Source organism: Callithrix jacchus, chromosome X (assembly GCF_049354715.1).
Source record: "Callithrix jacchus isolate 240 chromosome X, calJac240_pri, whole genome shotgun sequence".
In the NCBI taxonomy this organism is placed as follows: domain Eukaryota; kingdom Metazoa; phylum Chordata; class Mammalia; order Primates; family Cebidae; genus Callithrix; species Callithrix jacchus.
Window position 1 is genome coordinate 118,803,127 of NC_133524.1, and position 528,889 is coordinate 119,332,015.

Below are 528,889 nucleotides of genomic sequence, written 5' to 3' on the forward strand. Positions count from 1 at the left end.
CCAAAACCAAGCAACAACAACAAAACCATAGGACCATTTCAACGGTTGATTCCAGCCATGTAATTTTTATAAAAAGTCTATTGATTAAAAAAAATCTATTTATTAAAACCATATAAAATAATGCAAAATAAAATATCTGTTAAAACCAATGATATTTGAGCTGCATAGATGAAAGAAGCTATTGAAGAAATTGCTCTTGTTTAGTGGATTGTTATCACAGTGTGTACCAAGCCTAATGTCGCCTCTCTAATAATTGACCTAAACAAATTATTTGATGTTGTTTGGCTTACCTTTAAGAATCCACGTTCGTTTTTAGAGTTACATGTTCCAATGAACAAAGAATTTATCAAGATGTATAACAAAACACACAAGAAAATATAGAGGAAATGTCTGTGTGAGCTGGCAGTTGGCCTAAATAACCTTGGAATTCCCTCTGAGATTCTGTGACTTTCTGAAATCTCACTTGCTGTGTGACCAGGGCCAAGCAACTTTACTTCACTGGGTCTGAAATTCTCCAGCTATAAAATAAAGGAGTTAGTTCTAACATTTTGTGGTTTTACTTTAATTATAATCATTCCACTATAGCCACAAGAGGAGAAAAGTAAGACTCCTACAACTATTTCTCTTAGCAAAATCAACTCCAAATAAAGCCCCAGGAAACATCTGCTCCTCTACCTTTGTTACTGCTCTCTCACTTGTTCTGGGCTTGAGGAATTTGTTATAACATCACTGTGAAGTGATTACCAATTTGCCCACCAAATGTAGAGAAACATAAAATCAAATCAGAATCTTTAATAAATGCCCTTCACTACAGCAATGGGGCCTAATTTAATAAGAAACCCATTTTTCAAGGAGCCTATGCTGATAATGAAGGTGAGAACAGTTAACTTTGGAAACACTCTCAAATACCATACAACTAAAATCTTCCTAATAATCAGGCAGGAGAGAACTAGAGACATACTACTTCATAGGGATGGTTTAGGGGAGAAAAAGATATACAGGAATTTCAACATCAAATATGAACTAAACTCTTTGCAAAAGACAAAATGAGGATGAGATATTTTCAGTGCTTTCAGTGATACCTAGTAAACCCTGATTAACTATGACTCTATAAATGCAAACTTTAAATTTCTGAGATACTCTTGCTGCACTCTGATTGAAGGAAAATGTGGCTAGTTTTCAGATACTGTGATCAGCACTCAGAGGGTGACAACTGTGATGATAGTGATGGTCTGGGTCCCAGACCATTCATGTGCGTCTCTGGGCTTTTTTTTATCCGGCCACAGAAAGTAACATATAGATAATATTTCTATACATAATATTTATTCCACTTACATAATATGTAGATTAAATTCAAATTATAGCATTTTATAGATACTTATTGAGCACTTACTTTATGCCAGGCTACCTGCTAAGTGTTTATTAAGCATTGTCTTATTTAGGGGACTGGTTATGAAGAAACCTGTCAGAACCCAGCAAGGATTCTTTAAATCTAGAAGGGCTAGCCAGGAGGGTAGGGGTAAAGCCATGAGGTCTAGATGCTCTGGCATAAAGGATTACAGAACTCTTCAGATACTAATATGGTTTGGATTTGTGTCTCCACCCAAATCTTATTTCAAACTGTAATTCCCAATGTTGGAAGAGGGGCCTGGTGGGAGGTGGTTGCATCATTGGGGCAGATTTCCCCCTTGTTATTCTTGTAATAGTGAGTGAGTTCACAAAATCTTGTTGTTTATGAAAGTGCGTAGCACTTCCCCCTCTGTTTCTCTTCCTCTTTCCCAAGCCATGTAAGACATGCTTGCTTCCCCTTCACCTTTCACCGTGATTTTAAGTTCCTGACGCCTCCCCAGCCATGTTTCCTGTATAGCCTGTGGAACTCTGATTCAATTAAACCTCTTTTCTTTATAAATTACCCAATCTCAAGTAGTTCTTTATAGCAATTCAAAAATGGACTAATACAGACAGCAATCATGACAACTATGGCCATAGACCTCTCGTGGTCACTACTCAGATTCCAGAGAGTGTTACTACAGCAACCCTTTGAGCTTGGCTCCTGCAACTCTCCCACAGAGTAACTGGACCCTCAGTCAGCCACTTAGAATTAAAATTAATGTTTCCAGGACCATGAACTGTTTTCTGTCCTCACAATATCCATTGCCAGCCTGCTTTTGCCTTGTGTTGAACATTCAACCTATTGTAAAAAGGGATGGAGAATGGATTGAAGCACAAGAAAAGAAACTGGGAGGCCAGAAAGGTGACTGTCACAATAGTTCAAGTGAAAGAGGTTTAACATAGGGCAATAGCTGTGGAGTGAGACAGAAAGGAGTAGATTTTTGCTATCTTTTCAGGAAAATTAAATTGATGTGTCCTTCTCTAGGCTTTTATATTTACAATGAATGCCTAATTGTTTCATCTGAGTTGGCCATTTGTGAAATGGGTATATTTGTTTGAACATACCTACCTAAATAAATTCTGGTTTGGAGACTGGATTTCTTACTTTTAAATACGTTTGGTGATATGTGGATACAGCCTAAGACTTAACAATTTCAAGAAAAGTGAAAAAGAAGAGAGAAAATCTGGAGAACGTCATCCTCAGCAAACTGACACAAGAACAGAAAATGAAACACCGCATATTCTCACTCATAGGCGGGTGATGAAAAATGAGAACACATGGACACAGAAAGGGGAGTACTAAACACTGGGGTCTATTGGGGGGAAAAGGGGAGGGCCAGTGAGAGGGGGAGGTGGGGAGGTATAGCCTGGGGGGAAATGCCAAATGTGGGTGAAGGGGAGAAGGAAAGAAAAGCACACTGCCATGTGTGTTCCTACGCAACTGTCTTGCATGCTCTGCTCATGTACCCCAAAACCTAAAATCCAATAAAAAATTAAAAAAAAAAAGAAAATACAAGTGATAATTAAATCTAAAGGAACAGGAAAGCTATACATGTTTTTATCTAAATTCGTTCACAAAATATTAAAATCCTCATAAGGAAAGATTACCTTTGATGATGCACACTGAGGGCTACTCAGATGGCAACTGGCCAGGAAGATAAAGCACTTTTTAATACCAATCCATTAAGCACTCTGTAAAAAAAGTTGTTTACTGCTGAAACTTGTGTACAATAAATTAGAAACAGACTCAATGAAGCATATGCTTCAGCATAGCCTTTTAATAAGTCTTCTGCATACGTTAACTTAATTTCTATTGTTATATTTTCATCCCTGCTGAAATGGAATTGACTTTGCTATGTTTGAGCCCAAAAAGTCAGAAATTAGAAGTAACTCAAATAACCAGCAACTACCCTGGCCCATATAGTCCACCAACTATTTTGATACCTCAAGTGCATCTCTAAGCCAAGGGACATCCAGAGGAAAAGCAGAAAAGCCAAGCAATCATTTCAAGAACTGAACATGGTGGTGTCAAGAAGATTTGGATGATTCATGAATCTTTTCCTTTTTTCCATTTTATTTTATTTTTATTATTATTATTATTTTTTAGACGGAGTTTCGCTCTTGTTACCCAGGCTGGAGTGCAATGGCGCGATCTCGGCTCACCACAACCTCCGCCTCCTGGGTTCAGGCAATTCTCCTGCCTCAGCCTCCTGAGTAGCTGGGATTACAGGCTCGTGCCACCATGCCCAGCTAATTTTTTGTATTTTTAGTAGAGATGGGGTTTCACCATGTTGACCAGGATGGTCTCGATCTCTTGACCTCGTAATCCACCCGCCTCTGCCTCCCAAAGTGCTGGGATTACAGGCTTGAGCCACCGTGCCCAGCCCTCCTTTTTTCCATTTTAATCCAGAGGTTTACTGTTCTTGCCACTGATCTTAGATATTTGCTCATTGGGGCTGGCTTGTTTCAGTTTGCCTATGGCTTGTTCAGAAATACTTACAGACTCCTGACATGACTGCAGGAGATTTCCGGCAGATGAAGCAACAACAAATTGAATAATTGTAGAAAAATATATACCATTACATATATTTATGATTATTTATGAGATATTTTTCAGGCAGTTATTAATTTAGAAGATAACACATTTAGACTCCTTTGACTGAAATCTGAACTTGCTTGTTAGTTTAGTCAAGCAGCTGTTTTGACACTCACTTTCTAACACATTTCTAGTTGTTTTGATGCCCATCCTGAAAGAAGACCTCCTAGGCATCCTAGGCATAGGATGGCACAATTATTATGACTAGCTGACATGATTACTCCTAAGGTTTTGCCTTTTGGGGAGATTTCATCTCCAGAATTTGTTAAACTAACTGAAAGACTTGCATCTTTTTATGTTCCAATGTTCGCCTACAAACCCGTAGTTATAGTAACCAAGAGCAAATTCTCAGCCTCAAAGGACTGTCAGATTTAAAGCAATGGACTAGATTTGGCAGTTTCTCTGCTGTCCAAGATGCTTAGGGACTTGGAGACAAAATAGTCTGCTACCTTTTCTCTTTATCTCTTTGAAATGATAGTAAAAATGACCACTTTCTGGGAATGCCAGTCTGACTTTTGTGTACTTCCTCACAAAAGTAGCAGCAGGGAGACAGAAGAAGGTAAAATGTCAAGTAAGAAGGCATGTAGGGTTGATGGTTACTATTTTTAAAAAAGTATATTAAGGGAAGACTCCACATAGAAAGTGGGCCTAGAGCTAAAATATAAAGGATGGGTAGAATCTGGACTGGCAGAAAGGAACACATAGTGAATTCAGGGTGTGAACAAAGGCCTGGAGGGCAGAAAGAATATCATGTGACTATAGAACCAGGCCAGGAGAAGCAGATGATTCCTACTGCTTCATAGCTACAAATGGTAGTAATGGTAGTAGCAAAGATTTCTCCACAAGAAAACCCTTTCATTTCCATCTCATTCAGTCACTGGGATATGGATTTTTATTGAAACAATATAGTAGGTAGAATAATGGCGCCCAAAGACTTCCAAGTCTTAGAACTCAGAACCTGTAACTATGTTACCTCACATGGAAAAGGGGACTTGAAATGAGGATATTATCCTAATTATCTGGGTGGACCATGTAATCAGAAGTCTCCTTACAAGTAAACAGGATGTAAGGAGAGTCAGAGTCAGAAGATGTGATGACAGAAGGTACAGGTCACAAAAGTATGACTGCTGGCTTTGAAGATGGAAGGCAGCCGCAAACCAAGAAATGCAGGCAGCCTCTAGAAACTGAAAAAGGCAAGAAAATGAATTCCTCCCTAGTGCCTCCAGAAGGAATACAGCACTATTGACACCTCAATTTTATTCTAGTGAGACCCATTTTGATCTTCTAACCTCCAGAACTACAAGACAGTAAATCTGTGTTTTTTTCTAAGCCATAAAATGTACAGTATTTTTATAGCAGCAATGGGAAACTATTATAATACAAGCAGTCTAATACATAATATCCAAAGAGACATGATTAAGTTATGTTTAATTAGGTCCAGTATCTATCTCTCAGAGTCTCATGGGTAGGGAATGGCAAGGAGAGACACTGAAGGTAACATCGTGGGACCAAATTATCAGTCTACTAGGAACCAAGATCCCATTATGTGACTGGAGGATAAAAGTACAAATTTAAGTACTAGTAATAACAATAATAGCAAGTAAAGCACATACAATTTATTTTATAGCTACTTTATTTTAATCATTATAGGAAGCCTATAAAAAGCATGTTACCATTATTCTATTTTACAAAATCCCATTTTACAGGTCAGGAAACTAAGCTTAAGGGACAGTGGTGGAAGGACCGGGGAAGAGAGTCAGGGGCCCAGGAAAGTAGGTTGAAAATCAGGCTAAGGCTCCACAACCATCAGGGAACTTTAATACTAAACAGAAAACAGAGAAAAATCCAGTGGCTGATTTTAAACGTGGAAGGAAAGAAAAGTTGCTGCTCAGTAGACTTATGTGTGCCCAGGACTCATGCCAAGTATGCTGGGTCCAGGTGTGTAGAGTGCCATAAGTCATTCCAGGCCTTGCTTGTTGGCAGGTTGAAAGTTAAGGTTAAGGGTATATGTAACTGGCTATAGATCTACCTGCTAATCTTCAGGCATTTCAGTCTGTTGGGTTTATCCAGATCATCAGTTATCTCAATGGCAACCTTTCTGGCAACAAACTTAGAGTGCTCCAACTAGTGTCTCAGTTTTCCTCAGCCACATGTCATAGTCTCCGAAGCAGATTCTCTGCTGCAGATAAATCATCTCCTTTGCCTTCTTTAAGGATTTTCACCCAGAAATAAGCAAAACATGCTCTAGTAGGCAGAGAAGAAGTTCTGGAAGAAAATCTCCAGGGAGTAATGAATTGTTCCTGTAGATTATAAATCATATCTACTGTGTTTCTGCTTCTCCCACAACTGTTCTTCTTTTTATTAGTTTTCAGAATCACTCCTGGTCCCCAGGAGGAATGTGTTACATCATTTAAGAATTAAAACCAAAACAAAGAAAGAAAGAAAGAGAAAAAAATTCTCAAACTAAACTTTTTCCAAACCTACCTCACTCACACACGATTCTTCTCTCAGTTCCAAACTGAAGACCATGATCTAATTCCAAGCCAACAAGAAAGGCTGCAGAGACTGGTACCCATGAACTCAAAGGATCTAGGCACCCTCATTCACTTCAGCATCACCATTCACCTCAGGGGCATTCTGGGATGACCTATGCAGTTACTTCCTTCCTTATACTCAAAAACTCTCCTGAAAGTTTACCTATTATAGTTTAATGATATGACAATTCCATAGTCACAGAGTTAGCAGATATGCATAGAAAGAGAATTACCACTAATTCTAGAAGCCTTTCCTGACACTGTAAACTGGGTCAAATGTCCTTATTTGGTGCTCACAGCACCCAGAGGGTCCTCAAACCTGATGATATAGTCACAGAGATACACTGCAGGATTAGAGAAGACAGCATTCATCACACAACTTTAAACAGTATTTGTATTAGTCCCTTATTACACTGCTCAAGTAAATATACTACTCAAGGCTGGGTAACTTATAAGCAAAGGAGGTTATTTGACACACAGGGGAGGCTAAACAGGCTTCAGAAAAATTACAATCATTGCAGAAGAAGCAACAGGCACATTCCTCAGAAGGTGGCAAGAGAAAATGTAACCACAGGAAAAACCACTTTTTATGAAACCATTAGATCTCCTGAGAATTCATTCACTATCATAACTGCAAGGGAGAACCACCCTCATAATCCAATCAATTCCCTCCCTCAATACGTATGAATTACAATTCAAGATGAGATTTGGGTGGGGACACAGAGCCAAACCAAGTAAGTATCCTAACATTATCAGACCACACTGACTGTAGTGTACTATAAAATAGTAAATTTAAAAATTTTGTGTAACTATCTTACAAACAGAACTACTAATATTTTGTGTATGTTAAAGGATTCATTTGTATTATACTTTAAGTTCTGGGATATATGCACAGAATGTGCAGGTTTGTTACATAGGTATACACATGTATGGTGGTTTGCTGCACTGGTCAACCCATTACCTATATTAAGTATTTCTCCTAATGTTATTTTTCCCCCATAGCCCCCCACTCCCAAAAGGCCCCGTTGTGTGATATTCCCCTCCCTGTGTCCATGTGTTCTCATTGTTCAACTCCCATTTATGAGAACATGTGGTGTTTGGTTTCCTGGTCCTGTGTTAGTTTCCTGAGAATGATGGTTTCCAGCTTCATCAACGTCCCTGCTAAGGACATGAACTCATCTTTATTTTAATGGCTGCATCGTATTCCAAGGTGCATATGTGCCACATTTTCTTTGTCCAGTCTAGCATTGATGGGCATTTGGGTTGGTTCCAAGTCTTTGCTATTGTGAATAGTGCTACAGTAAACACATATGGGCATTTGTCTTTATAGTAGAATAATTTATAATCCTTTGGGTATATACCCAGTAATAAGATTGCTGTATCAAATGGTATTTCTGGTTCCAGATCCTTGAGAAATTGCCACACTGTCTTCCACAATGGTTGAATGAATTTATACTCCCACCAACAGTGTAAAAGTGTTCCTGTTTATCCACATCCTCTCCAGCATCTGTTGTTTCCTGGCTTTTTAATGATCACCCTTCTAACTAGCGTGAGATGGCATCTCATTGTGGTTTTGAGTTGCATTTCTCTAATGACCAGTGATGATGAACCTTTCTTCATATGTTTGCTGGCCACAGAAATGTCTTCTTTTGAGAAGTGTCTCTTCATACCCTTCACCCGCTTTTTGATGGGGTTATTTCTTTTTTTCTTCTAAGTTTGCTTAAGTTCCTTGTAGATTCTGGATATTAGACCTTTATCAGATGCATAGATTGCAAAAATGTCCTCCCATTTTGTAGGTTGCCTGCTCACTCTGATGATAGTTTCCTTAGCTGTGCAGAAGCTCTTTTGTTTGCTCAGATGCCATTTCTCAATTTTGGCTATTGTTGCCATTGTTTTTGGTGTTTTATTCATGATGTCTTTGCCCCTGCCTTGTCCTGAATTGTATTGCCTAGGTTTTCTTCTAGGGTTTTTATGGTGTTTTGTCTTATGTTTAAATCTTTAATCTGTCTTGAGTAAATTTTTGTGTAAGGTATAAGGAAAGGGTCCACTTTCAGTTTTCTGCATATGGCTAGCCAGTTTTTCCAATGCCATTTATTAAATAAGTAATCTTTTCCTCATTGTTTGTTTCTGTCAGGTTTGTCAAAGATCAGATGGTTGTAGATGTGTGGCATCATTTCTGAGGCCTCTGTTCTGTTCCATTGCTCTCTATATCTGTTTTGGTACCAGTACCATGCTGTTTTGGTTACTGTAGCCTTGTAATGTAGTTTGAAGACAGGAATACCTCCAACCTTGTGCTTTTTGCTTAGGTTTGTCTTGGCTCAATGGGCTTTTTTTTTTTTTTTTTTTTTTTTTTTTTGGTTCTATATGAAACAGACGCAATGGCAACAATAGCCAAAATTGAGAAATGGCATCTGAGCAAACAAAAGAGCTTCTGCACAGCTAAGGAAACTATCATCAGAGTGAGCAGGCAACCTACAGAACGGGAGAACATTTTTGCAATCTATTCATCTGATAAAGGTCTAATATCCAGAATCTACAAGGAACTTAAGCAAACTTAGAAGAAAAAAAGAAATAACCTCATCAAAAAGTAGGTGAAGGGTATGAAGAGACACTTCTCAAAAGAAGACATTTCTGTGGCCAACAAACATGTGAAGAAAGGTTCATCATCACTGGTCATTAGAGAAATGCAACTCAAAACCACAATGAGATGCCATCTCACGCTAGTTAGAAGGGTGATCATTAAAAAGTCAGGAAACAACAGATGCTGGAGAAGATGTGGATAAACAGGAACACTTTTACACTGTTGGTGGGAGTATAAATTCATTCAACCATTGTGGAAGACAGTGTGGCGATTTCTCAAGGATCTGGAACCAGAAATACCATTTGATACAGCAATCTTATTACTGGGTATATACGCAAAGGATGATAAATTATTCTGCTATAAAGACAAATGCCCACATATGTTTATTGTAGCACTATTCACAATAGCAAAGACTTGGAACCAACCCAAATGCCCATCAATGATAGACTGGACAAAGAAAATGTGGCACATATACACCCTGGAATATAATACAGCCATAATAAAGGATGAGTTCACGTCCTTAGCAGGGACATAAATGAAACTGGAAACCATCATTCTCAGGAAACTAACACAGGAGCAGAAAACCAAACACTGCATGTTCTAGCTCATAAGTGGGAGTTGAACAATGAGAACACATGGACACAAGGAGGGAATATCACACAATGGGGCCTGTTGGGAGTGGGGGCTACAGGGGAAGGATAGCATTAGGAGAAATACTTAATGTAGGTGACAGGTTGATGGATGCAGCAAACCACCATCGTACATGTGTACCTATGTAACAAACCTGCACATTCTGTGCATGTATCCCTGAACTTGAAGTCTATAAAAAATTCAAGATCCAAAAATCAGTGGGCCTTCCCTAGCTGGGTTATGAATGAGATCTTGGAAGGTAAGTGGAATACTGAAGCAGCAATACTATCCTGATCCAGAAGGCACTCAGTGATGATATAACATTTGAAGCCCAGCTCCATGTCTGGAAGAAATCCAGAGAAAAATCTGGGTCCAGGGCCTACTGAAGCTGCAGAATCTTACAGGAGATCCCCTCCTCTGAGCTGGAGCCTCAGGGGCTTCATAATTAAGTATATTAATCATATCTATTCAGAGTAAGGAAGTTTTCTTTTATTCCTAGTTCATCAAGCATTTTTTAATCAGTGGATTTTTAATATTAAATATTATTTTTCCATCAAAAAAATTCACATCCCCAACTCCACTCCATAAACTTTCCAGTGGAATCCAGAAACATGTATTTTTTTAAAGTTCTCCATATGATTCTGATGGGCAGCTTCCTTTGGAAATCACTGCCCTGTTGTATGTCACAAAGAACACCTCCTCTTTATATGAAGATTTCTGAATTGATTCTACTCTGCTCCAATTTATTTTGCAACTATTTTCTTTAGGTGTTTGAATTTGTTTGTGGGGAGGGGAAGGAGAGACAATGTATTTTTTTCATATAGCTAACACCATAGTAGTAGGTATGAAATAAGTTTTCCATATCTATTATATAAACTAATTATTTCCCCACCATCTAACCCAATAGGAGCACTTTGAAAATATTATTGACAGGTAATCACACCAAACATTCATAGATCTTAGTGTTCAAGCTTGTCCCCCAACACTCTCAGCCCATCCAACTTTGGAAATTTATGTCCTTGTGCCTGAAATTAAACTGGGTTCGCAAGCCTTTTTTCTAAATTTCTGGTTTATTTTAAAACTACTTTTTCTTCTGCTCTATGCTAAAATTAAACACCTCTGATAAATCTTCACTATCATTCCAAACAGTGGCAATAGGGTATTCCTTTAACCACCTAACAGAACTCCTTTGGTCCTTTGCCTTACTTTCACAGGTTGTTTATTTTTTGTTTGGTTTCTGTTTCCTAACTCCTCTTGAGATAAAGAAAGAGGCTGCTTTTCCAGAGCACTTCCTTTAGCTAGCCCTCACCCCCGGAGAGGCTGTCACATCACCAAGGCTAATAAATACCCAATTTTAACTAATTTACACTTTTCCTAATTATCACAACAAACACATATTTATGAAAACAAGAGCAGGCTGAGGCCTGTGATTAAATGGTTACCCAAGGAGTAGGAATTAGAGCCCTCTTGACTAAGTGTACTGAAGCATTAAGCTGGGTCCCTTCTTCAAAAAACAGTTCATGTACTCAATGCTACCTAATATTCTACCACTGTGGATTTACTCCCCTGGCTTACAGGTATTTTTGATCTTTTTATTATTTCACTAGGGCTAGGGGTTATTTTATAATCAGTTATTTGCACCTTAATGAGAATAAATTTATCAGCAATTATGCCTTATGATCAAGGGAATAAAATGAGAGCTGGAGAATGTGGGGTGCCTGGGATTTCGGAGAAGGAGAAACAGGGTGAAGGGTTGAAGAAATGTATGTAAATAAGGAGTTAAGTGTTAAAGAGACAACTTTACTGCATTCTAAATAAGCTGGATTTTAAAAACCCTTAGATTAACAATGAAAACTATTCTGCCTTCATATGCCAACCATAGCAGCCAACCCTCTAATCAACAGCTGCACTGTCATATTTGCCTATCTTTTGGTGTATAAGAGTCCCATCACTGTCTTGAAAACTCTTGTCTATGAGGAGGGATGTTGAGAAGAGATGTGAGCTAGATGTTTCCATTGCTTTTCTCCTGCTAGATACCTCATTACTCAGTTTCCCCCTTCCCCATCAGCAAGGCATATGACCACATAATGTATCCAAAACAAAAAGGGAAGTCACAGAAAGGCTGTCTCTCTCTCTGTGCCTCTCTCTACCCCAGGATTTAAAATTTAAAACTGAGAAACAATACATTTACCTCTCCTTTCCAAGAAAATACATATATTTCTTGCCACAGGTCATTAGAGACATCATCTTCCAATTGACTCAAAATACTTGTACCAGGCTTCAATGCGCCCTTGACCACCAAGGAACTGCCCCCCTACTCCCTCCCCTGCTGATTAGTTTTCCAGTTCCATACAGAACAGGGCTAATCTATTCTACTGAATGCACAGTCCTGTGTCTGTCTACAACACTGCACACAGCTTCCTAGACATGCAGGGTAAGAAGGGGTTGCTTATTGGCACCAAGAGTATTATCCAAAAGGCAATATAAAAACTCCACAGATTTGGGCCAAGTCAGGAGAAGCTTTCAGGGAATTTGTGAAAAGCCTAAATGATAAAATTTATCAAAGCTAGAAAGATCTTTGGAGATGTTATTTCCTATTTCTTTCTCTCTGTGTAGATATATATATTCCACGATTTATAATCTTCAATGCTGTGTTTACAATCTGCCTAATTCCCTGAACTCTTGCTGGTTTTGATAGCTTCTTCAGTTGAACTCCCTCTACTACTTGCATCTACCTATTCCTCCTTGCCTTTCATGATTTTTCAGGGCTGCCTAATTTGGGATACCTAATAGCCCCTCTTTTGTCAAGCTGAACATCAGCATCACGCTAGTCTCAATATGATACCTGTATTTCCCTTCTTCATTCAGTGTTATGCTCTGGTAAAACCTAAAAAGCCACATCTGGCCTGGACTTTCAGCAGCTTTCTGTTAGAACCACTCTTGACTTCCATATGCCTGGCATCCTCACTGAACAAAACCATAAAACCAATATATATATATATATAATTATGGTTTTATTATATATATAATTATATATATAAATATGTATATAATTATATATATACACATATATACATATATATATATGTGTGTGTGTGTGTGTGTACTGCTTCACTCAAATGGAAAAATACTATTCATACCTTTATAACTTGCTTTTTTCTCTTTAACAGTATAGCAGGGACACACTTCTACATTAACATCTATAAATCTTTCTCATCTTTGTAAGCCACTATATTGTCAATTTGGTGATGCTGGATATCTTTTCCTCTGATTACTGGCCTAAATTTCTTGTTTATTTCTGATGCCCAATTTTCCGTTATTATGTTCTTTTTTTCTATTTGAGTTGGTTTCTATCACTTGTAACTGAACAAGTTTGGCCTAACAATTTGCAATCATTCTTCAATATATTAAGAATCTTATCTTTTTCTTTTTCTATCATAAATATTGCAAATAGTTTTTCCAAGTTGTTTCTCATTCAACATTTGTATGTCATCCTCTGATACAAAATAAGGTAGGGGTGTGTGTGTGTGTGTGTGTGTGTGTGTATGTGTGTGTGTCTTTAAATAATGATTCAAATAATTTCTTTCACATTTTTCCCTGTCTTGGCATTTTACATGGAAAATTCTTATCTACCCTCAAGATCATGTAAACGTTCACTTATATTTTATTATAATATGCTCATTTCAATTTTTAATCCTGGCCAGATCCAGTGGCTCACAACTATAACCTGAATGCTTTGGGAGGCCAAGGAGGGAGGATTACTTAAGGTCAGCCAGGACAATGTACTCAGGCTCCATACCTATACAAAAGAAAACAGTCAGGCATGGTGGCACATGCCTCTGGTCCTTGTTGCTTAGGAGGTTGAGGTGGGAAGATCATTTGGTCCCAGAAGTTTGAGGTTACAGTAAGCTATGATCATGCCATTGCACGTCAGCCTGGGCAGCAGAGCAAGTCCTTGTCTCAAAAAAATAAATATTTTATTTTTCTGGAATATTATTTTGTGCAAGCAGAGCATAGTTACATAATTTTTCACATATTACCATCTAATTGTCTCCAAACCCTCTAAAGAATAATCCAGTATTTTCAAATACTTTAATATATACCAGATTGGTATATCATCAGATGGATAGACAAATATTTATTAGCTTCTGGACTCTACTCAGTTGCACTGATCTATCAGGCTGTTCCTATGCCAGTCACACACTTTAATTACTTTATTTTACAGGGTATTTTGACATCTGGTAGGACAATCCTCCTCCTCCACAATTGTTTGGCTTATTTTTCTCAATTTTCTTAGCTATACTATCTCATTTATTCTTCAGTATAAACTTGAATATGAATGTGTTGACTTTCCCAAAAATTCTGAAATGTGTTATTCAAAACTCATTTAGAATTATATAAGGATAATTGATATTTGTTAAATATTGAAGGTGCCCACCATTTATTCTTTGTGACCAACTATATAAGTTGTTGCAAATTATCCATGGTTATTCTAAAATACTATATATGGCACCAATGTATAAAAATGTTTATCTATACAAAACTAAACTTGTTAATAATGCTATTCAAATATTTTCATTATTCTATGCTTTTGTCTACTTGACCTATCTCCTGTTTCAAGTGAGACATATTCAAATATTATACCATAATTGTGTATGTTCATGTGTTCCTGACTTAGATGAATTCATCAAGTATACTTTGTTCTTGCATATCCCTTTATTTATTTGGAAATGCCATTTTATAGGTTCACTCTACTAATAAATTATTCTACTTCTAATATAACAAGCTTTTTTAAGTACAGAGAAATAAAAAGGAGAAAATGAAACAAAAAATAAAAAGAATCTCCGAATATCTCCCACCTGAAAACTCATATTATTATTTTTAAATACAAACATAATACAAAGTTTTGAAAGCCAAGTCATGTTGAAAGTTACAAAATAAAAACTGTAAGTCTCCCTCACTCAAGCCTAGTAACTACAATTTTTTGTGATTCCTTCAGAAAAAATTCTATATGCCTGTATATATTTATTTATACATACAGCTGACCCTTGAATAACACAGGTTTGAACTGCTCAGGTCTACTTATATCCACATTTTTTAAATAAATATATTAGAAATTTTTGTGGAGTCTTCAACAATTTGGAAATAATTGTATAGCCTAAAAAATATTGAAAAAAATAAAAACTTATCTATGCCATGAATGCATAAAATACTTTGTAGATATTGATGTATTTATGTGTTAGTTGACTGTTTATGTTACCTGTAAGGCTTCCAGTCAACAGTAGGCTTTTGGTAGTTAAGTTTAGGAGGAGTCAAAATTTATACAGGGATTTTCTATTACATGGGGAGTTGGCACCACCAATCCTTATATTTTTCTAGAGTGAACTGTATTTTAGAAGAGATAATATTAAACCTTGCTTTCTTTTTTCAATTAATAATACATCTCACAGATCTTCCATATGTACACATCCAGAGCTACTTAGTTCTTTCAGCAATACACAGCATTTCACTATATGAATTTATTGCAATTGAACCAGTTCTCTAATATTTGAAACTTTGACTGTTTTCAGTTTTGTTATGTGCTGACATGCATGCACAAGGACATATTCATGAACACACAAATACTATAATGAACATCTAGGTTAACATTTAGGAGAGTATTTCCTAGCATAAATTTCTAAAAATGAAATTTTTGAATCAAAATATGTAAATAGTTTAATTATTAGAGATATTATAAATTATTTTTCAGAAATTTGCATTGACACTCCAAAAACAAACAAAGCACAAATTGCTCATTTCCCAGCATCTCCATCAGCACTGGGGTTTCTTTAACATTTTTATTTTTGCTGATACATAATAAATAGTGAAATCTCATTTTTATCTTTATTTGATTATGAGTGAAATTCAAAATGACTACACATATATTTATTGATCATTTTTATTTCTCTTTTGGCAAACTCCCTATTCATATTTTCTACTCATTTTTAAACTGGGTTGTTCATCATTTTCTTCTGATTCATAAGAACTTCTGTTAATTAAAGAAATTATCTTGAGCCAAGTAATGCAGGAAAAGAAAACCAAATACTACATGGTCTCAATTATAAGTGGGAGCTAAATGATGAGAACGAATGAACACATGAACACATACAGGGGACCAACAAACACTGGGGCCTATCAGAGGGTAGAGGGTGGGAAGAGGGAGAGGATTAGGAAACATAACCAGTGGGTACTAGACTTAACACCTGGATGATGAAATAATCTGTATAGCAAACCCCCATGAGACAAGTTTACCTATGCAACAAATGTGTACATGTACCCCTGAATTTGAAATAAAAGTTTAAAAAAGGGAATTAGCCTTTTGCTTCATCTGTTGCAAATATGTTTTCCCAGTTTCTCATCATTCTATTTTTTTTTTTTTTTTGAGATGGCATCTTGCTCTGTCACCCAGGCTATAGTGCAATGGTGTGATCTTGGTTCACCACATCACTGCAGCTTCTCCCAGATTCAAGTGATTCTGCCTTAGCCTCCCGAGTAGCTGGGATTACAGGTACATGCAACCATGCCTGGCTAATTTTTGTATTTTTAGTAGAGATGGGGTTTCACCATGTTGGCAGGGCTGGTCTTGAACTCCTGACCACAGGTGATCCACCCACCTTGGCTTTGGCCTCCCAAAGTACTGGAATTAGAGCCATGAGCCACCATACCTAGCCCATTCTATTTTTAGTTTTGTTTATCTCATGATTTTAGTCATATAGAAGTTTTTATTTTTATGTAGCCAAAAAATATCAATCTTTTGTTTCATGGCTTCTCTATTTTCCTTTACATTTTAAAAAACAAATTTCAACCCATATTTATCAATAGCAAAATTTAAACGTTATTTACTACTTTCCCACAGACTGACAAGTTGTTTAAAAGCTGTAATTCCCGACACTATCTTTTCTGTTCTGTTTTGTTCCCACCCCAATTTTATGGAGAAAGGTGTTGGGTGGGTACTATAATTCAGTACTTTGGGTTTCAGCAGTGTTCTCTCTTCTATTTGTCATCTTTTTTGCATCATTTTGGATGTTTTTATATCAATAATTAGGTTTTTGAATTATCTAGTAAGTATTTGCCAACTGCTTCCTCTATACCAAGCACTGCATGATATAAAATTGAGGTAGAAATTTTAAAAATTGAATAAACCCAGTATTATCAATATTTTCAAAAAATGTATTTTAGTAGAATGGAGGATGGGGAAGGTAAACAAAAAATAAAATTCTTGTAAAATTAAGTCCCAGGAAGAATACAAATATGGTACTGAGATAAAGTTTAATAGAAGGTTAGTAGAGGGCCAGAGAAAGCGATTTTTATTCTCCAATTCCCCTTTGTTATGGTAGCTTGCTCTTATTTTACTGATGCAACAACCTCTCAAGTATCACTAAAAAACTGGACTGTAATTTTCTCAAAGTTATTTCCTGTTTCCTATATTAACTCTGTTTTAATGGAGCCAAAGATGCTAATTGTTCAGCTTAATCATCTTCCATCACACTGGATTCTGTCCATATGTCTAGTGAATTTTTCATTTTCTGTTCATATTTATAAAGCAAGTCGCAAACCAGTCAGTATAGTTAGTTGATGTGGATTCTGCAATGATCATATGGATCACTAACTACCCTTGGTAAATCTCCCTTATCCTGGAACAGGAGGATCCAAAGGACAGTGAATGCTCTAAACAGCTGTTCAGAAGACAGAATTTGGGTGGCATTTTTGAAAACCATTAATTTTTCTCCCCTGATACTTCCTAGCAACTGCTCCTCCAACTATACCCTCTATTGGCCTCTTCTAGTAGGACCTGTGTAGCTGCCTATTTTCTGCCGGTGTGTCAATTGCCAATGGGGAGGAGGAAAGAAGTTACTGGAAGGGTCAGCCTGTTAGAGAAGGGAGGAAGTGCCCCTTTACACACTGATTTGGGCCTGCCAGAATATGAAAGGAAAATATGCTGGATAGACAGATAGTAATTTCCCCCTATATTACCCTGAGCACTGTCCACACCGAAGGAAACGTGGAGATTAATGTGCTCAGATGCTAGAATCAGAAAGCCTAGCTTCAAGACACAGTATGAGCTTTAGCAAGTTACTTAAACCTATTTGAGATTCTGTATTCTCATTTTACAGGGGCAATGATAGAAGTTTTTCAATAAAGTTGGTGTAGGGTGTGTCGTTTAAATGAAAAAATACATGCAAAGTACATTACATTTCCCCATGTCTTAAATCTCCTCTGCTTGTTCCACGATCCAACATGTAATCATCCAAACTGAATACTTGAATCTATAAGGTTACTATGTGTAACAAAAGCACACCAGTCCAGTTCTCACATACTGTTTGTCCTTGTTGGCCTTCTTGGGATTTAAAGACATAGGTTTGTCATGACAGTCTTTCTAGGTTAGAATAAAAATGACATGTTTTATCTTAAGCTACTATGCTCAAAGGCATTTTATTTGGTCTAGTTTCCCTTGAAAAAAGTCACAATAAATGTCAAGTGTTCACGGTTTCTATTTATCAAATCAGAATGCATGGCATAATCTTCACAGTATATTTTTCTGTGTTCATTTTTTTGCTCAGATAAATCTAATTGCTGCTATATTTAAAGTTATCTTGCTAGCCAGTATCCTTGAAGTTCATCATCTACTTGAATAAATAAAATATCCAATCTTTTCAACATGATTTTGAGTCATAATTTAAATTTTTTAATAAAATCTTTTTATTTTCCTAATTTAAAAATGTTTGCAGGATAAAAATATATAAACAAAACCTTAAAAAAAAGAAAAATATTAGGCATCTTATTGAGAAAAAAGTGTTCTTCCCCACTCCTGATGTTACCTTTCATAAGGAGGGATCTGCATTATAATAATAACCTTCCAAATCTTCAAAATATAGCTGGTTTTCAAGTAAAATATGATCTACCAAATTTTTATATAACCTTAAAAAATAATTGCAGCAAAAACGTGGAAACAAAATATTTTTAAAGTATTAAACACTTACTTTTTAAAAGTTAGTGATTTCCACAACCAAGTAGACTTCATCCCTGGGATGCAAGTTTGGTTTAACATACATAAATCAATAAATGTGATTCATCAAATAAACAGAACTAAAGACAAAAACCACATGATTATCTCAATAAATGCAGAAAAGGGTGTTGATAAAATTCAATGCTCTTCATGTTAAAAACTCTCAATAAACTAGGTATTGAAGGAACATACCTCAAAATAATAAAAACTATCTATGACCAAACCACAGCCAACATCATACTCAATGGGCAAAAGGTGAAAGTATTCCCTTTCAAAACCATCACAAGACAAGAATGCCCTCTCTCATCACTCCTATTCAACACAGTATGGGAAGTTCTGGACAGGGCAATCAGGCAAGAGAAAGACATAAAGGCATTCAAATAGGAAAAGAGGAAGTCAGACTATCCCTGTTTGCAGATGACATGATGCTATATCTAAGAAACTTCATAGTCTCAGCCCAAAAGCTATTTAAGCTGATAAGCAACTTCAGCAAAGTCTCAGCATCCAAAATAAATGGGCAAAAGTCACTAATATTCCTATAAACCAACAACAGTCAAGCCTAGAGCCAAATCAGGAATGTATTCCCACTTAAAACTCCCATAAAAACATAAAATGCCTAGGAATACAGCTACCAACAGATGTGAAAACTCTCTACAAGAAGAACTACAAAATACTGCTCAAAGAAATCAGAGATGACACAAAGAGAAAAACATTCCATGCTCATGGATAAGCAAAATGAGAACACATGGACACAGCAAGGGTAACATCACCCACTGGGGCCTGTTGGGGGGTGGGGGGCTAGAAGAGGGATAGCAGGGGTGGGGGGATTTGGGAGGGATAACATTAGGAGAAATACCTAACGTAGTTGACGGGGTGATGGATGCAGCAAACCACCATGGCATGTGTCTACCTATGCAACAATCCTGCATGATCTACACATGGACCCCAGAACTTGAAATATATTAAAAAAAAAGAAAAACTAATATTGTTAAAATGCCCCTACTGCTCAAAGATTTTATAGATTCAATGCTATTTCCATTCAACTACCATTGACATTCTTCAGAGAACTAGAAAACACTATTTTAGAATTCACATGAAACCAAAAGAGCCCAAATAGCCAACACAATCCTAAGCAAAAGGAACAAGGCTGGAGGCATCATGCTATCTGACTTCAAACTACACTACAGAGTTACAGTAACCAAGATAGCATGGTATTGGTACAAAAAACAGATACATAAACAAATGGAACAGAATGGAAAGCCCAGAAATAAGACCACATACCTACAACTATCTGGTCTTTGACAATTCTGACAAAAACAAGCACTGCAGAAAAGACTCCCTATTCAATATGGTGCTGGAATAACGAGCTAGCCATATGCAGAAGACTGAAACTGAACCCCTTCCTTACACCATATACAAAAATTATCTCAAGAGGGATTAAAGATTTAAATCTAAAATCAAAAACTATAAAAACCCTGGAAGACAGCCTAGGCAATATGATTCTAAACATAGAAATGGGTAAAGATTTCATGACAAAGATGCCAAAAGCAATCACAACAAAAGCAAAAATTGACAAATGGAATCTAATTAAACTAAAAAGCTTCTGCACAGCAAAGGAAACTATCAGAAGAGTGAACAGACAACCTATTGAATGGGAGAAAAATTTTACAATCTACCCATCTGACAAAGGTCTAATATCCAGCATCTATAAGGCATATAAACAAATTTACAGGGAAAAACAAACAGCCCCATTTAAAAAAGGGCAAAAGACACGAAAAGACACTTTTCAAAACAAGACATACATGTGGCCAACAAGCATATATTAAAAAAAAAAAAAAAAGCTCAACATCACTGATCATTAAAGAAATGCAAATGAAAACCACAATTGAGATGCCATCTCATACCAGTCAGAATGGCTATTAGTAAAAAGATAAAAAGTAACAGCTGCTGGGGAAGTTGCAGAAAAAAAGGATTGCTTCTACACTGTCGGTGGGAGTGTAAATTTGTTTAACCATTGTGGAAAGCAGTATGGTGATTCTTCATAGAGCTGAAGGCAGAACTACCATTTGTCCCAGCAATGTCATTACTGGGTATACACTCAGAGCAATATAAATCATTCTACTATAAAGATGCATGCACATGAATGTTCACTGTGACACCATTCACAATAGCAAAGACATGAAATTAACCTAAATGCTTATCAATGACAGATTGGATAAAGAAAATATGAAACATATACACCATAAAATACTATGCAACCATAAAAAAGAACAAGATTGTGTCCTTTGCAGGGACACAGATGAAGGTGGAGGCTATTATCCTTAGCAAACTAACACAGAAAGAAAAAACCAAATACCACATGTTCTCCCTTATAAGTGGGAGCTAATGATGAGAACACACAGACACATAGAGGGGACCAACACACACTGACACCTATGGGAGGGTGGAGGGCAGGAGGAAGGAGAGGATGAGGAAAAATAACTAATGGGTACTAGGCTTAATACTTGGGTGATGAAATAATCTCTACAACAAACTCCCATGACACAAGTTTACCTATCTAACAAATCTGCACATGTACCCCTGAAGTCAAAGTTAAGGTTTTTTTTAAAAACTGGTGATTTTATAGGTATGTTATTTCAGACATTAAGGAAATAGATAATTACTACCTTATATAAATTGTTACAAATAATTTAAAAGGATATAGAATGTTCTAATTTACTTTATGAAGTTATTATAATCTCAACACTATGTGGTGTTTTCACATTCATGTAACACACATAAGAAGTCTGTGGCTTATAAAGTAATAAAAAGGCCTTCTCTGCATCAATTGAGATAATCATGTGGTTTTTGTCTTTGGTTCTGTTTATGTGGTGAATTATGTGTATAGACTTGCGTATGTTGAACCAGCCTTGCATCCCCTGGATGAATCCTACTTGATCATGGTGGATAAGCTTTCTGATGTGCTGTTGCAATCAGCTTGCCAGTATTTTACTGAATATTTTTACATCTATATTCATCATGGATATTGGCTTGAAGTTTTCTTTTCTTGTTAAGTCTCTGCCAGGTTGTGGTATCAGGATGATGTTGGTCTCACAAAATGATTTGGGAAGGATTCCCTCTTTTTGGATTATTTGGAATAGTTTCAGAAGGAATAGTACCAGCTCCTCTCTGTGTGCCTGGTAAAATTCGGCTGTGAACCCATCTGGACCTGGGCTTTTTTTGTGTGGTAGGCTCTTAATTGCTGCCTCAACTTCAGATCTTGTTATTGGTCTATTCAGGGTTTCGACTTCTTCCTGGTTTAGGCTTGGGAGGAGGCAAGTGTCCAGGAATTTATCCATTTCTTCCAGGTTTGCTTTATGTGCATAGAGTTGTTTGTAATAATCCTGATGATGGTTTGAATTTCTGTGGAATCTGTGGTGATATCCCCTTTATCGTTTTTTATTGCATCTATTTCATTATTCTCTCTTTTCTTTTTTATTAATCTGGCTAGTGGTCTGTCTATTTTGTTGATCTTTTCGAAAAACAGCTCCTGGATTTATTGATTTTTTGAAGGGTTTTTTGTGTCACTACCACCTTCAGTTCTGCTCTGATCTTAGTTATTTCTTGTCTTCTGCTAGGTTTTGAGTTTTTTTGATCTTGCTCATCAATGATAGACTGGACAGGGAAAATGTGGCACATATACACCATGGAATATTATGCATCATCATCATCAAAAATGATGAGTTCGTGTCCTTTGTAGGGACATGGATGAACCTGGAGACCATCATTCTCAGCAAACTGACACAAGAACAGAAAATGAAATACCACATGTTCTCACTCATAGACAGGTGTTGAACAATGAGAACACATGGACACAGGGAGGGGAGCACTACACACTGGGGTCTGCTGGGGGGAATAGGGGAGGGACAGTGGGGGATGGGGAGTTGGGGAGAGACAGCATGGGGAGAAATGCCAGATATAGGTGAAGGGGAGGAAGGCAGCAAATCACACTGTCACGTGTGTACCTATGCAACTACTTTGTATGTTCTTCACATGTACCCCAAAACCTAAAATGCAATTAAATAAATAAAGAATAAAAATAAATTTTAAAAAAGGAAAAAAATTAAAAAGTAATAAAAAGAACATCCATGCCTATCATACTGCCTGAAATATGATACATACACAATAAATGATTATCAAATGAAAGTACAAGGAAAGAAGACCAACGGATCAAACTCATTTATGCAAAATTACCAAATAAAATACTAACTTAATTCAAAAATATGATACAAAAGAATGGTAATTATTATCAATTGGCTTTTACCCAATAACTCACAGCCGGTTTTAAATCTATATACTTTATATCAATAATGTACCATTTTATTTATATGATAAACTCATTTTTATCCTATCAGTAAGTCTAAAGGGAAAAAAATTTTGATAAAAATTCAGCATTTCTTACCAGCTTCAGGAGATTTGGGGCTGAGACAATGGGGTCTTCTAACTATATAATCATGTAATCTGCAAATAGAAACAATTTGGCTTCCTCTTTTCCTAATTGAATAACCTTTATTTCTTTTTCTCGCCCGATTGCTCTGACTAGAACTAACAATACTATATTGAATAGAAGTGGTGAGAAAGGGCGTCCTTGTCTTGTGCCAGATTTCAAAGGGAATGCTTCCAGGTCTTGCCCATTCAGTATGATATTGGCTATGAGTTTGTCGTAAATAGCTTTTATTATTTTGTGATATGTACCATCGATAACCTAATTTTTTCAGGGTTTTTAGCATAAAGGGCTGATAAATTTTGTTGAAGGCCTTTTCTGCATCTATTGAGATAATCATGTGGTTTTTGCCTTTGGTTCTGTTTATGTGATGGATAGCATTTATAGATTTGCATATGTTGAACCAGCCTTGCATCCCTGGAATGAAGCCTACTTGATCATGATGAATAAGCTTTTTGATTTGCTGTTGCATTCTGTTTGCCAGTAAGTTATTGAAGATTTTTGCGTTGAAGTTCATTGTGGATATTTGCCTGAAATTTTCTTTTTTAGTTGCATCTCTGTCTGGTTTTGGTATTAGGATGATACTGGTCTCACAAGCAACTTCAGCAAAGTCTCAGGATACAAAATCAATGTGCAGAAATCACAAGCATTTCTATACATCAATAAGAGACAAAAAAGAGAGCCAAATCGAAAGTGACCTCCCATTCACAATTGCTACAAACAGAATAAAATACCTAGGAATACAACTAACAAAGAATGTAAAAGATCTTTTCAAGAAGAACTATAAACCACTGCTCAAGGAAATAAGAGAGGACATAAACAGATGGAAAACCATTCCATGCTCATGGTTGGGCAGAATCAACATCGGGAAAATGGCCACACTGCCCAAAGTAATTTCTAGATTCAATGCTATGCCCATCAAGCTACCAATAACCTTCTTCACAGAACTGGAAAAAACCACCTTAAACTTCATATGGAACCAAAGGAGAGCCCACATAGCCAAAACAATCCTAAGCAAAAAGAACAAAGCTGTTGGCATCATGCTATCTGACTTTAAACTATATTACAAGGCCATAGTAATCAAAACAGGATGGTAGAGGTACTGAAACAGAGATATTGACCAATGGAACAGAACAGAGGTCTCAGAGGCAACACTGCACATCTACAATCATCTGATCTTTGACAAACCTGACAAAAACAAGCAATGGGGAAAGGATTCCCTGTTTAATAAATGGTGTTGGGAAAACTGGCTAGCCATGTGCAGAAAGCAGAAACTGACCCCTTCCTGTCACCTTACACTAAAATTAACTCCAGATGGATTAAAGACCTAAACATAAGACCCAGCACCATAAAAACCCTAGAAGAAAACCTAGGCGAAACCATTCAGGACATAGGCATAGACAAGGACTTCATGACTAAAACACCAAAAGCAATGGCAACAAAAGCCAAAATAGGCAAATAGGATCTAATAAAACTCCAGAGCTTCTGTACATCAAAGGAAACAATCATTAGAGTGAACCCGCAACCAACAGAATGGGAAAAAATTTTTGCAATGTACCCATCTGACAAAGGGCTAATATCCAGAATCTACAAAGACCTAAAACAGATTTACAAGAAACAAACAAACCCATTCAAAAGTGGGTGAAGGACATGAACAGACACTTTACAAAAGAAGATATATATGAGGCCAACAAACATATGAGAAAATGCTCATCATCACTGGTCATTAGAGAAATGCAAATCAAAACCACATTGAGATACCATCTCACACCAGTTAGAATGGCCATCATTTAAAAATCTGGAAACAACAGATGCTGGACAGGATGTGGAGAAAGAGGAACACTTTTACACTGTTGGTAGGAGTGTAAATTAGTCCAACCATTGTGGAAGACAATGTGGCGATTCCTCAAGGACCTAGAAATAGAAATTCCATTTCACCCAGCAATCCCATTACTGGGTATATACCCAAAGGATTATAAATCGTTCTATTATAAAGATGCATGTACATGTATGTTCATTGCAGCACAGTTTACAATAGCAAAGACCTGGCAGCAACCTAAATACCCATCGATGATAGCCTGGACAAGGAAAATTTGGCACATATACACCATCGAATATAATGCAGCCATAAGAAACGATGAGTTTGTGTCCTTTGTAGGGACATGGACGAAGCTGGAAACCATCATTCTCAGCAAACTGACACAAGAACAGAAAATCAAATACTGCATGTTCTCACTCATAGGTGGGTGTTGAACAATGAGATCACATGGAGACAGGGAGGGGAGCATCACACACTGGGGTATGTTGGGGGAGACTAGGGGAGGGACAGAGAGGGAATAGGTAGTTGGGGAGGGATAACATGGGGATAAATGCCAGATATAGGTGCCAGGGGGATGGAGGCAGCAAACCACATTGCCATGTATGCACCTATGCAACCATCCTGTATGTCCTGCACATGTACCACAGAACCTAAAGTATAACAACAAAATATATATATATATTAAAAATTTTTTTAATGTAGCTGAATTTAGTCCTCCCTGAAATAGTTTTCATTTGTAAGTGCTTATTGCCTGACAGTTTTGCAAAGTATTTTACATTTAATCTTACACTAACCATACGAGTTACTATTTTTATCCTCATTTTATGAGTTGAAAAACCAAAGCATAGAGAGGTTTAGTAACCTATTCCAAATCACATTACCAATAAGGGGTGGAAACTAAATTAAAACCCAGGTTGCTTGCCTCCAAGCCCGTGATCTTGACAACTGCACATGCAGTCAGGCATCAGTCCCCCAGTGTGAGAGCTGAAAGAGACCTCAGATATTTGACAGTCCAATTATCCTCAGGTTATTGATGAGCAAACTGAACTCCTGATTTAAATGTTAGTTATGAGCAAGTATCCAAAGTTAATAAAGTTTTATTTTAAAATCATGGAAAATTAAAAAATGAATAAGGTATAGATTAACCTAAGACTGTGATTACAGAAACTCACAAGTGCTTCTTTCTGATTCAGGTACATAAATCATTGTTCTCCCATCAATGCCCAGGATTTGAAGTAGACCTTTGTTTAAAAAAGCTTCTGTTAAAGACAAATAAAAATCTACTTTAGGGCTTGGGCATTGGTAAGAATTCATCGAGATGGTCTATGGTCTGTGTGGCAATTTCAGGAAGAAAAAGTAGTGCCATTCAGCTGCTGATCAATACTAAATGACTCTCATCTCTCCCTGTACAGGTCTGCCAAGTCATACAGACACCAAATGATATTGAATAGTAGCTCCTGTTGGGCCCATACCCTAGGGACACTGTTGAAGGAAGAGAAAAGATAAGCTTCATAGACTCTTATATCTTAAATTCTGTACAAGGTAATTTTCAAACAATATTTTACTTAATTCTTACAGACACAACCTTATAAGGCCTTATAAAATTTAGAACTATCTAGATTTCACTGGAGAAAACATTCATCTCAAGCTAATCTTTTAAAAAGAATTTTTTTTAAGGGAATGAGGGATTTGTTGATTTATATTAATGAAAACCTCAAGGGTAGCTTTTGCTAATCTCAGGGACCACTTCATGCAGGGACTCAGACAGTATCACCAGGTAATTCTCTCGGTCTCTTAGCTTGGATTTGTTTTATTCTGAGACAGTCTTAACTTCCTGTGATCATAAACTCAGCAGTTCTAGACTCATATGCCTCAGTGTCACATCCAGGTGAAAACAGTTTCTCAGTCCTAAAATTATTAGGGATGAATCTCATTAACCAAATTATGTATCCATTACAGGGCCCATCCATGTTATTAGGGGTATGATTGGCTGAAACTCTCCTATAATTAGAAATGAAAGTGAAGGGGAAGTAATTTCACCTAAGGAAACTTAATTTTCTTTATCCTTCTAATAAAAAATGAGGAACAGATAAGGAAACTGGAGCTCAGAGAGGTTAAGTGATTTTACCAAGGTTTTACAGCCAATGCCTGGGAAAAGAGGAATTCGGTCCTAATCTTGTTTGACTCCAATATCCATGTTCCTGTTACCACACCACACTGTCTTAATAAATGCACTTTAACTGGAATTGTCAAGAAACTGCAGAACTTGAATTTAAGCATGATACCAACCAGTCACCCTAATGAAAGGGAATGCCTACACAAATCATTCCAAGCAGAAACAAATTTAGAAATCGTCTCTGTTTGGCTTTGAAATATTTTTTTATCACTGTCACAGCAGATGTAACTTTCTATTAAATAAAGTTCTTGGAGACAATACCGAATGAACAGCAGCAGGGGAAAGAATTTTGGGCCATTTACTGAATGAAGTTTCAAAGATTTAAAATCATGTTTATCCATGCATGTGTCCCTTCTTTAATATATTGGTTCTGAGTCTGAAAAAAAATGCACCTACATGGAAATTTTCTAAGTCAATCCTATTCGTTTATAATGTATAAAGAGTACAATCCTTGAAGAAAAATGCATTTTAATCAGTGTCACCACTTGCTGTGCAACTCTGAGCAATCTTTGCTCTGTTCATCTGTGAAGCTACCATATAGTTCATAGAGTTGATCTAAGAATTAGATAAAATCACAGGTATAAAGTGCATAGAACATAGTAGGTGCTCAAGAAAGATAAATTTAATAGCCTTCTGTTTTCCTCATTGGCTTATATTCTAAACTCAGAAACAAGGTGACTTGTGCTCATAAATCTTCCATAGGCAGTAATTCCTACACTTTAACTTTCTCTTAACTTGTGTCCCCAGTGGTCGCCAAATAAGCAACAACCTGTCATTAAAAACTTACATGCCTTAAGAAGTGCTCCCCTTTTTAAGAATCTCATAGAGAGTCCCTTTGCAAAATTAAAGTTTGTGATATAGTAAATCAATCCGTAATTTATATGCTTTCCATCTGTATGTGTTTCCATGTTAAGGTATGTTGTACTCCCTTTAAATCCTGTGTAACATATTATCCTGCATAACAATTTACAGGCTTCTCTTTCGGAGACCTTTTGAACAGAAATGGCTTCATTTTATCAACCTTGTTGTTTAAGGGAAATGTGCTAAATGCATTCTTATCACCTCTTTAAATAAAAACATATTTATGAAGGGGAAAAGGCTGAAGGTCTGAGATTGGATCAGCACTAATGTACTAATGTCACAGAGACAGCCCAGAAAGAGCAAATAATTCAAGAAGGGAGAAATATTTGGTAATTACAGCATCCCAGCTTTATGGCATTAATAATGCTTAAGGGACACTGAGATTTACATACACTATTCAATAGTCTTGTTAAGGAACAGTACAGCATTTAATCATGAGAGGGAGAAGGATAATGTTCTCTGATACATTATTGTTGTGATTACATAGCACAGGGCCAAAATACATCTGAAAGTCATTTCTTTCCATTTCATTACAGTTTACAAATTCCATGCCTAATTTTAAACATTAGCACTCCAGGCTAGATGTATAATAGCCTCTATCTAATCCTATGAGCCATTACAACAGAGTTTATAGTATCATCGACACAAGCCTGGTGGAGCCACATTCTGCTTATGAAACACAGGGCTATAAAGCAGATGGGGGTCCAGGGATAGCTGCCGACAAGCTAAGCTGAGAAAGCAACACTAAAACATCACATTAGTTGAAAGTCCATGACAGGTAGGACATCAGTTTATACAACTGAAGCAGTACCATGAACCATAAGGTGGGGGACACTAAAGCTGAATTTAAGGGATTAATAAGCAAAAGAGGGGTGGTGAAGTGGTTTTTGTAACCCTTCATTTAAATAACAAAATACTGGAAAACAAATCTTATTTAAGAAAACAATCACTCTATAATATCGAAGTCTCCAAGACCCCTTAACAGCTACATTTTTCTGATAAATAAGTATAATTTCTGTTTACTTTGTGCCATCTCAGGTGCTTTAAAATCCCACTGGAATATCATAATAGTCCCCCCAAATAACTGAAGCATTAACAATAGAGAGAAATTGGCCAGAAAAGGTTAATGCAGTGTCCAGCAAAAAGAAAAAAAAAACACAAGGAGAAGTGAAAAATTATCTTTCTAAATACACTTGCTAATGCTAAAAATAATCAGTATCAATTTGGAACGCACTAACTTGGAATTCTTGAAAATCTGGATCAAAACAAAGTTATGGGTTAATATTATACTAATATTTTTAAATATCGGTGAGCTAACAATAGAAGAAATATGATATAGTTGTATGTTGAACCTACTTATAAAAAGTAGACACTATAGCAGCACTAACTATAATCAAATAATTGGCATTCTAATTACAAGTAATTCTTATATTTATTAAAGCAAGCTTAGCAAGACTTCTATTTGATGGCACTGTAAACTTACTGTTTGTTCTCAAAACTAACACAATTTACCTTTTAAAGCACAGTTTTGCACTGGCTGAATGGCCTGGATAATAGTTCTGAGTCTATTAGGAGGCAGAATAAGCAGATTTTATACAATACCATACATACATAGAAAAATAAAAATGAATGCAACATATACATTAAAATGTAAATAATGCATAAGACTAGATTATGAAATTGCATTGTTAGTTTCTTTGGGCCTCTCTTTATTTTCTGGAGTTTCTACAATGAGGCTGCATTTCTACTGCATCAGGGTAGTCAAGGAAGGTTTTAGTGGTCATTTTGAAGTGAAGTGGCTTTCTCCTTTCTATCCAGCCTACACAAACTGTTAGATCATTTTCCCTGCAAAAAAAGTATTTGAGCATGTCATTCTCTGTTAAGTAAATAAATGTTTTAAAAAATCTTTAATGCTGTGCCTACCCTGCCTACAGATTTAACTACAAATTCCTCAGCTCAGCACGCAAAGCCCTATTCAATATGATTCCAAGTTCTCTTTCCAGGCTCAACTCCCACCATACCCTACAGGAATTCTGCATTGCAGAAAAACATTCCTTATGTGTGCCAGATTTTTGCTCTGACTCTTGCTTAGACAGGCCTTCTGTGCATCTTTGCCTATTAAGTCATACCCATTCTCCAAAGCCCATCTCAAATGCCACAACCCCCCGGAACATTTTCAGATGTATCCAGTTACATGGGATTTCTCCCTCCTTTAAACTGCCATAGCATTTTGTTCATTCCTGTTATGACATTTCTTACTCCCTGCCTTATTATACTTACTTGCATAATTATCTTCTCCCCAGCCAAGCCTGAAAGAGCCTGGAGGAAAGGACTGGAACTTACTCACTGTTGTATTGCCCACAGGGGCTAGCAGAGTGCTTTTGTAAAATAGCAATATTGGTTGAATATAATTCAACCCAATGCTGCTGCGATAATCATGTTTGTTGTGAGGTTAAATTATGAGAAGACTGAGCTAAGTATTTTGGGCAAACAAAGCAAGGTAAGAACTTTAACAAAAAATACTAAGTTAATCCAATCTTACTATAACTTTTGTTATAGTAAGAACTATAACAAAAGAATACTAATTTAATCTAATCTAAGTTCAGAGAAATAATATGATTTGTTGTACCTCAGACTTTTAATGATCTATAGTGCTAGGATAAGAATGTGCCACAAACTTATCTGTCCTCAAGGCAAGCCTGAGACAATTGAAAAAAAAAGCCAGTAATTACCCAATCTAAGATTCCAGAATGGAAGTTTTCACACATTTTGCTGACACCAATAAATAAATAAATAAACAAATTTTTAAAATTTTTAAAAATCTGTGGCCAAGAAAAGTGAATTGAGAAGAAAGAAAAAAGAAGAGACAGCTGGTAGCTTATTTTCTCTGAATCCCCAGTCCTGAATACAAAATCTATCACATAAGTGATTAATAAACATGTTGAACTAAACTGAACTCCTACCATGACAAAAAATAAAGCATACAGATTAACAGTTGCTCAAATATCCTTGTTGGAACAAGTGTTTACAATTATTTGTATTTAGCATTTACTTAACATTTAGTATTTGTCCTTATTATTCATGTAGTCCAACCATTTTATAGATGGCTACCTGTTTATCTGTATGAAACCAACGAAAACCCTTAAAACCCAGAAATGAATCAAGCCTAAAACTTTACCTCTCAATTAAATTCGCTTTGGGCAGGCTCTTCTCAAAGCTAGCAGTCTCAAAGCATGATTTCCCTCATGGATTTCTTAAGTAGTGGGATTTCAAAACTGAGTCCAGAGCCAAAACAAATACCTGCAACCAAAGCCAGCAGGAGGCATCTTCTCTCTCTCTCTCTCTCTCTCTGTGTGTGTGTATGTGACAGAGAGTGTGTGTGTGTGTGTCTGTGTCTGTGTGTGTGTGTGTCCATGAAAGAGAGAGAGGTTTTAAAGTGGCATTTGATTTTGAAAGAATTTTTTTTTGGATAATAAAAAGGGAAAAGTGATTTTTCTTGTTAATGAAAAGAAGAAAAATAGTATTTTCTGTAGCAAGGTATGAAATGACTACAAAGACCAAAAGTGACATGTAGAGCATGATTGGCTTACATATCTCAAAATATGAATTCAGTTACTTGAGTGTAGGAAACTAAATATTTTAGTTCAAAGTTCTTTTACATCTGTCTTTGGAAGCTAGCATTTACACTTCATCATAAAAATGCTCTCTTGTCACAAGTAACTGAGCTTGAAATCAGATGAACAGGATTATGGCTTGTGTATCATACATGTAAAACAAATTAGCTTTCTTGATTTATCGTGGCAAAAAGTGATAGTTTTTGAAAACCGGACTCTGCTGAGAAATTGACCTTTCAGTCTACAAACATACCGTTTAATTTACAAGAGAAGTAAACCCTTTTGAATTGTATTTACCCAGTTACTTTAATAAAGGTTAGGCCTTTCAAAAACAATTGTAAATGTGGTATTTAGCTTCTCATATTTTTCAAAGCATTACTTGAATCTTGGGATTCAAAAGAAACAACTAAAAAAATAATAAAAAAAAGTAACATTGGCATTCCCCCCAGTGTGAAATAAAATATGCAGTCTACGGATTAAAATTACAGATTTAAATTTTCACATTTTGAAGACTCACTAGCCTCATTGTGTTTCAGGAAATGTCATTAACATCTCCTTTGGGGAAAAGATGGCTGATACATTCATTAATTCATTCATAAAGCAAAGCTTATTACTGATACACACTGGTATTAGTTACTGAAAGCTGATGATTATTAAAATGCAGAAGCACCATCGGGTAATGAAAAATGCAGTAATTAAAATCCAAGAGGTTAAATCTCAGACTAAAATTGAGAAAGGTTTTATTTTACTCATGGTTCTATACAAAACAATTCTTACGTGAGAGTTACTGTTAAACCGTTGTATTTTCAAATATTCAGCTATTTGCTAATTCAAGAAACATCTGTCGTGTGTCTAGTACATGCATAGTGCCCTCTTACAAAATGAGTTACACTTCTGTTGTCATTGAGTTTGATTCAAATTGCCTTAACATAACAAAATCTTCTCAAGAACACACCTTATGATGAAAAGAATGTCACTCTAGAAACAAATACATGGTAGTTCCAATCTTGGCTCCACCATTTTCCAGCTATGTGACTTTAGGCAAGCTACTCCACCCCTCTTACCTTCAGTTGCTTTATTACTAAAATAAAGATAACAATTCCTATCTAAGTATGTTACTGAGGCAATAATGTAGGTAAACAGTACAACACCTTGCACTTTGTAAATATTCAATAAATGTTAAGGTTCTTTTTTTCTTTCCTTCATACTTGTACAAAATAAGTGAATAAATCAAATCTGTGTGATCAAACTAAGTAAAAATAATTAAAGCAGTTTAATTCAGTGGGAAAATAAAGCCTGAGTATGTCATTTGGACTACTTAACGCATAAGTTTATTTCTATTTCCCCAGAAAACTATTAAAATATACAGGAGTTTTTGATGCATGACATTCCTTCAGAACCAATGGCAAAAAGCCATGACAAGTGGATAATTCCTAAGAGTTATGTTTCGGAATGCCTATAAAAGGCTCTCAACGTCACTGTCTATATTTGGTAAGATTCGTTCATTTCTGGGAAGACATCAGCATTAGCCAATTCATGTCTGCATATAAAGCTGTCCCAGGTACATTTTGGAATAATTGTCTTAGAGTGTAAATGGGCTATTTGAGAATCAGGCTTTCACTCTGGGCTGTCCAACATATTACCTAAGATATATGGTAGAAAACCAGGTATGAGAATTACCCAATTATCCTAATACCTCTGCCTTTGATATCTAAGTCTTTGACCACCTGTTCTTACCACCAGAACAGCTCTGTATATTTGCACATGCTTTGAAACAGCTAAATACCATAAGCCTTTGTTTCAAGGTTGGTGATCACCAACCCTCCTGGCTACATCTAGCCACTGGTACTGTTAGACTCCCTAGACTGTAAACCATCCCTGTTACCCCATGACTTATGTTGACCTTTTTGGACTTGATTCCATTTCTGCATAGATTTATGGTATCTGCCAGACTCCTCTATTTGGCTGTATTTAGCATCTAAGTGTCTCCTGGCTAGGACCAATTCCAAGTTCTGACAATCCTATCTTGGTTCTTCTATATTCAAATTCCTTAAACTGCTGTAACCCCAAAACACTTCCAAGGGCTTTCAGAATAGAAATGATTTAACAAATGTATTCTGGATGTGGAAGTAGGTGGGTACACATATGACTGGTCATCAAATAGAGCATATTAAAGAAGGAGGTGGAAAAATTGGTCTAACAGAATTAACCAGAGAATGGGATGGTTCAATATATTACTGCCAAATTAATGCTAATCTTATGATTTACTAACATCAAGCCAGCTTAGAAAACTGTTTCATTAAATTTTAAAGTAATACAATTCATAGCTCACAAATTATGTTCTCTAGGAAGTTACATAAATTTCTTAAATTATAGTTATGAAAATAGTTTAAGCTATCTCCTGCTTGTTAGATCTGATTCCCTAAATCTCTCCTGTGACAGTTTCAGTAGGAAAGGATATATTGTTCTTTTGTAAACTGTTCCCAGAAATCTAGCAGTAAACAAGGTGCGACAGATTGGCCCTAAGGTAGCATCAGAATACCATGACAACATGCCAGGCATCTTCTCTGAGAATATTTTCCTGAGTTTTTCTTCGACTGAGCATTAAGAATCTTTTCCCACCTTTCAGCTATCCACAGTACCATACAGTCATCTTACCACATTTTCCCCTTTCCTGGTCTTGGCCTCTAATCACTTTCACAGTTATTAGTCACACAGAATTCAGAAGTCATAAAATGTGGACCTGAAGTCCAGACATGTTTTGTTTGGACTGCACGATATTATTCTAAATGATGTATGTGAATGCTCTTAAACTGCATGGGTGCTCTCCAGTTTGCATAGTCCCCACGAATTCTTATTGTAGAACCAACCAACTTTCAACATTATATTATCTGTTAATCCAATGAGTATTTTGTTTTACCAGGGCTTGATGACTACTTTGTTGCTAGTTCACTCGGACTACAGTCCTTATAGCAGCCTCCATCCTTCTTGCAAACCTCAGGGCAATTGTAGAACTTTCTATTATAACTACTCCAGTGATTTCATTCCAATGGAGCCAATGCTCCCATTGCTATTGGTCTTTATCTCCAATGGCCTCCCTATAACTCAAACTATAGTAAGCAAAAAGGAGAATGAATGAACCAAATATCCTAAGAAAACTAATTAGCATATTAGTATTAGGGGTCCACACAGGATAGAGTTATATCCCAGAGGTCATGCAACACAAGAAAGACTGGTGTCCACCAATCACCAGCTTTCAAAGAGCAAGGTCAAGGTAGGAACTACTGCTGGCTGGGACGCATCTTTAGCAATTGCTGAATGGCAGTCAAGCGGGCAAAATCAAAACTTTTATCCATATTTGGCCCTCAAGGGAGATTCAGAGAAGAAATCTGAGTACAAGGAGAACCCTAAACTAATAAAAGGGATTGGAATTGTGTGGCCCAAGTAGTTGTCTTGAATTGTCTTATTTACGTATGTGTGTTGTTTTAAGTTAATAAAAATTATCTTCAAGGTAATAACAATGGCTCTTCTCTTTCTTGTCACATAATTGATGTTTTCCCCTCGTCGTCAATATTCTTGATGAAGAAGGCTTGATGCTTCCTAGAAGGTTCTCAGCACTTAGCTCAATGTTATACACATAGCAAGGTGTATTAGACATCTTCTTTTTACATGCCCCTCTAACCTCAGCACCTCTCTTTATGTTTTTCTACCTTGCTGTCTGCTATTGTAAGGATCCTTTGCCCTCTGGCTGCCAGATTGGCTCAGCTAAAGAGAAGTTCCAATAGGAAATTGGAGGGAGGAAAAAGAGTAAGGTTACAGCATTTATTCTCCTGATTCCCTCACTGCAGGGTCACATTGGGCTAGCTGTGTCCCTCAATAAAAAATTACTACTCTTCTCAAGAAGGACACCTCTCCTCCACTCTTTCCTTCAGGTTGTGGTATACACATCTTCCCCTCCTCTTTTGGACCTTCATCTTTATGTGGCAGCACCTCCACAGTTACTAATGCCTCACTGCTGATTATCCCTTATGCTGGCTTACTCCCCACCCGCACCTTTTTAGTTAGCCCCTATATACATAAATCCTCAAAAAATTATCCCAACAGAAGAATGCCCTCTCTTTTCTGTACAACCCTGACAAATAAACAGGTGCTCTGAAAAATTTTTTGAATGAATGAATGAATCCTTTTGGGAGTAACATAGCTATAGTATCCTCAAATGAATCCAGAAATTCTTCACCAGTTAATCACAGCTCTCTGTGCTGATTTACATTTGTCTTGAATGCCCCTAATAAAACACAGACCCCTTGAAGACAAGGGATGCATTGGGTAAAGCCATGTCCTGGCAAAAATCTACATATTAAGTTTGGCTAGAGACTTCAAAGGGTATACCCAGCTGCAAGTGATGGGAGGATATCCAATCTGGCAGGCAGAGCAGGACATCTAAAGGATGAACAATAGGTAATAGCTATCAGTTGGAATCAGCGGGCCCAATGCAAAATTAATAGCTGTCTCCTGATTGGTATTTCATGTATTAGTTCACTTGCTCATCCATTTATTTGTTTAGAGTCTCACCTATTGAATAAACTTCACTGAGTAGGTGAAAAGACTTGAAGAGAATACTAGGAAAATTGAGATAAATGAGACATAGTTTCTACACTCAGATTATTTATATGGAAACAGAAAATCCAAAGAAATTGTGATATTTAGATAGTCCCTAAAGCTAACTGTCTACAGACCTGTGAGCAGCTAGCAGGGCCTAATCACTGGGCTGGAATTCAGGGAGTATTCACACTGTGGTGGGAGTGGCAGAGGTGCTGACAAAATCTAGACTGGGGCAATCTTAGGGGAATGAAGACATTGGGCAGGCTACCAAGGTAAGGTCTTAAGCACTGGGAACAAGACATTAATCAGAGCCAAGATACAAAGTAAAGACTGGCTCTCAGAATAAGACAGGTGGCCAATTATGGGAATGGAAGGGAAAGGTCAGGGCTAGCCTGGCAATAAGGGGAATTGAGAATGAGTATAAAAATATTGGTCTGGAACTGCTGAAAGCCTCTGGCAGGGAAACATCTGAGAATCAAAATGAACTGCTCCCTACTGCTGATGGAAGGAGGGGGCCAGAGGGGATCCCCACAGAGAAGAAAACAGGGACATAGAGGCTTACCAGTTAGTACTGGGTCCATGTGGATAGCTGACTGGCTGGTAACTTACCCATCAGAGGGATGTCAGAATAAATTAGATAGCTACAAAATGCCTTTTTCTTGGAACCTTATAAAATCAGAGGTGCATCATCAACTCAATAAAGAGAATTCAAATATCACATATTCAGACAGTCATAGCATTTATAGAGTTAATGCAGGCTTATAGCATTTACCACCATAAACGTCCTTGAAAACTGTAAACTTCTTTTTCCAAAATTAAATCATTTTAAATCCACAATGGGGACTTGCTATTAAAGTAAACCTTGAGGTTAAGTCTTTTGTAAAGTTGAGAATCTCTTGTTTTCTGTGAATAATTTCCCTCCTGATTACGTCTGTATATTTGTGTATTAGATCCCCTTACAGTGATAAGCATTTGGCATGAGGGGTAATATTGGACTGAGATGCCACTCAAGAGAATTCAACATGCCCCACACTGCCAGACTGGGGATGTGACATTCAAACAGCAGTGATTCAATGTTCTTCCATTGCCTCACAGCGCAAACAAGAAAGACACAACTTTGCAGACAAATTTACAGACGTTCCAAAGCAAAACATGGTCTTTCAAATCCAGAACAAGAATGTGTGATGATAGCAAGACCAAGTCCAGTGAGGGTGGAGACTGGAGGAGACTTCACCACAGAAGCATTAGCAGCATTCACTCAGAACATGGGGCAAAGAGAAGTGACACAGAGGAGGCCCAGGGCTAGTGTTGGGAACATAAACAGAAATCATCCATATAAAGCTCAGTTGGTACCTGAATTCAAACTCATAAAATTGGTGATAAGGCAGGAACATAAACAGCAGAAGAGGTCCTGGAGAAAGAAGTTTCATAACTAAGACTGAGAAAAATCTGGAAAATTGGATTCATCTGGGATGACCAATGATCTGTGTGACGGCACTAATGGGTTTCGCTGAATGCACGACTTTCATTGCCAAGACAAGGTATACTGAGATGGTTGGTCATGCTTGGTGCGTTAGGTCTTAGGCAGTAGTTAATGAGCAATGTAGAGATAAAGATATGGAGAATAATTAACATAGTCACTCATAGAATCTACAAATACCATTTAATCACCACTCCTCATGTAATAGTTTCTTATTACTGCTGTAACAAAGTATGACTGATTTGGTGGCTTACAACAATACACATTTATTAGCTTAGAGTGCAGAAATCAGAAATAAGTATTACTAGGCTGAAACCCAGGTGTCAGCAGGGCTGCTCTCACTCGAGGTTCTAAGGGAGAATCTGTTTTCTTGCCTTTTCCAGCATCTAGAGCTACATTCCTTGTATTCCTTAACTTCTTCCAGCTTCAAAGCTAGTGGTATGGCATCTCCATGTCTCTCTACTTCATATTAACATTACCTTCTGTCTCTATCTCCTCCTGTACCTTTAAGATCCTTGTGGTTACATCAGACCCACCCAGGTAATCCAGGATAATCTCACCACCTTAAAGATTGTTAACTTGATCACATTTGCAAAGTCCTTTGTTATCATGTAAGGTAACATTCACAGGCTCTGGAGATCACGACACGGACTTATTTAGAGGGTCCGAAAAGACCAGTTTGGGAACTGGATGTGGCAAGCATGCCGGAGACATGAGAGAATAGTGAGAGTTAGCATGGCTCCTTTTCCTCTATCCAATGCTGCCTGTGTGTTCCCCAAAGATGACAACTCTCAGGAGTGAGAGAAAGAGGAAACAGCAAGTAAAGAAGGCAATTGGGAAGAACACCAGAGGCTCTGATTTAGCCACACTTGCCACTCTCAGAACATGTGAATCATATTTTGACTCCAAGTTTTTCTTAAATTGTCTACTTCCCTCATACCATATTTGCACAGTGTTTTCCAGTCCATTAAGTGCTTTAACTACAGTTTAACAATCTTCACAACAGCCTTGCCAGCTACTTAGTATTTCCTAGATCTTGCAGACAGAAAAATTGAGCACAAAAGTCAAGCAACTGTCCCAAGATCACCCAGCTCCAAAGTATAGATCCAGTACTCAGAAGAAGAAAATGAAAAGCAAGTTCTTAGAGAATTTAGAATGGAGTACCCTATACTACCCACCCAACAAATGCTGACAAAGGAGAGACACACGCTAGTGGGTAAGCACAAAGGACACACAGCAAACAGCAGACCAAGAGAAATAAGAGCAGGAATATTTGTCTCCTATTCTAACAAGCCCAATAAAAGGGGGTTAGAACTCTAGCACTTAATTTGTTTGTTCCTCCCTTATGAGAGGCTAATACCACATTATTTAGCCAAAGCTGTAGAAAACTGTCTTAGGAAAATTTACCACGGTCACCAAACACTTGCTAACAAATCAGTTACCTTGCTTTCTGAGAAGTCAATAAACAGTACATAGAGCTATTTCCAAAAGCCAAAATACTCTCTAATACAGAAAGAAGGTAAAAGAGGACAAATGATTCAAAGGAGGTAACTAAAGTAGAAAGATGAGGTTCAACCATGTGAAGTAAATGACAACCCAGTTGTACTGAGGCTGAGTCAGCATAAACTGGAAATACATCCAGGAGACTGGGATCTATTAACATCAAACAGATCAATTGGTTTTCATTTTCTATGATCCAGGAAAGAATTAATTAATCTGGCAAACATTTAATCTATGCTGAGCCCTTACGGTGTTCCAGGCTAGTCACTAGATTAACCTCACATATGTTAGTTAATTTAATCCTCCCAGCAGGTTTGTAAGGTAAGTGTTGCTACATGCATATTCCCTATAATGACAGACTACATATACGCTGGTGGTCACGTAAGATTGTAATGGAAGTGAAAAGTTCCTTTTACCTAGTCAGGTTGTAGCCATCATATTGTAGGGCAATGTATTACCTTTTCTATGTTTATATGTTTCCATGCACAAATACTCACCATTGTGTTACAATTGCCTGCAGTATTCAGTACAGTCACATAATGTACCAGTTTGTAGCCTAGAAGCAATAGGCTATACCATATAGCCTATTGTTCACATAGCCTGATTTTCACACAATGTCAAAATCACCTAATGACACATTCTTGAGAAAGTACGCCCATCATTAAGCAATTCATGACTGTTTTTCTATTTGGAAGATTAATAAACATTTGGAGAAAGACTGAACAACTCACCCAACCACAAAGTTAATAAGTGATAGAGCTAGGAGGTAAACCCTGGTCTTCTGCCTCAAAGTACTATGTCCTTGCTAGTACAGTGCAGGTACTTTATAACAATGTCTACTTTTGAATCTGTTGTTTCCACCAATGTTACTAAAAAGGATGAGATCTGGGTAAACATAGATTAAAATACAGTCAGCACAGTGTTCAGTAGGCTGCTTTATGTATAGAAAGTATCTCCTCATCATATACCCAGTCCACAAAGAAACAACTCTAACAGGTAGACAACTGCATTAATAGACATACCGCAGAATGAACAGACTAGGAAATAATACCTGTAGAAAATTGTAGTTCATAGCCTTCACTCATATATCAATTAATGCTTACAAATATACTTACCAGTATATGGACTGAAACACAAGACCAAATTATTCTGGGAAATTAAGCTATAATGTCACCATTTGTAGAACTATAGTACCTATTTTCTGAATAGCTTCTTCATTTCTCTCCAAATAAGAAAAGTAACTGTCTTCATTCCAGAAGTGGGTAATGAGGATTAAGAGGAGAGGCTAGGATTCCCCATCAATTGGCAAGCCACTCTGAATAACTTTTAGAATTTGATGCAAGTTGAATAGCAAGGATAATATATCAAGAACACTCCTTTCCACCCATTCCCATTTTCTATATAGAAATCAGCCAGACTACATTAGCTTTCAGAAAAAATAATCCTGAAAGGGGTTTCTGCTTCCCAGACAAAGGAGAGGAATTTGGAATGAGACACTGAGTATGGGAAAACAGATAATTTCAAACAATTTGAAAGAGGAAAATAAAAGTGTAATTCAACAAACAGAAATGGTCAAAGTAGTTGTCTTGCTAAACTCTCCAACTCACTTTTAAAAAACTAGTCTGAATAAGTCAGAACAAGGTAAGTCATGGTTAAAAAATCAAATGGAATCTGGGCTAAGTGCGGTGGCTCATGCCCATTATCCTAGCACTTTGGGAGGCTGAGGTGGAAGGATTGCTTCAGCTCACAAATTTGAGACCAAGCTGGGCCACATGGCAAGACCTCATCTCTAAAAAAAATAAATAAAATAAACTGAGAAATCAAATGAAATCCTATAGTGAAATACAGAAGGATTCCAAGCATCAGCCCAGAAACAGAATATAATGCGGGTTCCCTCTGGGGCTTCTCCTCAGGACATGGTAGGCTTTAGATACTCCTTTGATCTTTCTTTAATCAGTCTTCTAGTACTTTCTTCCCATGGTTCCCAGTGCCTAGCAGCCCCACTATGCCCTGGGAGGCAGAATTCAGTGGGATTCAAATTGCTTCGTAGAATACCAGAATTTATTCTTCTTTTCCAATTGTAACTTTGACCCCTTGACCAACCTTTCTTCATTCCCCCTCTCTCATACCCTCCCCAATGTCTAGTAACCACTGTTCTATTTTCTACTTCTATAAGATCTTCATGATGGATATACTAATTCCTCAGATATGATCATTACACAATGTATACATTATTGAAACATCACATTGCATACTATAAATATGTACAATTATTGTGTGTCAATTACAAATAAAAACAATAAAAGTAACATGAAATAGTGACATAAAGCCCTCCTGATAGGGCCTGTCCCCTTACCCTTGATATACTTTTCAATGGCAATAACTTGTAGTCAGTATCCTGCTAATACCCCATAAATTGTGCTTTGACCCAAAGGAGTGTTGCTAATAGGGAAATGTTAGACAATGAGATTGATTTTGTTGGGTTACTAAGATGAAGTTTAAATAGTAAAAACCAATAAATATCTAGTTGAGAATCCCCCCTGCATTTTAATGTTAGATTACTGACTAGAAGGCCTTCTAAAACTTTATCAAAAACCAAAGAAAGTACTTTTGCTGAAAAAGTGATGGAACGTTTCTAACTCTGACTTCCTTTTTGGCCCAGGTTTCAAGGTACTCTTGAAATGTCAAACACTGGATTGTCAGGAAAGAGACCATCCCTAAAATCCTAAGGAGGACTGAATTTTAGAGGAATTTGAAAAGTCAAAAGTAAACAAACTAGCTAAATTCCCTACAGGCCCTCCATATTAGGCCATTCTTGCCTTTCTATAAAGAAGTACCTGAGACTAGGTAACTTAAAAGAGGCTTAATTGGCTTAGGGTTCTGCAGGCTTTATGGTGCTGGTATCTGCTTTGGCTTCTGGGAATGTCTTTGGAAACTTACAATCATGGCTGAAGATGAAGGAGGAACAGGCATGTCACATGGTGAAAGCAGGAACAAGCCAGAAAGTGGGGGTAGGAGATGCCACATAATTTTTAATGACCAGATCACTGGAGAATCTACTCACTATCACAAAGACAGCACCAAGCTATGATTGATCTGCTATAATCCAAAACCTCTCACCTGTCCCCACCTCCAGCAATGAGGATTACAATTCAACATGAGATTTGGGTGGGGAAAAATATTCAAACTATATCACCCTCCAGATTACCAGCATCCTCATTATTTTACTTTTATGAACCAGAGACCACTATCAAATGCAAAAATGTTTGAGAAAGCTATGGCATTAGGACACCTGCAGGCATTGTTTCAAAAATTTTAGATATTAAGTTAGATTATATTGGGGATTCATTCCTAAACAAAAAGTCCCAGGGCCTCAACATTATAATGGGCAAAAAGAAAAAGGCTTATTTACTTTCTGGGTACGGTACCCTGAAGTGTGTGTGTGCGTGTGTGTGTGTTGGGAAAGGTGGATAAAGAAGGTAGAGAGGAAGGAAAAAAATACTGAAAGTGGTGGGGCATTTGAGAAAAAGATCATTAACTTCCCTGTCTACCTGGGTATAGTCCAGGTGCCAGTGGAAGAAAAGGAGGTTTACAAGCTTCCCAAAGCCCCCTCCTTAGGCTTGAGGATTCCCTCTAGTAGGCTATCACTAAAAATGCTATTTCAGTCAAGTCATCTGCTGCGAGTTTATAGGGAAAGCCAATAATAAATCTCCAAACCAACGGAAAGAGACTTTAAGTTATATTTTAAACCAAGCTTCTGCCACGTCATGTATCAGCTGGAGAGAGTGACACTTTCCAGCATAAGACTAGCAGAGTCCAGCTGAGTAAGTATCTTATAAAACTTCAGAAAATTGCCATACCCACAACTGTCAACCCCAAAATAAAGCACTTTCTAATTATAGATGAATAAATAAAGCTAATCTCAACTATATTTCCAGGATTAAGTCCTAATTGGCTTTCTGTTGATTTGCTCTTCAATAATGTAAGTAATTGTTTTAAAGCAAGATATATCATGTAATCAAAGTGGTATCTCTGTTTACAAAAATGTCTCGTTGCATGAGGAAAAATGAGACCATTTGATAATTATGAAATATTGACTATTATTACCTTCATGTCTGTCATTAGAGGTGGCTACATTCTGAAATATGCCCTGAAAAACTCAACAGAACATTTGCCATAATCTATTAAAACCATTTCTTTCTCTCTCTCTCTCTCTCTCTCTCTCTGGCTACTCACTGCCTTTTCTCATCTTGCTCCTTTCTCTCTTTTTTCTCACTCCTTTCCTTTTCTTTCTCCCTGCATCCATCCTTCTCTCATTTATACCATTCATTTCACTACTTGAAGGAAGCTCAGATTTAAACTGACTGACCTCTACAGAGGTTCAGGTCTCAGAAAAATCTACTGCACTGGATTTGATATAACTAGAAGAAATAAAATTTGATGAATAGTAAAAGAGAACTGTTCTGACTAAGGGCAGAATGGAATGGCACTGAGAAATTAAGAAACTAAAAGATAGGCATGTTCCCATTGAGCAAGCAAAGAACAAGCTCTATAATCAAAGGTTGTTTGAAAATCTCAATGTACAGTGTAACATCAATGGCTAGCTGGAAGACGGGCAAGCAAACTCTTGTCAATTGGATGCCAGTAACTAGAGATGGAGACCAGTGAAGAATTGGAAATATGATTTTGATGAGAAAATATTTTAAAACTCTTTTTCTTCCTGCAAATATTTTTAAAGTTTTAAAGAGACAGAGAGAAAGACAGAGAGAGGCAAAGAGAGAGATCATAATTTTTTTTTATTTTCAAACCAAAACAAGAGAATGTACTTTTGGGCTTTAATCACCTCTTAAATATGTGATTTAGGGTAAAGCCTCCGTTTATGTCATGGCCCAACCAAGAAATCAGAAACCATTTTAGTCAGAGTCCTTGAAATAGAAGATATTTAAGAGGAGCTGAGAAGCCAAATAGAGGCAAGGGGAATAACCTAGAGATTAGCAGCAGCAGCAGCCCACTCCTACTCCTAGAGCTGAAAAAACAAGGAAAGAAGGTGGTGTTACCAGAGCCCTGAGGCCAGAGTCACCTAGAAGAAGCTAGAACTACAGCAGGTCTGTCTGGTGGGAGCTGGAGCCACAGAGGAAATGCAGTCACTGCTGAAGATGCTGCCCCAGGCTGGAGGATGAGGGAGCAGTAAGAAATACTCTTGCCTCTTCCTACCTCCCACCTTCCAATCTCTTATCTGTGTCTCCCTTTGGCTGAACATACCCAGAAGCGAGTTATCTCTGGAGAGCCTGAGAAATACAACCTATAGGAGTTAGCATTCCTGTGCTACAAAGCAAGGCAGGAGAAAGGCAAGGAATGAATCTGAGGGCAAATAGGCCAAGAATTGACACACTTATTTTCCTGTTATATAAAGTAGGGACAATAGTACCTCCCTCCCGAAGTTAATGAGATAATTCAATTAAAATATGTATCTAAAGCACCTAACACAGTGTCTGGCCTGAAGAAACACTCAATACATGTTAATTTTTTCTTAGATTAAGGGTTTGAGAAATTCATTTTTCCCCAAAATGCTTGGGTACACCCAGACCTAACTGCTAGTATATTAAGAGCCCTTTGTTTCTAAGACACAATTAGGTAATGTCAAAAAATTTTGTTCATATTTTCATACACAATCGTATACACATTTTCATGTGTACTAACATTCCCCTTAAAAGAAATAAAATAATTTATTTCTAAATGGTCATTTCAGGCTTTTCACTTTCAGACCAGACTTATGTCCCATTTTGCCAAATAAATTATATTCTTACCTGATTTCAATGTCTGATATGTCCTTATAAATTGGTATCTCTCAGGATATCAGTTTATAATGCACAGTGGTCCAGATCCAAAAGAGTTAATGAATTCTATTAGTGAATACTAAAAGGGGACTTTTGTGAAGGAAGAAAGTCCCTCAACAAAAGGCTAACTGAAGATAAATATCCCCACTGTCAAACACCAGCTGGGCCCAAAACCTTCTGTTTATGTTAGAGAGACCTCTGTCTTATAAATGTGTCCTTCAGCCCCACAGACCAACCATGAATATTTAAGCAAAGAAATTTTGGAAAACCTTTGCCAGCATTTTCAGAAAATAAAAATGCAAGGACTGAGAGAGAGGGAATATTTAAGTCTCATGCATTATTTGTAATTTGAGATGTTGATCAGGAAAGGGAATTTGTGTTTCAATCACCTATGCTGCCACTTAGGAAATTCATTCCTAAGGGATTCGAAAATTGTGAGACTTTGAGCTGCCACTGACATTTAAGCTAGACATAGAGGAATGGCGATTGCAGAAACTGTTTGTGAGTGAAATGTGATTTACCGCAAAAGAGAGGCTATTAAAACTATGTGCTCTTTCTCTCTGCACCTCTCCCCTGCTCCACACCCCATCTTGTCTCTCCAACTGAGGAATGAATTCCCAGTGTCAGGAAAGTAACACTGGAAAACAAAGATCACGAAAGATTCAAGCTAATTTTTCAAAGTTGAATGTATTTTGTAAATAATAATTTTAATAATACTACAGGTGGGAGAAAAAGGGCTTCTAGTATGACTCCTGGATTTAAAAAGAAAAAAGAAAAGAAAATTAGGACTCTCCTAGAATATAAGCATTGAATTCAAGATCAGAGGATTTTTAATTTTAACATGAACTAAATAACTAGCTGAATAACTTTTGACAGGTCAAATCATTTTCTTGATTTGAGTTTTTAATCTATGTATAAATGATGATGTTAGCCAATTATTTCTAAAGGTTCTAATAATGCTAAGATTCTATAGACAATAGATATAAGCTTCATTTTAGATTTATAATGTGTAATAACAATGTCGGCCTAAAGACAAAAAGAGGAGTGGGTATGGGAAAGGGGAGAGAGCTGTTTGTATTCCTGCTGAGCTAGAATAAATAATCATTTTCTTTGTGTCAACAAAAAGCTTAAATCAGCAGACTATGTAGACAATGTCAGTAAGGACACACAAAGATTTGTCCTTGGGGTTAGCCAAAAAGTAGACTCTAGTGAATATAGTCACTACCCACTTGGAGTATCCAATTCCTAACCACTTAGCCCTACATGCCTCAGAATTGTCTTTGTGAAGATGGTAAACTAAACCAAACTAAAATAAAATAGTGAATCTAAGTGCTGCAACTACGTAACATCTTCGCATGTAAGAACCTTGTCAGCACTAAATACTGTTAGGAGAAAAAGTTTTTATGTACAAATAGCGAGTGATACTGACTACTAGCTTGGAGACATTACCAAGTAAAATTTCAAAATCTACTCAAAGAGAGTGAGCTATCCATCGAAGTTAACACTCTTACTCCAGCAGGAGTCCCTTATTGAAAATGCCTTGATGCTTCTGTATATCAGTTAGATAGACCAGGTTGAGATCCTTGCTCTGGACTTTATTTCCCTTCTCTAACCACCCTTTAAAATTCCCTTGCCCTGTGTACAATTAACTCAGGCCTATGCAAGGTAAATGCCAGCTAATCTGACGACAAATTGGGTGAGTGAGCATTTAAAGCCTAACAGTAACATGAAAATATTGTCTTTGTAGTTAAGAATGTCAGCTCTTGAGTAGAACAAATATGCTTTTTGATACCTTGAACAAATCATTTAACACCATATGCCTCAGTTTCTCCACCCTGAGCAATTGGTTGGTACCTATCTCACAGAGTTTTGTGTCACATTACATAAAGCACCTAACAGGACACCTGGCACAGAGAAGGTATTCAGTATTTGTCGCCTCTGTCCCTCCCTTTCTAATCTCTACTTTTTGACAAAACAACCTACTTCTTTTAGCCTTCAGTGGTTTTTTGTTTTGATTCCACCAAGGCAATTGACCAATTATCATGGTAGAGGAACCAAAAGCCCAGTATGTTGGCACCAAAACTGCTATGAGAGGCTATAAACCAGATCTGCAACATGGTTCCTTCTTCTACTCCAGAGATTCTGCTGGCTTCTGATGCCTTCAGTTAATGCAGAGTATGTGATAATTTCATGTTTCCTGATTTGTGGGACACTTTTCCAGAGGCATTCAGTGAAGCTAATTAGCATTTAAAGGATAGTAAAGGAAGGGTCCTGAGCTTAGAGTAAAGCCATTGCATGACAAATGTATTCTTATTTTAGTGCTCAGGAAATATCCGGTCTGTCTTCCTGAGAGTGATAACAGCACATCTCTCCTATTTTTTTTTTCAAATATTGCACAAAAGCCTTCATCCTCTCAGAATATCTATTCCAGACATTTTCAGACAAACTCACCAAAACTCATGGACACTAATACATCTAAGGGACAGGGAATAGAAAGGGCAAGACATTAGCTTAGAAATACCTATGTTCATCAAGTCATTACTAAGACAGCTAGTTGGCTCCTCCAGGGTCTAATTCACAGAAAAGCAAATTGTGATTTTCTGACAGGAGCTGAGGAGCTGGCTGAGGTCATCACCTTTATTACTCTCGACAGCCAGGCGCTCACATTTTCAGTGTGCCCTCATGCCACTGCAGAGGAGGTCCATTGCAATGGCCAGCACAAGAGAAATGGATAGGATTTTGATGGCTGCTTATTAAAGACACAAAACAGAACTTATTCCAAGGCATAATATTAACCTTTTGGACTTTAGAGCATGACTTTGCAGATAAATCTGTAGCCTTGATACAATTCATGTGACATGAGGTCTCATCTGAGTGCCATAGCTGTCAAGATACTAGAAAGTTGGGTGCCAAATAAAGCCCTAACAGGACCTCTATTGGTAATAAGGAGGGCCATCATATGAGGTTGGACTGACACAATCTTACCTCACTAATTTGAATGATATGAAGAAAACTACTGTTAATCTGCATAAGTCCAAATTCCATATTTAAAAATCTACAGAACTGAAGAAGTAGGAAAAATAGTCATGAACCACCAATACCACACCTACCCTGCAACTCCCAGCAGCCAAGGAGTAGTGGTGGGAGCATCTCTGTGTGCTGGGAGAGGGAGAGCCAGCAAAATGTGAGGCATTGAACTCAATGCTATCCCATTACAGCACAAAGGAAAACCAGACCACACTCAGCTGACACTCACCCATGGTGGGAACATTTAAAGCAACGTAGCCAGAGGAGAATCAACAATCCCAGTGGTCCAAACGTAACTTCTTGCAAACTTCACCACCAAGGGCCAAAGTTCTCTGGGTCTCTAAGTAAACTTGAAAGGCAGGCTAGGTCATAAGGACTGTAACTTTTAGGCAAGTCCTAGGGCTGAAGTGGTACCGGAGCCAGTGGATTGAGTGCACACGTGACCTACTGAGACAACAGCCAAAGCAGGTAAGGAAGTGCTAGCATCACCTTTTTCCTAACCCTAGGCTGTACAGCCCACAGCTCAAAAAGAGATCCCTTCCCTCAATTTGAGGAGTCTTGCATCATGGAAACCAGTTCAGCCACAGCAGGATAGGCAGAGTCACAAGACCCATTTTCTAGACCCTAGCTTGCAGATAACATTTGTAGACATGCCCTGGACCAGAAGGGAACCTGCTGTCTTGAAGGAAAAGACTCAGTCCTGGCAAGATTCATCACCTACTAACTGAAGAGCCCTTGGACCCCGAATAACCAGCAGCAATACCCAGGTACTATGTTGAAGGCCTTTGGCGAGCCTCTGAGACTTGATGGCTACAGATGAAACTCAGCATATTCCCAGCTATGGTGGCTACAGGGTGAAATTCCTTCCAATTGAGAAAAGCAGAAGGAAATATAAAGGCGACTTTATGTTACACCTTAGGTACCATCTCAGTCACAGGGTGACAGAGCACCAAGCAGGTCCTTAAATTACCTCATTCCAGGACTTGGCTTTTTGACAGAATTTCTAGACCAGTTCTGGTGCAGAGGGGAGCCTATGCCCTGAAAAGTGAGTCCCATCCACAGCATTCACCAAAAGCTACTAAAGAGCCCTTAAGTCTTAAGGGAAGATTGGTGGTAGTCTGACAGTACTCTCAGTGGGCCTGTGGTGACAGTGGCCATTGGGTAAGGCTCCTCTGCCTTTGAAAGAGGGAGGGAAAAATGGGAAGAACTGCATCTTATGGTTGGAGTACCAGTTCAGCCAAAAGAAAACAGAACATAAAGTAGACCTCTAAGGTTTTTTTATTCTAGTTCCTGTCTCCTAGATGGCACCTCTGCACATGCCAAGGGTGTAGGGTGACTCACAACCCTAAAGGAAAGGACATGGTCCTGAACAGCTTGGCCACCTACTAATTATAGAACACCAAGACCTTGACCAAATATAAGCCATAGCCAGGAAGTGGTTAAGGCAAGCCCTAGGTGAAACCCAGTTCTGTGCTGGCTTCAGGTCTGATGCAGCAGTCGTAGTGTTGGTAGCCACAGGGGTGCTTGAATCATTCCACCCTCAGCTTCAGGGGGCTCAGTACAGACAGAAAGAGCCCCAATTTGTATTGGAGAAAGTAAGGGAAGAGAACAAGAGTCTCTGCCTGATGATCCAGAGAATTCTATCAGATATTGTCCAAAACCATCAAGGCAATACCTCTACAAATCTGTAAGAACAACAGCATTACTGGACTTGGGGTGCCCTCTAAAGCAGATACAACTTAGATCATGAGACACAAGTCCTTTCAAATATCTGAAAAGCCTTCCAAAAAAGGCAGGTGCAAACAAGCTTATACTGAGAAGACTACAATAAATACCTAACTCTTCAATACTCAGAAACCAAAAAAACATCTACAAACACCAACACCATTCAGGAAAACATGACCTCACCAAATGACCTAATTAAGGCACCAAGGACCAATCCTAGATAAAGAGAGATATCTGACCTTTCAGACAGAGAATCTAAAATAGCTTTTTTAGGCACATAGACCAATGAAACCCAATAGAGCACCCACAAATAAGGCCACTCACCTATGACCATCTAATCTTCAACAAAGCTGACAAAAACAAGCAATGGGGAAAAGACTTCCTTTTCAATAAATGGTAGTAGGATAACTGGCTACCCATATGCAGAGGACTGAAACTGAAGCCCTTCCTCATACCACATACAAAAATCAACTCAAGATGGATTAAAGACTTAAATGATTAAAGACCCAAAACTATAAAAACCCTGAAAAGCAACCTAAGCAATACCATCCTGTATATAGGAATAGGCAAAGTTTTCATGACAAAGAGGCCAAAAGCAATCACAACAAAACCAAAAATTGACAGACAAATGGGATCTAACAAAACTTAAGAGCTTCTGCACAGCAAAAGAAACTATCAGCAGAGTAAACAGACAACCTACTGAATGGGACAAAATATTTCCAAGCTGTGCATCTGATGAAGATTTTGTATCAAGCATCTATAAAAAACTTAAACAAATTTACAAGAGAAAAACAAAAAAAAACCTATTAAAAAGTAGGCAATGGTCATAAACAGACACTTTTCAAAATAAAACATATATGCAACAAATGATTTTTTTAAAAGCTCGACATCACTGATTACAGAAATGCAAATCAAAACCACAATGAGATACCAACTCACACCAATCAGCATGGATATTAGTAAAAAGTCAAAAAATAATAGATACTAGTGAGGTCGCAGATAAAAGGGAACACTTATACACTGTTCGTGGGAGTACAAATTAGTTCAACCATTGTACAAAGCAGTATGGCAATTCCTCAAAGAGCTAAAAACAGAACTACCATTTGACCCAACAATCCCATTACTGGGTATATACTCAGAGGAATATAAATCATTCTACCATAAAGACCCATGGATGTGTACGTTCACCGCAGCACTATTCACAAAAGCAAAGACATGGAATCAACCTAAATGCCTATCAATGACAGCCTGGATAAAGAAAATGTGGTATATATACATTATGGAATACTATGCAGCCATAAAAAAGAACAAGGCCATGTCTTTGTAGGAACATGGATGGAGATGGAGTCTATTAACCTTATCAAACTAATATCAGAACAAAAAACCAAATACCACATGTTCTCACTTATAAGTTTTAGCTAAATGATGAGAACTCATGAACACAAAGAAGGGAAAAAAAGACATTCATGCCTACTTGCACATGGAGGGTGGGAGGAGAGAGAGGAGCACAAAGGCTTTAGTATCTTGGTGGTGAAATAATCTGTACAACAAACCCCATGACACATGTTTACCTGTATCAAAATAAAAAAGAGTAAAAAACAATAAAGCATGCCTGTAGGATCTATGAAACAGCCTCAAAGGGTCAAATCTAGGAGTTATTGGCCTTAAAGAAGTAGAAAAAGAAATAGGGGTAGAAACTTTATTCAAAGGCATAACAGCAAACTCCCTAAACCTAGAGAAAAATATCAATATCCAAGTACAAGAAGGTTAAAGAACACCACACAGATTTAGCCCAAAGAAGACTACCTCAAGGCTTTTAATAATTAAGCTCCCAAAGATTAAGGATAAAGAAAGGACCCTAAAAGCAGAAAGACAAAAGAAACAAATAACATACAATGGCGCTCCAATACATCTGGCAGCAGACTTTTCAGTGGAAACCTTACAGGCCGGGAGAGAGTGGCATGACATATGTTAAGTGCTGAAGGAAAAATACTCTAATGCTAGAATAGTATATTTGGTGAAAATATCCCTAAAACAAAGGAGAAATAAAGATTTTCCATACAAATTGAAGCTGAGGGATTTCATCAACACCAGACCTCTCCTGTAAGATATGCTAAAGGAAGTAGTTCCATCAAGAAGAAAAGGATGTTAATGAGCAATAAGAAAAAACCTGTAAGTACAAAACTCACTGGTAATAGTAAGTATAAAGAAAAACACAGAATGTTATAACACTGTAACTGTGGTAGATAATCTATTCTTATCCTAACTAGAAAGACTAAACAATGAACCAATCAAAAATAACAACTACAACAACTTTTCAAGACATAGTCAATGCAACAAGATATAAATAGAAACAACAAAAAGGTTAAGAGTAGGGGGACAAAGTTAAAATGCAGAGTTTTTATTAATTTTCTTTTTGTGTGTTTCTCCATACAAAATATTTTAAGTTGTTATCACATTAAAATAGCAGATTATAAGACAGTATTTGCAAGCCTTCTGGCAACCTCAAACAAAAAAGGCATATAATGGATACACAAAAATAAAAAGCAAGAAATTTTCTCTTGCCTGATTGCTCTGGCTAGAACTTCCAGTACTATATTGAATAGGAGTGGTGAGAGATGGCATCCTTGTCTAGTGCCAGATTTCAAAGGGAATGCTTCCGGGTTTTGCCCATTCTGTATGATATTGGCTGTTGGTCTGTTGTAAATAGCTTTTATTATTTTGAGATACGTTCCGTCAATACCGAGTTTATTGAGGGTTTTTAGCATAAAGGACTATTGAATTTTGTCAAAGGCCTTCTCTGTATCAATTGAGATAATCATGTGGTTTCTGTCTTTGGTTCTATTTATGTGGTGAATTATCTTTATAGACTTGCGTATGTTGAACCAGCCTTGCATCCCCAGGATGAATCCTACTTGATCATGGTGGAAAAGCTTTTTGATGTGCTGTTGCAATCGGCTTGCCAGTATTTTATTGAAGATTTCTGCATTTATGTTCATCATGGATATTGGCCTGAAGTTTTATTTTCTTGTTGAGTTTCTGCCGGGTTTTGGTATCAGGATGATGTTGGTCTCATAAAATGATTTGGGAAGGATTCCCTCATTTTGGATTATTTGGAATAGTTTCAGAAGGATCGGAACCAGCTCCTCTTTGTATGTCTGGTAGAATTCAGCTGTGAACTGGAAAGGAGGAAGCCAAATTGTCTCTATTTGCAGACAACACGATTGTATATCCAGAAGATCACATCATCACAGCCCAAAATCTCCTGAAACTGATAAGCAACTTCAGCAAAATCTCAGGATACAAAATCAATGTGCAAGAATCACAAGCCTTCCTATACACCAATAACAGACTGAAAGAGAGCCAAATCAAGAATGAACGACCATTCACAATTGCTACAAAGAGAATAAAATACCTAGGAATACAACTAACAAGGAACATAAAGGACCTCTTCAAGAACTACAAACCACTGCTCAACGAAATCAGAGAGGACACAAACAGATGGAGAAACATTCCATGTTCATGGTTAGGAAGAATCAGTATCGTGAAAATGGCCATACTGCCCACAGTAATTTACAGAATCAACGCTATCCCCATCAAGCTACCAATGACCTTCTTCACAGAACTAGAAAAAACCACCTTGAACTTCATATGGAACCAAAAGAGAGCCCACATAGCCAAGTCAATTCTAAGCAAAAAGAACACAGCAGGAGGCATCACACTACTGGACTTCAAACTATACTACAAGGCTATAGTAATCAAAACCGCATGGTACTGGTACCAAAACAAAGATATAGACCAATGGCACAAAACAGAGGCATCAGAGGCAACACAAATATCTACAACCATACAATCTTGGATAAAGCTGACAAAAACAAGCAATGGGGAAAGGATTCCCTGTTTAATAAATGGTGTTGGGAAAACTAACTAGCCATGTGCAGAAAGCAGAAACTGGACCCCTTCCTGACACCTTACACTAAAATTAACTCCAGATGGATTAAAGACTTAAACATAAGACCTAACACCATAAAAACCCTAGAAGAAAATCTAGGCAAAACCTTTCAGGACATAGGAGTAGGCAAGGACTTCATGACCAAAACACCAAAAGCATTGGCAACAAAAGCCAAAATAGACAAATGGGACCTAATCGAACTCCACAGCTTCTGCATGGCAAAAGAAACAGTCACTAGAGTGAATTGGCAACCAACAGAATGGGAAAAAATTTTTGCAGGTTACCCATCTGACAAAGGGCTGATATCCAGAATTTACAAAGAACTAAAACAGATTTACAAGGAAAAAACAAACAAGCCCATTCAAAAACAAACAAGCCCATTCAAAAATGGGCAAAGGATATGAACAGACACTTTACAAAAGAAGACATACCTGAGGCCAACAAACATGAAAAAATGCTCATCATCACTGGTCAATAGAGAGATGCAAATCAAAACCACATTGAGATACCATCTCACGCCAGTTAGAATGGTGATCATTAAAAAATCTGCTGATAGCAGATGCTGGAGAGGATGTGGAGAAATAGGAACATTTTTACACTGTTGGTGGGAGTGTAAATTCGTCCAACCATTGTGAAAGACAGTGTGTCGATTCCTCAAGGACCTAGAAATAGAAATTCCATTTGACCCAGCAATCCCATTACTGGGTATATATCCAAAGGACTATAAATCGTTCTACTATAAGGACACATGCACACAAATGTTCATTGCAGCACTGTTTACAATAGCAAAGACCTGGAACCAACCCAAATGCCCATCAATGATAGACTGGACAGGGAAAATGTGGCGCATATATACCATGGAATATTATGCAGCCATCAAAAACAATGAGTTCGTGTCCTTTGTAGGGACATGGATGAATCTGGAGAACATCATTCTCAGCAAACTGACATAAGAACAGAAAATGAAATACCGCATGCTCTCACTCATAGGTGGGTGATGAACGATGAGGACACATGGACACAGGGAGGGGAGCACTACACACTGGGGTCTATTGCAGGGAATAGGGGAGGGACAGCAGGGAGGGGAGTTAGGGAGAGATAGCAAAGGGATAAATGCCAGATATGGGTGAAGGGGAGGAAGGCAGCAAATCACACTGCCACGTGTGTACCTATGCAACTATCTTGCATGTTCTGCACATGTACCCCAAAACCTAAAATGCAATAAAAAAAATCAAGATAATTAAACCCATGGAGATAGAAGGATGGTTACCAGAGGCTGGGAAATGTAGAGGGAGGATGGAACCTAAGATAGAAAGAATAAATAAGACTTAGTATTTGATAGCACAACACGGTGACTATAGTCAATAATAATTTAATTGTATATTTTAAATAACTAAAAGAGTGTAACCAGATTATTTGTAATATAAAGGATAAATGCTTGAGGGGATGGATACCCCATCTTTCATGATATGATTAACGCACATTCCACGCATGTATCAAAACATCACATGTAACCCATAAATATATACACCTATGTACCCACAAAAATAAAAATAACTAGTGAGAGCTAACTTTTATTGAGAACTTATATGTCAGACACTGAAATAAGTGATTTACATGGGTTGATTTATTTATTCATCACAACCTTATGAGATAGATATTATTATCTGCATTTTACACAAAAAGAAACTGGGACACAGAAAGGTTAAGTAACTTGCCCAAATGTCACACAATTTACAAGAGGCAGAGCTAGAATTTGAACACAGGCAGTCTGGCTGAGAAATTAATATGACACATAACGTGAATAATGAAATATAGAAAAAAGAGTCTGGACATAGAGAGACCAAACTGGAGGTTACTGTTGAAGTCTTGATTCAGGGTGAGGAGGACTTGATCATGGTAATAAAGGTGGAAAAGAAATAAAGGGATTGACATGAAAAAAGGATCTCTGCCTCTCACTGTTAGAAATGGGTCAGGGAAAGAGAAAGACAGTGTCACTTGGCTGCCAATTCTTTCTAAAAGCTACCCTTAGGTCCCCAGCCTATTTATCCATGTTGAAAATAGAAGAAAAAAGATGATAGAATTCTGCAGGTGTGTTTCTCTACAGCAGTCACCTAAGCCCACATTACCTATTCTTCCAATCAAAAGGTAGTAATTTTCTAATCTCAAATGAGAGAGGCACTTGCCCCTGAAAACCACTAATCTAACTAACCATCTATTGTGTTTACTGGCGACTTATACACAATGGTTTCCTTAGCAACAAGGAACTAATAACTTAGTTATTTGGTGTTAAAATGAAATCCCAGATTTTAGAAAGTATGTTCTAACAGGATGCAGTGTCTCATGGAGAATCATGCGTTTGTCTAGTAGTAAAAGAAGAAAATGGAATGTACTTGAAAACAGATATTCAAAATAATTTTTGTTAATGTTGCTAACCTCTAGTCTAACCAAAGGGCACACATTTCAAAAAATTATAGAGAAAATTTAATTGAAATAAGTTTAGTAACTAAATGAATTGTTGACTGACAATCTTCAAAACAGCTCAATTTGTCACATGTAAAAAAAAATGGATCCCTATTTTTATCACATCATACTCATTCATTTGAAAATGGAATTGAAAAGGGAGGGAAACAAATGTTTGGTAAGTACCTGCTAGCTAGGTGCTTCCACCTGTATGATCTTTTTAATCTAGAGATTGCTTTCATATAATAAATTCAACTTAATCATTTTCTCTTGTCTCCAGACAACATGTTCCTAATGAACACATTTTGCTTTGGTGGGAAAAACGTGGGATCAAGGGTAGCCAATCCACTGAGTGACTTTGTTTTAATTGGGTCCAAGGATGGATGCAAATCTGGCAGCAGTTGAGGTAGTTGGAGCTCCAAGGACCTAACAGCCAAAGTGGTCACTGCTACAAGGCAAAGTCATGTTGACCTCAAGCACAGACTGCAATAATGTCAGAGTAGCTTTAAGTCTAATGGCTGTGCCAAAGCTTGGTGCTGTGCTGATGATACCTTAAGACAGAATGGAGGGAAATCAACCTTCTGTCTTCCAAGGCTTCTGCTGGAACCTGAGAGTGGTCACTGAGAAATGTGATGACTGTGATACATATGAAGGTGTTTCAGATGAGAAACATTTTTTGGTTGAAAATATTTACTTTTTTTCAATTAGCGATCGTATCCTGAAAACCATGATCAGGATATGTATTATCAAATATATCAATTACTAAATGCTGGGAATTTATACTTACTGGGATATTGGAAGAGGCCTGCAGACCTATTGTGGTTTCTCTGATTGTGTATCTTCTTTATTTTCTTTACAAGAAATCTATTATTGGGAAAATTCATCATAAATCATTCTTACTTTAAAGGGAAAAAAAATGGCTTTTTCTTCACCAGGCCAAATTCAATAGGAATAATTGCCATCATCTTTATTCTCTGTGAAGCATCTGGGGCAAGGGTATCCGTTCAAAAACAACAATGCAGTCCCTCTCTTAACTTTGCTCTGTCTAGTGTCCTGGGTCTCCACATGAAATTGTAACTTGTCCTTCAGCACTTAATTATACCTTCCCAGTCTTTCTCAATACTTGTTTTAACTTGCAAGAAAAATTACTGCTAGCAATAAATTTTAAAATGCTACCATGCATTTAAAAAGCAATGTTTTGCCAAAATGAAATCAAGTTCTTTAGAATCAGACAGTTCTGGATTTCAGCCATTTTATTCATTGAATGAACTTAAGTAGTTTAATCTCTGACTCTCGGTTTCTTCACCTGTAAAGGGGGAAATAATATTTTACCCCACAGGTTGTTATGAGGATTAAATGAAACAATGTGCATAAAGAGTTTAGCATAGTGACAAGTAAGCACTCAATATAATATTAGGTGTTAAAATATTAGTAGCAATAAATTTGACATAAGAAAAAAAAATCTTTTCTTTCTATTTTGCCCTCCATTGTAGCAAAGCCAAAGGAACAATTAGAATCAATCACAGGTGTCCACATGTCCACATTTTCTCATGTTCCTCAAACTCACAGAAAAATATCCCCTTTCCTATACCTTGGAAATTTACTCTAAACTGATTCTGACTCAGACCTTCATATTTGCACATGAGTATGATGTATGGCTCTAGGCTTAATCATTGAGATACATTAGGTGCAGTCTAGGGCATTAATACTGAAATACAGGTATAACAAGCATGGATTTCTCTGGTCACAGGTTCAGACATGCTAATTTTTTAAAAGGATCTTTCTCTGAGCCACCATTCTGTCAAACAGAGAAAAATTAAACCAGTTATGTCCAGGTCAATTTAATAACATCTCAATTCAAGTTGAATTCTCAGTCATAATCATGGATTTTTCCCCTTTGCTTTAATCCCTCATTCTGCACAATCAATGATTTGGGTATGTTGATGAGGCAGAGAGGCAGCTAAAGAAAATGGCATTGTGTTTGCCTTGCTTTCTTCCTGTTCCAGATGTAATCCATCCCATCTGATCCTAGGCACACATGTTGCACAATACTCCCTTGAATAGTACCTCAGTTAACACTTGCTGTTTAACAAACCACAGCAAACCTTACTAGCTTAATATAACAACCACTTATTTAGCTCACAACTTTGGGGTATGTAATTTGGGATGAACTCAGCTGGACTCATTTATGCACCTACAGTCAGCTGGCAGTCAAGGACCTCACTCACATGTCTGAAGATTGGCTGTCTGTCAGCTGGGATGAGAGAGTAACTAGACCAGATGTCTTTCATAATCCAACAGGCTAATCACAGACTGATCAAGAGTCCCAATAAAGGCAAGGGAAGGCAAATCCCAATATGTAAGCACTCCAGGTTTCTACCTGCCATTACATTTTATATTTCTTCATCAGCCAAATCAAGCCACATGTACAATTCTGGAGTCAATGTGAATAATGCTACCAAAGAGTATAGAAACCAGAAGACATGAATAAATTAAAAGCCATTACTGCACCATCCTGAAACAAATGGACATTACTTGTTTTATGGATATTTAGCTACAACTCAGCTCTCTTGTGCTGGTGAGCCAGTGAGGGGTATTATATACTCCAATCCATGCCAGAGACTGTCCAAACTATATGCACAATCCTCTCATCCTAGCTAAAGGTGTCTTAGAAACAATTGCTTTTTTTTTGCCCTTCTCTCAAGTAACTTCCTCACCAAATTCAGAGGGCCACAGGACATTGTCATATGGTCTCCTGTGTCCCTGGAGGGTTCGTACAACTTAGTGGTAGGGAGTTAGCAAGTATTAAGGATAGTGGAGACTCATCTCTAGCTTTTTCTTACCCAGGCCTACCGCATCACATAACTACACTATAAGACTGCTGCATTGGATGAAAAAGAAGTAGACTGCTTGACCAGGCTTCCTATCTTACTGGTCTCCACCTAGGTTGTAAAACCCAAGTCCTTCCTTGTTTTGATTTTTCCAACTTTTAAGTGGGGATCTCCATCATGTTTTACTATCTCTGAGATTTAGTTCAATGGCATTTAGGGGCAGAGTACAGAAACTCCCAAGTTCATGTCTGAACCTCTACCTCTTTAAAAATCATCTCCTCTTACCATTCTCTGCTTCAAAGATCTCACCTTCATTCTCGGAGCTCAATGTAATAACTATCCCTGTGAATTCTGAATCTTTACACATGGGAGCCATTATTCTGGATATACAGTTTCCAATCAAAAACTTTGCTCCCTTCTAAATTATGCCATAAGCATAGGTAGAGATTCTCCAGGATTCAGATAAGCCTTGGACAGGCCTTGCATAATTTGTGGAGGGGAACCGTTGGGGGAAACTGCACTGAAGAATCTAAATGCAATGATTTACTAGGGAGAGAAATGAAGAGGCATAATATCTTGAAGTATTAACGGATGGGTTTTCATTCCCTTTTTACCCCTCATTACCCCTCAACATTTCGCATTAAAATTAGACCTTGAGGCTGAAACTTATTACCTCAGGCAAGGGCCCAACGCATAAAACAGAGTCATATTCTTGGAGTTTGCTTTAGAATTAGAACTCTGAAACCCTTAGCAGAACCACTATCTCAAGAGAAAATTTTGCATTATAAAAGCCAAGATTTTCTGGAAAGGAAAGGGTTTTGATTTTCAAAAGTTTAAAGACATTCTAAAAAAACTAAGTAAGAACCTAAAGGTTATCCCACAAACAAGAGATCTGGAAAGAGCATATGATGAAAGAAGACCCTCCCTTCTATATTCAAAATAAAACTAAGTTAGATTGGCTGAGAAGGGGAAGAGAATTGAGACGAATTTCTAGGAAGTGAATGTGATAGGAATCTTAGAAATATTTGGGGCATGTTGAGAGCAGAGGCCTGTGCTTTACTTCCATGACAAAGACCCAGAAGCTAGCAAGCCTTATAAAAATAGTGGCCAGACATATCTAGGTAGAAGAGTGGAAAGTCTCCCAAATCTTCTAAAATCCACAAGGGTGGGAAGAAACGCCAAAGTTATCTGTGCCCTCAAGAAGACTACAAATGGTTAAGCAATGTATAGTGGACTAGAAGACATCTTGTGATTTTAACAAGGAAATGATGACAGTGAATTCCATGTTAAGAGTGTAATATGTAGGTCTGTTAGGACAGTGGATATTAGGAAGCAATTCAGTAGACCAATGGCCCAAATATAATAGGGGCTGGGTTGCCCTCATCAGACACGCACAGAGAGCAGAGAATAATCATGGGAAAAATACACTTCTTTTCATTTTAGTACTTAGATTCTACCCCATAAAATAAGAAAGAAGAGCAAAACCTTGATTTTACTGAGTTTTTACCTGAAAAGAATGTTTAATCGTCAATTTGATTAACAGTATCTTGAATTGTCAATATTAAGGTTTCTGAAACTGAACAACATAGGGTCTTCAACAGTAATACAAAGAGATAATCACATTTTTACATAATTGACTTAGACTATGAAAGTCTTACCTAGGACAGAGTGTATTTGTTTCCTATTGCCACTGTAGTAAATTAACACAATTTTAGTGACTTAAAACAACAAAAATGTATTATCTTATAGTTCTAAAAGTCAGACATTCTAAAATCAAGATATTAACAGGGCTGCATTCCTCCTTCTGGAGGTTCTAGGGGAGAACTGGTGTCCTTGCCTTTTCCATGTTCTGGAAACCAATTGCATTACTTGGCTCACAGCCTCTTCCTCTGTCTTTCAGCAGCATAGTATTTTTAACTCCTCTTCTCTTCTCTTTCTCCTTCTTCTCCTTCTTCTTTCTTTTTCTCCTCATCCTCCCCCTCATTATTATTCTTCTCTTCCTCCTGCTTTTTCTGCTCTCTCTCGGTCTCCCGCATCTCTCTCTGCTCTGTTTCCAACATCACATCTCTGTAACTCAGATTCTCCTGCCTCCCTCTCTCTAATAATTTTTATGGTTACATAGGGCCCACTCACATAATCCAGGATAATCTCCCCAACTCAAGATCTAGGGAACAAATTCATTCATTCATTCATTCATTCATTCTACCTTCCTTATTGAGTATCTGTTCAATGTCAGGAGCTGTTCTCGGGTTGGATATGCCATGATGAACAATATCAAGTAGTCTGGAATAGGGATTCTCAAACTTCAATGTGCATTTATATGTGCATTTATTGTCTAATAAAATGCATATGCCAGGGCTGTGCTAAAAAGACAGATTCTTGAGCCCTTCCCTCAGAGATTCTGATTCAGAGTTTGGAGCAGATCACAAATTTGTGTATTATAAATTGTAAATGTTTAAAGTGGGAATGTTCTTGTAAACATGGCTCAAGAGAAGAGCTCATCATAGTGGTAATGGCATACAAGAATCTTCAAAGCTAATCACTAACCATTTGTCTTCATTTCTGCTGACCCATCCCATGAGTTAGGTCATACAAATTACAGTGAAACTCAGTTTATACAGATGCTAACATATCTACTGACTCCACTTGGAATTCCCATGTGAACATTTGTTAATTTTAATCAACACTACAAATCTTGTATCCTTATCTGCTTATTTATTTCAGTAACCCTTAAGGGAGTCTAGATTAGATAAGGAAGTAAACAGGTTACTAGTCTCTACATTAGAAGATATTTCTCATGGTTTTGCTCACAAGGAAAGCTGATAATTTGGGCTTTAACTATTAAATAAAAGATAGATTGTACTTTATTATCTAAAGGTCCCCTTTGTGTTGATAGCCAGGGTACTGAGGAGTTTGACATCTCTAAGTAGGCACGCTCCACTGACAAACTCTTTTAAGGGAAACTGGCCCACACACGGCCCCTGTTTAGTTGACAATGAAGCAGATTTTACCTTCCTACCTACAGTATTTGGACCAGAAATGGATACCCTAACCAAAGTAGTTCAGTCATAGACTTATAACTGACATAGACCATGGCCTAGCAAAAAGGAATCAGCCCTAAAAGAGATGAACTAAGCCAATCATATTTCCTTACTTAGTAGTTTAAACAAAAATTCACAGAGGAAAATTGCAAGTTAGCTCTCAGAGCTGAGCTGAAAGGTCATTACTAAGTCCGATACAGATTTTATGCAGTGTAAAGCTTATACCCTTGGAGTAGGGTTGAAAAACTTAAAAAAAAAAAAACATAAAACTTAAAATTAAGCACAACGCCTTGAAAAACACCCATGCAAATGAGGAGCCATGAAGTTTAAATTCATTAAGTAATGGTAGACTGGAGCCAGCCCATATCCATTGAAGTTTTCAGAAAGTTCACAAGCTTGTTAATGTCATCTTGGTAGCTTCAAATCAGCCATGTTAGGAATATTCAAGCCACAGAAATACGCAAGTGTAACAAATCAGGGCATTTTTTCTATGTCTAAGAACTAATTGTAAACATTTACCAGCACAATACTGCATTAGCTATTGATAGGAAATCCATCTCTAGTCATTAGGTAGCTTTGGTTGAGACAGTCTTTAGAATATAAAGAAGCAAGTTATATAGATTTAACAATAGAAAAGTAAGGGAACACCCATGTGAAAATGTGTTTTTGGTAGACCTGGAGGGTTTTTGAGATTTCAGTAGATAGGAAAATGAATAAAATGACAATTTCAAAGAGTAGAAAATAGAATAGGCAAAGACAGTAAAATATCAACAAGCTTGAAATAAACAGCTTGCAAACTTTCTGAAAATTTAAGTGGATATGGGCTTGCTGTAGTCTACCATTACTTAATGAACTTAAACTTCATGGCTCCTCACTTGCATGGACAAAATGAAAGAAAGAATGTTAAAGGCAGCTTGACAGAAAGGACAGCTTACCTACAAAAGGAAGCCATGAGATTAACAGCAGACCTCTCAGCAGAAATTGTACAAGCCAGAAGAGATTGGGAACCTACATTCAAAATTGTTAAAGAAAAGAAATTCCAACCAAGGATTTTATACTTGACCAAACTAAGCTTCATAAGTGAAAGAAAATTAAGATTCTTTTCAGAGAAGCAAATGTTGAAGGAATTCATTACTACCAGCCATCCCTTAAAAGAGTTCCTGAAAGAAGCACTAAATATGGAAAGGAAGACTTACCAGCCACAATAAAAACACACGTAAGTATGCAGACCAGCGACACTATAAAGAAACCAGGAAAACAACTCTGCAAAACAACCAGTTATCAGCACAATGACAGGATCAAATCCACACATACCAACCGTGAATGCAAACAGACTAAATGTCCCAATTAAAAGGCACAGAGTAGCAAGCTGGATAAAGAATCAAGACCCAATGGTAGGCTGTTTCAAGAGACTCATCTCCCATGGAATGACACCCACATGCTCAAAATAAAGAAATAGAGAAAAATCTAACAATCAAATGGAAAAGAGAAAAAAGCAGGGGTTACAATCCTAATTTCAGACAAAAAGACTTTAAACCAACAAAGGTCTAAAAAGACAAAGAAGGGCATTACATAATGGTAAAGGGTTCAATTCCACAAGAAGAGGTAATTATTCTAAATATATACTCACCTAACACAGGGACACCCAGATTCAAAACTCAAGTTCTTAGAGATCTTCAAAGAGACTTAAACTCCCATACAATAATAATGGGAAGCTTTAATACTCAACGGACAGTATTAGACATATCACTGAGACAGAAAATTAAGAGATGTTCAGGACCTGAACTCAGCTCTGGATCAAATGAACCTTATAGATATCTACAGAAATCTCCACCCAAAACAACAGAATATACATTCTTCTCATAGATACATGGCACTTACTCTAAAATTGATCACATAATCAAAAGTAAAACACTCCTTGTCAAATGCAAAAGAACTGAAATCATAACAGTCTCTCAAACCACAGCACAATCAAATTAGAAATCAACACTAAGAAATTCACTCGAAGCCACACAATCACATGGAAATTGAATAATCTTCTCCTGAATGACTTTTGTGTAAATAATAAAATCAAGGCAGATATCAAGAAGTTCTTTCAAACTAATGAAAACAAAGATACAATGTTCCAAAATATCTGGGTTGCATAAATGACTTGATGAAGCTGAAAAACACAGCACAAGAACTTTGCAAAGCATACATAAGTTTCAATAGCCAAATTGATCAACCAGAAGAAAGGATATCAGAGACTGAAGATCAATTCAATGAAATAAAATGAGAAGGCAAGATTTGAGAGAAAAGAGTGAAAAGAAATGAACAAAGCCTCTAAGAAATATGGGATTATGTGAAAAGACCAAATCTATGATTGATCGGTGTACCTGAATATGATGGGGAAAATGAAACAAAGTTGGAAAACACTCTTCAGATATTATTCAGGAGAGCTTTTCCAACCTACCATGGCAGGCCAACACTCAAATTCAGGAAATACAGAGAATACCACAAAGATATTCCCCAAGAAGAGCAACCCCAAGGCATATAATCATCAGATTCACCAGGGTTGAAATGAAGGAAAAATGCTAAGGGAAGCCAGAGAGAAAGGTCAGGTTACCCACAAAGGGAAACCCATCAGACTCACAGTGGATCTCTCAGCAGAAACCCTACAAGCCAGAAGACACTAAGGGCCAATATTCAACATCCTTAAAGAAAAGAACTTTCAACCCAGAATTTCATATCCAGCCAAACTAAGCATCATAAGTGAAGGAGAAATAAAATCCTCTACAAGAGAAGAAAATGCTGAGAGATTTCATCACCACCAGGCCTGCCTTACAAGAGCTACTGAAGAAAGCCCTAAACATGGAAAGGAACAACCAGTACCAGCCACTACAAAAACATACCAAATAGTAAAGACCATCAACACTATGAAGAAACTGCATCAACTAATGGACAAATCAACAAGCTAGTACCAAAATGGCAGGAACAAATTCACACATAACAATATTAACCTTAAATGTAAATTGGCCAAATGCCCGAATCAAAAAACAGACTGGCAAACTGGGTAAAGAGTCAAGACCCATCGGTGTGCTGTATTCAGAGACCCATCTCACATGGAAAGACACATAGGCTCAAAATAAAGGGATGGAGGAAGATATACCAAGCAAATGGAGAGCAAAAAATAGCAGGGGTTGCAATCCTAGTCTCTGATAAAACAGATTTCAAACCAACACAGATCAAAAGAGACAAAGAAGGGCATTACATAATGGTAAAGGGATCAATGCAACAAGAAGAGCTAACAATCCTAAATATATACACACCCAATACAGGAACACCCAGATACATTAAGCAAGTTCTTAATGACCTACAAAGAAAATTAGACTCCCACACAATAATAGTGGGAGACTTAAATACTCCACTGTCAATATTAGACAGATCAACAACATAAGCAAATCTATAAATGCAATCCATCACATAAACAGAACCAAAGACAAAAATCACATGATTATCTCAATAATGCAGAGAAGGCCTTCAACAAAATTCAACATCCTTTTATGCTAAAAACCCTCAATAAACTAGGTATCAATGGAATGTGTATCAAAATAATAAAAGCTATTTATGACAAACCTATAGCCAATATCATAATGAATGGGCAAAAACTGAAAGCATTCCCTTTGAAAATTGGCACAAGACAAGGGTGCCCTTTCTCACCACTCCTATTGAACATAGTATTGGAAGTTCTGACCAGAGTAATCAGGCAAGAACAAGAAATAAAGGGTATTCAATTAGGAAAAGAGGAAGTCAAATTGTCTCTATTTGCAGACAACATGATTGTATTTAGAAGACCCCATCATCCTCAGCCCAAAGCCTCCCTAACCTGATAAGCAACTTCAGCAAGTCTCAGGATACACAATCAATATGCAAAAATCATAAGCATTCCTATACACCAGTAACAGACAAACAGAGAGCCAAATCATGAGCAAACTCCCATTCACAATTGCTAAAAAGAGAATAAAATACCTAGGAATACAACTACAAGGGATGTGAAGGACTTCTTCAAGAAAAACTACAAACCATTGTTCAAGGAAATAAGAGAGGACACAAACAGATGGAAAAACATTTCATGCTCATGGTTAGGAAGAATCAATATCATGAAAATGGCCATATGGTCCAAAGTAATTTCTAGATTCCATGCTATCCCCATCAAGCTAACATTGACCTTCTATGGAACTAAAAAAAAAACCAACATAGCCAAGACAATCCTAAACAAACAAACAAAAAAGCTGGAGGCATCATGCTACCTGATTTCAAACTATACTACAAGGCTACAGTAATTAAAAGAGCATGATACTGGTACCAAAACAGAGATATAGACCAATGGAACAGAACAGAGGCCTTGGAATTAATGCCACACATCTACAACCATCTGATCTTTGACAAACCTGACAAAAACAAGCAATGGGGAAAGGATTCCCTGTTTAATAAATGGTGTTGGGAAAACCAGCTAGCCATGTGCAGAAAGCTGAAACCGGACCCATTCTTACACCTTATACAAAAATTGACTCCAGATGGATTAAAGACATAAACATAAGACCTAAAACAATAAAAACTCTAGAAGAAAACTTAGGCAATACCATTCAGGACATAAGCATAGGCAAGAACTTCATGACTAAAACACCAAAAGCAATGGCAAAAAAAAAAAAAAGCCGAAAGAGACAAATGGGATCCAATTAAATGAAAGAGCTTCTGCACAGCAAAAGAAACTATTATTAGAGTTAACTGGCAACCAACAGAATGGGAGAAAATTTTTGCAATCTACCCATCTGCCAAAGGGCTAATATCAGGTATCTACAAATAACTTAAACAAATTTACAAGAAAAAACAACCCCAACAAAAAGTGGGCAATGGATATGAACAGACACTTTTCAAAAGAAGACATTTATGTAGCCAACAAACATACAAAAAAATGCTTATCATCACCGGTCATTAGAGAAATGCAAATCAAAACCATATTGAGATACCATCTCACACCAGTTAGAATGGCAATCATTTAAAAATCTGGAGACAACAGATGCTGGAGAGAATGTAGAGAAATAGCAACACTTTTACACTGTTAGTGGGAATGTAAATTAGTTCAACCATTGCAGAAGACAGTGTGACAATTCCTCAAGGATCTAGAAATAGAAGTACCATTTGACCCAGCAATCACATTACTGGGTATATACCCAAAGGATTATAAATCATTCTATTATAAAGACACATGCACATGTATGTTCACTGCCACACTCTTTACAATAGCAAAGACTTGAAACCAACCCAAATGTCCATCAATGATAGATTGGATAAAGAAAATGTGGCACATATACACCATGGAACACTATGCAGGCATTAAAGAGGATAAGTTCATGTCCTTTGCAGGGACATGGAGGAAGCTGGAAACCATCATTCTCAGCAAACTGACACAAGAACAGAAAACCAAATACCACATGTTCACTCATAAGTGGGTGTTGAGCAATGAGAACACATGGACACGGGGAGGGGAACATCACACACTGGGGTCTATTGGGGGGTGGGAGAGCTAAGGGAGGGACAGCGGAAGGTGGGGGGGTTGGGGAGGGATAACATTAGGAGAAATACCTAATTTAGATTACAGGGGGATGGATGCAGCAAACCACCATGGCATGTGTATACCTATGTAACAATCTTGCATGATCTGCACATGCACCCCAGAACTTAAAGTATAATCTTTAAAAAAAGCTTATCCAACATGATCAAGTAGCCTTCATCTCCAGGATCAAACATTGGGTCAACACACAAATCAATAAATGTCATTCATCACATAAACAGAAATAAAGAAAAAAAACCACTATTATCTCAATAGATGCAGAAAAGGATTTGGGTAAAATTTAACATCCCTTCATGTTAAAAACTCTCAATAAACTAGGTATTGAAGCAACATACCTCAAAATAATGAGACCCATCTATGACAAATCCACAGCCAACATCATACTGAATGGGCAAAAGTAGGAAGCATTCCCCTTGAAGACAGACACAAGACAAGCATGCCTTCTCTCACCACTCCTATTCAACATAGTACTGGAAGTTCTGGTCAAGGCAATCAGGCAAGATAAAGAAATAAAAGGCATTCAAATAGGACATTAAAACATCCCTGTTTGCAGATGACATGATGCTACATCTAGAAACCCCATAGTCTCAGCCCCAAAGTTACTTAAGCTGATAATGAACTTCAGAAATGTCTCAGCATACAAAGTCAGTGGGAAAAATACACTAGTGTTCCTATACATCAACAACAGCCAAGCCGAAAGCCAAATAATAAACAACTCCCATTCACTATTGCCAAAAAAAAAGAATGAAATACGTAGGGATACAGCTAACCAGGGAGGTGAAAGATCTCTCCAAAATGAACTATAAACCATTGCTGAAATAAATCAGAGATGACATAAACAAATGAAAAACCATTCTGTGCTCATGGATAGGAAGAATCAATACCATAAAAATGGCCATGCTGCCCAAAGCAATTTATAGATTCAATGCTATTCCCATTAAAATACCAGTGACATTCTTCACAGAACTAGGAGAAAACTATTTTAAAATTCATATAAAACCAAAAAAAAAGGTCATATGTGGTGGCTCACGCCTGTAATCTCAGCACTTTGGGAGGCCAAAGCAGGTGGATCATGAGGTCAAGGGATCAAGACCATCCTGGCCAACATGGTGAAACCCCATCTCTACTAAAAATACAAAAAAAAGAAAAAATAGCTGGGCATGGTGGCACGTGCCTGAAGTCCCAACTACTCTGAAGCTGAGGCAGGAGAATTGCTTGAAACCGGGAGGCAGAGACTGTAGTAAGCCAAGATCATGCCACGGCACTCCAGCCTGGCAAAAGAACAAGATTCAATTTAAAAAGAAAGAAAGAAAGAAAAAAGCCTGAATAGCCAAGGCAATCCTATGCAAAAGGAACAAAGCTGGAAGCTTCACGTTACCTAACTTCAAACTATTCTACAGGACTACAGTAACCAAAATAGCATGGTATTGTTACAAGAACAGACACACAGACCAATGAAATAGAATAGAGAACCTAGAAATAAGAATGTACACATATAATTAACTGATCTTCAACAAACCTGACAAAAGCAAGCAATAGGGAAATGATTCCCTATTCAAAAAATGGTATTGGGATAACTGGCTAGCCATATGCAGAAGATTGAAACTGGACCCCTTCCTTACACCATAGGCAAAAATTAATTCAAGATGGAAAAATGTCTTAAATGTAAATCCCAAAACTATAAAATCCCTGGAAGACAACCTAGGCAATAACATTCAAGACATAGGCATGGGCAAAGATTTCATGATAAAGATGCCAAAAGCAATGACAACAAAGCAAAAATTGACAAATGGGGTCTAATTTGACTAAAGACCTTCTTCACAGCAGAAGAAACTATCAACTGCATAAACAGAAAACCTACAGATTGGGAGAAAACTTTTGAAAACTATGCACCTGACAAAGGTCTAATATCCAGTATCTATAAGGAACTTAAACAATTTTACAAGAAAAAACAAAGGACCCCTTTAAAATATGGGCAAATACTTTTCAAAAGAAGACATACGTGCAGCCCACAATAATATGAAAAAAAGCTCAACATCACTGATTATCTGAGAAATGCAAATCAAAACCACAATAAGATGCCATCTCATGGCAGTCAAAATGGTTATTAATATGATGTCAAAAAATAACATACTAGTAAGGTTGTGGAGAAAAAGAAATACTTATACATTGTTGGTGGGAGTTTAAATTCATTCAGCCATTGTGGAAGACAGTGTGGTGGTCCCTCAAAGACCTAAAGACAGAACTACCATTCGAACCAGCAATCCCATTACTGGGTATGTACACAAAGGAAAATAAATCATTCTATTATAAAGACACATGCACATGTATGTTCACTGCAGCATTATTCACAATAGCAAAGACATGGAATCAACCTAAATTCCTACCAATGATAGACCAGGTAAAGAAAATGTAGTACATATACACCATGGAATACTATGCAGCCATTAAAAAGAATGAGATCATGTCTGCTGCAGGGATATGGATAAAGCTGGAGGCTATTATCCTTAGCAAACTAATGCAGGAACAGAAAAATAGATACTGCATATTCTCACTTATAAGTGGTAGCTTAATCATGAGAACACATAGACACATAGAGGGAACCAACAGACACTGGAGCATATCGGAGCACAGAGGATGGGAGAATGGAGAGTATTAGGGAAGATAGCTAATAGGTACTAGGGTTAATGCTGGGTGATCAAATAAAATGTACAACAAACCCCATAACATATGTTTACCTATGTAAGAAACCAGCACATATACACTTGAACTTACAAGTTAAAAAAAGTCAAAGAATGGCATTATATAATGAAAAAGAGTTCAATTCAATCAGAAGAGCTATCTATGTTAAATTTATATGCACCCAACACAGAAGCACGCAGATGCATAAAACAAGTTGTTAAAGACTTTCAAAAAGACATAGACTCCTGCACAATAATAGTGGGAGACTAAACAACCCACTGACACTATTAGACAGACCATGGAGGCAGAAAATTGACAAAGATATTCAGGACCTGAACTCAACATTGGACCAAATGGACCTGATAGACATCTACAGAACTCTCCATCTAAAAACAATAGAAATACATTCTACTCATTGCCACATGGCACAGACTATAAAATCGAACACACAATCAGACATAAAACAATCCTCAGCAAATGCAAAAGGACTGAAATCACACCAAATGCTCTCTTGGATGACAGTAAAATAAAAATAGAAATCAAGACTAAGAAATTCACTCAAAACTATACAATTACATGGAAATGAAACAACATGCTCCTGAATAACTTTTGGTTAAATAATGAAATTAAAGCAGAAATCAGGAAGTTATTTGAAACTAATGAAAGCAGTGTTACAACATATCAGAATCTCTGGGATTCAGCTAAGACAGTGTTGAGAGAAAAATTTATAGAACTGAATGCCCAAATTAATAAGTTAGAAAGATCTCAAACTAACAAGTTACTATCACAACAAAAAGAACTAGAGAACTAAGAGATGACCAACCCCAAAGCAAGGAGAAGACAAGGAGTAACCAAAATCAGAGCTGAACTGGAGGAGATTGAGACACACAAAAACACATTCAAAATATTAACAAATACCAGAGTTTATTTCTGAAAAGAATTAAGAAGATAGACTGCTAGCTACACTAATAAAGAAGAAAAGACAGAAGATCTAAATAAACACAATCAGAAATGACATAGGGGATGTCACCACTCACCCTACAGAAATGCAAATAACCATCATAGACTACTGTGAACAACTTTATGCACACAAACTAGAAAATCTAGAATAAATAAATTCCTCCATACATACACCATCCGAATACTGAACCAAGAAGAAATCGAATCTCTGAACAGATCAATAATGAGCACTGAAATTGAATGAGTAATAGCCTACCAACTAAAAAAAGTCCAAGACCAGACAGATTCAGAGCTGAATTCTACTAGATGTACAAAGAAAATCTGGTACCATTTCTACTAAAACTATTCCCAAAAATTGAGGAGCAGAGATTCCTTCCCAACTCATTTTATGAAGTCAGCATCATCCTGATATCAAAACCTAGCAGACAGAAAAGAAAAAGAAAACTTCAAGCCAATATCCTTGATGAACACTGATAGAAAAATCCTCAACAAAATACTAGCAAACCAAATCCAGCAGCACATCAAAAAGCTAATCCAGCCGTGGCTGGCAAGATGGTCAAATAGGAAAAGCTCCAGTATGCAGCTCACAGCGAGATCAATGCAGAGAAGATGGGTGATTTCTGCATTTCCGACTGAGGTACCTGGCACATCTCACTGGGACTGGTTAGACAGTGGGTAAAGCCCACACAGGGTAAACCAAAGCAGGGTGGGGCTTCACCTCACCCAAGAAGTGCAAGCAGCCAGGGAACTCCCTCCCCTAGCCAAGAGAAGCTTTAAGAGACACTGCCTTGAGGAATGGTGCATTCTGGCCCCTATACTATGCTTTTCTCATGGTTTTTGCAACCTGTAGACCAGGAGATTCCCTCAGGCGCCTACACCAACTGGGCCCTGGATTTCAAGCACAAAACTAGGTGGCCATTTAGGCAGACACTGAGCTAGTGGCAGAAGTGGTTTTTCATACCCTAGTGGTACCTGGAAGGCAGCAAGACAGAATTGTTTAATCCCTTGGAAAGGGCTCTGAAGCCAGGAAGCCCAGTGGTCTTGCTCATTGGATCCCAACCCACAGAGCCCAGCAAGCTAAGACCCACTGGCTTGAAATTCTTGCTGCCAGCACAGCAGTCTGAAGTCAAACTGGGATGCTGGAGCTTGGTGGGGGGAGGGGTGTCTGCCATTACTGAGGCTTGAGTAGGTAGTTTTCCACATGTAGTGTAAACAAAGCTGCCTGGGAAGTACACACTGGGCACAGTCCACTGCAGCTCAGCAAAGCTGCTGTAGCCAGACTGCCTCTCTAGAGTCTTTTTCCCTAGATAGGGCATCTCTGAAAAAAAAGGCAGCAGCCCCATTCAGGGGCTTATAGATAAAACTCCCATCTCCCTGGGACAGAGCACCTGAGGGAAGGAGCACCTGAGTGTGCAACTTCAGCAGAATTAAATGTTCCTGCCTGCTGGTTCTAAAGACAGCAGTAGATCTCCCAGCATGGTGCTTGAGTTCTGCTAAGGGGCAGACTACCTCCTCAAGTGGGCCCCTGACCCCCATGCCTCCTGACTGGGAGATGCCTCCTGTCAGGGGTCAACAGACACCTCATACAGGAGAGCTCCAGCTGGCATCTGGGGGGTGCCCCCTTGGGATGAAGCTTCCAGAGGAAGAAGCAGGAAGCAATCTTTGTTGGTCTGCAGCCTCTGCTGGTGATACCCAGGCAAACAGGGTGTGGAGTGGACTTCCAACAACCTCCAGCAGATCTGTAGCATAGGGGTCACACTGTCAGAAGGAAAACTAACAAACAGAAAGGAATAGTTTCAATATCAAAAAAAAGGATGTCCACGCAAAAACTCCATCCAAAGGTTACCAGCATCAAAAACCAAATATAGATAAATCCATGAAGATGAGGAAAAAACACCACAAAATGGCTGAATTTTTCAAAAACTAGAGCACCTCTTCTTATCCAAAGGATAACTCCTTGCCAGCAAGAGAACAAAACTGGACAAAACATAAGTTTGATGAATTGACAGAAGAAGGCTTCAGAAGGTTAATAATTACAAACTCTACAGAGCTAAAGGAGCATGTTTTAACACAATGCAAGGAAGATAAGAACCTGGAAAAAAAGGTTAGAGGAATTGCCAACTAGAATAACCAGTTTAGAGAAGAACATAAATGACCTGACGGAGCTGAAAAACATAGCACAAGAACTTTGTGAAGCATACACAAGTATCAGTAGCCAAATTGATCAAGGAAAAGAAAGGATATCAGAGATTGAAAATCAACTTAATGAAATAAAGCATGAATACAAGATTAGAGAAAAAAGAATAAAAAGAAACAAATGAAGCCTCCAAGAAATATGGGTATGAGAAAAGAGCAAACCTACATTTGACTGGTATACCTGAAAGTGACAGGGAGAATGGAACCAAGTTGAAAAACACTCTTCAGAATATTATCGAGGAGAACTTTCCCAACCCAGCAAGAGAGGCCAACATTCAAATTAAGGATATACAGAGACCATCACAAAGATACTCCTCAAGAAGAGCAACCCCAAGACACATAATCATGAGATTCACCAAGGCTGAAATGAAGAAAAAAATGTTAAGACCAGCCAGAAAGAAAGATTGGGTTACCCACAAAGGAAATCCTATCAGACTAACAGTGGATCTCTCTGCAGAAACCCTATAAGCCAGAAGAGAGTGATGACCAACATTCAACATTCTTAAAGAAAAGAACTTTCAACCTAGAATTTCATATAGCCAAACTAAGCTTCATAAGCAAAGGAGAAATAAAATCCTTTACAGACAAGCCAATGCTGAGAGACTGTGTCACCATGAAGCCTGCCTTGCAAGAGTTCCTGAAGAAAGCACTAAATATGGAAAGGAAAAACTGGTAACACCCACTGGAAAAATAAAAGAAATTGTAAAGACCATCGACACTATGGAAACTACATCAACAAAAGGGCAAAATAACCAGCTAGCATCATAATGACAGGATCAAATTCACACAAAACAATATTAACCTTAAATATAATCAAGCTAAATGCCCTAATTAAAAGACACAGACTGACAAACTAGATAGTCAAGACCCATCGGTGTGCTGTATTCAGGAGACCCAGATTATGTGCAACATACATATGTTCAAAATAAAGGGATGAAGGAAGATTTACCAAGCAAATCAAAGCAGGAGTTGCAATCCTAGTCTCTCAAATAACAGACTTGAAGCCAACAAAAATCAAAAAAGACAAAGAAGGCCATAATGGTAAAGGGATCAGTGCAACAAGAGAGCTAACTATCCTAAATATATATGAACCCAATACAGAAGCACCAAGATTCATAAAGCAAGTCATTAGAGACCCACGAAGAGACTTATACTCCTACACAATAATAGTAGGAGACTTTAACACACCACTGACAATATTACACAGACCAATGAGACAGAAAATTAACAAGGATATTCAGGACTTGAACTCAGCTCTGGACCAAGCAGACCAATAGATATCTAAAGAACTCTCCACCTCAAAACAACAGAATATATATTCTTCACAGCACCACATTACTTATTCTAGAACTGACCACATAATTGGTAGTAAAACACTTCTCAGCAAACGCAAAAGAATAGAAATCATAACAAATAGTCTCTCAGACCACAGTACAATCAAATGAGAAGTCGGCACTAAGTAACTCATTCAAAAACCACACAACTACATGAAAACTGAGGAAACTGCTACTGAATGACTACTAGGTAAATAACAAAACTAAGCAGAAATAAATAAGTTATTTCAAACCAATGAGAAAAAGACACAATGTACCAGACTCTCTGGGATACAGCTAAAGCAGTGTTTAGAGGGAAATGTATAGCACTAAAAGCCCACAGGAGAAAGTAGGAAAGATCTAAAATAGACACCTTAACACCACAATTAAAAGAACTAGAGAAGTAAGGGCAAACAAATTCAAAAGCTAGCAGAAGACAAGAAATAACTAAGATCAGAGCAAAACTGAAGGAGATAGAGACAAGAAAAATCATTTGAAAAAAAAAATCAAAGAATCCAGGAGCTGGTTTTCTGGAAAAAGAAAAAATAGACCACTAGCCAGACTAATAAAGAAGAAAAGAGAAAAGAATCAAATTAACACAATCAAAAATGATAAAGGGATATCACCACTGATCCCATACAAATAAAAACTACCGTCACAGAATACTATAAACACCTTTGTGGAAATAAACAAGAAAATTAAGAAGAAATGGATAAATTCCTGGACACATACACCCTCCCAAGACTAAACCAGGAAGAAGTTGAATCCCTGAATAGACCAATAACAAGTTCTGAAATGGAGCCAGTAATTAATAGCCTACCAACCCCCCCCCCCCAAAAAAAAAACTGAAGCAGACAGATTTGCCATCGAATTCTACCAGAGGTAAAAAGGGTAGTTGGTACCATTCCTTCTGAAATCATTCTAAACAACAGAAAAAGAGGGAGTCCTCCCTAACTCATTTTATGAGGCCAGCATCATCCTGATACCAAAACCTGGCAGAGACACAACAAAAAAAGAAAATTTCAGGCCAATATCACTGATGAACATTGATGCAAAAATCCTCAATAAAATACTGGGAAACTGAACCCAGCAGCAAATCAAAAAGCTTAATTACCATCATCAAGTCAGCTTCATCCCTAGGATGCAAGGCTGGTTCAACACACACAAATCAATACATGTAATCAATCACATAAACAGAACCAATGACAAAAATCACATGATTATCTCAACAGATGCAGAGAAGGTTTTGATAAAATTTAAAACCCCTTCATGATAAAAACTCTCAATGAACTAGGTGTGATGGAAATTACTGCAAAATAATAACTATTCTTAAATTAATATGAAATCAAAGAAAGAGCCTGCATAGCCAAGGTAATCTTAAGCAAAAAGAAAAAAGCTAGAGGCATACATACCTCAAAATAATAAGAGCAATATATGACATACCCACAGCCAACATCATACTGAACAGGCAAAACCTGGAAGCATTCCCATTGAAAACTGGCCCCCTTTCTCACCACTCCTATTCAATATAGTATTGGAAGTCCTGGCCAGAGCAATCAGGCAGTCAAAGAAATAAAGAGTATTCAAATAAAAAGTCTAACTATCCATGTTTGCAAATGACATGATTCTATATCTAGAAAACCCCAAGTCTTGAACCAAAAGCTCCCTAAGCTGACTAAAAAATAAAACACTTAAGCAAAATTTCAGGATACAAAATTAATGCACAAACATCACCAGCATTCCTAGACACCAACAGCAGCCAAGTCAAGAGCCAACTCAGGAATACAATTCCATTCACAATTGCCACAAAAATAATAAAATATCTAGAAATACAGCTAACAAGGGAGATGTAAGATCTCTACAATGAGAATTACAAACCACTGCTCAAAGAAATCAGAGATGACACAAAACAATGAAAAAACATTCCATGCTCATGGATAGAAAGCATCAATATCATTAAAAAGACCATATTATCCAAAGCAGCTTATAATTCAATGCTATTTCTGTCACACTACCAGTGACACTCTTCACAAACTAGAAATAAAAACTACTTTAAAATTTATATGAACTAAAAAAGAGCTGAAATAGCCAAGGCAATCCTAAGCAGAAAGAACAAAGCTAGAGGCAACCTGTCACCTGACTTTATACTACAAGGATACAGTAACCAAAATAGCAATGGTGCTGGTAGGAAAAATACACATAGACCAATGGAACAGAATAGAGGGCCCAGAAATAAGGCCTCACTCCGAAAACCATCTGATCTTTGACAAAACCAACAAAAACAAGCAATGAGGAAATGAATCTGTAGTCAATAAATGGCACTGGGATAACTGGCCAGCCATATCCTGAAGATTGAAACCAGACCCCTTCCTTACACCATATGCAAAAATTAACTCGTGGTGGAAAAAAGACTTAAAAGTACACCCAAAACTACAAAAACCCTGGAAGACAATTTAGGTAATACCATCCTGGACATAGGCATAGGCAAAGATTTCATGAAGAAGATGACACCGAAAGCAATTGCAACAAAAACAAAATTGACAAATGGGATCTAATTAAACTAAAGAGCTTCTTCCCAGCAAAAGAAACTATCAACAGAGTAAATATACAACCCACAGAATGGGAGAAAACATTTGTAAACTATGTAGCAGACAAAGGTCGAATATCCAGCATCTATAAAGAACTTAAATTGGCTGGGCGCAGTGGCTCAAGCCTATAATCCCAGCACTTTGGGAGGCCGAGGCGGGTGGATCACAGGGTCAAGAGATCGAAACCATCCTGGTCAACATGGTGAAATCCCATCTCTACTAAAAAATATACAAAAAATTAGCTGGGCATGGTGGCACGTGCCTGTAATATCAGCTACTCAGGAGGCTGAGGCAGGAGAATTGCCTGAACCCAGGAGGCAGAGGTTGCCGTGAGCCGAGATCGTGCCATTGCACTCCAGCCTGGGTAACAAGCACGAAACTCCGTCTCAAAAAAAACCAAAAAAAAAAAAAAACTTAAATTTACTAGAAAAATAGAACAAACAACTTCCTTAATAAGTGAGCAAAGGACATGAACAGACACTTTTCAAAAGAAGACATATATGTGGCCCACAGGCATATGAAAAATAGCTCAGTATCACTGATCATTACAGAAATGAAAATTAAAACCACAGTGAGATACCAATTCACACCAGTCAGCATGGCCATAATTAAAAAGTCAAAAAATAATAGGTTGTGTAGAAAAGGGAACATTTATTTGCTGTCAGTAGGAGTGTAAATCAGTTCAACCATTGTGGAATACAGAGTGGCAATTCCTCAAAGACCTAAAGACAGAACTATAATCTACCCAGCGATCCTATTGCTGGGTATATACACAAAGGAACATAAATCATTCTATTATAAAGACACATGCACACGTATGTTCATTGCAGCATTATTCACAATAGCAAAGACACAGAATCAACCCAAATGCTCATCAATGGCATATTGGATTTTAAAATGTGGTGCATATATACCATAGAATACCACGCAGCCATAAAAAAATGAGATCATGTCCTTTGCAGAGACATGATTAGAGTTGAAGTCCATTAACCTTAGCACTAACTATCACAGGAACAGAAAACCAAATACTGTGTGTTCTCATTTATAAGTGGGAGCTAAATGATGATAATGAATGAACACAAAGAGGAGAACAACAGACACTGGGGCCTACATGAAAGCAGAGGGTGAGAAAAGGGAAAGCACCAGAAAAAGTAACTATTGGGTACTGAGCTTAGAACCTGGGTGATGAAATCATCTCTACAACAAACCTCCATGACATGTGTTTACTTATACAATGAACATGCACATGTATATTTGAACTTAAAATAAAAGTTTAAATAAAAAAGAAATACAAACGGCCAACATCACTAATCATCAGAGGAAAACAAGTTAAATCATAATGAGATACCACCTTACCCAAGTCATTATGATCATTATTAAAAAGTCAAGAGACAATAAATGTTGGCAGGCATGTGGTAAAAAGAGAACATTTATATACTGTTGATGGGAACGTAAATTAGTACAACCTTATGGTAAACACTATGAAAATTTCTCGAAGAACTAAAAGAAGATCTATCATTCAACCCAGCAACCCCACTAGTGGCTATCTACCCAAAGGAAAATAAATCATTATATGAAAAAGACACCTGCACTCAAATTTTGTCGTGGCATACTTTACAATTGTAAAGATATGGAATCAACCTAAGTGCATATCAACTGATGAACTGATTATGTGGTAAATATACCATGGAATACTACTCAGGCATTAAAAAGAACAAAATAGTATATTTTGCAACAACTTGGATAGAACTGGAGGCCATTATGTTAAGTGAAGTAACGCTGGAACAGAAAACCAAACACAGTATGTTTTCACATGTAAGTGGGAGCAAAACTATGGGATATGAAGGGGCATAAAGAGTGACATAATGGACACTGGGTACTCAGAAAGGTGGAGGATGTAAGGGGGCTGAAGATTGAAAAATTACCTGTTGGATAAAATGTACACTATTCATATGATGGATGCACTAAAAGCCCAGACTTCATCACTATACAATTCATTCATGTAACCAAAAACCACTTGTACCCCCATATTTATTGATATAAGTAAATAAAGTGAAAAATACAATAAAATAAAATGATCATCTGTTTAGGTTCACCAATGTGTAGTAGAATGACCCCAGGAGTAATCTAGCATGAGATAGTACTAAGTAATTATTTATGCAGTATGTCAAACACTTTACTTGATGATAAAATATATAAAATAAAATTATTGGCCAGGCATGGTGGCTCATGCCTGTAATTTCAGCATTTTGAGAGGCTGAGGTAGGTGGATTGCTTTGAGCTCAGGAGTTTGAGAACAGCTGGGCAACATGGCAAAATTCCGTTTCTCAAACAACAACAACAAAAAAAAAATTAGCTGGTCACGGTGGCTCACACCCATAGTCCCAGCCACTTGGGAGGGTGAGGCTGCAGAATCACTTGAGTCTGAGAAGCAGAAGTTGCAGTGAGCCAAAATCACACCACTGCACTCCAGCCTGGGCAAAGGGGGAGACCCTGTCTCAAAAAATATATATAATAATTAATTTGGGGAGAGAAGTTTCACATTTATCCTTATATATCACAAGTTCATTATATTGTAATCATATTAGGTTTTTGTTAAGCTTTATATTGATTTTTTTAATTAAGATGTAATTTTTATACCATAATATTCACCATTTTGAAGTGTACAAATCAGTGGTTTATAGGATATTGACAAAGTTGTACAACCATTGGTATCACCTAATTCCAGAACATTTTCATCACCCTAAAAAGAAATTCTATTCCCATTAGCATTCATTCTCTATTTCCCCCTACTCCCAGGCCCTGGCAACCACTAATCTACTTTCAGTCTCTATTGATTTGCCTCTTTTGGACATTTTAAACAAATAGAATCATACAATATGTGTCCTTTTGTGCCTTAGTTCTTTCACTTAGCATAATGTTTTCAAGGTTAATATATGTTATAGAATATATCAGAACTATTCCTTTTTATTGCCATATAACATTCTATTGCATAGAAAAATCCATATGTTCATTCATTCATTTACCACTTCCTGTACATTTGAGTTGTTCCCACTCTGGTACTACTTTGAATAATGCTGCTATGTATATTCTAATGTAAGTTTTTGAGTAGATATATGTTTTCATTTCTCTCTGACATACACCTAAAAGTAGAATTACTGATTCATGGGATAGCTCATTTAACCTTTTGAGGAACTGCCAAATTATTTTCCAAAGCAGCTGCATTTGCACAAGAAATACATTAGAGCTCCAATTTCCATTTCCCATGTTGGCCCCTTTGGTATGGGTGGCTACTGAGACTAAAGAGAATTTCATCACGTCTCCTGAAATATTTGTACTACTGGCCACCATTTTCTTAGGCTAGGTCCAGTAGTTTTTGTGCCCCTATGCCCAGTCCTACTTCTAAACCCAGTTTACTTGCTATCTCTCCAGGACAGCCTTCTACTGAGAGTCCCCCACATGCTTCATATTCAAACTCACATAATTATGACATATTTTGAATAGCTTTATTTTTCAGGTTATAATGACTTATGATTAACTGATAGAAATTCATCAACATCATTTATTCTTAACTCTTTAAAGTTTATAAGATATATTATTTCATTTATTTCTTACAACAGAAAAGTAAGATAAGTATCATTATCCCCATTTCAGAGACAACAATACTAAACCTCAGAAAAGTTGAGGGACTTGCCCAATGTCACAAAGAGCCAATTCGTTGTAAAAGCAATTCCCAAACTTAGACTCATTCAAATGCTATTCCAGTCTACTGATTACCTAATACTGCCTCTCTTACCATAAAACCATTTGCATAAATTGTATTATGAGGACATCTTTCCAAATTATTTTTGGCAGATTCTAGGTTCTCCAAATGCTTTATAAAATTGTTCTAGTTTGTCTGTGATGAAGCATTGTCTGGCTTCCCTGCCTATCAGAATTCATTCAATTAATTATTCCAAAAGAATCAGTTTAGACTATATGTGGCACCAGACAATGGGGCAAAAGCCTAAAATGTGGTTAATGCTTATAATGTCCAACTAATAATAGCTATAGATTCTCTCATAATACTTTAGTTCTTAATTATTTTGTTCAATGTTTGTAATACAAGATTTTATAACTGAATTAGTTTGAATCCAGGCTCTTTTGTTTCTTATTCAAAATTTTCATCAAATGCTTTCACCTTTGCTATACTCCCCAGTCAAAATTTATTCCCCCATGTGAAAACGGCCCTCAAGTCAAACAAGTTTCATTAATGTCTTCTTTTTACATCATACTCACTACCACCTTAACATCTTTGCTCATGCTATTCCCTCCAGTAGAAATATTCTTCTCCTTTCCCCCACCAACATAATATTGACATCTCCTTAAGGCCTAATTCCGACCCTTCCTAGTCCCTAAAGCTTTCCCCCAACAACTGCAGTATTCAGGGGCCTCTCCTTTCTTTCAATTCCAATTGCATCTTGAAAGGAAATAAAACATCAGTTGGATTGCAATCCACGGTTAGAAATGATGCATTCCTCAGAAGTCCAAGTTTCAGTAGTTTCACTATCTCTAATATTCTTGATACTTACATCATCAGGATAATCTCTCTATTCGTCTCCTTCTGATGATACAATTGAGAGTAACATAATCATTTAGGTGAAAAATCTATTTGCAACCAAACTTACCAATGCTCTTCATTAAATAGAATTCTTTTGCATATAACTTTTAAGATAATGAGTTAAAACACAAAATAAGCTAATTTACTTTTTAATCACCTTCCAGGGTATATCTTGATCTTGGCAGACACTCAGGCTCATGTCCATAACCTGTCCCATCCATCTTAGAGAGTGAGAACTAATTCTTAAGATGATGAGCCTGTGACTCTTCAAAAGAGGTTTAGCAGATCCTACTCACTAAGGCAGGAAGGTTAATTCAGACTAAAAAACTGACAAGAACATAAGGGAAAAATAGAATTTTTAACTGACCAAGGAAATCAAGATAGACTATATAAAAGAACATTTAAGCTCTTCAAAAAAAGGGACCAAGTCTTAATTATCTTTGTCTCCCTCGACATACAATGGAGTCCCAGTAAAGAAACCCCCTACCCAGAGATTTTTGATAGATCCATTGGGATGTTTTATTTAAAATCTCCTCAAAGGCTATAAATGTCTGCTGTGAGTTTTCAATTTAACAGCTTCACTTACATCTATCATTTAACTTTTTTTTTTTTTGAAATTTCTGCCTCCCTCTTGACCCCCTCCCATTGCAAATCTTTTGTTTTCATTCCCAGAAGCCTATTGAGCATGGTGCCCTTTCAGTAATGTTTCATTTTTCTTCTTGCTTTTAAATCAACCATATGTGCTTCCCCCGCTCTACCACCCAATCAAGAAGTGAAGCTCTGATGATTCTGGCTTTCTCCTTTAACAGGGTTCTGTTATAAAGAAGAGAAACCTCACTTATAGATGCAGGGTTAGCCTAAGAAATGGAGACCTTTTACATTGGTATTTACCTGATGCAATATTTTTAAATGAAATATGTGTGTGCTCTTTCCAAAATTTTACCAGACAAAAGCCCCAGTATAAAATGCCTTTACATTAATCAGCTTTCCTGGCAGCATAATGATGCTGGAAATTAGGAAAGCAATGGAGGATTCTTAGTTGGATTTAATAGGCTTGGGCACTTTGCTAACACACTGCAGTGGATCAATTGAAGTTAATTATTATACAAGATTAAACCCCAAGTAACTACAGTACATCAAACCAATGCAAAAAGCTGTGGCTAGAAAGGAGAAAAAACAAACATGAATCCTGGAAGTAAGACTTTTCTATTCAGTTATTAACTCAGTATGTTGCATAGTCACATATAAACTTATGGGACTAATACAATATGAAATCCACATACTGAATCCTAAAAGTGAGATATAAACTTCACTTACTGTCTCCATGGTGTACTTAACCTGGGGACCTGAAGAAATAGCTGTGAATTTTCTTAACATTTCCATTTATTTTTGGAGAGTTTATTTGTCTTCTGCTGCTTGCCAGGATTTACATTTCCACCCACCAGGGACACAACCTTTTATGATCATTGACCATTCTAAGAAAAATAAGTATCTGAGTAAGTCACAGAAGCAAATAAATGGGGTTTCACATTTATTCACTGCTCGATTCACTTCAAGGGAACATGGCTGAACCGAAAATGGGTGCTTAATAAGTAACTGTTGGTAAGTTGAAAGTGTATGCTTTAAGTTCTTTAGGAACCAAACTGGGAAAAACAAAGGAACATACTAGAAAGTAGAAAATAATGACAAGGCATATGTATGCTAATTTGTGGGCATTAGATGATAGCGCTGTACCTTTGGGGCAAGATCATATTTTTAAAATATCAACTATTTCTTCCTGAGAGTTATTTTTCTCCTTACCCTTACCTTCATTGAACAGCTAAACAATTCTGTGCTCATTTTGCTTTGGCAGACAGCAAACAACAGAAACAGCATAAAGCAGTGGGGAGCAAAAGGCTTCTCATTTTGGCATTTGAGTTTCAAAAGCCTAGCAAAGGGCTCACAACATAGACAAATAATATTTGTGAGAAAGCAAAGATTACCCCAACTATTCCTCCACAAAAACAGAAAAAGATTTCCCAGGATAAGAGAACTAAGGAAAGTTGGAGAGGAAATAATGAGAATATAAATGTCAAATGATCCCAGAAAAGGGTCCAGAAACAAAAGCTACATAGGGTTTTGGTTTCCAAGAGACAGAGAATTTGGGTCTCATTTTCAAGTAAATCCCTTGGGAAACAATAAGATACACCAGAGATAAAATGGCTTACACGTATTTAGGCAGAAAGGGCCATAGATTGTGTCACAGAAATTCACTGCACTTCATCATGGTGCAGGAACAGCTGAGTAATTCCCATGAGCATAATAGTAACATGAAAATAGCAGGAAAAAAACAATCAATCAAACTAAAGGAGCAATGAAGCTAACAGCAAGGAGCATCTTTCCTGATGGTGTCTATGGATACTTGATGTAGGCTCAAATGGGACTATGGACATCTCAGCAGATGCCTACATGAGCGGATAATATTGAGAATATAGGAGATCACCTCCCGATATCCTGGTACTAAATAAGTTCTCCACCAACCCCTCAATAACTGAGATACAATTCAGAGGAAAAAGTGTAATAACCTTAAACTGACTACAATTAAGTTTCCAAACTCTGTTGGAATGAAGATTCTGAGTTGAAATTTATTGGAAAATAAAATTTCATTTTTTGAACACTTAAGTTTGTGGACTGAGATTCATTCTTGTATATCTGCAAGCATACATAAAACAAAATACAGGCTAAAATTAGTAAAACTGGGGATGGACAAGCCATTTATTCTGTAAATATTTATTCATTGGTCACTATGACTTTGATTAAGGGCTGGTGAGGGGAACATAATGGCAGGAAGATCTGGTGGAAAATTAATAGAGCCTTAACAAAAGAGCTGAAGCTTCAAAGGCAAGGCAAGGTAGTAGTAGATAAGGAAACAGAAAGGAGACTCTAGCACAGGAAGCAAAACAGCCACTTACTTATTTAATTTTCTGTTAAACTATTGCTTCTCTAACATCCGTGCAAGAGAAAAGTACCTAGTCACCTATAAAGAGAACCCAAACTGACTAACAGTGGATTTCTCAGCAGAAATCTTACAGGCCAGAAGATAATGAGATGGTATTTTCAAAGTGTTGAAAAAACAACAACAAAAAAATCTGCTAGTCAAATATTAGTGCAAATAAGAAACGGTTTTGATGAGTTTGTTTCACAATTCATACACTCAGACCCCACTACCAAAGATTTTGATTTCATGGGTACTGAGCAAAGTCAAAAAACTTTTTCTGTAAAGGACAATATAGTAAATATTTAAAGATTCTCTGACCATGTAGGCTTTCTCACAACTACCCAATTTTGCACTGTGGTGTGAAACCAGCCATAAATAATACATAAAAGAAAAGGTATGTCTGTGGTCCAATAAAGCTTTATTTACAAAAAACAGGCAACAGCTTGGATTTGGACCACAGGCCACAATTTGCTAATCCCTGCTCTCAAGCAAGGTCTGGACACTTGTAATTTTTATAAGTCATACAAGTGATTCAAATGCTCAGCAAAAACTATTAGAAAAACACTGAATTAGAACATAATTTTCCAGAAAGCTTTGATTTGACTACAAATAGGTTACATATGAGGGGTTAGCACATTAATCCTTACCAAAGTTGTAACTTAACAGAAAATTGGAACAAAATACACATGAGTCTCATTCAGGAATAGCAAAAATATTATGCAAAAATCCCAAGTTAAATAGTATCAGATTGAATTCTATAGTACATTGAAAAGAATAAGCTATCAGAACTAAGCAAAGCTAATTCAAAGAATATCAAGATATTTCATATGCTTTAGCCCCCAAATTTAATTATTAACAGAAGCCTATATGCTTTAACTTGCATAGAACGTCTCTGGAAAAATACATAAGAAGTGGTTAGCAAGTGGTTGCCCCTAGGGAAAGGAAGTTGCTGACTGAGAAACAGGTTTGAGAGGGAGCCTTGTTGTATATACCATACTCTGAGGCTTTAGGATTTTACATGATGTGCAAATACTATGCATTAAAATAAGTAATTATTATAATTTTTAAATTGTACTGCATTAATTGATTCATTTAGCAAATCTTTATTAGCCTCTTCCTTGGTGACAAAGCAATAAACAAGATATCCATCAGAGGAAACCATTGAGCAAACAATTCAGAAAATGTGGCCTGAGTGCTACATTTTTCCAGATCCCACCACCAGAAATTCTGATCCAACTGGAAGCATGGGGGCAGATGATTAGTATCTTTTTTAAACCCTAAGGTGATTCTAACTCTGCTAGCCACATTTGAGGACTTCTCAATTTAAATAAATATGATTTGCTGGTAGAAAAGCCTAGAGAGAATCTTAATTGCATCTGAGGCTGACACTTTTCCAGAGGACATAACAGGTGCATGATGCCATCTTTTCTAACAGTGAGGCAGGGGGTCAAGGAGGGAATGAATGTCACAAACCCAGAAAGTCTGTTGAAATATCTTAGCTACAAAAAAGAATAATCTTACCAATACTGAGACATATGAAACATGCATTTAAAAAGAGAATTAAATACTAAATTTCTCTTCTTTAACATGGGAAGTTGGAAGACATGGGAACAATATATACACATGTTTGGGGAAAAGAGTTTAATCAAATATTCATGCTTGAGAATAAAAGAAAAAATAAATAAGGACATGATTGAGTTCAGAAAGTAGGACACTCAGGTATTCTTTAGAAGTAAATTATTCAAAAAGAAACTTTTTCCAAATGAAAATTATAACATATCAAAGAACTCAAATATAATACATCAAAGAATTTTAAAATTTAAAATTTTCTTAAAATTTTGGAGGTAGATAATGGTAATATAAAAATAATTTGTAATATAAATGCTACAAAAAATATATTGAGCTATGACTTCCATCTTGTAGAGGTAAATATAATCTTTCACTGAAAATGAAATATTTTAACAAAACGTGGGATTTTGTTGAGGAAAGGAGTGATGATTTAAAGGCTTTGCAAATGTTTCCCTTTTAATAAGAACTTGTAACATTGTAGCAAAACTTTTGGGGGTTGGAAAACATAACTTATTTCTGGCATTTTGATAGAATTTAGCTTTAAATACTATAAAATCATAGGAATGTAGCACTAGAAAAATAGAGAATGTATAACAAAGAAAAATGAATGTTTCTCAATCTGAAAATAATCCAGCAAATATAAGAAACAGTAAATGAGCAAACAATTGCAGCATAGCAGTAAGCACAAAATAAGAAAATAGGAAAAATACAAGTATGTCAGTCCAGCAAATGTACATGGATTGAACTCCCTGTAATAGAAATTCCCAGACTGAATTAAGACATAAATGCTGAAAATAAAGAAATAAGCAAAAATATATCAGGCAAATATAAACAAAAAGTATGTAAGAGTAGTGATATTGGTAATAGAAAATGAAAATTAAAGTGAAAACTATTAAATGGCACAAAGAGAAACATTTTGCAACTGATTATTTATTTAATACCTACTACGTATCAGGCATTGTTTTGGAACAAGGAAAAAACAATAACCAAACAGAATAAAAGACCTGCTCTTGAGGACCATGCTCTATAGTAGAAGAAAAATATTAAACAAAAAAGTAACTTATTTGGTATATTAGAACAAGAAAAATGCTATGGACAAAAATTTTAAAAGTTGGCAGAAGTAGTAGTGAATGCTTCAGGTGGAATGGGAGAAGCCAATTTGAGAAAGTAACATTTGAGCAAGGACTTAAAAAGACATAATGGTAAAAGATGCTAAAAGATATAATATTTAATAGTTAAATCTTTATGTACAAAACAATATACCAGCAAAACCTCCCAGGATTTAAAAAATAGTATAAAACCACGCATAAGGGGGAATGTTATTAGATAATAGATATCTTTCAGAATATGACAGAACAAGAAGGGAAAAATTAGTAAGGATATAGAGATGAGCCATTCAATCAAAAATTTATCTTTCTTTCAAATAATATACGTTTTCCTCTTATGGCTAAGGTACATTTATAAAACTCAACCCCCTATTTGACACAAAGGAATCTTAATAAATTCGTAAAGGTTTTTTGTTTGTTTGTAGTTTTAATGAGCTGTAACTGCCAAACAATAAATTGTACATTTAAAGTATAAAACTTGATGAACTTTGACATATGTATACTCTCATGAAACCATCACTACAATCCAGATAATGAATGAATTCACTGTCCCCAAAGGTTTCTTTGTGCCCTTTATAACCCATTCTTCCCTTCCCCCAACCCATATTCAGACAACTAGTGATCTAATTTTTGTTGCTACAGATTAGTGTATATTTCCTAGAATTTTATATAAAGGAAATCATTATATGTGCGCTCCTATTTTTTTTCCTTGCTTCTTTCACCTCAGAGTAATCATTGTTAATTTCACTCATGCCATACATATATCAATAATTTGTTTCTTCTCATCATTGAATACTATTTTCATTGCATGGATATGTCGTAATTTAACCATTCAGTAGCTGATTGACATATTTTGTTCCAGTTTTTGGCTATTATATATAAAGCTGAAGTCAACATTTATGTACAATGTACAGATTTTTCATAGAATATGCTCTCATTTCTCTTGAGTAAATACCCAGGAGTGGAAATGGAATGGCTGGGTCAAGTTGTAGGTATAACATAGATGGATGGATGGATGGATGGATGGATGGATGGATGGATAAAGATAATTTCAATTGATAAGTAATAATTGTATATGTATACATTTCTGGTACAGTATGATGTTTTGATATATGTAAACATTGTGAAATAATTAAAAAGACCTAATTAACATATCTAACACTTTACCTACTTATTTTTGTGGTGAGAACACTTAAAAATCTATTCTTTTAGCAATTTTGCAATATATAATGTATAATTATTAATTGCAGTCACCATGCTGTGCAATTGACCACCAGAACTTATTTGTCTTTTCTAACCTTTTTATCTTTTGACATCTCCTCTTTCCTCATCCCTCTCCCCAGCTTCTGGTAACCACCATTCTACTTTCTACTTCTATGAGTTCAGCTTTTTTAGAGTCCACGTATAAGTGAGATCATGCACTATTCGTCTTTATGGGCCTTGCTTATTTCAACTTAGCATAATGTTCTCTATGTTCATCCATGTTGTTTCAAATGATAGAATTTCCTTCTTATAAGGCTGAATAATATTCCACTGTGTATATATAACAGTTTCTTCATTCATTGATGAACAGTTAGGTTGGTTCTATATCTTAGCTCTTGTGAATAATGCTGTAATTAACATGCAAATGCAAATATCTTCAACATACTGATTTCAATCCCTTTTAATATATAACCAAAAGTGGGATTGCTTTAATTCTATTTCTAGTTTTGTGAGGAACTTCCACACTGTTTTCCATAGTGGCTGTCCTAATTTACATTCCCACCAACAGCATACTGGCATTCCCTTTTCTTCACATTCTTGCCAACATTTATCTTTCATCTTTTCTATAATAACTATTCATTCCAATAGGTGTGAGAAAATATTTCATTGTGGTTTCAATTTGTACTTTCCTGATGCTTCGTGATCATGTGATGCCAAGCACTTATTTATATATCTTTTGGCCATTCGTGTGTATTCTTCTGAGAAATATCTGTTCAGGTCCTTTGCCTGTTTTTAATTGGGATATTTGTTTTCTTGCTACTGAATTACAGAGTTATATTTTGGATATTAGCCTTCTAATCATACAGATGGTTTGCAAATATTTTCTCCCAATTCATGAGTTGTCTCTTCACTCTTTTGATTACTCCCTTTACCGTGTAGAAGTTTTTTAATTTGATGCAATCTCATATGTATATTTTTGCTTTTCTTGCCTGTACTTTTAAGTTCATGTCCAAATCACTGCCCATACCAATATCATAAAGCTTTCCCCCTATATTTTCTTCTAGTTATTACAATTTCAGGTCTCACACTTAAGTCTTTAATCCATTTTTAGGTGCTTTTTGCACACAGCATGAAAGAAGGGTCTAATTTCATTCCTCTGCATGTAGATATCCAGTTTTCCCAACATCATTTATTGAGAAGACTGTCCTTTCCATATTGTGTGTTCTTGGAACCTTTGTGAAAAGTCAATTGACCATAAGTGGGAAGACATTTCTGCCATTTTATCCTGTTCCATTGGTCTGCTCTTATGCCAGTACTATGCTGTTTTGTTTACTATGGCTTTGTAGCATAGTTTGAAAGTGAGTAGTGAGATGCATGTCTCTATCTTTGCTGTTTTTGCTCAAGATTGCTATTGCTATTCAGTCTTTTGTAATTCAAAGAAAAGTCTAGGACCTAATAGATTGACTAAATTCTACTAAACTTTTAAAGAAGCACTAATATCACCCTTTGTCAAAATCTTCACAAAAAATGAAGAGGAAGAAATACTTCCAAATTAATTTTATGAGGCCAGCATTACCCTAATACCTTAGCCAGACAATGCCACTAAAAGAAAAGAACATCAGGCCAGGCATAGTGGCTAATGCCTGTAATCCCAGCACCGTAGGGAGCTAAGGCAGTCACATCATTTGAGGTCAGGATTTCAAGACCAGACTGACCAACATGGTAAAATCCCATCTCTACTAAAATACAAAAATAAGCTGGGAGTGGTGGTGGGCACTTGCAATCTCAGGTACTCAGGAGGCTGAGGCAGGAGAATTGTTTGAACCCAGGAGGTGGAGGTTGCAGTGAGCCAAGATCACACCACTGCACCTCAGCCTGGGTGACAGAGTGAGACTCCATCTCAAAATTGATTAATGAATTAATTAATTAAAAGAAAATTACAGGCCAGTATCCTTGATAAACCTAGATACAAAAATCCTCAACAAAATACTGGCAAACTGAGTCCAAAAGCACACTTAAAGGATTATTCACTTTGATCAAGTGGTATTTATCCCTGTTATACAAAGATGATTCAACATACATAAATCAAATATATGCTATACCATACTAACAAAATAAAAGACAAAAACTGCATGATCACCTCAATAGAAGATGAAAATCATTTGACAAAATTCAGCATCTTTTCATGACAAAGTTCTCTCAACAAATTAAATACAGAATGAATATACGTCAACAAAATAAAGACTGACAAGTTCATAGCTACCATCATACTCAGTAGTAAATAGTTGAAAGGTTTCCTCTAAGATCAAGAACAAGGCAAGTACACCCTTTTCCAACCACTTCTATTCAAATACTAGTAAAAGTCCTAGCCAGAGCAATTAGGCATGAAAAAAAAATAATTAAAGACATCCAATTGGAAAGAAAGAAGTAAAATTATCTCTGTTGACAGATGATATAATCTTATGCATAGAAAACTCAAAAGTGTCCACCGAAAACCTGCCAGAACTAGTAAAAAATCAGCAAAGTAGCAGAACGCAAAGTCAACCTGCAAAACTCAGTTACATTTCTATATGCTGACAATAAATAATCTGAAAAGGAATTTTTTTTTAATGAGACTGAGTCTCAATCTGTCGCCCAGACTGTAGTGCAGTGGCATGATCTCAACTCACTGCAACCTCCACTTCCTGGGTTCAAGTGATTCTTCTGCCTCACCCTCCCTAGTAGCTGGGACTACAGGGACACACCACCATGCCCAGCTAATTTTTTTTTTTTTAGTAGAGATGGGTAATGTTTCACCATGTTGGCCAGGATGATCTCGATCTCTTGACCTTGTGGTCTGCCTGCCTCAGCCTCCCAAAGTACTGGGATTACAGGCATGAGCCATCACACCCACTCTGAAAAGGAAATTAAGACAATTCAATTATAATAGCATCAAAAATTCTTACAAATAAACTTAAAAAGGTGAAAGACTTGTACAGTGAAAACTACAATACAATGCTGAAAGAAATTCAAGATGAAAATAAATGGTGAAGGAAATTTTTTTTTCTACTCAGAACACTTCTGATACTATACGTAAGGGTTTCTTTCCCCACACCAAGCAATCCTCCAAATCTCTGCCGACAGCAACTGGGTATCCAATGATTTAATTCAATTCTAACACTAGCTACCCAGAGTTAGTGTCAGACCCCACATAAGTCAAATACTCAGTCCCACTAGACTGCCTCCCACTTTAGATGCCAATTTCAGGTACTGGGTCCCCAGGTTACTCACACTTCTGTTCAACTTGGTTACAAATCAGGGGTTCCCGTGACCCCTCCTCGGGTTTGATAATTTGCTATAGCAGCTCACAACACTTCGGGACTTACTTGTGATTTCTGGTTTATTAAAAAGGATATTATAAAGGGCAAAAGTGAACACCCAAATGAGGAAATACATAGGGTAAAGTCTGGAAGGGTCCCAAGTACAGGAGCTTCTGTCTCTGTGGAGTTTGAGGTTCACCACCCTCTCAGCCTGTGATTGCATTCACTGACCCAGAAGCTCTCTGAATCCTGTTTTTTAAGGATTCGATGAAGACTGCATTACATACATGTGATTGATTAAATCACTGGCCATTGGTGATTTGATTCAATCTCCAGCCCCTCTCTCTACCCTGGAGGTAGAGGAGTCAAGGTAAAAGTTTCAATTTTCTAATCACCTGGTTAGTTCCTCTGGCAACTAGCATCTTTCTCAAAGCTACCCAGGAGCCCAGTCAACAGCCATCTCATTAGTATACAAAGACAACTTATTACTCTGGAGATTCCAAAGGTCTTAGAATCTTTTATGTCCGAAGCCAAGAATGAAGACCAAATACTGTAACAAAAGATACTCCTATCACCCCATCACTCAAAAAACTTGCAAGTTTTAGAAGCTCTGTGTCAGGAATCCAGGGAAGAGACCACTATGTACTGTCACAAATGGAAAGACATCCAATATTCAATGGCTTGGAAAACTTAATGTTAAGATTCTGGTGCCACCCAAAGCAATCTACAGATTCAGTGTACTCTCAATCAAAATCTCAATTATATTTTCTCTGGAAATAAAAAATCTATCCTAAAATTTATATGGAATTTCAAGTTACCAGGAATAACCAAAACAATCTTGAAAATGAAGAACAAAGCTGGAGCACTCATGCTTACTTATTTCAAAAGTTACTAGAAAGCTATACTTATTGAAACAATATGGTACTGGAATAAAGATAAACATATAGATCAATTAATAAAATAGGAAACGCAGAAATAAATCCTCATATATATGATCAAATGATCTTTGACAAGGGTTCCAGGACCATCTAACATGGGAAAGGACAGTCTTTTCAACAAATGGTGTTGAGAAAACTGGATATCCACATCCAAAAGAATAAAGTCAGACCCTTACCTAAAACTATGTACAATTTTTATACATGATTTTTAACTCAAAATGGATCAAAAACTTAAATATAAGAGTTAAAACTATTAAACTCTTGGAAGAAAATAGACCACAGCTTTACAACATTGGATTTGACAACGATTTCTTGGATATTACACCAAAAGCACAAGTAATTAAGGTAAAAATAAGCAAACTAAAATTCATAAAAACTAAAAACCATTATGAATCAAAGGCTACTATCAACATATTGAAAAGGCAATCTGGGCAATGGTATAAAATATCTACAAATCATACATCTAGGTAATTCATATCCAGAGTATATAGAGAACACTACAACTCAATGACAACAACGAAACCCCAAACAACCCAAATAAAAATGGGCAAAAAACCTGAATAGACATTTCTCCAAAAAAGATATATTACTAGCCAATAGGCACTTAGAAAGATGCTCAACATTACTAATTATTAGAAAAATACAAATAATAACCACATTGAGATATCACATTACAACCATTAGTACAGGTACTATTAAAAAAAGATGAAATAAGTGTTGATGAGGACATAGAGAAACTGGAACCCTTATGCACTGTTGAGGGGGACTGTTAAATTATATAGGCACTGTGGAAAACAGTATGATGGTTCCTCGAAAAATTAAAATTGCCATTCCACCTGTCAATTTTACATCAAGGTGTATACCCAAAATTATTGAAAGCAGAGACTTGAAAGAGATATTTGTCTACCCATGTTTATAGCAGCAGTATTTACAAAAGTTAAAATATGGAAGCAACCCAAGTGTCTATCAACAGATAAATAAACAAAATGTGGTACATACATACCGTAGAATATTATTCCACCTGTAAAATGGAAGGAAATTTTGACATATGCTATAATATGGATGAACCTGGAATACATTATGCTAAGTGAAATAAGCCATTCACAAAAAGACAAATATTGTATGATTCCACTTACATGAGGTACAGAGTAGCTGAATTCATGGAGAGAAAAAGCAGAATGGTAGTTGCCAGGGGCTGCAAGGAAAAAGGTAATGGAAGACTATTGTTTAAGAAATATAGAATTTCAGTTTTGCAAGATGAAAAGAGTTCCGGAGATGCATGGTGGTGATTGTTTCAAAATTATATGAATGTATTTAATATCATTTAACTGTACACTCAAAAATGGTTACAATGGTAAAGTTTATGTAATGTGTATTTTATCGCAATTTTAAAAATTGAAAGAAAAACACTTTTCAAAAGATATGTGTATAAAATTGTACTCCAAAGAATATTAGAGCCTAAAATATCTTCATTATTAAAAAGAATACTTGAAATAATTTAGTTATTCAACTTAATAAACTTGAAAAAGAACAACAAAAATGGAACCAAATAGAGCAAGGAACTAATAAAGACAGTAGTGGAAAAAGAAAGCAAATCAAAATAAAACGCCTCCAAAATTTGAATGATAAGCAACAATACTGACACCTTCAAAAAAAAAATAGATAAATTCTGATTAGGACAAAAAGGGAGCAACTAAAATATACAACTTTAGATAGGAGCAAGAAGAAAAAGTGCAAATATTAAAGAGATTAAAAAATTCTAAGATGATATGGCAGATAAAATACTGGGTAACAAATTTAAAACTCTAAATGTAGGTAAGCAAATTTTATATAAGGAGAAATAAAAAATATTGAATATACAAAAATAACAAAATTTTTTAAAAAGTATTACAGATATGCCATTTTTAAATCACCCCAATCCCAGATGATTTAAGGGTGATCTGTCTGGCTTTCAAAAACAAATACTTTGTTTATTAAAATGGATAACTGAGACTTTATGAAAATTTACTTTCATGTGTCAGAGGACACTTATCAACAAAGTAAAAGAGCCCATGGAATGAAAGAAAACATTCACAAATAACACATCTGATCAGGGCCTCATATCCAGAATATATAAAGAACTCCCACAGCGCCACAACCAGTAGACAAAAACTCAATTGAAAATGAACAAATAACTTAGATAGATACCTCTCCAAAGAAGACACACAAATGGTCAATAAACGCATGAAAAAGATAATACTGCCAATTCCCAAAAAAATGCAAATCAAAACCACAATGAGGTACTACTTCACATCCGCTCTATGATGGCTATAATTTTTTGCAGTACCAAAAACAGTAGTGCTGGAGAAGATGTAGAGAAATTAGAAACCTTGTGCACTCCTGGTGGGAATGCAAACAGTGCAGCCACCATGGAAAACAGCCTGGTGGCCCCTCAAAAAATCAAACACAGAACCACCACATGACACACAATTCCACTCCCAGGCAGAGATCCCAAAGAATTTAAAACAAAAACTGTGAATGTTCACAGCAGCACCAACTACAATAGCCCAAAAGTGAAAACAATGAAAATGTCCAACAGATGACAACAAAATGTGCTAAATTCCCACAATGGAATACCACTAAGCCACAAAGAATAATAAGTAAGAAGTGTTGATACAAGTGAAAATATGGAAGAACCTCCAATAGTTATGCCAAGTAAAAAACAGTCACAAGAAGCCACACATAGCATGAATAATACATATGTTTTTAAAATTTGAAATATAGAATTTGGAAAACTTCCCAACTTATTTCACCAAATTTTCACAACCTAAATACAAAATATTACAAACATACAAAAAGAGAAAAAACATTCATCACACAAATATCAAAATTTTAAATAAAATCACTTTAAAATCCTGTAATTTATGAAGACATTAAAAATTAACAAAATGGTTTATATTTTAAAATATTAAAGAGAAAATCCATGTAATTAAGTCAACAAATAATAATTAAAAGATGTTAAATTCTATAGTCACTCCATATAAAAACTACAAAGAATAAAAGAAGAGATGATATGGTATTTAAGGCAAAAACATCAGAACCTAGCTTCCTGGGTTTGAACCTCAGCTCCAGTAATTCCTAGCTGTGAAGATAATTAACTTTTTGTGCAAGTTCCCTAACTTTAAAGTAATATTAATAATCATTATTTTATGAGTTGATGTATAAGACACTTAAACCAGAACTGCTTTTCAGAAAGTATTGGTATAGCAGCTGCCTGAGTTCAAATCCAAGTTCACCATGAGCTCTGTTACTTTGGGAAAGTTACTAACCATCCCTATTCCTCCATTTTTTTTTCTTTCTCTATAAAACAGGAATAATTAAAAACCTACGTCTGTAAAATAAGAAAAATAATAAATCTGCTTTTTCTTTTTTTTCCGAGGCAGAGTCTTGCTCTGTGGCCCAGGTTGGAGCACAGTGACACAATCCCGGCTCACTGCAACCTCCGCACGACGGGTTTAAGTAATTCTTCTACCTCAGCCTCTGGAGTAGCTGGGATTACAGGCACTCACCACCACATCCGGCTAATTTTTGTATTTTTAGTAGAGAGGGGGGTTTCACCATGTTGGCCAGGATTGTGTGAAACTTCTGACCTCATGATCTGCCCATCTTGTCCTCCGAAAGTGCTGGGATTACATGCGTGAGTCACCGCACCTGGCGGCATAAACCTACTTCTAATAAACCAACTGTTTAGGATTATTGTGAAAATTAAGTTAAAGCTAAAAGCACTTAGGCCACTGCCTGGTATGTGGTAAGAGTTATTGTGAAAACACTTGGAGAAACTCCATTTCTACTAAATACAAAATTAGCCGGATATCGAAGCGCATGCCTGTAACCCCAGCTTCTCAGGAGGCTGAGGCAGGAGATTGCTTGAACCTGGGAGGCGGAAGTTGCAGTGAGCCGAGATCTCACCATTTCACTCCAGCCTGGGCAACAAGGGCGAAACTGTCTCTCAAAAAAATATATTCTACTACTCATAATAATAACATGACATTAACTGAATATATTGTGGCAGACTTTCTAAACCCTTTATATAAACATATAATCTCATTTAATCTTCACAACAGACATGAGATATATATTACCTGATTATAGAAGAGGACACTGATGAAGACAGATGATATTAAATAACTTTTCCATGGTTACACAGCTAGTAATTGGTGGAAGGAAGATTTGAAGCCTGACCCTTTTATTCTGTAGCCTATGCTCTCAACCACTGTGTTATACTGCCAATCTGGAAATATTTATTAAAATTAAAATATGCATAGCTTTTGACCTAGCAATCCTGCTTCTGAGAATACACCCATCAGACATTAAAGCACTAGCATTAATATATCAAGATATATGTGTAAATGTGTTTATTGAAGCATTTGGAACAATTTTTTTAAAAACTGGAAACAATCTGAATGGCTCTTGATAAGGGAATGGTTTAGTAAATTATAGTGCATTTGTACATACTATGGAATACTATATGGCTCACAAATGAGATTAATCAATATGAATGGAATTGAAAATGCACATAACACATTAAGGATAGAAAACAAATTACAGAATACTATGGATGGTGTGACTCATAAATAACTCACCTAATATATGTCTCCAGCACAGACCTCTTCCCTAAATTTCAGACTTTCTACTTAACATTTCTTCTTGAAGTGTCAAAAGCACTGAAGATTCAATATGTCCAAAACTGAACTTGGAGCTTTCTATATCCAAATGTATGGCTTCCACTGTCTCCTTTCCTAGTGAATGGCAACATCAGACACCATATTTGTAAACCAGAAGCCTAAGACTCATCTTTGACATTCCCCTCTCCTTCACATCATTTTACCACGAGCACAGCTTGCTCTCACTACAGATATATCCAATCCTTCACTAATTTCTGTTGATTTTATCTTAACGTGCTGCCAATAGATCTAATTCTCATTATATCCATCACCATCATTTGGGGTCAAACTACCAACACCTCCCACTTGGATTGCTGAAATCTTCTAACCCAACTTGCTTCTTCAAATTCACTCTAGTCCACCGTAATTCATCCCCCATCCTGCATTCTGAAAGGAGAGAGCTGTAAATCTGAAAAGCTTTTGCCCTAATTGCTCTTGGTCAAACACAAAATAGTGCAGCATTATCATAATCATAGCCTTAAAGAATTCAATTGCCTTTTGTTATCAAAAGTAACAACATCCTTCGTATTTAGGAAATATTTTGAGTCAAAAATCCCCTTCCCCTTATATATTGTATCTTGTGCCACAGAACACAGGAAATGTAACAATAAAATGAACTTTAAATTCTTCCCCAAAGTTTATCCTTGGTGTATGGGTGGGATGGGGAGATGAAAGAGTTTCTTTCTAGGGAGTTCCTCCAGCAACCATGCCATGTTATTTATCGCCCCATTTGGCTAGCACCTTATAAGTATTGCAATAGAAAAAGATTCTGCTTGCTTTCTACTCACTTTGTGTGATTAGTTTTGTAGTCTGAAAGATCTGAAGAACCCAACTCCTCCAAGTAGCCTGGGCTTCTGCTGTTTTCAATTGCCAGATTCTTCCAGGTGCTCCTGACTAGGGCCCCAGTACTCTTAGGCTCATATTCTTCACCTGAATCTCCACTCACTGGTTAGAATCCTGCTACCAATAGGCAGATCTCCCAAATGCACCAACCTGCCTGCTAAATCCTGAACACCTACTGTCATGTGTTGCCCTCTACCCTTCTAACATGCGCTAACATAATAGCATACACTCTGATGTTGACTGTTGCTTGAAACCTACTGAGATACTTATACGTCTAAGCCAAGCCCAGCCTCAGAATTCTGGAAAGTTTGCTCAGTGACTGCTCTCCCTCAGTCGGTGGGTTTTATGTCAAATTCTGGGATTTGCCGGTGGTTTCCAGATGGGAAGCAATTCCTCCTGTCTCTGAAATACTGGTGAGCTCTGGGGAAGGAGACAGGAGATACTACTTCTCAGTTATTTCTATCAATCTCTATAAAGCAGTCTATTTAACCTTCAAAAAAACCTCTGACTTTTTGACATAGCCAATAAAATATTAACAGTTCAATATATACAATACAGTTTTGCATTTGTACGAGTTTTTACTTCTTCCAAACATATCCACATTGTCATTTTTATTTGCACCTGCCATTTTATCAGATCTTACAGGGATCTTAGAAGATAAGTAGAATAGGTGTTAAGTGAATTATAAACTTCTTAAGGACAAGGACTGCCTCTTGCATTATTCGAATCCTCTCTAGTATCCAGTACAATGATTTGGTACAGAGTGCTCAATATATAATTATCAATTTTATATTTTCCCACTTTGTAGATTCAGAAAGCAAGTATGAGAGATGTTAAACAACACATCTAAGGTTCCACAACCAGTTAATTATACTCCTTATTCTAGACCCAGTGCCCATTCCATTAGAACAATGGTTTTCATGTTGTGTTCCACAGAAATCTTGGTGGTCCATAGAGTTGTGCAGGCAGCATGAGGGGGAAGCCGAGTGGAGAGCACACAACTGCCTCAGTCAGAACATCTTTACATTTATCCATTTTACATATTAAGATTTGTGTCAGATTTTACTTAAATCAATGACTGTGCTATTATGTATTTTAAGAATAAGCAATCATTTACCCATGCTAATTTATAATCTTTTTTGTGGTGAAAAATAGCATTTGATGGACGGAATTGAAATGGATGGGGTAAAGAGAGAAAGCAGAAAACAATAGTAGTAGAATCAGTTAAAGCTAGTAGTTAGGAATAAGAATCAGGTCCCCAGACCTTTAGGTGATTGGCAGGGCAAGCACAATGCACAACTCCTGTTGGTACCATTTACATACAATGTAACAATTATGCCCTCACGATAGGGACTCAATATACCTAAAAAAGCACTCATGAAAAATGTCTCTGAATCCTGATAGATACTCAGAATATACAAAAGAGTTTTTCCAGACCATACACAATTAATAAAAACAATCGTTGAGAGTTTCAGGATGATTACTACTACTATTTTGGAGTCCAACCACCTAGCATGTTTTGTTGCCTTAGTTACTATTAGACTTTTTAAGCTCAAAAGGGGAAGAGAGAAAATAAGTATGTTTATGAGTGGGGGCTGAACAAGAGTAAAGTATTAATACTGGTGTGTCACTCCAAAAACAAGTACAGAAGACACAATAGGCAATTCACAAAATAAGAATGGCCAAAAAGCACATAAAAATGTTCAATATCACTATTAAGCAATGAAAAATGCAGGTAAAACCAAGTGATATTTTTAGAGAAACAACAAAAAAAGTGGGTAATAGCCACAATTGGTAAGATTCTGGAAAATATACATTCTTGCACATTGCTTGTAGAAACAGAAATTGATTTTTTAAATTCTGGAGGAAAAGTTAACAATAAATAGCAAAGTAGGGCCAGTTGCAGTGGCTCACGCCTGTAATCCCAAAGCTTTGGGAAACTGAGGCAGGAGGATGGTTTGAGTCCAGGAGATCAAGACCAACCTGGGCAACAGAGTAAGACCTCATCTCCACAAAAATCATAAACAAAGAGCCATTCACGGTAGCACACACCTGTAGTACTACCTACTTGAAAGGCTAAGGTGGGAGGATTGCTTGAGGCTGGGAGCTAGACACCAGCTTGGGCAACATAATGAGAACCCCATCTCTACAAAAATAAAATAAACTAGCTGAGTGTGGTGGCATGCACCTGTGGTCCCAGCTACTTGGGAAGCTAAGGCAGGAGGATCACCTGAGCCCAGGAGTTCAAGGCTACAGTGAGCTATGATCACACCACTGCACTGCAGCCTGGGTGACAGAGTGAGAACCCATCTCAAAAAAAAAAAATGAGCTGGATGAGGTAGCTGATGCCTTTAATACCAACAGTTCGGGTAGCTGACGTAGGAGTCTCATTTGAAGACAGGAGTTCAAGACCAGCCTTGGCAACATAGTGAGACCCCGTCTCTAAAAAAATAAAGTAAGTTAGCCAGGTGTGGTGGCACATGCCTGTGGTCCCAGCTACTCAGGAAGCTGAGGCAGAAGGATCCCTAAGCCCAGGAGTTGGAGGCTGCAATGAACTGTGATCACACTGCTGCACTCCAGCCTAGGTGACAGAGAAAGAGCTCATCTCTTTTAAAAAAAAATGTAGCAAAACTATTCATATTTTGCATTTCTTTTGATTCTAGTAATTTATCCTATAGAAAGAATTACAAATGAGAACAAAGATGTATGCAAAGGAATCTTCACTGCAGCGTAACTTGCCATAGAAATATTAGAACCAGTTTAAATAGAGGATTGAATAAACAAAGTATTATATCTATATACAGCCATTTAAAAGGCATCTTATAGGAGAATATTTAATGGCATATGTTTTAGTCCATTTTGTGTTGCTTTAAAGGAGTACCTGAAACTGGATCATGTATAAAGAAAACATGTTTATTTGCCTCACAGTTCTGCAGGCTATATAAGATGTGTAGAGCCAGTCTCTGCTTCTGGTGAGAGCCTCAGACTGCTTCCACTTATGATGGAAAGTGAAGGGAAGCTGGGGTGTGTACAGCAATCACATGGTGAAGGAGGAAGCAAGACAGAGAGGAAGGAGGTGCCAGGCTCTTTTTAATTACTAGCTACCAGGAAAACTAATAGAGAACCTCCTCACCCCTGAAAGGCCGTGTTAATCTATTCAGGAGCGATCCCCTATGACCCAACACCTCCCATTAGGCCTCACCTCCACCATTGGGATCAAATTTCAGCATGATGCTTGGGAGAACAAACATCTAAATTACAGCAGCATGGAAAAATTTTTAACACACTACTTTAAAAATATATTGCGTTTAAAAGGAGGTTGCACAACAGTGTATAGAGCATGACTTTTTAAAATATGCATGCTTCTGGTAATCACTAGGACTGTTCATAACTCTCATGCTCCTCTTCAAAGGACATTATATGATTGTGTATTCCTAACGCTTCTGACATTAGGCACAGTCATATGATGTAACTGGGCAATGTATTCCTATTCTCTCTGACATTAGGCACAGCCATATGATTCCACTCACATTCCACGTGAGTGGAATGTTTAAGGGCCAGTGCTTAATTTGCCACATGCCTCTTTTCTTGCCTTAATGATCATGGAAGCATTTGTCAAGAAAGGTCAGTCAGCCTGGGTCATTACGTGACTACAATGAGCAGAGACTCCTTGCCCATGTGTATTTGATAATGTAGCATGAGCAGAAAAAAGAGCTTATATTGCATGAAGCCATAAGATGCTCATACTGTGTGTGTGGAGGTGGGGAGCAAGAGAAAGAGAATGAAGAAGGAAGAGAGGGAGGAAGAGGAGAAAGAGAACTGGTTATACATGAAAGTAATACCAAATGAACTTGTGGGTAATTTTCATTTTCTTATGTTTCATACATGTCATCTAAATTTTCAACATGAACATGTGTAATTTAATAAACGTTATTTTATAGAGTAGTTTTAGATTCATAGCGAAGTAAAGCAGAAAGAACCAAGAGATCCCATGCAGCCCCTGCCTCCTTACACAAATCTCCCCTACTATCAACATCCTCCACCAGAGAGGTATACTTGTTATAATCAATGAACCTATATTGACACATCAATATTACCCAAAGTCCAGAGTTTACATTAAGGTTCACTCTTGTTGTTGTACATTCTGTGGGTTTGGACCAATATATACTGAAATGTACCCACCACTGAAGTATCATCAGAATAGTTTTACCGCCCAAAAAACACCTCTGTGCTCTGCCTATTCATCCCTCCCAATCCCCACCAATCTCTGGAAACCATTGATCTTTGCCTATACAGTTTTGCCTTTTCCAGAATTTGGTTGGAATTATGCAGTATGTAACATTTTCAACTTGGCTTCTTTGACTAAGAAGTAAAAAGATATGCATTTAAGTTTCCTTCGTGTCTTTTCATGTATTAATAGATCATCTCCTTTTAGTGCTGAACAATATTCCATTGTCCAAATGTACCACAGTTTATCCACTCTCCTGCAGAATGACACTTTGATTGCTTCCAAATATTGGCAACTGAAATTGTCAATAACATCTGTGCAGATGATTTTGTGTTTTTGTGTAAGTTTTTAATTCATCCAGGTATGGCGTGCGATTGCTGGATCATATGGCAAAAGTATGATTAGTTTTGTGAGAAACTGTCAAACTGTCTTCTAAAGTGGCTGTACCATTTTGCATTTTTACCAGCAATGAGTGAGAGTTCCTGTTGCTCCACATTCTTTTCAGCATTTGATATTGTCAGTATTTTGGATTTGGGCCATTCTAATAGATGTTTAGTGGTTCCTCATTTTTAATTTGTAATTCCTTAATGACATATGTTGAAAATGTTTTCATATGCTTACTTGCCATCTGTATATCTTCTTTGATAAAGTGTCTGTTTAGGTCTTTTAATTATATACTTTATGATTCTATTTTCTCTCCTTTCTTAGTATATATTTCTTTTTTCACTTATTTTAGTGGTTGTCTTAGAGTTTACAATATATATTTACAACTAATCCAAGTTTAATTTCAAGTAGCACTATACTGCTCCACAGGTGGTAGAAGTATATTATAATAAAAAAATTCCTAACTCTCCCTCCCATCTCTTCTATCATTGCTATCATTCATTTAGCTTATACATAATCATATATGTGATATAGACATATATTCATATATATACCTAAGTATACATAATTAAATACATCGTTTTCATTGTTATTTTGAATAAAATGTCTATTGGAAAAATTAAGAATAAGAAAAACAAAAGATTTTATTTTACTCTCATTTTATTCATTGTTTGATGTTCTTCCTTTCTTTATGTAGATCCAAGTCTTTGATCTATATCATTTTCTTCTCTCTGAATAATTTCTTTCAACATTTCTTGCAAGGCAAATCTACTGTCAATGAATTATCTCAGTTCTTGTTTGTCAGAGAAAATCTTTATTTCTCCTTCACTTTTGAAGCATAATTTCACAGGGTCCAGAATTCTAGGTAGGTGGGTCTTTTCTCTCAACATTTTATTTTATTTTTATTTCAACAGATTATTGGAGAACAGGCGGTGTTTGGTTACATGAGTAAGTTCTTTAGTGGTGATTTGTGAGATTTTGGTGCACCCACCACCCGAGAAGTATACACTGCACCCTATTTGTAGTTTTTTATACCTCACTCCCTTCCCACCCTTTCCCCGAGTCCTTAAAGTCTGTTGTATCATTTTTATGCCTTTGCATCCTCATAGCTTAGCTCCCACATAACAGTGAGAACACACGATGTTCATTTTTCCATTCCTGAGTTGCCTCACTTAGAATAATAGTCACCAATCTCATCCAGATTGCTGTAAATGGATTAATACATTCCTTTTTATGGCTGAGCAATATTCCATCATATATATATATACATGTATGTGTGTGTGTGTGTGTGTGTGTGTGTGTGTGTGTGTGTATCTCACAGTTTCTTTATCCACTCATTAATTGATGGATATTTGGGTTGGTCCCACTTCTTGCAATTGTGAATTGTGCTGCTATAAACATGCATGTGCAAGTATCTTTCTCGTATAATGACTTCTTTTCCTCTGGGTAGCTACCCAGTACTGGGACTGCTGGATCAAATGGTAGTTCAACCTTTAGTCCTTTAAAGAATCTCCACAGTTTTCCATAGTGGTTGTACTAGTTTAAATTCCCACCAGTTGGCTGATGGCTATAATCCCAGCACTTTGGGAGGCCGAGGTGGGTGGATCACAAGGTCAAGAGATTGAGACCATCCTGGTCAACAAGGTGAAACCCCATCTCTACTAAAAATACAAAAATTAGCTGGGCATGGTGGTGCATGCCTGTAGTCCCAGCTACTCGGGAGGCTGAGGCAGGAGAATTGCTTGAACCCAGAAGGCAGAGGTTGTGGTGAGCCGAGATCGTGCCATTGCACTCCAGTCTGGGTAACAACAGCGAAACTCCTACTCAAAAAAAAAAAAAAAAAAAAAACAAACTTCCCACCAGCAGTGTAGAAGTATTCCCTGTTCACCACATCCATGCCAACATCTACTATTTTTAATTTTTTATTATTGCCATTCTTGCAGGAGTAAGGTGGTATGGTATTGTGGTTCTGATTTGCATTTCCCTGATAATTAGTGATGTTGAACATTTTTTCATATATTTGTTGGCCATTTATATATCTTTTTCTGGGAATTGTCTTTTCATGTCCTTAGCTCACTTTTTGATGGGACTGTTTGTTTTTTTTTCTTGATGATTTGTTTGAATTCATTGTAGATTCTGGATATTAGTCTTTTGACATATATACAGATTGTGAAGATTTTTTTCCTACTGTTGGTTGTCTGTTTGCTCTGCTGGCTGTTCCTTTTGCTATGCAAAAGCTTTATAGTTTAATTAAGTCTCAGCAATTTATTTTTGTTTTTATTGCATTTGCTTTTGGGTTCTTAGTCATGAAATTCTTGCCTAAACCAATGTCTAGAAGGGTTTTTCTATTGTTATCTCCTAGAATTTTTATAGTTTCAGGTCTTAGATTTAAGTCCTTAATCCATAATGAGTTGATTTTTGTATAAGGTGAGAGATGAGGACCTAATTTCATTCTTCTACATGTGGCTAGCCAATTATCCCAGCACCATTTGTTGGAAAGGGTGTCCTTTCCCCACTTTGTCTTTTTGTTTGCTTTGTCGAAGAACAGTTGGCTGTAAATATTTGGGTTTGTTTCTGGATTCTCTATTTTGTTCCATTAGTCTATATGCCTATTTTCATACCAGTACCATGCTGTTTTGGTGACTATGACCTTACAGTATAGTTTGAAATCAGGTAATGTGATACCTCCAGATTTGTTCTTTTGTTTAGTCTTGCTTTGGCTATGTGGGCTCTTTTATGATTCCATATGAATTCTAGAATTGTTTTTTCTAATTCTGTGAGGAATGATCATGGTATTTTGATGTGGATGGCATTGAATTTATAGATTGCTTTTGGTAGTATGGTCATTTTCACAATATTGATTCTACCCATCTATGAGCATGAGATGTGTTTCAGTTTGTTTGTATCATCTATTATTTCTTTCAGTATTGTTTTGTAGTTTTCCTTGTAGAGGTCTTTCACCTCCTTAGTTAGGTATATTCCTAAGTATTTTATTTTATCTTTTTTGCAGGTATTGCAAAAAGGGTTAAGTTCTTGATTTGATTCTCAGCTTGGCTGCTGTTGGTGTATAGAGGAGCTACTGATTTGTGTACATTAATTTTGTATCTGAAAACTTAGCTGAATTATTTTATCAGTTTTAGGAGCTTTCTGGAGGAGTCTTTAGAGTTTTCAAGATAAACGACCATATCATCAGTAAACAATGACAATTTGACTTCTTCTTTACCAGTTTGGATGCCCTTTATTTCTTTCTCTTGTCTGAATGCTCTGGCTAAGACTTCCAGTACTATGTTGAAGAGGAGTGGTGAGTGTAGGCATCCTTGTCTTGTTCCAGTTCTCAGAGGGAATGTTTTCAACTTCTCCCCATTCAGTATTATGTTGGCTGTGGGTTAAGTGAGATTGAAATGGTAATTTAGGCTGGGTGCAGTGGCTCATGCCTGTAATCCCAGCACTTTGAGAGGCCTAGGACGATGGATCACCTGAGGTCAGGAGTTTGAGACCAGCCTGGACAACAAGGTGAAACCCTGTCTCTACTAAAAAATACAAAAATTAGCTGGGCATGGTGGCAGGTGCCTATAATTCCAGCTACTCAAAAAGAGGGTGAGGCAGGAGAATTGCTTGAACCCGGGAGGTGGAGGTTAGAGTGAGCCAAGATTGTGCCATTACACTCCAGCCTGGGAGACAGAGCAAGACACTGTCTCAAATTTTTTAAAAAAAAAAAAGTAATTTAAAAATTACCAACCAAAGAAGTTCAGGACCAGATGGATTCACAGCAGAATTCTACCAGACATTTAAAGAAGAATTGGTACCAATCCTATTGATATGATTCTACAAGATAGAGAAAGAGGGAACCCTCCATAAAGCATTATATGAAGCCAGTATCACCCTAAAACCAAAACCAGGAAAGAACATAACTGAAGAAGAAAAATACAGACCAATGACCTTGATGAACATAAATGCTAAAATCCTTAACAAAATACTAGCTAACAGAATCCAGCAACATATCAAAAAGATAATCCACCATGATCAAGTGGGTTTCACCTCAAGGATGCAGGGATGGTTTAACACCTGCAAGTCAATAAATGTGATACACCACATAAACAGAATTAAAAACAAAAATCACATGATCATCTCAATAGATTCAGAAAAATAATTTGGCAAAATCCAGTATCCCTTTATGATTAAAACTCTCAGCAAAATTGGCATACAAGGGACATACCTCAATATATTCTCAATACTTTAAATATTTTATTCCACTCTCTCTTGCTTTCCTGGTTTCAGAAAAGTTTGATGTAATTCTAATCTGTTTTCCTCTATCAGTAAGGTTGTTTTTCTTCTGGCTTCTGGATGGTATGCCTAGGTATAGTTATTTTGGCATTTATCGATTTTAGTGTTCTCTGAGCTTCCTGAATCTGTGTTTTGGTGTCTGACACTAATTTGGGGGAAATTCTCAATTATTATTGCTTCAAATATTGTTCAAGTTTCTTTCTCTCTTTTTCTCACATTCCCTTATATATATGCCATACCTCTTGTAGCTGTCCCACAGCTCTTGTATATTGTTCTTTTTTTTAGTCTTTTTTTATCTTTGCTTTTCAATTTTGGAGGTTTCTACTGTCATATGCTCAAACTCAGAGATTTTTTTCCTTAGCAAGTTCAGTCCACTAATAAGCCAATCACAGGCATTATTCATGTCTGTTACAGTATTTTTTAGCTTTAGCATTTCTTTTTCATCATTTATAATTTTCATCTCTCTGCTTACACTGCCCTCTGTTCTTGCATGTTCTCTACTTTTTCTCCTGAAGCCCTTAGCATGCAAATGATAGTTTGTCTGTTTGTGTGTTTGTTTGTTTTAATTATTGGTCTAACTGTCCAACATTCTTCCCCTATCCTAATCTGGTGTTTTTTTCTTTTCTTTTTTGCCTTTTAGTATGCCTTGTAATTTTTGATTAAAAGGTGCACATAATGAACTGGGTGAAAGGAAGTGCAATAAACAGAACTTTGGTTACAGTTTTTTCATGAGCCTATGCTCCTGGACTATGAACTTCATCAGTGCTTCTCAGATTTTTACCCCCTTAGTGGGGACAAGATGGCTAGAGGGGGCCAAAGCTGGGTATTTCCTTTCCCCAAATAGGTCAAGCTCTGATGAAACCCCAACAGGTTGAGCTCTTGCAAAATGGTTTTGCTTGAGGGAAAGAACAAAGGCCTCTGGTATATTTCAAAATGATTCCTTTTCTCCTCTCCCCGCCAAAGCAAAAGGGGATTTTTCTCCAAAATTCACTGTGAGGACTTGATAGAGTTCCTGGAGGTAAAACCCACAAAACTGTGTGGAAATACTATGATTAAGTCTTCTTGAGTTTTTAACTCTCAGACTTGCCCACACTGAGCCTCTGGTTATTTGCCAAATACAGTTCCAGTTTTCCTACCTTGGCATTGGTTCCCATAGAGGTTTTTGCTCATGGGCTTCTGTAGATTCTGATTCTCTATACCCACCTGTCTGTCTCTCCAGTTATTGGGGCAGTGGTTTTCTTTATGACATCACTTCTCTAATAGATCTAATAAGCATTGTTGACTTATCAGTTTGTTCATCTTTTTACTTGTTAAGCTATAACAACAATGGCAACTTCTAAGCTCCTTATTTGGCAGACCAGAAACCAGAAGTACCTATTACATTATTTATATTAAGAAAGAAAATCATGTTTTTTAAATGTGTGTAAAATTACCTCTTCCTTTTCTCATCTACTCTGTCCTTTCAAAAGACTCTATATAATTCTCCTGAACCCTTAAGAAGAGATTATGGCAGTATAACCCTAGGTAAATTACTTAGTCTTTCTTGGTTTTCCTTCTACCTCAATGACTTCTACTTTTCAATTTCCTTTGCAGACTTCTGTTCACCTCCCCCAGTGTCTCAAAGCTCATGTGCTTTAGAACTTGGCACTAAATCCGCTCCTCTGTTCACCCTAACCTTTTTCACTAAGGGAGCCCATTCATTTTTCCAACTTTGAATGCCATTTCTACACTGCTGACTTCCAAATATGTATCTTTGGCCCAGACCTTTCCTCTGGGCTACAGAGTCTCCTATGCAATTACCCACTTGACCTTTCCACTTGAATATCTCACAATTATCTCAAACTTAAAATATCTAAACAGAACTCTTGTATCAACACTCCCATTTCTGTCAAAGCCTATTCCTTGCCCAGAACTTCCCATCTCAGTTAAAAGAAAGTGTATAGTAAGGAGGAGGAAGAGGAAGAGACTACCATCTACCTAGTTTCTCAAGCCAAAAGACCAGGAAATGTCTTTGCTTCTTCCCTTTTCTTCCTGCCCCTCCTCTAAGCCATTAGATATATCAGTTCTACCTATAAAATATTTGTCTCTGCTTCTCTCCACATACATTATTACCTCCCTATTCCAAGCCCCCACAATCTGTTGCCTGAACCATTGCCATAACCTCCTACTTGGTCTCCAAATTCTACTCTTGCTGACTTTCTAATTCATTCTCAATATAGCTGGAAGAATAATCCTAAGATATAGGTCATGATCCATAGCTATTTAAAGCCCTTTAGTCATTTCCCACTGCACTTTGAATAAATCTTAAATCTATGCCACACTTTAAAGGTCCTAATTGTTCTAGTCTCTGCCTTGCTCCCAAATATCATTTCATGTAGCTCTCCCATTACTTGCTACATTCTGGTCCTCTTTCAGGTCCTCAAATATGCCAACCTCTTTCAATCTCAATTATTTTGCATAGGCTCTTCTGTCTGCCTGAAATGTCCTATCTCCTAAGCTTCATTTGACTGAATCCATCTCAACCTTCCTGTCTCAGTTAATATATCATTTCATCAAAAGGGCCTTTCCTGACTGCCTATCTGAGGCAGAAAATATTGACTTTTCCTACAGCAGATACCCTTCATCCACCTTACTAATTGATAGGACAATGATAATTTTGTTCAAGGATGTGGCTGTCATGTGGTCAGGCGAGGTTGGCCCCTTCCCAGTCCTAGCTGGTAAATCACAATTGGTCTTAGGCAATCATGATCATATCATGCACTTTTGTCAATGCCCAGTTTAGGGATAGGCATGTGACCCAGATCTGACCAACTTGACACAAAGTGAAGTCCATTTGGGACCTTTTTGGAAAGGCGTTTCTAGATGATGAAAAAAAGAGACACAGAAAAATGAACACCAATTTCCCTTGACTAGCTATTGTGTGTCTACATGTGATGCTTACAATTGTAGAAGACAATTTACAACTATGAATAAGGCATTACTCATACAATAAGGATGGTAGAATAGAAAGATGGAATGTGCCTGGGTCCCTCATAAAACTTATATTGTATATCTGAGTTAACCCTGGGTACCCTTCCTTCAGACTTCTCATTCAGTGAGATAATAAATCCCTTATAATTTGACCTAATTTTGGTTTGGCTTTCTGTTACTGCCACTGAAAAGCTGGTCCTCACTTTCTTTTCTCTATGGCAGCATCCTATTGGTTTTCTTTTTAACAAATCAAAATGGATTCTTACTGTATTTGTTCGTTGTTTGGTTTTTTGTTTATTTAACTTCCATGAGAGCAAGGCCTACGTCTATCTTGTTCACCAGTATCTAGCACAGTATCTGTCACACAGTAGGCACTCAAGAAATATTTGTTAAGTGAATGACCAAATGTCACAGGAAGAATCAACTAGTTGGTTTAGATGGTGACTAGGAGGATATAGGATTTATACAAACACTAAGAAATAAATTATGTGTCTTTTAAAGCTGATTTCCCAAGGAATCCTGATCCTGATTTTTACATTTTAGTTTCAAAGTGATGTAGATGGGGAAGATATTAAAATAGAGGACTGAGAATTTTAGTTCTAAGAGTGCTTGCCCATCCACCAGGCAATCTATGTTTCGTCATCCCAAAAAGACAAAGGGCAATTCCACTCCCAAGGGAAGGCAATCATTTCAAGATCTCTACCACTCTATAGTGAGTTCACGTTCCTGCCTGAAGCAGATCAGACACAGACCTGGATTATTCTACTTTTTTTACTTTTTCATCAACTTTAACTGTTATAAAAAGCATTCTATTGGCTTTTCACAAATTCAAGCAAATCTAAAATGATGCCACAATCCCATAGAGCATGTCATCTAGATGGCAGCAGAAATCTTGTCAAGACAAGACAGGCCCTATGTGGTATAAGTCACATCGTACTGTAAGGTTGTGTCTTCTAAGCAGAAAAACACCCTGTTTGCCATGGTACCTGAGTTCCCACCTTTATCACTGCTTCACTGGATAAACACAGTTATATCTTCAGAATTCCCCTATTTAAATGTGAATATGCATCCTAGAAATGCCAATATGTTAAATTTCTAGCATTCATTTTTGAACAGAAGGCAAAGTCTCCAAGAAATCAAATATTATAAAGGACAGTTAAGCTTTAATGTATATGAGCAAAGAAAGAAAATTCTGGACATGGGAGGGAACATGGTCACTGGGAAGCTATAGTAAAAAAGAGGGTAAAGAAGATGAGGAAGATACCAAAACAGAAATTTAGCGAAGACTCAAAACACCAATTTGCCCCTGGGTCCCATTTGGCCTTGTTGCTATCTAATTACTCACTTCTGACAGAAACTCGGTTATAAAACACCATTTAGTGTCTTATCTGTTTCTTCATCTGTGAAATGGAGACTAGAGAAAAACAGAATAAGAGTAGGTGATCCTAGCTATATAAATATAAAGGCAGATAAAGAAAATGACTAATGGAGCAAACAGATTAGAAAAGTACACATTTCAGAGGTCTTGGTTTAGTAAGGCTAGTCTGGAAAACCAAACTAGGTTAGGGTATAATTGACTGGGGTGACTAAACTTTCTAGATGTTACAATTTGCCTCACATCCTGGCTTAATTATTAACAGTGCCTCCTTTCACTCTCAAAGTGCCCCAGATTGGATCATAAATGATATGGTCACCCTTATTAAAAACTAGTGATCTTTCATAAGGGTGGTCATATAAAAGATCAGAGGTGTGCTCAGATAGTAATTCCCTTCCATACTCAAGATTTGGAGTGGCCATAGTCCAAACTTACTGACTCTGGTTCTGAAGAGCTGTCTGTGTGGCATGATGGAGAAATATTGAGAAGTATGCATTAAATGTAGGCAGCATCACCGTTTTAACAGAGTACTTCCCAAAGGACTGGGTGAAAGTAGGAATTTGAGAAAACACAATGAGGCTAGTAGTGAAGATTCAAAGAAGGTGAAATGGAAGCATTAGAAGCCCCTCAAAGGAAGCACTCACACACTGCTCGTAGACATAGGGCTGGCCCTGATCTGTGTATTCAAGCAGTTGTCAAGTCCTCCATTCCTACCCAAAAAAAAAAGAAAATAGTGTTTGCTTTAGACAGTATCACTCAGTCACAGGCTGGGCGGACATTCATAGATGAGTCTGGCCACTTATTTAGCCCTTACCCTGTTAGAAATAGATCAGGCCTCATACAATGCTGAGTCCAGAACACAAACTACAACAACCAAAAACAATGAATACGATACGAACAAAACTGCTCTACTAATGTGTTAAAAAATAAAAAAAGATTCATTTGATTCTAATTCTCCTCTTACAGCAGAGAGGAAATTGTTCTAAAATTGATAACTTGTGTTTTTCCTTTCCAAAGTTCATGTTCCCATTCAAATTGCACTAAATCTTTAGAGACATTGCCTTCTGAGCCTAAATCCTATTTCCACACCTAATTCTTATATCTTAAATACTTGTAATATATCTAGGAAATCAAAGACATAATTTCTTTCTCAATATCTGCAAAGACATCCATCTGTGGTTGAGGGCATGAGTTAAATGTTAACAAAAAAAATCAGAGGAAAGCTTATGGGGGCTTTGGTGCAGCTCCTTGTTCCTCTGGCACTGTTTTTATTTCCCTGCAATCGCAGCAATGTATAAGGGAAATAAACTAAGATTCTGGCCTCTTGGCTGCTCCCGAAGCAAGCTAGTGCTATTTTAATGTACACTGAGGAGCAGATGAGAAAAGAAAAATAAAAAGGAACATCAGAGCCCTCCCATCACCCCTTGCCTCTAATATCTTAAGCAAGAGCCCCAGCCTCTGCTATTCTATCTTTTGCTGTGTGCGTAGCAAGCAGGTAATCAGCAAAGCTAATCAAAGATGCATTCATTACTGCAGAGCGGCAGTGGGTGAAAGCAACTGCAGCTTTCTTTTGGCAAGTGGTTTCTGGACTGGCACAATCCAATGTCCGTGGCTCTTTGGCAAGCCTTTTGCCTCCCCCTACAGTCCCCCTCCCCTACCCATCCTAGCGCTCTCTGCCATGCCCAACTCTGCTTCTCCATTAAAAGCAATCTAATTCTTACAGTTGACAATTTTTCCCCTTCAATCACTACAACACTGCTCTATAAAAGCTGTTTTCTGCCTAATAAGTCTTCTGGGTATTTTTATAAGCCTTTAAAAGTGGTACTTCACTTGAAAAATATATTTTTCCTTTGTTTTCAAAATAAGAAGCCATTTCCTGTCAGGGTTAAACAAACTCAAATGCTGACAGCTTCTGCAAATGCAAATGCCTTTCCTGCTTCCTCCAACTTAGGAAAATGTACTCTCCCAGAGCCCCCAGAACCAAAAGCAGCTCAGAGAAACCTGTGCTAAAACATGTTTATGGGCCTAGAGCTAGTAACAATAAGAGCTAATATGAGCATTTGTTACATGCCAGGCATAATTCAATGTACTTTAATCATCTCATTCAATCCTCATAATATCCTGATGAAAAATGTGCTGCTTATTATCATCCCCATTGTACAGATAAAAATGGTGAGACCCAAAGAGGTCCAATCAGTCTAAAACTGTTTGTGGATGTGCTATTTTAAACTCAGGTTGAGTAGCCCTTCCTTTAAACCACCTACGACTGTTCTGATGGAAAAAGACAAGTATCTGATAACTATCCACACTGCCTCATCCTCTCTCAGACAGTAAAGTTAACCCTTGCAGGCCATGAGATTGTCATTCAGTAAGCAATTATTTTCTAGGAGAAGTAAACAGTACTCCCTTCATCCTCTGAAAAAAAAAATACATTATCTTTAGCCTAGCTAGAGAGGGAAACTTATAAAAACAAAACAAAATTTTCTTTCAAGTATCTGCTTTTCCCAATCAGTCTACAGCGGTGGTTGAGGGACCACTGAGCTTGTATAGCATGGAGGCAGCTATCTGTTCTCTGCCTTTTGGGAACACATAAACTAGTTGGGATGTCAGAACACATACACACACACACACACACACACACACAGAATGATGTGGAGGCAGATTGACAGAGAGTCTTCCTGTACTTGATTTCACATCTACCACTTAGAGCTATGTAACCTTAGACAAGCCACCCCATCCCCCTGTGTGACTCATTTCCTCAGCTGCAAAATCGAAGTAATAATAGTACTTACTTCATAGGGGGCTATTAGCATTAGATAATCTACTGTATAAAAGCACTGAGCACATGCCTGGCACATAGAAAGTACTTGATAAATAATAACTCACACTATAGCTTCTTTCCCCTGGCATGAAATTTATAGGTTATTTTATACATCCAAGACTTCAGTGAAGAAGTGATTAGCGGTAATTTGGAGCAAAGATGGCAATACCTATGTATGTTCTATTAACACTTCGACTTTGTCCCAGATAAAACTGGAAAATTTCTGATCCTACTTTAGAAGCATATGAAGAAGGAATACTGGGGTCTACTAGAGAGAGGAGAGAGGGAGGGGGACAAGGGCTGAAAACACACCTATTGGGTAGTATGCTCACTACTTGGGTGACAGGATCATTTGTACCCCAAACTTCAGTGTTATTCAATATACCCATGTAACAAACTGCATATATACTCCCTGAATCCAAAATAAAAGTCACAATTATTAAAAAAAAAAAGAAGTACCCTGAAAAGATACTAGATTGGAATACTGGGGAGTTCAGAAAACCAGATATTTTCTATTTAAACTCTGATATCAGAGAAGGTTTGAAAAATAAACATCTCAAAACCATAACTTTTTATTCAAAAGAATCTACTCCCTAAATTCTAGGCGACTATGTTTTATTTTTAGTACAACATGAAAGAAACTACAAAAGTGACAAAATAGCCCATTTTTGACTTGAAAAAATGATTTGCTTCAGGGTTCCTTTAAGTGGTAAGCAGCAGTCCTGGATTTAAAATAGGATTCAATTTATCTAAATTCATTTTCCACTCAAATTTTTAGATGTATGCCCATTGCATAAAGCAAGATTTGCCTATATTATAAGGTATAGAAGCAAATTGCTGATGTCCATTTGCACTTTCTCAGCATTTGCAACCCAGCCTCTTATCATGCTGTGGCCAGCTACAGACATAGTTAGCCAATTTCCACAATCTTGAGAAACAGGAAATGTTATACTAACTCAGACCTTCAATTCTTCTCAACTGTCATCTGTCCCTTAATAGTAACACAAGGACTGCTTTCCACCAAGTACCTTGTGGAATATATGAATCACTTTTATCTAACAAAATACTGAAAGGAAGAGGGGAAAGGATGAGTAAGTTTTATAAGTGAGGAGGCAAGAAGAGAAAAAGTTATTCTTTCCTTTTCCCTTTCCAGAACACCCTCCACTATTCTCCACCACCTCTGCACCTCAAGAGGTACTATCCTAAGTATAAAGTATGGTCGCTGCTCTCTAAGAGTTTGCCAAATCCAATCACCCAGACAAAAGGGCATTTGGTCTGCTCTATTTCAGTCCACCCATGTAGTCAGAAACTTTTTCTCCCTTGTATTCCTCCTAATATATGTACCATTATGTTAAGCATCACTGGATCTTGCTTTCAACTAATTCATTCATTCACTCATTTGAAAAAGAAATATTTAGCATCCATTAAACTCAACGCATTGTTATAGATGCTAGGATTACAGCAGTAAACAAAACAGACAAAAAAAAATCCCTGCCCTCACGGAGTTCACAAAATCTTAAACAAATAAACAAAATGAGCAAAATATCTAGTTAGAGTTCAAATGTAAAGTTATAGTGTATTCCATCCAATACCAAATAAATTTGATTCCCCCAAGTTTCACCCTCTTTAGAAAGACAAGAAAAGGTTTATGATTTTTTTAATGGGTTAGTTTGGAAATGTAAACATCCCATTCATTCATGTAATTTTTTTTACCATGCTGCTCCTGATTCCAAGAAGTTGAAGTAACCCAAATAAAAGACACATAAATTTATTGCTTTAATTTACTACCCAAAAATCTAACTAGAGCAAAAATCAAGTAATGTGTTGGAGGAGAAGTCTAAGGTTCAATAGTCAAGATCTCCGTGGCTTTCTACTTGGGTAATTTGTCTGCAATTATTGGAAACTTCCACAAGGTGGTGGTAATGATGCCTTACTTTACAACAGTATAAAAAGAGCAGGCTGATATCACAGGTGTAATTTACTTGAAATAAAGATACAGTGTACATCTCTAACCATAAAATTTTGTTTCTCAAAATCCTCTGGCAGTATTCATTATGAAGGAACTTAGGGTGCTTTCCTGAAACTTCGTAAGGTAATTTAAATCTTGAGTGAGCCTATGAAAGCCTTTATTTATTTATTTATTTATTTATTTATTTATTTATTTATTTAAAGAGAGTCTCATTTAAAGACAGAGTCTCACAATGTTGCCCAGACCGGAGTTCAATGCTGTGATCACAGCTCACTGCAGCCTCGACCTCTCCAGGCTCAGGTGATCCTCCCACCTCAGCCTCCTGAGTAGCTAGGACTACAGGCATGCAACACCACACCCAGATAGCTTTTGTATTTTTTGTAGAGACAGGTTTTGCCATGTTGCCAAGGCTGGTCTCAAACTCCTGGATTCAAGCAATCCACCCTCCACAGCCTCCCAAAGTGCTAGGGTTACAGATGTCAGCCACTGCACCCGGCCAGCCCGCATTTATTAATTCATTCAGCACACTTTTATTGAGAAGCCTCTGGGTACTAAGCATTGTACAAAGCATTTAAAAATAAATTTTCTGTTCACAAAAAAATTATAAGGGAAGCATCCTATAATAAAAGGAAAAATCAATGACACTTTTCACATTCTAACTTGTTAATAATAAGAACTGCGCAATTACTTTCCATTTTACATCTCTTGTGTAATAGATGCTTTTCAGAGTCTCTTTCTTTTAAGGTTCATATGAAATGGTTCTAATTTTGATTTGAATGGAATATGGGGATACTAATAGTACTTATCTCAAAGGGTTGTTGTAAGAATTCAATGAAACAATACATTTAAACAATTTCGTGGGATAACTAGCATGAGGTAAGAAATCAATGTTAGCCATCATCATCATTGTCCTCATGATGATCATCATTGCCTTCATTATCGTTATCTTCCTCCTCCCCCTCCTCATCATTATTATCATCACCATCATCAGGAAAAAGTACCAAGTTAATCTGTATATACCAGAAATTCAAGTAAAGGAAATTCAGAATGGGAGAGTCACTGCTTTCCCGTTATTATCAAAATGTGATAATGGTCTAAACTCTTAAACACTACGTTAAGAGAGAGGAAATGTTTGTTTTTGCTTTGTTTTGTTTTCTGTTTTTAAAGGCATTGCCTCACAAGGACTTTTCCAGTGTGACGACTCTGTATATGGAATCATCTTCTCGCAGGGGAACTCAATTAGAGTTTAGATAGCAGGGCAGGTAGGATCTATAAGACCACTCTTTGGCTGGTTTCCTGCCAAGATACAGTGTTTGTCTCCTGTTCTGTAACATGTAAGTTCTCTTGGGACTGGGTCTATCCACTGAGGGAGGCTGGGTGAAGCAGTGAGGAAATGTTTGTACCTCCCTAGAGGAAGCCTCTTCATTTCCTGTGGACCCTGTAGGGCCCTTAGTGAATGAGCTACTGAAGAGAGGAGTGCACCAGGCTGGCTCATTCTTCTCTAGAGCAGGCACTGCCCTCAGTGTGACCTGTGCAGTCACACAGAGTTCCATACAAGAGGGCTCATGCTTGGATTAATGCACTACGATTTCTGTCTTGAAATTCTTAAAAATGTTTAAAGAAAGTGCCTAGCACTTTCATTTTGCTCTAAACCCTGTAAATTACATAGCCAGTCCTGTCTGCCTCGAAGAGTTTCCAAACACTGTATGGGCCTTGTTCTTAGTTTTCCTCCTTCCTGCTGCTACTTAAGAGTCCATCTCACTCTCCCACCCTTGAACTTAAGAGCTCATCTCACTCTCCCACCCGTGAATCCAACTAAATGTTGGTAGCTCAGCAGAAACCAGCTTTCTGCCCAATTCTGAGCTCTGGTGATCACCACAGAGATATTTTCATAATTGCTGCTTCCTCTCCGTTAGTATTTTCTCTAAAATAAAAAAAAAACATTAACAATAATAAAAAGGATGATATTCCTTGAAGCACTGATAACTAGTAACAGGAACTGTAGGTAACTTGCAGTGAATTAATGCAAAACAAAAGGCAGCACAGGAAGTCAGACAGCCCTGGCTTCTGCATTGGATGTGGGGAAGTGAGAGATATTCTGCCCTGCTATAATTTCTTCATCTGTGAAAGCGGTAGAAGTACGCTTAGAAAGTTCACATTTCCTGGCAATTCTATGATTTGAGCTAATCAACTTTACCAACTGGAATACCACAATATTAAGTGTATAGTAAAAGTGATCTTCCCCCTTCCCTCTTCCCCCTTTTCCCTCATCCCTCCTCTTTTCTCTCTAATGCTCCAAATAGACATAAATAAGATGCATCCCCAATTCACAGATCAAATCATTGAGTCTCAGAGAGTTTAAATGATAGCCTGAGGTCACATTCCTAGTAAGTTTGGCAGAATTATGATTAGAATCCAAGTTTTCAGATTCCTGGCTCAATGTTTACATTTCTGAAAAGGTGTGTATAAACCCATTTGGTTTTTCTAAAACTCCTTTTCTGTTGAGTTGGGTTCCTCAACAGTAGCACTACTGATATTTGGGGCTACTTTGTGCTTTATAAGGGGTTAAGCAGCATCCCTGGCCTCTACCCAATAAATGCCTGTAGCACCACTCTACACTGCCAGGAATATGATCTAAATCCTCTCCTAAACATTGCCACTTATCCTCCAGGGTGCAAAATCACATCTGACTGATAACCATTGCACAAGAGCAGTTCACTACTTAAAGGAAAACTTAGGCAAATCTTTTAGTAAACTACAAAACTCCTTCCAAATTTCTAGTTCCACATACTGGATTTTTTTTAACTAGGGCATAACTGTATTTTCGAAGGATAAAACTACCAATTTTAATGTTGTGGGTAATTGCCCAGAAAAATGTAGAGTGGTTAATATGATTTTCTTTTTCCTCAAAATATTATGTTCATGAAATTGATGTCACAAAACTCAACAGAATATGCCCACAGCACACAGATTATAACAGATTAAACTTTAGGAAAACCAGCAATTGCAATTCCTCTTTAAGAATTAGCCACAGGCAAGTATCTTAAAATTCAAATGTTTCCAGTTATCCTTTTATTCCCCTAAATACTCTGAATTTTCTTTCAAAGCAGGAAACCCAAAACTCCCTACATCTAAAGGAGTGTTAAAAATACCTTATTCCTCAAGATGGCTAAACTCAAATCCCCAGCTGACAAATTAGGAAGCAGAAATTAGGAGGTGGAAATAGCCAACAAGCAGATAGCAAGTCTTCCATCTGGCCCTTAAAGCAACCACATATAAGCCCTACATTGTCTCAGCTAGATTGACCATACAAATTTGCATCCAAACTGAGATATTTTTATCACAGTGAAAGGGGCACTTATAATTGTGCCAAGATCATGGGCATAAACTGAATGGTCTTGGACAAACAAAAATATATGATCACCCTAGCTTTATCTCATTCACAGAAATAAACGAAGGCCAGAGGCTTGCTGTGTTAGTTAACGATTGCTCGACAAAAAAGGTGCCCAAACCTAAGTGGCTTCAAACCACATCCATCACTTATCATTCCTCACTGATCAGCAGGTTGGCTGGTGTTCAGCTGATCTTGACTGGCCCCAGTAGTGCAGTGCTGCTACAAGCTGTAGTAGTTGGGGTGGCTCTGCTTCTTACTGTAGGTCTGTAAGTCAACTGGAGCTGCTCTGCTATGCATGTCGTTTATCTTTCTTGGGCCAGCAAACTAGCTGCTACGTGTTCTTCTCATGGCACTGACAGAGCTGAAGATGGCAAGCAGAAATGTGTGAGGATTCCCAAGATGTAAGCTGAAATTAGTGCCCTATCACTTTTTCCCACATCCAATTGGGCAGAGTAAGTCACATGGCCGAGTTAAAAGGCAGGAAAACAAACTGCCCACAATGAGGCCATGATAAAGATATAGATTGGGAAAGGGTGAATAATTAAAGTTCTCACTCAATCTAACATGTGTGCTGCACTCATTCCAACCCCATCACCATCACCCCTACACATAGATACACCAGAAAAATGGGGAATAAAGTCTATATTTGCCTTCATATGATGTTATCTGGCATGATGATGACTCAGTTCCTCACATCCAGTCATGTAAGTTTCAGAATCCAGAGTCAGTTTCCGATTGTCAAAAGTACTTCAAGAAATGGAAAGTTTTCCAGTTGAGTATAAAGCATAACTACTCAAACAATTGGCACCAAGACTTCCTCAACATCTATAAAACTCTCAACTCTACTCAAACGTGCAACCATTCCCCAGGTAGGACTGGGAGGAGGGCCTCGTTTTAGTTTGGTGGTAAATTTCCCCCGACTTGCCTATGCTGTTTCCCAGTGATCATTTTTAACCTTCCCAGAGGGGTAAAATGGTATACATTAATAAAAATGTCAACAATATTATCTCTGGGAGGTAAAGTAGAATAATTCACCGTAAATTAACGCTTCCCATCAGAGAGACATTGCAGCTTATAAGAATGTTACTTTGTGAGAAGTGGGAGTCCTGAAGCCATGTGATTTTCATCTACAGTCTTCAAGCCCATTCAGAGTCTACCAGGGGAGAATTACTTGCTAAGATGTAACCATCCCAGAAAAATGTATTTATTATGATTCAGTTCTCTCCGCATCCTCAGTCTCATAGCATGAAGGAGACTCTGGCCTGGTGAATAAAGTCCCAGAGGGATAAGAAATGCCATTCCTTACCACTTGACTGTATAACCTTGGACTATTCACTTAACCTCTCTGATTCCTCAGTTTCATACTCTATAGAGTGACACCTCTGCTTATCCTGAGAAGAATGTGCAGAGGAATCTCTAGATTTTTACCTGAAAGTCTCTAGAAGCCTATTTGCCTAGAAAAGAAATGATTTCTATATTAGTTTCTCACCTTGGACTCTCAATATAACATTACTCTGTTAAGAACAGAAGTAAAATATTAGGCAGATGCATTTTGAACTAAATTTAGGGGGCTGTACTACTAAAGTAACAAAAGGATCTCAGCATTGAGAAGTCTACCTACAACCGACCAAAGACAAACCTTTTCAGCAAGTCTTCAGGGGCCTGTAAACATCTGAAGAATAAAATTATTTCCACCCACAATTCTCAGGGAGCAGGCCTTCAGGAAGACAGGAATGTCAGTGGTTATTGTGATTGTTTCCCAACTTCCATATCTCTCTCCCTCACTGTTTATCCATCATGCAATTTGGTGGTAGTAGGAAGACTGACCCTACACTAAACTGTACAGATGGATCATAATTCTGGTCCCCTAGGCCATGGCTACTGGTTCAGGTACTTCAGGCTAAGCCTGGCATTTCCCGACCACAAGATTGGATCATGAATAGTCATATGATTCACTTCCAACCAATACAAGATGATGTGACATAGATGTGAAGCCAAGAAATCCTAGAGTCATTTTGCCATCTTGAGGGAAACAGAAAGGAGAGAGGAAAACAAATTAGGTTTTTGATGAAATTGTTGAACTACTGAGTCTAATGAATTCTCAAGTCAGCCATACCTTTGGCCCTTCCAGTTATATCAGTCAATGTGCCTTCCTTAGCGTTTGAATCAGTTTTGGTGGATTTTTTCTTGCCTGCAGCATGAAGTAATCTAACTGATATAGGACCATTCAACAGCATGGTTACTAACCCTGAGGGTGCTTAAAGAAGGTAGTATAAAAATGTTTAGTCCAGAGAGGAAGGGCTTGGAAGAGAGGTACAAAAAATAGCAGGTCACCTCCAATTAAGTGCTCCTCCACATTTCTCCCGGGGATGTCTTCAAAGAAAACATGGAGTTCTAAACACCCTTATCAGGTGTACAAAGCAAGCTAATCTGAAAATAATTTAGGAGAAACAATTGCTCCCATGGCTACTGCTCATTTGATGTAACTGTCTCCTTCTAGGAGTTTCAGTGGATCAATTTCTTGGCCTATTAAAGTCAAATTAATAAGGCTTTTTCTCTGACTCATAGATACATTTCCAACAGAAGCAGTTCCAACTAGGCCTGTGTCTGAAGTTTTAGCTTCTCAGGACTGTAGATTTATCAACATGGAAGCCAATGCCTAGATAAAAGCTTTCCACGGAGGTTTCTGGAGAAATGGAGAAAATAGAATTATAGAGAAGTAGGTCAGAGGACCTAAGCTTTCTTAGAAGTCATGTCCAACCTGAATCTCCAGATACAACTAAACTCTCTATTCTTCCCAAATAATCTGGAAGTGGCAGTGCAAAAGATGGCCACAAAGAATCAGTTGTATCTAGCTTCGTTCCTTGATTACAGTCTTGGCTGAAGATTGGACAGTTGTTCTAACCCCAAAATAATCTTACCTCACGGAATCATAGGATGATCAAACATAAAAGCAGAAAAGGTGCTTAGAAATCACTTCATTCTATCTTGTGTTTTTAAGGGTTTGGGATAAGGGAAGTACCTTGTTTCAGATATTTAAACACCATCCTCTGTGCTGCCATGGTACCTGCTGCTTACCATTTTCAGAGCACACTTACCATATTGCATTGTCATTGCCGGTGAATACATCTGTTCCTCCTTTGAACTTGAAATTCATTAAAAGCAGAAACTGTTCCTTGCTTCCTCATATTTCTGGTGCTTAACAAAGTCTGCCATATAGCAGGTGGTCAATAAATATTTGTTGAAGAAATCAAAGTATGAAGTGAAATGGTTAGGAAATTATATTCCCATTGGGCAAAGGATATAGTATCTTGGTTTCATTATCTTTGAAGGGTATAGCAGCTTCCTTCCAATGAATTAGGATGATTTCTGTTGTTGTTTTCCTGATTTTTATGAAGTTAGCAAGTATGAGGCTCAATGTATGATATAGATCCCCTCTTAGAATTCCACTGGCCAATAGTTCTTTCTGCTTATCCAAGTGCACCTATCTCAAGCCTGAACCAAGCACAAAGCTCATGAAAAGCAGCATAGTTTTTACTTTTTGATAAAAACTGCAATGGATTATTTTCTTGCTTTTCAAACTATAATACAGAGCTCATTTAAAAGTACAAACCATAGGTACTAGACTAGATGGTAATCCTAAATCCAGCAGGGATACCTCTTAACCACAGAGGGAGAGCTAGGTTTGGGGCTTTGCTGGCAACTTCTGGTGGCTTTGATGCTGCTAAAATAATCTCTAACTCCTCGTTGGAAAATCAAAGTTGAAGTTTACAAAGTGTCTCACTGCTCTTTTGAGTAAGGTATCGATTGCTAAAGAATTTGCATGTATTATACAGGCTTTTCAACCAACAGCAATATGCTTAGTCTACCACTGTGCCCCTGCCGGCTCAAATGAGACTAGTCCAACTCTGCCAACAGCTGCCACTGGCAGCTAAAAATTGAAAGAGTGGCAGCAGATAAAAGAGAGGGGGGAAAAGGTGGTGGGCAGGGGAGGATGAAAATGGAAGGGATGGGTGTCATTCACAGTCATGACTTCAGTGGAGGGTTTTCAAGTGCATAGTCACCAAAATATTTTTCAGTCTCTCATCTTCAGCTACTCATCCACCTTCAGCATTCTTCAAGCCAAATGACAATGAAGATGGCCACAGAGTTTTTCTTCCATCTCCTCTTATAGCTAGTCTAGCATGGATGGGGACCTGGCTACTTTCAGGAGTGAAGTGAGACATGCTGAAAGTCACTTTCCCCTGGCACAAAATATATTGTTCACCCACATGAAATCAAAACTAAAACCTCCTCATTAAAGTTGTTCCTTTGGGACAAGGCATTGAAGGCTCCTATTAAAATGCAACTGTGTTATCTAAAAGGAGAAACACCTAGTGCCTGGCACAGAATAGAGGTTCTTTAAATGTGTCATTTTTAATATTAGATTGTCACTGCCTGCCATTAGAACCTTAGCAAAAAATTGTCTCCTGGGCCTTTTGAGGAGCTACGATGGCAAGATTTTAATGTGGAACATTGGCATAGACTTGATAGCAGGTCCGAAGTTATGTGGAATATGAGGAGAGAGGAGGATGACAACATGAGGAAATTTGGGGTCAAGAGGGCACTTTCAGTAGGTGAGAAAGAAGGAAGGGAGTTTGGAAATTAACATTTATTGATTTTTCTCTGAGGCAGGCACTGAATTAGATGCTTTCATATCAATTATCTTACTTAATCTTCACAATTGCCTTATAAAGAAAGATATTAATATTCCTATTTTGAAGATGAGAGAACTAGGGTTCAGATTAACAAAGTTGTTGAAGGTCGCCAACTGCCTGTATGTGATGTGATTTAGACTTGAACCTGGACTTGTATGCCTTCTAAGACCATGTTCCTGAATGATGTTATGTCCCTGTCTACATTTGGCATGGGGTAACCAAACTTATCTCTGCTACCCGCTTTGCCCTAATGCTTCTTCCACCGAAAAGATGAGTCTCCTCAGACTCTCATGTTTCCCCAACACTCTTGTCTATGAAATATCAAAATGGAGACAAAAGATTTCCATGGGTGGTGGGTGGAAGAAATTATGCATTATCAGAATGAATAGAAATTTGGGAAGAGCCTAGGACAATTTTTCTGGTTTGAAGCCCTTTCATTCCATTGTTCCAGGCTCCAGCCTATGTCTTGCCAAATCCAGAATTCTGGAGCAACTGATGTACTAGCTGGGCTCCAGGGTCCTTCTATTGCCTTTATATCTGCAATTGTATCCCCAGTGTATATCAGTTCACTTTACACCAGCAGGAAAGTTCATGCTCCACTTAGACCAGGAGGAGAGGGTATGAAAAGGAAAATAGCAGGTGTAGGGAGGATAAAACCTATGCCTTCTTCAGTAACTGTAAAGTAAAAGTGAAAAGCATGAGACATAAAGAGGATTCTTTTTACTCATTGCAAGAGAAAGGGGCTAGGGAGAGGAGTCTATAGCCCAGGAGGTTCATCCACAACTTGCTATGGAGAAGGCAAGCAGTCACTGAAATCCAGGCTGTACTGTAGTACTTCATAGGTTTTTGTGCTCACCTAAGAGCAGAGGGGAAAAAGAGTCAGAAAGAATTGATAACCTCTGAGGTCATCAGGGGCCTAGGTAGCTAAATCCAGAGCAATGCAGCTAGTGACAGTTTTCTCCGACCTCAAGTTTCAATCCCCACCCCCAGACCAGCTCATTCCCACACTTCCCTCCTCCTTGGTCATTGAGACTGAGCGTCCTTTTCATTAACCTTTTAGTTACTACCTTCACGCACATACTTTTTCCTACACCCTCCAAAGAAGTCAGCCCCACACTGCCCATCACTGCCCAGCACCGCCCACTCCATGCCTCCGCAAGCCGGCCTCAGCACTAGCTTAAGGGGAGGGACACACCTCCCAAAGCTGCGGGGATGGGGGTGGGGGGTTCCTCACTCGCCCTCGGATCTCTGCTGTAAAAGCGGAGCGGCAGAAACCGGGCATGCGCAGCATCTTCGGGCGCATTGTGATGGGAACTGCTTCTGCGAGTCTCTACAAAGACTCCGGAGTAACCACTAATGGCCCTCCTAAGGCCCCCCTTCTTTAAGACAGACACAGACACAGAGGCAATGCAGCTTTTTTTAAAGGGTGGGGGAGGAGGTTGCAGCTTGAAAGGTTGATCCACGTTAGGAGTGGTGTATTTCCATTGATCCCATCTCCCGTGTTGACAAACGCCAGCGCCTAGGCTTTGCAGTCCGGGGCTGCAGTTTGCAGTGGAGCTAAGCGGTGTGCGGCTTTAATTCCACGTCAGATCAACTTTGATCAATATCCCCCTACCGGCCCAATTGGAAGAGCCCAATTCATGAGCACTGAGCCTTTTCGCTCTTTCCGTTTTTTCCCCCCTCTTTAGACCTACCATCTTTTTCGGGGGGCGTGGGGAGAGAGTCTCAGATTGTCTTTGTAATTTCTTCTTTCGTTCTCTTTATTTTGCTTCTCTGTTTTTGTTTTTCGGTGTTTCGCTCATTTTGTTCTATGTTTCAGGTTTTTTGTTTCTCTCTCTCTCTCTCTCTCTCTCTCTCTCTCTCTCTCTCTCTCTCTCTCTCTCTCTCGCCTCTCGCCTCTCGCCTCTCGCCTCTCTCCTCTCTCATAGGGAGAGAAATCGCTTTGGCGAACCCAGCTTGCAGCCAGTGAACCCGCCTTCCAGATTGGTGTGAAGACAGAAGTGAGGTGGGGGGAAGGGAGGGGGTGTGAGAGATCCTGGGAGCGAGAGCGAGAGAGAGGGAGCAAGAAAGGAAGAGCGAGCGAGCGAGAGAGAGCGAATAAGAGAGAGAGTAAGAGAGAGAGAGAAGAAGAAGAGGAAGAAGAGGAGGCGGCGGCAGCGGAGGAGGAGGAAGACTAGTGGGGTGGAAAGGAAGAGTGAGCGAGAGCAAGTTAAGGAGAGGGGGTGTAAGAGCCAGCGAATTATTTTTCTTTTTCTATTATTATTTTGACGACTCCTGAGTTGCGCCCATGCTCTTGTCAGCTTCGTTTTAGGCATAGCATGGCCAGGCAGAAGAAAATGGGGCAAAGCGTGCTCCAGGCGGTCTTCTTTTTAGTCCTGGGGCTTTTGGGTCATTCTCACGGAGGATTCCCCAACACCATCAGCATAGGTAAGCGCCAGCGAGCCAGCCGGTCGGGCCAGGCTCTCGCTCACCGGAGACCACTGCCCCGGCAGGGCTTTCGCTGCGGTGGGTCCCTGTCCTGTATGGCCTGGGAACTGGGACTGGGGCCGGGGACCGAGCAGAGATGGTGGGGAAGGAGGGGGGGGGGTGGAATCTGAGCCTCAAGGAGGTGGCTGGTCTGAAGAGCCTCTGGGACAAGAGAGGGGTCTCCTGGGGCTAGTGGGGGTGGACTGCTACGTTTTCTGAGCTGAGAGGAGCACCGGAGGTGAGCAGGAGGCTGGGATGCTGCAAGAGGGTGAAGAGTCGAGGCTTTTCGGCTCGCTGCTCTGGACTTTGCCATGGCGTGCTTGCAGCTGCTGGAAGTTGTCCCAGGGTGATGCCGACTGTCTGGCCGCGCCAGGGCACATAACTCGGGCCCGGGGTGCTCAGTCCAGAGTCTCAGGCTGTCGGGAGACAGGCTGGTGCTGGGGGAAGTGGAGCCCGCTTTGGATATCCCAGACCCGGGTAGCAGCCGGCGTCGGTGGTGGATGGGGTAGGAGGCGGGGGTAAGACAAGGTGCTGAGCGGGCATGTGCCGAAGTCACGCAGAACACGAATTCATGAATTGCCGCTGTGTCTGCCTGGAGCCCGGCTCCTGGGCACCTGGAGGGAGTTATCTTGGCTTCTGTCTGTATTTACAAGTCTAGAAGTTAGAAATTTTGCCATTAGTGAAGCAACCCCCCTGTATTGTCACAGGGGAGGGTGGCTATGGGGAATGGGTTGGGGTAGCAGGGGGAACAAGATTGTTTTTCTTGCCAACCTTTCCCGTCACACAAGGAAAAGATGAACCACTGTGCGGCTGAGCGCCGGAAGGTGGGGGGCGGGGGGCGCTAGAAAAAAAGAAGGCTACCTCCTAAGAAAGAACCAAGTCCTACTCTTGGTTCCATCGTCCTACCCCAAAACAGCCCCCTCTTCTCTTCTCCCTTCTCTCTAGCCTCTTTCCTTCAGTCTGGAAAAACCGGGTTTCTCTTGGCCAAAATCTGAGTTCACAAGTCTTGAAAGGCACACAGGTTGAATCTCAATCCTCAATCCCGCACCCCAGTGTCATTGAGTGGTATCCAGTATCTATAGTGTTCCCCAATTTCTAACTGGCCCTAGCGTGTGGGAACAGAAGCCAAATCTCCGTTCCCTTTGCTTATAGGTGGACTTTTCATGAGAAACACAGTGCAGGAGCACAGCGCTTTCCGCTTTGCCGTGCAGTTATACAACACCAACCAGAACACCACCGAGAAGCCCTTCCATTTGAATTACCACGTAGATCACTTGGATTCCTCCAATAGTTTTTCTGTGACAAATGCTTGTAAGTAGATTTGCTTTTCCTCCCTTTGAGATGTTGGGGACCTCATTTTCATCTTTCTTGTGGCACTTAGGGTCTGTGTGTGTGTTGGGAGATGATTGCCTCAGTAGTAGGTATTTTAGGGGCTCTAATCCATCCGGTTTCATGCTGCATAAATCAACTCCAAAGGATACTGCTGAGGGGCTGAAGGCAGTGGAAAAAACTCAAGACAGTGGGCAAAAGTCTGTTCCAAATAGGGTTTGATGCAAAAGTTTCATTTTCCTCCCTGGTAACCTAGTGTTCCCTCTCCAACACTCTTTTATTTTTTAACTGGGGAAAAAAAAGAAAGAAAGAAAAAAATAGCATGGTTGTTCAGAGAAATTTCTTCAGATGAGATTAAAAAAAGAAGCAGCAGCTTCTTGATTGAGTCAATTCAGGATGTACATCACTTGACTGCTAAAGCTTGTGCCTGGCTGTAGGAACGAGCTGAATTTGACAATTGCCTAATGTGTAGGAAGCAAATATGAGAAATTCTGCAAACAAGTGACCTTGAGGGCAGATCAGGCTGGGTTTCCTGGCCTCTTTCTGTCCTCAAATATTACCTTACTTACTGAGAGAGCTGATAGGAACTGATAAGACTACAAACTGATTGCAAGTGATGAACGCCTAGCAAACTGAGCGGAGGGGAGAAAATGGTGATCAGGTGATGATTTGGAAAGCTAGTTCTGCCTCCCCTAATGTTGTTCACCCCATGATTGTTAAGGACAACACAGCTCTTAATTTAGAGCAAGAAGGGGGCAGGAGGAGAGGAGGCTTGGAGCAGGAAAACTGAATATGGAAAGAGGAAATTCATCAGCCCCAAAGCCATTTCTGAAATCCTTAGTTGTGACTGTTTCTCTGAAAAGGGGACATTTTGCAAAATAAAACCACAGGAACCTAAATGGCTAATAGCCTGTTGGACATATGGTTGTACTTGAATGGAATGTTTCGTGAGAAAGACTGAGAATTCTTCATGTAAGCTTTTTTCACTAAAAGTTTTCACAACAATGAGGCCGAATATGGTATAAAATATGCTTTGCTTTTATGGCTGATGTAGTTTGGAATTTTGGGGTTTTTTGCCTTTCTCTTCCAAGGGAGAAATGATATTTATGTCTGGATGGGTGAAACTTTGTATATGACTTTCTTTAAATCCTTCTGCCTCAAAGGATACATGTTTTCTAGAAACCAATGAAAGGGTCTCTCTCCAAGGGCACAGGTTCCTTGGCTTTGAAGACTTGGGCCAAGGGGATGGGGGTGACATACTTTGCAAGAAATGTGACAGTTATCAGCTTTAAGAAAATTTTAGCTGAAGATACAGATCCTTATATGAACGTGTTCTGTGATACTCCATATTTGACTTTCTTTGGCTTTCTGAAACTGACAAAAATAGGAATTTATTAATTCCAGCTAAGTGTGAAAGTTTCAAAATGTCTGTCTATACTTTGCATCTTATTTTGGTAATCCCAGCCTGTCTCCACAGCATTTATAACACACATCTGATTCTTAATCCTGCAGCACTGTGATCTTGTCAAGAGGCTGAATCTCAAATATAGCTTCCTAAATATCAATTAGAACAGGTTTAAAACTAAATACATTCAACTACCAGGGTTTACTATCATTAATAACAAATAATATTTATTTTAAATGCCTTCCGTGTGTTTTCACTGATGAGAATTGGGATAAGAGAACTGGTTTCTCAGAAATGATTGATTTCCAAGGTTTTTGGTCCTATTCTTATGGTCAAACCAGATTGACACCCACCAGTCCTGGACTGTGGGAACCCCTCTCAAGGAGCAATCAGAAATTATTCTTTCCATGTGAAAATCTCAGGTTTAGGAAAAGGCAATAAGTCATCCATATGGGTATTGAGTTGCCTTATTGCCTTACCTCTCAGCGCAATGAAAGAACAACCATGAGAAAGCAAGAGAAGATCAAAATCCCTCACCATAAATTCATAGCACTTACACTTAAAAGGCTGGGTTGTGGCTAGGAGCTTGACAGTTCAGAAGGGTTGTGGCTCACTGGGCAACAAGAAAAAGGAAACGAAAAGGTGACCTTGCCCTTAGTTATGTCAAATACACATGTATGCATGCACAGACACATGAAGGAAAAATAGCTAGAAACTGTTGTTTTGCATCCTGCTGCCTGTTGCTTTCTCTGAAGACAGAAGAGGAAAGCTGTCATATTCTCTGGTCCCCAAAACAGTCATCTCTGAATGTCACAATCACTGAAGGGGGGCTAGATCTCAAAGCTGTCTCCCGGCAGCTGCTGCCTGGTAGCTTAATATGAGAAAGATGACTGGTCTAACCATAATCTTTGAATGCAGAAACCAATGATTTCAAGGGGCAAAAAAAAAACCTTGGAGGTGTATCTCATTTCTGTCCCTGGCTTTGATTGCTCTTTTTCTTGTGGAAGTGGAGATCAAATATTTCCAACTGGCATGCAATTCTAGTTCAATACTGGAGCCTGGCAGGTGACCCCAGGTTCCACTCCTCCAATTGACTGCCCTGACTGTGCAAAGAAAAACCTCTGTATCCTCCAGCCCGCCCGTCCCTGGAGACCTAGGGAGAATTCATTGAAAACCACAGATGAGTCTCAGTGTGGCCAACCACCTCTCCTGTCTGGTTCAATATGGAACAGGCTGGCAAAAATTAGAGGAACTTTCCCTTATTCCGTATAAAATTCCTAGTTTTCCTAGTTTCAAATTCCCTTAGCACTAAAATTGATCTCTTCTCATGATCTTTCCTGCACCCTCAATCCTGAGGCAGGCACACACTTTCTAAGGTATAGATGTGCAAGTAACCAAATATACAAAGAATGAAGAAAGGGTAATTCCTTCATGTATGTGTTCCTGCTGTCGGTTCGCCCTCTGCATCAGCCACCCCTACAACCTCTGACAATGTATTTGAAAAGTTTCCTTGCAATGAATCCCACCCATCAGTCATTTAAGACTCTTGTTCATGAAACCAATTTTTTGCACAACCCCTAAGAGGTTTGCTTGAGACAGACTCCAACTTTATTCCATGTCTTACGAAGCCAATAAGAGCCACACTGGCTTTGAAAGGGTTTACTTTGGCATCTCATCTCAGAGATGGATTGAAGTTTATCAAAGAAACTCACCTGATTTGAAGTACATGTTCCCATTTCATGGGGATTAATAGAGTTTGCTGCCATACTTTTCAATTTAGCTAGATAACCCCAGAACCAAGAATGGTGGGAATATTTTGGCTTCAGGATACATACATTCATACACACACAATCAATATATATGAAAAGAGATGTATACACATGTAAGTTACATGTTTGTTCTTTAAAAAACAGATTTGATTGTCTTAAGGCTTTGTAGGTGGGGGTGTGGAAACATCAAGGGACTGATGGGTCCCACTGTGTGCCTTTGCTGCCCTGGTTCCTCAGGAAACGTCTCCGATTCCCTTGAAGTCCCCTCCTGTGTCTTGCTGCTGTGCACTTGTAGTGCACTCCACACTACACCGCCCCAGCCTCTGCAGTGTCAGCTCATTAGCACACAGATCTCATATTCCCTCTCCGCACTGTCATTGCAAAAATTGCTGTTGTACACCTTTACAGCCAACAAATGTGCTTGTGGATTACGCACTGTTTGCAAGAAGCAGGGAAAAGGCAAATGTAACCTTAAAGGTTATTCACCACAGAATTGTACTCTAAATGCATTGGCTTAAATAAAAATCTGTTGATGGAGGCGCAATGGTGATGGTGGGATTGAGAACGGGATTTAGGAGTGCAGGCTCTAATGGAGCCCCAAGCAAAATCCCTTCTGCTGGCTAAACCTAACCCATCAGATGCAAATTTTTGTGCCATTAATTTTCTTCAAGCCATTTGAAATATACCTACTGAGAACACATCCTTTTATAACTGAGAGTGTTTCACTACCAATATACTTAGCTGAAACAGGTTTCTGTCTCTTGCCTACAGAGTCACAATCTAATTATCTAATTATTCTAATTGCCGGGATCAATTTAACCATTTATGTCCATTTGGGAAGGAAATGTCTACCTTGATCCCATTCTTTGCAATCTAGTGGGTTTTGTTTTGTCTTGGTTTGGCTTTGGTGTCTGTCCTTTCCATGTAAGATTTGGAAACCAGGTGAAGACTACTGGGATCAAGATCAAAGCTCCTTCCCTTAAACAGATTTTGCCATACTACCCAATATTGACTGCTCTGGCTCCACTCCCTTTCTCACTCCCCCTCTTCCCTGTCTTTGTGCCTTTACTGCTCGCCCTCTCTCCTCTGTCTGCTGGCCAGCCTTCAGTAAGCTCACCGGCTTAGCTCACTTCGCAGCCCCTCTGGCTTAGCCCCCTGAAGCATGAAGAGGTCGCCTTCGTGGTGCCAGTCAAAAATTTAAGCCACCTTTTCACAAGGTTTATTACAGTTTTTAAAATTTATTTTTTATGGGGGGGGCAGGGAAGAAGCTGATGCTGTTCATTTGGGCCATAAAAACAGATAGCAATCAGCAGGCTGTAAAGGTGAGCTTCCTGCAAAGCATATTACCTCCCCTAGAAGGCAGCTTCTTATTGATCTACTAAATAAGGGGGGAGAGCAGCAAGAAGGGTTTGAAGGAAAGGAATAAAGGCGGTTTTTTGTTCTCCATCTACATTTGTCGCAAAGTGGGCCATGGTTTTTCTTCCTCTCTGCAATTTTAACTTTTTTCCCTAAAATGAAACTAGTTTTCCACATTTTCCTATTTCTGCCCCTACAGAGGTAATTCCCTTAATTCTGCATTTCCCTCCCTAGTCTCTAAGATTGAGTGAGAATAGTGGCGGATAGATGAGCTTTTTGTTTTGTTTTTGGGTCCTGATGTATTTTTAAATTTCATTGTTATGGGTATTCAGAGGTGATTGGCTGGTTTCATTTTAAAAGACTGAAAAATAAATGAAGCTGCTGAGGCATCGTTATTTGTCTTCCTTTGTGGATAAGAGATTTGTCATTTTTATACAGTTGGTTTAAGGATTAAATCATGGCATAGATTTTAAGAGAGGGCCAGAATTTTATAAGATAGAATTCCATAACTTTGGAGGAGACTAACAAACATGCTTGTCGAGATCATTTTCCTATCGACTTCCTAGATGTGGACTGCAAAATAAATTTAAAGGACCTTTCATAAAACCATCTATCTTCTATGAAGGTCAAGCAAATGATCTGTATATTTTACCTGCTCCATTAAAAAAATCAGGTTTTGACTTTATTCCTTTGGCTTTGTTACTTTGGGTCTTATTAGATAAAATATCCACAGGAGGGTGCAATTAAAACCCCAGGTAGGGATGATAGGTATTCTTCGCAGCACTGTGGGAGTTGTGCAGACACAAAAGGCATTCCCACCATCTTGGGAGCTAATCAGGAAATGTCTGGGGTCCAGATGCAGAGCTACAGATAGCCTCAGCCTGTATGTGGGATGAGCCTTGAGCCAGAGCAGCAGCCCCCAAAAGGGGTCAGTCCTTGCCAAAGGTTAAGGTGGACATATCTCTACCTCTTCTATTATTTTCTTCTCTTGCTTTATCTATCCAGCTCAGCTAACTCTAACTCGCTTCTGCTGGTCTCCAACTGCCTACTCACTGACCAGCCCGTGATTCCGGCATCCCATCCACACTAAACTTACCTAGGGACTATTTTCTGCCCTGGACTTTTCCAGCCCTAATTCCCAGACCTTCTCCTTCTCCATCAGAATATTTCTATTGTTCGTCCATCCTCCAAGTATGTAGAGTACAACAGGGCCTGCACTCTACTTTGGGGGTGACAGCTTTATATCTAATAGAGATATATATTTCACACACATGAAAGTGGCAGATAAATGGTAAAGGGTTAATATATGTAACAGGGGGAGTATTTGCTTTAAAACTGGGGACTATGGGAACCATAATGCCTCAAGTTCACGGAAAGATACTTAAATAGGAGTGTTTCTGGATATTATTCTCAGAGTGGCTATTCAACTCTACCCAAACTAAAGGTCAGCTGGCTTTGGTCATAGAAGACCTTTACAGGCCAAAGTAGAAGTCTAACTGCACATAATAGGTTGGCTGTAAGTACACCCGAGGCATGGGGAGGTTCAACTTCTTTACATTCAATCTAAAAGCCTATGGGGTAATTTGGGAAGCTGCCAAAGTTCATAGGTATTGATTTTATTAAAGAAGCTGGTATGGCGTCTGAAGCTGCCTATGTGGGCACTGTCAGGAGATGCATTGGCACAGAAGGAAGGTTATAGGAGAGGAAAAAGGTGGGAGGGAAGCTGTGTCTCCGGATGTAAGTTTCCTTTCCCTGGGATGGTATGTGGAATGCCATGTTTAAGACGTAACATCCCTCTCACAGTCACTAAATGGTATCTCTGGAGGTATTTGGAAGCCTGGTTAAGCAGTATCTCTTCCTCCCTCCATCCTTCCCTTTCCTTGTCTCAAACATACACTCTGGCCTCCCTCCCAAGGGAATTACCAGCAAAGTCTATTCCAGATTTCCAATTGCTCATTGGTCAGAGAAGCGTTTACATCCCATGTGATATCTGGACCTCCCTGTTCCTCAGTTCCCAACTATTACTGGCTTCTTAAGCAATTATCCTCAACACAACCATCATTTGTCCTTATTTGGAGGGTAGAGGGGAGCAAAGATAAGAATAAGGAGAGGAAACACAGCAGGTAATGATCCCTCAACCCTATGAGGCAAAATTCAGTGTAGAACAGCACTTCTTAATTTTTCATGTGCACACCAGTCACCTAGGGATCTTGTTAAAACAAAGATTCTGATTCACTAGGGTCTGTCATGGTACCCAAGAATTTGCATTTTTAGCAAGCTCCCAGGTGACGACAAAGCCAAAGCTTCTGGTCCTTGAACCACACATTGAGTAAGAAAAGCCCAGAGCAAGGAGACTGTGATCATTAAAGGAAAAGGTTCTTGCAGAGAAGCTCTTATCCATGTTTGCATCTTCTTGCCCTCCAAAGAAGGTAGTGTAAGAGACATATTGGCTCATTCTTACTCAAGTATGTATCTATCACATTCCCAACTACCCTGTGTCCATTTCAGCCAGGTCTGTAGGTGGCATGACTAGATATCTGATGAGAGCATTTAGAGTTGTTTTATTGTAGGGATGCGGAGTGGGGACTGAAAGGCAGGTTCAGAGAGGAAGCAACTCATGAGCTAGGGTGACAGTGTCTTGGCTCCTTGCCATACCCCAAAGTGCCCCTTTTAGAAACAACCTGCCCAAGAGAGCGAAGGTTGGCATGCGGTTCCGACTCCCTTTCCACTTTGCTTCTCTGGGTCAAGGCATGCCAGAAGCAGGCATGTAACATCTGCTCCTCAGCTGTCTGACTTCCCTTAAACAGGGTTAGAAACAAGAAGTACAACACAACCTGAATTCTATCTGGTTCCCTAAGAGACTGAAAAATTGACTCAATTTTCAAGGCCTGTGCCAGACACTCATTGAGGGGAGGGAAGGGAAGTAATGTCACTTTCTAGCAGATCTGAGCTGAGAACTGCTCCAGGGAAGTCATTAAAAGCTTACCCAGTGTCATTTGAAGACCACAAAAGGGCAAAATTCCCCCGAAATATTGCCCCCAACAGTGTGCCATTAGTCTGAAATTCCACAAATTCATTTATTTGTATTACTGCATTGAAAGCCTGTGCCAAAATGCAAGCATGCTATCTGGAAGGGAATAAATTAAATCCTTATCAGTCATTAATATTTCAACCAGAATTCGCTGTTCAGACTGCCACCTGCTACCTTGCAGGATCCTCAGAGGGGGCTTTCTAACACAGGTAAGTGACCCAGAACAAGACATCTGCCCAAGGAAGTGAGGCACCAAATGGATTGTGGGCATTCAGAGGGGCGTTTGGAGATTCTGGAGGATAAGGAAGATTCCCTCAAATACACTTCACCTTTTTTTCAACATTTGACCTTCTCCATGGATTAATTCTGGTACTTTATTCTAGAAGATTTAAGTTATCTTTAATGATTTTAGCTGCCTTTGACCAAAGTCACACCCTTCTGATGGTAGTGGGCCTGCTGCCTGTTCTGTGTGTGCTGTTTGATGCAATAGGTGATTTCAGCTTCAGGATTCTCCACAGTTACTGTGGAAAATTTTCAGAGGTAAAATCAGTTTGTGATGAGGGGTAGCGAGAATTTTTTTAAGCTTTTAAAAATTGTTGTGATCAAATATAATTCCCTCTCAATTATCTATGATTGGCTGATCTACCTTGCCAATTACTCGTTACAACCAGGGCCCTCATCTTTTTAGCTCCCCAGAAAGGGGTTAAGCAAGAGGCAATAAATGAGACTGGAAGGGATCAGAACCCAGCTCACAGAGGGATAAGTGTATGGTGTGGGTACAGGTATTTGTGTAGTTGCACACACTTGCAGTTAAGATAGAAAGGCCATTAATGGCTGGGTACAGTGGGTTATGCCTGTAATCTCAGCACTTTGGGAGGCCAAGGTGGGCGGATTGCCTGAGCTCAGGAGTTCATGACCAGCCTGGGCAACATGGTGAAAGCCCATCTCTACTAAATAAAAAATTCAAAAAAAATTAGTCCGGTGTGGTGGTGTCTGCCTGTAGTCCCAGCTAGTCAGGAGGCTAAGGCAAGAGAATTGCTTGAACCTGGGAGACAGAGGTTGCAGTGAGCTGAGATCAGGCCACTGCACTCCAGCCTGGGTGACAGAGCGAGACTCCATCTCAAAGAAAGAAAGAAAGAAAAGGAAAGAAAGAAAGAAAAAGAAAGAAAGAAAGAAAGAAAGAAAGAAAGAAAGAAAGAAAGAAAGAAAGAAGGAAAGAAAGAAAGAAAGAATGGCCATTAATGTCCAAAGTCAGCCAGAACCTGTTACACATTCTCAAATATCCTAGTACCTCACTGCAGTTTCCAAAGCTGCTTGTTCATTAAACAGCATTTCTTAAATTGGGCCACTTGCTTTAGAATCACCAGAGATGCTTGTTAAATATGAATTCCTAGATGTTCTGAATCAGAAAATATTAAGATAAGTGTTTCACCAAGGTCTATGGCGATACTAATGCACACTTAGTTTAGGAATCACAGGTTTAAAAAACCCTGGTACTACAGAGATATACAGATTCAGATTGAATATTTATTGAATACCCACTGAGCACCAGGTATTGTGCCAGGCACTTTCACATATGTTACTTCTCTATGTAACTGAGGTGCTTTTGGCCCATGCAAGCATTAGAGAATTTAGCTTTCAGGCTGGAAATCTAAGACTTGAAAGAACTAAGAGACTAGCCTCAAATCACAGTTTCTGAGGGAAATAAAGCGAAATGCTCTTTGAGATGGTAGTAGAGACGAGGGAATGATTTTCATTTTGACAATGCATCTTTCTTTCTTTGTTTATTAGCTAATGATTGGTCCTCAGACATGCTATGAACTAGATGTCATGGCAAATGCCAACCCGCTTATTAAAAATAAATGTATTGCAATCAGTTCGTATAGCAATCAATGTGCCCTCCTCCCCATCCTTGCTGTCAACAAATTTAAAAACAGAGCTAAAATAATAACAACTACCATTTATTAAACCCGTACCACATGGAAGGCAATGTGCTGAGCATTTTACATGCCTTATCTCATGGAATCATCACAACATTGCCACAAGCGAGAAACTCTCATCTAAAAGGGGAATCTAAAAGGGGAATCATAGGTGGTTCAAAATGTATAAGCAAGTAGTCCAAGGTCACACAACTAGCTAAGTAGTAGGGCCAGGATTCTACCTGAGATCTTCCTGTCTCTAGAGCCTGAATCAATTTTAACTTGGGTTGAAATTTCAAATGTATGTAGGGGCTAGGCAGACCACATAAATGTGGTAATTGGACCGGGTGTGTTATACTAGGGAGTGGTGGGATGTATGACAATCTGGAGAGTACATGCTTCTGCCTTAAGACATTCAAATTCAATTTTCTTAAACCACTATGGGACAAATGAAATGCCTGCAACAGGACCTAGAGGGATTGGAAGTGGAAAGTACAGATTTCTGACCGCTGCACTATAGTATACATCTCCTTTAGGAGATGTTTACTGGATAACCTAGGATAGGCTACTGGTTGAGGGAAGCTCTATTAACTGGTAGTTATTACTACTGAAAACAGCAGAGAGCAAAGCTCTTCTCAATGAAAACTCTATTTTGACTTTCTTCTTATAGTGTACCATCAAACTATCTCAATATGGTAGTATTTTCTCTCCTTTGTGCACATACTTATGGTCCCATGTACATACACTGTATATCTACTGGCTTTTCATGGTTGAGTGCCAGCTCAACTCTAACTAACCTTCCCCAAGGCAATGCCGAGTCCCTCAGCAAGGTCAAAATGCTGGTGCAAGGTCATTAATAAGTGCTCAGCAGATCAGAAGAGGTACCTATTCATTAGCAAAAGGAGGGCTGTGCTTTGAACAACTTCTTAGGTTCCAGAACATGCAAACCATAGGCCCACAACTGGGAGGCCACTGGGTCAAGTAAGGATATGTCAACAGTCACTCAAGGTAGGAGCTTCCCATATACTCCGAGAAAGAAGCTTGCCAACTTTAGACCAGGGTCTAAAATAGAGATGTAATAGTTGTCTGAAGCTGTAAACTAACCTAAACCAATCTGCTCATTCACAATCATTAGGTACTTTTTCTTGGATATTAATAGCCTGCCATAAAGTGAGGCAATAGATCTCCCCATTTACCGCACTACCAGGTATAAAAGCAAGCCTCAGACAAAATTCTACTTCTCATTAAAATAATAAAAAATAGACATAAAATAATTGGGATCCTGTTCCGTGGACTCAGTCAAGTTCAGCTGCCTTTGCTTCTAGGTACTGCAACAGCACCTTGCATGAAGGTTTGCTTGAGGCATATGAGACAACATTCTACTAGCAGGATTCAGCTAAACAAAAATCCCCATCAGTGGCTGTTCACAGGACAATTTACCAATTGAACCTACAGTATCATTTTTTTCTAAGGGATAATATTATAGAGTTTATTAGATGCTTATATGTTCTTTATGCTAATTTGGGAACTCCTCTACCATATTTCTAGCCAGTCTACATATATTGAACACTATTAGTTTCACCAATGAGAAGTTTAATGTTAATTTACAAAGCCTCTGGTGCTCATTGGAGATAAACTCCTGAGGTGATTGTTAGAATCACTTCTTGATTAGAATTCTTTAAATACTAAATAACTATTTCCGTCTATGTATTTCCAAATGAGGGTAACTGACGACCCCTACAGTATAGATTAAGACTAACTGACCCACATATATACCACGCAATTTATGTTGAAGTCTTATGAAGTAAACTATAGGAAATATAACATTTGAGATACCGTGTTTCTTATGGCCTTGGAAAACAGTAAAAGTTGTAAGGGCAATAGGAGAGTAGCAGAATAAACAATGGGACAGAAATTAAGAAATCTGGATTCCAGTCTTAGCTCTGATATCTACTGCCTGTATGACCTTGGATAAATCACATCTAGGTTCTAGTTTTTATCATTTGTAAACTAGGGAGTTCTTCTGGATGATGTCTGTGACTTCCATCTTTGACATCTATCTTCCAGGCATGGCAGCTCATGCCTGTACTCCCAGCACTTTGGGAGGCCAAGGCCAGAGGATCACCTGAGGTCAGGAGTTCAAGATCAACCTGGCCAACATGGTGAAACCTCGTCTCTACTAAAAATACAAAAATTACCTGGGCATGGTGGTATGTGCCTGTAGTCCCAGCTACTCGGGAGGCTGAGGCAGGAGAATTGTTTGAACCTAGGAGACAGAGGTTGCAGTGAGCCAAGATCGTGCCACTGCACTCCAGCCTGGGTGACAGAGCAAGATTCCATCTCAAAAACAAACAACAACAACAACAAAGACATTCTATCATTAACTCTTGTCCAATTCTTATCATCTCATTTCATTTCTTACTCAGGAAAGACTATCCAAAATGAAGCTCCTCAATTCTATATCTAGAAATTCTTCCTCATATTCGTCTACTCTCTGCCTTTATAAAGGTCTGTGATAAAAATATTGAATCCTTAAAATCAATGGTTAGTGTTTCAGCCCAGTTGTGGCTTATCCTTGCACATCCCAACTCATCCACTTACTAGCTGTGAGACCTTGCTCAAGTTACTTAACTTCATTGTGCTGCAAATTCCCCAGTTATGAAGTGGTGATAATATTAGTTCTTACGTCATAGGGTTGTTGAGGGTTTTAAATAAAATAATTCACAAATACATGTAAAGTACTTAGAGCAGTGCCAGGGCCATCAGTGAGCTTTCTTCCTGGGCCCTCGAGTCAAGAGCCCAAGAGAGGCCCTCCATGCTGTTAATTCTGTGGAGCAAGCACTGCATTAACACACAAATGGCACATACCTATTTCCTTGTTTCTTTCCACTTCCTAGTGACCACTTAGCAATTGATAATACTTTTAGTCTCTTGCCATTCAGATGATGAAAGCCCAACAGAGATGCACTTCTGGCACATCTGAGTCTAGGCAGTCCTTCCACTAAATATCACAGCCTCTTACAAGCATTCAGTACTCTTTGTGCAAGAGCCATTAAATGCATTTTAATTTCGGCTCTCTTGCTAGCCATATGACTGTGGGCAAATTACAGAATCTCTGCGAACCTCAGTTTCATCATCTGTGCGATGAGGATGAATATAATAGTAACTATCTTATAAAGTTGTTGTGAAGATCAGGATCAACCACATAAAATATTTACCATAATATCTAATATATAGTGGTGTTCAATAAACGGTAACTATTATTAACACAGAGTAGCAAAGTGGTTGGTAAAGAATTGAATTTGTCAGAACCAAACCATGGAAGATATTCTTCCCATCTATAACTGTCCCCAAAGCCCTTCAAACTAACCTGTATGCTCTGTGAATCTGTAGCTGAAAAGAAGCTGGATGAGATAACCTTTGAATACTCACAATGCTACCTTGGGCATAAGAGGTTTGCTTGGGGGGAAAATAGTGGAGAAAGAAAGAATTTACTTGATACCTCAAAAAAGCCGGGGCACATATACCATTAGGCCTAATCATGCCACCATTAAGTGGAATTGTCCAGAAGCACATGATTCCTTCTGATTTTTTTTTCTCTAAACTGGATATGATTTGGGTAAAGCAGCATGTATAGTAGAAATATGATAACCTTAACACTTGCTGGCTCGAAGGAAAGAACCATCTTTCTTCAAATGTGAAGTCTATTTTAATGTGTTTACCGTGGGAGAATGGAGGAGTGGATCCCGGATCCTGGATCCCAATCCTGCACTCAGACAAGGAAAAATGTAGTTCCAGCTGGGCCCTCCAAGACATGAGTTTTCTGAGCTTTTAAATTAAGGTTGATATGTGTATGGAAGTGAAGAACATATTCATTTGAGTGGACGGATTTTTTGTCTTTTGATGTTGCTTGCCTAAGTCAGATTGCAAATAGCAAAGGAAGGAGATATGGAAAATATTAAAAGAGAAATTTTGCTAATGAGATTTTCCGGCATTTTAGTCTTTATCCTCTCGAGAGCAAAGGTTAACTAGCTGATTTCATAAGCACAGATTCATGAGAAAGAATGTTTCTGAAGACCACCAGGCTTTTTTTTTTTTTTTTTTTTTGCTCCCCTCTCTTCTTCTGTATTCTGTATCAAACAACATGCTGTATACAGCAGGCCAAAACCTGGGTTATGACCAAAGGCAATTTTTAGCAACTTAATATCCCAGTGTACCTATAATCCACGAGTATCATCTCCTCGTCTCATTTCCTATTCAAGCCCATTCCTATATTGTCATGGGGGATCACTGATCTTTTCCTCAGATGGAGAAACTGAAGAGGAGGAACAGAGATGCTCAGTGACTAGCCCAAGGTCACACAGCTAATTGATAATGGAGCTGGGATTATAATGCAGGTTTTCCAACTTTTGGCACTTCTCTAAGATGTCTTTCCAACATAATCCTTATTCTCTTAGCTTTCACTGCTGCACAATTACATATATAAAAATGACAACACTGTCAGTTTTAAACAGGTGGCAGAGAGGAAGAATAAATCCACAGCAAGTTAATTAGAAATATGACAAAACATGAGTTTCAGGGGCCACAGTTAATCGTATCTTCCATTTAGTGCCTCCAATGTTAATCTGTTATAATTTACCACCCTTTGATCTATAGGCAAAAATGAGCAAAACAAGGTCTTGGAGTACTATGACCGATCACAGACTGTTGGAACTGGATCAAGTTGTTTTAATCTAATTACCTCATTATGTGGATGAGGAAAATAAGAACAAGAAAGAAGAAGAGATTTGCCAAAGGTGATGCCGCTCCCTAGTAGCAGAAGTAAGTTGAGAATCTAGACAGACAGATTCTCAGAGTGAGGTGTTTTCCACCACGTTTTGCAGCCTTACTATCAGAAAACTGTACTAAAGCAACACCACAGGTTTTATTACTTTACTACCTTCTGGTATCTCTTTTTCTCTAATTGTCTAATAAGAGATTTTCTCTAGGAAGTCATATTACTCCAACCTGATCTTTTAAATGTGGAAAACATTTTTATGATTATAAAAACTGAAAATGTAAAATTAATTTCTACTCACTGTCAACAAACAAAAAACTTGAAAAATATAGAGAAGAAAAATCACCCAAGTAAAGTAAAAATCACCCAAAATTAAGTTTTAACATGTGTTCAGATTCTATCCTGCCTTTTTACTTTATGTTATATTGGAAGCATTTGTCCAGACTCTTTAAGTGTTCTTTAAAATTTTGATTTTTAATATTTGTGTTTTTGTATCATGGTTATTTTATGACACCTATGTATATATAAAACCATTACCCTATGTACATATATTTATATATCTGATATATATACATATATAAGTCCTGCTATATATATAAGCCCTATTTATACACACACACACACACACACACACACACACACACACACAAACCCACTATACAACGTTATGCATCGAGGTGGATTCCCAATTCACTGAGGCCTACAATTACATTTCAACTTCCTCTAATACCTGCATTCTAGCACAGATCTGAACACACAGTAAATATGTAATAAATATTTGCTTTTAGTTGTTCTGGTCTTTTTTGGAATGATCATTATTCTTCCACCAGGTAGGGCAACCAAAGTGAGAACTTGACTTTTCATCCTCTTTAAAGTACATGTTATAGAACTCGACAGGCAGTATAGCAATGGTAGTTAAGATCAGAAGCCGGATTCTCTGAGTTCAAATCCTGGATCTACCTCTTTCTAGTTGTATAGCCTTGGGTGAGGAGCTTAACCCCTCTAAACCTCAGTTTTTCTGTCTGACAAAAGGAGGAAATATTACTATCCACTGTGGTAAAAATTAAAAGATACAATATGTGGAAAGTGAACACTCAACAAATATTAGTTGTCATTATTACATTCCCCAAAGGGAAATAAAACAGCAGATTTGAAGTCAAAAAACTTGAGTTCTTGTTCCATCCCTGCTATTATCTAGCCCTATGACCTTGCATGAGTTATTTTATTAGTCTGTGTCTCAGTTTCTTCAGCTACAAAATGGAGATAGCAATGCTTGTGCTACATAGCTTATATGGGTGTAATGAAGATCAAATGAGAGAATAAATGTGAAAGTCCTTTGAAAACTATGAAGTAAAGTATAATTGTTAAGTATATAAAGTTAGATGTAACATGATTGTTGTATGGTAGGACTGGAGATGCAGAGGGTGCAGGAGACTAGGCTGAGTACACTGAGCTCCTGGGAAGATATTTTTAAAATAAAATCCCTTGTATTGAAAATACAGACTGTCATAGACAGAAGGGAACTTGGAGATCATCTAGCCCATCATCGTAATGTTATATTTAAGAAAACAGATTCAAAGAAGAGAGAGCTCAAAGTCACAGAGCCAGTCACAGAAACAAAACTAGAATTCATGTATCTTGATTTCCCAAATACATTCCTAAAGCAATCACTGCAGACCTTATTTGTTGACCTTCAGCAGAAAAGGTAGTAAAGAAAAGAACATCATTATCTGCGAAATCCCTGTTGCCAGTAACTGATTATTTGGGGTTTTATCACAAGGATAAATCACACATAGCATAGCTCTATTGTATTTTTACCAACTTCATTCCAGGTGAGGGAAAGTAAAGCTGCAGGAAGGTGATAGGTCGGGGCAGGATTCAGTCATGGCGAATGACCTCAGACTTGGCCAGATTCCCAAGAGATTGCTGTCATCCCCGGCAATGACCACTGCAGCTCATGGTCTTTCTTTGATGGTTAATATTTATCTTTGCAGTCAGCCCTCAGTTATATGTTTTGGGAAAACTTGATATAGTAGATGAAATTATCAGTCGCTAAAAAATACAATCGCCAATTGTTTGATTCAAGTAAATTGATTACAGTCAGAGGACTATTCATTTTATGCTGGCATGCATACAGCCTGTGTCAGGTAAGGGCTGCATCACTGACGGCAGCTCAGATATCGCTGCATTCCCTGAATTATATCCTGCCAGGTACTCAGTAAATATATGTGTTGGATACTTTCATCTTTACATTTTTTTAGCTGAGATGAGAGCACATAAACATTTCCATCTGACAACCTTTTCAACTTCAGCAGCATGGAAGGTTATTTTTAAAAGAAACAAGAAAGGAGTTTTTCAACAGCCAGCTCCAGAGGTGACTAAAAATGTCATCCAACAAGGCAGCCCATTAAGAAACGTAGTGTGAAATGTGTTAATACAATAAACTCAAATGTGGTCTCACTAGTCCTAGCTCCAGAATTTTGGCTGCCTTCCTCAGCTGCCACTGTGGCCCGGACAGTGTCACCCTCTGCCCTCAATCTCGAAGTGCCCCCTTTCTGCCCTTCAGCTGAAGGAGACCTATGGCCAGAAGCAGCTTGCCCTCACCTCGTCATCCCCACAGTTCCTGCTGAGAGGGACTACCTGTCTTGACCAGGAAGCATCAGGGAAAACAAGTGAACAGCTCTGCCATGCTGCAAAGATCATGGGCTGCTGCATCTAAAATGTTCAGCAGGTGGGGTCCACCAAAATTGGGCCTGTTGTGTCTGGGGTAAGTGTCTATAGTTTGAAATCAGCAAGGTGGAAGGAAAGGGGAAAGAATCTTGTTCACCAAGCCCTGTAATACCACAAAAAGGATCTCCCCACTCTGGAAGCTTGAAAGGAACAAATTCCAGGCCAAAGTCAAGCCTACTTTACACAGTGGGAAGTAAACATATGGAACCCCTTAGCCCAGAGTTGATGCCAGCTGAAAATATAAATACTATCAGATAAAGTTCAATACATTTATGACTATTAAGGCAATGATAGGTTATTAAAGGAAACGAGGCTGTTTGGGGACATGTGAAATCTCTGAGCTCAAAATTAGTGAGGACAAGCAGATCCTCTGACAGCATCAGTGAATGAGTCCTGAAGATATACATGGTCTCAGAACTGTAATCGTGTTTTCCAATTAAGCTAGGAAAAAATAAAGATGTGGTATTTAGGGCTGCTTGGCCCAAATGGAGATGCTAAAATCTCTGGTTTGCTCAGAGTTAAATTCTTCAACACATATAAGGGAAGCAATGCATTATGGAAGAAAAAGCACTAGATTTTCTGCCTTTGCCCTGCTGCTACTAACTAGCTATGTGACTGCCCACTCTTCAGGCCTCACTTTTTCCCATTTGTCAAATATGAGAATTAGACTAGGTGACTTCCAAGGTCCTTTCTAGCTAGCTTCAACTATGTTTAATTCAAAAGATATCATAGGGTTCCCTTGGAGGGTTTGGCAGGGGGTGGGTTCTAGCATCTTTCCTTGCCCTCCCTTCCTCAGGAGCTCAGGGTTTTTGAGACGTTTGAAAAATGCCCCCAGATTCTACCAGATGTCTCCTTCAAATCTGCCCTCCACAGCAGACATCCATGCTCTGAAATTTACATCTCATGATCTATTCTCCCACTCCTCAAGCTCCCAATTGCCTTGTAAGGAGGTAGAACAGGTCAGACACAGGGGTTATGTTTTGTTCAGTGCGATAATAAGGTTGGAGCAAGTTTGGGCTCCAATATTAGAGGCAGCATTGCGCAGGCTTTAAAGTTAGAGCTGGCCTGGGTTAGAATTCTAGTTCTGCCACTTCCAGCTATGTGACCTTCAGCAAGTTACTTAACTACTCCTTGCTCATCTACAAAAATTACCTCATCTATAGAATTACAGTAATAATACTGTCTCCCTTCTAGGGTGATTGTCAGGATCAATGACAGAATTCACATCAAATGCTCAGCATAACGCCTGGCACATAGTAAATGCTGCCACCAGTGGGCATCTTTTTCTGTTCTTCACTAAATAGACATTGATTTAAAAATTAAAACCAACAAATCAATAAATATTGAGCCAATAATCAAGGCTCAACTTTTAAGTTGTGGCAAATTATTTGGAGTCTCAGGGCCCCCATGTTTTGATAACTATAATGGCATATTTACAATTTATCAGACATTCTTGAAACTGCACAAGCCAATGAGAGAACTATTTCTGGTGGGTGACATTTAATTTTTCAATAACCTGCAAATCACACTACTTAGATGAGTGCTACTTTGACCTCCTCCTGGAACCGGTGTAGCCTATGGGGATCCTGCAGGGAGGCTGACAGAAAGGGAAGTTCCAAAAGGTGACCCCTTGATGTGGCTCATCCATTCATAGCGCTGAGCAATATTTTAACTTTCCTGTTCAAGGTGTTACAGGTGAACTGTAAGATGAGAACAAGATCAAAAGTCACCACTACCTCCTCCCTTCTTGGGGTCTCAACTGAGTGAGCATCATGGGGGGAGAACAAAGAACGAAGTTCAGCCTGGGTGTGTGAAGCTATAAAATTGCAGGTTGAGCCCAAACCCATTTTAGAGACAAGGAACTGCCCTCTGGAAATAAAAAGATGAAGCTGAGATGGGACAGGATCAAAGTTAATGAAATATCAGGAGAAGCTAATAAAGGAACATTAATTTATTCCTCAAATCCTGCTTTCAGTTGTGTTGGTGTATGTTTGGGAGTTGAGGGGAAAATGGAAATCAATATTATGAAGAATTAACTTTTCTTAATGTATTTCCAGTTGATTATTATCACTAATATCAACTTTGACCTGGAAATCCCATAGCTCATCTTACACAGGTTGCCTAAAGATAATTTGTCTTCCTTTTTTTTTTTTTTTTTTTTGAGACGGAGTTTCGCTCTTGTTACCCAAGCTGGAGTGCAATGGCGCAATCTCGGCTCACCGCAACCTCCGCCTCCTGGGTTCAGGCAATTCTCCTGCCTCAGCCTCCCGAGTAGCTGGGCTTACAGGCAAGCGCCACCACGCCCGGCTAATTTTTTTGTATTTTTAGTAGAGACGGGGTTTCACCATGTTGACCAGGATGATCTCGATCTCTTGACCTCGTGATCCAAACTCCTCTGCCTCCCAAAGTGCTGGGATTATAGGCGTGAGCCACCACGCCCGGTCTGATAATTTGTCCTCTTAGGCTTTTCTGAGTAACAAGCCCTCAATCTTTGGTGGAAAGACCTCAGTAATTAATTGGGAACATGCATGAACATAAATGTGGCTTAAGAGTTTAGTGGATCATGTAAGGAAGTCAAGAGATGGAGATGATCCCTAAAGGTGTGCACAGGTTCAGTGTGAAGGAGGATGAGAGAGATGGTGACTTGCAGTGGTCGGTGGCGCTTTACTGGGAGCATCAATGAATGAAGGCTGGTAGAAAATCAAATAAACAATACGGTAGGTAAGGCCAATGTTATTACTATACCCATTTTACAGTTTAAAGAACTGGGCTCAGAGGAGTTAAAGTGTTGTTCCCAGTAAGTGGCTGGAGTGAGACTCAAACCTAAGTCTAATCTTGTGCTCCTTCCATGCAACATGCTGTTTCCATTTAACTAGCATTGTAAGGGAACGAGTGGTTCCACCTAAGATAATTTTCCAGATATTTGAAGCACACATCTTTCAGCAATGAAAGTGCTATTTTTATTTTTACCATTTTTGAAGAAAAAACTTCTACAATGCATCAAACACCTCCACATCTTATTATGCAGAAGATACAGATTACTGTGCTTTTAATTTTCTGTCTATTTTCATAGCCTTCTATATCTTTTCCCACTGTAGCTGACAATGCTCAGTACTTCCTAGGTTACTGAAGATAGACAGCATATTAGAAATGAAGCACTCCTAAAAGCAGCCATACTAAAATGTGACAGCTGACAGTAAGAGAACACCATGCAGAATCAACAACTACAAAAGCACTACAGTCTGGGATTATTTCATGTAGGGGCAAATGGGCCTAAGAGGCCGAGTAGCCTCATGGACAACAAACTCGGTACTGGAGTTGGAGTTCCCACTGAAGACACTGAATCATCCATAGAAAATTGAATTCCGTTCATTCTACTGCAGTGGTATACTATGGGGAAGGCATGATATACGAGGTCCATCCCAGCTGGGAGGAAGAGTATTTTCCACTGATATTTAGAAATGCCTTTGCATAATAATAAAAAAGCGAGCAGACAGTTTATTACTGTCTTTAAATTCTCTACACACTACACATCCTCTTACTGTTTGCACCCCAGACAGACCACTCCTACTGCCCCCGCCTTGCTATGCCAGTGCTTTACTGTGTTTAAAAGGATGGTAGCTGGGAGAGATTCCACTTTAGAAAGATTTCTATCTCAAATGGCTCAAGATGTCTAAAGGGGTAAATGTTTACTGATCTGGAAAACATAACCCATGTAAGAAGCATGGCAAATGATTCTGTGTTTATCCTGTCACTTCTCTTTCCTTGTTCCACCTGTAATTTCAAAGGGAAAAAATAACGCTACAAGCAAATCCTCCATAGAATGGCATCCTATTGGCCTGCTGCAAGTACTTGGATCTTTTCAAATTCCAATCAGAATGGGCTGTGCTTTGCCTTCTCCATCTCTGTCTCCTCTGACCCGGCAAAATTTCCCATCTTTTATCCTGTCACTTAGCTAATGGTGTGTGTCCCTCTTGCATATATTCCATAGTCACTGGCTTCTTTTGCTAGTAGAGTCATCAGTGAGATGCTCAGCAGATGGCTCACTGGCTGCCGATCTTGTCCCCTCACTGCAGCAATCTGTTGTTCTAAATCAAAATGTCTGTCTGATTTAAATTAATATAGAGTCATACCTTTGGAGGCAGGTTTTACTGGCACAAGGTTCTCCATACAGGCTACCCATATTGTGTGTGGCTTTTTTCCCCCCTCTAATTAAAATTAAGCACTTTCATTTATCTGAGTCTCTCTTGGTTCCCCCAGCCTGTTCTTTTTAATAATAACAAAGGCCTAACAGTGGATTTCAGTGTTCCAGGAAATGGCATCTTACCTGGTGGAACATAATTTTGAGAGATATTATATGTGATGTCTAATTATAAACATCCTTTGATTAGATGCTGTTTTCAATACTGAAATGACACATTTACTAAATGCTTCAAGTGCAGCTCTAAGTTAGGCATGTAGTTATTGAAATCTCTTTCAATCCATTTGTTTTAAAACTGCTGGCAAAATCACTGCTAATTTGCTACTTTATTTACAAGGGCCCTTCACTTTCTATGTACTCAGCACAGTATTCATTTCTGTTGCAGCAACGGGACTGTTCCCCTCTTTGGGGAAAATGTATGTGTCTGCAAGATTATCTATGCAAGACAAAATTTTAACTTCAATTTAGAGAAGAAGGGACCATGGTGATGTTAACAGACATGGTGGAGGAAAAGTACCTCAGTATTATGATTTGTAAAAAAAAAAAGAAAAATCTATGAACCAAAAGAGCAGCAGTTTTAACTGACTGCAGAAGAATACTCCTTTCATTTGTTCTTTTTGTGATTGCTTTGTAGATACTGCTAGGAATAGTATTGAAAATAATAAGAGCTAACATAGTGCATCTTACATATCAGGCATCCTTCTAAGTGATTTACATTTATTTATTATTTCAATCATCAAAATTCTGTGGCCTAGGTTTATTTCACAGATGAGGAATCTGGGGCATAGAGAAGTTAAGTCACTTGCCTAGTCACAAAACTAGTAAGTGACAGAGCTAGAGAAGAACATAGCCTGGCTCCAGCACCTTCTCTTTTAACCACCATACCATTCTATACCGTGCTGAAAGGGGCCAAATTCCAAAGTACGATATTGTTTTCTTTTTTTTTTTTTTTTTTTTTTTTTTTTTTTTTTTGAGACAGAGTCTCACTCTGTAGCCCAGACTGGAGTGCACTGGTGTGATCTCGGTTCACTGCAACGTCCGTCTCCTAGGTCCCAGGTTCAAGCAATTCTCCTGCCTCAGTCTCCCAAGTAGCTGGGATTACAAGCACATGCCACCATGCCCAGCTAATTTTTTTTTGTATTTTTTCTTTAGTAGAGACAGGATTTCATCATGTTGGCCAGGCTGGTCTTGAAATCCTTACCTTGTGATCTGCCTGCCTCATCCTCCCAAAGTGCTGGGATTACAGGCGTGAGCCACCTCGCCCAGCCAGTAAGCTATTGTTTTCTTTCCGATTTGGCAAAGGAGATTCTCTCTGCTGAAACTGCTGTGTAAAAATCAGGCTTCTACTTCAGTGGGGCTTGTTCCTAGTTAAATGCATGTACTATTTGCATGTGTCACCACCATTAAGATTCAGGTGAGTTAGGTAAATTAAGCTGAAACAGCAGGCAGGCAAGCAGGAGAAAAGCCTGAGTTTTCAGGTGAGAGGTAATGTGCTAGTCATTAGGTCAATCATCTCAGTGCCAAGGACTCATCCACCTAACAGTTCTGACAAGAGAAGGCCAAAAGGGGTAAGGCCTCCAAAGCCCACATCTGAACCATTCAAGTAGGTAGGAACTCCCTCCTGAGACACAACAGGTCAGGTCACCCAGCTTCAAACTCAGTACTTCTTTCTCCTCACAGGCAGGGCCAACACACACACCAAACGCTATTGAAGACCAGCCTTCCTCCTACTGCTCAGAAGCCACCTCAACTGGAAAAGCAGACAATGGAAGATAGTCATCTCTAATTAAATATATGCATCCCAGGATAAATTTATTGGGGTATCAAGTTGTTCAAAAGAAAAAGCCCCCAGCAGGAAGGGACTGAGTAGAGAGGCAGTCATTTCCCTTGCTAAGCCTCACTTTGTTGGTTGCATTTTTCTGGTCTTACCAGAGACTAAATGAAAATATGAGTTTTGAAAAGAATATTACCAGACAGCAGGAAAGGTTAAACAGAACCCTGGGCTGGGAGCCACTTGTCCTGGGTTCCAGCCCCAACTGTGTATATAACAAACCATGCCTTCTCTGGGTTTCAGTTAGATCCTTTGTAAAATCAAGAGATCCTGTGAGGGCCTTTCTAATATAAATAATTTCTGATTTTAGCCACCTCCACCAACCACTGCTTTTTAATGAAAGATGATTCTCCCTCCAGAAACAAGGAAACTCAGAGGATGATTAGACCAAATGAAGCAAAGATTCGAGCTATTTTAGGGTGTTTCCAAGGAGGTTATTCAAACCATTGAAGTCAGAAAGTAGATTTCTTTTTGGCCTGATCTCTCCCAATTGATATCACTGAATAATTGCTCACCCCTCTGAGTCACTGAATCATAGGCTGATTGAATCTCTGGGATATAAAGGACCTCAAAGGTCATCTTTTCCTACCTCCCCTCAGGGGTGGACTCCCTCTCTCCAAACACCACTAGTCTAAGTAGTGGGGCGTGCCTACTTTATAAAGCCTGTGTATACAAAGGCAGAAGAGGTTCTGCTTACCTGGCTTGATGCCACAGGTCCTGGGATGGAGCCTTTGACTCCTGTTCCCAAATAGCTCTCACCCCTGCTCACTGGCACCAGAGCTTCTTTAACAGAGGGACTTTCATTCTACACTGAAAGTATATGATAAAAATTCCATTTGAAGAGGTGGCACTGCCTAAATTCATAATGCAAAGCATGCAACTCTATAGCAGATCCTCTCACGAAAGCAGATTTCAATAGGAAAGGAGCCCACAGGCATGGAATTCTTGAAGAGAGTGATACAGGTTTCAGTGAGAGGTAAAAATTATGTAGAAAGGAAAGACAGCAAGAGTGGAGGCCGTAAATTGATAGTGTAATAGAATGTGTAACAACCTGGAGTCAGACTTGAGTTTATAGCTCAACTCTGCCATGTAACTAACCATATTACCTTATGCAAGTCTCAACCTCCCTGAATCTAAGTTTCCCAAACTGTAACACAGGGATAATAATATCTACTACATAAGGCTGTTGATAATTAAATGAGATAATCATTCAAAGACATAATGACAGCATGCTTGATTTAAGTACGTTTTCAACCCCAAATCTCCAATGTTGTCATAGTCTGATGGCCTTTGATGTGTCTATTCTTGGTTATGGCTGTGTAACACTCATATGCATAATAGTGCTGACCAGGTCTGCAGCCAGCAGTACAACTTTCAACTATCTTACTCATCTATGCAGATAACTAAACAACTGATTCAAGTGCCAGCCAGAATATCAATTGTCAGGCAACTGAAATGCCCATCTAGACCTTGATCGAGATTTGTAAGCACAAAGAGATTAGCTCCATGCTCAAAATTTCAGAGGAGTTCCTATTTTCAAGCCTGTCCCAATTTAGCCCAGTTAACAGGACCTCAAGTTAGGTTCCCTAATTAATTAGCTCCAACCAGGAGTAAATATGCATGGTCGCTTTTTGAAAAATATTCCCAAGGTATATTTCAATGTTACTACAGGAGAAGGTTAACAAATGGAATGGTAAGATTTCAGTGTGAATTTCCGGTTGTGTCAGGGAGGGACTGAGTCCATATAGTTGTCAAAAATAATGACAGATAGATTAGGGTTTGCCTCTGAACATACTGTTAGATAGCTTTGAAGCCCCCGACTTCTACACTATTACTAGCCTAAATGCTGTCCAGTTTGGAGTTGGGTCTTGCTGTGGGTTTTTTTTTTATTTTTTGGGCTAGTAGGTGATGTTGGTTTGCAGAGGCTCATCAACTCCATGATTTATTATTTTCTATCATAGAAACATGAAAGTTTGGGGTCCAACATTCCTTTTCTTCCTTTTCAAAAACATGCTCAAAGCTCCCTATTTAAAAAAAAAAAAAAAGTTTCAACCTGCTCCTTTTTTTTTTTGCCATCCTCCTCCTTTTGCTTCCTAAATCCCCTAATCTGAGATTTGTGTGAGTTGCCTTTATTTCCTATCCCACATTCTGTTCCTAACTCCTACACTCTGTTTCTATTCTCACTAATCTACCAACATTTCTCTTTTGAGTTCACCAGTGATGTTCTTGCCAAATCCAAGAGCTGTTTTTCAATTGTTTGACTTCGTCAATCTCTTTGGTATGTTTGACGCAGTGGTTTCATCCACTCAAAGTCTCTCTTGCCTTAGCTTCTGCTGACACTTCACTTCCCTGATTCTCCTCTGATTTTCCATTTAATTCCCTTTTTGCCTGTAACATTAGGCAAAAATGTTCTCCTTCCTTCTGGGCATGAGTTTCTTCCTCAGTAAAATGAATAGTTGAAACAGGGTAATACTAATGTCCCTTTCATATCAAACATTCTATGGCTCTGAGTGTCAGTGAGTTATCTGATTTTAACATGTTATCATATTTTTAATGTTGAAGGTTTTGTAGCTACTCCTGTCTACTTTAGTGTTGCAGTAGTGGATTTAAGGGTCTGAACTTCATAAGGTTGGGCCTTTGCTAATTTATACATGTTTAATACATGCTTGCTTTTCTTCTTTATCTAAGAGTACGCATATTTGAAATACCTAGATACTACACTGTTCCTATCTCTAAAATAGATGTAAGGTACCTTTTAGAACAATATCCTGTTGCTTATGCTTAATATTAGCCCTTCAAAAATATATATGGATCAAAAATCCTTCATCCTGTTCCATTTAATTTGAATATTTAGAAAATGAAACAACAATTTTTTTCAGCCAAGTGAAGGCATTATGACCAACCATGAGAGCCAGAATTCACCAATGTTATCAACAAAGGGTCACAAATAATATATTTGACAGTTTAATACTGAATTCATATGTTACACAGAAATAGACTATAGTACTTTAGTGAACCCTTCTGTGTGTCTATGTAACATAACATCACTTAAAGACACTTTAAAAAAAGTAAAACAACACAATTTCCATTGATACTTCTTTTCCTTCACCCATACTTTAGGTGTTATAAATGATACTGCCAAGAGTTGTCTGAGACCCCAGGGCAAAAGACTGGTTATCAATACCTTACAAGCCATCCCCCACAAATCCACTGAATAAGAAGTTTCCCCGCTGGGTTTGGTGGCTCATGCCTGTAATCCCAGCACTTTGGGAGGCTGAGGCAGGCAGATCATGAGGTCAGGAGTTCGACACCAGCCTGGCCAACATAGTGAAACCCCATCTTTACTAAAAATACAAAAAATTAGCTGGGTGTGGTGGTGTGCACCTGTAATCGCAGCTACTTGGGAGGCTGAGGAAGGAGGATCACATGAACCCAGGAGGCAGAGGTTGCAGTGAGCCAAGATTGTGTCATTGCATTCCAGCCCAGGCTACAGTGCGAGACTCCATCTCAAAAAAAGAAAAGAAAAAAGAAGTTTCCCTTCTCCCAATTAAAAGGCAGGGATGCAATTATTGAGCCCAAGGAATATATGCCAGTAATGAGAAGGTCAGAAAAAGTAAACTGTTTGTGTACAGAGTAGAAAATGCCTGTCCCTGCCAAGGAAACTAGTCAAGAGTGGGGATTAGGGTCCTTAAGCTGCTCCCAATGCAAGACACATAAAAAGGTAGCTAAGATTTTGTTTTCTAATTTATCACCAAAGAATATATGAATTTGAAAGACGGTGCTCACAAAGGACCTCTTTTGATCCATGGAATATAAACATGCCAGTGTCTTAACAAGCCATGATATACTATCATCCTTCCTCTAACGGGAGAAATTCAGTGACTTATCCAAAGTTGTAAGAGTCAGTGGCTGAGTCAGTAACCCCCAAACTCTCTGTCAAAAATTCAAAAACTGCTAATTTATACAAATTATGACAATGACTGGCTGCCACTCTCGCTCTTTCTTCCTCTCTTTCTCCCTCTTCCTATCCATTTTTCTCTCTCTCATACATGCACATATACTCCACATATGACCTAAGTGCTTCTCAAAGTCAGCTTGATGGGCTGATTTTTATTGTATCATATAGTGTTGTTATTGAGCATTGTCAAGGACTAGAGCATTCAAATTGATAGACTTGGGTATTCAAGATACTAGAGAACCACTAAATATGCCATGTAAGGTTTACCAATTTTTAAGAGTTAGAATAAAATAAAATTTACTCATGACTAAAAATATATTGTGCATAAAGTTATCTTTCATTGATGATTCAGCACTGCCCTGGAAAACTTCACATCGTTAAGTATAAAGGCACCATCTTTGGAATGACAGGACCATGAAAGTTTGCTATAGGTAAAGCAACTGATCCTAAGGTCCCTGGGAAAAGAAACAATATAGATTATTTTTCAAGTGAGCAAACATTGTCGGAATTGTTATATAAAATGCTTTAAAAATCCTACCTTGAGATTGCAAACTCAAATACTCTTAACAACTTGCCTTTTATTTTCAAATCAGAAAACCCAACTTTCTGCCCTTAAAAGTAATATTGTGGTATCTCATTTTGAAGATCAGAATGTTTACTTCTCTAGAAGCATCTTCATCTTTTGGGTTTTTAAGATATTACCCTGAGAGTAGTATCTTAAAAATTTACTATATGGCATTGTCACAACCTCAGGCTTAAATGGGTTCAAGAAAATGCCAATTAACCTATCAAGAACTCCAGGTAATGTGCAGGTGACAAAGAGTTTAGGTTTCTGGCACAAATTAATAATTACTTATAACATTTTATAAAAACAATAAATCATCCTGACAGCCTTTCATCCAAAGCAACACCATTTGTTCTATTAGTTTTGGAGTTTTTGTCGTATCATGGAGAAAATGATGGGTAACGACAATATTGGTAATAATAACAAATGCTAGGCATTTGCTAAATGTTTTTACATATATTATGTCACTTAAATCTATTCAGCAAACCTATGCCATAGGTACTATTGTTAGCCCCATTTTACAAACAAGTACACCAAGACCTAGAGAAGCGCGAGTGTCTACGGCAGGGGTCCCCAACCCCTGGTACCATTTCATGGCCTGTTAGGAACCAGGCCACACGGCAGGTGAGCCGTGAGCCTGCATTCCCGCCTGAGCTCCACCTCCTGTCAGATCAGTGGTGCCATTAGGGTCTCATAAGAATGCAAACTCTGTTGCGAACTGCACATGTGAGGGATCTAGACTGTGTGCTCATCATGAGAATCTAACTAATGCCTGATGATCTAAGGTGGAACAGTACCATCCTGAACTCTTCCCCCACCTCCCCATGGGCGGTCCATGGAAAAATTGTCTTCCATGAAACCAGTCTCTGGTGTCAAAAACATTGAGTACTGCTGGTCTACAGAATCTTTTGCTCAGACAAAATGACCTAGGTGTAGAATTGCATTGGTTTTTTCATATGACAGAGCATTAATATTTAGTGAGCACCTACCATGTGCCAGGAACTGGGCCAAGTGCTTTACATAAGTTGCCTCATTTAATTCTCCCATGAGCCTTATGAGGTTTTTACTTTTAAACATATTTTACAGATGAAGGGGAAAAGGATACGAAGAAGTTAAGAAAATTTCCCAAGGTCATGCTACTATTGAGGGCGGAGCTGGGATGTTAATATAGATACATTTGATTCTATAGTTCAGGCTCTTTCCACTATGAAGTAAAAATCAAACCAGCAAAAGGCAGGAAATAAATTTAGTTTAAGAATGATTTCCATATTGTTTCCTTGGAATTAAAACTTTAATCATGAAAGCTACTCCCAGTGTCAGTGCCAACAGTAACTTTCTGTACACAGAGCTTTTTATCCTGTGGAACACAGGGTTACAGCATTCCAATCACTTTTAGCTTTAAGAGCAGAGAACGAGAACAGGTTGAAGCCATTCTCCAGAATTCTTTTCAGGCCAAATAAAGGGAAAAAATAGACACTAAATGCAAAATCGTCCAAACTTATCCATATGCAGCAGGGCAGCTTTCTCTAAGACAATGAGTTAACTCTTCCATCCCATTAGATCTCCCCCTGAGTACCAGAAGCCAGTCCCTCTAGAACCAGTGGCCCAAAAGCTTTAATAGACTCCCCAAGCAGAAACACCCAACAGCATTTCTCACTGAAATCCCTTGGAATAATTGTTAAAAATTGCAGATCCCAAGACCAAGCCTTGAAAGTGGGACTTAGGAATCTGCATTTTAATAAGTATCCCAGGTCACTTCTATGCACAGTAAAGTTTGAGAATCACTACATAAAGCAATAAAACTCTGAAGCCTAGTGTTCTGAATTTGGGATGCTCAGACATAGATAAGCTGAATTTATTTTCAAAGAAGGAAAGTCTCCTTTAATTTAATTAATATTAGCAACCTACTTAACATAAGCTTTTAAGGTTTTTAGAAGCACTTACTGGCAAACAGAGAGTTAAGGTCAGTTCACATTCTTTGCATCTATTCATTATAGCAGGACTTAGGATCTGCAGCATGACCATAGGCAAAATATCTCAGCAGCCCTCTCTTAGCCTTTAAAGGTCCCTATATAAAGTTCAATGCACATCTAAGAACATTCTGTAACCCAGACTTCACCCTAATTAAGACTGATCTTACATCAATTTATCCCTAAATAATGAAGTTGAACTATATTTCCCTTCTCACAGTTGAAATCAAGTCTAAAGCAGGGAATAGTAGTCTCCATAATAAATAGCAATTAGTTGAGTGCTTACTGTATACCAGACCCTATTACAACACAAAATACTTCTTGGATTAAAAGGCCCACTAGATGATTTTGCCTACTGTAACCTCCTCTTGAACGTTCATAATGCACTTGAACCTATTAAGGGCTCCAAGAAGGCCTCGAAGGAAAGAAATCAATTTATTTTTCTTAACTCAGTTACCAAAACCTATCTAACAACACATCCCTTTTATGAGGAAAACCTGACATACGCTTTTAGAATGTGCTGCTATGCAACAGTGTTTCTCTGTATTGTCAGTGGCATCAAAAGGCAAAGTCAGGAGCCCTATCTCAGACCTAAAGAAACCAAGTCTGTGGTTTGCGGGGGGGCGGGGGGGGGGACTTCAGGAATCTGGATTCTTAGATACACTGCTCTAGGGTATACCAGGACAATCAGCAGTTGCCCCAAAGGTGACAGTTGAGGGAAATTGTTATAGCTACACTGGCAAGGTTGACTGAAAATTCAACATAAAATTCCTAAATGGAAACTACCAAATGACTACATTTCGACAATTGATATTTCACTAGCCTAAAAAACTTGGGCTGTTTATAGGGGGAAATTCTTGCCCTTACGTAACTGGGATCCAGGAACAATGCACGGAACAAGTCCCACTAAACTGTCCACCCAATTCTGCTGCCACAAACATAGGCAGGCAGATCTGCTCTCCCACTTGCTAAACTGTAGGACTTTAGTAAAGCCACTTTACCTCTCTGACTCAGTTTTCTCATCTATAAAATGAGAACAAGTATCCGTACCTCACGGAACCACCATGAGAACTAAATGAGGCAGTATACACAAATCTTCTGTTACAAATATGAAGTTCGCAAACTGTTCATTCCTTTTCTCCTTCTCTCTTTCCCCTCCTCCCCTGGTACAGTACAGCACTATGATGTCAGCATCATTAGTTCAGGGAAGACAGGAAATGTTGCTGTCAGTTTTAATGTAGTTACTGTCTTCTGAGGGTAGTTTGCTTTAATGAACCCCCATGTCTCAATGCTGAAGTAGCCCTTCAATTCCGCTAAGTAGGAGTCAACACTCACTGGGGTACACAGAGATGAAGAGGCAAGTCCTGCCCCCAAGTTGCTCATATCATAGTAGTGAAATACCTAGTGTGTCAGAGGGGAGATAGATGCAGCTGGTCACAAAGGCAAGCCAAACTACTACAAAATGCATTATGGCTAAGTTAAATCAGAGAATCCAAGGACGCCCAATGTCATCTTTATCTGTCCGGAAAAGCCAACTGCTGACCTAACCCAGGGCTGCAGTTCCAGGGCTCGGTTCCAGCAGCCAGCACAAACCCAGTCACAGGCGGCTTTGTGCTTTGTGCCCAGTGCTGTACTACGGATCCGCCAAAGCCAGTAAGCTGCGCAGACCCCTGCCCTCTAGAAGGAAAAACACAGATGACGGCAAACCTCGAATGCACACGAAAATAAGTGAAAACTTATCAAACATGAAGATAAATACGTTTGCTCATATCATTCTCTCTTAGGTTCCCGTTGATTTTTCTCAAACATAAGAAAGCTTAGGTGAGACCAAAATAAGTGAACCTCAAGTCCCCAGCATCCTCTACCTCTGCAACTTGTCAAGAGAAGTGGAGATTTTTGCCATCATTATTTTTCAAAACCGATTTCATCACAGTTGTATGACAATCAGCAGTCAACCTCATTGGAATGTGACTTTAACACTTCTTCCTCTCTTTAGCAATTTTGTGTGCTGTGTTGTGGGAAGGAAGGGACGTGAGGTTCCAGTGATGTTTGCATAGAACCTTTCCTTTCCTAGCACTGCTCCCAACTGCGTTCTTCAGTTTCTTGGGTCAGTGGGACAAACTACAAGCAACAGCTACAGTGCCCCCTTTCCACTTGCATCTCTGCTCATATCTAGTGGGGTTTTGGGTATTGGCAAGGTTGGCACTTCTCAGAGATGGAGGGGATGGGAGACAGTGGTTGAGGGGCAGGACCAGAGGATGAAGTGCAGACTTGGCTAGCAATCTCTTGTACCTTCCGTTTAACCCTATGCTTCCACCACCACCACTGAGGAGAGGGAATATCATAATTAAGGATCTATGAAGAGCATAAATATTGTTTCTAAACAGGAAAAAGAGTGGTAGGGGAAGGAATTCTATTAAGCAAACATTTTTTTCCCCTGATTTTCTTCCAGAAATGTGTGTAGGGAGAGACTACAATGAAGAGCCATAACCTATTAAGTACATGGACTAAATACCTCATCTCAAAGGAAAACAGAAGTGGTGTTCAAAGGTCTGGTCTAGTCTCAGCTGGTCAGCCTAGAATCCACTGGACAATTGCACTTCATTACTAACGTGTAACTCCTCAAATAGCCTTTTAGTAGTATGTGATGCTGCTAAAGGGCAAAAGGTGCTGACAGCGACCGTGGAAGTTTCTGCAGTGCCTTGCCCACGCCCCCCCCAAGTAGTGTTCAGATCTTGCAAAGCTAACAAAACTGCATCATAGGTCAGCTGCAAACTCCCCCTCATCAGAGACCTCCCTGAGCCAGCAAAGTCAAGGCTGTGAGCTCAGGGCCTTCAGAAGGTCACTGGAGAGGACAGTGAGTCTGCAGGATGAGTCAGGAGAATTGAGAAAACCCAGCCGGTCCCCAGAGCCAGGCCTCTCCTAAGGCAGCCAAGGAAAAAGCCCTGTAAGAACCTGGAACACCCTAATAATGGAGAAGAGGGTGGAAGAAAGAAGCAACAGACAAACTCCCTGTCCGAGGCATCAGCAAAAGAAGGAAGGAAGCACACCAGCTTTATCCTTATCCCACTTTCAATACCCTCTCCAAATTACCTGAGACACCCACAGAGATGCCAGCCCAGCAGGCATTTCCTACCACTGCAGGTTACCTCCTCCCCCAACAAACTCTCCTTTCTCAGAGCTTCCCCAATATCTCATGTGTTTCTTAGCTGTGTCTCGTTTCCTCAGCATTGCTCTGCCTTGTCATTTTATGGTAACTGACCTGGCCCAATACACCAATTCCGGAGTTAGTGTGGCCCCACCAGATTTAGTTATATTGGCAACTAAACAGTTGCCTCTTAGCAACAGAGTACTTGTACTCCAAAGGGTATGTGTGGTGAGAGGATTTCCAATGAAGGGGGGACCTCAGGCTGATAGATCCTGGGGGACCCCACATTTAATTTCATGTGCACTGTTATCTCTCCTTCCTTGCTTAAGTACAAACCAGCCCAACAGATACCTATCTGGCCAAAAGCCTAAAACCAAATTAGGTCTCAGAGTACCAAGACACCATTTTCATGGGCCCCAAGATAAAAGAACTTCATCTGAACTATTTCCAACAGATTGCAAACTGCTCATTTGTGATATTATTGCTTGGGGGAGGGGAAAAAAACAGGAGTTAAGGAAATTGGCCATATTATTAAACTGTAGAGGAAGAAAGCTTTTAAAGCAACACATAGTATGATAAAAATTGTTTCAAAGATGCTAAATAAGAGAGAATAACCTGAAAGGCCTGCCCAGGACATCAGCTTGTATGCCTGGCATCTGGGAGAAAGCTGGGAGGTGGGATTTGGTGGAAGGATGAAGGTAATGAATGGCAGTGGAGGCTTTTGCTGAGATGACTGAGGATAAGACAAGGAGCTGCCATTCACGTTATCCAGCTTATTAGAGGCTGTCGACACCATTTGACTTGTGATGTGGTCTGACTTTCTAACATACTGGTCTCAGTTGCAGCTGTGTTTCAGAATAAAATCATCTAGTCTAGGCCGGGCGCAGTGGCTCACACCTGTAATCCCAGCACTTTGGGAGGCCAAGGCGGTCGGATCACGAGGTCAAGAGATCGAGATGGCCATCCTGGCCAACATGGTGAAACCCCTCCTCTACTAAAAAATACAAAAATTAGCTGGGCTTGGTGGCACGCGCCTGTAGTCTCAGCTACTCAGGAGACTGAGGCAGAAGAATTGCTCTAACCCAGGAGGCAGAGGTTTCAGTGAGCCGAGATCGTGCCACTGCACTCCAGCCTGGCACCTAGCGACGGAGTGAGACTCTGTCTCAAAAAAACAAACAAAAAAAAACATCTAGTCTAGAGTTCTGAGTTCTAGACTATCTAAGAGAGCATCTAATGATGCTGATTCCTACTGAAAATTACTGTCTCTTTAATTAGACTTCTCTGGAGAAAGAATACTGTGACCTCAGATTGCTTGTGCAAGTGGACTTACCTGAGCAGGCCTGGCAAATGGACCAAGCTTGTCTTTGGGTCCCTTCTCCTTCCTGCTTCATAGCTCTTTCTCCCTACACCCCTATCATTGGGACCCACTTTTCCCTGGTAATTTAGGGCTCCTGGGGACTCCATTCTTTCTCCCATCACAAGAATCCTTCCTAATTCTTGCCTCTGAGGGCTCCTTGTCTGCTTTCCAAAGAGAGGGCTAGGGGCTAATGAGCTATTGTGTGGTAAAGTGGTAGTGGCTGACAGTGAGTTAAATTATTGCCCCTTCAAATTAGAGCAGTTTGATTGGCAAGGAATGCTTTTCTGATAATAGCATTTTAAGCTTGTACTGGGCTGGAGGAGATGGCACTTGTGTGTAAGGGGGCGCTTCTTGACACACCTCCAGTCATGCAGTGGAAATGGCTGCCTGCTTTACCCTGAACATAGCACAGAGTAGGTGCCTTGGCTGTTTTACAGGATGGAAGCAACCAACTTACAGAAAAATTGCTTAATTTACAAATAACCTATTAGCATTGCCCAGAATCCATTCACAGGCAGGTGTCCATCCCCAGGAAGGCTGTGCATTTTGCCTGTGATTCTTGCTCTGTCTTTTGCACTTCTACCTTTCTCAACCGAGTCTGAGGCAAAGTGAAGTTGCTAAACTTAGTGGATTTTTCCTGGGTCATCTATAAACTTGCTTCCTTACAAATGTTTTAGAATGTGCCTGCCTCTAATCCCCACTTTCTTTTAAGGTTCAAGAAGTAGACCTCACTTTACTCAACAAGTGCGCTACTGAAAAGATGTGTACACACACAATAATAGTGGGAGATTTCAACATCACTATTAGATAGATCAACGAGACAGAAAATTAATAAGGATATCCAGGACTTGAACTCAGATCCAGAACAAGTAAACTTAATAAACATTTATAGAGCTCTCCACTTTAAATGCACAAAATATACATTCTTGTCAGTACCACATCACACCTACTCATAGGTTTAAATGAAATACTGATCGGCCATTATTAAGCACAATTATTGGCATAAAAGAGGTTTTCAATACCCATTTTTAGAATAAAGCAACATTCCCGTTCTCTCTCCCTCTTTTTCTTCCTCTTTCTTCCTCTCCTTCACTCCTTTTTTTTCTTTCCTTCTCTCCTTTCTTTAAAAAAAAAAGATGTGTATATGAGAAGGGCAATACCAATAAACACCTCGTTGAATCGATCTATAACGTAAAGAATTCCAGATAATCTGATCCATTATTCGGTAAACAAGCAAAAATGGCTGGTCTTTGGCCATTAATACACAGCTGTAGTCAAAATATTATTACTCCTATGCCAGTTGGTAAATAGCTTCCATACCTTGTCCTGGATGCCAGACCTTACTCTGAGATCCCTAGACCTCCACAAGATCCAACAGCTAATAGAATAATGCCTGACACAGCAAAGGGCCTCTGGGTCCTTGCTCCAGAGCTACAGCTGGAACCTAGACTGATTTGTTGTTTCCTGTGCCTTCCCATGTGAATATTATCCACAATTTCAAAGCTACTGGGTAGCAGGCACTAGGCGTGGCCATGACTGTGGACCATAATTACTTTCCTTAAAACTGTAATAGTGACACTGAGGTTTGTCTCAGTTCACTCTGCCCCATGTATTCCCATGGAGCAGAACGTCCACGACCTTCAAAAGATGGACGACATGAGCCCTGTTTCCAAAATAGCACTTGGCAGGCAGCCTAGATTTGGATGTGAACAGCAGACACAGGCTGTGGGCATGATGGCCCAGCCCCCTGTCACATCACCTCAGGGGATCCTCAGCCCCATGGGACTCACCAGAAAATCCTTTACATCTGAAAAGCAGAAATTATCTAGTCCACCTGAGTGCCCTGGGAGTGGGTCTGTATTCTTAGCCTCATGCTTCCAGGGCTGAGTTTAGAACAAAAGCCTCTGTTCAAGGTCATATGGTGAATCAGCTACTGAATGGGGAGTGAAAAGACAGGGGGAATAAACAACCCACAACAGGATTAGCTTGAGCTGCCTTAACCCATGACAAAGGCCTGGTCAAACCATTCATAGTCTTCATATATCGATGGCCTGAAGAATTGCCTCTGAAAGGTGTTAATGAACATAGTAAGGAAGAATGATGATAGTTAATCAGCACTCCTGGAGACACAAATTTGTAGTCGCCTTGTGATACAGGTAAATATACAATGAGTTTCTGCTTGCTGTCCTTATTTGTATCTTAAGAAATAACTCATTCATTCTACCTCAGGTAAAAGCTCACTCTTTGTCCCAATGCACCTTGGCTACTGTCAACCTGGAACTAATATAAATGGATTCCTCCTTGTGCTAAAGGGAAGCAGAAAGAGCCCCATGTCTGAAATCAGAAGGTCTGAATTCTACTCGACTCTGCTAACTCTCTTGGTAACATTCAGGGAGACACATTCTGTTGTTTCATTTTCCTCATTTATCCAATAGGGATGACGTGACTTCCTACCTCATGGCAACTCATGAGGGTTTTTATTTTCCTTCATAGGAAGAAAATAGTATTATAGAAGACTATTTGAACATTCCAATACCTCCAAATATATGAGGAAATATGATGTCTTCAGAGATGCTCAATGAGTACATGGAAACCAGCACTTATTAAGCACCTACTACATGCTCAGCACTTACACACTCATAGTTTTGCTGATCCTGAAAACGATTCTATGAAGTAGATTATTAGTTGTTGCATGTTAAATGATATGGGATAAAAATGATGATAAAATATGTCAGCGAATTCAAATTTTAACTTTAGCTTTGAAATAAGTAAATTTGGTCCCCCTTAAAAAACAAGCTTGCACACACAAAAATGGAATCCAAACTACAAATAACACAACAGGTCAGTTTAGCATCAACTTGCATTTCTAAGATAAAATTGAAAGTAAACATGTGATTCTTCCCATAATTTATATCACAGAAGCAAAATATGGTTTGTGAAAGCTGGGAAAACAGGTAGGGTAAGGATTATTACCCTGGAAGGAATGCATAGGTTTTTAATAGGTAGCCAATAAATCTAAACAACTCCTCATGTTAAAATGACATAGTACAAGTAGGTAGAAATACAGCTTATATCGGGCTTAAAGTAGCAGCACTGTGGGGCCTTCCAGAGGGGCATACGGAATGCCTTAAAAAAGGTACTGGGTGGAAACCCAGGTGGAGATATTAAAGGGGGAACAAAGAAAGGAAAGATAATTTATATAAATTTTAAAATGCAAACACACATGTATGAGAATATCCAGGATACTGCAGACCTGTAGTTTCCTCCCTGAGCAATGACTGTCTATACTGTTCCTTACAACCTTGTCCAAAGGAGGCATGAGATGCTTGAGAAGAGAGGATAGAAAGAAGGTGGCTGTTAACACTTTTATCTTCATCATACACAAAGAAAATGGGGCCCAGAAAGTTGTTGTTTCAGGCATGCAGCTCATAACAAGGGACACTGGGATTCAAACCAAACTATATATGACCTTCCTATACATACGTTGTATAAACGACCTTTTTATACTATAAAAATTGATGTTTTTCCAAGAAAATGCACTACTTCCCCAAACCACATTCCCTTTCTCAAAATGATACCAAACCCTCGAGTGATAGTGAAACATCGCTCCAAGCCCTCTGTTACTTAAGCACCCCTCACCGTGACCACGCCACGAGTCATAAATGATGAACATCTGCAAGCATTCCTACAAATGCTAAATATCACTGTTTCATTATGCAAGGAGGGGAGATTGTGTGACCAAGAAACAGAGCTATTCTCTATTAACAAAGCTAATTTACCTTCCCGGGAGATGAAACTCATCCATGGCTTTATCTTGTCTTTCTTCTCATCTCAGCCTCCCGGGCAAAGATCCTTGAAAGCCAAGACAACCCTCTCTAAAACATTCCATCCAAATAGCCCCCATAGCATCCAGCACAGGACTTACCACATAGCAGACACTCAAAATATTTTATGAATGAATGAACACTATTTCTCTCAACATGTATATAAGAGTATGTCCTTAATGTCTTCATGTTATTAGAATCCTTGTGAATTGAGATTATAACACAAAAATACAAGAAATTAAAATGAAGGTAATAATTGACTTCTAAGAAACTCCTCTTTCTCAGTCACTAACCTAATAACATTTGTTCTCATCTCAAATCTAATACCACCAACCAGAGGAACTAGAAGAAAACATCTCCCCTCTGAATCTTAGCTTCACCATTTTTTAAATTAATGGGATTTAGCCAGAGCAGAGGTTCTCCTCCCTAACTTTTCACGAGCACTGCCTGGGAAAACTGTAACAAAAACGGATGCTAGATTCTGTTCCCAGGATTTCTAATTTAGTTGATATTGGGTGAGACCTGAGCATCAGTATGTTTTCTTTTCTTTTTTTCTTTTTTTTTTTTTTGAGACAGAGTTTCGCTCTTGCTGCCCAGGCTGGAGTGCAATGGTGCAATCTTGGCTCACTGCAACCTCCGCCTCCCAGGTTCAAGCGATTCTCCTGCCTCAGCCTTCCAAGTATCTGGGATTACAAGCAAGCGACACCACGCCTGGCTAATTTTTTATTTTTAGTAGGGACGGGGTTTCTCCATGTTGGTCAGGCTGGACTCGAACTCCCGACCTCAGGTGATCCATCTGCCTCAGCCTCCCAAAGTGCTGGGATTACAGGTGTGAGCCACTGCATCTGGCTGAGCATCAGTATTTAAAAAAAAAAAAAAACTCCCCGTGAGTCTTAAATGTTGCCAGGGTTGAAAACCACTGGGCTAGATGATCTTCTTACTCTGAAAATTAATATGCTGGCTATAGCTGGGTTTCTGTTGATATCATGGGTTGTTCTAACTGTTCTCCACTTTCCTATCTAACACTGTGCACAACAAGATTTTTTTTTAAATAGCCAGTCAAATTTAGCAATGGGGGGTTGTATACCAACTCTAGTGACACTAATGTTAGTAAGTTCTGATAACCCACTACCATCGGACCAGCCTACAACAAGATCTATATCAAATTGCTCAACAGCCTAACATCTCGTTTCACCCCATTTACCTATTGACTTAAAACTTTGTGTACTCTTGGGGCTCCTAAGCACAGCTATTGAGATCTACTTTGAATGTCATGTGGGTCATTTTGCCACCAAAGAAGCTCCCCTGATACCACGATGTGTCCCCAAAGCACTATCTGGTCTGCCCTGCTTCCAGGCTGGGAAAGCCCAACAAGCAAGCATGACAGCCGGAGCATTCCCACTGATCCCACTGCTCTGGAAGGAATCTGTAAGCACAATGCACTACTTTCCATTTCACTGGACTCTTTCATGGCACTAAGCCTACCCATTCCATTCGGCCCTTAGTCAAGAATGTCCTTGACACTTAAGGAATTGATTTGTTCTTCCTTTGCTTTAAATAATAAGCCAACAGATATGGAGGAGTTTTATAAGGTATCAATTAAACATACAAACTACATTATGGCCTTTGAATGCTACAAGAACCAATGCCTCATCAGCCAAGAAGACCAATATAGTGACATCTTAGCGTTTTCTTAACCTGTCAAAACATTCCTGTGTTCTGGGCTTGCTGAAAACAGACATGCCAAGGATTTAGAAATGTCAAGTTAAAATATTCTGGGCTATTTCCAAAAAGACATGAGCCTTTTTAACCACTAGCATTCTATCAGCAATGCTTTTTCAGAAGAAGGCCCCCTTTCTGAAGAACAATGTGGACATTATACAGGGAACAGAGAGTTTCTCAAGGTCGTAAGATGGTTTTCTCGAAGCACCTCAACACAAATGATTGACTGGTCTGTGCTTAGATGAGAAGGGCTGGAAATGTGGGGCAGGACAAGGGTGGAAGGGAGCATAGGGCAGGAATCTAAATAAAAAATTCCAATACTACAAAGATTCTAAAATACAGATTTGAAAACTTAGAATCTGGCATGGCCTTCAGTGATACACAGCTTAGGTGCTCTTCAAGGATGGGAAAGTGCAGAGGGGCGTTGTTGTAGACCCTTGGTCAAATTGCCTAAAGTACATGAGGTCATTATTCCTTTGCCAAATGTGTTGGAAGAGTAGTCCTCTCACCTTGTCAATTTGTTCTTCAGATTTACCTCCCATATTCACCACTCTGCTGCAACTGTTCTCATTCAGACACCAGTGATCTCCTAACAGCCAAGCCCTGTGGTCAGCTCTCCATCCTCATTCTGATTGGCACATCTATAACTATTTGATACTGTTGATCACCCTTTCCTTCTCTGACATCAGTGATGGGATCTCTCTCTAGATTCTCCTCCTATTTCTGTACTTTTATTTTCAGTCACCTTCTTAAGCTAGTCTTCCTGTATCCAGCCCTTAAATGATGGACATTCTTCTTGGCCCTTTTCTCACTTTTGCAAAAGCTTCCATGCTATGACTTACATGATTCTCAAGTTTTTATCTCTTGCCCCAACATCCTTCCAAACTCTAAGCTCATACAGTCAACCCTCTTTTAGGATATCTTCAACCCAACAGACACTTATCCCTACTCCTAATCTGCTCCTTCTCTTATATTATTTCAGTTGCTACAATAACTTTCTAACTGGTCTCCCAACGTGCATTCTTTTTCTCATCTCTAACCTATTCTCATTTTTTTTCCAGAGTTTTCTCTTGAAAACACAGATATACATCTGACGTTTCCACTCTGTTCAAAAACTCTTAGTGGGGCTTTTTTCTACTTATAAAACAAACCTACCCATTATCCCGTAACATTCAAGGTATCTAACAAGCTGGTCCTGTTTTACCTTTCTAGTTTTACTTCTGATATCTCCCCTATCATCCCTAGTACTTCCCAACACCTCAATCCCAACTATCTTACATATTTAAATAATTTACACTATTTAAAACAGTTAAATATTTAAATTTTAAATCATTAAAATTTAAATCCTTAAACATGTCAGGCTAGTTCATGGCTCATACTTTCATCCTATCTCTTGTAGCTGGAAGAAATTCCCTCCTTCCCATATCCAAATCATATTTTAAAAATGTCACCTTGACCAACTAAAATGTCACCTCCTGTGTAAAATCTTCAGGCAGAATTAATCGTGGTTTCCTCTGAACTTTCCGTAAACCGTAACTGTAGCATTTATGCACAATTGTTTTACAATTCGGTGTCTGAAACCTCTTTAAAGACAGGGATTCTGCCACAGACTTCATGTTTAATATGTCAGGTTTTGGAATGGGACAGACTCGTATTTTAGTACCAGCTCTGGTACTTACGAGGTATGTAATTTGGGGCAAGTCAACTAGTGTCTCTAAGCTTCAATGTTCTCATCTGCAAAACGATAACAATAGTGTTGCAAGAAGAATAAATGAGATAATGCATATAAAACAACTATAGGCCAGGCGCGGTGGCTCAAGCCTGTAATCCCAGCACTTTGGGAGGCGGAGGCGGGTGGATCACGAGGTCAAGAGATCGAGACCATCCTGGTCAACATGGTGAAACCCCGTCTCTACTAAAAATACAAAAAATTAGCTGGGCACGGTGGCGTGTGCCTGTAATCCCAGCTAATCAGGAAGCTGAGGCAGGAGAATTGTCTGAACCAAGGAGGCGGAGGTTGCGGTGAGCCGAGATCGCGCCATTGCACTCCAGCCTGGGTAACAAGAGCGAAACTCCATCTCAAAAAAAAAAAAAAAAAAAAAAAAAACACCTATAGTGCCCGACACATAATAAACAATCAACAAATGTTAGCTATGACTATTTTTTCTGAGCTTGGCATATGGTCTTGCATACAGCAAGTACCCAATAAATGATTACTGAATAAATTAATCATAGCATGGAAGACCAAGAACATTTGCTAAATGGACAGTTTCCTCCTTTATTGAACCTTGGAATTCCTGTCAGAGGCATAAAAAATGAGTTATATAATGAATTTCTTTCTCTGTAGTCAAGTAATAATTACAGTAGCAATTGGAATAACCGAAAGCTTTGTATGTGCAGTTTATCTTTTGAACTTGAACCTATTACATCTTTAGTCCCAGCAAATATATTTTGAAGTGTACATTTCAAACTTCCTTTCCCAGATAAATCCAAAGACTTTTTTTCTACTTTAACATTTCACAAACAGGATGAATCAATTAATGTGATCATTATTACACCAAGCAATAACTTTTAAGATGTAATGGTAATTGCACCCAGCATGCTTGGAAATACCATTTTCTGAGTCAGGCTCAGTAACATGTCTTGAAGTTGGGACCTCAGAAGTTTAATTCATTCTAAACCCCTCTACCAATATAAAATTTAAATTAATGGTATTTCTGATTCTTGATCCCTTTCACCTATAATCCATCTTAATCTCTTGACCTCTATTTTATTCATGAAATCCCAAAAGATTACCTTTCATATTGAACCCACAGTAATCTGTTTAATATCCCTTGATAAGAAATATCCTTTTAAAAAGCCAAATTCTGGCATGCTTTAAATAGAAACCCTATTTGCTTAGAAAAGACAAACAGTTATAGTCTTTTTCCTTTACTTGGTCTTAGAAAAAGCCCACAGTAAAACATACACGTCAGGTCCATTGTAAATGGGAACCAGACATTTGAAGTGTTATCATCACCATCATTAGCATCATCACCATAATCTTCATCATCATTATAATAAAAAACAACATAACAACAGTTCAAGAAGTTTGGAAAATGAGGATATGGGTTCATCTAAAACTCCACTAGTCACATAAAACTCGATTTATTTTTGTATATTTTTCCATTCTTTCTCATTGGCCTACATTTTTTCAAAGCTTTCTTCCAAAGTATTCCCAGGTACACTAGGATTTTAAGAACTTCAGAAAACCTGTGATTCTAAATGTATAACTGTCTAGAAGGTTTCCCATTGCTTCAGTTTTCCAGAGAAAGACACTGAGAGTACAGAAGGTATAATGGCCCAAGTCTACAAAAAGTTTCATTTCTCTGCATACATAACACCCATTCTAAAACAAGGTGTTCGGGATCAGCTGATGAGCTGACCAAACATGCCCATTATTATCCTGGACAAAGGCTGAGACCAGCACTTTTTACTTCAATTTGGACTCTGAAAGAAAAATTGCATGAGGAAATGTGAGGATTCCCTAATGATAATAACTTCAATCTTCATGATATTAAAACATAATAATTAAAAAGCAGAGAGAGCCTTGAAAAATTCCACTGAGATTTCAAAAGAACAATACAATATGCAAATAGTCATTTTTGTATGCAGTCCATTATTGATTATCATGAGAACAGAAAGGAGCTAAAGCTTTGGGGTATGTTCAATAATATTTATCTGCAATTTCTAGCTTCCTGTTCCTCTCCCTTTCCCCCTCCAACACACATACGCACTTAGAATAATAAGTATTTTAGATTATGTTTTGTATGTTCATGAAAATCTGATGTGGACACTAATAAAAGCTTAGGTTTACGGCCTTATTACCTTTGTTTCTCAAATTTCTATTCCTTCATTATCTTTTGCACCTCTGGAAAACCACACATATTCCTCCTCCTCCTCTTTTCTCCTTTTTCCCACTTAATTATCTAGGCTAAATGATTTAATACTGCATTTCATAATATTTTATGTTGTTCTTGAATCATTTAATGTGTCTAAGGCTTACTTCCTTAACTGCATTATGAGATCTTTGACAATTTATGCATGGTACCCTTTTTCTATCTGCTGTGATCCTTGTCACGTGGACTAGGAACTACTTGAGGCCTTATTTTCCTTTGCTCTCTAGCACTTATTACAGTATCTAACAGTGGAGATATTCAATAAATTAAATATTTAATGAAGGAATAAATGAATGTATAAAATGAATGGATTTCAGAGCACTTGCCAGCAAGAAGGGTGGCTAGCAAGTGTTGAGAAGTCAGTCAACAATTAGTTATTGAGCACCTACTATCTGCCAGACACAGATATTCTGTGGGAGAGACAGAGGGAAATAAGAGAAAGCAGGCCTAGCACTGAATATCAACTGTGTATAAGTTACAAAGTGGAACACAATTGCCCAATTGTCTGACTTTTTGCCATTATTTTCTGTGGGTAGCATGGGTGAATATTTTTCTCTACCATGAGGCAAACTAATTTGGGAGGCAGAGTATTACCATCTTTTCTACTATTCTCTTGTCTTACGTTGAGTTGAATAGCTCAAGTATTGAGATGTGTAGTTTCTTTTGCGGTATCTTCCCTGCTCTGTCACCATCCTTTTCAGCCAATAGAAAAGTGAGTTGGAGAGACATTCTGAGTTCTAGTAAAGTCACTGAGGCCAACTGGCCAATGACTAAGAGGTAAACACCTAGGGAATGAAGAAGGAGTTGCATTCAAGGCTGTTTGTACTTTCCCTGTTAAGCTTTTGCTTCCATTTTGGAAGCTGGAGCCTTTCAGCTCCTGCTGTCCTTCTGGTAACTCTTAGGAAACAATTGCATTCCTAACAATAACAGAGCAGCAGAAAGGAAGAATGGAAATTATCATAACAGCATGGGCTTGTTGCCCCAACACTGTTAGCCTCTCAGCAGCCAACCCCATGGAGCTGCCCTATGTTTGTCAATTAGGGGATAAAAAGGATATGAAGGAGACATTTTATGGGGCCATTTCAGCTGTTCATTTTAAATACATCCTCCATCAAATATAGTGAGCTGGGACCTAGAGATCACAGACAGCTGGGTTAGTTGAAAAGAGAAAAGTCATTATGGTAAATTGTATTATTATACATTTACTGAGTTCCAGGGTTTCTGGGAGGGCCTCAAAGATCCAAGGGAGCATTTCCAACCAGTGGCTTGAAGCACTGCCAGGTTGGGGGTAAGCTCAAGGCCAACTAATGGGTCCAATGACATGAGACTATAACTCTGGTGGTTGGGAATTTGGTTAGGGGCTAGTATGGACTTTTTTTTAGGGTAGAAGCACTTAGCATGTGAGCCAAAAATGAGTATTTTTTATGGAAAGATTCAATAACACCATTGAGTGTACTGCCTGGCCTCAGTGATGCCTTCTGGTATTAAGGATCCATTCAAAAGCAGATGTCTAAATCTGAGGTTTTATGACAATCCCTCACCGTATCCAAAATCATTCACTCTCATCCCTCACCTCTCTGTAATTAGGCAAGCACACGTAAAACATATCCAGTCCAAAGGCACAATCAGGCAATTATCCTAGTAGGGTTGGAGAAAGTGGGGGCTCTTTTGGATCGCCAGAGACCTATGAAAATCAGGATGTTGCCGATGGAGTGAAGTTAGGGTTGCCAGAGAAGGAGGACAGTTCAACACAGAGGTCAGTAAAGCAGTTGATTTAATCATATGATACATATTACAAAATGGGGCACATGCTTTATTGAAGCCTGATTGCCACAGGCAACACACTTGCCTAATTCAAAAGGAAGAATGTCTCGCTGGGGTTGAAGTGCTAGAAACTGTTTTCAATGCACCAGATCCTGCCCATCTCCATCATGGGTAGGAGGAATTGGCAGTGGAAAAAATCTGATAGCTGGAAGATTTCTTAGAGATTGGAGATTGAACCCTCGTCTCATCAATAGAGAAAGTGGGGCTCAGAAGTATACTCAAGGGTGCATTGCAGGTCTATAACTCAGGTTCCCTGGCTCCCCAGATGGATGTGCTTTCCATTATACCATGTTACTTCTCACTGTATATAACATTCATCATGATGACCCTGAAACGGTAAAAGGCTTGGAGGTGCTTTCTGATTTATCAGAGAAAACCATCATCTGTTCCTTCTATTGCCAGTCTGCCATGAATTTCATTGCATTTACTTTTTTGCACTTTTGTATCTATAAAAATTCTTTATTAAATAAAACTGTAAATTAATCTGAATAGCCTATTCCCTACCAGATAGCATAGTATGTTAGGAAATGCAATGTGTGCATTCCCTCATCAGTCATCTCCTGGATTACTTAGGGGATCTGTGTCTCTGTTCTTACCTAGAGGAAAGAAAATTGGAGTAAAAACAGAGGCCAGCTTTCAGGGCAAGGTGCTTGTCTGGGATTACATTTTCTCTTTCTTTTTCTTCCATAGCACCTAACACATTGTGGGGCACACAGTTATATCCATAACTGCTGACTGGTTGATCACAGAGGTCCTCAGTCTGTGATGCTCTGCTGTGGATGGAAGAGGGCCATGGGCTTAGTGAGATAAGTCGCTGTAGCTTAACAGAAAGATCATATCTCTTGTACTTACTTATATGGACCTGAATTGAGATAACATATGTAGATGCCTAGCATGGTATCTGGCAAATAGTGAGTGTTCCTCAAAAGGTGTTCATTATTATGATTGTTATGATTCAGAAATGTGTGCCAGAAGGACTAAAGCTTCCCAGGGACTCTGCATCACTAATCAAATGCTGAGGGGGAAGTCAGGATGCTAAAACTGAGGAGTCTTTGCTAAATGCATGAGTTGGGGAAGGGAAACAAAAAAAAAAAAAGAACTCCCAGCTCCTCTACTTTAAGGACCACTTTTCAGTACTTTCTCCTGAAGTGTGCAAGGTCTCTTGTCACTGTGGAGTAGTTCCACATGGTGTTTAGTACCTCATTGGACTTTTGGTTCCATCACCAAGTGGAGTAGGCCAATGCCCCATGTTGAACATTAGTTACTTGAGGGAACCTTATTACAATACTCCCTAATCTTCTAAACCCCATGTTCTGCAATTTTCCTAATTCACCCCTAAAGTCTTAATGGAAACTAAGCCATCTTGTGTCATATGCCCCCAGGACCCTGGCCTTAGTTAATACAAAAACTAATTTATTCAGAAGTGTTAATGATCACTAATATCTCGTTTGTGTCTCGTTTATCTCAGGTGATTCAGATATATTTTCACTTTAATGAGCCCTCTATGTCAACCTAAAGCAGTTTGGTAGAGATTTCTGACACCTGAGTAGGCTGCTGGGGGAGCTATTTATGAGCATATGGGAGCATTTTGGTAGTCCTGAAACCACATCATGTGGGCAGCTCTGCTTCAGATCATTCTAGAAAGTCAACTGGGTATAAATTATAAAAATAACAAAAAGAGAAAATTGCCTACTCAACCTATGTGTCGGGCTTCCCAGCTGTCACTTTATTTAATTCTGTAGATATTTTGAACACCTACTCTGAACCTGGCACTGTGCTGACTGCTGTGGATACAAAGATGCCTATGACACATCATTGGAACTCCTAGTTCTATCATCCAGCTGGGGCCCTAACAAAACTTAGAGCAGCTTATTTTGTTGACAAAGGAAATAAAACAGCAGAAACAAGCCAACAGCTGTTTGTTTATAACCACTTATCATCAGAGACTTCTCTCCCTGGTTTAAATACTTCTTTTATCTCAAACACAAAGAAGAAGATAACCATGTGAAAAAGCCTACTCTTAAAGGTAAAAGCTAAACAAAGAACAAGTGATAAGAGAGGTGAAGTCTGCAGTGAGCAAATTGCTAGTCTTTTCAGAAACAAATCTACATGGTCTGGTACCAGGAAATAACCTTTGACGAGGAATCCACCAATTAAACCTGTTTTTAACCACGACAATTCAAAACATTAGCACCCTGAAGATCCCTGGAAATAAATAAAAGGCAGAAAATCCCAGGCAGTTTAACAGAAATAATTTCTCCCAATGATGAGAACCATAAACCCGACTTTAAAGGAATCATAAAATATTTAAGCCAGAATGAACCTTAGAGATCATCGATTCTCATTTTTCAGGTGAGGAAATTAAAGCTCAAAGAGGCCAAGGGACACACCTATGGTCACATAACTAGAAAATGAGCTCTGGCACCAGAATCCAGACCTCTTGAATGCTACTTATTCATGCACCTGGTCAGTCGGTCAACTAAATTTCTTGAGCAACCACTGTGTGCCAGGCATTGTGCTATGATTGGTCCCTATCCCTGTCCTTATAAAGCTGGGGGAGGCAGATATTCAACAAATGGCAAATTAATTATTTATAAATATAATCTATGCTGTAAAGATTAAGTAGAGGATGCAATGAGTAATCTCGCCTTGTTGAGGGAGTAAGGGATGGCATGGTTTAGGCTAAGAAATGAAAGATAAGGGCAAATTCCCTAGCCAGGTAAAAATTAACCATGTAGTTGGTGGTGGAGGTCTGAGGAAGGAGAACATTCTAGATGGCATATGGAAAGGTGCATGCAGTCCAAAACTATCCCAGCTCCCCCACCTGCCACTCTCAAAATCCAACCATCTCACCCTTTTTATAAAACAGCAATCTATAGTATATATACATATACTTGAAGAAGTATGGGTGTGTGATAGGAAGAAGGCATCATAGCCATCTGGACCTATTAAAATACTTATTAAATCACTTGACTGATTAAACAGTTATTTTTACTTACCAATGCCATACACCAAGGCAGATAATCAGAGTTTTATGCTTATGGAAAGGTCACATCCTTATCCTTTTGTGTGGCACCTGGAAATAAAATAAGCCTATATTCAAAGCAGTAGATGTTAAATGATGCTTACTGAAAATAAGTCCTCATTTTGAAGTAGAAATAAAAACTAGTGGAATTTTTGCATTTGTATGCAGAAAATGACATAGCAATAGGTCAGCAGGCACAACGAGACCTTATCCCCTTCCAGCTCTCACTAGAAGTGCCCTGTCCACAAGGACAAGCAACTAAAACCATGTAGCAGGTGCTAACTCCACAAGGGGTTTGGAGTCCTGCATCCCAAATGAAAAGGGATAATTCTGAGGCTCTCAGAGGTCATTTCTGTTATGTCACCTTGAATGTGCCTACCATCTAGTTCCCCACTTTCACCTCAGTTAAAATTAACTGTTAATAAGAAAGCAGAATGGTGATTGCCAGGGGATAAGGCAAGAGGGAAATGGAAGTTATTATTTAGTGGGTACAGAGTTTCCATTTTAAAAGATGAAAAGAGTTGTGGAGATGGTGGTGATGGTTGCACAACTTTATGAATGTATTTAACACCACCGAACTGTACACATAAAATGATTAAGATGGTCAATTTTATGTTACATATATTTTGCCACGACAAGAAATAAATTTAAAAAGTTAACTGCTATGCCTGCACCAAAACATCTCATGTACTTTATAAATATATGTACCTATTATGTACCCACAAAAATCAGAAATTAAAAAAATAACTGTTAATATTAAACTATGATCAATCACAAGCAGCATGATAATAATGAAAGTTATCCTGTTATGGTCACCATTTGTTGTATGTGCATTATATTATTTTACCTTCGCAACAGCCCTTGACATGAATTCCATTCTTGGCATTTTGCAGGTGAGAAAGCTGAGCCTTTGAAAATTAAACAATTTGGCCAAAACCACACAGATAGTAAATCTACCCCCAAAGTGAGGGAGCTTATTTTCTTGAAATAATCAATGAAGGCAGAGATTTGTGTCTTCTTACTCACTGTCATATTCCTACCACCAAGAACAAAAATTGGCATAGAGCAAGTGCTCGGTGGAGTTGGAGTCAATCAAACCAGTCTTCTTCTAGAATCTATTTAGCCACTGGATGAAATGCCTCCAGCCTCCATCTGTTTAGGTCCTTATCTCTTACCTGGGAACCACAGTGTGCTCCTAACTACTTGTCTTCACTGCCATTCCCAGGCCTACCAAGGTTTGCAACTCTTCCTGACATAACACTGAAGCCTAGGGGTACCCCTTACTGAACAGCCTTCCAAATGTCACAGGCCCTGCTTAGTCATCATTAGGGCATTTCAGATATTCCATGTTCACATCCTAGCTCTGACATTTGGTAGCTATGTTGATCAAGTTGGGTTACTTCTTTGAACCTCAATTTCCTTACCTGTAAAATGGAAAAAATCACTTGCCCTCTGTGAGCCTCAGTTTCTTCTTTATCTCCCAGGTCTCCTGTAGCTCTCAAGCCTTCATGACTAACACACTGGTACCACAGATCTATTGCTGTCACACCCCTAGCCCCTTGTCAAAGTTCTGCAAATAGATCTGGTCCTTGAGAATTTGCTAGATTTTTAGTTACTAAGGAATCTGCCTGTAGTTACCAAATATGCAGAAATCAATGATTTCTTACCTCCTTTGAAGAGCTATACCTGGTATTTCTGCCTTATTCCTACCTAAGTCCTTTTATGCTTAAGATCTAGAAATGAAAGAATGAGCAGGAGGATGTCTTCTACCTGGGAATTTGATGATCAGAGGTTGAAGCCATGAATAGTAAGTATTTGAGGAGAAGTATTAGCTATATAAAGCTGTTAGCTTGTTGATAGGACCTAGAGGGACTCCTATGAATAATTCCTACATACTTACCTTTTTTCATGTTTTCCTTTTCTGAAAGGAAATGCTACAGTAAAATTAAGAAAATAATGGTCCCTGTTTTACAGCCCAAAACTGGGTCCATCCATTTGCATGTGTAACACCATGGAGTTTTGGAAAAATAATGTTATCCATCTAGAAGAAAATGAAGCCTGTTGCCTCAGGCTTGTCTGGAGCTATTCCCTTCTGTGGCTTCTTCTTATAAAGTATCACCTTCCCAGATGCTACCACGTGGGTGCTAGGGATCTGCCCTAGCAGTGTAAAGCGAACTAGCCCCCTTACAAACTGGTCTGTGACTTTGGCTTCAGCAGAGCATAGAACTTCCAGCCACTTCCTTCATTATCTATGAATCCATCCCTTCCATACACAGTAACAGAGCCATCCCCCATGACAAACACCCTTTTGGTCCTTATGCCACTCCCTAAGGCTTCTACCCTGAAAAGATTTGTACTTTCTCTCTTGGAATCCAATTCTCAAATGCTTATGACTCTGGAATACTGATGGTATTATTATAAGTAGAGTAGCAAAGTGATATGTAGAGGTAATAACTATATCTTCAGAATGGGCCAGTTCAGAGTGAGCTTCTTAGAGGAAATTACGTTCCAAGCAGGCAGCAAGCAGTACCATCCTGGTTCCATGAAATTGATTGGGTGGCAATCCAATTACAACATGTATCTGATCATTTTATAAGTTGTGGCGACATATTGAGATCAGATCATTTCAGGGGAGTGGGATATTCCACCTCAGTGGTTGGCCCACTCTTAATGTGTCCTTAACACATATATAAGGCGATATAATAAAATAATAATTCTGTCATTAAGACCTACATATACAAGGTGATATAATAAAATAATAACTCTGTTAAATAAGAACTAATGTATCCACTAGTAAATGTGTTATGTCAAAGCAACAATATATCAGGCAATAAGGCAAGAGGGTGCAAATGACAAAATCTCTTCTAAAGACACATAGCTGGATTGTAAGCTCAAATAGCAAATATACATTGAGGGCCAGGATAATTGGACCTTTATCTTCTCTTTATAAAAACAAAGGTTTATTTGCCCTTTAAATGGTTCAATAAAATTAAATTGGCACCATGTGGTGTGTGCTGAATACATAATAAGAAATCGGAAGCAATTAAAAAAGAGGGAAAAGGCAAAAGGAATAAAAGCTAAAATTTGAAACAGCGTACAAAAACAATGTAGGAAAATATTACAGTTCTCAATAATACCACCTCATTGTATAGCAGATCCTGTAGCAATGACTTAGGCTCCTGAAAGCCGGAGATCACCAACTGGATCCACGGTACCTCAAAGGCACAGGCTGCTTGACTTTATAGTAACCTCAGGAAAGGGGAGGAGCCGGGCAGGACTCGGTCAGAAAGGAAGTGACTCTCTATTTACTTTGTTCACTTTTGGAGAAATCCACAAAACTTTGAAAGCAAATGTAGTACTCATGAAAAGGAATGCTTTGTGGAACTCAAAATGTCTTTTAAAGTATGTTCCCTGTAAGCCTTCCAAAGCTGCTTATGTTAAGATCTTCAGAGAAAAGCACAACAAAAACCTCCTAATACATAAGCATACAGCAATCCAACCACCAGAAAAGAGGGAGAGTTGGTGCTTGGCAACTGATGAACATGAAACACAATACACTTTTTTTTTTAAAGCTCTTGTTTCTTATTTCTAATTTTGATGGCTAGACATATAAATATTTGTTTAATGAGTGACAGCACATTGATAATACTTTTCTGTATTAACTGAATAGATGAAAAAGAGGGGAAATTGTGTTATCATTCAATTATTTTTTGCATCAAATATATTCACATGCTCTACTCAGAGAAAATATTAATCATGCACACAAGAATTTTGACTTAGAACTCTCAGTACACTTTATAGAAATCCATTGTGTAGAATGATTCCAGTGGCCAGATACATTAAAAAAAAAAAAGGAGGGACTGAGAATGAGTTTCAAAAAATGCCTTCTTTAAAATGCCTTAGAGTTGAAGGTTCTTAGTGAAGGTAGAACTATGAAGAGCTCATCTCTTTGTCTCCGACCAGGAGTACATTAAGTCATCCTGAATAAATTAAGTATATCTGCTTTCCACGCAGAGTTTTTTCAGCCTTTCTAAGGGCCTCTCTTAGTTTTCTCCAGGTTCAACAGACCAAAAGACCCTTTCATAGCTAAAGGAATGCATGTTTTATTTCCTTTGTGTCTCTCCCAGGCTCAGAGGGCACCTGCCAAAGGACTCTGCACTTTGTGTACCCTCAAATGTCATTGCTGCCTGGTTGGCACTTATGTTTAGTACCACTCATACCACACCAACCTAGAGCTGGGATTCTTCCTTAAATGCAGATGAAAACCAGCAAGGAAAGAACAGTAGCCAAAGGGGAAGATTTAAAGGTGAAAGAGCGGGCCAGGCACGGTGGCTCAAGCCTGTAATCCCAGCACTTTGGGAGGCCAAGGCGGGTGGATCACGAGGTCAAGAGATCGAGACCATCCTGGTCAACATGGTGAAACCCCGTCTCTACTAAAGATACAAAAAATTACAGGCACTGTGGCGCCTGCCTGTAATCCCAGCTACTCAGGAGGCTGAGGCAGGAGAATTGCCTGAACCCAGGAGGCGGAAGTTGCGGTGAGCCGAGATCGCGCCATTGCACTCCAGCCTGGGTAACAAGAGCAAAACTCTGTGTCAAAAAAAAAAGGTGAAAGAGCGCAATACAGTCATAGAGTCACTGGGTCTGCAGCATTGCTTTGTGGAGCCTAGTCCCCATTCTGAATATTAATCTTAACCAACTTCATCAGCAACTCCATTTAAAAGACAAAGAGGCAACTAGGCCCCAGTTGTGCACAAAACCAAAAATCACAAGCAATAAAATACAATTAAATACTTGTAATTAACTAATTGGTAGTACAGTTGGCTGCTTTTCTCCCCAGAGAAGGCATCTTCTATATGATTTTCGGAGCATTTAACCAAGCACAGCTATAATTATTATTATTCCTATAATAATAGGGTTCCCACAGATCTTCATATTTTTACATGTTTTATACTCATTATGGCTAATCCACAAAACATCTCTTTAGGGTATGCAAATACTTTTATTGCCAGTAAGTTGGAGAGGAGATAGAGCTAAGAAAAAGGTGAAATGAAGGCCCAGATTATCAGCAGTGACTTAGGAAACAGAACTAGAGAACTTGGCATCTCAGAACCAATTTATGTCATCAGCTCACTAAATGCTTACAGTATGAACCAAATTATACTGAGCCTGACAGAAAAGTAACAGAACACCTGTTTCCTGAGTCTTCAAAAGCTTCTCAGCTATTGATGAAGTTCACATTCACACACATGAGGCAAGCAGGCCACAGCTCAGTTCAGGCATGCTATATGATCAAATGCCAAAATGGGGGCTTCAGGCCAAATGCTGCTGGCACTCACAGAAATAATAGGTTTCTTGGGGGATGAAGCAGGCACCAAATGCTCCATGGAGCAGGGAGCATCAGCCAGGTTTTGAAAGGCGGGCAAGAATTGGAATGGCAGAGATTGGGAGAATGGCACTCCAGGATGGAGACACAGCATGAGAAAATACTCAGTAGCAGGAATGAATAAGAAGTATCTGAGGCATAGAAAGACCACTAGTTTAGGGCAGAAAGTTCCTACAGGAGAATTGTGGAAGACAATTTTAGTTAGATCATAAGTCCTAATGATAGAGAGCCATGGGGTAGAAAATAAATACCTACTGTTTATTGAGCACCTATTACGTACAGATTCTATACTTCATGTTTTCTTAATGTAAATTCCAGGCTGAAGAGTTTGGACTATATCTGAAAGGCAATGGAGAGCCTAGAGCCCAGTCACTGGGTCCCAATATCTAAAACAGGACGGAGTATGCTCAGTTACCTCACTCGTGTCCTTGGCCAACCTTTGAGGGCCTACTTGAGTGTTTTTATGACTGCGTATACAGCTTCTCTCAGGCAATACTATCGTTACCTGAAAACACAAAGCCTTTAATTTTGCATGACATTGCACAAAGAGAATTACAGAATTACAGAACCCAATTCCTCTTTCTCTTGGAGCAAATGGACAACTCTGATGTGGTCAGATGTATTCATCAGCAGCATATAAAAGTTACAAGTTAATACATGACTGAGCAGCAAAGTGCTAGAGGGGGCTACTTATTCTGTCTGCAAATAAAACTACATTCTATAAGTTTCATGTGTTTACTTAATTTAGCTATTTCTAGCTATGTTTAGTCAGATTCCTCCTCATGGAGCAAGTTAGGCACTTTGGAAGAAACAGTCTTACTTTCAAGTCACTGAAAGGGCACCTGCATAGTCCATGGAAGAGGACTGTTCTGTGTTGCTGCAAGAGGATACAGTAGGAATTCATTTGAATGATCTGCACCAGTGGTTTCTCTTCCCACCTTGCAAATGGATTGAGTTCTAAAAGAAGATGTGTAATCTGGCTGGCCTACAGGTGGCCTAAATACCAGAGCTGCTTGCTAAAGCATGTAAGACCCAGAGTACAACTGAACAGTGGTGCAACACTGAACCTAACTCCATTGCATGCTCATGTTTCTGTGGGAAGATGCATTCACCTTCCCAATTCAAAAGTTTAGTAACACATGTTTCCTAAGCATTCCCATCTGAGACAGTGGGAGCAGAAACTTTTCCAGCTTCCATCCCCAGGTGGCAATTCAATATGACTCCATCTAGATGGTGGGGATGAGTTCAGATGAAGGCTCAGAGGGCCTAGGGAGGAGGGATGGATTGAGAGAATAGGAAAAAGAATGAGATGAGTCCTCTGTAGGAAGTGACAAACAGTGAGGACACACATGTTGTAGATCAAACCAGTGCCAGGCTTGGGACAGGGCATGGAACTACAATGGCATAAAGTGATAAAAAAATACATTTTATTTCATGACCTATAATATATATGCATGTATTTAGTAACTAAAATGTATGCTTCATGAAACAATGAAACAATACTTTTACTACACAAAAGTACACTTTTACTTTACTATACAGATATACCTTGGCATTTTTCTAGGCTATTCCTTTTTTTTTTTTTTAATGCTAGGTCATGACTCACTACATTGATTTCATAAGCCACTAATGGGTTATACCCTGCAATTTGCAAAAACACTGTAGGAAAAGGGAAGAAGGATTAGTTTTCCTTTATTCTTTCTTTTTTCTCTTATTGATCATAGACTCTTGCCTGGAGCAAATCAGAATGGAAGTTTAAAAAACAGGGACTGGGATAAAAATGATGAAGGTGGGTTCAAAGTAACATTCAGGGAGAAAAGATAAATGGAGAGGAAAGGTGTGGTCATGCTGACCCTGGACCAGCTCTGAGTTCCCTAGTAGGAGGTCATACGAAAGGGGACTTGAGAGTAGAATTCTATATCCCCAGCATCTGGCACAGTATTTGGTGCTGCTCAATAAATGCTTAATTTAAAATATCTACTAAATTGATACACATAAGTTAGAGGCTGTCTGAACATACATATCTGATCAAAACACAGAGTGAATATCAGAATCTATGCTTGGCAAATGGCAGTGTTGAGAGGGTTTGTTGTTAGCAACTTTGTCCCTCCCTTTTGTCTCTGCATTCAAATGACAAGAGGTCAACATGCAGAGGTATCCCCAATTGGAGAGTCATTCTCCTAGAGGACAACTAAAAGACTCAGATCTTTCCTGACTGTCACTAATGGCCCTCAAAATTTTATCTGACCTGTGTCCTGTTCCCTCAGTGCCTGGTTCTCAGTCAGAACTAATCTGACAAACCAATCCATACTGAAGTAGTATGAGAAATACTGACCACGTGTTTCCCTTCCTGACTGCATTTGTAATTTAACAGGGAATTTTGCCATCCTAGATTAAAAAAAAAAAGGTAGATGTTTCAACCCTTCTAGTAGTGAATACAGAAGACAAACTGAAGATGAGACAACTTTCTAGGGACCCTCAAACCACACTACAAGGTCACTATCTACTCTACCTACAAATTGGAAGTTTCCATTAGTCATTAAACAATGCCCCCTCCCCTCCAAAAAAAGCATGAAAGTTGCTAGCACAATGCCTAAAACAGTTAGTAACTAATAAATACTGGTCGGATTAAAATCTAAAACATTTAGGTGGGTAGGCACAGGAGGCAACTTTAACAGGTCCTACTCAACTATTATTATCTGTGATAATGGACAATTCCACGTTGCACCGTCCATTAGCTTCACGTGGTTATGGAGCACTCGAAACGTGGCTAGTGTAACTAAGAAAAGTGTAGTCACATGTGGCTAGTGGCTATACACCTGGACAAAACAGATCTAGACAGTCAGTAGACATAAGACACACATTTTGAGCAAGTACCTTTCTCTCGTTGGTGCCCTTAGTTAAAAAGCTGGATCATTTTCTAGATTAGCCACGAGACCTGAAATGCCTGTCTTCAAAGGATTGTCCTTCTTCTTTTAGGACAAAGGGGTGTGGGGAATTTGTGGGAGCTGGTTACAGAGGGCTTTGTTCTTAGATTCGAGCTAGACTGTCTGTTCCCAATCAAAGCACCTTTCAAATAAAGAGCAATGCAACCCTGAAACATCCCTCAAGGGCCACTGAGGTTTACCTGAAGCACACCCTATGCTTCTCAGATGAACATCCCAGCATGGACTTCCTTGGCACAAAGTTCTACACAGAGCCAGAACAACTTCCCAAACCAAGACTGGGAAATTACTTTTAAAAGTCCAACTGGTTGAATTCAAATTAGAAGAAATGTTTCATTTTAACTTGCCTTTTTTTCCTAGATGGAAAATCGGTTTTTTGCTCTTTGGGTTATTGAGACATATTTGAAGGAACTGAGGTTGTATGGATTTTTAATGCAACAAAAAGATGAACTATTTCGAGTAACCACCAATCCTGGGTATTGTGAAGATGGCTTTTCAAGGGTTGCTGTCCATCACGATTGCATATGGGAAATTTTACAAGGCTGCTTACAGTTACTTTAAAGTCTTCTAGCAGGCGTGGATTCTGAGGACCACGAATCCTAGGGTCGGATATTAATTCAATTTTTCCACCTTTAAAATGGGAAGGCCATTTGCTTCCTAACAGTAAATAGCAATTAGTCAGCATTTTGATCTTAGATAATAACACACTGTTTGAGTTATCCGGTAGAAAAGAGGAGTTTCCCAGTTCTGCTGGTGGTTCATTCTTCACCAAAGTTATTCCTCTGTCTGATCATCCTCCCTTCTCTCAGCATCCTTTTCTCTTTTTTGACTTCTACTTCATAAAACTTGATGATAAACAGTAAAAATACATGGTCAGAGATGATAAAATCAGGAGAGAAGAAAATCATTACATTTATTTTTTACCCAAGATTTGGGCCTCTGAATGTGTGTGAAGAACCAAAGTCAGTTTTAAGAATCTTTCATATTGCCTAAACTGTGAATGTGTTAAAGATATAATATATTTAGAGCGGACTGAAGAACTTTAACCAGAGTATTTATTATCTAGCTATTGTCATCCTGAAAAGTATAGGGGTGAAGAATAAAGTAGCTTGCCAAATAATTCTGTCCTTGGCCCTGTCCTCTTCAGTATTTTTGTCAATAACTTGGATTATACTATGCAAAGCAGACTGGTCAAATTGCAGATGATGCATAACTGGGAGGAGCAACAGCTAATAAACTTGTTAACCAAATCAAGATTTAAAATGATCCCTAGAGGCTGATTCAAAACCATTAGGACATTTTTAAAATGTGGTCTATATTTTGGTACAAAAAATCAACAACACATAGCCAAGGTTGAGGAAGCCTGGCTTGACAGAAGTTTCTTAACTATACATCTAGGATATAATTTCAAGATCACAAAGTAGGAGTCGTTTCCATGGAAATCTACTGTGAGCTGTTTTTTAAAAAAAAAAAAAGCCATGCCATCCTCAGCAGCCCTGACAGATATGTGTTTTCTAGTACAGAATTGTGGGTGGGGAGGGGTATCAGTTCCCTGTCTTCTGGGGGGATTCAACTTCAACCTTACAGTGTGGTGCTCAATCCTGGACACCAAACTTTAAAAGTGGCATTTGACAAACTGGAACACATCCTAGTGGGATGGCCAGAGTGGTGAAGAGCCTGGGATCTCTGAAGAATAGTTGGTGATAGGCTGAGAAAAAGAAGGCATAGACAGGTGGGATGCATATCTTCAGGTGTTTAAAAGCCTGTCATCTGAAGATGGAATAGATAGTTTCTTCATACTTCAGACAAAAGGAAGGATCCTCAGGTGGTGAAAGTTACAGGGAGGCAGATTTGCAGTCAATATGTTAAGAAATTTCTAATTAGAGCCATCCCAAAGTAGAATGCACGGTTTTTAAGAGTAGTGAATTCACTATTATCAGAAGCATTCAAGAGAAAATGGGCCCACCTGCCAATTAAGCTGTAGAGGGGATTGTTGCACTTTTTTAGGAAGATGGAAGAGGTGACTGAGGCCATCAGAAACAACATTAAGAATGCGATGCTAAGGAATCTGAACAAAATGGGAAATACAAGCAGGTCTTCTTGACTGATGATGGTTCTAAAGATATTATTACTTATATATTGTTTTGGCTTTAATCAGTAAATATTTTAAGCCTACAGACAATTATTAGTTCACTTTTACGAACAATTTTTGTTGGGGGACTCATCTCAACTTCTCCCTGCTCAGCATGGGCTGCAGAATCAAAGAAAATGGCTTTCAAAAACTATATGATGTGACATCAACCTTGTACCTCCTATCTGTCCATGACAAACCTTGGGCTGACTGAAAGGCATCATAAGAGTTCATCACTTCCCTGCACAGCTTTAGACATTGTTTCGCTGACTGTGACTGGATCACTGGATCAATTATTTTTTCAATTAAGAGTCCTGCTAACCCCCATGTAAAATGAGTTGCAAGTCAAGACAGGCCCCTGACTACTTTAGATGATTGATGGAGATATGTAGATGACAGAGACAGGCTGGAAAGAATGACAATTCTGTGGACTGATTTGTTATGGGGATGATGATTAATGGAATCCAAGTATCAATACTACTTACTCACTGATACTCAGGGACTTTCGTCATTTTTAAAAGTAGAATTTTAGCTATTACTTACATTTATTCTCTGTGCAAACCTGTGAGGTGGGCAGAGCAGGTGTTAGCATTGCTGGGTTACAAATGACAGTCCTGAAGCCCAGTGAAGTGACTGGCTCAAGGTCATATAGCCAATTAGGGGCTGAACTGTATAAAAATCTACCTCTGTGCAAACGCACTGAGAAATAATTTTTAAAATAATACAAATAACATATACCCTTTATCAACTGAGCACAGACTATATGAAATTCATAAGCACATTACACATATTCATTTAATCCATACAATAACACTATGGGGTAGGTACTATTATACCAATTGTTATATATATGGAAATGAGGCTTGGAGAGTTTAAGTGACTAGCCCAAGTCTATTTAACCAATAACTTGACCTAAAAATAAACTCCAAAACTCTTTACCTTCAGTGGCACAACACAATTCAAACCACTATTGTCTCTTACGTAGACTATGGTAGTTACATTTCAAAGGTATTCTCTACTTTCATTGATGTTCCCTTAAATCTACTCTTCATACAGCAGCAAGAAAAATCTTTTAAAAATATAAATCAGTTCATGTTATACCCATCATTAAAATTATTCTAATATTTCCTCCCATAGTCCTTAGTGTCAAAATTCAAATTCCTTACCAACATCCAACAAGGTCCTCCACAGTTGGTTCCTGCCTCCTCTACCAGATTCAACTTGCATTATCCTCTTCCTCACTAGCCATGTTCCAGCCAGGCTAGTCTTCTTTCAGTGCCTCAAATATATCAAATGCATTTCAGGGCCTTGCCACATGCTAGTCTCTCTGCATAGGATGCTCTTCTACCATCAGGTGTCAGCTCAAGTATTTCATCCACAGATAATCTTTCCCTGGCCTAATTTAAATCAAAACCACTTTGCCGTGGAGTCACAGCATCCTACACATTCTCCTCTTCATAGTTAGAACATGGTAATCACACATTGGTATGATTATTTGATTCATATTTACCGTCAATACTAGACCGTAAGCACCATAAAAACAACGATCTTGTCTGTTTTTGGTCACTGCTGTATTTCAGCACTCAGACAGTGTTTATCACACATTAGGAACTTGAAATTTATTTAATGAATGAATAAGCAAAAAAATTAAAGCCTACGCCTGACTTCTGAGTTCCAGTGCTTAACCATATTGTCTTGATATAAGAGGGCCTAAAAAGAAGTCTCTTACCCCAACCCATTTCAACACCTTTCACACTATCTCTGACATTGCTATAGAAAGATAATTTACATTTACATGTGCAAAATGAATTTTCCAAAATACATGTGTTCATATATTAATGCCTGCATTTGCTAGCAGTTACATTCAAGTAGGATCAAATGTTGATAATAAGTGTTTTCTCTGCCAGCATTTAGATACATGCCATGTAATTGCAAAAATAACTAGTTAGGCTTTCAGAAGGCAGTATACTCTTGAGAGCTGAACAAAATGTTCAAAGGAATTAACCCCAAGATGGTAATTAAACCATGGAATCATCAGCTGGAGAATGAGGCTGACACACTGTTCTGACTCTGAAACCTACAAGCACCCACTGTGGTTACCAGGACACAAGACCGAAGGGCATTGGGGAGGGATGATAATTTATATAAACCCAGGGAAGGTATGAGCTGACTGCTACCCTATACTCACCCCACCACATCCACCCTCTATCTAATTTCCCCTCTCCTACATCCCCAGGCTAAACACAAATAGCTAATTAAAGCGCAGGATCAGGAAAGTAGCTGCCTGTATGGTGGGCTTGGAAGAGTCTAAAATATCCACCCTTCTTAAGTTTCTACCGCTAAAATAACTCCTTTGGGATTTTCTAGATATGTATGCATTTTCATTGGATTTAGGTTTTGCTCTTTGTGAGGAGGAAGTCATAAGGTAAATGTTTGGTTCTCAATGTGGGAGAGGAGCGATGTTGCCCTCCTGGGGGATATTTGATGATGTTTTGAGGCATTTTGGGTTGTCACAACAGGTAGTGGGAGTGGTGCCCATGGCATGTGGAGGGTAGAAGTCAGTGACATTGACATTTTGGGCTGGATAATTCTTTGTCCAGCAGCTGTTGTAAGATGTAAATGTCAATATTGCCAAGGTTGAAAAACTCTAAACTGACCCATTTACAAAGATTCATTTATTAATCCATTAACAATTTGTACACAGAGTAGGTTCTTGCAGAAATGGGGGATGAAATGAGTATATTTTGATTGATCAGTTGAAACAGAAAGAAGGAACAGTAATTTGATAGTAGTATTACATAGTTTGGGAAAAGACTGGAAGCAAGTGACCAGTTAAGAGACTACTCACAGTCAAGAGAAAAGGAATGAGAACTTGACCTGATGAGGAACAAGAGGTAGATACTCCAGTGCCTTAGAGGCAAAATTGGTGAAGCATCACAAAAGAATAGCATAGGGAAGTGAGGGAAATAAAAACCATCATGACCCTTAAGACTTTAGCTTGGGTGTCTGGAACAAGAGCAATGCATTAGAAGAAACGGAAACAACAGGAGCAGATGCAAAGGTGGAGGATGGAGGTAGAGAAATAATATGCTGAGTTTGTGATGTCTTGGGGGTCTCCAGGTGAGGCTGTTTTATGGGCAGTTAGAAATGTGGCTCTGGAGCTCAGGAGTGTGGCTGAAGCTACAGGTATCTAGTTGGAAGTCATCCACATGGTGGTAGTAAGATTAGATCTCTTGCCTGGCACATAACAGGACCTCCATAAATATTTGTTGAATTTTTAAAAACCACCTTTAGAGTAAGAAGAAAAGAGGGCCAGAGACAAAAATCTTTGAAAACCATCTTCATATGAGGAGGTGGACTAAGAGGAAACTGAAAAGGAGGAGTAAGAGAGGTAGGGCCAGCAGAGTTTAATGCACTAGAAATCGGAGAGGAGAGTTTCAAGGGGGAAGATTTAGCCAACAAATCTTATCAAATGCTGCTCAGCAATCAATTTGAACAACGTTTGTGAATAGAAGTGGATTTGACAGTGAGGAAGTCATCATTGAACTTGAGAGAGCAGTTCAGTAGAGGGATGGGAACAGAAACTAGGTTCCAGAATCTGAAGACTACAAGATCTTTATTATCCCATCATTAATCATAGTGATAAAGGAGTTAGAATGATAACTTATGGAGGTGGCAGGGATTTAGGAGCAAATGAATTCTTAGCAGACGCTTAGCCTGACAGGAAGAAGGCAGCATAGAGAGACTACAATGTGGCACTCAAGAGGTCCAATGAGTAAAACTAGGTTCAATTTAAGGATGAGCTCCCCAGCCATCAGAGCTGCCCTTCAAGGACAATAGTGAGATCCCTTATTACTGGACGGATTCAAGGAGAGGCAATATGATCTCATGGAAGGTGGCCCATGTATTGAATGGGAGTTTGGACTAGAGAATTCATTTCCAACCTTTTGGGCTTATCAGATTAATAATATGTTGGTGGGGAAAGGTGGGGCAGGTGTGTATTGATCCAGAGAGTTACCAACCTTTTAATTTTGCTATGTTAAATGTATTAGCTTTCTATTTACTGCTATAAAAAATTACCACAAACTTAATGGCTTAAATCAACACAGGATTATTATCATACAGATCAGAAGTCTACAGATCAGAAGTCTGGTACAAGTCTCACCAGGCTAAAACCAGTGTGTCGGCAGGGCTGTGTTCCTATGTGGAAGCCCTAAGGGAGACCCTGTTTTCTTGTATTTTCCAACTTCTAGAGGCTAGCCATTTTTCTTGGCCTGTGGTCCCTTTCCACTTTTAAAGCTAGCAATGGCCAGGCAAGTCTTTCCCATGTCACATTACTCTGATACTGACTCTTGTTTTGCCTCTGTCTTCCACATTTAAAGAAGCCTGTGATTATACTGGGATACCCAGATAATCCAGGATGATCTTGATATTTTAGAGTCCATAGATTAGTAGCCTTAATCCCATTTACAGCCCAATTTCCCTTTACCATATAAACTAATTCAGAGACTTTGGGATTCGGACATGGACATCTTTTGGGGAGCCATTATTTTCTCTGCCACATAAGAGATACAGATATATAAATATATCTCCTATGTAATATACATCATCATCATTTATCATCATCATCATCATCATTTCAGAAGATAAAGACTCTACATCTAGCACTAAAGAGTAGAAAGTAGAAATTTTTTTTTTTTTTTTTTTGAGACAGAGTTTCGCTCTTGTTACCCAGGCTGGAGTGCAATGGCACGATCTCGGCTCACCGCAACTTCCGCCTCCTGGGTTCAGGCAATTCTCCTGCCTCAGCTTCCTGAGTAGCTGGGATTACAGGCACGCACCACCATGCCCAGCTAATTTTTTGCATTTTTAGTAGAGACAGGGTTTCATCATGTTGACCAGGATGGTCTTGATCTCTTGACCTCGTGATCCACCTGCCTCCGCCTCCCAAAGTGCTGGGATTACAGGCTTGAGCCACCGCACCCGGCCAAAAGTAGAAATTATATAGAGAAAAGAACTGTCTTTTCCTAAAAAAGAACAGTTGTCTACTTTACTCCAGCACACACACACATACATGCGCGCGCGCACACACCACACACACACACACACACACAACACCGCATACATTTATTTCCTTATGCTGGTAACTCCACCAATGACCAACACCACAGCTTTAGAAAGCACCAGACTATATGATTTCTCAAGGTCCCTCCTAGCTCTAAGTTTCTTTGCTCCACTGGAATTCACTATACTATGAAGGAACTAGCTGGAGAACCTTGTTGTGATGTAGCTCTATGAGTTTCCTCATAGCTATATTTTTCTTCTTTTGCTTGCTTTAAATGCGATCATTAAGTCAGCAAGAGACTTCATTTCCCTTTCTCCCCTTTGATTCAAAAGGTATGAAAAGTGTTCTGTAAATGATATGCAATATTGTTATTCTGATCTTTGAGGTAATCAAGTTGTTTGACATTTTTGTAATTATGCCTTTTGGAATATGGGTGGTGTAATTAGCTGCCACAATGTACATTAACAATACCTGTCCCGACCCTACAGACTTGGGGACTATAAATAAAAGCGTGACAGCTGGCTTCAGCCTTGCTTGCCACTCACCACTGAAGGAAACACAGCTGGGAAGCTACACTAGAGTCCCCAGGAATCCAGAATGTAGTCAGAAACGACATCTTCAATGAGAAAAATTTGGTATTTTGTTACTGGGAATACACGGAGACAGGCACTCTTAGGAGGCAGACAACCGAGCTATTTCATACAGAGAAGGACAGAGGCCCCAGGTAGGAACAGCATCTCACCAGCACAAAGGCATTATTTAGGGAGGGGAAGAGACAGAGGACAATGGCATCTTCTTGAGCCAAATTAGCAGAGTTTCTTTCTTAACCCTTTATTACCCATAAGTGAAACTACGAAAGAAGAAACGGATAGGAAAGGTGAAAGAAATGGAAAGTGAGAGAAAGAGAGAGCCATATGAAGCTGATATACTTCATACTTTATTTTTCTCATTTATTGTATTTTCCCCTCATTAGTACATAAGTCCCAGGAGGACAGGATCTTTTTCACTCCTGTATCTCCCAACATCTATAACAGTGCCTGACACATAGTAGACACTTAGTAAGTATTTGATGAATGAATAAATAGCTATTATTAATGGAATGTCTGCTATGTGCTAAGCACTGTTATAGGTGCTGCCCATGAATGAACGTATTTGAACTTTCACAGCAATGCTGAGAAAGGTACTATCATTATTCCAATTTTACAGATGAATAAACTGTATCAGAGGCACAGACATATTAAGTAACTTGCCTAATAAGTAAAGGATACAGGATTTCAACCTATATGGTCGAACTTTAGAACCTGCCTATGTAATAACAATCCTATACTGAGGCTCAGAAAGGTCAAATAACTTGCACAAAGTTACGCAGCTTATGACTGGCAGAGTCATGGGTGGAAACAAGATCTGCCTGTCTCAGAAGTTGCTGCGCTTCCCTCTGCCCTTCATGATTTGTAAGATTGCCAAGACAAACATTTCTTCCATCACCATTTTACCAAAGACAGTCTTCTAACATAAAGAAATGGGTGTGGTTCATTAAGGATTCAGATAAAGGAAACAAACATCCCCCAGAAGAATCATGAGTCCCAAAAGATCACCAATCTGCAACCAGCTTTCACTGCTGTTATTTGGGGCTGGAGGGAGCTGAGGGAAGCAGCTGGCAGATGAATCATGGGAAACTCCTGGTGGAGCCATCTATGCTACCTTATCTGAGGGCTAGGCATTGAAGGTAAGTCACTTTCATGCAGGTGAATCCTGACCCAAGCTGCACTAGATAGCTCTGGAGTAGGGATGGTGAGGAGATGCCAATTAAGCTTTTCTAAGAGACTAGTTCATAATTCATTGTGTGACCTTGTGTAAGATACTTCCTCCCATTGTGTCATAATTTCTTTATGATAGGGAGACATCAGACCAGTGAAACTCTGTTCAATCAGAAGAGCGAGCTCCACTGTCTCTTTATAAACTGGACTTTTTCATGTAAAATTTCATTTGGAGAAAGAATTTTACCACTAAAAACTATGCTTGAGAAACCGGTGAATAAAAAATATTTAAGTTCCTTCTAGCTCAAACATTCTAAGAATCTAAAATCATAGACATTGTGAGTGGGTCAGCTCAGTGTTCCATTCAGCCCTACTTTTGACAGCCAGAAACAGGCCAAGGATCTGCTCTGAAAGGCTCTTCACAGGTCCCCATGCCCCAATTTCTTTCAGAGGCCATTAACACTGTCCTCATATAGCAGTTGTCTTCTCCATTGGGCTAATCCTCCATAGGTCTTCTACTGATGTCTGTCTATGTTGGAGTGGGTGGAGCACAGGAAATGATGCACAAGGTCAATATTTGCAGTACAGTTGTACTTCTGTTTTATATGAAAGGAGTCGGCCAGTTGCCGTGGCTCAAGCCTGTAATCCCAGCACTTTGGGAGGCCGAGGCGGGTGGATCACGAGGTCAAGAGATCGAGACCATCTTGGTCAACATGGTGAAACCCCGTCTCTACTAAAAATACAAAAAATTAGCTGGGCATGGTGGCGTGCGCCTGTAATCCCAGCTACTCGGGAGGCTGAGGCAGGAGAATTGCCTGAACCCAGGAGACGGAGGTTGCGGTGAGCAGAGATCATGCCATTGCATTCCAGCCTGGGTAACAAAAAGCAAAACTCCGTCTCAAAAAAAAAAAGAAAAAAAGATAGCATTTGCTGATTGCTGATTTTCTCCTAACACTCCTCTTATTGATGTCCACCACCAAAAGACAGTAGATCTGACTTATGGACCACAGTAGCATATTATTCCCTGAGGATTGCCACTGATCTATAAATATTCCTGAGTCCCTTGTCTGAGTCACAACCAGAGCTGTATGCTTAGTTTGGAATTTTTAAATTTCAGTGGGTTTTCTCACACAGGCTCCCCACACAATTTTGTAAGTTCTTCTTTTGTCTCATTATTCTTGTCATAATATACAGGCTTAAAGATTCCACTGGGTTCACCTTCCTGGAGACAACTCATAAAGTTTTACCAAAATCTGGGTTTCACATATACAATACAACTCCCTTGATATAAAGCTTTAAAACAAGCAAAAATAATAATACATCGTTTAGGTATATGTGTTTCTATATTTTTTAAAAACCAAGGTAATGATAAATACAAATTTCAAGAGAGTACTTACCTGGGGCAGGGGTAGGGGTAGGAGTGTTATCACTACAGGGAGATAGACTAGTAGAGTAGTATATAGATGAAAGTAACTATCAGTAATGTTGTAGTTCTCGGGTTGGATAATGGGTTTGTAGGTGTTTATTATAGCCTAAATAAATAAATGCAATAAAGTATGAAAAGTTTATGTATGAACTAATAATGATTAATTCTGCACCCCAAGTTCAAAATCAATGATCAGAAGAGCAATACAAGATGTTTTTGTATTAACCAGAACCTCGCCACCATAAATACTTTCATTTTCTCTTTCCTTCCACTATTTCAAGAGTTTTTGAAACTGAAAGTGGATCAGAGCTCTAGTTTTCCCTCTTTTTAAATTTATCTTCCCCCTCAATTAATGCCCATAATCTAGTCAGGTTGGAGTTCTTGCTGAAAATATGTTGCATTTTCCCACAAGACTATTTTTGTATAGGATTCATGGATCCTCATTTTTCTCTTGCCAGTTGGTATGAATCTGAGAATTACCAGGTACCATTTGAATCATTTTGGTTAAAGGGCCCTGATTGCTTATTCTAGCCTTCCAGCCCCATGACCATTATTAGTAATGAAAGGTTCTTTTTGGGGTGACAAATAATATAATACAGGATGCCCAGTTAAATTTGAATTTCAGATAAACAATGAATTATGTTTAACATATGTATGAATTTGAGATATACTTATACTAAAACACTATTTACCTGAAATTCAAATTTAATTGGAAATCTTGTTTTTATTTGCTAAAACTAGAAACCCGATCTCATATGGGCCAATAATTACTCTTTAATAACATTGTTGGATATGGGTCGATGTGAGTGTGAGCTTCGGGTCAAGCAGACTCAGATTCAAATTCTGACTCGTCTGCTTAATTGCTAGAACAGGTATTTTTGTCTCAGGATTTTTTACCTATTAAATAGGAATAATAGCAATACCTCATAAGGCTGATGACAATATTAAATGAAAAAAATACTTGTGTAGTACTTAGTATACTGCCTGGCTAAATACTGTTACCATTATTATTGGCTGTTATCATCAATGGCTATTATCATTATTTTTGGATGTTATCATCATTATTGCCAATTTTTTACACAACATTATGTGCATCTGCCAAGATTTGACTTGATATTGCAAAACTCTCGACTTAGAGGATTAATTTGAGAATGGGACTTTTCTTAGCATCGCCCTTGGTGATGACCAAGACGTCCCTTTTGTTTCTGAGTGTTGTACTCCCTTTGGCACTTGTCATGAAGTACCCCAAACCTTTCTCTGGTTGGATTTTTCCTTTTAATATAAAGACCTTTCCTATGTTGTATTTGAGGGTCACTTAGAATTCTTCAAGTTGAAGACTATTGTTTCCTACGATGGAGATGGTTAAGTGACTGATAATCACTTTTGAAATGCTACCCTCAAGCCAATGGCTAATGACTTTGGTTGATAAAAAGAGAACAGCCCTAATCAACATAGATTTGAATGGAATGCATGGAAAGCAAAATACCACATCCACGGAGAACTCTCTCTCTGTCACAACAGGGTCAAGAAATGAATTAAATTGGTTTTCCACTTGCCTTCATGCTTTCAATACCTTCTTTATTTTGGGTGCCCAATGTATTCACTATTTCTCCTCTCAGGGAAAACTCTAAACCTCCTACACATTCTCTTCTCCGACCCACTCATGCCGATCAAAACTTACCCTTCTGCTTTCCCACTCATCCTGGCATCTAATCAGACATTAATTTATCTTACCACAATAACTGCTAAATAAGATTCTATTTAATCCCTCTCCCAGGCAACAGACTTCTCTTAAACACCTGAAGAAGTAAACCTAACAGTGATATATGTAGGGTTTTCTAGTAGGTAAGGGAGACCATGCAGGACCCCTTAAATCACACCACATTATGCCTGTTGTGTCTTCTTCACATGAATGGAAGTGAGCAGTGGTGCAGATAATCTAAAGATCATTTCCACTTTTGGAATGCAACACACAGTGTTGTTATAGCTGATTTGCTTTGCTAATTATGTTCTACTGAAGCTAATATTAAAATTGCTTCACATTTTTTAAGCTCTTATGGGCCAGAAGAGAGAAAAGGCACGATGTGGCCCACTTTGAAATGAAGGAAAGGTGACAACTGTGAGGGGGATGTGAAAATACTACATGTGGGCTAATGGAGTCTATAAGATACATGCAAAAGGATCAAGATAGAACTTTCCCAATTACACGTGGGTTGAACAGGCAGCCAGTTAACCCCTGTGACTCAGTGAGCACTGAAAGGACAGTCTTCCCATGGCCTGCCCAGAGCCTTACATCCTCTAAATTAATGGCCAACATTAAGGGTCCTAATAATAACGTAACTGTGGCTAAGGCATTATGTAACCTCAAGGGTAACATATTTCCTAGCAGACATATTAGCAGTTAGATTGACTAAATTCTCAGTTACCTATGAGAAAAAGGAATGAAGGGTGGTACACAAAACAGTTGTACTTTGATGGGGACATCAGTACACTAAGAGGCCCCAGGGCAGCTAAAGTGTAAGTATAAGAGCCCTGAATGCCTTGGAGATGAACTGGGAGGGTTTTGAAAGGGAGTAAGACAACCTTCACCTCTATTTTTCCCACATTTTCTTAGTTTCCAGCTCATTGTACACATAGAGAGTGTGTACTTGTATCAAATTAATTCTTCCCTTTCTTACTCTTCTCCTGTTGGGTAACTGTGTTTTCAGGGGCTTCTAGAGGTTTTCTTTTGAGGTATGCAATTTGAAGCCTAATTGTATATTGTATTTCTAACCCTACAAGCTGCAGCAAAGGACCACTGAGCTATTGAAATCTTTTTCTCTTTTTCTCATTGCAGTCTGCTCCCAGTTCTCGAGAGGGGTGTATGCCATCTTTGGATTCTATGACCAGATGTCAATGAACACCCTGACCTCCTTCTGCGGGGCCCTGCACACGTCCTTTGTTACGCCTAGCTTCCCCACTGACGCAGATGTGCAGTTTGTCATCCAGATGCGCCCAGCCTTGAAGGGCGCTATTCTGAGTCTTCTGGGTCATTACAAGTGGGAGAAGTTTGTGTACCTCTATGACACAGAACGAGGTAAGAAGAGACATCTGCTCTCCTCTTTAGATATTCATGTAATTGTGTTCAAATTTCCTCAGCTCCTGTGCCCTTTGCTTCCAGTAAATAAAATCTAATCATGTTTTAAAATTGTATTTAATACTCCAAATCAAAGATTAAGATAAAAGAATCAAAAGTAACAGTAATTTTAGAATTTAATTTTTCAAGTTATGTAGGCCCTCCCTGAAAAAGCAGTTTGGAATATACTCTTGGTTGAATCACAATTGTTGAAAAATAACTCCTCCCCCCTCAAAAATTTTATCCAGTCTAAAAGGTGTAAAGTAAAAGCAGCTTAATCTAAGTAAAGAGAGGCTTAAACTGGAAAGTTTTGGAAAATTAATCCTGTCAGAAATTGTAATTATCCCCATTTTGTAGATGAGACGACTGAGTCCAAGTGCTTTTTCATACAGCAGTTTCACCACTGAAGTGAGACTGGTAGCAGTGTCTCTTGTTTCCAGGACTTGCTCCATCAGATCACATTAGGATTTCAGCTTACCAGGCCTCAACAATTCTCTGATAGAAATAATGAGTAAAACAGCTAAACTGGGCTTTGGGGATTGATTTTTTTTAATAGTGAGACATTCTACAGCCATACCACCCTTAACATGGCCAGTCTCCTCTAACAGTGAGACAATATATTGAGGATACACTCTATTGAAACAGACTCAGAAATGAACACTCTGATCTTAAATAATATACAGTAAGGTATATTGATTAATTCGCTAGAGCGCACACATTATAATTCATCTAAACAGGCTCCTCTAACACCCAGTTGTCTTTGACAGGTTCCTTGGTAAAACCAAGAGATCCTATCACCAAGACATTCCAGAAGACAATGTTACTTTATCAGTCATTTGCCTGTGGTTCAGCTTAGAGGCCTGGTGTAGTTCTCTCTAACTCAGAATTTTTAAACTCAGAAGAAGTAGCAAATGAAAGGCCTATCTTCCTGAAGGGTACCTGGATAAGAGGTCCTTCTAAGAAACTTAATGTGAAGGGCCATTTTGCTCTTGGGAATCCAGAACACTCTTCACTTTACTCTCATTTTGCTGCATCATCAAATCTTAATAGGAAATACTTAGGCCTGTATTTGCCTATTGTACTTACCTCTAAACTGTCATCAAATTTCATGAATCTGAAGCAGGAGACCAGAGGTCTAGTCCAAGCTCTGTTACTAACTAGCTCACTGACAAGTTGACCTTGACCAACTCATTGATGTGCTCTTGGGCTTGGCCTCCTCATCTAAGGTGTGTCCCCTCTTAATGTCACATTCTATGAATCCGTGATTTTTTTTGAGGTATTAGACCAGATACTGATACTTTGTATCTTGCCACTAACCCTAAATGATATATTCAATGAATTTAGTCAATCCATTCTGCAAGCCATTATCAACCCCCAATGTTGGTCGCCAATCCTGTGATAGAAACATATATAATATGGTTTCAAGGGGGTGTGGACAGAAAAGGATATTCATGAAACAATTCATGAACAACACGGAACAATGTCAAATTGAGTGCTACACTGTAGACTCTGAATACTTCAAGAATTGTGAAAAGGTTGCACTCCAGAAAAGTAGAGTTTTCAGAAAAAGCTTGCTAGAGAAGCTAACCTTGAAAGATAGATAAGTTGTGGGTTGCAAGAGGGAAGGGAGATGGGGCTTTGGGGAGGGGAAAAGACAACAAAGGGCAGGATCAGGAAGGAATACTGTGTGTTCAGGTAGCGCCCTAGCTGACTGAGATACCAAAACAGCTTGAATGTTCTAAATCACCCAAATTTTAATTAATTTCATTTTGTCCAAACACAGAGTATAAATTAACCTGTTTCCATGTACTGTATACAGTGTAATCTAGTGCATGTCAATTTCATTTTCAGAACCGAAGTTTGTAAGTCAGGCAACTTCTCTCCTGAAACATTTTAAAAATTAAATATTGGTTCCACCAACACTGTAACCTTTCATTTATTCAAAAGCAGAAGACACAATTAATGAACTTTATCCTCATCTTCTGTGACCCTTCTCTGCTCATTAGCTCTCTACTAGAAGAACCTGAGGAAAAGATTATCTATTTATCCTTGTATCTTTTCTCTAATCATCTAACTAAATAGTTTGGACAAGTTTACAGTTTTGGAGTCAAAGAAACCTTTACTCATGTAAATTTATACTTTTCCCCTGTAGCCATTTAGCTGATGGGACTAATCTGCTCTACTTAGGAAGTACTTCCCATAAACTTTTACACTAATTTCCCCCTTACTACGTTACTGTAAAGCCTTCTTATGTTACTGTACTAGGATCCCATTTCAAAATTTTTAATGGCTTTCTATTGCCCACATTGAAAAAAGCAGTCTATTCTTCAAGATTTGACATGATTATACCTCAACCAACTAACTAACCCATTCTCTCTATGCTACCTAATGAGAACCTCCCATTGTAGGAAGCTCCATTTTCCACTGTTGCCTAAATGAACCAGAGCTATTCCTGCCTCAGCAATCTTACTAATACTACTACTTGGAATTCTCTCCTTCGTCTTGATATGGTAACCATTCTTCCAATTTTCAAAACCCACTTCAACCTCTACCTCCCCAAGGTAACCTTCCCTGACCACTCCAGCTCACAATGATTCATTAATGCAATAGATGCTAAGGCTACAATAAAAACGAGATAGATATGGTTAGATATGGTTCCTGCTTTATAAACCTACATTCAAATGATGGAGATAGACAAAAAACACGTAAATTAACAAATAAAATAATTTCACACTTAAATAAGGTGCTATGAAGGAAACAAAGACAGATAATAATGGATAGGGTTTAATTTCCAAAGGATTTTCAGTGACGGCCTCATTGAGAAGGAGCATTTAAGCTGAGGACTGAAGGATTGGAAGGAGGCAGCCATGTGAAGAATAGAGGGAAATAGTTTCAAGCACTAGAAATAGCAAGTGCAAAGGTCATGTGGTATGGTTTAGGAATTAAAAGAAGTCCAGTGTGGCTAACGTATAACAAGTAGGTAAGAAATGGCCTGCGAGGAGACCATAGAGGTAGACAAGAGCCAGATCATAGCCATAGAGTATAAACAGAAGCCATGCTGAGGAGTATGAATTTTATTCTAATTGCGATGGGGAGTCATTGGAGGATTCTGAGCAGGGAAGTCACATGATCTAAATTTCTGTAGAGAATGGAGTGTGGTGCAAGTAAAGAAGAAGGGAAAACAATTGAAAGTCCATTGTGGTCATTCTGATGAAAAATGATGGTAGTTTTGGACTAAGCTGAAGATGGAGAAAAAGGGATGAAGTTGAAATACGCTTTGGAGACAGAATTGACAGAACTTGGGGATAGATTGACTGTGGGACGTGAAGGAGAGGAAGGATTCCTGGATGACTACTATGTGTTTGGCTTGAGAGACTGGGTAAAATGGTAAGATGGTGATGCCATTTATTGTGGTGACCGGACAGGAGACTTGGTTTTGAGGAGCAGAGGTCTTGCCCGCCTCTAAACACCCACAGAATGCTTTTGTCCATGTCATTCATCTGGCAGGGAATGTAACTGCCTTCTGCTGTTATTTCACTGGGTGTGCTCTATGCTATACCTTCCCAGGCATTTCTCTCCAGTGTGATAATTAACAACTGGCTAGCCCCTAGATTTATAGGTTGTGGCTCCCGTAGTACATAGCACATGTCTGTGTGTATACTTAGTGTTTTCCAACCTCCTTTACTGATTCATCAGGAATAAGCCCATATCTGTTTTTCAACACTGGACTAAAAGAAAGAAAGAAAGAAAAATAAAGAAGGAAGGGTGGGTATGGGAAGGGAAGAAAGGACGAAGATAGAAGGGAAGAGAAAGAAGAAAGGGAGAGAGGGAAGGAAGGAAGGAAGGACAAGCCCAATTTATAAATCAAACCATTTGGTACAGTTGTTTAAAATATTCAGTATTCGTATTCTGTATTTTCTCATTTTGTGCAATGATCATCTGTTGCTTTAGTAATAATTACAGGCAGAAATTACAATAGAAAATATAATTTTAGTGTATTTTAAATTGCATAAGATAGAAGAGAAAGAGAAACAGAAGGGAACACCTATAATTACATTCATAAGCTAAATATAGAAACGATATGACTCTACTGTTTAAGGGCAGGGATGAGTGGGGAGCTGAGAAATGGATTAAATGTTTGAGGTCATTTAAAAGAATTGTAGCACAATCAGGGTAAAGTTTTCTCTGAAATTATGAAACATTGAGTGGATTTCAGGGCTTTGTTGACTCTGCTTTTATTTCTATCTGCAGACAAAAGCCTGATTTGGGGTTTGCAGTTCATCACTTAGTTTCTAAAATACTACCTTGATTCATTAATATAGAGTTGAAAATTACATTCTTGGTGCTATATACATAAAAGATCAGTTTTTGAAAAAATTATGAGGTTAAGTGTGTTGTCTGCCCCATCAGTACCGTTTCCTCTCTATTGCCACCCTCTTTCCTTACTATGGCACTATGTTTACACCTGCCCTCCCTGGCAGGAGCAAAACCTTAACATCTCTGTGTCAACCTGCTTCTACACTGCCATAAAAACTTCCCTGTCCTGCAGTTTCTTCCCACTGATTAATGGTCTTTTTCTGCTAGTGACAACAGCTCAGCTGACCAATTTATTCATGCTAATTTATCTATGGCTATTAACAACTTGATGCATTACAGCATCCAGGGAAGAAGAAATTTCTATTCAGGCAAAGGCCTTCTGTGAATACAGAACCATTATCCAAGGTGTAGCTTTTTAATTCTGGGATTCCAGGCACCATGAGTCCAGTTTGTGAGGTCCTTTGCCCACGTGCCTTCCTATATAGAAAGTCCCAAAACCATGCCAGGGAGGTGGCCATCTCTTCCAGTTATTAGACTTACCTTTTGGGTACAAGTAACCTAGTTCCCTGTGGTGCTAACATTTCCCCCAGAACAGCAACATACTTGAGAACTGCAGCCAGACTCTCGTGCACCTGACAACTCTCCTTGGCTTCAATGGGCACAGCCCACAGAGATGAAAGAATCCGGCCCAGCTGTGGCTCTCAGCTTAGATAATGAGATAATAGCTCTGGGTGCCCTTTGAGGCAACTAGTCCCTACCTTCTTGCCAGTGTTCAATAAACTCCTGCTGTCTCCCATTCTCAACCTGAAACTCCCTACTCAGTTCCCAAGTAAGTCTCTGGAAGTCAACAGCCTTCTAAAACACCTTTCTATTTTCTCTCAAAGGTTGTGACAGGAGCATAGGCAGTTGTAACAATTATCCCATCTGTCAACAAGCAATTATTAAGCTTTCTCCACTGCTAGCTTGTGCTAGGCCACTGGTGGGTTTAAAAGAAGCAGAATTAGATCTCGCCTCTAAGGAGATGACAATTCTATTGCTGAAAGAGTGACTTATCTAAGGGGCCTGAAAAAAAATTTAATACAACTGTTTCCATATCCACCAATGAAATATGCCTTCATTAGAGCAAGAACTTTGTCAAAAGATTAAAGAGTTGTCAGATAGTTAGGAAGGTGGGAAAATGTTGGAAGGTCCTGAAGGGCTTAAGAGGTAAAGGGATTCCCCAAGTCAAGGAGATAGGGCCTGTCCTCAGAGGACTATGAATGTTTTGATTGGCTGGATTTGAACTCTACTGAGAGACAAGCAAAGTTACAGTTCATCACACCTTGCTGCATGCTGTCATTCACCACCTACTTATATAACCCAGCCTTATCCCATCCAGCCAGCTCTACTCTCCCAAATAAAGCACAAAATCTCTCTCTCTCTCTCTCTCTCTCTCTCTCTCTCTCTCTCTCTCTCTCTTCCTTCTCTTTCTTCACTTCCTTTCCTTTCTCCTCACCACTCCTTACATCCTCTTCTTCCTCTCTCTCCAAACACACACACACCCCTCAATACCAATCAATGGCACATGTCAACAAATCTCTGTTATTGTTATCATTTTATTCTTATTCTGATAAAAGCAACTGCCATTTCTTAACCATTTATTATGCACTAGGTCCTGAGCTTATGGATTGTCACATTTAATCCTCGTAACATCCCTGCATCTTTACAACTGAGGAAACCAAAGCATGAAAATGTTAAATGATGGTTTCTAGGGTCACACAGCTACAAAGTAATAAAACCAGATTTCAACCTAGGCCTGCCACGTTCCACAGTCTATGTGCTGTTCTCTGGCTGACATACTGCCTCCCACATTCTCAAAGTTGAACACAGCTATTACCTCTTCCTTTTGTCTTCCCTTCAGCCATTCTTCAAAGACCAGGCACTTGGACTCTTCCTAACCTGGTTGTCTTCCCATGGATGCAATCCAATTGCCAATTTCCTTCTTAAGGCATGATATGCACAAATGAACACAGTATCTTGTTTTCTCAGGGTACCAGGAATCCAGGCAGGCGAGGGGTCAAAAATCCAGGTTAAGAGGTAAATGAGTTGCCAAGTGAAGACAGAGAGAGGGTGGAGTTCTAAATGCAGGCAGAAGGTAACTTTGCTAAAGGAGGGCTGTGCTGAGGCCCTGATTCTGGAGGAAGGGAACTCACCTATTCTTCTCTGCATCAGAGACTTTCCTGAGCACAGAAAGATAAACCTGCACATTGTCATTGCTAAGGGCTATTTCTAGTTGGAGGAGCCTATTCTGGTTCAGGATAGGCCACTATCGTGAACTTCTTTAAAGTTCCACCTAAGTACCATGAGTGCTTGGCCAAAACTGGTAAGACGGTACCAAGGTCTCTCAATTAAAAAAAAAAAAAAAAAAGACAGACTATCATGGATTCTTTTTCTTCTTCACTTTAAGAACTGATTAAAAGATATGCGAAGGAAACAGATGGCTCCAACTCTGATCGTGTCCATTTGCCTTCTGGGAAAAGTGAAGTCAAGAGAGTTTTTATTGAAATTCAAGCTACTTTTAACATCTGAATAAATTAGGAAGGCCCAGCGAGTACATTATCGTGTGAGAGACAGATACTAAATTCCCCTGTTTGAGCAGCAATAACCAGAGTTGACAGTACCTGAGACATTTGGTGGTTTCCACAGCCTGCCTAATCTATTGTGATGAGTCTTCAACTATGAGAGCATCTTGAGAGCCCTCACAATAATAATAGTGAATGACTATTTGGACTGGGTTGTGAATAAAAGACTGTACATTTGTCTGTAATGAGAATTTCATTGAAAATGAAAATACCAGAGCTGTCATATTTTTTAATACTTCAATTTGCACATCCTTGACTGCTTTGGGGCATAAGAAGAGAAAGTGCCTAGCAATTTGTTGTCAGCTCTTGAAATAAATTATCATTTAAACACTTCCTCTCCACAAAGGTTATTAGCTTAGTAGCTCGTTCCTGGGGTTGGACCATCAGTAGGGGAAAAAAAAATCACAAGTTATTAAACTACCCTTTCAAAAGCTGAATATTAGTTACTGTGGAAATTGTTCTCTCAGTAGCTTAACATATTTTTCTGTAGCTCTCCAGTGCTGCAGATTAGACAGCAGCAACTATTAATAAATACTGTCATATTTTACAGCTGTCATGCAAAGCTGAAAAAAGGCTTCACTGTGATTAGATCCTGTTTACTGTAATATTTCTAGCTCAGACTCAGAAAGGCAGTTTTCCTATAAAGGTATTTTCCATAAGTAGAATCTTTCTCCATCAAATGACATGATTAATTTTAATGCATTGTTAACTCCTTGGTGGCAGTGAATTTGAGTTTGAATTGACTTCACATCCAGAGACATTCCTCTCCAGAGAAAAATTAAGCTAAAATGTCAAATTTTCTCTCTCGGGTTGTCCTTCATATGCGGAAATGGTGCTACTGCCGGGAGATGTGCATTGAGTAGCTCCCCACCCCCACGGAAGGATGAATCTGCACTGCTTTATCCAACTTCTTTTACCATTTCCCTCTTGTGACCAATTGCATTGTTTGCAAGACAGCTGGTAAAGATTTGGGGTAGGAATATCACTACAGTAGGCTAGCTAAAAATTCTGCTTCCTGAGCTAAAATGTCATCATATGAGCAAAAGAAATAGATCTCTAGCCCCCCTACAATGCATTAGCTGTTTAAAATGGTATTCACATTTCTGGGAAAAAAAAGGTGACAGCTGGCAGGGTTGCTTTGCTCTGACCTTCCATTGCTTTTTATCAAGCTCCTTGAGGGAATTAACCCTCACTAAGCTGCATATCTAGTTTTTAATGAATAGCTAGTTCATTAACCTATTAAGGGTTAGCAGGAATCATCTATAAATTCAGGGTTTGGGCCGGAAACATCCTTGAAAAGGTTCTTCTAAACGTTCCTTGGGGCAGGTGCAGACAGTGGTACAGACCTGCAACTGTGACTTTGAGGTTTGTCCCTTGGAGCCCTTTAGACAACAATTAAAGCCGAGGCAGGGTTGTCATGAGAGTTAAACAAGATAATGCCTATAAAGCCTTTAGCACCATGCTGAACACAGTAACGTGCTCAACGAATTTTAGCGCATATTATTTTATTACAATTATGGAACAGAGGTCCTCAATAGAGAGTGAGGGTGATTTTCCCCCCTCAGAGGACATTTGGCAATGTCTAGAGGTATTTTAGTAGTGGGTAGAGCCTGGGAATGCTGGTACACAGCCTACAATGCACAGAACAGTATCCTTCTCTACCCTCTCAACAAAGAACTATCCAGCCCAAGATGCCAACAGTGCCAAGGAAGTAGCAGTTCAAAGAAATGGCTGCAGAAACTCCGTAAGGGGTTGTCAGTGAACCAGTCTAGCATTTATTGAATCTCTCTTACTATGCCTAGATCAGTAATAACAGCTCTGTTCAATAAGTAAAGCCTTTGATTCCGAAGAGCTTACATTGTGGCCAGAGAGACATTATTAAGATTAATGCACAGAAGCAAAGATTAGTGCAAAACAGCATAAAGCAAGAGCTAGATTGTGTGGTATGGATGTGAAGTACCGTGGGAGTCCAAAGAAGAGGAAGTTCATGATAGGCAGGCTGGACTAGTCAGGGAAGGCTTAATGGAAGAAGTTATCAGTGTTTCTGAGGCTACCACAGAACTGCCTCCCCTAGCAATGACCTTGCCTTGCTTACTAAGGCCAAGTTGATATCTAGAACCAAAACAACATGGCATTCCCATCAATGATCCCAAACGTCACAGCTCAAGGCAAGAAATACAATTAAAAGAAAAACCAAAAAAGGAACAATGTTCCTTTTACTAAATGGGAAGCAATTACAGAGCTGTTGAAAATAGGCAGTAAACAAAGGGAGGGAGGGAAATACTGGCAAAATCCCATTTTCCCAACTAATCCTGTAGCAAAAGTGCAATTTGCAACAAAATCAACAGTGCTCTTTCCCTCTCTCTTGCAGTCAAATACATTGTTTGGCATCAGTATGACTACACATGATGTCTTAGCCAAAAAGCGTGTAAGCAAGGAGGATGAAATATGAATTGGAGAGGAGAGGCGAGCAGAGGTTAAGATGGAGCACGCCTCACTTCACCTCCAACTGAAGTCTCTGTAGAGCACCCCTATTCAGAGGAAAGAGGGGGCACACATAAGAGACTACTTCGCTCCCTGTCTTCCTGGATTCTTTCCAATCAATAAGTTGCCAGTGTCGGCTGCTGTCCTGCTTTGTCGACTCCACAAACGATCTGATTAATTCTCTGGTGCTAAATGCCTCAGCAGGCTTTCTCAGCAGTAGAACAGAGGCTAATTAAGATCATGTCAGGCGAGGAGGCTGACAGGTTATGTTCCTGGGCTACACTGAACTTTTAGAGGGTGCTTCAACTTCACTGCAGGCAGACAGTGCTTGGCTAGGCGCTGATTTCATAGCAGGCTTTCCGTTTATTTCCACAGGTTCCTGTGTCAATGGGTCTCCATTTGGTTAACAATTCACATCCTTCTCCTTGGGGTGAATAGTTGTCACTGTGTTGCTTTCAATTGCATTACTTGAGCTCTCTTTCATTTAAATTTGTAATATGCTTGTAAACAAGGATAACAATTAATAGTGCGGTCATGTGTCTGAGAGTGTGTGTATGCTTTTGCATCTTACCAACATAAAGCCCACAGAGGTGAATTTAGGATAAATAAAGGAAACTCTGCTTCTCACAGCAGGTAGAAAATGGAGGAGACATATGGAACTCATTACACCAAGTGGCGGATTAAACTGAAAATATAAATAGCTTTCCCCTCCCCCTAAATAAAGGCTTAGATGAATTCATGGATGACAGACCCATAGTGAGCTATAAAGGGAAACAAAGATGTTTGGAAACTGAGGTTGGCACAAACCACCAAGTAGATTTTTGAATCCATATTTACCTTCTCGTAGGCAAATGGCCACACAGAGTACTGGCACTCTATCCCCTGTGTTTTAAAATACAATCTTTAGAATCCACCAAGCATCTAGGAGACAGGAGGAATGCTCAGAAACAGAGGAAATTTCTTCAGGAACATTCTGTCTGGTTTCATATAGAGTCTCTAACCACTGTCAAAGATAAACAAAGCTGGACATTTGTTAAAGAGTTAAAGACTGATTTTAATCAGTAATATACTATTGCAGTAGGGAAAAGGATTCAGCATAAATTGAACTCACCTTCAATTCATACAGAGGTGGCTGGGCATTTTGAAGGGAAAATGAGGGAAAGGGGAGGGAGATGAAAGGGGTCCCAATAGAGTCAGGGAAGTGAAAAGTTATAAAAAGCAGGAAAAGGGAGGTTAGGTGTCTGTGAAACTCATCTGAGTTTGTTAACTGGCACTTATTGAATTGAATTAGGCTCCTACCCTTCCACAGAGGCTGGCAGACAGGGGCACTATATTCAGGTGTTGGGTGGAACAAACAATACATTATTTTGGCAGCCTTGAGTCTTCTTAGGCAGGCACTTTAAGGAAGACTAGAATCATCCTAGAGAGGTTGTCTTGTGCTATTAGAAACTATGTTACTGTTTTGTTCTAGTCTTTATAGGCCAAGGTTGGGACAGGGTCAAGGAGGGCTCAGAGGAGCCTATTGAGAGTCTGGTCAAAGAATCTTTGTCACCATATGTCAAGAACACACTGTTGTGAGAGGTGAATAGTCCAGTTAAGGGTGTTGAAGAAAAGCATTATGAAATCACAACCTCAGCTCCAGGCCCAGCTCTGCCACTAAGTAGCTGCGTGATCCTGGGCAAGTCACAATAGCTTCTCTGGTCCTGATTCCACATCTGTAAAATGAGGGAGTGGACTCTACCATTCTGCAACTAACAATTCCCGAGTGCAGGAATTTTGTGTCAGGGGAATTACTAGAGTTATGGAAGTGAATGAAACAGAGCATCTCCTTTTAATAAGTTCACAGTTTAGAAGGGCAGCATGGACATATAAATAAATAAATAGAATCTAGAGTGATTCCTTTCAATTCTAAAATTCTGTGGGCTATTACAACACTTCTATGTACTTTTGAGCCTTAAACAACATGGGGTAGGGGGTTTACACCCCTGTACAGTTGAGAATCCACATATAACTGTGGACTCCCTCAAAACTTAACTACTAAAAGCCTACTGTTAACTGGAAGCCTTACTAATAACATAAATGGTTCATTAACACATATTTTATATGCTATATATATTATATACTATATTCTTACAATAAAGTGAGCTAGAGAAAAGAAAATATTAAGAAAATCATAAGGAAGAGAAAATATATTTACTATTCTTTAGTCTTCACATTAAGTAGGCTGAGGAGGAAGAGGAAGAGGAAAGGTTGGTCTTGCTTTCTCAGGCGTGGCAGAGGCAGAGAAAAATCCATGTATAAGTGAACTGATGCAGTCAAATCTTTATGGTTCAAGGGTCACCTGTATAATGAAAGTAGAACTTATTTTCAAATGAAGTTTGAAATTAACTCTTAAGAAGGGTTATGGAGACACAAATAACCACCCACACTAGCTTTGGAAATTAGCCAGAGGCCCTAAGTACACTCACATATTTCCCTTCTTGTTCATTTCTGAGCTCCGAACCCTTTCAGGACTCTGATATATAGGCGGGAAAAGGAAACAATACCTAGATAGTAGGGTAGGATATCCCAGTAGATCTTAAAACCCTTGCTGGTAGATCTCCAAGCCAGGGGTTGCCACAATACACTTCTAACAAGTTTTCTTCTACAAGGTTTCTCAGTATTGTCCACAGTGGCCTCCCCTCCACTTAAGGCCTTTACCGCCATCACTCTTTGAAGTCTTAAAACACATACGTACATAACCATTTGCAATTTCCAAGATTCCTTAAAATAAAAGGATTATTTCTTCTCAAAAATGATATGAATTTCTAGGATAAAAGATAAAGCAGTTTTGCTTCTTGAATATTTTTCTAATAATTCAAAATCCTTCTCCATGCAAAACAGTTAAAATTTCACATGGGCTTTCCAGAGGCCCCAACCTCTCTTTCCAGTTCTAGATCCATAGTTCAGTTTCCCTCTAAAATCTTTATCTTGATGCCATACCTGAACCTCAAACTCAATATTCTGAACTCTGAATTTATTCCTTTTTCCCAGACAACTTTGCCTCCACCTATGTTCCCACACTCAATGCATGGCACTGCCCAGTTGCCCAAAGTAGAAACCTCATCCTTGAATCTTGCCTCTTCATCATCTTGCACATCTCATTACTCTTTTACATTTCCACTACCACTGACTCAAGCTCAAGTTCCCACCGTCTCCTGCCCCATTCTCCTAACTGATCTCCCTGATCTTACCCCCTCCACCACTGATTAACAGCAATTTTCCCATCAATGTCACTGCCCTGCCTGAGAGATTTCAACAACATTCCTGTTACTCCTAGATTCTAAGCATGGCACACAAGGCCCTTCATGATCCAACAAAACTCCAACCCACTTTCCTAGTCTCTTCGCCCCCCATCCCTTAAGTATCAGTGCTCTATACTATAACCATATGGAACTACGCTACTTTCAGTACGTCACATGGACTATGCCCTTTTTTGACTCCATTCTCTTGCAAATACTTTTCCTTTTTTCAAGCACTCAGCCTCCTCACTCAATTCCTCCCACCAACACACACACTTTATCTGGTAAATAACATATTTTCTAATTTCTGCTGAAATATTTACTTCCCCAGACCCTAGATCTCCCTACTGTGTGTCCTCATAGCTCTTTATGCAGCACTGGTCTTACAATAGTATTATTATCTATTTTTATGTTTAACTCCCTCACAATACTATGAACTTCTTGAAGACAAGATTGTTGTCTTATTTATCTCTGCCAATTGTGCCTGGATTATTATTTGTAAATTGGACAACTGAGTGAGTAAATGAGATAACTTTAGCTAAAAAAAAAAAAACAAAAAAAAAACACATAGGATTACAGAAAAACACTGAGGAGCAAGCAAAGGATACGGCCTTGAGTGGACTGTGTCCTCAGATAATACATTAGATAGTCATCTACCTCCTGTGCACTGGGCTTGCCCTGATTTTGACCCAACCTCCCTACCAAAGACATTACCTTCCTGGTCCAACCAACTTGAAAGCAAAACAGATATCTTGGTTCTGGGAACCTCAGTCGTGGGTTTTTGGCTAGAGGACAAAGCTGCAGTGCACCTTATGGTTCCTGAGTCTCAGCCAATAGAATCATTAACATATGAGGAATCTCAAGAGCTGGGGTATAGATATAACACTATTTCATACAAATCAGGGGTATTTAGAGAGCCACATGAATTCTCTAAAAACAAGAGTAGCATGATATTATTTTCCACAGCTCCTAATGAGAAACTTAAGAAGAAAAACTGCTTCAAAATGAAGGATGAAAAATGATGAGAACTGATGTAGGTAGTTTTCAGTTACCTGTACCAGAGGAGGTGAGCTTGGCACAGATAATTCAAAGGTCATTTCTGTGAGCATAAAATAGTGCCTTTTCATAGTGTCTTCCTTCTTGGTTCTATCTGGCTTGGGCTTGGCTAAGCATGGGAAGTAAGGGAGTTATCTCAGGGATAGGAATGTTTAGGATGTCCTTTCAATTACATATACCCAAAAGTCAGGGAGCATCCTTTTGAGGGACTAGCAAAAGTAGAATACAAAATAATTGTATGGAGAAATGTAAGTGGATGGGGGGACACGGAAGAAAAGAGAAGTACCTTAAATCCAGGGAGAAAAAGGGTAGTTTCAGGGCCATAAAGACAAACCTTACTGATCCCACAATGACCTGAGAGCCTTGTTCCTGAGACTATAATGACTGACAGACACAAATAAAGAATGAACAAAATCAACAATAAAAATCATAAGCTTAGTATTTTTTGCTAAAGAAATTTGATTTGATGTTTTATATTTGCTTTAAGAGACTCAAAAGAATTGCATCCGCTGTAAAATTTCCAGGTTCTAACAAACATATGACAAAACGATTTCACAGAATCATTTTGTACCTCTCAGGCTGAGAAAACGGCTTCAAAAGATTGGTCCAGTCTCTTTCTCTTGGAAAGCTCTTGGCACAAATGTATTCCTTTTGAAAATCCTAGCGAATTACTAGCTTTCATTTGGCATAGTATGAAAGGAAGCAGTACAATGTTATTTACCAAAACTACCCATTGTCTTCCATTTTTATTTCTTTCAAAAATGTAAATATGTTGTGGTCTGTCAATAAGGTAGAAATCTTAAAAATTAAGACTGACATTTTAACAAGTGATTTTTTTTAATCCCACCACTTTTATCCACCTAGCACAGTGCTGGATAGTAGCATTTAAAAACTGATCTTAGACATGTCAAGCTAGAAAGGTCTTTAAAGTTCTTAAGGCTGAGGTTTCAGGTTCTGAAAAAATGAATTGCCCCGTATTTTCTCAAGTCGGCGAGTCTCCTAATCTGTAATTCTACTTAAAATACGGGATTCGAAAAGTCTAAAGGCTAGCCCCAGATTTATCGCATTAAGCCTTTTGTACCCTGTCTCAATTCTTTTATCGGCATAATGGCAGTAATATACTTTGCACCCTATTTTGCAGGAATAAAGAAGAATGGCATAGCAATGTAAGCTAAAATCAAAATGCCGAGTATGACTGGGCAATTGCCTAAAGCAAAAAGAACTTCTCTGTACATAAGTGATTAAGATGCGAGAGGAAAGCCTCTGCCTTTTGTGCCCACACAGTCACAGTGCTTTGTGTAAGGCTTTACCCAATAGAATTGAAAGAGTCAATGTACCTTCCCATGTTCCTCATGTATTCACCCACCCAGGAGAATGCAGTCAGTTCTATCTACTTCTTACATCGATTAGCAAGTCAACAAGTCATGGCATTAAATGCTAATCAGACCAGCGGTTTTTGTGGTATACTCTCTGGGCCATACTGTGATGATTAAGAATGACCACAGGCACTAGGTTCTGTGTTGGGTGACTGTTTCCTTACCAATAAAGTGAAGGTAATAATTGCCTCGAACTTACAGGATTGTTGTGTGAATTATATCCATGCACCTAGAACGGTTCCTGCCACATAGTTAGCATTCTGCAAGTGTTTGCCACTACCATTTTGGGTCACAGGAAAGCAGACTTCTGAGACATAGAATGAAGATCTTTAGCTGCCCTAGCTGGTGTCTCCTATGCCTTGGTGCCATCTTGCACATCTCTCCAATGTGCTAATTTTGGTTCTCTTCTATAAGAATCAGAACCTGTTCCCAGGAAAGGAGCTGGAAAACTCATTTACATTACATGAAGGTAGAAAAGGCTGATGGACAATGTCTCTCAGACATCACTGTGGTTTAGGCAAGTGCAGAAGGCCTCGGGCCGAAGGAAGGAAGTCTTGCTTTTGGAATTGCAATACTGGTGATCAGGAAGTGGCGGTTCATTTCTTTCCAACTATCCTAACTACATAGCCAGCCAGCCACCTATCCCACATTTTGATAAAGCTAGGTCCATTGCTGCAGAGAAGATTGCAATCAGAAAAGCTGGACCAATGCATTTTTGTGGTTTTACTGGGCATATATTTTGGAGAATAATAAAAAGGAAAATGGCATTCTCTTTATTCACAAGCAAACAGAAATGCCTAAAGGCAACTTAAGCTAAACAGACAACCTCTCCAGAAATTCTTGAAGTCAGTAGCTCCACCAAAAATATATCTATATTTTCATTTTTTAATAAGCTGACAGAAAGCAAAGCATATGTCTTTTCTAACGTATTTTTAGGCTCTCCTGGATTCATAGTACACATTGAATCCCAGAATTGGGAAACAAAGCTCAGTTTACAGTCTTGCATTTGTTTGGCTTAAGCTGATGACTATTAGGAATTGGGAGCAATGGCCACCTATCTAGTTCCAAGTTCCCTTCCAAGCTCTCCCTTCACCTGCAGGCCCATTTCCTGAGGTCATTGCCATATGGCTGGGTGGACCCAGTCATTTGTGTGTGTCATCCACTAGGAGGGCGATGACGAGAAGGCAAAGGGCAACCATTGGACAGCATGCAGAACCTTGGGTTACTTTGTGGGAGATCACGGGAAAGATTTTTTGTGGCCTTAAAGACAGACAAATAAAAAGGTAGGGTAACCACTACCCTCAGTGACAGCCCACATAAATATAAAGTCAACTTTCCCCAAACTCAAGCTTCCCTCATCACTTGCTCGTAGGGGCTGCCCCCACCAAATGGATGTTCACAATCCTGTAGTACAATGGACCTATTTTCTAAATGCAAAAACAGGGCTCATGGTCCGAAAATACGTTTTCTTTTCTTTCTGGCTTTTCTAAGGCAGTCCTGAGGATTCAGTCCCAGCTCTGACAGAGATCAGCTGTGTGACCTTGGGCAACAACCTGTCTGAGCATCTGTAAAATGGCAATGATTATAGTATCTACTTCATTGGGCTGTTATGAAAATTTAATGAGATACTTAGCACAGTGTCTGATAAACAGAAATACTCAACAAAGTGTAACTATTAATTATGATAAATGATTAAAATTGTATAAAAGCATCAACATGAAATCACATTTAGTAATTTCACATTTAGTTACTAATTTTATAGAAAAGAAGAAAGATACATGAATTTTGGATTGTCCTAGAAAATCCTGGGTGTCTTATCACTGTATCTGTATGCACTGTTTCCCCTTCAGATTAATAAGGCATCTTAGAAGAGGCAGAAAGAAGACAAAAATAGGAAGCAAAGGCAACCTTCTTACTGACCCCAGGATTTCTTATAGCTGCTGATAAGCTATTTGGAGCTCTGTAGATCTGATTTCTGTTTCTAGAACCCATCTGTTTTGCTTTTTGAATGTGCTAACTTGAAATTAGAGAAGTATTTCCGTAAACGATTTGTTTCATGATCTCGTCTAATAGGAAACTGAAAGTTCAAAATTACTGTTTAACTGGATACTGAAAGGAAGGCCATTCCGTTATTCTAATTAATATTCTTCAGAAGATAACCTGCCACGTTACACTTCCGAGCACTTTCCCCATGTGCTTTATCATCATTCATACTTAATGAAGAGGGCAGTGCAGGTATACTGCCACTTTACATATTTTAAAAACTCTGTATTCAGAGAGGGTAAGTGATTTGTCCAAGTTCACACAGCTAATGAGCAGTGAACGCAGGACTAAAGGTCATGTTTTCTAACACCCAGTTCAAAAATCTTCCACTACACTGGCCTGCTGCACACCTTTAGGACAAAAGATTATATCCTTACTGACAATGAAAGTCTCAGCTTCAGAGAAAGTTTAGGGGCCAATTAATAATCAGTTCCTCAGACTAACATCCACCCTTGACTGAAGCACTCATGTGCCATGCTCTGTGCTGAATCTATTAAATGCATCCTCTCCTTTAGTCATCATAAACATTTTACCAAGGAGGTACTGTCATGATCCTCAGTCTACAGATGAGGAAGTATCAGCATGGAGAGATTAAGTGATATGCTCAACATCACACCCCCAGTAAGTGGTGGAGCCAGTGCTCTGATTCCTAACTCCCAGTGAAAGTGTTCTTGTTACTCCACACTGACAGCCACCTTCAGCTCTCCTGTTAACAATGAAAGGATGTTATTTTTAAAGATGCTTTAAGGAAAAAGGGTAACTCAGTCCTCTCTCAATTCCACATCAGGTAGAGGGGAGAGGTTTAGAACACAAGCACATCATGCCTAATCCCAAAGCCACGAATGTGTAACTGTGGAAGGACAGTTAGGAACACAGAGCCTAGCAGAGAGAACTCAGGGATAGGGATACATCCTCTCTTATCTACTCATAACTTGGGCTTCAGTCACATCTGGTTCTTGCCAAATAGAAGGGCAAAGTAGGTACAGTCAGTCCGTAGTTCCCTTCCTTCTGTGGGGAGCCTGGGGCCCTGACCATGTTTCAACGTACTCCACAGACCTCATCAAAACTGCTCTGTTCCCTTTTCTCTAGAATTCTGCTAGATGCAAGTCCAAGTGCTCATGCCTAGGAAGGACAGTGGTCACCCACCTCAGTGACATTTGCTTTTTAAAGAAGTTCCTTCTAGGCCTTCACCTTTGAGCCTCTGAACAGGGGGTGCAGAAGCAACCCCGTTCTCCACCCTTCGCATTCCAATTTGAAGTGGGGGCAGCCAGTTAAGACGGGATGCTGAAGGGTTGCCTTGGCTAACTCACTAGTAATTGGAAGTTGACCTTTCTCATTTTCCTGCCTCCAGAACTCCCCTGGGGATACAAATGAATGTGTGCAAATCACCCTAAAGACAGGACAGGTGAAGCTCCAAGTACACATTTAGACTGGGAAAGGGAAAAATCAGTTCATTATTTCAAGACCTCTCGAGATGCTGTAAATACACAGTCAACACAGAACAAAGATCCCTTTTTCCCCCTTACATTATTTATGTGCCATCTAAAAATTACACACCCGTTCTCTTTCCAGCACTGAGAGAGAGAAACATGCATATTCATGATCTGATAAATATTTAAGTGGGATTTATTTAAATGAGAGAGTCCATTTACAAACATTCCCTGGCTCTGAGATCTTATCCCGGGCACACAGAGGGAGGATAATTTCCTCTGGTAGATTCAAAACCTCCGCTGGCCACCTGTCCCCCTAAACTTGGAGCTCTTCCTTGAGAGCTGGTGAATGCCACCCGCAGTATTTCAAGGGAGTCTTCAGTACCTCCTCCCTCCAGTCCTGCCTTCCTGCTCTGAGCTCATGTCATAGGATCAGTCTTTGGCAAAATGCTGGCAGTTTATTTGGGAGGGGGGAAGGAAGTCACAGCTTTCTTTGCCTGCGCCCCTCTTCCCCACCACACGAGCCCGATGGCAGCACCCACCGCTGATATTCCTAGCTTTCCTGTGGGGCCGTCTTTCCCCCTCAAGGAGAACAGTTATGTGATACACCAGGTAACCAGGACTGGTTGACTGTGCTGCCCCTCTCCCAAGAAGACATGCATTTTAATGCTTCAAAAGTGTTTTATCAGTACCTGTTTTCAAAGAACTTATACATAGAGTGTTTCCACTCACTCCTCACAACAATCCTACAAGAATTCCAAAGCAAGAATCATTTTCCCAGCCTTAAAAATGAACAAATGAAAAAGAGGACCCCGGCTTCCCCAACCTAAGTCACACAACTTGTGAGCTGCCAAGTTAAGACTAGAACTCAGGTCTGACTCTAAAACTGGGATCTTTTCATTATGCAAGGCTGCCTCTCATCTGGAAAGAGGACTGGAGAGAAAGCAAAGGTAACCCAAAAGGAAGACTGATGGTGACCTACCAGGCATTGTGGCCCTGGGGGCCCAACACCTCTTCGATCCTATCATATAGGTGACTTTCTGTATATGAACTTAACTCTGGACTTTCCATTCTGTGCCCATTCTTGGACATCACTCTGTCTCTAGTCCTATCCTACTTCTTCTCACTCAAATTAAACTCACCTGTTTTGTGTCTCATTTTATCTAGACTTTATGAGATGATCAGTGAACTCACCTATAGAACTAATCTGGGCTAAAGCATTAAATTAAACGCTGATTAATGGCTCAATGTACAACCTCTCTTAGGTCATACATATGTTTTGACAGAAGCTTCTAGCACATTACTCAAGGATACTGTATATGCTAAAGACTTCAAGCAATGAGCCAGGCCAGTGAGGACAATATCATTGGGCAAATGGACTTCTCAGCTCTCTAACTTATGCTACCTAAGTGGCCATTATTCTGGCTAATTTAGGGTTGCCAGATGAATTATAGGATGTCCTATTAAATTCCATTTCAGATGAATAACAAATACTTTTTAAGTATAAGCATGTCCTAAATATTGCATGGGACATACTTAAACTAAAAAATTATTTGTTGTTTATTTGAAATTCAAATGTATTATGTTTGTCTTTTTATTTGCTAAATCTGGCACCCCAAACCTAATTATAAGATCTGTCCTGCTGAAAATAACCATCAAAAAGTGCCTATTAGGCATCTGCCTGCTCATGACACTTGCTTATGACTGATCTTCTAGCATGGAACACTGGTGGAGGGGTGAGGGCAATGAGAGAGAAAAAGAGAAAGCCGACATGACAGAGAGAAAAGTATCCCCTCATGAGACTGGTCTTACCTAGTCACTTGTCCAAGGCACAAAAGTAATGTCACTACATCTTTTCAGAAAATAGAACTAGTCCAATTTGCCACTCATCACCAATCCCTCCTCCCATCTGCTATGCTATTCTGCTCTGTTCTATTTTGCTTTTTGATAAATTAAAAAGGAACACGTTTTGGCAAATTCCAGGTCCTGTGTTCACTAAGAGTGATCTGGGCCTCAGAAGGCATATGCCAAGCAAACATCAAGGCAGGATGGAGGCACTACCAGGCCACTGCACAGACAGTAGGTCTGCCCAAATGTAATTCAGCACCCAGCGCAGACCCCAAGAGTGACAGTGGGAAGAATTCCATGACCAAAAAAATATTGGGGAAATGAAGTAGAGAATGTTTACAACCCTAATTAGCAGTTTGCAAAACACCAGAATTAAAAATTTTGCCAATGTTGGGCAAGTTTGTAGACTGACACTATGGAAGCTAAACTGGGCCCATGGGAAAAGGTAGCACTAGGCTCCTGCTAGTCAGTTCAGTCCAGTGGCTAAGGCACCTACCAAGGCATTAAAAGTAAGAAAATGACTAAATTAGAACACAAACAGCAGACTGACTCATATGCAAGACAACAGCAGAAGTGAAGGAATGCAAACTGCAGGAATGAGGCCTTTGAGTAGCAGTAACAAGATAATAGTATTAATTATAATAACATTAATCATAGTAATAATAATAACAAAGATAATGATAACAATAGCAAACCTACGTGAACACTTATGTGTCAGGCATGGTTCTATATACTTTGCATGAATTGGCTCATTTAATCCTGACGACAATCCTATGAGGTTTGTCATCCACATTTTATGACACATAAAGAGATTGTGTAGCTTGCCCAGGTTCACCCAACTATTGAATGACAAAGCAGAAAATCAAATCTAGGCAATCAGGAGCCAAAGCCCACATATTTAACTACTAGGCTTTACCACTTCTCTAATCTGTTCTTGAAGAGATTTTCCCGGAAGTGGGATGGATTTGCTGAGCCCTTCCCATCACCTTTTCCGGTGTTTCAGTGGTGCAAGGGGCACCCATTTGTCAAACAGGCAGAAACATTAAAGGTACACTCCACGGATCTAGGGCAGAAGGAGCATAGTGACTTTCTCAGCATCATCATGTTCTAATTAAATGAAAGTTTCCTAAAACTAAGAATTTCAAGCGTAAATTACATGGACACTTAAAGAGATCATACACATCTGATAGTCCTTTGGAACTTGGAACTAATCTCAGTCAGTTAAGTCAGCTGATATCTTAGTTATCCTTTGAGAGGATAAATAATACCTTAAACATCTTAAATAACACCTCCTCCATGAAGGCTTTCCATTTTGCCAGTTAGAAGTATTTGTTCCTTTAAGCTCCCAATGATTTCATCTATCATTGTATCTAGCTTATATCTGTCTCTCTAAAAAGAATGTAAGCATTTTGAGGCCAAGGATTATTTTATTTATATTTATATCTGTATACATCTCCCCCAAACATACAGTGAGTATTTTTAAAACAAATAAATCTAGTCTAATCCATTATTTTACATATGAAAAGACAAAGGCCCAGAGAGGGAAAATGACTTACCTAGGGTCACACAGCAGGTCAGTGGCTGTCTCTTGACTCTCAATCCATTGCTCCACCCACTATCCAAGGATGCATTTCTGGACATTCCGAATGGGTGCAATTTTTCTCCTCCATATTCTTGCTCTTCTAGTGCACTCGATTTAACTTCCAGAACCTGCTGTTTTTGAAGCTCACTTGCAAAACAGTCACTCTGATTCCTCTCCTTACAACCTACTCCCTCCCTTGGAATTACTTTTTCCATTCTTTCCATAAACTCTCATATCTAGGTGATGATTTTGAGACTATTACATTTTTTAATTGATAGAGATGCTGCTGGGTCCTGTATAACAGCTAAGCAACCCAGAATCCCTCCCCTTTCCTCCCTCACTGAGCCATGAGCTGATGAAAATTTGTAAATTATAGAGAGGTATGCTTATTGTATGCCAGCCAGTGCACTAAAACAACTCATGGATTTTAGTTTATGCCATCCTCACAATAGTTCTGTGATCTTGGCAGTATTACTGTTTTCATTTTGCAGGTGAGGACATAGAGGTTCAGAGAGCTTAAATAATACTCCCAAAGTTACACAGCTAGTAGATAATACAACTGGAACTTGCATCCAGGCAGTCTAACTTTAGTGCTCATAGTCTTAGTCTTTACATAATCCCCTCTGGAGCATCTGACATGACATAATTCTGCCAGAGGACTTTTCCTAAAGTATGTCATGATTGTGTCCTTCCCTACCGCCTCTAGAGCTGTGTATTAGAGACAGAATGGTAACTACTTGACACATGTCGCTATTTAAATATAACTTTAAGTTAATTATGATTAAAAAAAATTTTAAATGAAGTTCTTCAGTTTAACTACCCACATTGCAAGTTCCAAAAGCTAGATGCAGATAGTGGTTACTATATTGGACAGTGCAAATAGGGAGCATTTCTATCATTGCATTTCATTTCTGCAGTGAAAGTTCTATTGGACAGCACCACTCTAGAGACTAAAGTTTGAACTCCTCTGCCTGGTATTTCTTTAATTACTTTAAAAAATTGTGGGTACATTGTAGGTGTATTTATTTCTGGGGTACATGAGATGTTTTGATTCAGACATGCAATGTGAAATAAGCACATCATGGAGAATGGGGCATCCATCCCCTTAAGCATTTATCCTTTGAGTTACAAACCAATTACATTCTTTATGTTATTTTAAAGTATACAATTAAGTATTATTGACTATAATCACCCTATGTGCTATCAAATAGTAGATCTTTCAAGTGCTCTGCAGTCTGGTTCCTACAAAGTTTTCAGCAGAAAGGCAGAAGACAAGAAGTGAGAAATGAAGCTAGAAAAAGGAGTAGGAGTCTTAGGATGAAAGGTCTCCTATGCCACACTAAGGAAGTAAGGCCTAGGAAGGACAGTGGATTTCCTCTCTGAGAATAGACAGAGCCAGGGCATGTTAAGACCTGACTCAAACTCACCTTTCTCAGGAAGCCTAAGTAAATAACCACAGAGGTCTGAAAATCATGTCACCCTGTTGACAGGTTGCTCCCCAAAAGTGACAGGAAGGATTCCAACACTTACAGAGGAGACAAAGGTCTCATCACATTCAAAATGGATTCAAAGGACCTGTCCTCAAATCACAGTTCTATGTAATGTTGGCACTGCCAATTTGCATCCCTGAGTTTGTCTGCCTATCTGTGAAATGCAACCAATAATATCTACTTTCCTGATTTTCATAACAATCAAGTAAGATCATGAGGAAAATGAGATAACGATCTGCGTGGGGCCTAGACTATTAACTTCCTCATGTGATTCTAGGGAACACTAGAGTTGAAAATCCTCGAACTGAATGACCTCTGAAGCCCCTTCCAGCTTTGAAACTCAAATCAAGCTTTGACTCACAGTAAGAAAAGTCAGCAGCCATTTTGAACAAAATAGTTACCTAGGTCCCCACAGGCTGCAGGCTTCATAAGCAGTCAATGCTTTAGCCATCACAGATGGCCCAGAATTCCAGGTAAAACAACAGCCTCTTTGATGAGAGCACAGAAGCAGTTCCATGTACAATGGTGAATATTTGGACTCACAAGAGTACAGGATCAGTGTTGGCTTCTTGGGAGAGTCCCCTCCTCACCAGGTGGTAGATGCACTCAGAAACCCTAGACAAGGAGTCTAAAACAAACCATTTGTTTTTATTTTACTCAAAATGAGTCATTTAGAAGAGTCAATGGATTTTTAACCCCTTGTCACATGTATAGTGTGCAAATATTTTCTCCCATGCTGTAAGTTCTGTTGTTTCTTTGGCTGTGCAGAAGTTTTTACTTTAATACAGTCCCATTTGTCTATTTTTGTTTTTGTTCTGGTACTTTTGAGGTCTTAGCCATAAAATCTTTGCCTACACCAATGTCCTAAAGTGTTTCCCTTGTGTTTTCTTCCAGTACTTTAATAGTTTCCAGTCTTACAGTTAAGTCTTTAGTAAGTTTTGAGTTTATTTTTGCGTATGGTGAGAGATAGGGGTCTAATTTCATTCTTATGCCTGTGGATATCCAGCTTTGCCAACACCGTTTATTAAAGAGATTGTCCTTTTCCCAAATGTGTGCTCTTGACATCTTTGCCAAAAAATCAATTGGCTGTAAATGCATGGATTTATTTCTGGGCTTTCTATTGTCTTCCATTGGTCTACGTGTCCGTTTTTATGCCAGTTTCATGCTATTTTGGCTGTTATGGCTTTGTAGTATACTTTGAAATTAAGTAATGTGATGCCTCCAGCTTTGTTCTTTTTGCTCAGCATTGCTTGGGCTATTCTGGGATTTTTTTGTGGTTCCATATAAATTTTAGCATTGTTTTTTTCTATTTTTATAAAGAATATTATTAGTATTTTGATAGGGATTGCATTGAGTCTGTAGATTACTTTGGGTAGTATGGATATTTTAACAATATTAATTCCTCCCAATCCATGAATGTGGGATATATTCCTATTTATTCGTGTCTTCTTCATTAAGTGAAATAAGCCAGGCACAGAAATACACACACGACATGATTTCAGTAATACATAGAATATAAAAACAATGATCTTATAGATGTAGAAAGTAAAACGGTGACTACCAGAGGATAGGGTGGTTAGGAGGGGGAGTAGGTGTTGGGTAGAAGTTGGTCGAAAGATATATAATTACAGTTACATAGAAGGAAGAAATTTCAAGAAATCTATTGTACAGCAAGGTTACTATAGTTAATAATATTTATTCTTGAAAAATGTAAATAGAGTGGATGTTATGTGTTCTCACCACAAAAAGAATAACAAATTTGTAATTAGCTATATCTAACCATTCCATGGTATATATATACTTCAAAACATCAAGTTGTACACAATAAAAACTTACAATGTTATTTGTCAATTAAAATAATTTTTTATATAGAGCCAACAGATTTCAAGTTTGGATGTTGGTTCAAAGCTTTCTCCTTTCGTATGGAATTGCTTTATTTCAAGGAAATGGAAGTTTCAAAAACAGCAGGCAGATGAAAGTACAGAAGTATGTGAGGTGAAGAGGGCTGAGAGGAGCTGGTAGAGGGAAAGAGGAGTGGGTGGGGAATATTCTAACTAATTCAGACAGCATCGCTTCAAGCCCCAGTAGAATAGCACAACAAAGCTGATTTCCCAGCATGTTAATTCCCCAAAGACATCTCTATTAGCCAGCCCTCTGCACATCAACAACGTATGGAGACCTGGTGTTCCACCTCATGGCTCAGGAATCCTTTAAAGCCTTGAAGTACCTCCTTAAATTGCCAAAGAAAGATAAAAGTATGCTTAAATTGATACAACATTATAATTATATTTTGCTTCATATACTCTTTGAAAATCACAAATCCCTATAAAGTGAATAGGGAAGCACTCTGTTAAATTAGACTATTTGATAAATCAAGGTTCTCCATTCCCAATTGTGCATAAAACTGAAAGCTTGAAGGATTGCAGACATTTGTAACTCCATCTTGCAACCAGGGAAAAAGAATCAAATGAAGATCAGCAGCTCACACTTCACAAATGAATATCATAGCTCCAAATAGGGCTCCCAGGGCAAATCAGTCATTACTTTGTTGATTCTCAATCATGGCAACACTCCTGAGTTCATCTTGAAAAGACACTGTAAGGTTTTAGACAGAAACCAAAACATGCAGACATTTCTTCTTTTTACTATAGTCTCACTTTATTTCATGTTCATCTTTTGCCCCTAAACTGTATTTTTAAAAACTTAATTTTTTTTTTTTTTTGTGGTGCTTTTGGGTCTGGCTACCAAACTGGTTCTATGGCAGAATGCCAAATTAAATACACTCTTTTTTATTATGAAAAAAAATGAGGTAGCTGAGGATTAGTTCATCAAAATTTTCAGGGAATGGACTATTCTAATTAAAATGATCTTCTGATAAACTAGGTTTAGCTGAAACTACAAGAATGTTGAAACAACGTATTTAGTTTGGCCTACTTCTGGCATATTTTCTGAAATGTCTGGTTTCATGTACCCCCTTAAAAATATGATTGGATCTTTGTTTGGTATTTGAGGCTCTTGCAGGGTTTTGGGGTTATTATTTTGAACATCTATTTTTAATGTCCAGAGTTAGAAATGAAGATAGCTAAAACTATGCCTGAACTGAGTTCTGGACACAGCTTTGGTGAAATTTCCAATGTGAGGTTTTTTGCGTATTGTCTCTTTTAAGTCAAGGACAAGGGAAGAGGACAATTCTGTTTACTGAAATTTCTGGTTAAACAAATTTAATGTAACATTACTTTCAACTTGTCCATACTTTTCACACCTGGATTTACTTGATCTTCATTACACTCTCGGGAGACTGATTCTTCATTTTATGAGCTGAAACCTAGAGATGCTACGTGACTTACTCAAGGCCGAGATTATCAACTTTTTGAAGTCTCTTGTTCTACTGTTCTTTTCAGTGCACTACACTGCAATATCCATGTCAATTCTACTTTTACTATATTTGTATTGACTTCTTTCCAAGCAGGCCACACTGGGCTCAGCTAATCTCAACACAGTAGGATTGATATCTGAATATATACTCAAACTTTTGTAGCACTCAGAATACCTTAGGTGAAAGTCATGGCTAAGATAATAACAGTTGCCAGAACAGTGTCCTTAAGCACTGCAGTTGAGAGCTATTTATTTTGCATAATATGATCTTGGCATACTAAATGTTCATTTGCATCCTCACATTGAGGACACTTTACTTGTCTATGGCATCATTGTCTGTGGAAATAAATTTTCTTCAGAAGGTTTTAGTGTCTCTAATAATAATGCTGGACTTCTGAGTGGCCAAAGAATGCTGGTATTTGAAAAGAAGGGAGAATGTGTGTTCTGAGATTGCTTGTATGTTCTTTAAGTAATAAAAAGAAATCATCTCTGTTGATCTTTATAGTAATCTTATGAAGTTGGTAGAGCAGGTGTCATGATCCCATTTTACAGAAGTGGGTCCTAAGATTCAACAAGCTTGTCATGGTACCTTAAACCTAGCCACACATTCCTTTTCCTATGGTGCTTAGTAAAGCTTACTTATCATCAGAATGCCCTAGGAGTGTGTTACAAATATAGCATTCCCAGCTCCTTCCCTGACATCCTGAAAATTGCCTGTTCCACCAACTTCATAAGATGATTATCAAGAGCAACTGATAAAATTTTAATTTTCTTACTGAAAATGAAGGAATTAAAATATTAAAGAATAGCAGCTGCTTAGAGCAATAATTTAATGATCACCTGCTCTGTGATGAACACCATATCCCATGGTGGAGGCTGGATAGGAATAGAGACACACAAGATGCACAGGACTCAAGAGTTTGGCCTTGGAGAGTTTATAAGGTAGTTGGTTGCCTACGTATCAGATGATTTCTGATACATGCTAGAGTTCAAGAACCAACTCTAGCATGAATCAGAAATCATTTGGAGGACTTGTTAAAACACTAATTACTGGGCCTCAGCCCCAGAGTTTCTGCTTCATTAAGTCTACTGTTGGAACCCTGAGAATCTGCATTTTTAACAAGTTCCCAGGTGATGCCAATGCTGCTAGTTCAAGGAACACACTTTGAGAACCACTAGCCTAGGCATCATTTATAATTGTATGACTGTCTTGGGGTTAAAAGGGATATTTCAGAATATATGCATAAAGGAAAATTAAAACAAAAGGAAACAATGATCTGTGGTATTATATGACCTCCCCTGGGTCCCCCTCCTCTTTCCCTTCACTGCCCTCACAGGGCTACATGTCCATGCACCTCAGTCACAGAAATAAATTTTTCTGACATCTGAAAAACAATCCCATTGTCTTACCACAAATGCAATGGCTGGCACCATTTCAGTTGGAAACATTTGCTTCCTTCACTGCTCAGTTTTTCTACAAATAGGAAAACCCTCTGCTTTAGAGTCCAGAAGGAAGCAGAAGAGAAGACTACCTCTCCCTGTCACAAAAGGCAGCCATTTCTCATAATTCAATCCTCAGATGAATAGTGGAAGAATCATTTGATGCTTTATTAATAATGGAAATTACAGGCCAGGAGCAGTGGCTCTTGCCTATCATCCCACCACTTTGGGAGGCCAAAGTGGGCAGATCACTTAAGGCCAGAAGTTTTAGATAAGCCTGGACAACATGGCAAAACCCTGTCTCTACTAGAAATATAAAAATTAGCTGTGTGTGGTGGCATGCACCTGTAATCCCAGCTACTTGGGAGACTGAGGCAAGAGAATCATTGTATTCGGGAGGTAGAGGTTGCAGTGAGCTGAGACTGAGCCACTGTACCTCCAGCCTGGGCAACAGAGTGAAACTCTGTCTAAAAAAGATATAATAATGACAGTTTAAGAATGAAAACATGAGTAGCTGGCAAGATGGCTGAATAGGAATAGCTCCAGTCTGCAGCTCCCAGCAAGATCAACACAGAAGGCAAGTGACTTCTACATTTTCAACTGAGGTACCCAGTTCAATAGTGGTACAGCCCATGGAGGGAGAGCTGAAGCAGGGTGGAGTGTTGCCTCACACAGGAAGCACAAGCAGTTGGGGAACTCCCTCCCTTAATCAAGGAAAGCCTTGAGGGACTGTGCTATAAGGTGCAGTGCACTCCAGCCCAGATACTATGTTTTTCCCACTGTCTTCACAACCCACAGACCTGGAGATTCCCTCGGGTGCATACGCCACCAGGGCCCTGGGTTTCAAGCACAAAACTGGGCAGCTGTTTGGGCAGACATTGAGCTAGCTGCACGAGTTCTTTTTCATACCCCAGTGGTACCTGGAATGCCAGCAAGACAGAATTGTTCACTCCCCTGGAAAGAGGGCTGAAGCCAGGGAGCCAAGTGGTCAAGCTCAGCAGACCCCACCCACATGGAACCCAGCAGCTAAGATCCAGTGGCTTGAAATTCTCGTTGCTACACAGCGATCTGAAGTTGACCTGGGACTCTTGAGATTGGTGGGGGGAGGGGCATTCACCATTACTGAGGCTTGAATAGGTGGTTTTCCCCTCACAGTGTAAACAAAGTCACCAGGAAGTTCTAACTCGCAGAGCCTACCACAGCTCAGCAAAGCTGCTATAGCCAGACTGCCTCTCTAGAGTCCTCCTCCCTGGGCAAGGCATCTCTGAAAGAAAGGCAGCAGCCCCAGTCAGGGACTTACAGTTAAAACTGGGTAAATAAATAATTTAAGGCAGAAATAAACAAGTTCTTCAAAAATAATGAGAACAGAAATGTAGTATATCAGAATCTCTGCAACACAGCTAAAGCAATGCATAGAGGGAAATTTATAGCATTAAATACCCACAGGAGAAAATGGTCAAGATCTAAAATCAACACCCTAACATCACAATGAAAAGAACTAGAGAAGCAAGAGCAAACAAATTTAAAAGCTAACAGAAGAAAAGAAATAAGATCAAATCAGAACTGAAGGAGATAAGAAACACGAAAATCCCTTCAAAAAAATCAATGAATCCAGGAGGCGGTTTTCTGAAAAGATTAACAAAATAGACCACTAGCCAGACTAAAAAAGAAAAAAAAAGAGAAGAATCAAATTGACACAATAAAAAATAATAAAGGGGATATCACCATTGCACCCACAGAAATACAAACTACCATCAGAGAATATTATAAACATCTTTATACAAATAAACTAGAAAATCTAGAAGAAATGGATAAATTCCTGGACACATACACACTCCCAAGACTAAACCAGGAAGAAGTTGAATCCCTCAATACGCTGATAAGAAGTTCTGAAATTGAGGAACTAATTAATAACCTACCAACCAAAAAAAGCCAAGGACCAGGTGGTTTCACAGTCGAATTCTACCAGAGACACAAAGAGTAGCTGGAACCATTCATTCTGAAATGATTCCAAACATTAGAAAAAGAGAGAGTCCTCTCTAACTCATTTTATGAGGCCAGGATCATCCTGACACCAAAACCTGGCAGAGAAACAACAACAAAAAAAAGAAATTTTCAGGGAAATATCCCTGATGAACACTGATGCAAAAATCCTCAATAAAATACTGGCAAACCGAATCCAGCAGCACATCAAAAAGCTTATCCACCACAATCAAGTCAGCTTCATCCCTGGGATGCGAGGCTGTTTCAACATATGCAAATCAATAAACACAACTCATCACATAAACAGAACCAATGACAAAAACCACATGGTTATCTCAATAGATGCAGAAAAGGCCTTCAATAAAATTCAACACCCCTCATGCTGAAAACTCCCAATAAACTAGTTATTGATGGAATGTATCTCAACATAATAAAAATAATAAGGGCTATTTATGACAAACCAATAGCCAGTATCATACTGAATGGGCAAAAGCTGGAAGCATTCCCTTTGAAAACCAGCACAAGACAAGGATGCCCTCTCTCACCACTCCTATTCAAGAGTATTGGAAGTTCTGGCCAGGGCAATCAGGCAAGATAAAGAAATAAAAGATATTCAAAAAGGAAGAGAGGAAGTCAAATTGTCTCTGTTTGCAGATGGCATGATTGTATATTTAGAAAATGCCATCATCTCAGCCCAAAATCTTCTTAAGCTGATAAGCAACTTCAGTTCAGCAAAGTCTCGGGCTACAAAATCAATGTGCAAAAATCACAAGCATTCCCATACACTCATAATAGACAAATAGCCAAATCATGAGTGAACTCCCATTCACAATTGCTACAAAGAGAATAAAATACCTAGGAATACAATTTACAAGGGATGTGATGTGACAGTCCTCTTTCAGAATTACAAACCACTGCTCAAGGAAATAAAAGAGGACACAAAAAATGGAAAGGCATTCTGTGCTCATGAATAGGAAGAATCAATATCATGAAAATGGTCATACTGCTCAAAGTAATTTATAGACTCAATGCCATCCCCATCAAGCTACCATTGACTTTATTCACAGAGTTAGAAAACACAACTTTATTTCATACAGAACCAAAACAGAGCCCATATAGCCAAGACAATCCTAAGCAAAAAGAACAAAGCTGGAGGTGTCATGCTACCTGATTTCAAACTATACTACAAGGCCACAGTAACCAGAACAGCATGGTACTGGTACCAAAACAGATATGTAGATCAATGGAACAGAATAGAGGCCACTGAAATAACACCATATGTCTACAACCATCTAGTCTTTGACAAACCTGACAAAAATAAGCAATGGGGAAATGATTCCTTATTTAATAAACGACATTGGGAAAACTGGTTAGTAGACACATGCAGAAAACTGAAACAGGACCCCTTCTTTACACTGTATACAAAAATTAACTCAAGATGAATTAAAGACTTAAACGTAAGACACCATAAAAATCCTAGAAGAAAACCTAGGCAATACCACTCAGGATATAAGCATAGGCAAAGACTTCATGACTAAAACCCCAAAAGCAATGGCAACAAAAGCCAAAATTGGCAAATGGGATCTAATTAAACTAAACAGCTTCTGCACAGCAAAAAAAAAAAAAACCTATCATCAGTGTAAAAAGGCAACCTACAGAATGGGAGAAAACTTTTGCAATCTCTCCACCTGACAAAGGGATAATATCCAGAATCTACAAAGACCTTAACCAAATTTACAAAAGAAATAATGACCCCATCAAAAAGTAGGCAAAGGATATGAACAGACACTTCTCAAAAGAAGATATATATGCAGCCAACAAACATGAAAAAAAGCTCATCATCACTGGACATTAGAGAAATGAAAATCAAAACCAAAATGAGACACCCTTTCATGCCAGTTAGAATGGCAAAAAGTCAGGAAACAATAGATGCTGGAGAGGATATGATGAAACAGTGTAAATTAATTTACACTGTTGGTGGGAGTGTAAATTAATTCAACCATTGTGGAAGACAGTATGGCATTTCCCCAAGGACTTAGAACCAGAAATACCATTTGACCCAGCAATCTCATTACTGGGTATATACCCAAGGGATTATAAATCATTCTGTTACAAAAACACAGGCACCCATATGTTTACTGCAGCACTATTCACAATAGCAAAGACTTGGAACCAACCCAAATTCCCATTAATGATAGACTGGACAAAGAAAATGTGGCACATATACACCATGGAATACTATGCAGCCATAAAAAAGAATGAGTTTATGTCCTTTGCAGGGACATGGATGAATCTGGAAGCCATCATTCTCAGCAAACTGACACAGGGACAGAAAACCAAACACTGCATGTTCTCTCACTCGTAAGTGGGAGTTGAACAATGAGATCACATGGACACAGGGAGGAGAGTGCCACACACTGGGGCCTGTTGGGTGTTGGAGGGCTAGGGGAAGGATAACATTAGGAGAAATAATATAGATGATGGGTTGATGGGTGCAGCAAACCACCATGTCAGGTGTATACCTAGGTAACAAACCTGCACGTTCTGCACATGTATCCCAGAACTTTAAGTATAATTTTTATATATATAATGATAATAATAAATAATGGAAATTACAGGAACCCACTACAGACCAAGTGAATCAGAATTTGTACGAGTAAGACCTGGGAATCTGGAGTCTTAAGTGCCTTGAACCATTGGACATTTCTGTGGCACAGTGAAATTGGAGAATCCCTAATAAAAGCATTTTCCCAATATTAGGTCTGGATAAGGACACTAAAAAGTCTGATTTCTCCTAACTGACCACTACTTCCCCTTTCCTGGGTATACATGTCCCATGAGAAACCTTGTGAGACTAAAAGAGACACAGGCTCCGCCCTCCTTCACCCTTCCACATGACCACACTCCACCCCCCTCCCCACCAAGATCTGTAAATCAATTTGCCTGAGAAATTTCTGAGGTTGCTAGGGCACACCCACCTAAGTCCCTGCCAAATTCCACCCTTGAGGAAAACATTCTTTTATTTTTTTAAGTGTACTTTTAAAAATATTTTTTATCTTCTCTGTTCTAAAATGTTTCTCTCTCCTGCTTCTTTATAACATATTCTGGAGATATTTAAAGCCATTTATATTCCATACTGATTTTGGTCTTTTTCCTGTTCTAAGAAATTCCATAGCTTATATTGAAATGATGCATTAAGATATAAGAGAAAAAGAGACACTGAGAGAGGGTAAAAATGGTGAGGAAAATAACTGAGAGCAACATTGTGAGAAAGATGAACAGATCCAAGTGTTGGAACTCTCTCTCCTACAGCACAAAAATATTATCAATTCATTACTTGGCATGCACCTCTTCTTTTTAGAGTGGGGAAGACCTTGGAAGTTATGGGATGAAATGCAATCCTTTCACTTGCTTCACCAGCTATGTTTCTGCCAGTGTTCTTGCTTTTCGGTTTATTGTCAAGTAACAGCAAATATATATTTTGTGTCTTCTGGGCTAGTAACTATATAACTTATAGTTTTTGATTATGAGCATCTCAATACAAGTCCACATAGAGTAGATTAACTAATGAAGGTCAGAAAACACTATAGAGACATAGGTTGCTAGGACACAGAACCAAACAAGTGAGTATTCTATATGGGAGAGGGCACCCACCATGTGCAATTCATCAATGTTCAGCTTTGATTAGCTTCTAAATACTGTTTCTTTTACTCCCTCTCCTCAAAGGAGTGTGTGCATGTGTGTGTGTATGTGTGTAAGGATATATGTCTGAAAAAAATCATTTGCATTAGACATCAATCATGTTCTCAATTTATATAGCATAATAACTTTTACATTTTTGCAAAGGATCTTATCCAGTGCTCTTTTTTGCATTACTTTTCAGGATCATGCAAATATTACTGGCAATTTAAATAAAATCTGTGAAAGTAATAAAAAGTCATCCCCATAATAGTTTCAAATGGAGCCAGACCTTTTGAAGGTGGCCACTTCTAAGGTAGGGTTAATGAGCATCCAAAGTCTTTCTCTGACTCAAAATGTGTCTGTTGGTTTCCCTGCCACAGCTATCAAAATCCAATTGTTACCACAGAGAGGGGGGTCGCCCTTTGAGGCTACCACAGTGGAGAACTCTGCTGTAAGTTAAGCTTTAACACATAGGCATTTATTCAATTAGTTTCTATCAATTCACAAGACCCTGAGGGAAACAGGACACAGAACAGGTTAAGCTTTATTGGTTTTACTGGTGGTAGTGAATGGAGATCAGGAAAGACCTGAAACTGGGCACACTGGCATTAGCAGGCTGGCCTGGATGAAGCACCTTACTGAGGAGAACTGAATAACCAGGAATTGAATAGCCTTGAAGGTGCTGGAAGCCTGGTGGTAGGAAAATATGTATCTATTAAGATCAGAAGGCTGCAAGTAGCAAATCTTGACTATCTGTGGTCTAAATAAGTTGGGATTTTATTTTTTACATAATAAAAGCCTCCAAGCAGGTCGTTGTAGGCATTGCTTCTGCTGCCATCAAATGGCAACAACAGACACTGGGAACCACTACTGGGAGGGGAGGAGAAGGAGGCAAGGGTTGAAAAACTCTTGGGTGCTATGCTCAGTACCTGGGTGACCAGAGCAATCATACCCCAAGCCTCAGCATCACACAATATACCCAGGTAACAAACCTAAATAGGTACCTCTGAATCACAAATAAAAGTTGAAATTGTTTTTAATAAAGAGAAAGAAAAGGTAAAATTTTAAGAGAAAATATCAAAGAATATCATCAAAGACCTCAGGTCTTCCTTTTTGCTTCCCTATCCTTATCACCTGGCTTTCACCTACATGCTTGTTTCTAATTTACATCTCATTGGCCAGAACTGTATTACACAGCCCACCCTACTCAATACCAGTTGCAAGGAAACCTGGGAAACAGAGTGTCTAGCTGGGCACATTGCCACCTTAAACAAAACCAGGATTGTGTTATCAAAGAAGGAGGAAATAGATATTGGGTAGGCAACAAGCAATGCCTGCCAGAGACCAAAGGAGAGTTTTGGCTGCCCTTGGATCAACAATATTTATTGGGCACCTACTAGGTGCCAAACACTGTGCCATGTGCTTGGAGATCTGACTTTTGCCTCAGGCTAACCAGAATTCAAAGAGTGAAGTTTCTCCAAAGGGATAAATTACCAAACCTAGCATCTAGCTGTGTGTCAAGCTTTATTTTGTTCCTAGCCACCAAGCCAACTGAGCTTTGAGGACATAATTTCATCTAATCTTTCAAATTCTTTGAAACAGAGTCTCACACATCAGCTAACCCACCCAATATAGGGACCTTCACAAAGAAAGACCTTTGAATTTTAGCTATCAGGATCATTTTTAAAAACCATGCATCAGAGTTACTTTTATGCATGCAAATCTCTTTCTGCTTTTTAATTGGATTTGTGCCTGGATGTACTACAAATTGCTTTTAAAGATGTGCTGCAGAATAGGTTCCAGCTATGGACACCAATACAATGGCACAGGCAGGTACTTTTGATGTCACTTCACCTCCACACCTTTATTTCCAAACAGTCTTCAATATCCTACTTGCTGACTAGTCAGTACAAAGGACTTCTTCCAACCTAAAAACAACCTTTGAAGACCTCTCCTCACCCCACACCCTAAAAAAGCAAAAGCAAAATCATTTAGAACTCCAAAATGATTTTTACCAAGGTATTTTTCCTGGGGATTCTCTCTCCAAGGAGAGATGAATAAATGGTTCTCATAAAGAACGAGTCTTTGCTGCTTTGATGTGAATGAGGCCAACCAGAAAATCCTGGCAGCTTAAAACCTAAGCTCAGTAACACTTTGTTTTTAGTAGTCAGAATGGAAAAGGACTTTGGAGAAGTCAAGAAGTGGCCAGTAGGATAACATGGCAGAGACTCTTCAAAATCCAACTTTCTTCAGGGTGGTAGCAGTGGAATACAAAACTGTCTACCAAATGTGATTTGAAAGGAAAATTCATGCCCACAGATTTCTTTTCTCCTTGGACTATCATGGTGAAAGTCCAAATCCCTTAGGGCTTCCTGGTAACAGGTACATTCCATTTCTATGGAAGGATAATATGTTATCTGGGATTAGTTTATCTGGTTGGCCTATTGTCACCCAGAAGAGATCAGAGCCCTAGGGTATGGTACCTTTTGGTGCTTTTAATTTTTGAGAAATAGGAAAAGGATTGTTTATAATTTATGATCCAAGCAGAACTCAGTGAGGTGACCCAGAAGGAAGTTTAATATAGGCAAGGAAGAAGAGGTGGCCATAGACTCCTGGGAAGAGAGTGAACCAGAGAAGAGTAGGAGAGTGGCAGGGCTCATGATACCCATCTGTGCCAAGCTTATGTTGGAATCGAAAGAGTGTATCTGAAGTGGGGTATTTAGACTCATTTCTTAAATGAAGCAGAGTGTTACAAATTACCCAGTACAGTGTCTTACAGATACTCATAGAAAATATATAATAAATCCTAACCATGAAATATTTCATAAAATAGAAATTTTGAGGGAGGATAAGGTTGATGAAAAGGCAGAACCTCAGTGAAATAAATGAAAGTGTTCATTGATACTCTTGTGCCATCCACTGCATCCCCTGTGCTTTTGCTTGCTCATACCTGACATAAAATCCCACCCAACATAACATCTCTATATATAGGAGTCACTAGAATTCATGAGTGAGGAGGGTAGTCATAATTTATTGAGTAGAAGAAAGAGAATAAGTAGGGAAGGGACAGTAGAAATGAGAATAAAAAAGACAGTTGAGGGTAGAAGCAAAAGGGAGAAGGGCTGTAAAAGTAAAGGGAAATACAGGAAGAAGACATTGGATATTAACATAATAATAACAATAATAGTTAACAGTTATATATGGCTTACTATGTGCCAAGTCCTATTGGAAGTACCTCACTTACATTAACTCGCTCTCCACAATAATCCCATGAAGTAGATTTATTATCCCATTTTATAGACTTAAGACATTGAAGCACAGAGTCTAAGTCAAAATATGATACTTATAAAGCAGAGACAAGGGATAATGAAAGAGACTGAATTCTTTTTTTTTTTTTTTTTTTTTAATTTTTTATTGGATTATAGGTTTTGGGGTACATGAGCCAGTGGGAGGGGGAGGTGGGGAGGGATAGCCTGGGGAGAAATGCCAAGAGACTGAATTCTGACCTCATTTGATCTCCAGATTTTTCAGTTACTTAAACCAATAATGTCTCTCTTTCAAGTCAATTTAAGTCAGGTTTCTGTCCCTTGCAACAAAGAGTCCTTGCTAATTAAAAAAAAAAAAAAAATCAGCATCTTATGGAAAACTTCCTTAACAGACAACTAGACATCTACTAGATCTCAAAATTTTCAAGTATAGGTTTGTTCGTGGCGGGGGTGGAGGGGAATCCCGAGATGGCCAAATAAGAAGCAGCTCCAGAAAGCAGCTCCTAGGGAGAAAGATGCAGAAGCCGAGTGGTCTCCACAATTTCAAACGAGGTACCACGTTCATTTTGTGGGTCCGGTTGGACAGTGGGTATAAACCAAATAGGGCAAGTTGAGGCAAGGCGGGGTACTGCCCCACCAAGAAGATGTGTGCAACCGACCAGAGGACTGGGGAATCTCTTCTCTGGGACTTCAGTTTGGATACAGTGCTCCTCCCAGGCCCTCTACAACCCACAGAACAGGAGATATTCATCAGGCTGAAAAGCCTTAGCGAGCTGCCTGAACAGGGCAGAACAGCAACTCTGGCCAGCACCGTGGGGGGCTGTCAGCATAGATCTAGGTGGAAGCAATGGCTGACGCAAAAGCCAGAAAGCTAGCTGGACAATGACATCCACCCCCAGAAAGAATGGGAACTGAAAACAGGGAAACAGCCCATATGGCAGGACAGGTCCCCACCACACAAAGCCCAGCAGGTTAAAAAACCCTCACTCCAGAGTTTTGCACCCAGAACATCACTTAGAGAGCAACCAAGAAGGATTGAGCTCAGCGGGGGAAAGGGCAGCCACCATTGCAGAAACTGGCCTAATTTTCCTGAGTAAATAAAAGACGCAGCAGCTCCACTGAATCCGTGGCAGGCCAGCAGCACCTCTGCAGACAGAAAAAGGAAATGCCACCTCTCAAGCAGCTACCTGAGATCAAAACTATATAAATCCAACAAGATGGGAAGAAACCAGTGCTAGAAGAATGAAATCATCAAAAACAAGAATGCTCCTCCCCCACCATGAGATCACAACTCCCCACCAGCAAGGGAACAAAGCTGGATGGAGAACAAATTTGACAAACTGACAGAAGCAGGCTTCAGAAAGTGGGTAGTAACAAACTTCTCTGAGTTAAAGAAACATGTTCTATCCCAATGCAAAGAAACTAAAAACCTTGAAAACAGGTTAGACAAAATGCTAACTAGAATAACCAGCTAAGAGAAGAACATCAATGACTTGATGGAGCTAAAAAACACAGCACAAGAACTTTGTGAAGCATATATAAGTTTCAATAGCCGAATAGATCAAATGGAAGAAAGGATATCAGAGATTGAAGATCAACTCAATGAAATAAAACAATGAGCAAGAAAAGAGAACAAAAAGTGAAAAGAAATGAACAAAGCCTTCAAGAAATATGGGATTATGTGAAAAGACCTAACGTATGCTTGATTGGTGAACCAGAAGATGACAGGGAGAACAAATCCAAGCTGGAAAACACTCTTCAGGATATTATCCAGGAGAACTTCCCCAACCTAGGAAGGCAGGCCAACATTCAAATACAAAAAATACAGAGAACACCACAATGATACTCCTCTAGAAGAGCAACCCCAAGGCACATAATCAGCAGATTCACCAGGGTTGAAATGCAGGAAAAAAATGCTAAGGGCAGCCAGAGAGAAAGGTCTGGTCACCCACAAAGGGAAGCACATCAGACTCACAGCAGATCTCTCAGCAGAAATCCTACAAGCCAGAAGAGAGTGGGGACCAATATTCAACATCCTTAAAGAAAAGAACTTTCAACCCAGAATTTCATATCCAGCCAAACTAAGCTTCATAAGTGATGGAGAAATAAAATCCTTTACAGACAAGCAATTGCAGAGAGATTTTGTCACTACCAGACCTGCCCTACAAGAGCTCCTGAAGGAAGCACTAAACACAGAAAGGAAAAACCAGTACCAGCCACTGCAAAAAAGAACCAAATGGTAAAGACCAATAATGCAATGAAGAACTTATGCAAACCAAAGGGCAAAACAACTAACCGGTAATAAAATGGCAGGATCAAATTCACACATAACAATATTAACATTAAATGTAAATGGACAAAATGCCCCAGTCAAAAGACACAGACTGGCAAATTGGATAAAACACCAATAACCATCAGTGTGCTATATTCAGGAGACCCATCTCACATTCAAAGATACCCATAGACTCAAAATAAAGGGATGGAAGAAGATTTACCAAGCAAATGGACAGCAAAAAAAAGCAGGGGTGGCAATCCTAGTCTCTGATAAAATGGACTTTAAACCAACAAAAATCAAAAGAGACAAAGAAGGGCATTACATAATGGTAAAAGGATCAATACAACAAGAAGCACTAACTATTCTAAATATATAGCACCCAATATAGGAGCACCCAGATACATAAAGCAAGTCCTTAATAACCACAAAGAGAATTAGACTCCCACACAATAGTAGTGGGACACTTTAAAACTCCATTGTCAATATTAGGCAGATCAATGAGACAGAAAATCAACAAGGAAATCCAGGACTTGAACGCAGATCTGGACCAAGTGAACTTAATAGACATATACAGAACTCTCAATCCTAAATCCACAGAATATACAGTCTTCTCAGCACCACATGCCACTTACTCTAAAATTGACCACATAATTGGAAGTAAATCACTCCTCAGCAAATGCAAAAAAACAGAAATCATAACAAATAGTCTCTCAGACCACAGTGCAGTCAAATTAGAACTCAGGATTAAGAAACTAACTCAAAACTGCACAACTTCATGGAAAATGAATAACTGGCTCCTGAATGTTGACTGGATAAACAACAAAATGGTGGCAGAAATAAAGATGTTCGTTAAAACCAATGAGAATGAAGACACAACATACCAGAATCTCTGGGACACATTTAAAGCAGTGTCTAGAGGGAAAGTCATAGCAATAAATGCCCACATGATGAGCAAAGAGAGGTCTAAAATCGACACCCTATCATCAAAATTGAAAGAGTTAGAGGAGCAAATATGAAAAAAACTCCAAAGCTAGCAGAAGACAAGAAACAACTAAGATCAGAGCAGAACTGAAGGAGATAGAGCACAAAAACCCCTTCAAAAAATCAACAAATCCAGGAGCTGGTTTTTTGAAAAGATCAACAAATTAGATAGACTGGTAGCCAGACTAATAAAAGAGAAAAGAGAGAAGAGTCAAATAGATGCAATAAAAAACGATAAAAAGGGACAACACCACCGATTCCACAGACATACAAACCACCCTCAGAGATTACTACAAACAACTATATGCACACAAACCGGTAAATCTGAAAGAAATAGATAAATTACTGGACACTTGCACTGTACCAAGACTAAACCAGGAAGAAGTTGAAACCCTGAACAGACCAATAACAAGGGCTGAAGTTGGGACAGCAATTAATAGCCTACCAACCAAAAAAAGCCCAGGTCCAGATGAGTTTATAGTCGAATTCTATCAGACATACAAAGAGGAGCTGGTACCATTCCTTCTGAAACTATTCCAAACAATACAAAAAGAGGGAATCCTCCCCAACTCATTTTATGAGACCAACATCATCCTAATACCAAAACCAGGCAGAGACGCAGTTAAAAAAGAAAACTTCGGGCCAATATCCATGATGAACACTGACGCAAAAATCTTCCATGAAATACTGGCCAACAGAATGCAACAACAAGTCAAAAAGCTTATTCATCATGATCAAGTAGGCTTCATCCTGGGGATGCAAGGCTGGTTCAACATATGCAAGTCTATAAACGTAATTCACCACATAAACAGAACCAAAGACAAAAACCTCATGATTATCTCAATAGATGCAGAGAAGGCCTTCAACAAAATTCAACAGCCCTTTATGCTAAAATCCCTCAATAAACTAGGTATCGATGGAACGTATCACAAAATAATAAGAGCTATTTATAACAAACCCACAGCCAATACCATACTGAATGGGCAAAAACTCGAAGTATTCCCTTTGAAAACTGGTGCAAGACAAGGATGCCCTCTATCATGACTCCTATTCAATATAGTATTGGAAGTTCTAGGCAATCAGGCAAGTAAAAGAAATAAGGGTATTCAATTAGAAAAAGAGGAAGCCAAATTGTCTATTTGCAGACAACATGATTGTATATTTACAAGACCCCATCATCTCAGCCCCAAATCTCCTTAAACTGATAAGCAACTTCAGCAAAGTCTCAGGATACAAAACCAATGTGCAGAAATCACAAGCATTTCTATACACCAATAACAGACAGAGAGCCACATCAAAAGTGAACTCCCATTCACAATTGCTACAAAGAGAATAAAATACATAGGAATACAATTAACAAAGGATGTAAAGGACCTCTTCAAGGACAACTACAAACTACTGTTCAATGAAATAAGAGAGGACACAAGCAGATGGAGAAACATTCCATGCTCATGGTTAGGAAGAATCAATATTGTGGAAATGGCATGCTGCCCAAAGCAATTTATAGATTCAATGCTATCCCCATCAAGCTACCAATAACCTTCTTCACGAAACTGGGAAAAAAAACACTTCAAACTTCATATGGAACCAAAAAAGAGCCCATATAGCCAAAATAATTCTAAGTAAAAAGAAAAAGCTGGAGGTATCATGCTGCCTGACTTCAAACTATACTACAAGGCTACAGTAATCAAAACAGCATGGTACTGGAACCAAAACAGAGACATCCACCAATGGAACAGAACAGAGGTCTCAGAAGCAACACCACACATCTACAATCATCTGATCTTTGACAAACATGAGAAAAACAAGAAATGGGGAAAGAATTCCCTTTTTAATAAATGGTATTGGGAAAACTGGCTAGCCATGTGCAGAAAGCAGAAACTGGACCCCTTTCTGACACCTTACACTAAAACTAACCGCAGATGGATTAAAGATCTAAACATAAGACCTAACACCATAAAAAACCTTAGAAGAAAATCTAGGCAAAACCGTTCAGGACATAGGCATAGGCAAGGACTTCATGGCTAAAACACCAAAAGCAATGGTGACAAAAGCCAAAATAGACAAATGGGATCTAATTAAACTCCAGAGCTTCTGCACTGCAAAGGAAACAGTAATTAGAGTGAACCAGCAACCAACAGAATGGGAAAAAATTTTGCAATCTACCCATCTGATTATCCAGGGCTAATATCCAGAATCTACAAAGAACTAAAACAGATTTATAAGAAAAAAACAAACAACCCCATTCAAAAGTGGGTGAAGAATATGAACAGACAGTTTACAAAATAAGACATCTATGAGGCCAACAAACATGAAAAAATGCTCATCATCCCTGGTCATTAGAGAAATGCAAATCAAAACCACATTGAGATACCATCTCACACCAGTCAGAATGGCGATCACTAAAAAATCAGGAGACAACAGATGCTGGAGAGGATGTGGAGAAATAGGAACACTTTTACACTGTTGGCGGGAGTGCAAATTAGTGCAACCATTGTGGAAGACAGTGTGGTAATTCCTCAAGGACCTAGAAATAGAAATGCCATTTGACCCAGCAATCCCATTATTGGGTATATACCCAAATAATTATAAATCGTTCTATTATAAAGACACATGCACATGTATTTTCATTGTGGCACTGTTTGCAATAGCAAAGACCTGGAACCAACCCAAATGTCCATCAATGATAGACTGGACAGGGAAAATGTGGCACATATACGCCATGGAATACTACACAGTTATAAAAAACGATGAGTTCGTGTCCTTCATAGGGACGTGGATGAATCTGGAAACTATCATTCTCAGCAAACTGACACAAGAACAGAAAACCAAACACCACATGTTCTCACTCATAGGCAGGTGTTGAACAATGAGAACACGTGGACACAGGGAGGGGAGCATCACACACTGTGGTCAGTTGGGGGGGCCTGGGGAGGGACAGCGGGGGGTGGGGAGGATCGGGAGGGATAACGTGGGGAGAAATACCAGATATAGGTGATGGGGGTTGAAGGCAGCAAACCACCTTGCCATGTATGTACCTGTGCAACAATCCTGCATGATCTGCACATGTACTCCAGAATCTAAAGTACAATAAAAAAAATTTTTTTAATCTATTGGTTCTTTATTATGGGCAAAGTGCTGGGCTGTTTTATATACTCTTTAAATTTAATCTTGATGACTCAATGAGTTAGGTATTGTTATTATTATCACTATTTTGAAGGTGAAGAAACTGAGGCACAGAGATTTAGAGACCTTACCCAGAGTCATGCAGCTAATGGGTAGCAAAACTGAGAGGTAAGCTCCTGAAGTTTGGCTTCACACCCTATGCTTATCATAATACTAATCTTTGCTGTACACACAAATAGGTAGATAAAGGATGAGCATGTCACTAGCCAATAGTGAACAGTGGAAACTGAAGGCCACTTAATTCCAACTGTTCCTTTTAAAGAGTAACCTGATAATGTTATGGCCACTCGTTGAAATTTCCAAGAAATCAGGTGCTATGCAGGTGAGCATTTGTTTGGAGGCTCCTTACTTTTGGGAAACCATTATTTTTGATGGTACACAGCCTTGACTCTCCAGTGAGGAGTCACTTAGCACTAACAGAAGCTTGCTCTGGGATTTCCTGTCCCCAAAGAGACTCCCTTTCAAAGAAGAAAAGGAAGAAGTTATGGTGAAGCTATCTCAGTGGGTACGGTTGGGAATACCTCTTAGAACAGGAAACCAGTAGCATCACACCCTGGGAACCATACCAAGAATCATAAAGCTAGCATCAACTGAGCAAAGCCTTCTTCCATTTCTTACATGCCTGCAGCCTCTCCATATAATCAAGTCCGGTATCCTTAAGGGCTTTCAGTCAATCCCTATGAGCATTCCTTCTTCCATATGTGTCCCACAATTAGTTGCTATAGCTTTACTGCAGAAGAAGGAATTATGTGTATGTTTTTAGTGTTTTTGTTGTCTTATTTTTAATGTATACAAAAGTCTGTCTGCTAGAGATAACTATTGGCCAAAGAATAATAGTCTATCCAACTGGGATTCAAACAGTTAAAGATTAAAAATGACTTTCATTGTTTTTATAACTATTAGAAGGCTCCCCGATAATTCCTAGCTGATTTATATCTTGGTCTCTATTTCTGCATAGTCACCATAAAAATGCTGTGTTAAATAACTTCATATTAAAAACAAAACCAGGACTTAATCTTCACCTAAGAGGCAAACAATAATTTTTATCAGTCTTTGTAAATGGGCCTTGTTTCTCCTTCATTAAATGTCTATAAATGTTTGCTACTTCTCAGAGGTTAAATGATTAGAAGGATAGAAGAGATGTGAATTTTTAAAAATCAATCACTGAAATACATCCTGCATGGCACAGTAGATCTTCTCCATGAGACTAGTTAATAACAAGCATTCTGCATATTTTATAATTATGTGCAGTACCAACAGAGTGCCATTGGATTTATTGCACATTTGAGCCCCCAGAATCAGAGTTGTGCCTCTTATTGCCTATCATAACAAATGGCATGGAGGAGGGGTTCTTTATGTTACAGGTTACTGAGTTGGATATTTAAATAGCACATTAGGAAGTGTTCTGAGTTATGGTCACCCTGCAAGAAAGGCACCATCCAAAGTACACTATGATTTAAGTGTCGTGGCCCGTAGCTGGAGCTAGTAGCTAGCTGATTCAGAATTAGGATCTATAAAAAAAGGAAATGAATAAAACCCTAGTTGATTAGGAGCAGATTGATCAGAAACATTTATTGGTTCTGACTGGGTTTTTGGCACACTCCAATTTTTAGATGTAAGAGGCAAGAAACACAGACACACACAGCTCATATTACTTGTTGTTTTCAGTAGATAGTCCAATCACCTATAACACTTTTCTATCGCCATCCTTTAAAATGTTGGAATGTATCACTAAGTGATATGTGGGTTAAAACCCCTTCTTTCTCTGGCATAAAAGGCATTCTACACAGGGAGCAGTATTCCTCTCACTCCCACCTTAGAATGAAGAGAGAATGACCTTTGGTTTTCCATCATATATGTAGAAAATTTGAAGAAGAATTTTTTATTTAAATGTGTGCAAAATAATTACTGATGCCACCTTGACTTTATACCACTTTTAATCGTCAACCTATTATCCTCAGATAATGTCTTTGGATTTGAACACTAACACTGGTACAATTAACTCTACATTGGTATGCTTGGAGTGGTGACACAACTTATCCTAGGTCCCACAACAAGCTCGATATAGAGGACAGACTAGATTGCAGGTCTCCTGACTTCTGGCCCAATGTTCTTACTACTGAACGGTGTTATCTACAACCTGTACTGCCCCTGGTTAATTTATTCTGAAAAACATATGCCAAAAAAAAATGTCTAGGATGTTGTTTCTTACCCTATGCTCATGAATCTAACTTGTTCTTCTTCCCCCTCCTTTTACCAGCACCCTCCCCAAGTCCCTACTCAACCTCCACATACCATTTGAAAGCCTGTGTTTCCTGCTACTATTAAAGAGGTTGGAACATCCAGATCATCTAACTAAGACTTGAAATAAATTACACTATGTTCCCTCAGAAATTACTTTGACACAAACAATTACTCCAATAACATACAGTAGAAAACAGTGTTAAGTACAATCAGCAAATCTAAATGGCATTAATTGGTATTGCTAATTCTTGCACACAAATAAATAATTATACTGCGTTCCTTTCAAATTTCAATTTGGACATGCAAAGTCCACTTGGTTCACTGGAGCAGAAAATGGAAGCCTTTACCAAAGTTGACAGTCCACATGATAATGTGTAGCCTATACCTTAAACTCATCTTTACATCGTTCACAGTAACCATTAGCACGAGGCTTTGCATGTAATAGGGTTTTAAATGAAGCCTTGTTAAATGAACGGTTGTTCATGACCAGTGTCTAATTTCCATATTTTTGTTTATCCCATGAGAATAAAATGCTCGATTTCACTTTATGTTGTGGTGTGTATTAGAAGTTCTTATATAACTTGGTTTATTAAATAGATTCAAGTGTGCCTTTTCCAAAACATACCAATCACAGAGAAGACCCTGAAGACACTACCCTATAGCCTTGCTATTTAAAGTGTGGTCCATAGACCAGAAGCATCAGCATCACCTGAGAGCTTGTCAGAATTTCAGGCCCCACCCCAGACCTGTGGAATCAAAATCCACATGTACAAGATTCTCATGTGATTCCTGTGCATGTTAAAGCTTGACAAGTTCTGTGCCATGGGAACAGTTGTTAATCCTGTTACTTGACTCCAATCGTCACACTGCACATTCCAGTCTACAAACACCTCTTGAACCCCTATGGGCTTGTTAGGCACTAGAAAGAATACAGACAAAGGAAAAGACATAGCTTTTACCAAGGACAATATATAATCTAGCCCTAATTCATGTGGTTTACACTACAGTAATGCAATCATAGGGAAAATCAGGTAGGTTCGATTGTTCAGGGAAGGCTTATTGGAAATGGAATAATTTACGGGTTACTAATCAGTACTTTTGGAAGTGGGGACAAATAGTAATGATAGCTAATGTTTGTCTAGTGCTTGCTATTTGCAAAGGCCCTAGGTTTCACTTTGTCATTTATCATCCCATTTAATCCTCACACTAATTTGATGAGTTAGGTATAGTGTAGTGGCAACGTGTACTGGCTCTAATCCTACTAACTGTGTGATCTTGGAACATATTTTTTTCAACTTTTTTGTGTTCATGGGTACATGTGCAGGTTTGTTACATACACTTATGTCATAGGGGTTTGTTGTACAGATTATTTCTTCACCCAGGTATTCAGCCTATTACCCATTACTTATTTTTCCTGGTTCTCTCCCTTCTCCCACCCTCCACCCTGATAGAACCCAGTATGTGTTGTTCTCCTCTATGTGTCTATGTGTTCTCATCATTTAGCTCCCACTTATAAATGAGAACATGCAGTATTTTGTTTTCTGTTCCTGTGTTAGTTTGCTAAGGATAATGGCCTCCAGCTCCATCCATGTCCCTGTGAAGGACATGATCTTTTTCCTTTTTATGCTGCATAGTATTGCATGGTGTATATTACCACATTTTCTTTATCCAATCTCTCATGGATGGGCATTTAGGTTGATTCTATGTCTCTGCTATTGTGAATATGATGCAGTGAACATTCACATGCATATGTCTTTATGGTAGAATGATTTACATTCCTCTGGGTATATGCCCAGTAATGGGATTGTTGGATCAAATTGTCTGCTTTTAGGTCCCTGAGGAATCAAAACACTGTCTTCCACAATGGTTGAACTAATTTAAACTCCCATCAAGAGTATATAAAGGCCTTTTCTCCACAACCTCACCAGTATCTGTTATTTTTTGACTTTTTAATAATAGCCATTCTGACTGTTGTGACATGGTATCTCATTGTGATTTTCTATTGTATTTCTCTAATGATTACTGATGTTGAGCTTTTCTTCATATGATTATTGGCTGCATGTATGTCTTTTGAAAAGTATCTATTCACAACCTTTTGCCCACTATTTAATGGCTATTTCTGCATGTATTGAGATAATCATGTGTTTTCTGTCATTGGTTCTGTTTATATGATGGATTACATTTATTGATTTGCATATGTTGAACCAGCCTTCCATTCCAGGGATGACGCCGAATTGATTGCTGTGGATGTTTTTTAATGTGCTGCTGGGTTCAGTTTGCTAGTATTTTATTAAGGATTTACTCATTGATGTTCATCAGGGATATTGTCCTGAAATTTTTTTGTTGTTGTTGTATCTCTGCCAGGTTTTGGTATCAGGATGATGCTGGCCTCATAAAATGAGTTAGGGAGGAGTTCCTCTTTTTCTATTGTTTGGAATAGTTTCAGAAGGAATGGTACCAGCTCCTCTTTGTACCTCTGGTAGAATTTGGCTGTGTATCTGTCTTGTCCTGGGCTTTTTTTTTTTTTTTTTTGGTTGTTAGGCTATTAATTATTGCCTCGATTTCAGAACTTGTAACTGGTCTATTCAGGGATTCAACTTCTTCCTGATTTAATCTTGGGAGGATGTATGTGTCCAGGAATTTAAACATTTCTTCTAGATTTTCTAGTTTATTTGTATAGAGGTGTTTATAGTATTCTCTGATGGTAGTTTGTATTTCTGTGAAATCAGTGGTGATATCCATTTTATCATTTTTTGTATTGTGTCTATTTGATTGTTCTCTCTTTTCTTATTCGTCTTACTAATGGACTATCTATTTTGTTGATCTTTTCATAAAACCAGCTCCTGGATTCATTGATTTTTTTGAAGGGATTTTCATGTCTCTATCTCATTCAGTTCTGTTCTGATCTTAGTTTTCTCTTGTCTTCTGCTAGCCTTTGAATTTGTTTGCTCTTGCTTCTCTAGTACTTTTAATTTGTGATGTTAGGTTGTCAATTGTAGATCTTTCCTGCTTTCCCCTGTGGGCATTTAGTGCTATCAATTTCCCTCTAAACATTACTTTGGCTGTGTTGCAGAGATTCTAGTATGTTTTGTCTTTATTCTCATTGGTTTCAAAGAACTTATTTATTTCTGCCTCAGTTTCGTTATTTACCCAGTAGTCATTCAGGAGCAGGTTGTTCAGTTTCCATGTAGTTGTGCAGTTTTGAGTGAGTTTCTTAATCCTGAGTTCTGATTGCGCTGTGGTCTGAGAGACTGTTTATTCTGATTTCTGTTCTTTTGCATTTGCCGAGGAGTGTTTTACTTCCAATTATGTGGTCGATTTTAGAATAAGTGTGATGTGGTTCTGAAAAAAAAATGTATATTCTATTGTTTTGGGGTAGGAAGTTCAATAGCTATTAGGTCCGCTTAGTCCAGAGCTGAGTTCAAGTTCTGAATACCCTTGATAATTTTCTGTCTCGTTGATCTGTGTAATATTGACAGGGAGGTGTTAAAGTCTTCCACTATTATTGTATAAGAGTCTAATTCTCTTTTAGGTCTCTAAGAACTTGCTTTATGAATCTGGGTGCTCCTCTATTGATTGGATATATATCTAGGATAGTTAGCTCTTCTTGTTGCATTAATCCCTTTACCATTATGTAATGCTCTTCTTTGTCTTTTTTTATCTTTGTTGGTTTAAAATCTGTTTTATCAGAGACTAGGGTTTCAACTCCTGCTTTTTTTCTTTCCATTTGCTTGGCAAATATTCTTCCATACCTTTATTTTGATCCTATGTGTGTCTTTCCATGTGCAATGGGTCTCCTGAATGTAGCACACCAATGGGTGCTCTTTATCCAATTTGCCAGTCTGCATCTTTTAATTGGGGCATTTCGCCCATTTACATTTCAGGTTGATGTTGTTATGTGTGAGTTTGATCCTGTCATTATGATGCTAGCTGGTTATTTTGACCATTAGTTGATGCAGTTTCTTCATAGTGTTGATGGTCTTTAGAATTTGGCATGTTTCTGCAGTGGCTGGTACCAGTTTTCCCTTTCCATGTTTAGTGCTTCCTTCTGGAGCTCTTGTAAGGCAGGTCTGGTGGTGACAAAATCTCTCAGCATTTGATTGTCTCTAAGGGATTTTATTTCTCCTTCACTTTTGAAGCTTAGTTTGACCGGATATGGAATTCTGGGATGAAAAATCCTTTTCTTTAAGAATGTTGAATATTGGCCCCCACTGTCTTCCAGCTTATAGGGTCTCTGCAGAGAGATCCAACGTCAGTTTGATGGGCTTCCCTTTGTGTGTAACCCGACCTTTCTCTCTGGCTGCCCTTAACAATTTATTCTTCATTTCAACACTGGTGAGTGTGACAATTATGTGTCTTGGGGTTGCTCTTCTCAAGGACTATCTTTGTGGTGTTCTAGTTTATCTATTTTACAAATTTTTTTTGAAACACCAGCTCCAGGATTCATTGATTTAAAAAAATTTTGTGTGTGTTTCCACCTCCTTCAGTTCAGCTCTGCTTTTGGTTCTTGCATTCTGCTACCTTTGGTATTTGTTTGCTCCTGGTTCATTAGCTTTTTTTAGTTGTAATGTTAGGTTATTAACTTGAGATCATTCTAACTTTTTCAGGTGGCCATTTAGTGATATAAATTTCCCTTTAACACTGCCTTAGCTGTGTCTCGTAGATTCTGGTATGTTGTGTCTTTTTTCCCGTTAGTTTTCAAAGAACTTGATTTCTGCCTTAAGTTAATTATTTATCCAAAAGTCATTCAGGAACAGGTTATTCAATCTCCATGTAATTGTATGGTTTTGAATGAATTGCTTAGTCTTCATTTGTAATTTGATTGTGCTGTGGTCCCAGAGACTATTTGTTATAATTTCAGTTCTTTTGCTTTTGCTGAAGAATCTTTACTTCTAATTATGTGGTCAGTTTTAGAGTATGTGCCATGTGCCAATGGAAGGAATGTATATTCTGTTGTTTTTGCGTGGAGAGCAGTGTAGGTATCTATCAGGTCCATTTGGTCCAGCGTTGAGTTCAACTCCTGACTATCTTTGTTAATTTTCTGTCTTGACGACCTGTCTAATCCTGTTGGTGGGGTGCTGAAGTCTCCTACTATTATTGAATGGGAAGCTAAGTTTCTTTCAAGGTATCTAAGAACTTGCTTTTTGAATCTTGGTGCTCCTGTGTTAGGTGCACATATATTTAGGATAGTTCGATCTTCTTGTTGAATTGATCCCTTTACTGTTATGGAATGTCCTTATTGGACAAGATATTTAAACTCTCTATGCTTTAGTTTCCTAATCTATAGAATGGAGATAATAGTAGAACCTACCTCTAATACCCATTAGAATTAAAGGAGTTAATACATATGAAACACTTCGAGCAATGCCCAGCACATAGTAACCATCTAATAAATGTCAGATGCTACTATTTTCATTTTATATATGTGGAGAAACTAATGCACAGAAAAGTTGAGTAATTTTTCCAAAGTCACACAGCTAGTAAGTGGTGGAGCTAGAACTTAAATATTGCTTTGTATGACTACAGGGCTCACACTCTCAACTCTTTATTGCATAATTTAAAATGTCCCTGAAGAGGGAGAGGGAGAAAACAGTTCTAAATCAAAACTTTTCCAATGACTATGAGCCCAATCCTGCTATGGAAGCTGGACCCACAGAAATACTAGGCAATAAACTGACAATATTCGAGGTAATGTCTTCATATAAGATTCCAAGCAGATTTTGCTACTTGCAAGAAAATTCATCAAAACTTTAAATTGTTTTCCAAGCAGCAGGTATAGCTTTGCCCAACAATTTATAATCTTCTGCCTGGATAACTTCATGATCAGACAAAAGTAAGGGATACAGACTACACAAGGCCTAGAATAAAAGTATCTAGCCCCCATGAGCCTAGTATTTAAGAAATGAGGTTTCTGTGCAAAGCACACCTTTAAAAGACAGATCGAATATCTGAATAACCTGGAATCAGATCTTAGACATAGAATCAGATGTCAATAGATTAGAGGGTAGTTTTTGGTTCTTTCTAAATTCTGGTTCTTGTTCAGATGAGATGAATTCTGTGTCCAAATTTTGGCTAACCTCTCTTCTGTATGACCTTGAGTCAGTCAGTATCCTTCTCTGGACCTCAGTTTTCAGTATCTGTAAAATAAGACTAATGGGATGGTCTCTAAATGGCTTTCAAATTCCAATATAGTTTTTAGAGTTTTGAAAGTGTGTTTTATCCACACCACTTCTCTCCTCCCCGGTCTTCAGTGATGTGGAAAGGACATAGGCTTTGGAATCAGACAGACATAGGGTTACCTCCTTGCCCCCAGGACTTAGAAGCTGGGTGACTTTGGCTAAAATATGCCTTTCTCTGAGTCTTAATTCTCTCCTAGAGATAGTAATATGCCTACCACACATGGTTACCAGTTGTATACGAGTAGAAGGCATGCAATTTACTAATACATATCTCTCCCTGAATTTCTGAGGATCATTGTATGAGTCTATCACTCTATCTACACAAAGCCATTTTTGTGTGCTTAGAGAAGTCAAGGGTAAGATTGGCCTGTATGATCTTCTAATACTGAAATCTTTCCCTATAAGCCAGAAAGATCCATTGAGGAGTTTTTGTATCTTGATAAGGTCAGAGAAGGGCTAGGGGAGAGTTATGGAAGTGGTGATGGAGTTCTCCTTGGCAATTCTATCCTATAAGTCTAATAGGACAAGTGTTTAATATTACATACTCACAATAGGATTTCCTCTCTATGGCCTGGGCTCCCAGGGACAGTTTTAAATCCAAGTTTCATAGAAAAAATTTTTCACTGCCAACCCCGTCAAAATTTTTTTACCCCAGAATGGTCTCCTCCTGTTACTTTTAAGGACTACTGCAACATTTCTTTAAAGTCAAATTAATGTTAACACATTTAGAATTTATTCAGATATTGGGCTGCAGGATATAGCAACAGTGTGTCCAAGCTCCTGATCAATTACATTGGAAAGCAGAGTTCTCAGTAGAGGGAAGAATCTAGATTTGTCCTTGACTAACCAAACAAGTCATAAAATAATTCGCTTGTTTTCAGAGCAGTGCTTTGGTCCAGGTAGGAATGCTTAGTTCCTCCTAGTCAGGAACCATGTAGAAAAATGAAAGAACACTTCCAAAGAACATTTGTCACCTTGGTTTGGGTGACAATGTGATATATACAGGAAAAGATGTTAAGGTGGAATAAAATATATATATAATTCATCCAGCAGGATACCTACTGCTGAGAATAGTTTGTAATCCATTAATGACAGTCACATGCTTCACTATGTAAACATTATAAAGAAACATATATCTGTGAAGGCACTGTGGTTAAAAGGTTCGTCCCTATTTCCTCTATGCTTCATGCTTTTCATTGTTACTGAATTCAGGTGGGGTTAGTACTAGTCTAGTTCCATTCTTTGCAATAAGGCCATGTTATTTAACCCCACACTTCTTGACCACACCACCCCAACTTTTGCTCCCATATCTAAGGAGCATCTTGGCTCACTTCTGACACTTCTTCTGTAAGGAGGCTCTCCCACCAGTCCCCAAAACCCCCCTTTTAGTGCTACAACCAAGGAGAATTCAATGAAGATATGCCATGTGTCAGCCCTAATTTCAGAATCCAAAATAACAATCAAATTACTTTTTACAGTAAAATATCTATCAACCAGAGTCTGATGGATCAGAATCTTCAAATAGCCAAAATTTCTGCCTAGAGTTTTTATGAAAGAAACAAATGATTTCAAAAAGAATGGGTAATATCAAGGATTTAGTAAAAGTGACCATTTCCTTGGGCTGCTTCAGGGTCAGTATACATTTAGCCAATTGCCTCCATTTTAATTTCTACAGTCCTGAGTAATGAATACCTATGTTCAGAATGATGACCTTGAGATATTACATTATCCTTGGACACCAAAAAAGATTCTTCAATATTCAGTCGGTTATATTTATTAAGGAAGAAACGTGAACTTACATATTTTAGAAATACTTTCAATGGCATTTCAATAGCAACAACATCAAAAAGACTTTCTGGTAAGCATTCAATTCCACATATGTTTCTAAAAGGCACTTTTCCCCTTCCTCCTCCCTTTACAATTTTTAAGCATGCCACATTTCCCTCTGGCTTTTAATGTGTACATCTGTAAAATAAAAATATTAAATTAGATGATATCTAAGGTCCCGCTCACTTCTAATATTCTACAATTACACCATCTCTATAATCTCTTGCATGGCCTCTATAGTTTTAGTATTATGCGTAATCCCAGCAGAGTCTACCTCAGTGGAAAATAGTTCCTCCAGACTCCTTCTCTTATTCAGTGTCTTTGAAGTACCAAAGGCCAGGGAAGAGTCTCAGGAATATTAGCCCAAGTTGATTAAAGACAGAGGTTTTGCTGATCCCGTCTGTAAAGGCTACCAGAGTCCCTTTGTTGACCATTCTCAAGAGGGCTAATGAGGACAATTCCCATGCAGGAACAGAAGTCCATTTGACAAGCATAGGGTAGTAGTTTGAAGAATTAAATAAAGGACAGTTTGGCAACTGCTTCCAAAAGGCTATACTGGCCTGGAGGTAGTTTGAAATTAAGTTTGTATTATTAATTGAAAGGCAAGAAGAGAGTCTTCGAATAAATCAGATAAAATAAATAAGAGATTATTTTACTTACTGTCAGTAATGCCATGGGCAGTCTTATGATTTGTTGGCAATCATCTTCCTAAGATTTTCTTTGCCAACTCTCAACAGGTTCAAAATTCATTTCTAGGTCTTTTCTCCACCCCATGAGTATAAATCTTCCTTGACAAAAAAGCAACCCTTGAAAGTTCTATAACGTTAAGTATTTCTGAGGATACAATCCACTCCCCAAATAGAGGCAGCACCTGGATACTTCTTCCCACAAGAAAGAATTGCTGGAGAAGCTTGCCTGAACCACATCTATTAAACGTAGGCTTCTAGGAGTCTAAGAAAAACTTATTTTCACATTGAGTTCATACCAGCTGACCTGATTTTGAACCCACACTAACCCAAACACAAAGTAAAACTCTGCTGCCGATTCTAACTACTGGAGAGTGACTTGTTTCACTTACCAAAGAGTGTCATGCCAAGACTTAGGAACTACCAACATCCAGCAAACACCAACAACCAAATAAATAAGATTAAAAAATTAGAGAAATGATGCATAAGCACTATATTGTCTGTATATGTTCTATATCTTAAAATATAGATTTTCTACAATATATCCAAAAGATATTTCTAATACCAAAAGTAAACATTGAGATTCTGGAAGACTTGTCTCTTGCATTATCCTTGCTCAGTTACAATGAATTAGTTACCTATAATACCAATACCACTTTTGAGTTTGACCATTATCATTTATTTTTCTGCACTAAGGAGGGAAATTCTACGTAGGCACTTCGTATAGGTCTGAGAGATGATCATGGAGAGAGTTGAAAGTAGAAAAAGCACAAGAAACTGAGGCAGTTTCTCCTTTCCTCTAGCATCAGGCCTTTATATTTAAATGCATTCCTATAGCATGCAGACACATTCAAACAAAGTATAAAATAGGTTACAAAATTAAATGCAAGTGAGTTTAAGTATATTCACTATTTGGTACTATTCACACCTTAGATTCCCTGTCCCTGTTGCAAATAATTGAGAAAAGTAAGTTTTAAAGCACAGGTAGACAGAATAGCTGAAGATGAGAGGTGGTGGGGGAAGATGGGTTAGGTAGACTAAATGATCTATTGAGACGTCCACTTGCTCTATCATTCTGTTAGGAGTCATTGATGTTAATGTTCTTGGACTATTCTGTATGAATAAGGCAAATTATAATAGACCCAAAGATTGATCATTGAAGAATCTGAGGGCTGTTTTGAAAGACGGAGCTTAAGTTCTTTTTTTATTCATCCCTTGGCTATGTGGATGATTCAAAAGCAAGTACTAGACATGTCAGTTGGGACTCACTGGCTAATTGGTCAGTTTGATCTTTAATATTATACCGTCACTACTCTAGCTTTATCTAAGGCTTTATGACTCCCTTATGCTACCAGATCAAAAATTGACCACATATTACACATGCAAACACAATGCTCAGAAAGCAGAACAGGTGACTACTGGGTCTAAGCCCCAGACACACTCTTCCCTGGAAAGAAGGGAGGGAGTAAACTAACATTTATTGAGTACTTACTATGTGCCATGCACTGTGCTAATAACTTCTGCATACATTCTAAAGCGTGTTGTACATTGAAAGCAGGGTTGATCTATTCAAAGAAGAGACGATACATTGGAAAGTAGAAGAGAGGGGTGTTGCACCTGGGAATCAATAAATCCAACAACAAAATATTGATTCAAAAAATACTAGCATCCTCTGGCCAGAGAAGCTTACCTTCCAAAAAGATACAATCACAGCCTCAGCCAGCTGAAGATAGGAATATCAAAAGGCTCAGGGGAGGATGCATATCTTTTGAAATGATTGCAACATCATTATTTCTCCAAGCTACATTGAGCTTTCTTGGCACCACAGACAGAGTAAGGGAACCTAGGGTTGAGCCAACACACTTGTGCCCACATATCTGCCACCTCCAGATAACCCTCTCTCTGGCCCTGGGGCACAAGCTGATCACACACCATTTCCTGAAAATAATTCTTCTTTGTCTTGCTCCAGGGACTTTGACGGAGGATTGGGGAAGATGCTTTGTATATCCTCTGGCACTCGAGTGACTATCTAATGCCGAAAGCTTGGAGTCAGGGGAGGTCTGTCCACATGTCTGACCTAAAACGGCCATGGCTTCACTTCCTTTCTAATTAGGATAATTAACCTCCCCTGCTCATTCATCCTATTCCAATCCAAAAAGCTCAAATTAAAATGGCACAGGAGACTGTCAGGCTCTAGGGACAGGAGACAGTTTACAAGTCTTTCATTTCCATGTCAGCACCATCAACACAAAGCTAGGACAAAGTTGTCACAGCAACTTTACCCTTGAAACAACCTTGAGGCGCCTGAAAGGCCACTTTCAGAATTTTCATCAACGTAAATATCCCATGAGTTATAACATTTTGCACAGCTCCATAGCACTTGCTGACTAAATTGGGGCAGAGAGGGGGACAGGGAGGATGATAATCGGAGATAACATTTCTCTTTGTATTGTCATGTGGATTCTGTGGTTGGTCCAAGGAGAACTAAAACTAGATGGCTTTCAGTTGGTAGGATTTGATATGGGATTCATGGAATGTATTCTTTGGGAGCAACCACCAGAGGCAAAACTTTGGGAGATTTTCAAAAACTGGAAGCAAATAGCAGCACTTCAAGCAGGGCAGAGACACAACTAAGGGGAAGCAATTCTACAGTTCTTCCTCTGGTGGCTTTAACTGTCCTTTCCCCAGCTCTAAAGCAGGTTTGGGAGTTTCATATCAGATTCCCAGGCAGACAGGACTGAAGACTGTCCTCTGGATCTCTTGCTCCTCGCTACTCCAGGATTCAGTCCAGCATCTTCACTACATGCAGGCCTTCCTACCTACCTCTATGGGAAGTCACTGTGCACTGTAGTCTCTGTGCCAAGAACTCGTTGGCCACAGACCTTTGTAAGCCTCCATGGCTGATGGGAAAGGCAAGACAATAGGTTAACAGATGAGATTGCGCTGCCCATTTGGACTGGGTACTGAAAAGTTCTTACCAGCCCCGTAGTGTTGATGTACCCTGGGTGTGCCTTGTTTGGAATATGCCCAGTAGTGAGGACCCTGACTTGCAATTCAGTTTGTCCTAGACCCATCTGCATACATTTTTTCTGCATGTTAAAGAGGTTTGACTTGGGCCTAGGTTGAGCAAGTTGGTCACTCTCTAAACTTTGCCAACTCATGTCCTGGTTCCCTCCTAGCCCTACACTGTTTATATCTCATCCATAATCTCCACTGCATCCTGGGCCTTTCCTGCTCTTGAATTACCAATCTGTGTTAACCAGCCAAAGCGTGGTTCTCAGTCATTATACAAGCATGATTAGGCCAGTGCTTCTCAAATTTTGATGTGCTTATCAATCACTTGATGAGCTTGTTTTTTTTTTTGTTGTTGTTGTTGTTGTTGTTTGGTTAGTTTTTTTGAGACAGAGTCTCACTCCGTCACCAGACGCCAGGCTGGAGTGCAGCGGCGCAACCTCAGCTCACTGCAACCTCCGCCTCCTGGGTTCATGCAATTCTCCTGCCTCAGCCTCCCAAGTAGCTGAGACTACAGGCATGCGCCACCACTCCCAGCTAATTTTGTATTTTTAGTAGAGATGGGGTTTCACCATGTTGGCCAGGATGGTCTCGATCTCCTGACCTCATGATCCACTCGCCTTGGCCTCCCAAAGTGCTGGGATTACAGGCATGAGCCACCGCGCCCGGCCAAGGACCTTGTTAAAATGTACATTCTGGTTCATTAATTCTGGAGTGGGACCCAAGAGTATGCATTTCTAACAATCAGCCTTGGTGATGCCAATGCTGCTGATCCATAGACCATACTTTAAGTAGCAAGTATAGCATCTTTAGGATCTTCTCTATAATTGATATGCTTACGTAGGGGCCATACTTAAAGTAGCAAGAACATATGCTCATTTCCTAAATGAGTTGGACCCAACTGGGCTGCTTGGAATAAGAGATTGCGGCACATCAATCTCTCCTCTTAGCAGTCACTTAGAGTCACAAATAGCATCCTTTCATATTGAGGCAAAAAGAACTTTTAGTGTAACCAGAGCTGTGCAGAGGTTTTGACAAATGTGAACCTTAGTGTAGAGTATTCTTAGGACTTGGGTTACTGGAATAAGCCTTCCTAGGTACCTGCCCTGCTTCCTGAAGCCAATCATGCAGGCCAAACTCATTTCGTGTCCAGCCACTCCATTCATCGCATACACTTTCGTAGTGGTTCTGGATGGCTGCTGCTGCCACATTACTCATGCTGTGATCTGCATCAGTGGTTAAGACAATGGAAACAGCTACATCATCCAAGGCACAATCCATTTATTTCATGCTAAGAAAAACAATATTCTATCCAAGTGGGGCCAGCTAAGCTGGGCAGTTGCCACAACTTTAAGGTTATAGGAAATATGCCTTTTGCCCTGTTTACCTCCTCAGTGGAGAGCAATGAACCCCTTGAGGAGGACCCAGATGTCATCAGTGCATGCCAGACAGAGCAAGCCCATTTCTTCTCTGAGGCATAAGGTGTATAACTCCTGGAGTTGTTAAAACATAAATTTTCAGGCAGTGCATGTGGCTCATGCCTATAATGCCAGCACCTTGGGATGCCGAGGCAGGTGGATCACTGAGGTCAGGAGTTTGAGACCAGCCTGGTCAACATGGTAAAACCCTTTCTCTACTAAAAATACAGAAAAGTTAGCAGGGCATGATGGCACATGCCTATAGTCCCAGCTACTTGGGAGGCTGAAGTGGGAGAATCATTTGAACCCAGAAGGTGGAGGTGGCAGTGAGCCAAGATCGTGCCACTGCACTCCAGCCTGAGTGACACAGAGAGACTCTGTTTAAAAAAATAACACAAATTTTCTAGAGAAACTGACTGCCTTGTTTCTCTCTTAAGGTAATTCTCAAATCTTTTCCTGTTTAACATTGCTGCTGATCATGTTCTTTGCTCAAATAATGCTAATAACCTTCAAAGAACATTTGTATTTGTTTTGAAGGATGCTCTGTTATGTTGATATTTACAGAGTTAGACACCGCAGATGGGGAGTTTTCCCTAAGAAGATTCCAAAGCATTATGATTTTGTGGTTTTGATCTAAAATATAAACATGTTTTATGGCCTAAGGGGGTTGTCAAACAGTGTTTTAAAACACACTGGCAAATTTAAGATGCCTTTAAAAGTAGCACAGCTTGGGGATCCAGAAGGGCCCCACACCTACATTTCCCAGCGGTCGTGTGGAAACAAGTCTTGCTGGGCTGGCCCATTGCTGGCTCTGGTGGGGTCTCTAAGCTACAATTAACTTTTTTCCCCCTTATCCACTATCTGTGCCTGCCTAGGCAGGTTACTCAACTCTCCTGGAGAGCTTAATAAATACTTTCATCTTCACAGGACCTGACCACTCCATCTCTTTCTCAAAATGATACATAAGACTTAAGACACTGGCCAAGGAGATTAGATGCCCAGTCAAGAGGAACTCAACCATTTTGTTAAGTTCTGTCACTGAGTACTTTGCCTGAATGAGCATAGAAGCTTTTTGGGCATGGCCAACTAGTCCCTGCACTAACCCAGTCATCATGATGACTAGCTATGTAATTTCTAATTAGATTCATTTTATTCAAATAAATTCCTAGCCAGTACAGTTTCCCAGAAGTCCATCTCAAGAATTGTCATCTTAACTCTAAGTGACTCAGCACTTTCCCTCTGTATACTCCCCACCCCCAGATTCTAGTTTGCTGAAGCACTCCTAAATTCAGCTATTGCCATGTGGTTGTTTGTTCTTTGCAAATATTATAGTTAGCTCAGCTGGGTATATCCCCTGGTTAAGTGAAGCCGAAGTCATGACTTTGGTGACTGCTGGGGCCAATCAGCTTACTTCTCGTCCACATATCTTGGCCAACCAACCTTTTTAGTAATCTATGCCATCAGTGGCAAAGAAGACTAGATCAAATGGTAAGCTAGTTTGCTTAGATCTCTTTGCTCTGTGCTCCACGGCTCTAGCCAAAGTGTCCATTTCCAAGTGAAATCTTATTTGGGAACAATCAGGATAAGGGAGCAGAAATCTTTACAACGATATTTTCTCTATCTCTCCCCTTTTCATATTATCTTTCCTTTTTTTCTAAGCTTTAGCCTCTATTTTTCTCCTATCAAAGCAGAATTCTCCACCAGGCATGGTGGCTCACACCTGTAATCCCAACACTTTGGGAGGCCGAGGCAGGTGGAACACTTGAGGACAGGAGTTCAAGACTAGCCTGGCCAACATGGCAAAACCCCATCTTTCCTAAAAATACAAAAACTAGCTGAGTATGGTGGTGCACACCTGTAATCCCAGCTACTCAGGAGGCTGAGGCATGAGAACCTCTTGAACCCAGGACATGGAGGTTGCAGTGAGTTGAGATCATGCCACAGTACTCCATCCTAGGCAATGCAGCGAGACTCTGTCTCAAAAAAAAAAAAAAGTAATTCTGTTGATCTGTCCTGAAAATTCTGACAGTACCTATTTATACAATCCTTATGGCACTCCTAGAAATAGAATATCATTTCACAGATGAGGAAACTGAGTCCCAGAATGGGAAAAGAACAACCACGTGTTCACACATTTTAATGAGGTCCCCAAGACTTTTTAGAAGGTAAATCCTAGATTGCAAGCAAGCTGAAACATTTGTAATGCCTTCTCTGAACTTTCTCCTATGGGCAAAAAAAAAGCTTGGAAAGTTTTTGAGAATGAGCATGGCTGTAACATAATCAAAAGAGTGAAGAAGTTAAAGCTGACCTTAGTGAGAAGCTTGGTTGAAAGGAGTGGATTGTTGGAGTAGCCTAAGCATGTACCAATAATAACTTCAAAATAGCTGATAGTAATCAGAGCATAAAGAAAGTGGCAGACACACAAAGAATTAATACATTTGACTTTGTTTACTCTTAGGGCAGTGGAAGAGTCCAAGATAATGCTCAAATTTTATAACTAGAAACTTTGACAGAAATAAGAAAGTCAGAAGAAACCACTGCTTTGGAGTGGGGACGTCTGAGAGAGTGTCAAGAATAAGTAAGGACACAAACAATGATGAAACCTGCCCAGTCTAGTGACTCCAGCTCAATTACAAAGTTGGTAATTAACTGAAGGGAAATATGCCATTAGCCAGAGAACCACCACTGTGCTTCTTTTAAGCACTGACTTACAATTGATTGCATGGCATGTATTCCCATGTGCCTGAAAAATCCTGGGCATCTTCAGGTATTTACACAACAATGTGTTCTGGAGCCCTCCCTGCCATGGAATAACACATAGAAAAATGTACGATTCCAACTTTCTTGGACAACGGAACATGTCTGAATAATTTTAGTCACTGATGAAGAAAAAAGATAAGAGTATGAACTTAGAAGCCAAACTAGTTAAGTGTTTTTCCTCATGAACATGTGCCTCCCTGAGCCTCAATTTCCTCACCTGGTAATTTGGGATAACTGCATACTCTTTAGGGTTGGAAGAATTAAATATGATCATGTGTATACATCACTAGGACTGTACCCAGCCCAAAGTAGACACTCCGTAAATGTTAGTTTCTATCCTTTCCCCCACATGACAGCCCAAGGGAAAGCAGTTCAATTTAAAATCTCAGTGATGAGAGTAAAAAAGTTATACAATACAAGAAAACCACAAATCTCTTAGTCAAACAATGATTTAAATTTGGCATTCAGCTATAATCCCTTAGAGATGGGAGTAAATCTTTATAGCCTGCGATTCTCAGGCTAATAGAGGATGGATGTAAGAGCTTGGACTCTTCATTTCCCACCATCTCACTCAGATGATCTGTTCAGTGATAAATATTTTGAGCTGACTCTTAATGAAAGAAAGGTTTGTGGGATGAAAGTGAGGCTTTTCTAGGAGTGGAAGGCAACCAGAGTAAATCATGAGAGATGGAAAATACTGGAGCAGGTTGTGCCTTGCATGAGAATTTGTGTAAGTAAGCATGGTGAACCAAACATAGGCTGTGAAGCCTGTGTACATTAGAGTGGGCTCCAGTGCCAAATGGGAGTTCCAGCTAGATTTGAGGGGGAAGATATGCTTTAACACACAAACTTGTTTGTGGGCTCTCTGGCTCCTCCACGCAAAGGTATTGAAGGAAAATCACAGATGTGTTGTAGATAAAGTGCAAGGGATATACTGTCATGATATTCCTGTTGGATTTTAACTTTTAGTCTATATCAAAATGAATCTTTATTTAAAAAATGCCACAGTAACTTTGTTGTACATTAACATTAAAAGATAAAAGAAGACAAGTATTGCGGTCATGGCCAAGTTTGGAATCTGTCATTGGGGCAAACCATTTTGTCTTTCTGGGCTTCAGTTTCTTATTGGTACAATGAAGAGATTGGGGCCATCACTAATTCTGGCTCTCATATTTGAGAATTCTGAGAAACTTGGAAGAACTCTGACCACCACAAAGAGCCTGACATCTCTGCAACTCACACAAGATTCAGCCACTCTTTCCGGAGCCCAAGGCCATTAACCTATACCCTACTCCATAATACTAAATTCACTCTCATATCCCCATTGGAAAAACTCAATTGAAAGTAAACAACTAATCAAAGTGAGCTGGTCTTGGTGGTGTTTTATGTGGGTTTCTTTAGTTTGGTGGGGGGTACATGAAAATATTTATCTTGTGAGTCTTGAACCCCATTTTGGGTGTTTCCCAAGCAGATTTTAAACCACAGTATTAAGTCAAAAAGAGTTTTTTTCCTCAAGAGAACAACTTGCTCTCTGTTGTCCTCAGGACTGTGCCTTTGGCTCTTCTATATCCTCTAGGCAAGAGTTTAACCTTAACATTATCTTTGACAGCCCTCCAATAGTATCAGGATCAAGGAGTCTCAGCACTCCTGGCAGGCACAGCAGGCAGAATAAGCTACAGTCCCTTGCACTCAAATCCAGACCCCTTTCATTCATCTTTGACATACATTCACCCTCACTTTCTTTCCCCTTTTCCTTCTCACTGGTAACCATCATTCATGCCTCACATCCAAAACTCAGAAATGTTAAGAGATTTGTCTTGGCCTTGCTTTCTAAAAATTGTGAATGCTGAAGAATGTTCCCTGATAAGTGACTTGCCTGATGAGAAGCATTTTGCTTAGTGGAACCTAAACACATATTTTCTGAGCTCAAGTCCCACTTGAGTCAGTTTACTTTATAAGTTCATAGACACATGAACTACTCTACACAGAAGTCCAGGTTATCAATGCTCAATATAAAATATACTCACTTCTGGAAATCTCTTCAAAGTTCATCTTCTGCTGGAGAAGGGGGAGCAGGGTAGAAGGTCATCTTCTTCTTTGCAGTCACTAGGTTCCACGTGGAATAAATTGGACCTGGGAGGAATATGTACTGTGGCTGACTGGTAGCATTCCTTCCTTCAACCCATAAGTGAAGCCCCCTTTTAATCATGTGTAAGGACTTATCCCCACTGCCGCCCAACTAGGACAGACAAGTGCATTCTCTGGTTGTGATCTACAGTCAGCTCTCTGCCCCAGGTACCCATAAAGTACCTACTAACATCCAGGTCACTCACTATTTGCTCCCTAGGAGAGTCAGTCACATGATCAGAGCTAGAAATTATTTCAAAGGGATTAAGAAGCCAAATGAGGAAATGTCATGTAAGAAACCCTATTAATGGGCATGATTAATCATCACATGGCATCTATTAAGAGCTCAACAGTCCAGGGAGATACTTTCGAGATAACTCCTGCCCTCTGTGAGTTTGCATCGCAGGCAGTCTATCCCAGAACGATTATCTAGATACCAAACAGAAACATGAAGGAATTATACATACTCATTGTAGTATCCCCTTTAATCCAAACCCCAGTTGCCTTCTGTTGTTTTCTTAATATATATTTTATATCAGATCTTGTGTGGCTGAGGATTAGATGCTTGCCTATTCTGCTTTTCCCAGATGTTAAGTAAATCTACTCCAGATGGTCTTCTAAATTTCCTTTCAGCTGACAATGCAAAGCAAGTTTACTTTCACTCAATGAAACTGACATATCTATTTGGGCATGTTTTCTTGGCTCACAAAGAAGAGAATGGAGCTACATAATTCACCAACAGGAGACAAAGTTCAAATAAGGAACAAGATGAAAGAGAAAAATGGAAAAGGCAGGATTACATACATTTCCAGCTTCAGAGCCAAACTTAAACTTGACAAATACTCAGTAGTTGCCCCCTGAAGTGAGCTATTGGAGTACTTGGAATGTCTCAAGTAAGATATTAGGGTACCTGGTACCTCAACTTGCCACACAATACTCAATCAGTCACGTACTGTTGTCTACAGTATGCCCCAGTATTCTAAGTCCTTGATTCTAATTTTGAAACATACATTCTTCATGGAAGAGGTCACAATTGAAGCTGTTATGAGTCATGGACAGTCTAGTATAAGAGTTTCATTTGGATTGAGAGAGAATTTGTATTGGGGGAGAGGAAAAAGCAAAAAGAACTGGAAAACTGGGGGCACCTTCTGTTCAATGATTCCACAAATTAGCTAAGTACTCATCCTAATAATGCAGCTGCAAGGAGGAGATTTGCAGAGGGTCAGCTCTTAATTAAAGTAAAATTTAAACAAACACAATTATGAGGAAGGGAAGCCTCAGGGAAATATTAATTTGCTAAGGGGTTAAGGACTGAATGTAGGTGAATATTTGTTTTTATCCTGTCCCATAAAATTCACAGACTGACATCCATATGCAAATATATAGGGGTTCTTGATCTTCCCATATCAAACTCCTCACACACAGAACAGTTTCTGTATTAGTATCTCAAATTTAGACAATCGCTATATTGATTTTGATGGAAACTAAAAGTGTTTACATCAAGTTAAACAACAAAATGTGGATTCAAATGTACTATAGGAGTCTTTTGATGAATTATTTTTAAATGAAAGTACACTTTGTAATATAATCATAGCCTGAAGCCATGATTATAGCCTGAAGCACTGGCTCTGAGTTCAGATTTTTGTATATCAGGTTTCTCAGATATGGGAAAACATACCACAAAATAACTGAATTGGGCTCATCATCTCTTTCCTCTGTCTCTATATTTTCTTTACTTTTCTCTCAGAAACCACCTTCATGCTCCATATCTAGCTTCCCAATTGCTTTATTTGGCCACAATATGCAAGAGAAATTTATTTGAAATTCCATGGAGATCAAACTTGCAAGAAATGGAAAAAGAGGTTGGCATAAGTTTGGGGTAAAGCCCAGGTGAACACTAGAATAAAAGTAGAAGAGAAAATTTTGGTTAGGCATGGTGGCTCACACCTGTAATCCCAGCATTTTGGGAGGCCAAGGTGGGCAGACTGCTTGACCCCAGGAGTTTGAGACCATCCTGGGCAACATAGCAAGACCCCATCTCTTAAAAAAAAAAAAGCAAATTTTATTTGCCATTCACATGATTTTTTTGATGAAAAAGAATATTGATTTCATTAAAATGTCAAACTTTTATTCATAAAATGCTCATAAACATTAAAAATAAACTGGATTAAAATATATGGCATATATCACAGACATTTAACATCAATATATAAAGGCTCTTATAAATCTATAAGAAAGACATTAACATCATTAGAAAGTTGGAGGAAGGAAATAAACAGGCAGTACTCAAAGTCATGAATTAACTTAGACAAAAAAATGAAAAAGACACTAGCTTTACTAATAAAAAATGCTAACAGAAAAAGAGAATCCTCTTTATTCACCTACCAAATGGGCAAATACATTGTTCAGTGCTGGCAAGGGGGCAGAGAGACAAGTACTCTCATATCCTGCTGATGGGAACATAAAGTGGGACAACCTTTCTGGAGGGCAATTTGGCAATATGTATCAATAGCCTTAAAAATGTCCATAAATGTTTGGCCCAGTATTCCTATTGAGAGACATTTATTCAATGAAAATAATTAGAGATCCTGTATGAGTGTTGTCAGCACAGAATTATTCATAATAAGGAGAGATTAGAAAAAACTGAAATGTTCATGTTGTAGAATGGTTAAATAAGTTACAGTATGTCTAAAGATCGGAATACTATGTCATCATTAAAAATCATATTTGAAAATGTTTAATAACAATAAAATATTCATGATACAATGTGAGATTTTTTAAAGGCATGACACAAATACAGTCATGCATCATATAATGGCATTTTAATCAATGACAGACCCCATATATGACAGTAGTCCCATAAGATTATAATACTATACTTTTACTGTTTCTTTTCTATGCTTAGATATGTTTAGATACACAGATATTTACCATTGTGCTACAGTTGCCTACTGTATTTGTTCATTTTCATGCTGCTGACAAAGACATACCCAAAACTGGAAATGAAAAGAGATTTAATTAGAGGTACAGTTCCATGGGCTAGGGAGGCCTCAGAATCACGACAGGAGGCAAAAGGCACTTCTTACATGGTGGCAGCAAGAAAAAATGAAGAGGAAGCAAAAGCGGAAACTCCTGATAAACTCATCAGATCTCTTGAGACTTATTCATTATCACAAGAATAGGATGAGAAAGACCAGCCCCTATGATTCAATTAACTCCCTCTGGGTTCCTCCCACAACACGGGGAAATTCTGGGAGATAAAATTTAAGTTGAGATTTGGGTAGGGACACAGCCAAACCATATCATTCCACCCTTGGCCCCTCCAAATTTCATGTCCTCACATTTCAAAACCAATCTTGCCTTCCCAAAAGTCCCCCAACTCTTAACTCATTTCTACCTTAACCCAAACATCCATAGTCCAAAGTCTTATCTGAGACAAGGCAAGTACCTTCCACCTTTAGGCCTGTAAAATCAAAAGCAAGCTAGTTACTTCCTAGATATAATGGAGGTACAGGTATCGGGTAAATATAGCCATTCTAAATGGGAGAGATTGGCCAAAACAAAGGGGTTACAGGGCCCATGCAAGTCCAAAATCCAGTAGGGCAGTCAAATTTTAAAGCTCCAAAATGATCTCCTTTGACTCCAGGTCTCACATCCAAGTCATGCTGATGCAAGAGGTGGGTTCCCATGGTCATGGGCAGCTCTGACCCTGTAGCTTGGCAAGGTATAGGCTCCCTCTTAGCTGCTTTCATGGGTTTGCACTGAGTGTCTGCAGCTTTTCCAGGTGCACAGTGCAAGCTGTCAGTGGATCTACCATTCTGGGTCTACAGGACAGTGCTCCCCTATTCACAGCTTAATTAGGTAGTGCCCCAGTAGGGACTCTGTGTCAGGGGGGCCTTTGACCTCACATTTCCCTTCTGTGTTGCCCTAGCAGAGGTTCTCCATGAGGGCCCCACCCCTGCAGCAAATTTTTGCCTGGGCATCCAGGCGTTTTCATGAAACTTTTGAAATCTAGGTGGAGTTTACCAAACCTCAATTCTTGACTTATGTGCAGCCACAGGCTCAACACCACCTGGAAGCTGCCAAGGCTTAGGGCTTCCACCCTCTGAAGCCACAGCCTGAGCTCTATATTGGCCCCTTTCACCATAGCTGAAGCAGCTGGGACACAGGGCACCAAGTCCCTAGGCTGCATACAGCACGGGGACCCTGGCCTGAACCACAAAACCGCTTTTTCCTCCTAGGCCTCTGGGCCTGTGATGGGAGGGGCTGCTGTGAAGATCTCTGACATGGCCTGGAGACATTTTTCCTATTGTTTTGGGGATTAACATTAGGCTTCTTGCTGCTTATGCAAATTTCTGCAGCGTGCTTGAATTTCTCCTCAAAAAATGTTTTTTCTTTTCTACTGCATCATCAGGCTGCAAATTTTCTGAACTCTAATGCTCTGTTTCCCATTTAAGATGGAATGCTTTTAACAGCACCCAGGTTTTGAATGCTTTGCTGATTAGACATTTCTTCCACCAGATACCCTAAATCATCTCTCAAGTTCAAAGTTCCACAAATCTCTAGGGAAAGGGCAAAATTCCACCAGTCTCTTTGCTAAAAACATGACAAGAGTTACCTTTGCTCCAGTCCCCAACAAGTTCCTCATCTCCATATGAGAGCACCTCAGCCTGGACCTAATTGTTCATATCACTATCAGCATTTTTGTCAAAGCCATTCAACAAGTCTCTAGGAGGTTCCAAACTTTCTGACATTTTCCTGTCTTCTTCTGAGTCCTCTAAACTGTCCCAACCTCTGCCTGTTACCCACTTCCAAAGTTGCTTCCACATTTTTGTGTATCTTTTCAGCAATACCCCACTCTACTGGAACCATTTTACTCTATTAGTTCATTTTCATGCTGCTGATAAAGACATACCTGAAACTGGGAACAAAAAAAGGTTTAATGTAGACATACATTTCCACATGGCTGGGGAGGCCTCAAAATCATGGCAGGAGGCAAAACATACTTCTTACATGGCAGCAGCGAGAAAAAATGAGGAGGAAGCAAAAGCAGAAATCCCTGATATACCCATCGGAGCTCGTGAAATTTACTCACCATCATGAAAACAGCATGGGAAAGACCAACCCCCATGATTCAATTACCTTTCTGGGCCCCTCCCACAACACAGGAATTCTGGGAGATACAATTCAAGTTGAGGTTTGGGTGGGAAACAGCAAAACCATATCACCTACAGTATTCAATACAGTAACATGCTATACAGGTTTGTATCCTAGGAGCAATAGGCTATACCATATAGCCTAGGTGTGTAGGAGGCTATACAACGTAGGTTTGTGTCAATACACTCTATTATGTTTGCACAATGATAAAGTCACCTAACAACGCATTTCTCAGAACATATCCCCATCGTTAAGTGATGCATGGCTGCATTACAATCTGTTTTGCTAAAATAAAAAGTGTGAAGTCTATTTATATAAGATAGAATGGAAAGAGAAACAAAGTCACCTATACTTTTAATTTTTGTACTTTCTGTGTTTTCTCAAATGTCCAAACTGAACACACATTAATTTTATACTTAGAGAGAAATATGCATATGCTACCTCAGAAGAGGAAAGACATTTGTAAAATGCTTTGAGTACATCTGGGTCTGCTTCCCACATACTGCAGTCGACATTTCCAGATTCTTCATCTACCACAGGAAGAAGCAATTTGTAACCCTGGCCTGGGCCCTCCCTTCTTGCCTCTGTGTCTTAATTTGCTGATGTCTAGGTGGTGTATAGCCCTCCTTGAACAATGCCTTTCTCACCCAAAACCTTCCTGCTGGTCATGAGGAACACATCAGAAAAAAAAAAAAAGTCTGTTTTAATATGCCACATTTGTATTGGGTAGCCCTTAGAATAGGTCAGTGATTCTCAACTCTGGCTGCACATGAGAATCCCCTGGGGAGATTAAAATAAAACAAAACAAAGCCCAGGAATAACTTTGAGAGATCCTGATTTTATTGCTTCAGGGCAGGCTTGGCCATCCATTTTTTATACTTCTGAGGGTGACTGTAATGTGCAACCAGCATTGAAAGTCACAGAGGCAGGTGAAGACACAGAAAAAGAAAAAAATAATTTTTTTCAGCTGATTTCAGTTCAGTAACATAGTCAGGAATGGACACTAACCTTCTGGGGACCTGTCTCACCATTGTCTTGCCACTCTACTGGCCCCTACGATACCCCATATCTTTTTTTTTTTTTTTTTGAGACGGAGTTTCATTCTTGTTGCCCAGGCTGGAGTGCAATGGCACAATCTCAGCTCACCACAACCTCCGCCTCCCAGATTCAAGCGATTCTCCTGCCTCAGCCTCCCAAGTAGCTGGGATTACAGGGATGTGCCACCGTGCCTAGCTAATTTTTGTATTTTTAGTAGAGACAGGGTTTCTCCATGTTGGTCAGGCTTCTCTCAAACTCCCAAACTCAAGTGATCCACCCGCCTTAGCCTCCCAAAGTGCTGGGATTACAGGCATGAGCCACCGTGCCCAGCTTGAGATATTCCATATCTACCAGCTGTTCATTTGTAAAACTCTGTAAGATCATCAAGCACATCACCAACTTTCAAATTCATCATCTGCATGACACCATAAGATGGGCAGACCCAAAATCAGTGTTCAACATTCTGTTTTCCTTCCAAACTCATTCATGTTAAGGTCACTGCTAAAATGTACGTGTGTTCACTGAAAGGATAACATATGAAGCCATTAGCTATTTTTATGCTGGCACCTGGAAAAAGGCAGGGTGCTGATGGAGTTGAGCATAGGACAGGAAAGTTTTAATATGCGGAAGGAGGAAGGAAAAGGCTGGAACTGGTAGTGATAGGCCTAGTCGAGGTACTGGGGAGACAGGGAAGGGAACATCAGGATTTTGTGTGACATCAAAAATAGAAGATAAAAGGATATGAGGAATTAAGTTCGGTCCATACCAAAATATTGCCAAGGGTCATCTTAAAATGAGAGCTATCAGGTGAGTTGAAGACGAGGCACTTGAAAGGCCACTAAATTGGAAGCCAAGAGACTTGCTTATAGGGTCAATTCTAGGGCAAGGCAAGTGAGGCTGCCCTTGTGCCTTCTTGAATTTTTACCCTTAGTGCTTCACCTGCCTCACCTTAGCTCAAGCTCTGCTTGCTTAGATTCCAGTCTTGTTCCTGATTCTAAACTAACTGTGTAATATTTAGCAAGTCACTTCCCCTGTCTAAGCACCACCCCTCAAAGCCAAGAAGCTCCACTTTTACCTGTCTCAGATATTGGGCTTCCATAAAAATTTCATTTGAAAAGAGTTACAGAGTTTTAAAAATTGTATCCTACTTGTCTGAGTCATCTGTAAGAGTACTAGCCTATAATGCTGTGGTTCTATGTCTAATAATTGCAAGCTACAGGAGTTTTCATGGGCCACTGTAAGCCTTTCTTTATCACCCTGAAAATATTGAAAAGGTAATTTCTAGCATAGGCTACTGGACAACCAACTTGCCTCTCTAGAACATTTTGAGAGGGCCAGTAAACCTTTTTGGTGCCTTGTGGCAAACCCCCTGAGAATCCCAGCCAGGCACAAATTGCTATAAGTGTCAACACTCATGAGAAGCCAGTACATCAATATCAGTAACTTCCATCATTTTGGGGACTGCTAAAAGACCCTGTCAGAAGTACAAATTATGTGACTCTGAGAAATCCGGTCCAGATTCACAGCTGACCGCAGGTGGTGATAGTCCCTGCTGGAAGATGCACAACAGAAACAAAATTATCCTCAGCTATATTTTCGTGGGTGTCTTTCTTATGAATTTCCCTATGTCAATATCCTATTTGTTGTTCTTCTGTGTTTTCAGATCAAATACTAAATGTGTTTGGCATGGAGTGGTTTTTCACTTGTTTATACATTGAACAAAATCCTGGCCTTCTTTCCACCGTGAAAATGATTTTGACAATTATACATTTGAGATCTTTTGTATCTGATGCCATCCCTGTCATGAGGTCAACCTCATAGTTGCAGATGAATCCCCCAGAAAAAAACTGAAATAGCGATTCACATTCAAGAAGTTTATTGGGTGGTACTCTCATTATCAACAATTGCGGGAAGAAGAGAAGGATACAGGTTTAGGCACAAGGGGAAAATGAGCTATGCTGCTCATTTATATAACAAAGCCTCAGCTTACCTTTTATGGGGGATCTGAAGCTAGGATGACTTACCTTTAGAGTTATCTCACCAGGGGTATAAGGGTTGTGTCTTTCTATCCCGTAGTAAACATTCATTGGATGCAGGATACCCCAGGAAGGGGTCATAACCTTAAGCCACAACTTTCCCAACAACCGAAGAAATAAGTTCTATGGTGCTGAAGGAGGATCTGGATGGTACAACACAGTATCTACCACACTACCCTTTACCAAGATGGTCACACCTTATTTGCCAAGAATAGCCCAATGACCAGTCCAGTAGGATTAAATTGGTCATAGCTGCAGCCCAGTTCTTCATCCATAATTGCTTTCCCACTCCTTGCCACAACCTATGTTATATTGGTATAACGCAGATAGATGACAATCTAGCATTCACACAGTTACCTATATGATAACTACCATTCTTTAAAATGAGGAAGAAGAGGAAAGCAACAGCAGTCTGGAATCAGAATGAGAATTTGCTGCTCAAATAAAAGTAGTGTTGCGAAATTGGGCATGTTAAAGCTCTCAGAGAGTGGATGACAGTTCTGAAGCTGCTAAAACAGCAGGCTTATTTTTACAAAGCCAGGGCTTTGTTACATACCTCCCCTCCTACAAGCACCAATGCCTGTTTTTTTTCTCTCCCTCCCTAGTCAAATTTTTCTTTTTTTTTCCCCTCAAGCACACATTTACTCTCTTTGGTCAGCTTCATCAGGAAACAGTCAAACTAGAATCAATTAGGTATGAAAACAAATAAAAGATTTCTTGGGCTGCTCAGTGACATGTACTGAGCTGAGGTGACCATTCCCCCCAGGGTTCTATAGTACACAGCCACATGCTTAAGCAAACACAGAGAAACTGCATAGTAAAAGACACTGCAGTATTCAGCCACAGTTGTGACTTGCTCAAAAAATGTGAGCAAGGCTCATAGCCCAGGAGGCCCCAGACATGCCCTCACTAAAAAATCAGTGTGCTTTTTCTACTTAATTTTTGAATAGGTAATACATTAACATGGTTCAAAGAACAAAAGTATAAAAAGATCTGTAAATCAGTGGTTAGTAAAAGGTCTCTCATGTGTGGCAGTATGCAGCCTACAAAGGAGCACGCATCCATCATCTGTCTTCCAGAAGCCTATGTTCTGAGAGGACAGGATGAGTTACACTTCTTTTTCATCTTTATTGTTTTTGTACTTACAGAAAATAATGCCTGCTTCTTGTAAAAGGGCCAAATTTTACATAAATAAATGACAGTGAAAATAAAAGTTCTTGGTAGTCCTACACCTCAGAGATAACTGCTAATTTCTTCAGATTTTTTCCGTACATATAGAAACACAGGGTTTATCTACAAAAATAGAATTATAACATAAATGCTATTTTACAGCTTGTTTTTTCTATTATTACCTGTTACATAATATATTATATATACTGCAGAAATCTTTTCTTGTTAGTATATACAGATTGAGCTCTTTTAAACAATAGTATTGTATGTGTATTTACTATAATTTGTTTATCCAGTTGTATTTTAAAATTTTAAATGTCTGTGATATAATTCTTTAAACCCATTTCTCCATTGCTTATAATTAATTTACCATGAATTTAAAGCTACTCATTTCTGGAGTAATTAATGAGAAGTCAGTAAAAGAGGTTTCACGGGCAAAGAAGATTATCCAGAAAGGTCTGCAGGTGTAGACAGATGTGCCTGTTAAAGGGACAGACAAGTGTGGCCTCCTGTGTACTGAATAAGTGAGTGAGACCATTTTCCAGATTTGAATGAATTTGACAGTAGGGGAGAAGTGGGGACTGGAATGGGGTGAGGGATTAAACAAAGGGAGATAAAAGCACGTTGGAATGGAATAAATCTTGATACATGGATGGTGAGTCTACAGAGCAAAGATTTTTAGGGAAAGAACTGACATGTTTTAGTTGAATTCAAGCTTGATACTAATTAACAACATAATGTGGCTATTTAAAAATATTGGCAAAGGCTGCTAAAATAACAACCCATGTCAAAGCAAGCAATAATTTCCTTGTCATCCACACTGATCAGACCACATTGGAATGACCAGGATCAATAAAATATTAACAGATATCCATAGGAGAGAGCGAACAGTGAGGGAACTTGTCATCATGCCATAAAAGTAACAATGGAAGTACTGGGACATCTTTAGCCCAGGAAAAGAAGGTTAAGGGGAAACATGCTAACTGCCTTCAAAAATGTGAAGGACTGTCAACGTGAAAAAGGGGTTCAATTTGCTCTGTGTCATCCCAAATGGTGCAATAGGACCAATAAGTAAAGGCTGCTAGAAGGCTGATTTTGATTCAACACATGAACACCTACATTCGGCTAAAGGGCCTTTTAAAAAGTTTACTTTAAATATATTAAAGACTCTGTCCACTTTCATTAACATTATTATTTAGCGAATGCTTCATTCATACATAGTACAAAAGTAAAATTTAACCCAGTCCTTGCTGAAGTTTCGTAAATTCTTTATTAGTGATATTCGAAATAATGAGGCTTTATCATACACAGCTTAAGAAAGATTTTCAAATGCCTTAATTTCTTTCTTCCTATGTTTATTTCTTAATCCCATGCCATGGCCTACCATGTGCCCTCAACTCCCACTGAAACACAGAGCACATCAACAACCAACAGGAAAAATGTAAATCTGAGAAATAAATATGCATGGTTGGTTTAAAAAGAGAAAGAATTAACATTTAAAGCAATGGTAATTTACTCTGATCTGTAATTTTGAGCTCCTGTGCTGAAATTGCTCATTTGAAAATTACCAAGTGCTTGGGTCTCATTTGTGATCTTCTTCCTGCATACACCCAGCACACAAAGGAGTCATAATGACCAGCTGAGTCACTGCTGCCATCTCCCTGAAGCGAGCTCTCCAAATGTCAATACCATTTTCTATGGTACAATGAAGAAAATTCTGAATTGTCGCCTGCTTACCCTACAGGGTGAGCCCAAAACAGCACAGAACCTGGACTATGCTCAAAGTGCAGCACAATCCTCTACCATTCTATGCTCCTCCACTCATCAAATTGCTATGGCACAGACCATTTTGGCTTTGCAAATCATCCCTATCACCCACTCCCATTAGTCATTACTTGACTCTAAATGAAAAACTATTTAGGTTTATGGGAAGAAACCAGCTGCTTTTGGCAATATCCCAATAAAATTCTGTCTATAGTTGAAGTTATACTTAGATATGGGTTCAAACCAGAAGCAAAACTATAGATACAATATAATATTAGAGACATGAATACTCTAAAAGACCAGCATGTAGAAAACTCTTGTGCTATTCTTATGGATCGTACTTGAGATAGTCTGTGCTTCCCAACTTCTTAAACCCTAACTCCAAAAAGGTTACCCAAAACTCATGCATCAGATCTTTTCTCTTTTTCTTATGCAACATAGATCCAGGGTAATAGCAGCTAACAGTTATCTAATGTAAATTAGATAAAAAGGATCCCAGAATTTCTGGTAAATTTAATTGAGAAAGCACTGAACTTTTCCAGAATGTTGTGATCGAGAGATCACCAATATGATATCTTTGTTATAAACTGCCTTTTTTGGGTTTTCATAAAACTATTTTACTTGGGAGACATAATTTACCTTGTTGGATAGTCCTATCCATGTAAGGAGAAGCCATATTATAATAAGGCTCTATCTCTACTAAAGTTATTTCTAATTTGGCAGAATGCTTATATTTATCTAGAAGATTAAATAAATGAGCTTCAACTGCAGTAAGAAAATGGCAGGCCGTTGTAAGAAGTCCTTGATTTTGTTCCATATATATTTTGAGAATGCATGTCAATATAAACAATTAGATAATATAATCCACCTGTGAACTCTCATGTAGATACTTGATGCCTGGTGCCTAAAAGTTTTAGAGTCTTCTTTCCTTTACAACAAAATGGAAGTGCCAACTGTCTGGAGGATTAAGGCTGAGGTTATGATTAAGCCTGCTTTCCATAATGGATAAGGTTCAAAGGCACCTGATGGACTGTGAATAGAAATTCAGTAGAATCTTTAATACCTACAGAAAGATTTTTAAATCACTGAAGCTGTTTTTCCTTCCTTCAGGATTTTCCATCCTCCAAGCGATTATGGAAGCAGCAGTGCAAAACAACTGGCAAGTGACAGCAAGGTCTGTGGGAAACATAAAGGATGTCCAAGAATTCAGGCGCATCATTGAAGAAATGGACAGGAGGCAGGAAAAGCGATACTTGATTGACTGCGAAGTCGAAAGGATTAACACAATTTTGGAACAGGTACGTTTGAGATTTATTTTACCGCCAGCCAACATGTTAAATTATCAACCTGAGGCAGCTCCCATATCTGCTAATAAATTAAGTAGCCAACAGACTGAACGTGCCAACAGTTTTTGATAGTCTCTGTAATCCTTTTTTCCTACCCAGTGGCTACAGGGCGGGGTGGGGGGGAGCCGGGAAGAAAAGAGAAGAAAATCTGAGCTGTTGAAAATTGCATACCATGATTAATCTGGAAGTATTTGCAATTTAATGCTACCTATCAGATAAACATACCCTCCACACCTCTGTTTCATAGACAACTGACTTTCAAAGTAATCCCTTTCCTTTCCCGTACCTTCTATCCAACAGGGAACAGACAAGGGACTAAGCAATGCAGAAGGATAGGGTTTTTGTTTCAGGAAACTCATTGCTGGAATATGTACTATTTCCAGATCCTTCCTAAGATCACCACCCTTTCTTGATGACCATGGGTTGACAGACTGTCAGGATAGTACTCACAAAGTTTTGAATTTGCCTATATTTTTGCAGATTATCCCTCTAGATCAGAAACAGGGAGAGAGAGAGAGAAAGAGACAGAGAGAGAGAACAATTTAAGACCATTTTTAAGTAAGAAGTGGCATATGAGAAAAATATTTATGGTTTTAAAAATAGAATTCAATGGGCCTGAACATATTCATTATTAAGCTTGGATATTTAAATTTAAGACCAGAAAATATTAGAAGAAATGTTTCACCCCAAATCAGATCTGTCTGGGGTAGAGTCAAGCTGAAATGTGAAGAAAGTTTATTATTTTCCTTAGAAGTTTCAATTTGCCGGTTAATAACAAAGTGCCCACACTGCCATAAACAAAACTGTAAGGGAAACATTTTCATTCTAATTCAATCCCAGTGTACCTAGGGCCAAAACAGCTGCAGAGATTGAAATTGTAGTGAGCAGCTATTGCCTGGGAGAGCTGTTTAATAGCAAATTAAATATTAATAATTTGTCAGATATGCCCCCATAAGAAGAGAAATGCAAAAAACCATAGGTGACAAAAGGGAAGAGAAGGAAAGAAGGGAGGAAAGGAGAAAGAGAAGGAGGAAAATTGCTGACTCTGTATCGTAGAAATACAAAGTGTCCCCTTGTTAAGATCAGCATTACCTCTAGTGAATCATACTTCATAGAAAATCTAGAGCACTAGCCTGGTTAAATCAAGTTTCTCAACTAACATTCTCTTGAGCTACACAAATGATCTACCTGCCCCTTCCTGCTCCACCTCCAGAAAAAAAAAAAAAAAAAAAACACCTTCCTTTGATTTTCTTAGATCTTGAAAGTGAAGAATCAGGTCAGTGATGTTGGTGTATGTACTACATGCCCTCTAAAATTTTATACCAAAATAGCCTTTTAGTGGGTGACCTACTTAATGGCCCAAAGCAGAAGAACATCCTCCTTGTCATAGTTTGTTTTTCTTCTTTTGTATTAGTGACTTTGGCTTCTTAGATATCTTATATTCTGTTAAAGTCTTTTGGATTTTACAGAGCTTTATACTGCAGTCTGGGATTTTTCAGCATGATGTAATCGAAGCAGCAGTGGGTAGAGCTCTGAATTCTATATAATTGTGGGACCTTGGGCACTTAACTATGCCTCAGATTTCTCATCTACATAATGGAGAAAATAAAAATTTCTCTACATCACATGGTTGGTATAATTTTTAAGTAAGAAGTGGCATATAAGAAAAATACTTACTGTTTTAAAAATAGAATTCAATGTGCCAAAACATATTCATTATTAAGCTTAGATATTTAAATTTAAGACTAAAAAGCATAAAATGCTAAAAGCATAAAATGCTACAGAAAAAAATTATCATTATTACCAGACACTTTAAGGAAAACTAAACTAGTGTCATTCAAAAACTCTATTTTCTTTTCATGTCATATTTCTCCATCTTCCTTTCTACTATATGCACATTCACAGTATCCTTTAAAATACTTTCTATACAACGTTTCAGGAAATATTGTTCAAAGAAATGTTTTAGGAACATCTAGGTAAGGATAGAGAGTTGATTTTATTTATTCTTTTTCCCTCTTTCAAAAAATTGTCATAAAACCATCAACTCATTATTGTTTTCTCTGCCATTTAAGGTGTTCTTACTATGTCATAAATTCTATGAGGGAAGGACTAGGTTTATCTCTTTCACTATTATATCTCCAGTGTCCAACAGAATAAGTAGCATATAGTGTTGGATGAATGAATGGATAGATGGAGACTGAACAAGTACATTTCAGAAGTTCCACTGCAATTTTGCTGTATTTCCATCCAGAGGCAAAAAGTACCTACACATACATGATGCGATTATTATTAAAATACACATTTTCTCAAAGATGTGGCTTTCTGCCTAAGCTTATTCCAACGATATAGTGAATTTGCCATGATTTCTTTATATGAAAATAAATTTTCATTAAACAAATTATTTAAATTAAGCAACAACTTCAACATGTTATATCTTTATAGAAAACATTTTCAAAAGACATTTCTAAAATACAGAGGTATCTATCACCTTTCTCATTGGTTCGTAACCAGTCTTTTGGTAAACTTATCATAGTTCAATATACAGATCCTGATTAGAATGATAGCATTTATAATTCAATCAATATTAAGTTCTTCCTAGAGATGCTCCCATCCTCCAAGAATGTATTAAGCTCTGTTTGAGATTATTGTTTTTATGAAAGGAAACTTCTACAGTCTCCCACAAAATGATATTTTATACCACTATCTGAGGTATAAGTACCTGTTACACCACTATAACACTGTTTACTATAGATCCGATTTGGGCATAAATTGAGTTTACATTGCACTCTATTTCCAATGACTGTTAATGAAAACGCCTCCATGTGGTGCAATTTTAAAATACAAGCAGGTCTTCAACATAGTGTTATATAGCACAACCTCCCCATGTCATGATATAAGTTCTGGTTTTCCTTGTGAATATTCAGATACATAAGGTAAATAAAAATTCTTTCAATATTTTTTCCCCAATGCTCCTTTTTTTTTAAACTCTTTCAACCCTCCAGATTACATTAGGGGAAAATTTCAATTAGGCACCAATCTGTCTTTCATATCTCTATTTAATAGTTAATCTACAAGAGAAGCATTCCAAATTTACAGATGTAAGAATTAACATAGAAAAGGACAGCACTAGAGAGAGATGAAACCATGAAGGGTTTGTAGGGTACATAGAGAATATTTAGAGACTGGATATCCTGAATCCAAGAACTAAGAGCACTTTCCATAAGAAGGTTTAGGTGTACTAGGGTGAATGAACCATTGGCCTGACCCGATATAGCATTCCTATTACTGTGTTGTGCTTATGAAGCTCTCCTCACTGGTGGACAGCTGCCTTGCTTAATTCAATGACCAATCTAAACATTAATTTTCGAAGAGGTTGCTTCTCTGAGAATTACCTATTTGTTACTGAAGAGATCCTCCACCACAGTAATATATACCGTATGGCTTTGTTGCACCTTTCATATCTATTCAGAGAAGCAGCATAACAGTGTTTCAGAGCATGGATTCTGGAGCCAGTCTGCATGGATTCTGTCACTTACTATTTTGTGACCTGAGGCAAGTTATTTAATTCTCTGTGCCTACATTTGTTCCTAGTAAAATGAGAGTGATAACTGTACTGTGATGAGTTAATATATGCAAACTATTTAGAAAGGTGCCTGACACATAGGGTTTATAGAGTGTTTTGATGCCAAAACAAAGTGTTTTCACATGGATAATCTCATTTGACGCTCACTATAGGAGGCAGGCAGAGCAGATAGGTTTTGTCCCAAATTTACAGATGATAAATTGAAACTTGGAGACATTTATAGGACTTGCTTAGATGTAACCCTGTGCTCAATCCTAGTAAGTGGCACAACAAGAATAAAACTCAAGTCTTCTGATTCCTCATCCAGTTCTCTTGCCCTCTTTTAATTTCTAAGTGACTCATTAAACAAATATTTATCCAGTGCCAAACCTTGGATTTGGCCTGCTTATCAGGTTAAATCTTAAAACAGTTACAAAGCAATTAGAGAAGATACAAAGAAGAACAGCAAAAATATGATTAAAGTGTTAGAAAATGGGGCCTGTGAGGAAAGGCTAAATGAGTTGGGGTTGTTTAGCCTGGTCAAAGAGAGCCAAGAGGCAGTTTAATCACCTTCTCAAGTATAAAGAGTTATCATAAAAAGGGCATTGACCAACTGTTCTGCATGCCTAAGGACAGTACCAGAGCAAATGAGCTTAACTAGACTAGAGAGAGAGTCAGCATTAGAAATGACTCATTATAAAACAGAGAGGAAATGAAGACAGTAAAATCTCACCAGTTCAGGCTATATGAAGGTGAGGCCATACTGAATTAGTGAAAAGTCGGATCTAGATAGATCTTAACATTTTTTTCATGAATATACAAATATTCCAAATTAATCCTGAGTGTTGACAAGTAAATATTCTTATAGAAGACTTATTTAATAGATAAGAGTATTTCCTAATTTGTCTATTCATTATATATTTAAAGGCTGTCCCCTTAAAAAAAGTTTACACATTCCCCCTTCAGTCTTAACCGTGTTTCTCTTTATTCCACAGAAAATTTACAGATAAGTCTCAGCATATCCTCTGCCTAAATTATAGTATGTGCTAATTTAGTGGGGCCCAAATCAATATGTTTCAATGTTCTACCTAAAATATTATATAATATATGATTTCCCCTTGAGATATTCCAGCCTAAAATCACTTCACTTCATCATGGATGATGTGAAGGTAGCATTTCTTAAAGACAGATTTCTGAAGCAGGTCAATCCTTTAGGTAGATTTCATTTCAGAAACCCTGGCTGTCACTTTGAAGACAGTAGTTTTAAGAAATGAAGGTAAGTCAGGTCCCTAAATAAAACAGTATAAGCAAGATGAACATTAGGGGTCCTTCTAAAGTATGAGACTGTAACTCAATGGGGAGAGTGCTCACACTTCAAAATATGTCTAGAAATTGTGGTCACTAGAGCACTATTGCCTACAGCTGGACGTAGGACAAGTGAAGCAAAAATGTTATGGCTATATGCTTGCTCCCTGCATCACCCTCACTCAGCAGATAGTGGTACTGCCCAGTTCCTCTCCACTTTGTTGATCCATTTATATTCCAGCCCTTAACTCTCAATGTTCCTTGTAGAACATTGAGCTGAGTTAACAATCCAAAAGACAGTTTGGGTTAGCATTCTTTCTTTTCTTTCTTTTTTTAATTATAATTTAAGTTCTGGGGTACATGTGCAGAACATGCAGGTTTGTTACATAGGTATACATGTGCCATGGTGATTTGCTGCATCCATCACCTAGTCATCTACATTAGGTATTTCTCCTAATGCTACCCCTTCCCTATCTCCCCACCCACTGCTCCCTCCCCTAGGCCCCAACCCTCTCTCCATGTGTTCTCATTGTTCAACACCACTTATAAGTGAGAACATGCAGTGTTTGGTTCTCGGTTCTTGTGTCAGTTTGCTGAAAAAAATAAAGAGCCTGCATAGCCAAGACAATCCTAAGCAAAAAAAAAAAAAAAAAAGACAAAAATAAAGCTGGAAGCATCACGCTACCTGATTTCAAACTATACTACAAGGCTATAGTAATCAAAACAGCATGGTACTGGTACCAAAACAGAGATATAGACCAATGGAACAGAACAGAGGCTGCAGAAATAACGCCACACATCTACAACCATCTGATATTTGACAAACCTGACCAAAAACAAGCATTCTTTCTTTTTAGAATATTTCATTTGCATATAGTTGAGTAAACATAAGCTTGGAAATCAAATAGACATCATTTCCAGTTTTAGCTCCCTGATGTCCTTGTTGTGTGGCATCGGGGGGGGTGACAGTTTCTTTGGGGCTTGTTTTTCTCAGCCTAAAAGACTGTTTCACTACCTTCCTTTCATGGTTGTTGTGAGGATCAAATCAGATTATATGTGGAAAGCACTTGGTACAGTGCTTGGCACTCAGTAGGTACTCAGTAACTGATAGCTGTTTGCAAACCGTAGCTGTTTGCTCATGAGTGGTGAGTTTCTGTACTCATGCAAATGAGTTATTTGAGAACTATTGCTGAAGAACAGTGTCCTTGTGGCTTCCCCAAGATACCAGTTCAATCTAAGGTCATATCATGAGAGCAAAGTCTGAGAGTTGGGCTATTCTCAGGGTTAATGTAAGTTTAGCATGTTAGAAGACCTCTCTGTTTTGTTTTGTTTTTTTCTGTGATATAACACTGGGTAACACATGTTGATTGATAAGCTCAAGAACTATTTGGGGATTAACTAAATTTTTCAGCATCACCTAAAATGAAGGCACTAAAGCTTCAAACCACATATGCTAACTGGGCATTTTAATAACAAATATATATATAGAGAGAGAGTGCTTACTATATTTCAGATATTATTTTAAGTAATGCATGTGTATACATGTGTATGCTTATATATCTCATATGAGTTAATCCTCATATTATCCCTGTAGGTAGATGGAAAAATTATTTCCATTTTACAGATGAGGAAATGGAGACTTACAGGTCATGCAACTAATAACTCGTGGAGAAAGAATGTGAACCCAGGCAGTTTGACACCCAATACTCTTAATCACTGCTCTAATTGGCCTTGCATCTGACAGAATTTTCCAATCAGAATAGATTCAACCAGAAGTTATAAGAGTTAAGCATCCTGAGGAGGCTTGTAGTGGCTTTGTTTATGCAACAAATATTTCACAGATATTTTCTTTACTTCATAAGGAACCATAGCCCATTAACACATGGAATTGAAAATACACCCCTTACACCTACCCTTTGGTGAAGAGCTCATTTATGATAAACGGATTCATTTACTTATCATGCCAAAACCATCTAAGTATAGAATGGGCCCCACAAGAATAGGAATATATTATGAGGGGTAGTTTCTTAGAGTGGTATGTATGTGCAAACTAGCATTGCCATCTGTGTGCATTTCTTCTCAGGTAAAGAACCACAACCTCAATTTACCAAAAACTGTCCTAGTCATTGCTCATTTCCCCATTCTCTTGCTAAGGAGTAACCTGAATATAACTGGGAAAGTGTAGCAGGTACAATGCCCCTTCTCCCCATCAGTACCAAGAAAACCAAGCATAAAATAGGACTGGTTGTGAGGAAGCATAAGTGCTTATAGAATAAGTATTTTAGGTGGGTACTTAGCTTTTCTGGGCCACTAGACTTGAGCAGAAGTGCTCCAAGGAGGCATGCTCCTCCCTCCACCGAGCATCACCCATAGACCCAAGTGAGAGAGGTTGCCACCTTGCCATGCTTTAGAGGATTTCTTATACCACCAACATTGAAACACAAAGTCTTTTTTTTTCTTTTTTGTCTTAGTGTTTTTTTGAAAGGTTAGTAGCTGGTTGAGCATCAGAGGGAAAAAAAAGAATGACACAAAAGCCAAACTGGGCACCCTAGAGCAGAGGTCACAAGCACAGGGAGTCAAGGGGTAGAGAGCGGGAAAAGTTGGCTAGCACAGGGATAGTGAGGGAGAAAATGACAACTGATACCATGGGAAACAATGGAAAAGTTAACTATTTTTGTTTAAAACTGGTCTTCCCAAATTACTCAAAGTGGAGTGCCTTGGCAGATAAATTTCTCCAGATATTTATATATATATATAGTCCCCCTCTGTGCTATTTGAATGATGTCGCTTGTCAGAAAAAGCGACCTGCCCAAGAGGGATACATAGTGTTCATGGCTTATTGAAGAACTTGCCAGGTCCACCTCATTCAGACTTCAGGAGGGTTTAGTCATTACCCAGGAGGTCTGAGCCCTGGGCCTAGCTTCCACGCTGCCCTGCTTTGCCCTGCCCCAACAGATTTGTGTACCTCGCAGGTAGTATGGCTGGCCTTAGAGGAGCCTGAGTCCTTTCGCTTCTGAGTCTTTTTCAGGGAGTGGGCTGCACGACCCTGGATGAATACATGAGCCAAGCCAAGGCAGACCTTGTTTTAAGACTTTCATCATGTAGATATATGGTATGTGGTCCTTCATTTGTACTCTTGCCACAGGCCCCAAAAATGTTAGGGGTGAACCTGTTCCTATTCACCCATATATCTCATGGCCTAAAAACATAAATATCCCTTTCAAAATGTCCAGTTGATTCCTAGAGAGTAGGTTTTTCTGAACTTTCTAGTCTTTCTCAGTGTAAATGTAGCTTATCCAGTTACCTGTCATGATATTTGCATAGTGAGGCAGGGTTGATGAGGGTGCTTTTTCACAGTAATAGAATATCTTCCCACCTTCTTTAAATGCTATGGAAAGTTAATCAAGTATCTGGTAGAACTGGATTAGGGAGTAATGTTTATCCTACTTCTCCTACCTCTCAAGAGCAGGTACAGGCCGCACTTAACAACCTTCTCGATACCCTCATATCTTTTGCCTTATTCCATAGTATTCTCTTTTATCCTATCCAAGTCTGACAAAGAAGATGGTCGGGAGCCATGGTTAAGATAAATTATAAATTTGGAGGGACAGAGATACAGAAGTAAATTATTAAAACTTTTCTTCCGCTTCTCCACACCTACTGCCACAACTTACCCTGAAGCACTAAGTCTGATCAGACTCTTTTCAACACTAGAGTTTATCTGAAACATTTTCTACACTTAGGATTCTAAAGTTCTTCTAGAGACCTGCTTTCAGAGACATGGTTATAAGCAGAGAGTTAAACAGTCTTCCGCCACTACATAGTAGTGGTTCTATATTTCACTTAGGTCTGTGTCCTCCATGACATTCAAATTATATGGTGGGTTGGGTACTAGATGACAGACAGTACACCCTAAAGCAAATCAGGATGTCATTTCTTTACCAGCCTGTGTCTAGTGGTGGGCTGGGTGAGAAGTTTTCTAGCATCTTCAAAAGACAAACACAAGTGAAGGATATGACAGATGTTATTACCTGGATTTCAGAGGGCAATCTGAGGTCATGCCCCCATGAGAGAAACAAGGAGTGTACAGAAAGGGATCTCTTGGAGGTAGCTAAGATGAGTAATTTCTTAGCTACCTAAGAAATCACCAAATATTCAGGAGGTAATTCATAAAGAAGGAGAAAGGCAAATGGGATCAGACCTCCAGAATGAGCATTGTAATTTACAAAGAAACTCTCCCAGACAAAAACCAGCCAACTGTTCTGAGGTTAAGTATCACACATATTCAGAACACTATGCTAGGCCCTATTGAGAGAAACAAAAGTTCTTTCTTTCTTTTTAAAATATATGTAATGGCCCTTAGCAATGTGATTCAAATCAGAGAGCAGCATCTTGACAAATGCAAAATAATATATCAAAAACTAGGTATGTAAATGCTGGTAGAATGAAAGAAATTAGAAAAGCCTAGAGCTTATTTTTGCATATGATTAAATCAATCATTAAATGTAAGGTGAAAGTATTCCTAGTATCTATAATATCTCTCCATCTTCTTCTCCCAAGTTCATATTAAGGACTATATGTAAAAGAGGAGATCCCATTCCTCTTTGCTTTCCCTGCTTCCCAATTTCCTAATGGCAAGCTTCCAGAGTAGATCAATACATAACCAAACATATCCACTGGCCTTCCTTCATCTATTACTGTATTTTACTAGGTTGTTCCCGTTTTCCCCCACCTCCAGCCATTCAAGGTGTCTCTCTGTAAGTTGAATGTCTTATTCTTCCTTTTCAAGGACGCTTTTTATTACCTAACCAATCATGGTGATTATTTCTTAACCTAATGACATGGCAATTTGATGCTATTACTTAACACTTATTGGGCTACCTGAATGAATATTTTGAAGCAACAATGCACCCAAAACTACAGAATGGTGTCCCAGAAGCAAAACCTATTGTTGGATTTCTTAAAGAGGTTCATTGGAAACATGGTTTATCTTAAGTCTAATCTGATATCTCTAGGCCCTAAGCAAGTGAGACTCTGTGCTCGCAGTAAAATCCTTCAACAACGTATACTAGGTGACTTTGACACTCACTGACAGCCTTAACTAAACTTGTTCTATAAATGCAAAATATTTATCCTAGGAGTTAGCAGCAGACATCAGTATTCTATATTTAGGAATTTTATCTTCGGCTTATTAAAAAAGATGGTCCGATTCTCTGGTCATACTTCACACTAGACTGGCTAGACTAGCTTTGTGACTGTTTAGAAGCAAATCCCCTCTGGGAAAAGAAAGAGAAAACAACAACTCATTCAAGATCATTACTTTGAAACAGCAAGACTCTTGTTTATTTCAGATGATAGAAACTTTAGTCTCAAAAAGGAAATGTTCTACTTAATCAACAGTACCCTCTTCTTATTAAAAAAAAATCTGATAAACATTTGATTATTTCTTGTGAGGTTTGGGGTTTTATTTTTAAAATATACACAAATTCAAATTAATTTTCATTAGGAAACTTCCTGAGAGTCCTTGGGATGACTGAAGACACTTTGGGGTTTTGTAAAGCAGAGTACAGAGGCCTTGACGCAGGAGAGCTAGATTCTAGCCCCAAGCTGTATGACTTCAAGAAATCAATCTCTCTACACCTCCATTTCCAGAACTATAAAATGAATATGTGAAATATAATGGTCTTTTCCAGTTCCAACAGGCTATGATTCCCACAGCTGTGAAAAACAAAGTAGGATATCTAGTTCAAGAAATATTGACTGATTCCCTACTCATTTTGCCACACCCAATACTGTATAGGGTGAGGAGAAAAGGACATGTCTTCCCTGCTGAAGAAGCTTGCAGTCTACTAGGGCAATATGTCAATGCAATAATTCTACAAAGCAGAATATGATAAATATCTAAAAATGTATAAATCAACTTTTCTGCTTTCTCAGGTTTTCAGGCTAGTGACCATCATTGATTTCTTAGCTGACTGACACTCTTACATACCTCCACATCAGTGAGCTTTGCTGAGACTTGGAGACAGAGGTGATGAGAAGATTGAGATAATGTATTTTAAGGCCAGGACACAACCTGGAAGTTTATCATTTACCTCTATCTTTAGAGCACAGAACAACAAATATCTGCATTACAAGGTGTTTCTAGTTAATCAAAGCTGTGCCACATATGTATATATAAATAAATATGGCCTCGGTCCTTCTAGGAAATGCCTAGGGAAAATCCCTATTAATTAAGGGCTTCTGGTAATTGGATTCTGATTAACTGAGATTTGTTTGTTTATCACAAGCCTATCATAAGTTCCTCATTGTATTTACATACACTGTTCTCTTCCTGCTCAGATCCAACATATAGTAGATTGCAATACAAATTTATTAAATCAAGACCTTCTCTCCCACCATTTAATACCAGCACTTTAGCATTAAGGCTGGTAACTTATTCCAAAATTATAAAAATATGGACTAATTCAAATAGAACAATAAAATGGATGCAAATATCCTCTGAGTTAATCCCATCATTTAAGTCAAGTGAGATCTCCAATTCATACTTCTAAAAAAAACAAAAGGAAACACTAGCCATATATAGCTATTTCATCCCTCCATAGGCAGTGAATATGTTTTTAGTTGGCAGAGGAAGAAAGAACCCTAATACCTCTTACTTTCTATGACTTACACTGTGAACACTCAGTTAAGCACTTGCAGGTACTGAGAGATTAAGTCCTAAGAGTTAGAAATACTAGCTTGTAAACATTAATGAAATTTATAAAATCATCATCCAGCTTTATTAGGAAATTCTCCCAGATTAAGAGCAACAAAAAATGTAGCAATTAGAGTGTTTATCACACAGCTGCATGATTACAGGAGTCTTGTTCTAGATTCTAACAGATGCTGTAACAAACAGTTTTGTGAGGGCTGCGAGAACCATAGTTTACAACAGCAACACAAAAGCTAGTTATTGTTCAAGCTCACATTGCCCCAAGACCCTTATGTTTAAAATAATTTACACTCTTGAGCTCCTCTACAGAGAGGCATCAAGCAAATGCAAATAGAGCATTAACAAAAAATAAAATAAAATGTACAGACTCAACTTCTTTACTGCACTAACACTGAAGGGCAAAGGACATTAATTGATCCATGCAAAGTTCTGGGCTTTGATGAGACCAAACGTGGGACTCAGCCATGGACTAGTTTGATGGTATTGTTACCAAGGCACCACCTAGCCCTTCCAGTCCAGTGAAGCTCATCCTTTTAGGGACAGCTTTATTCCAGATTTGACGAGGTCAAACTGTCCTGCTCAAAGGTTATGACAAATTGACAAGTGAAGGGTACCATTCAATGGGCCCAGGTGGGCGCTTGAGGAGATTGCTGACAATTAGTGTTACATCATTAGGGGTGGAGCTAAAGTAGAAGAGAGTCATAGCCAGATGCCACTATATATATATAAATAATAGTCACCATATATATATGCTATATATAGTATATATAAGGTTATATATAATATATATAATTAGATGTAGCCTCCCAAATGTAAACCACTACCACCCTATTCTAAAAAAGAATAGCAACTGATCAAATATCCTCTGAAGGAATCCAGTATTAACACAAAGCCTAGCAATTTGGCTGAGTTCTACCTATTTCAAGATCATTGTGTGACCTTACACAGCCACCTCACCTTTTATCATCTCAGGAACGTCAGCCATAAAATATAAAAATCCTTCCCTGCCTTACTAGGATGACATTAGGATGAATCAGGCAATTTCTCTAAGATATTCTAAGATCCTCAGAGAGGGCAAGTCTACAAATACAAGGTATTATAACTAGAATCACTGCACCTTTTTTCTTAAGGGGGAGAAAATGAATAAGGAAAGGTGTGTGTGGTCACTGAGCCTGAGACTCAAAAAGCATTTAAAAGCTCTTTCTATCAACTGAGGTTAAATCTCCAGAGAGGGAAACTGATCTGGTGGAATCAGAGAAGAGTTCAGTGAAGAATCTTCATGACCCCTGTGAAAGTGGTTAAGACATGCTCCCAGGACATTAGAAGCCTTCCTGTTTGTCTTTAACAGTATAATGTTACTTCACTATGATCACCATAAAGGTTTAGATTTGTGAATACCACCAAGAGCCTGGCAAGTGCTTTGATTATGATTTTGTAGTCCAAAAAGATCTTGCCTTCCATAGTGGGATTAATTGTTCATAAAAAAGAATAGTATATTCAAACTCAAGTGGTTTAACTGAAATTGTTTTCATGCCTTTAATTATCTCAATAACAGAAATCCTAGCTCTAGGTATAACTGGATAATTAGTGGTGACAGAGAAAGAAAGAATGGGATCCCTTTTTGAGTTCAGCATTTGCACAGAATGTGCCTGCTGAGCTTAAGAATGGGGACACAGAAAAATGGTAAGTAGGTGAACAGATCTGCAAATCAGAACCTGGAGATTACACTATCTAAAAGACATACACATTTGCTGTGGTAAATAAGAGAAAAACCAAAATAGAGTATGACCTCAGTAATACTCTGTCTTGGATTAAGAGATAAGGATCTAGAGACACTGAAGCAATGGGCTAGGTAGTCAAAGAGGGTACTGTAGAAAGCTTCTTAATGGCCACTTTTAAGCACCTTGCCCTCACCATCTCTTGAACAGCTCTGAGGGTCCTTTTCACTTCTCTTGACCTATTTCAAACTACTGCTTGTACTTAACTTGAGAACTTCCTACTCAACAAAGTATTCCTCCTGCTTCCGTTGACCAATATGAAATCAATTGTTGTTTGACAGAATACTTCGTTGCAGTTTTCTCAAAGGTGCAAAGGGGAAAAAAAACACCTTATTTTTACACACATTAACTTAATTTCAGTCTTACCCACTCAAGCACAGCATAATCCTTCAAACACTGACCGAAGCCCCTTCACCATTTGGTGTCCATGGCAACCGCCGCCAACCCACTCAGAGAGTTGCAAGCAGTGGCAGAAAAGTGCATCTCCCAACAGAGCCATTAGCTCTTCTGCATTAACCCCATCAATAACAGGTGGCAGCAGGCTCAACCCTGCATTTTCTTTCAGCAGGGAGGAGGAATGTTGTCAGTGTTTCCTTCCCAGAGAGTAAGAAATGCGTGTGGCTACATCTCACACCCAACCTGTTGAAAATAAAGCATTAAATGTAAATTATTGGAACCAAGTAGGAGGACAATTTTCACTTGAGAAAAATTCCCACTGGTATGCTTCCCCAAACACTCTGTCAATCACAGCCTCCACCATAATACTGCTTGCTAAACTACAACCAGTAATCTTAAACTCCACAAAAACAATAAACAGGAAATCCTAGCCACTTTCTTCTCTGGTTCTTACCACTCAGTGACCAACAGCTCATACTCTTCACTTGGTTACCCATGTCAAGAATGCATGCATGACAACCTCATGCCATCAAACTATAATTTTAATGAAAAAAAAGCAATGTTAATAATGGCCTAGGTACTGGAGGATTTATGAACCAATAGAAAATGGTATGGTCTCTCCAAATATAGGGAAAGCTGTTCAGTCTACAAACTGTTTTCTTGTGTTCCATATTATTTGCTTTGTTCAGAGCTTAGCTTAAAAGCTGTCAGATAGGAATTTCCCTTTACTGTACTCCAGCGGAACACCAGGATGGTTCATGGGAATGGTTCTGTATATAATGTCATTACAACAGAATCCAACATATCTAACAGAGACTTCTTGTGTAAAGAGGACCATCTCATACTAGGTTCTTTGTGGAAACTAAAAAGGACCCATTACTCAAGTGTCTTCTTCATAGAATCTACATAAATAGGAATAATATTTAGAGTAGAAGGAACAAGTGAGTGGTTTTATCTTCTCAACTGCATGAAAAAGAAAACAGAAGGCTATTATGCACAATCCTTTCCAGTAGATTCACTAAAATATAAAGAAACACTTTCAAGCTCTCCATAAAAAGAAAGGCATCATGACTAATCACACTGCCTATCTCTGTAGTCCTGGATAAGAACTAGTAAAGAAAAAGTGAAAAACCAATAAGACATAGTTCCGGCCCTCAAGAAACTCATAGTTTATAGGGAAGCAGCCAAGTAAATAGATGATCATAGTCTAGTGTGATAAGTGCAGTGGCAGAGGAGTACACGGATCTTAATGGAAATGCAGAAGAAACATCCTAACTCAGCCTGACTCAGAGAAGGGAGGGCTTTCTCCTCAAGACTGGTTGAACTGAGTTTTCAAGGACCCATTGAAGTTCATCTGGTTTGGAAAGGGGTGGAAATTTATAATTGCATAAGTATGACAATCCCCACTTATGTGTCAGCGTGACGCCTAGTAAGCAGTGATGATTCAAAAGTTGAAACTGATTCAGATGTCATAAGACAGAACGGTAAAACCTGATACTAATAAGAACATGGGTTATACTGGCCAGAATACAACTCCAGCTTTCATCATGACCTTTGGATCCTCAAGAAACAGACATTTTCCATCAGCCAGTACAGTAACATGGTATCTGAAATGAGACAATTCTGCTTAGGCATTACACTATCTCCCTCCATTTTACAATGAAGAAACTGGGGTGCTGAGAGAGACTGCCATACATAATGGTCACACAAATTGTGAGTAAAAAGCAAGGATTTAAACACAGATTTGACTCCAGTGCTCATACTCTTGGTGCCGCACCACCCAAGATCATGCCATTACATGAAAAAATAAGCATCTATGTATGAGTTCCCCTGAATAGGCCACCTGCCTTGTTACCCCCATTTCACATCCCACCCAACTGCCTATAATTAGCATTTAGATTAAGACAGTCTATTCATATGAAAGCATACTAGACCAGAAAGATAAAATTTTAAGTTAATATTACTTCCCATTCTTCTCAATTTTTGGAGTCCTTTCCTTTCTCATCCTCCACAAACATTCATTATATATCTGCATACAGGCAACTGTACTGGATGATATACACACTAAGAAGTATGAAAGTGGAGCCCTGCCCTCAAGGACATATAGTTTAACTGGGATGGTAAGACACATGCCCTAAGATGGGTAAATAATTAGTAGACTGAGGGAAAGATGAGAGGTAGAGATCATATAGGAATTCACAGGGGGGAGTACACTAGACAACTGAACAGAATATAAGGTGTCTTGAGGGTATGGTGTTTTGTGTTTTGTTAACTGTTACATCCCTAGCATCTAAAACAGCTTGGAGCCTAATAAGTACTAAATAAATATTTGTTGAATTAAGTAGATACACTTCTTGAGTTGTCTTAGGAAAAAAAGTCCCGATGTCTATCATTTGGAGACTAATTCTCAGTCCTGTATCCATTCCATTTCATGGCTTTTACTCATGATACACACATAGCAGGAGCTCTCCAGGGAGACTTGTAGAAATGACTACTCACCCTGTGACAACTTAAACCTTTGCAGAATCCTAGCAAAGCTGTGTTCTCTGCTGCTCCCTGCCATGGATGGATGTTTCCTAGCGATGAAGAATTATAGGGAGCCAGGGTGTTCTTGTTTATTTGTTCATTATGACCTCAAGCTCTTTCAGCAAAGGGCACAGCCCTTAGATAGCAATGCAATTCTGGGAATTACAACTCTATTATTTGCTTGCCTCATCTAACAAGATAGAACGCAGACTCTGATTTAAAAGCAAGCTCCTTTAATGAGTTTTAGTTAGGGTTGACTGATAAGCAGTTGTTATTACTGTTAGTAGGCACAGGTTATAAATCTGTTTTCAATACTCATATTTCATTATGGGGGACTCAGATGGACATCAGAATACAATTCCTTTTAAAAGGTAGAATTAAGGGGAAACAAAAAGCAGCCTCAAATGTAGTCATTTTGTGCATCCCCAGATGGTCAAATTCTTGGTCTTCCAAGCCTTCACATTGAGTTATGATTTTTTTTAACTTATTTCATATTTGCCATTGTACAAATTCTTATTACTTTTGGCTTCCAGGGCTTGGAAAGATATGGACAATTAGAATGTTATTAGAATACTGAAAGGAAACCCAAGCATTCATTAAAAAAATAAGTGAGGCTAAACCCATCCTTCTCTCACCATGACTTACACTAACCTCGCAGTACCATAGTGCTGTGCCAGCATGTAATTTCAAGTGAAAGATCTACATTAACACAAATGGAGAAGGATCCGATTTCATAACAAACAATGCTAAATTTTTTTTTATTTCTTCCAAAAGCTTATAAAGCCGAAATCATGTTCAGTTCTGTGGGTGCATCTAAGAAATTAGAATATCATGTACCACCATATAGATGTTGTGCTAAACATACTGCCCACTATAATCCTTTCATCTTCTGAGAGGTGTAACTCAGAAGGTACCTGGTTTATGATACAGGCTAAAGAAGAAATAAGAGGCCACACTTAGACCAGGCTTATCCTCTAAAACCAAAACTAAAGCAAGAGTAAACACTGTCTTATAGAACTTTCCATAGTTTTCAAAGATTTTTCCTGAAGTAACTTCTTCATCCTCTGAGGCAGGTAGGACTAAGAGTTATTTTTTGTTTTTCCATTACATAGATGAGAAACAGACATAAAAATGTTAAATAACTTGCCTAAGACCACGTGGTTAAAAGCGCTAAATTTTAGTCCTTATTTCCTAAAGACCTAGACCTATTTTATATACCACATCTAAAGGGATGCATTTGGAAAGACAGCCATGAAACTCTAGTTATGCAACATTAACTATGCCTGCCCCAATCAACGCCCCCTGCTTTTGAAAGGTGTAGCTAATAACCTTTACTTAGGGCTTGGGCATTTCTCTCTCCTCCATCCCCACTCTATTTCCTGAAAGAACAATTAAGATCCGTCTGGGACTAATTATAGCGATTCTTGAATTTGAACTTGCAGCCATTACCCAATTGAGGTCACTTATTTTAAATTAACTTGCCTGGTCAGAATACAGGTTTGGTTATCTTCAGAGCCCAGTGCAGAGAGGCACCAGCTCACTCAGACTTTTAATTAACTAGCTAAATAACCTGCACTGTGACAAGCTGCCTATGATTTGATGGACTCATTCATTTGCATTCAGACAAGGATCAAAATACATTGTCAGAGCTTCAGGGACTGAGTCCTAGCAACCTTCACACAGTCTCTTGTTCAAGCCTGTGAGCCTCTTCCCTTTGGTTCCCTCTAATTATTTCTCTGTGCTTTTGTTCTGATTATCCAACATTCATCACAAGCGCAGTTTGTGATTAAACAATGACAACTCATGTCATATGCTGATAGGGAATCGAAAATTGGAGTCATGATCATATGAACCAAGCACAAACCCTTGCAAAATAATTAGGGGAAACCAAAGGGAGATTCCCAGGATGCCCAGCAACAAAAGAGAATTTCCAAAGTTTCAGGCCACAACTGTTCCCCACTTAGGTAAAAATTCATAATAAATGGTAGGTACTCAGTCTTTTTTGAATTGAATTCATGTTGGGAGCTGACCATCCCCCAATAGCAGTGACAGTTGTTATCGGTAATTATTATTATAGTTTCTAACATTTAGTTACTGGGTTCTTGAGTCAGACAAATCTGATTTTGACTTCAAGCTCTATCTATCATTTTCTGCCTGTGAGGCATGAGAAAAATTACCCAACTTCTCTGTGCCTCAATCTCCTAACTTGGAAGATAAAATCAATAACAGGGCCTACCTTAAAGGACTGTGGTGAGGCTTCAATGAGATGAAGTGTATAAAAAAAAAACATTTAACAGCATGCCTTGTACATAACAAAAGTTCAATAAACTTTAGCTAATGCTTGTCTTGTTATGTCCCATCACAAAGCCTTTATCCAGGGCATCTTTCCACCTGGGATCTTCTCTTCCCTTTTCCCTGCCAGCAATAATTCCCCTCATCATTCAAAACCTAGTCTAAAAGATCCTTCTTTCCTCTCTAGTGGAAACCCTTCCCTGGTTTTGTCTCCCGCATGTAAACTTGTTCAGTGCCCATCCCTTCAGTACGCTTTCTTCAGTACACTTTTCAGATTTTCTATTATTTTGTTTGTTTTTGTTTTCCTGATTTTTCTTTAATACAGTTGCCCTCTTACAGAATGTACTATTAGAAGCCTTCTTAATAGCATCTAATCTACCCTTCTGTTGCACCGGTTGACCTCCTGGGATGGAATTCTTGTTACCCCCCATGTGTGTGGAGTACTGAATTAACACACACATCCAAACCACATATACTTTCAACTTAAGAGTTCATACAAAGTCTATTTCCTTTCTACAGTAGCTATCGCTCCAGATTGTTAAAAATGCAAGAAGTAAACCTAAAATGCAATAAAAAAATAAAATAAAATAGAAAAAAAATCCAAGAAGTGGGAAGAATGTCTTTGTATTCAATGCTTCTTTCTTCCATCCTTTCTTCCTTCCCTCCATGGTCTTTCCTCTATTCATTTCCTTCTTTCTTCTTTTTCTTTCTTAGTGATGAGAGGGAAATGTGTTATTCAGGGAATCAAAGTCAGGTAAAAAGCCAAAACAGAGATCAGATTTTTTATTATTTTAAATAGCACCATTTTCTACTGATTCATAGGCAATCTGGATTTTTCTTCAGGATGTACTATTGTTTGAGACTTCCAGAATATTTGTATAGATAACATAGAGAGAGAGAGAGAAAGCAAGAGAGAGAGAGAGCATCTCGCTCGACTGTCCAGGCTGGAGTGCGATGGCGCAATCATTGCTCACTGTAGCCTTGACCTCCTAGTCTCAAGTGATCCTCCCTCCCATGACAGGCAATTTTTATTTTAGAGATAGGGTCTTTCTATGTTGCCCAGGCTGTGAAACATTTACTGAGAACTACCCTAGTGCCACATACCAGGGCCGTATGCTGTGGAGTACAAGAGATAAGTAGAGATAAGGATGGGAGAATGGGAGGCAGCATTGGTTGAATCCCCTTATATTGCAGGTGTTGTGTTAGGAATTTTAAAAGCATTTTCTAATTTAGGCCTCACCATAACCCTAAAAGTGAGTGTCCTAGTTACTCCTATTGTACAGATGTGGAAACTGAGGTTAAACAAGATAAAATGACTTGTGCAAGATACCTTAGCTTGAAAGGGGAAGAACTGGTCGGTCTGATTCCAGAGTCCACTCTTATCATTATTGTGCTTTATTCCTCACCTCATGGTTTTGTTTTATCAAATATGTGACATAAGGTGATTGCAGTATAGCAGATGCTATTGGTGCCCTACCTATATCTCTTCAGCACTAACCTTTCCTAAACCTGCCAATAGCATCCTATTGTAGGCACATGCTGTTCTCCTCTTGAAGACGTTCTCTCAGCCTGGGAGTGAGACAAGTCAGAAGAGTTAGGAAGGAATTAGTAATCCCCAAAGCAGTTATAAGCCAATGGTGAATGGGAGTTGAAAGTCAAAGACCCCAACTTTCTGGCCCTTTTGGAGGGTGTATTGTCCATCACCTCCAGAGGTCCCAAAGGTAATCTGCTGATTAATGCACCGTTTTGTCCTCTTTCTTCTCCCTGTCTCATTTCCTGGCTCCCTACCAGTGCTTTGTAGCATCACCTCCAATTAAACTACTGGCCCTCAAATCCTTGTCTCAGGGTCTGCCTCTAGGAGAGTCCTGTTTAAAACGAGAATGTTTCAGAAATTCTTTTTTGGCTCCTTTCTCAGGAGTCTGAGTGAGTATCCTTATGCTGCTCCCTGCCTACCTAGGACTTACCATGGGTGCTCCCTTGGGGAGCACCTCGTAGACTCAGTGTGTCCATTCCTATCCCCTTTGATGAGGATCCTGTAATTGAGGTTCCTACTTTTAGCTTTTCGAAGTGCATTTATTATCAGATGGAAATGTGCTTCTTAAATTTCAGTGTGCATCAGAATCACCAAAGATGAGATGTTAAAATGCACGTTCCCTGGCCCTAACCCAGACTTGAGAATTAGCGTCTCTGGAAAGGAGCTCAGGTGCTTGCATTTTGTAGATGGCCCGGGTGATCCACATAGTGCACACTTTGAGAAATACTGTCCTAGAACAACCATGTAGACTGGGTCTTCAGAGAATGTGGTTCTTTAGTGTTCTCTCTATACCCGAAGGCCTCTGTGGATTCAAGTAAAAAACCTTGGAATAGTTATGTTTCCCTGCTCCTGAAATGAAGCATGAATAAGGCCAAGATCTAGATGCTACTGCCAGAGTAGGGCAGCCCAAGACACCTAGTCAATGTTCTACAATACAGAGGAGAGAGCCATCTTACCAACTGCCAAATTATTGCTCTCACCTCTCTCACTGCCCACCCCCAACCCCCATTCTCCCCTATATTGGAAACACTCTGATGACTGCACATGCCCAGTTAGGTTATGACCTGTGCTCCTTTGTCTCTGGGTGGCAGCCCCCTTTTACAACACACACACACACACACACACATACACACACACTCACCCTTCCCAAACACAACGCTAGAGCCGGGAGGGGATGGCACACAGGAAGGTGGTAGTGTGGGATACTTTTTTATCAGTTTACCCCCAGCTTCTCTTGTCCTTTTTGCATTCTCAACTCAAATGCCCAAACTCCAAGTACAAAACTCAACTCCTTCCCTCCACCCCCAGACCAGTGCTATCCTAACTAACAGCGCCAATACTCCTCTGCCCCTGAGTAATGATGCATTTCCACTGCCCCCATTCCACAGCAGCAGGAAACCTCTTCTGTACCTTTTGGGCTTGTGGAACAAAAATTGGGGAAGGCTTCTGAGAGGAAACTGCATATGAGCTGGGCCTTGAGGGATGGATGTGATTTCTGAAGAAAGGGATGAAGGGAAGAGGCGATGAAATAAAGAATAAGGAAGGGAGAACGTAACTAATATAGGATACGCATTGGGCACTCTGTTAGGAACTATAGATACATTATTTCATTTATTCCTCACTGCAATTCTATGAAATGGGTACTAATGGTAGACCCATTTCACAGATCAGGATACTGAAACCCAGAATGTTTAAGTTAATTGCCAAAGTCATATAGCAAAGTAGGAACTCTAAGCCAGGCAGTCTAGCCTGTACTTCTGACTACCCTACTCTACTACCTCTCAATTATTATGATCCTTATTTTACAGATAGAAAACTGAGGCTGAGAGGTTAGGTAACTTGTCTAAAGTTACACAGTTTATAACTGGCAAAGCTGGATACATTGTCTTTAGCAGATACCATTCTATTTACTATCTAATCATTCATACCCCCTATAACTTAGCTTTTTTCACCAATCATTCCAGTTACCACTCCAATTCTTATGGAGTCAGCCCTGGATACCATCACACCAAATGCTTATAGTTGCTCCCAATAAAAATTTTTCTCCTAGTGCGTAAGCACTGTAAAACAGAGAGGTTCTTCTGAAATCAAGAGAAATAGTCCTCTAAAATACATCTCTCTTCATTTTCAAAATAGCATTCTATTTAAGTTACCTGTTTGTCAGGTTCCCACTTATAAAAGCTACAAGAAAAAATTCTTTAGATCTTCAGTTGGAGACAAAGTGCTTTCTATCTATAGCAAATTATGAGTTAATCATTCTCTCCTCAGTTGTACCTTGTACATATTCCTGTTCTCGCACTTCTCCCACTGGGTTATAATTGTCTGTTAACTTGGCTTTCTTTCCCACTCAAGTGTGAGATCCTCCAGGCTAGGGACCAGGTTACTGTGACCTCTGTATCTCCATGGTCTAGCCCCAGAATTGGCACAGAGCAGACATTCAAAAATGTTCACTAAGAGAAGAGAATAATGAAATGCGGTTAATAGATGCAGCCCTTCCATCCACTTGAGATTTTAATCAATATTCTTTCTGAATCCATTGGCATGCTAGAACACCGGCTCCCAGAGAGCAAAATTAAAAGCCCTGATTTGTAGTATTGTTCGATTTTTGTGGTGTTAGTACTCTCACTATGGCTGATTTCAAGCTACCAATGGTTTAATAACTGGCTCCCAAAATTTCTGAATATTTAAAAATGGGCTTTCAAGAGCCCCCTGTATTTCACTGAAAGTCTATAATCCTGCCCAGGGTGCTTGAACTGTTAGCGTGTCACTGTGATCAGAAAGGTGGATGAGCTGGCAGAGTGGGGAAAATAATGCCAAATACAAATAGCAAGAGTGAAAGACCAAACCAAACATTTGTGAATTAAGAGAATTCTGTGATTGCCTCCCATGAACTAAGCCTCTATCATTTGTCATCCATTTGCAAATTGAGATCCACTTAGATGACATGGCTCCCAGTAGAGGGAGAAACCTGCCAAGTAAGCAATTATCCTGAAAAATCAAAGGCCCAAAGAACACATTAGGTTTCTCAGAGATATTTACTTTTATTTGAAAATATAAATATGTTCGCTCACTTCTTTAGCAGTCAGAAAATCTCATAGCTGAGTGCTAGAAGCAATGCACAAATACAAAATGCATAGAAGAGACATAATTAGGGAGTTCGAAAGGACAACATCCCATCGTCTCCATCCCCATATGTTTCTCTTCCCTCCCCACTCAGAGGCTCCATTGTTCTAGGCTGGACTTGGTCTCTAATACACTACCCTATCAGCCATGCTTAAATTTTGCACACAATAATGGAGCTAATAAGTAAATGGCAACTTGAAGGTTCGTGGCTCTTTCTAGTACATCACCTTTAATAAATACCAATTTGTTTGAAGCTTTAAGGGCAACTCAGATAACATTTATAAAGAGTTTTAGACTCTTACAAGTTTAAACACTGTAAGGTGTCATTTTAGGTGCGACAAGTTGTTGATCCTAATAAATACCTACAGATGGAAAGGTGTGACTCTGGAGCCAATGAAGGAAGTCTTGTTCTATCCCACCCACCCTCAAGTAGCTGTGGCTGGAAATAACACATATTTGAGTAAGTAGTCAGCCATATACCAGATGGTGCCATTCATTTAAAAAAAAATCAAAGTAATGAGTCCACTGGCACTCTCAAGCCTGCGACTCAGTACCCATACAGTCGTCCTTCCAGTAGGTCTGTCAGAAATTCATGATTATATTGCTTTGGGCCCTAATGATTTTGAAAAATCTATAGAGAACACAAAGATACAGTTTGATATTTAGAATAAGGGTGTCAATATTAAACCAAACATTGTTGTGAATGTGAATATAAAAATATATAAATAGTTCACAGTAAATATCATTAAAAAAGATACCAGGAATGCTGTCACTTAAAATTTACTGTCTAAAATAAATGTCTTGCTAATTTGGGGAGATAGCTAATATCAGAGAAGCTACAAAAGTCATATACATGGTCGTGTTAATTTCTCTTTGCTGTGATATTCCAGATTGAATACTAGGTAAAAATCACTCCAATTCTGCTTTCCAAAAGAATCTAGAATATTTCCAAATATAAACAGGGTACCATGAAAAATCCTCTAGATAAAGTACTCCAAGAACAGCATTTGGAAATGCAGTATAACAGCAGCATTTTACAGGATGCTGGCTGGTGGAAAGGTCCAGGGGTTTAAAGTATTTATTATTGGACCTATGACCCAGGACTCTGGCTGATCAAAGTTGCAGGCATCCTGTGTGGTGAAGTACATGTAAATAGCCTCAGGAAATGGTTTTGTAAGTTTCCAGATTTGTCATTTTACCCAGTCCCAGGCATAATCTGCTACCTTCCAAACTCTGTCCATCGTTTTACTCTTTTACAACACTCAAGAAGCTTTGAAAGTAGATGAAGATACTCTTAAAATTTCAACCATAAATGGCAAATTAACCTTTCATCAGGACAGGGAAACCTAATCTACATTCTCTTCCCTAAGGCTATGACTGCTTTAAGGCAATATTTCCTACCATCCCTGGTGGTACACAAGAGGATTTTCAGTGACATGTAGATGAATACATTTCATTTTCATACAGTTGTATTTGTTTTCTTGTATCAGTTTCATTGATATTATCACTCTGGACATGACTAGATTTAAGTAGTGAATAGCTATAAAGAAAAAAATCTTAAGGAAGTAATAGTCACGTGTTATGCAGATAAGACAAAAATCATTAAGGAAGTTTGTGGAGTGAAATTTGAGAAATACTGTTTTGGGATTAAGACAATGAAGTGTTCCAACAAAGGTCAACATGTCTTTAAATGGCTGTTTAGCCCCAATAGCAAGAATAATCTGTTGCTCCTTTAATTTATTCATGGCAATTTATTGCCTCTTATTTGTATTGGTTCTTTGCTTCTCCTGCTGTTTAGCATTAAATCTTCCACTTATTCCGTTGAGTCATGGTAAATGCAATATTAAAGTCTGGGAAGGGAAACTTCCCGAAGACATGTTCTTTGGTGAAATCCTTATTCTCTAATCCTCACATCCTAGCATTTTATTTGATGCCTTATTCAATTGCCTTCTCTCTGCATAAGCTTCCCTGTAGACAGCATAAGCATTGATGAGATTCCTTGGTTAATACTTCCGTTTTCCTTCTTTATGAAAAGCTTCAGCCTTTCTTTCTCCATCTGTACCACCCTCACTGCCACTGGGCTGACTTCTGTGTGGGTGATGGGCTATTCTCTGCCTCACTAAACCAGTGCATTTATTCAAGTCAGATGACTACAATATGAAGCACTGTCATTTGGTTATAGGAGAGCATGTGTATGCAGATTAAGATTATTGGAAAATAATTCTAACAGAATTGACTTCTGGTATGTATTTATGAAGACTCAGGCAATTTAGTATCTTGGGGGTTTTATTCATGAAGATGAATGCCTTTGATAATATGGAAGATTTCTTCTGGAAAGTGTGGCATGTTTTAAGGCTGATTTCTGTAGCACACCTCTCATTCAATTCCCAACACAGCCAAACTTAAATAGGATACCACAGGACAATAGTATCTTTTTTTTTTAAATTTAACTACAGAAGTAGGAAAAAATGAAGGGGACTGAAAAATGTCCTTTCTTTGAACATAAAGAATGTGGTCTAATAGCTTTTTCTTAAGCAGAAAGTATTCATACAATAAATGAAAAAAACTTGGTGAATTAAACCAGCAATCCCCCACACCCACACTTCTCTCCTAGCCCCTCAGACATTTACAGGATGCCTAAATCAAAGAGAAGCAGAGTAAGGTGAGCATCAAGGCATGTTCTGTACTCAAAGCAAGATCAATCTTTATACATAGATCCTTTTTTGGCGCTGATGTAGAAAATCCAAACAAGGAGATACTTAGGTCTACAAATAACCTAATCTGCATACCAGATGGATCTAAGGGGGGAAAAAACATACACACTTCTCCACACACATATTTTTTTCTAAAATGTGAGCATAGAAAAACAGATGCTTTTGCCTCCCAACGGATCTGTGGGCCTCTCTCAAGTAGTCTTGTGGAGCAATTTCATTTCAAATTTCTAAAATTATGAAAATGTCTAGATTAAACATTAAATTGAAAAGGAAAGGGCCTCTTACATAGAAAACCAAATGAATATTTTATGAATTATTTTAACGACTCGGTGATACCCAACCCCCAATTTCACAGATGAGTGGATATGGGGAGAGGGGCCAGTAAGGGGAAGTCTTCCCAAAATGGGTTAACTATGATTCACTAACTTCTTTGACAAATAATTTGACGCTATATGCATGGCTTTGTGTGTTAGTACCTAACAGCTCTTTCTTCTGCAAATGAAACTCTGCTGTTAAAGCTTCAGTGAATAAGGATTGTGGCATTTTTTTCTTTCAGATCCTATATGTGAGGATTAAAAATAAATTTCCTTAAAACAATCAATTTTATCTACATTTTACACATTTCCCCTTATTACATCTGCTATCACATCAAGCCATCCATCATCTCCAACAAGTCTTATAAAAGCAAAGTGAATACAGAACATGGATTTGGAGACTTGCTATTTCTTCCTTAAATTTCATGGTCGACTATAAAAACAGCTTTTATACTTGAAGTTCTGAAACTAATTCAGAAAGAGCTATTATAATCACGGTAAAAGCAAAGTTGAATATTCTCTTGGTTACCAGAGTCATTAAGGAACTGAGGGTACAATTTATACCTTGTTCATCTATAAGAGATGGAAAGAATAAAGATTTAGGACAAGCTGAACAAGAACCACTCCCATTAACTTGTTCTATTATGCATCACACTAAGTACAATCCCACCATCCTACCCTATTCCCACAGGCCCTATACCAAAAATTCAAAAAAGACCAAGAGCAAAACATGACACTTTTGGCAGTGAGGCCTCCTTTAGCTCACATCAGTGGGATCGTAGCTGCTCCACATAAGTAAGATTTCAAGATAACTGAAATTTACTGTCTTAAGTATTAGGACTGAGCATTTCTGATGGAAACCGTCCCTAAAATATACATATCCCTGGGTTTTTCAGCAAAGATTACTGAACACAATAAACCACAGCCTGATGACTTAGGCATGCACAAGGAACATACATGATTATACTGTGCGGTAGTATGATGTTGTCGCCTTTTTTCATTTCTTCTTTCTCCTTTAAGTCAGTCTGTCGCCTCCTCTGCTACTAATGTACCTCTTTCTAATATCAGTCCCTCCCTTCACATACACCCCTTCTAGTTTGCAGCTTTTAATTTACTGTGAACTGGAAAACCAAGATTGGTAAGAACTGTATGTTAAGTAAGAGTTCAGTCACTGAAAGCAAGAATGAGAAATTAATTATGGGCTTCAATGCATCAGCCTTGTGACACTTAAATGTTCCTATCTTTAGATAAGCTTCCTGTCTCTTCCAGTTTAAAGCTAAATTTTGAAAGGGTGATGTTATAAGAGAACTACCTTCAAATAAGTAAATTGGTTCTGAGCAGACCAAACTGGGCCTGAATTAAAGCGGATATCTTGATAGCTCCAAGTTTTTCTGAACCTGAAAAACAATGCCTCAATGAATGACCCCTTCCCACATTTATATAGCATCACATACTTACACATAATGCACATTTCAAACACTTTTGTATACGTTATCCATTTTGATCCTGGCAACACTGCTGAGATAGGCAACAAACAAGCGAATGACGAGGTTGGGGTCCTGGGTTCTCTTTCACTGCTCTTTCCACAACACTGGTGTTTTCTATTGCTCTCTCTCACCTTCCCTACGCACAAAAGAACACTAAGCTCTTCCTCTGATAAGAAAGAAACATTCCTTTTCCTTGGGTTTCCTTCCTTACTCCTCTCTAAGCTCTGCCAGATGTCTTTAAGAATACTGCTCATTTTTCTGGCAGAACTCAAAACCCTCTGATTTTATTATGTTGAGGGTTGTCAGTTAATTAAAAATTCAACAAATGTATGGTCCCAACTTGCCACCAAAAGTTAACAAATGTCACCAGGAAGGATGTTTCTCGCAAGCGGACACTGAAGAATACATCCCAGAAGATACCTAACAGCTAATTTTGTGTCATGGAAGCATGAAAAATCACATCCTCAAGACATTCATTAACCTTTCATTTCCTCCATAAATAATCAGTCAGAAATGTGGCTCATATTTTAAATTAATCAAAAACCATGCTCTCTTGTCTTCTCTCTCTCTCTCTCTCTCTCTCTCTCTCCCCCCCCTTCTCTCTCTTTCTCCTCCCCCTTCCCTCCCTCTCTCCCCCTTCTCTCTCTTTCTCCTCCCCCTTCCCTCCCTCTCTCCCCCTTCTCTCTCTCTCTCTCTCTCTCTCTCTCTCTCACACACACACACACACACACACACACACACTTAACATGACTTTTTTGAAATGACTTGAGGGCTTGTAATGCCAGCATCATAGTCAAATGTATGGTTTAGTTCTCTGGGTCAACTTCAACATGGCCTCCACCATAAAGCCTTCCCTGTTCATCTCAGGCCTTAAACATCTCTTCTACCACTCGTCCAAGAATTTATGGCAATTACTAGCATTTGGTACTTACCATATATTTAGAAACCATGTGAAGTATCGCCAAGAGTATGGGTTCTAGAGGCAAACGGACCCAGATTCCAATTCCAGCTTTACAACTTCCTAGCTGTGTGGCCTTGGAAAAATTATGTAAACTCTCTCTGACTGAATTCCTCATCTGTAAAATGAGACTAATGATACTTAATCTGTTCAAATGTTCTGGGGATTAAATACATATAAAGTACTTAGCACCATGCCTGGCATATACTAGGTACTTAAATAAGGACAGGTGGACTTAAAACCTTTAATGTATAGTTCTGGTTTGATATGTGTGCAATTTTGAGGCCTTCTCACTTTGTTCTAAACCCTTTAATAGCTGCATCCAGAGAGGAATTTATCATAAAGCTTAAGCTTAATGGCCCCTCACTTGTACAGCTTCTTTCCAAGGTCTTGTTCCAAATTATGACATTTATAATTTTATATTTTTTAAAAGAAAGATCCTCAATTACATTAGCTTTAGGCCAGTACAAAACCAGGTTCAACCTCTGGTTGTGTCTTTAACCTCTATGTTATCCTGCTCCCTCCATTGGTACTCATTGTAGTACTTTGCACACAGTCAGTACTCAATAAAAATCCTCAACTAACCAGAATTTTTGCTGAATTTGGCTTCAAGGAAATAAACATCAACTATTTAGTCAAAAACTTCTAACTTCTAACCAATACATTTGGTTAGAAAATATTCAGGCCACTCATATATTTTGAGATTCATGAAGTACATTTTTATTAATACAAAGCCTATTATTAATGCAAAGCCTATTATTAGACTTTGTATTAATACAGCATTATTCATAAAAATTAGGATAAGAATGGTGATGCTGAAAAAGGGTTTCTCAACTTCAGCACTACTGAAATTTTGGGACAGAGAATTCTTTATTGTGTGGGCTGTTCCAAGCATTGTAGGATTTCTAGCTATATCTCTGGCCCCTACTCACTAAATGCTATAGCACCCTTCCCAGTTGTTACAATCAGAAATGTCTCCAGCCAATGCCAAGTGTCCTCAGTGGGACCCCCCTCAGTGCCCTAAGGCATCACGATCAACAGCAAAAGCTATACAAATGATCACAAGTCTTTCATACTAAGTCAGGGAAAGGAAGGTAAGCATTTGAGAAAAGTTTTTAATAAGCAAAAGCAACCTCAGTTAACCTGAAAATCCCATTAACCCCATTCCTTGAGTGTTCTATTCCCTTAGCATTCCAGATAACAACAACAAAAAAAACCATAACATACATTCTATTTTCTACTTTGTATGCAAAGTTCAGCTGATTTTCCATCTCAACAGCTAAGTACAGAAATTGAGTTCAGGGGTGGGGGATATTCAGCTTCATCACTTTTGTCATCTATTTTAAATTACAGTGATGCTACTGACCTGGAAGCTTAGGGAGTGTTTTTTTTTTTTACCCTTGTTTTGACATTTTAACTTTGATATTAGCAAGTCTTCCTGTTTTATCTAGTTGAAAGTGAAATGCAACAACAAGAAATCTGGTCCAATTAACTGTGATTTTTCTGTATATAAAAGATCTAACATTTTGTTTAAAGGCATTTGTTCTAGCCACCCCATTGATTGTGCAATTGAAAATGCCCTTCTTGAATAAGCAATATGTCTTATTTCTTCTTTCTGCAGGTTGTGATCCTGGGGAAACACTCAAGAGGTTATCACTACATGCTCGCTAACCTGGTAAGAACAAGCAAGTGTCCCTGGGCAATATATCCTATTTAGTTTGTGTTGTTCTGTAATCATCCAAAAAGGAAATACATGAAGTACCTAATGTGTTCTCCAGAAACTTGGAGAAATGACCAGTAACTACCAAAACCTGAATGCAATAGCCTTGTTTTCAATTATGCTGTCATTGTTTTAGCTGTGAAGCAGCTATATTCTTTCCTCATTTAACAAATAATTTGATATGATTCTTTACTTATTTTTAGATTCAATTTTGGTTTGAAATGTAAACTATTTTAATTGAGTCTGAAATATAAACCATGGAATAGGGGACACAGGAAACTGACTCTTTCCCAATTGATTCAAGTATATGTGCACATCAGGACTGCATTTGTCCTTTCAGAAGCAGGCAACTACCAAATCTTTTTGAGCCAGATGCCAGAGTAGATTTCAACACAGTACATTACATGACCCTGCCAAAGTGTATAGCCACTTTTCTACTTACATAAAACACAACTTGAATCTTTACTTTCACACTTCCCATACCTTTAAAATTTGTGACACTGTTGAAACTAATATTTCATTAAGGTTATTTTATACATTTTCTTTCTCTGAAAGGACAATTTGTTTAGGAGTTAACAAATTGCTTCTGAATTAGTAATATCTGTTTGGCAGAGGTTCTGAATAATACCATCTCCATGAAATGAAAGAGAAATATTAAATTGTCACTATAATACTAAAAATCTATTAAGTTATTACATAATATGAGTTCTAACCCCTATTTTGTTTAATTAGCACAATGGAATCATGATCATTATAAAGCTCTTAAGCCAAAAGAATAGCAACAAAGATGAAAGATTATTGTAATTACATTCTTACATGTTTTAAATCAAAGAAAATATCTTATTTGGTTTTGATAATAAATATTTTTAAATGAAAAAGGAAATGTTACTTAAACCTCTTTCTTAGGAGTATGTGCATTCAAACATTTTGTAAGATGCAGATTAGAGCTACTGCTTTCAAATATAGTGTGTATTTTTCTCCAATAACTTGTTCTAAGTGGAGCACTTCAGTCCATTTTGGGAATAAATGAATCTACCCTTTTAGGAAGAGAAATCTTGATTCTTAAATTGCATCCATATATTTTCAATTTGGTTTTTAGGCAACCAATAAGGAAAGGATTTTTTTTGTTGTTGTTTTGAGATGGAGTTTTGCTGTTGTTACCCAGTCTGGAGTGCAATGGTGCAATCTCGGCTCACCGCAACCTCTGCCTCCTGAGTTCAAGCAATTCTCCTACCTCGGCCTCCCGAGTAGCTGGGACTACAGGTGTGCGCCACCATGCCCAGCTAAATTTTGTATTTTTAGTAGAGACGGGGTTTCACCACATTGACCAGGATGGTCTCGATCTCTCGACCTCGTGATCCACCCGCCTTGGCCTCCCAAAGTGCTGGGATTATAGGCGCGAACCACCGCACCCGGCCCGGGAAGGATTTTTTTTTTTTAATGTAATGGAGGTTAGATTGTGGCTTAGCAGGATATATGGACGTCACAACAAGGTACCTGAAGCAATTATTGATGACTTTTTGTCATTACTTTCTCACCAATAAATATTTTGCTTGCTTGCTTGCTTTTCTGTTTTTTTTCCTTCCTTTCTTCTTTCCTTCTTTTCTTCTTTCATCTCTTTTCCCTTTCCTTCTCTTTTGCTTTGTATGTCCTACAAAGCGGCAAGTTATATAGCACAGTGTTTAAAAATGCAGGGTTCACCAATCACTGACCATGCATGAGGTGACTTTAGGTAGTATACACATGCAATCTTTTTTATTTTAATGAAAATATATTTCCTTACTATGTAATCGAAAAATATATAAAACTAGCACATCAAAATTGAAATTTTATAGATACTGTTACTTTAAATGGGCTAAAAGAGAGATTTAACAAAAGTAAAGTATGTCTTTAATGTTCAAGTAAACAATAGTAACAAGGATAAAAAAAAAATCTGGGTTTTGCATACATGGTTGTTATTATACACGAATGACTAAGTTTGAGATACAACATTGAACTGGGGGTCAGAAAGCTTGGGTTGTCAAACTGACTTTGCTACCAGCAAGGTAAGGGATCTTGTGTAAGTCACTTTACATCTATAGACAGCTTTACAGTTTCCTTACTTTAACACTCAGGTGGGCGTGGCAGGGGGCAGGCATTTATGTGTTGGGTGGGTCATTTGAAAGCAGATAATAATTAGAAATGCAAGATATCTATTGGGAGTAATACCTGTGAAAGATAAAAGGGAAAGAAACTTAAGTGGGCAGGGAGGGCTTCAGACCATAATACAGGTCTATATCAGTAACAGAAGAGGAAACGAAGCAAGATTATCAGCAAAAGCTTCAGACTGTGGTGTAGCACTGATAAAATCTTGGCCAACACAACTGGGAGATCAGTGCAAAAGATACCTCATAGAGGAGTCTTCTGCTTCTTCCAAATGGCAAGTCATTATGTTCTGACTTTCCTTAGTGATTAGCTGGCAGCTGCCCAGAAAGCACACACCTTCCACTTGAAAACTGAGGCAGATCTGAAGGTACCTAAAGCTGGACGTTGTCAGCTAACTTAAATCTTTGAGGCAGGTTTTGTCTTAAAAGGAGATCTGAGCTGTGCATAAGAATGGCTGTCTCAATTGGCCTACGATGACCAATGATCTGTAAAGGCCTTTCCCATTCTATAATTCCAACTAACTCTCCTTATTTATACTGACAAACTTTTTTCAATTTTTTTTATTTTTGTGGGTACATACTAGATGTATACATCTGTGGATTACATGAGATATTTTCATATACATGTGCAATGTACAATAAACACACCAGGGTAAATAGGGTACCCATCATATCAAGAATATATCCTTTGCCTACTGATAATCTTTTAGATAAGCTTTTGTTGCAACTTTGAGATCCAGACCTGATAAAAATTAAAGTCTATGGAGTGATAGAACTGAAAGAGAAAATCACTAGGACAAGGTTGAGGAAAAGAAGGGTAAACCGAATCCTATACACACGACTGAGAATTATGAAACTTTGGGGGAATATCTACTACAAGAACAAGCAAAGTCTGTTCCTTCAAAAAGAAAGTAATGTATAGTATCACGTCAGTCTCAGTATGAAACATAATTTCCTTTACCATGCTTTGAGCTACCACCCCTTCTCTTTCTTTAGTGACCTTCTTTTCATTTGAATTCAGCCATGTAAGTCCCCATACTCCATATCAAATTGCATTTGGGCAATAGAGATAGGAGCTGATGCTCATCTCTGATGATAATGATAACAAGACAAATTATCCCTACCATGGTCCATGGTTCCCAGATTTTTTTAAGCAGATGAAAATTACTTCAAATGCCTCCATCAAAGACATATACGTGCACACACACACACACACACACGCACACAGAGAGAGAGCAAGAGAGAGAGAGAGAAAACCAAAACTATTTAGAAGCAAGTTGGTTGGTCAAGAAAAGGGGAAGTGGTCATAAGAAGATGTTTCCTTTCACGATGAGCCAGCTGGATGAAAGCTGAGGATGGATATCTATATACAGAAGAGCAAAGTCCAATCTGAATCTTGGTATTACAAACAGCACAAAACCATTGCTTTATTCTACAAATGTAAAGTCAAGAATACTTAAGCTACTTAACTAAGCTTCCTGGAATCACTTTCTACAGTTCCCTTTGATACTGAGCTCTGTCTATCTGGCAAAGACTTCTGTGTACTTTTACATGGAAATTCCCCTGGTAGCAATCTTAAAGTGAGAAGACTTGAGTATTCCATGGATGCTTTAACAGAGGCCTCTCACAGGTCAAGATGTACCTTTCAGGGTGGGCAATGAGCTGCAGAAATTTCTAACTTGTTGAAATCCCAGAAAGAAATGGAAGATTCCACCAGGAGTACAACTCAAAGATGTGTTCTACTCAGGCCAGAAGTGGACATCCCAATAGAGCAAGTAAGTCTCTTACAAATTCTTGTATCAGTTGGTGATGTCATTTTTTAGGAGTTGTTCTGTAGTTAACTATTGGTTTCTCTCCCAGGCCTCTGTCTAACATGGCGCTGTTTGTCAACATTAGTCCCAGAGGTAGCCATCATGTGTACCATCTGTCAGTCAAGCAGCCTCTCTTTCTCTCATGGTAAGGTCCTGGATCCGGATGCTTTACACTCCATTGTCAGGCATATTGTGTAGGGTTATTTAGTTTTTTTCATATATGTCAGCAATGGTAACTCAGTTACTGTGTATAGAGCCCTAGAGTAATATTAGGAATCTATGCAAAGGCAGGAGGCAGTGTAATGTAATTTTTTTAAAAAAAGAACTCAGCTAGGAGGTAGAAGTCAGGTTTGAATCCCAAGAATTCATCTAACTAGCGAGATGGCAAACCAAACCTCTCTGAACCTGATTGTCAATCTGTAAAATGCAGTTAGACAAGATCACTATTTCCCAAAATTTACATGAGATGATTTTAGATACTATATAGCAAAACTACTCTTTTAATGTATTCGTTTTGAATGTATATTAAATACATATTAGAAAAACAACTATCCTAGCAATTCTGTGATTTTTATAGATACCATTTCTTGGAATGAGGCAAAAGTATATATGTAGATAAAAGAAACTTGGTCAATGTAAATAAAAATATTTAGTAAATTATAGTTCAGATGGTCCACCTATGTGGCAAAAAACTGTAAAAATGGTATATTAATGACTAAAATTTAGAAAACACACCACTGTCACTTCTAGATCTATACTTCTTCCCTCTTGGAGTTCAGTTTGGACCAGGGTAGGCCAGGAGTGAGGGTGTAGACCCATTAGCTGGGTGAATGCTGAGGACACAAACAAGGATGCAAAACCAGAGCCCCATTATCTTTGGGGATATAAAGTTAAAAGGCAGACTAAAACTTTAAAATCAGTCCAGGTGGGCAAAAGCCAAGATAGATTTGAGTATTCTTAGCCAAGTTCTAAACAGAGCTGAGGATCTCAAGGATCAATCAAAAACAGTCTAGCAGATGACACAAGGCAAACTGGATCTGGATTGTATGATCCAACAACAGATGTTCATCACCCCGCAAATAAGACCAAAAACAAAAACAAAAAAACAACAAAAGACCCACAAACAATTGAAGTACCCAGGGGAGAACACAAGCCATAGCAGGGCTAATTCAGTGTTGCACCAATTAACCACTGCCTTAGAAGACCTGACAGTTTCCCTGCCTAGGTTGAGACTGGTCCCAGAGTTGGGGACAGTTGCTGATCCTGTAAGTGGAGGAATTTAGGTAATGTCTGCTGTCAGCAGTAGAGAGCTACAGGCAATCAAACAGATCATTCTGCAAGGAGAAAAAATAGAAGAAAGTTCATGTATCTTCTAATCCTCCCTGTGTTAGCTGTTTCCTTTAGACTTTGAATTAATTTTCTCAGAACTAATATGAGGAAAGACTTCTTGTCCACCCACCTCTCTAAGCCTTTTACAGATCAGGAAATGGACTCAGAAAATGTACATAACTTGTCCAAAGTCTCATAGCTAATCCATTGCCAAACTAGGTTTTCTATCTAGGTTGGTAACACTCTGGGTAGAGCACCTTGCTCATCCCACTTTACCCACCTAAGCTTCTCAATGAGATGGAAAGCTAGGACCATAAAGGTCACATAAGAGCATTTGCAGACACACAAATGTAAATAAATGAAGCATAAGCTCTAAATTTATGAGGATGAAGTGATCAGAGATTAAAAGGTCTTTTAAAAACAAGGACACTTTTGTGAATCTGGGTTGGAAAAAACCTATCCCAAAGCCCAATATGAACTGTATCTTAACAGGCAGCAATTACATCTCCGTCACTCCCTGCTGTCTAAACACTTTCTATCCCTCTTTTCTCTCTTTCTCTCTCTCTCTCTCTCTCACACACACACACACACACACAGACACACACACATAAACACACACACACACACTTTCATTCCCTTATTTCTCATGCTTTATCTTCTCTCTCCCTCCTCATCCAACCTCACCTATGCCAGAAAATAATAATGGAAGTAAAATTTTTCCAAAATTTTACTAAAACAAGAGCATTACTCATAAAATTGAGCCAAACAGGCAGCCAGGAGCTTCAACAAGCTTGAAGAAGTGAACTCTGCAACTTACCAGATCTCAGACTGTACCAGAAACAGAGAAGGGCCTGTTTTGTTTAGAGAGAAAAGAAGTTCAAATAAGATTCAGTTATGTGCTTTTGCTTGCCAATAACAACTATTCCCTTCTCTCTTCCCCTTCCAGGTCTTCTTGTTCTGTTCTCTGCTTTCCCTTCCTTTGTTCTACCATTTTTATGTTCTAAATAAAAAATTCAAATTCTCAAAGCCACGTGTTGTGATGACTGACACCTCAGCAGATGGCATGTAAACACAGAGCTCACTGGGCTGGAGCCTGGCTTTTCAGGCAAGGGAGGTGGACTTGAAGGGAAAAATTCCCACTGGTCCCAAATGCAAGGGAGCACAGTCATCTCTCCTGGTGCACAACTTCTCTGGTGGCTCAGGATTCACTTTCTTCTCCAAATGAAAATGGGACATAGAACACCAAGGGAATGAGGAGTTGGGACTAGGCTGGGATCCAACTTCCTGCCATGCATTTAGAAAGCCACAGGCATTTGTCAGCTTAAAGTAGCCAACTCTGAGACTCCTATTTTCTCTCACCCAAAATGCTTTTATTATAGTCAACCATTGTACTGTGTCTCTCTTCTCTCTCTCCCCTGCCTGAAATTAACAAGGAGAGATAATTTCCTGCCCAATGTTATAGCGAGGTGAATTAAAAGCATTCTATCTTCTCCACAAGTGCTCAGATCATGTCCTCTAAACACAGTGCTTCCAAAACTGTCTGTGAAGAAGAACCAGTTTTTTCCCCCAAGATCTTCAGGTACCAGTAAACATGCAATAAAAACAAATGACTTTAAAAATGAAACAAGCAAAATAGGAAATATAAAATGTAAGTTCAATATTTTTTAGTATTACATTCGACAGCCATATTACCCTGTCAAATTCCTATGAAGGCTGATAAATATTTACCCTCCATTTATTTCCTTATATCATCTCAGACTGGTAATGAACAATGAACCAGCACTAATCTGCACACATTTTGAGTAGCACTGCTCTAAAGGTCTTTATAGTAAGTTTTTTTTAATATATATATACCACTGTATGTCCAACAACTTGTTAAGTTCACAGCAAGGAAAACAGAGGGTAGTGTCCTTAAATACCTTATAATTGTATTGGACAGACCACACTTGCCTAGCTTATGATAATTGCCATGGAGATAGAACAGGTGCTGGGACAATGAATAAAGAGAAGGCAGATTGTGGAAGTCAATACCGTGGAAGTCTGCACAGTGTGGCCAGAGAAGGACTTTCAGAAAAGGTGACTTTGAAACAATGATCTGGGAGGATTCAGCTACATGATGAATCAGGGAGAGTTCATGCATAGGGAACAGTACATGCCAAAGTCCTGAGGCAAAAAACAGCTTGATGTCTTCCCTGAACAGTCAGAAGGCAATTTTGTGTAGAGTAGAATGAGTGACAAGACAGATTAGGTGCCAGGTGGAAGAATTTTACCTTTTTTCTACAGCAACAGAAGGCCCATTGAAGAATCTCAAGCAGGGAAGTGGCATAATCTGATGTATGCTTTTTTAAAAATCAGTGTTAAATGGACGAATTTTATGTGATATAACTTATACCTCAATGAAGCTGTTAGTAAAAAAATAGATCAGTGGCTATTTCCCCATTAATAGAACTTATGCCAAGATGTAATTATTTGTTTATTCACACAAATAACCTCCACTGAACTGAAGTGCCACTAGGGCAAGAACCAAGTTCGAGATGGTTCACCACTGTAACAGCTAGCACTTAATAGGTTTCTAAGTATGTGTGTTGGTTAGACTAAAGAATAAAATTGTGAGTGAACAACATAAGCAACCTGTAATCAAGTACTAATATATATGGTGTAATCTTCAACTCTACACATTGTTCCCTCCCAGGAGGATGGATCTGCTTTCTAGAAAAAGACTTGCATCTCTCATTAGCAACCTGAAAACTTGAATCACCAAAATTACTATGCATTTCTTTATTGAAGCAACACCCAGATGAACAATTCAAATGGCACTAAAGGCAGAGCCAGTCTTCATATAAAACGTGAGACAGATAGTTATCTCTGGCAATCTTCCAACTCTCATTCTACTACTTTTAACTTTCCTGTAGGCAAGCCACCTTTCCCATTTATCACCCATAATATAACAACTCATAAAAGTCACCCAACTTATCTTGTCTCTGTTTTCCTCTTTATACAAACTGTGCCCTAGGAATAGTATTGTATGAAGGAAATCTCCACATCATATCTTGAATAATAAATGCACTTAATGTAATCCTTGAATATATTTATTTCCAACTCTCAATTATCCACACCTCCAAAGGTAAAGTGAATTTCAGTGTGGGAAAATTAACAAAGATGGGATAATTCCAAAGTCATTTGGATCTTTGGAAGATTGAATTGTCTCGCTATTCTCAAATCATGGATGGTCTGTGTTTGGATGACAGTTGTGTAACTGGTGTCTATGTAGAAAATGACTTTGGAGAATTAATCAAAGGAAGCTTACAGAACCCTGCATGAACTGCTAAGGTATAAAGGTCATGTTGGTTTTACACAGCTGCATTCAGATGTGGGCAAAGGTGCACCGATCAAACAAACAAACAGACATGACATGATTGAGAAGTGATGCAATTGATGAACTATAGCAGAACCTACAAATCCAAACAGGTAGTTTCCATTTCAGAAGAATTACTGCTGGAGATTATGCCCATATTTCTAACAAACATCACCATCGTTGCACAGATGCAGTCAAGTGTATGGAAGCACAGAATGTAGAAAGTGAGAAATCAGAGTTTCAACTCACCCTATCTATGAGCAGTAGGATTGCCTCCAACCTGTCTCTGCCTTCTCTCACATCTTTTAATCAGTAAACACCAAATCTACTGTTCAAACCAAAGGAAAGGATACTAACATAGCAATTAGCCAACGAAGCTATCAATTGCAACCTGATAGAATTGGTGAAATGCAAACAGCACTAGAATTTGATAAGTTTAGTCCAAGCACACAAAAACCATTGAGTATGTGATCATCACTTCATTATTAAAATCCTTATGAAATAATAAGATGGGCTTAACAGAAATTCCATAGCACAACAGGAAATTTGGGACCTTAGTGTCACTTGGCAATTATGTTGTAGAGTACACACATATACTTATTGCACAGAAGGCATGGGAAATCATACAATAATAAAGAAGACAAAAATCCATAAACAGTCATCCATATGTACTATAGTCAATGTAATCACTGGGTATGGGGGAGAGGAAAGGAGCATAATTAGCCCCCTTACTACCTAGTAGAAGACACAGAGACAAATTTGATATAGATGTTTCTTAGCCATAATTTCAATAATTGAAAATGTTAGCAAGGATGCAGAAAAAAAAGGGAATGTTTGCACATTGTTAGTGGTAATGTAAATTAGCATAGCCATTGTGGAAAACTGTATGGTGGTTCCTCAAAAAACTAAAAATGGAACTACCATATGATCCACTAATCCCATTGCTGGGCATATATCCAAAGAAAACTACAAATCATTATATTGAAGAGTTATCTGCATTTTCATATTTATTGCAGCACTATTCACAATAACCAAGAAGTGGAATCAACCTAAGTGTCCATGAATGGATGAATGGATAAAGAAAATGTGGTGTATATACATAACAGAATAACATTCAGCCATAAAAGGGGGAAAATCCTGTCATTTTTGACAATATGGATGAATCTAAAGGACATTATGTCAAGTGAAGTAAGCCAGGCACAAAAAGACAAATACCACGTGATCTCATATATATGTGGAATCTTAAAAAGTTGAACTCATAGAAGTAGAGAGTAGAATGGTGGTTACCAGAGGCTAGGGCTTGACCAGGGAGAGAATTAGGAGTTGTTAATAAACAGGTACAAAGTTTCAGACAGGCAGTAGGAACAGGTTTTGAGATATATTGCACAGCAGGGTGCAATAATAAGGTATCATATATTTCAGACTAAGAAAGAAAATTTCAAATGTCTTACCATAAAAAAACTATAGCTGAACAAGAGGATGGATATGTGAATTAGCTTGATTTAATCATTTCACATTATGTATACCAGAACATTACATTGTACCCTATAAATTTACACAATTATGATTTGTCAATCAAAATAATATTAATAATAAAAAAGAAAGAAAGGAAAGAAAAGAAAATGGTTCTTGAAGAATGCAAAAGAGGCAACTAAAGTTGTAAGTAATAAAGTAGGGGCCCTTTATAGGCAAAGAGAACAAAGAAAGATAGCAATGTTAAAGAGTGCATGATGTGGCTAGATCATGAGGTCTGTTGAAGGAAATGGTTGTAGATGAGGCCGGAGAGTACAAGATAATAGATAATGAAAATCCTTGAAAGTAAAGTTAAAATATTTGGTTGTCAATAGAAATTTGGGACCCATTGCAATCCTTTGAAGAAGGAGTCTTGTACTCTAACTGGCATTTTAGGAAGGTAAATTTATTATGTGAAGAATATTGATTTTGTATCCTGAGACTTTGCTGAAGTTGCTTTTCAGTTTCAGGAGATTTTGGGCTGAGACGATGGGATCTTCTAGATATACAATCATGTCTTCTGCAAATAGAGACAATTTGGCTTCCTCCTTTCCTATTTGAATACCCTTTATTTCTTTTTCTTGCCTGATTGCTCTGGCTAGAACTTCCAGTACTATATTGAATAGGAGTGGTGAGAGAGGACATCATTGTCTAGTGCCAGATTTCAAAGGGAATGCTCCCAGTTTGTGCCCATTCAGTATGATATTGGCTGTTGGTTTGTCGTAAATAGCTTTTATTATTTTGAGATACGTTCTGTCAATACCTAGTTTATTGAGGGTGTTTAGCATAAAGGGCTGTTGAATTTTGTCAAAGGCCTTCTCTGCATCAGTTGAGATAATCATGTGGTTTTTGTTTTTGGTTCTGTTTATGTGGTGAATTACATTTATAGACTTGCGTATGTTGAACCAGCCTTGCATCCCCGGAATGAATCCTACTTGATCTTGGTGGATAAGCTTTTTGATGTGCTGTTGCATTTGGTTTGCCAGTATTTTATTGAAGATTTTTGCATCTATGTTCATCATGGATATTGGCCTGAAGTTTTCTTTTCTTGTTGAGTCTCTGCCGGGTTTTGGTATCAGGATGATGTTGGTCTCATAAAATGATTTGGGAAGGATTCCCTCTTTTTGGGTTATTTGGAATAGTTTCAGAAAAAGTGATAACAGTTCCTCTTTGTGCTTCTGGTAGAATTCGGCTGTGAACCCATCTGGACCTGGGCTTTTTTTGTGTGGTAGGCTCTTAATTGCTGCCTCAACTTCAGATCTTGTTATTGGTCTGTTCAGGGTTTCGGCTTCTTCCTGGTTTAGGCTTGGGAGGAGGCAAGTGTCCAGGAATTTATCCATTTCTTCCAGGTTTACTAGTTTATGTGCATAGTGTTGTTTGTAATAATCCTGATAATGGTTTGAATTTCTGTGGAATCTGTGGTGATATCCCCTGTATCGTTTTTTATTGCATCTATTTGGTTATTCTCTCTTTTCTTTTTTATTAATCTGGCTAGTGGTCTGTCTATTTTGTTGATCTTTTCGAAAAACCAGCTCCATGAGGCCAACAAACATATGAAAAAATGCTCATCATCACTGGTCATTAGAGAAATGAAAATCAAAACTACATTGAGATACCATCTCACGCCAGTTAGAATGGCGATCATTAAAAAATCTGGAGACAACAGATGCTGGAGAGGATGTGGAGAAATAGGAACACTTTTACACTGTTGGTGGGAGTGTAAATTAGTTCAACCATTGTGGAAGACAGTGTGGGGATTCCTCAAAGACCTAGAAATAGAAATTTCATTTGACCCAGCAATCCCATTACTGGGTATATATCCAGAGGATTATAAATCATTCTACTATAAGGATATATGCACACGAATATTCACTGCAGCACTGTTTACAATAGCAAAGACCTGGAACCAACCCAAATGCCCATCGATGATAGACTGGACAGGGAAAATGTGGCACATATACACCATGGAATATTATGCAGCCATCAAAAACGATGAGTTCGGGTCCTTTGTAGGGACATGGATGAACTGGAGACCATCATTCTCAGCAAACTGACACAAGAACAGAAAATGAAATACTGCATGTTCTCACTCATAGGTGGGTGTTGAACAATGAGAACACATGGACAAAGGGAGGGGAGCACTACACACTGGGGTCTGTTGTGGGGATTACGGGAGGGACAGTAGGGGATGGGGAGTTGGGGAGAGATAGCATGGGGAGAAATACCAGATATAGGTGAAGGGGAGGAAGGCAGCAAATCACACTTCCACGTGTGTACCTATGCAACTATCTTGCATGTTCTTCACATGTACCCCAAAACCTAAAATGCAATTTAAAAAAAAGAAAATAAAGAAAGAAGAATAAACTGGAGAGAAAAAAAAACAGAAATCAGAGCACCAACTAGGAAGCTAAGACAATAATCTAGGCCAGTGGTTCTCAAACCCTCTCATACTTCTAAGTCACCTGTTGAATTAGATGCTTAGGCCTCAAACTCCATAAGTCTAAATAAGAGAAAGGCATACAAAAAGAAGAGATTTTAAAGGGATGTAATCACCTTGCTTTGGGGCATATTCTTTTATTGTTTTTAAGTGAAAGTAAGTTTATTAGGAAAGTAAAGGAATAAAGGATGGCTACTTTATAGGTAGAGCAGCTCTGAGGGCTGCTGGTTGCCCATTCTTATGGTTATTTCTTGATTACATGTTAAGTGAGGGGTGGATTATTCATGAGTTTTCTGGGAAAGGGGTGGACAATTCCCAGAAATGAGGGTTCATCCCCATTTTAGACCCTACAGGGTAACTTCCTGACGTTGCCATGGCATTTGTAAACTGTCATGGCACTGGTGGGAGTGTAGCAGTGAGAACAATCAGAGGTCACTCTCATTGGTGAGATTTAGCAGGCTTATCAGCAAGTTCATTATGACCTGTATCTTGTGCTGACCTCCTATCTTATCCTGTGACTTAGAGTGCCTAAGCATCTCTTAATGCAGCCCAGTAGGTCTCAGCCCTATTATACCCAGCCCCTATTCATGATGGAGTTAAACCAACTCTGACATTTCCCCATCCTTTTATAAGGGAACCATTAATCCTATGGGTTGTAGAAGGCGATTCATCTTCTGTAATTTCTTTAGGCTGAATAGGGCGATGATATTCCTGCTTAACTATTGGTTCCCTTGCACTTGGGGTAAAGAGGAGCTCAATCAGAAAGCATTGGTAAGTCAAGGGCCATTCATAACTCTGAGTTCCAACAAAAGGTGATATCTGGAAAATTAATAAATGTTCAATTTCAGAGAACATTGAGTAAGCTTATCCTGCAATCCTACACAGAGTGCAACAGCCATATATTTACAACAGTAAAGCAAAATAAGCAAAATTATCCCAAGTAAACTAAATAAGGCGGCTTTCCATGAACTGGGCAACTGTTGCAACCAAGCTGATATGGGGTTGCTGGCTGACTCCAGTATGTGGGGCACATTCTTTTTACAAAACACGTGGAATACGGAAGTTAATTTAGTCAGCAGGTGATTAGAGAAGGGAGTTCTAGAGTATATGAGAAGGTCTAATTGGAGAGTCATTGGTATCTTATTCAAAGTAAATTAAGGTTGAAAATACCAAAATAAAGTAAGAAATTAATTTGTTTTACAGACTCTAAAGCCTCAAAATGTAACAAGTTCATTTTCTGAGGTATTTGTGTGGTAAATATTATCCTTTTGAAAAAGTAAATTCTCAGAGCCCAACTTTATGAAAAATCATAACCACCCCCACAGTCAAACACACAAAATTAAAAATATAAAAAGGCAAATAAAAAAGAACAAAAAATGCTAATGTCTTTGGGTAGATGAGAGATGCTAGAAGAAAGAACTTGTTTTCAAGCAGAAAAATGAACTGCTGAAGCAGTCTATGATTCAGTGAAGGAGAAAGCAGTTGCTATAAAATAGCAACCTGCTTAAACAAAAGGAACCATTGTTCCTTGCAAAAACATCAAGTCTACTCAAACACATTTTGTTTTTGGTAAAAATGTTACTTTAAAATACATCATTTTAATAGCAGATGAAGCTCAGTGAGGAAACAGAATTCATGACACAGAAACTTCCTTTGAAGTCAAACTTGTTAAAAATGCATGTATTAAATAAAAAGATGTGGGTTATCTATCCTTTTGGTTTTTTTGTTTTGTTTGTTTGTTTTTTGAGACAGAGTCTTGCCCTGTCACCCAGGCTGGAGTGGAGTGGCATGATCTCCACTCACTGCAATCTCTGCCTCCGAGGTTCAAGCAATTCTCCTGCCTCAGCCTCCCAAGTAGGTGGGATTATAGGCACCTGCCACCACACCCAGCTAATTTTTGCATTTTTAGTAGAGACAGGGTTTCACCATGCTGGCCAGGCTGGTCTCAAACTGCTAACCTCAGGTCTTCTGCCCACCTTGGCCTCCCAAAGTGCTGGGATTACAGGCGTGAGCCACCACACCCCGCCTTCTGTCCTTTTTGAACAGTTGCCATTGGAAGAGGTGCTCAGGTCAAGCATTTAAACCCTGAAATAAAAGTCAGAACAGGCCAGGTGCAGTGGCTCACACCTGTAATCCCAGCACTTTGGGAGGCCGAGGTGGGTGGATCACCTGAGGCTGGGAGTTCGAGACCAGCCTGGCCCACATGGACAAACCCCATACAAAATTAGCCAGGTGCTGGTGGCTCATGCCTGTAATCTCAGCTCCTCAGGAATCTGAGGCAAGAGAATCACTTGAACCCAGGAGGTGGAGGTTGCAGTGAGCCAAGGTCAGACCACTACACTCCAGCATGGGCAATAGATCAAGACTCCATGTCAAAAAAAAAAAAAAAAGTCAGAACAAACTAAAAAGACTTAAGAACATGAAACCAAATGTCAACTTTGTTCTGAACCAAGAACATGAATTAAAAAGTAAACCTTGTAAACTCACTTATGTATTTATATAGCAATCATAAGCTTTTTCTAAAGACTTGGATTTTCTGATAATAAAAATATCTGTGTTCACATATATTGCTGTCTGGTCACTGCTCTACTTCTACTCACAAAAGCATTCATTATACAAGGGAAAAAATAGAATACAGGGAGGAGGCTGGGCTGTGGGACAGAGATAAATCTGATTGACAGTAATTGGAGCGTGTCTGATAGGCAGATGCTTCATGGGACTGGTCAGAGCTGATTGGCTGAGGGAGCTATGTCCTACTCGTGGGTGTTGTTATCAGAGGAGGAGTAAGGATGGAAGTTTCTGGAAAAGGTCACATGATAAAGAGGACCAGTAAGAGGTAGCTTCATGGATGGCGTCTGAGGCAGCTAGCTGTGGAGAACAATTTGACAGCTGGCAAGCAGACAGGTAGGATATGCTCCTTCTGCTACTGCTCTCTACCGCTTAAACTCGATCTCTTTCTTCTTTTACCTCTTGGGTCTGGGTATTGAAGGCCTAAGGCTGCTACATCTAATTTTAGAGACATTTTAGGAAACTAGGGACTCTAGATTCCCCCACATGGTGAACTGTGGTTGGCCATTTCCAACTGCTGATGATGCCAGAAACAAAGGCAATGGGGAACCTGGAGGCAAGGCATGCCTTCCTTTAGCTAGAAGCTCTCTCCTAAAATATTTGTCTCTACATATTACCTCCACCCTTTCCCTTTCCACTTTTACCTAATGACTTTTGAGTGATAAAAACTGTGTGGGCAATTTTACAAAAGTTTCAGAAAGACCAGACACTTCAATTTCTCAAAAGAGTGGAGTGGCAAGTCCCAATGTAGATCATAATATTAAAAAAAAAATTTGGCCAACAGCTAGGAAATGTTAATCATTTAGCCAGAAGCTCATGTAATAGCCATCTCTACACTCCTTAACCTTCTCCTGATAGAAATTGGTACCGGACAGCCAATTCTGTTACAATAATTTTTTGGTAGGGTTTAAGGAAAATAGGGATCAAAATTCCCAAAAGTGCAGACTTTGGGTGGTAAACATCAAGCAAAAATTACCGAAAGGGAAAAAAGCAAAAAGTGGACTAGGAGCCACTAACTTTCAGTATCTCCCACCTTTCCACTCTCTCCTCTCCTTTTTTCCCCTTTTATTTACTACACGTATGATAGCCAGATGTGTTATTTAATGTCTTAACAGAGGGTTTATGGGGATTTTTCCTCAACTTTCCAAACTGAAGGACTGCGAATTGAAAGCTCACAAAAGGAAATCTAGCAACAGGCTATGAACATGGATGATCATTTAAAATAAAAGGATAGGCAGAGGAGAGCCAAGAGCCAGACAACTTCTGCACCATAGGCAAAACCTCTCTCCCAAGTGCAGCAGTGGGGGTAGAGAAGGAGCTAGAACTTCTCTCTTAATACAGCTATGCCTACCATTCATCCCTTTTTCCCCAGTTTCTCAGATCCTCACTTCCTTGTCAAAGATTTGGTGGTCAGTTCTGCTGAATTTGTGTCTTTGTTGAGATGATAGGGAGAGTCTGGCCTCAATTTTCAAAATGTTGTGTACTGTGCTTGTCCATGATTCTAATAGTGTCTAGGAATAGGTGAAAGAAAACAGAACAGCAACTGTTTCTGAACTTCCTTCTTTCTACTGTTATTCTTTACCTTTTTTTTTTTTTTAATGGTGAAAAGATTATACACATATTTAGAATTAGCCAGCTGGACTCAGTTTAGATGATCCCAATTTTGTTGGCAACATCCAAAGCATCATAATCAGGAGCCAGTCGAACACATGCCTTCTTCTCTCCATCAGGCCAAATCAGGGTGTTGACCTTGGCCACATCAATGTCATAGAGCTTCTTCACAGCCTGTTTAATCTGGTGCTTGTTGGCTTTAACTTCCACAATGAACACAAGTGTGTTGTTGTCTTCTATCTTCTTCATGGCAGACTCAGTGGTCAGTGGAAACTTGATGACAGCATAGTGGTCGAGTTTGTTTCTCCTGGGGGCCCTCTTCTGAGGATATTTGGGCTGCCTCCGGAGTCGCAGTGTCTTGGGCCGCCGGAAGGTGGGTGACGTGCCGATCTTCTTTTTTATGTGGCTGTGGACACCTATCAACACTGCCTTCTTGGCCTTTAAAGCCTTTGCTTTGGCTTTGGCTTTAGGAGGGGCAGGAGCTTCCTTCTTCACTTTCGGCGCCATCTTGTGAAAAGTATTCTTTACCTTTTTATTTCATCTGTTTACCTATTTGATCTGTTTTGTGGACATTTCTGTTATATTCATTGTTTTACAGAGGTTTTAGAGCTACTTGGCATATATATCCAAACTTGAGGTCAGTGTGTTATCAACTCAAAAACAGAAGTCTAGCAAGAGTTATGGATAGGAGAAATGCCTTAAAAATAGAGATTCTAGGTGAATAAGAACCAGGAGCCAGCCAACTTCTGCTCTTAGACAGGATCCCTACATTCTACCAGTGACCTTAATCCCTTTGTTTTTCTTTTATCCTCTAGGTGTTCGGTGGACATTTCCACTGCATTAATGTCTTTATAGAGTGTTGAGTGGGACATGGGTTCAGTATTCTCACCTATAATTCACAAGTGATTAGCTGAGGAAGTAAAACCTAAAAAGAATTTATGAACAAATGAAATGTCTTAAACATATTGTGATAGGAAACAAAACAAGATTAAGAGCCAGCAAACTGCTGCCCTTCATACAAAAGTGGTCTACTAATAAGCCCCTTTTTACCACACACCCATCCTACTTTTCCTTCTCTCTCTTACTTCTAGGATATCGGGTGGTCACTGCTGCTACATCAGTTACCTTGCTGAAATTGGGAGACTCTAATATCAGTTTTCTATATACTACTGATTGTATTTACTCATGTCAGCTACAACATTTAGCAATATGTGATGGAAAAGACAACATGCTTTGAATCACATTAGAACGTACACAGGGAAATCAAGAGTTAGCCAACTTCTGCCCAATAGTCAGCACCACTCCCTGGCCTTCCTTCACTCTGTCAATGACCTTCACACATTTGTTTTTCCCGTTTCCCTTTGAGGTTTTCAGTGGTCACTTGTGTTATATTATTTTAGAGATTTCAGTGGGGCTTAGGAAAATATTCCCACCTGAATCTCTGCAGGTAATCAGATGTAAGACCTAGGAATAATTTATTTTTAATTTTTGTGGATACATAACATACATACATATATATATATATATAATTACATAATAATCATATCATGAAAATTTGGGTATCCATCCCCTCAAGCATTTATCTTTTGTGTTACAAGCCAAGTACCCTCTTTTAGTTATTTTAAAATGTACAAGTAAGTTCTTATTGACTATAGTCACCTTGTTGTGTAATCAAATACTAGGTCTTATTCATTGTTTCTAACTTTTTTTGTATTAACCATCCTTACCTTCCTCCCACCATCCCCCCTACCCTTCCCAACCTCTGATTACCATCCTTCTCTATCTCTATGAGTTTACTGCTTCGACTTTTAGAGCCCACGAATAAGTTAAAGCATGTGATATTTGTCTTTCTGTGCCTGGCTTATTTCTCTTAGCATAATGACCTCCAGTTCCATCCACATTGTTGCAAATGACAGGATCTCATTCTTTTTTATGACTGAATAGTACTCCACTGTGTAGATGTATCACATTTTCTTTACCCATTCATCAGTTTGTGGATGCTTAGGTTGCTTCCAAATCTTGGTTATTGTGAACACTGCTGCAACAAACATAGGATATCTCTTTGATATCCTGATTTCCTTACTTTTGGATATATACCCAGCAGTGGGATTCCTGGATCTTATGGAAACTCTTTTTTCAGTTTTTTAAGGAGCCTCCAAACTGTTCTTTATAGCGGTTTATTAATTTACATTATCACCAATAGTGTATGAGGATTCTCTTTTCTCTACATCCTCACAAGAATTTTTTATTGCCTGTCTTTGTATAAAAGCCATTTTAACTGGGGTGAGATGATATTTCATTATAGTTTTGATTCTGCATTTCTCTGATGATCAATAATGTTGAACACCTTTTCATATACCTGTTTGCCATTTGTATGTCTTCTTTTGAGAAATATCTATTGCCCATTTTAAAAATTGGATTATTGGATTTTTTTTCCTAAAGAGTTGTCTGAACTTTTTATATATTCCTGTTATTAATCCCTTATAAGATGAAGAGTTTGCAAATTTCTTTTTCCCATTCTGTGGATTGTTTCTTCACTTTGTTGATTGTTTCCTTTGCTGTGCAGAAGTTTTTTAACTTGATATGATCCCATTTGTCCATTTTTGCTTTAGTCGTCTGTGCTTGTGGAGTGTTACTCAAGAAATTTTTGCCCAGACCAACATCCTGGAGATTTTCCCCAATGTTTCATTGTAGTGGTTTCATAATTTGATGTCTCAGATTTAAGTCTTTAATCCATTTTATTTGATTTTTGTATAAGGTGAGAGATAGGGATCACGTTTCATTATTCTGTATATGGATATCCAGTTTTCCCAGCACAATTTGCTGAAGAGACTGTCTTTTCCCCAATATTTGTGGCTATTCGAATTTTTTTATTTCTTTTTCAGATTGTTCACTGTTGCCGTATAGAGATGCCATTGATTTTCATATGTTAATTTTTTATACTGTAACTTTGTTGAATTTGTTTATCAGTTTCAAAGTTTTTTGGTGAAGTCACTAGGTTTTTCCACATATAAGATCATATTATATAGAAACAAGGATAATTTGGATAATGTGACTTCTTCCTTTCCACTTTGGATGCCCTTTATTTCTTTCTTTTGTCTGATTAATCTAGCTAGGACTTTCAGTACTATGTTGAATAACAGTGAAAGTGGTCATCCTTGTCGTGTTCCAGATCTTAGAGGAAATGCTTTCAATATTTATTCCCATTCTGTACAATACTACAGAATGGGAAAAATACCACAAACAGAGAAGCTTAGCAAGCATTCTAGACAAGTAAAATTCCTTAAAATAACAAAGTGTGAACCATCAGCCAGCCAATTTTTGTCTTTGTGCCAGACTATTTATCCTAACTTCCATCATCCTGTATAACCCCTCCATCATCACCATTCTATTGCCTTCCTTATCCACTCTGGTTGTTGTCTGGGCTCTTGTCTGTGTTATTGTCTTTATATTGGTTTCAAGGATTCACAGCTCAACTTTACCACTTTGACTACTGTGGGTGTCTTGCATAATGAAAAGGATTTAACAAGGTAGTATAAAAATGTGTATTCTCTTAATATTTTTGGATTTTAAAAAAGAAGTTCCAGAAATCAGACACCTCCTGTCCTCTATCAAGAGGACAATCCTCAATCCTAAAATAACTGTCATCCTCATCCCTATTTTACTTCACTTTTACATATATTCTCATGCTTGGTAAATGGTTCATGGTCATCTCTCCCCTATCAGTGTCTTTGCTAAGCCTGTGGGAAAAATTAGGCCTCTGTGTTCAATCTTGTAGCCTATAGTTTCTCACAATAGAAAGTCGCAATTTGTGAAGAAAAACAGCACGTGTTACAAAATTGAATTCAGATAGAAGGTAGTCCAGATGCCAGCTGACTTTTGCCATTTATTTAACACCTCTCTTGTAGCTTCCATCTTTCTACAGCTGACCTGCTTTCCTTTATTTTCCCTTTATCATCCAAATGTTTAATATTCATTTTCGTAGTGCTGGTATATTTGCAAAGGTTTTAGAGAGACTCAGTATTATCAATTTGAATCACTTTTTTTTTTAGACAGAGTCTCACTCCGTTGCCCAGGCTGGAGTGCAGTGGCATGATCTCTCACTGCAACCTCTGCCTCACAGGTTCAAGCTATTCTCATGCCTCAGACTCTACAGTAGCTGGGACTATAGGTGTGCACCACCACATCCAGCAATTTCTGTATTTTTAGTAGAGATGGGGGTTTCACCACCAAGGCTGGTCTTGAACTCATGACCTCAAGTGATCTGCCCACCTCTGCCTCCCACAGTAGCTAGGATTACAGGCTTGAGCCACTGTCTGGCCAACTTAAGGTCCTTTTGTGGCCAACTACTAAAGAGAACTCTAGCAAGAGTTGTGGACAAGTGAAATGCCTTAAAATAACGAGATATTACATGAATATGGACCAAGAGTCAGCCAACCCCTGCCCTCAGCCAGAATGTGCATCCCAACTTTTAATTTCTATAACTACCTATCAACTTTCTTTTCCCCTTCACTATCCACGTTAGTTTTTTTATTAGTATAAATGTATGGTGTATAAGTGTGATTTTGCTACATAATTTTAAAACTCTACTATCAGGAGTGGGATTATTGAAGGTTATTTTTATTGCATTAATCCCATCTCAAGGTCTCTGTGTAGCCACTTCTTGCAAGAAATGAATTCTGGCAAGAGTTATGAACAAATTAAATGTCTTAAAATAATCATACAAGTGGATAAAGTAAACCAGGAGCCAGCCAACTTCTCCCCTGAGTCAGAACATTTCTCCTAACTTCTGTCATCCTACCACAATCCTCCCTGCCATTACCATTTTATTTCCCTTTTTATATACTCTGTGTTTTATAGTGTCCTATTCTGTTTTAGTGCCTTTACATTGATTTCAGGGATACATGGCCTCAATATAAACACCATGAGGGTTTTTGTGTGTTCAATGACTAAAATCTAACATGCTATGGAAAAGTATGGTGCCTTAAAATTCGATAGCAAAGAGGACCAGGAGCCCAACACCTCCTGCTCTTTAGCCCAAAACCATCTCTTGCTCTCTTCTTTCTAGCACTTTCTCCCCTTCCTTATTTCCTGTCTACTTGGTGCATGTTTGCTGGTCAGTTTTGTTGCATTAGTTATTTTACTAAATCTGTGGCTAGACTCAGGCTTCCATTCACAATTTTGCCAACTATGGTTGTACATGACAACAGCCTCTAGCAATGTGTTTTAGAAGAAAAAAAATCCATGTTTTTTTAAAAAGGAAATAGATGTAAGAGTTGAGGGAAGCCAGCAAAAATCTTCCTTCTTGGCCATCTCTTCTCTCCTAACTTCCATCTATCTATCTGTCTATCTATCTATTTATGCATATATATTGCACATATGTGTATATATATATATATATATATATATATATATCTGGTGGTTATCTTTCTTACATTGGTGTCTTTGGGGAGGTTTTCAGAAACTCAGCTTCAGTTTTATCACCTTGAAAATTGTGACTCAACAGCCTAAGAAGAAAATCTAACAAGAGGTTATTATAAGGTAAAATGCCTTGAAACCGTGAAATACATACTAGGAGAAAAAAGACAAGAAGCCAGCCAGCTCCTCTACTTTAGCCCACACATCTCTCCTTACCTCTATCTTCCTACCACTGACCCTTGCCCTTTTATTTACTCCATTTTTCCTTCTGGATATTTTATCATCACCTGTGTTGTGTGTCTTTGCATAGGTTTTGGGGGATAATTGGCCTGCTTTAGCGTTATAAGTGTCATAACCATAAAAATCCATCAAAGATTATTATGGAAAGGAGTAATGTCTTAAAAAGTTGGGATAAGAGGTGAAAGAGACCTAGAAGCCAAACAAATCCTGCCCTTGTAGAGAACATCTCTCCTAATTTCCATATCTTTTCTCCTCTCCCCTCTTACTGTTGAGTGTCAGCTCTGCTGTGTTAGTGTCTCTGAAGAAGCTGCAGAGAGAATCAGGCTTTAATATTTGCAATATCAAGGACTGTCAGTGTCCACTTGAAGAGTGGAATTTAGCAATAGTTGATACAAAAAAAATTCTTTATAAAAAAAGGTATCAGAAAAAGAAAGATGACTAAGACTCAACAAACCCCTGCCTTTGGCTTGACAATTTTCTTTATATCCACCTGTATATTACTCACTTTCCTTCTCTTTTCCCCTTCTACTTTTGATGTTTATTAATCAGTTCTGCTCCATTAGTGTTTCTACAGAGGGTTTAGGTAAAAATTCAGCCTCAATCATCTCAACCTTGAGGACTATTGGTTGCTATGTCTAAATACTGGGAACCAGAGTGATAAGCCATAGAATCTGAAGAAAGACAACAAGCAAAATGCACACAAACGGAACAGAGGGAGAAGTAGGACCAGGATCCAGCTAACTCTTGCCCTTTAATAACAAGATCTTTCCTTTCACCTCCCTAAACACCTGTTATCTTCTTTGTTTGCCTCACTTCTGCTCTCTTCACCTTGCAAAAGGGGCTGCTAGTGCTTTCTGCCCATATGGCCTGGTAAGTAAGCTGTCATAGCCCTCAGTAGGAGCTAGTGGTTTGGAGGTTTTGCCAGCCAGAAAAACAGGTTGTGATGATCTCCCCATGGTTTAATCTGTGCTGCTGTGGCCACATTTTATCCCACGAGTACGACCAGGCTAATGCCAATTTGCAGTGTGCCAGAATTCATTCCCAGGTATGTCTGTCATAAAACGTTAGTTGACTGAGAAACTTCTAGGTCCTCAGTGATATGGTAGAGGTTGGGTAGAGAAATTAGTGCACTGTATTCCTAAAAGGTGTTTCCAAATCACAGTGTGTTTACTGGAGATGAAGACACCCAAGTGGGAATTTGTGGAGTGTATACAGCAGGATGAAGTTTCTGGGAGTAAGGGGAGGTAATTCTTCAGGTATATTTGAGGTGAATGCCTCCTTTTAGTTTCTTTGCCAGAAAAAGGGTAGTGAGGGCAAATCTTTAAGAAAAGAGTGGCATAGTAGACAATAACCAGACTGAATTGTTGGCTCTTAGGCCTTACGGCAGAAAGTGAGATTTGGGGGATCCTTTCTCCTTCTCTTTTGCTAATTCTACAGGAGTATGAAGCTTATCGAAGTGAGAGATACTGCTTTCTAGTGCATGCTGTGCCCATTGACCCTGAGGACCGTAACGGTGGCAGAAGTATTTGCAACCCCTTTCTCTCAAGAAACATAGCTCTACTTTTTTAGCCCAGGCTTATAAGATACAGGCTAAGCACAAGAGAGTCCATCCTTCACCCACACCAGCAGGTCAATGGGCAGTTGGTCAATTTTTTAATGTAATATTTGTTAACTGCCAACTGTGGGTAGGCATGGTAAACGAATTAAAGCTATTCATTAAAGATTTTAAATGATACATATTTGTATATATTTATGGGGTACATGCGATATACTGTCACGTGCATAGAGTGTGTAATGATCAAATCAGTGAATTTAGGCTATCCAACACCTTGAGTATTTATCATTTCTATGTGTTCAGAACATTTCAAGACACCTCTTCTGGCTGTTTTGAAACATACAATACATTGTTGTTAACTATAGTTACCCTACTCTGCTATTGAGCAAGAGAACTTTTCCCTTCTATCTAACTATATGTTTGTACCCATTAACTGTTCTTTCTTCATTTTGTCCCCACTGTGACCCTTTCCAACCTCTGGGAACTCTCATTCTACTCCATGAGATCAAAATTTTCAGCTCCCATATATGGGTGAAAATATACAATATTTCTTTTTCTGAGCCTGGCTTATTTCACTTAACATAATGACCTCCAGTTCTGTCCATGTTGCTGCAAATGACATGATTTCATTATTGTTTAGGGCCAAATACTGTTCCATTGTGGGTATATAACACATTTTTTTGAAGGCCATTAAACTTTTTTAGGTTTCTTTTTTTCAACTTTTATTTTTTTTCAAGGGTACACATGCAGGTTTGTTATGTAGGTAAACTTGTATCACAAGCGTTTGTTGTATAAACTATTTTGTCACCCAGGTACTAAGCCTAGGACCTAATAGTTATTTTTTCTGATCGTTTTCCTCTTCTCAGCCTCCATCCGCCAATAGGCCCCAGTGTCTGTAGTTTTATTCTGTGTGTCCACGTGTTCTCATCATTTCTCTCCCACGTATAAGTGAAAACATGCAGTATTTGGTTTTCTGTTCCTGTGTTAGTTTGCTAACCGCCTCCAGCTCCATACATATTCTTGCAAAAGGCATAATTTTGTTCATTTTATCACTGCATAGTATGCCATGGTATATATGTAGCACATTTTCTTTATCCAGTCTATCATTGATGGGCCTTTAGGTTGATTCCATGTCTTTGCTATTGTGAATAGTGCTGCAATGAACATTCATGTGCATGTGTCTTTATAATAGAATGATTTATATTCCTTTGAGTATTTACCCAGTAATTGGATTGCTGGGTCTAATGGTAGTTCCATTTTTAAGTCTTTGAGAAATTTCCATACTGCTTTCTACAATGGTTGAACTAATGTACACTCCTACCAACAATGTATAAAGTGTTCCCTTTTCAGCTGGGCATGGTGGCTCATGCCTATAATCTCAGCACTTTGGGAGACAAAGGCAGGTAGATCACCTGAGGTTGAGAGTTTGAGACCAGCCTGGCCAACATGGTAAAACCTCGTCCCTACTAAAAATACAAAAATAAGCCAGGTGTGGTGGTACATGCCTGTAATCCCAGCTACTTGGGTGGCTAAGGCAGAAGAATCGCTTGAACCAGGGCAGCGGAGGTTGCAGTAAGCTGAGATCATGCCACTGTACCCCAACCTGGACAACAGAATGAGACTCTGAAAAAAAAAAGTGTTCTTTTTTCTCTGCAATCTTGTCAGCATGTTATTTTTGACTTTTTAATAGCCATTTCTGACTGGTGTGAGATAGTACCTCACTGTGGTTTTGATTCGCATTTCTTTAATGATCAGTGATGTTGAGCTCTTTTTTTTTTTTTTTTTTTTTTTCACTCTTGTTACCCAGGCTGGAGCGCAATGGCACAATCTTGGCTCACCACAACCTCCACCTCCTGGGTTCAAGCAATTCTCCTGCCTCAGCCTCCCAAGTAGCTGGGACTACAGGCATGCACCACCATGCCCAGCTAATTTTTGTATTTTTAGTAGAGACAGGGTTTCACCATGTTGACCGGGATGGTCTCAATCTCTTGACCTTGTGATCCACCCGCCTCAGACTCCCAAAGTGCTGGGATTACAGGCATGAGCCACTGCACCTGGCCTCGATGTTGAGTTTTTCATGTGCTTGTTGGCTCCATGTATGTTTTATTTTGAAAGGTGTCTGTTCATCTTTCCCCAATATCCTTTGTCAGTTTTTCAATGGGATTGTTTGGGTTTTCTGTGCAAATTTGTTTTAATTGCTTCTAGATATTAGATATTAGACCTTTATCAGATGCATAGCTTGCAAATAGTTTCTCCCATTCTGTGGGTTGTCTGTTTATTCCGTTGATAGTTTTCTTTGCTGGGCAGAAGCTGTTTAGTTTAATTGGGTCCTATTTGTCAATTTTTGTTTTCTTTGGAATTGCTTTTGGTATCTTCCTCATGAAATCTGTGCCTCTTCCTATGACCTGAATGGTATTACCTAGGTTGCCTTCCAGGGTTTTTATAGTTTTAGGTTTTAAGTCCTTAATCCATCTTAAGTTGATTTTTGTATGTGGTGAAAGTAAGGGATCAAGTTTCAATCTTCTGCACATGGTCAGCCTGTTCTCCCAGTATCACTTATTGAATAGGGTGTCCTTTCCTCATTCCTTGTTTTTACCAGCTTTGTCGAAGATCAGATGATTGTAGATGTGCAACCTTATTTCTGGATTATCTATTCTGTTCCATTAGTCCATGTACCAGTACCATGTTGTTTTGGTTACTGTATCCCTGTAGTAGACTTTGAAGTCGAGTAGTGTGATGCCTCCAGCTTTGTTCTTTTTGCTTAGGATTGACTTGGCTATTTGGGCTAATTTTTGGTTCCATAAGAGTTTTAAAATAATTTTTATCTAGTTCTGTGAAGAATGCCATTTGTTGTTTGATGGAAATATTATATAGATTCAATAAATTGCTTTGGGCAGTATGGCCATTTTAATGATATCAATTTTTCCTAACCATGGGCATGGGATGGTTTTTCATTTGTTTGTGTCATCTCTGATTTCTTTGAGCAGCGTTTTGTAATTCTCATAGTAGAGATCTTTCACCTTCCTGGTTAGCTGTATTCCTAGGTATTTTATTCTTTCTGTGGCAATTGTCAATGGGATTGCATTCCTGATTTGGTTCTTGGCTTGGCTGTTGTTGGTTATACATTTTCTTTATCCACCTGTTCATTGATGAACACTTAGGTTGATTCCATGTCTTTGCTATTGTTAACAGTGCTGCAATATACATGGGAGTGCAGGTATTCCTTTGATATACTGATTTCCTATGGATAAATGCCCAGTAGTGAGATTGCTAGATCATATGGTAGCTCTATTTTTAGTTTTTTTGATAATTTTCACACTGTTTTCCATAGTGGCTATATTAATTTACATTCCCACCAACAGTGTACATGAATTCCCTTTTCTCCTCATCCTTGCCAGCATCTATTTTTTTTATCTTTTTAATAATAGCCATTCTAACCAAAGTAAGATACTTACTTGTGGTTTTAATTTGTATTTCCCAGTTGATTAGTGATGTTGATCATTTTTTCATATACCTGTTGCAATTTGTATGTCTTATTTTAAGAAATTTCTATTCACATTCTTTGCCCACTTTTTAATGGGATTGTTTGTTTTTTTTTTTTTTTACCGAGTTGTTTGAATTCCTTGCATGTTCTGGATATTAGCCCCCTGTTGGATGAATAGTTCACAAATATTTTCTCCCATTCAACAGGTTGTCTCTTCACTCTGTTGTTTCCTTTGCAGTGCAGAAGCTTTTTGGTTTAATAAAGTCTCACTTGTCTATTTTTGTTTTTGTTGCCTGTGCTTTTGAAGTCATAACTATAAAATCTTTGCCTACACTAATGTCCTGAAATGTTTCCCCTGTGTTTTCTTCTAGTAGGTTTATAGTTTCAAATCTTATGTTTAGGTCTTTAACCCATCTGGAGCTCATTTTTGTATATAATGAGAAATAGAAGTCCAGTTTCATTCTTCTGCATGCGAATATCCAATTTTCCTAGCACAATTTATTGAAGAGGGTGCCCTTTCCCTAATGTATGTCCTTAGAAATTTGATGGAAAATAAGTTGGCTGTAAATATGTGGATTTATTTCTGGGTTCACTATTCTGTCTCATTCATCTGTGTATCTGCTTTTATATGAACACTGTGTCATTTTGATTACTATAGCCTTGTGATACATCTTGCAGTCAGGTAGTATGATACCTCCAGCTTTGTTTTTTTGGGTTTTTTTTGTGTGTTTTTGTTTGTTTTTTTGCTCAGGGTAGGTTTGGCTACTTGGATGCTTTTTTCATTCCATATGAATTTTAGAATTTTTTTTTCTATTTCTGTGAAATATGACATTGGTATTTTGACAGGAATTGCATGAAATCTGTAGATTGTTTTGAGTAGTATGGTCATTTTAGCAATATTAATTCTTTCAATACATGAGCATAGAATGTCTTTACACCTGTATCCTCTTCAATATCTTTCATCAGAGTTTTCCTTGTAAAGGTCTTTCACCTCCTTGGTTAAGTTTATTCCTAGATATTTCAGTAGCTACTGTACATGGGACTGCCTTCTTGATTTCTCTCTCAGGTAGATGAATATTGGTGTGTAACAACACTACTGATTTCTGTATGTTAATTTTATATCCTGCAATTTTACTGAATTTAATGATCAGATCTAAGAATTTCTTGGCAGAGTCTTCAGGTTTGTCTTGATATAAGCTCATGACATATGCAAAGAGGGACAATTTGAGTTGCCCCTTTCCAATTTTGTATGTCTTTCTTTTCTACCTGATTGTTCTGGGTCTGACTTACAGTAATATGTTGAATGGGAGTGATGAAAGAATGCATCCTTGTCTTGTTCCATTTCTTAGAGGAAAAGTTGTTTTCAGCATTTTCGCATTCAGTCTGATTTCAGCTGTGAGTTTGTCATATATGGCCTTTATTATGTTGAGGTACAATCCTTCTATGCCTAGTTTGAGAGTTTTTATTATGAAGGGATATTAACTTTTACCAAATGATTTTTCTGTGTCTACTGAGATGATCATATAGATTTTGTCTTCATTTTGTTGATGTGATGTATCACTCTTACTGATTTGCATATGTTTAACCATTCTTGCATCCCTGGAATAAATCCTACTTGATCATGGTGTATCTTTTGGATATATTGTAGGATTCAGATTGCTAGCATTTTGTTGAGGACTTTTGCATCTATGTTCATCACGGATATTTGCCTCTAGTTTTGTTGTTGTTGTTGCATCCTTGTCTGGTTTTGGTGTCAGAGTAATGCTGGCCTCCTAGAATGAGCTAGGGAGAATTCCCTCCCCTTAATATTTTTCGAATAGTTTAAGGAGAATTGGTATTAGTTCTTCTTTGTGAGTTTGGTAGACTGCAGCAGTGAAGCATTCAGTCCTAGACTTTTCTTTATTGAGAGACTTTTTATTACTGATTCAATCTCATTACTCATTATTGGTCTGTTCAGGTTTTCAATGTCTTCCTGATTAAATTTTAGTAGGTTGAATGCCTCCAGAAATTTATCCATTTTTTCAAGGTTTTCCAGTTTGTTATCATCTAGTTGTTCATAACAGTCTCTGATGATCTTTCTTTTTTTCTTTTTTGAGACAGGATCTCACTCTGTCACCCAGGCTGGAGTACATTGGTTCTATCTTGGTTCATTGCAACCTCTGTTTCCTGGGTTCAAACAATTCTCCTGCCTCAGCCTCCAGAGTAGATGGGATTACAGGTGTGTGCTACCATACCAAGCTAATTTTTGTATTTTCAATACAGACAGAGTTTCACCATCTTGGCCAGGATGGTCTTGAAATCCTGACCTCAAAGGATCCACCCATCTTGGCCTCCCAAAGTGTGGGATTACAGGCATGAGCCACCATGCCTAGTGAATTTTCGTATTTCTGTGGTATCAATTGTAATGTTTCCTTCCTCACTTCTGATTTTATTTATTTAGGTTTTCTCTCTTTTTTGATTTATCAAGTTAGTGATTTATTGATTTTGTTTGTCTTTTGAAAAAAACTTATTTTGTGTTTTTCTTTAGCAGTCTGTCATTTAATTCTGCTGTGATCTTTATTATTGCGTTCCTTCTACTAATTTGGGGTTTGGGTTGTTCTCGCTTTTCTAGTTCTCTGAGGTGCATCATTAGATTGTTTAATAGTAGAAGTGTTATTAAAATAATACTTCTATTTTTTGATGTTTGCATTTATTTCTATAAATTTCCCTCTTAACATTGCTTTTTCTGTATCCCACGGATTTTGGTATATTGGGTTTCATATTTCATTTGTGTCAAGAATTTTTTAAATTTTCTCCTTAATTACTTATTTGACCCAATGCTCATTCGGGAGCATGTTGTTTAGTTTCCATGTATTTGTATAGTTTCCAAAGTTTGTCTTGTTATTGATTTCTAAGTAAATTCCATTGTGGTCTGAGAAGACATTTGATATGATTTGGATTTTTAAAAATTTTTTGAGACTTGTTTTGTGTCCTAATGTATAATCTGTCCTGGAGAATGTTCCATGTGCTGACGAGAAGAATGTGTATTCTATAGCTGTTGGATGAAAGGTTTTATAAATCTCTGTTATGTACATTTGGTCTCAAGTGAAGTTTAAATTCCATGTTTCTTTGTTAATCTTCCCTCTAGATGATTTGTCTAATGCTGAGAGTAGGCTGTTGAAGGCCCCACCTCTTTTTGTACTGGAGTCTATCTCTCTTTTTAGTTCTGATAATATTTGTCTTATATATCTTGATGTTTTGGTGTTGAAGGCATATATGTTTAAAATTGTTATATAGTATTTTTGGATTAATCCCTTCATCATTATATAATGACCTTCTTTGTCTCTTTTCACTGCTTTTGACTAAAGGGTTTTTTTTTTTCTGACATAAATATAGTTACTTGTGCTTGCTTTTAATTTCTGTTTGCCAGAATGTCTTTTTCCATCCCTTTACTTTCAGCCTACATGTGCATTTACATGTGAGGTGAGTTTCTTGTAGACAGCATATAGCTGGATCATTTTTAAAATACATTCAGCCAGTCTACATCTTTTAACTAGAAAGTTTAATCCATTTATATTCAAAGTTATTATTAACATTTGAGGGCTTATTCCTGTCATTTTATTCATTTATTTCTGGTTGTTTTGCATATGCTTTGTTTCTTCCTCTCTTGCTGTTTATCATTGGGTTTGATGATTTTCTACAGTGGAAACATTTGATTCCTTTCTCTTCCTCATTTGTGTGTTTGCTCTACCAGTGGGTTTCATACTTTCACGTATTTTCATTATGGTAGATACTCTACTTTTTCTTTAAGGTGTAAGACTCCCTTAAGTATTTTTAATATGGCTAATCTAGTAGTGATGAATTCTTTAAGCTTTAGCTTGTCTGGGAAAGACTTTATTTCTCCTTCATTTATGAAAAGCAACTTTCTTCAGTATCCTTGGTTGCCAGTTATTTTTTTTTTCCCAGAACTTTGAATATATCAGCCCATTCTCTCCTGGCCTCTAACATTTCTGCTGAGAAATTCACTGTCAGCCTAATGGGAACCCCCATCAGACTAAGTAACTAGATGATTTTCTCTTACTATTTTTGGAATTCTCTTTGATTTTTGATAATTTGACTACAATATGGCATGTAAAAACCTTTTCAAAGGTTTAGGGATCTCTGAGCTTCCTATATTTGTATGTCTAAATCTTTTGCCACATCTGGAAAGTTTTCAGCTATTAATTTGTTAAATATTTTATCCCTTTCATTTTCTCTTCACCTTCTGAGACAGTAAAAATTAAAATTACTGGGCCACTTTAAAGTGTCCTGTATGTATAAGGCTTTGTTTATGCCTTTTTATTCTTGTTTCATTTTTGTCTGATTGTGCTGCCTCTGCTACAACCATTGCCCATGTCATGCCCACTTCCTAAAGCTCCAAGGACCCTCCCACCCATCTGGCCCACCACTGCCACTGCTGGTACGTGAGCAAACTGCCTGAAGGCCCTTGTCTTCAACTTCTAAAATTCTTTCTTCTGCTCTATCTTGTCTAGTGTTGAATCTTTCAAATGTATTTTATATTTCATTCAATGAATTATTCAGTTTTAGAATTTGTTTGTTTTTCATGTTAGCTCTCTCTTTGGTAAATTTCTCACTCAGATTCTGCATTGTTTTTCTGATTTCTTTGTATTGTTGTTCTGACTTATGTGCTCTCTTGTATCTCACTGAGCTTATTTAATGTCATTATTTTGAATTTTTATGGGATTTCATAAATCTTTTTTGATTGGAATCTACTACTGGAGAAGTATTGCATTTCTTTGGAGGCATTGTATATTTTACTTTTTTGTATTTCTTGTGTCCTTGTATTGATATCTGCACATTTGGTGTAACAGTTACTTCTTCCAATATTTTAAATTTGCTTTTGTAGGGGAGGACTTTTTCCTGAAGATTGATCTATGATGTTGGTTGTGTAGGACACTTCCGCTTTGATTCTGGGTATGTGCAGTAATGTAGTCTCCATAATGATTTATCTGGCTGTAAACAGCATCAGTAGTATCTGTGATTTCCTTGGTGGTGTAGGGTGCAGTTGTTGGTGGAGGCTGTGGTGAAGTTTTTCTGGGGATGGGGACATCAGATGCACCAGTCCTTGGGCCCCAGTAGTAGCAGCAACAGGTCAACCATACCTGTCCATGGGTCTCAGGGAAGTGTAAATGGGCACCAATGTTAATGGGTCCAGTCAGGCTGATTCTTGGGCATTCAGGCAGCTTGCTCAGGTACCAGCAGTGGCAGTGGTGGTCCAATGGATGGCAGGGTCCTTGGAGCTTTAGGAAGTGGGCATGACATGGGCAATGGTTGTAGCAGAGGCAGCACAATCCTCTGATTCCCACGTTGTCTCTCCTGGTGATGATGGTGGCTATAATAGGCTAGGCCAGCCATTCTTGAGGCCTGTAGGTAGCACATGCAGGTGAGTCCTAGCTATGGTGGTAGTGACAGGCTAAGTCAGCCTGTCCTCAGGATCCCAGGAGGAGTGCTAAGGTGCCAATGGTGGTGAGTGGGGCAGGGCAATCTACGGGCTCCTGGACAGTACACTGGGAATTGAAGGGAGTGGAGCCAGGCCATCTGGTAGTGCATGTGGGTGCTGGCTATCGTAGATAGGGGTGAAGTGATCCCCAGGTCCCCAGTAGAATGCTCATGATAGAGCTGAAGTGGCCATGCTGCAGCCCTACTGCTGGGGAAGGCAGAGTTGCTTTCAGTGGCAGCAGCCATAAACAGGTAGCTTGGGAGCATATGCTTTGGCCCTAGGTGATATAAACAGGGGAATCTCTCCTCAGGGCTCTTTTAAACATGTAGTAGTGCTGATACTGGAAGTGATAGGGTCACTGCCAATGATTCATGTTTGGTCCTGGCAGCAGCAGCCAACAACAAGGCCCATCCCTGCATTCAAGGTATGTCAATGGGATGAGGTTCCAAGGATGTGGAAATGCAGGGTCTGTTGGGCCCCTGGTCAGGATGTAGCCTGGTGGGGGCTGGGCTCTCAAAATGGCACCCTGCTGTGGCTGCTTAGGACTCTGGGACCCACACAAGCTCCCTCTCTAGAGAAATGCCATTATTCAATCTCTAGGCAACTCCTTCAAAGTCCATGTGGGTTGAGGGCTCTACCAGAGCTAGGATTACAGGAGTACACATTAAGAATATGGACTGCTAGGATCTCTCACTTATTCTTTACCCGCAGTGAGGTACCCGCACCTCTCCAGGCTTCCAGATGATCCTGGCCAAACAGGCTCCCTCACTTCTTTCTTATTCCGTGAGTCAGATGTTTCCTGTCACTCCTCGATTGAATTCCAGCATTCTCTCAGGAAATCTACTCGAAGTGTGATTATCTACTCACTATTTTATTTCTTACTTGTACAGGAGGTGAGTTTTGGATGCCTCTGTTCAGCCATTTTGAAGCCGGTTTCATTAAAGTTTTATCCTCAGCCTTTTATTTGAATATAAGTTTAAGGAGTGAGAATGGAGAGTTGGGTGTCAGGCTTACGCCCCAGCAGTAGCCTCTGCTAGACTTTCTACACAAGTGAGGCTCTCTGCTGAATTTATTACAGGGAGAGTAAAATGGGAGAAAACACTGAGTCTTATTTTCCCTCATGAAGAAAGTCTTTGGGAGAAAACTCATCATGACAAATTAATGTTAATTTTTAAAACGTGTTGTGGTTATCAGAATGAAGGAATGATTCTCAGTGATGCAAATTATTTGACTCTTTGTTCAGTCTCTATTGACTCGTATCTGACTTATGAAAGGAAAAGGAAGGGACTGTAAGTAATAACTAAAAAAGTTGTTTCGCTAAAATGTTGTCTAAGACTGTCTTGTTATCCATAGTAAAGAAATGTAAAGTTAAGAGAAGCATGGATGGAGGTTCTGACCCTAGAGGTGTTGTTTATGTTTAGTTCGTGAATAAATTCACCAAGCTATAAATGTAAAGATACGTGCACTTCTCTATATAGGTATTACACTTCAATAAAACCTTTTTAGACTGTAAAAAAAAGAAGATATATTAAAGAATTGATACAGATTTGGGTAATACAGGTGTATGCATTTATCAAAACTCATCAAGTACATTTCATTGATGTAAATATTACCTCAAAAACAAAGAAAGGAAAAGAACTGTAAACAAACACTGAATTTTAGTTAGTGAGCTGCGTACTGAAATCTTTAAGGGTGAAGTATACTAATGTCTCCAAATACTTTGAAATGAACTCCAAAATGAAATGGTTTGATAGATGAATAGAAAAATAGTTGTAGAATCTGAGTGTGACTATGTGGGTGTTCATGTTTAATTCTTTCGACTTTTCTGTATGCTTTATCATTGTTATATTATAATGTTGGAGGGTTCTAAAGAAGGGAGGAAGAGTTCTACCCATCCCTTTATGAATAGAAATGATGGCTTCAGTTCATTGAAGACCCTAACACATTAATAGTAATTATCAGGAAATAGTTATCTAGCAAAAGTAGCAGCAATTCCTGGGCTGCCACATGCCCAATAGAGCTGGCAGATCTCACATGGAGATACTCTTTCACAAGGCTTAGGTGGCAGAGGCACCAGATAGTAGTCAGAGCAAATTAGAAGAAAGTGGTGGATACTATGCATCCACCACTTTCAGATTCTACAATCTTAGCATCTAAGATTCATTTATTGTCTGGGCGCAGTGGCTCATGCCTGCAATCCCAGCACTTTGGGAGGCTATGGCAGGCGGATCAGTTGAGGTAAGGAGTTTGAGACCAGCCTGTCAACATGGTGAAACCCCATCTCTATTAAAAATATAAAAATTAGCTGGGCATGGTAATCTCAGCCACTAGGGAGGGTGAGGCACAAGAATCACTTGAACCCAGGGCAGGGGCATGGGTGGAGGTTGCAGTGAGCCAAGATTGTGCCACTGCACTCCAACCTGGGTGAGAGAGCAAGACTTTATCTCAAAAACAAAAACAAAAGATTCATTTATGGATACATGTGAGACAAACCCTGGGATTTGTACCATCATATACAACCAAGCTGTCAGTTTCACTCATTGGCATTTCTGTAAATCACAAATGTCTAAAGTACAATCTGAAGCAATCTATTGTGTTTATCATGTTAGGCTAAAGAAAACTTTGCTACAACACCTATTAGGGCCAAACTTTTCAATATTTTCCAATGACATAAAGCATTGTATTTGTACTCAATGAAGAAAGACTAAAAATATGGGTAAATGAAACAAATCAAAACATTTGCTTGAAGTTGGCACCTATGTTTGTCCATGCAGCAGCCATATTACATAAAGACACAGGAACTAAAATGGAAGAATGCGTATTTTCTCCATCATGCCTGTAGTTTCAGGGACATAGTGCCCTAACAATTTCATATTCAAGGCTATCTTGATTGCTAATAAGTGATCCTAAGGAAGAAGCTTTCACATTATCCTTAGCACTCTAACAGATATGGTGAGTAAGAATATACAACCTCCCAAAATCATGATCATTTCAATGTCTTTTCCAGGGTTTTACTGATATTTTACTGGAAAGAGTCATGCATGGGGGAGCCAACATTACAGGTTTCCAGATTGTCAACAATGAAAACCCTATGGTTCAGCAGTTCATACAGCGCTGGGTGAGGCTGGATGAAAGGGAATTCCCTGAAGCCAAGAATGCACCACTAAAGGTAATGTTCCATAGCATGTAAAAACCTAAGGCCAGCTTTTCAAAGTATCTTGGTATGGTCTTTATACACTAACGGTCATCTCATGATCAAGTGATCTTTCCTCAGAAGTGATTCAGATGCCACAAAAACAACTGCAGGTGATGCTATTGCATTTGAAAACTAAACCCCTGAATAAAGAAGCTGCTGAGAATGAGATCTTTTAAAATCCAGCATTTGGAAATAAGTTAACTTAACTTTTAATGAGTTTTATTTGTAATATGCTCATAAGAATTTACAGTATTACAAGAACCTGAGCCAGGCAAAGGGTGGGGGCAGTGGGAATAGGTAAGGAAGATTGATAGTCTGAAACAGAAAATTAGATTTTACATTATTTATGTGATTGCTTTGTTTTAATAAGTTCCATGAATCTCGGTACACCCAAGTGAATTAGTCTCTAATAAAGAGTGTACATTGCCTATATGTATATTGAATGGAAACATTTTCCTGCCTGCTAAAGTATCTTAGAAAATAATTAAATTACCTAGGTTGCTCATTTTCACAAAATCAAGATAAGAATATTAAAAGCAGAAAGTCATGGTTAAAATGCACATTTTTCATATGTGTTCCCCTATGGCTAGAAATTCTATTATTTAAAGACCAGGAATTAAACAGATAAATTAGGGGAAAGTTATTCATGTTACACAAAGGACGCTCCAAATATATTTTTTAAGTAACTCATTCCCTCAGTGCATTGATTCAAATATGAAACTGACTTTAAATTCTTCCTTCCTGATATAGTACAAGTATGTACCATAGCTGTGGTACAAAATGGGGGATCAAAATAGAGTTGACCCTTTCTTAAAAAGGAAAAGGGGGAAAGATCTTCCTCACTGTTTTATGATACTCATCCTCTCATCCTTCCTCCTTGGCAAGAATAGAATAGGGGATGATAACAGGCCGGGCATGGTGGTGTGTGCCTGTAATCCCAGCTACTTGTGTGGCTGAGGCAGGAGAATGGCTTGAACCCAGGCAGCAGAGGTTGCAGTGAGCAGAGATCATACCACTGCACTCCAGCCTAGGAGACAGAGCAAGACTCCATAATTAATTAATAAGGGAGAACAGTATGGAACACAGACCAGAACAAAGATATAGAGATACATTCTGTACCATCTATGCAGCTCCACTTTAAATGTGTTACATCAGAACATAATACCAGTGGAACCTCACTTTATGCAATTGGTGTGTTCTAGAAAAGGTATGAGTTAAACATACTTTTTTCCATTCAGTTAAGCCACTTACTAAGTAAGTGGGACCCTGTGGTTGTAGTGATTTTGCCTGCCAGGTTTTTCCAAGCTGGTCTTGTTTTAAACCATTCTGTTTTAGGGTCAGATCAAGTGTCCTAATCTGCTTCAGTAAATGTGGTCACAATCCCTATGATGAATCCTTTGTAATAAAAAAAAAATTTAATGTACTAAACTGATATTTACTGGAAAATAATCCCAACTGAATTAGACTCAGAATGTACATTGCCTATATGCATATTAAATGGAAATATTTTCCTGCTTGCTAAAGTACCTTTGAAAATAATTAGATTACCTAAGTTGCTCATTTTCATAGAAATCAAGATAAAAATATCAAAAGCATAAAGTCATGGTTAAAATGCAAATTGCATTACATTTAGGTGAGCAAATTTAGATTTTTCATAAAACTGTCTGTCCATACTGCTTTATGATCTTTAGATTTACCAGGTAATAGGTAAGAAAGAGAAATTCATTTATTCAATATTTTAGTGGGTGTCTATGATGTGCCAGCCACTGTGCACTGTGCAGGAGAAAATGAGTACGGGTAAGAAGTTCAAAAAGGGTCCTAAAGAGTAGTTAATGCCTGTGCTGAAGTTGTAGAGCCTGTATAAAAGAGAAGGAAGCCAATCTCAGCTCTGGACTATTCATTGATAAACCTGGTGGGTATAATGTAAAGTTCTAGAACCCACTAAGAAGAACTGTTCATGCTTATAAGTAAAACCCTTTAAATAACTTTAAAAAAATTGAATGTTTAAATAGATGTTACAACTTTCAGATTACTTTTGCTTAGTATTCATCATTATAGAACCTTGCGCAATATCAATCAAGCCAAAGCCCACTTTGAAAATTGATGTACATTATTTTTGATTAGGAAATAAAATGGTTTACAGATTTCAAATCCTCATAATTGACTCTATAAATTTACTTTTAGAGCTGCGAGGGAGTATTCTCGCATATAGGTAAGCAGAAACTGAATAAATCCAAAATTAAATAGTTCCTTTGGCATGGTTTGGAAAGAACTACATTAAGATCGCTGACAATTTATGCAGTCAGCTGGAAAGAAAATCACCACCATGTTGGCTTCATGTATTGCAAAGATGGGCAGACACAAAGATTTTTCTTAATGAAAGAACATATGTCCCCTATTACAGTCACACTTGGTAATGTGCTTCTGAAAGAGAAGTAACATGAGTAAAGTCAGGAAAGTTAATTGGTAGTTGTAGAGGCAATAATCTATTCACTCCCGACTGTATTTGGACATACTGTACTAGAGAGAGAAAACTCCCCCTGGGACATTTTGCTGCCTTTTTTAAATCAACAACATTCTATATTCTACCAGTATTTGTCGCCCCTGCAAAACAGGGGTCAGCTTATTTTAACCATAGTTTGTTATGGTAATTCATTTAATGAAAAAGCATCCACCATTTCAAACTGCAGATAATCAAATCCCTTCTATTAAGTGACTGACCTCATCCTGGGAGAGCATATCAATATATCCAAGGAATAGAAAGTGTTCTTGCCTGCAAGAGGTGGCATCATGAAGTATTGCCTATGAATTGTCAACATTATCAGATTTAAAACTCAATAATAATTGAAATTTTCTGCAATTGAAAAACAGCTTTGGTTTTTGCTACCCCCCAGGAAACAAAAACTGATTTATTACTGGCCAGAAGTCCTAGCTCGCCAGAAACATGGTCCAGACAGAAATGATTAATGTTCTCCTCCAAATTAATTTCAAGCTGTCTAACTTAGCTATTTCCATTTTCCCCTAAGTAAATACCAGATCTGAATTTTCTATTACAAACAGCAATAACCCAGTCTTGCTTTAGGATATGCTGTTTCCACTCCAGTCTATACATGCCATCCTTTAAGTTCACACATATTTCTTCCTCTATAAAGGACCCAGCCTTTTGGTAGTTACACAGTATTAAAAAAACATATATATATTGAAAGCAAGAGAGAGATTGCCTTGAGCCATTTGACTGTAATAATCTTAACACATTCACATATGAGGTAAGAGGTATCATTATAGAATGAATCAAATTCAGGCTTGCCCAGAGAGCTCTCTTACATAATTAGGTGGGTGACTGCATTGAACAATAGGTAGACATGAATGAAAATGATAAGGAACAAGGCAAGTTTTGAGGGTATCATTTATTATGATATCTTGTTTTCATGCATCCATTTCAGTATACATCTGCATTGACACACGACGCAATACTGGTCATAGCAGAAGCTTTCCGCTATCTGAGGAGGCAGCGAGTGGATGTGTCCCGGAGAGGAAGTGCTGGAGACTGCTTAGCAAATCCTGCTGTGCCCTGGAGTCAAGGAATTGATATTGAGAGAGCTCTGAAAATGGTAAAGACCATAGTGGGTTATTGGGGTAGAAGAAACTTATAAAAGACATAAAAAAGATGAGACCTTAATCATGAGAGAAGACATACTAAAAGAAATAGAATCAGATTATGTAGAATCTCAGAGTATGCAAAGAGAATAAGTATAGCCATTTACTCATCAAAATATAGAAATCTAAAAATTAGATGTCCTTTCTTGAAGCTTAAAAAAAATGATAAATTTAGGGCAAATGAATATTTGGTTATGTGCTATACTGTGGCTAGTAAATGAAACAGTATTCTCAAAAGTTATGGATTAAATATGTAAATAGCTTCAAAAATTCAAACCTTTCAAACATATGACATTCCTTAGGGAGATTAGGATATTTTATAAGATGCTTGTAACTTCAAGATAGACATTACAAAGGACAGCATCCTCTGGCTCATCAGACAAATGATTAGCCTGAACAGGCTGTGGAACTTAGCCAGTGTGATAGTATTTCTGTTGTCAAAAAGAACACTCATGCTATTCTACAGGATGAAATGCAGGAACATGATACATTTCTAGGCCTACTTAAGAAGCTTTTGCCCAATGCTGCAAAGAAAAAGCCTAAAGAAAAGGAAAAGGAATCAATGGATAGACAGTCAAATAGGTCACTTGTTTTTAGTATTTGCTGGGTAGGAGATCATTTAAGGCTTCAAGCAATGTCCTTTGAACAGATTTCATTATTTGTACCAGAAGTAGCATCACCCATTCATTGCAGTTTTCCAAGCAAAAGCTCTGTCCTGAATATTTTGCTTCATGCCACATGTGCCTGCATGTATTAAAATGAGCTTTCAAGGGTACAAGAATCTCTTATTTCAGCTTATTTAATTATCCTGAAATGCTTGGGACATCCAAATCAACAAAGAGATGGGCAAAGATAGAATAATTCTGTGTGCAGCTCAGCAAGGAAGAACTTGTAATGGCCTCATGACATACATCATTTTGTGTAGTTGGCTCTCTTACTGATACCTTAAATTTGCCAATTTGCAAGCATTCAGTCAAAAGGGGTTAGTAGCCCTTGTGTCTCTCTTCAAGAAAGAGAGATGATTCATTCTCCCATCATGCAGATTTTTATGTCATTATGTCAGTTCCTTAACAAATGCCTTAAGTGTAGTTTTATGGAGGTAGCACTGTACAATTTTGAAGAGCAGTTAATTAAATTCAACCTTCATAGCAGTTACAAGATTTGTATTGTCAGGTGAAACATAATGATGAGTGAAATATAAAACTCCCTCAGAGTGAATCAAAAGGAGTTTTCATCAACATAACCTCAAGGGGCAAGAGCCAGCATCTCCAATTGACTCCCTATTCATGACACAAATAACTACCTTCCCAAATAGAAAACTAGCTATCAGAATGAAAGACAAGATACCAACTGGGCTAGGAAAAAATTAGATTGATCATTCTGCTGCACAGAAAAGTTTCTACCTATCTAACTCACTGACAAAGCTCAAGTTATAAGCCAGGTAACCTTCCTCCCCAGGCCCTAATGACCAGACACTCAACCAAAACGATGCATTACCTCTTTCTATAGGCCAACCTCTATTGCTCCAGAGAGGCTGGAAGGCATCAATTTTTTCCAAAAGTAGACAGCGCCTCAGTAAAACTGCTCTACTCAGAGGGACTGCAAAGGAGGCTAGTCTGAAGTACTAAATGTTTTACTACATTAAAAGAAATCCCATTTTATTTGAGTTAATTAAAAATGAGATTGCATAATATAAAGCATCCTTCATTGTGACTAGCATATAGTTGTTTCTCAATAAATTATTCTCTTCCTTCAAAAGAAATCCCGCAAACAAAATCATCGCCTGGCAGAGGCTCCTAAGGGGCCTGTTTTAATGAATAAATAAGCACACCATTCATTCAGTAAATATTTATTGAGCACCTATGACTATGTGTCAGGCTCCATATTAGTATGCAAGCATGAAATAAGATGAGGAGTGCTCACATTTAAATTGTTAATATGTAAACAAATGCTTTAAAATATCTTAAAGCCACTTACAAATTGGGTAATCATTCTCCTCACAATCTGCAAATAATGCAAAGATCAGCCTCAGCACAGTCTACTGACATATCTGTCACAGATTCTAAGTCATTGAGACTTGTTCAATCAACATTTATTGAGGACCTGCTCCATCCCAGGTGCAATATTAGTTGATGAGAACAGGCAAAAAAAAAGTCTCTCATCTGGAAATGCTCCTAATCCAGTAGGAAAGCCAGAAATACATAGATTATAAAAATTATGTCTACGTCTTGCACAGGATCCTATGAATTAAAGAAGGGATCCCAGATGTGATGCTGGGAAACTATCTCTAACATTCAATACTAGATCACATTCTTAAAAATAGATTTCTCTGGTAGTCCAATTGTACTTCTGGTCACCGAATATTCAAATCATGGGGTCTGGAATCTATTAGACCATGCCTTGACTATTTTCCAATTCATAGAATTCATAGGCTGAGTCTTCAGAAATACACAATTCTTAATGAGACTTAAAGCCCTTGCTATTTTCACTAATGAAGGCTTTCCTTAATAAGTTCCTATTGCCCTCGTCTCTGCCATGCCTAACTCTTGCCTTAGAATTCAATGCTCAAAATAGAGCGTAAAGAGCCCTTAGTGCTCACATTACATATCAGTCCCACCCTATTGGATAAGTAATTTCTATCTCAACAAAGGTTCTTTTCTCTAACCAGAAGTGTGATGTCACCTTCTCTGCAAGCCTAAGCTAACAATAGTACTTAGGTTTGTTGGATCAGCTGGACAATCGTCTTGTTTTCAGTTCATCGTACTGGAGCATTTCCCTTTCAACAGAAATTCCACAGTCTCCTACTGGTGGTGAACAAGCCCCTTTCCCTTTAAAAAACATTCCCTAATATTTGACAACATGTTTTCTTTATGCATCACAAACCTACTGCCACTCTCTGACTTGTTTGACACCTTGTCATTTTCTGTAAGTAAAGAAAAACAATTCCATTCCTTCACACTGGAAAATGAGATGTATTCTTTCTCTTTGAAGCAGTCTTTGACCTTTACTTGCTAGATGAGTAATGCAAGTGGTTAATAATAATGACTTATATTTGTAGAGGGTATTTCAACCAGTGTCCCTGCACTGTAAAATAGGTAAAGAATCTCTCTACCTAGAAGAGATCACCTCTTGTTAATCCATAATACTGGGCCCAGGCCCAGGAAAAAATGGACCATACATGAAATCGGCATTTGGCATCCCAAACAAGTGTTATGGTTCCCCGTACTTCTCTCTTTCTTGTCTAGTGCTCCATACTCCCGACCCCTTGGACTTAATAAATTTCATCAGTCTGTGGATTATCCTTCCATGGCTTAGCTCTCTTGTCTACTACCTTGAGTAGGTTAAATAAGAGGGCAGGCTTATCGCTGTCACTGTAGTAGCTGGTAAATGTATAGCCCTCTCAAGAAACAGAATTAAATCCATTTTGGTTAATAATAATTAATATAGCGAGTGTGTATTCTGATGCTTACTAGATGCCACATACTGTTCTAAACATCACGTATGCATAACTCCTCTAATCCTCCCAACAACTCTGAAAGATGGGTACTACTAGGATTTTTTATCTTACAGATTAGGACACTGGGGTAAAAAAGCAGTAAGAACATGCTGAAGGTTGTTCAGTTAATAATTGAAGCTACAGTATGAGTCCAGATGCAACAGTGCCCAAGCTACTGAAACCAGATTATGTTCAGATGTGGGAAATATTAAGATAAGACACAGGCCGGGCCCCCAAGGAATTCAGTATAGAATACATTACCCCAGTTAAGAGGGTAGCCTGAAGAGTATTCTTAGGAAGGGACTAGTGGAAATTTCAGGCCCTTGAAAAAGTGGCAGTAGAGCCCTCATTGTATTATATAAGTAACAGCCTCTTACACCTACTCAATGCTTCATAACTAAAAGGCATACCAAGAAAACACTGTGGAGGAAATGAAGATCTGTATAGACTTGATCTGGTGGATAGAGCTCAATGACTTGCAATAATAATTCTTCAAGATTCCAAGATCTGACAGTGGACCTCATCCCAGAGACCTAGAAGGCAATAATGCTGTGCTATTTTTAAATTTTAAATTTTCTCTTTCTACCAGGTGCAAGTACAAGGAATGACTGGAAACATCCAATTTGACACTTATGGGCGTAGAACAAATTATACCATCGATGTCTATGAAATGAAAGTCAGTGGCTCTCGAAAAGTAAGTAACCAAAATAGACATTCAAAGAAAAGTACTCTTGAAAGAGGACAGCATTTGGATGTAAGAATATAGGTATTATTATTTTACAAAATATCAGTAAGGGTGAGTGGGAGATGGGAACCTCCAGGATGAAGGAATAGCACATGTGTGTGTGTGTGTTTTGGGGGTCCTGATGGGAATGACAAGACACAGGGAGACGGGATGTTAACCCTTGTAGAGCTCAAGAAAGTTTTGTTCCACAACAGCACTTGAATTTCATGCAGTACATTTTTGAGGGAAAAATAGGCATCCAGGTCAAATGTCTTCTCTTTCTAGGCCGGCTACTGGAATGAGTATGAAAGGTTTGTGCCTTTCTCAGATCAGCAAATCAGCAATGACAGTGCATCCGCAGAGAATCGGACCATAGTAGTGACTACTATTCTGGTAAGTGTGAACAGAAGGTAGGTGGCCTTTCTGTCCAGCAAGACTTCTGTTTTCTGAAAGTATTTTTCTACCAGTAGAAAAGATCTCAAGTTCAAACAGTAAAAACTTCCAACAGGGAAGCTCAGGAAACTCTCAAAGTATCTTGCCATGATGATGAACAGAATGTCATTTAACAAAAAGAGAGAAAGAAAAAGAATAGGAATTTGGAATAGTTTTAGATTATCATTTTTCTCTTTCTCCCCGCCTCCGCGCCCGCCCCCATAGGACTGATGTTTCATCTGGACTTGAAACCTAATTCTTCATTGTGGGGGAAGCAGCATTGTGTGGAAGAGAGAGTACATTAGGATTCTAAAGTTAGGTCTACCACTAACCTGTAAAACTGTGCATGTCACAACTTCTCTGAGCCTCGGGTTGTTGTTTTTTCATTTATGAAAGGGGAATAATCATAATCTCCTACCCATGTCAGAAGCCCATTTCAAGGCACAATTCGCTACATGAAGACGTTTTCTGCAAAACTCAAAGCATGATTAAAATGTGAGATGGTATTCTCCTTATGTTTTAAAACACTTTTCTAAAAGCTGGTTTGTTTTTACTGAATGAAGTACAAACCTGGGTTAAAAACAAATACACCACTAGGTGTGAAAGTATGACTAACTGACTGGAGACTAGGCTGAAGTTTACCTTTCATTTAAGCATACCTATCAAATACTCCCTTTGTCGTAAGTACTATGCTAGGCCCTGGAAGTGTAAAAATGTAAATGCCACAAACCCTGACCTCATAAGGATCACAATGCTTCCCCAGGGCTTTGCCTCAACCAGCTGCGATTGCTACATGATAAATCTTGAGAAATCAAAGGCAGTTCACCATCACGTAACTAAGTCTGCCAAATTTGATGAAATCAAAGACTTGATAGGCGAAAACTGGGCCGTCTTTCAAACTCTCAAAAAGAACTGAAATCCTTCTCTGCTTCCTTAAATTATCAGTTAAGGACTCCGGAAAAAAATGTGACCCAATGAATACTCAATTAAGTCTCTTCTGTTTACTAAGTAACAATTTACAGGCCTTTTTCACATACCAAACATTAATAGTCACAGAGGGGAAAAATTATTACATTTATCTTCTCTTAGAAAAATGTATAGGAGTAATCCTTTGATCTTGCTTCTGGTCCCAAAGGAATCACCATATGTAATGTACAAGAAGAACCATGAGCAACTGGAAGGAAATGAACGATATGAAGGCTATTGTGTAGACCTAGCCTATGAAATAGCCAAACATGTGAGGATCAAATACAAATTATCCATCGTTGGTGACGGGAAATATGGTGCAAGGGATCCAGAGACTAAAATATGGAATGGCATGGTTGGGGAACTCGTCTATGGGGTGAGTTTTTTCCAATTCTGTTTTCATTTACTCTGTGCTTTACAACTAACAGAGAAGAGAGAGGATTTAATTTTCAAGTGCAGTATTTATCCAGTTTTATCGTTTACATATAGTCTACAAGAAAAATGTTTTCTTCTACAGTTGCGCTCTGTAAAGGTAGGTTGTCAGTAGTATCCTTTGGACAACAGGATAATTTTACTAAATGGAAAATAGAATTGGGGGATTTTATTTGGCAACATTAAGCGCAGCCTGCCCTCTATTTAAAACCTGTTCCTTCTGTGTTCTCTAGCTCAGGCAGCAGAATTACCACCCACATAGTTGCCTAAGCAACTTTGCCTAAGCAACCTCATCATCTTTCCTCATTGTTCCCCTCTTATCTAGTCAGTCACCATGTCCTATGAATTCTACTTTTAAGTCTCTCAAATCTAGACACACTCTTCACCCCCACCATCATCACCTTAATTAGGGTTCTTAACATCTATCAGTCATTTAATGTGTTACCCTGTGTCTGTTCTGACCCTGGCAAATTAGATCTCCACATTACTGTAATTTCCCACTTTAAAAATCAGAATAAAATTCAAATTCCTTCACATGGCAAATAAGGCACTTTATAATCTAGCACCCGCCTACCTCTCTAGCTTCATCCTGTACTCTTTCCCCCTCACACCCGATGTTCCAGCTATAGCAAAGTAAGTGTTGTTCCCTGGAAGTGCTGAGCTCTCACTTAGTATAAGCCTGGAAGTACTTTTGCGTCTCTTCAGCCAGCTAATACCACCTACTAGTCCTCTGAAACACAGCAGTGATACTTGTTTCAGAAAACCTTCTCTATCCGCATGTACTCGCCTGCAGTCTGGGTTAGGTACCTCTGCTTTTTGCTTCCTTCATTTCCGTATTCATATAGTACTTCTGAGCCTGTATTGTAATGATCCATTTATTAGTTCTACTGTTCTACTAGACTATGAATTCCACAAGGACAGAAGATGTATCTGACAGTCTGAAACATATTCAATAAATACTTGCTAAATTAATGAATGAAAAATGAACAGAATGGCTCTGACGAGGGCTTATCAATAGTCCAAGAGCAAAAGAATTAATATGGAAAATTAGGGCTTTTAAGAAAGGTACAGTGGTATCTTCAGAGCTCCTGGGTAACAGTATTAAATGGTTTTGGCCTCTGATTGTGAATGTCATATCTTGGGCAGCTTAAAGAGGCGCATGGAAATAAGCAGAACTGGACAGAAAAACTGTCCATTCAGTAGACCAGTCACTAGAGAATTAAGTGCAGGGGGTGGTGACAAAGATTTAGTTCTAACAAAGATTACCTGTAATAATAAGTCTCTGTCTAGACAATATCTACACTAAGTAAGGGAAAGACAGATGAATCTAAGAGGTGGAGATACTGAGAAGTTTCAGCTGGCAAGATGCAAACAACCAGGTTATTTACAGGACCAGGGTTCAGGAGAAGGACTCTAGTGCTTGGGATGGAAACCACCAAGAATAAGGTATAGCTCTCCAATCACAAGAGAGTACTGGGGTCACTAAATAAGTTCTTAGAGCAGGCCTTTGGGAGGAAGCACGAAGTCACAAGCTTATTTCTAAAAAATAGGGACACAGAAAGGTAACTAAAGTGAGGCTGGACCCCAGATACAAAAACTGGAGCACCATCCTCTAGTCAGACAAACAGCAAGGCAACTTGAAACTTAGCCCCCGTCTATGGGCCTGGAGCCATTATCTCCTGTCTTGGGTCAAGGCTGGTCCTGGGAACTGGGGCAGGGCTAAGGGGCAGATGAAATTCAAGTTAATCCAGCAGTGAGAAAGAGAATTTCCAATGCCAGAAAGGGCTGACCAAGGGCAGAGCACCCAGTCATGATTTCTGAGGACTCTGAGAAGCTCTCAGTCATCTTGACACACAGATCTAATATTTTACTTTACAAGTTGTTGATAAGGTCTTATCTTACCTGTTCCTCATCTCCCCAACACTTAGGCTCCAAGAGGTCTTCTCTTGCTTACAGTTCACTCCTGCTATTAGCACATTACCTGATATATATAGTAAATGCTCACTTTTTGCTTTAGAGAATCATTGACTGGCATACAGTAATGCCTAAGCCAATATTCATTAAATTGAGTTCGTGATGGGAGATCATCCTGTAATATCATTACTACTACTACTATTATTATTAGCTACCATTTTTGTCTATTTACTGGCTGCCAGATACTGTGCTAAATGCTTTATAGACTTTTTGTAATTCAATCCTCACAATGCACCTCTGGGGAAAGTGCCATTATTAAACTCTTTCCACATGTGAGAAAATAAAGCCTAGAGAGGTGAAGTCACATGCCAAAGACCAGTTTACAGAGACTACCTTAGTTTGTTTGGACTGCTATAATAAAACACCATAAACTGAGTTGCTTACAAACAATAGGCATTTTTTTTCCCCAGTTTTAGAGGCCACGAAGTCTAAGACCAAGGGAGACTCATTGTCTAGTGAGGGCCACTTTCAGGCTTATAGATGGTACCTTCTTCCTGTGTTCTCACATGATGGAAAGAATAAGGGGTCTCTCCTGGGCCTCTTTTATAAGGGTACTATAAGTTCCATTTATGAGAGCTTCACTCCCAAGACCTAATCACCTCCCAAAGCCCTGCTTCCTAACACCATCACCGTGGGGATTAGGATTTCAACCTATGAATTGTGGGGGATGTGGGGACAAAAATATTCAAATTATAACAGTGATACAATAATTTTAACCCGGGTCTTTAACCCTGAAGTCCATGCTTTTTAATCATTACACTATCTGTCCAACAACCAACATGTTGTTTCAGGCCCATCCCATTCTGAAAGACAGTTGAAATTTATTACAAAGGCCCATGGTGCCTTAGTCATTCTGGAAAGAAGAGTGTTTGGCCACAGCAGCATGGCAGGAAATTTAAGGTGTAAGTTTATGTTTATTTTATTTATTTATTTATTTCTGAGAGGAGTCTTGCTCTGTCACCCAGGCTAGAGTCCCGTGGTGTGATCTTGATTCAGTGCAACCTCTACCTCCCGAGTTCAAGCAATTCTCCTGCCCCAAGTTCCTGAGTAGCTAGGATTACAGGCACCTGCCACTATGCCCACCAAATTTTTAAAGTATTTTTTTGTAGAGATGGGGTTTCACCATGTTAGCCAGTCTGGTCTCAAACTCCTGAGCTCAAGTGATCCACCTGCCTCAGCTTCCCAAAGTGCTGGTATGAGCCACCGCACCCAGCCTAAGGTATAAGTTTCTACTAGCCCAGGTTATCTGATATAAGCTATGCCATGAACTCTACCAGCCCATCACAACTGAATGACCATAGTTCTCCTGTCACTGTCTATAAATAGATCAGTGCCCTCCTGGCATTGAGGAAGACATTAGACATAGTGACATAGAGCAAAGCAGATTTATTGACATGGTTCAGACAAAGACCAATTTTTCGCACTGGATTTGGTTTCTTCCCTGGCATGTTTTCTGTACTGCACTCATTTAATCTCCATATATCTCTTCCTCCTTCCAGTTTGTCTACTTGTGAGTGAGGGAGCATGAGTATTAGAGTTCCTTATTTGTTCAGCAATTTAGATGCCTTCTCTCCACTTCTGAATAGTAAAAGTTTTCCTACAGGAACCTTCCCATATTTTCTCTTTAGTTCTTTCTACTAAAGACAAAAGTAATAGCCATAGAGGGTCTTATTGAAATGTCCTCCTCCTTCCCCTGCCTAAAACAACTTGCTGATGCTTTCTGGGTTTATAACAGGAGGTGATTCCAGTAAACTACAGCAAACTAACCCATTGGAGAAGACTGCCAAATTCCATTTTCTTCTAAAACCTGTGGCTATGAGAAATAGACATTCTTATCATGCTTGGAGTAAAAGCTTTCTGTGAAAAAGGATGATCTCATGAGCTAAATGTGTCTTTATGTTTATTTAGAAGTTTTAGTCTTTTGGCATTGGGAAGTTTTAAACTTCTCTATCAATGACAGAAATGGAGAGAAATGAAAACACAGGCTTTCATTTCCGGCAGGCCTGGCCTCTTGTGGTTCACAAGTTGCTTTAAAAAAAGAAGACCAGAAAACTAATGATTTCTTTAAGTTATTAATGAGCAAAAAGATGTAGAACAGGGAAATATTTCTTGCAGTGAGCATGAAACCTACACAGATTTCATGAAATCTACGATGGCTACACAATAGCCATTGCTTTATCTTAAGGGTATTTCTCTTATGCTTTTAGTATGACAGATCAGAGTGGAAAGAATGAAAAAAATCAGAGATGAAGAAAGCTCTGCAAGGGAGATTTCAGTGTCAGTCATAAAGTCTCAAGAAGGAGTCAAAATGAATTAAATTTGTTAAAGAATAAAGAAACCAATCAGTCTCCTTTCAGATAATTTACAAATAGGTTTTTTTCTAAAGAAATTTAAATCAAGATTGATGTTGGGGCACCTTGTATCTCTTAAGAAGGCTATTTTTGAATCAAACCTCAGTAGGACACAATGTGCCCCATTATGTAAGCTCTTCAGAACATTATGGACTTGAAACTGTCCACCTGCTTTTAGCAGTTTTGATTTTGAGCTGGATGTCTGTAACACCACTACATGGTAACAGTCCTAGATCAAATGGCTCACAAACCACAAGTTTTTATGGCTTCCAAATACCATGTGTTTTGAGGGCACTTAAAAACAGCAAATTTTTTTGCTAGCAGAGCTCTTGAACATCCTTAATCCTACCTTATCATTCATTTTTACAAGTGCATATAGGGAACAGCCAAGATCAGATTTTAGGATTTTCCCTTGGGTAATCAGGAAACCAAAGCCTGATAGAGGACACAGGTACAAGAGTGGCAGCAGGATTGGACAAAGTCACTAAATCCCACAACTTGGCAACACAGGTTTCATGACTCATGGTCTAGTGCTCTATCCACTGGGTCACACTGGTTCAGTTCACTAAACTTGTCAGATTATGGGAATATTGGTGTTGTATCAGTCAGATATAGCATCCCCACCTGGCTCCAAGGGGCTTACAATCTAGTTGGATTAAAAACTTTCCATCTAAAATACTCATTTTGCTTTTCTTCATCCAAGATACTCATCCTGCTTATCTATGGCCTCCAGGATGATGTAATTCACATTTCTAGTTGTCACTTGAAATATTTGAAAACCCAATATAGACAGATGGGGGGTTCTGCCCTTGGAGAGTAGATATGACCTAAGAGAAAAAGAAAGTCAGGAGAAAGGCTAGAAGGAAATTGAGGCCCCAATGAACAGGACACTTCCCCGTGGGCAGCTACCATGTTCCTTATGTTCCTAGCACTTACAACTAAGGATAAAGAAGAGGGGGGTGCTTTGGGGAAGGCTTGACAAGCTGCTGCTTAAATTGCTTCTTCTGGCTTAAAAGATAGCAGAGAGCCGGGGGTGGTAATGGGGTTGCAGGGATGGCTGATTATAGGTCATATTCCCTGGGTATCCCCAGACTCCTTCACACTCCCAGGACACATGGCAACTTTACAGATACTATTTGTGCTGGCATTTCTCTGCCTAGAAGAAATTATCTCTTAAGTTGTCACTATCCTAAGCTGGATTCATCTTTCACTAAGAAAGGCAGGGAGTCGATCTGTCCTTCCAGCTAAAAGGCAGAGAAGCAAGGGTCCAGTAACAGATGCCAAATATTTTTCAGGTGATTATACTGGCTTTGGCAGAAAGGCTGATGATTTGGTAAAAGTGCCCCCTCCTTCAAATGATGCATGTAAACTGCAGGAAAAAGCATTAAGCATGAAGCAAAAAGCACACACACATGAAGTGTGCCATTCTAAGCAGAAAGAGTCGGGGAAATATTTCCAGCTAAATGTAGTCTCACAGGGCCTTCATCCAGCTGCTGGGACACTTTTTATCTTCACATTGTCTTTAACTCTCTCAGCGCCCCAAGGACAAGGAGCCCTAATCAACAGATCCAGTCTGGGATACCTGTTCTAGGTAAAGAAATTAGGATATTCTGCTGTGACTCAGCTTGTTGTTGTGTTGTTGCACGGATTTAAATAGATCTCATCTTTTTCTCAAGATCTTAACAATTGCGGACAGTAAATGTCCCGTAAAGTATACCCAATAAATCAGTTTAAGTTGTGTCCCCCGACACACAGCAATTATCTTCCTCTTGTCTAGCTTGATTCTGCCCCACTTCTTTTTTCAACACATATCAACTTTCCAAAGGAAATGTCTGCCAAAGGCAACTAGAGCCTTGTGGTTGATACGGGGACAAAGAGTCAGATCATGTCTGCTTCTTCTCTTGGATAACGTATAGTACATTATGATTACACATCAATACATTGTCCACTCCCTCTCTCCTATCTCCTTCCTTGCTTTCAGAAAGTGCTTTAAAATGGTGCCTGACAAACTCCTGCTCATACGTAGTCTCAAGGTGGGTTACAAGTTTTGTATCAGATAATCAGATGAAAATTCTTAAAGATATAACAAGCTTGAAATGTCAAAAAATTTTTTAAATTACATTTAAAGTCAATGTCCTCTCTGGCTAAAACCTGTTAGATTCTTAAGTGCCTCATCCCTATACCTATGAGTTTGCTAGTTTTTAAGTTTTATAAAATTTGCAACTTTGGCAACCCACTATGAAAAGGATTATAAATCCCCTCAAGCTATATCCTCTCCAATAATGCAGTTGCTCCATGTTTGCAACTGGTGAGTGGAAAAATCAAACCTAATTTAGTGTGTTTACTGAGCCCACACAGCCACACTTAGGCTGCTTGATTAAAATCCTTTAAGTAGTCAAGCTGCAAGCAAAAGCACTAACAAACTCTTACCCTGTGCTCTTTCCATTTGCTTGCTTTTGTCTGTCAGTTGGAGGACCCTCAGACCACCACTACCCACTTACCCACCTAGGTTTCTGACAATAACTTACCTACTGTTATTACCAGTGCAAGCAGAGGACTGAGGACAAATGGCCGCTGGAGTGATTCAAGACACCCCAAGACAGGCACTTCATTATTGAGTCAGAATTTCACCTACTCCCTAGCCCCATCAGTAATTCTTACCACTGTCTCCCCCAGGCTACATGTGGCTTTCATAAGAGCAGAGACTAGAGAAGGAATTCCATTTGAGAACTTACCTTTTTCAGTTTTTCATCAGTGTGAGCCTCCTCAATCTTTAAGTTGCCTTGAAAGTGACCTCCCCCTTTACCTTCTTTCTATGGCAATCTCAGGAGAGCTCAGTGGGTATTTTTGGATGCTAGTTAGTTATGGGGAGGAGCATATAACTAGCTAGCGTCCAGAAATACCTATTTAGCTCTCCTGGGACTGCCATAGCATGATTGCCCCACATAAATTATGCCAAGCAGGTCCTATGCTCTAAAATAACCAATTATCACAACTGCTTTTTTTCACATCTCTTTTACATTCAGGGGTACATGTGCAAGTTTGTAATATAAGTAAATTTTATGTTACCAGGGTTTGGTGTACAAAAAACAACCCCATAAAAAAGTGGGCAAAGGACATGAACAGACACTTTTCAAAAGAAAACATACATATGGCCAACAACTGCCTGTGGGGATAGTGATGACAGAGGGCAAAGGCTTCTCCAAGGCTGGCTCTGAGCTGACATGAGTTCTGCTGCTTGGTTTCTCACCAACCATACAAGAGAGGAGAAGAGTTGCAAAGTCTCCTACCAATTGAAGGGAAGAGAGCTACAGATTCAGCCTCAAGCTGTCCTTGAGCCTTCTTCCACCTGCTTTTTGCTATTCCTTTGTATTTTTCCATCTGTAATAGGTCTTTTTTAAGGTTCATCATGGGAAATTCTCCTTTTGGAGCCAGGTCCACATCAATGAGGTACAACTGAGCACAGATTTAATGCCATTCTTCATCAGGCAAGCACCCTCCAAAATACAGACAAATACCACATTTTTTGAAAAATCTCTTTAAAAAGAAACAATCCAGAAAAAAAAAACATGGAAATGCCAGGCTGAGGGGAAAAAAAGGCAAGTGCCTAAGGGAAACAGATTCTTCCTCTTGTCTTTTGTGGTTTCAAAGTACTTCAAACTAGGAATGGCCTTATTTGGGAATCTGTTATTTTGATGAAATTCCTGGGAATCAGACAACAAAAAGTTCTGCTATATCTATCTAGCCACATCTTGTGACTATTTAGTAGTGCTTACCATGTAGTAGGTGTTACAATTACTGAGTTAGGGTTTTTTTAAAGGGGTCAAGATGCTCAAACTCCTTTCTGTACCTGCTAGAAATGAGCCCAAATTCCTTAAATTCATTTCAAAATAATTTTCTCATGCAAATACCTCCTTATTTCTTTTTTATAAAACAAACAAGTAACAATTTATACTAGAACTATCTTTTAGACTTAAAAGATGAAAAAAAAAACTAGTTAAATGAAGTAATTAAATTCAAATGAAATCAAGTGAGAAATGATACTAGAGGGGGGTATTTGCATGCTCTGAGCAGGAGGCAGACCTGTTGGCAAAGAGAGAAGGTGGCTTTATCTGTGAATTCTCTTGGCATGACAAGACTCTTTCTAACTGATTCAGACTCTCTCTGCCAAAAAAAAAAAAACCTGCTAGCTTTCTGGCCAACTCATTCTCCTCAGTACCCTTTTTTTCTAGGACCAGGTCTAGCTTCCGGCAAAAGGCTAAAATACATGAAAATTTGTCTTTGGATCCCCTCAGCTGCAATGAGATGAGAGTTGAAACCATAGGTAACAATACTGAGGGATGAAAGCGAAGGACAAAACCTTAAACAGCAAACCATCATTGATTATCTCCTGAGACAGGCACTATGAATAGTCTCTTGGGGTACAAAGGTACACCTTGATTGAGTGAACAAAACTATGAAGGAAAGTCAGAGAAGGAACATTCAGAGAGGTAGGAGGAGACCTGTAGTCTTTCATATGGGAGAGAGAGGGTACATACTGCAAAAGGCCAATGGTGTCACACAAGTAGTTAATGTCTGAAGGCAGATCTTTGAATTTGGTAGCCAAGTAGGTAGTTCAAGAAACAATTTCAGTAATTTGGATGGGCTGGAAATTAAGTCTCAGGGGTGTCAGGAGAAAGTGGTGTTAACATCAAGACAGTAAAGATGTATTTTTTCAATAATACTGGAGGTATCAGGGAGAGATGTAATGTGGTTAAGAAGGCAATAGGACCAAAAGGTGTAAGGAGTGCTTTTGTTTCATTTTTGTTTGTTAGTAAACAGAATACCCTGAGTATCATTCTAAGTGAATAAAATAGAACGATGAATTTCAAATTATAGCAAGCATTACAATAAATCAGAAGCCCACATGAGTCTCACTCCTCCACAAGTTGTCATCCCATACATCTGGGGTAGAGCCTAAGAATTGGCATTTCTAACAAGTTCCTAGGTGACTCTTTTGGTGCTAAAACAGGGCCCATACTTTGAGAGCCACTGGAATAGATTAATGGAGAAGGGAAAAATTAAAGCTGTAAAATAGATAGAGCTGGATTTTAGGAAGAGACAGGAATATAGAATTCATGGAATAAGTTGATCAAATCTTAGAAAGTATCATTTTCTGTGAGATGGAAACACACAGAAGAAATGTATAAAGGTGATAGAGCTTATATCAAATGGCTTCCATTTTCTCAGTAAAGAAAGAGACAAGATCATCTGCAGAGAGGATAGGACTGATAAGGATTAGGAACTGGGAAAAGTTTGAAATAAGCATCATTCACAGACATAGAGGAGAATCTACTTTGGGGTGATACATAATGGGTTTAATTTTAGAAACGATGAGTTTGAAATGGTGGTGAACCTCCAAGGTAGATTTGGTCAGTAGGCAGTTGGCTTCAACAAACCCATGCTTTCTGCAACTTCCACTAGGATGTAAAGGATGTAGGATGCCCTTTATCCAGGTAAGTATTTTTGTCTGTTTTGTCTGTCTTGTTCACTGCTTCATTCCTAGCACCTAGAATAGTGCTTGGCATAGAATAAAGACTCAAATTTGCATTGGAATGAACCTAAGAGAGGTTGGCTAAGGTTGATAATTGCAGATAAAAGTAGTGTATAGTAGAAACCTGCAAGTATCTGTCTTCTAACTCTATGGAGTTAGAACATTATGTTCATTAAGCTACTGGGTTCTAGAATCTGAAGAATAGGGTTCTAATCCCAGCGTCTCTGTGCTTTAGTTTCTCCAACTCTGACATGGGAATGATGATCATACCAACATCAAGGTTACGGTGAGAATTAAATGAGATCATAAGTGTAATGTGATTTGCAAAGTGCCTCACATATGTTAGCTAGCTGTTTATCATCTGCATTTCCCCTTAAACTAATTAAGGAGTATTTCTCAACTGGTTAGAGTTACCATATGTAATTCAAAGGAGTAAAATTTCATTTCTTTGAAAACATACTCTATATCAGACTTCCCCACCTCTCTCCTTTGGTAGGAGTGCTGAGGCATAGCTGTTCTGAACATAGAAAAAAAATGATCAAAACGGGTGTTTTCACTTCATATATGATATACCATCCAAAAGCCTTTCCTTAGTCAGAAGCATTTTTCCTTGTGTGCATTTTAAGGCCTGGCTTCAGACTAAGGCTTACTACTATTGAAAAGGAACAACTGCAGAAAACAAAAGAAATAAATGTAGAAAATCCTAGTTCCTATTTTCAAGGGATTAATATAAAAACATTGCCTGCCTTTGCCTGAGTTAATTATGTAGTACACTACTGACATTTATTTTATTAATTCAATACATGTGAGTGCTACACTGATATTATCACTAGAAAATATAGCTTACTATTTAAATTAATATGTATTCTGACAACTGTCTTACCCTTGTTATTGCCCAGGCAAAATTCCTTTATGTTTGTATATATTATATACAATAATCAACAACTTATTGTTTAAGCATCTACAGTTTCTTTAGTTTAGAATCTATTGCAGTGATTATAAAAATAGAAGATTGAGCCTCTGCCTTCAAGAAACCTGTTTTAATAGATAAACTCTCAAAAAAATTCAAGAATAACATAAGATAGCCAACACCTAAAAATTAAACTGCTGTGACCCTGTGTTGCATCTCCTGGTGGAGAGTGAAGCAGATATAAGAAGTATAGGATATTATGCCTGCTCCACAAGAATTTTCAGTCAAGTGAGGGAGATAAGACATAAGAACATGAAAATTAAAATAAGAAAACAAGAGTTAAATAGTCATATGTCACAATGAAGTATAAATTGTGTTATGAGGTAGCAAAAACACACTATTAGGAAAAGAAAGCAGAGTTGGTTGCTCTAAGCCAATATGTCTCAGAGGACAAAAGGCCAGCACCGTTTCTTTAATCTACCATCAAGTTAAAGCACTTCAGCACCCACTGAAAGAATACAACTACTTTTCTAACCTAAGCCCTGACAATTCAAATGGTTGTAATGATTTAGGACTTGATGCTTTTACCCAAAAAAAGTGTATTAAGTGACAAATAACTGATTAGAAGACTGTCTCTAAAAGTCATGTATGTTTTCTTTTTTTCAGAGAGCTGATATAGCTGTTGCTCCACTTACTATAACATTGGTCCGTGAAGAAGTCATAGATTTTTCAAAGCCATTCATGAGCCTGGGCATCTCCATCATGATAAAGAAGCCTCAGAAATCAAAACCAGGAGTATTCTCATTTCTGGATCCCTTGGCTTATGAAATCTGGATGTGCATTGTCTTCGCTTACATTGGAGTCAGTGTAGTTCTTTTCCTAGTCAGCAGATTCAGTCCTTATGAATGGCACTTGGAAGACAACAATGAAGAACCTCGTGACCCTCAGAGTCCTCCTGATCCTCCAAATGAATTTGGAATATTTAACAGTCTTTGGTTTTCCTTGGGTGCCTTTATGCAGCAAGGATGTGACATTTCTCCAAGGTTTGTTTTTTGTGGCATACTCAATGCCTCACTGCATTTTATGGCCATAGTCCATTCACGTACATATGGTATTCATCCATCTCAACTCCAGATTTCTTTCATTTAACATTCCATCAAATAACAAATTATCATCAAGCCATTTTGTTTGCTTATGTCCATGAAGTGTATGTCCATGAAGAGTATGTCATTGGTGTTGCTTTGAATGTCTTTCATGTATTTCTGTGGTATTGTATATACATTAAAACAAACATTTGAACTCTGGATAAAGGCAACATTGCCACTAATATTAATATTATTCATATAAAGCAAATACTAAACCTTCATCAGATCAAACAGACATGGTTTCCTCATTAATCGTATTAAAGCATTTTCTCATTTGTCAAGAGATTGGATCCAGACAAAATTTAAAAGAACATAGAACTCTTCTTTAAACTCCTCCTACCTTCTCCTTTCAGTGCCCTCCCTTTTTCATTTTGCTCTCAGACTACCTACAACTATCCATTGTAGTATCCCACCCAAGTTTTCTAGTTAAAACTATAAAACTTCTCAAAGAAAACATAGGAGAATATCTGTTTGACCTTGGATTAGACAAAGAGCTCTTAGATAAAAGACAAAAAGCACAATCCATTAAAAATTTGATAAACTGGACTTCATCAAAATTAAAAACCCTGCATTTAAAAAGATATTAAGCAAATAAAAAAAACAGACTGGGAGAAAATATGAGTAAATCATATGTCTGATAAAGAACTTGTATCCAGAATATTTAACACCTCTTACAACTCAATAAAAAGAAGACAATCCAACTTTTTTAATGGACAAAATATTTGAATGGGCATTTCCCCAAAGAAGACATACAAATGGCTAATAAGCACAAGAAAAGATGCTCAACACTGTTAGCCATTAGGAAAATGCAAATTAAAACCAAAATGAGATGCCTCCGTGCATCCTCTAAAATGGCTACAGTCAAAAAGATAGGCAATACCAACTGCTGATGACAATGTAGAAGAACTGGAACTTTCATCCATTAATGGTGAGAATGCAAAATGCTACAGCCACATTGGAAAGTAGATTGTTTCTTATCAAATCAGATATATACTTAAAATATAACATAGACATCCTATTCTTATTTACCTAAGAGAAAGGAAAACATATTCACACAAAAAGTTATACACGAATGTTCATGGTAGCTTTATAATATTTAAAAAGTAAAAACCCAAATGTCCATCAACTCGTGAATAAACAAACTATGATATATCTATATAGTGGAATACTATTCAGCAATTAAAAAGAACAGACTACTGACACATCTACAACACAGATGAACCTTAAAAATGTTATGCTGGCCCAGGCATGGTGGTTCATGCCCATAATCCCAGCACTTTGGGAGGCCGAGGCGAGTGGATCAAGAGGTCAGGAGTTTGAGACCAACCTGGCCAACATGGTGAAACCCCGTCTCTACTAAAAATACAAAAAAGTAGCTGGGCGTGGTGGGAGGCACCTGAAATCCCAGATACTCTGGAGGCTGAGGCAGGGAGAATCACTTGAACTTGGGAGGCAGAGGTTGCAGTGAGCTGAGATCATGCCATTGCACTCCAGCCTGGGCAACAAGAGCAAAACTCCATCTCAAAAAAAAAAAAAAGTTATGCTAAGTAAAATAAGCCAGATGCAAAAGGCAATATGCCATGCCATTTGAATCCCATTTATTGTTGTATGATTCCATTTGTGTAGAACAGGCAATTTATAGAGACAGAAAGTATGTTAGTGGTTGCCAGGGGCTTGAAGGGAGCAGAAAGGGGATAATCAGGGCCAGTATTCGGGTGAGGCAAGTAAGGCTGAGTAGAGCAAGCACAGGGATCAGATCCAAGCTTTATTTAAAATTTTGAAATCATGCATTAACTTTTTAAATATTGGACTAAAATTCTATTTATCTTGATTTATGAGATTTTGATGCCCCTTTAAATTTTGCATGTGGGGCAATTGCCTCACTTGCCTCATCCTAGTCCTAGACCTGCCAGGATTAACTGCGAATGATCATTAAGGAACTTTTTAGGGTGATAAAAAATGCTCTAAAATTGGATTGTGATGGTAGTTGCATAACTCTATATTTACTAAAATCACTGATTGTACACTTATATTGGTGAATTTTATGGTATGCAAATTTTATCTAAGAAAAGCAAAATACTGAGCATGAATGTCCTGAGCCTCACAAACTTAGTTTAAATCTAAACAAATAGTGAGTTCTTTTTTTTTTTTTTTGAAAGCTTTTGGTAATACCTTTATTGATATATAATTTACATAACATATAATTAACCCACTTAAAGGGTACTATTTAGTGGTTTAGCATATTTACAGAGTTGTGCAAACATCATCACAATCAGTATTAGAACATTGTATCACCCCCAAAAGAAACCCCATACCCTTTAGCTATTGCTCTCTAATTCTCCCAAAACTCCCCGGGGCTAGGCAACCAATAATCTACTTACTGTCTCTATAGATTTGCCTGTTCTGAATTCTGGAATCATGCTATACAAGCATTTTGTGATGAGTTTCTTTTACATAGAATAATGTCTTCAAAGTTCATCCAAGCTGTAGCATACACCAGTGCTCCATTTCTTTGTATGGCCAAATAATATTCCATTATATGGATATACCACATTTATCTATCCATTCATCAGTTGAAGGACATCTGGGTGGTTTCCACTTAGGGCTATTATGAATAATGCTGCTATAAACATTTGTGTACAGGTTTTTGTGTGAAAATAAGTTTTTATTTCTCTTGGTTATATACCTAGGAGTGGAATACTGGGTCATATAGAAACTCTGTATCTAACCTTTTGAGAAACTGTCAGACTGTTTTCCAAAGTGGCTGCACCAGTTTACAGTCCCACCAACAATGTATGAGGGTTCCAGTTGCTTGACATACTCACCAGCTCTTGTCATACCTTTTTTTTATTATACCACTTTGTGGGTTTGAACTGGGATCTCATTGTGTTTTGATTTGATTTTCCCTGATGACTAATGATGTTGAGCATCTTGTCATGTGCTTATGGGCCATTTGTATGTCTTCTTTGGAAAAATGTCTATTCAGATCTTTCACCCATTTTGTTTTGCATAGAACGTTTATTCCAGTGAGGAAGACTGACATTCACAAATATATGTAATAATCTGCATATGTGCTATGAAGGTGAGGTACATTGTGCTCTTTGACCACAGAATACAGGAGAATTGATCTGATCAGGAGATGAAGGAGTCAGGGAAGGCTTCCCTCAGAAGGGATGGTTGAGCTAAAACTGGAAGGGAGAAAAGAAATGAACTAGGTGGTGCCCCTTTGGGTAGACAAGAAGATTCTGTGTGTGTGCAGAGGCCATGGGATATTTCCAGAATTGAAGATATGGAGCAGGAGCAGCTTCCCTCCTTTGCCTGGACTGTTTCCACTCCACCCGTAGCCTTCCTCATCCATGGGTACTTGCTTGGGGCTGGTGCTGCCATCCACCTCACTCTCCCAGTCATCAAGGGAGCATTTGGAAGCATGTGAAGCTGTTTTATTTTGCGGTGTTTTGTACACTAGCCAGAGGGCATTACTGCATTTATTGAGAGAGAAACAGGGATACTAAACATTTCTGCAGTGTGCAGGGATGGCTCTACATGCCAGTAGGGTCTCTGTTGAGAATCTACTCCCAGTTCTACCTTTTGTGTGTATGTGTGTAACATAAAATTTATAATCGTAACTATTTTTACATGTACAGTTCAGTGGTGTTAAATACATTCACAGTGCTGAGAAACCAGTCTTCAGAACTCTTTTCATCTTGTTTTGTTTTTGTTTTTGTTTTTGTTTTTTTGAGACAAAGTATCACTCTGTCCCCCATCTCAGCTCACTGCAGCCTTTGCCTCCTGGGTTCAAGCAATTCTCTCCCAGCCTCCTGAATAGCTGGGATTACAGGCCCCCTGCCACCACACCTGGCTAGTTTTTGTATTTTTAGTAGAGATAGGGTTTTGCCACATTGACCGGGCTGGTCTTGAACTCCTGGCCTCAAGTGATTCGTCCACTTTGGTCTCTCAAAGTGCTGGGATTACAGGCACAAGCCACTGCACCCAGCAGAACTCTTTTCATTTTGTAAAATTGAAACTCTGTATCCATCGAACAGCAACTCATTACCCCCTCCTCCAGCTTCTGGCAGCCACCATTCTACTTTCTGTCTCCATGACTTTGACTCTTCTAAGTACTTAGATAAGTGGAATCTTATGGTATTTGTCACTCAAATGGTGAGTTCTTAATCCTAATATATTGTAGGTGAATGTAACATCTTTATATTTTGAAACGAAGTTGTAGGTTTTGTTAAACTGACCAGAGTCAATTATACAAACACTGACCAGAGTCAATTATGCAAACATATTAGAGAATTTCATGTGAAATATAAAAACTCAGAAGATTCCTACCATGTTTTTACAGCATACTTCATTTTCAGATTATTCACTTGCAGCATAAAACATTTAAAAAGAGACTTTGCAGCATAACTAATTGGTGACCATATTCAGCAACTTTTTAAAATAGTCTGTATGGGGCATGCCTCATTTACTGAAGTCACACTTGTTTCGTTTTCCTCAATCTGCTTGATTACATTCTCTAAATTACTTCACTTCCTGTTCCTTTTGTGTTAAAATGTGTGTCATTTCTTGCATCATCTGGGAGTTTGTTTCGTTAGTTTATGTTTTAAAATGTTCGCTTCAAGAGACTATGGTTTCTGAATGATCCTATAATTGAATGATTTTTAACATGGCTGGTAATCTCATGTTCAGACAATACTAAAGAGTCATTAAGGCTAGAGATTGTATTGGTTTCTGTACGTGAATTTCAGAACTAAGTTTGTGGTATCCCCACTGGAGTGCTCCATACTACTCTGCACACTCAAAAAGGACTCTTCTCATTTTTAGAAGTATTTATGCATATTGATTCATTAAGTAATAACTTAAAGATTATGGCCTGAAAATGACAAAGTTGAACAGACTTTTTAATATCTTATAGTACAAATTAAGCTGTGGCTCTTCTTTGGCACTGAGATATATCAAATGCTTTTTTTCAAAGTATATATGTTATTATACTACATTTGACAATGGCTTTCAAAATTTTTTACCATGACCCACAGTAAGAAGCAAATTTTCCATCACAACTCAGTATACATATATGCATATAACAAAGGTTCACCATACTTTACCCTTACAATGTGCAATGCACTCTGATACTTTCTATTGTGTCTTTTTTAAAATTCTGGTTACAATGCAACCCGGAAATAGGGCACACAACCTACAGAATAACACTGGCCTAGAGTAACAAGTATTCTTCTTACTATAAAGTAATAAATTATTGCCTTTATGAGCTCTGTGTTTTCCACCATATGGGTGCTCCCTGTTCCAGTACCGTCTTTTGTGTGTCCTTCTAAAGAAATTATGCCTTTAAGCCTTCTAATAAAATATTATAGTTCTTGGCATATTTCTTATATACTAGTGAAGAGGAAACTTGTTTCTCCTTGAAAGTTCTATTCATTATATGTTTGTGCTCAATGATGTAACAGCAATCACTGTGGTATGTTTCTAGAACTATTAACAGATTTAAATTCCTGATAATAACATAGCTGTTACTCTAAGATTTGTAGTTTCCTTGACTGCAAACATCAGCAGTATACTTTATTTCTGTTTAATGGCCACAGTTGGAATGCAAACTCTTCAGAAAGCCCAGAATGTGAGCATGCATTATACACTCTGAGTTTTCTCAAAATTGAAGCAATTCAAGAAATTATGAGAACACATTTTTAGGTAGAATTTAAGTATTAGAGCAGGAGGAGATGTCAGAGATAAATTAGCCCAACTACTTCCATTTACTGGGGGCGGAGAGACAACAAACACCTTCTCTCTGCTCCCGCTGTGTTTAGGCACTTTACCTGCATTATCACATGGATTTTAATCCTCAGAGCAACACTGCAGAGTGGGCATTATATTTATTTTAAGTTGAAGAAGGGGACAGTCAGATTAAATAATTTCCCCAGTCACACAGCTAGTGGCAGAGCCTGAGTACAAACCAAGCTCCAATTCCAAAACTCATGCTCTTTCTACGTCATGCTGCTTTTTCCCACATCACAGACAAGGGAACAGCACCCAAAGGATGATGTGATGAAGCCCAACATGATGGAGGTTTTTAGAGGCAGCAGTACAATTATTTCCACTACTGCACACTGCCTCCCACCACCAACCTGAAGTTGTACCATTTGTTCCATTCCTCTCCTCATGCTCTGCAACAAGAGCTGTTTTCCATTCTTCCAACCTCTAAAGAATCTCTACCTTTTTTCTGGTTTTTGATGAAAGTAGGCAGTGAGCATTTAAAATACTGTCAAGTGTGTGTACACTCAAAGTAAAAGACTGGGAAATCAGCAACAAGTGATCATAAGAAAAACTGATGGCATCACTACATTTCCACCAAATTACTGACATCTACTTAGAAGCTTAAAGAGTCTACATCAATATTAGATTTGATATTTTCAACTACCCTAGTTGTTCAGAGTGAGTAAGTTTGTTCTACATGAAGCTGGAGGCTGAGTCAACTCTAGAGAAGGTAATCAATATAATCACTGAGATTTTGTCTACATACAAACTGATTCATTAGGAGGAGTTGGTAGAAGGTGCAAGGAGATTCAATTCAACCTTCTTCCCCCTGAGTGGGGAAGGAGAAGACAAGCAGTGGGGACAGCCAGATGGAAGAAGCATAGTGGTTAAGCCTGTGGGCACTGGAGTTAGCCTCACTAGAGTCACAATCCGCTTAGCAGTGGTGTAACCTGGGGCAAATCACTAAACCTTGCTAAGCCTCAGTAAAACAAAAAGTACAGTGCCTAGCATGTAAATTCTCAACAAATGATAGCTATTGTCATTATTAAATTGGCTGCACATAATCATGCTAGTTTCACAAATACTAACAGCTAATATAACATAATATTTGCATTTTAGTTCCTAAAACTCCTTGGGAATACAGTTGAAATATCAGTTAGTATCAAAGAGCTGACCTCTGACGAGAAATAACCAGCAACATTCCTTCTTGATTTTGCTTCTGTTAAAGATTATACCTCTTGCAAATATATTTATTGTATTATTCCACCATGTCTTACTGATATTGGATGGAGGGTGTAACTTTATTTTTAACCTGAAATTAATTTCCTTTATAAAAGTTGGCTAGAACCACGAAGCAGTCCAGAGTCCAAGTCCTTCCAGACAAATGCTCCCCCTGCTGACTTTCTGTGCAGCTGCAGGGACATCTGAGGACTAGACAAACTGAAGCCTTGAGGGTTGGGGAAATTGTTACACAGAAAATGGAAAGAACAGACTAACTTGAATCTGATTGCGGTGTACAGATTTTTCCCAAGGTGTTACTCTCCTGTTAAGTTTTCAATATATCAAGTACTTTGTTGAAGAGGTCAGGGGATCTGTCCAGATTATTTGACACATAGATCCTCCTTTAAAATGTAAAGCATGTGCAGAATAATAAAAGACATGAAGGGCATAAAATAAATGAGATCAAAGACAATAGGATTTTGGGCTATATTTTAAGCATACCCTTTCCTCTGCTGATGTATGACCACTGTCTTTATCTTACTGCAAATTCACTTCAAAGTAGTAGTAATGTGATAATAAATTAATGACATAATAGCAGAATTTTTATTACAACTATTTCATGGCTTTTCCCACTAAAAGCTGTAGTTTTCAGTCTTTTGGACATGGTTACTTATTCCCATCAGAGAAGACTGTAAGAACCAAAGATTGATTCTGCACATTTTTTAAAAATCTGTCACAGACATGGCATTAAATGGAGTGTAGAAATGATGCATACTTTGGAAGAAAGAAGAGGAAAAAAGGAATGATAAAGCGTTTGTACAAAAGAGAAGCAGTTTTCAGTCCCAGCTCTTTGTCTTATAAAGCTAGTAAAGTGAAGATTATAAAATTTACTTACAAGATAAAGGTTATAGCACATAGCTCACTTTTATTATCATTTCAGAGGTCGTAAAATACATTTTATTATTAACTCAGAAACTCTAGTTCTTTATTATTGCAGATAACAAGAGCATTGTATATTATTTGATGTACGTATTTTGCAGTGCTTTTATATGTCTGTTTTCCTCTTGTTGCTAATTTCCTTTCATTAACTTCACGCCTCCTCTTACATTTCCTCAAAAGGTATGACACGCTTCTTATAATGCACTTTTATAAACACTAAATGTGCAGCATTTTACAGTCATTTCATTATGCTAACCTTGAAATCTGTCTTGTGCAACAAAACCATTTGAAATGAATGTTAAACATTTTGTAGCTGCATTAATGGAGGGAAAGATACTGGAAAATGACAAGTCTTTTTAACTCAACTATAAAGTCTTGTCTTATTTTAATAGGTCCTTTATAAAATGTGATGGGATTGTTCCATCAGTCACTTTTTATATAGCCTCCATGTGAAATGTGGGTTTAAGTGGCTATAGTTTCCCTAATGAGAAAAGGTAAATGTAAAAATGCCTATGGAGCTTCTTCCTTGTGGGCTCCTCGGCACTTTTTCTCAGTGAATGGATTGAGGCACTTATGCTCAACAAGGGAAGAAAGTGGTGAAAATTCCATCTTTTGTCTAAGCTGCTACTGTTTTGAAGGGAGAATGTTGAATGCAAGCTGTGGATTCCACACTGATTCCACTGAAGCTCCTTTTCCGTATCTGCTGAGGTATGCAGAAACTGTTATATCATTTTTATGTGGGTAATCACCCAAATTCTCCACGCTCATAGGTATATCATGACATTAACCACAAAATTGCCAAAGTCAATAACTATGTAGACAAGAGGCCATGAAAATCACCATTTTGCATTTAGGCTTATTTTCAGTCATGTCAACAACCAACAGCTGAGTCATTCAGATCAACCACATGATGATCTGAGTCAGTACTAAAGTGGCCAAAATAACCAGATTATGATGTGCAGGCTTGATTTTAGATCAGACTTACACAGCCACAGTCCATTAGCCTCAATAGAATGGCACGGTGTAATTTCCATAAATTACTGTATTTTTCTCCACATTGTCAAGTAGACAATGCATAAACTACCATTAGTATTCACAGCAGCAAAATATACCTCTTTCCATATCAAACTGTGATTCTGGAATTACTCCAAAGTCAGTTTTCTCCTTGGTCTGGCAAAACCTCATCATTCCAAATAAAAATGACAGTCACAGTTCTGTCCCAAATGAACAACAGATAATAAACAATAATTATACAAATATGTTTAGTTTTCCTGCTACTATATTTCTCAGTGTTTGTGGCTTACACTTCTATAGCTTACACATCAGGATTTTCTCATACAAAATACGGGTATTTTATTCTATAAAAATGTGGGTATTTCGTTCCTAGTATATAAGTTTAGATGCTTTATTTCCTTTCTCTCCTCTCTGTGCCTCAGTTTCCTTATCTGTAAAATACCTCTGTTTTCTTATCTTTAAGATAGTCCCTAACCATAGGGATGGAGGATTCAAATAGTTGGCACAGGTAAAGCAATTAGAATAGAGTCTGGCACATAGGAAGTGCTCAATACGTATTAGCTATAATTGTTATCATTTTTGTTACTCTGTTACTATGGATGTTTCTTTGGAGTGTTAATCTTTTATAAAGCAAAATTATTTATAGTCAAATCAGTTCAGAATAAATTAAATGTATATGGCAACAATGAAGAAAGATTCTGAAAGGTCTAAATGCATAATCAAAACACGCTATACTTTTAGCATTCAGAAGTGTGACACATTCTTTTCTGACTGACTCATCCAGATGTTTTTACTTCTGATTAAAAGAGAAATGTTCCCAGATGAAATCCTGAGATAGGGTAACTGTTAGAAAAATCTGTTGCAAAGCAGATTTTCAGATTCATAAAGCTAAAAGTGATCATGTTCAGGAAATAAGTAAGGATTGTCTTAGGAATCCAAGGACCAATGCAAACTGCAGATTTAAAATAAAAATCAAATCAGTTTTCTATAGTTAACCAATAAAAATATTTATCAAAATACCTGCCAATATTATTCAATCAGAATGTAGCATCTAAAACAACTGAGTTTTCCAGAGGCCAGAAAAAGGTTATCTTGGGACGCAGGAATTTAAATTTGCTTCAAAGTGGTGAAATCCTGGTACAGACAGAGAAGAGCTTGATTTGCCGGCTCTCAGCCCAGAACTACCCTCTTCCCACAGAGCCTGGAGCTATGCCAGGCTCCTACGCCTATTCTTGACTTTATGACAGAGTGGGTTCTCTTCCTGTGAGCTTTTCTGGGCATGGAAGAACATAGCGTAACTAGGATGGAGCTCTGCCACACAGCAGAATTATCCTAAGGATGATGTGGCAATGTTTTATAAAACCTAGGAAGCAGATTTTCATTTCTGCAGACAGAGCCAGCCTTCAGCAACACTGTGAGGGAGATGAAGTTTCCTTAGTACAAGCCATTACCCATCACTGAGTATTCAATGCCCTCATGCTGTCCAATAACTTCCTACGGTTCCTGTCCCTGAGGAACACTCATGATGTGGGACGAAACTTACCACCCTGGCTGTACCTTGAGAGTTTTATAAAGTGCTGCTGCTTAGACCTAACCCCCCAGGGTTATGATTTAATTGGCCTTGGATGAAGCCTAGACAAAGATTTTTTGTCTTTTTGTTTTGACGTGTTTTGACTGAAGCTCCCTAGATGATATTGATATGTAGGCAGAATTGAGAATCGCTGATGTAGAAGAACAATGTTTCTCAGTTTGGTCTGCAGACCACTTGCAGCAGAATCACCTGTGATGCTTAAGAAGTACAGATTCTTGAGCATTCAGCTATTCTGAATCTGCATTTTAACAAACACCTCGGGTAACGCTAATGCACAGTAACATTTAAGAACAAAAATTTCCCCTTATTGAAACTTACCCATCTTCTTTCCCATTCCCTATTAATTAAATAAACAGTGGGTGCTATTGAAGTAATGTGTTATGTTTTGATCAAGCCTCCCGAACACAATACAGAGAGTGATTCCAACAGAATTTCTCCATCAGATCAGGAGGATGGTTTTGTTTTCATTTTTTGTCTGTGTGGGTAGAGGGGGGTATGGAGGAAGCAAGCCTTTTAATGCCTCTAATCCAACTACACAGGTAGTTTTCCATTTCACCTGGAGTCTGCCCTGTGTGGCTAAGGCTTAGTTGTAAAAGGAGAAAGTTTCTAATCTCCTGGACCCCAAGAGCTATTTATATGGAGATGATAAGTATTATCGCCTAGCTCTCTGCTTCATGGGTGACCAACTCCACAAAATGGCAATGTCCTTGTTAAATTCATTAAACTCAATGTGAATAGTGCTCATTTTCCAGCAACAACCCATTTATCTTCCTGTGAGAAGAGGTTTTTGACTACATTTCTCTCATGACATTACCTTATAGCAGTGGTTCTCAATCTTGGTTGCACATTGTAATCACCTAGTGAGTCAAAAAATTTAAATGTCTGCTTCCTACGTCCCAAGTTCTGATTTAATTGGTGGGCCTGGGCATGATTTTTTTTAAAAGATCCTAGGTGATTTTAATGTGCAGCCAAGTCTGAGAACCACTTGCTTCTACAGGTATGCCCAGCAAAGTTAATAGGAAGAGAACTCAATAAGTTAAATTATTACCTTTGGAAGCAGGAGATAGAAAAAAATATTTTTCCTGCAATTAAAAGGAAAAATCCTGCTGGGAGTGCACTTGTAGTCCCAGCTGTTCAGGAGGCTGAAGCTGGAAAATAGCTAGAGCCCAGGAGTTCAAGTCCGGTCTGGGCAGCATAGTGAGACCCCACCTCATTTTTTAAAAAGAAAATTCTGCTTTGAAATGTGTATAGGCCTAAAGAGTATTATGCATGCACCATCATAATATGCCATCATGACATAGCATAGTGCTGTTAACACGTGATCTTTGTTTAATGTTTTAATTCCCTCCCATCATCTATTTCCTTCCTTCATCAGCTATACTAAAACCACTCCTCTTTCCAGAAACAAAGACAAGGATTTCTTAAACTTAGATCTGGCCCTTCTGGATCTGGATTTGTTTTTGTTTTGTTTTATAGATCACTCTCCGGGCGCATTGTTGGAGGGGTTTGGTGGTTCTTCACCCTGATCATAATTTCTTCCTATACTGCCAATCTCGCTGCTTTCCTGACTGTGGAGAGGATGGTTTCTCCCATAGAGAGTGCTGAAGACTTAGCTAAACAGACTGAAATTGCATATGGGACCCTGGACTCTGGTTCAACGAAAGAATTTTTCAGAGTAAGTGCTTTGCAGTGAATTGAGTCTGCTGATTTTTATTTTATCATCTTCTCACAAAGGCAAATTCATAGTGCTTTTAAGTGAGAGTTGGGAAAGAGTGGGAATATTATCTAAGGAAAGCATCTTAAATACTGGGCTGCTTGGTTGGTGATCTACTTCATTGTGGTTTAGAACCAAGACTTGAGTGAGACATAACAAGTTGCATGTCAAGGGCACTGAGTTTGGACTCCCAGGTTTTAAACCCAACCCTGCCACAAAGTGATTGATCGTCCTTGTGCAAGCCATTTAACTTCTACCAGCTTCAGTCCTCTCACTTGAATAATGAGGGGATTGAACTAAATAGTATTTATTCTCCTTTCTAGCTTTTACAAAAGCAGTGCTTTTACGTCTCAGAGCTTCTACGTCTCAGAGCTTCACATAAGTTAGGCAATTGACTCTAATACTCTGATGAGTAATGGACTATAAGAGATTATATATTCTATTTTAAACGTTGGTTGTGTATTGAGATGTACTAAAATTATATCAAGTATTTATGTACATGGTGATACTTTCATTTTCAGGACAGCTGATACCTGTTTTAATTTCTTGGATAGACGTATTCCCCCAATGTCTCATAGGCAAAATCTTATTGGGGAAACAGTAAATTGTTCACTAGCAAAAGTTAGTAAAGCTATGTAAAGTCTGTCAAGAGGAAAGATGAAAGTAAACTGAAGCAGGAAATTATAGAAGGATAATATGGGGGACAAATCACTTTTACATGAACCGTCAAGATCTTTGTTCTGTGGTGACTGGACTATAAGGAAGAATACTAGCAGAGTTTTTAAGAACTAAAATGTTTTTTCAGTTACCTTAACAAGAAAAATATGTTGATTTAGATTAGAAAATGGACACGTTCTATAATATTACTACTGGCTGCTACTGTAACCACAGTAACTAGCTGTAGCAATGATCCAGAAGCCACTTGGGTAGTAGGTAGAGTAGTTAGTCACTCTCTCCAACCAATAATTAAGTTATTGAATGACATATATAATTGCTGATTTTTCCTCAAAGGTCTAGAGTAAACAAATGGTGGTTTTTTAAATAATCAATAAGGAATACATTTTTACATGTATTATCATGAGATTTGTCCAATTACTTCACAGGAAATCAGGAAGAGTGTGTTTCTTGACATTATAGCAATTAACTAAAAACTGTTTTCACTCCCTGAAAGGGAACATATTAGTACTGGGACCCTTTCAAGAATTCTCATTGGTTCAAGATCTTCATATCTCATCTCTACCACCTATTTACTGAGCAGATTATAATCCCCAACTGGGAAGAGAGGGCCACTGTTGGAAGCATCAAAATGACATGAAGATTCTCTGGATTAATCTGGCCTTGACCCTCACTACTACAGCAGTCCCAGAAGCTTATTTAAAAACAATTTCCTCCCCCTATAAAATCAGTCACATTTATCAGGGCTAGAAGCCAGGGATTTCCATCTGATGAGTAGTCAGCATATAATCAGTCCCATGGAAATCCGCTTTGGTATCAACCTTCAGCAGAGCTTATGATCACCATCCCAATAGGCATGAAGTTTCTATATGAAGTAATTAACCACTTAGGATATGAAGACACCCAGAAGTTTCTATAGGAAGTAATTAACCACTTAGGACATCAAGACACCAGACTTGGATCCTCAGATAAGAAATACTTGTTCGACTGGAAAGCATTTTTCTTTCAAAAACAATTAGAGATTAGAAAGTTGTGCTTTAAATGGTAATCAATAAATGGCATCAATCCTTATTAGGATTTCAAAGGCCATTCATCCATATTGCAGGCAAAAGAAGATTCTCTAGAAAGATGGAGAGATTTATTCACACAAGAGGGTGTAAGTGTCCAGGAATTAATCTATTTCTTCCAGGTTTACTGGTTTATGTGCATAGAGTTGTTTGTAGTAATCTCTGATGGTGGTTTGTATTTCTGTGCAATCTGTGGTGATAGCCCCTTTATCGTTTTTTATTGCATCTATTTGGTTATTCTCTCTTTTCTTTTTTATTAATCTGGCTAGTGGTCTATTTTGTTGATCTTTTCAAAAAAACTAGCTCCTGGACTTAGTGATTTTTTGAAGAGTTGTTTGTTCTATCTCCTTCAGTTCTACTCTGATCTTAGTTTTTTCTTATCTACTGCTAGCTTTAGAGTTTTTTTAATCTTGCTCCTCCAGCTCTTTCAATTTTGATGATAGGGTATTGATTTTAGATCTTTCCTTGCTTCTCATGTGGGCATTTATTGCTATAAATTTTCCTCTAGACACTGCTTTAAATGTGTCCCAGAGATTCTGGTATGTTATGTCTTCATTCTCATTGGTTTCAAAGAACATCTTTATTTCTGCCTTCATTTCATCGTTTATTCAGTCAACATTCAAGAGCCAGTTGTTCAGTTTCCATGAAGCTGTGCGGATCTGAGTTAGTTTCTGAATTCTGAGTTCTAACTTGATTGCACTGTGGTCTGAGAGACTGTTTGTTATGATTTCCGTTCTTTGGCATTTGCTGAGGAGTGATTTACTTCTGATTATGTGGTCAATTTTAGAGTAGGTGTGATGTGGTGCTGAGAAGAATGTATATTCTGTGGATTTGGGGTAGAGAGTTCTGTAAACATCTATTAGGTTTGCTTGGTCCAGGTCTGAGTTCAAGTCCTGGATATCCTTGTTAATCTTCTGTCTCGTTATTCTGTCTCATATTGACAGCAGAGTGTTAAAGTCTCCCACTATTATTGCATGGGAGTCTAAGTCCCTCTGTAGGTCATTAAGAATTTGCTTTATGTATCTGGGTGCTTCTGTATTGGGCATGTATATATTTAGGATCATTAGCTCTTCTTGTTGCATTCATCATTTTACCATTATGTAATGCCCTTCTTTTTCTCTTTTGATCTTTGTTGATTTAAAGTCTATTTTATCAGAGACTAGAATTGCAACTCCTGCTTTATTTTGCTCTCCATTTGCTTGGTAGATCTTCCTCCATCCCTTTATTTTGAGCTTATGTGTATCCTTGCATGTGAGATGGGTTTCCTGGATACCACACACCTATGGGCTTTGACTTTTTATCCAATTTGCCAGTCTGTGTCTTTTGATTGGGGCATTTAGCCCATTTACATTTAAGGTTAATATTGCTCTGTGCGAATTTGATCCTGCCATTTTGATGCTAGCTGGTTGTTTTGCCCATTAGTTGATGCCGTTTCTTCATTGTGTCAATGCTCTTTACCATTTGGTACATTTTTGGAGTGGCTGATACTGGTTGTTCCTTTCCATGTTCAGTGCTTCTTTGAGGAGCTCCTGTAAAGCAAGCCTGGTGGTGATGAAATCTCTGAGCAATTGCTTGTTACTAAAGCATTTGATTTCTCCTTCGCTTATGAAGCTTAGTTTGGCTGGATATGAAATTCTAGGTTGAAAGTTCTTTTCAACCCAGGATGTTGAATACTGGCCCCTGGTCTTCTGGCTTGTAGGGTTTCTGCTGAGAGATCGTCTGTGAGTCTGATGGGCGTCCCTTTGTGGGTGACCTGACCTTTCTCTATGGCTGCCCTTAGCATGTTTTCCTTCATTTCAACCCTGGTGAATCTGACGATTATGTGCCTTGGGGTTGCTCTTCTTGAGAAATATCTTTGTGGTGTTCTCTGTATTTCCTGGACTTGAATGTTGGCCTCCTTGCTAGGTTGTGGAGGTTCTCCTGGATAATATCCTGAAGAGTGTTTTCCAGCTTGGATTCATTCTCTCCATCACATTCAGGTACACTGATCAAATGTAGATTAGGTCTTTTCACATAATCCCATATTTCTTGGAGGCTTTGTTCATTTTTTTACCTCTTTTTTCTCTAATCATGCTTTCTCATTTTATTTCATTGAGTTGATCTTCAATCTCTGATATCCTTTCTTCTGCTTGGTCAATTCAGCTGTTAAAACTTGTGTATGCTTCGTGAAGTTCTCGTGTTGTGTTTTTCAGCTCCATCAATTCATTTATATTCCTCTCTAAGCTGTTTGTTCTTGTTAGCATTTCATCAAACCTTTTTTCAATATTCTTAGTTTCTTTGCATTGGGTTAGGACATGATCTTTTAGCTCAGAGAAGTTTGTTATTACCCACCTTCTGAAGCCTGTTTCTGTCAATTCATCAGACTCATTCTCCATCCAGTCTGTTCCCTTGCTGATGAGGAGTTGTGATCCCTTGGAGGAGGCGTTCTGGTTTTGGGTGCTTTCATCCTTTTTGCACTGGTTTCTTCCCATCTTTATGGATTTATCTACCTGTGATCTTTGTGGTTGGTGACTTTCCAATGGGGTCTCTGAGTGGACATCCTTTTTGTTGTTGATGAAGTTCTTTCTTTCTGTTTCTTAGTTTTCCTTCTAACAGGCCCCTCTGCTGTAGGACTGCTGGAGGTCCACTCCAGAACCTGCTTACCTTGGGATCACCTGCAGCAGCTGCAGAATAGTAAGGGTTGCTGCCACTTTCTTCTTCTATTATCTTTGTCCCAGAAGGATCCCCACCAGATTTCAGCCTGAGCTCTCCTTTATGAGGTGTCTCTTTGGTTATACAGGGGTCAGGGAGCTGCTTAAGGAGACAGTCTGTCCCTTATAGAAGCTCAAGTGCTGAGCTGTGAGCTCCATTGTTCTGTTCAGAGATGCTGGGCAGGTACATTGAAGTCTGCTGCAGCAGAACTCATAACCACCTTTTTTTCCCAGGTGCTCTGTCCCGGGAAGGTGGGGCTTTATTTAGAGGTTCCTGTCATTCTGCTGCCTTTTTTCAGAGATGCCCTGCCCAGCGAGGAGGTAGCCTAGTCGCAGTCTGCCAGCAGAGGCGTTGCTGAGCTGCCATGGGCTCTGCTCAGCTGCTGTGTGAACTTCCTTGCAGTTTTGTTTATGGAGGTATAGTTAGAACTGCCTCAGTAATGGTGGACTGCCTCGGTAATGGCGGACTGCCTCGGTAATGGTGGACTGCCTCTGTAGTGGTGGACTGCCTCAGTAATGGTGGACGCCCTTCTCCCCACAGAGCTGGACCATTCCAGGTCCAGCTGTGCTTGCTGTGAAACTCTCAATCAGAGCGTTTCAGATTGCTGGTCTTTGTGGGGGTAGGACCACCAGAGCCAGATCACCTGACTCCCTGTTTCAGCCCCCTTTTTTTCAGTTGAATTGGTGACTCTGTCTTTCAGGCATTCCAGTCACCAGTTGAAACGGCACCTGGATTTGTGTGAGTTTTTGTGCGGAGACCCACTGCACCAGTTGAAACAGCCGCACTGGAGACTCGTGGTGCTTTTCCGCCCAGGAATCTCCTGGCCTGTGGGCAGTAAAAATTCATTTGGAAATGCAGTGATCACTCACCCTCTGCATTTTCACTGGGAACTGCACTCCAGAGCTGTTCCTATTCGGCCATCTTGGATCCTCTCTCCAAGTCCAGTTAATTTTTTTTTTTTTGAGACAGAGTTTCACTGTTGTTACCCAGACTGGAGTGAAATGGCATGATCTTGGCTCACCACAACCTCCGCCTTCTGGGTTCAAGCAATTCTCCTGCCTCAGCCTCCTGAGTAGCTGGGACTACAGGCATGCACCACCATGCCCAGCTAATTTTTGTATTTTTAGTAGAGACGGGGTTTCACCTTGTTGACTAGGATGGTCTCTATCTCTTGACCTCGTGATCCACCCGCCTAGGCCTCCCTAAGTGCTGGGATTATAAGCATGAGTCCAGTTAATTTTTAAATGTTCTGTAGAGATGGGTATCCTACTATGTTGCCCAGACTGGTCTCAAACCACTGGCCTGCAAGCAATCTTCCCACCTTGGCCTCCTAAAGTGCTGGGATTACAGGCGTGAGCCACTGTGCCCAACCTGGAACTACTTATCAAACTCAAGCACATCATCTTTTATTTAGGGACTTGACTACCACAGTCATGTCATTTTCCCTTCAATCTTCAGTGATGTCAAGTCATAAAGGCAATTTTAAAAACAGTAACTCCTATTACACACACACACACACACACACACACACACATTGGGGATCTCTGATGGCATGCCTTATGAACTTCAGAGGATGAAACAAGATCACATGCAACATTTACAAATATAATATGAACTCATTTCTTCCCATGATCACTCTTTACTGATACTACAGGGACCAAATTGTAATAATATAAGACAGCCTGGGGCCAGCCCTCTAGTCTTTCCACTAAGAGGTAGGAATAAATAAAATAAAATTCTTTTCTAAGTGCCCTGCAGACATTTTTACTTGTCTTGAATAAGGCTGCCATTAAAATGATGGTATTTTTAAATGATTCATTTGTTTCTCTCATTTTCTGAGCTTTCCCTAGCTGTCATCTTACAATCACATAGTCAGTGGCACAGAGGGATCTGTTCCATCAGGAAAAGCAGAGAGCAAAATGCATGCTGCTGGAAGAGACATCTGGAATATTACTATCAACTCTCTTGATTTGAAAACTGATTTCCTTAGACAGTAGCTCCAAGACTATATATCCCAACCAGAGGTAGAAGCACACATGCCGAAAAACAAGCGGACAGCTTTATTGTTGTTGCCCAGAGAAATGCTGCAATGATTCGGAAAGCTGCACCGAAATGATCATTCTCCACTTTTGGAAATTTAAACTCATACAGATTTATGTTAAAAGGTGGCACTGGAAGAAAAAGTAATTCCAAACTTCTCTCTGCCTGCAGATCTTTAAAACTATTAGAAAATAACTAGGATGACGTATCTCTTTTTTTGTGAATATTGATATAAATATTATGATGCATTCAAATAATTATTTATACATTTCTATGCATAAACACCCAAAACATTTTATACATGGAATTATATAACACAGTATTCTCTTGCCATTATTTGTTTGCTTTTTTAAAGCTCAAATAAGTATAGATTCACTTTTTTTTTTACTTCATAGTGGTTAACTTTACTTCAGCTCTATTTCCTTTATCAAGTTCCTCTTGATAAATGTTTAACCTTTTGAAAATATTTTGGTGTTGCTAACAGTGGTTCGATAAACATTATTTTCCATAGATGTAATAGAATTATTTTTAAATATTTTTAAATATTTACCCTTCAGTTAAATCCGCTAAAGCACTTAACCTGTGGTGTGACATAAGCCATGTAATGCATGTAATGCCCAGCTACAGAGAAAGCTGGCTTCACAAAGCTGCAGAATGTAGTAGGCACCTGGTTAAAGAAAATTCTACCCCACAAAATATTTTGCCCCCAAAAGGCACTTTAACAAGGATCACATTTTACCCCTTTTTACATTAAATGTCTGATGGTGGAAGAAGGGGAGATGTTTGTTCTAAAGTTCATCCTAACGAAAAAGTTAAAGGTCCAATATTTTATTTATAACATAACGAATAATTTTTGTCTTTCTCATTTGCTGAACTTTATGCAAGGCCCTTGTATTTATTTGGGGACAACTCCGGAGGCTTTCATTCTTATTCTCTCCTGAGTGGATGGCCCTGCCAGATCATGTATAACCTGTGATATGCCTGTGCATGCACCTGTGTGCGTAGGCTGCTGAAGCCCTGGTATTTGGTTTAGTTTGTTTCTTGCTGTGCTGTTGCTTGGTTTCTTGATTCTCTAAAAGAATACAAGGCAGGAAAATCCCAGAGAGATGTTTCAGAGTTTCGGAACAGTACCAATGATAATAATAGTCACACCGAAGTTTAGAAAATTTACATATAAGAGAACAAAGACTTCTTTCATCGTTTAGACAGAGTTGGTTTGACAATGGTTTTCAGTAAATCACATCACCAAATAAGAAACTAAACTTGCTGGCTCAGTAACCACTAACCACTAAACTTAGCTTCCTCCCCTAGCTACACAGGGCAGAAACACCGGGGGGAAAATGCCACCCTTTCCGAAACAAGCAGAGTTTTGGAAAATGGCCTGATCTGGAGGCTGACTTGTATAGTGCATCATTTTATGAGATGTATACCGCACCCAAAAACCTTGCAGAAATCATCATGTCAGAGATGAGATAATCTCAAAACTTTCAGATTTTTTGTGGAGATCATTTACCATGCTGGTAGAAGGTTTTATGAGAACTTAAATTCTCTCTTCTGGAAATAGGCAGTAACTCTAGAATCCCAGAAAATTTTAATCCATGTCAATTTGATATGTCTGGACAGTTGATAGGGAAATAGTACTGTTTTAATTCCATGTATATAGGGTATAAAAACACATATTAAAATAAGAAGTAAAGCATCAGACCAGAATGAGGCAACATAATGTTAATGAAGGCAATAAGCTCAAGATCCCATTTTATAAAACTGTCATTAGATATTTGCGAAGGAGAGAGTTGCATTATCTTTATCATGTCTCTCATTTCACTATACCAGAGCCTGCATAACTGCAGTGATTATTTTAGGACTTAAGACAAGTACTTTATTTATTGTAAGAACATGCTGATATACAATTTACATATCACATATAAGAAGTCAGTTGTCTCTTATTGTATTAGTTTTGATCAGTTAGCTGATAAGGTATTTGAGTCTTACACCAATGCCTGATGCCAGATTTCTTTTCCAGATCCTTGGCCATATCCCAATTACAGATAGTTTGGGGGCTAAAAGCATTTTTAAAAAGTGAAATGTTTAACATTGATTTAAAACTCTTTAAGAAAGTAAATATAAAACAGGAGGAATAGAGAGAATGGTGACTTGCTTCAGTACCCTAGGCAAGACAGAAGAATTGAACTTTATTAGGAGACCACTAAGGGGACTGTCCTGTCTTGTGAGTTGCAGGCATTGTAAGCACTGTGAAGCACAGCTGAATTACTCCTGAAGAATGTTTTGTCTCAACACAAGACTCTGATTATTGGCTTAGTCATTATGATTCTTAATTTTTTTAAGCACAGGCAGCAAAAGGATGGGTTCTGACATGCTGATTTGAAAAGTAGTCCTTGCTAAATAGCATTTAGATCCTGCTTACACATTCACAATCACACATACACACAAAGCATTTTCAACTGGGTCTACATTTCTTCAATATTGGTTGGTTATCTATAACAGGGCTTTTGAAGTATATATAGGAAAGGAGAAAAATCCTTCCACAAATGCACCTATGCAGAGTATGCTGACATTTTGACATAATTAGAAAAACCAACCATTAATCTTTAAGCTTTCTTATAACTGAGTTACGTGTACAACAGACCTCCCTGACACCTAATCTATCCCCTTGCCCTAGGAAACACATCAAAATGCAAAACTCTTTTGTTAAAAAATTTTCTCACCAAACACCATGGTGAATTTAAGATCTTAACAGACAATATACCTGGAAAACTGCCACCAAATTTTATTTGTTTGAAGACACATATAATGTGACCAAATGTTTGAAGACACAGCCAGACCATACACTAAAGGAACATATAACAGCAACAGCAACAGATGAGTTGACACTAATGGTGGCAGGTCAGGGACATCTGCTGTACATACTACTTTGCAGTTTTTAAAAAAAACTTTCTTTCAATTTTGACATGGCTGTTTTGATGCTGTCTTTTTTTTTTTTTTTTTTAAGTCTTAGTTTCCTATGTTATATAATACATAGCAAGAGACATAGACCTTATAAGCCAAGACTGGAGATCGTGCAACAGTGACAGGAGCGGATGTTGATGCCTAGCCGAACAGGCCTCTGGAAAAAGGAAAGGTGCAGTGAGACTGCAGTTAGCTTTTCCCACCCTTCAGCGGCTAGGAATCTGTGGCTCCACAGGTCTTCCTTTCAGGCAAGTCTCAGGCTGGCTGGAAAGTCCAATCTCCAAGGAAGTAGAGGTTGACCTGACAACTATGCACACAACAGAAAACATATCTAATACCTGCCTCCAAAAGAAAGGAAAACATTTAGCAATGAAGACAAGCTAATAATATGCCTGATATTCCATTATTTATTCAGCAGTCTTTCAGTAACTTTTGAACCAAGCTTCATGCTAAGTACTGACAGTTATAAGGCTTATAAACAAAATGAAATTCCTACCTTCTGCCAAATTACCTGAATATACCTAGACTAGCTTTTTCACCATATCTGGAGACAGATTAACTTAAAATACAGGTATCTCACAGAACTAGATGATTATCCCTCCAGGGAAGCTAATGATGCTTATTTCTATGGAGCTACTTCCCAGCATGGGCCAATCTATGGGTATGCTCCATGGTGACTTAGCAGCAGGGTTAATGATTCTCTGTAACCTCAGTAGGAAATCAGCTAGTTTACAAAAAAAAAAAAAAACAGAAGTGGCCTCTACCCTATTGGAGCTCACAACCTAGTGGACCATTAATTTTCAACACACATTCACATACATTACCACACAATCCACATAACCATCCTGGGGAAGCCAGAACAAGTATCATTATGCCTGTTTCATAGAGGAGACAAATGAGGTACGTGACATTGTGACTTGGTGAACATCACTCAGCTCAATGGAGAAAAGCTGTTACTAGATCCTAATGCACTGAGTCCAGACTGTGTTCTCTTTCCACTCCACCTCAGTCCCATTCTCGTGTGAGTATTCACAAAAACATGGGGTCTTATGCATGAACCATGTCTCTAATGCAGCACATGTTAAGGTATCTGTATCATCTCCTGGTTGATCTATGTTTTAATTTCCCTTGATCCATCAATTAGAAAAGAAAACCTATGCCTACGTGTAAAAGACATTTTCTCATGCTCTAACAGCTTCAAATGGTTCCAAGATAAGAAGGCAAAAAAAATGCATCTATAAAGCTAGAGTGAATGCCATCAATGTAGCAAACCTCTATTATTATGTGGCTTGTTAGAGTTTCTGACATGCTAAGGGTTATATCATGTTTCTAGATGAAACTAGAAAGAACAAGAGAACGATGCAAATTGTTTCTAGCTCCATATCCACTGATGACTTTCTTATTTTTCTTTGGGTAAAGAATATTTGGTCTCAGTTTCTTCATTCATCAAATAGAATATTCCTTGCTGTACTGTCCCTATGGGGTTGGTGAAAGAGGCTAATATCACAAAAGCTCTTTAAAAGTATGAAGGTGTCTACAAATTCCAAGAGACATTAGGAAAAGGGGCCAGCAATAGAGCAATTAAAACCTAAAAACTCAGGGGGAGGGAGAGCATTGGGATAAATAGTTAATGCATGCAGGGTTTAATACCTAGGTGATGGGTTGATACGTGCAACAAAGCACCACGGCACACGTTTACCTATGTAATAAACCTGCACACATATCTCAGAACTGAAATAAAATAAAATAAACCTAAAGACTCTCCAGACACAGCTCTGTAGAGATGTAAGGGGTATTTCACAAAAATAAAATAAGATAATCTCTGCTTTCTTGATGGAAGAAATGGGTGGTGTTTATTTCTGGCTTGGGAACAGAAAGCAAGCTCATTCACCTACTTTCCCCATCCTCCTGATCTCACTTCTACCCTTAATTATAAAATATTACTATTGTGCTCATCTCCTAGTTGATCCATCATTAGCTATTCCTCTATGGCTTGCAGATTCCGCAACTTCAATGTGCACAATTTAGAGCTGCCCTTGAAGACCATCTAGAAACTTTAGGTGCGTCCAAGGTGGCATACCGGCCATCTGCCCACAGTAACCAACCATATGGATTTTATTAACCTATCTCCATTAGTCCTCCAAGGTAACCTACTTGTTTATGAGAGCATTTCACAGCCCAGAAAGCCTAAGGGGGTTAAGTCTCATTCTTTCTGAGGCTGCCAGCTCTCACAGACAGCATCAGGGTAATTAACATCACACAGGACCCCCGTGAGAACTCTGAAACTCTCTTTCCTAAAAGAACTCATCGAAGGATCTCACTTTCTTTTCTTATCTGACACAGTCAAATTATCTAATAGCTTTCCAGTTAAAGGAATGAGGCCCATCTGTTCAATTAGACTTTACTTGAGTTCACCTGGCAAGCCTGTGGAGGTTAATTATTTACCGTCCTCCTTCATGCAGAAGCCTAAAAACTTGACCGTAAGAATCAAGTAAAATTTCCACTTACTGAAACTCAACTAAAAAAACCAATTAACTGGAATGCTTGGTTGCACTCCACTTTTGAAAGGAAAAGGCAACTTAGACACAGAAAACCTTGATAAGAATTCCCCCCAACCCCCACACTTCCACACACTCTCTCTGTCCTATGGAAGTTCTCTTTCTTCTCCTTTTTTTCTCTTTCTCTACCTAAATAAAATCACTTATCTGCCAAAAAAAAAAAAAAAAAAAACTTTTTTTCTGAAAAAGCCTACTAGATGATGTCCTGCAGTCAGATTCATTCTAGTCTTCAACATCATCTACATTTTTAAAATTTATCTATTGTACTTTAAGTTCTGGGGTGCATGTGCAGATCATGCAGGTTTGTTACATAGGTATACACATGCCATGGTCATGGTTTGCTGCATCCCTCACTCTGCTGTCTACATTAGGTATTTCTCCCAGTGCTATCCCTGCCCTATCCCCCCGCCCCCTGCTATTCCTCCCCTATCCCCCTACCCCCCAAGCCCTGGTGTGTGATGTTCCCCTCCCTGTGTCCATGTGTTCTCATTGTTCAACATCCACTTATGAGTCAGAACATGTGGTGTTTGGTTTTCTGTTCTTGTGTCAGTTTGCTGAGAACATCATCTATATTTTGGTCAGAGAGTAAATATATTGAATGTTTATCACAGCAATTTAGGCAGCATGTATACATATAGGAAACATGACAAAATCCTCACCTTCAAGGAGCTTGCATTCTGTTGGAAGCAGACAAACCACAGACACATAAAAAAAATAGACGTATACAATATTTTCAGGTATTGGTAGGTGCTCCAGGAAGCCATAATAAAGAATGACTTAGGGTTGGAAAAAAATTTTAAACTGGGAGTTTGGGTTAGAGGGAGGGTTTAGGGAAAGCCTTGTTAAGGAGGTAACGTTTTATTATGGACCTAAATGATAAGAAGAGATACCTATGTGAACATCTGATGGAAAAGTACTCCAAACAGAAATCATGCTAAGTGCAGAGGTCCTGGGGCTGAAACAATCCTGGAATGTTTAAAGGAAAAAAGAAAACCTCCGTGGCTGAAGAATGGAAGCGTACATTAGAATTATAGTGATGGAGATTGTGTAAAGGGATCAGATTTATGATACATTTTGGAGGCAGAGTCACAGAATTTGCTGAATGCATTGAATAACATTAATGAGAAAAGGAAAGCACCAAGGATGACTCTCAGATTTTGGGCTTGTATCCCTTTTCAGTGATCACTAATGAAATCTATAGTCATGAGGGCTGAAAAGGTATACTGGACTGATGATTCAGAAATTTTCCAAAGTATTGAAGAACTTTAGCTGTCTGAAAGGAAGGTTGTCTCTGTAATAACTGTTTTAAACAAATCTATTGAGATATAATTCATATATGACACAAGTCATCCATTGAAAGTATATAATGGCTTATGTTATATCACATTACTAATTTTTTAAGTCATGATAAAATATATTTAACAAAATTTGTAACCACTTTTAAGCACACAATTCAGTGGCATTAGCTGCATTCACAATGTTATGCAACCGTCATCACTATGTCCAAAATATTTTCATCACTTGAAATAGAAACTCTATAACCATTAATCAACTTCTCATTCCCTCTCCTCCCAGCTCCTGGTAACTTCTAATCTATTTCCTGTCTCTATGAATTTGCCTCTCTAAGTACCTCATACAACTGGAACTTTTGTGTCTGGCATATTTCACTTAGCACAATGTCTTCAAGCTTCATACATGTTATAGAGCTTCATTCCTTTTTAAATGCTGAATATTCCATTGTATGTATATGCCACATTTTGCTAATCTATTCATCTGTTGATAAATATATGACTATTTGTGAATATTGCTGCTATGAACCTTGGCATACAAACATCTGTTCAAATACCTGCTTTCAATTATTTGGATATATACCTAGGAATGAAATTGCTGGATCATATGTCAATTCTATGTTTCTTGGCTATAACTTTTTTTTTCAAGATGGAGTCTTGCTCTGTTACCCAGGCTGGAGTGCAGTGGCACAATCTCAGCTCACTGCAACCTCCACCTCCTGGGCTCAAGCAATTCTCCTGCCTCAGCCTCCCTAGTAGCTGGGATTACAGGCACATGCTACCATGCCTAGCTAATTTTTGTATTTTTAGTAGAGATGGCTTTTTACCATTTTGGCCAGGCTGGTCTCAAACCCCCAACCTTGTGATCTGCCGGCCCCAGCCTCCCAAAGTGCTGGGATTACAGGCGTAAGCCACCGCACCAGACCTGCTATAACTTTTAAAAGTCTATTTTGAAACAAAACAGATGAGGGCATCTTCTGTTCTGTTTTCTTCCTATTACTGCTTAAACAATTTCAATCTTTTTGAGGCAATAGATGTTTCTGCTTCAGTAGGAAGAGGGATGCTGGATAACTGGTGTGGGGGGCAGATCTGTAGTTAATATCACAAAGTTTCATCTTGATATCATGACTGAAGTTGAGGAGGAGGTATATGTATGTATGCATGTGTCAAAAAAGATCTAAAGTCTTGTCTACACCACATGTTTATACAAAGCCTTGGATGTTTCAGTTAGTGGCTCCAGCTTTTAGCAAAAACTTAGGGGAGCATGCTCCCTTTTTCTGTGTTTGGGTTGTAACTGTGGTGCCTCAACAGGATTGCACTAGCATGCAGGCAGCGGATGATAAAAATGGAACTCATTGTCCTCCTGTTCTAAATGGTTTAGAATGTTACCTATTGGAAGAGAGGGTCTTGGTTAGAGACAATCTATTGCATTTCTCTCCAGTTCTGATTGTAGGAATCTATCTGTAAGCTGTTCTCAAAATTGATCTTCTATCTGTATACTCTGTGGTGACCTAATGAAGATGTCCCTGAAGGTGGTTAGCTTCTATGCCTAGAGAAATCTAAATTCCAGAACTGAGTCTTTATTCCCAGTTTTATCAAAATTCTTATGTGTTCATAGCCTGATTTATTTGACTCTCAACTTTATTTCCTTTGAGTCTGGTCTGGGTTACAGACTATTTTTTTATAAGAAATATTTTGGCCAAGCGCGGTGGCTCAAGCCTGTAATCCCAGCACTTTGGGAGGCTGAGGCAGGCAGATCATGAGGTCAAGAGATCGAGACCATCCTGGCCAATATGGTGAAACCCCAACTCTACTAAAAATGCAAAAAAAAAAATATCTGGGCATGGGGGCATGTGCCTGTAGACCCAGCTACTCGGGAGGCTGAGGCAGGAGAATTGCTTGAACCCGGGAGGTGGAGGTTGCAGTGAGCCGAGATCACGCCACTGCACTCCAGCCTGGTACCTGGTGACAGAGTGAGACTCTGTCTGTCTCAAAAAAAAAAAAAAAGAAAGAAATATTTTATCTCATTCTTTTTAAAATTAAGGTATGTTACCAATAAAACTTACATATCCTGTCTATTCTTGGCAATATGAATCCACCTTGAGGGCATTATGCTGAGAGAAATAAGTCAGGTATTGAATGAATGATCTAATACCTAAATTCAATAAGCAAAAATAGTCTGCTAGTTATGTCTCTGTTAGGGTTATGCTTGTTACACTCAACTCATATTCCTGTTCTTTTTTTTAACTTTCATTTTAGGTTTGTGAAGGTTTGTTATATAGGTAAATTTGTGTCAAAAGGGTTTGTTCTATAGAATATTTCATCACACAGGTAGTAAGTCCAGTACCCAGTAGTTATCCTCTCTGCTTTCCTCTCCCTCTTCCAACCTTCCATCCTCAAGTAGATCCCAGTGCCTATTGTTCCCCTTTATGTATTCATGTGTTCCCATGAACATATTAGTCTCCACTTATAAGTGGGAACATGTGGTATTTGGTTTTCTGTTCCCACATCGGTTTGCTAAGGATAATAGCCTCCAGTTCCATCAGTGTTCCCACAGAAGACATGATCTCATTCTTTTTTATGGCTGCATAGTATTCCATCCTGTATCCGTATGACATTTTCTTTATCCAATGGGTCATTGATGGGCATTTAGATTGATTCCATGTCTTTGCTATTGTGAATAGTGCTGCAGTGAACATTCATGTTCATGTGTCTTTGTAGTTGAATGATTTATATTCCTCTGGGTATATCCCCAGTAATGGCATTGTGTAGTCAAGTGGTAGCTCTGCTTTTAGCTCTTTAAGGAATTGCTACACTGCTTTCCACAATTGTTGAACTAATTTACACTCCCAAAAACAGTATATAAGTGTTCCCTTTTCTCGGCAACCTCACCAGCATTCATTATTTTTTGACTTTTTAATAACAGCCATTCTGACTGGTGTGAGATGGTATCTCACTGTGGTTTTGATTTGCATTTCTCTAATGATCAGTGATGTTGAGCTTTCTTTCATATGCTTGTTGCCTGCATATATGTCTTCTTTTGAAAATTATCTGTTCATGGCCTTTGCTCACTTTTTAATGGGGTTATTTTTCTCTTGTAAATTTGTTTAAGTGCTTTATAGATGCTGGATATTAGACCTTTGTCAGATGAATACTTTAGAAATATTTTCTTCCATTCTGTAGGTTGTCCTTTTACTCTGTTGATAGTTTCTTTTGCTGTGCAGAAACTCTTAAGTTTAATTAGATCCCATTTGTCAATTTTTGCTTTTGTTGTGATTTCTTTTGGTGTGTTTGTCATGAAACCTTTGCCTGTTCCTACGTCCAGGATGGTATTGCCTAGGATGTCTATCGGGTTTTTATAGTTTTGGGTTTTACATTTTAACAGACTATTTCTTGTATCAGTCAGTAACATTGATTTTCCAACCCACTGGGTAAAGAAGTTTGTCATAGACACTCTGGGAATAAAGGAAATGCCATTCATACCCATGTCCAGTAATGCAGACAATAAGGAAGTCAGGGGATTTCATCAGGAATGGTTTCCAAAAGAGAGGACAATTTAAAAATATTTGGAGAGAGAAAAGAATTCAAAAATAGTGCAAGGGGGATGTGAGAATATTTTTGTGACCAAAAAAAAAAAATGAACACTAAGACCATGGCTTTATATCACATTAAACCATGGCCACTATTGACTAAACCATTTTCTCTAGTGTTCACATGAAGATTTGTTTGTGACAAATAGCATATGTATATATGTTTGGGGGAGAGGCATTTAGGAGAGATACAAACAATGAGCTTCTGAGAAATAAAGTATTGCTTTGGAACAACTGTATCATAGTAGAAATCAATATATAGACTGCCAAGGGCACACTGGGAATCATTCCTAGAGACCAAGGTGCTCTGGACATGGTTTTATTTCTAATTTTAAAACTCACATTTTGCATGTAAAGGTGAGGTTCATTAAAAAGATACTCCCCAAAGAATACTTCGCTTTCCTTTAAATGAGTTTGAGGAATCAATGTGGAAAATCAAAATCCATCAACACTTTTGGCATACAATATCAAATGAAAGATTTTATAGCAAATCTTTCATATTTAAAAACAACCTCATTGCATTAGACATTGTTTTAGGCAAAATAAACAGCCCCTTTCCTGAACATGCTAGCATAAGATAATCATGAAAAGAGTCAAATTAAAGCCCCTTTGCCAAGAAGTTTGAAGTTTGATTTCCAGATGTTTGTATCTGCCACTTTCCTCTAAACAGACACACACACACACACACACACAGACACACACACACACACACACAGAGACACACACACACAGACACACACACACAGACACACACACACACACAGACACACACACAGACACACACACACAGACACACACACACACACATACACACACACACACAATTGGGTACTTATGATTTGCATATTATTGAAGTTTACTATATATGAAAGTCAGAGAGAATAAACTGCCCCACCAGGCAGATTCTGAAAAACGCTTTTGCTCCATTTTCTTGGCCTGGGATTTCAGCCAATTGTACAAACAGGAAGGTTGGGAATACCATCGTCAATAACTGAGGAAAAATATAAATAAATTCAAGGAGACTTGGATAAATTCATGCAATACAGGTACTTGGAAAGTTGTTAAACTTAAGAGACAGGTATTTGATGGATAATTCTACTTTTAGAGTTGACATTTCAACTCTATATGGCTTTTCATAGTCCATAGTCCTGTCTGAAAACATTCTTACCTGGAACTGCCCAAAGAGCAGACCTATAGGGACTGGCCTATGATTTTTTATAAGTTTGTTTACAAACACGGTTGTTTCTCAGTTTAAAAGAATTGAGAATATTTAGCCTGAAGAAGATATGTAGCAGCAGAAAATATTAGAAGTGTCTTTAAAAATTTGAAGGGCAGACATTTTAAAGCTGGACTGGACTGTTCTGTGAGGCCCCAAGGGACAGAACAAAGATCAAATAGTGGATATTGTAGGGATAGAGATTTTAGATCAATGTAAAAAGAATATTCTGATAGAGCAATCCATAGATAAAGTGAGCTATATTCATAGATAGTGAGCTGTTCATCATTGAAAGCATTCAAGAATAGGCCACTTATCAGAGATATTGAATAGGAGACTCAGTAATCTGATGAATGACTGTACTGGACCAATGTTTTCCAATACTGTGTATATAAAATCATTTGAGGGACTATTTTAAAACACAGTCTCATGCCCTACCTCAAGATGCTAATTCCATGCATTCCAATAATCTGTGTTTTTAAAGCAGCACCCTAAGTGACGACAACACAGGCAACCAAGAGCCACTCTTTGAGGAACAGTTGACTGTTTTCTGCTTTGCTTTTTATTTTTTTTCATATGCAAAGGATACAGGAGGGAGGCGGGAAGTTGGGCCTGTGGGGCAGAGAGAAGCCTGATTAGAAGTAGCTGGGGCCTGTCTGACATGAAGTGGTGTCTTGAGAGTGATCACAGCTGACTGGCTGAGGTCAAGCCTCTTGCTCTGTGTGTCTCTCAGGGACGGTGAAAAAGGAAAACCCTTTCCTCTAATCAACAGGGACCAGTGGGAGATGATTGTTTCAGGGGCTGGAATCTGAGGTTGAATTGGCACTGTTGCACTGATGCTTTGCCAAAGGTTTAGGGAGCCCCAAATGAAGATCTCTAGAGGAAAGCTCAAGTAATGGTATCTGGCTGAAGACTATGAACAGTAAAACACCCTGAAAACTAAAAGTAGGAACAAAATGAAACTACAAAGAGAGAAATCATGGCCAAAAGTCTTGAAAGGTTTACAATTTTGACCTTTTTCTCCTCTGATCCAGATAACGCCCTTCCTTTTCCATTGCCCATTTACTGGGTGAGTCTTGAATGACCAGGACTATAGTATTCATGTCTTTATGAATCGTTCAGAGAGCCCCACAATTCCTATCCTAGAGGACTGCAGGTGTCCAGGTCCAAGTGCTGGTTATCAGTGGAGCTCTCCAATCTGTATGACCTAGGTAAAGGCTGTCGGTAAAAGGAACTTCTTAGAAAAATATGGGGCAGATGATAAAGATAAATCAGGAGCCTGGAAACTCCTACCCTTTGGAGAGAAGCTCTCTCCTACTTTCCTTTACCCGATCCTTACTTCCTTTTCTCTTTCCTTCCTTTACCTGCTGCGTCTTGGGTAGTCAGGACCGTTATGTTAGTGTTTGTACAGAGGCTTCAGGGAAACTCCCCACAAGTACCCCTCCCTGAAAGAATTTAGATGAATATCCATAGATATTAGTCAGCACGGAAAAATTAAAGCCACAGAACCTGGAAAGAAGTACAGACACAAGCAACTTCATAAAAAGAAAGAAAAAAATAGAACATAGGAGCAGACTGGTCAGGAGCTTGGCAACTCATGCTAACCTGAAGAAGCTGTCCCACTGGCCCTCTTTCCCCATCCAACCTACAGGTTATCAGGAGGTAAGGACTTCTATGTTGGTGTTTTTTGTTTTTTGTTTTTTTGAGATAGAGTCTCACACTGTCTCCCAGGTTGGAGTGCAATGGTGTGATCTCAGCTCACTGCAACCTCTGCCTCTCAGGTTTAAGCAATTCTCCTGCCTCTGTCTCCCAAGTAGCTGGGATTACAGGCACCTACCACCAAGCCTGGCTAATTTTTATTTTTGTAAAGATAGGGTTTCAGTACGTTGGCTAGGCTGGCCTCAAACTCCTGACATCATGATCTGCCCACCTCAGCCTCCCAAAGTGCTGGGATTACAGGCATGAGCCACTGTGCATGGCCTAATGTTAATGTTTTTACAGAGGCTTTAGGGTGGACAAAAAGAAGAGCTGACCTTCACATGGGAAAGTTCATTAAAATATGATTGGAAGCTATGGGCAAGAGAAATGCCCTTAAAAATGAAAAGGAACAGAATGAGAGATTACACCAAGAGCTTTGAACTCCTAGCCATTAGCCAAACCTCTCTCCTACTATCATGTTATCCGTCCTCCCCCTCCTTCCTTCTTTGTCCTTATACCTGCCTTTTACGATCAGGCAGCTCTGCTATGTGACTGTGTTTTGGAGGCTTCAGGGAGCCTCATGCCTCCAAGTTCCCAACCTAGAGGACTGTAGCTGGCTAGATATGAACCTGGTTGCCAGGAAGAGCTCAAAATTAGGAGGATGTAAATCTTCTCAGGAAGACAAACAGATTTTAAAACTGATACAGAGGAAAAGATGAACCAGGAGGCAGGAAATTCTTGCTCTGTAACCAGAAGCACATCCCTGATGTACAACTCCTTATTCCTCACTCCTCTTCTCTTTGCCTATTTGACCTGTTTGGTGCAGGAATTGGGTAATCAATGCAGTTGCATTTATTTACAAAGGCACTGAGGAGACCAGGGGTCCAACCTTCCCCACATAGAAGACCTGTGGGTGGGCAGCCCCAAGTGCCCAAATGGCAGGGTGAAGCCTCCTGGGAGTAAGTGGAGGTGATTTGTGAGGAGAATATGAGCTGGATCCCCTCCTTTTAGTATCTCTACCAGGGACGATTAGTGAGGGCACATCTTTAAGAAAGGAATGGTATGGTGGATAGTACCCAGACTGAAGTGCTAGCTCTTAGGCCTAAAAGAAAGGAGAATTTCTGTAATCCTCTCTCTCCCTCCCTCCCTTTTGTTAATTCTACATTGCCATTGCCATTTTAACCTGCTATGGATATTAGGCAAACAGAAGTGTGATCATAATCAAAGGCATCCACCCATGGAGTGAGCATAAGGTATCTGTTGAATACAGGCACCAGGGTGGCGATAGGAAAGTTCCAGTTCTGAAGACGGAGAGAAATGCTTTCCAGCCCAGAGGCCAGATTGCCCAGACTTTTTCTACATCAGTGGTTGGGCGCAGTTGATCAATTTGCTAATCAGTGCAGACTTTGCTGATTAAGGCTATACTGTGGACACTGCTCAGCTTGACACATGGTTAAGCTGGACGTTTTAACAAGGTACATAGAGTATTTCCACCACAAATAATTTAGATATCTGATGGATATTTAAGAGGAACCATTCCTTCTTTCTAACTTCCTTTGGAGCGCCATATCTCCCAAACATAGGGATCCTGACTACTGCAGAAAAGAGAATTCTGCCCAATCCCTCACTGGAAAGTAACTTCTCTTTTATGGAGACCAGATCAGTTTTTCTAAGGCTAGAGTTCAATCTTTTTTCACTCTTTTCTGCTAGGACCCTTGCTATTATCGTGGATACCTATTTTAGCCCTTGGCACTTTGGAGATGCAGTACAGTATCCATTGTACCAGGATCTCCCACCTTGAAGTTCTTTTTACTGGGTTTGTTTGCTTGTTCGTTTGTTTTGTCTTCCGGGCAATTTCCATGCTTGCCTATCTGCCAGACCAAAGATTACCAAAAACTAGTTTAAAATACTTGTTATCTTTAAGGCTTTCCCTTTCTTCCAAAATCTTTGACAACACAAAGTAATCCATTAATCAGTCAATTCACAACTGATAAAAGCAATAAAATAGTAATTATTCACATTGGAAACATATTCTTCCCTAGAAAACAGAGATCCCTTATTGCATTTGGGTGCTACCAGATCATTAACTACTTGTCAGAGAAACCTAGGAGAAGGGCTTTCAGAAATAAACATAAAACAGCCTATGCATCAACAGAAAAATAAAATTTGATTTTCTAAAATGAATCTAATTTATGGCATAGCTTTTTTCTCAGAATTCTTCTGTTACATAATGGAAGACATACTCACTTCTAGGCAAAGCAGTACAAATCAGGGAAAGGAACATTCCAAGGTGTTGGAAAACTTACTTGCCAAAGTTGACTCAATCTATATAGGTATGGTTGCATCATTCTAGAAGTCTGGTAGTCGATCTTGGAATCTCCTTTACACACACTGGTCATTTTTTCAATACTTCTGGATCCATGTCTTCCTGATGCTGGACTATATATTCAGCATATGCCATGTTGCTAAAACAGAAACAATGAGAAACTTACATCTGCCTTCCTTGATTTTGAATTTAAATTTGTAATGTTGATGTTGCATTAATAGCCTATTTTGCATATCTGTTTGATTGTACCATCTTAAACATTCATTTAAAACTGGGGAGGTCAGCATGACTCCTACCTGCTTCTCATTAATAACATACTTTTCAGCAAGTAGATAATGAATGACCTGGATAGAAATCAGTGGCAATGCAGATTGCCATCAGGTGGAGAAACAGGCAGGAAATCCACTTTCTTCACAACACTGACAAGCAGTTTCGAGGCTGAAGGTAGAGAAAGCAAGCCTCAGAGAGACATGACTGTCTAGGAAGGTTAATAAAATATTCTGTTGTCTTTACATGTGGGACTATGAGGGAAAAGTCATCCTAATGGAAATTAAATTTTGTAAGTGACTTCAAAATTCTTGGGTTAATAGAAATAAGTGATTTAATTATGGAGAAAGAAAAACAGATAACTCTTGGCTACTGATTATCCTAATGGGTTCTGAAAAAATACAGGTTTGCATAAACATTCCTTAGTTTGTTGAATTAACTACTGTTAGTAGGACACAGGTAGGGATGGGGTGGGAAGTAGTGGGCCGTCAAAGGCCTGCCATTGATTGATCAGAGCTGGGATAGAAGGCAATCAGGTGAGTCTTAAAGGAAAAACATGTAATTCTTTTATTTAAGTATTATTGGCCCACTCCACTTTTCTGGAATAACAAAAGATATTAATAATACTGCCCTTGCTCAAGATGCGGAGGGCCTGTTTTTCAAGGTACTATATTTCTTTGGTAATAAGGTACAGAAACAGGGACTTACATGAAATGTATTTCAAACCATTGTCTGCTAATAAATCATCCCATAGGCCATAAATTTCACAGGTATTAGAAAATACATGAGATTTGGGCCAGGCACAGTGGCTCATGCCTGTAATCCCAGCACTTTGGGAGGCTGATGCGGGCAGATATCTTGAGGTTAGGAGTTCAGACCAGCCTGGCCAACATGGTAAAACTCCATCTCTATTAAAAATACAAAATTTAATTTCCATTAGGATGACTTTTCCCTCATAGTCCCACATGTAAAGACAACAGAATATTTTATTAACCTTCCTAGACAGTCATCTCTCTCTGAGGCTTGCTTTCTCTACCTTCATGCTGGCACACACCTGTAATTCCAGTTACTTAGGAGGCTGAGGCATGAGAATTACTTGAACCTGGGAAGTGGAGGTTGCAGTGAGCTAATGCCACTGCAGTCCAGCCTAGGCAACAGAGTGAGACTGTCTCAAAAACAAAACAAAACAAAAAAACCCAACAAACAAAAAATAATACATGAGATTTCAGTTTCTCTCAACCTGGGCTTTCAGTTTCTCTCTTCTAAGTCCTTTACGATTCAACATGGCTTCCTTCTGCAGTTTGAGGATTCATCTTTACTGAATAAAGGTGATAGCTGTATCAGAAATTCAAGTTAAACAAAATAAAGGTGTGATTTGTTTACTTTGGAGGGTTTTCAGACTTTGGTTTTGTTTCTGTTCAACAGTGGTAATGAAAACACAGGTCTGAATATAAAACAACATAGTTTTCTAGTTGATTCTTTAAAAGGAAAAAAAAACTTTGCTTCAGCTCATGATTCTGCTTATTTTTTGTTTTCTAATGAAGTGTGACTTGCAAATCTGCAATTTGGCAGCATTTATTTCTGTTTGGAGCGTTTGGTATAGCTTGGCTCAAGTCCCTGGTTACTGTATGACAGCATCCGAGCCAAATGGCTATAACATTTAATCAGCCCAATTAAAAAGTGTTGGTCCCATGCCCCCTTTGGTGACTTGAATCAGGCAAATTTACTGTTGTGACCTTAATATAACTCTAAGACAGTTTGAAAAACAAGGCAAAGGCATTTGGAATGAGTACTTGACAAAGTTATTTGGAATTTTTAGAGAAAAGCATCTCTAGAGGTTCTACCACTTTCAATCTTGATTGTACTCAATTCTTCAACCCATCTATCAGAGCTGATACAGAGAACTATTTTTTTTTAAAATCTGAGGGAATTGTGAGTGTTGTCACCTGGCTGCTCACCCCTTTTGGAATTCTTCCCTTGGAAATAAGAGTCAGAGTAGGTATAAAGAACTTAATGTAGCAACTCACAGAGCCAGAAGAAGATAATCAGGCTGGGTGGAAACTTAAGGAGTGCACTTTTTGTTTTTTTCACAAATATTTTCTTATATCTGTTCTTTTGGAATAAAGTATGGTTCTTAAGAACAGCAAGAATATTCTTCCGTGGCATATCTAGACTCAGGAGTTCATTTATTTTCAATTTTACACAAATAGAATAAATTTAAAGGAAACAGTTTCTGCATGTCCCTAAGGAATTCTTGCCCATGCAAATAACACAGCTTACCTTTCTCTAGAGAGGCTTCTACAAGCACAGGCTGGGGAAGCTATTCCGAGCTGCATACTAGCTCTGAATAGAACAGGAGTTATTCCCCCAACCTACCCCACTGTCTCTCAACCCAGGTGATAGCCAGCCCTCCAACTGGTGCAGGCAGGATTTCCATTTGATGTAGTCCTCACTTCCATAACTAGGGTAAACTAGAAAAATACTATGAAGTAGGGAAAGTGGTTCTTGGTGCCCTTTTTCTGCCTTTTAGTTCCTCATTGCTATTCCTTAAGCTATAGACCTATACTGTCCAACAGGGTACCTGCTAGCCACATGTAACTATTTAAATGGAAAATAACTAAAATTAAAATTAAAAATTCAGAATTTTAGTAGCACTAGCCACATTTCAAGTGCTCAGGGGACATGTGTGGCTAGAAGCTACTTGGACAGCAGAGATATGGAACATTTCAGAAGTTCTATGAGATGGTGCTTCCAACTATTAGCTCTTTTAGCTTCTTGAGCATAAGGAACATGCCTTCCACATATCGATTTCTTATAGCATGTACCACAGTTCCTGATACAACTATGGAATGGGCGAGAAACTAAGTGCTTAGTAGGTTGTCATGAGCTATGTCAAATTTAGTATCAGCAATCTCTCATTTCATTACCTCAAGAACACTATAAGGTGGGTCCTATTATCATCCCCATTTTACAGGTGAGGAAACTGAGTCTCAGTGAGGTTAAATTATTTGCCCCAAGTCACACAGTTAATAAGTACGTAAAGCAGGTCTTTGTAACTTTAGGACCTACGCTGTTAACAGCTGCTGTATACAACAGAAGAAAACTTCACATAACTACAAATTTCAACATGGGACAGGCAGGCCCCTTCCAGGGCATTGGTGACTAGGTGGCTTCTCCACAGCACTAGTGCTGGCCAAGGCAGAATAAAGACAATTTGAGATCAGAGCCTGAGCATGAAGATTGGGGGTTTAATAAGTGTTCTCATTTGTGTTTGCATATGGGTATCGGATTAACTGGCTATCTGACTACTTCTCTAAATGAAATAACAGCAAATTAGTAGTTTTATCTGTCATTGCATAGGGAGACCATTGCCTTGACCCCAATGGTAAAGATTAGTGGAACCTAATCATTTCATGAAGTCAAGTTCACTTGCTGCACTTATCAGAAGCTTCTGGAACTTGAGCTTCCATGGAACACAGTTTATGCCAGGACATGCAAATGCCAGAAAATCAATTTTCCTGCAGCTTTCACAGTCAGTGTGTTTGCCAGACAAAACTGCAGCCAGCCACTTTTTTTAAATCAGCATAGCACCTTTAGAAATAATACTTACCAGAACGCTCCTAACACAGCGAGGAGGAAAGGACTTAAATCTAAACCCAAATGTTCAAATTCGAGAGCCACAGGAGAAGGTGAAATATGAATATACTGAAATTGAACATTTAGTGGCCCCATTTGGCACTATAAGTTAGTCTCTGCCAAGCACGTGGTAAGTTAGCTTTAATTCTAATCTGTGCCTCAGTAGGACTGACAACACTTAATGTGACACCATACTTGTCACCCACATGTGCCCAGGTCCTCACATGACCCTGACTTATCAGGGTGGCACTCCACATTGCCTGCCCACCCCAAGACCTATCTTAATTCTTCTTCCTCTGGCATTCTTCTGGCACACATTTTCAAATAAACCAAACCACCACAAAAGTGGTGGATGTGGGGTTCTGTTACTTTCCCATTTGCCATGAGTTTATAATCTACTTTATTGAAGACATACTACATGCCAGGAACTGTTTCATGGTGCTTCGCATGAATTATCTCATTTAATAATCTATCTCCACTTCAGAGATAATTATTAGAGTCTTAGAGAAATTTAAGTAACTTGAGAAAGTCAAACAGAAGCCATGATCGCTAATGGTAGCATTTAGGGCCTATAACAAGCTAGTGAGTTATTATATTGGTGCCTTTTACCTCGGAGCGTGTTTCACAGGCTTCAAAGCCGAACCAAGGAGGAAGATCAAGGCTATATAAAATCATGTCAAAACAACAAAAAAACTTCACCCAATTCTCTGACATTTTGGTCACTGTAGTTACTAGCAATTTTTCCACTGGGAGGCAGTACAGAGTAGTAGAAAGAAAACACAGGTTTTGAAAACCAGCACATCTGGATTTGAATACTAATTCTGTCTCCTTGCATCTATGCAAACTTGGAATTATCATTTTACCACTCTAAGCTCTGGAAGGAGAGAGAAGAAGGAGAATATAGACTTTGGTGTCAAATGAGCTGGGTATAAATCTCGGCTACGCATTTATTCATTCAGTTAGTATTTATTAAGCACATGCTATATGACAGCCATTGTTGTAAGGGCTATAGAGTAGACCATGTCATTCCTGTGCTCAAAGTCTTTTAAGTGACTTTCTGTGAAACAGAATATAATCCAGAATTTTTATCATGGTTTGTCTTCTTCACTGCTCTCATTTCTTACCACTCTTTCCCTCACTTACTTGCTATCAACCAGACTGCTATGTCAGGGCAAAAGTTGAGGAGCGGGGATACAGACCACTGAAGAAGTGACTGTAGGATGGCCATGGTGGCTTATGCCAATAATTTCAGCACTTTGGGAGGCCAAGGCATGAGGAACACTTGAGCCCAGGAGTTCAAGACCAGACTGGGCACAATAGTGAGCTCTCCATCTCTACAAAGAATTTTTTTTTTTAATTAGCTGGATGAGGTGGCACATGCTTGTAGTACTAGCTATTCAGGAGGCGGAGGCAGGAGGATCCCTGAGCCCAGGAGTTCAAGGCTGCAGTGAGCTAGGATCACACAAGTGCACACCAGCCTGAGCAACAGAGAGAGACCCTGTCTCTAAAAAAATTCAGTTTGAAAAAGAAGCAATTGCAATATTTCAGATGAACAATGATTGGCTTGAATTAAGACGAAGGTGGGGAGAAGTGGTTGCATTTTGAATATAGATTGAGCTGACGGTGCAGAATGTGAGACCAAAGAGAGGAGTCAAGGATGACGAAAATGATTTGGGCCTGAGCAACTGGACAAATTGGAAGGAGTTGCCATTTTCTTTGATGGAGAACACTTGAGGAGTAGCAAGCAAGGGTGGAGGAGAATCAAGAGATCCATTTTGGCCATGCTTAGTTGGAGATATCTATGAGACATCTAAGTGGAGATATCAGGTAGGTAGGTGGATAGATGAATCTAAAGTTTAGTGAAGTCAGAGCTAACAATTTAACCAGCTGTATCACCTTGGAGAAGTAAAATAACTTCGTTAAGTATTAGTTACCTTCTCAGGAAATTGTAGACAATATTGGTTTCACAAGGTTGTGTTAAGGATTAGCAGTCATGTATATAATGCGTGAAGCACCATTCCTGTTGCGTGTAAGTGCTTAATAAATGATAGCCCTCTCATTGTCAGCATTTATGCACTAATTGGTAGCTAGTTGTTGCAGCTGTAGGATCATTGTTGCTTATTCTAAACACAGGCTGAATATTAGAATCACTTAGGAAGCATTTTTTACAATGTGGGCCCCACCTCAGGCCAATTAAACCAGAATCACAGAAGCAGTCATCGGTAGCTTCCTAGGTATATAGTATTTCCTACAGACAAACTGGCTTTAACAAAATTTCTCTTTGGATTAGTTCCAGCTCACCTTTTAGGAAACATAACACTCCCCAAAAAAAACACTAAATGGAAAATTTGGACTCTTCTGGCTAACCCTGAGCAAGTTGCTCCTTCTTTGCTTCATTGTTTTTTTCCTCCCCTCAGTATGAAAACGATTCTTTCTCTGGGGACCTAGAAGCAACAGCCACAGTGGAAACTCAAAACATTGCAATTTCAGGATAGATTTTTATTAACAGAAGAGCATTTTCCCTCTCACTTCCTAGGATCCGTATTGTCAGGTTTGGCCTCCACATTACAATTGATTCAAGAATAACAAGAGTATTAAACCTCTTTTTTAAATATCTTAGTAATCGAAAATAAAAATACACTTAATCCAATTGGCCAATGGTAATAGGCTTTGGATTGTTGGAGATGCCATTTGATTGAAAAATAGAACTCTAGAAGGCTGAGGGAAGTGACCTTAGAGTGTTCAATAGTGATAGCAGGCCTAGAAGCAATACATGCTTGAGAGTCAGGGAATTTGAGGCTTTTCTCTAGTTAATAGTGAAAGGGTATGGCAGACACACTTTCTTTGTGACCCATTCTCTGTCTTGAAAATAGATTCTGCAATCTAAAGGTGAGGGTACATAGCAAAGTCAGGTTTTCAATATACACACACATACACGCACACTTCTCCTTACCCAAATAATGTGTCCACCATCCAGCTGTCATTCCTTTAGCTGTGTTTTGATCCTATGAGGGGATCACAATGTTCGATATTGTTCATCTTTTATACCTCAGCGTGAATGCCTCCAGTTCTTTTCTGAGCACAGGATGGAGTGGGAAGGGAGTCTTTTACCTGATAAGGTAAATGAAAAAGAGGTGGTGCTTCCCTGACAGCAGAGTGAAAAGTGAGGAGCAGCTGTGAAAATAAAAGTTGACTCACAGTCTTGGCTTACAACGGCCATATAAGTTCAATACATAAGGTTATATTTCTTATGTATTTTCATTCTCAAAATAAGGAGAAAAAAATAATCTGTTGACCTCTGGTTTAAAAGGTGGGGTTTTCATGTGGATTAAGGGTAAGACACCTTAGTCTCCAGTCTTATATTTCAGGGAGAGAATAACAGAAATGCCATGCCCCTTGAAATGATGGCTAAAATATAAGCATCGTTTCAATCGGAAAGCAGAATATCTGTGAAGTCATCCCAACCCTACCATATGGCTTAGCCTATCTAGGAACAGTGCACTGTTTGAGAGCAGAGACTCTGGGGCCTGCATGAATGAGTTCTCAGCTCCAACACATACCAGCTGTGTGGCATTAGGCAAGCTACTTAACTCCTCCGTGCCTCTGTTTCTGCGTGTTTAAATGGGGTAATATATAATAGTATAATCTATTTCATAGAGTTGTTGTGAGAATTACTTGAGTTAACACATGTAAAGCCCTTGAATGGATCTGGAACAGAAAGTATATGTTCAATTAAGTGTTAGTTATGATGGTTTTCCCACTTAATGATGGCTTGATCGAAGTCCATATGGCAGAGTTTTGCAACCTTGGCACCACTGAATTTGGGGCCAGATAACTATTGGTGGTGGGGGCTATCCTGTGCATTGTAAGATGTTTAACAGCACCATTGGCTTCTACCCACTAGATACCAGTAGCACTACTCTCCCCAAGTTGTGACAATGAAAATTGTTGCCAAATGACACCTGAGAGGCAAAGTTGTTGCTGACTGAGAGACACAGGGGTAGAGAATAGTGTGTCCCTTCCTTTATTTTCCCAGAATAGAACAATGGTACCCTAGAAACAGTTTCTGAAAGTATGTATTGACTCTGGCTTTCAAAGTCATGTGGCCACTGGCACTACTTTCAACCCATTGGAATATGCTTAATCTGACTCAGCAAGAGAAGCAGAAGATTAATCAGATTAGTAATCTGAGTTTGCATGCCGGAGAGGGACACTACAAAGGTCTCAGGAAACTTAGCTAATTGTCACCTGTACCTTTGGAAAGGAGACATGGGAAATAGCCTCCCTGAAGTGGAAGGAAACCTGTCCCTGGACTTGGGAACACAGTTTGAAACTGTTAAGCAAAGTCATTTGGAATGGCACTTGACGTTTGAGGGCAAAACTCAATGTCTAGGCAAAAGGCGACCTCCAACTCCAATGAAGTGATCTAAAAGCCCAGCCCTCAAAATAACTCAGGCTCATAACACACAAGTAGAAAAACTAAGAATAGAAACCAGAATTCCTTTTCCTGCTTTTCTTCTGTGTTCACCAATATACAGTCCCATGGCGGTTGCTGAATGTCTGAAGCAAAACGACATGGACAAGCCATACTTATCTGAATGTTAAAAATGTGCAAACCTAAGTGAAGGAAAGAAAGTGAAATTGGGGTTTTGGCCATGCTTAGAAATGAAATCATTTCTTGTGTGCCTTACTCCAAATCAAAATGGAAACCATTTCCTTTAATTTAGGGTGAAAATTGTAAAAAGCAATGATTCCTTTTTTCCAAATGCACCTTATTAGAGCTATTGACTTCTTCAAAATAAATGTGGAAGAAAAACATGTGTCTGATGCTTTTGGCAACCCAGATGTGTTTTTCTTCTTTTGCCTCAAATTGCTCTGATCGTTTAACATGGTGAAGTATGGACACTAGGGGCCTATAGGAGGGTTACAGTGAGTGACAAGGATGTTCACTTATTCCAGTGCCTTGGTGAGCAGGGATTTGGAGTTAATCTACAATTTATCCCAACTTCAAAATAAAAAGCTTGGACAAGAAGTAAAAAATGTTTTTGAAGGTGAGTTACCCTCTTTCAATAAAAAGGATATTGTTAGTGCTACAGCTAGCAAAAGCAGCTGGGAAGAAAGATCTGTCTGAAACCTTTCCAGTTAACTTAGATAGTGTCCAAGCCTTGTTCCTCATTAGCCGCGTGATCTAGAATAAGTAGTTGAGTCAATGGCAAATCTTTGATTTTCTATATTGAAGACTCTGTAAGGTAGAATTCTGGTTGGGCCTTATTTGGAAACTGTTTGCCTAGAAAGCACACAGCTTTTTTCAGGCTTGATTTATAGTGATGGGCTAGATTCATGGAAATGAGTGAGGAGGCTAAAGCCCACTATGGCACCTCTTGGCATTGCCACTGCACTTACCCTCCCTTATCCTCAATTCCATCTTTTGTAAAATAGGAATTCCTTCTTTTATTCAACAGACATTCATGGGGCATTACTTGGCTCACACACACTGTTCTTGGTGCTGGGGAGTAAGTAGTGAACAAACAATAGCTACTGCATCCACCTCACAGGGCTGCTGTGGGGTTTAAATGAGATGGTACGTGTTAACTCACCCTGGCAACCAGAAAACCTTACGCAAGTATAAGGTCTAAAGACATTCAGCAATCTCCTGCTTCTAGTAATGACAAATCTAAGGTCTCTCTGAATAAGGAAGGGGAGTACTTGAAAGGCTTCATGGCAGATAATTCTCACCACGAAAATCTCTTCGTGAGTCGAAACCAAGTGCTTGAGATTTCCACAGTTGGAGTCTTAAAGAACTGAATTTCTGTAGTCCTGAGACTTATGACTACTTTTTTTTTTTTTTTTTTTTTTGAGACGGAGTTTCGCTCTTGTTACCCAGGCTGGAGTGCAATGGCGGGATCTCGGCTCACCGCAACCACCGCCTCCTGGGTTCAGGCAATTCTCCTGCCTCAGCCTCCTGAGTAGCTGGGATTACAGGCACATGTCACCGTGCCCGGCTAATTTTTTTTGTTTTTAGTAGAGACGGGGTTTCACCATGTTGACCAGGATGGTCTCGATCTCTTGACGTCGTGATCCACCCGCCTCGGCCTCCCAAAGTACTGGGATTATAGGCGTGAGCCACCGCGCCCGGCCGACTTATGACTACATGAAAGAATTTGAGAATGAGCCCACCCCAGCCACACCTTGCCCCTCCCTTATAGTCCTTAGGACATGTAAGCACATCATCCTCTTCCAATCCCATCAAACATTAGAAAAGGCAAAGAAGAAAGGAGGAAAGGAAGCAGAGGTCAGGAGCTCTCCAGAGCTGTGGCATCACTGGCCTTCATTCCTTCTAGCACCTTGCCTTGTAAGGATCACCTGTCCACATCCTAGTATTTGGTCAATTCTGTGAGGCACCATTTGCTCCTGTATGTTACAGAAGGCACACAAGGCATGCAGGGATTCTGTAAGTGCTCCATTCAGGCCGATGGAGGCCCAAAGTTACCCTTTTGAATTTTTACCACCTAGCCACCTTAGTCTTTATTAAAAGCAGAAATTCCAGAGGACACTAATTCAGAAGAAAAAGCAGATTGTAGTTTATAATTATTTTAACTAAAGGTACAATCTAAAGAAAAAATGGGACAGATTCTCAAGCAAGAAATAGTCCACATTACACTTAGAGAAGGCTAAATGAGTGAGGAAAAGTCCTTTTTGTTTGAAACTCTCGCCATATTTCCCTTTCTTAGTGTCTCATATACAAGGTAGCCTTCTCCAGCCCCTGAAAGGCACGTTTTATAATGCCAAGAAGCTCACTCTCCTTTTTGAGGTACGAATCCCCTATTCAAATCAAAATGACCCCTTGCTAAGGGGTAACAGAAGCCATTATACTCTTAGTGAACACCTCTATGAGGCCCATAACTGCTGATACCAGAAAAAGGGTACAGGATGTATCTCTGAGGGAGGCAGACAGTGAAACAGAGAAATGGTAGAAGATGAGCACCCCAAAGTCAAATCTAGCCCCTTTGACATATATGTACAAGGCTAGTCTTGCACATACGGTGATGGAAATGAACAAAATAGGTATGGTGGCAACAGTGTTGAAAAAAATAATTATATGCATAAAGCTAGCCCATTTTCCTTTGAGGGACGCTGGAATACAAAGTGCCTAAAACCATCTTCCCCTGACCTCTCCCTCATTACGAGCTGGGAATAGAGATGTTACAAACACCAATACTATCTTTACAAGTTATGTAATACTTTGTCAGCACTCTGACCGTAAATTAATAGCATAAATGAACAGCATATTATGATTCTGTTGATAATCATGCTTCCAATTTATTAGTCCATCTTGTTAATTCAGTTAATTCTGGACTATCAACGTATGGGAAAGTGGATGTTGAATCCTGTCAAATTAAACAATTGTGCTCATGTCCAGACCACAAGAAGAGATGGTTCCACTGTCTCTATGTTAATGTCACTATATCAAGCATATTGTGTGCAATCTGGGGCACCTCATTTTAGGAGGGACTTTAAAAAATGAAAAGTTATCTAGAAGATTGTAACCAGAAAAGGGGACTTGACTGGAATTTGTGTCATAAAAGTAACAGATAAAGGCCCTTAAGATGGTTAGCCTGCAAAAAAAAGGCAATTAACAGGTGATATTGTGGCAGTAGAGTCCAGGCTGTACATCATGTTGGAAAGAGAGCATATTGATTCTGTATTGCTACAAAGGGAAAAGTTATGACCAGCAGGTAACACTTCAATTTTAATATTCACTCATTCCACCGACACATAGTGAGAGTTTGCTGTGTGCCAGGCATCATGCTAGACACCAGTGGTATGGTGACCCAAAAAAAAAGACCTAACCCCTATTCTCAAAGAGCTCAGTTTTGGCTGGGGATAACCATTGCAAAGCAAAATAATCGGTGCTACCTACAATGGAGAAATGGAAACAGGAGGTACTGCCCAATTCAAGCAGTAGGCAGAAGTAGATTGGAGAGGCGAGGCTTTCATTAAGAACATCAGCCAAAGAGTAACAACTTTCTATCAAGTTGAATTGTCCTACCATGGAATAAGCTACTTCCGAAGCCTCCTCTCAGCTAGGGAGTGCCTCTTCACTAGAAGCATTTAAGCAAGAAGATATCACTTCATCGGGTGAAAGGTTGAACAAAATGGTTTTTAGGTGCCTTCTAGCTCTAAAATTCTGTTCTACTGACTCCAAGTGGATATTCTATTGACTAAGTGGATATCCTATTTTATCTGATAGGAAAGCAGAAAATTTTATTCACCAAGTTTCCCAGTAGCGGTGTTCTGGTTAATGAGAACTTCAATGTATATGCCTCAACTTAACTACAAAACATAAATGTAAAAGGAAAAGTTGCCATCCTGCCCATTTTCCTCCACGAACAAAATTTTTTAAATCCAAATTTAAATGATAGTAATTTTTGTTGACGGCAGACTATGGTCATTCACCAGGTGTATGTCTGGAGATCCAAATATATAAATAATACTTAAGCATGTGATTTCTCCCATAAAATGCAGAAATGATTCTCTTAATATGGAACTGAAGTATAGTAATTTATAATACCATTAAAATAAATTCTGCCAGTAAAACAAATTACATTTTTTATTATAAAAATATGTAATATTTTTCCCACTTCCTGTGCTTCAGGAATTGTTCTAAGTATGTATTAACTCATTTAATTTCTCCCAATAAACCTTTGAAGTGCACTCTTTTTAAAAATCCCATTTTGGTGGGCGCAGTGGTGCGTGCCTGTGGTCCCAGCTACTTGGCAGGCTAAGGCTGGAGGATCACTTGAGCCCAGGAGTTTTGGGCTGTGGTGCGCTATGCCGATTGGGTGTCTGCACTAAGTTCAGCATCAATATGGTGACCTCCCGGGAGTCAGGTTACCTAAGGAGGGTTGAACCGGCCCAGTTCAGAATCGGAGCAGGTCAAAACTCCCATGCTGATCAGTACTGGGATCACGCCGGTGAATAGCCAATGCACTCCAGCCTGGGCAACATAGCGAGACCTCGTCTCTAAAAAAATAATAATAATAAAAAATTTTTTAAAAGGAAGAAAAAAATCCCGTTTTTATGGATGAGGAAATTAAGATACATAGACGCTAGATAATTTATGCACTTACAAGTATAATTCAAACCCAGGCAGTCTGACTACACACTCTTAAGCACTGCATTATATAGTTACTTTGAACTTACATGAAGAATAGTTTTATTGCTAGAGAGCTGCTATATGCACAACGACTTGGAGTGAACAACACCATTGCAAAGAGACACAATGTCTAAGTGGTAGGCTTCTGTGTATCAGACTCGCAGGGCCCAAGATTAAAATTTTCACATCAACAAAAAGACAAATTTCTTCATTATTTTTGACCTTCATGATGTATTACAAATAGAGCTATGACTTTTGAATCCGTTAATGCTAAGGCTCTACCACATATGCTGTTTTGGATTAATCTGTTCCTCTTCCATTTATGCGTTTCTCCTTTGGATTTCGGTTGCTAATTATCTAGCAGTGCTTGAGAATTTCTTGTGGCCTTTCTTTATAACCATTGTTTGTTCCTTTTTAGGTACAAAATGTTGCTCTGTGGGATGAAAGAAATGAATCGTGGTGGGTTGGAGAATAATGAACTTGTTATGACATATACTGCCCAGAAATTGCTTAATTTCTCCCAGATGATAGAGCTAAGATTCAGTCCCTTTTATTGCCTTCTTATTTCAGCCAAAATAAGACAGAATGAAAAAAAAAAAAGGAAAGAAAGAAAAAAAGAGGAAATGCTTATTTGGATTTTTTTCTTCTTTCTGATCTGAATGTTATACTGATACTTAAATACTAGTTAGAAAGATAAACATTTCAGCTTAATTTCTCTCACTCATGAGTCATTTCTTTTCCTCCCTTCTAATCTCTTTGAGAATTCAGTCATCAAAAAGAGCCCAAGAATTTCTGCTACTGACTTGTCATTTAATGCATTCATTAATATCTGCCACATGTATACCATGTGCATTTAAAGGGCCTGCTTCAAGCAATGCTATTTATTCTCCTAGAAATGCATCATTGCCTAAAGGAATAAACCTTTTAACCTGTATCAGCAATCAAAAAGCTCAAGTAAATGATGAAGTAAATGAGTCCAAATTACAGTGCACTTGGTTCAGAATTCATGGAGCCCTTTGCCCTTGGCTTATAAACTTAGCTTTGGAAGCAATGGCCTGTTTGCAAATAGTGTGAAAGACAAATATGTCTGAAGTCTCTCCTTCCTAGACACCCACCTTGTATTCAGGTCTAGTTGGGCCAAGATGAAGAACAAAAAATAGCTGTTTATAAATGCATGCATACCCACTACAGAGTTTTCTATAATGCCAAAAAAAATGGCATTATAGAGCCCTTCAAAAGGGGTTGGGTAAATAAAACATAGTATGTGCCTAGATTGAAGAGCTATGCAGCCATTATAAAGGAGATATGCTTATTCCAGTAAAAGCATTTTTTTTAAGTGCAAGGGAATAGTAAAGGCCAAATTCAGTATGGTGGTTACTTTTGGTGAGTAGAGAGGAATACGTATTTAGGGAGGGGTAGATAAGCAGACTTTAACTAACTTCATAATGTTTAATTTGTTAAGCTTTATGGCAGGTACACAGTGTTTTTACATTATTGTTGTATCTTTCTGCGTATCTGAATTATTTACTAGTTTTTAATTCTTTGGGTAACTGACTAGGAAATGTCTACTGAAATAAAATAAAGTCCTTGACAATGTGTTTCATTACAATGTTTAAAAATTGTCTTATGTGTCAAAAGAGGATTATGTAATATGGAATGAGCATAAATGACTATGGGTGAGATTTTAATCTTAGAAGGCCTTGATTGTTAGGGATTACTTGGGGAGAAGCTATTGATGTGGGCATCAAAGACAGGCTAAGTAGCATTTAAAAAGAGGATTGAAAAACATGTATCCAAATTGGTTTAGCAAGGTACTCAGTGATTTTTAGAAAAAAATCCAGCTCTTGAATTCTACAGTGCTATAAAGATAGTGCTGGTAGCCATTTTTACCTGAACTTCTGATATCTTTGTCCAACAATCTGGTTATCACCATGGTCAAGCCTATGCTTCAGTTATTAAGCAAACATATCGTTAGTCTGTCATGTATACAGCAATTTGCTGGCTGCCAAGAGGACTAGCAGAATGAATAAGGCATGGACTTTGTCCTCAGGAAACACTCAAGTAACAGGGGAAGAGAGACACATAGTTAACTCATCCTACTGCGATTAAGCTCTATAGCAAAGATATGAGCAAATGGCTTTGGGAGAACATCCAAAGAAACACTTCTGTGGGGGCAGGAAAGGGTTAGGAAGGACTTCACTGAAGACATGACATCTTCTCTGGATCTTGTAGATGAATAAGGTAATCCAAGCAGAAGCAAAAGCATAACCAAAGGCATAAGACATGGAAGTGGCTTATTTCAGTGACCAGTGAGTAGCCCAGCATGACCTCATCATAGGAGAGTATAGCCAAGATCATAAGCACTCTTGAATATCATACATAAGAGTTTGGATTTTTTTTTCTGTAAGTATCAGGGAACTATCAGAGGATTTTAAAGAATGAAGTAACTTGATCAAGTTTTCATTTTGGAAGAATCACTGGAGGATTAATTGAATAGAGAGACGAAGCAGGAAGACCAGTTAGAAGCAAGATAGTCTAAACAAAGCAATGATCGAGCCTGACCGAGGAAGGGCAATAGTAATGAGAAAGAAAAGAAGATGGGAAGACAGATTCTAAAAGCATTGCTACACTAGAATAAACATGGCAGAATGAGGGAGTGAGGGAAAAGTAAAACCAAACCCTCTAGCTTGGAGGTTAGGCGGTTTACCGATAGAATATAGAAGGAAACCCAGGCTTTACAAAGTGGATAATATAGATTTGGTTTGGAAAAGCTTAATCTGAAAATGTCTTTAGGCCCATCAGGTGGAGATGTCCATCAGCAGGGCTTGTTTGCTATCTCCCCAAAATACATCTGGAATCCAGCCTCTTCTTTCCACCTCAGTCGCTTCCACACTAGCCCCAGCCACAATCGTCTCTCCTCTGGACTATTAGAATCATCCCCTAACTAATTTCCCTTTCTTCCACTCTGACCCACGTTATAGTCTATTCTCCAAATGGCAGTCAGAGTAATCCATTAAAATTTTAACTAAGATCTTATCACACTCCTCCTCAAAATCTTCCAATAGTTTCCTATAACAGGAAGAATAAATCCAAACTTTTTACCATGACCTCCAGGGCTCTACAAGATCTGGCCTCTGATTATCCACCTAAGCTCATTTCCTACCACTCTCCCTTTTTCTCATTTAATTTCAGTCTCAGTGGCTTCTTTTGCTACAATTTGTGCAAATCAAATGTGTTCCCATCTCAGTGAATAGTTTCAGCGACTCCTCCATGAGGGTCTGATTGCCATATACACAATGCTTAATGTCCATGGTGATCCAGCTGGGCAAGGTGGCTCACCCCAGTAATCCCAGCACTTTGCCAGGTGAAGGTGGGAGTATTGCTTGAGGCCAGCAATTTGAGTCCATGGTGATAGCTCTGGAAGTTTCAGCCCCTCTGGAATTATTTGGGCAGGTCCAAGCAGGCTCCAAGAAAGATGCAACGTAGCCAGCCAAAGTCCAGAGAAGAGCAAATAAATAATCAAGAAATCTGGGGTGGGGGCCAGGAAACCCCACAAAAAGACATTTGAAAACATGGTATATGTTTATCGTTCCTGCCATGCTATCTTGACCTCTGGTCAAGTATCACCTTAGAAATTTTTTCTACGATTTTCATTCCTAAGGACCTAGCTCCCACCTCAATTGGAAATTTTTGAGTCATTGAGTCTATAGTTTTTTAATATATTCTCCAGAATGACTAACATAGGGCTTGAGACACAGTAAGCATTCAATACATGTTCTAGGGACCACCCCAGTTGATACGAAATTTGGTGGGATTATATGTAAAATTCCGAAAGGTAAAGATGAGAGAGACTTGACTTGGCAGAACTAAATTTTGGTTTGGCCTCAACCTGAGTTGAGGGAAAGACTCTATTCACTCTATTATATTCTTCCAGTGCTTCTCAGTAAATAAATATTTCTTGAAAGGATAGATGAATGACTAAATACATAAATGCAAACTTAAGCAGCATTGGTAGAAAGTAATGCTCAAGGCCAGGTGCTCACGCCTGTGATCCCAACACTTTGGGAGGCTGGTGGGGGAGATTCACTTGAGTCCAGGAGTTTGAGACCAGCCTGGGCAACATAGTGAGACCTCATCTCTACCAAAAAAAAATATAGCTGGGTTTGGTGGTGCACACTTCTAGTCCCAGGTATTCAAGAGGCTGATGAAGGAGGATCATTTGAGCCTGAGAGGTCGCGGCTGCAGTTAACTAAGATCACACCACTGCATTCCAGCCTGGGCAAGAGAGTGAGAACCTGTCTCAAAAAAAAAAAAAATGGAAGAAAGAAAGAAAATAATGCTCCAAAACAATAAGCTTGTTTGTTGTTTTCATTCTGTTTTGGCCATTTATTTGGGGTACTGTGTCTGTTTCTATACACTACAATTAGAGACAGACATTACCAACTAGAATGTGCCTATGAGTGGAAAATCAAAGTTGTCAGAGTTCTGGAAACAATATCAGTGAGTAGAGTTTCACCTGATGAAGGATGAGAAGGGGACATAATAAAAGCCTTTCAATAATTAAAGGACCATTGTACAAAAGGACAGAATAATTGTATATAGCTCTAGTGGATAGTACTAGGGGTTGAGTGGAGTGAATTAAAATACTACCTATTGAATACAATATTCACTACCTAGGTGACCGGTACTCCAAACCTTAGCATCACACAATATTCCTACGTAACACATTTGCAAATGTACCCCCTGTGTCTAAAATAAAAGCTGAAATTGTAAAAAGGAATAAGAGTATAGGAAAACAAAGATCAGCTCAGAATAAGGCAGTACTCTCTTGCAATGATTGATGTCCCATGCTGGAGTGGGCTGACTAAAATGGCTATATACTCCCTCACAATGGTCTTTGATTAGGCATATTCTGCTATGATTAGATAAACACAGCAGGATATTGTAGAGAAGATTTTTTCATTGAAAGGAAAATTAAACTAAGAAAATGTTTTTCAAACCAGATTGTAACAAATTAGAGGGGCCATGAAATCAATTTAGTGGGTCCTGAGCAACGTTGTTTTAAACAAATTCCAATAGAATAGAAAATATCAGAGAGCATCACACATAACAAGGGTGAGTGTGGTTTTTGAGAACTTGTTTTGGAAATATGTTTACATATGTATGAACGGGTCTACTAGGCTGCAGTGTAACGTGTTTTTTATTACTGTGGATTGCAATTTTTAAAACTACTGCACTAAGCCCTCCTCCAGATTGAATATCTGGCAGCTCTAAGAGCTCTTGTCTCTTTGGTGCAGAGATCCAAAATTGCTGTGTACGAGAAAATGTGGTCTTACATGAAATCAGCAGAGCCATCTGTGTTTACCAAAACAACAGCAGACGGAGTGGCCCGAGTGCGAAAGTCCAAGGGAAAGTTCGCCTTCCTGCTGGAGTCAACCATGAATGAGTACATTGAGCAGAGAAAACCATGTGATACGATGAAAGTTGGTGGAAATCTGGATTCCAAAGGCTATGGTGTGGCAACCCCTAAAGGCTCAGCATTAAGGTGGGTGGAATAATATAACAATATCCGTGTTGTTATAGTATTCCACCTACCCTGATGCATTTTGTTGTCATTTTCTTTCTTGTGGATTTTGAGGTAACTTTTAAAAGTTTAAAATCTACAATATTCCATGGAGTTAAATAAGACGGTAAATTATGGTTTCATCTATTTAATGCATCCATTTTTTTTTAATGTTCTCTCTCTGTGTTGTCCTCTCTGACTGTTTGTTGCTGTTTTAATTTTACAGTCCAACGGCTTTTTCAATTTAAATGGTAAAAGCCAAGTTATGGTGCCATATGTGACGAATGTTAATTGCATGGATGTGGTGTTCTTGTTACTTTTTTTCTCAAAGACAATTTCCCCATCCCGCACACTTCAGTTTTGAGCAAATGTTATCCTCCATGCCACCTTCCAATATTTAACCCTGTATTTGCTGTACAGACATTTTTATAGCTCCACGTTCTGTGAAATTTAGCCAATTTGTCCTCTTGTGCTCCTTTTTATACGTTAACGATTTCCTAAGCATTTGTGCATTTTCTTACAAGTTATGTTTTATCGTTTCAAGAAATGCTGTTAACCTGGCAGTATTAAAACTGAATGAGCAAGGCCTCTTGGACAAATTGAAAAACAAATGGTGGTACGACAAAGGAGAGTGCGGCAGCGGGGGCGGTGACTCCAAGGTCAGCCTCAATGTCACCACAACCGGGTACCCTTAGTGACGAGTAATCGGCAAGACTGTTATCTTATTATTGAGGAGAGAGCACAAGACTAACACATAAAGTGGAATGACCAGGTTATTCCCCTGCCTGGCAGCTTTGGGAACCAAAAGGACTTTAGGGCACTGCCCACATTTTTGATCTAACTTGGGTCCCTTCTTAAACTCCCAGACAGAGGCTCCAACCACACCCTTTCCCTTCCTTCACCCACCAGATTGGTTGCATTATGAAGGCCATGAAGTGGGTTTCAATGCCCCAGGCTTTCAAGAGTCCAAGGCTTTCCTGTGAGACTGTCCCCGCCTGCCTCAGTCGAGTGGTATGAAAAATCAGATCCATCTACTGAAAAGTCAGGGCATAGCCTTTTTTTTTTCTAGGTTGTGATGGTTGCTCACAGAGGTTGGTTGGTTGAGTAAGGGTGGCTTCTTCAATTATGTGTCTGAGTGATGAGATGTTGTTCTCTATATGTGATAGCCCATTTAAGCAGGCCCCACTTAACTTGAAAGCCAAATAACAATCTCGGTTTCAAGTTAAATGGGGTCTTTCTTCAATAGGCCACCCCATATAGAGACTTTGCAAAGAGATTTTGTGTATTTAAGCAAGTGCGTCGCCTAACTGTGATACTGTATGTGTGTATAAATTCCTGATTTGGCTTCTCCTTAGCCATGTTCTTGGTTCAGGTAGGTCTAATTGTTATCCAGGCTGCCATCAAGAGAAAACCCATCTTACTTGGCATTCCTTTGGCTTCTAATGCTCTTTGGAGCTAGAATGAATGAATAGCCATCATCCAAGCAACAAGAAATAGGGGCAAACTCCGAAGCCACAATACCAAGTCATGGAAAGACACTTGGGGTAAGTACAGGAGAGGACCTGAAAACAGAATCCTCCATGGCCCAAGGGGCATGACAATTATATTGAAGCATGTAAAATCACCTCTTTTACGACCAAGATCCCATGGGCATCTTAAGGTGAAGAACAGTGTTTCCCAACCACAGACCAACAGACAGGCAAGCCAAAACTTTTCTTCTTCAAAGACAATGGTTGCACTTCTGCTCCTCTCTTTCCCTCTCTGTCCCTCAGGATCCTGATGGAAAAGTTAGTTTGCCAGTCTGCAAACACAATATGGGTTTGGAAACACTGATCCAGAGCACTTTCAAAGAAATAAATTTTAAAAGAACTTTCTTCAGCAAATAATCTTACCAGGCATTGGCATGGCCTTTTATTGTAAAACCTTGATTAACCAGAACTCACCTAACCAGTACCCCAACTAACTGAATTGCCCTCTCAGTACTTCACATTGATGAGAAAGCAGCAATAGTATTCCATAAAAGAAGACTGCAAGAAATTGATTTTTCAAAAAATTACTTACCAAGATGCGGCCTGTGGTTGGGTCACATTCGGCTCTTTCTCCTATATCTTCTCTCCATCTGGATTGACCCTCAAACGTTAAAGGCTGCTTCCCTGAAGCAAGAAAGTAGATACAAGCACTTTAAGAAAAAATGTTATTAGCCAAGAATGAACAAAATGAGTATTCTTATTGAAAATTCCATTCATCCCTTATGGATTCCAATTAATCAAGGTTTTACTATGTGTCAAAAAGCAGTAACTTTCTTTCCCACCAGTGTGAACTGATGACATTGACAATTTAGCCAAGCTCTTGGCTCATTTGATTTTTACAGTGGCCAACTTGATGGCCAAAGTTTTTAGCACTTTCTTCCCAGTCTTTTTCTCATGTTATTAGCACGGAGCACCTAATTGTATCATTGAAGTGAGTTGCAGAATGAAAATTGAGCTGGATTGGATGCATTACTCTCATGAATTCATCATTACACTCATCATGGTTAAAAAGGAGCCATGGACTGTAACAAGATGACTCTAAAATATCCACATGATGCCAAGTGCCCAGAAGTTTTCAGATAACCAGACGTTTGATGTTATATAAACAAAAAAATCTGCACGTATTTGGCTGAATTTTTACTTTTCACCCAGATGTTTTGGTACATGAAGACCCCAAAACTTTAGACCAGCTATTTTTAAATTACAACCAGCAATCAAGCTTTTTTTCCTCAGCTAGTACTGCTGCAAAGTTTTTTATCAAGTAACTTTATTGACAGCTAACGATTTCCAGATTATCTGAATTTTGATATGCAAATAGAAAAATATTTCAGTAGATCCTAAATGTTTTCAACTTCTCTAACCATAGTGCTATCTGCCAGGCATCTTTCAAATCGCTTTTCTTGGCCATTCCTACAGCCAGTCTTTTGAAACAAGTCAACCCTTTTCTCAACTATGGATAATAGTATGATCAGTGCTGCATACCCAACGATTGCTTATTCCATTTCTGGATTACCAAGAAGCTTGCCTTTATCTTCTTTCTTCTTGCTGCCTGCTGTTTTCTGAGAGTGAGCAAGAGAAGGGGCAAGAGATGAACTTGAATCTGGTTACCACTACTTGTTAGTGATGCTAAAAAAAAATGGAGAAGGAGGTAGAAATGGCAGTAAAACCTCATTAATTTGGAGCCCTCTAATAATTTGTGATAAACTAGACAGGGACCATGCTACAAGTTAACTTTATACTATCAGGCATGGGGACAATAAAGGTTTGTTAAGCAAATGAAGAGTTTAGACTGGAATGTCAGTTGAATTTTTTCTTAAGAGAACAAGCCCTTTTCAAATGTTGGGAGCACTTATTAGATATAATCATATTCGTTACATATCTATTGCTAAAGTAGTTCTCACGAGAATCTCCACTAAGGCAATGTTTTATAGTCAATTTGAATTACAAAATAGACTTAAAGTAATAACACTGTCATTCTTCAAACCTATTTTGTAATACAGGACTTGCTTTACTCATTCAGACAATCCTTTCCCTCTGTTCCTCCAAATCAGTAAGGTTTTATTGTATTAGCAAAATAGCTTGAGATTTACACCTCTTCACTGTGTCCCATCTCATTAACATAACAGTTGACTGTTGAATATACCAACATTTCACAGAGAAAGTAAGATTCAGAGATGGTGATGACTTTGACAAGGTCACACAGCTAATGCTGTCACAAATCGCTGCTTTCAGAGTCACCTCTTGTGATAATATTGCAGATGACATTTTAGCACTACCACCTATCCAATGAGCAATGTGAATCTGATTGCATGTGATACGTTTCCATAAAAATCAGGTTTATTCGCAACTACCTTGTTACTAGGCAAATGGCATATTTTAGCTGTTATAGCCCTCAGTACTGATTACTAAAAATGACAATAATCACAACACCTGACATTTATAAGTGCTTTTGCTTTTTCAAAATACTTTCAGGCCTATTATCTCTGAAACCAGGAGAGGGAGGAATACCGGTATCACTTATCTTTCTGTCTCTCTCTCTCTCTTGCAACCTTTAAATAATAATAAATGGGCAATTATGTTAAGTCATTGACTTTTTCTCCCCTGACATGAGACATTATACATTCTGAGATTAGTCTAGAAAAGTCACCATGCTATGGAAAGAAACAGCAAATTTTCAGGCTATTGTAAATGTACATGAGCTTAAACTAATAAAACTAATATTTTATTATTTCATTTTATTTTATTTTATTTCGATGGATACAAGGGATTAAGAACCAGGTCAGTCTCTGAGGCTGCCCCTGAACCAGACCTACAAGCTGGAACCAGAATACTCCTTGGCTTTACCAATTTCCCAAACCTGAGCTAATAGGACCTAAACAGAACAGACTTGATCGTTTCTTAATGAACTGTAAATGCACATGCAAGGATCATGTAAATTAGAGCTGTGGTTTGTGAATTTTTAACCTGCAAATCACCCTTTTGTGTTCATGCCTTATTATAATGTGTGTGCAAATGCAGTAATTAAGAGCCAGTAGGTTTTTTCAGTGATAAACCCAGATCACCAGGGGTTTGTGACATAGCCAGTGAAAGTCTATCGTTGTAAATCACAGCAGAATGGGGGATTTATGTGCAGAACTACCACATAGGCACACCAGCCTCTTCTGCAGCTGCCTGTCTTCTCAAACATTTATGTTCTTATCCCCCCATCCACCTTACTTCATTCCCTTAATCTTGGGTAAAGGGCACCAGCTTGACTTTCCCATCTAGCCTTACCTTACTACAGAGGGTAGGGTCAGTGAAACAAGTTATTTGTGACTGAGGTGGAAAGTTCTTACAAACTCTACCCAACTTCACCCTAGAATTATACCAGACTTTAGTTTACTCTGCAGGGATTAAAATAGACTCCCAGTGTCCATATATGCCAAGATGAAAATCAGCACGTGTGCTCTTGACAACATTGAAACAGAATATTTAAAGGGACCATTCTGAACTCCTTGACTGCAATGAGAATTATATGATAGGTGGGTGCCTTAACTTGAAAAGCATATAAGGAAATGAGGGAAGAGGATGGGCTGTGCAATGGAACCTCCATTATTTCAATAAATGGTAAGATGCTCATTATGACTAATAGCATATTGATAGAGAAATTGCAGTTTTACTATATCTTCAAAAATATATAGGAACTAGAATAAACTGACCAGTGTGATGCTAGGAAAAAAACTTAGGGAATTTGTTTAAATTTTTTCCAAAAAAATACCTGCAATTAAAATCAGTTGCGTTTCCTTTCACATAGGTGCTCTCAAGGTACCTAAAAAGAGTTTGTTCTCTGAAGAAATTAAAACATGTTCCTCCTCCCTATCACTAGCTATCTTTGTTTTTTTTTTAATCCCATGCATTTGCTTAGCAAGCCTCCTATTCAAAGACAGTAAAAAGTTACACTCTCAGACAGCCCATTTCCAAAATACCTCAGCTTCATATTTGGCAGAACATAGATGAATGAGGTTATACTGTATTTCTCATTGGTGCAAATGAGATCTTCAGTTTGATGTGTATTTCTTCTTCTTCCATGTATGTCTACAATTCTCCTCTCCTATGCACCGTCTCTTAACCACTTCTCTTCCACACCCAGAATTCTTTGACTTTCTTGGGCCGTGGGTAATGGATATGAATCTGCATCTGCCTTTACCTGCAACAAAATGGACCTTTTATTGGCAGGAGCCATCCCTGAAGGTAGACATTTCGGATACCCAGGGTTAAGATGGATCCCAATGACTCTTTATTGACACTGTTATGTGTGTAGGCAAGAATCATTACAGATCGATGGCACTTCCTGGGTCTTAGCAGAAGTTCCTGTGAATCCCCAAGATTCTGGTTTGGGATCGAGGAGTAGGGTGAGTATATTACGCTCTTCGTTGGTTTGCATGATTCTATGCTGGCAGTGCCTCCTGGAAGTATGAAGAACCTGACAGTTTTCTTTCCTGGTAGTCACTAAATTTGCTCCTTGAACTTACTCAGGTCTTCTTCCCAAGAGCAAATCCTCACTTTCTCTCAAGTGGCTGCTTCAAGCAAGAGACCTGTTACCTTAAGAACTGAACCAGTCCAGTGGCTGCCAAAACCATTGATTTTGCCAAATGATGTTAAAGAATAAATTCCACTACCAGAAAAAAATGTAATCCAGAAAGAAAATATTTTTTAAAATAATTCCATTCTAATGATTTTTTAAAAAATTGACTGTGGCATTAACATGGTTTCTATGATTAGGACACTATTATTGCCTTTAGTGTTATCCTGATAACTTGAATGTGTTTCTTATTGACAAATAATGGCCAAATGTCCAACACCAGAGCTACAAAAAGAGCCACAGGGATGAAAAGCCTGAAGGTAAGAATGCTGTTATACAATTGCCAAGAGGAAAGACACCATTGCAGTGGCAGAGAAATGGTGTATGCTTATTCCCTTTCTGCCCTTTGAAGACCAAATCATTCCGTTTCCTTTCATTTGGAGAGAAAGTTATACACAATCTCTGAAAGGTAGGACAGCCATGGAAAAGAAACATGAAAAATTTGATGTAATTGAAATATATTTGGTTAGGGTGGGAGTTGGGGTTGGTGGAACAGGGTGGGGGCAAATTGCTTTTATGAACAATTGAAATCCATTCTCTTTTGACTTTCTAGAGAGCGGTATAGCATTTGGCCCTTGGCACATGAGGCTGATCCCCATTGATCAGAAGTGGCAAAAGTGTTCTCCAAGTGCTGGATTCACCTTTTTGCTTAATTTCATCTGGCATTGAAGCAAATATTACTCAAAATATAGACCTAAGGCAACGGCATCATGTACATATATATATAATATTATATATATATAATATATATATATATATGTCCTGTCTGACATCACTGCTGGAAGTGCAGATGTGATGTGTAGATGCTAGAATGTATGCTAAAAGAGGGTGGTATATGCCCTAGCATGGCAACCAGATCTGATTTCAGATCTGATATATAGACTTCACTTGTTGCAATCTAGCTAAAACCGGTTATTTTTCTATGAGTTTAGCTAAAACTGATTATTTTTCTGAGTCATGGTCAAGGGATGGCTATTGGAGATAAAAGAGGATGTTGGCACCCATCAGATTGAACTCTCAATGCATATTTTGCCTAGGATCAGGGGAATGAGTTAAATGTCTTCAGAAACATTCATCATATGAGTTTCTGGTACAGATCTGTTTCTCTCTTCTCATTCTATGCTTCTCTAGGTGACATTGCAATGAACTAAGGAAAACACACTTATACATAATAAAACCCAACCAAATTTTATAGTTTGAGTTTTTCAATGGATCTTAAAACAGAGTTTTCAAGTGAATTCACACCAACTATGTGTTTGAGCAAGTGCCTATGGCCACATTTTGATCAAAACTTAGCATTTTCCCTGAGCCCCTTCACTCTGTCAGGGACAAATTGGGAAAGAGGTCTTCCCACACTCTTGGGTTCAACTTATAGATGGAGAAGTTGAACTGAGGTCAAGTTTGGCAGTTCAGTAGCAATCTATCAGTGAAATACACAACCTATGGAATCAAGGAGTCTAATGCTCGGTATTTGAGAGGCTGTAATTTAGAAATGCCCCACTGGCTTTACCTATATATGTAAGAGTTGCTTCTGGGGCTGCTGCTGCAGCACAGATACTCATCAATAGGTTTCAATCACTAACATTGTTAGGCCCTTAGTAAAATGACTCACAGCTTTCAACTCTTAATGTTATATGCATGTGTTACTGAATTTGTTCTAGTATTAAATTATACCAATAGCAAGGAGTTAAATAGATTTGAGCTACATTCGTGAACTACATGGATATAAATACTCTGTCAGAGATGGCTTCTAGCAGCTAAGCACTGCATAACTGCAAATCATTGTTCAGTAATGCCAGCAGTCACATATGCACATGCTCCCAGGTTGTGCAGAAAGCCCAGGCCGATCCAAGGATGGAAGGATTGAAATGAAATCCTCATTTTCCTGGAATCCTACATTCAGGAACCTCTGTGAAAACAAGGGGATAGAGATTTGTTTTAAAAGGCTTCAGACACTAGTGTACTCAAGGGCATATTCTGAACTGCCATGGCCTCAAACATCTGCTATATAGAGAGAGAAATCCCTTCATTATACATATCCCAGGTTAATCTACAGAAAGGAATATAAAATACCACATAGTAAATTCTTTCATTCAGCAAATATTCTTCTTTTGCTTGATCATCAATGTGGCGTCAGCTTAATAAAGCAAAACCAACCTGGGAAGAGATGTCTGTGACTGCCTGCCTGGACATGCTTGTTATGTCCCAGGTGATTGATGCCGGGGCTTTTCCAGAGAATGCTAGAGAAGCAAGTGAATGAATGATTGGGAAAGATGCCTTGTCATTGTGAAAACCTGAAACATCTTCAGTAAAAGAGCCAGAAAAAGAAAGGATGGCTGTTCTCCTTCCATTGGGCCAAAAATATTTCTAAAAAGTTGTTCCTCAAAAATCACGAGATACCAAGAAGCAAGTGTTAGTAACTTAGAGCAAGGGTTTGGATAAGGGATAGGGTGAGAGAGGGGCTTCCAGCTTAGGTTGTGATAAGTTTCCATTCTCATCATCCAGATGATGTGTTGTCAGAGCAGATTTCTAATTGACTATGCAAATCCACCATCCTTGCTCATATATTTCTTTTACTTCTCTGTGATCTCCTTGTCTTTCTCCATAACCTACATATTTACACATATGAGGACATAGGATGCAGATAGATTCACATATATCTATCTCTCCTAAGGGTACCATTGAGGGTCTTCTGGAATCATTAATTAAACAGACATTTGCTCTTTAGGTGTCCCTGATCTGAAAGGAAAAGTGAAGCCATTTAGAGTAGCATATATCCCATAGTATTCAGGGAACTAAATCATACTACATGTGGGTTCTAGTATTTTTCAGGCCCAGAGCCATATTGACAGTACAGATTTCTCTCTTTACCCTTCCCGGATCACCAGGTTATTTTACAGAATGAACTTGGTAATTAATTCACAAGATCCAATTTTCCTTCTTTTCCCCTAAACTCTGCAGCCTCACATCACTCTCTCACCATTTCTTTGTTCATAATAAGGAATTCAATCTGATTCGAAGCTAATTTATTTACTATTTTAAGTATTTCCTGAAATTAAAACTTTAAAATAAATTAAGCAGTTCTTTTGAAATATATCAAAATTTGTATTTATTTTTTTAATTAAGTTTCTACTTTCACAGAAAAAAAAATCAATGGCATTCTTATCCTAAAGCTGTCTCCATATGTAAGGTTGGCCATCACTAAGATAACATTGATTCTTTAAAATGGCTGGTTGGTACAACCCAGGAACTGAGCCTGAAATCCAGACAACCACCAGCTGGCAGGTGGAGGCCTTGGATTGTGAACAGTCTTAGTAGCTGAGTTAGTGCCAGGTGTGGATTGTAGAGATAAGCAGAACTTTTTATAATCCAATAATGTTTTCTTCAAAAATAGAACTCATTATCAAAGTATTATTAAGTACATTAGTACCCCCTATATAAAAAACAGACAGATGTAATTCCATGACTGTTCCCCACACTGAGGAATCATTCATTGAGACACAAGTCAGCATTAACTTCACATACTTTTAAATGACTATCTAATTCCCATTTTTCTTACTCTCTCCATCTGGTCAACAATCTATATACATTTTTATGACTTACATGCCATGAAATGTTTTCTTAGGGGAACCTTACACTCTTGCACCCCACCTCAAACATTTTTCTGACAAAATAGAACAAAGAGTTGTAGTTTATAAATATTTACACTTTGTTTCATTTCTCATTTCTCATAAAGATTTGTATTTTAACAAAGCATATCACTTAAAGATGTGAAATTCTCACAGTGGAATTTCAGCTGCCAGTGAGATAAATATTTTTGGACAGAGGGATGTTCCCAGTCCCCCTGAAATTATATCACGAAACACTCCTGTTTTCTCCCTAAGCCTGCTGACCCATGTCTTTGTCTTAGGAGGGCTCTACTCAGCAAAAAGGTCATAGCAAGCCCTTCAGAGGGGAGAATGCCTGACTAATTTCCACGATAGGAATCTGACCTACTTTGTTTAATTCTTTCTGTTCTCTATTGAGGTGAGTACAATAAATATTTCTGACTTATAATTCTCTTAGGTCCCAGTTAAGGGCCTGCAGTAATTGCTCTGAAACATTACGCTGGAGACATATTCCTGCACTACAGTAAAAAGCCCCAGCTGCAAAATACACCTTTGCTAGGTTGATAGTTACTTGGAGTATGGGGGTCCCTAAAGGAAAATAAAATTATCACAAACATCTAAGCCTACAGAGCAAAAATAAAGAGGGATGCTACCCTTTTGTGTATTCCATTGGACAATGTACAGTACAGAGCTCAGTGTATATTAATTGGCCTTTTGACCAGTCCCATAAGTTGCTGCACAGGCTTGTGCAAATTGTTTAATCTATCTTTGCCTCAATTTCTTTATTTATTAAATAGACACCATAAATCTACCTTCTTAGGGTAATCATTAAACCTGACCAATAATTATAATCATAATAATAAGTATGTAAATATACTAGGTTGAAAAACAAAATGTTAAAAGAGTTATTGATTTGACAAGTATTTATTGAGAAAAATATCCTAAATGGTGATACAAATATATAAGCCATGTTCCCTACACTTGAGAAGCACACAGTGTAGTGGGAGACAGAAGACATAGGCATAAATAATAAGGCAAAGTAGAAGATAGTGGAGGAGACAGAAAACATTGAAAAGCAAAAATGGCTTCATGGAGAAAATGACATTCAAAATGATCAAAAACCCACCTATTTCCACTTACTTCAAAATACCAAAGTGTAAGAGTGTGACTGTGCGTGTGTGTGTGTGTGTGTGTGTGTGTGTGTTGGGGAGAGGGTGTCAATACCTTCAGTTAGTTAGATTGGGCTAGGTAACACATCTAATAAGTTACAGTAAGAAAGAAAATCATGTGGGCAAAAGCAGTTTTCCTCTGCCATCTCAGAAATTTAGTCTACCCCACAGCAACATAGAGTTCTAGGAGATTTGGATTTTAAAGTACTTTCTTTTCTTGGCATCTATTCTAACCTTGTTAAGTGGTATTATCTGTGATTTCTGATTACAGCTTTTATGCTTGTTGGCTGTGCTGCTGCTTGAAATGTTTGTGTTTCTCCCTCATTTTTATTTAGAAGTTCCCAAAAGCACACTGGTTCCCTGCCAGGTTTTATAAACCCTGTGATTATTTTTCTGATCCAAGACTAAACTTCTAAGAGTAGGTCATTTGTCAGAATTCTCTAAAGTCCTACGGTATCTCACAGGAGGTCTGGATACTCAAAGGCAGGATTTCTCAAGTTTGGCACTGCTGACATTTGGTGCCAGATAATCCTTTGTTGTGGGGGTTGTCCTGTGCATTATAGGATATTTAGCAGCATCCTTGGTCTCTCCCCACTGGATGCCTGTAGCATCCACCCCACTCAGGTGTGACAACAAAAAATGACTCCAGACATTGCCAAATGTCCTCTGGAAGACAAAATGGCCTCTGGTTGACACTGCAATGGTATAGGCCATGGGAGTGAAGAGCAGTTACTAGCCAATCTGTGGAAGCCACTAGATGGTCTAAGGCAGGGATAAGGCATTGTTCAGAAGTAAGATGCTAAGTCACTGATGTACTGAGCCTAGGTTTTGGCAAGAGTGGACAGTGGTAGCTCAGCACAGGAATAGCCTTCCCTCCTCCAAAACCTGTGTTTCTGAAATGTTTTGTCCCAGGAACTCTCTACACTCTTAAAAATGATTAAGAACCCCAAATAGACTTTATTTATGTGCGTTATATCTATTCATATTTACCACATCAGAAATTAAAACTGAACAATTTTTAAATAATATATTCATTGATTCATTTAAAAAATAATAAACCCAATATATGCTAACATAAATCGTATAATTTTATGAAAAATAACTATTTTCCTAAAAAAAAGTGAGAAGAATGGCACTGTCTACATTTCTGTAATTCTCTTTAATATCTGGTATAATATAGAGAATGGGATTCTCATTTCTGCTTCTTCAATCAATCTATTGTAATTTCACCCATCATATGGTCTCCAGGAAACTCCACTGTACATCAAGAAGGAGTAATAGTGAGAAGGGAACATAATGCCTTAGTATTATAAAAATAGTTTTGACCTCACAGATCCTTTGATGAAAGGGGTTCAGAGATCCTCCAGGGGTTCCTGGACCACACTTCGAGAATAACTGCTCTAAACGGACATGCCACACTTTTATGAATGTAGTTCACTCAAGGGTTGATACATTTCTTTTGAAACTAGAATCTCTAGGGGCAGTGAAATCTCTCTGTTAGACCTTAAGTGTGAGTATCTTTAATCAGACTGCTCTGTTCCTAAGATCTGGTGAGCAGCCGTACTGAAGAAACTGAATGAAGTGGTTTGAAGAACATAGTACCTGGAGGGAGAACAGGGCTGGGTAAGGGCTTAGTCAGGTGGCAGTGTGAGGACACTGGGCCCTTTGCAATAAGAAAATAGGAAGCACGGAAAGGAGGAAGAAATTGCTTTATAGTTTCTCCAGTGGTCGTGATGAGCCCAGTCACCCATAATGCCATTGTAAAGCAGCTTCCACTGTGTGCCAAGCTAATTGCTACATTGCTGAGCCTGGTGCGAGTGCCTGTCTTAAGGCATAGCATTGCAGAAGTGGTAGTGATGGGACAACAACAGGGGAGACGGAGAGAGAGAAGAGCGTCAGACAGTGGAGAATAGGGGAGAAGGCAATGCCAACAATAAACTCAGGGCCATCGATGGCCCGTCTGCCCTTTAAAAGTCTGACTTAACTTTCACTGCCAATGATATCTTAAAGAGGCTCAAAGTTTTATTTGAGTATATTTTTGGTGCTCTGCATTCCAATCAACTGGTTAGCATTTGAAAAGCCTGAGGTTCCGAGCATTGGTTAAAGGAACTTGTTTAAAGTATAAAAGGATCCCAATTTCCTGGTGAGATACAAAATCCAAATATTCTGGCTGCCAGGCACTGAGCTAACCAAGAAAGTTACCTCCCTGACACTAAAGATTTATAGTTATTCAAAACTCAAATACTCTGAAACTGCATTATTTTTAAATGATTATATATTTCTCAGAATATCTGAAGATAAAATGGCCCCTCTGTTTTAAATAGCAAATGAGAGAAGAAAGGAAATAGGTTTAGGGACTTGTTATGATAGAGGCCAGATCTTTGTGACAATAGCAAGTCTTATAGTGACTAGATGTGTTAGTGGGTCCAACTTATCCAAAATAGGCTAAGAAATTTTTATGGCATGTTCACAGTTCCATAAATTTGTCTACTTTCCTATTTTTAAGTTAGTGACATTCAGACCGACATGCACTAGTATTTGGCAATATTGCTCCCATGAATCTGAACACACAGTTTATTGCCTCAGAATTATGCCAGCCTCTCCACATGGCGTATTTTTTATCCAAAGTCATTCAAGATTCTTCATTTAAGATCTAATCGCTCTAGAAAGAAGACAGCATAAGATCATTATTCCCATTTTACAGCTGAAGAAATTTATAAGGAAGAAAATCTTTATCCTAGAACCAGTAGGGTTTCACACACTTGCGCAGTGGCTCTGAATGCAGTCCTTATATTTTAAGCAGTGAAGGACTAAGGAGCAGTGGCTTGGCCTCATGGGAATATATATTAGCCTCTTAGTTAAGGGTCTTATCTTACTAGAACCACTAAACTTTCTCTACAGCATTACCCAACAGTGGCAGAGTCATTTTGCTGGTTTAGGTCCTGCCATATTAATAATCCATTTTGAAACAATGTGGTTGCCACCTGCTGATCTAAGTTGACCACAGACATGTGTCCATATCAGAGAGATAGCTAATCAGTAACTCAAAAACAATCCATAGTCCTGTTTTTACATTGTTGAAAATACTCCCCTTATCCAAAACAGAGGTCCACAATATACCTTTAATACTAAGACCAGTATGTGCATAAGCATTTAGACTACATGTTTGTGGAGTAAGGACATGTATGTAGTCCAGTTCTTTCTGAGATCATTTTCAGCTGGGCAACAGACTTGTGTGGTAAAGGACAATTCATTAGAAGGCATGTTACTTAAGTAGACCCTATTTTCAGTTCTGTTCGGATTTGTCTATTTGTCTCAGTCCACAATATGGAAACACTTCCCCTTCTAGGTCTGTCCTTTTCCTGACTCCTCCATAAAATTTGCTTTCTGTCTGGAAGTACAAAAAGACACCCAGTTAGATCAAACCTAGCACACCTCCTTCACAAAGCTACTGCAAGCTGCCGCCGACGATTGTCACTTGAGGGGAGACCCTCCTCACCACACACAGCCTATCTGAGGAGTGCCTTTTTTTCTATCCTCATTATTTAACAGTGTGTGCCGATTACTCAAAGCGATATGGGCAGGCCCTGGTAAATATAGCGTTGCTGTAGTGTTAACTTTTTATAAGGTAATGCTCAGGTTGCCTGCAGTGTCTAAAATTACTCTGTGGCCAGGGCCCCCTGCTTTATCGCTTTCTATAGTTTTAAAGTAGTTTGAAGCTTGAATAACATAAAATAACATAATATAATGTTATTTATGTTATTTCCCACGTGAAGAACGCCTGTAAACCTTGCAGTATTGAAACTCAGTGAACAAGGCATCTTAGACAAGCTGAAAAACAAATGGTGGTACGATAAGGGGGAATGTGGAGCCAAGGACTCCGGGAGTAAGGTCAGTCGCTGAAGGTCTTTTTGTACTGATTAGCAATCACATTTTGACCCACTGTTTATTTTCTACCCTAAAACGGCTTTCCTTCCCAACACACACTCCCTGACACAGTGGGACCCCTTTATAACAACAGCGCTAAAGGAATAAGACAATTGCCAGCCTCAGAGGTCTGCCATGTGACATCAATTGTTGACTCTATAGAGCTATTATCATGATTAGGAAACTCAGTCTGGTCTATTGCATTTCCAAAGCTATAAAATAACGAGCTGTGTTATAAGGGGGTTTTACTGTATTTCACATTTCAAAAGTTCAAAGAGAAAATATAACAACAACCACCAAAAAAAAGACTTATTTGTGACAGTACTTCTTCTTAACCTCTTACAGTGTCAGAGACTTTGTAGTTATAAATGCATTTGGTTATTAATATATTATGTTGATCCATCTGAAAACAGTCAAACAAATATATAAGAAAGACTGGTCTCTGTAAGCAGAATGATTAGCCTCCTGCCAGCTGCTGTTGTATTGAGTTCAGCATTAATTTGGATCTCGAATCTCATTAAGTCTGTCACACTTCTCTCTTCCAAAGGTGTCATTTGAATCTCTGTACGTAATACTTTTAAAATTTAGTCGCATGCTCCTTAAAGGTATACATTGTCAGGATAACATCACATTAATAAGCATGAAACACTCTTCCCCGCCTCCTTCCTGCCCCCCTTCGCTCCCCTAAGAAAGTTCTTTTTAGTTTCAATTTTTGCCTTTCCTTTTTTCGGACTAATATTGTGGTATCAGTTAATTCATTTCATGAAATGCCACTCATTTTCCCCGTGCAATGAACCATTTTGCTACTGGTTTTCTACATTCCACATCAGGGAATTCTATAACTCTTGTGAAACTTAAATAATACATGGAACTTGAAACTGTTCTTCTTGCTCCAGCTTACATAGGTTATGTCAAAGGATCTCTCCCCCCATTAAATATCACATACACATAAAAATCTAATGGCAGAGGAAGGGTTACCAGAAATTGCTGTTTCCCAATGGACTGTGGAATATCCTTGCAGATAGCCTCAGCAGCCTCCTTAAAGAGATAATTCAATGTTTCATATGTGATAGAAATTATTACTACTTATCTAGCTGTCATTCATCCTAGAAGAGTGACTATTTGCAAGGTTGTTGTGAATATGAGACATTCCCACACCCCATTTCTGAATGCAATTCAATTTCAATTGGACTTTTTATTAAGGTAAACAAGTACAGGACTGGCTCCTATGAAAATAGGATCAGAAGGACATGGCTATATTGTCTTTACTTTTAATTATTTAAATGATATGAAGACCAGCTGAACCAGAGTGTTGAGTGTCAGCAATGGCCATCATCTGTTCGCCGTGTTGTCACTTAAATAAGATGCTCAAAATTCACTGGCATAACAATTTGAGTATTCCATTCAATTACATTCAGCAGCAAAATGGTTACATTCCCTCTAAAAAGACTACAAATTGCTATTTTATTTTATTTCTTTTTCAAAGAAAGACTCCTGGCCCTTGGTGTGTCCTACCTCAAGGTAGGGCTCAAGACACCAACTTTTATCTTTCCATTGTTCAGCAATTCAGTTTTTGCTTTTTCATACAGGCAGATAGCTTAGTCAGATTTGCACAGTTTGACCTGAAAGTCACTGACCGGCTTCCTCAATTTTTTCCCCTTGTTAAATAGAAAGCAAATAAGTGTAATTTTTAAAAATTATTTTCTACATTACCTGGAGTAAAAGGTAAAAATGAGCTGGATTTTTTAAAAAATTATCATCCTCCTGGAAAAGCTTTCTGATTTATATGGAGCCAATCTAGGACCCCATGGATCCTCCTGACAGTTTCCTTAAACTCTCAGGAAAATGGAATGGAGCCAATTCTTTGTGCTGTGCCCTTGTTCCAGCAGCACAAAGACTTGCTGCCCTGATTTTAACTAGGATGAGGACTTAGCAGCCAATCTCCAAAGGGAGCAATTTCTCAGCCACTGGGGGAAAGAGGAGAGAGTTAACCCTTTTTAAGCAAACCCTCACAAAATCACTCCCCAGATAAGAATAGTAGGAACCTCCAATATTATCATGTCGTATCTTAAAGACTAGTTGTTCGCAAAGTTTGTCATAGGGAGAGCAAGGGAGAAAGGGGTGTTGCGGGGCAGAGAGGGGAAAGAGTGCTTCAAGTTCCCAAATGAAAAGAGTGTTACATTTATAGAGATTATGTCACAGCTCAACTCTGACAACTGGTGTTTATTGAGGCTGGCAGAGGAATAAATTATGCTTGTGTTTACTCTCTTGTTCCCATGGCCAAGTGCTGTTATATTAACTGCTGAACATCACTTTTAGGCACTAAGAGACGTAAGGAGTCAAGATAAAAGGACATTTAGGTGAGGATAAAGAATGTCAACAGAAGCACAATCTACCATCTTGCTGGTCATTGCAAAACATTAGCCAGTTGCCAGAGTTGAGTCATAACACTTACATCAATGTTTAGTTATTTTACAATTTAGAACTACCATATACTGTTGTAATATATGATAATGTTCCATTGCCTTTGTTTTTCCCAAGAACTAATCACATTGTTCATTTCTCTTAGGACAAGACCAGCGCTCTGAGCCTGAGCAATGTCGCAGGCGTTTTCTATATACTTGTTGGAGGTCTGGGGCTGGCCATGATGGTGGCTTTGATAGAATTCTGTTACAAATCACGGGCAGAGTCCAAACGCATGAAACTCACAAAGAACACCCAAAACTTTAAGCCTGCTCCTGCCACCAACACTCAGAATTATGCTACATACAGAGAAGGCTACAACGTGTATGGAACAGAGAGTGTTAAGATCTAGGGGTACGGTTAAGGTCTAGTAAACTAATCAGCTTTCCATTACTGTATGTCAATCTCTTTTTTTCCTTTTTTTTTTAAGTTTGATTTATTGTTTAAAGCATTGTCTCTTCTTTGCAACCATTTGATTCTTTGAAAACAACGATTGTGCTTCTTGTCAGGCAGTGGTACTTTTCTAATAGAATGATTGTAATTAAACTGTGGTCTGTGACCCAAAGAGAAAAGCAATTCTCCAGAGCAGTATTGTTCAATAGAAAATATACGCAAGCCACATACATGAGCCACGTGTATAATTTTAAATGCTCTAATAGTCATAAGTTAAAAAGTAAAACAAGTGAATTTAATTGTGATGATACATTGTATTTAGCCCAATACATTCAAAATAAAATCATTTCAACATGTTATCAATATTTAAATAATGAGAAATTTTACATTTTCACACTAATCTTGGAAACCTGAGGTATGTTTTATACTTATGGTACATCTTGACTCATATTAGTTACATACCAAATGTTCAGTAGTCATACATGGCCCGTGGCTACCGTGTTGGACAATGACTCTCTAGAGAGAGCAGCTGCTCTGGAACAGGTATTAAAATTAGGAACACAAGTGAGGCACTGCCACCTCAAGTAATACAGCACTTCCACAGGGAGAGGTGCTTCTTTTAAGTAAACAGTGTATTCAGTCAGAGATAACTTTCTTAAGCTTTGAGTTCTTTTGCTGTCCCTTCCTTGGAACTGATGCGCAAGTAATTGTCTCTTAAAGGACAGTCTATGCTCCCTGCTGCTAGCCAAGCCCTAATTCATATTTCAATGGACCTGAGTGTTGCCACCTTGACTCTGGTGAATACAAACTCCACCAATAATTCAGACATGTTCAAATGCAAGCTTGAATTAGGATAATGTCTCCATTCTGGACGTTTTTAAAAGAATATAGTCTTGTTACTTTAAAGTGCATCTGTCATCACTAAAATGCCTATCTGAAGTGGAACAGAACAATAAGCAACTTCAAAACCCTTATTTTAGGTGATTTTGACCTCATGAGTAATTGTCAATATGCTAGGATTTCTACAAGTGCATTTGTGGTTTTTAAATTTTTTTGGTTTTGGGTTTTTGGGGATTTGTTTTGTTTCGTTTTGTTTCTGAGACGGAATTTCACTCTATCACCCAGCCTGGAGTGCAGTGACACGATCTTGGCTCATTACAACCTCGGCTCATTGCAACCTCTGCATCCCAGGTTCAAGTGATTCTTCTGCCTCAGCCTCCTAAGTGACTGGGATTACAGGCACATGCCACCATGCCCAGCTTATTTTTTGTATTTTTAGTAGAGATGGAGTTTCACCATGTTGGCCAGGCTGGTCTCCAACTCTTGACCTCAAGTGATCTTCCCGCCTTGGCCTCCCAAAGTGCTGGGATTACAGGCATGAGCCACTGCACCCGGCTGCATTTGCGTTTTGATCTTCTTATAGTTCATATTGTGGATTTACATTTAGTCAATTTTTAAATAATATTGCATTCAAAGAAATCATTTGCCTTGGTCATGGAAAACATCATTTTGTCCAGCAAAGTTGCTGGTTGTTCTTTCTTCCTGCCTTTGCCACACATGTTCAGCACACTGCACCAATCTGCTGACAGTGTTCCCATTGCACTAGCGGATGTACAATACGTGGATTCATCTGTAATTGCATTGTTTGCATGCAAGCATTTAATGTTTCAATGTGCTTAAAATGTTTTACTCTTGAATAGGTGCTATAGGCCCATTACAATATTAATACATGATCCATTTTCAAAGTGATCCACTTTCTTTCTTTAGCCTACACATAGGCATGCTTGCTGGAAATGAGTGATTTCAATCCCACTTAATTATCCCAAATTTTCGGTTCTGGTATCCAAATAAATAATACACCTTAAATTTGTGTAGTAGTCATCCAAATGCTCTCACATCTATTGGCTTATTCAAGATAAGACAGATCAGGCAGTTATCAGTAAGACCCAGCCCATCAGGTTACTTACTCAAGGCAGCACAGTTAGGTAGTGGCAGTTCTGGGACTTAGAACCCAGCTCTTCTTCTGCCTATAGCCATATTCTTTGCTAAACCATGCTACTTCTAACCATCCATGGCCTGATGTCCTCCAGGAAACTTGAAATCCTAATGATATCCTGTCAAATGGGGAGCAGATCTTGCATTTCTGTTCCTCTTGTCTGCGAAAAAGTCTTGAGGAACTTCACCAAGCCTCCATATGTCCCATTCCTTATGCACTCCACACAAGATTGAATATTCAATCACTCCTACTTTCCCCAGAGAGAATCCTTCTGAAATAGAATTATATCAGGGCTCAGGGTCACATGACCTCCAGACTCTTTTGATCAACTATTCCAACTGAGAATTTCTGTCCCTACTACCCAAATACTATAGCCTCAGACTCTTGTTAAAGCCCCAGAGCAGTATTCATTAAACATTAGTGTGCATGTGACTCATGTGGGAACCTTTTAAAAATATAGATCCTGATCCAGCAGGTCTGGGATGGGGCCTGAGAGTCTACATTTCTCACAATCTCCCAGGTCATGCAAATGTTGCTTGTCCCAGGAGTAAAAAGATTCTAGAGAAAATAGTCTCAGAGAATGTAACTTAAGAAAAGAAAGAAAGGGGCTGGACACAGTGGCTCACGACTATATCCCAACACCTTGGGAGGCCAACATGGACGGGTCACCTGAGGTCAGAAGCTCAAGTCCAGCCTGACCAACATGGAGAAACCCTGTCTCTACTTTAAAAAAATACAAAATTAGCTAGGCATGGTGGTACATGCCTGTCATCTCAGCTACTCAGGAGGCTGAGGCAGAAGAATTGCTTGAACCCGGGTGGTGGAGGTTGCAGTGAGCCAAGATCGTGTCATTGCACTCCAGCCTGGGAAACAAGAGTGAAACTCCATCTCAAAAAAAAAAAAATAGAAAAGGAAAGGAAAGAAAAGAAAAGAAGAAAAAAGCAAGGGAGAGAAAGAATGATAGAAATACAGGAAGAAAGAGGAAGGAGGGAAGAAAAGCAGGAAGGCAGAAAGGCAGGAAGGAAGGAAGGAAGGAAGGAAGGCAGGAAGGAAGGAAGGAAGGAAGGAAGGAAGGAAGGAAGGAAGGCAGGCAGGCAGGAAGGAAGGAAGGCAGGCAGGAAGGAAGGAAGGAAGGAAATTAAAGGGAAGAAACTGGGATCAGTAAACCTTTGTTAGGGCATAATGTTGCCATCCAAAACTGGAGGCCTGGAGCATCAAACCTGAGGGGAAAGTCTCAGAAACTAATATGCCACAACTTCTGGCTTTCCTTTACTCATCTGAGTTGATTCACTTTTGTGAAGCAAAATTCAGGCTAATTGAGGCAACAGCCACATTTAATAGACTCCAATGCCAACGTGGTTACAGCTCAATTACCTAGAACCTTGGCAACCATCTCTAGGGTGAAAAGAAAGCTTGGGAAGAGCATCTGAAAACAAATCTGTCCTCCAAGCCTGTACAAAGTCTCCAGACAAGAAGCAAAAGCCTCATAAGATGCCGGGAAAACCTCACTTGTGTTAGTCAAGAGGCGTAAAGCAAGCTGCTTTGAAATCTCTCTATTTTCCTCAGCCAATTTGGTGATGTGACATTAGGAGAACGTTGGTTAAGTAAAGAGTGAGCTCTTCGCCCATTCATCTTTTATTTCCCAAGAAAGTCTAGAATAACTCCTGGTGACTTCCAATTTGTTACCTAGTTATTAGGCTTGCAGTTCTCTGAGTTGGCCTAAATCTGTCAGGGTCTATCCAAGGGCACCAACATCAAGAGATACCCTGAGATTTTACTTCTATTACTAATTATTGGAGCCCACCTTGGGGGTTTATAGTACCAGTAATTGTTCAGGAAAAATGACTCAGGGCAAATCAGCCGCAAAAATATGATATAGTGAAATCTGGTTAATAGGATTTCACTATATCATATTTTTGCGGCTGATTTGCCCTGAGTCATTTTTCATTTTCTATGGGTGATAGTTACATCAGGATTATAAAAGATGAGGGAGTCATTTCTCATTTTCTATGGGTGATAGTTACATCAGGATTACTGGACTTATTGTGGAAACATGTGCCTCGGCCTCAGATCATGTTTAGCTCCCAATAGGTAGCAGAATGCCCCTTGATTACCTGGTGCCTCTCTGGGTTACTGACCAGCCACTGGAAGCCTAGCCTCCCAAGCATGCCTTGGCAGGTGACTGCCCATCAAGCGCTCCACATTCACTGCACCTAGGGTTGACTCTGCTAATTGTTTTAGGAAATTATTTCTAATTTCCCAATTGCAGTTCCAAACTACTTCTGGCTTCTTTTGGTTTCTTAAAAAATATTGTTGAAATCTCTGTTCTTTGCAAGACCTCAAGATGCCTGAAGTTAGGGGAAAATATTTTCGTTTTTCCTCTAGGAGCGTTCTGTTTAGTCATCCTAAAATATTAGCAATATTAGCTTTGTTCATGCAGCCCGTTTTCAAAGTGATCCACTTTCCTTCTGTAGCCTATGCATAGGCATGCTTACTGGAGACTTTTTCAGCTCAGAAGAACTCACTTTATGTTAAGTAGGAAAAAAGCATTCTGGATAACCAAGGTGATGATGTTCTTTCTCCCAAGGGACTTTTACCTCAGTGATAATCCTTCATTTGTCCCCATTTCAAAGCAAGAAACAGAGGCACTGAGAAGTTGGGCTCCTTTCCCAAAGCAGGCTGCTAGTTAATGATGTCCCATACCCTCTGGGGAGACAGGAGGAGACTTTGATCTTTCTGCCATAGATTTAAAAAACTTCTCCAAGCTTCTGCGATAGATATGACTCAGGACTTAGGGGTGCCAAGGGAGAGGTTTGCCTACTTTCATGTTAGTCTTATTCTACCCTCCTAGGATGCTTTTGGCCTTCAGGTGCGTATTTGACATTCTTCTTACAGATACTTTCACTCCAGGGCCAGTGGTGGATTATAATTATGCCGATCTTTTGGGACAAAATTCAGTGTTAACTTAGAAGAAAAACAAGTGTTTCATTAGTGTAGAAGGAAAGGATAAAGAGAGGGATGTGAACTTGAAGAGGGGGTAAGAAAGTGTCCTACAGTATTCAGAGTCAGGGGAAAATGAATCCCTGCACTAGTTAGTGCCTCCAAAAAGAAGACACTATCAGCATTTCAATCAGGCCCATAATGTCAAAGACCCCACTGATGCCAAGTCCCCTTCATGGATATCACTGCTCTGGCCTCTTCCTGGAATGTACTGTATCTTTAAAGTCCCAGTGCTGTTTTCAGACTTTAGGAACTAAGGTTGTAGGTATTAAGAGAAACAATTGCTCACCTTTCTAGCAATAAGAAAACTATTTTCTTCTCACAGTTAAAATGGATTTGAATTCAATAAGCCATAGAATACTCTTTACCCTCTGTCCTGGTCACAGTTTCTGCCATCAGAATACACTCTTTTTGTTCCCGTGAATACCTGTATTACAGTGCCATGGAAACTTTCTGGTATATCTACATCATAAGTGGTTAAAGCCTTGACTTAAACTTCATGCCACACTGGCATATTCCTAAGTACAATACATATAGGAGAGAATGTAATCAGGTCTGTCACTTAGTCAGTCAAATAAATGAGGCGCAACCCCAGAAATGCCAATTCGAGAAAACAACCACAGTTTTGTTCAAGATAGACTGAGCCACTATAAATTTCTCAATTCCTAATAGAAAGCCCCTCCAAATTTAAATATCCACTTGCCTTTGCAGATCCCTTCCCACTGGAGGCATGTGATGAGAGGAAATCACCGAAAACGTGGCTGCTTCAAGGATCCTGAGCCAGATTTCACTCTCCTTGGTGTCGGGAATGACACGAATATTGCTGATGGTGCAATGACCTTTCAATAGGAAAAACTGATTTTTTTTTCCTTCAGTGCCTTATGGAACACTCTGAGACTCGCGACAATGCAAATCATCATTGAAATCTTTTTGCTTTGCTTGAAAAAAATAATTAAAATAAAAACCAACAAAAAATGGACATGCAAGATTCCAGTATGTGAAAAAAATCTTATTAAATCAATTCAACAAAAGCCATTCTTTGATACCACTGCAGAGTATTCAAACACCATGTTCTTTAATACACACACACACACACACACACACACACACACATTTGAATTCCAATTCAGCAAAGAGGCCCATCTAAGCTAAAAGAATTAATTTCTCCTGATTAAAAAGAAAAAAATCTGTCTCCCAGTGTTTGGGAAGACAGACTGGCATTTCTTCTAGGATCTGCTGACCAGATGTTTTTGGTATTTCCTGTTGGTGGTGATGTTCTGTGCACCCTATTTCCTTTCAATGTTGCTGAAATGTGTGTATCTTTAGAATGTAAATGCAACACTTAAGAAAATTCAAACACTTTGGAAAAGGGACTAAACAGTGACTTCTCTGTGCTCTTGAAATGGTTTTGTGAAAATGCTTTGATAACTTCCCACTCGATGAAGAGATTAACAGAGCTTTCAAAATTGACTTTGTGTGTAGCAAGGGATGGGGCACTATCAGGATCTACCTCTTGGTGCTTTCCTAGAATGGATCCCGGGGCTTTCCAAGAAGTCTGGAATTTCAGCTCACAGATCTGTTTTTCTTGCTTCAGTGTGCATTTTAAGTCAATAGAGCTGCGTATTTAGCATTGAGGTGAGGGAAATGCTGCCTATACTACCAGATGTGTTTAGAATATATCAGAAACAACACTGTGTTTAGCTCGGCTTTCTCTGTCTGCTAAGTATGCCTTTCAAGTGTACACCACGGAGACAGGACCGCGTTGCAAGGCGGAACAGCAGGTTCAGACCAGTTTTCAGTCTGACTTTACTCTTGCTGGGTCTGTCCTAGTAGCTGTTGCCTGCTACTGCCCATGGCTCTCCATCGGACTGCATGTGATCTTTTCTAGTTTGCAAAGACTAAAATGCATTCCCAAATGTACTGCTAATCTGAGGGCCTCAGCATCACTCCCAGATCCTTGCTTGGAGCAGTCTCTCTATTGACTCTCTCAGATCGCTCCACTGCTCCATGGGCTATCAAGTAACTAACTGCATACCTGCCGTTGGCATCATCGGAACAGTCTGAAGAAATAGTCTCCACTCACTAATTACCTCCTATATAAAGACGTATGCTTCCTGTAGTTCAGTAGTTTGCTCTCATCAGTAATGTGCATTGGGAAGATTCCAGACTGCAAAAACTAGGAGCTCGCATTCATTTCCCAAGTGTGACCCTTAGATGCTTTAGTTGACTCGCTGCATATTTGCTCTTGTCTTCAGAAAAGAAAGAAAGAAGTATTGTTCCAACGAAATGTTTCCAGAAAAGTGTAATATAAACTTTCATTCCAAAAATGGTGTCATAAGCAAATAACTCACTTGTCAAATTTCAAATGATATTGAACAAAAAAAGAAAGCTGTTGTGTTTTTGTTTTGTTTTGTTTTCATGAAACTGTGATTTTCAACTTATGAATGCTATAATGTCCCAGCGCGGGAAGCTCACGCTGTGTGAACACAAAGTTGTATAAAACAAACCAACCAACCTACACACAAACGTTTTCATAGGCACTGTATAAAGAAAAATGTATGTTTATTAACTCAAATCAGTTTTTCAGAGAGGAAACTTCACTGAGATGAAGAGGCGGGTAAATTGGTTTGTTATTTTTTAAAAAAAACTTGCATGTTTAAAAAAACGTTGATTGCTTCAAATTTCTGCTACTAACTTCAAGCTATGGGAGTTTGGCAGTAGTCACTTGAGGATTCTTTTCCAATTCTTTTCTTTTTGTTGTTAAAGCTGTACTTCAGTGAACAGAAAAATTGCCAAGCAAACTAATGGCTGTAAAAGCGTAAATTGCATGTGTGGGCATAAATTACAGAACCTCATTGCCATGAGGTATTGTACAAAGTTTTAATACATTTTGTAAATAAAATTGTAAAGAAAGAATTCTGTTTCTGTGCTTTGGCTAGATGTTTAAAGTTTACGTGGATGCAGATGCCAAGAAGTTACTCACTGACTTTCCCTAGAAGCTTTGCCAGTGATGTAACAGTCACCTTACGGGTGATTTTCACTAAGGATTACTCCTTTCTTCACTATGACTGCAAATGTAGTCACGCTCAGACCCCTCAGCTTAAGCAAAACCTCCAAGACCTTAGATTAGTTTCACTTTAGGATCTTCCATTCCCATACTTTGCCTCCTCCACCCTTTGGGACTCCTTTCCAAAGGCCTGTCTTGGCTCTAAACTTGGTCTTCAATTCTCTCATCTCCACAACTGATCTCCCACGGAAGTACCTAAATTCAGGATTATTGACCTTCAGAAACACTCCCAATTACTTTCCTATGCCATCATAACATGTATGTCCTAGTACTCTTAATTGCTAAGCTAAGTTTTGTGCTGCCGCTTTAAAGACCAATGATAATTCCTAATTGGAAAACTTTTATTCCACCAAGGATCACTCATCTACAGTGGGAGAAGAAATAATGAATTTAGGACTATACTGATTTTAGAATCGTTCTTACAGAGAAATGAAAAGCTAATGGTCTAGTCTGATTTGTAGATTCTGAATACGGAATACAACTTTATCCAATAAATAAAGCAAGTGTTTACACCAGTTTGTATTATGACCAGCTTGGAGAACAGGGGATAATGATAGGAGGAAAACAGAGGGGATAGTTTGCAACTGAACCAGAAAAGAAGGAAAGTACAGCTGACATGCTAGAGGAATAAAGGAAAAAAGATATCTGCGGCTAGGGAATTAGGAAGCAAGGAACACAAGAGCTTAAAAAGGAAGAAAAATGGGAGTGGAAAAGGAAGACTGAGAAAATTCTGAAGTGAAGGCTGATAGAATCACACTGTGAACAGCTTGGCCTACTGTAGGCATCATCATAATTGCTACCATTGTCACTGTGCTCTGAAATGCTAAATAGCTGTGAAGCCATTCACACTTCATAATTCTGCAACTGCTTTTTAAAATGAAGCAACCTGTGGCAGTCCTACCAGAAGACAATTGATTCTTGGGAGCAAGTTCAGTAACTGGATTAGAGTGATGGCCCCCGTGGGGACTGATGAAATCAGTTCAAGTACCAAACGATTTCCCTGGATCATCCAAAATAATAGATTTATGTTTTAACAGCCACTTCAATTCCTTACCCCCAAAGGAGAAAGTAACCTCAGGTGCTATGGCAGATGAAAATGGAGCACTATTTTGGTTTAGGTGGGATTTTGGGGGTTTTTTTCTCCTTGGAGGAAGGGGGAAACAAAAGAGGGTCCTTTTAGTATTTATCAAATGGGGCTAAAGGTAGTTAGGAATTTTGCTTATACATAGAGTCAGCCTTGCCAATCAGGTCTTCAAAAAGTCTTTCATTTCAAATAACATTCTCTCTGTGCACAAAAGAAGAATGCTTCTTGGTCTCCTCATCAGTATTCTTGCCCTGCTAAGACTCACATCTGATCGCACTCAGTCAATAGAACAATCTTCAAACAGGAAGGACAATGTATTTAAGGAAACCTTAGTAAGATCATGGGAGAAATGTTGCAGCAAATTGTCTCCCTCCTATTGGATGAGGGAAAGGGTCAACTGCGACTTCAGAAAATGAACAAAGAGGAGAACAAATTGAGAAGCAAGAAGCAAAACCATTATTCCTCAGAATTCAGACTCGATCAAGCAGAAGATGCATTAATATGCTATCTCACAAGGGTCAGGAACCATTTGTAACACAAACACTACCAAAGTCTACTGTTACTGAGAGAGTTACTTTCAAAATCTGAGCTTTTCAGTGACTCTGGAGCATACCCCACCCCTTTTGTCCTCACCCTGTTGGAGTGAGGTTCCTGGGACCAATTTATCATCAGATCACTTGGCAGACTTGAAACTCAGCAGCTGAGGTGTAGAACTCCCACAACTGAATTCAGATTCTCTCTTAGGAGATAATGGTGGGTGGCACTAAGAATTAATGAAACCTGCCTCCAGAACTCAAAGTGCTATGAAGTGCTAGGAGACTTCCTGCACACCTAAGATCAAGAGTCATAGACAAGCCATTTACCTTCAGTGAAGACAGGGGCACTCAGACTTTCTCAAAAGGTTTCCAGGGAGAGCACTGTTGTCAAGAGAGGATTGAGGGAGGCTTTAGGGGTTGATCACTGTCCCAAACCTACTGCCACATACTCAACATACTCAATGCTGAGGGTTCACAAATTCATTTGAATGGGCAAGATTTCCTAAGTTCTCTGACAGCCATTGTTATTATAACCAAACGTCACCTGGACAGGATGGTTGTGAGAGGGCATACACTCTCTGCCTCTCTTTGCCAGATGAGAAAGGAGCAATCTTGGCCCCTGCCCTCAGAAGGCTTACAGTCTTGGTACAAGGCAGATGATGACTAAAAAGAATCTGCATTCATTTATGTCTATTGCTGTGCTCAGAAAAAATACTTTAAAAGCCCAAAAGGAAGAATTTCCCTTTGCCCCTTCACTTGGACTTGCTCTTCTTCCTAATACAATCAGGGGTGGGGGAATTAATGAAATTTTCCTCCGTGCCTCAAAAGCTGTGAGCCTTTGCAACTGAGAAGTCATGCGGAGCCCCTGAAAGCATATAGCCACGGAGAACTTCAGAATGACCACTTCCTTGCCAGCCTTTCCAACTTCTGTGCAGGAGGTATTTGCTTATTTGTTGATTCACGATGTCCTAGCTATAAACATGTAAAACAACCTACAATGACAGCCTAAGAAATAATCCTCTCCCCATATCAGCAGCTTTGGAAAAATTACCCCAATAGTGGTTTCACTGAGTTTCAATCCTATAGCAAAATGGTTGAATTACAATTTTCCTAATAAATATTCATTAAGCCTAAACAAGTCAATTAAAGCTCTGGTGGCAGCTCACAAGAAGCTTGAATATAGGCAGACAGAAGGAAACAACTTTTATAAACATTCCCAAATAACGTTACCGTCTTCCCCCATGAGAGTGCAAGAGTTTCTCTGAAAGACTGAAAACCCTCTCTGAACCCAGCGAAGCCCTCTAAGTTCCTCCTATTTACAGTATAGCTTCAGTAAATCTTGTTGCATCTTCCATCTCCACTTCCTCCATTATTGCAGCATGGTTCCTGCCACCACCACTGTACAGGAATTTCTCTTGACAAGGTCATCAATAAACTACAATCCATACTTTATAGCAAGCGATGGCAAACTTTGGTGCACAGGCTAAATACAGCCCACCACTTGTTTTTCTCAGTAAAGTTTCATTGGAACACAGCCATTCATTTATGTATTGTCTGTGGCCGCATTCACTCTGCAAAGGCAGAGTTGACTAGTTGCAACAGTATTGCCCGAGAAGTCTAAAATATCTACTAACTTGCTCTTTACAGAAAGTTTGCCAATCCCTAACTTACCCTACTTGATAGCCATTATGTTATTTTATCTCTTTCCAGAATTTGATGCTATTAACCTCCCCCAGTTTTGAAATCTCTATTATTTTGACTTCCATGTCAGCACTGTTTACTGGATTTCCTCCTACTCTGCTCCTGCTAACTTTTCTTCTGCTTCCTGGTCTGCTCTCCTATCTCTTAATGCCAATGTTCTCCCAAGTGCTCCCACGTTCCCTCCTTTCTTCCCACTCTCTTGTGTGCTAGCCCATGGTTTCCATCACCACCTGCATTATGATGTCTTGCAAGTCTTCATTTCTATCACACAACTCTCTCCTGAGCTCTAAACAAGTATAATTAAATGTCTATAGGACCCCCCTCACTTGGATTATGCTATAACTGTGTCAAATTTGACATTTCCAACACAAAGCTATCTGTGTTCTGTTGCCCTCACCTCACTGCTATACCAGAGCTCCCTCTAAGAATCCCTATTTTGATTTAAAATGCCATTGATGGGGAGTCAAATAAAACATTTAAAAAATCTAATGGACTTTAAAATTGGTGGATATGACAATCTGAGAAAAACAGGCTTGCACTCAAAAGCAGAACCCACAGTACAATGACAATGGAAAAGCAGATGGATCAGTTTAACACCAACATGTATAACTATAAGATGTAGTGAAAAGTAAGCATATGGTTCTTGGTATCTTTTGGATCCCTGATTCATAATATGGTTTGCACTGTGGAGGAAAACCATCTAGGGTTATCACCAAGGAAGGAATGTGCAAGCCCTGAGCATGCTAGCCAAGGGTCCCAAACCACTCCCGAGAACAGAGCAATACAAGGAAGTGGTTCTGATCACTCTGAAAGAGATATTAGATGAAACCTGGGTGGAATCAAAAAAGGAATAGGTGGGGAGTCTGCGTGTTCAGTTTATAGATACCCAAGTATGTTTATTTCTGTAAGCGTTCAGAGGACTCCAAGTAACCCATGTTATATATATATGTTTACCTTTTGCTATGGACTGAACTGTGTCTCCTCCAAAATTTATATGTTGTCCTCTGATTCCCAATGTGGCTGGATTTGAAGATAGGGCTTTTAGGAGGTAATTAAGGTAAAATGAAGTCCTAAGGGTGGGGAACCATTCTAATAGGATTGGTGGCTTTATAAGAAAAGGAAGAGACAGAGATCTCTCAGTCCACATTAATGTATGGAGGAAAGACTATGTGAACACACAGCAAGAAGATGGCCATCTACAAGCCAGAAAGAGAACCCTCACCAGCACTTGATCAGTTTCACACCCTGATCTTGAACTTCCAGCCTCCAGTACTGTGAGAAAATTAATTTCTGTTGTATAAGCTATTCAGTCTGTCAAATTTTTTATGGTGGCTAGAGAAGACTAAAATATCCTTGCCACTGTCAGAGAGTTGGGCCATACAGACACAACAGTGAGACAGGGGATCAATCACCACTGTAAATCCAGTCACCAAATTCAGAAGACTTGAAATCGACTTTGCCTGCTCCCTCCCTCATCCTTATCTTGAATCAAGTTCTAACGATTCAGTCTCTCTGATATCCCTGAAATCCATCTACTTCTATGAATCCCTACCTTAGTTTGAACTTGTAACAGTTTCTATGTCACCTAATACAATAGCCTCTTATCTGTCCCTCGTTTCCAGGTTTTTGTCCCTCCAATTCACCCTCCGCACTGCAGCCAGAGTGACTTTTCCTGATCTCATCACTCTTCAGTATCAGTGGGTCCCTATTGCTCTTTGGCATAAGAGTAAGCTCCTTTTTTATTATTATTATTTATGTGTTTAATTTTTATTTTAGAGACAGGATTTTGCTCTGTTGGCAAGGCTGGAGTGCAGACGCATCATCATAGCTCACTGTAGTCTTGAACTCCTGAGCTCAAGCGATCCTCCCGCCTCAGCCTCCTGAGTAACAGGTATGCACCACCATGCCAGGCTAATTTTTATTTTATTTTTTTAGTTAAAGACGAAGTCACACTATATTTCCCAGGCTGGCCTTGAACTCTCAGCTTCAAGCGATCCTCCTGCCTTGGCTCCCAAATTGTTAAAATTACATGCATGAGCCACCAGCTCTTTATTTTACCATAAAACTTGCTTATAATCTGCCTCCTGCCAATATCTTCACCCTTATTGCTATTCACTAAAACCTAGTCATATGCAACTTTTTATTCTTATTTTTTGTTTCAAACTCATTTTAGGTTCAGGGAGTACATGTGCAGTTTTTCTATGTAGGTAAATTTCATGTCATTTTTAACATGAAGAGTTCTGTGTACAGATTATTTTGTCACCCACATAATAAGCATACTAAATGATAGGGTGTTTTTCAACCCTCATCCTCCTCCCACCCACCACCCTAAAGTAGGACCCAGTGTCTATTGCTCCCTTCTTTGTGTCTATGTGTACTCAATGTTTAGCTCCCTTCATAAGTGAGAACATATGGTATTTAGTTTTCTATTCCTGCATTAATTAGCTTAGTATAACAGCATCCAGCTCCTTCCATATTGTTGTAAAGAACATGATCTCATTATCTTTTGTAACAGCATAGTATTCTATGGTGTATATGTAATGCCATTGATAGGGATTTACGTTGATTCCACGTCTTTGCTATTGTAAATAGTACTGCAGCGAACATACACGTGCATATGTCTTCATGGTAGAACAGTTTACATTCCTTTGGGTAGATGCTCAGTAATGGGATTGATGGGTCAAATGGGAGTTTTGCTTTAAATTCTGCAAACTGCTTTCCACAGTGGCTGTACTAATTTATTTTCCCATCTGCAGTATATAAGAGCTCCTTTCTTCCTGCAGCCTCATCAGGATCTCTTATTTTTTGACTTATTAGTAATAGCCATCCCATTTAAGATGGGATCTCACTGTAGTTTTGATTTACTTTCTCTAACTATCAGTGATGTTGAGCTTTTTTCATACATGAAAAAAGACATATAAAAAAAGTGGGCCACATGTATGTCTTCTTTGGAGAAGTGTTTGTTCATGTCCTTTGACCATTTTTTAAATGGGGTTGTTTTTTGCTTATTGAACTGTTTAAGTTCTTTATAGGTTCTGAATATTAGATCTTTGTTTGATGCATAGTTTGTGAATATTTTCTCACATTCTGTAGGTTGTCTGTTATTTTACTGACAGTGTGTTTTGTTGTGCAGAAAGTCTTTAGTTTAACTAGGTCCCATATGTCAATTTTTACTTTTGTTGCAATTGTTTTTGGAGACATTGTCATGAAATCTTTGCCATGGCCTATGTCCAAAATGGTATTTCCTAGGTTTCTCCTAGGGTTTTTATAGTTTTAAGTTTTATATTTAAATCTTTAATCCATCTTGGGTTGATTTTCATATGTGGTGTAAGGAAGGGATCCAGATTTAGTCTTCTGCATGTGGCTACCAAGTTATGCCAGTGTCATTTATTGAATAGGCCATCCTTTCCCCATTGCTTGTTATTGTCAACTTTGTTGAAGGTTAGATGGTTGTAGGTGTGTGGCTTCATTTGTGGGTTCTGTAACCTGTTCCATTGGTCTGTGAGTCTGCTTTCATACCAGTATCATGCTGTTTTGGTTACTGTAGCCTTGTAGTAGAGTATGAAGTCAGATAATGTGATGCTTCCCACTTTGTTCTTTTTGCTTAGGATTGCTTTGGCTATTCGAGCTCTTTTCTGTTGTTGTTTCATATGAATTTTATAATAGTTTTTTTCTAATTCTGTGAAAAAATGTGGTTGGTAGATTGATAGGAGTAGCACTGAATCTGCAATTTGCTTTGGACAGCATGGCCTTTTCATAATATTGATTCTTCCAGTTCATGGGCATGGAATTTTTTTCCTTTTTTTTCTTTTGGAGATGGAGTCTCACTCTGTCACCCAGGCTGGAGTACAGTGGCATGATCTCGGCTCACTGCAACCTCCACTTCTCAGGTTCAAGCAATTCTCCTGCCTCAGCCTCCCGAGTAGCTGGGACTACAGGTGCATGCCACCACGTGAGGCTAATTTTTTTTATTTTTAGTAGAGACAGGGTTTCACCATGTTAGCCAGGATGGTCTCAATCTCCTGACTTAGTGATCTGCCCACGTCGACCTCTCAAAGTGCTGAGATTACAGGCCTGAGCCAACACGCCTGACCTTTTTTCCATTTTTGTTTTTTTGTATCATCTCTGATTTCTTTGATAGTGTTGTAATTCTCATTACCTCCCTGGTTAGCTGTATTCCTAGGTATTTTATTCTTTTTTTTATTTTTTTATTTTTTTTTTGTCTTGTTCTGTCACCCAGGCTGGAGTGCAGTGGCACAATCTTGACTCACTGCAACCTCTGCCTCTTGGGTTCAAGCAATTCTCCTGCCTCAGCCTCCTGAGTAGCTGGGATTACAGGCACCCGCCACCACGCCCAGATATTTTTTTTCTATTTTTGGTAGAGACAAGGTTTCATCGTGTTAGTCAGGATGGTCTCGATCTCCTGACCTCGTGATCTGCCCTCCTCGGCCTCCCAAAGTGCTGGGATTATAGGCATGAGCCACCGCACCCAGCCAGTATTTTGGCCAGTATCTTATTTTTCTGTGTGGCAACTATGAATGAGTCTGCATCCTTGATTTGGCTCTCATGTTGTTGGTGTATAGAAATGCTGCTGATTTTTGAACACTGATTTTGTATCCTGAAACTTTGCTGAAGTTGTTTATCAGATCTAGAAGTTTTTGGGCAGATACTATGGGGTTTCCTAGGTATAAAATTGTATTTTTTGTGAGGAGAGATGATAGTTTGACTTCTTCTTTTCCTATTTGAATGTGTTTTATTTCTTTCTCTTGCTGGAAAGCTCTGGCTAGGACTTCCAGTGCTATGGTGAATAACAGTGGTGGAACTGGGTATCCTTGTCTTATTCCAGTTCTCAACGGGCATCCTTCCATCTTTTGCCTGTTCAGTATGATGTTGGCTGTGGGTAGAAATGGTACCAGCTCTTCATTATAGATCTAGTATAATGTGATTCTGTCTGGACCAGGGCTTTCTCTGGTTGGCAGGCTTTTTATTACTGAATCAATTTAAGAATTTGTTATTGGTCTCTTCAGCATTTCAATTTCTTCCTGAGATTCTTTCCTCAGCTTGGTCCATGTTGCTGTTTGTACTTCTGATTGTATTATGAAATTCTTGTGGTGAGTTTTTCAGCTCTATCAGATTAGCATGGTTCTTTCTCAAAATGGCTATTTCATCTTCCATCTCCAGTATCCTTTTACTGGATTCATTAAATTATTTGGATTGGGTTTCAATTTTCTCCTGAATCTTGATTCTTAATTCTATGTCTGTCATTTTGGCCATTTCAGACTGGTTCAGAACCATTGCTGGGGAGTTAGTGTAGTCATTTAAAGGTAATAAGACGCTCTCGTTTTTTTGAGATGCCGGAGTTCTCGCACTGGTTCTTTCTTAATTGTAAGGGCTGATGTTCCTTTACTCTTTGAATGTGCTGCCCTTTTAATGGGGCTTTTTCCTTTTATAGTCTTTGATGCCCTTGAGGGTTGGACTGTGGTATAAGATGGTTTCAGTTGACTAGCTTCATTTCTGGATAATTCCAAGCGGCCAAGGCTCAGGTAAGCACCCCTGGGCTGCGCACTAAAACAGTGGGGGACTGGGACCAGGGTCATGGCTTTATCCTCTGGACCATTTGAAGTTCAGCATCTGCTGTGCTGGAGGGGCTAAGAAGTTTCCAGTCCTCTAACAACACTCCAATGGGGTGGGGGATGCTGGCAAAAGCATTTCATTGGGGCTGTGGCAGGGGGCCTATGGGCTGGTGGTAGCAGAGCAGTGAGATCTACGTTCATGTACATGCTCCAGTAGTGACAGAGTGGTGGGGACTGCATGCACGCACTTGCATCAGCAGTGGCAATGTGGCAGGGTCCATGCATGTGAACACTGGTGGCAGCAGCAAGGTGGGATCCATGTGCACAAGTGCACTGCCAGCAGCGGTGCAGCAGAGTCTACATGCATGCCAGCGGCGATAGGGCAGCAGCGTGGCAAGATCTACTCAGGTGTCAGCAATGGGGCAGCGCTTTGGCGGGGTTCATGTGTGTGTATGTACACTGGTGGCAGGACAGCGAGGTCTGCATGTACATGCTCACACCAGTGGCAGCGGGGCAGTGGTGGTAAAGTCCATGGGCACTGGTGGCAGTGGAGTGAGCAGCAAGGCCCACATGGACACCCGCCAGCAAAGCAGTGAGGGTAGGCTGCAAGCTACTGCGTGCTGGCAAAGCGATGGAGAGAGGCTGTGTGTTGGTGCACATTGGCAGGGGCCCATCTCCTGAAGCTCTCTGATGGTTAGCTGGGCCTGCCAGTGAAGGAGCTATGGCAGCAGCCACCAGGAAGTGTACCAGTTTGTCACCCAAAGCTGTGCTGCAAACAGGTGTGGCCATGCAGGGACCCTGGGAGGTGCCAGCAGACAGGAGGGTGTTCAGATCAGACTGGCCCATTCCACAATGAAGACAGCCCTGGTCTGTCCAGGTCCAATAGTTAACAAAGACCAAAGCCACCTATAGGAACATGGCAAGCCTCAGAAGATGAGCATCCTTGGCCGTGCTCCATTGTGGCCATTCTTGCACCAAACACTTGGGGCTCCACACAGGCTGGAGTCCTCTTCCTGCCACCTCCCCAAGTGAGGGAATCTGTGGGGATCGCTCCCATGTGAGGCCCCTGGGAAATGGGCCTTGCCATACGGTGAGCTTGAGCCCAGACACAGATCCCTGGTTGGGGGAGTTGAGCTGAGGGAAAGCAGGAACCGAGAGAGGGACTATGTTATTCTAAATAATTAACAGACATTACTTTATGGATATGAGGACTTGGGAGGCAATGTGTCCACTTTCGGCTTCTTATGGTTTATTGCTTGTGTTCATTTTGGACCCTTGTTACCTTCATTGTAAAATATTAACTTAAGTATTTACACTTGGTAACTTACCTACCGTAACTTACTGGGTGTAACTGTAACTTACTTACCATAGCTTACAGGGCGTAACTGTAACTTACTTCCCATAGCTTACTGGGCGTGACTGTAACTTACTTACATTGATCTATTGGGCGTAACCTAATTACTGAAAGTAACCTACTTATTGGGCGTAACCTACTTAATGGGATTAACTTACTTACTGGGCGTAACTTGCTTACTGTAACTTAATCTGTACGTTGATCTGGTGTAAACAACTTTGACTTCAGAAAAGTATATAAGGAAACATATTGCAAAAATAAAATTGCTGCTTGGACATAGCCTAGGCCAGCCCTCCAGACTCCGCTTTTCTATTTTCTTTCACTTCCACGCACTCTCTCCCTCAGGTTGAATGAGACATCTACGTTGGCAGTCTTGGGGACTCCTGCAGGTTGGTAGTCCCCTGGCAGACGTGCCAGACCCCGACACCCAAGTACCTATCCCTCTCAGCTCATATATCTGTCTGGGTCTTGGGTCTCCTGCAGCTAAGATTTCAATGGTCCTTCATGACAATGGGCCACTTCTCACCTATTTAACTCATCTTTTCCCCAGGAGCCACTGGGGGTCAGGAATGAGTCCTGATGCTTGGCAGTCCCGTGCAGGATTCCCAGCTTCCCCCCGCTTTAGCCCGGGGTCTGTGTCCTTCCTCTGTCCACTCTCAATGCCTTCCTTCTGAAGATCCATTCAGAGTGTGCCAGTCTTCTTGGTGGTCTCAACTCTGGGTGGGTGATGTTCTTCCTGGTTGTGCCTTGTTGGCCATCTTGGTTCTCCTCTATATTCAACTATTTAAAATTTCTGGCCTTGCCATGTCTTTCCATGTTTTTGCACATGCTTCTCCATCTGCTTTTATGCCTGACTAGCTCATACTCTGTCTTTAAGACTAAATTGGCATCGTTTCCTCTGGGAAGCCTTGTCTAACTGTCGTCTCCCCCAAGGATTGTGTTAGGGACCCTTCCTTTTTGCTCCCATCACAGTAGTACTTACCTATTTCATAGGGCTATAATGAAATATTGTTTTCCCTACCGGCTCATGCACCGAGACCATGAGAAGAGTCTATTGCAGTCATTTACATAGCTGGAACAGAGTTGTGAAGATTTGATGAGCAAATGAATGAAATGTGGAAGTGGGGAAAAGAAACAGGCATAAAAGGAAGTAGTGCTGACAGAGAAGAGGTGCCACCGTATACTATACAAAATGCAAAATCTCCCAGACATTCTGTCCATAAAGCTCCACCTTCCACGTAATCAATCAGTCAGCAAAGGCAGTTCTTCGTAACTGGTCATCTTTTCCAAAAGAAGATGTACCTTAAGAAGCTCTCCCAAAAGAAGCTCTACCTTATCTCCCACCAGCCAGGCAGCCTAACCTTCAGATTCTTTTGGATGTGGAATATATCTTGTACTAGACACCATCACTACACCTATGGATGTCCTCCCTGGCCAATGCCCCAAGCTACTGCACTGCAGCTAGGTCCTAAATTGATTTACAGGACACTCAGGCATGCAAATCTAAGCTCCTTTGTGAGGCTTACCCACTGGATAGTGGATGAGAAATAGAAATTGTAGTCCAAATGAATAAATTTAGCTCATATACAGTGGTATTAAGTTTGGTCAATGTCAAAGACATAGTGATACATACCTCATATTCCTCTTCAGTCAATGACTTACTGCCCAGCTGTAAGGAGTGTAGTTGGCTGACAGCTGTTAGCATCTTCAGAATCTGCCTGGGCTTTAGAACATAGATCACAATCTTCTTGGGACATCTAGAAACTAATGACTGAGGAAAGTGGTGATAAGCAAGGTCACACTCCCTGGGGGTGACTCCCAGAGAATGACCAAGCAAAGCAGTTGTACAAGAGCTTAGCTACTGCCACCCAACATGTGACTTCTCTAATGAGCAATCGTTGTTCCAGAGAGCCCTCTCGGGCTGGCAGAGACTTTGCCAAGTCTGCCTTTGTTCTAATGGCTCCCCCTGCTCAATCCTTCTTTGTCGCTAGTTCTTCACAGTTGTTATTCCCTAATAAATTTTTGCATTTGTAACTACTCTGCATCTGCTTCTTTGAGAAGCCAGCCTGTAACTTTTGGTACCAGAAATGGCCCAAGAAAGGAAGCCATAAGGTGCAATGTGGGCATTGGATTCATCAGCATCCTTATGACATTAAGGATCCCATTTCTGGTGGAATATTATGCACAGAGAGCCCCTAACACAAGACAGAGGCCCAATTTTAAATATTTCTCCTGTGGGGTTTCAGGAAAACACACCAGTAAGGAGAATTCATTAGCTCCTGGAATGACTCAAGCATTTCAAATGCATGGGAGAAATGTAAGTAGAAAGAAAATGGAATCTTATACTTTTATTTAGTTATACTGATACCCTGCTGAATGGAAGTAACAACTAAAAACTAAATGGGAGAGCACAAAATCTCTTTAGCAGCTTACAAAGAAGCCCTAATTTCATGCAATGGGTGAGCATAAAAAGTTGAAGATAAAACCCAGGATTTGATCATTACAGTGGCTGATCTTCAAGGATAGCTGAATGCTTAACTGAGGCAGGTATGTTATACCAAACTCAGGGTCCTAGTTGTGAAAACTTAGGACCCTGACACAGGAAACGTGGACATCTAAGTGGATGCTCCTGAAGATTTTGACTCCCAAGCCCTCTCAAAAGCTTCTGAACCTGTAGAAGTGCCTCATCCGTGCCCAATAAGAGCTAGTACTTCTATATAGGAAGACCACACATAGGTCTTTCCATCACAAAGCAATAGTCCTATAAGCAGCAAAACATTTCCACAATCAAGCTGGACCTGATTGGGAAGGAAAAGGACTATATCCCAAAGGAACTGCCAGCATGTACTGAGAGGAATCAGGGGAGTTCCCAGGGGACTATGTTCTGAAGGTGCCTGACCAATGAGAGCTTTACTGTAAGACCGGATAAGCGAGAGTTTGTTGGTTTGGGGAAACTCTCTTAGGATACAAGACTTAACACCCTAGCAGAGACACCAGAGGTTGGTGTAACTTGCTGCTAAGGTGACCCCTATAAGCCTGGAGAAAAAAGCAGCCCACACTGAGTGATGTTAAAATTCTTGAATTGCTGTGGCATATGGCAGAGGAAGAAATTAAAAGGCTGAGAGAAGCGGGCATGTGGGAATGGATATGAAGCCAGAAGATCCACTGAAGGATTATGTCACATAGGACAACCCAGAAGACACATCATTCCCCTAGACCATGAGGAATACTGATGAAAGTGGCAGCAGGATCACCAAGAAGTTCAGTAGTGGCTCTCCTCTGCAGGCCAGAGCAGATAATAAGAGAAGGGGTCCCTTGATTTGTTGACAGAAATGGGAATTGCCAAACCTCCCCACCCTTGCAATAGAGACTAAGTGATAGCACGTCAACAGCAGAAGCCAAAGGGTTTATAATTACCGTAACAACACACAAAATTAGGTTGGCAACCAAGTGGGTCTGATATGTAGAGATGCTTAACAGAACACTGCATCCCTAAAGCAAAATAGATAGCAGCCAAAAGGGTATTGCTTAACACATACGATTTTTTAAAAGAGTAAGCATAAATGAGCAGGAACTAGAGGTCAGTCTCCTCAATTAAAACACCATAATTTCTAGTTTGATTTCCAGACCTGAGCTAATTTCCCATCCCAGAACATGCCTACTGGAGAGATGGCCTTCAGCAGGAAAAGCCCTGCATTACAAGACTTTCCCCCAGTACTTACCAAAAGGACCCCACAGTCATCTGCTTGGGCACATTTACTGTACACTTATCATATCTAAGGTACATTTACTGTACACTAGAAAAAAAGGCATATCCAGATACTAGATCTAGGGTCTGAGCTGACACTGATAACATGCAGACATGAAGCATCGTCATGTCTCCTTGTTAAAGTGGAGTCATGTGTGTGTCAAGTAATAAAAAGTCCTAGCCAAAGCCTCACTTACAGTGGAGCCACTGGATCTGCTGAATCACATGACGGTCATTTTCCTGGTCGCTAAATGTACAGTTAGAATGGACATACTTGGCAGTTGAAGTCGCCCTCACATCAGGTACTTGGCCATACTGAAGGTTAAGTAGGAGTTTCTGAAGATGCTCGTCCTCCTCCTGCGAGAGACTCAGATAATATATCAAAAACTTTATCAAATGTGGAGGATAACGGATATTTTTGCCACTTGTAAAGATTTAAACAATGCAAGGGAGAGCAAGATGGCCAAATAGAAGCCTTTACCAATTTTCCTCCCCTACAAAAGCACCAACTTGAACAACTATCCACATAATAAAATCAGGTAAGTAATCAAAGTACCTAGTTTTAACTTTGTATCATAGAAAGAGGCACTAAAGAGGGTAGGAAAGACAGTCCTGAATTGCTGATGCTACCCATCCCCAATCCCCAGGCAGCAGCCAGGTAGCAAGAAGAAAAAATCTGTGTCTCTGGGGAAGGGAGAGCACAGTGATTTGGGGACTTTTCATTGGAATTCACTGCTGCCTGTCAGCAGAAAGCAACACCTTGTAGAATTCATCCAGTGCCCACCCACAGAAGGAGCATTTAGACTAGCCCTATCTAAAGGGGAATTGCCCATCCTAGCAATCAAAATCTGAGTTCCAGCAAGCCTAACTACAGCAGGTCAAAATGCTCTGGGGTCCTAAATAAACTGGAAAGGCAGCCTAAGCCACAAAGACTGCAATTCCTAGGCAAGTACTGGTATTGTGCGGGGCTCAGAGCCAGTGGATTCGCGGTATACACAAACTAATGAGACACCAGCTGGGGCAGCCAAAGGAGTGCTTGTGCCATCCCTCCCCTAAGCTTCAACAGCAAAGTCACAGCTCCAGAAGAGACTCCTCTCTGCTTGAGGACAGGAGAAGGAAGAGTAAAGAGACTTTGTCTTACAACTTGGATGTCTGCTCAGCTAAAGTAGGACTAGGCAGAGTCCTGAGGCCCCCATTCTAGGCCCTAGCTCCCCGATATTTCCAGACACACCCTGGACCAGAAAGGAATCCTCTGCCTTGAAATAAAGGACTCAGTTCTGGTAGCATGCATGATCTGCTGACTAAAGAGTCCCTGGCCCCTGAATAATCAACAGTGACACCAGGTACTATGTCAAGGGCCTTGGGTGAGCCTCAGAGATGTGCTAGCTTCAGTTGGGACCCAGCACATTCCCAGCTGCAGTGGCAATAGGGACAGATTCCTGTTTGAGAAAAAAGGAAAGAAGAGTAAAGGAAACTTTGTCTTGCAGCTTAGATACCAGCTCAGACACTGTGACAGAGAACCAAGTGAGACCTTAGGGTCCCACATTCCAAGACATGGCTCTTGGGTGGCATTTCTGGACCTGCCCTAGGCAGAAGGGATCCTAGTGCCCTGAAGGGTTAGTACCAGTCCAGGCAGCATTCACCACAATCTGACTGAAGAGCCTTGAGCTTTAAGGGAACATTGGTGGTATCCTGGCAGTATTCCCCATGGTTCTGAGGTGGCAGTGACCATCAGGTGAGGCTCCTATGCCTTTGATAATGGGAGGGAATAGTGAGAAGGACTGTGTCTTGTGGTTCAAGTGCCAGTTCAGCCACAGTAGAGTGGAGTACCAGGTAGACTTCGAAGGTTTTTTACTCTAGTCCCTGACTCCCGGGCATCCATATGCAGAAGAATGAAATTAGACCCCTATCTCTCACCAAATACAAAAACCAAATCAAAATGGATTAAATACTTAAATTTAAGACCGCTGGCTATGAAACTCCTACAAGAAACATTGAGGAAACTCGCTAAGATATTGGTCTGGGCAAAGACTTCTTGAACAATGCAGCAGAGGCACATGCAATCAAAGCAAAACCTGGATAAAGGAGATCACTTCAAGTGAAAAAGCTTCTGCACAGAAAACAAAATCAGCAAAGTGAAGAGGCAACCCACAGGATGGGAGAAAATATTTCCAAACTACCCCTCTGAGGAGGGATTAATAACAATAATATGTAAACCACTTGACCCAATAACAAAAAAGTAATACTCCAATTAAAATATAGATGAAAGACCTGAATAGAAATTTCTCAAAAGAAGACATACAAATAGCCAACAGCATTGTGAAACAATGCTCAATAACAGCAACCATCAGAGAAAACTACAATAAAATATCAACTCACCCCAGTTAAAATGGCTTATATCCAAAAGACAGGTAATAAATGCTGGTTAGGAATTGCTGAAAAGGGAACCCTTATACACTGGTGGTAGGAATGTAAATTAGTGCAATCACTACAGCGAACAGTTTGGAGGTTCCTCAGAAAACTAAAAATAGAGCTACCATGTAATCCAGCAATTCCACTCTGGGTATATACCCAAAAGAAAGGAAGTCAGTTTATCAAAGAGGTATCTGCACTCCTACGTTTGTTGCAGCACTCTTCACAATAGCTAAGATTTTGAAGCAACATAAATATCCATCAACAGATGAATGGATAAAGAAAATGTGGCACATATACACAATGGAGTAGTATTCAGCCACAAAAAAGAATGAGATCCTGTCATTTGCAATAACATGGATGGAATGAGAGGTCATTATGTTAAGTGAAATAAGCCAGCCACAGAAAGACAAACATTGCCTGTTCTCACTTATTTGTGGGAGCTAAAAATCAAAACAATTGAGCTCATAGACATATGGAGTAGAATAATGGTCACCAGAAGTTGAGAAGGGTAGTAAGGTTTTGGTGGTAGAAATGGAGATGGTTAATGTATACAAAAAAATAGAACAAATAAGATAGAGTTTTGGTTGCACAGCAAGGTGATTATATTCAGTAATAATTTAGCTGTACATTATAAAATAACTTAAGAATAACTGGATCTTTGGCAACATAAATGCTTTAGGTGATGGATACCCCATTTACCCTGTTGTGGTTATTACAAATTGTATGCCTGTAAAAAATAAAATAACTAAAAGAGTAAAATTGCTTTGTTTGTAAGACAAAAAAAGATAAATTCTTGAGGTGATGAATATCTCATTTACCCTGATGTGGTTTTTATGCATGTATCAAAATATCTCACACAATGCATAAAGATATGTGTGTGTGTGTGTGTGTGTGTGCCTACTATGTACCCACAAAAATTAAAAATTAAAAAAGAAATAAGATGTAGCTAAATAAATGCATAAATAATACAATGGTGGCAATTCCTATAATATCCTCTTTGATTAAAAAATCTGGCCCTTCAACATCAGCTGACATAGGGCAGGAATGAGCCTGTCTCAGTATCTCTGCCATGCCCAGTCATTGGCATATGGGTTCGCTGCAAACTCAGTGATGGATTTCAGAGCCCAACAGCTGGTGCCTGTGGTCAGTTATGCTGTCATGGTTGAAGGTCTTCTCAGCCATTCTCATGGTAGCTATAATATATTTTTGTAATAAATTCTACCAAGGCAAAATATTGTTGAGGTAGGTATAAAAATAATTTGGCCCTTGAAAAAACCAGATAGATCTTGGAAAATGACTGTTGACTAGTACAAACTCAATCACAACATGGCCCCATGGTTTCATGTACATGATATGTAGCTGTTGATTTGGTAAATGCCTTCCTTCCTCTTCCAGTCAGGAAACAGTGTCAGAAATATTGAGCATTCACATAGAAGAGACAATAAATATTTATAGTTTTGCCTCAGGACTATCTAAATTCTTATACCCTTTGTCATAATGGAATCCAAAGAGATGTGGCTATCCCTCAGAATACCACATCAATCTCTTACATTGAATGACATCATCATGCTGATCCAGCAGGATGAGCAAGATAAGACTAACATACTGGAGGCCTTGGTAAGACACATGCTCCAGAAGGTAGAATATAAACCCTTTAAAGATTCAGGGGCCTGATACTTCAGTATAGCTGTTAGGAAATCTCTTATCAAGGGCATGCAGGAACATCTCCTCCAAAGTAAAAGACAAATGGCCAAATCTTGTAGACCCTACTATGAAGAAGTAAACACAATGCCTGATGGGTCTATTTGGGCTCTGAAGGCAACACATTTCATACCTAAGAATATTGCTCTGGCCCATATAGTGGGTAAAGCAGAAGGCTACCAGTTTTGAGTGGGGCCCGGAGCAGGAAAGGGCTCTGCAGTAGATCGAAGCTATGTTGCAAGCAGCCTTGCTACTTGGGCGATACGTCTAGCAGACTCTCTGTAGTTGGAGATTCTGGTGTTGAAGAAAATACGCAAGGTGAAATTTATGGGAGAGTTGGGGGAGAATCAAAGTGCAGGCCCCTGGAGTTCTAGAGCAAGGACGTGCCAGAGAACACACATATCACTTGAAAAATATCTCCCAGCAAGCTATTAGTCCCTGATAGAGACAGAATAGTTAACCACAAAATAATGATCATGCATTTAGAAATGCCCACTATAATCTGCATCCTGTTAGACCCAGCAAGTCTTAACATCAAGTAGGCCTAGCAGCAATCATGGTAAATGTGGAAATGGTACATCCAAAACCAGAACCTAGTGCAAGCTGAACCCGCAGCCATAGGCAAACTGCATGAGAATGTAGCCCTGACTGCCATATCACCCACTATAGCTCTTCTAGTGCCCGTCCCTAAACTCACACTGATGATCATATTGGAGGGATCCCATATGACCACCTAGAAGAGAAAGAAAATGTCTGAATTTGGTTTCTGGATGGGTTAGCTTGGTGTGTGGGTACAAGCCAAAAATGTTGAGTGGCTCCATTACAGGCTCACTTACGAGCAGCCTTGAAAGACAGTGTTCTTCCCAGTGTAGACTCAAGGAAAAGAAAGACAGACAGTAGGGAAAAATGTACACAGTGGGCAGAACTATAGGAGGTACACCTGGTCATCTATTTTGTGTGAGTGGAGACATGGCCCAAAGTTAGAATAAATACAGACTTAAAGCCAGTGGTGAATGGCTGGGTTAGGGGCCTGGAAAGGGAAAGATGGGAAAATTGCAGTAAATAGGTTCTAGGATTATTGGGATGTTGATTGACATATAGAAGTGGACACAAATTGTGACAATCTTTGTGTAAAATGTTAATGTCCGTCAGAAGAGATCTACCATAGAAGAGGGACTAAACATCAAATAGACGAAATGATTGGCCAGTTGATGCTAACCAGCCTTCTTCATCACTCACTCCAGTACTGGCAAAACAGGGTCATGAAAGAAGTAGCATGGTGGTATGGAAAGGGCTATGCATGGGCCCAAGGTATATGAACTTCCACTCACTTCGGGTGATCCAGCTACTTTTAAATGTCTAAAATACCAGTAACAGTAATCACTACTGAAGTCCTCGTATGACACAATTCCCCAAGGAGAACAATCAGCCACTTGGTAGCAAGTTTACTACAGTGGGCTACATCTATCCTAGAAGGGCCAGCAGTTCTTCTTCACAGGGCTAGAAACCTATTCTGGGTATGAGTTTGCTTTTCCTGCTTGTAGAACCTCAGCCAGAACCTGGGAGCTTATGAAATGCATGATCCACAACTATGGAATTCCACACAGCATGGCACTCAACTAGGAGACCCATGTTACAGCAAACGAGGTATGGGAATGTGCCTATGACCACGGGATACATTGATCATATTACATACTACACCATCCAGAAGCAGCTGACCTCACAGAATAGTAAAATGGCCTCCTAAAGGCACCATCTCAAAGGCAACACTCAGGAGGTATGAATTAAATCAGAGACCTCCATATGGTACTGTGTTCTCTACAGGAATAATAGAAGGTTCAGAAAACAAGGAGTGGAAGCATCACTCCCAATAACCCACTGCAGGATCTTGTGTTTCTGGTCCCTTAAACTCTAAGTTTTATAGTGATAGAGGTCCTAGTTCCCAAAGGGAGTGCACTCTTACAAAGGGACACAACAAGGATACTATTCAACTATAAGCTATGACTGACAATTGGACATCTGGGCTCCTTGTGACCAGCAGCCAAGAAGAGGACTCACCTTCCTGTCAGGCATAATTGACACTAATCATCAGGAATAGGTATGGACAATGTTTCACAATGAGAATAGAGAGGAGTAAGTGTGGAGTTCAGATGACCCATGGACTCTGATCTTTTAGGAATGAGGGTTTGAGTCAGACACCAGACAAGCCACCAACACCTGCCAAGTTGATAGCTGAGGGTGAGAGGAATTTAGAATGGATAGTGGAAGAGGGAGGCAATGAGTACCAGTTGAAGCCCAAGACCAGCTGAGGTAAGGTTGGAGAGCTATACTTTATCCCACTAACCCTCCTCTTCTCAGAAAGGCTAACAAGAGACCTGAATGAACTTCTCCAACATGTATGGTGAAGCAGAGCAGCATGATATAAGAGGTGGACTGTGGCAGACCTAGAGATGTGTCACTCAGATCCCTCTTCAAGAAAGGACTCACTTCACAGCTGTGAGGAGAGTAATTATTTGATAGCCACCTACCTGTTAGCACCTTCTTGGTTGGCCACAGTTCTTGAGCCAAGGTCATGCTCTTCCTGGAGCAGCCCCTGGTCAGTGACTGAAAAAGGCTGTGGTACAAGGATCTAGCCACTTCTGCCCAGTGTAGACTCTTCCAATGGGAATCTGTTTTAGAATTTGCCATTGGACTGACAGAAACTTTCTCAGGTGTGCATTGAGTCTGATGGTGCCTCCTGCCCAATCCTGCTACCTTTTCAATCACAGATGTCACTCTCTAACAAATCTCAGTGGCTATTTTTCAGACAACCCATCCTTCCTGCAACAGTCCATTTTAAAATAAAATGCTCCCATGGACACAGGGAGGGGAACATGACATATCAGGGACTGACAGGGGTCGGGGTCTAGGGGAGGGATAGCATTAGGAGAAATACCTAATGTAGATGACAGGGTGATGGATACAGCCAACCACCATAAAACACGTATACCTATGTAACAAACCTGCATGTTCTGCACATATACCCCAGAATTTAAAGTACAATTAAAAAATAAAATAAAATAAAAATAAAGTGCTCCATCTTTAGGAATTGTGCCCCTTGCCCCTGCACCAAGTATTGGGGGAACTATGTGACTTAAGTCACCTTGTCGTAGCAGAGGTTAGACAAGACTGCCAAGACTAAAAGGGTTCCTTTTACTCTTCACTTTGCCTTTGACAAATATCCTGGTGAAATGCAAGGCTTCTCTAAAATGGCTCAAGCATGGAGTGTCCTACCATGGGCCTTCCTTTGCTTCTAACTCCTGCCCCATACCTGACCCTCATCAGGGACCATGCCTTAATGCTGCTCATTTTATTGTGAAAATAAACAGCAATAAAATCATCTGAGAGAAACAGTTTACAAGTCTTAATGTGGCTTTCCTCTCTTCTATTTTTTCCAGTGGAATTTACTTACAGGCATAAATATGAAAAATACATATCACATATGATGATTCACAGTTATTAAAATTAAATAAGAGAAAATCTTTGGCATTCACATTCATTTTCATATTTGGAAGAGACATCCTATTCTACTGATTGCAATATAAATAAGTTTTGACTAATTATTGTGATATTCCATTAAACTAATGGATTCAATCTCATAAATCATTTTTATGGATAAAATTTAACATACTGTATTAATTCCAAACAGAATACATTTGCAGTTTGTTACAGGAAAACAGATTACTCAATGTAATGTCAACAGTAATTACTTCCTGGTGTTATTTCCCTGATCCCAATTTCCTAACTAATACCACTGTGTGTGTAATGAATAATGCACTGTGGAAATGTACACTGTGCAGAAACACATTATATATAGTACAGTTATTCGTGTGGACATCATCTAATAAAATAGTTTCCATTTCTTCCCTGCCTCCCACCCCCTTCCCACTATTTTTAATGTAATATATATCTGGAAGAAACACTTCAGAGGTGGGGGAAGGATGTTCAAAGTGAGCAACTTTTTATGATTATTTATTTACTATTAAGTCACAAATGAGCATGCAAGTAATCACCACCCAGATCAAGGAAGAAATGGAAAGCTTTCAGCACCCCAGAAAGCTCCCTTGTGCTCCCTCACCATCTATACCCAGGAAGCAGCCACTATTTTAGTTTGTATCATCATAGATTTGTTTCAAAGAGAGCAACTTTTAAAAACTGGAAATTCAGTGCCTAAAAATCTAAAGCAAGGATTGAAGTGAGGCTTAACAACAATAACTTTCAGTTTTTCAGGAAACTGACTAGCTAGTTGAAAATTATCCAAACCTCCAACCTTACTTCTCCCTCTAGAGTGTTTAGGTCAGTTCCTTTACTTTTTTATTCTTTTAATCTCTGCCATTCCTCACCCCTCCATTCTGCCTCTCTGGTCACCACTTCCTACACCACGTGGAGTTCTAGCTTTTGAGAGTTAATCATACACATCTCTTCTGAACTCCATATTCAGTGATGTTCAATTGGTAGCTTAAAATTGGTAGCCATGGTGGAAGTATTTACACAACAGAAAAAAAATGGCAAGTGCTATACTTCTGGGCCCCACTGCCTCCAGTGATGATTGCTAAATGTTTATCAGGACACCACCAGTCCACTGTAACACACACACACACACACACACACACACACACACACACACCATCCAAATTATGCTAAATGCCTCAAAGAGCTTTCAGGATTAAAAATGCTATCCAGTCACACAAAACAAAATCAATCACAGAAGACTTAGTAGGAGCAAGTTTCAACTCAGCCAGTCTTTTCAGATTCATAACAGCTTGCCATTGGTGGTGGTTTGGTTTTGCATCTATTGTCATTTTGTGAATTGCTCCTACAATATGTAGGTGCATAGTAATTTCCTAATTGAGGTAAACTATTGCTAACCTCACCTGAAATATATGCAACAGTCTTAGAGACACAACATTTTGTAAAACAGAATTTTAATAACTTGTCTCTGTATTACAATCTCTATCTGTTATTTATGGCTTCAGGCATATAATACTTTGTGTCTGAACCAGACAGTAAGTTTATTGGGATTGAAAATAGTATTTTCTTCTTACTTTAAATTCTTCACAGTGCCTAGCATAGTGTTAAGTTTCAAGCAGATGGCAGGTAGCAATGTATTAAATGCACTGTTTCCTCTCCTATTTCCTTCTCCATTCCATTCCGCTAATCAGTTACCCTATACTTTCTCAGAGTTACTCCCTACCATCTCTCTAACCCACCCAGTCACACAAAACAAACCCTACCACAAAAATTAAGAAGAGTATTATAAATATTCTGTATTTCAGGAAGAGAGTATATTCATTTGACAGATACTTGAGCACTAACACGAGGGGTATTGTTCTAAATATTGTAGGTATATACAAAGATGATTTAGACAAAAACTTTGACTTGAAGAGATTCCAGGTGAAGAGAATAGATTATACATGATCTTAGTTCATTTTCTGCTACTTATACAGTGTATATGAACTGGGTAATTTACAAAGAAAAGGAATTTATTTCTTAGAGTTATGGAGGCTGAGAAGTCCAAGGTCAAGGGGCTATATCCAGTAGCTTGTGGGGACTCTCTTCAGGGTACCACATGGTAAGGGGGCTGAGTGTACTAGCTTGGGTCTCTCTTCCTATCTTTATAAAGCCATTGCCCCACTCCCATGATAATTCAGTAATCTATTAACCCATTAATCAATTAATCTGCAAACAGAATAATCCATTCATGAGGGCAGAGCCCTTACAACTCTGTCACTTCTTCTTTTTTTTTTTTAATTGTGAGTTTGTTTCAAATTGAATGTAGTCTGTGAAAATTCTAAGGGGCTAAAGGGAAGTTACTGCAGAGAAGCTTTGGATTTTCTTCTGCTGGAAACCAGGAGGCTGTGCTGATCTGGAATGACATTAGCCCTTCTAAGAATCCAGTTTTAAATGTTGAAATATCTCAGGTTAAATTCTTACCTAGGGATTGGGATTGGCTTGAGAATTAAAAGTCCCACCTCTTAATACTACCACATTGGGGACTGAATTTCAACATGAGTTTTGGAGAAGACAAACATGCAATCCATCACAGATACATACATAAGAAACTCTGACACAAGTAGGAAAATAATCCAGACAAAATGCTATGAGAGTGTAAAGAAGGGATAAACTACTTTCTGCTAGGATGGTTTCTGGGCATGCTGAGTTGGAAGTAGAGGTAAAGGAGTAAATAACCAAAGCAGGAAAGCATGAGAGCACACACCAGAAACAGCAGTTTGTCTGGAGTATAGAATGTGGAAAGAGAAACAGCTTAAAATGAAGTTGGAAAGTAGAGGTCAGATTATATAGAATTATCAATATTTTACTAAAGAGTTTGAGCTTTATGTTGGTCTTTGTATTACTCAAAGTGCACCAGATTATGTTGCAGCAAAATCCACAAAACCAACGACTTAAAACAACAATATTTATTTCTTACTCATGCTACATGTACATTATGAGTACTCTGGGGGCCCCTCTCCTGTGGATCCAGGCCAACAGAGCAGCCACCACCTGGAGCCAGAGGTACAAAGAATGGGGCAAATTGTACATGGGCTTTTAAAGCTTCTGCCCCAAGATATCATACATCACTTCTGCCCACATTTCATTGACTATAACAAATCACATTGTTACTAAAATACCAGAGGTTTGGTCTAGGTTCCATTGCTCATAGCACAGAAAGCCAATCACTGAAACACATATTGCTAGGGAAGGAGGCTTTATTCAGGTGCTACAGCTAAGGAGATGGAAGATCAGTGTCAAATCCATTTCCCTGACCAACTAAAACTTGGGGTTTATATAGCAGAAAAGAAATGTAACTATGTGTGGAAAAACAGGAATTAGAGAGGGGATAAAGAAGAGGAGTTGGTCAACAGGAAGCAGATGGTTGGTTAGGCAATAATGATGGGTGAGGAATCTGGCATCTTATTGTCTATTGTCTAGATGTGGTGATCTGGTAAGTTTCAGTTTCTTGATGCCATCTGAGAGGTCGGATGGTTAGTTTCCTGAGAAAGGAACTCAGATAAAACAAATTTAATTTTCTCAAGTTTTAAGACTGGGAGGGTTAATTTCTACATTTAGTTTTTTTAAAAAAAACATAAACATCAGTTCTAAGGGACAATTGTGCCAGTTTCTGCATGACCACATCTAACTTTAAGGGAGTGGGGAACTGCAATATTACCATGTGCCTAGCAAAGTGGAGAGCAAGCCAGATATATTTAATAGCACTGATGACCACCAGACTCTTTAAGAAAGGGTTAGATATGGTCATATATAGATTTAAGAAAGATCACTTTAGCAGTGTGTATTGAATGGACTTGTGAAATGCTAATCTGGAGGAAGAAAATCTAGTCAGGAGGCTCGTGCATTATTCCAGAAGCAAGATGGTGGTGGTCTCATCTAGAGCAAGGTGGAAGAATTAAGGAAAAGGGAACAGATGCATGAGACATGTAATGAGATACTAAGGAGAATCAAAAGGACTAAGTTAATGGGCCATGAAAGTAGGAGTAGGAGTAAGTAGAACTGCTGCTGTTAGAAATGTCTGTTGGGCAGAGATTGTGGTGGTGCCCAGAGCTGTTGAGGTATGACTGGTGGTATAGCAAGGCTGACAAGTGTGGTTGATGGTTTTCCACTATTAGTGGTGAGCTGTGGATAGTGGCTGGTGGGTGTGGATGGTGAAATTCAGTATAACTGAAGCATATATAAGGTGCAGAGTAGTAGGAATTTAGAATAGATGAGAAGGTAGCCAAGAACCAAATAAAAAAGTCTTTGACTACCATGGTACGTGGTTTGGATTTTATTATAAGGACAAAAGAACTACCCAATTATTTTAAACATTCACCCTGATGATGCTTCAAGTACATGACAGTTATAAAATGAGAAAATCATGTGGTAGAGTAAGGCCAAGGATAGCTGACCAACCAGTATATGTATGAATTTGACAGAGTTCAAGAGCAGAGGGGTGGGCTGTGTAATGTAGACTGCATAGTCATAATTCATAGCTATCTGACATTTGACAACTATCTAGACAAAGGTGAATTGGAATGCTTCTTGTTTTCTCAAACCGGATTTTACTTTTCCGTTTTTATTTTATTCTCATTTTTCCAATTCATTTCCTTTCACTCACTGGCATTATTCCACTCTTGAGCATGCCCACAAGGACACCAAGTTTAGAGCAGGCTCTATTTGCCAAAAATGTCCTTCTTGTATTAACTTCAAACTCTGGCCTAAGTGGAAAAACTGAGCTCAGAGAAATGATGAACAATTTGGTGACTGCTATGAAAGAAGTCTGAGAAATTAGCACAAGTTTGGCAGAATGGACTGAAACTCTGCAGAGTGCAAATCACAGACCTGAAGTTGCCTTCATGAGGAATTTAAATGCTACCATCATCTCCAAGATTTATGTTAATGCAGTCTTCATTGCACTTGAAAGTTCAGAAATTTGACCACCAAAGGCAAAGAAACCATAGACATGAAATAAAAATTAGTAACAAGGATATTTATATTTAATAAAGTTCAACAACCAAGTAGTAGACACATGGCAATCCACCTATTGTAGAAATTGAAGCAAAATGAAACAGGTAAGAAGCTGTGAACACACTACATTTAACAATTTTAGAGCCCTTTATAGAAAAACAATACTTAAAATCTACTACTGAAAGCTAAATATTTGGGAATAAATCAGAAGACATTCTATGTGGAGTTCTTAATGTAGTGTAAGAGAGGATGGGGAGGAAAAAGAAAGAAAAACATTCCAGTTAGTAAAGAACTATTTAACACAGGCAAGGTAGATACAAAGAGAAGGGAACAGATGCACGAGACATTTAAAGTGACCCACAAACACACACAGCACTTACTTTGTGAGTGCTTGATGTGGGCCAGGTACCATATTATGTAATTTGCATACATTATTTCATTAACCCCTTCAGCTTCTTTTGAAGTAGGTACTTACATCAGATATTGTCTGTGGTACTTGAGTCCACACCTGACTTTCTATCTATACTCTTCCATGTACTGCCCAGGTTGGGAGCCAGAAAACCTGGATAGCTTTTGCCAGTGGAAGGCTCTCTCATGAGGTAATGAAGTAGGAGAGGAGAGAGAAGCCATTCTGCACCTGGCTTTGGCAGCGGAAGAACCCCGTGACTGCAGGTGATTATGGGCTCCAGCAGCATCAGTGGAGTTCGAGGAGCCCCAGCAGCACTGTCAGCAGCAAGTGCATGCTCAAAGACTCTAGGCCAGGGGTGTCCAATCTTTTGGTTTCCCTGAGCAACACTGGAAAAAGAAAAAGTGTCTTGAGACACACATAAAACACACTAATATTAACAATAGCTAATGAGCTAAAAAAAAAAATCGCAAAAAATTTGGCCCAGCATGGTGGCTCACACCTGTAATCCCAGGACTTTGGGAGGCCGAGGTGGGTGAATCACGAGGTCAGGAGTCTGAGACCAGCCTGGCCAACAGACCAGCCTGGCCAATATGATGTAACCTCATCTCTACTGAAAATACAAAAATTAGCTGGGCATGGTGGTGGGTGCCTGTAATCCCAGCTACTCAGGAGACTGAGGCAGGAGAATTACTTGAAACTGGGAGGCAGAGGTTGCAGTGAGCCAAAGATCGTGCCATTGCACTCCAGCCTGGGTGACAGATTGAGACTCTGACTCAAAAAAAAGTTACAAAAATTTCATAATGTTTTAAGAAAGTTTACGAATTTGTGGTGGGCTTCATTCAAAGCCATCCTGGGACACATGTGGCCCACGGCCATGGGTTGGACAAGCATGCTCTAGCCATATCCATTTTCCATATTTTTGCTCCTACAGCCTTAGAGAGCTGTGGTTTTCTATAGTTACTAATATCCAGATTATACCACCCTCTGCCTTTTCCACCTCCAGCCCTTCCAACACTTTCATAATCAATTTCCTGTATTAAATCTCCCTCTGTGTGAAACACCTAGAGAGATTTGACTTTTCCATGGGAACCACGTTATATCATTTAACCTGCTCAACAATGCTTTAGGCACTATTATTATCCTTATTTCAGACATAATCCAAATATCACCCGGCCTAAACAATCTTTTAGCTACAAATGACTTCATATTAACAGCTATTATCCAGAATTACTCTTTACATCTATTTCTTTCCTCTTCCTCGAACCCCTAGAATGTCTATTACTCCTCTGAAAAGCTGCCCCCAGTATTTTGGGGAATTTTTAAAGGGAAGTATTCTATGTCTTTCAAATTATTTAAGATTCTAAATTACATGTAACAGAGACCTGCCTCAAATTAGCTGAAGTAAAAAAAAGTAATCTGATTGGCCCACATGACTAGGAAGTATTTTGAGTTAGACCAGAGAATTGAAGTAAGAGATGCAGAACCAGGGCTTTGGCTGAAACTTAATGCCATCAGAAATTTCTCTGTCTTCATTCTTATCTTACGTCTGCCTCTTTCTAATTGGCTCCACTCTTTCCTAGACAGATTGTCTTTCTCTACACAGAAGGGAAAAGAGCCACTGGCAGCTTCAACATCACACCCTTAGAGTATGGCCACAGAGGGTAACCCGAGAGGCTAGATGACATTTCCTCCTGCTGCAAGTGAAGAAATTAGGGCATGGATTCTGATTAGCCATTTTAGAGCATGTACGTATGTCAGTTTTATTTTGTTTTGCTAATTTTTCATTGTTATGTTTTAGTTTTGTTTCTGAAAGGGAGAGAAAGGCACAGCATGACACCTGAAAAAGGAGAATGAAAAAACCTGTTAGCCAAACAGAAACAAAAACAACCATAGACCACTATAGTTATCATCACCACATAGCCATTTCTCCATTCCAATGCTGCTCTGACTTCCACCTGTCAATGCCCTCTGCCTGAAAAGCCAGTGGACTTTTAAACTTTTGATAAACATCAGGAAGAGTATACGGTGCATGAGAACAACTGAGGATTCAAATACTGGTATGCACCAGTTCCTAACATGCTTATTGTTAAAACATTGAAATACATCCATACCTATTGACAAATAATGACCTCCCTGAGTATCTCAATTACCTGAACTGCTAGATTTATCATGTAGTAAATTGTTTTGGTAATGATGTGCCTGAGGTATCACACTTGTCTATGTTCTCTCTCCTGTGTGGTTCCCTCCCACGTTGACTCTAGGCTTGGCCATATTATCTGCTTTAGCTAACGGGACATCATTTGTTTGTGTATTGGAGTTATTCATGATGGAAACTAGCCACGATGTGAAGCAACCCAAGCTATCCTACATCAGTTATATGGCCCAGACAACAGACAGAAACCAACTATAAGACATGGGAGTGAGATCACTTTAGACAACCCAGTCCTAGTAAAGCTAATAGCTCACTGCAGCCATATACATGATCCCAGAAAAATAACTGCTCAGCCCAAATCACTCAGAACCACAGACTTGTGAGCAAATAAAATAATTGTGGCTTTAAACCACTAAGTTTTAGAATGGTTGCTTATGAAGCCAAGCTAACTATAAATGGACAAAACTACTCCTCAGGCTCCAAAGATGTGAAATAACAGGAAGCTCACAGCATGCAAATGCTGGTTACTCCATACCTGAGAGAATATCATTCACTTTTAGGAAAAATATACAGAAGCAGCTCCCAACTAATTGAAAATATATTCTGCCTATTTGAAAATGTTCAATCAACTACTAATACCACCTGATACTAACCAAGTGGTAGATTTCTTCCCCTTGAAAGAGATGAGAAGTTATCTTCAAAGTCTTTCACTTTATGATTTATTGCTTTAATCTCCTTTAGAAGACAAATAAATATTTAATTCTAACAGGAGCCTAATTCTTTGTACAGTTTCACCTCCTATCTTCTCAATTATAAAAAGAAGTAAATTTTACTTGCTAAAGAATTACATCTCTAAGGTTACCCTTTAAACTTCCAGCTAAAATATCTCACACTCTACTTCTTTCATGTTTAAGGGTGCACATTTCTCAGTGTCTTCAAGGAGGTGACCCAGCTAATGTTTCTTAAATCCACAATTCTGCTTTCATGAAATCAACAAAGGCCTTCTGTGATTTCTATGAAGACAAAAGATTCAATTTCTAGCCACCTAAAGAAAGGATAGCTTTTCTGTACCAGAGAGATTCAGAATTCCTTGAATCAAGTGTCAAGAGGTTTGGCAACTTTTTGACAACCTTACTTTTCTTTGCTCAAGAAAATCTAAAGCTCTAATAAACCAGTCAAGTGAAATTTCCCATTGAATGCAATCTATAGGGGCCATAGAATCAAGTTAGAATGACAAAAAATGTGACTTTTCTCTTCCATGTCTAGGATCTTTTATCACAATTGAAACAGTTTTTGCTTCACTATTATTTTTCAACAAAACAACATGTTATATTCTCAGGCTTTTTTTTTTTTTTTTTTTTTTTTTGCCTGGGATCATTAACTCAACTGATTTGTGCTTATTGTTAATGAGGCTGTGATCTTCATGTACTCAGTACCAGTATGGGCCAATTGGCTTTCCATAGGCATGGATTGCACCCTTGACTCCAGTGCCAATCTCACCCCTACCTCAGCTAGATCAACTTGCACTCAAGAAGGACAAGTCATATTACAGCTACATATGTGTGAACATTCCCACCATGAGAACAGTTCAATCTTTGTTTAGGAGTGTAATGAGGTTTGCCATCACTTGAACAAGATTTAACTGGAAAAAACTAGATTCTAACTTGAATTTGGGGCTGTGGTATGAGTCCATACAGAGCACATTTACATTGTTTTAGAGCGATGATGAGCTACTATAATAATACAATACTAAAAATACAATGATTTTGTTTTCCTTGCGATAAACTTTTTTAAAAACTACTTTGTGAAAATATAATTGGCAGGTAAAAAGCTGTACTTATTTAAAGTATACAACGTGATAAGTTTGGAGATAAGTTTCACACCTGTGAAACCACTACCATGATCTCATAGTTTCTTCCTGCCCCTTTACTCTGTGTGTGTGCACATGTGTCTGTGTGTGTAAGAACACTTAATACCTTTAAAAAAATTTAAGTATACGATATTGTTAGCTGTAGGCACTATGTGTATAGCAGATCCTGAGAACTATTTATCTTGCATAACTAAAATTTTGTACCTTTTGGTCATCATCTCCCAATTTCCCCCTCTGCCAGCCTCTGGCAACCACCATTCTACTCTCTGATGCTATGAGTTTGAATAATATAGATTCCACATATAAGTGAGATCATACAGTATTTGTCTCTGTGTTGGGCTTATTTTGCTTAGCATAATGTCTACAGGTCCATCTGTGTTGTCTCAAATGCCAGGATTTCCTTTCTTTCTAAGGCTGCAGAGTATCACACTTTCTGTATCCATTCATGCATCAATGGATACCATATCTTGGCTATCATGAAAAATGCTGATATTAACATGCAAGTGCAGGTACTGCTCTGAGATACAGATTTTCATTCCATTTGGTAAATACCCAAAAGGAGGATTGCTGAATCATATGGCAGTATTATTTTTAATTTTTTGAGGAACCTCCATACTGTTTTCCATAATGGCTATACCGATTAACATTCCTGCCAACAGTGTACCAAAGTTCCCTTTTCTCTACATCCTCACCAACACTTGTTATCTTTTTTTTAAGTAAGAGACCTGATAGATGTGTGGTGATATTTTATTATGGTTTTCATTTACAGTTTCCCAATGATTAGTGATGTTGAGCATCTATTCATATGCCTGCTGGTCATTTGCATGTCTTCTTTGGAGGAATGTCCATTCAGGTCGTTTGGCCATTTTTATTACAAATTGACAGTTATCGTTGTATATATTTATGATATATAAACTGATGTTTATAAATGCAATGTGGAATCAAGTTAATTAACATCTCCATTGCCTTAAACACTTATCATTTTTTGAGATCAAAACATTTGAAACTTACCCTTTTAGAGATTTTGAAATGTATAATACACTATTTATTAACTATATTCATCATTCTGTGCAATAGATAACAAGAAAAAATTTTATTCCTTCTGTCTGACTAAAGCTTTGTACACTTCACCACTCTCCTTTTCCCCACCCTCCAGTCTCTGGTAACAACCATTTACTCTCTGCATCTATGAGTTTAATTGTTTTAGATTCCACATACAAGTGAGAATATTCAGTATTTGTCTTTCTGTGCCTGGTTTATTTCACTTAGCATAATTCTCCCTAATTCCATCCATGTTGTTGAAAATGACCGAATTTTTTTCTTTTTAAGGCTGAATAGTATTCCATTGTACATATATATCCCACATTTTCTTTTTCAATTCATCTGTTCATGGAAACTTAGGTTGATTCTATAACTTGGCTATTGCAAATAATGCAGCAATGAATATGGGAGTACAGATATCTTTTTGACATACTGATTCCAATTCCTTTGAATATATATACAGTACCAGAATTGCTGGATCATATGATAGTTCTACTTCTAGCTTCTTCTTAGCAACCTTCAGTTTTCCATAATATCTATACTAATTTACATTCCCACTAACAGTGAACAAGGGTTCCCTTTTCTCAACATCCTCATCGACACTCATTTAGCTTTCAGTCTTTTTTTTTTTTTCTTCAACTTTTAAGTTCCTGGCACATGTGCAGGATGTGCAGGTTTGTTACATAGGTAAACGTGTGCCATGGTGGTTTGCTGCACAGATCAACCCATCACCTAGGTATTAAGCTCAGCATCCGTTAGTTATTCTTCCTGAGGCTTTCTCACCCCTCAACCCCCATGATAGGCCCCTATGTGTTTGTTCCCCACAATGTGTCCATGTATTCTCATCATTCAGCCCCCACATATAAGTGAGAATATACGGTGTTTGGTTGTCTATTCCTGCATTAGTTTGCTGATGATAATGGCTTCCAGCTCTATCTGTGTCCCTGCAAAGCACATGATCTCCATCCTTTTAATGGCTGCATAATATTCCATGATGTACATGTACCACATTTTCTTTATCCAGTCTATCACTGATGGGCACTTAGGTTGATTCCATGTCTTTTTTATTGTGAATAGTGCTGCAATGAACATTCACATGCATGTATCTTTATAATAGAAAGATTTCTATTACTTTGGGTATACACCTAGTAATGAGATTGCTGGCTCATGCGGTATTTCTGCCTCCAGATCTTTGGGGAATAACCACATTGTCTTCTACAATAGTTGAAATAATTTACACTCCCACCAACAGTGTAAAAGTATTCTCTTTTTCTCCACAGCCTTGTCAGCATCTATTATTTTTGCCTTTACTATGAATAATAATTGTCATTCTGACTGGCATGAGATGGTATCTCATTGTGGTTTTGATTTGCATTTCTCTAATGATCAGAGTGTCTTTTGCTGTGCAGGACCTCTTTAGTTTAATTATATCCCATTTGTCAATTCTTGCTTTTGTTGCAATTGCTTTTGGTGTTTCCATCATGAAATATTTGCCCATGCCTATGTCCTGAATGATATTGCTGAGATTTTCTTCTAGGTTTTTATAGTTTTGGATTTACATTTAAGTCTTTAATCCATCTTGAGTTAATTTTTGTATAAGGTGCAAGGAAGGGGTCAAGTTTCAATTTTCCACATATGGCTAGCCAGTTCTCCCACCACCATTTATTAAACAGGGAATCTTTTCCCCGTCGCTTGTCTTTATCAATTTGTCAAAGATCAGCTGATGGTAGGTGTGTGGTCTTATTTCTGAGTTCTCTATTCTGTTCCACTGGTCTATGTGTCTGTGTTTTTACCAGTAACATGGTATTTTGGTTACTGTAGACTTGTAGTGTAGTTTGAAGTTGGGTAGAGTGGTGCTTCCAGCTTTGTTCTTTTTTGCTTAGAATTGTCTTGGCTATTCAGGCTCCTTTTGGGTTCCATATTAATTTTAACATAGCTTTTTCTAATTCTGTGAAGAATGTCAATGGTAGTTTAATGGGATTAGCATTGAATCTATAAATTACTTTGGGTGGTATGGGCATTTTCATGATACTGACTCTTCCTATCCATGAACATGGAATCGTTTTCTATTTGTTTGTGTCCTCTCTGACTTCCTTGAGCAGTAGTTTGTAGTTCTCCTTGAAGAGGTCCTTCACTTCCCTTTGTAGCCATATTCCTAGGTATTTTATCTTTGTAGCAACTGTGAATGGGAGTTTATTCATGATTTGGCTCTCTGTTTGCCTGTTGTTGGTGTATAGAAATGCTAGTATTTTTGCACATTAATTTTGTATCCTGAGACTTTGCTGAAGTTGTTTATCAGCTTAAGAAGCTTTTGGGCTGAGATGATGGGGTTTTCTGAATATAGGATCATGTCATCTGCAAACAAAGGTAATTTGACTTCCTCTCTTCCTATTTGAATACCCTTTATTTCTTTCTTTTGCCTGATTGCCCTGGCCAGAACTTCCAATCCTATGTTGAATAGGAGTGGTGAGAGAGGGGATGCTTGTGCCAGTTTTCAAGGGGAATGCTTTCAGCTTTTGTGCATGTATATTGGCTACAGGTTTGTCATACATGGCTTTTTTATTATTTTGAGGTTTGTTCCTTCAATAGCTAATTTATTGAGTTTTTAACATGAATGAATATTGAATTATATCAAAGATCTTTTCTGTGTCCATTGAGATAATCATGTGTTTTTTGCCTTTAGCTCTATTCATGTGATGATTGATTTGCATATGTTGAACCAACCTTGCATCCTGGGGATGAAACCTACTTGATCATGGTGAATAAGCTTTTTGATGTGCTGGTGTATTTGGTTTGCCAGCATTTTGTTGAGGATTTTTGCATCAATGATCATCAAGGATATTGGCCTGAGGTTTCTTTTTTGTTGTATCTCGGCCAGGTTTTGATATCAGGATGATGCTAGCCTGATAAAATAAGTTAGGGAGGAGTCCCTCCTTTTTAATTGCCTGGAATAATTTCAGTAGAAATGGTACCATCTCTTTTTTGTACCTCTGGTAGAATTCAGCTGTGAATCCATCTGGTCCTGAGCTTTTTTTGGTTGGTGGGCTATTTATTACTGTCTCAATTTCAGAACTTATTATTGGTCTATTCAGGAATTCAATCTCTTCCTGGTTCAATCTTGGGAGAGTGTATGTGCCCAGGAATTTATCCATTTCTTCGAGGTTTTATCGTTTATGTGCATAGAGGTGTTTATAGTATTCACTAATAGTTTGTATTTCTGTGGAGCTAGTGGTGATATCTCCCTTATCATTTCTGATTGTGTTATTTTATTCTTCTCTCTTTTCTTATTATTCTTCTCTCTTTTCTTAGTCTATCAGGTCCCTAAGAAAATAGAAGACACAACAGTGGAGATGGTCCAGTTAGTAAACAGGATAATCCAGAGAAGAGACAAGAGTGCCCAGAGAAGGAGGGCAATAGGATTCATGCTTCTGGGTAAATCTCTCTATGTCTATTTTCCTTTTTATTCTTGCCCCCCCCAAAAAATGACTGAGTAAATAAGTAACCCAGCTAAAGAAAGAGGGTTCAGTACCACAGAGGTAGTCATTCACTCTGTGTACACTTGAGGTTGACCTTATACAAGGTCACATTTGGTATCTGAGACTCTCAGATATTAGGATAGCCAATTATGGCAGGTGTATGTAAATAAGACAAATCAGCTTTCTTGGAAAGAACACGGAACTGCAAGACATGTGCACTGTGCTACTGCAACCTATAGATGAGCTATTACCCATAAGCAGCATCCATTTTGCCCACCAACCTTGATACTTCTTCACAACTCCCCCAGCAAGAAAATCTACTAACAAAACATTGAAGATTATACCAAATACTGCACAAGAGAGATGGAGAAAATACATTTACATCACGAACAATTTCATCAATCCCCATTTGACATATTTCCAATTCTCAGTTTCTCTCTCCAACCATCCCAGCAATGAGATTTTTTTCTTCACCCACCTCTGCCTAGCCTCACTAAATTTCCCTACTCCTGGCTGTCTCAGTCCTGCTCCCATTAACTCCAACTTCTCCAAACTTGTAACTCAATTCATTTTGAGAACAAAGAATAATAGAAAGAAAAAAGAATCATCCCGTTACCATGATCCCTTGGGTGTATGATACAGGGGAAGAGCAGGGAGAAATTATTAGAACTCTTTCTCTTTTGCACTAAGGGCTGACGGCATGTCAAAGAATACAGTCCCTAATGTCCATTCTCCAACTGATATGTAAATGAATCATTGTAACTCAGTGCGATAAGTGGTATGATAGAAGTAAGCATAAGTACTATGAGACCATAAAGGAGGGTCACCTAATCCAAATTCAAGGGATAGTAGTCAGGGAAGTCATTTCAATTTTGTATGAGCACCTACTACATGCAAAACTATACCAAACACTAGTGGTATGGCAATAAATCCTATACAGCCTCTGCCTCCCAATAAAAACATTACTATTTGATGCCCTTGCTTTTCTGGTGCCCTAGGCAGGTTCTTAATCTGCCTATTGGGTGACCCTTTTCTGCTTCCTGAGGCTGTCCTCTATTCCTGAGCTCAATTTCTCCATCTTTCCATTGGAGAAATTTGACCAGAGTTTGGCAGAAGCAGGATCACAACCTGGGGTTTTGGTTCTTACTATATGGGACTCAGAATGTGTTAGAAGCTAGGAAATGTTGTTACAAACACTTTGTTCTCATTGCTAGTTTATCATATTAAATGCATTGTTAGTAGAAATAGGAGGCTAGAGGCGCTGTCCAGGCCTCTAGAGAATTCTGGAGCTGGCTGGGTGTGGTGGCTCAGGCCTATAATCCCAGAACTTTGGGAGGCTAAGGCAGGTGGATCACCTGAGATCAGAAGTTCAAAACCAACCTGGCCAATATGGTGAAACTCCGTCACTACTAAAAATACAAAAATTAAACAGGTGTGGTGGGGCATACCTGTAATCACAGCTACTCAGGAGGCTGAGGCACAAGAATTGCTTGAACCCAAGAGGCAGAGCTTCCAGTGAGCTGAGATTGTGACACTGCACTCCAGCCTGGGCCACAGAGTGAAACTCTGTCTCCAAAGAAAAAAAAAAGAATTCTGGAGTTGATTTCCCTATTTATTTTTTCCTGCCCCAGTCTCTACACTCATTGCCGAGACCAAAGAAGTCTTATCTTCATTGCATTTCCTTGGAACCATAGTGACATTCAGTGGCCACGGGAGGTTGAAAAGAAGTGTCAGAGAAAGCACTTGTATTTATGCTGCAAGATGGAGTAAGGTGACTTTCCCAGCAATTTTCTCATTTGAACTGCCACAATCTGACCACAATTGTTGCTGATGAAAATTTAGTTTAGGGCTAATAAGCTACAAGCTGGGCTAATTGTCCCAGCAAAAGACAATTGTCTAACACAGACTATTTGTCTTGACTCAGTTGCCTTTATAGGCAAAATAATAAACCAAAAAAATATATTTTAATAGCAATTTTTCATTTTTCTTCCTAGATAATTCTTCCTTAATACAATAGTATTGGGAATAAAAATCTGAAAACAAAATGTTAAAATCATCCAATGTCACCACCCAGAAATAATCCTCATTAATATGCTTATTTCCTTCCTGTCTCTCTCTGAATAATAAACTATTACTCAACACACAGTGATTTGGTGCCTACTTTTTGCACTTAGTGATATACCATGAACAGTTTCTTATGTTATTCTTTTATATCATTATTTAAAATAGTCAAATAATATCCCAACTTATGGATGAACTGTGATTCACTTACAGATATTTCCTAAGTAGTTAACCAAGTCCATATTAAGACATTCAGATGGTTTTTAAATTTTCAACACTATAAACTAATATTGTATATGTTTCCTTATATATAACATATCTGACTATTTCCTTAGGATCAGTTCCTGTAATTGTAACAACTCAGTCAAAGAACACATGCATTTAAGACTTTTGGAATATATTGACCACACATGGTGGCTCACTCCTATAATCCCGGAAGTTTGGGAGGCCGAGGCGAGCAGATCACTTGAAGCCAGGATTTCGGGACCAGCCTGGCCAACATGGCAAAACCCTGTGTCTACTAAAAATACAAAAATTAGCCTGGAGTAATGGAGCACACCTGTAATCCCAGCTATTCGGGAGGCTGAGGCATGAGAATCACTTGAATCCAAAAGTCAGGGGTCGCAGTGAGTTGAGATCATGCCACTGCTCTCAAGCCTGGATGACAAAGCATGATTCTATGTCAAAAAAAAAAAAAAAAGAATTCTGGAGTTGATTTCCCTATTTATTTTTTCCTTACCCAGTCTCTATAGTCACTACTGAGACCAAAGAAGTCTTACCTTCATTGTATTTCCTTGAAACCACAGTGACATTGAATGGCCACAGGAGTTTGAAAACAAGTATCAGAGAAAGCTCTTGTCTTTATGCTGCAAGATGTGCAGCATCTTACAAGGGTGAGACCCTGTCTCAAAAAAGAAAAAGAGAAGATGGCTCTTTTCAAATAGAAAGAGCTCCAGTGTGCAGCTCCCAACAGGATTGACACAGAAGGCAGGTGATTTCTGCATTTCCAACTGAGGTACCTGGCTCATCTCATTGGGACTGGTTGGACAGTAGGTACAGCACAAGGGGGGCAAGCTGAAGCAGGGTGGGTGTCACCTCACCTGGGAAGTGCAAGAGGCCGGGGAACTCCCTCTCCCAGCCAAGGGGAGCCATTAGGGACTGTATCCTGTACTCTGGCCTGGATACTGTGCTCTTTCCACAGTCTTTGCAACCAGCAGACCAGGAGATTCCATCCAGTACCTACACCACCACAAGGGCCCTGGATGTCCAGCACAAAACTGGGAGGCCATTTGGGGAGACACTGAGCTAGCCACAGCAGTTTTTTTTTAATTTCATACCCCAGTGGCACCTGGAATGCCAGCAAGACAGAATCATTCACTCCCCTGGAAAGGGGGCTGAAGCCAGGGAGCCAAGTGGTCTTGCTCAGCAGGTCCCACCCTGACAGAGACCATGACTAAGATCCAGCAGATTGAAATTCTCACAACCAGTACAGCAGTCTGAGCTTGACCTGGAACATAGGAGCTTGGTGGGGAGAGGGGTGCCTGCCATTGCTGAGGCTCGAGTAGGCAGTTTTAACCTTACAATGTAAACAAAGCAACCAGGAAGTTCAAACTGGGAGGAGCCCACCACAGCACAGCAAGGCCACTGTAGGCAGACAGTCTCACTAGATTCCCTTCTTGCTGGGCAGGGCATCTCTGAAAAAAAGGCAGCAGCTCATCAGGGACTTATAAATAAAGCCCCCACCTTCCTGGGACAGAGCACTTGGGAAAAGGGGCGATTGTGGGCACAGCTTCAGCAGATTTAAATATCCCTGCCTGGCAGCTCTGAAGAAAGTAGTGGATCTCCCAACACAGTGTTTGAACTCTGATAAAGGACACACTGCCTCCTCAAGTGGATTCCTGACCTCCACGTATCCTAACTAGAAAACATCTCCCATTAGGGGCCAACAGACACCTCATACAGGAGAGCTCTGGCTGGCATCTGGCAGGTACTCCTCAGAGACAAAGCTACCAGAGGAAGGAACAGGAAGCAATATTGCTGTTCTGCAGCCTCCACCAGTGATACCCAGGCAAGCAGGGTCTGGAGTGGACCTTTAGCAAACTCCAGAAGACCTGCAGCTGAGAGGCCTGTTAGAATAAAAACTAACAAACAGAAAGGAATAGGATCAACATCAACAAAAATGACATCCACTCAGAGGCCCCACCCAAAGGTCACCAACTTCAGAGACCAAAGGTAGGTAAATCCACAAAGAAGGGGAGAAACCAGCGCAAAAAGCTAAAAATTCCAAGAACCAGAATGCCTCTCCTCCTGCAAGGGATTATAACTCCTCGTCAATTAAGGAACAAAACTGGACCAAGAATGAGTTGGACGAATTGACAGAAGCAGGCTTCAGAAGGTGGGTAATAACAAATTCCTCTGAGCTAAAGGAGCATGTTCTAACCCAATGCAAGGAAGCTAAGAACCCTGAAAAAAGTTTAGACAAATTGCTAACTCAAATAACCAGTTTAGAGAAGAAAATAAATGACCTGATGGAACTGAAAAACACAGCATGAGAACTTTGTGAAGTATACACAAGTATCAATAGCCAAATCAATCAAGCGGAAGAAAGGATTTCAGAGATTGAAGATCAAGTCAATGAAATAAAGCAAGAAGACAAGATTAGAGAAAAAAGAGTGAAAAGAAATGAACAAAGCCTCCAAGATATATGGGACTATGTGAAAAGACCAAATCTACGTTTGATCAGTGTACCTGAAAGTGACGGAAAGAATGAAACCAGGTTAGAAAACACTCTTCAGGATATTACCCAGGATAACTTCCCCAACCTAGCAAGGCAGGTCAACATTCAAATTAGTGAAATACAGAGAACACCACTAAGATACTCCTCAAGAAGAGCAACTCTAAGTCACATAATCATCAGATTCACCAAAGTTGAAATGAAGGAAAAAATGCTAAGAGCAGCCAGAGAGAAAGGTTGGCTTACCCACAAAGGGAAGCCCATCAGACTAACAGTGGATCTCTCAGCAGAAACTCTACAAGCCAAAAGAGAGTGGGGGCCAATATTCAACATTCTTATAGAAAAGAATTTTCAACCCAGAATTTCATATCCAGCCAAACTGAGCTTCATAAGTGAAGGAGAAATAAAATCCTTCCCAGACAAGCAAATGCTAAGAGATTTTGTCACCACCAGGCCTGCCTTACAAGAGCTCCTGAAGGAAGTACCAAACATGGAACAACTAGTAGCAGCCACTGCAAAAACATGCCAAATCATAAAGACCATTGATGCTATGAAAAAACTGCATCAACTAATGGGCAAAATAACCAGCTAGCATCATAATACAGTATCAAATTCACACATAACAATATTAACATTAAATGTAAATGGGCTAAATGCCCCAATTAAAAGACACAGACTGGCAAATTGAATAAACAGTCAAGACCCCCATCAGTGTCTATATTCAGGAGACTCATCTCACATGCAAAGACACACATAGGCTCAAAATAAAGGGATGGAGGAAGATTTATCAAGCAAATGGAAAGCAAAAAAAAGCAGGGGTTGTAATCCTAGTCTCTGATAAAATAGACTTTAAACCAATGAAGATCAAAAAAGACAAAGAAGGGCATTACATAATGGTAAAGGGATCAATGCAACAAGAAGAGCTAACTATCCTAAATATAGATGCACCCAATACAGGAACACCCAGATTCATAAAGCAAGTTCTTAGAGACCTACAAGTAGACTTATACTCCCACACAATAATAGTGAGAGGCTTTAAAACCCCACTGTCAATATTAGACAGATTAATGAGACAGAAAATTAACAAGGATATCAGGACTTGAACCCAGCTCTGGACCAAGTGGACATAATAGACATCTACAGAACTCTCCACCACAAATCAATAGAATATACATTTTTCTCAGCACCATATCGTACTTATTCTAAAAGCAACCACATACTTGGAAGTAAAACATTCCTCAGCAAATGCAAAAGAATGGAAATCTATGTGAAAAGATCAAATCTACGTTTGATCAGTGTACCTGGTCAAAAAAGTCTCTCAGACCACAGTGCAATAAAATTAGACCTCAGGATTAAGAAACTCACTCAAAACCACACAGCTACATGGAAACTGAACAATCTGCTCCTGAATGACTACTGGATAAATAACAAAATGAAGGAAGAAATAAAGATATTCTTTGAAACTGATGAGAACAAAGACTCAACGTATGAGAATCTGTGGGACACATTTAAAGCAATGTGTAGAGGGAAATTAATAGCACTAAATGCCCACAAGAGAAGCAAGGCAAGATCTAAATTGAACACCCTAACATCACAATTAAAAGAAGTAGAGGAGCAAGAGCAAATTCAAAAGCTAATGGAATACAAGAAATAACTTAAGATCAGAGCAGAATGGAAGGAGATAGAGACGTGAAAAACCCTTCAAACAATCAATGAATCTAGGAGCTGGTTTTTTGAAAAGATCAACAACATAGATAGACTGCCAGCCAGACTAATAAAAAAGAAAAGAGAGACGAATCAAATAGATGCAATAAAAAATGATAAAGAGGATATCACCACCAATTCCACAGAAATACAAACTACCATCAGAGAATACTATAAACACCTCTATGCAAATAAACTGGAAAATGTAGAGGAAATGGATAAATTCCTGGACACTTACACCCTCCCAAGACTAAACCAGGAAGATTTCGAATCCCTGAATAGACCAATAACAAGTCCTGAAATTGAGGCAGCAATTAATAGCCTAACAACCGAAAGAAGTTCAGGACCAGAGAGTTTCACAGCCAAATTTGGCCAGAGGTTCAAAGAGGAGCTGGTTACATTCCTTCTGAAACTATTCCAAACAATAGAAAAAGAGGGATTCCTCCCTAACTTATTTTATGAGGAAAACATCATCCTGATACCAAAACATGGCAGAGACACAACAGAAAAAGAAAATTTAAGTCCAATATCCATGATGAATATCAATGTGAAAATCCTCAATAAAATACTAGCAAACCAAATCCAGCAGCACATTAAAAAGCTTATCCACAACAATCAAGTCGGCTTTATCCCTGGGATGCAAGGCTGGTTCAACACACACAAATCAATAAACATAATCCATCACATAAACAGAACCAATGACAAAAACACATGATTATCTCAATAGATGCAGAGAAGGCCTTCGACAAAATTCAATACCCCTTCATGCTAAAAACTCTCAATAAACTAGATAATGATGGAACGTACCTCAATATAGTAAGAGATATTTATGACAAACCCTCAGCCAATATCATACTGAATGGACAAAAACTGGAAGCATTCACTTTGAAAACTGGCACAAGACAAGGATGTCCACTCTCACCACTCCTGTTTAACATAGTATTGGAAGTTCTGGCCGGGCAATCAGTCAAGAGAAGGAAATAAATGATATTCAATTAGGAAAAGAGAAAGTCAAATTGTCCCTATTTGCAGATGACATGATTGTATATTTAGAAGACCCCGTTGTCTCAGCCCAAAATCTCCTTAAGCAACGTCAGCAAGGTCTCAGGAAACAAAATCAATGTGCAAAAATCACAAGCATTCCTATACACCAATACCAGACAAACAGAGAGCCAAATCATGAGTGAACTCCCATTCACAATTGCTAAAAAAAATAAAATAAAATACCTAGGAATACAATTTACAAGGGATATGAAGGATCTCTTCAAGAACTACAAACCACTGCTCAAGGAAGTAAGAGAGGACACAAACAAATGGAAAAACATTCCATGCTCATGATTAAGAAGAATGAATATCATGAAAACGGCCATACTGCGCAAAGTTACATAAGATTTATCGACTTCACATCGGCATTTAAGTATTGTTAACTTTATGTAATAGTATTTGGGTTGAAGATTGGTTCGTTTCCACTTGAACAAAGGATAGCTGTATTATGTTCAGCATAATTATGGCCTTATTATTGTCTTTATTTGAAGATTTGGTATGATCTCAGGATTCAAAGTTCAAGTTGTCAAGGGGTAGTTAATACTGAGTGTCAACTTGGTTGGATTAAAGATACAAAGTGTTGATCCTGGGTGTGTCTGTGACAGTGTTGCCAAAGATTAATATTTGAGTCAGTGGGTTGGGAAAGGCAGACCCACCCGTACTCTGGGTGGACACCATCTAATCAGCTGCCAGTGCAAGTAGAATATAAGCAGGCAGAAAAATGTAAAAAGAGAGACTGGCCTAGACTCCCAGCCTACATCTTTCTCCTGTGCTAGATGCTTCTTGCCCTCGAACATCAGACTCCAAGTTATTCAGTTTTGGAACTCAGTCTGGCTCTCCTTGCTCCTCAGCCTGAAGGTGCCCTGTTGTGGGATCTTGTAATCATGTGAGTTAATAAACTCATATATCTATCTATGTAGATTGATAGATAGATAGATAGATAGATAGATAGATAGATAGATAGATAGATAGATAGATGAGTCATTTTCCAGATAGCTATGTTCCTCATATGCTGGTAAGTACTCACATTAGGTTGGTACAAAAGTAGTTGCGGTTTTTGTCATTATAAGTAATGGCTTTTAATGACAAAAGTAGCTTCCTCTACTTGCCCATTTGGATATAAGATGCAATAACTCCTCCACTGCTGCTAACCCTAAAGTCCTTGTACTATCCTTTGCTGATTTCTCTAAACATTCCCATACCTTTATATTAAAGTCTTCTCAATCTACTCAGATTGTGCCAACTAGTTCTGGCTGGAATCTTTACTAATATACATGCATTGAGATGGGCATTATGTCTTTAAAGATGTGGACTTGCACTGTGGCCCTGGTAGAGATAATGATTCTAAACCCAGGTGCAACAATGTCTTCCCCCTCTCTTCCTTAAACATACTAACTGTTTTCTCAAGCCCCAAAGTATACCAAAGTCTTCTTTAAAAAACCTAAAAATAAAAACAAAATCAAGAAGCAAGTATTAAAGAGTTTTCAAAAAGTTTTAAGCAGGGTCCAAAAATTTTAATCAGATAAAATGCAGAGTTACAGTATTGCAGAGTTAACAAAAAGCAATGTTTCTTAGTCAATCCCTACTATCTCAAAAAGCACAAGGGTAAGGCTGGACACGGAGGCTCACACCTGTAATCCGAGTACTTTGGGACGCTGAGGTGGGCAGATCATGAGGTCAGGAGTTCAAGACCAGCCTGACCAACATGGTGAAACCCCATCTCAACTAAAAACACAAAATAAGCTGGGTGTGGTAGTGTGCATCTGTAATTCCAGCTACTCAGGAGGCTGAGGCAGGAGAATCACTTGAACCCAGGAGGTGGAAGTTGCAATGAGCTGAGATCATACCACTGCACTCCAGCCTGGTGGCAAAGTGAGACTCCATCTCAAAAATAATAATAATAATCAAAATAAATTTAACCTAGGACTGGGCACAGTGGCTCGTGCCTGTAATCCCAGCACTTTGGGAGGCTGAGGCGGGTGGATCACCTGAGGTCAGGAGTTTGAGATTAGCCTGGCCAACATAGTGAAACCCCGTCTCTACTAAAAATACAAAAATTAGCCGGCCGTGCTGGTGCCCACCTGTAATTCCAGCTACAGGAGAATCTCCTGAACCCAGGAGGCAGAGTTTGCAGTGACTCGAGATCATGCCACTGCACTCCAGTCTGGGCAACAGAGCAAGATTCCTTCTCAAAAACAAATACATAAATAAATGAAATAAGATTTAAAAATAATTTTAAAAAACACCTTACCTAGCATGGGGATTCAGATGGCGGGTGGGTCTAGATTCTAAGCCACTCTGTGAGGACCTCAGGGATAGAAGTATGTGACTTTCTATCAAATGCTCTGCAAGTAACATAACTTGGTTTCGGTCTTTGTGTCTAACTCTTTCTGCTTTGCTACCAACTTATAAATTTCCTTTGTGTCATGAGTCAAATGTCCTGGAGAAATAAACTGTATTTGTTCATCTTCAGGCTGGGTCACAAGAGTCAGCTGCCAGCATTTGAATGGGCAACATCCCTCAAAGACAGGCACCTATCCCTGGTGCAATTAGCTGTGACTGAGAGGAAAAGTTCCAGATCCTGATGGCTACTCAGCAGGAGGATGGATAGGGAAAACTAGATTTTGGCATCTCTTGAAAAATCAGACTATTTGGAAACAATGAGGCTATATTTCCATAGACAACAGGGGGAAGGAGCCCCTTAATGTTGGAATTTGAAGCTTATCACTTATTTCTGTTAATTACCTGGCTTTTTTAGAGATTTGAGTTTGAGAACTCCTAACTTCCTTCCAGATTTAATATTCTTCAAGATTCTGTATTCTTCTGGATTCCTTTACACTGAAAACATTGCAGATTGACATGGGCCTCATGGAACAGATAATTTGGAAACAAGCCAGAAATGCATTTTATGTATCCACCAATTTGATTTTCTAAATAGGGACTCTACATTTCCATACTACAAAGCCATTATTCTCCTCTACTAGAATTGCTGTAATTCTCAATATGCCATGTATTATCATCATCCTGTCAAAATGAAAATCTCACAGAGAGCCCGTGAAGGTCTTATCAAATCAAGTGGAAGTGATTAAGGACAGTAGAAAAAAATAGAACAATTATCTATACACTATAAATAATGCAAAGGATGAGGATCCAACTAGTCCCAGATTTTTAGAAGTTTTGTGATTTGATATTTTGTTGACTCAATAGCAAATTATCAATTCATTAAATGATTAAACCATTTATCAAAACTGTGAATGACAAAGCAATCAGAGACTTGGATAATCAGAGTCCAAGTCAGTTCTTTGTGTAAAATTCAAATGCACCCAGCACAATACAATGTTGTATTTAATGTCATTCATCTAATCAGCGTATTTCTGCTCCAATGTGAGATCTTTGTTGAACATGATATGTGATAGATATGGAAGCCACAAAAATTTCATTTATATAATCATAGCAAGCACATTTATCATGGTTGTCACAATTAATTAAACCTAAATCATTCTATTTTCTAAACTTAAAATTGACACAAAACACTTCCGTTTTGAAAAGCAAAACTGCTAAAGAATCACAGAATTAAGTATAAAAGTGAATCTTTTTAATGCCTACATCTTGTGTAGGTTAGAGAGCTAACTAATATTGATTAAGACAGATTAGATCTGCCAAACATTTTAAAAGATCAATGGAATATGAACATTCACTCTGTGAACATCTTAACCTTTGGCTTCTTTTAAGTAATAATGAGTCCCACTAGTGCAATTACAATAAAAGTAAACTTGTGAAACTTCCATTAACACACTACTTCTCAGGAAACATGCCTTTCTAAGACAAAGGACACCTTTCTTTCAGACTGCACTGTCATCTTGATCTTCCTCCAGTTAGAGTAAGAGTTCTGCCTACAAAAGTGCTTCTCAAACTGCAGCGTAAGTCAGAAACATTTGGAAAGCCTGTTAAACATGCAGATTCTGGGGCTTCACCCTGATCTGGATTCAAAAGGTCTCAGCGAAGTCTGAAAAATCTGCATTTTTAACAAGTATCATATGTAGTTCTGTTGTAGCCGATCCAAGGACTATACCTCGAGAAACATTGACCTATACAATCTTTTCTTTCCCCCTTTGCATTATGTTGTTTTGAATCCTTGCATTATAAATCTTTCCAGTATCTCTCTTGAGTGCTTTTTGCACACTCTAATGAGCTCCACTAATTCCCTGGGTCTCACGACCTCTCATTAGCCTGAACTGGAAGAAGTTACGATTTCTACATTTTCTTTCTCCAGATTCATACCATTCAGGCCTTCACACATGTGCATCTCCTTTCAAAGCAACAATTAGCTGTATCCTTCTGGAAAGCTTCCAGTCTTTCCTAAGCCAATCAGATTTCCAAGAGTTACAGAGCAGGAGCTCTTCAAGTAAATACATAGGGGCTGCTGCTTTCATGCAAACCTCCCTGTTACCTAGGAGAGCTCATCTATGACTTCAGTGCTCTCCACACTACTCCACAAAGTGGACCAAATACAACAAAGGACAAAGAGCTCAGTCCGTCCGTTTAAAATCTCATTAGCAACTGAAGAAAAAAAAACAGTTGCCAGTAAGCAGCTAGAATTGTCTTTTCTGGAAAATTCACAATTGTCTGCTGACATGAATTAGCCAAGTTATCACTGAGCTCTCATACTACAGAGAGAAAATAGATATTAAACTATCATCTGGGAAGCTACTTAGGGAGCTTTTCATATGACCAATGCCTGAACCCTGCCCTAGACTAGGATTTCTCAGCTTTGGCACCACTAACATTTTGGGCTGGGTAATTATTTGTTGTGAAGGGCTGTCCTTCACATTGTAAATAAATATCCTACACATTGTAAATATCATTGTGTAGGATATTTAGAAGCTTCACTGGACTCTACCCACTCTATCCCAGTATAACTACACCCTCTGTTGTTACAATCAAAAATATCTCTAGACATTGCCAAATGTACCCTGGGGGAGGAAAAACAAAATCTCCCCCATTTGAGAGCCATGGTCCTATACCAATTAGTTCAGAATTTCTAGGTGTGAAGCCTGATATTCTTTAAAAGCCCCTCCCAGATAATTCCAATATACACCAAGGGTTTAGAGCCACTGGCTTATGCAGGTATCTGAGCCTCAGTTTTCTCACCTTTAAAATGGGTATGATGAGGATATCTACTTTACAGAGTTTTTCTAAAGATCAAATGAGATAATATGTGGTGGAAATGTTTTATGCATCATTAAATAAATGTAATATTTCTCCCACCTATGGTGAAACACTAATCCAGGGTTGTCAAACTAAGCCTGCAGGTTAAATCTAATTCATTCTCTGCTTTTATATAACTTGTGAACTAAGAGTGGCTGGTACATTTTTTAATGGCTGGCCAAAAATCAAAGAAAGAATATTTTTGGCTCATGAAAATTAGATGAATTTCAAATTCCCGTATCTATAAATAAAGTTGTATTGAAACACAGGTATACTCATTTATTTACAGATAGTCTATGGACGCTTTTACATTTTAAGTTGAGTAGTTATGGCAGATATTTTATGGCTCACAAAGCCTAAAATTTTTGCTGTCTAGCCCTTTACATTGAAAGTTTGCCCCATCCCTTAATCACAATTTAAAATATTCAAGCTGGTTTCTTTTCCTGGCTCACAAGTCCTTTTCAAATCTGCTTGGGAGTGCTGCCCTGCTCTCCACAGAAAAGCTTCAATTATGTAAGCGATAAATCTTTTCCTACCCTCTTGGTATGTGTGTGGTATCATCAGTCCTGACATCCAAACCAATTTTCAGGTGGGCATCCATTCATTCTCTTCAGGATGGCCACAACACAGGCAGAGGGAGATTTGAACAGAAGAAGGCAACATAATGGCTAAAGGAAGATGCTTTACTGCTGGCTTTGAAGGTGAAGGAAGGAATTATGAGCCAAGGAATATAAGAAACTCAGCTTCAGAATCTGGAAAAGGCAAGGAAACAGACTTTGCCCTAGGGTCTCTGGAAAGAGTGGGCCCTGCTGATAGCTTGATTTCTGCCCAGTGAAACTCATTTCAGACTTCTGACCTACAGAACTAAAGAATAAATGCCTGTTGTTTCAAGTAACCAAATTTGTAGTAGTTTGTAACAGCAACCCTAGGAAACTAATATAGTATGTAAGATTACTGTTGCCTTAGCACAAATTGAGGCAGTGGCACAAAATAGTACTAGTAGGCATTGTGCTTGTTACCACCATATGCTGTTTTATTAAAAACATCAGTTGCACTTGTCTTATATGGAGCAGTGAAAAGTATTCATGTTAGAAATATTGACCCTGGAGAACACGGTCTTTAAATATTTTGTATGACAAATGGAAAATATGCATAAAGCACTTCTGCTACATCTTGAAGTACAATCATTGCCTCAAAGACAAACACTTGTGCAATTTAAAAGCAACACTTTTCAGGAAACACCATTTGTAGTGAAAAGAATTACTGACAGACAAACTTTGGTTATTCAGACTTGGGTTTTTGGCAGATGTTTCTCTAAAATTAACAAAGTGAGCCTGTCACTTCAAGGAAACCAACTGACAGCATTATTTGTCAATTACAAAATTCAAGTTTTCACGTAAAAATTTGAGTTTTACAAAACTTGTAGTAGATACTACTTAATCCAGGGCCTGGTAGCTGTACTTGTTCTCTCCTTTTGAATCAGAGGCTGCTGCTGCAAATATGCTCAATCAAGCCAAGAAGCAACTGAGCATGATTCTCCTCTGAGCTTATTGGAGATGGAGGTACTGGAGTAGCACTGTATGTCTTGCATCCAGCATTGTTCAATCCAGATGTTACGTGGGACAGAAAGAATAACCCAGAGCCCAGGGACAAACTGGGTCCCAGTGATCAATACAAGTTCCACTCAGTTAATGTGGATTACAGCAAACCAAAGAGAGAAGGTCTTGTAAAACTGCTTCAGAATGAAGGTCTTCCAGAAGCCGTCTACACAATTTTCCACTTAACTAAGAAAGTTTTATTCCCTAAATGCCTGAAATCATGTTGATGTGTTGTGTGGGAGAATACACTCATTCATAAATATTTGCAACTTAGGAAAAAAGAAAATTTGCATCTGCCACCATAAGCTTTACAGCTTTCTGAAATATAAATACTTTCCTGATAAGATCAATTGTGATAGTAACAAATGTAATATTTTTAGTATTGTACTATGAAATATGTCAATATTTGAAAAGGTCTGCATAACTCAGTGAAGAAATATTTTAAAAATAATCAATGCATGATGCTACAAAATCATGTATAGATAAAAATTCCATTCCAGGTGAACATAGGCAAATGGATTTTTCATATATGAAAACACAAACAGTTCATTGATACAGTTTCAGTTTGCATATTGGAACTAACCTCCAAGAAACTTCCAATTTGAAATGCTGGTCACCACCTGCAGAAGTTTGGCTTTCAGACCCAACTCAACAATGGATGAATGAATGCACTCTTACACTATTACAGTGACACAAGTGGGCTAGGGGTGACTGTTGGCTGCTTTCAGAGAGCAAAATGCAACCAATCGACCAAGACACTGTCCATCCACACATTTATTCCATCAAGATTTTTTTTCTTCTTCTTTTTTTTTTTCTTTTTCTGTCAAGATTTTACAACAGAGGTTCTAAGTTAACACACTTGTGGATAATTAACATGGTTAAAAGAGTGGTTATACTAATGATAAAAGCTTTAGGTTCCAGGCCCAGAGTAAACTCTATTAACAGGTAATTCCTCTTTGATCTCCCCCTGAGAGGGCTACAGCACAAAATTAACATGAGTAAACAGAGTAGAGACAAAGGGATGTGGGGTAAACAGACTTAAAATGGGAAAGCCTCGTCCCTATGCTCTCCCTAACTTAACAGACCTGCCGCCTTCAGCCTGTCCCAATAAAATCTTTTGGCCTTCCAAAAGGTTTGAGACTATTTTATAACTTTTCCTAATATATCATTAATATTTTGCCAGCCACCTGAGTGAATATCAACACCAATTGTCCAATTTTGGTATCGTATCAAAACCATCCACAATTCTCTACATAGACTACTTAAAAACTCCTGTCTTTTCCAACTACATATATGCGTGAGAAAGGACTTTCTAAATTTCACCCAGAACGATATATCACAGCAGAGGGAATGCATAAACAGATAAGAGAATCCAGCTCTTTTCTATTAAGACAGAATTCAGAGATTTGCAAAAAATATAAGCCTACATTACTTTTCTCACTAAATTTTTTTGTTTTGAAAAATATAGTTATTCTCATAAAATAATTTGTGCAAACTTGTAATTGTATTGTCACTTTTAAATGAATACATAAATATTTCTTAATTTCTGTTTTAATTTCTAATACAGTAAATAATAATATATTTTACTCAGATAAACAAAAGCTCCTTGGGGTCTTCAAAAATTTTTCAGAGTAAAACTAAAAAATTGGAGAACTACTGCTCTAGAAAAACTCAGGGCTGGGCACAGTGGCTCATACCTGTAATCCCAATACTTTGGGAGGCCAAGGTGGGCAGATCACTTGAGTTCAGAAGTTCAAGACCAGCCTGGTCAACATGGCAAAATGCCATCTCTAATAAAAATATAAAAATTAGGCGTGCATGGTGGCATGCACCCATAATCCCAGCTACTAGGAAGGCTGAGGCAGGAGAATCACTTGAGCCCAGGGGGCAGAGGTTGCAGTGAACTGACATTGAGAGTCTGCAAGACTGTCTCAAACAAAAAAAGAAACACATATGCTCAGGAAAATGTGTTTATTGCAGCTTTGTTTGAAATAATGAAAAGATGACCACAATGTATATATTCAAGAAGAGGTGAATGAATAGGTAAAATGTATATATTCATATAATGTAACAATATGTAACTGTTAAAATGAAAGAAGAGTTACAAGTATTAACATGGGTGAATCTCAAACATAATGATGAGGAAGTTGCCAAATTCTTTGTACAGAATGATAAATTTATATACATTTTTAAACATTTATATAAAGTTAATTGACACTCATTTATGACACTAGATTTTTGTCTGTGTACATACATATGTAGTAAAATTAAATATAGGAAAATGTCCACTAACTTCAGGATATGGTTCTTCTGAGAATGAAGAGAATGATTAGGGTGAAGTACAAATTGGACTTGACCTCTGTCTATAATATTTTATTTATTTAATAAATAAAAATATTCAAAGCAAGTGTCATAAATTATTAACATACATGAATTCAGGATGATAGGTACACGGAGCTCTCTTTTATTAATTCTCTTCCATGTATGTTTTGACAGTGCTGCCCTCTCTCAGTTCATATATCACAGTCATAAGGTCTACAGAGAGAAGAGTAAGAATTCCACGAAACAGAGTTGGTTCCCATGGCAGTCTCACCTCTTCATTATCTTTCAGAAGATTGCCATGAATTGTTGTTTATCTGCAACTCATAAAGAGGATTTTTGCAAAGAAACTAATTGAAAATAATTCTGCAAATCGTAAGCTGGATAAAGAGCCAAGACCCCTCAGTATGCTGTTTTCAAGAGACCCATCTCACATGTAAAGACACACATGTGCTCAAAATAAAGGGATAGAGAAAAAATTGCCAAGCAAATGGAAAGCAGAAAAAAGCAGGAGTTGCAATCCTAGTTTCCGAAAAAATAGACTTTAAACTAACAAAGATCAAAAAAGACAAAGAAGGGTATTACATAATGGTAAAGTGTTCAATTCAACAAAAAGAGATAACTATCATAAGTATTTATGCACCCAATCCAGGAGCACTCAGACTCATGAAGCAAGTTCTTAGAGGTATACAAAGAGACTTAGACTCCCACACAATAATAGTGGGATACTTCACACCCCACTGTCAATATTAGACAGATCATCAAGACAGAAAATTAACATAAAGATATTCAGGACATGATCTCAGCTCTGGATCAAGTAGACCTGATAGATATCTACAAAATTTTCCACCCAAAACAACAAAATATATCTTCTTCTCATCACCACATGTCACTTACTCTAAAACTGATCACATAATTGAAAGTAAAACATTACTCAGCAAATGCAAAAGAACTGAACTCATAACAAACAGTCTCTCAGACCACACCACAATCAAATTAGAACTCAAGATTAAGAAATTCAGTAAAAACCACACAACTACATGGAAATTGAACAACTTGCTCCTGAATGATGCTTGGATAAATAATAAAATTAAGAGAGAAATCAAGAAGTTCTTTGAAACTAACAAAAACAAAAATACAATGTACTAGAATCTCTGTGAAACAGATAATGCAATATTAAGAAGGAAATTTACAGCACTAAATGTTCACATCAAAAAGCTAGACAGATCTCAAGAACCTACCATCTCAACTAAAAAAGCTGGAGAACAAAGAGCAACAAACCCCAAAGCTAGCAGAGACAAGAAATAACCACAATCAGAGCAGAACTGAAGAAGACAGAGACATTCAAAAACTCAACAAATCTAGTCTTTTTGGGGGGAAAAAATAATAAAATGACCGCACAGAAATATAAGCAACCATCAGAGAAAACTATAAACACCTCTATGAACATAAACTAGAAAATCAAGAAGAAATGGATAAATTTCTGGGCACATACACCCTTCCAAAACTGAACCAGAAGGAAATTAAATCCCCGAATAGACCAATAATGAGTTCTGAAATTGAGGCAGTAATAAATAGCCTACCAACCAAAAAAAAAAAAAAGCCAGGACCAAATAGAGTCACTGCTGAATTATAACAGAAGTGCAAAGAAGAGCTGGTACCATTTCTACTAAAAATATTCCAAACAATTGAAAAGGAGGCACTCCTCCATAACTCACTTTATGAGCCCAGCATCATCCTGATACCAAAATCTGGCATAGATACAACAAAAAATAAAATTTCAGGCCAATATCCTCGATTAAAATCAATGCAAAAATCCTCAACTAAATACTGGCAAACTGAATACAACAGCACATCAAAAAGCTTATTCACAATAATCAGTAGGCTTCATCCCCTAGATGCAAGGTTGGTCCAACTTATCCAAATCAATAAATGTGATTCATCACATAAACAGAACTAAAGACAAAAAAACACATGATTATCTCAACAGATGTGGAAAAGGCCTTCAAAAGAAATCAATATTCCTTCATGTTAAAAACTCTCAATAAATCAGCTACTGAAGGAACATACATCAAAATAATAAGACCCATCTATGACAAACCCACAGCCAATATTGTACTGAATGGGCCCAAACTGGAAGCATTCCCCTTGAGAACTGGCAAAGACAAGGATGCACACTCTCTTCACTCCTATTCAACACAGCATTGAAAGTTCTGGCCAGGGCAATCAGGCAAGAGAAAGAAATAAAAGTTATTCAAATAGGAAGAGAAGTCAAATTATCATTGTTTGCAGATGACATTATCCTATATCTAGAAAATCCCATCATCTCAGCCCAAAAGCTTCTTAAGGTGGTAAGCAACCATAGTAAAGTCTCAGGATACAAAATCATTGTGCAAATATCACTACCATTTCTGTACACCAACAACAGCCAGGCAGAGACCCAAATCAGGAATGAACTCCCATTCACAAATGCCACAAAAAGAATAAAATACCTAGGCATACAACTAACTAGGAAGGTTAAAGAGCTCTACAAGGAGAACTACAAATCACTGCTCAAGAAATTCAGAAAGGACACAAACAAATGGAAAAACATTTCAGGCTCATGGATAGGAAGAATCAATATCATGAAAATGACCATACTCTGGGACTATAAATGCCCAGAGTAATTTATAGAGTCAATGTTATTCCCATCAAGCTGCCAGTGACTTCCTTTGCAGAATTAGAAAAAAACTACTTTAAATTTCGTATGGAACCAAAGAAAGAGTCTGTATAGCCAAGACAATACTAAGCAAAAAGAACAAAGCTGGAGGCATCATGCTACCTGACTTCAAACTATACTACAAGGCTACAGTAACCAAAACAGCATGATACTGGTACAAAAAGAGACACATAGATGAATGGAACAGAAGAGAGAACTCAAAAATAAGACTGCATACCTACAACCATGTGATCTTTGACAAACCTGACAAAGACAAGAAATGGGGAAAGGATTCTCTGTTTAATAAATGGTGCTGGGAGAACTGGCTAGCCATATGCAGAAAATTGAAACTGGAACCCTTCCCTACACCTTATACAAAAGTTAACTCAAGATGGATTAAAGACTTAAATGTAAAACCCAAAACAATAAAGCCATTAGAAGAAAAGCCTATCATCCATTTTACAACACATAGAGAATTAAAAATTTAGGCATTGACTATTAACACCTGCTAACATCACAGAAAAAAAAAGAGACCATAAGACACAATACACATTCTGATAGAAGAAAAAAATACCTCCAATAAAGTATTCTTGTTAAACAAAGAGAGAAAGTGGGACAGAAGGAGAGAAGGGAAGAAGAAGGAAGAAGAGGAGGAGGAACAGTGATGATGGCAACAATGACAAAAGAAGATGTTAAACATCATCATATGTGGAAAATACAAGCTGCAGGAAGCTCTTCAGGACACATGACCCAGAGTCTGCACCAAATAAATAATTTCCAAAAAATAAAAGAAGAAAACCTATAAACACATATAAATAAATCATAATACAGACCTTATTTAGATCCTAACTCAAAGAAACTTTTAAAAATTATGTACTCAAGGACATCCCTGATGAACATCAATGCAAAAATCCTCAATAAAATACTGGCAAACCAAATCCAGCAGCATATCAAAAAGCTTATCCACCAATATCAAGTCGGCTTCATCCCTGGGATGCAAGGCTGGTTCAACATATGCAAATCAATAAACATAATCCATCATACAAACAGAACCAATGACAAAAACCACATCATTATCCCAAAAGATGCAGAAAAATACTTTGATAAAATTCAACACCCCTTCATGCTAAAAACGCTCAATAAACTAGGTATTGATGGAACATATCTCAAAATAATAAGAGATATTTATGACAAACCCACACCCAATATCATACTGAATGGGCAAAACCTAGAAGCATTCCCTTTGAAAACCAGCACAAGACAAGGATGCCCTCTCTCACCACTCCTGTTCAACACAGTACTGGAAATTCTGACCAGGGCAATCAGGCAAGTGAAAGAAATAAAATGTATTCAAATAGGAAGAGAGAAAGTCAAATTTTCTCTGTCTGCAGATGACATGATTGTATATTTAGAAAACCCCATCATCTCAGACCAAAATCTCCTTAAGCTAATAAGCAAAATCAATGTGCAAAAATCACAAGCATTCCTATACACCAATAACAGAGAAACAGAGAGCCAAATTATGAGTGAACTCCCATTCACAATTGCTACAAAGAGAATAAAACACCTAAAAACACAATTTGCAAGGGATGTGAAGGACCTCTTCGAGGAGAACTACAAACATCTGCTCAAGGAAATAAGAGAGGACACAAACAAATAGAAAAACATTCCATGCTCTTGGATAGGAGAGGAATAATCAAATGTTGTGAAAATGGCCATACTGCCCAAAGTAATTTTTACATTTAATGTTATTCCCATCAAGCTATCAGTGACTTTTCTTTGCAGAATTAGAAAAACAAACATTTTAAATTTCATATCAAACCAAAAAAGAGCCCATATAGCCAAAACAAACCGAAGCAAAAAGAACAATTTTAGCTGGAGGCATCACGCTACCTGACTTCAAATTATACTACAAGGCTACAGTGACAAAAACAACATGGTACTTGTGCCAAAACAGATATATAGAGCAATGACACAGAACAGAGGCCTCAGAAATAACAACCATCTGATCTTCAACAAACCTGACAAAAACAAGCAATGGGGAAAGGATTCCCTATTTAATAAATGGTGTTTGGAAAACTGGCTAGCCATATGCAGAAAACTGAAACTGGACCCCTCCCTTATACCTTATGCAAAAATTAACACAAGATGGATTATAGACTTAAATGTAAGACCTGAAACCGTAAAAACCCTAGAAAAAAACCTAGATGGTACCATTCAGGACATAGGCATGGGCAAAGACTTCATGACTAAAACACCAAAAGCAATGGTAACAAAAGCCAAAATTAAATGGGAGAAAAATTTTGGAATCTATCCATCTGACAAACGGCTAATATCCAGAATCTACAAAGAACTAGAACAAATTTACAAGAAAAAACAAACAACCCATCAAAAAGTAGGCAAAGGATATGAACAGACATTTCTCAAAAGAAAACACATGAAAAACGTTCATCATCAGTGGTCATTAGAGAAATGCAAATCAAAACCGCAATGAGATACCATCTCATGCCAGTTAGAATGGTGATCATTAAAGTCAGGAAACAACAGATGCTGAAGAGGATGTGGAGAATTAGGAACGCTTTGACACTGTTGGTGGGGGTGTAAATTAGTTCAATTATTGTGGAAGATAGTGTGTCCATTCCTCAAAGATCTAGAACCAGAAATACCATTTGGCCCAGCAATCCCATTACTGGGTGTATACCCAAAGGATTAGAAATCATTCTGCTGTAAAGATACATGTATATGTAAGTTAATTTCAGCACTGTTCAAAATAGCAAAGACTTTCAACTAACCCAAATGCCCATCAATGATAGACTGGATAAAGAAAATGTGGCATATATACACCATGGAATACTATGCAGCCATAAAAAAGGTGACAAGGATATAGATGACACTGGAAACTATCATTCTCAGCAAACTAACACAGGAACAGAAAACCAAACACTGCATGCTCTCATTCATAAATGGGAGTTGAACAATGGGAACACATGGACACAGGGAGAGGAACATCACACACTGGGGCCTTTCTAGGGTATGGGGTTTGGGGAGGGATAGCATTAGGAGAAATACTTAATGTAGATGACTGATTGATAGATGCAGCAAACCACCAAGGCATGTGTATACCTATGTAACGAACCTGCACATTCTGCACATGTATCACATAACTTAAAATTAATTTTTAAAATAAAAGAAAAAAATATTTCCTCCAAAGAAATAAAAACTTATGTTCACATAAAAACCTATATTCAGGGAGGGGACTCAAGATGGCGCTGTGAGAACAACCCAGGATTGGAGCCCGCGTTGAATTCGCAAACGGTGAGTCAGTGCTGCATTTCCAGACTGATCTTTGTTGCCCACAGAACGGGGAAACTCCCAAGTATAAAAAGACACGGAACGCCAGGCAGTAGGTCTGCCTGGCGAAGCCGGCACCCGGGGCGGCGGCGGCCGGCCCTACCCAGCAATCCCCACAGGGTGCGCTTGTCCGGGTGCCTTGTTGAACCGGCAACCGGAGACTTGAGAGGGCTGGACTTGAGACTGAACGAGACTTGCACTATAGCCCAGCCCAGGGGATTGCAGGGACAGATCGTTTGGGATACCCAGTGGGACGAACAAAACCGCGATTTCAAACTATCCCGGGCAGACGGGCCGAGACGCTCTGTGGGGGAGGGGCGTCCACCACTACGGAGGCAACCTGCCCCAACTGATATACACGCCCACTGCTGAGGCAGCCAGCCGTTGCCGAGGCAACCCGCCCCAACTGAGATACACGCCCACTGCTGACGCAGCCAGCCGTTGCCGAGGCAACCCGTCCCTACTGAGATACACGCCCACTGCTGACGCAGCCTGCCGTTGCTGAGGCAACACGCTACAACGAAGAGACTCCGCCGCAGGGCGTGGCGGAGACCACAGCAGAGTGGGCAGGAACAACGCGAATCACACAACAGCTAGGCGGAGCCTCGGCAGCCAAATAGTGGCTAGTCTGCCTTTGAGCTGGGCAGGACACCTGATCGGACATCCAAAAATAAAGCCCAAACCCCTCAACACAGAGCATTTGAGAAAAAAAAAGGGTTGTTTAATCAGCTGTGTTGCAGCAGAATCAAACATAGCAGCCTAACAGCCCTGAATGAACAACAGAGTGCACAGTTCAGCAATTAAACCCCTATAAAGTACAAACTGTCTCCTCAAGCAGCTCCCTGACCCCTCTATATCCAAAAGACTGTCATTAGGCAGGCATCATCCTGAGACAAAGAGAGCAGAAAAAGAAACTGGTAGCATCCCTCGCTGTGCCACGGCTACTAGAGGTGCACCCCAGACAAGCAGGGTCTGGAGCGGACCTCAACAGTCGTACAGCGAAGGGGCTAGACTGGTAGAAGGAAAACCAAGCAACAGAAATACTTCATCATCAACATTCTGGGTGTCCACTCAGAGACCCAAACGAAAAGTCAGCAACTACGCAGACGACCAGCGGACAAATCCACAAAGATGGGAAGAAACCAGCGCAAAAAGGAGGAAAACACCCGAAACCAGAACACATCGCCTCCTAGAAAGGACCACCAAGACTCCTCACCAGCAAGGGAACAAAGCCGGACGGAGAATGACTGTGATGAAATGACGGAATTAGACTTCAGAAGATGGATAATGAGAAACTTTTGTGAGCTAAAAGATCATGTATTAAATCAATGCAAAGAAACTAAGAACCTTGAAAAAAGATTTGAAAAAAGATTCGAGGAAATGATAACAAGAATGGATACCTTAGAGAGGAATATGAATGAATTAAAGGAGCTGAAAAACACAATACGAGAACTTCGCGAAGCAAACGCAAGTTTCAATAGCCGAATTGACCAAGCAGAAGAAAGAATATCTGAAGTCGAAGACCAACTCAATGAAATAAAACGAGAAACCAAGATCAGAGAAAAAAGCGCAAAAAGGAATGAACAAAGTCTCCAAGAAATGTGGGACTATGTGAAAAGACCTAACCTACGTTTGATAGGTGTACCAGAAGGGGACGAAGAGAATGAATCCCAGCTGGAAAATACTCTTCAGGACATCATCCAGGAAAATTTCCCCCACCTAGCAAGACAAGCCAACACTCAATTGCAGGAAATACAGAGAACACCACAAAGATATTCCGCAAGAAGAGCAACCCCAAGGCACATAATCGTCAGATTCAACAGGGTTGAAATAAAGGAGAGAATACTAAGGGCAGCCAGAGAGAAAGGTCGGGTCACCCACAAAGGGAAGCCCATCAGACTCACAGCAGATCTCTCGGCAGAAACACTACAAGCCAGAAGAGAGTGGGGGCCAATATTCAACATTCTTAAAGAAAAGAACTTTCAACCCAGAATTTCATATCCAGCCAAACTGAGCTTCAGAAGTGAAGGAAGAATAAAATCCTTTGCGAACAAGCAAGTACTCAGAGATTTTGTCACCACCAGGCCTGCTTTACAAGAGCTCCTAAAAGAGGCACTACACATAGAAAGGAACAAGCAGTACCAGCCATTCCAAAATCACACGGAACGCTAAAGAGCTTCAACATAATGAACAATCTACAACAACTAACAGGCAAAACAGCCACTTAGAATCAAAATGGCAGTATCAAATTCACACATAACAATATTAACCCTAAATGTAAATGGACTAAATGCACCAATCAAAAGACACAGACTGGCAAATTGGATAAAAATCCAAAACCCATCAGTGTGCTGTATCCAGGAAACCCATCTCACATGCAAGGATACACAAAGGCTCAAAATAAAGGGATGGAGGAAGATTTACCAAGCTAATGGAAAGCAAAAAAAAGCAGGAGTTGCAATTCTCATCTCTGATAAAATAGACTTTAAAGCAATAAAGATCAAAAGAGACAAAGAAGGCCATTACATAATGGTAAAAGGATCGATACAACAAGAAGAGCTAACGATCCTAAACATATATGGACCCAACACAGGAGCACCCAGATACATAAGGCAAGTTCTTAATGACTTACAGAAGGACTTAGACTCCCACACAATAATAGTGGGAGACTTTAACACTCCACTGTCAATACTAGACAGATCAACCAGACAGAAAATCAACAAGGATACCCAGGGCTTGAACTCAGACCTGGAGCAAGCAAACCTGATAGACATTTACAGAACTCTCCACCCCAAATCCACAGAATACACATTCTTCTCAGCACCACATCACACCTACTCTAAAATTGACCACATAATTGGAAGTAAAGCACTGCTCAACAAATGCAAAACAACTGAAATCATAACAAACAGCCTCTCAGACCATAGTGCAATCAAGTTAGAACTCAGAATTCAGAAACCGACCCAGAACCGCACAGCTTCATGGAAACTGAACAACCGGCTCTTGAATGTTGACTGGGTAAACAACGAAATGAAGGCAGAAATAAAGAAGTTCTTCGAAACCAACGAGAATGAAGACACAACGTGCCAGAACCTCTGGGACACATTTAAAGCAGTCTCTAGAGGAAAGTATATAGCAATAAGTGCCCATATGAGGAGAATGGAGAGATCCAAAATTGACACCCTATCGTCAAAATTGAAAGAGCTAGAGGAGCAAGATCAAAAAAACTCAAAACCCAGCAGAAGACAAGAAATTACTAAGATCAGAGCTGAGCTGAAGGAGATTGAGACACGAAAAACCCTTCAAAAAATCAATAAATCCAAGAGCTGGTTTTTTGAAAAGATCAACAAAATAGACAGACCACTAGCCAGATTGATTAAAAATAAAAGAGAGAACAACCAAATAGATGCAATAAAAAATGATAAAGGGGAAATCACCACAGATTCCACAGAAATTCAAACCATCATCAGAGAATATTACAAACAACTCTATGCACATAAACTAGTAAACCTGGAAGAAATGGATAAATTCCTGGACTCCTGTGTCCTCCCAAGCCTAAACCAGGAGGAAGCTGAAACTATGAATAGACCAATAACAAGGTCTGAAGTTGAGGCAGCAATTAAGAGCCTACCTCACAAAAAAAGCCCAGGTCCAGATGGGTTCACAGCCGAATTCTACCAGACACACAAGGAGGAGCTGGTACCATTCCTTCTAAAACTATTTCAAACAATCCAAAAAGAGGGAATCCTTCCCAAATCATTTTATGAGACCAACATCATCCTGATACCAAAACCCGGCATAGACCCAACGAGAAAAGAAAACTTCAGGCCAATATCCATGATGAACATAGATGCAAAAATCTTCAATAAAATATTGGCAAGCCGATTGCAACAGCAAATCAAAAAACTTATTCATCATGATCAAGTAGGATTCATCCCGGGGATGCAAGGCTGGTTCAACATACGCAAGTCTATCAACGTAATTCACCACATAAACAGAACCAAAAACAAAAACCACATGATTATCTCAATTGACGCAGAGAAGGCATTTGACAAAATTCAACAGCCCTTTATGCTAAAAACCCTCAATAAACTCGGTATCGATGGAACGTATCTCAAAGTAATAAAAGCTATTTATGACAAACCAACAGCCAATATCATACTGAATGGGAAAAAACTGGAAGCATTCCCTTTGAAATCTGGTACTAGACAAGGATGCCCTCTCTCACCACTTCTATTCAATATAGTACTGGAAGTTCTAGCCAGAGCAATCAGGCAAGAAAAAGAAATAAAGGGTATTCAAATAGGAAAGGTGGAAGCCAAATTGTCTCTATTTGCAGACGACATGATAGTATACCTAGAAGACCCCATCGCCTCAGCCCAAAAACTCCTGAAACTGATAAACAACTTCAGCAAAGTCTCAGGATAAAAATCAATGTGCAAAAATCACAAGCATTCGTCTACACCAATAGCAGACTTAAAGAAAGCCAAATCAAGAGCGAACTGCCATTCGCAATTGCTACAAAAAGAATAAAATACCTTGGAATACAACTCACAAGGAATGTAAGGGACCTCTTCAAGGAAAACTACAAACCACTGCTCAACGAAATCAGAGAGGACACAAACAGATGGAGAAACATTCCATGTTCATGGTTAGGAAGAATTAATATCGTAAAAATGGCTATACTGCCCAAAGTAATTTACAGAATCAACGCTATCCCCATCAAGCTACCATTGACTTTCTTCACAGAACTGGAAAAAACCACCATGAACTTCATATGGAACCAAAAGAGAGCCCGCATAGCCAAGTCAATTCTAAGCAAAAAGAACACAGCGGGGGGCATCACACTACCGGATTTCAAACTATACTACAAGGCTACAGTAATCAAAACAGCATGGTACTGGTACCAAAACAGAGATATAGACCAATGGAACAAAACAGAGGCACCGGAGGCAACACAACATACATACAACTATACAATCTTTGATAAACCTGACAAAAACAAGCAATGGGGCAAGGATTCCCTGTTTAACAAATGGTGTTGGGAAAACTGGCTAGCCATGTGCAGAAAGCAGAAACTGGACCCCTTCCTGACACCTTACACTAAAATTAACTCCAGATGGATTAAAGACTTAAACATAAGACCTGGCACCATAAAAACCCTAGAAGGAAATCTAGGCAAAACTATCCAGGACATAGGAGTAGGCAAGGACTTCATGAACAAAACACCAAAAGCATTGGCAACAAAAGCCAAAATAGACAAATGGGACCTAATGAAACTCCACAGCTTCTGCACGGCAAAAGAAACAGTCACTAGAGTGGATCGGCAACCAACAGAATGGGAAAAAATTTTCGCAGTCTACCCATCTGACAAAGGGCTGATATCCAGAATTTACAAACAACTCAAGCAGATTTACAGGAAAAAAACAAACAAGCCCATTCAAAAGTGGGCAAAGGATATGAACAGATACTTTACGAAAGAAGACATATATGAGGCCAACAATCATATGAAAAAATGCTCATCGTCACTGGTCATCAGAGAGATGCAAATCAAAACCACACTGAGATACCATCTCACGCCAGTTAGAATGGCGATCATTAAAAAATCTGGAGACAACAGATGCTGGAGAGGATGTGGAGAAAAAGGAACACTTTTACACTGTTGGTGGGAGTGTAAATTAGTTCAACCATTGTGGAAGACAGTGTGGCGATTCCTCAAGGCCTTAGAAATAGAAATCCCATTTGACCCAGCAATCCCATTACTGGGTATATATCCAAAAGACTATAAATCGTTCTACTCTAAGGACACATGTACACGAATGTTCATTGCAGCACTGTTTACAATAGCAAAGACCTGGAATCAACCCAAATGCCCATTGATAATAGACTGGATTGGAAAAATGTGGCACATATACACCATGGAATATTATGCAGCAATCAGAAATGATGAGTTCGTGTCGTTTGTAGGGACATGGATGAATCTGGAAAACATCATCCTCAGCAAACTGACACAAGAACAGAAAATGAAACACCGCATATTCTCACTCATAGGTGGGTGATGAAAAATGAGAACACATGGACACAGAAAGGGGAGTACTAAACACTGGGGTCTATTGGGGGGAAAAGGGGAGGGCCAGTGGGAGGGGGAGGTGGGGAGGGATAGCATGGGGAGAAATGCCAAATGTGGGTGAAGGGGAGAAGAAAAGCAAAGCACACTGCCATGTGTGTACCTACGCAACTGTCTTGCATGCTCTGCTCATGTACCCCAAAACCTATAATCCAATAAAAAAAAAAAAAAAAAAAAAAAAAAAAACCTATATTCAAATTTTTTAGTAGCATTACTCATAATACCCAAAAAGTAAAAAGCACCCAAATGTCCCCATCAACTGATGAATGGATAGATAAAATGTGGTATATCCAACAATGAAACATTATTTGGCAATAAAAAGAAATGATGTATATTACTGATCCATGCTACAACATAAATGAACCTTGAAAATATTATATCGAGTGAAAGAAGTAAGTCACAAAGGATAATACGTTATGTGATCCCATTTATGTAAATGCCCAGAATGAGTAAGATCTATAGAGACAGAAAGTAGATTGGTGGTTGCCTAGGGCTAGGAGGATGGTGGGATTGGGGAGGGGTGACGGCAAATAGGTAAGTGGTTTCTTTCGTGGGTGATAGAAATGTTTTAAAATTGAATATGGTGAGGGTTGCACAACTCCATGAATATGGTAAAAGCCATTGTACACTTTAAGTGGGTTAATTGTATGTGAATTATATCTCAATAAAGATGTTTAAAAATGATGACATTTATGAAACTATTGGAAATTTGAACATTGGATATATGATGGTAATAAATTGTTGATATTTTAGCTGACAATGATCATATGCCTGTTTGTAAAGAATCCTCATCTTTTACAGACAAGTATTGAATTATTTATGGCAGAAATTATGTGATGTATAGGATTTGCTTCAAAATAATTCAGTCATGAATAGTGTGTGGCAATATAAATAAAACAAGATTGGCCATGAGACCATTATTTTTGAAGCCAATGGTGTGTATATAAGGGTTCTGCATACTATTCTGCTTAAATTTTTGTTTGCAGTTTTCTCATTAAATTTTACTTCAGTGATTAAAAAAATACCCCAAAGGGGCTGATGTTAGGTCACTGTGTACTAAAGTCATCCTGTGAGTTGGTACTAGTGTTTTACCTGAAAGGAGAAGACAGTCTCATTGTCAATCATCCTTGAACAAAAACAAAGACTGAAAAGGTAAGCTTTTGATTGGCTCTGTCCCATCTAAAGAATGTAATAGGGCCTGATATATTAGTTAAATTAGTCAGGGTACTAATTTAACTAATATATCATTTGTACTCCTAGAGTGGGAAAGACTGGTTACACACGCAAACACAGACATTTAGAAGAGTCCAAAGCAAAAGGCTAATAGGACACAAAATGTACAAATCATCCAAAATGATTGATAAATTGGACCATGTTAAAACTTAAAATTTCTTGCTGGGCGCAGTGGCTCACACCTGTAATCCCAGCACTCTGGGAGGCCGAGGTGGGTGGATCACAAGGTCAGGAGATCGAGACCATCCTGGCCAACATGGTGAAACCCCATCTCTACTAAAAAAAATACAAAAATTAGCTGGGCATGGTGGCACGTGCCTGTAATCCCAGCTACTCGGGAGGCTGAGGCAGGAGAATTGCTTGAACCCAGGAGGCGGGGTTGCAGTGAGCCGAGATTGCACCACTGCCCGCCAGCCTGGCGCCTGGCGACAGAGCCAGACTCTGTCTCAAAAAAAAAAAAAAACTTATAATTTTTTTTCACTGAAAGACACCATTAGGAAAGTGAATAAGTAACCCAGAAACTTGGAGAAGATATCTCCAAAACAAATAACTAACAAAGACTTTGTATCCTGAATATATCAAAAGCTCCTAAAGTTCAACAAGGAAAAGACAAACAACCCAAAAGAAAGAAAACGGGCAAAATATTTGAACAGACACTTCACAAAGAGGGTCTCCAAATGAGTAATAAGCATAAGAAAGTGCACAAAATCATTAGTCATCAGGGAAATGCAAATTGTTACATATCAATACACATCTACTAGAATGGCTAAAGGAGAAAATATATAAAATATCAGGCATTAAAAAGGATAAGGGAGCAACTGGCCAGTGGGAGTACAAATTGGTGCAACCACCTCAGACCACTGTTTGGCAGTATCCACTAACGCAGGATAAGTACATATCCTATAGTTATGCAATTTCAATTCTAGGTATATATATCCACAATAAATGCATGCATATGCTCATCAAAAGACCTATACAATACTATTTATATTAACATTATTTATAATAGCCAAAAGCTGAAAATGACCAAAATATTCATCATTGATAAAAGAATAAATACTATACAGCAGTAAGAATGAACAATCTATAACTTCACGCAATAGACATAGGTCTCACAAACTTAATGTCAAATGAAAGAAGACATATACAAAGAGTAAATACTGTATAAATCCACCTACATAAAGTTCAAAGCCAGGCAAATTTATTGTGTAATGACAGAATTAGAATAGTTGTTATCCTTTGTGGACAGAGTGGGAGAGTGCCTAGAAGAAAGCATAAAGGGGGCTTCTGGGGTGCTTGCAGTATCCAGTCTTTTACCGAGTGATGGTTACAGCTGTGATCACTTTGTGGAAGTCCATTTTTATTGACTTATGATTAGTTCATTTTTCTGTATGGTACACTTCAACTAAAATGATTACTTTTTTAAAAAGGTGAAAAACAAACATGCAGAGTCCTGCTCCTTCAGAATCTTCTAACCATAGAAGGAATGACCTCTTGTAAGACTGTTTCTCCTTTCTCCTATGGTAATTATTCTCATTCAGGTGTAGGCCCAAGGGGTTTGAAAACAAACTGGCACTTTAAATATTTTTTAAAAACAACTTTATTGAGATATAACCTATCAACATAAGATTTACCAACTTTGATCATGCAATTTGATAATTTTTATTAAATTCATAGTTGTGTGACCATTAGCATAATCCACTTTTAAAATACTTTCATCATTCCAGAAAGTTCCTTCATGCCCATTGGCAATCAACCTTTGTTTTCACCCCTGGTGGCAGACAACTACTGATCTCCATAAATTTGACTTTTCTAGACATTTCACATAAAAGTCTGGCTTCTTTCACTTAGTGAAAATGTTTAAAAAGTTCATTCATGTTGTTTACTCCTTTTTATTGCTAAATAGTATTCTTCTGTATGATGTACTAAGGTTAATTTATCAGTACATCAGTTGATGGATATTTGGATTGTTCCATTATTTGACTATTAGAAATAATGCTGCTACAAACATTCATGTACAGATTATTGTCTAGACAAATGTTTTCATTTATCTTGAACACATATGCAGCAGTGGAATTGCTGGGTCACGTGGTAAACTCTCTGTTTAATCATTAGAGGAAGTGTGCTGTTTTCCAAAGAACTACACCATTCTATATTAGCACCAGCAGTACAAGAGGGTATCACTTTCTCCATATCATATCAACACTTTTTATTGTCCATCTGGCACATTGCGGGTTTTATTTGCATTTCCCTGATGGCTAACAATGTTAAGCTTCTTTTCATGTGTTTATTGACCATTTTTGTATCTTCTTTGAAGAAATGTCTGTTTAGATCCTTTGACCATTTTTACTTAGGTTACGCATCTTTTTATTACTGATTTGTAAGAGTCCTTTATAGATTCTAGATACAAGTCCCTTATCAAATATATGATTTGCAAATATTTTCTCTCATTCTTTGACCTGTCTTTTCATTTTCTTGATAATGTTCTTTGTAGCACAAGAATTTTAATTTGGAATCCAATTTATTTTTTCTTTTGTTATTAATGCTTATGACATCGTATGTAAGAAACCATTGACAAATCCAAGATCACAAAGATTTACTTCTATGTTTTCTTCTAGGAATTGTATAGTTTTTGCTCTTATATTTGAGTCTATCTACGATCCATTTTTAATTAATTTTTGTGCATGGTCAGAAGTAAGAGTTGAATTTCATTCTTTTATATGTGAACATCCAGTTGTCCCAGCACTACTTGTTCAATAGACTATTCTTTCCTTCATTGAACTCTTTGCACACCCTTGTCTACAATAATTGACCATAGATGCATGAGACTATTTCTGAGCTCTCAATTCTATTCCATTTACCTATGTCTATCCTATTGCCAATACCACATTCTCTCAATTACTGTAGCTTTGAAGTAAGTTTTGAAATCAGGATATGTGACCAGGCGTGGTGGCTCATGCCTCTAATCCCAGCATTTTCGGAGGCCCAGGAAAGTGGATCACCTGAGGTCAGGAGTTTGAGACCAGGCTGGCCAACAGGGTGAAACCCCATCTCTATTAAAAATAGAAAAAATGAGTCAAGTGTGTGGTGCACACCTATAATCCCAGCTACTCTTCAGGCTGAGGACGAAGAATTGCTTGAATCCAGGAAGTGGAGGTTACAGTGAGCCAAGATCATGCCACTGCACCCCAGCCTGGGTGACAGAGTGAGACTTTACCTCAAAAAAAAAATCAGGATATGTGAATAAAGTTAGAGGCAACTTTATTCTTTTTAAGGATTGTTTTTATTTTTCTTTGTCCCTTATAATAATATTTCCATGTGAGTTTAAGGATCATATCATCGCTTTCTGCAAAAAAAAAACAAAAAAAAACCACGTTTGTTAAAGGTGGGATTCTCATATGGATAGCATGAATCTTTTGATCAGTTTGGAGAGTATTACCATCTTAAGATGATTAAGTTTTCCAATCCACAAATATGGCATGTCTTTCCATTTATTTAGGCTTTTTTATTTTTTTCAACAATTTTATAGTTTACGTTGTACAAGCCTTGCACTTTTTTGATTTATTAGCAAATACTTTATTTTTGATGTTATTATAAATGGAATTGTTTTTATAATTTCAGTTTTTGATTGCTCAGGGTACAGAAGTACAGTTGATATGGTATATTGGTCTTGTATCTTTCAATCTTACTGCATTTGTTCATTAGTTATAATAATTTTTATATTTCTAGTAACTTTTTGTCTTAAAGTCTATTTTGTATATTATTAGAGCCACACCATTGTTCTTTTTTGATTATTGTTTGCATGCTGTATATTTTGCCATCCTTTTACTTTCAACATATTTGTGTCTTTGAATCTGAAGCCTGTCACTTGTAGATAGAATATAATTAAATTATGGTTTTTTGTTTAGTTTTGTTTTTTTATTTTTATTTTTTAAAGATGAGGGTTTCGCCATGATGGCCAGGCTGATCTTGAACTCCTGACCTCAGGTGATCAACCTACCTCGGTCTCCCAAAGTGCTAGGATTACAGGCATGAGCCACTGCGCCCAGCCTTTTGGATTATGGTTTTAAATCCATCCTGCCAACTTCTGCCTTTTATTTGAAGTTTTAATTATTTTATACTTAATATAAGTACTGATAAAGTATAATTTATGCCAATCATTTGGTTGCTTGATTTCCATGTGACTTAGGACCTATGTATTACTCTATTCTTTCATTACTGACTTCTTATATACTAAACAAATTCTTTGTAGTATCCTGTTTTAATTCCCTTGTCATTTCTTTTACTATACTTTTGAGTTAATTTCATAGTGGTTGCCCTATTTAAAACTTCATTCAGAACTGGGGGAGAAAATAGCAGATAGGAGGCAGAACTAACCTGCAGCTCCCACTGAGATGGACAGAGCAACATGTGGACAGAGCAACATGTGGAGACTCACATCGTGAACTTTAGCTCCAATAACTACCGCAGGAACATACCAGAAAAGTCAAGATAATCCACAGACCCTTTGAAGGAAGCGGATTGCTCCTGCAGTCTCCGGAAGACAACTGAAAAACTGAGTGCCCAGAAGTATAAAAGGATGAAAGAACACACGTCCTCCCTGGGGAACCTGAAGCTCCAGATCACGGGAGAATAATCTGACCTTACATGGAGATGAGATGAACTTAGAGAACTGAGGGAAATATAGGGATAGAGGAAGCAGTGGGAAGAGTTCTGTGGGCACTCTTAGTCCCTGGGGAAGCCGTTTCTGACTTTGTCTTACAGGAGTCCTTAGGGAGGGCTGCCAGTGGAATTGGGGAAAAAAATCACAAGGAGAGGTTGTGAACTGAACTTTGTAACAGTTTCAACCAAACACTAAGTTTCCTGGAAAGAGTCTGGGTAAGAAGGTGAACCAGGAGTGCAGACACAATACAGAGGTTGTGACAGGCAAGGAGCCCAAAACCTGAAAGTCCGGCTTACTTTCCTTGGGGGAGGGCTGGAGCCTGGGGCAGATCCTCAGCCCTGCTCACCCACTACCTGGAAATAAACTCAGTGTTGTTATGAGGGGCACAGTGGAAGTGAGACTAGCCTCTTGGGCCATGTGGGAGCTGGGTGAGGTCTGTTACTGCTAGCTTTCCCCCAACCTGCATGACACAGCAGAGGCAGCCATAATCCCCATGGGACTATAACTCCATTGGTCGGAAAATCACACCTTCATCCCCCGTAGCAGCCACAGCAAGACCCGCCCAAGGAGAGTCTGAGCTCAGACACACCTAACCCTGTCCCCACCTGACAAAATCTCTTCGGAGCTCCATGGTCTCACCCACCACCTGAGAAACTTATCCAAATGACCTGGGGCAAGCCTGTATCCTCCCTATACTACCACAGCTGAAAGCACCACTTCTGGCTGGAGGCCAACCGACACAAAACTAGCAATAAACAAAAATACAACCAAGGACCTTCACAGAGTCTGCTTCACTCTCCTGCTACCTCCACCATAGCAGTTGCTGGTATCCGTGACTGAGAGACCTGAAGATGGATCACATCACAGGACTCTTTGCAGATACTCCCCAGTACCAGCCCAGAGCTCAGTAGCTCTGCTTGCTGGGTGACTAGATCCAGAAGACAAAGAACAATCACTACAGTTCTGCTTTCAGGAAGGCATGTCCATGAATACCAACATCCAGGGAGCACCCCACAGGATGAAAGAATCTGAACAGCAGCCCTTGAGCCTCAGATCTTCTCTCTGAGGTAGTCTATCCAAATGAGAAGGAACCAGAAAAACAATTCTGGTAATATGACAAAACAAGGTTCTTTAACACTCCTAAAATATCACCCTAGCTCACCAGCAATAGATCCAGACTAGGAAGAAATCTCTGAATTGCCAGAAAAAGAATTCAGAAGGGCAATTATTAAGCTACTCAAGGAGATAAAAAAGAAAGGTGAATACCAACTCAAAGAAATTTTAAAATGTTAGAGGATATGGATGGAAAAGTCTCCAGGGAAATAAATAACATAAGTAAAAAACAATCTAAATTTCTGGAAATGAAGGACACACAGAGAAATGCAAAATATACTTGAAGGTCTCAGCAATATAATGGGACAAGCAAAGAAAGAACTTCAGAGCTTGAAGACAAGGCTTTCGAATTAACCCAATCTGACAAGTCAAAGTAAAAAAGAATTTTAAAAATGAACAAAGCTTCCAAAAAGTTTGGGATTATGTTAAATGATGAATTCAAAGAATAATTGGTGTTCCCAAGGATGAAGAGAAATCTAAAAGTTTGGGAAACATATTTGAGGGAATAATCAAGGAAAACTTCCCTGACCTTGCTAGAGATCTAGCTATCCAAATACAAGAAGTTGGAAGAACACTTAGGAAATTCATCACAAAAAGATCACCACGTAGGCACACAGTTATCAAGTTATCTAAAGTCAAAACAAAGGAAAAAATCTTAAGAGCTGTGAGGCAAAAGCATCAGGTAACCTATAAAGGAAAACTTACCAGATTAACAGATTTCTCAGCAGAAACTCTACAAGCTAGAAGGGATTGGGGTTCTATCTTTACCCTCCTTAAATGAAAGAATTATCAGCCAAGAATTTTATGTCCAGTGAAACTAAGCTTTATAAATGAAGGAATGATAGTCTTTTTCAGACAAACAAATGCTGAATTAGCCACTACCAAGCCAGAACTATAAGCACTGCTAAAAGCAGCTCTAAATGTTGAAACAAATCCTCACAATGCCGCATATAGAACCCCCATAAGGCATAAACCTCACAGGGCCTATGAAATAATAATAGAATGAAAAACAAAAACAAAAAACAAGGTATTCAGGAAAAATTACCATGATAAATAGGATAGTACTTCACATCTCAATTGTAATATTGAATGTAAATGACCTATATGCTCCCCTTAAAAGATACAGAATGGCAGAATGTATAAGAATTCATTGACCTTAAAAGATACAGAATGGCAGAATGGATAAGAATTCATTCACCAAGTATCTGCTGTCTTCAAGAGACTCATCTAACATAAGGACTCACAAAACCTTATGATAAAGGGGTAGAAAAAGATATTCCATGCAAATGGACAACAAAAATGAGCAAGAGTAGGTATTGAAAGCAACAGCAGTTTAAAAATACAAAGAGGGACATTATATAACGATAAAAGGGCTTGTTCAACAGGAAAATATCACAGTCCTAAATATATATACACCTAACACTAGAGCTTCCAAATATATAAAACAATTACTACTGGACCTAAGAAATGAGTTAAACAGTAACACAATAATAGTGGGAGACTTCAATACTCCACTGACAGCACTAGATGGGTCATCAAGATAGAAAGTCAACAAAGAAACAATGGATTTAAACTATACCCTAAAACAAATGGACTTAACTGGTATTTACAGAACATTCTCCCCAACAACACATTCTATTCATCAACACATGAAACATTCTCTAAGATAGACCATATGATAGGCCACACACAAAACAAGTCTCAATAAATTTAAGAAAAGTGAAGTTATGTCAAGTGCTCTCTCAGAACACAGTAGAATAAAATTGGAAATCAACTCCAAAGGAACCCTCGAAACCATGCAAATACACGGAAATTAAATAACTGGCTCCTGAATGATCATTGATTGGGTTAACGAAATCAAGATTAAAATTAAAAACTTCATTGAACTCAATGATAATAGTGATACAACCTATCAAAATCTCTAGGATACAGCAAAGGCAGTGTAAAAAAAAAAAAAGAGGAAAGTTCATAGCATTAAATGCCTACATCAAAAAGTCTGAAAGAGCACAAATAGACAATCTAAGGTCATACCTTAAGGAACTAGAGAAAGAAGAACAAACCAAACCCAAACCCAGAAGAAAAGAAATAACCAAGATCAAAGCAGAACTAAATGAAATTAAAACAAACAAACAATAGAAAAGAGGGACCTAGATGGCTGCAGCTCCCAGCGAGACCGATGCAGAAGGCAGGCAATTTCTTCATTTCTAACTGAGGTACCTAGTTCATCTCACTGGGGCTAGTTAGGCAGTAGGTCCAACCCTCAGAGGGTGAGCAGAAGCAGAATTTGGAGTTGCTTCACCTGAGAGCTGCAAGGAGCCAGGGACTTCCCTCCCCAAGCCAAGGAAAGCCATGAGGGACTGTGCTACCTAGCTGGGTTACTACACCTTTCCCATGGTTTTTGCAATCTGCAGATCAGGAGATTCCCTCATGTGCCTACACCACAAGGGCCGTGGGTTTCAAGCACAAAAGTGGGCAGCTGTTTGAGCAGACACCAAACTAGCTGCAGGACTATTTTTCGTACTCCAGTGGTGCCTGGAACTCCAGCAAGACAGAACCATTCACTCCCCTGGAAAGGAGGCTGAAGCCAGAGAGCAAAGTGGTCTCACTCAGCGGGTCCCACTCCCATGGAACCCAGCAAGCTAAGAGCCACTGGCTTGAAATTCTCACTGCCAGCACAGCAGTCTAGAGTCCACCTGGCATGATCCAGCTTGGTGGGGGGAGGGGCTTCCACCATTACTGAGGCTTTAGTAGGCAGTTTTACCCTGACAATGCTAAGGAGGCTGGGAGGTCTGGGCTGGGCATGGCAAAGCAGCTGTGGCCAGACTGCTTCTCTATATTCCTCCTGACTAGGCAGGACATCTCTGAAGGAAAGGTTATAGCCCTAGTCAGGGGCTTACAGAAAAAAAAAAAAACATCCCCCTGGGACAGAACATCCACAGGAAGTGGGATGTGGGTGCAGCTTCAGTGTATTTAATCAATCCTGCCTACTGGCTCTGAAGAGAGCAGCTAATCCTGACAAGAGGGATTCTCCCAGCACAGTGCACCAGCTCTGTTAAGGGACAGACTGACTCCTCAAGTGGGTCCCTGACCTCAGCGACTCCTGGCTGAGAGAAACCTCCAAATAGAGGTCAACAGACACCTCATACAGGAGAGCTCTGGCTGCCATCAAGCCTGTGCCTCTCTGGGAGGAAGCTTCCAGAGGAAGGAGCAGACAGCAATCTTTGCTCTTCTGCTACCTCCACTGCTGATACCCCGGCAAAGAGGGTCTGGAGTGGACCTCCAGAAAACTGCAGCAGACCTGCAGCAGAGGGGCCTGACTGTTCAAATAAAAATAACACTAGCAAACAAAATGCAATAACATCAACGTCAACATAAAGGACCCCCACACAAAAGCCCCATCCAAAGGTCATCAGCCTCAAAGATCAAAGGTAGATAAATCTGTGAAGATGAGGAAAAACCAGCACAAAAATGCTGAAAATGCAAAAACCAGAATGCCTCTTCTCATCCAAACGATCGCAACTCCTCACTAGCAATGGCACAAAACTGGATTGAAAGAAGAAAATCTAGGCAATACCATTCAGGACCTAGGCATGGGCAAACACTTCATGACTAAAACACCAAAAGCAATGGCAACAAAAGCCAAAATTGACAAATGGGACCTAATCAAACTAAAGAGCTTCTGCACAGCAAAATAAACTATCATCAGAGTGAAGAGGCAACCTACAGAACGGGAGAACATTTTTGCAAGCTACTCAGCTGACAAAGGGCTAATATCTAGCATCTAAAAGGAACTTAAACTTACAAGAAAAAATCAACCAACCCCATTAAAAAGTAGGCAAAGGACATGAACAGGCACTTCTGAAAAGAAGACACTCATGCAGCCACAAATATTTGAATAAACATTCAACATCTCTGATCATTAGAGAAATGCAAATCAAAACCACAATGAGATACCATCTCATGCCAGTTAGAATGGTGATCATTAAAAAGTCAGGTAACAACAGATGCTGAAGAGGATGTGGAGAATTAGGAATGCTTTTACACTGTTGGTTGGAGCACAACTTAGTTGAACTATGTGGAAGACAGTGTGGCGATTCCTCAAAGATCTAGAACCAGAAATACCATTTGACCCAGCAATCCCATTACTGGGTATATACCCAAAGGATTATACATTATTCTACTATAAAGACACATGCATATGTATGTTTATTGCAGTACTATTTACAATAGCAAAGACTTGGAACCAACCCAAATGTTCAGCAATGACCAACTGGATAAGGAAAATGTGGCACATATACACCATGGAATACTATGCAGCCATTAAAAAGAATGAGTTCATGTTCTTTGCAGGGACACTGATGAAGCTGGAAGCCATCACTCTCAGCAATCTAACACAAGAACAGAAACCCAAATACCACATGTTCTCACTCATAAGTGGGAGTTGAACAATGAGAACACATGGACACAGGGAGGAGAACATCACACACTGGGGCCACTCAGGAGCCAGAGGGCAAGTGGAGGGAGAGCATTAGGACAAATACCTAATGCATGTGGGGCTTAGAACCTAGATGACTGGTTGATGGGTGCAGCAAACCACCATGGCACATGTATTCCTATGTAACAAACCTGCATGTTCTGCACATGTATCTCAGAACTTAAAGTAAAAAATAAGTAAATAAAATCAAAAAGCATACCAACAAAATTCTAAATAATTAAATGCCTAATCCAGAAATGCTTAATAAAGTTGGAAGCAGAATCTTCTTTCTGTACTATGCGCACTCACCTCACTTAAGGAATAGTATAATGATCCAATGCACCATGCTAGGACAAGGGTAGCAGGGTAGGTTTCCAGTAACAGCCTGGACTCCAGAGGAATCCTTTGGCCTTGGAACAAAGGAAAAATAGACTCCCGCAGTGTTTTTTTGCTTGAGTTCTGCCCCTTCTCATCCAGAGAGAAAATCTGGATTGCAAGTCATGACTGACTAACATTTGAAAACTTTTGAAACCTAATTTTTTTTAGTTTCAATTTGAAAATCTGATGTGGGCACCAGAGTCATGATGGTAACCAGATTTCCAGGGTAAACAGCTAGTAAATATGATTGGACACCTGTCTTTCAGCTACAGCCTAGAAATCTTTTGGTGTCCTGGCTGTGGTAAGACTGTATTTGAAAGTATGTAAAAGTTTCAGAAAGGTGAAGTAGAATAATAGATTTGCAGAGATTTTGTCAGCATTTCTTTTGCTTAAGTAAATTCCTTGGGTTTGGAATCATAAATCCCATGAATAAATGAAAGAGAAACCAATGGCCCACAGCAGTATGTCATGTGTCTGAAGAATGGTGAATATTCTGATTTTTAAAAATTATTAGGATGGAAATCTTTATATTTCCCTATAGTGAACCTTACATACGTATATGTCTCTACCTCTGCTTTTGTTCCCCGGCTAAAGAGAATGCTCTGTGTGTATGTAAGGGAGAAAAGCCTTTATTCCCTCCTCACAGAGGAAAAGAAATTAGCCATGAAGGATAATCTATTTGTAATTGTAACCCTTTGTCTGGACTAGTTTTTGAGGAAACCGTTTTTGGAGATTAACTTATCATAGGAATCTATCATTTGTGAACACTATAAAGATATCCAACCCAAACAGATCTACTGTCAAGGGTGAAGAAACATATAGACTTGAAATCGATTCTGCATTGTTTAGAGAGCAGAGAATTTTGAGTTCGACAGAATTTAGTTGGCTTATATAACAATAATATGAATGAATATGTGTGTGTATTTAAAACCTTGAATTGCACATAAAATGGGAATACAATACCATATAACAAAATAGAGAAAAAACATTTCTTAAAATTTCACCTATAAACTCCTTCTTGGGCAATCTCTAGCTTGTCAAACAGTTTACATGATTATTCCACTGTATGAATATGAAGTATTTTCTAAGAGTATTTTAGAACACTTCTGCCTACATCCAGAGGGAATTAATAAATTTGAAAATGAGGTCTTAAATGTAAGAGATTTTGTCCTGTTTAGCTTGAGGCTAACAAGTACTTACACAAACCGAAAAGAACTCAAGAATTCCCATACAAAGAAGAAATTGGACTTCTGATGCTTTAAATGTACTGGCCCTTTAAGAAAAACTTTTCACACACAGAAACTGCCAATTCAGAAACTGAAAAGCTGAAATAGTCAAATGGTTGGAGGCTAGGTTCCAAAGAAAGAGATGAAATGAGATATCAAGCTAGCAATTAGTAATCATAAAAAAGCACCATTCGAAACTTCTGTGAAGCACTTTAAATATTTTTAAATAAATGTAAAAGAATTAATATACAGTTCCAAGTTCATCTAATATTCCTTATCAAGATGAATCCTCCCAAAAATCAGAGTGATTTGATAAGTTTGGTTTTTAAAAAAATTAAACATCTTCTCCTAGACTTTGACAGTAAGGAATATAATGCAAGTGTAACACTGCATGAGTGTAACAATTCTTAACTAAAATGAAGAGATACAGAAAAAGTGAAAAAAATTTTCACCCAAAGAGTTTATTTTTAAATGTCCTTTTCAATACAAAAATGTATTTATTCTTCATGGCGTTTAGATTACAAGAAAAAATCCAGGCAATAAACAGTCTTATGCTGTTAAGACTAATTTTAAAAACTGTTCATGGGCAATCATGACATCTGCATATAGAGAAATTTAATTTCTTCCTTTTTGATCTTTTGATCTGTATGTTTTATTTCCATTTCTTGTCTTATTACACTACTGAGACCTTCTAGCCTTATGTTGAATAAGAGTACTGAGAGCAGACATTCTTGCTTTACTCCCAGTGTTACCTGTAAAGAATTCAGTCTTTCACTACTAAGTATAAAGTTAGCTATAGGTTCTTTGCAGGTGCTCTTCAGCAAGTTGAGAAATTCCTTCTCAAATCCCTTTTATTATTTTTTTAGCATTTTTGTTACAAATGAGTGTTGAATGTTGTAAAATGCTTTCTCTGCATGAATTGATGCCATCATGATAGTTATTCTATTTAGCCTATTAATTTGGCTCATTGTACTATCAATTTTGTAATATTAAAACAGCCTTGAATCCCTAGAATAAAATAAAAATGAATGTTTAAAGCCTGACTTAAAAAGAGCCAAATCAAGAACAAAATGCCATTCACAATTGCTACAAAGAGAATAAAATACCTAGGAATACAACTAACAAAGGGTGTAAAGGACCTCTTCAAGGAGAACTACAAACCACTGCTCAACGAAATAAGAGAGGACACAAACAGATGAGAAAACAGTCCATGCTCATGGTTAGGAAGAATCAATATTGTGAAAATGGCCACACTGCCCAAAGTAATTTATAGATTCAATGCAATCCCCATCGAGTTACCTACGACCCACTTCACAGAACTGGAAAAAAACACATTAAACTTCATACAGAACCAAAAGAGAGCCCACATAGCCAAGACAGTCCTAAGCAAAAATAACAAAGCTGGAGACATCACACTACCTGACTTCAAACTATACTACAAGGCTATAGTAATCAAAACAGCAAGGTACTGGTACCAAAACAGAGATATAGACCAACAGGACAGAACAGAGGGCTCGGAAGCAACACCACACATCTACAACCATCTGATCTTTGACAAACCTGACAAAAACAAGCGACAGGGAAAGGATTCCCTTTTTAATAAATGTTGTTGGGAAAAGTGGCTAGCCATGTGCAGAAAGCAGAAACTGGACCCCTTTCTGACACCTTACACTAAAATTAACTCCAGATAGATTAAAGACTTAAACATAAGACCTAACACCATAAAAACCCTAGAAGAAAACCTAGGCAAAACCATTCAGGACATAGGCATAGGAAAGGACTTCATGACTAAAACACCAAAAGCATTGGCAGTAAAAGCCAAAATAGACAAATGGGATCTAATTAAACTCCACAGCTTCTGTACAGCAAAAGAAACAATCATTAGAGTGAACCGGCAACCAACAGAATGGGAAAAAATTTTTGCAATGTACCCATCTGACAAATGGCTAATATCCAGAATCTACAAAGAACTAAAACAGATTTACAAGAAAAAAACAAACAAACCCATTCAAAAGTGGATGAAGAACATGAACAGACACTTATCAAAAGAAGACATACATGAAGTCAACAAACATATGAAAAAATGCTCACCATCACTGTTCATTAGAGAAATGCAAATCAAAACCACATTGAGATACCATCTCACACCAGTAAGAATGGCAATCATTAAAAAATCTGGAGACAACAGATGCTGGAGAGGATGTGGAGGAATAGGAACACTTTTACACTGTTGGTGGGATTGTAAATTAGTTCAACCATTGTGGAAGACAATGTGGCGACTCCTCAAGTACGTAGAAATAGAAACTCCATTTGACCCAGCAATCCCATCACTGGGTATATATCCAAAGGATTATAAATCATTCTATTATAAAGACACATGCACACGTATGGTCATTGCAGCACTGTTTACAATAGCAAAGACCTGGAACCAACCCAAATGCCCATTGATGATAGACTAGACAAGGAAAATGTGGCACATATACACCATGGAATACTATGCAGCCATTAAAAAAACAATGAGTTCATGTCCTTTTTGGGGCATGGATGAACCTGGAAACCATCATTCTCAGCAAACTGACACAAAAACAGAAAATCAAACATCGCATGTCCTCACTCATAGGTGTATGTTGAACAATGAGAACACATGGACACAGGGAGGGGAGGACCACAAACTGGGGTCTGTTGGGGGAGTCTAGGGGAGGGACAGTGGGGAGTAGGGAGGTTTGGGAGGGATAACATGGGGAGAAATGCCAGATATAGGTGATGGGGGGATGGAGGCAGCAAACCACATTACCATGTATGTACCTGTGCAACAATCCTGCATGTTCTGCACATGTACCCCAGAACCTAAAGTACAATAAAATATATATATTTTTTAAAGTCATCTTACATTTATTATGTTTTTGTATTTAAATATGTACATATTGAAGTCTGTTAAAATTACATGATAGATTTTTAAAGTAGGAGCTTACGTATAGTAGGGAACTGGTAACTCAAAAAGAAAAGTGGTCTTTGAATTTATGGTTTGTTCTCAACCATGAGGGTGTAAAATGTTACCATTTACTTTCTGCATGTTCTACTTAAATGGCAAAATCTCTTTTTCTCGCCCTACCCAAATACAATCTCTCAAAAATTTCTGTTAACTTTCTTGGTTTTGCGTTAATTTTGCATACTTTAGATTTAAAACTGCAAACGATTCCAGTTAATTAAACAATCATAATTAAACAAATAGAATAATAAGGGCTTCTACAGTTATAAAGTAGCCAAAAATAATTATTGTTTGTTACTTTTTCTGTTATTACAAAGTATCATTTTCCTGACTAGTAACACAGATAAGGCTGTGGCATTTTCTTTCTGGGGAATCTGTGTTATTCTCATCAATGCTGTCTTTCTCTGAGATTAAGCAGAAATTTGGAGATCCAATGTAATATCAAGATTTTTTAATACCAAAATTATTGTTGGCGCTTCCTACATGACTAGTAGGTATCCCCAAGGACCTACTTCTTCATTTTGTAACCAGTTGCAAGAGGGATACTAGAAATAATTAGGTATGTTTGATTTCCTTTAAATTTTTCAGCCATTATATTTTAAAATATTTTTCTGCCTCTTGTTCTGCCTTCTGGGATATCAATTACACATATATTGGACTGCTTGATATTCTCTTACATATATCCTAGGCTCTCTTCATTTTGCTTCAATCTTTTTCCTCTGTTATTCAAATTGAAGAGAGAGAGAGAGAGAGAAAAAGAGAGAGAGAGAGTGTGTGTGTGTGTGTGTGTGTGTGTGTGTGTGAGTGAAATCAAGCCCACTGAGTCTTCTGTCAAGTCCAATATGTTGTTGAACCAATCTAGTATACTTATTTCAGTTATTGTATTTTTCAGCTTTATAATTTGTATTTTTTTGTTATAGTTAACATGCTTCTGTTGAGATGTTTCTAATTTATCGATACCACATTTTCCATTAATTCTTTGGGCATATTTATAATAGATGTTTTAATCCTTTGTCTGCTAAATCTGGGCTCACCCAAAGTCAGTTTTTATTAACTGTCTTTTCTCAGGTGCCTAGGTCTCACTTTTCTGTTTCCTTCAATGTCTACTAATTTTTGTTTTAAAATTAGACATTAGAGATAATGTTATAATAAATCTGGATTCTGGTGTGTTCATACGATTCCTGGGATTTTGTTCAAGTAGGCAGTAAACATACCTAAATTCAAACTGAGTACTTTGTGTTCTTATGGTATGTAGCAACTGATATGTGTGCTCTGTGCTTATGGCCTGCCACTGCTTTATCCTGGCCTATGTGTACAGAAGGCACATGTGATATCTCCTATGTGCCTGTATACATTGACAGTCAGCCAAAAATTCAGGCAGAGATGAAACTTGGTCTCTGTGGTTTCCTTGCTTCTAAGGTTTCCCACCTAGTTACTATCTGTCCTGCCAGTCTTGGGCTCTGTTGTCTGACACTTCAAGTCCATAAACTTCAGCTTTCTTCTCCTCCGAGTACAAATAAGAATATACATTCACCCTTTAAATAAAAATAAGCATTTATACATAATTAAAAAACAAGTACTCCAATAAACACGTGAACACACATGTTCACAGCAACACTACTCACAACAGCCAAAAGGAAGAAATGGACCAAATATCCATCAATGAATACATGGATAAACAAATTGTGGTAGATACATACAATGGAATATTATTCAGCCACAAAAAAATGAAGTACTCATACGTGCTGCAGCATGAACGAACCTCCAAAATATTATGCTAAGTGAAAGAATCCAGACAAAAAGGTTACATGTTGTATGAAGTCATTTATATGCAATGTCTGGAACAGATAAACCCATAGAGACAGAATACAGACTGGCAGTTGCCTGTGACTAATGAGTAGGGAATAGTGAGAAACTGCTTAATGAGTACATAGTTATACTTTGTTGTTTGTTTCATTTTTTGAGATGGAGTTTCACTCTTCTTGCCCAGGCTGGAGTGCAATGGCATGTTCTCTGCTCACTGCAACCTCCACCTTCCGGGTTCAAGTGATTCTCCTGCGTCAGCCTCCTGAGTAGCTGGGATTACAGGCATGTGCCACCACACCTGGCTGATTTTGTATTTTTAGTAGAGAGGGAGTTTCCTCATGTTGGTCAGGCTGGTCTTGAACTCCCAACCTCAGGTGATTCACCTGCCTTGGCCTCCCAAAGTGCTGGGATTACAGGCCTGAGCCACCGTGCTTGGCCACAGAGTTTTACTTTGGAGTGATGGAAATGTTTTGGAACTAGATAGAGGTGGTAGTTTTACAACATCGTGAATGTACAATATGCCACTGATTTGTTAACTGCAAAATGGATTTCATATTGTGTGAATTTCATGTCAACACATTATCTTTAACTTTTATTTTATTTTATTTTAGTTAAACCAAACAACATACCCCAAAAAAGCACATGAACAGAACTTACTCCATGTTTGAAGGATAGATTTCTCTCTGGTCCTTACGTGTTTTGTGTCAGGCCTCATGAATTCACTCTTGCACATGCATAGTCTAGCCATCAAAGAGATTTACACAGAACTTCTATTTGGAATGTGAGTCTCACTCTTTCTATGATTACTTTGTTTCCAGAATTTCCCCTTTAAATTGCCAGCTGACCTTTTAGCACTGAAAAGTACCTTGAGCCAATAAGGCTGTTTTTCTACTGCTGCTTCTCTCAGCCACATCCATGGGAGTTAAGAAATGTCTTCAGATCAGAAAACTACAAACTCACAATTCTTACTCCATGCAGTTGCAGTTTTCTTTCTTCTGTCTGCTTTTGTAGTCTTTTCATGCCTTTAACAAGTTTTTAAAAATGTTTCATAACTGCTATCTATGAAAGAGTTCCTGTGACCACTTCGTTCCTCCATAATTACCAGAAGACTCTATATTTTAAAACTATATCAACATTATTGCAAGCGCTTCCTCATCATCAAACCCACAGTATCAGAAAAGTTTCCAAATAAAAAGAGAAGCTCCAACTCCACCAGGTACTTTTTATAGGTCAAATATTCTTTATGAACATCTCAGCTATTTTATTCCTCAGGATAGATAAAAATATCATCAAGGTTATTTGCAGTGTCAAATAACTGATTTTCCAGGCATTAGCTTTATTGAAATATAATTCACATACCATACAATTCACACATTTGAAGTGCACAGTTCAATGGTCTTTAGTGTACTCAGTTTTGCAACCATTACCATAATAAATTTTAGAAAATTTTTATCACCACAAGAAGAAACCATATACTTTTAGCTATGACCCTGTAACTCCCTCATTTCCCCAGACCTAGGCAGCCACTGAACTACTTTCCATCTCTATAGATTTGTGTATTCTTGACATTTCATATAAATTGAATCATATATGTGGTATTTTGAGACTCTGCTTAAGGTTTTCAAGGTTAGCATAATGTTTACATAATTTTTTCACTTCGCATAATGTTGTCAAGATTCAAGCATATGTATGTCACTTCATTCCCTTTTCTGGTTGAATCATATCCCATTGTATGAATGTATCACATTTTATTTATTCAATTGATGAACATTTAGGTTTCTAATTTTTGAATATTATAAATAATGCTGCTATGAACATTTCTATACAGGTTTTTGTGTGGATGAATGTTTTCATCTCTCTTGGGTATATACCTAGAAATGGGATTGGTGGGTCAAATGATAACTCTATATTTAGCTATTTGAGGATCAGCCAGATTTTTTCCAAAGCAGCTGTCTCATTTCATATTCATGAGTATATAAGAATTCTCATTTCTCAACATCCTAGACAGTTTAATTATTTTTTTTATTCTAGCCATCCTAGCAGGTGTGAAGCAGTATCTCACTGTAATTTTGATTTGCATTTCACTGATAGCTAATAATGTTGATGTACTTATTGGACATTTCTGTACTTTCTTTAGAGAAATAGCTATTCAGATCCTGTACCCATTAAAAAATGGGTTATGAGTCTTTTTATTATTGACTTTTGAGTGTTCTTTACATAGTCTAGATACAAATCCCTTATCAGATATATGATTTGCAAATATTTTCTTTCATTCTATGGGCTGTCTTTTCAGTTTTTTTATAGCATCTTATAATGCATAAAAGTTTTTACATTTTCCTTTTTTTTTTTCAGACAGGGTCTCACTCTGTCACCCAGGCTGGAGGGTAGTGGCACAATCTCGGCTCACTGCAACCTCTGCCTCCTGGGCTTAAGGGATCCTCCCACTTCAGCCTCCTGAGTAGCTGGGACTATAGGCATGCACCATCACACCTATTTTTTTGTTTTTTGTAGAGACAGGGGTTTCCCTATGTTGCCCAGGCTGGTCTCAAATTCCTGGGCTCACATGACCCGCCTGCCTCAGCCTCCCAAAGTGCTGAAATTACAGGCATGAGTCACCAAACCTGGCAAGTTTTTACTTTTGATCAAGTCCAATTTATCTATTTTTTTTTCCTTTTTTGCTAATGCATGTGATGCATATCTAAGAAACCATTGACAAATCCAAGGTCCCAAAACATACTCCTATGTTTTCTTCTAAGAGTTTCATAGTTCTGTTACGTTTGGGTCTTTGATCCATTTCAAGTTCATTTTTGTATACAGTGTAAGATAGATGTCCAACTTCATTCCTTTGCATGTAGATATCCAGTTGTCCCAGCACCATTTGTTGAAGAGATCATTCTTTCCTCATTGAATTGTTTTAGCATCCTTGTTGAAATCAATTGACTATAAAACTGAGGGTTTATTTCTGGATTCTCAATTCTATTCCATTTATCTGTATGTCTATCCATATGCCAGTATCACACTATCTTGATTATTGTGCATTGTAGACAGTTTTGAAATCAAAAAGCATGAGCTCTCCAACTTTGTTCTTTTTCAACATTATTTCAGCAATTCTGTGTCCCTTGAGTTTCCATATGAATCTTAGGATCCAATTATCAATTTCTACAGAGAAGCCAGCAGGGATTCTGACAAGAATTGAGTTAAACCTACAGGTCAATTGGGGAAGTACTGCTATATTAATACTAGCAAGTCTTCTAATTCATGAATATAGGATATCTATTTATTTAGATCCTGCATAATTTCTTTCAATAATGCTTGGTGGTCTTAAGAATGTTTTGTACCTCTTTTGTTAAATGCATTCCTAAGTACTTTAATCTTTTTGAAGCTATCATTAAAAACTTGTTTTCATAATTTCAGGTTTGATTTGCTCATTGCTACTGTATAGAAATATAATTGATTTTTGTATATTAATCCTTATCCTCTAAGCTTGCTGAAGTTCATAGTTTCAACCTTTTTTTGTGAACTCCTTAGGATTTTCTATATTAAAAAATCATGCCATCTGCAAATACAGTTTTGTATCTTCCTTTACAATTTGGATGCCTTTTCATTGTCTTGTCTACATCCATGGCTAGAACTTCAGTAAAATGTTGGCTGGAATTAATAAGACTGGACATTCTTATCTTGTTCCTACCCTTAGGGAGAAATTTCAGTGGCTTCTTACCTTTGCTGTTTGCTCATATCATATGTAAACTGTGGGCTGATGCAGGCCAACCCAACAAGAGGCCAAGCCAAACCACATAACCAGCTTAAACGTCTATTTGTGGTATATGTCATAACTACTTACACTCTATTGGCCAAAGCATCACAGTCAAGCCCAAAATCAATTAAGGGGGGACTTGTCCTTTTCTCACAAGAGGCACAGCAGGTCACCAGGCAATGAACAGGGACATATAATACTCGTACAGGCAAGGTAAGAAATAAATAACTGTAAACAATACCATCATGAACCCTATTAAATCTATGGGTAATTTCCACTACCACTAAGAGTATTAGAAAATCAACTAAACAATAAATTCAATTAATAGGTTAGGTGTGGTGGCTCATGCCTGTAATAATCCATGCACTTTAGGAGGCCGAGGAAGGTGGACTGCTTGAGGCCAGGAGTTCGAGACCAGGCTGGCCATCATGGTGAAACCCCATTTCTACTAAAAATACAAAACTTAGCTGGGTATGGTGGCACATGCCTGTAATCCCAGCGACTCAGGAGGCTGAGGCAGGAGAATCACTTGAACCTGGGAAGCA

The 528,889-nt window shown here is 38.8% G+C and overlaps 1 protein-coding gene and 1 pseudogene across 13 annotated transcripts; one reads left to right on the forward strand and one right to left on the reverse strand.

The window, feature by feature from the left end:
- Positions 1–126,378: 126,378 nt before the first annotated feature.
- GRIA3 (glutamate ionotropic receptor AMPA type subunit 3) lies at positions 126,379–442,145 on the forward strand. Of its 13 annotated transcripts, none has more exons than XM_078362314.1 (17): positions 126,379–126,467; positions 127,204–127,330; positions 128,522–128,680; positions 198,595–198,834; positions 275,117–275,304; positions 305,678–305,731; positions 341,727–341,888; positions 345,359–345,526; positions 349,658–349,762; positions 350,078–350,185; positions 351,360–351,566; positions 363,057–363,433; positions 375,549–375,747; positions 416,261–416,508; positions 431,230–431,344; positions 433,950–434,197; positions 439,944–442,145. In XM_078362314.1, exons 2-16 carry the CDS (start codon positions 127,222–127,224, stop codon positions 434,193–434,195), a joined length of 2,685 nt encoding a protein of 894 aa, XP_078218440.1. In that variant the 5' UTR covers positions 126,379–126,467; positions 127,204–127,221; the 3' UTR covers positions 434,196–434,197; positions 439,944–442,145. The 13 variants fall into 13 exon arrangements, 11 of the variants coding, with proteins under 11 accessions (XP_078218440.1, XP_035144684.1, XP_078218443.1 ...); XM_035288793.3 differs by lacking the exons at positions 126,379–126,467; positions 431,230–431,344 and adding exons at positions 126,590–126,908; positions 417,071–417,185; XM_078362317.1 differs by lacking the exon at positions 126,379–126,467 and adding an exon at positions 126,590–126,908 and having other exon boundaries at positions 433,950–434,208.
- Positions 322,568–323,061, reverse strand: LOC108589849 (large ribosomal subunit protein uL23 pseudogene; annotated as a pseudogene).
- Positions 442,146–528,889: the final 86,744 nt, after the last annotated feature.

Excerpts from the sequence above, each read along its gene's own strand:
- GRIA3 (XM_078362314.1), top strand. The coding sequence starts at position 127,222 with ATGGCCAGGCAGAAGAAAATGGGGCAAAGCGTGCTCCAGGCGGTCTTC. Across the intron at positions 363,434-375,548 it reads GGATGTGACATTTCTCCAAG|ATCACTCTCCGGGCGCATTG; the intron begins GTTTGTTTTTTG and ends TTTGTTTTATAG. Across the intron at positions 431,345-433,949 it reads CCAAGGACTCCGGGAGTAAG|GACAAGACCAGCGCTCTGAG; the intron begins GTCAGTCGCTGA and ends CATTTCTCTTAG.